Source organism: Gopherus flavomarginatus, chromosome 5, assembly GCF_025201925.1.
Source record: "Gopherus flavomarginatus isolate rGopFla2 chromosome 5, rGopFla2.mat.asm, whole genome shotgun sequence".
In the NCBI taxonomy this organism is placed as follows: Eukaryota; Metazoa; Chordata; order Testudines; family Testudinidae; genus Gopherus; species Gopherus flavomarginatus.
This window is the reverse complement of record NC_066621.1, coordinates 93,159,049-93,646,635: the sequence shown is the minus strand read 5'-3', so window position 1 is coordinate 93,646,635 and position 487,587 is coordinate 93,159,049. Positions and strand designations below refer to the sequence as shown.

The following is a 487,587-nucleotide window of genomic DNA, read 5'->3' as shown; positions in this document are numbered from 1 at the left end:
TTATCTCATTTTATCCTCTATTGAGGGCTGTGGTCAAGAACACACAAGGGCCCCGATCTGCCTCCACACCTTATTATTTAGCCCACTTTAACTGAAGGGGGTTCAGAAACATATGAAAGTTTCAGAAAATTAAATAAGCAGGATGGCAATGCTTGGGGTCATTTGCTGTCAGAGAACATGACTAACTGGGTTAAACAGAGGCTGGATAAATGGAGTTACAACTTGCTACACCACACACTGAATAAGACAAAAATGTTGAATGACTTAAATAAACTACTTTTCCAAGAGCTAACATCTGTTAGGGAAAATGGTCTTACTTTAGAAGTTCAAAGGAAACATTTAGCTCAATATTCTTCCTTAGCTTCATCTCCACAGGCAGGATGGGAGGATTTTAAGTCCCTACTCACTAGAAACAGTCAGATTTGAGGGAGTTTCCACCAGCTCCATCCATGTTGGTACTGTTCCCACACTCTTGCCTGTTTCGCCATTTTTGCTCAGCTCTGCTCTCTCTTCCGTTCTTGCTGCAGGAATGGAGGGAAGGCTGGTGTGTCTCTACCCAGTGGTGCTGCTGTACCCTCTGGCTTGAAGTAGTAATAACAAACACCAAGTACATGGTTTCCATAATCAGCATCCCAACTACAAAAATTGTCCCAGCACCCATCTTTTCAAGAAAATTGAATTGTAGATGCCAACTGAGTTAGGAAATGGCAACCACCTCTGTTCTCCTTCTGTCTGTCCAAGGCGAGTTGCTCTGACTTCACACTGACCACACAGAATTTTACAAGGAACCAAGCAGGCAGCAAATGAACAGAACCCTACTAAAAAGAGAGACTGTTACAGGACTACCCAAAAGAACCCACCACCAGATTTATAACAAAGAAAACTGTGTCCCCTCTACCTTAAAGGGTGTTTGATGGGTGTCTTTGTTGTGTAAGAAAATGCCTACTGAGCCCTACCTATTCCTCAGAGTCTGGGTCATGTCACTGCTTCAAGCAGGACATCTCCACACTAGATGATGTTTTTTCTTAGTAATATTTACTGAACAATTACAATCTGACTTCCTATAAGGGCAACCCATGGCACACTGTTAAACGTCAAAGCTCTCAGCGCTGGCCTGCACTAAGTATTTAGGAGAGGTTTTCAAAGGAGCCTACAGCAGTTATTTAATTCAGTGGGAGCTGGGCACCCATCTCTCTGGGCTCCTTTGACAATCCAGAGGGTGAAGTCTCATGTACAGATTCCTTGGGTGGAAAGGCATACAGGACCCCCTTAAAGAGTTTGCAATTTTAGCTTCATCTCTGTGATCCGCCTCCAACTGAAAGGTTTCAAGAATGTGGTTTGAGGAGCCAAACACAATTTGACCTCCTCAAATGTAACATGGACTGCAAGCAATTCAATTCAACAAGAGCTGCTGGAGGCTCAGCACTCAGTGGTTCCCTCTGCTGACAAAGCAGACAGTATCATACCTGCCGGGCAGGGGGTATCACTCAATGGTTGCCTGTTCTGTTCATTCCCTCTGAAGCACCTGGCATCGGCCACTGTCGGTAGACAGGATAGTGGGCTAAATGGACCATTGGTCTGACTCAGTATGGCCGTTCTTATGTGATGCTACCCTATGGTGCAATGCATAGGATGAACTGGTGCTCTATCGGCTCACTCTTCTCCCCACTATTTCCACTGAAGTTATGAAAGAGGACTCCTAGGAAGGCCAAATTTGGGGAGAAAGTTTGAACTGATCTTTGTTGTGATATTGTTTTTTAATAAAACCAAAGCCCAGGAAAGGTGGCAAGTTGGCACTTTCCCTACCATACTGAGTGGACCAGTTTTTAGCGTAGGCTTCTTCACTCCCTTCTCTAGATAGATAGACACAGTGAAAGTGAAGGGATAGTGAAAGGTATATGAAGAGGAGGAGATAATGTGTGATACAGATTGAAGAAGATGAGTCAGTCAGTGGAGGAGGAATGAGTAGACAGAATGTGGGAGGCAGGGAGGAAGAGGGAATAGACACAGGAGAGCCTGCACTCAGTTTTTTAACTAACTTTGGTATTTGTTCCACACCTGGAAACAATTATAAGAGGATACCTGACTGCAAGGTGATGTCAAAGTTGATCAACTGCACATTTTAACTGCTGGTTGTCTCAATCAACAAGCAATAACCTATCAATGAAGAGGCAGGTACAAACAACTGTTTGCATTTATTTTTCCGAACAATTTAAGTAAAGTCTGCAAGTTAGGTCTTCTTGCACTGGTTTCCTGCCAAGTTGCCAACGCGGCCCATGGTACATAAAGTTTGGGAACCTCCAGCTCTACTTGAATGTGAACATGGGTGGGGTAATTCACGGAGAAGCAGTAATCTTTGTTCCTCAGTTCTAACTCTAATAAAAATGGACTTTACAATGGAAAGATGGAAGCCAGTTCTCTTAGCAAGATTCCATAGGTCATACCCAGTCAGGTCCTGACATACACTACTGTTGCCCAGAGAGCTCCCTTGTGGTAGCTATTTCTCTGTTGGACTGAAATAGATTTACCTTTTCACTATCCGCCTTTTGGGGATGCCATGGACCTAGCCATTAAAAATGTGGCTGAGAAATAACGCTCTTGTCAGGACAAATTTTAATTAAAGTGCTACCTGTCTCACCAGTGGATACTTGTGCCAGCAGTGGACCTAGAAACCTTTCTACCAGCTTGGTGAAGCTGTTGCATGAGAATCAAAATTAAAGATAAAAAATTTTTCTTCATTAGAGAAACAGGAATATTCTAATAGGGAGGAGGGGAGTGAGGATTTTTTCACTAGTAGGAATAAGCAAGCATAATGGTGAAGTGCATGTGTATATAAAAAGGGATGGTCAACCAGGGGAAAGCAAAAGAAGAGACTGCTTGGAGAATGAAACTCTTGTCTCCTTGGTTGCTGATGCACTGGTTCAGTGAGGAAGGGCCAGGAAAGGAGGCTTTGTCTTTAGGAAGTTTCAAACAATACAAAAACACAACAAAATCAATAGAAAATAGTTTTAGAAGAGCCTTTAAAATGAGTTTTATTGTCAGAATTTTACAAGTTGCCTTTAGAGGCTTCATACAAGAACTCTGTTGCAAAACTCTAATAAATAGTCTGCCCCAAGTCCCAAAACTGTTTAAAAATAAAATAAAAACCAAAACAAACTTAAAAATTGAAGAGAATAAGCAAGACTTCAGGATGCTCAGGGATGTTAGCAATATTTCCCATTTACAAATAATATCAGGCATTATACAAATCTCCTTCATACAAGTCATTTTTAAAAAAATAACAGGACATTCTCAACCTTTACAAAAGCACTCCAGAAATAGTTCCAAATAGATTCATTTCCATGAAAAACATTATCAGAGAAGAATTCATGGGGATTATCACCACAAATCAAGCTTTAGGTCAAAGTGTAGCAAGTTTCTGTGCAGTAGGATTAAAGAGCATGAGAGAGCTTGGAAGATTCCCACTGATTATTTCTTTTGCAAGAGTGGGTGACTGGGGAAGATGGGGAAGCTATACCTGAAATGGACAAATAATACAACGTTACTTATGTAAGGCAATGTGTGTTTCAATGTGAAGCTGTTAGTGGATGCATACAGAAAAGGGCAAAGATGATATTTCACTGCATGTGGCTTGCATCAAAATCTGTGCAGGTTGTAGTATGAGTTATATTGTGACACCAAAAAGGTATTTCTGGAGAGGTGACATTTTATGGCAAGTTTATAGCTCCTTCAAAGAAAAACAAGTTAATCTTCCTGGTGCCAGGCAGGCGGGGAAGGAAATCTTATGCTAACCAGTTGCACTGGGAAATCCAGACATCTGAGATCCAAGAGTTAAAATACCGCTTCCCTCCTTGTCCCACTATGTAAGGAAGGGGACAAAGTCTCTAACTACAGCTTTATATTTCCCCATTTGCATTATCCAAAACAAGGTTATTAAAAGTTTACTAATGTCAAAGACCTGCTATATAGTTGAGATTAATAAACATTTCTTCTGCCTTTTTTTTATTTGAAAAGTTCTATGACCAAACTGGGTGGGGATGGGAGGACAGGAGCAATGACATGGCATATATTGTGTATAAGAAAATGCATACAGTTTGAAAAAAAATCAAACGTTTTACAGCTTCAGCCAGGGACCTACTATATATAGGTAGGTAATAGATCCTCAGGTAGGGGAGGGACAGAGACAAGGCTTAAGCAAAAGTACAGCAGTTACTCTCAGTCAGCCTGACGCAGCAAGCCATTTAGCATGCCACGTTGCACTATTCCTAAAGTACCTGGCAACCATTGCTTCCATAGGAAACAAAGGCAACTAGAAGTGCTAATGCAAGGACATGTGTGATAATCTGACTCATCCATGGCTCAAGTGTCTACTCTCTCTTCCAATGTTCTGATGCTGATTGTACTGTACCATTCACTATGGGCATATGTTCTGTATAACGTATGTGAAGATAGCACTAGTGATCAAGCATAAATCATTCAGGAGACACCTAAAACATTGTTTTACATCCCCTTGTCTGTGGCATACTTCAGAAAACAATGTAAGGAAAGCAGCAAAATAAACATTTCTTTCTAGTTTCCTAGGAGTCATAATATTTATCAAAGCAGCTAGGAAAAGCAGATTACCTGAAACACATAGAAAGGAGTTAATAGAAATAAATAGAGGCAAATAGACCGAACAATTCTGGTCCAGCCTCCCAATCATTTTGTACATAACAGGTAGAGAGATAATGTGCAAAAAATAGACATTCACATTTCAGCCATTAAACTTTTATTTTACCTTTTTTAAATTATTTCTTTGTTTTTCTACAAAAGGCAGACAATGATTGTTGATCTGCGATTGTTCTGAGTGCGTGCAGAGGCGCAAAAAGGAGCCATCAGAGTACGTAGGGCGGGGAAGTGCTCTGATTATACTTTCACATATCATGATTAAGGTGGCATTAAAGCGAAGTCTCACTAACAATTATTTATAACTGATGTTTTCCTTCCCCATTTACTGTTCTCAGTTCATATCAATCGTGTTGAAAACCCATTCAGTGAATTTCTTCAGTTTCTCAGATGCACTCTGGGACTCCTCCTGTAACCGTAAGTTGTCTTCTCGCAAATGTTGCACTTCTGCCTGAAGGCTGGCTTTGTCTTCCTTTTCCTAAGAGATGAGGAAGAATATGAGAGCTCAGTGGTGATTCCCGGTCACGTTTCCTGCCCTTGTCAATGCCATCCTAGAGAGGTATTACAGTTTTGTTTCCCCACTTTATAAGAGCTTTAAGTGCGCAGACACTCGTGATATTCTAGACCCATGGGCTGTGTGGTGACATTCTTTCCTCCCTACACTCTTTTGGCACAGATTGTTGGGATTTCTCAAGACTAAATTCTAGTATAAACACGAGCTTCCCAAGTGATCACCTGAAAATGGCCACAATCTATTCCACGCTAATGCAGCCCTCCTACGGTGTGACTGCTGAGGAGAACTAAGAAAGAGACAGCAAATACCTCCATGAATACAGTACTGCGTAAGAGACCTTTGACCTGAGCACAGTGAGATCCTTTCTGCACAGAAGCATGTATTTCAGCATTACACAGCAGATGTGCTGACTTTACCTCTAACTTCCTAACACCACTGTGTTTAAAAAATAAAATAACCTGGACTGTGATCTGAGGAAAGAAGTAAAGAGATGTAATTTTCTCAACAAAGGATGAAACTGTTATAAGTTTTGAGGTGGTGGAAAAGGTTTATAACATGACTAGTACTGCCTAGCAACAACATATTTACACCCTACAGGCTTCCTGTAGAATAAATGTTTACCCTCTTTAAATCCTCTTGGAGCATCTTCAGCAAACTTTCCAGTTGGTCCACTTTGGAAGCGAGACTAGGAGGAGACTCTTTACTGTTGGAAGTAGGAGACAAAGACAGTAGTGGCAGGATTTTCCATAATCATTCTTTGCTTCTAACTCTAGGCTGGACTTCTAGCGGACTTTCCTACGAGAAACTGCTCAAAATGCATGTGTCATACAGTACATTCTGAATATATATTTTTACTTAAAAATGTTCATCACAGGCCTTAACTACTAACAGAAACAGTATACACACGCTTAGGCAGCGCAATCACTCAACAAAATGGGTATTAGTAGTAAACCTAAAGACTCATCGCTTGCTTTCCCTCTTTCTCCATTAGTTACAGGATAATTACATACACCTTCGAATGAGACTGCCTTGGACACTGTTTTAAACATCTCAGATGAAAGAGAACCTTCAGAAACATGGTATTTTCACAAAGGCAGAAATATACTCAGCATTCTTTTGTTTCCACCCTCCTCTGTTTTTCTTTTGTAAAAATTCGTAAGAGATGTAAAAGTTTGTTACAAATCAAGCATCTCTGCATCCTGTCCTCCCTGGGTTTAATTTAAAAAGCCTACCTGTCAAATATATTTACTCACCCTGTGTAAGCCTTCATCTGTGCAGTAAGCTGGTCCTCAGTCTGATCACTATTGGAAGCAGCACTCACAGGTCTGTTGCTTTCATCACCAGCAGCAAAGAACGAGGCTCGCTGAACTGAAGAGAGAAAGAGAGAGACACAAACAAGTGTAAATGTAAAGATAATTGCTTTTACTGGAGCATCTGCATTTGAGAATCTCAAAGCAACATAAACATTAAATATCACAACACGACACCTACATGACATATGTAATCAAAGTAGCAATTTAAGATAGGTGAACGGAGGCACCGAAAAATTAAATACAATACCTGCTCAAAGTGACAAAGCAAGCTATGGGCACAGAGAAATAAAACCTGGGAATCCCATCTCACTGATCTACCACCTACACCATGTAGCCCCTTTATACTGAAATGGAACGGACATTTTGAAAGGTACAAAGCCACTTGTATAAAAGAATATAAGGCACTCCTTTCACTAAGAACTGCAGCACTCATCATGATTTGGACCTCCTGTGGCAAAAAAGTTTTAGAGCCATCTTATGGCTTCACAAAGCACTATTCGAATAGCTTAGCAAATCATCATTTTTCCTAAAAAGAAGGCGTTTTCCACATCTTTATGGTTGTGAGAGTTATACAGGGCAAGTGAAGAGACCCTGGTCATTTTTTATTTGTTATTTTTGTTTGTTAATCCTTTATAACATATTTTGTGATAAAAAAATTGAAAAGAAATCCCCCCTCCTCCACCATTTGTTTTTCCTTATAATTGTTTATTTAGGAAGTTTTAACAAATTTACAAATCATTATCATACCATTTTCTTTTAGGGAAACACCATGAAATGATACATCATCCTTCAGGCTTCCTCACAAAAATGGTCATACTCAAAAGAAATGACTAACTACTAATGGCCTCTCACTGGAAAGAGAAAAAGTCTTCTATTTGGCAAAGGTTTTATTCTGTGTTTTGAATAAGGCTAAAATTAATGTGGCTGTTTGTTTGACAGAGTTTTGCCATGTCCCCGTTTTTAAAAAATGAAAAATGCAGGAGAACTGGATAGCTTAAGAATGTAGTAACCGGGCATGAAGGTTTTCAGTTCAGCTAGGACCTAAGTGGATGGGTTGTAGAGCCCTGCCTAGTTTCTAGTCAACAGGTGTTCAAAATCAGAAAAAGCACCAATTATTTACTCTAACTGGTACTTGCAAATCCCACACTGGCATTCAGCACAAGGCCACTGCATTGAGTTGACAGAGAAACTGGATAATTGGTTTCTCCCGGTCAGGTTTGAAGCCCACTGGAGGAGTAGTGGGAGGAAGCTGACAATACACTGCCCATGCTTTACCTGTTCCATGAGTAGACAGGGGATTGTCAATCAGATACCCTTCACCAGAATTGATGCATTCAAACTTTTAATTAAAAATAAAAGAGTAAATTCAGTGCCTATGAAAGTGAGGAAAGTGAGGAACACTAAAAAGTCAGGTATATTGTGAACGAGTTTAGGAAAAGAGATTACCAATCATAGTAAATTGCACTATAATGGTGGCCTTGTTCTAATCCTTATTTGTGCATTTCATAAAACCTCTGAACAATTTCATTTCCTTCTGTAAATTAAGATAGGATTAAAACTCTGTTCTCCAGAGGTGAATGGCAAGTACAGTAATCCATGCATCACACAGTTCCCAGGTTAATGTCTCAGCATGTTCTTACATCACTGATATCAGCACTAACTAGGGAATACTGTGTGTTAGTTACTCATACTGCTGCTGTTGTAGAACTAGCAGGGGAACAGAGGAAAGTAGGTTACTTATCAGTAACTGCAGTTCTCAGAGAGCATTGCCTGCAGGTATCCACATTCTTGTGGGCCATGCAGCAGAGCATCCGAAAAAGCAGGGATCAGTGGAAGCAACTACATGAGGTAGAATAGCATTTATGTAGAGATTTGAAAAAGTGACTTTTGATTAAAGTATCCATATGATTTTTTCCATCAGATTCTAACAATTTTATAGTTTACACTTTGAGCTAAAAGTCTTTAGTGTTTCTTTAAATTCCAGTGGATCTTGGCAATTCCTCTTCATTTTACTAGTTGTGAAGAAGGTGGAAAGCACCAGAGGATAAAGTGATATCCATGTGCAAGTCCATGCATTTGGAGGTATGTTCATGGGAGAATAGCAATGGAAAGGCATGTGCCAGCAAGGCAAACTTTCCTAATTACTTTGGCAATGCACTTCAACTATAATACAGAAACTTCTTTCTAGTGCAATTTGCAGTCATTAAAGTGACTGCACTCCTTTCCACCGCTGCTTGGCTTCACTCTGCATTTTCATGCCAGATGGATGTCCATGCCTGCTGTGGTCTTTATGACTGGTCTGTATTAAAGAAAAGCATTCCGTTACACAGAAATGCAGCTAAATCATTTTGTGTTCCATCTACAGTACTGAAACCTGCAGTGTGATTCAAATGTAAAGAAATGGCATCTGAACATTATAAGCAAACACGTATTAGGCTGTTGCAATTTGGATTGCATTTTCAAAAGAACTTGGGACTTCAGAGTAGAAGAGAAGCTAAGAAATGGAAAAAATATCAGAATTAAAAAAACATCCTTAGTGAAGTGTAGAGCAGCATACAAGCTTTTCAAGTGAAGTATTTTGAATACGTACCCTCAAAGGCTTTGGCAGCATCTACCAAGTTTGACCAGTCCAGATCGGAGGCAGAATCGGGCAAGGGCATAAGACCCGGGTCTGGCATGGACTGCTTTCTCTGATCCTGGATGTCTGTGAGGGAGCTGTCTGAGGCTGAGAACTCTCCTGGAGCAATGCAGAACAAAAATGAAATAATCAAAAATTCAGCCATTTCCCTCACATAAAGTTTCTTCATTTCCAGATCATAAATAACTGAATCCCTATTCCTTGCTTTTCTGGGATGTAATTTTTCAAACCTGCACAGATGCCAATAAGATCCGCAGTGAGACTGATGAGCCACGTCACTCTGCAAGTTAGCTCTTTGGGGACTGTGCTAACCTCCTAACCTCAGATTCAGTTCTTTCCAAGATCTGCAGACCAGCACTTGGAAATCCAGGCTCTCATCTGACATTGTACACTGCAGATTCTTGTACCCCAACAGCTCATGTCCCCTCATGGGCCCGGACTCAGCAGTCTGCAGACTCTACTACAGCATCCCTGTACACATTTTCTCTCATGGAATTAAAAGAAAATGAAATATGAAATATTTGCAACCACTGATAAAATTACTTGTTTCAAAGGTGTTAACTGGATTTTCAGATAAATCAGAATATTTCTAGCTCATGTTTTCTCCTCCATATAATATGAAGAGCTGCCTTGAGGATGCAGCTGTTATTAATATGCTTAAAATTAACAACATTATGAGTGACTGGAAGGTTAACAAATACTGAGTGGTATTAAATATCCAGTTCTATTTAAACTCTCTCTTACCAAGGGCATGTAAATTAGAAAGACAATTTATGTGTCACTCAAATGTTTGGGTTCTTTTATCTTGGAGGGCTAAATTTTACAGAAAATTTTGATGACGATTGCATAAACCCCCTCCTTTAGAATAAGAGTCTTGATATTTCCAGTTCAGTGCAAAGGAGAGAATGACAGAGCAGCCAAGCTTCTTTTGGAAAATACAGAGATCTAAATGAAAGGAGACCCCGTATAGCCTGCTCTCTTTTACGCACACAGGGCATACAGGCACTCTTTCCACAAGTCAGTTACAAATGTAACTCAGTCTAAAAATATATTTTAGTACCTATGGAGAGAAGGAGTAAAGGGAGCTTCATCCCTCCCACTTCATTATGAGAATTATGTTAAACAGCAGTGTGTCAACTTTGATACTGAATGAACTGATGTCTAGGAATGAGAGGCAGCTGAAAATTATGTAGATATTTTTTCCAGCATAGTCATCTGTTGAAGAAAATGTATTCTATGAGCCTGATGACAATCAATGGACAAACACAGTATTCCCTGTGATGCAGTGGGCAGTTTCTTTTCCCAGTTATATTGCTGGGGTCAGATACGTTAAACAATACTGTGTTTTAATTCATGGCACCTTCTTTTAACAGCAACAGTTATAGTAAAACTAGTACTCCTAATGGCAGATAAACACAGATTTGGAAAGAGCATGGTGATATATTAGGAGTCAGAATATCCTGCATCTACAACCAAGTTCATTATTTGTACTCTGGTTATCTGTTTTTTGGAGCAGAAAGTTTGGGTTTTTTAGGTGAACTCCTGAGTTCCTTGGTGCACATCACTACATTAGTGTGGGCAGTGCCACAACTCAAAATTCAAGCTGGAGAAGATCAGAGAAAACATTCTAATACCGAGAATTGGGGAAGGAGGTTCAGTACTTTAGCTAGGATAAAAGAGGACTTCCCCAAAGAGTGGAGAGGATAGGCAGCTACTTCTCCCCTCCAACTGACGAGTACGCAAGCTTCCCTTGTTCCCCCTGGTACTGTGAAGGGGGACAGACAGGGCTGCTGAAGCTTTCTCCCCTCCTTTCTTTATCATACAATTCATATTTGATCAACTCACTAAATTTGTCAAAGAATATCCTGTGTAATAAAAAACTGGAGCTTTCATTCTTGGGAAACTGTAGTCCTCCTCTTATCGGTCATCTCAGCTGCTCTGATGCATACTAAACACTCCCAGGTCCCAGAGTGAAATTGAAATCCCCACCTTTTAAGAGATGGCAGGGTCCAACCTTGAAGAGTTGGCAGGTGGTTAGGTCCAGAGAAATGGCACATACTATAACCAATTATGCTAAAAGTTAAAGCAAAATGCAAATCAAAGAACTACCAACTACTGTAGTTTTGTTTTAAGTGCTTAAATATCTCTGCATTGAGTTGAATCTATTGGTATTATAACACTCATATTCTTTTACTTAAAATGTATCACAATATGGATGAACAGATATAGGTATACATCTCCAAAAGACATTATGGAGCATTTTTACACTGGGAGATCTATTGAACTATATCTCAAAGTGAAGGTTAAATATTCAGAAAACATACAGTTACTTATTTAAGTAAGTGGTGCAGTAGGAATCTGTGTAAAATCCCACCCACCCTCACTCCTGTCAGCAGCAAGGGATTCAGCACAATGTAATCCACATTATACTGCATAAAATTACTGATGCTCTTCACTGCAGTAACAAGGGCATCTGCAGTATCATCTGCACATTTTTTAAAAACTAAGTAAGGAAACTTTTTCCAGTCACCTGTTTAATGCTTGATTAAATTGCTTAAGTAAATCCAAACTCTGCAGTGTGTAGTGCAAGGATTTGAATTCAGGATCACTTGGTGCATTAAGAATTTACTAAGTGCTTTAGTACCTCCAAACATCCACCAGCATTCATCCACCTCATTAGTATTCCTTGTCAGTGGTATTTTGCGCCTACACATTAAAACAGGGGACACCAGAAGTAGGCAATAGTGACTTGTATGACACCCAGGATGGGATCTTTGGACCAGCAAGTCTTGATTCCTGCTTTTGGCAGTGGTGAAAATGTGATGGTAAAGAAAAAGGCAAACTTCCCCACTCCTTCTCCAAAACTATTTACCTGGCCTATTATGCAATGCTGTACCCATGGGGGGGAAAATCCAGCTTACATTCCGAGACATGGGAGTTGACTAACCTTACTTTAGCAAAATCAAGATGTAATTAACAAATAGCCAGGCAACTGTTTTTTTGTTGAAATAACTGTCATGGCATCTCTCCTTTACTGTAATAGGGCTGGACATATACTTACCATGTAATGACTTCATTCCTAAAGTGTACGATGGCCTTCGTAAGGGTAGTGACTTGGGGAGAGAAGGATATGTGCTGCTGAACAGGACATCATTTGGCAGGGCTTGGTCCAAGAGGGAGGCCCGTGAGGTGAAGAAGTGTTCCCTTTGACCACTATAAATACTCTCATCTGACAGAGTCCTCTGCAAGGCACGCTTTGTGGTAGGAGTGCTAGGGAACGGAGACTGAGAGGAGGGAAAGGTGTGACTATACAGTCTAAAGAGGACATCAGTACATGGTAACATTTCAAACATACGCTACATGTGTTTATTAAAGCAATTTCTATTTGTATAAAGAAGCAGGCTTTAACATACCGAGTTTTCGTCAAACTGGATGGGACAAAGTACTACATGAACAGCTCTGTCTAGATCAGGGGTCAGCAACTTCTGGCATGCAGCTTGCCAGGGTAAGCACCCTGGCAGGCCACGCCAGTTTGTTTACCTGCCGCGTTGGCAGGTTTGGCTGATTGCGGCTCCCACTGGCCGCAGTTCGCCGCTCCAGGCCAATGGAAGCAGCGGGAAGCAGCGGCCAGCACATCCCTCAGTCCGCGTCGCTTCCCGACGCTCCCACTGGCCTGGGATGGCGAACCGCAGCCAGTGGGAGCTGCAATTGGCCGAACCTGCCAATGCAGCAGGTAAACAAACTGGCCTGGCCTGGCCTGCCAGGGTGCTTACCCTGGTGAGCCATGTGCCAGAGGTTGCCGACCCCTGATCTAGATGAACATCAAGTACAGATGTCCCATTAGATCTTTGCCACCTCTAATTTCTATTTCTGTCATTCAACAGACATCTTGTAGGACATTAACCTCAAAAAACTCCTCATAGATTCTGTAAATTAGCTCCAGACCATATGTACTAAGGAAAACCTTTACAGAAGCAAGTTAAGTGATACCTAAAACAAAGAGTTCTACCTCTTGTGCTATCTTCCACACACTCTGGCTAAGATGCCAATTGGCTACAAGCCCCATGTAACAGAACAATGAGGAAAGTCTGACAAACTAAAATCCTTCACAGAGCTTTGAGAAAAAATTAACAAAACAAAAACAGCTCTACTAACTGAAATCCCTAGAGCAGACACGATAAAGTGCATTTTGGAGAGCTGCTCTCTTGCACAGAGAAATACTTATCTGTTTACACACACACACACACACACACACACACACACACACACACACACACACACACACACACACACACACACGTTATTTAACCAGATGGTAATCTATTTCTGTGATTAAAACCTACACTGAAGGGTGGAACAGAAGCGGGGAGCAGGAGAAAGGTTATTGCTTCTGTACACTGGAGAACAATCTGCCAAACTGAAATATGTTTTTATCAAAAAGATCAGAAGCCCCTGCTAAAACCTGCTGCAAGTTTTGTGTTTATGGATAAAGAACCACAAATGTAGCTAAAACATTTGTAAAACTTGCTGATAACATCTGAAAAAACAGAAGAGAGACATTTTACATGTTAATTGTGTATTCTGCCAGTTCTCCTCCATGGGATCATCCACACTAGGTCAGACACACCATTTGGCGAGCAAGATGATTATTGCAGGGTGCGGACAAAGCAGGTCTCTAAAGTTACCACAGCAGAAATGACATCGTAATGGGATTTTTGAAAACATACTAATATAAAAATTATGTGCCCATTGAGATGTGGAATTATACCTGTTTATGGGGCTCAGTTGCCACAAAAATAAGACGGGCTAATTTTATTTCTATGGTGTCGAAAGGTCTGAAATGACCATCACAAAGTGAGTTTTCCATTTAAGGCTGAGCACCAGAAAAACAACAACTCTTGGTACCAAGGGGCCAAGAATAAGGGCTTTATATATGTTAGGTAGAGAACCACTCTGTTTTCTCCTTTTGGGACCAAAAGCCCAGCTGGCAGTTTCTTGTCATGACCCAGCCAAGCCTCACAATACTTGTCCCTAGGAGAAGAGGGAAAAAAAGAAGCCGTTGCCACACCAGGCATTGCTCAATGAAGAACACCTGCAATGCTCCTTGTGTTAGACATCCCAGAGTAGAAACACTTGCAGCCTCGAATATTAGAAACTGGAAACATGATTAGTGCTGGACCTTTAAATTGTTGGGCTACTAATATTTGAATACGAGGTGGATTTAGGGAGGAGCGACAATGTGAGCAGAGAAGTGAAAAGGAGTGTGACCAGGGACTTGGAGGAAGATGCTATGGAGGTGAAGGGTGTGAAGAGAGAAGAAGCAGTAAGAGAAGGGAAGGAGAGATGGTCAGGAGAATTGAAGATGAGGAGGAGAAGGGAAGGGATAAAAAGGCAAAAATATTAGGAGACAACAAAAAACTGTCTATCCTACCAGGAAACAGGACCTCTCAATTATCAAATACAAGAAGTGCTGATACTCAAAAAAAAAAAAAAAAAAAAGATTCAGGTAGCTACGGAGGGCCACATTTCTTCACAAATTGTGCACCGGGTAGAAATTATAACTATGTTTAAATTTTAACATTTATAGTCATTATTGGTAGATAATAGCATTGATAAAATTGGGCAGGTCACTAGGCTGAGCTGACACACTGATCTAAGTCACGAAGAAAATGAAGGATATTGGAAAGATTGAACTCATTGTGCATAATCAATAAAGAAAGAGGCTCACAAAAGATACACGCTATTCACAGTCCGTCCCTGGGACAATTAACAGTTTAAATGGAATTCCTTGAAAAGACAATAGGTGTCTGTTTACAGATCAGGAGGACGGTGTTTCCCCTCATGCCTCCTTCCTCTTATAAATCACTATACTGTTAAAAAAAAAAGAATCATCTTCCCCATGGCAAACTTTTTTCTCTCTAGCCTTTAAAGGTAATATATGAAAAAATCTGTATATGGAATCTGTTACTTGTAAGTTTTAATAAGACTTTTTAGGTTTTGACAAGCAGTGAAAGACGTTGCAAGCTCTCTCTTTTGCATGGTTGCTGTGGAAACCATTTGGGCCTTGGGTGATGAGCATGAACTGTTAATCTTTGATTTAGTATACAGACACTATAGAAATCAAAACACTCTTGAAAATGATCTATTTTATCAGTATTTAAAACTATAAGTTATTACAATTTCTCATGAAACCTTAGGAAATGTTTCTGAATAGATTTAGTATGTATGTAAAATATTTGTTTTAGGTGTTCTCTTCAATTAAGCATGTTAGTTTCCTCAAAGGATGGCACAAAAAACTGCCACACCATTGCAACAGCTGGAATACCAAAACCATTCTCTAAGTACTACCCTCCAGCAGTTGATAAGCTCTGAGACAAATGGCCAGTGTTGTGTCCATGTTAATAATTCAGGGAAGATTAAAATTTTGGATTTTGTTTTGTTATGGATGAGAACAGGACAGTTTCATCTGAGAAACTTATAGGATGTTGTGAGGTGCTGAGAAGCTCCTGTAAAGAGGTGAATGCCTTCAAATCTCCTTAGAGTTGACAGTGTTCACATTTGCCATGAGGTACACAACACCGCAGTTTCAGTTAGGCTTTTATTTTGTTTTCAACAGTGATGCACAATGCTTTACGCTCTATGTGCTCAGACACTAAGGAAGTCATTGGGTCCAAATCCTCAGCTGCTGTAAACTGGCATAGATCTCTGAAGTCAATGGAACTCTGGTCCCCTGGTCTCACCCTGCCTCCTGAATTTCACTTAATAGTGAGAAAAGAGGATGATCCATGTCTGTAGCATACCTTAAAATTCTTCTGGGACTCTGGCGTTGGGCTGTCAAGATCTATCAGTTTCTTCAGCTCTTCCTCAACAGTGGACTTGGATGCTCGTTTTGGTGATGCCCGTAGATCTCTGGCTGATGCACGCAACCGTGGATGGGCCATTTCATTGCCATCACTCTGGTGACGTCTTAAAGGGAAGGGAACAGACATGTTCAGGACCCAAAGCTGCTAGGGGCTTGGTCTATGAACGTAATAAGCAGTAAAGCATCATCAAGATTTTCAGAGGGAAAAACGGGGTAGAGAGGGAGGGTGTGGGTATGGGAAGATTAAGATCAAGTTTTGTATAATACAGTAAAGTCCAATATAAATTAAACCTGTTAAAGGAATAAACCTGTTCAAAGCATCAACTTCCAATGCATGAAAAGAGTACCACAATAAATTTCCCTATTAAAGGAATGTATCTATTCAAAGAATGAGTATTCTGCACAAAGAACAATATATAAACTAAAGTCTGTTAAATACTAGCTGAATGCTTAAACATACCAAATGTCCCTATTCTTTTAACTGGCTTCCAATGTATAACTTGAATAAAATACTTTTTATTTTAGCTTCTATCTAGCATTTCCTTCGGTGGCCCATTGCACGGTTACTGGCGTCATCTGGGAATGCCATGCTTAACACCAATAATGACTTCAAAGCAGCCCTAGTTGCCCAGACATTTGAATCTCCACTGTACTGGGTCAATGGTTCTGATGTGCATTTTTCCAACAACCACCTTTCAAGGTCATCTGAGACCCCAAATCACAAAACTCTTGATGCAAATCTTAGAATGTGGGAACAAAATGAAGAATCTAAGGGAAAAAACACTCAGTGTTGAGGATGGTTTTTTCATTTGTTCAATTAATATTTTGAGTTTCATTTAAGAATTCTCTAAAGAAAAATTCTAGAATTTAATAAAGATGAAATCTACAGCATTCTATAGAATTTCTATAGAAATTACTTTAAAAACTTTTATTAAATAATGAAGAATGATAACCAAGATATGGAATTTTTAAGCCACACTATGGAATTCTAGGGTAGAGATTCTAAAGTTCTATAGAGGTCTGATCATTTCGTTAAATTCTATCGGACCTTTCCATATGGGAAACTTCTCTGGATTTCAGTGCTTCTTCATGTTTAAGTTAACAACCAAACAATAAAACCAAAAAACGCTCTTACTTTCTGGTATCCATAAACCCCACAGAGTTTATTGTCCCTCCAGGTTTTTTCCATCCAATCAGGTACTTGCTAGTAGCACCCTGGCGAGGGTAGAAAGTCCTAGGACCAGAAGAGGAGGAAGAGGAGGAGGAGAAAGAAGGTGCGAGCTGTGGGGAAGTAGCGGAATGAATCTCTTCTTTAGGTGAACTTCTGGCACTGGTGAAAACAACTGGGCTGGCAGAGTGTCGTGAGCTCATGGTACTGGGAGAGAAGCATAACAAAGACAAAGCTTAACTCAAGAGTGTGTGTGTGTGTGTGTATGCATCTTATCTAACTTTTTAAAAAACTGCATTTGATTAGCAGGTATACAAAGTATTACTATTATTATTGTGATGTAAAGCTAATAAATAATAATAATAATAATACTGTGATGTTCTCTCATGCCTTCCATCAGAGCACTTTTGAAAAACGAATGAATTAAACTTCACAAGCCACCTGTGAGGTACAAAAGTATCACCCCAAATTTACAGATGGGAAACCTAAGGCACAGAGAGGTTAAGTGACTTCAGGGTAACACAAGAAGTCTTGGCTGAGCTAGCAAGAGAACCCACGTGAGAGTCCTAGTTTATCCACAAGACCAGCCTTATCAATACCAAAAGATTTTTTTTAGTATTAAAGAAATACCAACAATATATAACTCTAGAAGATATATATTACTGGCCTTATTCATTATTGCTCATAATTCAGAGTCTGCTGCTGGCACAGCTGACAATGCCACTATGAGAAAACACTCTCTACTATGTGATAACAATGGAAGCACTTGAGAGTCCTGCAGATACAAACATTTTACTGTTACAGAAGTTTCATTTCAATATTACCAAAAAAGGCTGGGGACCGGAAAAAGAGGCTAAGTAGTTCGAGGAAACCAGAGTTTTGGTTTGCTAGGAATCAGTGTGGATGAATATACTGAATACTTCTTTGATGAAAGACTCTGGGCAACATCATCAGTACTGGAGGGCTGCACTGACTGTACACTGAGGACTTACCTTCATTGAGATCCAAGACCTGAGGATTCTACAAGAGCTGAACCATTCTTCTGTGAAGTCTGAGAGTTATGTAGGCCATGATCATTGCAGTTGCTTGGGTCCCTAGCATTTTAAAGTCTAATTTTCAATTCTAAAAGTTTAAGGGGAAAAATAGGATTGCCCCTACAGTAGGAGAAGTCCTTTTTTTCTTTTGCACCCTCTTACTAGGCGCATTTAATCAAGAGGAAGAAATCATTTGGCTAATACATATTCCCCCTAAACAGCATTCCAAGTGGACTGGACCTTGACCCCATGAAGCTGAATTAATTCTAGTTTACCCTAGTCATTTCAAGATAGTTGCATATGGGAGCAAGTAACATTGGGGAAAGAAGGAAAATGTTGGTTAAATAGGCTATTTTCTTGTTTCTGTCATTCTGTGTAAATAGCAAATCTGTGAGAGCAGTTTCATTAAAAAGAAAAATGATGAGGTAATTAATTTGCTCTCCAGCAGACCGGGCCTTAACTGAAACTGAACGGATTTTTACATCTCTAATTCCTGACATCATCTGTCTAGGCAAAGAATGAGGAGATACAGAGTGCCTAATTCCAGCTGGTTTCCATCATAGGGAGAGGGTCCTGGATAAAACTAGTTTTCATTTATATGTTGATATGAAAGTTAGATGTGGTCTAGGAAGGAATCAGAACATTAAATTTTAAGACGACTATATATTATGTTATGCTTTAAAAAGGTGGAGACATCTGTAATTACAGCAAAACTTCAGGTATAGATTCAGTCCTGGAATGTCATCAGATATTTTAAGGACTTTTACACACAGTTTTCTACATTACTTATGTGCATTATCTTCTCCATAACTGGAGCACTGGAAAGGGTGTGTGTATGTATGTGTGAGAGTGAGTAAATCTAGCATTTGAAACAGATGAGGTTTCTGGTATAAAGTGGTGTTTTCTGACTGTGAAATAAAGATTAAATGGATGGTTGAATTAACTAATAGTTGAAAGAGCCCTAAATGTTTAGCCTGATAGCAAGTTCTCCAGTGATCCTGTCATGTGAAGGTGCATTGTCTCATTTGTTACTGAAACAATTATAGAAGATATTTAAGGCATCAGTTATGGTAACCTATTGTCTACACAGTTCATAATAATACTGAATATTTGATATTATATATCACTTTTCAATTGTAAATCTCAAAGGCCTTTGCAAAAGAAGGTATTGTTCTTCCTTTTTTTTAATAGTAAATAATGAAACAGTCAGAGATAAATGATTTGCCAAGATCAAAAATTAGTGCGAAAAAATTCAGTTTTCCTGATTTCCAGTTGTGCTCCCATTCAAAACTTTCTTTTTCAATCTGTTCAGGCCATAAAACATAGCTGACAATCATAATTTCTTCCAGTTATCTGCCAGTAAAAATCAGATTGAAAAAAACTGGGAACAGTTTTCCCATAGCGGGTCAAAGTACAGTCCACCTGAAATTGTATGTCACAAATCTTGTCCACTTATGTCCTGCACAAATATCACTTCTGCTAAAGAAACAGAGCAGAAGTAAGGAAAGAAATTCAGAAGTTGCTTGCCGTTTTTTTTTTTTTTTTTTGAAAAGAGAAACTCCTACACATGCTGTGGAAACCAGTCCATCTATGAGACATCTCCATTATCAAGTTAAAATATCAAGTGCTTGGCTGAGATATGGACCTTAAAAGAAAATTGTATGGGGAGGTTTTGTTTTTAAATATTTTATAGTTCAGAAGGAGTGTTCATTTGAGAACTGGAGGTTTTTCCTTTTGCGTAGGAATATTAATATTCCCATTATTTTCCAGAATGTTTAGTGTTAATGGAGAGTTACAGAGGGAGTAGTATCAATTAGGAGGGAAAAGAGGGCTTGTAAATAAATTTCCAAATTTATTCCATGTGTTTATTTATATCTATTGTTATCAAGATGTTTCACAGAATTGGGTATAGTAAACACATGAAATAAGATCCAAGCAGCAAAGAACACATGAAATATGCAAGGAACAGTGGGTGGCAGAGGGGCAGAAAAGTTAGCTCACAACAATTTATTTTTTTATGCCCTTGGTTTATATATTACACTGCTCCCCACTTGTCCTTCTTTAGATACAAGTTTTAAATATTTTTGGAGGTGCTCAATATTACAACATGAACGTTCTTTGGTGGTACTAGTACTTTGGTGGCAGCACAATGTGCTATTGACACACAGGGATTAAAAGCCCCCAATCTACAAGTTGTTGAATAACACAGTGCAAACACTCTGAAGTCAGTGCACAAGTAAAGGCTTGGGACACAAGTCTGGGTACAGTCTACACAGGCCAGAAGGGGCTGGAAGCACTGTAGAGGCAGCACATTCAATTCCTGGGAAGAAAGTGGGGGACTCACATTGTTCGAGCTGGCAGTCTGAACTGTTTGATTGTCGCTGAAGGGAGTGGAGTACAACCCTCGGGCTTGAGAAAAGGTTTTTTTTACACTGAACTTGAGTGTGGTAACAGGAAAGAATAAAAAAAAATCTTTTCATCCAACACCCATAAAATAATCCTAGATTCAACTCAGATACATAAAAATATTGTCTAATCATGAAATACAACTTTTTAAAAATCAATTTAATACCCCCACATTGGGATGGAAATATCAGGGATTTTGTTTTTAGTTTTGATAGTGAAGACCTCAAGAGACCATTCAGCTAGGGAGCAAATGAAAGTTTGACATAATTAATATGTTCCCTTTTTTATTTTAGGAAATTCAAACTATCAGTGCATATGCCTTCTGTTAATGATGTACAGATATAATGATTCTGTGTAATTACTGCTCTACATTAATGCAGTCCTCCTGGGATGCCATGAGAAACCTGCACAATCATCAATAGAGATTTTGGGAATGGGGGTGGAGAAGGAAAACAAAGCCCAGCCAGAAATACTGCTGCAAAATTTAATCACTATAATTTACATTTTGCCACCAATTCTCAGGTACAAGTTCTTTTATGCACTGTCAAATGATCTGCAGACTAATTACTGTTCCTGTCTTCTAAAGGCACAAACACCCTAATTTGCAGTTATTTTATTTTCTGCAACTCTGTTCATTTTGTCATCAAACTAAGTTCCTCTTCCTCCAGCTTGGAATGACTGCCTTTGTAGATTATAACAAAAGTATTTTAGGTCTGCAGGCACAAGGTAAGCCTACAGGAAGTGAAGGGGAGGCTAAAAAAATAAATTAAAAAAAAGGTGTGTGTGGAACCATCAAAATGTGTACATGCCTTATTGAGTAACAGCATGTTCTTATTGTCACTCTTGACTTTCCTCTCTCCTTCCTTACCTGCTCTACCTGCTGGTAACCCTCACTTACAGTGTCTTAGCTAATCAAGAGTGCAGGCTCTTTTACTGTTTTGAGGCACTAAGTACATTTTTGAATGTTCAAAAATTATCAAATAATAATGAAGGAATACAAGGCAGCCTGTCTTTTCTCTATGGCTAATAGACAGAATACTGTGCATTAATTTTGCAAGGTACTATAATACCATATTTCCAAATTAGGGTGCCTCAATTCTGTTCTACAGATTACTATATCATTTCTCGGTGTAAAGAACTGTACTTCCATTTGTTTTCAAATAAAGCAAAACAAGACTGTAATATTTTGTATAAAACCAGAGTAGTTTATCAAGAAAATTCAATGCCATTCTGAAAAAATATTTACAGGAACAATTTAAGTGTAACTAGAGAAATGAGAATTGGGTAAAACCAAATAAACCATAGAAAAATGTCATGTTTGGAGACATATTGCTACAGTACAGTGAATTAATGAGATGGTTTGACAGGCTAACTCTACAATCAGTTGGTATCAGTGTATATACCCCTTATACTTGTTTGATATGTTTCCTTTTTTCTTTTCATTCTCTGCCACTTTTTTATTTCTACTTTTCTATTTACACTATTTGCTGCATGGAAGAGAAAATGCTAAAACCTCTACAGCCCAAACATGTTTTTATCATTAGGAATGTCTTCACAATGTAGCGTTTAGTACTTAATGTACTTAATAGCCCTTTTCCTCCTTTCCGAAAAACTTCTTCTGAACAAAAATGTTGCTGGCAACTTTCCAGCACTGTCATAAAATAAGAGTTATAAATGTCAGGTAAAAAAATCAGTGTAAAGAGATGCTTACATAAGGAGGCACTGAATGCCTACAATGCCCCTAGAACACAGAACAGGATGGAACCCCATTAACAAAATCCCGAACTGAAATTACCATGACACTGAGTGCAAGGAAATCATTCACTGCATTACAGAGTCTGTGACAAACCCAATTTGCAGTTACAGGATCAGACGCTGTTAAACTGGATGGTAAATCTCCAGCTTTGCCTCATTTCATTTCTCCTCTAACAGAACTGTTAGACTGAAGAACTGTTAGCATCATATTTTCTACCCTCCAGCCCACTAGATATCTTATCTGTCTCTTAAAAATATAAAGAAATTAATACAAACAACAATAAATGCAACTGCCTGCCTAAAACCAGAAAGAAGAAGAAAAAAAAGACAAATGCTTTCCTTTGCAGATTTGTTTTTTTTGCTTAGTACTATGTCATAAATGCATTTATCTTCTTACAATGATTAATAACATTTAAAAAATAATTATATTTAGTATTTTGGGAATTAAGCTAGAAGATCTGATTGTTTTTCACCTCTAATTTTTATGATTCAGTTGTAGAATGAGTGCCTTTCATCTAAGGAGCTCAAAGCACTTTACAAAGATGTTCATTATCTTCATTTTACAAATGGAGAAACTGAAAGAAAAAGGTAAAGTGACTGTCCTATGTCACACACACAGTCAGTAGCAGAGTGGGTACTAGATTCCAGGTCTCCTCATTTCCTTGTCCCTTACTGTATGTGTTAGATGGCACTACCTCCCAAGTATCTAAACAAAAAGATTGGGGGGCATGGAGAGAGGAAGCAAATGTACAGCTATATTTTCCTGTATGAAAATACCACTTGAAAAAAAGAAACAAAAATTCCAAAATCAAATGGGTATTGTTAAATTTATTTATCCCCTTGTTGACAATGATTTGAAAAGCAATGCTTGCACGATGTTCCCTATAATACACCTATCATACTAAAATCTTACATCATGTGTAACAGTGGTAGAGTGGAGCATGTTCCTGCTATCACAAATATTCACACACTCCTTAGACTGACTAGACCCACCAGTGGGAGATACAAATACCATATGTAGTGTCCACTGTCAAACACCTTATGCATTGGAATCTTTCAAACCTCTGGGTTAGCCAAAATAGGCACACAATTTACAGTCACTTCTCATCTTAAAGAGAGAGAAAGTGAAGGTGGAAGGGGCATCAGTCATTACTTGAAAGAAAATTACCTTGCGTGGGAAACAGCATCACTAAGACTATAAGCACTGTTCTCTCTTGTTAAAGGATTGGAGGCTGGTTGACTCTTGGTGTGAATATCCAGGCTTAGTGAAGACTCCGTCTTCCGATCTACAACATGGCTTTCTTTTTCTAAAGTCCTGTCTGCGATGGAGACTACTTCACTGGAACTATGCCACAATGGTGTCACTTTCTCCTTTGTAAGCCCCGATCGAGGAGACGTTGCTGAGGTTCCCAGAGAAGCTGTGCTGCCATGGCTGGGGCCATATGAGGTGGTATCTATGCCACTATCAGCTGAAGTCCCTTGAAGGTAGTTGTAGCTGTTCAGCTCTGACTCAGTGCGATCACCACTGTCATACCATTTCTCATCACTATGGGCACTGGAGGCATTGCTGGAGAGAGTATTGCTACTGGAGTGGCTGGAGTAGTGGCTGTCAGACTACAAAAAAATGTTCATGGCTTTAATTCAGAATGATCATGATGAAGACAAGACAAAGGAGGCACAACTGCAGTATGGGAGCTCTACTTTTACACATGTCTGGGGAGGACTCAAAGTCTAAAATTCACAGACATAACTCAGGCCACCAGTTTAATACCCATTTTAAAGGCTTAGTATGACCTTGGGTGATCATGCCTTAATTTATCAGAAAACATCTAATTTACCCCACAATATTTTTACACTGTTTACTTTAAAATTCAGTCACCTGTACGAAGCCCACTCACAAGAAAAACTGACCATTCATGTTTAAACTTGTGATATTCAATCGCACCTGCGTAACAGTAGAGGAGTGCCCAATTCTTCAAAGTGCTTATAATTAAAAACAGCACAGTTGCTCATTTTAAGTTGGTTTAGGACATGAGAACCCATCAATCCACAGCTGAAGTGTGTGTTATTTTAGTAATCTGATTACTTATCCAAAGGTTTGAGAAAGGACAGAAGGGGCATCTCTGACTACTCAGGTCCCCCTTTACTAGGAAGCTCACTGCTTCCTCAGCAGCAATCTCCTTTGCAAATAAACACTGAAATGTATTATTTGGTTTTGAAAGTATCACCTTCAAAAGGCAGAGTTAAAAGAAAAGAGGTTTCAGTGCAGTGAGCAAAAGGAGGAACAGAGGAATGACCAAACCAGAGTTCATCTAGTTCACTATCCTCTGACAGCAGCCAGCGCCAGATGCTTTAAATGAATGCTTTAAACTTCACTGTGGGCATTTGTGAAATAACTTGATTATAAAGGAAATTTCTTCCTATCCCCCATCATCAGTTAGTGGTTGACTAATGCCCTGAAGCATGAGGGGTTGTATCCCTTCTGAATTTCTTGTTTGTAATTCCTATCAAATGCAATTCTGGATGTTCTGCTCATCCATACAATCAGGTCTGAAGCTGTTATACTTTATGCAAGAGAGATACTTGGTGGTTAGATGGTCAGAAGACAGGGGAAGGGGTGAAAAGGTTGTTTAAAGCCACCTTTATTACTTCTCCTTCCTTCCTTCTCTCCTTCCCAAACTCCTCCTCTCTCCATGGAGCCCATTGTACCAAGCACAGCTCAGGCTCTAGGCCAAGGGGCTATGAACTATATATAGAATTTTGTGGAGGATGGAGAAATAAGCATGGATCCACACAGTATCAGGAATCTCACTCTCTCTCCAATCTGTTGATGTCCTACAGTAAGAATTCACACAAAATGTGAAGTAACAGTCATTAAATTGATTCTAATTCCTAAATATCTTCAGTTTCAACTATTTTAGTCTTCAGTAAGGCTGTTTCTCTTCCTACCATCCATCAATCTACAAGAATAAATAACAGCAAAGCAAACATTGAATTACAACAATGCAAGTATTAATTTATCATAGAAAAGTAGGACAAAGGGACCTCAAGTTCAGTTTAGTTCAATTTTTCCAGTTCTATATTTCTCTTTGGCCTTAGTTATTACATACAAGTCATTTCCCATCTCCTAGCTTGACATCTGTTCAGATGTGTTAATATAAAGACCAAATGTATAAAAATGCAAAAACTGGTTCATACTGCTGAGTGCAAGAAGACAGGGCATCATCACTTTTATAAAGGAGGGTTTTTACTAGCTGGTAATAAAAGAATTTTGCCAGCTATGTCCAAAACAGAGTGCTGGTCAGCAACAGCAAATCGTAAACAAATATCTGTATGGGAATGTTATTTGTGCATACGTCAACATAGTTGATCATTTCAGCATTATCAAGAAATTTAATTTAGATAACTATATCATAAGGAAATTTATATTTATATTTATATTTATATTTATTTATATATATATATATACACACACACACACACACACACACACACACACACACACACACACACACACACACACACACATATACAATAAGTGGCCTGATACTGTGGATTCACTTAAAAAGCTTCACCAGTTAGAAAGATTCTTTTGGTTCTAATGGAATTTGCAGTTGCAAAGGTTGCGACTATTAATGTAATAATGTTTCACACTCGTGAAAAGTGTAAGGGTGCCTTTGTAACAGCACTTGGCTTTCCATTGCAGGGGACTCAAATTTGATTTCTAATCTGGATCTCTCCCTTTCAGGGCTGGCAGAGGTTGGGAATGCTGCACACTTCATAAACAGATACATGTCTGACAAGCTCCAAAGGGTGTTCCTACCCAGTTCTTCAGGGTCAGAAGGATGTAGTTTTCTATCCAGCGATTGAACATATGTATAAAGGTAAGAAAAACTCCTTCAGGCAGGACTCCAGCAGCTATTATGGAAGAACCTTTCCAACTAGGGGAAAAGTTATGATCACATTTAAAGGAAATAAATGAGAGAGACTAGATAAAAAAAGGAAAATGAAAACAAAAACAAGTATAGAGGCAAGAGAAGAGCTATTTATATTTCAACGTATGTGTATGGATTGTTGCGCCAAACTTCTAAACATTGCCATATGAAGCATCTTTGGTACGTTCCCCAAATCTTGTATTTATCTGTGGCCTGGGACTAGCTAGCGGGATTTACAAAGGATACTTCCTTTGGGAACAATGTTCCCACAAATCCTCTGCTTATCACCAGGTACCAGACCAAAAACCTGCTGTTCAACTGGCAGTAAAATGTTCCTGCTAAGAAATTTGCTATTAAAGCCATGCTTAGCTTCTGGAATACTGAAAAGGCATCTGCTTTGCTGATTCTTCTATATTCTAACAGAGAACGTTTTTTTGCTGATTTTATCATTATGTTTTTGAAAGATACTTTGCCTTTGAGCGGCACCCAGGCCTTTTGGGCAGAAACAGAGTCAAACATTTGAAAATAATTTTTAATAAGTTAACTTACATGACCCTGCTTATTTGGAGACAAGTGAACAACAGGATCCTGCCTCATCAGTCTTCCACTGGGGCTGTCTCTGAAGGATGGCAGTACTTTTGATACAGCTGGGAGATGGCATGTGGGTTCTGCAATACAGCAAGCAACATTGCACTTACACAGTATATGCACTGTAGAGGCATGTGAGACAAATTAAGAAAACTTGAAATCTGATGTTACAGTTTGATTTTTCCCCACTGCTGTCATTAACCGAAACCTTTGGACATTCAGTCATAAATTTATTTCAAAATACAGAACGTATGGTATAAAAACAGCATGTGAACAACCAAGTGCCAACTCCTCACCCGTAGTAAATTAGTACAGCTCCACTGAAGTCAATGAAGCCATGAATATTTACATCAGGTGAGGATTGTGCCGAAAGTATCCAAGAGGATGGGGCCAGGATATTAAACCAGGTGCTGGCATACCATGAAAATGAATGTCTCTTTGTTCACATGGCCAGAGGACAATAAATTAGAAAGCTTGGTCCATCCCTGTTTAGCTGTGCTGTAAGCAAGGCAGAACAGACAAGTTACAGTGATCACTTAACTATACACATTTATTTCCCCTTTGAACTTCAAGCACATCTTGTATAAGTACCCCAAGTATTTCTCATCAAACCATCTATAAACAGCTATTTTTAGAAGAATCTATTGTCTAGTCCTAAACAGCAATATCATCTGTCGTACTATTTCTTTACCACTCAATGGTTTTGACTGTACTCCATGAAAATCCGGTTATTGACCTGTAGTGTAACTTGTTCTTCAAGATGTGGGTGGGACGATAAACACAAGATCTGGGAGTCTGAACAGACAGACTAAGGTCAAAAAACGAACACTGTCTTGGCCAGACAGGTGCAATGAGAATCAGTTTGGCATGGTCCACCTTCAGCTTGAGGCTATCTTCAGAGAAACCGTAACATAGCCTGAAGTTCATAAAAAAATGTAACTTCTCAAGTGTCTTTTCAGAAAACAAAGACTGTCCATCAAATGGTATTTCTTCTATGGTCTGGTTTTATGTACAGAGCAATGCCTGAGTTCTGCAGCCAAGAAGCCCTCTTCACTGAGACATGGCAGTGTGCCACACTCCTCTTAGAAGAGGAGGAAGAGTCTCTTTGAGCCTGGGAGTGGCTCTGATTAGTTTTATGAGTTCTCTTCCTTGGGGGAGCAGATGAAGGGGACTGGTCCTCTTTTCTCTGAGAAGGGTCTGAATCTGGTGGCCTATCCAAGGTCCACACCAGCTCTGAATACTGATGGCCCTGGTGATCTGCAAAGGGCCAAATCTGGATTCACGGCTTGTTCCACGAGATGCTGTTTTAAACACAAGTGCAAGGCAACTTGAGTGCTTTTCCTAAAGGAATGGCAAATGGAGCACTCTATTGTCTCTCTCTCCTAAAATACAACAACCAACATTTATGGGGATTGTTATTTGGAAATGCCACCCCACAAAAAAGATGGAGCTTAAATCCTAGTGAAGGCATAGTACCACATAACACTATAAACAGAACTAATTCCTAAACTGACTACAAGGGTATAACAATTTACAGACAATCGCACCGTTGTTAGAAACCAAGAGGTAAAATCCACACAGGAAGCTCCAACTCAAGCTGCGGGCAGTGAAAAGGAACTTGGGCGGGGGGGGGGGGGGGGGGTCAGAGTACAGTCATCCTGATATAGGTATGGAAGAGGCTGCGGGCCACAGGGTGCAAGTGCTGTCCCAACAGGGACTGCTAAGCAAAATTCTCTGACTTCGGTGCGTTGGGTGCATTCACACCTCAGTGGAATACAGTTCTGCAATGACTTGAAGAAGAAACAGCATATATTTGGCCTTGTTTACATGAGATTTTTATAGCTTCAATGATCAAACAATCAATTTGCATTTATATAGTACCATTTGAAAGGGAAAAATCACGAACACTGAAGATAAACTAAGCGAAAATTAAACTAAGCCGAGCCACTGGGGAGAGTAGGTGTGGTCAAACAAGTCTTCAACAGCAAGACAAACTAATAAGTGTGTCTATCCAACCAGTTCTTAAGGACATGGTGTTCCAGAAAGTGGGAGAATTATGAAAGGTTTAGCCTCACAATAACTGCAGTTCTTCCTCAGGTGATACTCAGAGGTCTCAAAGACACAGACTGAAGTATATCTAAGTTCTAATCATTCATTCTGATTAATAAGAGTAACATTCACAAAGAGTAAATACAGTGCTTTAGAAGCTTCTCCCATTGCACGGAGAAATATCTTGCCAAAGTCACCTTATAGTTAACACCCTTTGCTTACTGCAGAAGTTACCTACCCATCTGGTCAGCAATACTATCCTCACTCCTCTGCCAGCTTGGTGTGGATTTGCCGCTGCCACCAGTATCTGTCTGCGTGTTCTGCCTGTCAATGGAGGCAGGGGATCTACGACTCATTCCGAACCTGTTGCAGTGTCCCCAAAACAAAGGTAGACAACAGTTTTAATTATGCTTAAATCCCATGTAGAAGAATAGCACTTACAAAAAACGGTTATTACATCAAGTAACTTGACCCAGAAATCCAGAAACATAGCTTCTTGTGGGATTTATAATGCTTTTCCTTTCAGTTGTTGGGGGTCACTTACCACCTCTTATTTATAAAATACACAGTATATATATTAAACCATTAATTTACTGAGCACCTCTGTTCAAGAACCCCTGGCATCAGTTAAAAAAAACTAATTATGTAACCAAAAATTGGTCCTAACTGTGTACTAAATCACCAGTCAGCATGCTAAGTCAGATGAACTTTTTCTGCTCTTAAAATATGCTAAATTATTTTGTTGCAATTCTGGAAGTGTTAGTTGTTTTTACTAATGTAAACAGTAGGTTCACTTTTTTCAGTTGATCATCATTGAGTTTTGAGCACTGCTTACTTTGTGCCAGGCCTTGCCAAGGCTAAGCCCCAGCACCTCTAGGCTTGGCAGTTTCTAGCCCCAGCACCTCTAGGCTTGGCAGTTTCTAGCCCGGCACCTCTAGGCTTGGCAGTTTCTAGCCCCGGCACCTCTAGGCTTGGCAGTTTCTAGCCCCGGCACCTCTAGGCTTGCTGCATCAGTTATGAATGTAAAAAAACTGCTTGAGCCCTGACACCTTTTTTCATTACAAATTAAGCACTGGTTTCGAGAGAACTATTTCGAGAGAACAAACAAGAGGCACCAAGGAAAAAGTTGAATTTGTTTTTTGCAATTTCCCACCCCAGTAGGCATCAATATGAAATTTTTAATTCTTCAGCCAAAAATGAGTGCAAAATTAGGGGAGCAAAAGGTTGTTTAACAATGACTGGTTTTCAGTGTAGCTGTAGCCACGTTGGTCCCAGGATATGAGAGAGACAAGATTGGGGAGATAATAGCTTTTACTGCACCAAGTTCTGTTGGTAGAAGGTACACAGAACTGAGGGAGATCTCTGTTCAGCTTGAAAGCTTGTATCTTCCACCAACAGAAGTTGGTCCAATACCTGATTGGTTTGTCACATGACCAGTCATGAGGAAATCCAATGGGCTAATGATGCCTCCAAAGGCCGAATTAGAATTCTTTTTTATTCAAGCACCAATTTCAGATCAAAGCAGAGCTTTTTAAGTCTGATTTCATTCACTAAAGGTGTGATTTAAAGATTACAAAATTTTACTGAAAGCCAGTGGAACTGTGGCCCCAACTCACTTAGGCTCTTTTGAAAAATTAAGTATTTAAAAGGAGCTGGATCAACAGTCCTAGACCATGAAGTGCTATCTAGCCACATAAGTACAACATAGGGAGTGACTGCGTGAATTTCCCTACACTGCCATTCATAGAATATTAGGGTTGGAAGGGACCTCAGGAGGTCATCTAGTCCAACCCCCTGCTCAAAGCAGGGCCAATCCCCAGATAGATTTTTGCCCCCAATTCCCTAAATGGTCCCCTCAAGGACTGAACTGAAACCCTGGGTTTAGCAGGCCAATGCTCAAACCACTGAGCTATCCCCCCAAAAAAGTGGGCTGTGAGGTTTTACAGACTTCATAGACTATTTTATCCTTGGCTTATCTGCCGCAGTGACCAGCATGTCACTACGTGCCAACAGTAGCAGTGATTTTGGGGATGTGAGCATTTGTCCATTAATAACTAGACTGAAAGCACCAATACATTCCACATGGGCCATGGAATAGCCATTACCTGGGTAATTTAGGGTGAATGACTGATTTGGGTTAGTTTCAAACTTGTGGCTTTGAGATAATGGATCAGCTTTGGCCGAGATAGATGAATATCTGAAGCCATCGTTTTTCCTTAATAATTTCCACACACATTTTTGGGTGGGATTTTCAAAAGTGCCTAAGGATATGTCTACACTGCAATAAACGCCCAAAGCTAGCCTATGTCAACTGGCTCAGACTCATGGGGTGTAGGCTGCAAAGCTATAAAACTGGACTGTAGATGTTTGGACTCAGGCTGGAGCCTGTGCTCTGGGACCCTCCCCCATTGCAGGTTCCCAGAGTCCAGACTCCAGCCCAGGCTGGAATAGCTACACTGCAATTTTATAGCTCTGAAGTCTAAGTCTCCTGAGCCCCCTGAGAAAGGCCAGTTGCAGGTGTTTTAGTGGAGTGTTGACATACCGTGACTGACTAAAGAGCACAGGCCTGATTGAAAGTCATATCATGAGGGGATCTGTCAATCAAATTAATTAAGACATTAAATACAATGTATTCAAATTGTGGTGTGATACTTGTATATGTCTGTTCAATAAGCAAGTATCTGACAAGCGGAAATCCACAGCAAAAAGCAACTCAAAGGCATATCAAGAAGGTACAGAAACAAGAGGTCATTTATAAAGGCCAGGCATTCAGGATGTGGTACTAATCTGCACAATACCTGCAAGGAATGTAGATAGGGAGGAGAGGAGTAAAGAGATCTTAAAAATGAACAGAGACAGGTGACTATGTTTCCCACTTAAATTCAATTGTAGTCAAGGCCCTGTATACATCATAGCAACCTTGACCTAAATTCTGGGGCAAGACCCTGCGTATTCAAACATACTCCAGTGGAGCAGACTGGAGATTCTTGTAACACCTCCAGGAAAATCACACACAAAAATTGAAATTTGATTTAAATATATATGAAAATGAAAAATAGCTAGTATAGTATCTCCCCCCCCTTATTTAATATGACATTAAATTTATTCATGCTGCCCCAAAATTTTTAATTTTCAAATATGCTGCAGAGTAATGTACTGAAAATGCATAACTAACATAGAAGCAAATGATTCTGGCAGTTAATAGTGGACAGTTGGGGCTTTTGGCATCTGGAAGGGTGTGAGATGTGGAAGATAGTTAAAGTCTATGGGATGAATCTATTAAAGTTTGTGGGATGTTAAAATGATCAGCTGTGAAACAGTTAATTTGACATTGATATTTGTATTATATTTCAAAATGAATAAAGGGATACTGTTCTGAGAGGTACTGGAGCAACTCCCCTCTCCGAACTATTGTTTCAGGTTGTCTGCAGATTCAAGGAGACACAGGGTAATAATTTTACACTCAGCACATATTTGTAGGGTTCTATTTGCAGCCATGAGAACTAAAACCGTTTTTTATTTAAATGAAAGCCTAGATTCTGAAACACAAGCAAAGGATGGATTCTGGCAAATTCCTCTGCTAAACAATTGTGGAATACACAGGATCCTCCTTTATCCATCAATATCTGTAAATGTAACATGCTGTATGATTTTAATACTGCATTTTAAATATTAGATTCTGATCTTCTAGTCATAGTTGGACCATTACTTGACGGATTTCGTGAACATATCTAGAATTTAAAATAAAAAAAAACCACACAAAACAACCATTAAAACTGATAAACAGCAACAGCAGATAAGCTTTGTACACTTCACAATAATTCACATCATGGAATTTCCCCAGCTCCAACTACTAAACATAACAGTTGAAATGAAAATAAACAAATCCCATCCTGCCAAACACAGGCTTCCCAGGTGATCCCTAATACTGAAATGGAAACCTGCCAACCAGTAGCATGCCATCACATATTTAGTCAGGCATGCAACAGTACACTTGAATGCAAAATGGCATCCTCTGCAGTGTGACCTCACACACACTGTAGGTGCGAGGTCAGGCTGTGTGGAGGTCTCCATTCTGTCCTATAATTTCCTTCCCATCAACATCCCATAAAATTTAAAGGATATATACAATTCTACCTCATAATCCAAGAGATAATGGGAATTGTCTAAATTAAACACTGTGAAAGACTTTTACACAAGTATTACTGTATTAATAAATTACATTAGAGATGTATGGTTTTTATATTTTTTTTAAAAAGCTGATCACTTCCCTAAACATTAGCTGAGTGACTACTGAAACAGTGGTAACATCTGGTAGTGGGTATCTGTCCATGCTACCAAAAATAAAAAAGGAGTAATTAGAATCAGTATTTTAAAGAGAAGTTCAAGATCTAAAAACTCATTTATCATATTGTGTGGCTCAATATTTTATTCTTCACATAATGTTCCCCTAATTAACATCTTTGATATCAATTTTCATCATCAAGAGCAATGTAATATGCTTTGCTTAATTTATGGTGTATTTTTATCAAAGAGGACATCTGAGATCTATGAAAATATGGTTTGTTAATCTTGGTGAAATCTAATTATTCTCCTATTAATTAAGATGCAACAAACGTGTTTAATTATTTATTTTTATTAACTAGGCCATTTAAAACTTACTAATTAAACTAGGAAATAATTAGTGCTGGTTATAGTGGTATATTTTATGCCACTTACATTATAAAAGTTGTCACAGGCCTCAAGAAAACAGCAGAAATGCATCTTTAATTCCCAAAGGAACACAGGAAAATAGTTTATTTCATACAGCCAGAAAAGGAAAAACATTCATTCGTTGTTTTATACTCCTTTTTTACATTCTAGTAACATTCATACATATACATAAAAACCATACAATACAAACAGAAGTGTACATGAAACATATATCTATAATATATACAGCAAGCTCCATCTGGATACTGCTGAAGTGAATGAGGCTTTTGCCATTGTTTTTAATGGGGAATGATCAGGACCAATAATATAGTAGGATCACCAGTTACTGTTACAATAAATATTGTTGGATAAAGTTTCCATCCTAGCCTCTATTTTCAATTACTTGTATTCTGAAACTTTCATCTTTCAGGCTGAAATTTTTCACGCTTTGTCTTTATACCTGGAGGTGAAGTTTTGAACAGCTTTAACAAATATGGTTCAGACATTTATGAGCATGAGAACAATGGAGAGGAGACTGAGAGGGGCACGGTATTTTTCGCCATCAGAAAAAGAAAATCTTGCTAGTTTTTCTAAACAGTTTCTACAGCCACATCATCATGCTCTGAAAGGTAAATTTGCCAAACAAATTGCCTGTTTTGAGGATCAGTGCCATTTCTTATCATTGTTCATTTCATTATTTCAATGCAACATGGTATGGTTTTGTTTTCTGAACTTGTAAAATACTAAGCAAAGAAGGATCCACTATAGGTATGTGCATGAATAACTTGTACAGTGAAATGGGCTAAGAAAGGACTTTTGTGCACTTTGGGATGATTCACTTAGGACAACACTTAGGCACATGCATAAATCAATCCTTATTCAGAACAGTACTTAATCTGTCCTGAATAGGGATGCTTTTCTGAATCTGGGCCTTTGTGTTGGTGTGCGGGAGGGAACCTGCTCTGCAACAGGGGAAGGCACATAGCACCTAACATTTGCAGTGGAAGGTATCTTTCCTGCAAACTTCCTAATCTGTAATGGAGCAAGACCATCTCGAAGTACTTGACACCTTGCTAAACCTGCATGCTTCCATGCTGCACAGGACAGACGCTCCCATCTGCAGATTTCCCTAACATGCATAGGACAGGGTGTTATACTAGCTAGGTCAGGCGCCCACCGGGGACATCTATATGTGCCAGCATATTGGCCGACAGACAAGCATCTGCCGAAATGCTGCCGAAAAGCGGCGTCATCAAGAGGTATCGCCGCTGAAATGCAGCTGATTTTCGGCGGCATTGCAGCGGCGATGCCTCTTGACGTTGCCGCTTCCCGGCGGCATTTTGGCGGATGCTTGTCTGCTGGCCCTGGTCCTTGGTGGCTCGTTGTTTGGCGCCCACCACCGGGAAAAGGTTGGGGACCACTGAGCTAGGTAGTTTCAGACAATGGAATTTACATCACTATTGCGACTTTATAAGCACCAACCTGGAGAGGATTACACATTGACCGTCAAACCATCTAAGGAGACTCCAGAGAGATGCTTCAGTATGAACTATTAAGCAGTTTTTTTCTCCCTTCCTCTTCTCTGTAAGGGGTATTCTTAAGCATGTAGTTCTATCATTGCCAATTATTTTTCTTCCCCTACTTAAAAATATTTGATTCATTTTTCCTTTTCAGCGTTCTCTGAAAATGATACATATTTAATTTCTTCCTCCATGAGTTTTCCCCAAATGTGAATAGTGGATCATTCCAAGGAGCTTCATGATATCAATAAAGTTGGAGGAGACAGGCTGAAATCAGAGACACTTTTAATATGTGAAATAAATGCTATTTTGAACAGTCGCTATAAGTCACTTAATATCCTTATGTCTAAACTATCCAAGTCTTAGATGAATGTATCATTTTCTTGCTTCAAAATAGCAGTGCAGGCTGCAAAGTCAAAAGGCTAAGAACTCAGTCTGAGTATTGTGCATTACTGATATCATTTAAGAAGCAAAAGCTGTGAAGTGAAGAAGACTGCAACATGAAACCGATGCATTTAATGAAGACTCAAATACTTCAAGGTCTCTGCAGATGTTAGCCTGAGCATTGTCAGAGAGAGAAAAAGTGAGAGGACTCTTCAACCTCACTTTTTTTTCAAAAGTGAGGCAAGGAAAGAAAAACTGTTTTAGTAACTGCATGTAAAGAATAGTTTGTAAACCAGCAGAGTAAGCACAGTTCATATATTTTATAACTCTAGCCACCAAATGGAAGAGGGAAACCTCAACCAAACAGCACCTTAAAAAAACCCAAAAACCTGGTGCCTACCCTTCTGGCATAGATTTTTGTCTGTAGGTTCCCCCACCAGAGCCAGTCTCACTCGAGGACAACAGATTACTGGGGGAGCTACGACACTGCTGTGATCTTGCTAAGGCAATGGATGAAACTGTGACGTAGACATCGGAACCAGGAGACAACCTGTTTAAAGCAAACAAACAAACCCAAAGTCAATAAATCACAGTGTAAGGCATAATGGGCAATATGCACAAATTGCCACATCAGCAGTAAGCGTTGCTTCATGGAGATAGTAAAACTGAAGCCATCTGGAGGGCAATGCATATTTTCCCCTATTAATCTATTCCCTGTGGGAATAGTGGGAAAACAGACTTGGAAAAATAACTTTAGAAAAACATGCCAGTTTCCAAAGACTACCAGAAATAAACTTGTTGAATTGTTTTTGTAGTTTGCTAGTCAGGAATATTGAAACACAACATACTTTATCCATATACCATATAACTGATTTATTCTTACATTTCAGAACAAAGTCTGTGTGTGGAATTTTAACAAAATGCAGTACTTATCAATACCGACTCTTCAAGTATATAGAGCTGGTCTCTTTGCTACCATTGTTTTGTTAATTAAAATACTAGGATTGTAGACTTGGTTAACGTTATTTAAAAATCAAAAATTGGGATGTTCATCATTCCTAAATACACAGAGTTGATGGCTAGCACCTTATAACTTAGTTGGTAACTACAGACTTGTGTTACATGGAGCTACCTCCTAACAATACAGCAACAGTATATCATAAATGGCTAGAGTTCCAACATTCACATCTGGACAAAAAGTTTGAACAGGGGTATCTTTACTTTGTCCAGCAAGGATATCTGTCCTGCAATTGAGATTTTGGGTCATTTTTTGGTTCCTGTGTATTCTGTTTCCAACATATCAAGTAGAGCCTATACCGAGGTAGGCAACCTATGGCACGTGTGCCAAAGGCGGCATGCAAGCTGATTTTCAGTGGCACTCACACTGCCCGGATCCTGGCCACCGGTCCAAAGGGCTCTGCATTTTAATTTATTTTTTAAATGAAGCTTCTTAAACATTTAAAAAACCTTATTTACTTTACACACAACAATAGTTTAGTTATATATTATAGACTTATAGAAAGAGACCTTCTAAAAACGTTAAAACTTATTACTGGCATGAGAAACCTTAAATTAGAGTGAATAAATGAAGACTCAGCACACCACTTCTGAAAGGTTGCCGACCCCTGGCCTATACTGTTTTTAATAATTCCACATATTTTTGTTCTATTCATGACTGAAGTCAATGTGAATCTTTCCAGTGACTTAAAATGACTTTGGCTCAGGCCTTCAGTCAATAACAAACTATATTTTAAACAATTTGCTTAACAAATAGTAACTGGAAAAAAGTCCAACACATTGAAGCTTAAGACCTTTCAGTCATCTTACATGTGAAACAAATAAGACAGATTGACTTCCATAAAAAATATGATTTACCTGTCTCAGCACAGGACTTGGATCCACGAACTTCCAAGACATTAAGCAAGCCACTTAACTGATATGCCTCAGTTTCCCATTTATAAGGTGGGGGATAATATTTACTTAGCTTTCTCAAATGGATATTGTGGGAATTAAAAGTTTGTAACTACTTTGAAGATGAAAAGTCTTATAGTTCTGATTGCTGAGAGAAATATTTGTTGAAAAATTTTAAGAGCTAGGCATTATTATGATTGTTTTCTATTTATTTTGTATTTTCCCTCCCACCCTTTTGATTGAACAAAGCAAAAAGTAAATGGGGGGGAGGGGCAGAGAAAAATAAAGACCAATCCTCTAAATTCAGTCTGCTTAAATGAAATTCAAGAAAATTTCTACCCAACCAAAAAAGCAATGATTTAAATCCTAATCATCTGAAGCACAGCACCAAACCCAATAATGCATCTTTAGTCTACTAACTTAAATTTAACAACTCACATTTATCCGTGTAAGCAAAAACTCTGAAGTATTTGATTAAAAAGAAAACAAACAGTTCAAGAGATGGAAATTTAGGGAGAGATGAGCCAAGCAGATTAATAGCAATTTCTCATTTTTCCAGTGGCATTCTTATACAGAAAAAAGAAAGGCCAGCCAAGAAAAATACTTGCTTTTAAATAAGATTCACACACTCGCACATATACACACATGCAGACCCACTAACACTTACCTAGCAATACAGAAATCACGTTTTGTTAAACTATGACCTTCTCTCATATGATGGTTGATTAGAATTTATGGTAACAGAGCAATAATGCCTTCTATAGCTTTGCGTAAAATGTTCCCCCAATGGAATAGCTTGTATTTTCAATTTCAGGTATGATTTTCCTCATTTCCTGTGCCTTACCAAAAATGACAGTACTGTTCTGAGGTGATACAAAGACATACACAACCAGGACAGAATTATAATTCCTCACAAACTTGGAAGACTTTTAGTAAGAGCAAAACAAATGGTTATAAACTTGGTCTGAACAGCAGAACAAACAGCCCCATAGGGAGGACAGTCTGTTATTTACAGCAGCACTGGATTTCAATTAGTACTAGCTACCATCTAACTGAAGAAAATTTTGAATAGGGAAAATTTTATTTTACTATAAACACCATACATAAGCCATGATAAAACTAATTTGTAGGGTAAATTAGTTGGACAATCTAATCAATATCTTCTAGTGGCATGACACATGTTAACTTAATCTGTTATTTCCTTCTGTAACATCCTGGCACCCCAATATTCATCACTATTGTGTAATTAGGATATGTTTTGTACAAAGTATGCTTTGTGAGGTATCATTCTCAAAGTCTTAATCTGCTAGACAGTAATATCTCCTTGGATTGTATGTACTACCACTGTATGTGAAGTTATGAAGTTTGGCTATGCATGTTACTGAAATATGCTGTGAGGTTAAAAACACCCACAAGCGGCCTTTCAAGAAAAACAATAAAAAAGGCCAAACGATGTTAATGGTTTATTGAGGAAATGCACACAAGCATAAGGATTACCAGGAACTGTGTACAATAGAAACCTCTCAGAAAGAGGACTACACAATGGAAACTGTTTGACCCAGGTCAGAGCAAAAGAGCTCTCCAGCAAGTGGGAAGAAGATATACAAGGGGGACAACGACACCATGATGGTACCTCACTCTCCTTACAACACCACACTTGGAAACACCTGAGAAGCAAGGATTGAACTGTGGGAAATGATGGTCCCAAGCTAGAGGGATTCTTAGCCTGTGTATGAAACCCTGGAAAACCCAAGCTGCAGAGTCAAGGCAGCTTGTGCCTTAAGAATTTGCCAGCCTGTTTATCACTCAGGGTGAGAAATTTGCTAATTCGTATCTTATCTACCTAGTGTGTTAAACTCAGTTTGCGATTTTATTTATTTACTAAGGTAATCTGCTTTTGATCTGTTTTCTATCACATATATAACAACTTAAAATGTATCCTTTTGTAGTTAATAAATTTGCTTTTGTTTTGACTAAAACCAGTGTGTGGAAATTATAACTTGGGATAGAAAACTGTTGCATATCTCTCTCCACATTGAGGGAGGGGGGCAAATTTTATGAGCTTACACTGTACAGTTCCCTGTGCAGTGCAAGACCGTATACTTTTGGGTTTACACTCCAGAGAGGGGTGCATGTCTTAGCAACTGGGAGATGCCTTAGTGGAGCCTTCCCATGCAAAGCTGATCGCAGCATCTGTGTGAAGCTGCAGCTGGGTGTGTCCCTATCTGTGTGTAGGCTGGTGAAAGAGCAAGCTTGGAGAGCGTGGCAACTTACCACAACACCACAGTGTGAAAGGGAATCCAGACTAGTGGATCAGGAGGGCTCAATGGTACTCCAGTTCCAAGGGGCATCTCAGGGGGAACCTGTCACACCTTCTATTTGTAATTTTTTAAATTATTCATTTCAGAAGATTATTTTGAGAAGAGATCTCAAAACACTTAAGGTAACTTAATAGTCAGAATAAAATAAAGGCGGTATTGCTGAGATATGAAAGGACTCAACACACCATAATTACAGATTAAATAGTGATAACATTATTCATTTTTAAAATTGTCCAAAGAGTTATCGTTCCTGAAAAAATGAGAAAGATCCCTCAATAAAGAAATCCGTTTCAACCAATGGCCTATAATTTGAAAAAGTGCAGCCATCAAAAGAATGAATGAAGAGCTATTTCAATGGTACTTCACACCACAAGAAAATATGCATAGGGCCAGGATCCTGGAATTCACTAGTAAGCACTTATTCATGCAAATTGTCCCCTTTAAATCAATGGAACTACTCATGTAAGTAAGGGTTCCACAGACAAGCCTATGAATAAGCCAAATTTACCACTGACATAAACAGATGCAACTCCATTCAAGTCAATGGTATTGTGCTCATTTACGCTACTTAGCGAATTTAGACTTAACAGCTCTAGTCCAAGCTGGAAGAATAGGTTGAGGTTGGACAAGGAGGGAAAAGGCCCATAGTTCTCCACATTCACACTGGGGAAGGGAGGGGCAGGGAAAGCAGAGTGGATAAAAATCAATGATTTTTTTAAAAAATGATTTTTTTTTATTTAAATCAGATTTTTTTGATGAAATGCTTTTTGAGGAAAAAATCTATCTAAAGATAGTTTTAATTAGAATACATTATAGCTCAAATCTATCTCGTCAGGGAATAGGGATTATAAATTCTAATTCTATAGTATGAGACAATATATTCATGTAATGTTTAAGAAAAGTTTTGTAAACGAGTTCCAATAGTTCATGGATTGGGGACCCAATCTTATGGGGTTCCAGGGCTTCTGTCTAGATTATTTAGGTTAATCTTTCTATCTACCCAATGGGACTCAGTGCTCAGTCTAGAAGATACTTAGTTTTGCAGTTCTCAAACTGTGGGTTTATGTCTCCAGAGATAACACGCTTGTTAACAGCAAAAATGTTTTTAAATGAATGAATAAATAAATAATACACAGAGGTAATAAAAACAAACCTGATTTTAAAAAACTTGAATGTTTAACTGAATTCAAAAATTCATATGCTTGTTTTGTTAAAATATTATGTTTGCTGTTGAAGGAAAAAATCCAGAATACATAACGTTGTTGTTTTAGTTAAATAAAACAATTTAAATGTCTTCCTAATACGGCATGGCAAGAAAATCCTCCAAATATTAATGATTAACTTGTTGAACTGGAGATAGTTCATCTCCCAATGACTTCATAAATACCTGCTTCAATTACCATTGGTAAATGAAATAACCAAACAATCATTCATTTTCTGATATAGCTGTAAAACTAATCTGAAAAGTTTTCAAAATAAATCACTTGATACATGTATAGTGTGTATCTTCTAAAAATGAAACCTACATCTATCTCTGAGTTGTGAAGAATATGTATTAAGGTTATAACAACCAACAAGAATGCACTTTTATATAGAAATCCATGATTATATCAAGTCTTCCTGACTAGTGATTTAAATCAAATCCTCCCTGGGGGAAAAGGCCGGGGGGAGAGAGAGACACACACACACACAATATAAACATGTATATACAAGAAAGAGACACACACACACACAATTTGGACTGAAATTTTAGAACTAATCTATAAAGGTCACAGGCACAAACCTACCAAATAACCACCTTTTTGTATTCTTAGGCTTTTCAGTAAAAGGCAATCACTTGTCAGAAACACATAGTTAATTTTGCTTTAATAGGCTTCAGCCAGACCAGGGGTGGGAAAACTAGGGCACCACATCCCTGCAGCCCTCGGGCGGGGGGACAGAGGGCTCCGTGCTTTGCCTCCAGGCATCGCCCCCTGCAGCTCCCATTGGCCGGGAACGGGAAACTGCGGCCAATGGGAGCTTCGAGGGAGGTACCTGGAAGCACAGCAAGGGCAGCGCACGTGGAGCCGTCCGCCCCCTTGCCCCAGAGGCCGCAATGCTTCCTGGAACAGTTCAGGGCCGGGGCTGGCGTGCAGGGAGCCTGCCCTGGCCCTGGTGCACACCACTGCCACCCCAGAGCTGCTTTAGGTAAGCGGTGCCGGGCCGGAGTCCGAACTCGCCCCCCAATTCCCTGCCCTGAACCCCCCTGTGCACCGCCCAACCCTCCTGCACCCCAACTCCCAGCCTTGAGCCCCCTTGTACACCCCGCAGCCCTCCTGCACTCCAACCCCCTGCCCTGAGCCTCCAGCTGCACACTGCACCCCTATGAACCCCAACCCCTTGTACACCAACCCCCTGCCCTGAGCCCCCTCGTATACCCTGCACCCCTCCTCTGCCTTAATCCCTTGCCCTGAGCCCCCTTCCTGCACACCACACCCCCTCCCACACCATGTACTCCCTCACGCACCCCAACCCCCTGCCCTGTATACAATTTCCCCACCCAGATGTGGCCCTTGGCCTAAAAAGTTTGCCCACCCCTGAGCTAGACACCCTTGGATACACAAGGATCATAGAAATATTGCACGATATAAAGAAATCTCAGAAAAGAGTAGAGGTTCCCAAAAGGACACTACAAAATCAACCATATGGACTGACAAAGATAAATAATTATTTTATTTTAGCTTAATATCTGCTTATCTGGTTTTACAGATATTGAAGATGTCTGTCTTGATGAATTCACTGTCATGTTATATGCTATAATATCCCACTGTGTTTTCTATATACTAAAAAGGTTAATAACAGCAATCAGATACTCAACTCCATTTACTATTAATGACAAGGGGGAAAAGAACACAAACCAAAACCGGGAAATAACAGGTTAAAGAATATTTAGATAACCTAGACGTACTCAAGTTGGCAGGGCCTAATGAAATTCATTGTAGGATACTTAAGGGACGAGCTGAAGCAATCTCAGACCTGTTAGAAATTATCTTCAAGAACTCATGAGGCTGGGTGAGTCCCAAGAGAACTGAAGAAAGGCAAAACAGGGAACAAAGGTGACCCCAGGAATTGTAGACCAGTTAGCCTAACTTAAAGACCTGGAAAAATACCAGTACAAATGATTAAATAATCAATTTCTGAGAACCTAGAAGATAATAAGGTTATAAGGAATAGCTAGCATGGATGTGTCAAGAACAAATCATACCAAACCAACCTAATTTCCTTCTTTGACAGGTTTACTGGACCAGTGGATGGGGTAAGCAGTAGACACAATATAACTTGATTTTAGCAAGGCTTTAGACACAGTCTAACATGACATTCTCATAAGCTACCTAAGGAAATGTGGTCTAGATGAAATTATGAAAGGTGGGTGCACAAATGGTTGAAAGACAATACTCACATTACCAATGTCAACTGGGAGGACAATGTATCTATTGGGGTCCTGCAAGGATCAGTCCCGGGTCCAGTACTATTTAGTACTTTAATTAATGACTTGATTATAGGTACACTTGTAAAATCTGCAGATGACACCAGGCGGGGAGGAGTGGACGGCACATTGAAGGGCAGAATTAGAATTCAAAACATCCCTGATAAGCTGGAGAATTGTTCAAAATCAACAAGATAAAATTCAGTAAAGACAAGTGCAAAGTAGTACACTTGGGAAGGAAAAATTAAATGTGTAACTACAAAATGGGGAATAACTGGCTAAGTAGTAGTCCACTGAAAAGGATCTGAGGGTTATACTGGATCATAAATTGAATATAAATATGTGTATTTGCAACAACAACAAACAACAACAAAAAAAAAGTGTAGAATTAAGATACAGGAGGTAACCGTCCCATTCTAGTCAGCAATGGAGAGGTCTTTATGGTATGAGAGGATACATTACCGTCTAGTTATATCATTCGTATATATTCATATATATTACACACACAAACCATATTAAAAAAAACATTCTTAAGGTTGCAAAGTCAAGTACTCAAGAGTTAGTAATGGCCAGAATTAAGAATGCCTGTATAACCTTAATTCGGCACCCTTGTGCGTATGCATTATGATACAGTCTTTACATACTATTTTTTCCACAGGACCCTGGCCTTATTCAGTGCACAGGAGGGACTTGTTCTGGGGATGAATCAAGGTCATACAGTGAAGGAGAGTTGCTTCATTTGTTACAGAAGCTGGGAAGTGTGCAGTAAATGAAGCAGGGGACTGGAGGAAGAGGAAGCATGGTCTTACGGTTAAGGAAGTTCAAGGTTGCCCTGAAGAACTGGAGTCTTACTTTGCCTGTGCCACAGAGTTCCTATGCAATGCTAGGCAAGCCAACTAAACCAGACTTTTCACAAGTTGTCACCAATTGTGTGTTCCTCATTTTCCAGGTGCCAAGTGAGAGACACCTGGGGGTCTGATTTCCAGAAGTACTGAGCATTCAGAACTGTAGATGAAGTCAATGGGAGCTGTTTTCAACAAAGGAGCAACAGAACCAGGGGAAGCGAGTGAGGGCTAGCGCTCCTGCAATGCAAATATTGAGGGGTGAGGACCAGAGCAGCATCAGAGGAGGGGATGGAAAAGCCTAGGCTGCACACAAGATTGGACTGGCCACCACGGAGCGGTAGGACACCCTGGCCCAGCCTGGTCCCACAAGTCCCAGAAGAGACATCCTGGGGTAGGAGGAAAAAAATGAGACAGGGCACCAACACCCAAGCAAGGGGGCAGGGAGACATTGGTGCACAGGGTGGCAGATGACAAGGGGGCAAGAGGAAGAAGCACAGGGCCCCAGCCCTTGAGGTACTGCTGTAGGAGCGGCAGTAGAAACTACTATGGTGCCCCACCCCAACATGGAGCCTGCTCCCCTCTCTCCCAATCCATTCACGGGAAGCTTCTATCGCCCCCCCCCATTTGAACATATAAAGAACTTCTCTGAAAAATCTGGCCTTGTGTATCTCAAATTGAGCACTCAGAATTAAAGAATACTTCTGACTTTAATCTCTCTCTGCCTCAGTTGTTAGTCTGTAAAATAGAGATAAATATATTCCCTCAACTCACAGGGGTATTGTGAAAATAAATTCATTAATGTCTGTGAAGCGCTCAGTTACTATAGAGATGAGCGCTACAGAAAAGCCCACAAGGAAATTAATTACATTTTCAGAGCAGGATTTGAACAGTGTGCAGTAAATAAGGTCTGGGGCCACACACTGGGGGTGGGGGAGAGGAGAAAAAGTAAATACTGAATAACTGCTCATTACGTGAACACAGTCCATTCCATGAACTGAATAAGGTAGATATCCTGTGAGGAAACTGTGAATAATTATAACTGAAGATTATCATAATACATATGCACAAGGGGGCTCAATGAAGATTGCACAGGCAACTTTAATTCTGGCATCTCCTGACTTTTGAGTGCTTGACATTGTAACCTTAGTAATGTTCTTTTTAGTGTAGTTTGTGTGTGTATAATACATATATTATGTAAAATGTCAAGAAGCATAACTGACAATCTTTAGACAGTTGAGGCTGTAGTCTTGCATTGCAGGGGCTGAGCTCCAATTTTGCAGTGCCGAGTGAAGGTGTTGGGTCTGGTGCTAGTACACTGTGAACATACTATCTAGGTACTGATGCAAGGCTTTACATTTTCTAATCCAAAACCCCTGTCAGATAGGCAAATTAAGAGTTGTATTCCAGATGGTGAAATCATAGAGAGGCCTATTCTTGTCTACACTAGGAAAAATAAGAATATTAAGCATCAGCAACAGATGCTCTTGACTTGTGCTAAACACTTTTCAACAGCAAGCGTAGCCAAGGACGAACTGTATTCAAATACCATTACAACAACCTATTTAGAAAAGGTTTTAACCACAGTTTCTGGTATGGTACTTAACACAGCACCATGGCTACTTACTCAACAGGCTTGGCTACACTTTTTAACCAAACAAATTCCATTTAAGCTGAAATTTCCCACACTTTGCCTCAGCTAAAAGAAGAATATTTTTGCAAAGTCTGAGCAAACCCCACCTATGCGCTAGAGCTGGCTGAAGTATTTTTTCCCAAAACTGTTTTGATTTTTAATGAAAAGTGGCTTTTTAACTAGATGGAAATTTTTGAGAGAATATTTCTTTTTTCCATCAATATTTTTTGGGTTTTGTGCAAAATCCTGAGAAAAAATGTGAATTTTTGTTTTTGATGAAAACAAAAAAAATGTTCTTCCTTCAAATGCTGTTCTTTTCAGGAAAAAAAATGCATTTTCAATGTATTCTTTCAGCTCCATTATAAACATGCGTATTCTGAATTTCTATATAACGAAGGTGATCATATTTCCCGAAGGGAAAATGAGACATCGCATGGGGCTAGCCCAAGACCCCTTCCCCCCCAGGGCTGGCCTGCATCTCTTCCACCCGAGGAGGGCTGGTCCAGGCTACTCACCCGATCCACTTCCTTGCCTCTCTCCCTCCGTCGGGCTGGCATCACCACTCGCCCTGAGCCCTGCACATTCTTCCACACCCTACTTTGACAAAAGTGGGCTTTTGTCCCATTTGCTCTTGTCAGCTGATCCAAATGCTCACGCCTGCCAAAAAAGTCAGGATGGCCAGGACAGGGCTTAAAAAAGGGACTGTCCCAGCTAAAATGGGATGTATGGTCACCCTAAGTATAATGGTAATCTAAAATCTTCAAACTTGGGGCACGAATTTGCCAACTACTGTTCATGCAACTAATGCATTGATTCTAAAGGGATTATTCTCAAGTGTAAGAGTTTTCAGGACTGGGCCCTTTGCTTACTTTGTGGTCCTTAATGAGATTTAAAGCCAACCTTGAAGAAAATTATTCCAGGATTATTTAATTTATAGAGGTTTAAAGTCAGTGTTTGAATGTAACCACATCAGTACTGTTTCCATTTGGCTTAGAATGTTGACTGTGCTCAATAACCTTTTGTCTTAGGAGTGTCTGTATAGTTCAAGCCTTAGGTTCAGATCCAGCAAAATATTTAAGAAAATATATAACTAAGCATGTGAACAGCCCTATTGACTTCAGCTCACATGTTTTCACACACTTGCTTAAGTGCTTTGCCTAACCAGGCTTCAGTTAAGACTGATTCAATTTGGGATGAGTCAATTAAGAGCAGACTGTGATACAACTAACAGCACTCCCTCCCACCCCCAAACTCTCTCACACATGCGCACGCGTGCGTACACACACACACACACACACACACACACACACTTTTTTCCCCCATTAAAACAAACAGGAAATTAAATGTAAAAAACAAATTAATACAACATTAAGGCTGAGAAATCAAGATCTCAGAACTCAAGAGATTTCAAAATATATGGTTATGTTTATACTAAAGCCTATGTTGGCAAAACTTGTGTCACTTAGGAGGGTGAACATTCCACCTCTCTGAGCAACACAAGTTACATCAACAGAAGCGTTCATGTGCACAGCACTATGTCAGTGGGAAAAGTTCTCCCGCCAACAAAGCTTATGCCGCTCACGGAGGTGGTTATTTATGGCAACAGAAGAGCTCTCTCCTGTCAGGATATTTTCCTATACCAGGCATTTAATTGGTTCCAGTGTGGAAGTTACACAGTTACAGGGCTCCTTACCATATAATCCATAACACAGAGTAGGCTCTCCTCAGCCTATCCCCAGGACTCAGCCCTCTCTGAGTTCTAGCACTCTCCTCACTGCAAGGGGGACAGAGGGTGCAGCAGAGTGGAGACCTCAGCCCACGAGGGTCACGGTCTCACTCTATGACTTGAGCCCAAGGCCCATCACCAAAATCCCTGGTCTTTTCTCTCTGGGAACTGTTAATTTTATTCTCTTAGCCGCATTGGAAACCGGCTGCAAGTTGTGACAAATAAACAGCTCCACTAGTGCACCTCAGTCAGGTACTAGGTGCATTCCTACTCAACCCACTGTGGCTTGCAGGTGCTGTGAGGAAGGCAAAAAACTCCCTGGTCTTCTGCAAATTGGCCCCTGGGAGAAAAATTTTCTTCCTGACCCCTTAACAGGCAATTGACTAGACCCGCAGCATCTGTCAGGCTGGGTTCCCAATCCTTGTTTGGGTGGGTAGAGTGGGCTGCTGGAATGCAACCAAAAGAGGTTCCACATGGCCCCTGCCTTGGGCTAAATCTTGGGATCGGTGGAATGCAGGCTAATCAGCACCTCTCTCCTCCAGCTGGCCAATGGTGTTAGAGACTTCCAGGGATTAGCTACCTATTGTCCCTTGGCGAATGTCTCCCTCCTCTGCCACAAGGACTGTCCCCCTTTCACCACAGGCACCATCGATTTCTCCCACCCGTTGATGCAAGTCGGTGGCATTTTTGAAAACTTGTGTGATGGTCACCCATGTGTCATATAATCTTATTCACAGTAGTGAACAAGGTATATTCTGTATGCTAGCATAAATTTATGACACACTGCTTTGTTCATTTCAAACTACTTTTCTGCTGTAGTATTGCTGATAAACTAGTTTCTTACCTGAATAACTACATGAATGTGTGGTTTTTGTTTTTTTAAATAATGCTCATCTTTAAATAAGGTTAGGAAACTAAAGTGAATCCCTCTGTTAACTAGGATGATTGTATCATTGTCATGTTTTGTTTGCACCCTCCTATGCTTGACAAGAGTCTAGAGTACTTTGAAAGTGAAACTGGAGCCTTTAAAAGAGTCACTCGTTTCAATATATAAAGAAGGTAAAGTTCAAGTTTAAGCCTCCTTCTCAGAATATGTTTGGACTGTATATACTCAGCTTCTTACCTGTCCCATATCAAAGAAGTCTAATTTCCCAAAGACCTAAGAAAAACTAGGCACTCAACAGCACTGAATTTCAGTGGGAGTTTGGTGCCTACCTCTCTTATGCTCCTGTGAAAATCCCAACCTAAGTGTGTAGATGCTGATGAGCCCTTTCAAAGCAAAATGCTTAACTGTAGATACATTCCACTTAAGTAGGTATAGTCTACTAGTTTAAAAAGGAATTTCCTGTAGTACTATTGGATATGGGATGCTTATTTCCCTGGGAAAATCCAGAATATTTTTCCAGCTCACAGATCTTTTACAGCAATGCTGGTGTCTCTCTGTCTAGAATTAGCTACTGTTTTGTGTACGCCTTCATGTCAATGGAATTCTTTTCTATGAGCTTGCCAGTGAATTGTGGATGGCTTTCCCCACTTTTGTCACCATGCATTTTCAAATCAGAGCTGCCATGTTTCAATGAGAGGCTATACAGAAATTTGGAATTTGTCTCCTTACCGTACTTCCGCCACTCCCACATTAGTTTCTTTCCCGTGCTCGTCTGCTCCCTTCCTCCACCTCCACACAACACTATCAGCAGTGTGGGAAGGCTGCACACTTTCAGCCCCTCCCACCGTAGCACTCCTCCTATTCAGCCTGAAACACATAGCCAGAGCCTGGAGCCAAGTCCTAATCAGAGGCTACTTTTAATATTTGCTGCGTGTCCGGTCTGGTTTCTGTAAAAAATAATACTTCTAAATGTTTTCTTTTTAAGAAGCCAGAGTAAGTCCCTTTAATGTTGTTTCCTGTCTCTTGCATGGCCCCTCCCTTCTCCCAAGCAGTCTCTATATTGTATGCATGCTTTATATGTATACACATATACAGACACACGCACATGCACACAATCTGTAACCAATCAGTTTCTACTACAGCTATTCCCCATACACTCCCTCCAGTTCAGATGCCATTCTAGCTCCCTGTGCTGCCAGCACAACTGACTTCCAAAAAGGACAGTTAGCCCTGAAGGAAGTTTCACTTTGCAGTTTGAGTATCACTGAACGGCTGAATAAAGTGCGCCCTGACAGTATGCAGCAAGTTTAATTTTGAAATGCATTCTGGAAGCAGCATGACGCACTACAGTTAAATGTCTGGGGCAGGGGAAAGAAGAACAGTGGCCGGTACACAGTGGAGAGGCAGGAAAAAAAAGCGGCCTAAAAAAGAGGATACTCCAATGTGAAGGAGGAGGGTCAGAAGCTAGGTGGATATGTACACCCTTATTCTTAATATTGTCTCGCTCAGTTAAAACTTTCAAACCATAAAAATATCAATCTGTATTTAAAAAAAAAAAAGGTTAACTAAGACATTAAGTGTTGTATTGACATGCAGAACCGAAATAAAATTTGACTGAACATTTTGGTAATATCAGGTAAAAAAAGCCTGATCTTTATTTTATTTTTTCAACTGGGATAAAAAGGATGTAGCTAGCATGGCCATACTGAATTTACTTAAAGATGATTTTGGTCAATCAAGAGAAACTTATACTCCAGTCCTAGTCAAATCTGAGCCCTCGCAAATAAAAAATGATTTGCAACTTTTCAAGGCAACAAGTCTTAAACGAACAAACAAGAGTTGCTGAATACATACCAGTGAAAATTTGCTTTAAATCAATTTCCTTCTTAGACCACATTTACCACTTCTATGTTCTTCACTGTCCATAATTTTTCAACAAAATGAATTCATCTTCAGGAAATACTGTAATTACTTCATTGCATCTTTCTTAAATGAAAGCTTATTCAGACACTTGTTTGTTTTTTGTGGTTTTTATTTTCATCATCACCACTTAAAAGTAAACCAATCTTTTGATTGTAAAACAATGCATCCCACACATTAAGTTTTAATGAATTCGGTATTTAGCACTAGAATTCTGGAATTCATCAGTGCTTAAGTATACAACATTAATCTCCATGCAAGTACCTATATGAGAACGGTTATGGTTCAGGGGGACTGGCACTGGTTATGGTCTAAACTAACAGTTCTAATTTGTGCATGCAGTTCCCACCAGATGACTGATCAGCATCTTACATCCAGGGATCATGTATTCTGTGGCTGTGAAAGTCATCTCTTCTAAAAGAATTCTGCTCCAGAAATTCACTTTTCTTCATCAAAAAGTTGTATCACCAAGGGTTGGAAACCTGAATAAGCTTGAAAAGGTGAATCCCAAGGTGCGTGCTGAAATGATCTCATTTCAATCATGGTCCCACAAAGTCTATGATTCTACAGCTATAGAATTTGGAATTTTTCCAAGATGCTATGGGGATAGCTCAGTGGTTTGAGCACTGGCCTGCTAAACCCTGGGGTTGTGATTTCAATCCTTGAGGGGCCTATTTAGGGATCTGGGACAAAAATCTGTTAGTGATGGCACTTGGTCCTGCTGTGAAGACAGGGGACTGGACTCAATGACCTCAAGGTCCCTTCCAGTTCTATGAGATAGGTATATCTCCATATATTTATTTTTTTTAATTTAATTCAACATCTTTGTTGTGGGAGGGATAGCTCAGTGGTTTGAGCTTTGGCCTGCTAAACCCTGGGTTGTGAGTTCAAGCCTTGAGGGGGCCACTTAGGGATCTGGGGCAAAAACTGGTCCTGCTAGTGAAGGCAGGGGGTTGGACTCGATGACCTTTCAAGGTCCCTTCCAGTTCTAGGAGATTGGTATATCTCCAATTATTAATAAAAAATTAATTTATTAATATGAATTAATTAATTTGTTGTGGAACTCACCATTTTGCAACAACTTAGTGCCCAAACATTCTGTCTCCCTGTCCTGCTAGGATTTGCCTACAACTGCGCTTGCTCTCCATAAGGGACTTATCTGGACTACAGTGCATACTCCCTGCACTATTCAATGGAACAAGACTACGGGGGTTAGGGAACCAGAGCTGAAGTCTCACTGCTTCCCAGATACCAGGTAGTCAGAAGTACATCTGAAGAAGTGGGTATTCACCCACGAAAGCTCACGCTCCAAAACGTCTGTTAGTCTATAAGGTGCCACAGGATTCTTTGCTGCTTTTACAGATCCAGACTAACACGGCTACCCCTCTGATACTAAGTACAGAGTGGTGATTTGGGATGCCCAGAGAACAGATAGTTCATTGAAACTGATTACAAAGCTCTGTGCTTGCTGAGCCCAGTGGGCATGGGGGATGGAAACAAAGATTTTGAGCTGCGCCACCTGGAGGACAACACAGCTGGGGTCTAAAAGTTGTAACCGGGCTACCCTGAAGAGCATAGCAAAAACACTCAACATCAAATATCACTGTTGAAAATAATCAGTGATTAGTTTTATGCTAATAACTATTTTTAAGTATAAATTATAGTTGTATGTGTTTATGTAGTGGTACGGGATAAGAATGATGAGTATTTCATGATGATTGACTAAATTAACAGTGCCACAGAATGTAGAGGTTGTATGAAACAGAGTTCCACTGGGCTGCAAAATAAACCTTATACCTTATGAGAAATGAGTCAGTGTCTCAGCTCAGGCCCTAGTGGACAAGTGCCTGTATTAGAAAAACATGAACACAGCTGGCAAAAATTGGCACCCTTCGTGGTGCCCAGAAGCCAAGAACTGTTACTGAACTACCATCTCAGCCTTAGAGGCAGTCCCTCCAGGTCACACTTGATATATATTCATAGGACAATATGGAAAAACTATGCTTTATTTATACAGTGGCAAAATAATTTGCTTCAGTTTCCAGGACTGTTAATCCAGCACCTTTCACTGTAACTAGATTCACTAAAAGAACAATCTCTGATATGGCAAAAGTCAACTGGAAACTCACTTGAACTGATATACAAGATTCAACAGCATAAAGGCACCACTCAGTTAAATCCCATTACTTAATCACTCAAAGAAAAGGTAAGAAAAATACTTATTTTCTTTTAAGCTGTTTTTTGTTTAAGTCAAGACCCTGAAATATTTAGTGTCTTCCAGATGTTAACATAGGTCACAGTTTTATTGCTGATACTATTAAATTCAATATTGTGTCAAGTCCAATGTAAGCCAAAAATTGTACAGTGCTTCTCTGTTACATCCTTAAACTCCACACTGTTGTAATGGAGATGATGATGGTGTGAGATTACTTTATTTCAGCTGAATGGTTGTTAATACTGCTACATAAGCTTGTCCCACAAATCATCTCAGGTTCATAGCTCAAAAGGCCACCTGGATCAATTTATTACGTGCAAGTTTCACAGCTGTAGCATCCCTTAAAACACAAACCATGAACTGAAGTCGGAATACAATCCTCCTGGCTATCCCTTAGCCTTTTAGACTTTTCATTTCAAAATAGCATTTTTGTTTCAAAATGTAATCTTTTTAAAAAGGTAAATAACACCCCCCAATGAAAAAAAATTCATTTCAAGTCTAAGTGTTTTGTTTGACTCAAAACAAAACTTTTTCCATTTGAACTGAACCACATTTTTTTCAAATCAGCCCTGAACGGCGGGGGGGGGGTGGGGGGGGGAGAAGAGGAGATAAAGGAGCAAAATCGCTCAGCTCTACTCCTAATCTCCAGCTTAGACAGTCATTCTTATTCCTCCTCTCCGCAGCCATCATCTCCCTCCTCCCACACCCAATGCCATCATTAAAAACAAATGGGAGAAAAAAACCCTGAACATAAACTACAAAAAATAAAATGATGGCAATCAATTTAGAGCAAAAAGTTCTGAAAAATAACAAAACTAGGCAAATTTCTGACAGGACAAGCAGCAACAGATACTGAGCAACTAAAGAAATGTTAATGATATTCCAGCTCTACCTCCATGGAACTTTAATCTCAACCTATCCAACAAAAACACTCCAGAACCACCATTTTTCTCAATAGCCAGTCCAGAAATAAAATGTCAGTCACTGTGGAAAATTTGCAGGCTCCCTGTCACTGGCTCTTTGTTATTGTGTTTGTTTTCTTAAGTAGTAAAACAAAAACACAAAAACCTTTCAAGGGAAGTACACAGAAATGGCATCCATCACTTCTGAACACCAAACTATCTACAAAATTTGTTAGCTTATTTCACCCAAGCCCAACAAATAAAAGGGATTTATTTATAGCACTAACACCACACACTAACCAACAAAAAACATAGGGCTAGGTGCTGGCCTTGGCTGCTGCCATATAGTGATAAATCAGCCAGGGTCAAAGAAACCATAAAGCCAGTGTATTCTTGCTGCCTAAGGGTTTCTCTAGAAGTGTAGGGCTGGCACTGCAAGAAGAGGGGATGTGGCTGGTCACAGGCAGGAAGGCGAGGCCTGCCTAACACTCCATTGATCCCTGGCTGCTGTGGGCAGCTAGCACAAGTTAGAGCAGCCCTGAAACTCTTAAGTCTGGAAGCTTGGGTCTACAGCAACCTAAACAATGTTTGTTAGTGGGCAATTTGAATCTGTACATTTGCAGTCTGGAGGATGGAGGCAAGGGGAAACGAAGGGTTAACTGCCCATTTCTGGAGTATGTCCCAAAGGTGGGTGGATCTCTGTGCCACAGTCACTGTTGTTATTTGTATCTGTATTATGCAGTAGTGCCTAGGAGTCTCAGTCACGAACCAGGACTCCATTGTGCTAGATTTTTTTGTAGGCCTCCGAGCAAAGTAGAGATCTAAGGAGGGTGTTGAAGGAGAATAATGAGTTAGGCTTGGGCTACCCTTAAAATGTATACTAGCATGCTATATTGGTCAGCAGCGTGGGGAAAAAAACCCACCCCAGCCAACATACCAATGTTGACAAACCCTCAGTGCAGATACAGCTATGCTGACACAGAAGAGTGCTTCTGTTGGTGTAGCTAACATCCTTCGGGGAGGTAGTTTTCCTACACGGGAAGAAAAACTCCTTCTGATGTATATGCTGCATCAACATGAGGGGGCTATGCCAGCATAGGCTCAGTAGCGTAGACACAGACTTCGTGTTGCAGATATCTACAGGGAGCTTTTCCTAAGCACGAGAGAAAGCACAAATCAATCCTACCCCTAACTCTTCAGTAGAATTCCTTCTGGCTCTGATGATCACTTTCAGATTTTATAAGTTAAATATACTTCAATCGGGTCAGTATTTGACTGGGAAACTGAACAAAAAATCAGAGGGCTGCCGGAAGAGGTGTTGATGCGGATAGTTGACAAGTCTCTTCACTGAATCAGTACTGAACCAGAGCTGAACAGACCACTGTTCTGCGGGAGCTGCCCTCTTTTATATGCTATGTATAATCAAAGCTCCAACCACTCTTTGCGCTGTCTACACTTTAAAAACATTCTGGAATAACTGTCTGCTAGGAGTGTGATGTTTGCTGCCATAGTTATGCCAGTAAAAGCCCTAGTCCAGATGTAGTTATACCAGTATAGCTTATTTTTTCCTAAAACCAGAATAAAATACAGTAGTGTAAGCCCGTTTATACTGATATAAGTGTCCACACAAGGGAGAGTTGGCTGCTTTGCCAGCACACTTAAAGTGGTAAACCTTTGAAGTTTAGACAACCCTGTGTCACCTTTGGGTTATTTCTCCTTCTTTAACACTTCAGTTTTTGCCATATTCAAGTTTGTAATTATTCTGCCTACAGACAATCTGAATTCAATTTAAACTAGAAAAATTGTTCTTCATATTCCCTTCTAAAGACACGTGTAAGTTACTGGGGCAGAATGTAAACATTACAGAGAAAATTTTTTTTGCAGGCGACAGTGTCACTTTAAAAAAAAAAAGGATATTTTCATTACATTAAGTGACAATTCTAAAATTAATGTTTGATAGGATCCAGTTTCTCACCACAATTCATGGATAGTTACACAGTATATATTCTATGAAGAACAGACTTTATTTATCCGTCATGTCAAAACATCTGTGACGCATGATCCTTTTTTAGTTTATTACAAAAGAACACAAAATCTTTATGCATACAGACAGTATGTAAGCAGTTCTACTGTCTATTAATGACGCTACTGCTTCACCAATGGATAGCTAGTATCATGAAAGGTTTCAGAGTAGCAGCCATGTTAGTCTGTATCCGCAAAAAGAACACGAGTACTTGTGGCACCTTAGAGACTAACAAATTTATTTGAGCATAAGCTTTCGTGGGCTACAGCCCACTTCTTTGGATAATAAGACTGTCTGTATTGGGCGATCTTGATTATCACTTCAAAAGTTTTTTTTCCTTACTTAATTGGCCTCTTAGAGTTGGTAGGGCAACTCCCACCTTTTCATGCTCTCTGTATGTGTATATATATCTCCTCAATATATGTTCCATTCCATGCATCCGAAGAAGTGGGCTGTAGCCCACGAAAACTTATGCTCAAATAAATTTGTTAGTCTCTAAAGTGCCACAAGTACTCGTGTTCTTTTTGCGAATATCATGAAAGATTCTTTTCTGTAGGCTTAAATGATAACAGCTCTCTAAATCCAAGGGGTCCCCCATCAACCTCAAATATCAACAGTGACTAATAGCATTTTTCTCAGCTCGGCCTAGATTTTTACTTGCAACTAAATCTTCATTCTGACTTCAGAAGGGAAAGAAAAGATGAATTGGCTTTACATTCTAGTTAACTGTTGCTTCTCTTTGCCATCTTACACTCCAGTGAATAGAGAACTACTCCGAGGTCTTTCCTCTTTGAAAACACATATCAGTAATGTTTCTAACTAATGCAAAGTAGAGACCAACAAAGTGGACTGGAGTACAGTTGATTCAGCGTACACCAGAAAAACTGCAAGGATCATGCACAGAATGTGCAAGGAGTGTCCTTAACTAGGCATTGCCAGTGTTAAAACTTGACTACATGTTCCTTGACTGTCTTGCATCATCCATGCGTGATCTCTGCACTTTTGGAAGTATGAGAGTCAATGGTGAAAATTCAAAGCAGACAACGTATTTCGTCTCTAGCTATAAAAATCTCATCTCTGTAGGCATTAGGACCTTTACATAATTAAAAAAAAAAAAGCACTGAAGCATTTGGATTTTATTTACTAAAAGTACAAAGCATTACTCAACTTAAGAGAAAGAAATATAAGGCAATGTATGAGCCTATTAATATTTCAGTGTTCCATTAACATCACAAAAGTATTTATTTCTTTATCTTAATTGGAAACAAGTGAACATTAAACAGCTGCTGTTTTATATAAAACTGGATCCAGCCCACAAGATTAACCTCATTAGCAAGCTGAGCAGGGAGAGAGAGAGAGAAGGCAACAACAACAAAAACACCTTAGCTAACAGGTATTTAGAGTTGAACAGACATAATAATAACCTTTTTAAAAATGCTTTAGAAAGAACGTTAGATTTTAAGGAGAGGGGGACAAAAAAGTTGAAATGGTTTGGAAACCAAACTCAAACTCGTGGTTTCATGTTTACAACACAAACTCTGAATGGTATGGAAGTATAATTTCTGTTTTGCAAAGTCTCCAAACACCTTGTGCCCTCCCCTTATGATTATAATTTGAAATCCTGCAGTACAGGAGTCGGCAAACATCATTCCATGCTGCTCTGAAAACACAGGTGATGGCTCCCTTCAACATTATTATGGAGGTACGGTATATCCCGTGGATGCTACATATCTGAGTGTACAATGCTCTATTTTGATCCATATAGACAGATCGGAGGTAAGTTAACTTTATGTCAAATGTCAAACTGGCTTCTATGGCCTTCTGTATACAAGAGAATTTTCGAAAAAAATTCCCATCTGTGCTAACATTGGTAAATCAACAGGAAACTGTAGATAGGCTCAAGAAGCTTCTAGCTTTTTATGTTAATACTAATTTAACTGACAGTGCTAAAAACACTGGTGCTACCACTGAATCACTGGTAATACAAGCAAGTTCTTTCCTAAAATTCTCAAGTGCACATTTTCCTTATGAGGCAAAATACAAATCAACAATTTGAGCAAAATGTATAGTTTTAATTTTGTTTTTTAAAAGGGTGTAAATGCAATATAAAATTGCTGATTGAGAAAGAAATGAAAGTATAATCTATCAACTCATTAGGAGTCATCATCATTTGTCAACAGATGGGCCACACTTGAGCTTTCAATCTTATCGCTGTAGTTTTTCTCCCTTCGCTATGATGCCTCTTAATTTCTCTCTCCTTCAATTTTTGGCTACATGAATGAATGCTTTAATGAATTAATTCACCATACCATGTATTTCAAAAGAGTTCTGTAATTTATAGCATGTATTGTCCACTTCTTTGTATTTTCCAGATGTGGAAAGTATTATTCGGACATGGTCTACAAAACAGACTTCCCCCGCCACCCTGCCCAGCAGCCATCTCTTTGTAAGTCTAGTGATGCTAACAGATTTAATCAGATAATCAAAACAAAGACACTACATTTTTGTACTATCATCCACATTCTTAAAGGGATGGAAATATTGTGACATGATGGGGCTGTTATCAGTGTTTCATTTGTAAATGCGGAGAGGCAGTATAAATTTAAACTTTAAGTTACCTGTTCTCTGGCTCTAAAGCTAAATGACTTCCCTATCATATCAGGGAAATTTGCCTCCCTCATCTCTCTATATTGTGGTATGCATTTTATCATTACCTAAATATATAACCTCATGCTATTTCTCTGCATCAATAGCTGTATGTGACTTCCACAAAGCTACAAAATGTGGATCCAGAATTGGAACACCCAAAAGTCCAGGTGTGTTTGGGAGTCAGGATTTCAGTTCTGGTCCCACCAAAATTTAAAAACCAAAACATCAATTTCAAAATATGGCATAACAAAACAGATTCCAACAATGCAATACCATCTCATTTTGCAAATAGCAGTAATAAGTTATTTCATTCTGGTACATGTTTTTAGTTATTTGCAAGATACACAGAATAAAATGTTTGAAAATACATGTAATGTGTTTTGTTTTAGAAAAAATTCTGAAAAGTGTTGAAAATTGATTTGTGAACAGCATACATACCGCCGGCTCTCCAATGGACGTCCATCACTAGAGATGCTGCGGGGAATGTTGACTGCTCGCTCTTGGGGCAGCATTTTCCCTTCTCCTTTCCCTGAACCAATCCTAGAGGTTACTGGACTTTGTATCTGGGATGGTACCTGTGACATATGAGGCCCTTGCCCCTTGTTTGCATTTCGTTGCCATTTGTTGTTGTTTCTGAAGGGGAATTTGAATTCATATGGAACTCCTTCATTCACTTTGTATTCCATCACTGGCATGCGACAGGTTTCTGAACAACTCCTGCAAGGGAGAAAATGAATACACAGGTAAGATATTTGTTCACAGCAAAGAAAGAAAAATAAGTATTGCTTAGAATTACATTGATAAGTGCTCGCAAAGGGAACAATTAAACAGAAGGTCTTAATCTTATTTATACATGTCTTTTCTGTTGCCTTAACTTTTGTTGCAGCAGGCTTATAAACAATACTAAAACAGACAGACAGTAAGACAAACCCAGAGAAACAAGGAATGGATCAGATGAGCTAATATAATAGATCTCTCTCTACTGTCTACAATTCAATGATAAGAAGTCTGATAGATGGGTTTTTATTTGCAATGAACCCAACTCTAAAACTCTGATCCAAAAATGGAAAAATACAGATCTGACTTTTGCAGATTGAGCTGTTTTACTTTTTCATAAAGTCAACATAGTGTATAAGTGCATCTATACATTTGCTCAGATATCACCCCACAAAGAATCCAAAAGCATAGGTTGTCCGTTGCTGCACCTCACATCAACTCCAACTTGAAGGCCAGGTCAGACCGTTAGAGTTACCTTTAAATCTTGAATTCTGAGTTCAATATTTCACTCTTTCTATTAACGGTTCCCAGTGTTTTCTAGTAACTATCAATTTATCAAATAAAGAATATGTATGTACCAGTGAGTGCCTCAAAGTTCCATTCAACTGAATGTGCTTTAATCTAGTGGTTTTCAGCCTTTTTGAGCTCAGGACCCATTTGTAAACCTTGATGACCTGGCCTGACACAGTAAATAGCTTTAGTAACAAAAAACCAAAAATTTGGCTTACTAAATATTTCTTATCCACTATAAACACACTAACTATACTAAACAATACTAAATACTCCTGAGGGAATTCTGCACCAAAATATTAAAAATTCTGCAAAATTCTGCATATTTTGTCAAAATAACATAATATAATCATGCCATTTTCAATTATTTTGGTAATTTATTTCAAAATACCGTTCAGCAAGTATGTCTGTAACAATACAGGCAACAAAAACAGATGCAGAAAATGTTTTGACAAATATGTTCCTTACTAGGCATATTAACACATCTATATGGCTCCACAGCAAGCAAGAGGGACAGCGTCTCACAGGCACACATGCCCGGCCCTACCCCTCAGATCCAGATCTGAGGCAAGCAGGCTCAACACGGCAGGATCCAAGTGTGGAGGGGCTTAGTGGGGGGTGAGGGGGAATCCAGGTTTGGAGTGAGAGGGTTCTGTGTGGGGCAATCAGGGTGCAGGTGGGTTGGCTGGGAGTCCAGGGAGGTGGGTCGGATTTGGATACACGGGCTCATTTGGGGAGTCTGGGTGCAGGGTGAATGTGACTCTGTTGGGGAGGGTCCAAGTGAAGGTAGTTGGTGCTCAGATACAGGGGATGGAGCTTGGTGGGGGGGTCTGGATGCAGGGGGAGTCTGTGTATATGAGGGGATCAGGATGCACGGGGGTTGGGAAGACAGGGGGGCAGCTCCCTGTACAGTGACCCTTCTCCCCATGGCTGGGCAGTGATCAGTTTTCCTGGAGATTGGTCTGACCCTGCCCCAGGAGCGGACAGTGCAGGGGAAGAGGAAGTCTCTTTCCCACCAACCCAGTTGGAACCCAGAGCATGCTAGGAGCCATCGGTTGGGGCGTCTATAGCCCAGCCCATCCCTAGGCGCACCACGATAGTGAGTGAGAGAGAGCTCAGCCCTGCCTCCCAATGCAGTGATTTGCGACTACCCTGGCTGCTCCTAACCCCCAAACCAGATGTGCCCCTCCTCTCCACCGCTGCCTGGTAGATATGCATGAATCAATTTTTCATCGGGAAAGAGTAAAATCTACAGGGGGTATTAATTCCATGCTTGCGCAGTGGCACAGAATTCTCACTAGTCAGAAAAGCCTTCAGGTTCAGAGGTTCTGACCACTGCTTTAATACTCTCTCTTCTACCAGTAGATGCAAAATATTACTACTGTCCCAGAGCAAAATATTAATATACGAATTAAGAGAATGTCAATTAATGATCTATTTAAAACATCACCACTTATACAGCGGGTTAATTTACACTTTAAATGAGGCAGGACCTGAACAAGGAACTGAAAAGCAGCATGAACCAGGAACTCCTGCTTAACCAACAAAAGGCTTTTTGTTTGTTGCTTTCAGTGAATGATAGAAAGCAAAGAAATCCTCAAACAAGATTGAATTTTCTGGAGATATTAAAACACACCTATTAAAAGTAAACATAAAAGTGATCATCAGAAATTCTTCAAACATACGGCCTCTCACAGGATCATGCAGTCAGCTGTACCAACTGGGATATGACTTTTTTTTTTTTAAATGAAGCTTAATCAGAGTTTGATTAAACTTATATAGTTACTGGATATTGACTGTTTTAAGGTTAAAAACTCTGCAGGGAATATATTCAAAATGTTTACCCTGTGAATGAAAAAAAAAATTCCCGCATGTCTAGGACACAAAAAAATATAAATTTGAGACTCTTAATACAGCTAATTTTGAGACAATGCTTTACAAACAAACAAGAAAAGACTACCCCAAAATGAATTACACTTCATTTTCTAAAGTTTTATACCTTTGGCATACATTGCATAATCAACCCCACTTTCCCTAAAAGTTCAGTGCTTGCTAGAGACCACAAATACCAAATTTGATGCTAAAGGAATTTTTATTTTATTTTTTAGGAATTTGTGGCTTTGGGAAGATGTCAAAATTGGGCTAAAAAATGAAAGAGGGCTACAACTTCAAAGTCACTATGAAGTCCACGAAGTAACTACTGCAACTTCATAATCATTCTAAAACCAGGTTATGGAAGAAAACAAAATAATTACAGATCAAGTTTGCAGATGACACAAAGATTGGGGGACTGGTAAATAACGAAAAAGGACAAATCATTGATAATGAGTAATCTGGAACACTTGGTAAACTGGACAGAAGCTAACAATGTGTATTTTAATATGACTAAATGTAAAAACATACCTTTAGGAAGAATGAATTTAGACCATATTTTCAGAATGGGGGACTCTATTCTGGGGGGCACTGACTCAGAAAAAGACTTGGGGTTCATGGTGGATGATCATCTGAATGTGAAGTCCCAATGAGATTGGCCCAAAGGGCTAAAGAGATCCTTGGGAGTATAAACAGAAGAATCTCAAGTAGGAATAGAGAGATTGTATTACCCCTGTATTTAGCACTGGTATAACTGCTCCAGGAATAGTGTGTCCAGTTCTGGTGTCAACAGTTCAAGAAGGATGTTGACAAATTGGAGAGGATTCAGAGAAGAGCCACAAGAATGCTTAAAGAATTGGAAAACATGACAGTTAAAGACTCAAGAAGCTCAATCTATTTAGCTTAAGAAAGAGAAGGATAGGGAGTGATTTGAGGGGTAAGTTTAGAAGTATCTACATAGGGAACAGAAATTTTATAATAGAGGATTCTTCTGTCTAGCAGATAAGGCATAATAAGATCCAAAGGTAGCCAGACTAGAAATAGGGCACACTTTTTTAACTGAGTGTCATCAACCATTGGAACAACTTCCCATGTGTTGTCGTAGCTCTCCATCACTAGACATTTTTAAATCAAGATTGGCTGTTTTTCCTAAAACATATGCTCTAGTTCAAACAGAAATTAAGGGAAGGCCCATGGATGGCATTATACAAGAGGTTTGACTAGATTATCACAAAGGTCTCTTCTGGCCTTATAATCTATGAAAGCAACAGGTCTCTCCTATTGAACTTTAGATGCTTCTCTCTAATTTGGCCAGCAGAAGCCTTTGGGATAAACAGCATTATCTTATAGTAACTGGAGTTCTTAAAGATGTGTAGCCCCATCTGTATTCTACTGTGTGCGTGCACTCCATGTGCCTGAGACCAAAAGATTCTTGCCAGCAGTGTCCATTGCTCTGCACATGTGCCCATCTTCTAACGCTGTGAACTGAGGCTGTAAGGGGCAGTGCAGAGTAAGTGCTTCTACGGTTCCTTCTCCATCGCGAAGCAAGGAAAATATCTGAGGAAGAAGGGAAAGAGGGTAGTGGAACACAGGTAGGGACAACACATCTCAAAGAACTCCAGTTACTATAAGGTAAGTAACTTCTCTTTCTTCTTCCAGTGATGGTTCCTATCTGTATTCACTGTGGGTGACTGACAAGCAGGATTCACAAGAGGAGGAGGGTGCGAGAATGCTGGTGATATAGATGATCCCAGAACTGCCGCTCCATAGGACGTGTCTGCTGTGGAGGCTTGTACTATAGCATATCTCATGGAGGTATGAATGGAACTTCACGTAACCCCTTTGCATACATCATTGAGTGACACTTATTGAAGTGAGGCTATTGAAGATGCCTGTGTTCTGTTAGAGGCCTCTTATTTGTTCTTCTAGGGAAACAAATAATTTAGGTAACTTTTGATAGATTTTTTTCTTTGCAGATAAAACACTAATGTTCCAAGCATGTCCAGGGAATGGAGTCTCTTATCCTCACTGCGTGTATGAGGCATTGTACGGTCTCATTTATGTGAAAATCCAAGATTACTTTAGGAGTGAATTTTGGGTGCAACTGCAACAAGACCTTATCCTAATGGAATACTGAATACAGGGGATCAGCTATCAGGGCACCAAGTTCCATTACCTTTCTGGCAGAAGCGATGGCCACCAGAAAAGCACCCTTCATTAGCAAATGAGACAAACACATCCTGAATAGTTAAAATGGTGGCCTAGTTAATGTTGAGACTACCAAATAAAGATCCCAGATTAGAAGTGGTTTGGTTATAGGCAGAAAAGTTCTAATTAAAACTTTGAGAAGATGTATGATCACCAGGTGGGTGAAGATAGATTGGTCATCAACTGGAGGGTGGCAACCACTGATCACAGCCAAGTGAACTCTCAACAAGATAAGGGAAAGGCCTGTAGACTTGAAGGTGGGGGGACATCCAAGATAATGGGTATGCCTGCTTCTTCTTGGGACACTTGGTGACGCTGGGTCCCAACAGACAATCTAGCATTTCCTGGTTTATTCTTTTCTACTACTGTTGAGGATAGCTTGGACAGCTTCTGAATGTGTGTATGTGTTTTAGGTTCAACATCCATTCAAATACCATGCTGTCAAGTGAAGAGTCTGGATGGTGATATTGAATCCTGTCCTGGGTCCAAAGGTATGGGAACAATTAGATGCTGATGAGTAAACAAACTGACATGTGAAGAAGGCTTAGAAACCAAAACTGCACTCCCATTTGGGAGCGATAGAGGTGATTACCACTCTGTCTTGTTGGCCTTTCCACAGGACTTGATGTAAGAATGGATGTAAATGCATATCCTACCATGAGATTAGCAGAGCATCACCCCTGGGGCCCTGATCCCATCTGCAGCAGTATATTTTGCATTTCCTGTTCCCTTGAGATACTAAGAGGTCCCAAGTAAGAGCTTCCCATTGATGAATATGATGTTTGCCAATGACTCGTGTAAATTCTCCTCATGGTCAGTTAAGAAATGTCTGCTGAGGCTGTCCACTAGAGAACTGTTTTTCCAGAAGATGACCACTGATAGGGTAATATGATGTTGAGTGCAGCAATTCCACACACTGGCTATGCAGAAAGGGGTGGATCTTGTCCCTTCCTAGCTGTTGATGTAGAACATTGTAGTTATATTGTCCAGCATTACTAGAATATGATGGGATTGTGAGAGTTGTAAAACTGTTTTGTGGGCCTCTTGGACAGCTCTCAGTACTAGAAGATTTATGTACATTCTGAGGTGTCCATGTGCCTTGTGATGTATGCTCATCCAGATGGGCGCCCTAACCTAGTGGAGATGCATCTGTAGCGTTCTCTTGGGTATGAGGGAGGAAGAGGACTTGCATATACAGGTTCCTCATTCATCCACCAACTTAAAGAGAGTTTTTCACTCTAAAGGGGATCATCACTACTTCATCCATGCTGTATTTACTTGGCACATAAACTGTTCGAGGCTAAGTTTGCGCACAACGAAGACAAAGACTTTATAAAAGATGTTACATAGATGTGTGATGCCACATGACCCATATCTCCACTACGGTTCTCCTAGTAACTAATTACTTTTTACTTTGACTGCTGGTTTTTCTCTTCTCTGTGTTAGACGTGGCTCCAGTTGAATCAATGAGACCATGTAATTCCACCCTGTTCCTATTCCTCCATTCAAAGTCAGTAATCACCCATTAATTGGATCCAGTGACACTGGTTTAATTATGTTTTTTTTCAGAGACATGAATTTTAAAAGGCAGCATGGTCTCTTGGGTAGGGCACTAGGCTGAGACTCAGGTTTATACTTGACTTTGCCACTGACCTGTTCTATAATCTTGGGTAAGTCACTTCATCTCTGTGTTTCCTCTCACCTTTTATCTGTCTTGCTGTGGCAAGGAGGTGTGGCTTCCCTCAGAGAAAGACCAGGAGGGACCACAACCCATCTCTGGATGCAGGTACACTCTGAGGAGAGGAGAGGAAGTAGCCTAGGGACAGCCGACTACAGTCTGGCTGCGATGCTGCCTGCAGATAGGGCAGCATGTTGTGGCTGCAACCTCCCTGACTCCAAGTGGTGGAACACGCCACTATTGTTAGGGCCCTGGGCTAGGACCAGGTGGAGTGTGTGGGCCCGGGTCACCCTGCCACCTCACCCCTGGGATGGCAGCCTCCCCACCATAGGCCAGGAAGCCTGCGCTAGTCTACTGTCTGCCAGAGCTAGGATGCTAGATCTTTTATTGCTCTAACCTAGGCTACCTCATCTAATGAGGGCTGAGCTCTTAGACAGCTTGTTGTCTTGCCCTGGCTGAGGGCCTGCACTTATAGACTTTTGCTGTCCTGCCCTGAGCCCCTAACTGCTTGCTACCTACCCTAACTGAGGGCTGGGGCTAATAGACCCCTTGCTGCTCTGCCATCACTGCAGACCAGAGCCCCTAACTGTTGGTGTCTCGCCCTGCCTGAGGGCCAGGGTTCACATAGACTCGTTATTGCTCAGCCCAGCTCAAATGGCCTGAGCTTTAAAGACAGCTAATTCACCCCTAACTGACTGTCGTGGTACGGGTGCGACAGCGACAAGGTGTGGTCTCCCTCAGAGGTAGATCAGGAGGGACGGCCACACACTTTTACCTTTGCATATTTAAGTTAGAAACTCTTTGAGATAAAAATGACTTACTAAGGGCTTGGCTACATTGGCACTTTATACCGCAATAAAGCTTCCCAGAGTGCTCTACCTTACTCCCCATCCACACTGGCAAGGCATATAGAGCGCTCTGACTCCCTGGCTAGAGCGCTCATGGTACTTCATCTCCACGAGAGGGATAACGGCTGTTGCATATTGGCTGAGATGCCCCAGGGCCAGTGTGAACGAGGAGTTACATTACAGCGTTCTCACTGACCTCTGGAAAAGTCCCATTATCCCCTTAAGTTAAGTAGCCTCTCTTCTCTTTGTTGTGAAATTGGCTGAGGAATGCAGAAGTGCCTTTTCAGAGCTCCGTTTCAGACAGCAGCTGCTATTTGCAACTGGGCAAAGCAAACGTTTACTGAGTGAGTGAGAGGCAGGGGGGCTAGGGGGATCTGAACTTACAAGATAACATGCTGACACACTCTCAGCACTCCAAAAACCCACTCCCTCTCTCACCCCACATACAAACAACACACTCCACCCTACCACTCTCATTTGAAAAGCATGTTGCAGCCACTTGAATGCTGGGATAGCTGCCCATAATCCACCGCTCTCAATGCCGCTGCAAATGTGGCCACGCCAGTGCGCTTGCAGCTGTCAGTGTGGACAGACTGGAGCGCTTTCCTTAGTGCGCTCTACGAAGGCCGGTTTAACCCAAAGCGCTCTACAGCTGCAAGTGTAACCATGTACAGCACCTAGAAGAATGGGTCTCCTTCAATTAGGGGCTTTAGATATTACTGTACTACAAATCATAAATTATCTCCTGAATTATGCAGAAAAGGAAATTTGACTTTGGCAAACTTATTGCTAGAAATAAATGTCTTTGTGCCAAGATTTAACTTTAGTCTTTAATGGTATATTTATTATTCAATATTTAAGAAAATGTATAAATGTAACAATTGTGACAAAGTTCCTCCTCTACCTTGGTGGGTCCTGCGCTTATTGGCGGATTTGCTCGTCTCACAGATTTACCCTGTGGGTCAGGAAACAATCCAGAGACCTTCTCCTCTGGTAGAAGCCACAGTCCAGGTCAATTCCTCCTGTGTTTGATCAGGAGTTGGGAGGGTTGGTGGGAACCCGGGCCCACCCTCTACTCCGGGTTCCAGCCTAGGGCCCTGTGGACTGCAGCTGTCTAGAGTGCCTCCTATAACAGCTGCATGACAGCTACACCTCCCTGGGCTACTTCCCCATGGCCTCTTCCCAACACTTTCTTTGTCCTCACCACAGGACCTTTCTCCTGATGTCTGATAACGCTTGTACTTCTCAGTCCTCCAGCAGTATGCCTACTCACTCTCCGTTTCTTGCACACCTCTTGTTCCCAGTTCCTCACATGCACTTCCTCTCCTCTGGCTCCTTGGCTCCCTTTGGCCTGACTGGAGTGAGCCCTTTTATAGCATCAGAGGGGCCTTAATTACAGTCAGGTGCTTAACTGCTCACCTGACTCTTAGCAGGTTAATTGGAGCCAGGTGTTCTCATTAGCCTGGAGCGGCCCCTGCTCTGGTCACTCAGAGAACAGAAAACTGCGTATCCAGTGGCCAGTATATCTCCCTTCTACTACTCTGCTGTTCCCAACTGGCCTGGGTCTATCACACAATTATGATTTTTTTGGATGCAGTAGGCAGGAGTAGGAATTGGCATTCAGGAGTTTATAACTGAGTAATAAGCTATTTATGATCTTTGACCCAAAACAATAACAAAACCACTGACACTAGGGTGAGTATTTTGAAAACTACTATGACAGCTCTTCCTACTGTGATTGTGGCCAGACTGAGGGTATGTCTACACTACGGGATTATTCCGATTTTACATAAACCGGTTTTGTAAAACAGATTGTATAATGTCGAGTGCACGCAGCCACACTAAGCACATTCATTCGGTGGTGTGCGTCCATGTACCAAGGCTAGCGTCAATTTCTGGAGCATTGCACTGTGGGTAGCTATCCCATAGTTCCTGCAGTCTCCCCCGCCCACTGGAATTCTGGGTTGAGATCCCAATGCATGATGGGGCCAAAACAGTGTCACAGGTGATTCTGGGTAAATGTCATCACTCAATCCTTCCTCCGTGAAAGCAACAGCAGACAATCATTTTGCGCCCTTTTTCCCTGGACTGCCCTGGCAGACGGCATAGCATGGCAACCATGGAGCCTGTTTTGCCTTTTTTCACTGTCACCGTATGTGTACTGGATGCTGCTGACAGAGGCAGTACTGCAGTGCTACACAGCAGCATTAATTTGCCTTTGCAAGGTAGCAGAGATGGTTACCATCCCTATTGCACCATCTGCCATTGAAAATTGTCGATGAGATGACAGTTATCAATCATTTTGTACCGTCTGCTGCTGTCATGGGTGCTCCTGGCTGGCCTCACTGAGGTCGGCCGGGGGCGCATGGACAAAAATGGGAATGACTCCCCGGGTCATTCCCTTCCTTATGTTTTGTCTAAAAATAGAGTCAGTCCTGCCTAGAACATGGGGAAAGTCTACTAGAGAGCCAGAGAGCACAGCCGCTCTGGGTCAGAGCCCCAGAGATCCCGCAGAAATGATGAGCTGCATGCCATTCTAGGGGGTGCCCCTGCAACAACCCCACCCATTGCTTCCCTCCTCCCACACCCCTCCTGGGCTACTGTGGCAGTGTCCCCTCATTTGTGTGATGAAGTAATAAAGAATGCAGGAATAAGAAACACTGACTTTTTAGCGAGATAAAATTAAGGGGAGGCAGCCTCCAGCTGCTATGATAGTCCAGGCAGGACATTAAAGGGTGAGGGGGAGAGGGGTGCAGCCTCCCGCTGCTATGATAGTCAAGGGAGTACAGAATCTTTTCTTTAGACACGAAAGGGTGGGGCGGGGGGCGCTGATGGAGCTCAGGCTCCAGCTGCTATGATGAGGATGGTTACCCAGCATTTTGTACCGTCTGCCAGGAATGACAGAGAGTCATTCCCATTTTTTACCCAGGTGCCCCTGGCCGACCTCACCGAGGCCAGCCAGGAGCACTCACGGGATGATGACCGTTTTCCATCATTTGTACTGTCTGCCATCAGGAAAGGAAGGGGAGGGGATGCTGCTGTTCAGCGCCGCAGCACCGTGTCTACCAGCAGCATACAGTAGACATACGGTGACATTGAAAAATGGCAAGAAACAATTTTTTTTCCCTTTTCTTTCACGGGCGGGGAGAGGGGGTAAATTGATGAGATAAACCCTGAACCACCCCGGACAATGTTTTTGACCCTACAGGCATTGAGAGCTCAGCCAAGAATGCAAATGCTTTTCGGAGACTGTGGGGACTGTGGGATAGCAGGAGTCCTCAGTCCCCCCTCCCTCCCTCCATGAGCGTCCATTTGATTCTTTGGCTTTCTGTTACGCTTGTCACGCAGCACTGTGCTGAGTCCCTGCTGTGGCCTCTGTCTATCATAGCCTGGAGATTTTTTCAAATGCTTTATCATTTCGTCTTCTGTAACGGAGCTCTGATAGAATAGATTTGTCTCCCCATACAGCGATCAGATCCAGTATCTCCCGCACGGTCCATGCTGGAGCTCTTTTTGGATTTGGGCCACCAGCGCTGATCAGAGCTCCACGCTGGGCAAACAGGAAATGAAATTCAAAAGTTCGCGGGGCTTTTCCTATCTACCTGGCCAGTGCATCCGAGTTCAGACTGCTTTCCAGAGTGATCACAATGGTGCACTGTGGGATACCGCCCGGAGGCCAATACCGTCGATTTGCGGCCACACTAATCCTAATCTGACTTGGCAATACCGATTTCAGCGCTACTCCTCTCGTCAGGGAGGAGTACAGAAACTGGTTTAAAGAGCCCTTTATATTGATATAAAGGGTCTCATTGTGTGGACAGGTGCAGGGTTAAATCGGTTTAATGCTGCTAAATTCGGTTTTAACGCGTAGTGTAGACCAGGCCTGAAGCTAAGCCTACTTTTAGCTGCGCTTAATTTAATTCAGCCAAAATATTTGAAATAAGTGGGATCTGTGCTAGAATTTTATGTTCTAATCCTTTTGCCATGGTTGCAGCTGGACTTGTCATTTGCTGATCCTGCCAGATACTGTTGTTCTTATGGCAACTTTAAAAGATTAAAAACAAAAGTGGGCTTTTTACAATTAGGACTCCTATCTAACTTGTAGGTGGTCTCCTTTGTTATGACAGATGTTCACATCTCAAAATAATAATAATCTCACAAATCACTGTAACACAGTACCTCCTCAAAAAGAACATTTGTACATTTGATTCATGTACTTGGTTTTCTTCTAACCAAATTTAGCACAAACTTGAGCTGACAGTGGGCAAGTTCAGGCTATATAGGTTCCTTCTCTCATATTTAAATACTGTTCATGAGGAATTAATACATGGTATTTGAGAGATGGGAATCAGATGCAGTGATATGACTGAAAAGAGAAACAATAAAAATGATAAACAGATTGGGAAAATAGAGCTCTAAGAAAAGATGAAGGAAATTGGGAATGTTTAGTTTAGCAAGAAAACCACAAGACAAGAGTGTATCCATGATCAAAAGCTACATTTAAAAGCTATAAAAGCAATAAAAAAGTTGACAGTCAGCTTGGAACTCAGCAAGGGTTGAGAGTACTGTGGAATTAGCAAACTCAGCCACTGAGGAGACAGTCTCAATCTGCAGCAAATTCCCTGACCAGTACATACACAGATTGATATGCTCCAGTCACATGTAGCCTTGCTTGGTTGGAAGGCATTGGGGAAAAGGATCCATAGGAATTAAAAGTTCTCTGTGAATGGAAGGAAAATTAACTAGTATTTTGATGCATCATAAACGTACAGTTGCCAGTTCAGAGATGTTTGATCTCCACAAGGTGTTTGTGGGAGTTTGAAGGATACGTTGAGAGAATTATGATTTTTACTAAACTACTGTACACACAGTAGTTATTTTGTGGAGCTGAAGTGTAAATTTAGATAGCGTGCCCCCTTTTGCAGCTTGTTTCAGTTGACAATATGGGATGCTGTAATCTAATTCTTTTATAAATCTGTACACAGGCCGGAATTTATTCCAATGTCAAAGTACTAAGGGGGAAAAGTTTTACATTTTTAAAACAAAATAAACTTCTTGCCCAAAGGTAGCTCTAGATGGTATTAAATTCTCATTCTGTCACCTCACAATACCTGCGTGGAGTGCAGTCCTCATGGGGAGGAATGATGACAACCTTCACGGTTACTGATGTTCTCAGCAGGTCAATCATTTGCTCATGGCTTAGAGTGGCTACAGCCACTTTGCAGATCTCCACTAGCCGGCTGCCCTGTAGTAATCCTGCCTGCCAAGCATAGCCATAGGGCTCAACATCTGCCACAATGCCTTCATAGTTCACATGGAAACCAAGCTGACCCAATCCATTTCTACGTAAAGTCATCTCCGTGGTCTCACAGCCCTTTGTCACAAACTGAGAATTGAAATGAAGAGGAAAGAGTGATTAGTGTAATGAATTACATTCTGAGAGGGCTATAATTCTGGGTTTTACAGCCACAGTCCAAGATGAAGTATGGGGAGAGGGAACAGAAGTACTTTGTCTCAAGGAAAGTTCCCTCTGCTATGTACGATACCAGTTCAAACAAACCCCTTTACTCAAGATGGATATTTAAGATAGCATCTGGTTGCACAGAATTAACTATTGGTATTGTAGTTCTGCCTTAAAATTCCACTTATTTCATAGGAACATTAAAGGAATGTGGCAGGACATAACAGGTAAGTGTGGGGGACGTACACAAGCACCTGTATTTCATCTTTCATTTAAAATTTTACATTTTTACTAGGTCTGTGGATATTTCACAGAATTACCATTTCTCCATTTTTCAGTACAAGAGTTTGATGGCGTGCAACTACCCAATTTAGTGGAACTGAAACCTTACGCCACTCTCAACTGACACCAGGTTGAATACAGGTTCTAAATGCTTCAACCAATGGCATGTGTCTCTCCTTCCTTCCTGTTTATTCTACAATTGCTATTTTTGACATAGTGGAGAACACAGCTGCTAAATATACTGCTTTCCTTCATGACACAGCTGGACAAATAGTGAAGATGGACAGACATTTTCTAGACAAATAACAACAATGCAATGAATTGTTTATTTTACTTTATTACTATTATTATTTGTATTGAGATAGCATCTAGAGGCCTCAATCTAGATTGGGGCCTGATTTGCTAGGCACTGTCCAGACATATAGCAAGGCAACTCCTACTCAAACTTCATTTGAGATGAAATATAACATGAAATATGACAGAAAAAGGAGGAAACAAGAGAAATAGATAAGATCATTTGACTAGACAGGTATTTACTGTACAACCTGATGGTTCCTGAAGGTACCAATTTTTTTCTCATTTTTTTAAACAATATCAGCTACTCCTGACTAATGCAAAACAACCAACAACAGCTGGCTATTTTCTGGTACATGTCAAAGTAGAGGGGTGTGTGTGGGGAGAACAGAGAGAAAGGGGCAGAGAGAAAGAAAACGGGAATTGGCCTTGCGGAATTAACTAATTAGCAAACAACTATTGCAAGCATTGTAATTCATTTGTTACTAAAGTCCAAATTTTAATTTAGAAAAAAAAATGTCTAACCTCCAGTCTTTTTACGACCTCTTTGATATCATCGGAGCTGTTGATAAAGCTCTCCACAGAAACACATTCACCCCTGTCATAGAAGAGTTTGATGCTTGTGTCGGTTGAAGTCCACCCTATCACATCTCTGCAGGAACAATTGAACACCACACTCTTTGTATCTTGCTCAATGAGAACTACAAACTCGTTAGATACACCCAAGAGACAGTCTATTTCCATACTCTTGCAATAGTCCTTTGCATGAACACTCCACACAATGGCACCAGAACTATGGAGCTCTGCTCCTGGATAAGGTTTGGACTTTTCCTTCTTTTTTGAGGCTAGTGAAATGAAGGGGAACTTGCCAGATGGGTCAATGGGTGTATTGGTGACATTCTTTTCTGCTAGGTCTTTCAAGTACTCTTGGCGAGTCCTGGTGGCCATGGCACGGAACTTCTCGGATTTATGAGCAGCATTCTCTGCATTAATCACTTTGGCCAGTAAGAAGTCCCTGAACACATTTGATTTAGGAAAGGTAACACCTTTTGGGATTGGTGGTCCAAACGATGGTACATCTCTGGATCTTGTCACAGCAACACTAGAAGAAATACAGAAATGAAGGAGCGATGTGTCAACATTTTAATTTCTCTTTAGCAGTTTATGGGATCTAGAGAACCCATAGGCATGCCCTTCTCAGGCCACACACTCATTTTCAAACAGACATACACTGCGGCAAAAGAAAGGGCTGCTTGATTCACCAGAGACACAAAGTATCTGCACTTACCACACAGACAATTTTTTTTTTATTTTGCTAGTTTCTCAGTAACGTATAAATCTGAGTACTTTATTTGTGGGGGAAGGTTTGAGAGGTAAATAATCACTCACTCTTCTTAATGCTCTCAATTGCCTTGCTGAAAAAGAATAATCTAACTACTAAATGCTTTGTTGCATATAATGTGCAAAATGTTCACAATACCCCACATTTGAAACAAACACAAAACTCTGCATTTGCATGTTTACTTCAAGAACAATTACATGCAAAAACAATCATTATGCTAACTTGAGAATGTGGCCAATATAATATATTGTAATATATATTAATAACAACACAATTAAAATGTTAATAGCCATGTATTTTTTGGTAAGTCTCATATATTCAATTTCTTGTAAATCAATGCTGTGGGGGCATATATTAATATATAACATTCTCGGAGTGGTACATGACCTCACCTATGAGGTGAAGGGGAACAATTCTGGCTCCTGTACTTATTCTTTAATACTTATATTATGGCAATATCTATGATTGCCCATATTGATTAAGACCGATAATTAATTCACTGTAAACCATTCTTAGTTTTATTTTTAGCCAAACTAACACTCTCTTGATGTTTTCATTTAGATATACTAACTCAAATTTTCTTACTTGAGTTTGAACAAAAATGTGGGTATATAATCTATATGCACAATCACCATGATTGGATGCACTATTTTAAAAACGTTGGTCTGTTTTCTTTAAGGTCAGAACTTCTCTGTGGCAGTAGGAAAAAAGCTATCTTCTTAACCAGTTATTCATGATAGGTGAACTACTTGGACCAAATCTGACTATCCTAAACTCGTGCTCAACTTATCCCTTGAACAGAAAAGTTACTTTTGTATGGTTTATGAAGACCCTCTCTTCCCAGTTACACCCTTTTTTTTTTTTTTTTTTTTTTGTTTTTGAGGGGGAAAGGAAGCAGAGGGAGGATGGGATGCATGCTCTTCTATGATGGTAAGTTAAAGCAGATTTACAGCGCTGTTTTACATCAACAGAGAAACACAACGCAGCTACTGTGTATACCCCAACTTCACCCTCCCTGCTGTTCCCTGCATTCCCATTCCACAACCCCAAGCTTCCCCCTCACCTTTCCACCCCCATGTTAATCTGTGCACACACCCACCGGTTTCACTCTCTTGTGTTGTCGTCCCCCACCCCATCCCTCGTGTTTGGTACCTCTTGTGCAACAGGTAGTTTTTTCAGAAGAAACATTTAGGATTAATGGTTATATTTGGGATTATTCATAACTGAAAGTTTGTCCTTAACAGGACGGAATTACCTTTATACTAATTAATCTGATGGTTCATTTTGGATACTGGTTGGTTGGGTAGGCTTCCCCTTCTGAGACAGCAGCAAAGAATCCTGTGGCACCTTATAGACTAACAGACGTTTTGGAGCATGAGCTTTCGTGGGTGAACACCCACTTCCTCAGATGCATGTAATGGAAATATCCAGGGGCAGGTATATATATGTGTGCTAGCAAGCAAGCTAGAGATAACGAGGTCAGTTCAATCAGGGAGGATGAGGCCCTGTTCTAGCAGTTGAGGTGTGAAAACCAAGAGAGGAGAAACTGGTTCTGTAATTGGCAAGCCATTCACAGTCTTTGTTCAATCCTGAGCTGATGGTGTCAAATTTGCAAATTTTCCAAAACGTCTGTTAGTCTATAAGGTGCCACAGGATTCTTTGCTGCTTTTACAGATCCAGACTAACACGGCTACCCTCTGATACCTTCTGAGACAGTCTTACCTACACTTGGCATTCCCTTCAAGCCCCTAGATAGACATGACTTTGCCTTGGTGCCCTCTGTTCTCTTTTCTGGGCAGCAAGTTAAAGCTTGTTTGCTGAAGACCCTGGCTCTCAAGTCAGTCTGTCTGTGTGTCAGCATCGCTGCATGCTAACTCTGTGTCTGCATCAGCTTCCATTGTGACAACTTCCCTTTCTGCATCTTTTTAACCACTCATGATCTTTTTCATCTCAGCCTTAGGAAGAGAAAAGCATCTTAATCCAGATGGAGCCAGCAAGGTAGCTTCTTCCCAAATTGATGGCCCAGCCATTGTTGACTTAATTCCTTTGAAGAACATCTCTCAGAGGCTGATTTATCTCTGACATTGTTTTACCCTTGGTGGGTTCCTTAACAACCATCCTTTACAATGTCCTTTGATTTAACTCTATGCATTCAGTCAGTCAGCAATATAAAATTGAACAGGGAAACCAAGTCATACATAATATTCCTAGGAAACTATACTGACATTTTACCAGTTTGTCACAGTTGGTAGATTGGTTAGATAAGAACAAAAATGCTCTCTGACCTGACCTCTGATCTGAACCAGCAAAGTGTAATCAGAAAACAAATATTCAGTATGTTAAAATCTCCATTTCTGTGAAACCCAAAAACAGTGAGATTGATATAACTTTTGAAAAGCCATCTTTGATCATAAAGTTTGCTTTGTAATTTCATTGTCTAGTAACTGATATTCAAATACACAAATGATCAGATCTTCCTTGGAGGGAATAACAACATATCAGAAATCACTCAGCAGGGACACTCAAATGGTGCAGTCATTGGGCTCTCAGTCATCACCAGTGGTTCTGGAGGGTCTTTTTATTGGCAGACAGGTGGTCTATGAGTTAAATTCAATCATTGCATACAATGAAAAGCTACTAGTGACATTTTGCAGGGTTAAGTTTTCCAGCATCATGAATTGCAAGGATAAGAATTTTTACTATAAAGTTATCAATGCAGCTGTTATAGAAGGTGAATGTGATAACGAAACAAGTACTCTATTAGAGTGTTTATCCTTGAAGGGAGGGAGAAACACTGTGCAAAATGGTGCCCATGCCTGCTTCTTTTATGATGTTCAATGTAAGATCTAGCACCATCTTATGCTGTATGGCAGGGATCGGCAAACTTTGGCATGCAGTCCATCATGGTAAGCCCCTGGCTGGCCAGGACGGTTTGTTTGCCTGCAGCATCTGCAGGTTTGGCTGATCATGGCTCCCACTGGCTGCGGTTCGCTGCCCCAGGCCAATGGGGGCTGCGTAAAGCGGCGTAGCCGAGGGATGTACTGGTCCCTGTTTCCTGCAGTCCCTATTGGCCTGAGGAGGCAAACCGCAGCCAGAGGGAGCCGTGATCGGCCCAACCTGTGGATGCTGCAGGTAAACAAACCATCCCAGCCCGCCAAGAGCTTACCCTGACGGGCTGCGTGCCAAAGGTTGCTGATCCCTGTTATATGGCTTTTTGTTTCACCTAGAATTTATGAACCTATGAAATTGTTCCAAATAATACAGTGGAGAAAAAGTCAAACTTACTCTGAGAGTTTTCCTATTAAAACTTTTCAGAACTGAACTGTTTAAATATGGATCAAGTATTTGTACTGGAAAACCCATCAGTGAAGGATTTTAAGCTCATGGAAGGCACATGAAACACAAAGGTCCTGATCCTGCAAGTTACTATGCATGGGAAGACTCCTATATCTGAAAGGAAGTGGCTTGCTCACTTTTTAATCTGGAAACTACATTTCTGTACAGAAGCCAATTGTGTAATAATAATACGGTTTCAGACAGAAAATGTAACTCAGTTTCTTCTTTCTGCAGATCTGGCCACCCTTCTTCATTGGCTTCACTGAAGTGGCAGCATGAACTCAGATTCCTGAGTCTTCTCCACAAAAAGCAGCAAACCCATTATGAGCTCTCAGCAAAAATCTGTATTTTTACTAGACTACAAATATTAAGAATACCATCAAATGATACCAAAAGTTTTCTTTCTACATATAGATTAGTTACCTAATCTTAAAAAATTTAGCATAAAATCCACTTTCAATACAAAGATTTAATGAGCACAAATGCATTAAACATTGATTGATACACTGCTAATTCAATTAATCTGGAAGCCTCAGAAATTTTTCAAAAGTGTAACAGACTAATTTCAAAACTGCACCACAGTTTTTAAACCTTATGTTTAAAAAGATATAAGGATCCCAGAACTCAGGATCTAACCAGTAATGAAAGAAATCCTTATTTTACATGTTCAAATGCACCCATTTAGGCACCATTTTTAGCAGCTTGTTTCCTGAAAATGTCAATGTGCCCACCTGTACCTATTCTAGTTTGTGATGTTAATAATGTTCTCTAGCTTTCAACATCCAGAAAACTGTTTCCTTAAAGGAAGCAATAAAGTGTGTTCCATTTAAGAATGCAAAAATGTGCTAAGCCTCGGCATATGTCAATATTTCCTTTTTGCTGTTAACCTGGTAATAGCTACCTGTAACAGATGTTGTCAGTGCAGGGGTTGTGCACTCTTACAATGACAAAGACGTGCTGGAAGTGAGAACGAATGTTCTTTGGGCTGAATGGCTGTGCGCCAGTTTCCTGGAAAACAATCGTCACAATATCGTTTCCAATATGCCGTTTTCTCAGGAGCTAAAAAAAAATTAAAAAGATGACGACAATGGAAATCTCAGAGCATAGGTTAAAATGCACCAATCTTTTCATAATTTTTTCATTTCTCCTGCAATTATATTTTTAAATGTCGTTACTAATTATGGGATATTTTTGCATAACCCACACAGCTATTGCCATCATTTTATTCTACAAGTCAATGCAGACATTAATACACAGAATATCTGAGGACTTAAATGAGAAACTTGCCAACATCTGACATATTAGATAAATGCAAGCATCCTGCATTTTCTGTTTCCATAACAACAGTTTTAATTCTATTTTAAACACAATGAAAGGACTATGTATGGGGAAGATTTTAAGTGATTCTAAAATCAAATAAATTGTAATGCAAAGCATGTTATGGTTTAGTTTGTCTATTTTTTGTGTGTGTGAATTCTAACATTATGAGCTGGCAATATTTAGAAGTTGAACAACACTCAATATATAATTATTACAAATTTGAGGTAGGTTAATATTTCTTGTTTAAACTGGTTGACAGTGTACATTAATGTATTCTGCAAAAATGTTTTTCTTTTTAAACCCAATACTACGGTCTAAAAATATTTTTCTTCTGCAAAAACAACAGCAACAAAAACTTTTTATAAAACACACAAAAGAACACAAGATCCTAATTGTAATTCTGCAATAAACACTCAAATTGGGCATAATATGATGAGAACAAAAATGCTAGTGAGCAGATGAAAGTAAACAAAAGCTCATATTAACTGTGATCTTGTAATAATATCAAAGGTTTCAGGTTTTATTTGCAAAATTAATATACCAACTTCCTAGCCACTTCTGGACTGAAAAGAAGTTGTTTCACAGTGCACAGAATGCTTTAGGAAAGGAAGAGATGATTGAATGTATTCAATTGAAAATGCATAGGTAAGGGGAATTTATGTAGGAGAATGTGATTATCTGCATTTGAAATTGGCCAGGATACTTGAGTTGACATCTCTGCTCTTATAAAAGATGCCAAGGGTGCTTTCATGACTATAAGACCTTGATTTTATGTTTCAACCAAAGGACAGAACCTCAACAGTAAAACTTGTCTCCTCTTTCCCACCCCGGCAGCTACCATAACAGGCACTGATTTAATTCTGTCTTTGAGGAGAAAATGCCAACTATTGTATGGCCAAAATAGCTTTCTGAAAACACCTATATATATATATTTTTGTCCTTTACGGTCTCTATTCAGAGTATTCAACCAGCCCATCTCTGTTTAGCTTAGCAGTGATACAAGATCTTATAAGATGTGATTAGATGGTTAAGAGAGCAAAAGAAGTATTGTGTGACTGGGAACTCACACTATTTCCAATACAGATCAACACCCTTGGGTACATCTATGGACTCCATATCCAGCGGTTCTCAAGCTTTTTCTTTTTGAGCCTTTTCCTCCCCCCAACACACTATAAACATTCAATCTGTTTGCTGAGCATCCTGTGACTGACTTAGCCAGTTTTATTCCTGACATACATGTAATCCAATATCTTATATTTTTGCGATGTTTAGACACTGGAGAGTACTTTTTAACAGGCTGGATATAGTGGTTGTCAAATACCACTGCAGTTATTTACTATTTTAAGTACGAAATTATTCACAAAGCTACTCAGCTGACCGTTGACCTAAATTTTTTCCTGTTTATTCACTTTCTTTTAGATCACTCTGTATTCAGTACTTCAACAAAGTTAAGTGCTTTCTGCCACTGCTATAGGTGTAATATTCAATTATCATTTGACAATACAACTACTTTATGAGGTGGAGAACAGAGGAATTGTAAATGGTCAAAAGTCCACTCTACCTGTTGCTTGTTGTTAGGAGTGTATGGTAGCATGGTGGAAACATGGAACATGATTTCATAGTCCTTGTAAGTTGTATAGAGAGAGTGAGTTCCTGTTGAATCAGCTGCAATTAGAAATTAATAAAGTGAAAAAACAACACTATCAAGTCCTTAAAAATACTTTCAAACAGGATTGCCACATTGTTATGAAAACCTACTAGCCCAAGCACAAAACCCATTCATCATTCTTCTTCACTTTAATAACAATGACATTAACAATGAAAAACTAACCATAATTTACTCACCTGCCAAAATTGTTCACCCAGCAGGCAAGTATAATTTTGCAATGCTATTTTAATACAAGATGCTAGAAAAAACTTGCAAGTAGTAAGGAAATTATGAAATTATTAAGAATCCTGAACTTAAACTGATTGAGCACCAGCATTGTAGGAAATACCACAGGGAACTCTAAGAGTATCACATATATATTTATGAAATACATATTAATGTAATATGTAATATAGTAAAAAGCTAAGTAGATAACTTTCTAATGGTACAGAACATTATTTAGTGTTGCCAAATATGGTCATAAAAATGCCTGATAGCTTTACCTTATGGACAAACATGGGTCTTGCACAGATCACTTGGTGCTCTCTAGATGTTAAGTGGCTTCCAGTGTAATGTCCTGATCTGCATACTCCATATTACCAAAAGTATTTCAAAAAACCTTTGAAAGTTCTTTACAAGAAGCTATTAAGGCAGGTAGATAGCCATGTGGTGAGCGGGAAAATACTGTCAGAATAGAAAGTGTCTAACAGACAAAGCAAAGTAGCATGAATAAATGACCCAGTTTCAACATGGCAAAAAGGTGAACATTGGGGTGTTTCTTATACGAAGAAGTGTTGTTTAACATGTTCATTAATGATCTTGGGAAAAGACTGAGGTGGCAAAACATGCAGATAACATCTTTTAGGTTAATCAAGCCTAAACAGAGCTATACTTCAAAGGGATTTAAAGCAAGATGAATGGATAGCACGATGGCAAATGAAACTCGGTGTTGACATATTCAACAAAGCATATGAAGTAAGGAATTGAAAGAGATCATTTAAAATATCAGTGTATAATGATGCAAGCTTCTAAATTAACTGTAACCAATCAGAAAAAAAGCTCATTGAAAACCTCTGTTCAATGGAGAGTGGCCATCAAAAAAGCAAACATGTTAGCATGCTTAAGGAATAAGAGGGAAAATAACCATGAAAATATTATACTGGCATTATATTAACCAAAGGTATTCTCCCACCTGGAATACCGTGTTCAGTTCTGGCCATCTTATCTCAAAAGAGGTATAGCAAATATAGGAAGGATGCAGAGTCAGGTGACAAAAATGATTAGAAACAGAAAGACAGACCTTTGTATGGAGAGAGATTAGTACAGGTGGGACTGTGTAGTTTAGAAAAGAGAAAAATAAAATGGAATAGGATTGAAGTGTGCAAGTATTGATTGGTCAAGAACAGGTAAACTAGGCACTTCCAATTTCCCTCTCAATGAAAAAGATGATATTCCATTACAAGGCAACATATTTCAAACTGAAAAAAGGAAATATATTTTATATAACATGTAATCAATTTGTGGAACTCATTTCTATAAATTTAACAGGATTAATTTTTTTCAGAATTGCCAATGAGCCAGTAAAACCTATTATTGGCACTGCTCTAGTGACCATATTCTAAAACTCATATAGATAATTCACTTCTTTGCTCTCACTCACATTTCTTCTCTCCTGACAACCCAGAATGCTTTCACCAAAGAACAAAACCAGCCATTTGTAAGACAGTGACAGGCTGTTGACTTCAGAAGAAGAAAGTGTTATTCCAACAAAAAACTAGGACTGGGGATCAGGATGGTTTTCACAGATTGTAAAGCCAGAAGGGGCCATTGTGATCAACTAGTCTGACTTCTTCTATAACATAGGTCACAGGATTTCCCCAAATTGACTCCTGTTTGAATCAGAGTATATCTTTTGACAAACATCCAATTCTGATTTAAAAACTGCCAATGATGGAGAATTCACCACAACCCTTGATAAGGTGTTCCAGTGGTAAATTACTCTAGCTGTTAAAAATGTATCATATTTCTAGACTGAATGTATCTAGGTTCAACGTCCACTCACTGGATTTTGTTATACTTTTGGCTGCTAGACTGAAGAGCCCTCTATTATCAAATGTCTGTTCCCCATGTAGGTACTTACATACTGTGACCAAGTCACCCATTAACTTTTTCTTTGATAAGCTAAATAGAATGAGTTTATTGAGTCTTTCTTTATAAGGCTTATTTTCCATTACCTTAAGCATTCTCATGGCTCTTCTCTGAAGTATCCCCAAACTTCCCAATATCCTTCTTGAACTGGACACTGATATTTCAGAAGCAGTCATACCAGTGCCAAATACATGGGAGTATATATAACCTCCCTGCAAGATTCCCCTGTATATACATTCAAGAATCACATTAGCCTTTCTGGTCACAGCATCACATTGAGAGCTCATGCTTGGATGATTATCAACCATGACCCCCAAGTCTTTTTCAGAGTCTGCTTCCCAGGATAAAGTCCCCCATCCTGTAAGTATGGCCTGCATTCATTCTTCCTAGATGGATGATTTTACATTTGGTCTTATTAAAATGCAAATTGTTCACTTATGTCCAGCTTACCAAGTGATCCAGATTGTTATTATTTACCACTCCCCCAATCTTTGTATCATCTACAAACTTATCATTAATTGTTTTGCGTTTTCTTCCAGGTCATTGATAAAAATGTTAAATAGCACTGGGCCAAAAACCGATTCCAGAAGGATTCCACCAGAAACACACCCCCTTGACGATTCCATTTACAATTACAATTTGAGACCTGTCAGTCAGTTTTTAATCTCTATAATGTGTGGGTATAAAGATTTTGCCGGATTCTAGTTTCTTAATCAAAATGCTGTGTGGTATCAAGTCAAATGCCTTATATAAGTCAACCAAATATAAAATCTCAAAAAAATCAGGGTGGTTTAATAAGATCTGCTTTCCGTAAATCCATGTTGATTGGCCTTTAATTCTTTATTAATCAAGACCAATATAACCAGTTCCATTATTTTGGATCGTCAAGCTGACAGTCCTAAAGTTACCCAGGTCATCTTGTTACCCATTTTTAAATATTCATAAATGAATATGCATCATGCCAGACAGCAATTAAACATTTATACTTAAACACAACAGGCTATAATATTTAAAGACAATTTAACATCAACAGAAGTAATTTCAGATGTTTCCTTGTTATTTGCTTACTTTAAATTATCATCGTAATTCACTGCAACTCTAGGATACATACAATTTCCAAACCTTATTTCCTTTCCAAAGATTGCTGACTACCAGGAGTTAGGCTACTTCCCCTTCCCCAAACAGATGTTGTTCCTTTCAGCAATTGAACTGGTTGAAGTTCATTGCTAAGATGAATGGAGATCATTGCCCCAGTGTATATGAAATAGGTATTCAGCTGATAGGACACAATGTTTAAAACTGAAGGAGTTCTACATATCTGTCATGAACACTTATAATTTATTATGTTATAGAGAACACTAACAGCAATGATCACTTGTAAGAGCAAACACTGAGGAACTAATCTTAACATTTCTCAAAACAATTCTTAGCTTTAATTTTCCTTTTTGATATCAAATACAATCTAATCTTGTTGCATTTTCATACAATATCTAAAATCAGCTTTCCCTTATGCCGGGAATGCCTTATATCCTGTCTTGGATCATGCACCTGTTTTTTTGTTGCTTATGAAATGCTGCCAAAGGGATAAAGGGCTAGGGAATAAACCTACACCACAGGACTGATCTTCCTTGTGATCTAATGATCAGATAGGGCTTGTTATAAGAGCAGCTTCACAATCAACTCTAAGTTTCCTATGTGGTGACTTGATGCAGAATTTCCAGCCAGGAAACAGTTTCCTAAATATTGATTCCAAAACAACTGTTCTTAAGGGTGGTCTCTAGCTTTTGAAAAACAAACAGCTGCAAAAAGCTGAAGATAGAGGTCTACAACTGTGAAAACTGAGTAGCAGGGCTGCTGCAGTCTCATAGGCCAAAATCATCACCATCACCACAATGTCTATTTTTTGTTTGTTTGTTTTACAAGGGCCTTTCCTAACAGGACTATCACAGAAAACTGGTTCCTCAAGATGCATTGTCTACATTATTCTCCTTCTGGTATGTATGTGCCCCATGTGTCCAAGATTAAATTCTTTTGGCCAGCTGTGTCCATTGGGGCTGGCCCTGCACCATAAGTGCCCTGGTGCCCCCTGCCCGAGGACATAAAGGGCAGAGTGGGCCCAAATGTCCTTAATTTCCTTTATCAATACAAAATTCAGGTATTGCAGGACTCTGATAGGAGGAAAGGGGGTGGGTTGTGGAATACACAGGGATAACATCTCAAAAAATCACCATTACAGTAGGGTAATAATTCTTTCTTTGAGCGACTGTCCATCTGTATACCATTTCTGGTGACTCAAACACAGTGATCTGAATGACAGGAAGTGAATGCTTGGAGTCTTACTTAAATAAGGACTGCGGGACAGCTCTGTCGAAGCTGGTGTCAGATTTTGATGCCTCAACTAGGGGATTGTGCTGTGTAAGACTATGTACTGATCCCCATGTAGTCACCGTGCAGATTTCAGTAAGAAGCAATCTTTCCAGAGAAGCTGGATCTATCCTGTATGAGTAGATCTAGCCTGGCAAACTCATAGCAAGCTCTAATACAATCAGATACCCACTAAGAAAGTCTCTAGGATGACACTTTCTGACCCTTGTCTGCAAATGCTACAGAAAGTCTAGGGAATTTCTGAATGGTCTTGTTCTGTCTAGGTAAAAAGAGATCCCCTCAGGCAGATGAATCAACTGAATCAAGTGGAAGTCAAGGATTCAAGTAGAAGTCAGACTAGTTTAGGCAAAAAATTAGGGAGAGGCATAAGGGTGACTTTGTCCTTATGAAATATAGCGTATGCTGTACCACTCATAAGTGACTACACTTCTCCGATCCTTTGAGCAGGTATTATCATTACTAAAAAGGCTGTCTTCATGGATAGGTGGCAGAGTAAGCATATAGCATGGTTTCAAAAGGAGGACCCATTAACCCAGCTAGGGCTATACTGAGGTCCTGGAGAGAATGGAGTTCCTGGACTGGGGGAAACACATGGATGAGGCACTTAAAGAATTTAATTATGGGGTGGGAAATATGGTGGGACACTGGACAGAAGAATGGTGAGAAGACATTGCTGCTAAGTGCACTGTTCTAGAGTTAATGAATAGCCTTGAATTCTTCAGTGACAGTAGACAGTCCAGGACAAAAGGAATAGCAGTCTTTAAATAAGATAAATGATGATGTACTGCCCATATAATCTTTTCCACTTGTCAGCATGTGTCACTCTACAGAGTACTTCTGTTGTGCACTAATATGTTCTGCATTTCAGCAGAGCAGCTACTCTTAATGATAGTTAACTAGTCTGTCAGATGCAATGATTCCGGGAACAGGTGTAGGATCTTTCTTTCATCCTGGAAGATCATTTCAGCTAAGTCAAGTAATGTTATCGGAGGCTAACAACAGGATTATTAGGTGACAATACCAGAACCGTCTGGGCCATGCTACTGCTAACATGATCATTACTGCTGAGTTCTGTCTCAGCTTCCTTAGGATACTCCATTTTAGCAGGATCATCGGACAGGCATACGTTATCCCTGAAATCAACAAGAGGAGGAAAGCATCTGACAGAGAACTTGGATCCAAATCAGATCCACCCCTCACCAAGCAGAATATACGGTTTGTTGATTTTTTCTTCTTTTTTTGGGAGGGGGGTCAATTCTTGCCAATAGCTCTATGGTTGGATGACCGTTTCTGTGGAAGATATTCTGCAGCATCTTTAAAAGCAGCAAAGAATCCTGTGGCACCTTATAGATTAATGAGGTTTTGGAGCATGAGTTTTCGTAGGTGAATACCTACTTCGTCAGATGCATGTAGTGGAAATTTCCAGGGGCAGGTATATATATGCAAGCAAGCTAGAGATAAGGAGGTTAGTTCAATCAGGGAGGATGAGGCCCTGTTCTAGCAGCTGAGGTGTGAAAACCAAGGGAGGAGAAACTGGTTTTGTAGTTGGCAAGCCATTCACAGTCTTTGTTTAATCCTGAGCTGATGGTGTCAAATTTGCAGATGAACTGAAGCTCAGCAGTTTCTCTTTGAAGCCTGGTCCTGAAGTTTTTTTGCTGCAGAATGGCCACCTTAAGGTCTGCTATAGTGTGGCCAGGGAGGTTGAAGTGTTCTCCTACAGGTTTCTGTATATTGCCATTCCTAATATCTGATTTATGTCCATTTATCCTTTTCCGCAGAGACTGTCCAGTTTGGCCGATGTACATAGCAGAGGGGCGTTGCTGGCATATGATGGCGTATATTTCATTTGTGGACGTGCAGGTGAATGAACCGGTGATGGTGTGGCTGATCTGGTTAGGTCCTGTGATGGTGTCGCTGGTGTAGATATGTGGGCAGAGTTATTTAAGTAGTTAAGTAGTGCACTGCATGGCTGGTCACTTGTTATCTCATCACAGGTAGTTGAAAATTTAGCTGAGGTCAACTAGTAAACAGAAGACTTTCAGGAAAGGATGAAGAGGTTCATCAGCTCTTTAGCTCTTCTGAGCTAGGCTGGAGTTCAGATTGCACTCAGATATGGAGTAGAACTGGGTGAATAAGTGATTTTTTCAGTTTGTCGTCAGTTTCAAGAAGTCCTCCAAAAACATTCAGGTCAGACTGGTTCAAACCTTATACTGCATTCCTGCTTATAGCACTGCTGCTCTGTGTCCCTGCAGCCCAGAGAACAACCATCTTTGACAGTCCATCATGGTCACCTGAGAAGTGCCTGCTAAGACATTCTGGAAGCCTGGCAGATGTAGAGCCACTAGAGTGATTTGGTGTCAAACACACCAGTACCAAAGTCAAACAGCTTTTTGGCAAAGGGGAGACAATTGTGCTCCTCCTTCTGTTGACATAATATTGCTACAGCATTGTCTATCATGATCTGGACTGTCAGTCTTTCTAGCATGGAAGAAATGCTATACAGGATAGACAAGCTCTGAGCTCTAATATATTTATAGGAAGATGAATCTTTCTGAGAGTTGAGAGCCTTGAGTCTGAAGATGGTCCAGGTGAGCTCTCCATTGAAGGGGAGCATCTGTCAACAACAGTTTGGTGGAGAGAGATTTAAAAAAAAAAAAAAAAAAGGTACTTCTTTGCATACCTGAAGATGACCCAATTTAACACTAAGAACTTTCAGCAGATCTGCATCCTCATGTCTATGTGATATCTGTTGGGTAGATATACAGATTTCAATCATCCTTGCATGCAGTGTAGGTGACGTCTGACATGCTGTGTGATATATATGCAGGAAGTCTGAGGAGTGAGAGACAGACTATTACTGATATTTGAGGGTGAACCTGCAGCTGAGTAATGAGATCCACTACAAATCTGTCCTGAGGCAGACTAGTGCTTGCTGTTGTGGAATCCAGTACTCTGAACTCTATTCTCTGGGTTGTTGAGTCTGAGGCCCAAACTGTTGAAGAGCTGTAGGATTTGGTGAATAGAGTCAATCATCTGTTGTGAGATGTTTCCCAGATGAGCCAATTGTTGAGTTAAGAATATATGTGGATCCCTTGCTTCATCAGAGCTGTCACTACTGCCAAGCAGTTGGTGAAGGTTCTTGGTGCTGTTGATAAAGCAAAGGGCAGAAATCTGTCCCAATATTAGGAGCTTCCAACTTGTAATCTCATGTATTTTTGGTGTATCAGGTGAATTGTTCTGTGAAAATACAAGTCCTGTACATCAAGAGCCATTAATCTGTCCTAAGGATCTACGAACAGGATTGTAGAAGCTCGGATTACCATCCTGAATTTGAAACAACAGATGAAGGCATTGAATTGTCCCAAGCCCACGATTGGGTGTCAGTCGCCCTTCTATGAGATTAGAAAATAATGTGAGTAAAACCTATTCCCCTGAATTCTAGAGGCTCTTCTTCTATTGCTCTGAGATTTACAAGTGAGTCCACTTCTTGCTGTAACAGTCTCTCATGAGAAGGGACCCTGAAGGAGGATGGGGAAGAAGAAAGGAGGTAGGAAGGCTCTGAAAAAGTATGGAATACCACACTTCATTGATATCTACGACCCAGTGGTCTGAGGCAATGTGGTTGCAGGCCTCCTAAAAACAAAACAGGCAATTGTCAATATGAAGAGAAGGAAAAGTACCAATCCTCTACATGCTCCAAGCGACTCATAAGCAAGGCATCAAATTTGTTGTCTTGCTCTGGACAATGAGTGAGTGGGCAGATGAAGAAACAGTAATGTCTCCTTTGTTGGAACCTCTGTCTTTTTTCTTGGTGGTTCTGAGGGTCTCTACAAACTATACTGTGTGGGGGGGGGGGATGGGAGGGGCTCTGCTTGAGTAAGACAGAGGCATAGCTTGTTTTCCCCTGAGTGCCAGTGTGCAGACTCCCAAAGACATCTACCACTACTTGCATCCGACGAAGTGGGTATTCACCCACGAAAGCTCATGCTCCAAAACGTCTGTTAGTCTATAAGGTGCCACAGAATTCTTTGCTGCAAAGACACCTAAGTTACTCATGAGTGTTTTAGCTAGTGCAAGGCTTCATCTGTTCTGGTGTTAAAGAGGTCAGAGCTGTCAAATGGAGGATCCTCAATAGCTGTCTATGACTGAAGCCTTTGGCAATACCTAAAGACATATGAAGTCCTTTGCATGGTGATGGATGCGCTGTAGATCTCGATACTATGTCCAAGGCATGAAACATCACCTGGAGAGAAGTGTTGGCCAGTAGCTGACTCTTGGAGACAATAGTCCTCAGTTCCTCCTTGTTACCTTATGAGTCACATTTGAAACTGTCTTCATTTAAATAATCTTATTTAGATAACAGCGCCTGATAAATTAGTAATATGTATTTCCAAACTTGCAGAGAAATAGATTTTTCTTCTGAATAAATCTAACCTTTTTGGGTTCTTGTCTTGTGTTAGTGTTTTTGGTGGTTCTAGCTGTCAGGTTTTCTCAGGTACAGCAGTTACAATCATGGATTTGTAAGAATCTTGAGAGCAGATGTGTATAAAAAGCACTCAAAGCCAGATGAAGGTACTTGGCAGTGCCGATCTGCTTTTATGGAGGTAAGCACCACAGACACTGATGTCTACCAAAAGATGTTTCACTAGCTACTGACCTTCTTGGTACTGAAGCTATTTTTGAATAATCTAACCTAATCATGACTACTTAACCTGAGTCACCACTAATGTCTTTGGTGGTAATTATCATTTCATACTCCTGCACCTGCAAAGTGTGAGTGACCCATGCCTCTTGCATCACTGTACAGGATTTCATAGGGGAGTTAGACCTAGTCTCGGAAGTAGAAGCTGGCTCTCCTGATTGTCGCATGCCCCAAAGGGGCTAAGTAGGCCAGGACTGAGCCTGATAAGGATTCAGGCCAAATGGTAGGTACCACGGAACATGCTCTTCCCTACATCCTGAAGGTCTCTGAGTGTGATAATGGGCCCTATACTCCTATTAAAAGTAGGAGTCATCGGAACAGAACCACAGTGAGTGGTAGGGGATGTTTCTGTGTTCAGAAGCGGAGGAAAATAAGGTCTGTCTTTGAAGACAGGGTATTTGAATAGGGGAAGATAAACTATAGGCTTACACTATGGTACTGGTATTTATGAAGTGTTCAGCACCATAACAATATTATTGGTTGGCACTGTATATGGCATTCTCACCACCAAAGACATTAGTGGTGATTCAGGATAAATAGTCATGGTTAGGTTAAGTTATTCAAAAATAGCTTCAGTGCCAAGGTGGTCAGTAGCAAAAACAGCTGCATCAAGGTTGCTGGCACCAGAGCCATGGGTGTCAAGGCCATCAGTATTATGTGCATGAAAGCCGATACCAAAGAATCAGTAGAGGGCAGTGTACCGAGCTCCACTTAAGATGGTACCATTGCTTGGCAAACAGACACACACCTATTTTGGGTCATGAACTACCATTTGAAGAGACAGGTAGAGATGATTTCAGCCTCTTTCTACCAGGTCTACCAGATTTGTGCTCTCTGGAAGAGAAGTGTTTATAAAATTATAGAGTTTAAGGCCAGAATAACCATTAAATAATCTAGTCTGACCTCCTATATCATAAGCCATTAACATTTCATCCACTTTCCCCTGTATTGAGCCCAATGACTTATATTTGACTAAAACATATATTCCAGAAAGACACCAAACCTTGATCTGAAGACTTCAGGAGAAGAAGAATCCACCATTTACCTTGGTAGTTTGTTCCAATGGTTAATCAGCCTCAATTAAAAATATGGGTCTAATTTCTAATTTGAATTTGTCTGGCGTCAGCTTCTAGCCACTGGTTCTTGCTATGCCTTTCTCTGCTATATTAAAGAGCCCTTTAGTAATCGGTGTTCTCTGTCTGTGAAGGTACTTTACACTATTCAAGTCACCTCTCAATCTTCTTTCTGATTAACTAAACAGACTGAGTTTCTTCAAGGCATTTTCTCAAGCCTTTGTATAATTTTTGTGGGTCTTTTCTGCACCACAGCCAGTTTTTCAATATCCCTTTCAAAATATGGATACCAGAACTATATGCAGTATTCAGTACTGGTCTCCCCAATGTTGCATATACAGGTAAAATCATCTCCCTACTCCTTCATCCCTCTTTATACATCCAAGGATTGTCTTAGCTTTTTTTGCCACTGCACTGCACAGAAAGTTAATGTGGAGATACTTGCCCACTACTGACTCGAAATCCTTTTCAACTTATTTCTTTCCCGAATAGAACCCCCACATTTAGTAGGTACGGCCTACATTACTTGTTTCTAGATGTACAACATTTGGTTGTATTAAAATGGGCCTAGTTTACCAAGCAATTCAGATTGTTCTGTATGATTGCCTTGTGACAATTACTTACCACTCCGCCACTCTGTGTGCCATCTGCCAATGTTATCAGCAGTGATTTTATATTTATTTCTAGATCATTGAAAAAAAATGTTGAATTTTGTTGGGCATAGCACTGATCCCTGCAGAACCCCACTAGAAATACCACCATTTAATGATGATTCCTCACTGAAATCTACTTTTGATATCCATCAGTTAGCCAGGTCATAATCCAATTTACATGTGCTTTATTAATATTGTATAGTACCAATTTTTTAATCAGAATGTCACGGTGTACTAAATCAAATACCTTATAAACGTTTAAGTCTATTACATCTATGTTACCTTTAACAACTTAACTTATAATCTTATCAAAGAATAAAATCAGGTTTGTTTGACAAGACCTATTTTCCATAAAACCCTGTTGACCTGTATTAATTATATTTCTAGCCTTTAATTCTTTATCAACTAAATCCTATTCCATCTTTTCCATTATTTTGCGCAGGATTGATGTCTGGCTAACCAGCACAGTTACCTGGATCATTCCACTTGCCCTTTTTAAATGGTGGCACATTATCTCTTTTCCAGTCTTCTGAAACTTCCCCAGTATTCCATGGTTTATTAAAAATTAACATTAGTGGGCCAGAGAGCTCAGTGGTCAACTCTTTTAGGACTCTGGTGAAAGTTATTCGAGCCTGCTCATTTAAAAATATGTATCCCTAGTAGGTGGTGTTTAACACTCTTCTTAGTTACTAATGGACTGAAGTATATCATCATCCTCATGTAATACAAGCACATCATCCCGTTCTTTCCAAATACAGTACAAAAACATATATTAAACACTTTTGCTTTTTCTGCATCATTATTAACAATTTCACCATCTCCATCTAGCAATGAGTTATACTATTACCAGGAATTCTTTTGTTCTTAATGTACTTAAAAACTCTATCTTATTGTCTTAGCCAAGCTATGGAGTTTTCCTTGATGTCTTTAGCTTCCCTTATTAATTTTCTACACATCATAATTTGTAATTTATGTTGATTGCTATCTAGTTGCCTTTTTCTTTTATTATATGTTGCTTTTTTACTTCTAATTGCTTCCTTCGCATCACCATTGAAAAAGGATAGACTTTTAGCCAGAATTGTCCTCTTTCTTGATGGCAGAATTGTGGCTTTTTGGCCAACTAAAAAATTCTTCTTAAAGAACTTTCAATTTTTGTCCACATTTTCTGTTTTTTTTTTTCTCCCAATCAATTTGCTATCGATTTTCCATAGCTTTGAGAAATTAGCCCTTTTGAAGCACCAAATATATATGTTACTGATTGGGACAATCAGGTCACGCTAACTGGTCCCTAGGCAATCACTAACTTCTAGTCAAGAAATTAATTTATCTTTATCCATCACAATGAGGTCCAAAAGAGAGTTCCCTTGTAGTGGGTGCAACACCTTTTGTGTTAAAAATCACCACATATAATTTTTAGAAACTCTAATGACAATTTACTACTGGCTGAATGAGATCTCCAGCATGTCTTCCCCAGACTGAGGTTCCCCATAACACCAACATTTGTCTTTCCATACATTCAGTGGTGAGCTGGAGTCAGTTCCCACCGGTTCACAAGAACCGGTTGTTAAAATTAGACCCTGATGTGGAACCAGCTGTTAAAGGGTCGGGCAGTTGGGCAAATAACTCCGGTCCGCGGGCCACATCTGGCCCTCAGAACCGTCCTGTCCCCCACCTGAGCTCCCAGGAGTCCCAACAGGGGAGGCCGAGGCAGCCGCCAGCAGCCTGGCAGCTCAGCTCCCCAGTCCTGCTGCTCTGAGTGGCCGCTGGCAAAGTAAGGGGGGGGGAGGCTGCGAGCTCCCTGGTCACCTGGGGGGCAAGTGGGGCAATTTGCCCCAGGCCCTGCGAGGATGTCTCCCCCTGGCCCCTCCTCTGCAAAGCCGCAGCGTGCAGAGCTGCCGGCAGCTGGGCAGCTCAGCTCCCCAGTCCTGCTGCTTTGAACGGCCTCTGGCAAGGTAAGGGGAGGAGGGGGGCTGCGAGCACCAGGGCTGCCCAGAGTGGGGGGCAAGTGGGGCAATTTGCCCCAGGACCTGCAGGGGCCCCCAGCCCCACAAGGATGTGCACTGTGTAGTTCGAGGAGTGCTGTGTAGTGGGGCTGTGTGTATAGTGCGTGCGGACAGCGTTGTGTGTTGCGGGACAGCTGTGTAGCAGGAGAGTTGTGCGGCTGGGAGAGGGTCTGGACAGTGGTGGGTGTGAGGGCTGGACGTTGTGCACTGGAGAGGGATGTATAATGCTTGGGGTTGTGCAGTTCAGGTCACTTATGGTGTGTATGGGAGGAGGGCTGTGTACAGTGTGTCATGATTGTGTTGCTGGGGGTGCTGTATGCTCTGCTGCGCCTGTTCAGGGTTCTTGCAGCACAACGGATTGTTTGCTGAGTGTGGTGTAGATGGGGGCTATTGTGCAGTGTAGGGATTGTGTAGCTGTTGTGCCTTGGGTTGGCTGCCTAGGGCTCCTGGCAGCCAGCAGCTTGTTTGCTGAGCTATAACTTATAAACCTCCAAAGGGGACTCAGACTTTCCACCGCCTCTGGAATTTGCTGCAGCTCCCGGAGGAGACTATGTGATGATGGCAGGAGGGAAGAGTGGACCCAGGACAGGGTGTGCAGGGGAAGGGGGGCTCCTTTTATCCTCCAGGGGAGAGTCAGCCCCAGTTCTGCCTCTGGGTGGGTTCAGACCTCTCCTGCAGCAGCATTTGGTAAGGTGAGCGGGGGCTAGCAGGGCAGGGTCTGTGCCCCTGGGTTAGGGTGACCAGATGTCCTGATTTTATAGGGACAGTCCCAATTCTGGGGTCTTTTTCTTATATAGGCTCCTATTACACCCCACCACCTGTCCCGATTTTTCACATTTGCCATCTGATCATCCTACCCCGGGTAAGCCAAATGGAGCAACCTGTGCCCCGGTAGCACTTGTCAGTGCTGTGCCCGGCGGCCGTCTGGGGCTGGCTGGCTGGCAGCAACTAGCTGTGGAGTTTGCAGATGGCTGCAGCTGTCCAAGTATCTGCACATTCCATCTAGGTCACTTTCTGCAAACAAGCTGCCTGTTGCAGTTCTCAGAGCCCCAAACTGACCCCAAAGAATCTGCCCCAGCCATCCAAGGGCCGTGCTGGCATCCCCCATGCCTGCCATGCCCTGGGCATCCCTCCTCTATAGCTCTGTTACCCGTGGGGGCACTGGGGCCTGCAGGGGGCAGAGGAGGAGGGGGGGAGAGGGGAAGGGGAAGAAAGCTATGGAGAAAGGAACAAAAAATACATACTGTGGAACATCCCTTAAATCAGAACTTTTTACAGGGAACAGGTTGTTAAGATTTTGGCAGCTCATCACGGCATACATTAACATACATGCTTAAGGAGTACCTCATCCGGTTCTCTGGTTAGATACAGCCCTCGTCCAGACTACCCTGCCATATCGGCAGGTTAAAATCGATCGCTCGGGGATCGATATATCACGTCTAATCTAGACGTGATATATCGATCCCCGAGCGCGCTTATATCGATTCCGGAACTCCATCAACCCGAACGGAGTTCCGGAATCGACATGGAGAGCCGCGGACATCGATCCCGCGCCGTCTGGACGGGTGAGTAATTCGATCTTAGATATTCGACTTCAGCTACGTTATTCACGTAGCTGAAGTTGCGTATCTAAGATCGATTCCCCCCCCCCCCCCCCCCCCCCCAGTCTGGACGAGCCCTCAGTAGTCTGCAGCAGACCACAACCAAAACCAAAACTCCTGGGCTTTGTTAGTTCACAACTGTTCCATATGCATTCAAGATTCTGTGGCTCTGAGTTATCAGTAATTTTAAAACAGGCAATGATATCTAACTGTAGAGTGCCACCTCCCACCCCCAACTTCTTTTTCTCTATACTTCTCAGATTATAATCAGTGACTTTAACATTCCAATCATGCAAGTCATCCTGCTAAGTGTCACTAATATCAATTATAGCAATTTCTTCTCATCAGTGAGAATTTAGAATTCCTCTTCCTTGTTATCCGGGCACCTAGCACTGGACTATAAGCAACTGAAAAATCTCTCTTTACATTCTTTGTCACATCAATTCAATTGGTTTGTGATATACTGAGTGTGAAGTACATTTCCCTCCTTAGCACTGTTCCCTTGCATTACTAATTTAATGTCAGACTGGCTGCTCCAGCAAGTCTCCAGTCAAAAAGATTAGCTCCCCTACCTTTGAGATGCAGGCTGTACCTTTCATACAGCCCACTCTCCCACTAGTATAGGGCCCAATGTTTCACAAAACCAAAATCTTCAGCTTCACACCAGCTATGCAGTCAACAGTTTATCGTCTGTATTTTCTGCTCTCATTCATAAGACTGGAAGAATCACTGAGATAATCACCAGGACTTTTCTCTTCATCGGCTCCCTTCCAAGATTCCTGAAGCCTTCTATGATATTTGTAGTTCCATATGATGCTGTGCCATTGGTTCCAATGTGTACCATCTCCAGGGGAGACTTGCCAGATGATGACTTCATAAATCTGTCCAATTTGCAGGTACATCTCATATTTTCATTACAAGGAGACAGCACAGTATCCTCTTGTTTCTGTGCCTTTTGCTGAATTCTCTGTCCACTCTTCTTCATGTGAAGTCACTGAAGATGATTGCTTGCCTTCTTAGGATGGTTGGGAAAAAAATGGTTACCCATCTTTTCGTAACTGTTGTTCTTTGAGATGTGTTGCTCATGTCCATTCCTTGGTAGGTGTGCGTGTGCCCACGTGCGCAGTCATTGGAGATTTTTGCCTTAGTGGTATCCATAGGGTCAGCCATGGCACCCCCTTGAGTGCCATGCTCATGTGCTGGTATATCAGGTGCGGCCAGCCCTATGCCCTCTCAGTTCCTTCTTGCTGACAACTCCGACAGAGGGGTAGGACGATGGGTAATGAAATGGACACAAGCAACATATCTCGAAGAATAGTTATGAAATGGTAGGTAACCATTTTTTCTTCTTCGAGTGCTTGCACATTTCGATTCCATTGTAGGTGGCTCTCAAGAAGAATCCCTGGAGGTGGGCTCAGAGTTTACTCATGCAGTTTGAAGCACTGCTCTGCCAAAGCCAGCATCGTCTTGAGTTTGCTGGGTCAGCACATAATGCAATATGAACGTGTGGGCAGATGACCAGGTCGCAGCCAGACAGATTTCCTGGATCAGCACCTGCACCAGGAAGTCTACCGATGGTGCACGTGCCCTAGTTGAGAGAGCTGTTACAGTCGCTGGTGGGGGCACTTTTGCCAGGTCATAGCAGTAGCGAATGCAGACCATGATCCAAGACGAGATTCTCTGAGCAGACACTGGGCAGCCTTTCATACTGTCTGCCACTGCCACAAACAATTGTCGACTTGCAAACTGGGTTGCTTCTGTCTATGTAAAATGCCAGCACTCTCCTGACGTCCAAGGTGTGAAGTCTGCGCTCCTCATCTGACACATGAGGCTTCGGACAGAAGACTGGTAAGTATATGTCCTGGCCAGTATGAAACTGGGAAATGACCTTGGGCAGAAACACTGAGTGCAGGCGCAGCTGGACGTTGTCATTGAAGAAGACCATCTAAGGTGGATCCGAGGTGAATGCCCTGATCTCGGACACCCTGTGGGCCAAGGTTATAGCAACAAGGAAAGAAATCTTCAGGAGAGCAAGAGGAGGGAGCAGGTAGCCAAAGGCTCAAAGGGGGATCCCATGAGCCTAGACAGCATGAAGTTCAAGTCCCAGACATGCGGCTAGAGGTACTCCAGACCCTTTTAAAACCTTGCCGTCATAGGATGGGCAAAGAGAGACCTGCCCTGGAGCATGGGATGCAATGCCGAGATGGCTGCCAGGTGGACCTTGATGGAAGAGAGGGACAACCCTTGAAGCTTGAGATGCAGCAAACAGTCCATGACATCCTGCAGTGACGCCTGCAGGTGCCGCTCCGAAGTCCAGCGTGCAAACCGTTTCCACTTTGCTAGGTAGGTCACCCTAGTAGAGGGTTTTCTGCTACCCAGCAAAACCTGTTGAATACAGGCTGAGTGCGCCTTTTCTTCTGTGCTCAGCCACGCAGGAGCCAAGCCGTCAAATCCAGTGCCACCAGATTCGAATGGAACATGTTGCCATGGTTCTGCGACTGCAGTCTGGCCGAAGAGGCTGGGGAAGAAGGGCAGCTGCTGAAAGGTCCAGCAGCATGTCGAAACAGTGTTGACGGGGCCATGAGGGGACCACAAAGATAATTTTTGCTCTGTCCTGCTTGACTTTCACCAGGACCCTGTGGATTAATAGAACTGGCGGAAAAGCATACATGAGCGCCCCCAACCAAGGGATGAAGAATGCGTCCACAAAGGAACCTCTGTCCAGATGCTAGATGGAACAGAAGTTGTGGCACTTCCTGTTCTGTCTGGAACTGAACCTGAGGAATTCCTCACCTTTGGAAGATTACGTCGACCACCACCAGATGGAGAGATCATTCGTGGCGAGACGAGAAGGCCCTGCTGAGACAATCTGCCAGGATGTTCCTGGAGCCGGGTAGGTGGGCCACGACCAAATGACTGGCATGCCGCACACAGAAGTTCAAAAGACTGAGTGCCTCTTGACAAAGGGTCGACGATCTGGCACCTCCCTGCCTGGTGATGTAATACATCACTGCTGTACTGTCAGTCAGGACCTGCACCACCTTGCCTCTCAGGTGATGCAAGAATTCCTGGCAGGCCAGGTGGACCACCCTGAGCTCCCTCACATTGATATGGAAGGTTAGATCATCCCATAGCCAGCAGTCCTGTGTGCGGAGCTCACCCAGGTGGATGCCCCAGCCCAGATCCAAAGCCTTGGAGACCAGCGTTAGACACTGGAACAGAGTCATGAAGGGGACCCCTTGAAGCACCGACCTGGGGTTCAACCACCAGCGCAGGGACAGCATGATCTGGTCCAGTACTCTGACCACCCAGTCCAGAGCGTGTCTGCTGGGGGTATAGACTGAGGCCAGCCACGCTTGGAGAGGCTGTAGCCAAGCATGGGGAACCACGTGCATGCAAGCGGCCACGTGACCTATCAGGTGTAGGCAGATGTGGGCTGTAGTGAGCGAGTGGTCCCTTATCAGGCAGATTAAGCTTGAGAAGGCCTGAAAGCATGCTTTGGGAAGGAAGGCCTTGGCCTGTGTGGAGTTGAGAACTGTGCTGATGAACTCTATGTGTTGAACAAGCATGAAGGTGGACTTTTTGTGTTTATCAACAGGTCCAGGTTGCAGCATGTGGAATGTACCAAGTCGAGGCTCCACTGCACCTGTTCCAGAGACCTGACCTTGATGAGCCAGACGTCAAGGTACAGAAACAGATGGACCCGTCAACATCTGAGGTAAGCTGCCACTGGTGCCATACACTTTGTGAATATCCTCGGGGTTTAAGAGAGGCCAAATGGTAGTGCTGTGAACCAGAAACGGTGCTTTCCCACCATAAAACTGAGGAAATGCCAGTGGCCTGGGAATATAGAAATGTGGAAATAAGCATCTTTTAAGTCGAGAGCAGTATACCAATCTCCCAGATCCAGGGAGGGGATGATGGAGGCCAGGGAAACCATGTAAAACTTCAGCTCGAGAGAGATGAGGCGATGCAGGTCCAGGATAGGTATGAGGCCTCCTTTGGCCTTCAGGATTAGGAAGTACTGGGAGTAGAACTCTTTTCCTTTTATGCCCCAAGGAACCTCCTTTACTGCCCAAGGTGCAGAAGGTTCTTGTGAGATGGGTCCCTGAAGAGGGCAGGGAAGTGGAGTGGATGAGAGGGAAGAATGGAAAAGTGAGGGTGGGTGGGAGAAGGGGCGGCCAAAAATTGCAGGGTATAGCCTCGAGATATGTCCAAGCCCAGCGGTCCAATGTGACCTCCAATCAGGCCAAACGGTAGGGGAGGAGGCGGTTGAGGAAAGGTAACAGTGGATCCGAGGAATTCGCTGGGGCACTGCTCTTGAGTGCGTCATCAAGATGAGCGCTTTGCCAGGCCAGGCTGCGCAGGTGAGCAGGAGGCAGACGGGCTGCGATGACTGAATGCAGTGTCTCTGTCCCTGCTTCTAGCAGACCCCAGGCAAAATTGTCAAGACCTAGACAGCGGGGGTGGCCAAAAATGCTTACGTATGCACGCTGAGCAAGCAAAGGCTGGCTTTGGTATCCTTCAGCCATGCAGTCTCACATCGGTCTGGTCAGAAAAAAGACCGTTCCCATCAAATGGGAGGTCTTGAATGGAGGTCTGCATCTCATGTGAAAGTCCAGAGGTTTGAAGCCAGGAGCTGTATCTCATAACCATTATGGACACTACCACCCTGGCTGATGAGTCTGATGCGTTCTATGCCATTTAGAGTGCACATTGGGCCGTCTTGGTGCCCTCCTGCACCTGAGTATCAAACTCCTGAGCCAGTTGTTGAGAAGGGATGCCTTGAACTTACAGAGGGAGCCTGTAAGTTAAAGTTATATTATTTATTTAAAATAATGGAGGTATACCTATCTCCTAGAACTGGAAGGGACCCCAAAGGTTCATTGAGTACAGCCCCTGCCTTCACTAGCAGGACCAAGTACTGATTTTGCCCCAGATCCCTAAGTTACCCCCTCAAGGCTTGAACTCACAACCCTGGATTTAGCAGGCCAATGCTCAAACCACTGAGCTATCCCTCCCCCCAAGAGGGCTTGATGGTTCACCACCCGAAACTGTAAACTGCAGTGGAATAAACTTTCCTTCCGAATAAGTCCAGTCATTTGGCCTCTTTGTTTTTCGGGGTCGAACTGGAGTGCCCCTGCTTTTCTTTTTCATTGGCTGCCGAGACCACCAGCGAGCCACAGAGAGGGTTGGTACAGAGATACTCAAAACTTTTGGCCGGGACAAAGTACTTCTTTTCGGCTTCTTTGAGGTGAGAAGGATGAAGGAGGGTGTTTGCCAGATGACCATGGTAGTTTTGAGGACCCCATCATGCACTGGTGGTGCGACATGGGTTGGGTAGAGGCTGACAGGACATTGAATAAAATGTCTGCCTGTTTGGCGATCTCCTCCACCTCGAGGCCCAAGTTCTTGGCTCACTGCTAGGCAAGGCCTGGTAGTCCTTAAAATCATTGGATGGGTTGGCCATGGAGGGTCCCGCGATCGCCTCGTCTGGACACAAAGATGACAACTGTCCCACTGGAAGGGGGCCCTTGTCATCCTCTTCTGCTGGCATTCCAAAGCAGCGGCCGGTGAAGGGGGCATAGCCATGACTGGAACACCCCATGCGTTCCAACAAGGCAACTGCATGGGCCACTGCCCCAGTGCTATCCATGCCAGCTTGGTAGCCTCATTCTTGTTGCTGGGCTCTAGGCGATGGGTTGAAGCGACCCTCATTTCTGAAGGAACCCCCTTCCGGAGACCACAGAGGGACTGTAGATGTGTGAGTCTGCCTTGAGACCACCAATAATGCTTTTGTGGGTTAGAATCCACTTAATCAGATGTATGAAGTCATGAGTTTTTTCATGAAGTTGATGGATTTCCACTTCATACGGCTAAATTCAGTGCCTTGCATGGTGACAGGTTTCAGTGGTATTCCCCTCTGGTGTTATCTAGACTGGTGATCTACTAGGTCACTCCAATCCTTGACTTACCCTGCTCTGCTGTGAGAACCCACACTCCTGGGCTGTTCACGCACAGCCTCTGACATGTAAGCTGTTGCTTGGATTGTGCAACCTAATGACACTAGCCAATATCTCTGGTCCAAGACACAACCTTAGGAGCCTCCGTCTTGCAGTGCCCAGTTATGCCCTCTGGACGCTGCAAGCTTATATGAGTTTGTCAATTTAACAAATAAATTGATATGTACCAGGCTTGTTATCCCAAGGGGAGCCTCTGACACTCTTCAAACCAAATGCACTGCTTCAGGTAGAATGAACAAATTTATTAACTATAAAGATAGATTTTAAGTGATTATAGGTCAAAGCATAAGTCAGATTTGGTCAAACGAAACAAAATCAAAACACATTCTAAGCTGAGCATAACACTTTCAATGCCCTTACAAACTTAGATGCTTCTCATCACAGGCTGGCTGGTTGGTTGCTCTTCAGTCAGGCTCTCCCCTTTGGAGCAGTGCTTCAGTCGCTTGGTGCGGTGTCTGTAGATGTAGGTGGAAGAGAGAGCATGGAGAATGTCTCTCCCTTTGATCATGTTTTTCCTTCCCTCTTGGCTTTGTCATCCCCCACCCTTCAGAGTCAGGTGAGCATTACCTCATTGCAGTTCCAAACTGCCCAAAGGAATGGGGGGTGACTTCCTCGAGAGTCTAACAGATCCTTTTGTTGCTGCCTAGGCCAGCGTCTTTTGTTCCTGTGAGGCTAGGCTGCATTTGTCCCATACCTGCCCTGATGAGGTGTGAACTGCCTCTCTGCTCTGGAAGAGTTCTTACCTGGGCTTATTTTAAGCCATGAGAATACATTTTCTGCCTCATAACTGCATCCATGAAATTATAACCTATAACCTTACTGTAACGATTACTATAACATCACTACAACAACCATGTTGATTGCGTCTTGAGCCTTCAGAAGACACTCAACATGATAAACTTTGCATTTGATACCACACAGTCATTTTATAAAGATGAACATGGGGGTGTAGGGTGTTCCCCCGAGGTACAGAGTGTCACACTTAGGCCTTAAGGCACAAAGTCGAAGATGAAGAAACCCGCTATCCCTTGCCAAAGCAAGGAAAGGTGCTCCAACCGACCATCATCGGTGGTAAGAAGAAACAGAGGGCGTAGGGCTGGCAGCGGTTCATATACCAGCACACGAGTGCAGAACTCAAGGGGGCACCACAGCCAGCCCTATTGATACCACTAAGGCAAAAATCTCTGATGGCCACATATGTGGGCACACGCACAGCTACAATGGAATTGACATAAGCAAGCACTCAAAGAACCTCTCTTGGTAGCTGCTTATTTCACAACACAAGGATACACATCAGGTATGTCCCTTGTAGATTTCTGTTCCATTCCTCCAAAGACAGGTTCCTCAGTAGATGACTTGTGGAGTTTCTGATACTGATTTGATACTTCTAGCTGGATTGAATGCTTCATGGTTCTCTCTCTCCTCTTTGTCACAAATCATCAGCCCACTTCTTTGTTTTCCACTCTCTCGAATCCCTTATCACCTTGATCCTTCCCCCTGTGGCATCTGAGGCAATATTTTCTGAATCTGGTTATGCAAGAGGTCTTTGTTTTCTCAGATGTTACTCAGTCTTGAAACTTAGACTTCCAGACCACGTATCATCTCTTCCAGTGGCCAGCAGCTTGCATTTCATGCACCAGGGACTTTTTAAATCTTCCATCAGAAAGGAGAAGTTAGCATATCCAACACAGACCACAGCAGTTGTTCCCACATCATCCACATCAACTCACTCCAAAACTCCACTGTTTGCTGCTCCAGTTCGCCTGGGAACTTCTTCCTACACCTCTCAGATGACTGAGCTGATCTAACAGTCTTAGCTAACAACTTCTTAGCCAAGAGAGCCCAAGAACTTGCAGTTGAACAGGAGCACCGAGTCCAAGGCCTATCAGTGCCTTTCTTTTCCAGTTCTGAGGAAACCCGCATCAATCACTCTAAGAGAAATAGTTTGCAGCAAGCCTTTACTACCTTTTGTGGTTGTCATAAAGAGATAGTTAAGGGTTAATGTTTCTTTTACCTGTAAAGGGTTAACAAGCTCAGTGAACCTGGATGACACCTGACCAAACGACCAATCGAGGGACAAGATACTTTCAAATCTTGATGGAGGGAAGTCCTTGTTTTGTGCTGTTTGTGTTGTTCTTTGTTCGCTCTTGGGTCTAAGAGGGATCCGACGTGCAACCAGCTTTCTCCAATCTTTCTGAAACAGTCTCTCATGTTCAAAATAGTAAGTACTAGCTAGAAGGCGGATTAGTCTTTTGTTTGTTTTCTTTATTTGCAAATGTGTATTTTGCTGGAAGGATATTTTACCTCTGTTTGCTGTAACTTGTAACTTAGGCTAGGGGGGAGGGAGTCCCTTTAGTCTATGTATAGCTGAAGACCCTGTAAACATTTTCCATCTTGATTTTACAGAGATAATTCTTACTTTTTCTTTCTTTAATTAAAAGCTTTCTTTTTTAAGAATCTGATTGATTTTCTTCCTTGTTTAAGACCCAAGGGGATTGGGTCTGAACTCACCAGGGAGTGGTGGGGGGAGAGATGGGGGGGGGGGAAGGTTAATTCCTCTCTGTTTTAAGATTCAAGGAGTTTGGATCACAGTGATCTCTCAGGGAAAGTCTGGGAGGGGGAATGGAGGGGGAATGGTTTATTTCTCTTTGTTTTAAGACCCAAGGGGTTTGGGTCTTGGGTCCCCCAGGAAAGGGTTTGGGGGACAGGAAGCATATCAAAACATTATATTTTTGGCTGGTGGCAGCACTATCAGATCTAAGCTAGGAATTTAGCTTAGAAGGGTACATGCAGATCCCCACTTTCTGGACGCTAAAGTTCAAAGTAGGAATAATACCTTGACAGTGGTCTTCTAGAAAAACAACAGCAAAGCAACACACACAAACACCTCAAGTGGTTCAGTAGAATAGTTTCATCGCAGAGGGGCAAGTCTTGAGACCAGTTCTGCCATAAAGACTATGCCCTGGAATCATGAATTGCTAAATCTAAATAGAAGGTCTCTCATTCTCTCTCTGTATAGACATAGATATCTACAGATATATAGAGATATAGATAAAGATAGAGTGTGGACCAGCCAGCATTAGCAAATATGAATACTAAGTACATTAAACTAACACTTTAAGAACATAGTAATTGTTTACAATAATAGACTTTGGTTTGCACAGCGTGAAAGAGATATGGGTACTGTCAGGGATTCTGTCTCACAGCCACAGGAAATAAGAGGGACTGAGGGACAACTAGACCTACTCTGTCCTTTATGCACTCCGGTGAGGGGGAGCATGAGGGCACCTAGGGCATAGGTATGGCCTCAACAGACACTGCTGACCAAAAGAAACCAATCTTGCGCTAATGGGGCACAAGCACACCAGAAATGAAATATATAGGGATAATCACTCAAAAAAGAAAGGAAAAATGCTTTAGATACTGGAATTTGATACAGCTCTAAACCAGAAGATGGGAAGAGATATAATCTTAATAATATTAGGATACTAACAGCCAGAGAGACCATTCTTAAAAACAGAGCTTATGCAGTAGTAAGTCCATTTTTCTATATTGTTACATATGCAGTTTAAACATAGTGCTTGTTCTGCACAGAATCTACATTTACCAATTTTACATGCAAATAAAATACTGTATATAAAGAATATGATTTTTAGCATCTTTTGGGACTTTATACATACACAATTTCATATTACATGAATATATCACAATCAAATCTTAAACCTATTTTGAATTAAGGGATTTCAAAGCTCTCTCCAGGTGCAATACAGTACAGTGAAAAAAAACAACAAAAAAACATACCAGACCCAGAAACAGAAAATCACATCCAAACACTCAAGTTCTAGAGAAAATGGTAAAATTTCAGCGTAAAATTAGATTTAGATACTAAAAGCAAGGACTATCAATGCTGAAAATGAATGCAGGATACTTTAATAAGGTCCAAAGCAAAAAGAATCCAGGAATTAAAAATTGAAAAATGGTAAATATCTTAAAGTGTAGCTTGTGCAATATTTTCCTGTGTCAGATACAGTGACATACCCATTCAAGGGTACAGACAACATATGTCTCTAGTAGGTTGTTTTCTTCAACGGTTTACTAACCACTCAATTCATTTTGCAGGTTTATCGCTTGTAAATATCTACTCTCTGTATTCATGCAGAATCTAAAGAGCCTGTAGTTCTTAAATCTTTTAAATGCAATATCTCTTTGGAATTTGAGGAAAGTGAACTTTTCTCTTCTGAATAATAGAAATATTAGCACAGTTCAAAGTGGAAAAAACACCACCACCACTAGGGAAAGATCAGTTCCTCACCCACTCACTTAGAGAATCCAAATGCTGACTCCTCCCCTCCCTAGCTTTTTAACGGTTCTCCCACATGATCTCCCTCTCAGATAACAGTAGGAAAACTTGGTTATATGACACTGATTTGAGAGAGGCGAATACTGAAAATTCTAAGGAAGTTTTATATATTCAATTTTGACATTCTTTACTGGTTACAGCAAACAGACTTTTAGAGTAATTTCATATTTTTAATGATCTCTTGATCTCACTGCCTGTAGTTATAATACTGGTGATAGCAGAACCATGGCAACAGGACATTTTTTGCTGAGCTGAAGTTTATAAATGTTTTTCTATTTTCATGGCTCAAATCCTTATTTAAATTTCCTGTACTGCAAGGAGCAAGATAATGACAGACTTCAATACAAATGGGATAATCCCAATGTCCGAAGATGTGTGAGAGCTTTTAAAAAGATTTTAAAACTGAAGAAACACATACAGACACTGTACGGACTGCCTGATAAAAACAGATCTCACTAACTGTATTACGCCCCCATCATACAAGGCAGAATATTTCTTGTACAAATATTGCCATATAAGTCAAGATCACCATTTCAATATATTTTATGGTAAAAACTGATGGCATAGTTGTCATAAATAGTTTAATTTACATAGGCCAACTCAGCAGAAGTCACTAAGGATAAGAGAATAAAGTCAGTAGTAAGGCACAGGACTAAAATACCCAGGGGAGGTATATACATAGGTTGGACATAGCATAAAATTAACAGATCAATTTACTAAGGTTAAGATCATGAACTTGGGTCTGCAGAACCATTTCAGCATATTCTTTTTCCTGGCAGTGAGAGATCATTAAGATTATCATTAAAAATTAACACAAGTTAATAAGGCATGCTCGATGCAATTAATGTAATGTAGTTCATTGCATTGTTATATTAATATTGATTCCACACGCTCCTCATTTTTTACCTTGAATTTTTGGAACATGTTTGCACAGGAGTTTTGGTTCAATGTAAAAGTGACACGTTTGTTATCAAAGCGATAAAAGGCCATGTTGACAGGGTACAATTTACATGTTTGCTTTGTTTTTACTCATCCTTTGATACTGAACAGCTTTTTCTTTATAGCCAAGAATGTGATTTTTGAAGAAATCTGTTCAACAACTGACAATCCTCTCATAAGATATATGTTTTAGTTTAAAAAATAATAAGAGGGCTGCCTTACTCTTAGTGTCCAGTTGAGCACGGTACTTTTCAAAACCCTTAAGTCGAACTCGTTCTCCCAAGAGCTGAAGAAACTCTTCAAAGGCTGGCCCTGCTGACTCATTGTTGTACATTTCCTCTTCAGTGCTCTGCCCACTTTTGCAATACATGATCCCCACCTTCAGCTGATAGCTTAACTACAAACAGAAATAAAGATTCAAGATACATATATCTATCAGGTTATACAGCATTTATTCTGCCTGATTTTCTTCAGTCATTTAGTTAGTCCCCTAGTTCACAGACTCAAAAAATACTTGATGATCTGTATAACTTCCTTGCAGATAGCGCCGTTGTTTTCTACCATCTTTGCCTCAAGGATGATGAGCATTGTGACTCATAGATTATAAGGCCAGAAGAAACCACTGTGATCATCTAGTTTCACCTTCTGTATAACACAGGCCATAGAACTTCCCCAAAATAATTCCTAAATCATCTCTTTTAGAAAAACATCCAACCTCAATTTAAAAAATTGCCAGTGGAGAATCTACCCCAACCCTTGGTACATTGCTCCAATGGTTAATTTCCCTCACTATTAATAAAAATGAAGGGCTGCCAAAGCCCAGGATTGAATCAGGGACCTTCAGATGACTACGCACATTTCACCTGAAGATCTCAAATTGCTTTCCACAGGGGAGTAAACATTATCCTCCTCCTTTTGCAGATGAAGAAACTGAGACACAGGAAGGTCAAGTGACTTATTAAAGGCCACACAAAGTCTAGGCAGAGGCAGGATAGGAACCAGACTACTGATTCCCAGCCTTGTGCACTATCAATAAGATCACACTACTTTCCTATGTAGGATAGAAGCTCATAGTATTTGCTTATCACTGGTGTGAACGTCAAAATGAGTAACGTGTTTCCTTGAGCTTAGGTTAGATATCAGGAATAGTTAAGAACTGGAATAATTTGCCAAGGGAGATTGTGGCATACCCATCATTGTAGGTTTTTAAGAACACCTGTCAAAGATGGTTTAAGGAATACTTGGTCCTGCCTCCGTGTGCAGGGATGGAATAGATAACCTCGTGAGGTCCCTTTTCAGGCCTAAATTTCTATGATTATTTCCCAACATAAGTAGTTTTATATTCAACAGAAATACCATTTGGCTTTATCTGTGTAAAAGTATTCATACTGAAATACTCAAAACTCCATGTTAACTACAGTATTCAGAAGGTGTTCCCAGGGAAGCAGACAAATAATCTCCACCATATGTGGATAATTTTGTGATTAGAAGTGGAATTATTTTGTCTACATTCCCCATTGCATGAAAGGGCAATATTTTTAATATTCTCAACTACAAACTCCCAAATACATATCTGAATCAAGTCTTACAAATATAGCAGTAAGTTTTTCAGGGGCACAAGAAGCCAACATATTTCACTGTCTCTACTAACATCAAAAGACCTACTCCAATTCCTAACCTCTTCTACATCCTTGACTACTAGTGTTCTTGATTTCAAAAAGGATTTTTACAAGGAAAAAGAAGTCTTAAATTCAATCTGCAGTGCACAACATAAAATGACCAATTCTATGAGATTCATTTAAACCACCTTGTGGAAGAAGGATGTGTGCCACTTGTTTCACATCAGTAAAAACAATCCTTGGTGTTAAGATTTTGGGCTTGTCTCTTCTCTACTTAAAACAGTTATTTTGCAATGCATTTTACAATTTTTTTTTCTATGCATGAGATAAATAAATTATAATTTGGTTTATTTTACTAATACCTTACATAAAATAATATTCTATATTTGTAACAGTTTTATTACACCACATTCCTTTTTAAGTATTAGCTGCACTGCCAAAAACTGAGGTAGGTTTGTTTGTTTTTTTAAAGCTTCCCATAAAGTTGTCCATGTAGGACAAAGGATATCACGCACACCAACCACATCTGGACTATTAAAGTTCTAAATGAATCAAAAAGCTAGTCTTTAGGTTGGCAGTCTACAAAGAGGAAGATTTTAAAGGCAAAGTCCTCAGCTCCTGTTGGCAATCAATGGAAGTGAGGGGCCTGACTGTGCTTTGTACCTTCAAAAAAGCCAGCCAAAACCACTAAAGAAAAGTTATTTAACAGTAATTGTGGCTCTCTGAATGGTTTCACTTCTATATGTTCACACTTGTGTGATGAACTCCCTGGCATTGCTGAGCTTCAGGAACCCACTGGAAAGTCAATTCCCATGAGGACTAGACTAGTAGTTCCTTGCAAGGCCAAACTTCAGCGCCAGAGGGAGGAAGCCATGCAGTCCACAACTGCCTCAGCTCTTTCTGCTAAACCCAGAATCCTTAAGAGTGTAGAACTCCAAGGAAGAGGGACAGATGGGCTCCTAGGCTGAATATGCAGTGGCAACAATATTTTAAAAAACAAAACAGGTGGTTTGTCAGTGACTGTAGTTCTTTAAGAGTATTTCTTCTGCATAGTCAAACTTGTAGGATAAATGCACGTCAGACATGCAAACATATCTTCTGGTTAGTGAAATTCAGTGATGAAAGCCACCCTTAGAAAAGATTTTCTGATGGCCAGTCTAAAACAGACCAACCAATGCTCAACAAACCATCATCTGATGTAAATTACCTCATCAAACAGGCAAGTTTTTCAAGAAAATAGTAGTGAGCCAATATCTGATCTTCACCAACATTTTAAGACTTCTATTAATCAGCACTGGAGAAAGCATAGAGAGTCAGTTTTGAAAATGTCCTTTTCAAATTTTCATTCTACTTATTGTTTAAGAAGAAAAATCCTTGCAGAAGTAACATGCATTGCAGTGAGTACAAACTAGCGTATGCACATGGCAGTGAAGAATTCAGTAACTCGGGAGATTTTTCTCTTTTCAGTACAATAGCACCAAAGGAGAAGTTTTGTTTGTTTTTTTTTAAAAAGGGGGGGGGGGGCTGGAATCCTTAAAAATAAGAGTGATTAAATGGAACACCCGCCACTAAAGTCAATTTTTAAGATTTAATCTTCTTTGATAATGTACCTTCCACTTTGGGCAGAGAATTGTGAGAGAGAGAAAGTGAAAGTACATGCACAATTTTCTTTTCACTGAGCTATTCAAAGTATTAATTACGATCTACTGTGATGAAACAAATCCCCAACAGGCAAGAAAATTAATTTGAATTAAGATTTTACGTGAATAGTGTCTAGAAAAGTTAGCAGGCAAGATCAGAAACATTTAACAATTCAATGTGGTGAGTTTAATTTTAACAATTCCAAAAATACTGGAAGACTTGATGAAAAAGACAGTCATTTCAACTTCCAGAATTGTGCAAATCCCCTATTTGAACTAAAATACGGAACTGAAATGCTGCTATGTAAGATGAACAGATAATTTTGCAGTTCAATGCAGCTCACCCAATTTAATTTTACAACACCAAAGAGTTTCTCTTATTCTTTAAATTGGGACTTACCCCTTGTTCATCCAGTTTCATAAGCTGCTCTGTGACTTTAGGAGTGTTGAAAGCCAACCTGAGGCAATGGATATTCAGCTCAGGAACCACATGTTCAAGCACTTCTTTTAAGGGAAGTCCTCTGGCTGTGCAATGCTTTGCAGTTGAAGGGATAGCATCTTCCAGCACAGAGCCTCTTAAAGTCAGAAGCTAGAACACAGAAATAATAAATTATTTTGACATATCTAGGGAGGAAGTATCAATTGGTGGTAAGAGCAGAGAAATGACTCAGGACTCCTGGGCCTATTCCTGCCCTTGACACTGACTTGCCCTAGATGTCACAGCAAGTCAACCTTTCAGAATCTCAGTGTATCTATGAGTAAACCAGAACAATTCTACCTCTCCAACTCTCAATAGTATTTGAGACTTAAGTAACTCATGTTGTATAAATATATGCAGATGTGCAGAATGTTATTAATTATGATATCGAATACTAGACATGATACTACAAGTGCTTTATAATAGTCTCCAGAAGCTCACATTTTGTATGAAATTAATACTTAGGGGAGATACATAGGTAGCAGGTCAAATTTAAAATTGACCCCAGCACCACGAGAAGAAAGCAGACTTGTAAGGCTTTAGTAATTAGCAGTGAGAACGGAGATAAACCTGAAAGATGAAATATTCAATGAGACATCCCCAGTGAGAGCTGCAAGAAGTTTAAAAAACATGAGCATATCATCTGCTTATGAGTTTCAGAAAATTCTAACTATACGGCTGGCTAAAAGGGAATGATATTCATCAGATGTCCCATGTAAATGTTTGAGGGCAAACTGACCTGCATATACAGTATATATACAGTATAGAGAGAGAGAGTATATAAATAAGCTCTAACTATATGAAGGTCTTGCATTCAAAAACAGAAGAAAATTCTCTTTTAAACACAAAAATGACTGAAATTTCCAAACAAAATACCAGTTTATAAATAAAACTCAGATTATATTAAAGCAGACAGTAATTTAGAACAGACATATGTTTTTGTTATGAATGAAGCAGAGCACCAAAATATAAGCATTTTCTCCATCCTTTCCCTTAACAGCTTCACTTCAGAAGGAATCTGAGGAGGACATGTCTACACAGGAACATTAAGGCAACTCAACTAAAGTCAGGAAGCCAATATGTGTAATTTAAAGGAGAGGAGGAGGATTAATTTACAGGTATTTTAGGCCACTGTATTCCTGAAGAAAAGCAAAGGGATGGGAATAGAGCAGAGGAAGAGGGAAGAGAAGTTAACATAATTTAATTTATGCACATTGACTTTATATCTTTACTTGGTTAGCCTTACCTTTCTTGAGTGCTTATAGACAAGCCCTGAGTTTAAGCAACAAAGGCAGAGGGAATTTTCTGAGAATTAATGGCCAACCAGTAAGAGTTATGCACCTCAGATATTAACCCCAGGCCATCATTAAATACCCCGAAGCGCTATGTCCCAAAATAGTTGCTGTTATAAGCTAAATCTTTTGTATGGAAAAATAATTCAAAAATACTGCCGTTAGGGTTTAATTTTTTCATTTGTCCTCCATATTGTGTGTTGGGTGCCACTATGCATGTAGTATGCTATGAATTTGGATTTCCTTGGACCCTGCCACAGAATTAATGCTCTTTATATTGGCCAATCAAGTTGCAATAATTTAGTCAGATTTACATGTAGGTTATAAAGCAATTTATATTGTCAAATGTATTTTATTTGATTGATTTATTGGAAAACAGTTATTTCTATGTGTGAAGAAATATATTTCTCTTTTAAACTGAGAACTCTAGTGTGCCATTATTTTACAATAGTTAATTATAATAGGAGTCCATTTGTACTTTTATGTGTTTAAGAATAGTATTTCTCAATTAAATGACCTACAGTATGTGAAGTGGTTTGGTTGACCTAGTCCAATTTATATTTAACGGTGTTCAAGTCACAAAATCACCAACAGACGGCACTAATTGATACCATTCATGGAAGATTCTATGATAGATTGAAATAAGAGAATAAATTCCTCTCTCACTCCTAGAGATGATCCCTCCAGTTAGGGTTAAGATATATTGGCTAGGCAAAATGGGGCAGTGCATCCTGCACACCCATTCTGTAAATAAATACAGAACTTCAGTCTCCAGAGCTGTTAGCCCAGCACTTTTTACCAGGATTACAGTCAATTTAAAAAAAAAAAAAACACCAACCAAATCCACAACAGTTCTAAGAGGATGTTTTTTGTGTGTGCACTGCTTATATTTAGGAACATGTAATGGGATTTATATGTTCACCATAACATGAAACGCAGACTGTGATACTGTATTGTACCTGATATAGTATAAAAATGCAGAAAATAGGGATTTAGTGATTATACTTTATTAGAAAAAGATAGTAACTTAAAAAGAAACTATAAATGCAAAATTGTTTCTGTTTACTTTTTTCTGTGTGCGCTTTCTATTTGGATCTTTCTTGTGCTATTGCACATGAAAACAACACAACACAAACAATGGATTTCAAGAAGGCAGACCTTAGCAAACTCTGAGAATGTATAGGTAGGATCCCAGGGGCACCAAGTCTAAAACAAAAAAGTTCCAGAGAGTTGGCAGTTTTTTAGAGAGATATTATTAATGGAAATTGAGGAAACTATCCCAATGCATAGGAAAGATAGGAAGCATGGTAAGAGATCACCTTAGCTTAACCGAAAGATCCTCGGTGACCTAAAACTCAAAAAATAAAAACTAGATCAAATTACAAAGGATGATTATAAACAAACACTACAAGCATGTTGGGGCAATATAAGAAAGCCTAAAGCACAAAATGAGATTAAACTAGCTACAGACAAAGGATAACAAGAAAACATTTTACAAATACATTAGAAGCAAGGGGAAGACCAAGGACAGAGTAGGCCCGTTACTCAAGGAGGAGGAAAAGACAACAACAGAAAATGCAGCAAGGACTAAAGTGTTAAATTCCATTTTTGTTTCCATTTTCACCAAAAAGGTTAGCAGTGACCGGATGAACATCGAGAACATCTAAGTAAACTGGGTAGGATCTGAGGCTAAAATAGGGAAAAAACAAGCTAAAATTACTTAGGCAAGTTAGATGTCTTCAAGTCAGCAGGGTCTAACAGACATGGCTGAAGAGACATAGTATCTATCTATAAAAACGAGAATACAGACAACCATGGAAATTTTAGATCAGCCAGCTTAACTTTGGTACCTGGAAAGATAATGGAGCAAATAATCAGTCAGTCAGTTTGTAAGTACCTAGAAGAAATAAGGTGATAAAGTATAATAGAATCATAGACTTTAAGGTCGGAAGGGATCATTATGATCATCTAGTCTGACCTCCTGCACAACGCAGGCCACAGACTCTCACCCACTCGCTCTTGTAACAACCCCCTAACCTATATCTGAGCCACTGAAGTCCTCAAATCATGGTTTAAAGACTTCAAGGTGCAGAGAATCCTCCAGCAAGTGACCTGTGCCCCATGCTGCAGAGGAAGGCAAAAAACCTCCAGGGCCTCTGCCAATCTGCCCTGGAGGAAAATTCCTGCCCAATCCCAAATATGGCGATCAGCTAAACCCTAAGCATGTGGACAAGACTCATCAGCCAGACACCCAGGAAAGAATTCTCTGTAGTAATTCAAATCCCATCCCATCACAAGCCATTGGACATATATACCGCTAATAGTCAAAGAGCAATTAATTGCCAAAATTAGGCTATCCCATTATACCATCCTTTCCATAAACTTATCAAGCTTAGTCTTCAAGCCAGATATGTCTTTTGCCTTCACTACTCCCCTTGGCCAACTGTTCCAGAACTGCTCTGATGGTTAGAAACCGTCATCTAATTTCAAGTCTAAACTTCCTGATGGCCAGTTTATATCCATTTGTTCTTGTGTCCACATGGGTACTGAGCTTAAATAAATCCTCTCCCTCCCTGGTATTTATCCCTCTGATGCATTTATAGAGGGCAATTATATCTCCCCTCAGCATTCTTTTGGTAAGGCTAAAAAAGCCAAGCTCTTTGAGTCTTTCATAAGACAGGTTTTCCATTCCTCGGATCATCCTAGTAGCCCGTCTCTGTACTTGTTCCAGTTTGAACTCATCCTTCTTAAACATGGGAGACCATAACTGCACACAGTATTCCAGATGAGGTCTCACCAGTGCCTTGTATAACAGTACTAACACCTCCTTATCTCTACTGGAAATACCTCGCCTGATGCATCCCAAGACCGCATTAGCTTTTTTCATGGCCACATCACAAGTAATAGTTAACATGAATTTGTCAAGAACAAATCATGTTTTACCAACCTAACATCCTTTTTTACACAGGGTAACAAGCCTTGTAGATAGGTGGGAAGCAGCAGATGTGATATACCTTGACTTAGTAAGACTTTTGATACTCAGACTCTAGGATTGGAAGGGACCTTGAGAGGTCATCGAGTCCAGTCCCCTGCCCTCATGGCAGGACCAAATACTGTCTAGACCATCCCTGATAGACATTTATCTAACCTACTCTTAAATATCTCCAGAGATGGAGATTCCACAACCTCCCTAGGCAATTTATTCCAGTGTTTAACTACCCTGACAGTTAGGAACTTTTTCCTAATGTCCAACCTAAATCTCCCTTGCTGCAATTTAAGCCCATTGCTTCTTGTTCTATCATTAGAGGCTAAGTTGAACAAGTTTTCTCCTTCCTCCTGATGACACCCTTTTAGATACCTGAAAACTGCTATCATGTCCCCTCCTTTTTTCCAAACTAAATAAACCCAATTCTTTCAGCCTTCCTTCATAGGTCATGTTCTCAAGACCGTTAATCATTCTTGTTGCTCTTCTCTGGACCCTCTCCAATTTCTCCACATCTTTCTTGAAATGCGGTGCCCAGAACTGGACACAATACTCCAGTTGAGGCCTAACCAGCGCAGAGTAGAGCGGAAGAATGACTTCTCATGTCTTGTTTACAACACACCTGTTAATGCATCCCAGAATCACGTTTGCTTTTTTTGCAACAGTATCACACTGTTGACTCATATTTAGCTTGTGGTCCACTATGACCCCTAGATCTTTTCTGCCATACTCCTTCCTAGACAGTCTCTTCCCATTCTGTATGTGTGAAACTGATTGTTCCTTCCCAAGCGGAGCACTTTACATTTGTCTTTATTGAACTTCATCCGGTTTACCTCAGACCATTTCTCCAATTTGTCCAGATCATTTTGAATTTTGACCCTGTCCTCCAAAGCAGTTGCAATCCCTCCCAGTTTGGTATCGTCTGCAAACTTAATAAGCGTACTTTCTATGCCAACATCTAAGTCGTTGATGAAGATATTGAACAGAGCCGGTCCCAAAACAGACCCCTGCAGAACCCCACTTGTTATACCTTTCCAGCAGGATTGGGAGCCATTAATAACTACTCTCTGAGTACGGTTATCCAGCCAGTTATGCACCCACCTTATAGTAGCCCCATCTAAACTGTATTTGCCTAGTTTATCGATAAGGATATCATGCGAGACCGTATCAAATGCCTTACTAAAATCTAGGTATACCACATCCACCGCTTCTCTCTTATCCACAAGACTCGTTATCCTATCAAAGAAAGCTATCAGATTGGTTTGACATGATTTGTTCTTTACAAATCCATGCTGGCTATTCCCTATCACCTTACCACCTTCCAAGTGTTTGCAGATGATTTCTTTAATTACTTGCTCCATTATCTTCCCTGGCACAGAAGTTAAACTAACTGGTCTGTAGTTTCCTGGGTTGTTTTTATTTCCCTTTTTATAGATGGGCACTATATTTGCCCTTTTCCAGTCTTCTGGAATCTCTCCCGTCTCCCATGACTTTCCAAAGATAATCGCTAGAGGCTCAGATACCTCCTCTAATAACTCCTTGAGTATTCTAGGATGCATTTCATCAGGCCCTGGTGACTTGCAGGCAACTAACTTTCCTAAGTGATTTTTAACTTGCTCTTTTTTTATTTTATGTTCTAAACCTACCCCCTTCCCATAAGCATTCGCTATGTTAGACATTCCTTCAGACTTCTCAGTGAAGACTGAAAACAAAGAAGTCATTGAGCATCTCTGCCATTTTCAAGTTTCCTGTTACTGTTTCTCCCTCCTCACTGAGCAGTGGGCCTACCCTGTCCTTGGTCTTCCTCTTGCTTCTAATGTATTGATAAAAAGTCTTCTTGTTTCCCTTTATTCCCATAGCTAGTTTGAGCTCATTTTGTGCCTTTGCCTTTCTAATCTTGCCCCTGCATTCCTGTGTTGTTTGCCTATATTCATCCTTTGTAATCTGACCTAGTTTCCATTTCTTATATGACTCCTTTTTTTATTTTGTAGGTCATGCAAGATCCCGTGGTTAAGCCAAGGTGGTCTTTTGCCACATTTTCTATCTGTCCTAACCATTGGAATAGCTTGCTTTTGGGCCCTTAATAGTGTCCCTTTGAAAAACTGCCAACTCTCCTCAGTTGTTTTTCCCCTCAGTCTTGATTCCCATGGGATCTTACCTATCAGCTCTCTGAGCTTACCAAAATTTGCCTTCCTGAAATCCACTGTCTCTATTTTGCTGTACTCCCTTCTACCCTTCCTTAGAACTGCAAACTCTATGATTTCATGATCACTTTCACCCAAGCTTCCTTCTACTTTCAAATTCTCAACAAGTTCCTCCCTATTTGTTAAAATCAAGTCTAGAACAGCTTCCCCCCTAGTAGCTTTTTCAACCTTCTGAAATAAAAATTTGCCTGCAATGCAGTCCAGGAACTTATTGGATAGTCTGTGCCCCGCAGTATTATTTTCCCAACATATATCTGGATAGTTGAAGTCCCCCATCACCACCAAAACTTGGGCTACTGTTTCACCTGACATTGTCATAAGCAAACTGGGGAAATATAGCCTAGCCAAACCTACTATAAGTTTAGTGCACAACTAGTGAGAAAACTGTACTAAGAGAGCAGTTATCAATGGTTCACAGCCAAGCTGTAAGGGCATATGAAGTGAGGTTCCGTAGGAATCGGTCCTGGGTCTGATTCTATTTAATATCTTCAAAAATTATTTTAATAATGGCATACAGAGTACACTTATAAAATTTGTGCATGATAACATGCTGGGAGGGGTTGGAAGCACTTTGGAGGACAGAATTAGAATTTAAAATGATCTTGAAAAACTGTAGAAATGGTATGAAATAAATATGATGAAATTCAATAAGGACAAATGCAAAGTACTCCACTTAGGAAGGAATAATTTATAGTAATGGAAATGACAGAAGGATCTGAGGCTTATAGTAGATCACAAACTAAATATGAGTCATCAGTATAAAACTGTTGTAAAAAACTCATTCTAGGATGTATTTGCAGTAGTTTTGTAAGCAAGACACAAGTAGTAATTCTTTCGTTCTGCACTGATAAGGCCTCAACTAGAATACTGTGTCCAGTTCTGGGCATTGCACTTTGGGAACAATGTGGACAAACTGGAGGAAAGCAGTCCAAACTGGAGGAAAGCAACAAAAATGATTAAATGTCTAGAAAGTATGATCTATGAGGAAAGATTGAAAAAACTGGGTTTGTTTATTCTGGACAAGAGAAGACTGAGCGGGGACATGATAACAGTATACAAGTACGTAAAAGGTTGTTCTCATCCACTGAAGACAGGACAAGTAGTAATGGGTTTAAACTAGGGCTGTTGATTAATTGCAGTTAACTCATGCGATTAAGTCAAAAAATTAATTATGATTAATTGCACTGTTAAACAATGGAAAACCAATTGAAATTTATTAAATATTTTGGATGTATTTCTACATTTTCAAATATATCAACTGGATTATCTTCTGCAAATGTAAACAGATTTGTCTGTCTGAGCGATTGGCTGAACAAGAAGTAAGACTGATTGTACTTGTAGGCTCTAAAGTTGTACCTTTTTTTTGAATACTGGGGTTTTTTTGGTACATACTCCTACATTTATAAGTTAAACTTGCATGATAAAGAGATTGCGCTACAATACTTGTATTGGTTAAATTGAAATATTATTTGTTTTTTACAGTGAAAAATATTTGTAATAAAAATAAATATAAAATGAGCACTGTACACTTTGTATTGTGTCATAATCGAAATTAATATATTTGAAAATGTAGAAAACATCCAAAAATATTTAAATAAATAGTATTCTATTATTGTTTAACAGAATGATTCATTGTGATTAATTTTTTTAACCACTTGACAGCCCTAGTTTAAACGGCAATAAGTGAGAGTTAGGTAAGTCATTAGAAAAAAACTTCCTAACTGTAAGGGAAAATTAAGCACAGGAACAAATTACTTACGGAATTTGTGGAATCTCTGTCATTGGAGGTTTATAAAAACAAAGTAGACAAACACCTGTCAAGGATGGTCTAGATAATACTTAGTCCTGCCTCAGTGCAGAGAACTGGACTAGATGACCTATCACGGTCCTTTCCAGTTCTGCATTTTGATGATTCTATGATTCACTGAAGCTGAGTTGGGATGCTAAGTTGAGAATACTTGCAAGCTTACCCATTTCGATTCTCAAAAAACTACTTGTAGACTTGATGGAAGAACATGAAACAGCTATTATGTAGTAACTTATGGTTACTACAAAGCTGGACTAAATTTAAACCAGCAATAGAGTGAGAAAGACTACTATTCCGTTGCAAGATATGAGATGTCTTGCACAAACTAATAATATAGGCCATTAAGGTTTAAAAAAAACCCTAAGTGTAAGCCTCTATTCTATTAGATATAAGAGAAAAAAACCCACAACTTTTGTGAGTGGTACTCTAAGTTTAGCCTGAGCGGTCTGCAAGCTGAATGCTAATCTTTCTTTATATCACAGTTTGAGCTTTAAATAGGAAACAAAAGTCCTAGTTGTGCACTGAACTGCATTTGAACTGAATACTTTAGTTGAGATAAACTAAGCAAAGTGTCCATTTGACTGTTCTTGGAGAAGAAAGTTACATCACAGTTACCTTATGTAGAACTTTATTTGAAATTAATGGTGAGAAGGAAAGTTTCAGTAGCTTTATAAGACAAGTGTAAATATATCAAGTAAGTAAGGTTAGCAAGCTACACATAAAGCAACAGCAGGAAAATCTACAACTGCTTTTACAACCTGTGCTGTACCTTTGGGTGCACCGAACAACTGTGTGTACCCCTGTAATAAAACTCAACAACAAACAGACATAAGACAGCTTTAAAAAAGCATTCTCTCCTATTTGTCACTGACAAGATTCTCCCAGGAATGAAACAATTCCTTTGTTGCAACAAAGTGCAATTTACAAGAGATTGGTCAATTTTACTTCTGCTGCCCCAGCTGTTTGAACAAAAGGACTCACACTAACCAGTGGTTTCAGATTTCATTTTGCTGCTCCAGAAATCTATCAATAGGAGGAAAAAATGGTGAAACCAACACCTGCATAATTACAGAATGCACCTCCTCACTCCCCCAGCAGAGACAGCATCTTATCAGCAGCTGAAGGTTAGTAGATTCTGTTGCTTAAATTTAGATTGAGATTGACAAAGAGTCTGGTCATCTTCACTCCAGCTAAAGGATAAGAATTGCAGCAGTGAAGATGGCTACTCTTAAAATAAATGTGCCATAAACAGCAACAATGGTGGAGATATAATCTGAATGGGAGAGGAAAAAGGAAAGGAAGAGAATGAAATTTCCCAGTTTGGAAGGAAGGATGAATGGAATATCCATCCTTTCATTCTGCTAGAAAAAAAGCAAAGAGAAAAAGAAACACTATCTTTGCAGCAGCTGAGAATGAGGGAGGGAATGAAAAGAAAGAAGAATCTGTGGGAAAGCTTTCAAACTATCAAACATCTACCATCCAGGAAAGATGCGACCAACAATCAAGCCCAGACTCAGCATCTGAAAAGAAGGCTAATTCTGTACACTGTCCCCATCTGCTCACCCCGCCTTCTCCCCCACACTAGTTAGCTGTTAAAAATACAATAGTTTTCTGAGACCAATGCACTGCCACCTAAAGTGTTAGGGTGAAGAATGTTCCATACTTTCTTACCTCTCACTATAATGTCCAGTAAATTTTTCAACCCCTAATCAAAGTGATTTGCTCAAATATACTGCTTATTTGTGGAATGCTACAGTATAGTTCACTTGGTGATATATTTATCTTTATTCTATAAAACATAATTTATTATGGTTCTTGGCAAGGAGATTACTGTAGCATATTTATATGTGGAAGACAAAAATGTATCATGATGAGCAACACACAGGCTTCCTTCTGGTTTCCAATATCTGCAATACAACAACTACCTGGGATCTAAGATTTCACCACATACTATCTGGCTTTGCCTATTCACTACTAGTTTCTTCCCCTCTTATGCCACTCATATTTTGCTTACCTCACTGGTTCTGAAAATGATGCGGTAGTTATATAGAGGTCCATTTTCTTTTATTTCATCCGGTTTTTCTCTTCTAATGCTCACAGCTACTGGACCCAGGCTCTCATCTACCCCAAAATAGTTCCAGTGTTCTTGGGTATAAAAATAAAAATAAAAGGAAAAATTCATGTTACAGCTCTCTCAGAAACATTTTGCACTCAGATAATTTACCCAGTGTGAAATTCTGGACCTAATGAAGTTAATGAGAGGTTGCCACTGACGTCAGGGAAGCCAAAATTTCACCCTGTCATCAATTTCACTCTCAGTCATCACCAGTGAGATCTATCTATATTTATAGGGTAAAAGTCATCTTTGTGCCTGTACTCAAAACAGAACTGAAATGGGACTTAACATGTGTTTGCTGCTTGTGCTGGCCCATTGCAAAGGGGTATGTTTCACTCACACCAAATTAAAAAAAATACATTTGACCCAATGCATTAAAAGTAAAAGTATGGAAAGCAAATGAATGGATGCAAAAAATTCAGAATTACATATTTAAATCTGAAATGACAGTGTTGATTACACTATAAAAAGAAGAATAGACTATACTTAAGTCTCTCAATACAATAAACCTCTACAAGTATTTGAAGGGCATAAAAATCAAAGAGAGTGAAGTATTACTTGAGAAGTAAGTGAGAAAAAAGGCATAAAACTAATGCAGGGACAAAATTAAATAGTGGAAAATTTAGGATGAATATCAAGAAACATTTCATAACAGAGACACCACGGAGTAGTACCCCAATAGAAAATGAAGTCTTAATTGAGTTTAAACTTGGACTGGACAAAGCAGAGGAAAATATGGCAGAAGGAACAATCACTTATTTGCTGAGTGACAGGTAAAATTAATTAATTCTTACTTTACACATGTAAATTACTCAATCTGTAAGCACAAATTCAAACTTTCTATTATAGAAAAAGAAATGTAGTCCAACAAAACATAGACCTGAAAACTTAAGCACAAGCATTCAGAAGTTGGGTTGGGAGACCTCTTTTCTATTTATAATTCTTAGACTGTTTGCATGAGGATTCAAGTAGTTGAGGTGAGAGAAGAGTTGCCACTTATGTAATATGTCATCTAGTTAAATGGAAACCTATCTTGAGTGACTAGTTACATTCAAATCTAGAAGGCCTGGCAGGCTGAGTTTAGAGAAACACTCAGTAAATTATAAACACAAGTATTTCACAAGGCAACAAGTCCTATTACATCATAATATTGTAAATCCTTATGGAATACATAGAGTAACAGAAGATTACAGGCCCTACCAAAAAAGCAACACATGACCTAGCTGAACTTCAGGCTGGAACTTCATTCTTTCAATTAAAAATAAAAGATTCAATGGGAGGAGGAGGGGGAATGTCACCTACCATTTTCAGAATTCTCTGGGAATTTCCTGGTTTAAATTAGACTCATTAGAGGGTTTACATTTCCTTTCAAAGTAGTATAAAACAAAACTTTGACTGTAGTAGTATGTGTAGACTGTGCACAACTTATGGAATATTTGGAAGTTCTTATTCAAAAAGTAATCACAATTTGGGAGGCACTATTATAGACTTGGATAAACTTGTAATTCTCAACTTTTAAAAAAACATGCTTTTTCACATAACAGCAAATTTAACCTCATAGCAGATTAGCTTACATTGATCTACCGTTTATTTTTTGTAAAGCAACCAAAATGCATGTGTCTTACAAGGGTATGTCTACACAGCATCTGGGAGCAAGCCTTTCAGCCCATGTCCACAGACTTGTAGTAGAGGAGTTAATGCAAGAGTGCTAAAAATAACTGTGTGGATGTGGTGCTTTGACACTGCAGCTCAGATTGGAGTTCAGGCTCTGATCTCACTCTCCTTCCTCACCCTCAGCTTCAGAGTTTGGCAATTAAAAATATGTAGATATTTTCACATCATCTGATTTATTTAGTTTTCCCAGTAAAAAACTTTGCTCACTGCTTCCTTAACCTTTTAGATGATCAGAGATACACAAGCCAACTCTATCCTGTATATCAGCACAAGATGACTTATCCTGAGGGATCTGCCTGCACTTGCCATAATATCAGTGAAAAAGCAGCATTGCTGCATCTATTACAGCCAACTCTGAACACTTTCAGGCACCCCAACAATTGTTTATCTAGTGCTGCATGGGAAATGAGATGCTCTAATTGCAACTTTTTTTCCTCTGCTGGAGGTTGGGTGCTTTCTTTTCTTCTTCACAACAATTGTTTTGCATCATGACTAGAGAAAAGGCGCACAACTGTGCATTTTTGTTCTGCCTTAAGAATTTTTTTTAAAGTCTTAAGAGAGAATCTTCTCTTCCACTTTCTATTTGTGTGTGATCCTTTTACTTTCAGAATCCAAGCTTACATGTTATTACAAGCACACACAAAAAGGCCAGCCTCTGCCCTTAGCTACTTGGAGGGGAACTTCATTTACCTCCTCTCTCAACCCACTGCATGGGAGAGCTGGCATTCTCACCCTCTACACTTACCTTCCCAATCACTCCCCTACTTTACCACCCATCCTCTCAACTGTTTCTATCTCTGTCCTTACCGCACTCACATTTTCCTTCCATGGTGTTCTAATCTCCTGTCCTATATCTTTCACTGTATTTTTCTGCTCCCAGTCTCCCTCCTGCTCCTCAAATTCCATTGTGCTCCCCTCAGTCTCCATCCTGCATCCACATTCCCTTATATATCTGCTGACCCTTTCCCTCCTCGTATCCCTCTTTTCCACTGTATCCCACATTCCCTTGCACCCAATCTTAATCCCTCTCCTACACCCCCACACATTCTCTTTTCCCATCACAGTTTCCTGCACAGCTTCCAAACCAGACAGCTGGGCACTCTGCGAGGTATTTCATCTCTAATGTTTTGTATAGCCCGTTGAGACCATGAAGAGAAGGCACCCGGAAAGTGACACAGATACCAAATCCTAACCGTGCCACTGCTTGGGGCAGGGTGTATTGAACAGAAGCTGAAATTTATTATTGCATGCAAATGATTTGCAAATATGCAAATTAGCTCATTACATTGTGTGTGTGCGCGTGTGTGCCATGCCACATGTGGAGCTACACAACTTGCCAAAAGTGAGTTAGCGCTAATAAGTCTATATGTTTACATGGTCAGCAGGTGACATGTTCGCTTGAAAAAGAAGCATTTTCAAAACTGAAACATCTACATGTCTCTGTCTTCTAAACTTGTCTGTCTTCAAGTTCTGTATACCAAGCCTTTAAATCTTTCTGACACTTACTACAGTGATTCCAATTAACGTTCACTCACTGAGACAGAGTAAGCTACACCAAGAATTAGTTTGGAAGTTTGGACCTAATTCAAATAGATGGGAAGCAGTTTTGTAGAAGCTGTAACTGTAGATAGGGGACTACAAAATACCATGATAAACTCATGATCAACAGCTGGCGAAGACATAAGTAGGGGGACAAAGCTCATACTGTCATATCGAGAATGACGGCCACAAATAGCATAACTCTTGCAGGTGTCCTCTGAAATTACTATATATTGAACCAGACCTTACTGTGGCAAAAATAAGCCATCTCAAGACATGTATTGTACTGTTACATATCCATGCATTTTGAAGTACACAACCAAAATGCAGTGGCCCAAACACTTGATGAGCAGCAATACCATGGCATGAACATTCCAAAGTTACGAATGCTCATGCTATGATCTTGAGTCCTACAATTTTTAGGTGACTCATCTTCTGAACTTCTTCACTTACTCAAAGTGGCTACCATCTCTCATTACTTTCAGTAGGACTGAAGCCACAGGCTGGCCTGCACAGAGATGGCCACCCTTTCCTTATAGGCTTTGCTAGTGGCACCAAGGCTGCCCTGAAGATAAGGGTCAAGTGGATGACGGCTGGAGTGTCTGAGATGATGGCTGGGGACTTACTAGTGGCACTTGGGGCCAGTAATAAGCTCCAATATCTCTTGCTCCTGCCAGCTGGCCACCCACTGCTACCACTGACTGTTCTTCTAGCTGGTCCTTCCTGAACAGATCCAGCAGTGAGAGGACAAGAGGAGAGGTAGAGGGGCTTTCTGCAAAGCAAGTGTTACAGTGTACCCTTGGCAATCAACAGAAGCAAATACAGCCCCTAACCACATGTGTGAAGATCCACCTGGCCTGCAAGAACACATGACCGGTATGCATGTCATGCACTAAGTAGCTCAGTCAACTGAATCCTGGGCAAATGGTTCTAAATTAAAGTTAGTTATCAAGGAAAAGAAGAACAGAAAACCACTATAATACAGAATGTGGACACTTCCCATCTTTAGTTCACTTTGCCAACATTAAAAATAAGATTCTTTACTACAAATATTTCTGTATATGAATGTTTGACTCAAGCAATGCCACAATTTCATGGTTAAAGGATGTTATCAAGTACTTTAAGCCCAAAATGTAGATTGTTACTATATATAAATTTATATCAATAGCAGCATTCAAATATGTAAAAATAAATACATATAGGTTTATGTAAATATTAAACACTGGGAATCCAAACATTACAGCACTGTCAGGGGTTCTCAAACATTTTCATTGTGTGGGCCTCATCTTAAAAGTCATGAATCCCTCCCCGCCCATTCATAATTACACAGAGAACTTCGCTTTCTTTTTTAGCTGTCTTTTAATGTATCTTAGCAACTAGAAATGAAGTTCCAGACAGTATAACCAACAGTCAGTTTTTCTGCATATTGCCAGAAAGTGTTCTGTGGATCACAGTTTGGGAATGTATGTGCTCCTGCATGAGAACCAGAAACTAAGCAGTCCAGTCTCATTATCCATGCCAAAATGAAATCAAAAAGTAAACAAATTCAGTTGTTAAAACGCTTTCCCTTTCAATACTTCAAGCTTTTATAAATAAGACATGAATAGAGACTTTTCAGCATGTGATTTTTAATGTGTGTTTCATTAAAAGCCTAAATTTCCAACCTGAATGTAATTCTAAATCCAGAATGTTAAATAAGGGACTAATGCAGTATTGAAATTATTTTAGGTTATTTTTGCTACCATTGTTTTGATTTTATAAAAACAAACACAATACCTGGCTTTTACAGCATTAGTTATGAAATATTATTGGCTGTCTGACTAAGTTAGTACAATTATTATCCTACTGATTGTAAAAAATGATATATGCAGCTATTTTATTTAAGCCAGGGGACGGACCTACTTTTATTCCAAATGAAATCAGTTAGCGTTTTTGCCACTGACTTCAACAAAAGCAAAAGTAGGGACTTTGTTTTTGCAAAATAATGTTGTGTTTTTAATCCAATTACACATGCATTGGTGCTCTGACAGTGTATCCAATTTTTTTTATTTATATATATATTTATATGTATAAAATACACATACATATACACACACACATATCCCTCTACTCCGATATAATGCAACCCAATATAACACGGTTAAGGGGCGGGGCTGCGCACTCAAGCGGATCAAAGCAATTTCGAAATAACACGGTTTCACCTATAACATAGTAAGATATTTTGGCTCCTGAGGACAGTGTTATATCGGGGTAGATGTGTGTGTGTGTGTGTGTGTGTATATATATATATATATTCACACACACACACACACACACACACAGCCTCTGGAAAAATCCACCAGTGCCTGTGGAAAGCTAGTTGACAAAGACTGATTCTTACTGCTGTTTTTTAAGATAATTGCTGTCTAAAAGAAATTGCTGCTATTCCAAAATACTGATTTTTTTGTAGAATTATGTGAAGAATTAGTGGAAGATAACATGCACATAAATCAAGACTGTTGCCTTTTAACTTCATTTAAATGTTTTGGGGGGTTTTGCCCTGAATCAAGATGTATGTTTTTTTATTATGGGTAAACTTACTTCTAAGTTATTAAAATGTCAGCAGAATACAGCACTCCATAGTAAGATTTGCATGAATTATCACGTCAAAATAATTTCCTATTTGGAGTCACAGAAAAGTGATATATTGTAGGAAAAAAAGGTCACTTACCCTTCTGATAGAAGAATTTCCGATAATAGTATGCACCAAGGTCCACATGTTCAACAATGTATCTTTTCACTCTATCTAAATGTAACAACAGATTTTCCTTGGGTACTTCAAGTACTGCCACTCCTGCATTTGTGCAATGGGAGCTAAGAGTAGACTCAAAAGAGGCACTTTCGCATCCACTGAAGGAACCTGAATTGGATTTGGACAGGCTGATCTTCCGTTCTCCTTCCCCACCAATCTCATTACGAAAATAAGGACAACTCATCACAAGTTCATTGCTTTTATCATCCCCCTGGTCCATATTGAGATTTCCTTTTGAATTCAGGTCTTCAGTGCTGCCCATGGGAGAATTGAAACTTGCAGAATGGGACAAAGGCCCAGAAACTAATGATGCAGCAGCAGCAGCAGAAGCTCCTGTTGTAGTGTTTCTTCTTTTAATAACATTATGTCGGTTGACTGCTGCTTCATTTAAATCAAATAATATACTCTGAACATCATAATGGGCAAAGCATTTTGGACAAGTCCAAGGCCTAACACTGTCTTCTGACCTGTTATCTTCAAGGTCTGAAGACTTTGAGAGTTCTCCTTCACCTTTGGCATTACGCAACTTACGAAAAATAGAAGAATCTCCTGTCTCTGATTTTGAGCGCCTTTTCAGTGGTTTCTCCCTTTCCTTAAAGAGTCTGAGGTTCTCTCTCTGAGTGATAGGCCCATCGATCACATCCAAAGAGAATCCTGAACCCTTGCTTCCACTGGCTATCAGAAGTTCACTGAGCTTCGATGGAGCTGGGCTTCTCTGGTCAGATTTCTCATCTTTATAACCCTTTAATAAATCAAAAAAACTCTCCCCTGAAGTTCCCTGTTTATCTATTGAGGATGTGCTGCCATATTCCCTGTGCAGTGATGGCCCGGATTTAAAAGTGGGTGAAATACATTCATCAAAGCTATCCACATCAAGCTCACTTAGGGTAATGTCACTGTTACTGCGTTGTCTTATTCTGCGAAGGGCTTTCCTAGGGGAACTGGGGTAACCGTCAGGTGTAAGAAACCTAGAATCTAGATTCTCAGATTGTCTTGTTTTGTTTTTTAGAGTGTTCTGGATACTCTTTAGCATGACAGAGTCACTAGCATTCAGGTTAACAGAGCTCCCCTGACTCCCAGGACTGCTTTTAGAGGAAATACTATCAAGGCAACTTGATGTTTCAATTTCCTGACTAGATCTGGTAGTTTCTTTGACATTTTCCTTCCTTGGGGGCCAGTCAGCAATCCTGGCCCTAACTCCCATTTTGGGAACACCAGGAGTAGAGGTAAGGTGGTGGGGACCTTCACTGCGTGAAGGCCCCCCTGGAGCCATGACTGCAGATCCTAAGCTGCCATTCTGCGACCTAAAGCGCCTCATGTAAAAGTCATCTGAATGAACTTTAGAACCTCCATCTGTTCCAACTGCTACCCCAGTGGCAACAGCTCTTTCAGTCTGGGACCGCTTCAAGCTGGTCATGATTTGTAAATATGTTTAGCTTTAGTAAGTTCCAAAAAAAGATATAGTCATCTCTGCTTTTTAAATGCACAATTTCCTTTTGGAGAATAGTCTCCAAAATATACACTGGTTGCATGAGATCCCAATCGTGGTCATTTAAGGAAGTGGTTAAATGACAGGTATCCAGGAAATTCAGGTCTTCAATAAGTTTTGATACGTAATAGCTCCTTTAGCTTCTGCATTTTAACAGGTGGCCATATTCCAATAGGCCTAAATTGTTTTAGCATCACTTGGGTTACAAAACTTCAGAGTTATTATAATCCAATGATTTTATGCCTAGAACAGAGAAACAGGGAGACAAAAATATTAGTAATTTTATGTAAATGCATTATCCCACAACCAAATGTATTAAACAAATTATTACACTAAAAAGTTATATATATAAACAAACACTCCATTTTTAAACCCTCCTTCACTGTCTCAAAAATGTAGAGTGGTGGATTTTTCATGTACTGTGCCTATTGATTGGCATATAAAAAGACTATTTTTACTTTTGAATGCAGCATTTGTGTACAAAGCACACCTACTGAACAGGTCCGTGCTGTTTTACAGGTTGTCTGGCAGAGATTACAAAACAAAGCAGAGAGCAGTCTGCCCCCGGCAACAACTCTAAGCCCACGCACAGTATCCCAAGAACCCTAACTAGGTCATAAAATACTTCAGTGTGACAGGTATGCTCCATATTAAAGCACACATATACTGAACAAATCGTTGATTTATTACACATTCAGTAGACTAGTTGAGTTAGAAGAATACAATTCTTTTAAGGTTTGTAAGCAAGACTAATGTTTAGATGTCAACCACCCTTGTGCGTAATTAGAAATCAATATCCACTGTTCCCCTTTGTTACTATTTCACAGTTATTTATACTACTGCTAATAACCAACCTGCAGAAAGCTAACAAGAAAAAGATTCTGAAAGGTTTCTACCACAGACATAAGTTATTTCAGTAACACTTATCCTATGCTTTGCCCCCACAGTCCTATTCGCACAAAAACTGAGTATTTCGGAAAATATGTAGCATCCCCTCAACCCCATTTTCCCACTTGTTACATATACACAAGGTGAAGGTGTGCACGCGAACACACATACACACGCACTTTTGCAGACCCAGATATGGAAATGTTTCACTTGCTGAGAAAATGCTGTGAATATCACAGCTCCTCTATATTCCAGCTTCACAAGGCTACTGAAAGAAATGCTCTTCTACACTCCTCAGCACCAAAACTGATGACAAAGCATTATGTTACTCTTTGAGGAGCTACACAAAGTTATACAAATACGCCCCGATTGGTAGAAGACAAAGGCCTGAGAATGTCAGCATAAAATCCAGTACTGCTGTGTACATCCTTTAACAAAAAGTGGATCATTTTCAAAGACTAAACCAATTACACAAAATGTGGCCTTTAAATACTTGCCAAATATCTGTGGAAAGATGCTGCTGAACCAGCACCATGTTGACAATGCAGTATTGTCTATGAATCAAGGGTTCTGGTGCTTCTAGGAAAACTAGTACTTTCTGCAGTCAACTCTCAAAAGTAATGAGTACTTACTTCCACAGTAATTAAATATCCTGCCAGAACATTTTCTACTTCCAAAGGCAGTATGCTTTAATTTCACTTGCCATAGACAGAACTGGTTTGAAACAGCAGCAGGTATTTATATAAAGCTGAACATTTAGGAAGGAAAAATGCAGACTGAATCTAGTACACATAACAAAAACAGTGCAAGCAGTTAGTGACACTGATGTTTTTGTGCAGCCATTCAGACATGCAATTGTCTTCCTAGTAACGCTTCATCAACCATTATTTATAAAAATCATTTTATATAGCTAAATAGGATAACTCTTAAAGGATGACCAGCCACTTCGGTCACAAAACTACTGAATTTTCAATTATTTCACAAGCCAAACTTTTCATATGTGGTCACTAACTGTGTGTTGCTCATTTTGAGCCTGGGAGGGGCCAGTCAGCAGGTGCTCTTATTGAGACCGGAAGGTCTGATATGCAGAAGTGCTGAGCACTCTCAGTGGCAACTGAAGTCAACCGAAGATGTTCTATGAACATACAGGATTATAAGAACAGCCTTACTGGATCAGATCAATGGTCCAACTAGCCCAGTATCCTGTCTCTGGCAATGGCCAGTACCAGAGGCTACAGAGGGAATCAACAGAACAGGAAGATTTCAAGTGAGCCATCCCCTGTCGTCCAAGTCCAGCGTCTGGCAGTCAGAGGCTTCGGGTCACCCAGAGCATGGGGCTGCATCCCTGATCATCTTGCTAATACCCATTGATAGGCCGATGCTCCATGAATTTATCTAATTCTTTTTTGAACCCAGTTATAATTTTGGCCTTCACAACATCACATGGCAATAAGTTCCACAGGTTGACTGTGTGAAGAAGTATTTTCTTTTGTTTGTTTTAAACCTGATGCCTATTAATTTCATTGGATGAAGGGGTAAAAAAAAAAAATTCTCTATTCACTTTCTCCATGCCACTCATGATTTCATAGATTTCTATCACATCTCCCCTAGGCCATCTCTTTTCTAAGATGAACAGTCCCGGTCTTTTTAATCTCTCCTCATATGAAAGCTGTTCCATGCCCCTAATCATTTTTGTTGCCCTTCTCTGCATCTTTTCCAATTCCAATATATCTTTTTGAAATGGGGTGACTAGAATTGCTTACACTATTCAAGGTGTGGACGTTCCATGGATGTATATACTGGCATTAATATATTTTCTGTTTTACTATCTATCCCTTTCCTAGTTGTTCCAAAAATTGTTAGCTTTTTTGACTGCTGCCAAAGAACGAGCGGATGTTTTCAGAGAACTATCCACGGTGACTCCAAGATCTCTTTTCTTGAGTGGTAACTGCTAATTTAGACCCACCATTTTGTAGTATAGTTGGGATTATTTTTTCCACTGTGCATTCCTTTGCAATTATCAACATTGAATTTCATCCACGATTTTGTCACTAGTCACCCAGTTTAGTGATAGCCCTTTGTAAAACTCTTTGCAGTCAGCAATGGACTTAATTATCTTGAGTAATTTTTTATCCTTTCGCCACTTCACTGTTCACTCCCTTCTCGAGATCATTTATGAACATGTTGAACAGCACTGGTCCCTGTACAAATCCCTGGGGGACCCCACTATTTACCTCTCTCCACTGTAAAAACTGTCCGTTTAGTCCTAATGGTTTATTGAGCTGCATTAATAGGAGGATTGCCAGCAGACTGAGGGAAATGATTATTCCCATCTATTCAGCACTGGTGAGGCCACATCTGGAGTACTGTGTCAAGTTTTGGGCGCCCCACGACAGAAAGGATGTGGACAAATTGGAGAGGGTCCAGCGGAGGGCAACGAAAATGATTAGGGGACTGAAGCACATGACTTATGAGGAGAGGCTGAAGGAACTGGGATTATTTAGTCTGCAGAAGAGAAGAGCAAAGGGGGATTTGATAGCAGCCTTCAACTATCTGAAGGGGGGGGGTTCAAAGAGGATAGAGCTAGGCTGTTCTCAGTGGTAGCAGATGACAAAACAAGGAGCAATGGTCTCAAGTTGCAGTGGGCGGGGGGGTCTAGGTTGGATATTGGGAAAAACTATTTCACTAGGAGGGTGATGAAGCACTAGAATGGGTTACCTAGGGAAGTGGTGGAATCTCCATCCTTAGAGGTTTTTAAGGCCCAGCTTGACAGAGCCCTGGCTGGGATGATTTAGTTGGGGGTTGGTCCTGCTTTGAGCAGGGAGTTGGACTAGATGACTTCCTGAGGTCTCTTCCAACCCTAATCTTCTATGATTAAGAGCCTTTCATGAGGGACCTTGTCAAAGGTTTTCTGAAAATCCAAAGTCCAAGTATATCAACTGGATCACCCTTCTCCCCATGCTTGTTGACACACACAAAGAATTTTAATAGATTTGTGAGGCACGATTTCCCTTTACAAAAGCCATGTGATTCTTTCCCAACATATCAAGTTTATCAATGTGTCTGATAATTCTGTTTTGACCAATTTGCTTAGTACTGAAGGAAGGCTTACAGACTTGTAACTGCCACGATCACATCCCTTTTTAAAAATTGACGTTACATTAGCTATCCTCTGGTCATCAGGTACAGAGACTGATTTAAGCAATAGGTTACATACCACCGTTAGTAGTTCTGCAATTTCATATTTGAGTTCCTTCAGAACTCTTGGGTGAATACCATCTGGTCCTGGTGACTACTTATTGTACACATTATTAATTTGTTCCATAACCTCCTCTAATGACACCTCACCTGGGACAGTTGCACAGATGTGTCACCCAACAGAATTGCTCAGGTTGGGGGATATTCTCCACATCCTCTGCAGTGAAAACCTATGCAAAGAATTCATTTACTTTGTCTGCAATGGCCTTGTCTTCCTTGAGTGCTCCTTTAGCACCTCAATTGTCCAGTGGCTCCACTGACTGTTTGGCAGGCTTCCTGCTTCTGATGTACTTTAAAAAAATTGCTGTTAGTTTGTGTATTCTTAGCTAGTTGCTCTTCAAATTCTTAACAAAAAAAAGTGAATCATTTTCAAAGCCTCCACTTTGCAGCTGGAATTCTGCCTGCGTTATTTTTACTCTTATTTATAAAAAAAAAAAAAAAAAAAAAAAGCTGCAAAAAGGGAGTAGGTTTGTTGGGTGTATCTATGCCTTTCACACTCCCTCTCTAAATTTCCCCACAGAACACCTCTGTATATTGCTTTAGTTCATTAGCAGCTCTGGTTGCCTTTTTAAACACCTGAGTGAGGCCTGTCCCCTTGCCAAGGGATCATAAAGGGGCTGGGATCAAAGGATAGTAGGCTATATATGTATATAGATAGAAAGTAGGCTAGTTAATAACCTCTCAGCCTAACCTAGCAGGCCACTTGCTCAGCACACAGATCCCAAAGCAGACTATACTATAATCTTCAAGCAAGCAAGCACACAACACAAAGGCAGAAGAAATCACTCCCAAGGATCCAGCTGAGGAACTCCCTCACAAGAACATATAATGCTATGTACTCTGAAATGATCGTGCCCTAAATGTCTCAAATTGAACACCTAAAATGAAAGAGCAAGGAGCAATTGGACAATCTATAATTTGGAGACAATGTGGATGAGGAACAGTTATGGGACTGAAGGATCAAAAAGAGGAGTTTGAACAAATAGAATTTAATTTGCAACCAGTAACCAATAACCAGATGGCATTCATACAACAATTCTGAAGAAAAATAAGACATAAGTGGCTAACACAAAATATGTAATCCATTAATAAAATCAGCTAAGACTGGAGGGAAGTGCACATTTTACCTATATTTAAACAAAGATGATGGGGGATCATGGGAAGTATAGAGCAGTGAGCCTTACTCCCATCACAATGTAAATGATCTTAAACTATAATTAAAAATAGAATTATAAATATATAGATGAACATAATATGATAGGGAAAAACTAGCATGGCATGGAAAGTCATGTCTCTCCAGACCATTAGAATTTATTGAAGAAGCCAACAAAATAATGAATAAAAGAGGATCTGTATACAATATGCAGTTGGATTTACAAAGAGCTTTAGATAAAAGCACTCACTAAAGGATATTAAGGAAAATATGTAGTTACAGGATAAGCAGTAAAATAGCACAAATTGGAAACCAGTGAAGAGATAGAAAAAAAGTAGGAACTAATCATCAGTTTTAAACAGAACTAAGGTTAACAGTGAAGTATCCCAAGGATCCATACTAGAGATCTGGCCACGCTGCTTTCCTGTAGCTCCCAGCTAATTTTAACATTATTATTTTAGATCTACTCTCAATTCAAAATGACCAAAAATGACCAAAAAATATCCCTGCCTTCTCCCTCCCCAAAAGAGAATTAGAGTGATACTGGCTGGACAATCGGCTCATTAAGGTGTAACTTCAAAAGCTACATGGGGCAAATCTCAAAGGGGTTTGAAACAACCTTATTCTTGTAAAATCTAGTAAAAGGTGAATATGTTGAATCAATCATTCTTCAAACTGAAATGAGTCACCAGAAAAATGACCTTCCATGCAAGGAGATTAAATTCACAGGAACTGAGTGAGTTTTCCCAAGATTTATCAGGGCTACATTCATATCTCATGACAAAGGGGGCGTTTCAATGGGAGATTTCAAAAGCGTGAAGTGCACATGAATCTAATGAATGGCAGCTAGACAAACACTGATCTGACCTTACACTAGTTGCGGTAGGTGAAAATAGCTGTCAAATATATCAGCATGCAATTAGTCTAAGCAGGACGCAAACAGACAAAGAACAGTTAAGAAGTTTTTTGTAGGGCAAGGGTCCACTTGTTCCTGACCACATCACACCCAAACGTTTTCCATTTAGAGTTGCAGATCCTTCCAAGATGCCAGGAAGACACACAGCAGCTGCTTAGAGAAATCAGGCCTACAGATCTCTACAGAAGTCAACATTTCAGCATGGCTACTGGGCTGGAATGGAGTGGGGTGCCCCAGGCTTAAGATATGATCTGAGGCAAAAGTCTTGGCCCAATGCAGTTGGCTTTGGCCACCTACAACAGAGCTGAGTACCATATCTGTTTGTGCCAGTATGCAGCTATGGGTCTGATTTCTTCTGAGTTTTGCCAGGATTTTTGCTATAAGTTGGAGAAAGTGTATTTTGCTAATGTGATTTCCTTCTGTGTCATGTCCAGAAGACTGACAGCTTCTTGTTCAACTGAGTGGCAAAAAGATTCACCTCCAGTGTCTTTCATCGAGGAAGATCTGGTTTGCCAGATGCCACTAATTAGGATCCATCACAGATCAACTCAGCTTCTCTGCGTTTTCCTTCCTTGCACGCTACATAGTGACTAGAAATATTCTGCCAATCCAACACTTGTAGGTTTTCCCAATACAAGAGGACCTACTGCCTATTTTTCTTTTTAATGTAAAGAGTATAGCCCAGTCACAAGTCTGCCTCATCTCTACAATATTTTATGGGCAACTGCTGTTCTTAGAATTACTAAGTTCACTGGGTACAAACTCTTTCTGTAGAGGCTTCCCATTCCAGGTTGGATAGATATCTAGTCACTTCAGTTTGTAGAGGAGACATTTAAAAGTGTGTTTCTGTTTACAGATTGTCTAAATTGATGCAATGCAATAGCTTCTGTGATGCTTGCTTCCACTGCATCTTGAGTCCACTGAGGCAGTCTCATATGCTGAACTATATCAGGGAAACTACTAACACAGCTGAGAAACATGATATTTACATGATATTTATATCATGGTCTGAGCCACCAGCTGTGGGCTGATGATTATCTGTTCCACCAGACTGGTGATGTTTTGGAATCTGCTCAGGACTGCTGTGTGTTAAGCAGTGTTGAACTCCAACATACTCCATTTATCTGCTAGAAACATGGAACTTTGGACAGTTTATCATGAAGCCAGGTGGTAAGACAGATTGATCTTTGGACACACAATTCATTATGGCTCCTAATGTTGTAGAAATAAAACTCCATACTTCACTATCAGTCTCCATTGCTGGATGTCATTATACAATTAAATAGATGGAAAATCAATTTCTGATTTCTAGAAAGTCTTTTAAGACTAAGCAACAAGGAAGGCCCTGTCCCGGCCCCACCCCGCTCACTCCATCCCTCCATCGTTCACTCACTCTCACCAGGCTGGGGTGCGGGCTCTGGGCTGGGGCCGAGGGGTTCGGAGTGAAGGTTGCTCTGGGCTGAGCCTGGGGCATGGCATTGGGGTTCTGGAGGGGGTGCAGGGTGCAAGCTCTGGGAGGGAGTTTGGATGCAGGAAGGCGCTCAGGGCTGCGGCAGAGGATTGGGGTGTGGGAGGGGGTGAGGGGTGCAGGCTCTGGCTGGGGCAGCGCTTACCTCAGGCAGCAGTGCTTAGGCAGGCTCCTTACCTGCCCTGGGCCTGTGCCGCTCCCGGAAGTTGCCAGCATGTCCCTGTGGCTCCTGGGGGAGAGGGGCAGGGGTCACCGTGCACTGCCCCTCCCTCAGACACCGCTCTCACAGCTCCCATTGGCTGCAGTTCCCAGCCACTAGGAGCTGCGGAGTCTGGGATCAGGAGATGTGCCAGTCTCTTCCGGGAGTGGCACAGAGGCAAGGAGCCTGCCTTAGCCTTGCTGCGCTGCTGGACTTTTAGCAGCTTAAAATCTTCCAGTTTTGTTTCAGTAGCCTAGCAAGAGACATAAAGGCAGAAAGAATAAGTTCTTTAAATATATTAGGAGCAAGAGAAAGATAAAAGAAAGTCTTGATCGAGCACTTAGCAGGGAAGGAGAGCTAATAACTGATGACATCAAGAAACTGAAGTGTTTAATGCCCATTTTGCTTCAGTCTTCACGAAAAAGGTTATTGGTGACCAGAGGCTCAACATAATTAATATTAACAATGAAGGGGAAGGAGTGCAAGCCAAAATAGGTAAAGAATAGGTTAAAGAATATTTAGATAAGTTAGATGTATTCAAGTCAGCAGGGCCTAATGCAATTCATCCTAGGGTATTTAACAAACTAGCTGAAGTGATCTTGGAACTGTTAGCAATTATCTTTGAGAACTCCTGGAGGATAGGTGAGGTCACAGAAGACTGGAGAAGGAACCTATGAACAAAGGGGAAGAAAGAGGGGCCCACGGAATTATGAACCAGTCGGTTTAACTTCAATACTAGGAAATACATTAGAACAAATGATTAAACAATCAAATTTTAAGCACCTAGAGAATAACAGGATAAGCAATAACCACCAAGGACTTGTCAAGAACAAATCATGCCAATCAACCTGATCTCCACCTTTAACAGGGTAGTGGCCTAGTGGATGGGGAGAAGCAGTAGATGCGATGTATTTTGATTTTAGTAAGACTTCCGATAGTGTACCACATGATAGTTGTAGTCTAGATGAAATTACAATAAGGTGGGCGCACAAGGCCATAATCTCAGAGCAATTATCAACAGTTTGCTGTCAAATGCAGAGGACCTATCCAGTGGGGTCCCACGGCGGCCAGTTCTAGGTCCAATACTATTCAATATATTCATTAATAACTTGGATAATGGAATGGTAAATATGCTTACAAAAATATATAGATGACACCAAGCTGGGAGGGGTTACAAACACTTTGGAGGACAGGATTAGAATTCAAAACAACGCAGACAAATAGGAGAATTGGTCTGAATTCAACAAGATGAAATTCAACGACGACAAGTGTGAACTACTTCACTTAGGAAGGAAAAAAAATTAAAAGCACAACTACAAAATAGGGAATAACTTGATAGTTGGTAGTACTGATGAAAAGTATCTGGAGGTTATAATCAATCATAAATCGAATACAAGTCCATTATGTGATGCAGTTTCAAACAAGGCTAATATCATCCCAGGGTTTATTAACAGGAGTGTGGTATGTAAGACATAAGAGATAGTCGTCCTGCTCTACTCAGCATGGATGAGGCCTCTATATTGTATTTAATTCTGGACACTACACTTTGGAAAAGATGTGGACAAACAGGAAAGAGTCCAGAGAAGAGCAACAAAATGAAATCGGTTTTAAAATGAAATCAGTCTGACCAACCAGTTATTTAGTTTAATCACTGAAGTAAGCATAGCACACCCAGATTTTTTAATCCCAACTTTATTACAATATAAATAGGTTGTTCTTTTTAGATAACATGCTCAGCACATTTTTTTTGGTTTCTCTCCACACTTGGTCAAAATGTGTTTGTTGAATGCAAGTTTATATAAAACATTAGGTTACTGCAAGTCTCCTCTTCAGCTAGAAACTCATTCATTTTCATTAACTGTACATACTAGGATTTCACATTACTGTGAATAATTCCATCACTCATACATACAAGTCCCAATAATACTGAATGATACATTTTTCAAACATTTTAAAGACTGGGTTTGGGGCCACAAAGAAAATAAAAGTTCATTAATTCTTATTTAAGTTATACCTGTCCAATGTAGTATTCTTTCTCTCTTTCTGTACTCAAGTGCGTCAACATTTTATTTTAACCAATGTATTTTCTGGACAGAATGCTTCATAATATACTTTACTCAACTAGTATTTTTAAAATCTGGTAGAAAAATTGAAAACACCAGTCACTGCCGCCATATCACCTCACCTCCAATAAATATTTTTCTGTGTAGAAAACTGACAAATGGATTTCCATGACTTTTGCAAATCAATAAAGCAACAGAATTTCAAACATAAAAACAGATTGTTAACAATGCAGTGGTAATGAACGAGGACTGGAAGAACAGTTTCTTCGACAGAAGAAAGCACGACCTACAATTATGGGGATGCACACTTTGCAGCCTCTGTAGATGGGTACAATGCGCTCAGCCAGGGTCTCCTTGTATTCCTCCATTCACCCCTCAAACTCCTCCTATTTCAGGGACATCCTGCAAATCCATTCAATCATCCTTTCCCTCATGCCAGGAGCTCTTTGTGTCACCCATGTGTTTAGCCTGGCATACCACTGTCTCCTATTTACTCCACCCACCATGACAGAAGCTCTGTGTGGTCCCCCATTCCCAGGGTTCTATGAGACCCCCATTCCCCTATCTTCCCCTCTTAGTCTCTACTTCCATGCCCTCCACCCACATCTCCCTTCATTCCCTTGTGGGTTCCTGCTTTGCCATCCTTCCCTCGCCTTCTCCCCTCCCTGATCCAAGGCCACTGCCTCCTCACTCCACACTAGGTCCCTGCTTCACTTACTCACTCTGACTCCTCCACACACACACACACCCCCAAGGTCCCCATTTCCCTCTGATAAGACCTCCCTATAAGGTGCTCTTATTTCAGTTACAGTTCAGATGAGAGACAATGTTCTCATATAGCAAATTAAGCTGCCGCCTCAATGTGTAGTCAGGGGTAGCAGGCAGCAGAGAGATTGCTTTGCCTACAGTACCTGGGCAATCTAGAGGCCCTAATTTTCCTGTGAATCAGGTTTTTCTGGCGTTCTGATTTGCAGCAAACTGATGTTCCACATTTACATTACAGACCAACAGAAATGCCATCCAGTTGAGTGTTAGGCCTCTCTTGGCAAAGCCAATAAAGGATACTCCAAATATGTATTTAAAAAAATTACTTTCCCTAGCAGAGTTTCAAATTTCTAAATACCCAATGCTACATACTAAGTACATTTCAAAACAGGTTTAGCACTCAGCATATTTACTTACTTCCTTGGTGGTTTTAAAATACAATATACAGTCCTTGCACAAACAAAATTCCCATTGACTTCAGTGGGAGTTACGCACACATAATTGCTACAGAATCAAGCACTCTGTTACTACTAGTTTCTATTAAAATTTCAATATTTTTGCCAGTGAACTACTAAATTTATGGAAAAAATCTTTGTGTTTTGATCACTACTGAAAACAAAACATCCAAAACAGTAGAAAACTGACCACTAGTGGCCTTTGAAAAGCAGACTGTGCTGAAACTTTGACTTCTAATTTGTAATACACTATAAAAGCAGACAGTTCCCACAACTATGCTCTCTAGTGATTGTCAAATACAGTACTGAGCTATGCTCTAGCTACAGACTTCTAAACTATCAACAGAATTACTTCCGTTTGGATGAAGGTAGTGAAACACCTCTGATCCTGTATGCCTCAGACAAAAATCTCTTCATCTGCCTGTGAAAGAATTGCTGCAGTCTGTCTAAACCACTCCCTTTACTGATATCACACACAGTCTAGGTGAGTTACAAAGATTCTTTGTCCTTAAAAGGAGCATTTTTCATACATACATAAACAGAATGTTAAGAATGCTTCTCCACAGGGAGATTCCAGACCTAGGCAGACACAGAAATTACTTGGGAAGCCGAAAACAAACTTTCGTAAGTAATTCTGGAATTATTTTAAGAATTGTCCCTCTCTGAAACTAACTACAAAATGCCTAATTCTCCAGAAACTATGCAATGGTTATATTTTTAAAACTGTAAAAAACTGAACTTAAAAGTGAATTTAAACTGAAGAACTACACTGAATTTTAAATTATGCAATTCTAAAGGCAACTGTTTGTTATGAAAACGATTAAGCTGAGGTAATGAGCAGAGCACAAAATGTTAACACTGCTGATGTCAAAAAGGAATAAATAACTGCTCAAAAAAACCCCCCCAAAAACAAAACAAAACAAAAAAATACTTTGGTCAACAGAAGACAGCATACAAATTGTACTAGCAAAAATAAAGATCCACTAATCATCTGGTCCAGTTCTATTCAGTATTTTCATTAATGACTTCAGTAATGGAGTGGAGAGTATGCTTATAAAATTTACAGATGACATCAAGCTGAGAAAGGTTTCAAGCACTTTGAAGGACAGGATTAGAATTCAAAACAACCTAGACAAATAGAATTGGGATGAATTCAAAAATGAAATTAAATAAAGACAAATGCAAAGTACTCCACTTCAGAAGGAAAAATCAAATACACAGCTACCAAAATTGGGTATAACTGGCCAGGTGGCAATATTGCTGAAAAGTATCGGGGGGCTAGTGTCAATCACAAACTGAATGAGAGTCAACAATGTGATGCAGCTGTGAAAAAGGCTTTTACTCAGGGGTGTACTAACAGGAGTGTCATATGTAAGACATGGGAGGTAACTGTCCTTCCCTACTCTGCACTGGTGAGCCTCAGCTGAAGTAAGGGGTCCAATTTTGGGTGCCACATTTCAGAAATCATGGACAAATTGCAAAGAATCTAAAAGAGAGCAACAAAATTAATCCAAGTTTGAGAAAACCTGACATATAAGGACAGGTTAAAAAACTGGACATGTTTAGTCTTGAGAAAAGAAGACTGAAGGAGGCTTGAAAAAACTTTCTTCAAACATGTTAAGCGCTGTTACAAAGGAGATGGGGATCAATTTTTCTCGGTGTCCACTGAAGGTAGGACAGGAAGTAATGGGCTTAATATGCAGCAAGGGAGATTTAGGTTACATATTGGGTAAACTTTCAAATGATACGGGTAGTTAAGCTCTGGTACAGACTTCCAAGGGAGAATGTGGAATCACCATCACTGGTAGTTTTTAAGAACTTGTTGGACAAGCTGTTGACACGAATGGTCTAGATTTACTTGGTCCTGCCTCAGCACAGGGGACAAGACTTGACCTCATGAGGTCCCTTCCATCCCTACATTTCTATTATTCTATTCCATGAATAAGCTACACAAAACAACAAGAGTGTACTGATAATAGCCGCTTCTATAGCACGTTATGTGTTCAAGCTACACATACTGAAAATCAATCCTCACATTAGTTCTGAGAGACAGGTACACTAGATTTTTGGGTCAAGTGATCATCATAAATGGCTGCATGTGCAGCAGTAGAGAATGGAAATCGAGTAATTATAGGCAGATATAGACATGCATATAAAGATTTAGTTTTGATGATAGTACTGGACTGAAACGGGAACTAGCACTAAAAGATAAAAGGATATTTATCCAGCTGCACCTCAAAAGATTCCTGCACTACATGCCCTTTGAGAATAATTTAAAGGAAGTCAATTGAGTGTTCTTTAAAACAGAGTGCCTAAGGGAAAAAAAAATTTAAGAATGGGACTGCCATTATTTTACTTTTGAGGCCTTTAAAAAGAAGTATTAGGAGTCCTGAACAGACATTTTAATTTGAGGGGAAACAAAAAGCTATTGTCCTTATTAAAATTAAGTAATTTAAACATACTCTCTGCCTTATGCTTTACATCTGTTCTTAATTAAAAATCCAGCTGCATGAAATAATATTTCTTTTTTTAAAATTAAGTTAATTGTGTATGCAGCACGGAAAACTTTTTAAAAATACAACTGATTCAGAAGGTCACTAAGTATTCTTTAAATGATGTCTGTGGCTGCACAAAGACTCCCCAAGAACCAACAAAAATGAAGGCTCTATAATGGAAAAGCTTTTTGTTAAAGGCATGGATTTTTATTTAAATGTTATTTTTAGTTCCATTCAGACCCAAGAACAAGGGGTCATTTTGTACACCAAAAAAGGAAAACCATCTTCAGTTAAAATTTGGCACACATAATGTATATATCTAAATTCATGAGGCTTCATAAATCTAGCCCAAAAAGCGTTCAGGCTTCCAATTCTTATGTAATGTAAACAAGCATAATAGCACAGCTCCATGTGGATAACTCAGTCTGCTATTTTTGAGAAAATCTTTTGCCTTTTCATAACCATGTTTATTAAAGATTTATTTTCCAAAACAGCAACTTTACCAATTAAATAAAACCCAAACAATCCAAACTCCACATTGCAAAACAAAGTAACAACTCCTAACTAGCAGCTTCTCTCTTTAGGTATATATAGAGAGCTGCAGCGGCACAGCAGCCACAAACAGAGCTGTAAACAGGGGAGTTTCAGAGGGAGTATACAGGGGGAGGTTGTGGGGGAGACTAACAGACCGAGACAGAGGAACTGACAGGCAAGTTAAGGGAGTGGGTGGTGGTCTGCCAGTGTTCTGGTGCCTGTGAGGGGTTTGTGTTATGTTGTGTTTCTTGGACTACCAGGTTTTAGGCGGGAAGGCTATGACTGATACAGAGGCAGCAGTGAAAGACACAATGAGGATGACTGAATGTGGAAGCTGCGGCATGTACATGATCCTGGAGGTTGTACCTGAAAAGAGTTTTGTCTGCATGAAGTGCCGCCTGATAGAGCTGATGGAAGAAAAGATCAGAGGACTGGAGATGCAGGTGGAAACTCTGGTCGGGTTTAGAAGGGGGTTTGAGCAGATGATGGAGCAAAGACATGAGGAGGCTGAAGGGATAAGCTCAGACTTGCAGATGGAAGCAGGACCAAAGAATTCTGAGGAGAGACTGCTGGGTGAGGAAAGTGGACAGTGGAAGCATGTGACTAAGAGAACCAGGCAGAGGAAAAGACGGGCCAGTGAAGGAGGAATAGAACTCAGGAACAGGTTTGCAGAGTTGGAAAATGAAGGGGCACAGCAGGTGGTCGCTGAAGGAGAGAGGGCAAGGAAAAAGAGAAGAGCTGTTAGTCCTACAGGAAGAGGGGAGGAGTCAATGGAGGCAACACCAAATATGAGCCCCAGGAGGATTGCAAGGGTGAATAGGAATCGAGAGGACTTGCAGCCAGTGGGTGCAGGGGATAGACTGGAGAATCACACTGTCACGAGGAAAAGGCAAGTCTACATGATTGGAGACTCCTTACTGAGAAGGATAGACAGGCCTGTAACTAGAGCTGATCCAGAGAACAGAAAGGTGTTCTGTCTGCCGGGTGCTAAGATACGGGATGTGGACCTGAGGCTGAAAAGGATCCTAACGGGAGCGGGAAAGAATCCGTTGATTGTCCTTCATGTGGGAACGAATGATATGGCTATATTTTCACTGGAACGTATCAAGGGAGACTATGCCAGACTGGGGAAGACACTTAAGGAAATCGAGGCTCAGGTGATCTTCAGTGGGATTCTGCCGGTTCCTAGAGAAGGGCAACAAAGGTGTGACAAGATTATGGTGATCAACAGATGGCTCAGGTAGTGGTGATATAAAGGAGGGCTTTGGGATGCACAGCCACTGTGAAGCATTTATGGACAGAAGACTGTTCTCTCGGGATGGACTTCACCTGAATAAGGAGGGAAATAGGCTTCTAGGATGGAGGCTTGCCCAACTGATTAAGAGAGCTTTAAACTAGGAATTTGGGGGAGATGGTTGGGAGATGTCCAGGTGATCTCCACGCCGGAATTTAACCTTGAGAGTGAAGAAAACAAAGTAAGAGGGGATACAGCCGTGGACAGAAGAATTGACATAAGGAGGAAGGGTAGTGTAGATACCAGTCTAACAGGTGTTGGCTGGTGGTAGAATGTCTGTGCCTAACAGGGTAAAGAATGTCAGTGAAGGCAAACGGCAAAAATTAAGATGTCTGTACACTAATGCGAGGAGCCTAGGTAACAAAATGGAGGAACTAGAGCTACTGGTGCAGGAAGTGAAACCGGATGTTATAGGGATAACAGAAACATGGTGAAATAGTAGTCATGACTGGAGTACAGGTATTGAAGGCTATGTGCTGTTTAGGAAAGACAGAAATAAAGGCAAAGGTGGTGGAGGAGCATTGTATATCAAATGATGAGGTTAACTGTAAAGAAATAAGAAGTGATGGAATGGATAAGACAGAGTCTGTCTGGGCAAAAATCACACTGGGAAAGAAAGCTACTAGAGCCTCCCCTGAAATAGTGCTTGGGGTGTGCTGCAGACCGCCGGGATCTGATTTGGATATGGATAGAGACCTCTTTAATGTTTTTAATGAAGTAAACACTAATGAAAATTGTGTGATCATGGGAAACTTTAACTTCCCAGATATAGATGGGAGGACAAGTGCAAGTAAGAATAATAGGGCTCAGATTTTTCTGGATGTGATAGCTGATGAATTTCTTCACCAAGTAGTTGAAGAACCAACAAGAGGGGATGCCATTTTAGATTTGGTTTTGGTGAGCAGTGAGGACCTCATAGAAGAAATGGTTGTAGGGGACAACCTTGGTTCGAGTGATCATGAGCTAATTCAGTTCAAACTAGATGGAAGGATAAACAAAAATAGATCTGGGACTAGGGTTTTTGACTTCAAAAGGGCTAACTTTAAAGAATTAAGGAAATTAGTTAGGGAAGTGGATTGGACTGAAGAACTTGTGGATCTAAATGCAGAGAAGGCCTGGAATTACTTTAAGTTGAAGCTGCAGAAACTATCAGAAGCCTGCATCCCAAGAAAGGGGAAAAAAGCCATAGGCAGGAGTTGTAGACCAAGCTGGATGAGCAAGCATCTCAGAGAGGTGATTAAGAAAAAGCAGAAAGCCTACAAGGAGTGGAAGAAGAGTGCGATTAGCAAGGAAAGCTACTTTAGTGAGGTCAGAACATGTAGGGATAAAGTGAGAAAGGCTAAAAGCCATGTAGAGTTGGACCTTGCAAAGGGAATTAAAACCAATAGTAAAAGGTTCTATAGCCATACAAATAAGAAGAAAACAAAGAAAGAAGTGGGACTGCTAAATACTGAGAATGAAATGGAGGTTAAGGATAACCTAGGCATGGCCCAATATCTAAACACACACTTTGCCTCAGTCTTTAATAAGGCTAATGAGGAGCTTAGGGATAATGGAAGGATGACAAATAGGAATGAGGATATGGAGGTGGATATTACCACATCTGAGGTAGAAGCCAAACTTGAACAGCTTAATGGGACAAAATCAGAGGGCCCAGACAATCTTCATCCAAGAATATTAAAGGAACTGGCACATGAAATTGCAAGCCCATTAGTAAAAATTTTTAATGAATCGGTAAACTCAGGGGTTGTACCATACGACTGGAGAATTACTAACATAGTTCCTATCTTTAAGAAAGGGGAAAAAAGTGATCCGAGTAACTATAGGCCTGTTAGTTTGACATCTGTAGCATGTAAGGTCTTGGAAAAAATTTTGAAGGAGAAAGTAGTTAAGGACATTGAGGTCAATGGTAATTGGGACAAATTACAACATGGTTTTACAAAAGGCAGATCGTGCCAAACCAACCTGATCTCCTTCTTTGAGAAGATGACAGATTATTTAGACAAAGGAAATGCAGTAGATCTAATTTACCTCGATTTCAGTAAGACATTTGACACGGTTCCACATGGGGAATTATTAGTTAAATTGGAAAAGATGGGGATCAATATGAAAATTGAAAGGTAGATAAGGAACTGATTAAAGGGGAGACTCCAATGGGTCGTACTGAAGGGTGAACTGTCAGGCTGGAAGGAGGTTACTAATGCAGTTCCTCAAGGATCAGTTTTGGGACCAATCTTATTTAACCTTTTTATTATTGACCTTGGCACAAAAAGTGGGAATGTGCTAATAAAGTTTGCGGTTGACACAAAGCTGGGAGGTATTGCTAACACAGAGAAGGACCGGGATAGCCTACAGGAAGATCTGGATGACCTTGTAAACTGGAGTAATAGTAATAGGATGAAATTGAATAGTGAAAAGTGCAAGGTCATGCATTTAGGGATTAATAATAAGAATTTTAGTCATAAATCGGGGACACATCAGTTGGAAGCAACAGAGGAGGAAAAGGACCTCGGAGTATTGGTTGATCACAGGATGACTATGAGCCGCCAATGTGATATGGCCATTAAAAAAGCTAATGCAGTTTTAGGATGCATAGGCGAGTTATTTCCAGCAAAGATAAGGAGGTGTTAGTATCGTTATATAAGGCTCTAGTGAGACCTCATCTGGTATACTGTGTGCAGTTCTGGTCTCCCATGTTTAAGAAGGATGAATTCAAACTGGAACAGGTTCAGAGACGGGCTACTAGGATGATCCGAGGAATGGAAAACCTGTCTTATGAAAGGAGACTCAAAGAGCTTGGCTTGTTTAGCCTAACCAAAAGAAGGTTGAGGGGGGATATGCTTGCTCTTTATAAATATATCAGAGGGATTAATATTAGGGAGAGAGAAGAATTATTTAAGCTTAGTACCAGTGTAGACACAAGAACAAATGGGTATAAACTGGCCATCAGGAAGTTTAGACTTGAAATTAGACGAAGGTTTCTAACCATTAGAGGAGTGAAGTTCTGGAACAGCCTTCCAAGGGGAGTAGTGAGGGCAAAAGACATATCTGGCTTTAAGACTAAGTTTGATAAGTTTATGGAAGAGATGGTATGATGGGATAGCTTCATTTTGGCAACTGATCTTTGATTATCAGCAGGTAAGTATGCCCAGTGGTCTGTGATGGGATGTTAGATGAGATGGGATCTGAGTTACTGCAGAGAATTCTTTCCTGAGTGCTGGCTGGTAAGTCTTGCCCACATGCTCAGGGTTTAGCTGATCGCCATATTTGGAGTCGGGAAGGAATTTTCCTCCGGGGCAGACTGGCACGGGTCCTGGAGGTTTTTCGTCTTCCTCTGAGGCGTGGGGCATGGGTCACTTGCTGGTGGATTCTCTGCGGCTTGAGGTCTTCAAACCACAATTTGAAGACGTCAATAACTCAGACATAGGTTAGGGGTTTGTTATAGAAGTGGATGGGTAGGGTTCTGTGGCCTGCTTTGTGCAGGAGGTCAGACTAGATGATCATATCGGTCCCTTCTGACCTTAACGTCTATGAGTCTATGAGATGCTGCCAACACATTTTGAGTTAAAAGCGAAGCAAGATCTGATGGCGCAATGGGTTAAAATTTTAAAGCTCATGCAAACAGGGTTTATTCCTGGCTAATAGTTTAGCACATTCTCACATCAATAGCTGAGATTTGCTATTAATGCTTATCAGATGCTATTAAAAAATTTTGAAGTACAAAGATTCGCTTGTGTTTTGAATATTGAGAATCTGGTGACAAAGCTTAATGAATTCAATTATTAACAACATAACCATAATACAAAAGTTACAAGGAGATCTTGAAACTTTAGCCTCACACACAACAAATAGATTGATAGAATAGTTAATAGAACAGGTAAAACCACAGTCCTTGATACAGAGCATATGCATTAATACAAAATGCCTAGTGCTTCGAGGAGTTTTAAAGTGTTCTGACCATACCCTTTCTGCATCTAAGAATTTACTTTAACAAGAATCAGATTGTTTATAGTGGTACAACATGGAGACCAAATACTCCAAATGCAAACTCATCTGCAGATACTGAATTATTACTTTACAGCACCCACAAAGGTGTTAGGCCTAGGGTTACCAGATGTCCCGATTTTATACAGACAGTCCCGATTTTGGGGTCTTTTTCCTATATAGGCTCCTATTATCCCCACCCTGTCCCGATTTTTCACATTTGCTGTCTGGTCACCCTAGTTAGGCCCCATGAAAGGTCAACAAAACAATGCGGGAGAGAATAGAAAGAAAAGACAAAGGCTACAGCACTAAAATTATCTCAGCATAGATCTGTGCACTGCATGGCCACAAAATTTGCAATTAAAAAAAACCACAAATATACATATAAAATAAATATCTTATTAAATAACAATGTGGTCGACTCATTAGAAGTAGGCATTAAGGATGGATTTTAAGAGGAGAGAATAGTCAACTAGTGAATGAGTAAGAGCCCTGTTCAACAAGAAACACAAAAGATTCTCTCATTAGACAGTATCCGACGAAGTGGGTATTCGCCCACGAAAGCTCATGCTTCAATACGTCTGTTAGTCTATAAGGTGCCACAGGACTCTTTGCTGCCTCTCATTAGAAAGATTTTTTGTATGGATTCCTCCGCATCAATCATGAAACATATGTTGTTCTTTAATTTGTTTGCATGGACAAATCACATTATATATTTATAGAATATATATACACACACACAAAACAATATTTATATAATGCAACACTAATTCTGCACCCCCAATAATGCAAAAACCCAGCGTTTTGAAGCTACACCCTGCAGAGTGGGACTTTGTCTGCTGATCACCTGTTAAATGAGACCAAGATCAAAGGTGCATGATATATAAGGAAATACTGAAGAGCCCATGATTTTTCTGGCTTTGAGCTAAGGCTGTTGTGAACTTGTAACCATAAAAAAATAAACAAAAGACCACCACTGTGTGTTCTGAAGGACTGACTCCTAACAGTGTCCTTGCTGGAGATGAGGGGTGATATCTGATAAGCTTATTAGCATGTGTAGGTTCCTTTATTGTTTTCAATATGTTTTCTCTATAATGCTTCTGCCTTGAGAATAAATGTGTTTACTTTTAAAGAGCTGTGTGGAAACTCACAGCTGTTGGCAATTATGTTGTTCATAGCCTTCAAAGAGAAAGCAAAGCTCAGATGCTGGCCTGTTTATGCAGTCTGGCTTGCTGGGGGTATCACAGTGTAAGCAGGAAACTGAGCAGCCTGAAAAAAACCCAGTCAGAAGGGGGAGAGACACTAGTCTCTACCCAAGAAAGGTGGTGACTGAGGAGCTGGGAGGGACCATGAACGTGGAATACAGGTGCAGTTGCCTGTGATAGATAGCTCTACAAGCTAGTCCCTACCGTATTTCAATATGTCAGCTTGAGTTTAAGAAAGAAAAAAGGTCTAAAGTAGTTTACAAAACATCTGTAACTTTTGTCATAAGTGGTTTTCTCTATGATTACTGTCTTACCTATTAACTATAGCCAGTAAAGGAAAATATCTACATCTGTTGCTGGTTTGCATGCATGCATAACATTTTATAAAATAAAAACAGATTCTAAATTATTTAGAGATTCTAATGTTAAACCTCCACAAGCAAATCACCTAAAGTACAGTACATGTGTGGGTGTATTCCTGTTTCAGTGCATCAGCAGCTTAATCAGCCTTCCACATTAGATCTGATTACAGTTCATTATATAAAATCATGCTGGTAACAGTTCAGTAAGAATCATGCTTAACCCTTTTTGGAAAAGATAGGAATCATATTTTGAACACACTGCTTTGATTTCCCCCAGTGTCCCTAATCATTTAGGTCTAGACCCACATAGGAATTTAGGAGTATAACTGCCACTTTAAATCCAACATTTATATTCTCTAAACCCCTTCTTAGCTGCTGCCTAACCATATATGCAATAAAATAAAAATTAAATATACTATCAAAATAAAAAAGTTTGAACAGCCAACCTTGGTTTTAAGTGCCTCTGGCACCTCTGAGATGTAAATTTGATGATAAGAAATGCTTTAATAATAAAAATAATAAATAGTTTTGCTAAAACTAAAAATATTGGTAACCCTTTAAGGGTTAGTGTGGTAACCCACTAGGAATCACTATAAAAGTTGCAAGATGTATTGAAAGTTAACTACAAAAATTAGATGAAAAGATTTGCTTGGAATAGTCCAAGGAAGCTTTTCTTTGGGCAAGGATCTGTCACTTAAAGTTCCCCAGCAGCAAGTTAAAACAATCAAGTTACCACTGCTTTGGGTTCTGAAAACCCTGGCTAACAGCCCCCTCCAATGAATCCTGAAACTAGGCTATATAAAATGGAGGTCACTATGTGCTCAAGAGAGTTGACTGAACCCAACACAAGAAGGTGCAGAATCCTAAGTGTGACTGAAACCTGGACAAGTCATGTAGAAAGGACTGTCCCTTGTCCCAGGATTAAGAAGATTAGAAAATGCGGTGAGATTTAATTTCAAAGATTGTATTTCCCCTTCTATTCTTTAATATAAATAACCGTAGGTTATCTTGCTGAGTCCATACTCCAAGTAAAACTCAACTAACCATCTTTTAAATTTTAATTCTTTTATGAATTCAAGGAAATTGGCTTGAGAAATTGAAAATAATTTTTTTAAGCAATTGCCGTTAATATTCTAAACTTGTCCTTTCAGGACTAACCTAGTCAAACAGAAGTAACCACACTCTTAAAAATTCCTTAAAGAGAAGAGCACCTTTGGAAGTGTGATAAATGTGTTAGGTATCAAAGAACTGAGAATGGCTGATCTTAAGTAAATGTAATAAGAAATCTTGATAATTTACATTGTTTTTAATACAACTACTGAGCCTCAACTCTAGATTGTGATAATTGCTTGCAGGACTATAGTGGCTGTGTCTGTGTTTGACTGGTTAATTGCTCATTATATATTAATGTGCTTTGGGTGAATTAATAAATTGTTGGCTGGTTAAGAATAAGCAAGTGTTCTGGTTTGAGAGATATTGTTCAAGTTAAAAAAGTTGACCTGAAAAGAACTTAGTGTTAAACTAGTACGGCAGTGCTCCCTGGACTCAACTAAAAAGGGGTTATCCTCTTGAATTCTATTACACTTTGGCAAATCTGGGTTAGTTAGATTTCAGCTTTAAAATCTAACTTGCATCCTGGCAAATACATAAATTGACCCCCATTTCATGCTTACTGCTGCGGATCATACTCAGAGACAAGTGCCTCCTGGTAGGCATTTCCTATTGCCTAGCTTAGATGTCTGCCCACTCAGAATGCTGGCTTCTATAGACTCCATTCTTAGGCACCTAAATTTCCCCATGTATTGTATAGGTAGCCTGGGAGTTTAACAATGGTCCTTAAAAAAAAAAGAGGGGAAATTTTTTTTGAATTTTTTTTAATACATTTTAAACTACTACTACAGCTACTACTACAAAAACAAACTAAACTACCAAAAAAACTAAGGGTCACAGTTAAGGGAAGCTCAGCATGAATAGCTGCTAACACTCTGTCTCAGGCCGAAGCAGGCAAGAAGAAACCAAGGGTAGTTGACCTGTGCAGTGCTATATAACTGTGGTGCAGTGCATAAGATTAAGTAAGATGGATGAGCAGGCCAAACGGAAATTGTTATGTGAAATCTCCAATCAAAGGTTCAGGGGATGCAAGCACACCAAGAGTGGAGCACCCACAGCGACACTACTTGAAGAATATTGCTTACCTACAGGCATACTGTGAAAATTAAGTAGTTGGTGTATGCAAAGCATTAGATAAGTGTTAAAGTTCACCACAAGACCAAAAACCTCCTGCTGCAGAACTAGCAGTGCGAAGTTTATTGTACAGCTGTCTTTTTCAAAGCTATTGCAAAATATGTTGGCAACTACAGTCCTGAACAGAGATTAGTATATGATGGGACTCAATTTTTTGCACAAGCCTAAGTGTGAAGATGAGCAAAGGATCTGTGAATGTGTGTGAAAATTCTGTTTGTATGGACTTATACATTTTTTAAAAATTCTGTATTATAATAACATTGTCATTACTTCAGTAAGCCACAGCATGCCAACTTCTTGTCCTTGAGTCAGCCCAAGAGTGTGAAAATGTTTTGCATGATGGGGAACGATGCCATCAAGAATACAATCACTTCTAACTCTGAAATCTTAAAATTCCACATCCTATAAGGAAGACCTTTAAAAAACAAACAAACCAAGAACAAACCCCCCAGACCAGGACCTTAATGTTTAATCAAATTTATCCAGCAGAGCAGGAAATCCCCTTCAGGACAGATAGAATATTAAAATTCCCAAGACTATACACACATCCCAGTACAAGTAGCTGGTTTCCACTTCTGCAGCAGGACTGGTATACACTGTGTAAGTTAATTTTGCTGAGGCCAGGTCTACACTATAAACTTACACTGGTATAACTATGTCGCTCCGGGGTGTGAAAAATCTACTCCCCTAAGCAACACAGCTATACCAACCTAGCCCCTGATATAAATAGCGTTATGTTGACGGAAGGGCTTCTTATGTCGTCACAGCTCCTGCCTCTTGCAGAGTGGATTAAGTACGCCGATAAGAGCAGCTCTCCAATCGGCATAGTAGCGTCTTCATTGAAGTGCTACAGCAGCACAGCTGAACCGTTCCAGATGTGCCATTGCAGGATATTAAGTGTAGTTGTGCCCTAATGCTCCTCTAATCTTCAAATCAGCCCTGACCACAGTGTTGTGACTGCAACAGACACAAGTCCATCGGGACTGGGACAAGGGTAGCAAAAAATCCCCTCATCCTTGCATTTTTAAAAATTGAATTCAATTAAAATCTGTAGAGCATGGATGGAAAAGATCTGGAGGTCAGACTTAAGTGAGGGATGGGAGCAGAGAAAAAGTCAGATTGGAAAAGAAATGTGCTAAGATTGAGCTGGAAACAAGGCATGTGGTAGGAAATGGAGAAGCTGCAGCAGAGTCATGAGGAACCTGGAAGGCAAGAAAGACAGATGAACAGAAGGAGGTGGACTCTGCCAAGAGCTGCAGCTTACTCTAATGCGAGAGCAGCCCCAGTCGGGTACTATGGAAGCATATTGGCTCCCTCGTATATATGCAACATTCCTTTCATAATTCAAAACAGCTGAATAAAATTTTACCAGCCTTCCCATACATACAATATTTACCTTTGGACTCAGAACAAGCATGAGAAAAATGTAGCCTATAAGGTAATTTTTAAAAACCATTTTAAGACCAGGAAAAAGACTTCTAATGAAAGTGCCTTCTTAACCATAAAAACAGTATTGCAAACAGGATGCTACTCCACTATTTGATGCTTTTTTAAAAAAAAACAAAACTGCATTTTGCTGCACTGTGCCAGCCTACAGTGCTACTAATATCCACCGAGCACATTTTCTATTTACAGGCTGTCAACTAGAAGTAGCACTAATGCACGCTACACAAAGCTTTGCTTCTGCCACTGCAAGAACAGCAGTCAAAGCCTTCTGGGAAGTAGCCGTAGAAAAACAAAAGCTCCAGGGACACAGGATAAGATCTAAAATTGTAATCTGAAGGAACCTGAGTTGGAAGACAATCCTATTTGGAGACATGGAGTAGGAAGAAACCCTTGAGGGAGACAGAGAACTATGATGAGAGGTAAAACACAACTGTAGTAGATTGAAGGATGGAACATGCTAAGGACAAGTCAGAGGGAAAATATATCTGCAACTAGGAGCACAAGACCAACAGGAGATGGCAAATGGAATGTTAAGTCAGCAATTAAATGATTGGTAACAACCAAGAGATGATACCTGAATGAAGGGGAGAATAAAGTACCTGAGGTTCTCTGGGCTAATTATTCCAGATCTTGGCTCATTCCATGTATTTTAAGACAACTGAAAGAAGTTTACCTAAAATGTAGCTAATGGTGTTCAGTCACACCTGTAAGGCAGTGCACGGAAGTTGGCACGGCCATTGTTTCAATTTTGTTATGATAGACATTCATATACCACCTACCACAAACACTAGAACTTTTCAGAAAGGAAAAGAATAGAAACATCTAAACACTAGTAGCGGAACGCCTGTGCTGTCACACTGGCATAATCTATAAAATCATGTGGGGGGGGCTGGAAATTGGACAGTAATAGACCGCAAATCCCAGTGATGACTGCACCTGGTGATATGGCAGGTGTTTCCATCGCTTCACACTGATTTAACAGACATTCCAGGCTTCAGAGGGATGTTTGGGGTTATTCTGTGCGCTGGTTGTGTTTATCTGTACGTGTGTTGTGTTGGGAGACTGGTATTGATTTGTGCACATGGCAAATGAGGGTCACGTGCTACCACGAAGGGCAACATGTGTTTGGGCTTATTGTATGTGCTAGCTGCGTGGTTTTTCAACTACCACTTGGTTTCTTAATTTTGAATCAACTAGTCATTGAGCTGGCCTATTTGAATAAACTGAAATGAAGTGAATATTCTCTCTGCCCCTCCAGAAAAGGCTACTGCTGTCAAAAGCTGGTTTAGCACTTCACAAGCTCTGGTTCAAGGTGGTTAACCAGTGATTTCCACCAGTTCAGTCATTTGGCTTGCTTTAAAACTTGACACCAAACATGTACTGCTTTTTAAAAAAAATAAATTTAAGTGATTTGAATAGATTATAATTAAATTAGGCATTAATACAGGTTGTCAATTTCAAATTTAATTTAAAATAATCCAATGTTTTTTATTTTAAAAGAAATAATTGATTTTTATCCATCTTGCTCTAATCAGAGATTTCTAGTACATTCAATAACCAGCCATTCTCTTTCCCTCAGAGGAGCAAGCTGCTGACAGTTAGCGATTAAGGTTCTGTAATAATTCAGAAAGCCTTGCCGATGGAAATCAGAGGCTGGCTGCAGGAAATACCTTTTCATATAATATGTTTTCTTTAGAGTTTCCCTTTAAAGCCTGAACAGGCTTATTGTGAAATTCAAGAAAACATTTCATTTGAAAAGAAGTTGCCAACACAAGATTTTTAGCACAGCATCCAGAATTAAATCGATATATCAACGTGGTGTTCCTGATAAAAATCTCAGGGTAGGCAATATTTTTAATAAAATGAGACTGACATGATGGGTTAGTAGCAAATATTGTGGCTGATGTGTGGGAAGGATTAAAATTTGGTTCCACATATTAATCTTTTCCTGATAAGGTTCTCTAATTGAACCCTTCTGGCCAGCATAGGTCAGTGTGAGACATTATATTTCAGTACCATGTGCTGGCACATTTTTCTAGTGACCAAGAATAGTGATACAAAGAAGCATCTATTTAAAAAAAAATCAGTAAGACATCAGTTGACCTGTAACACTCCCAACATTAGTGCACCATGTATGGAAAATCCCAGTGAGTTAATTATAAAAACAAATGAGACTGCTACTGTAGGCTCTCTGTAATTGTCCAAGGATCTCTACTGAATATACTATAAGCAGACTATGGTTAGGATTATTACAATAAGAAGAATTATTTAACAAATGACAAATACCGTATGAAGGTTATACTAGGCATTTTTTAGCAGAATATAAACATCTAAATGAGTTTTTTTCTGAAGCTTTGGAAGGAAGACAATACTAAGAATGCTCTCTTGTGGGATATGACATTCTCCCTACTTAAAAGAAACTCGAATGGTGCTGATTTGAAGCTGTGCAAAGATTGAAGAGCCCACTCTCAAACAGGTACCAAGTCTTCCACTTGTGTGTTCAGAAATGAAAACGAACTTGACTATGCAGGAACTAGCAAAACTGGAATCCTATGAACTTGTACAAATATCAAAGATCTACAGGACTAGATATGATTCTATAATTACACAATGAAGTAGAAAGTTGCCTGTAACTTGTTTAAAGTAATATCTTCATTTAACTCTATGTATATGAGTAAGAACTTCCAACATCAATTTTCTTCTGCTCAATCCTGCAGTGAAGCATATTTTCTCAACTGAAGTTGTAATGCCACCAATACAGTATTCTGATCTCATTGAAGGATTAAGAGTCTGACTGTGAGAAGAAAACTAACCTATTTTATAATGAGTAAATGTAGAGAAATAAATGTACTTAAGAACGATCTATTGTAAATTTCCCCATGTGTGCTCAACCCTCAAACTCTACAAATGTGAGATGCTTGTCATTCACTGGAAGAATGTGGAATGGCACTTTTAATCAGTTTCAGTGTTATTGAGAAGTAAAAAAATCCCACTCCACGTATGGTCGGAGCGCATACCTTCCTACAATCGTTTTACCTTTTTGGCATGTTTTATTGGCTGTCTAGTCTGACCTTCCCTAACATTAAAGAAGTCAGACCACATCAAAGGAGCCAGCCCAATTAGATGATGAATCACAAAACTAGATTACTAACAATTAAAGCTGGCATTACAAAAGTCAAGAATGAATATTCAGTGCCTAAGTGTCGAGGGTAGGCAGGTCTCTTAACTGGACACTAAACTTTAGTAACGAATAAACAAGAAAAATACCAACTCCTTAGCTCTTTTTAAAAAACGGGGCGAATTCTCCGAAAGCCAAAACTTCATCTATGAAATTATGTTAAATTATACTAAATGTGTGTAGACAAGATGAGAGTCTTGCCCACAAACAGAATGGAAAGCAGATCATTTGCTTTTATTAAAATACACATACATACACATATTTATAAATGTCAGTAAATTTCCTCACCAATATTAGTAGGAATGAGACTACTCAAGAAATTAATCATGACAACAACAAATTCAATGCTGTGCGTCTTTTGGGGTTGAGGGATCTTAAAAATAAAATAGCAATGTGGACTGATACACAAGTAACAGACAACAATATTGAACTACTCCCTTGTATCTTTTGAAGTGTCTAACAATGGGAACTCCATGCTCCCTAGATAAAATGGTTGTTTTCTGTTTACCAGATACTAGTTTGACAGTAGTCATACCACCTTCTATATATGTACAGGCTGCAGGGAGGAACTAAACTAATTTATTTTGTTACGACCTTCTCTTACACTGTGTACAATGAGATTTCTGACTCCTGCACAGGGATTCTCACAGCTCCCATTGGCTGGGAACGGCAAACCATGGCCACTGAGAGCTGAGGGGCTCTGTGCCTGCAGACGCTCCAAGTAAACAAAACATCCTTACCCGCCAGTGGCTTATCCTGATGGGCCAGGAGCCAAAGTTTTCCGACTCCTGCTATATTTTAAAAGTTGGCATCACAAGAAACACTCAAAAGTTTTGCTAGAATTATTTTAATATAAGCTAAAGAAAAACCTGTTATTATTATAATAACTGAAAAAATATGTATTCACCTTCAAAATTACAGTCAATATTTAAAACCAGTAAATGGATATTTAAAACAAATACCTTAGAACAATATGAGACTTTAAAGAGTCTTATTAGATATTCAATTCAGTATTTCCATGGAGCTTAAAATCATCAAATTTTGGTGTAGACCTGTTTATAGCTGACCCCCGCTCTTTGATGCTTCACTTTTTTACCAAAAATATTTGGCTTATGAACGAGTATATACATTATTTAAGATACATCAACTGATTTGATCCATAATTAGACTTGGCAGAAATGGATGTTTATTTTATGTTTGATTGAGAATACTGATGTTTATTTTAAAAAACTTTTTTTTAGCCAATTTACATTTTCACAGTTTACATTTGCACAATATTATAAAGGGGTCAAAACGGGGACAGGGGACAGAATAATTTAATGACACTAGAGCAGGGTTCTCAAACTTCATTGCACCATGACCTCTTTCTGACAACAAAAACTACTACACAACCCCAGAAGGGGGGACCAAAGCCTGAGCCGTCCCAAGCCCCAGCAGGGGCAGGGGGGGAGGTTAAAGCCAAAGCCCAACCCTACCACTCCGAGGGGGAAGAAGGGGGGACAGGGACGGGAATGGGGACAAAGCCCAAGCCCAAGGGCTTCAGCTTCAGGCAGGGGGCCTGTAACCTGAGCACCACCACCCGGGCTGAAGCCCTTGGGCTTTGGCTTCAGCCCTGGGCAGTAGGGCTTGGACTTTGGACCGAGGCGTTGAGGCTCAGACTTCAGCTTTGGCCCCCAGCAAGTCTAACGCCAGCCAAGGAGACTCCATTAAAACAGGATCGCGAGCCACTTTGAGGTCCCAATGCACAGTTTGAGAACTGTTGCACTAGATGTTGAGATTCAAATAATTAAAGCTTTATAACTGCTAAAACCACAAACTGGCATCACCACATGTCAAAATAAACAATTTAAATATCTTTTCATCCAACTCTAAGAAGTTCTCAAGATGCATTTTTCTTACTTTGCCTATCAGTAAACTTTGATTACTGATGGAAATATTTTTCATCGGTTTGTATGTGTGCAGCAAAATCAAAGTTTTTACTGATATTTACCAGTAAAAATCTAATCCTTCCAAGCCTATGTATAATCAAGGACTCTAAAAAGGATTCCTACACTCTTTCTAAAATTAACAGTTCCTTATTTTTTTAAAACCTCCTCTTCATAAATATTTCCGCACTTTGAAACAAAATTGTTATGACTGCACAACTGTGGGACACCACAAAATGAAGAGTTCCTACAAAGTGGCTAAGAAACCCTTGATTTGGGAAAGAGACATGTAGACAAGGGTCTCATTTGCTTGTTCTGTCTATGCCCACAATTGTCTTGTGATTAGAAACCGTGGTGACCCTTGTCAGCAATCTAATTTACTGTATATTAGTAAGTAAGAATACTACTTACAGAGAGGAATATAATGAACAGGGCAAACTGGTTATGGCATTCCAAATAAAATTTCACAGGCCTTCGGTGGCAAGCCAGTCCTCGCCCACAGGCAACCTGCCAACCTGAAACATTCTCACCAGTAACTGCACACCGCACCATAGTAACTCTAGCTCAGGAACCAATCCATGCAACAAACCTCGATGCCAACTCTGCCCACATATCTACACCAGCAACACCATCACAGGACCTAACCAGATCAGCCATACCATCACCGGTTCATTCACCTGCACGTCCATCAATGTAATATACGCCATCATATGCCAGCAATGCCCCTCTGCTATGCACATCGGCCAAACTGGACAGTCGCTACGGAAAAGGATAAAAATGAACACAAATCAGATATTAGGAATGGCAATATACAAAAACCTGTAGAAGAACACTTCAACCTCCCTGGCCACACTATAGCAGACCTTAAGGTGGCCATCCTGCAGAAAAAAAACTTCAGGACCAGACTTCAAGGAGAAACTGCTGAGCTTCAGTTCATCTGCAAATTTGACACCATCAGCTCAGGATTAAACAAAGACTGTGAATGGCTTGCCAACTACAAAACCAGTTTCTCCTCCCTTGGTTTTCACACCTCAACTGCTAGAACAGGGCCTCATCCTCCCTGATTGAACTAACCTCGTTATCTCTAGCTTCCCTGCATATATATACCTGCCCCTGGAAATTTCCACTACATGCATCTGACGAAGTGGGTATTCACCCACGAAAGCTCATGCTCCAAAACGTCTGTTAGTCTATAAGGTGCCACAGGATTCTTTGCTGCTTTTACAGATCCAGACTAACACGGCTACCCCTCTGATACAAATAAAATTTGTGACTTCAAGAAAGAACCATTTGACTTAAAAAGAGTGCATTGCTGTTTTTCACAACCTATCATCGCTCCTCTCTCTCTCTCTCTCTCTCTCAGAAGCTTTAATGACAACTTGAACTTTGAGCATATTCATCTATAGACTGTTCAAAACTTTATTACATAAATCATAGGGAAGGGAGGCCTATGACTGATACCTCTTCATAAATTAAATCCTTAAAAGTACCTAACCTCAACATGTATCTAAAGACTACTTGCTTTTAAATCAAAGAAATAGGTAACTGCTTGTCTGAAATAATCTCTCTGCTTGTACATAATTCTTTCAGAAACCTATCTGAAAGCACAAGTCACTCTGTCTAGGTATATCACTATACCCTGTCTGAAAGGATTCTACTACAGCAAAAAGTATTATCATTAAATATTAAGTTCTTTTAGCAGGTGAAGAGATATTCACCACTAAACAGCTGACATGATCAGCTGTCTGTAGTTTCAGCCACAGAACATGTTTGACAACCGTGCTATGTAACATGTCATGCACTTCTTATCTGATGAGATCATGAGCCATAAAGACACTAAGAATCCTACCCATATACCAGGTTTCCCTTCACATTAGATAAGTCACTTTCTATATCTTTTCCTATGTTTTAAATCCCCTTCTCTCAGGGAGCACAATGAAGATTCCTCTTCTACCAAACCCAAAGACTCTTGGGCATAATATTCAAGAGTTTCTTTCATTTTCCTAAAAACAATATAGCTGCTAGAACACAGCCTGCTGTGGAGGCAGCTTACAATCATCAGATAAGCTAATGTGGGAACCACTCTCCACATTTGATCCTTTGCTATTTCCAATTTTGTTCCTCCAATTTTCAGCCATTGAAATCATATTGAAAACAGTCCGATGACAGAGCCCCATTTATCCTGAATGGGCACAAGATTGGTCCACATTAAAGGGCTTTTTCTGAATTATGTAAGTCAAGGCACCAAGTAAAAAGCCACAGAACAGAGGAGATTTAAATAACAAGGAACAAATTAGGAAAACAATATAGGCCAGAGGTAGATCTGGAAATCCAGAGCAAGGAAAGCAAAATAGTGCACCTGCTGGCAGAATATGTTATGTGTAAACGACTTACAACCTTTTACAGTCTAACGGAGATGCGCAGAACTAGGATTCAGGAGCCTAGTTGCTGCTTCCAATTCTGTCACACATATCCCATGTGACCCTGGATAAGTCACTTAACTCATGTTTCTCCATTTTCCCATCTGAGAAATGTTGATAATGAGACTTTTGTGAAATGCTCTGACACCAAAAGGTGAAAAGAGCTATACAAATGCCATGTATTATTTGCAGACAGGAGTAAAAGAATGGGTTAAAATACTTTAAAGTACTAAAATTGCTCATGGACCTCACGCCAATTTATGTGCTTTTGCAATCACATTTTTCTATTTAAAAAAATTCCCAAAACTTATTGCTATGTTAAAGCATCACACAAACAAAAGATGAACCTATCCAACTATACAGGGGAAAAAGTGAAAGTGGCTACACACAAAACCAAAAAATATAGGAAAAAGTATTTTAATTTCCTTCAACCACAGTAATTCTTAATATTAATTATAATATATTTTAAAAATGGTTCAAAGTGTGTTTTTTCTACTCAAGAGCATTCCCTTTAAAGCCTTGATCCTGCAATCAGATACACATGGGTGAAAAGACAGTTACTCACCTTTGTAACTGTTGTTCTTCGAGATGTGTTGCTCATATCCATTCCAAGTAGGTGTGTGCGCGCCGCGTGCACGTTCGGAGACTTTTTACCCTAGCAACGCTCGGTGGGCCGGCAGGTCGCCCCCTGAAGTGGCGCCGGTATGGCGCCTGATATATACCCCTGCCGGCCCATCCACTCCTCAGTTCCTTCTTGCTGGCTACTCTGACAGTGGGGAAGGAGGGCGGGGTTGGAATGGATATGAGCAACACATCTCGAAGAACAACAGTTACAAAGGTGAGTAACCGTCTTTTCTTCTTCGAGTGCTTGCTCATATACATTCCAATTAGGTGATTCCCAAGCCTTACCTAGGCGGTGGGGTCAGAGCGAGACGTTGCGGAACGTAAGACCGCTGAGCCGAAGGCGGCATCGTCTCTAGACTGTTGGACCAATGCGTAGTGCGATGCAAATGTATGGATGGAAGACCAGGTGGCCGCACGGCAGATGTCCTGTATGGGAACATGGGCCAAGAACGCGGCAATTGAGCCCGGGTAGAGTGGGCAGTGAGATGGCCCGCCTCAGTATGAGCCAAGTCATAGCAAGCCTGAATACACGATGTAACCCAAGATGCAATACGCTGGGAGGAGATTGCCATGCCCTTCATACGTTCCACCACCTCCACAAATAGCTGAGGTGAGCGCCGGAAGGGCTTGGTCCTCTCGATGTAGAAGGCGAGAGCCCTTCGGACATCCAGAGTATGGAGCTGTTGCTCTCGTCGCGATGAACGCAGCTTTGGACAAAAGATTGGCAGGAAGATGTCGTGGTTAACGTGAAAGGCGGAGACGACCTTAGGGAGGAATGCCGGGTGCAGTCGCAGCTGTACCTTGTCCTTATGGAACACAGTATATGGAGGATCTACAGTCAATGCACGAAGCTCCGAGGCTCGTCTAGCCGAGGTGATAGCGACTAGGAAAGCTGTTTTCCAGGACAGGTACTGCAGCAAGCATGTGGCCAATGGCTCGAAGGGGGGCCCCATGAGCCTGGTTAAGAAGAGGTTCAGGTCCCAGGTAGGGGTAGGCCGTTTGACCTGCGGGTATAGTCGCTCCAAGCCCTTGAGAAATCTTGAAACTATAGGGTGAGAAAAAACGGAACTGCCAGCTTCGCCCAGATGGAAGGTGGATATAGCCGCAAGATGTACTTGCAGAAAGGAGATTGCCAACCCCTGCTGTTTGAGAGACCACACGTAGTCCAGGATAGTGGGGACTAATGCAGAATGCGGAGAATGGCCGTGCTGGTTACACCAGTGGCAGAAGCGCTTCCATTTTGCGAGGTATGTCGCGCGCATGGAGGGCTTCCTGCTCCCCAGCAACACCTGCTGTACTGCGGCAGAACAGCGCAACTCCGACTGATTTAACCAGACAGGAGCCATGCAGTCAGATGAAGGGACTGCAGGTCCGGATGGTGCATCCTGCCAAAGTCTTGTGTGATCAGGTCCGGCCAGAGCGGCAGGGGAATTGGGTCTGCCAGGGACAGGTCGAGCAGCATGGTGTACCAGTGCTGCCTCAGCCAAGCTGGAGCGATCAGGCGAGCTCTGTCCCTTCGGAGTTTGAGCAGGACTCGGTGGACAAGAGGGAAGGGTGGAAAGGCATAACAGAGGTGGCCCGTCCACGGAATCAGGAACGCGTCCGACAGGGAGCGACCCTGTAGGGAGCAGAACATCTGGCATTTCCTGTTCATTCTGGATGCAAACAGGTCTATGTGGGGAAAGCCCCACCTCCGGAAAATCGAATGGAGAACGTCCGGACGGATGGACCATTCGTGAGATAGGAAGGATCTGCTCAGGTGATCTGCGAGGGTGTTCCGTACCCCCGGGAGAAAGGAGGCCACTAGATGTATGGAGTGGGCTATACAGAAGTCCCACAGGTGTATCGCTTCCTGACACAGAGGGGAGGATCGGGTCCCACCCTGCTTGTTGATGTAATACATGGCCGTTGTGTTGTCCGTGAACACAGCAACACAACGGCTGTGTAGATGGCGCTGAAACGCTTGGCATGCCAGCCGGACCGCTCTCAGCTCTCGCACATTGATGTGGAGCGTCAGCTCCCGTGGTGACCAAAGGCCTTGGGTGCGCAGGAGCCCTAGGTGGGCACCCCAGCCCAGCGAGGATGCGTCCATTGTTAGGAACATGGAGGGCTGGGGAGAATGAAACGGCAGGCCTGCACACACTCGGGATGACGTCTTCCACCAGTTGAGGGAGCCTAGAACATCCGGCGGAATTGTCAGGATTGTGTCTATGGCGTCCCTGCCCAGCCGATAGACCGACGCGAGCCAGGCTTGCAGAGGGCGCATGCGCAGTCTTGCATGTCTTGTGACGAAAGTGCATGCAGCCATGTGCCCCAGGAGAGCAAGGCAAGTACGAGCAGAAGTGGTTGGAAAGCTTTGCAGACTTTCGACAAGGGAGACTATGGTTTGGAACTGGTGCAGGGGTAAACTGGCCGTTGCAAGGTTGGAGTCCAGCATGGCCCCGATAAATTCTATCCTCTGCGTAGGCACCAGGGTGGACTTGTCCAAATTGATGATCAAGCCTAGATGCACAAACAGCTCCCTGATGATGGCGACATGGCTGAGCACCTGTGCCTCCGAAGTCCCTCGGATAAGCCAGTGGTCGAGGTAAGGGAAGACGTGTATTCGACAACGGTGCAGGGAAGCAGCGACTACCGCCATACACTTCGTGAAGACGTGAGGGGCCGAGGAAAGACCAAAGGGAAGGACAGTAAACTGGTAGTGACCCTGATTTACCACAAAGCGCAGATACCTCCTGTGTGGGGGATAAATTGCAATGTGGAAATATGTGTCCTTCATGTTGAGAGCGGCGTACCAACCTCCGGGATCCAGGGAAGGAATGATAGTTCCTAAGGATACCATGCGGAACTTGAACTTTTTGATGAATTTGTTCAGTCCTCGCAGGTCCAGGATGGGCTGGAGGCCCCCTTTTGACTTGGGGATTAAGAAATACCGGGAATAAAACCCCTTGCCCCTTAACTCCTCTGATACTCCTCTATAGCTCCGATCAAGGGGGGGGGGGAGAAATAAACTGAAGACGGTGTCCAAGCTCCACTGTGCGTAGGACCCAACGATCTGAGGTCAGCTGGGACCACGTCGGAAGGAACGGGGAGAGGCAGTTGTAAAAATGAAGAGGATCCAGGGAGGGAATTGGTACACTGCTCTCGGGCGCACCCTCAAAAGTTTGCTTTGGGTCCCAGCGGTAGTTTGGTGGGACCCGAATTGTTGCCCCCTTGAGGTCCAGACTGAAGTCTGCGGTTCGGGCAGCCTCGTCGCCGGGCAAGATCCTGTCTTGGCCGAGGCGGGGGGTAAGGGCGCTGAGGTTGGGAGCGGAAGGACCGTCTCTTAGTCTGGGGTGTATGCATTCCCAGCGAATGCATAACCCGGTTGTCCTTCAGACTTTGTAGCCTGGGGTCTGTCTTTTGTGAGAATAAACCTTGTCCATCAAATGGCAAGTCCTGGATGGTATATTGTAGCTCAGGCGGTAGGCCGGACGCTTGTAACCAAGATATGCGGCGCATAGCTATTCCAGAGGCGACCGTTCTGGCTGCCGAGTTGGCGGCATCTAAGGAGGCTTGCATTGAGGTTCTCGCGACCCTCTTCCCCTCCTCTAGGAGAGCTGTAAACTCCTGGCAGGAGTCCTGGGGAACCAACTCGGTAAACTTGCTGACAGCTTCCCAGGTGTTGTAGCTTTATCAGCTTAAGAGGGCCTGTTGGTTCGCCATGCAGAGCTGAAGGCCTCCCGCAGAGTAGATTTTCCGGCCCAGCAAATCCATGCACCTGGCCTCCCTAGATTTTGGCGCAGGAGCTTGCTGGCTGTGGCGCTCCCGTTCGTTGACTGACTGTACCACCAACGAGCAGGGGACGGGGTGCACGTAGAGGTACTCATACCCCTTGGACGGCACCATGTATTTTCATTCTACTCCCCTGGCTGTGGGTGGGATGGAAGCCAGGGACTGCCAGATGCTGTCTGCTCTGGCTTGGATCGATTTGATGAAGGGGAGGGCCACCCTGGTCGATGCTTCCGCTGATAATATGCTAACCACCGGGTCCTCCACCTCAGGAACTTCCTCTACGGGAAGATTTATATTCTGGGCAACACGCCGCAGAAGATCCTGATGTGCTCAGAGATCAATTGGCAGGGGCCCTGATGATGATGTGCCCGCTACCGCCTCATCCGGGGAAGAGGAGGATGATAACCCAGGGATGAGTGGGTCCTGGACTGAAGCCTCGTTCTGGGGGACCTCCGTTTCCGGAACGTCATGCTGCACAAGTGGATGTGCAGAGTCTTTCTCTGTAACAGTGGGGGGAGGTCAGCTGACTGTGGCCTCCGAGTGGCTGGAGCGTGCTGGGCCCATTGGCTCGCCCTGGGCTTGGCGACAGGCCCAAGGCATCCAAAAGGACCACTGAGGTGGTCCATGGTCAGGGTGGGCCTGCGCATCTGAACCCCCGTAGGAGGCGCTGTCCGCGTGTGAGGAGGCGGACGGGTGACGCGATGGCCACGGAGGAGCTGATGTTGATTGGGCCAGGTCTCTGCGCCCATAGGGCTCATCTCTACACGGTACCGGTGAGCAATACCGGGAACCGTGGCGGTATCTGGAGCGGGACCGGGACCTGCTACCAGCGCGGTGCCAGGAGGTCGACCGGTGCCTTATATCGTCGTGCCAGGATCGGCTGCGATAAGTACGTCGGTGCCGCGATCTGGACCGGTGCCGAGAGTACCAAGACGGCAACCGGGATCTCGAGAGGCACCGCGAGTACGACCAGTTCCGTGGAGAACAGTACCGGGACTACGAGCGGCGCCGGGATCTTGAGCGATGTCGAGGCCGAGAGTGATCTCGGGATCTGGAGCGGGACCAACGGTGTTCAGTGGTGCCCGGTGAATATGGTCGCACCATGGTGGGCTTGTCCAGCGACTGAATAACCTGCACCGGCGGTGCCAGGGGTTGGGGCAATTCGGGCTCTGTCAGAGAGATTTGGTCCAGCGCCACGGAGAAGGTCTCCGGCGTGGAGGGCGCGATGAGCTCAACCACAGCGTGTGCTGGGGAGCTGGTAGGCACCAGACTCAATGGTTCCTGTGAAGCTGGAATCGACAGTGCGGAGACAAGCGGTGCCGCGGCAGATGACGGTGCCGGGCGGTCCGTCTTGGAGATACGCTCCGACTGCGGAGTAGCTGTAGTTGCCACAGGAGCCTTGTGCTTCTTGCTCCTCGGGGAGAGGGAGCGGTGCTGGCTGGAGGGTTAGGCCGGTGAAGGGTGGGGACGAGAAGCCTTTATCGGTGCCGGGCGGCCCAGTGTGGAAGAGGCGCTTGGTCCCGGTGCCGGAGTCGGTGCCGAGGATGGAGGAGTTAAAGCTGCCTCCATCAAAAGCTGTTTTAGGTGAATGTCCCGTTCTCTCTTTGTCCGGGGCTTGAACGCCCTTGCAGATCCGGCACTTGTCCGCAAGGTGGGATTCGCCTAGGCACTTCAAACAGGAGTCGTGCGGATCTCCTGTGGGCATCGGCCGACGACAGGCCGCACAAGGCTTGAAACCCGGTGAACCGGGCATGGGCCCCGGTACTGGGGGAGGAGAAGGGGCGAGCCCCTGAGCCTCTTTAACTATATACACAATATATATAAAAACTAACTTTAAATACTAACTAGAACTACAGTAAAAGAACTATATACACAATACTATACAAGAGAGTGAATCGCTAGGGAGCTGGAGAACAGCTAAGCAGCGCTCCACTGTTCCAACGACCGACACGGGTGGTAAGAAGGAACTGAGGAGCGGATGGGCCGGCAGGGGTATATATCAGGCGCCATACCGGCGCCACTCCAGGGGGCGACCTGCTGGCCCACCGAGTGTTGCTAGGGTAAAAATCTCCAATAAACATGCACACAGCGCGCGCACACCTAACTGGAATGGATATGAGCAAGCCCTTGAAGAACCTCTACATCCACATAGAGCTGCACAGAAATCAGTGGGGATTCATGAAAGCACAGAAGTCTGCCTATATGGATCAAATGGCAGACTCGAGGCCTCCGGTTGCACATTTAAAAATTGGAGCCCAGAAATGCAAAATTAAGGTTCTAATAGTAACATGGAGTAGGCTGCATTGCAGAGTCTAAAGTATTATGCCATATATTGTATATAAAACATTAAATATATTAAGCTACATATTCACTCAGAAGCACAGGAATAGCAAATACTATCTGTTCTCAGTGTAACTACGACCCCATCAACTGAGATTTTAATACCATCTGATTGGCTGAAGGGGATGATCAGGAAGAATGGCATGTATAGTAAATAGTAATATTCTATTATACATATGGAGAATATTAAAGCAGGTAAAGTGTTCCTATCATTACTACCTCAACTGTAGCACTTTGTTCAAAGAATACAAAATATTTCAAGGTTCTGGGATAGATATCATCAGCTGAGGGAGGTTTCTGTCAATCATGTAGGATGGCAAATTTCCCTCTGAGATCCCCAAACTGGTGGATAACTACATGACGAGGAAGTGTTTATACAATGCCCTCCAATAAACCACGAAGCTTCCCAGAGAAAGAAGATAACCCACACGACATACTTCCATACTGCCTCTTACTCCTATTCTGAAGTCTCAGGGCAGGCCTTTAAACATTATAGAACTGCTTCTGAAAACACAGAAATGAAATGCTCGTCTAGGTTTAAAAATAAAATGCAAATGATTTGACATGAATATACAAACATTAATTTCTGTCAATGAGATTTTTAAACTATGTGATTATGGAAGCTGTGCATTTTTAATGTGGATGTAGGTATAAGCTAATATTATGTCCAGAAAACAAGTTGAAACAGAAAATGTGACTGGGCTGCAGAGACTGCAGCATACCATAGTTTTAAAAAAAAGGATGGATCACATTCTCATTTGAGAAAGTTCATCAATTTGAAAAAAGCAGCAGATGCCAGTTTACTGTACTCCCACTCTGGAGAAAAAAAAGTGATTTATTACAGAAGAAAAATACTTTTCCATTTAACAAGCTATGTTCACCAACAGCATTCAATAACTTATTAAATAATTTATGAATCATGCAATTCTCCAAAATAACTGCCAAACCCCCTTCTATCTTAAATAGACACATGTTCATGTAATTTTTTGAAACTTTGGGCTTTGGAATTTGAAAATGAATAACATTAATGGGAAGCAAACAGCAATATGAAATATGCAATCATAAATAAGCAAGAAAAACCATTTTAATACCTATGAAGCAACAGACACTTGAGGTGCCATGTTATCCTACTCTCAGAATATTTTCCTCCAACAATTGCTTTTTCTAAGTTTCACTCCTTTAGCAGGTGTGGGCTCAACCCACAGTTTTTTGTTTTTTTTTTTCCTTTTATAAAGCAATTATTTATTTTGGCAAAGAACAGAAACGACCACACTGGTGGCTACACAGGAAATGTTGTCTGGTTTCCTCATAGTTTTTCTAAACAAACATTTCAGTTTGAAATAACAGAAGTTCAAACCTGTGTGACTATGTATTGTAGAAGGAGGAGGAAGAAAGAAAAGAATAGAGCTATCCAATCATATCCCCACATATCCCTTCCAGTGTCCCTGGGCATATCAATAGCATGTAGGAAACAGATTCAAAGGCTTCTAACAGAGCTAAAAAAACCCAGCTTGGACAATTGGTTTTGATCCATCTTCAGAAAAACAACATTGACTAACGAGATTAAGTCTCTGCACCATAATCAGATCTAAAATCAGATAAGAGGTTGAAGGAATTCAGATCTCTAGAAATTGTCAGAGCTGTTTCACCAATATTTCTTGATAATCTGCACTAAAAATGGGTTATTAGACTTAGGGCAATGATTGGCAAAATTTTCTATGATAGTTTATTGAGCAGAGGCTCAGCAATCACTTTAAGAGCTCTTGGATAAAATGTTCAAAAGTGACTAAGACAATTAGGAGCCTATGTCCCATTGGCTTTCAGTGACAATGAGGCTCCTAAGTTCGTTTTGAAAATGGGACTTAGGAAATTATTGAAAATTTTACAACTTAGCTTTTCTTTTTTCCTTCTAAAAACTTAAGACCTGAGGAATGCAGAAAGTTAACTTTTCCACAGGTGAATTTGTATAGTTAGCTAGAATATGATAATTTGGTTTGTGGTTAAAGAATTTAATTTCAACGGCCACTTAACTGTTTATACAACAGAGTAAAGATAAGACAAATTGTATTCAGGCTGCTTTAGTAATACAAGACTGTGACTAAGTGTAAATGCAAACTAATTTAAAAGTTTATCAGCAGTCTATAAAAATAAGTGTTTCAGTTTTCTTCCTGGTTACCTTGAGAATGCTAGATTTTCCTATCTCCTCAGGATAAAGGAGCATAACTGGTCTCTAAAGCCTTAAACTAACATATATAATGACTAAGCCTTAATCCTCAATAGCAAAATGCAAAGTAATTGCTTTTCTGAGCCTTATTAACACACACAGATGTGCACACACTGTATTAATAAAATGGGAGTCTTATATAACACTGTTAAAGAGAATTTATATTTATTGACTCTGGTGAATTACATAGCTCTCAATATTCTTCACTATCCTGCTGTCTGGTAAGAAGGACAACACGAAATACAGCTATGTACGAATTTATCAAAAGCATTCTGCAATTGTCAGGATAACTAGCCTGATTGATTCAAAAAGAACAAATAGCTGTTGTGTTTTTATTTCTTTTATCTGACCCAAAAGGGAAAATACATTACAATGTGGAGAGAGCACTTAGGGAATACTAGTGGAAAAAGTTATGTAAGCACAAATTGTAAGAATGCCCTTTCTGATTACCTTGAATTAGAAGTGGGGATGTGTGCTAGAAATGGCCTGTAGAGATTTACACAGCTTTTGAATTGGTTTAGATACTTTGCAAGAAAAGCTATTTAGACCATGTAGCAAGCCAACTTATTCAGTAGAGAGGCTGATGGACCTGTGTCAGTCACTCTTCATTTACATAATTCAGTGGCAATTGTGATCTGCAGAAGGAGAGCATCAATTCTAATAAGCTCACATCCCCTCACCGCAAAAAAAACTATGGACCTTTTGAACACTCACATGTATCAGTCCACCTCTACATAAGGATGTTGTTTCAGGGAACAGGAGAAGTAGGAATCCACAAACTCACTTTTAAGGCTTCCCTGTCAAATATAATAGCCTTTTTGCTACATATAGCATTAGTGTGGGGCTGGCAAGATTTACACTTGCATGAGTGCATGCGATCAAGTTGAGGGAAGGATCTGTAATTAAAAACTGAAGCCTGCATTTTGTCCTAGGAGATTGCTCTTTGGAAAAAAAAAATTGAATTGGACCCCACAGGCAATGAGCCAAGGAAGGCTGATCAAATTCATTGTCTCAGCACTAGAGAACCGAATTTCTGTTAAATCTGTAGGATAAAATTTTCAAATGAATTTAAAATGACTTAAGGTGTCTACAGCTACCCCATATTACACTGCAGTGCAGACTACGGACATGTGAACTGAAGAGCACAAAGAGTTGTGCCGTAGCTGCCCCATGTGAACGTTGCTGACACAAAACTAGAAGGTACCAAGTTTGCGTTAACCTAGTCCTCGAACCAGACTATATTAACACAAACTGGGTACCTTCTAGTTTGCATCAGCAGTGTCCATGTGGGGCAGCTACAGCGCAACACTGATGTGCTCTTCAGTCCACACTGCCACTGAGTGCAGCGTAAACAAGCTCTAGATTTCATGGATTTAGGGCAACTGACTGGGTTGGCATGTAAGGGAGCAGAGGAAGGAGGATATGGAGTAAAGATTCAATGAACTAAGGGGACATTCAGGGAGCTGAGGAAGCTAAGCTGTCTCCTTATTCCCTACACACCTCCCTCCCTACACTACTGACCACTGTTGCCCAAAACCACCTCAGCTCCAATGCCCAACTTCCACAGCCCCTAATCTGTGCACCCTCCTCACTAATTCACCTCCCCATACTAGTTATGAAGAATTTTGTTAAAGACACAAAAATATAAACACTGAAATGTCAAATACAGAAGAGATGACAGGAAATACGGAGTACAAATTCACATGCACTCACAACACGGCAAAGACACAGAAACAGATACTTGTCAAAAACACCACTAACAAATGATGCCAAAAGAAAAGGAAGATTTTATTAAATCTCTTCATGACAGGGCTGCTTTATTCACACATCTTTAAAATGTAGAACCACTAGTAGCTAACTGATAAGAGTGAAGGGGATCCCACCCAACACCTGCTTTGGCAGTTTGGTTTAATAGCAGTCCTTTGCTAAGCTTTGACAATTACTCCCACATTCCCCCCCGAGAGACTAATGGTTTTCTAAAAATAAAATGGAGATTAGCATTTACAGTGAACTGCCTAAGTAATGTACAATTTGACAGAAGGTGAAATTAATCAACTCTGTGGTGTGCTAATGTCCAGATTTTAATTTGAAAGTCCAGATTTAAACTGAACCAATCTAGTTGAACACATTTATGTTTAAATCGATGGCACAAAATGCTATTTTTGTTTTCCATTTCAACAGCTTGGTATCTTAGAATACTGTAGTAAAACTTCTCACTTAACATGGAGCAAAATGATTCTACATGAGTATCACAGGCCTTTGTTTAGCACCTAAAAAAAGCTTACAAAAAAGTGGATTTAAGCAAAAGGCAAAAAACTTACTATCGTTTCATGGCATGTTGGCTAATACACAGAACTAAGCTTCAGCATCCATACAATGAATCACATGACCTGGGAAAAAAGCAGAATATGACTATTAAAAATATCAAGGAGAAAATATATAATACTGACAAATACATCAACTGACATCTTGTAAATAGGATTTCTGATGAAGTTAAAAGAAGAAAGAAAGAAAAAGACTCAAGCTTCTCTCCTTTTCCATTCAAGTGTAAAAATCTTTAAGCCACTGGGGGAACAAAGAGGATGATGGAAATGTTTAAAACACAACAATAAGTCACTTACTTTAAACAACAAAATGGGTGGTCTTTTTAAAAAGGAATATTTAAAAAAAATTACTATTAGAAATTGCACTAAGTATAGGCAGAAATTCATAAGTACTTCTTGATGCTAATTCCTAAGAGAAGAAGACTATATGTAGAGTTTAACTACTATTTTGGTTTAAAGACTTAACAAAAACACATCGCATCACAGAGGATTAGGGTTGGAAGAGACCTCAGGAGGTCATCTAGTCCAACCCCCTGCTCAAAGCAGGACAAACACCAACTAAATCATCTCAGCCAGGGCTTTGTCAAGCCGGGCCTTAAAAACCTCTTAAGAATGGAGATTCCACCACTTCCCTAGGCAATCCACTGCAGTGCTTCACCACCCTCCTAGTGAAATAGTTTTTCCTAATATCCAACCTAGACCTCCCTCACTGCAACTTGAGATCATTGCTCCTTGTTCTGTCATCTGCCACCACTGAGAACAGCCTAGCTCCATCCACTTTGGAACCCCCTTCAGATAGTTGAAGGCTGCTATCAAGTCCCCACTCACTCTTCTCTTTTGCAGATTAAATAAACCCAGTTCCCTCAGCCTCTCCTCATAAGTCATGTGTCCCAACCCCTGAATCATTTTTGTTGCCCTCTGCTGGACTCTCTCCAATTTGTCCACATCCTTTCTGTAGTGGGGGGGGCCCCAAAACTTGACACAATACTCCAGATGTGGCCTCACCAGTGCCAAATAGAGGGGAATAATCACTTCCCTCGATCTGCTGGCAATCCTCCTACTAATGTAGGCCAATATGTTGTTAGCCTCCTTGGCAACAAGGGCACACTGTTGACTCACATCCAGCTTCTTGTCCACTGTAATCCCCAGGTCCTTTTATGCAGAACTGCCGCTTAGTCTGTTGGTCCCCAGCCTGTAGCAGTGCATGGGATTCTTCCGTCCTAAGGGCAGGACTCTGCACTTGTCCTTGTTGAACCTCTTCAGATTTCTTTTAGCCAAATCTTCCAATTTGTCTAAGTCACTCTGGACCCTATCCCTACCTTCCAGTGTATCTACCTCTCCCCCCAGCTTAGTGTCATCCACGAACTTGCTGAGGGTGGAATCCATCCCATCATCCAGATGATTAATGAAGATGTTGAACAAAATCAGCCCCAGAACAGACCCCTGGGGCACTCCGCTTGATACCGGCTGCCAACTAGACAAAGCCGTTGATCACTACCCATTGAGCCTGATGATCTAGCCAGCTTTCTATCCACTTTATAGTCCGTTCATCCAATACATACTTTTTTAACTTGCTGGCAAGTATAGTGTGGGAGACCATATCAAAAGTTTTGCTAAAGTCAGGATATATCACGTCCACTGCTTTCCCCATATCCACAGAGCCAGTTATCTCATCATAGAAGGCAATCAGGTTGGTTAGGCATGACTTGCCCTTGGTGAATCCATGTTGACTGTTCCTGATTACCTTCCTCTCCTCCACGTACTTCAAAATGGATTCCTTGAGGACCTGCTCCATGATTTTTCCGGGGACAGAGGTGAGGCTGACTGCTCTGTAGTTTCCCGGACTCCTCTTCTTCCCTTTTTTAAAAATGGGCACTATATTTGCCTTTTTCTAATTGTCCAGGGCCTCCCCTGATCACCAAGAGTTTTCAAAAGATAATGGCCAATGGCTCTGCAATCACATCAGCCAACTCCCTCAACACCCTTGGTTGCTGTCATAAACAGATAAGTAAGAGTTAATAGAACAGAAGTACTTCATCTCTCTTTTGCCTGTAAAGGGTTAACAAGATCAGTGAGCCAGGCTGTCACCTGACCAGAGGACCAATCAGGGGACAGGATACTTTCAAATCTTGAAGGAGGGAAGTTTGTGTGTGTGCTGTTTAGAATTTGGTTATTGTTCACTCTGGGGGCTCAAAGGGACCGGCCGTGCAACCAGGTTTCTCTCCAATCTCTCCAATACAGGCTCTTATAAGTTTAAAATAGTGAGTACTAGGTAGATAAAGCGAGTTAGGCTTATGTTTGTTTTCTTTATTTGCAAATGTGTATTTGGTTTGAAGGAGTTCAAATGTGTATTTGCTGGGAAGAGTTTAAGTTTGTATTTTGCTGAAAGGATTTTAATTTGTACTTGAATACTTAGGCTGGGAGGGTATTCCCAGTGTCTATAGCTGAAAGACCATGTAACATACTCCATCTTAAATTTACAAAGATAATTTTTACTGTTTTTTCTTTCTTTAATTAAAAGCTTTTCTTGTTTAAGAACCTGATTTTTTTTTATTCTGGTGAGACCCCAGGGGACGGGGTCTGGATTCACCAGGGAATTAGTGGGGAGAAAAGAGGGAAGGGGGAGAGAGAGGCTAATTTCTCTCTGTGTTACGATTACTGTCTCTCTCAGGGAGAATCTGGGAGGAGAAGAGAGAAGGAGGGGGGAAGGTGCATTTTCCTCTCTGTTTAAGATTCAAGGAGTTTGAATCACAGTGATCTTCCAGGGTAACCCAGGGAGGGGAAGCCTGGGAGAGGCAACGGTGGGGGAAAAGGGTTTACTTTCCTTGTGGTAAGATCCAGAGGGTCTGGGTCTTGGGGTTCCCCGGGCAAGGTCTTGGGGGGACCAGAGTGTACCAGGCACTGAAATTCCTGGTTGGTGGCAGCGCTACAGGTTCTAAGCTGGTTAGAGGAATTCATGCTGGTACCCCATCTTTTGGACGCTAAAGGTTCAGAGTGGGGAATTATGCCATGACAGATGCATTAGATCCGGCTCCATGGACTTGTGCATGTCCAGCTTTTCTAAATAGTCCTTAATCTGTTCTTTCAACACTGAGGGCTGCTCACCATCTCCCCATACTATGCTGCCCAGTGCAGCTGTCTGGGAGCTGACCTTGTCTGTGAAGACCAAAGCAAAAAAAGCATTGAGTACTTCAGCTTTTTCTACATCATCTGTCACTAGATTGCCTCCCCATTCAGTAAGAGTCTCACACTTTCCCTGACTACCTTCTTGTTGCTAACATACCTGTAGAAACCCTTTTTGTTACCCTTCACATCCCTTGCTAGCTGCAACTCCAATTGCAGCTAGCCTTCCTGATTATACCCTTGCATGCTTGAGCAATATTTTTATACTCCTCCCTATTCATCTGTCCAAATTTCCACTTCTTGCAAGTTTCCTTTTTGTGTTTAAGCTCACTGAAGATTTATCTATTAAGCCAAGCTGGTTGCCTGCTATATTTTCTATTCTTTCTGCACATCAGGATGGTTTGTTCCTATGCCCTCAATAAGGCTTTTTAAAAATACAGCTAGCTCTCCTGGATTCCTTTCCCCCTCATATTTGACTCCCAGTGGATCTTGCCCATCAATTCCCTGAGGGAATCAAAGTCTGCTTTTCTGAAGTCCAGGGTCCGTATTCTGCTGCTCTCTTTTCTTCCTTTTGTCAGGATCCTGAACTCGACCATCTCATGGTCACTGCTATCCCAGTTGCCACCCACTTCTACTTTCCCTATCAATTCTTCCTTGTTTGTGAGCAGCAGATCAAGAGGAGCACGGCCCCTAGTTGGTTCCTCCAGCACTTGCACAAGGAAGTTGTCCCCAACACACTCCAAAAACTTTCTGGATTGTCTGTGCACTGCTGTATTGCTCTCCCAGCAGATGTCAGGGTGATTGAAGTCCCCCACGAGAACCAGGGCCTGTGATCTGGAAATTTCTGTTAATAGTCTGAAGAAAGCCTCATCAACCTCATCCTTGTGGTCTATATCAGACGCCCACCACGACATCACCCTTGTTGCTCTAGCCTCTAAACTTAACCCAAAGACTCTCAACAGGCTTTTCTCCAGTTTCATATTGGAGCTCTGAGCAATCATACTGCTCCCCTACATACAGTGCAACTCCTCCAACTTTTCTCCCCCGCCTGTCCTTCCTGAACAGTTTATACCTATCCATAACAGTGCTCCAGTCATGTTAGTTACCCCATCAAGTCTCTCTTATTCCAATCACATCATAGTTACTTGACTGTGCCAGGACTTCCAATTCTTCCTGCTTGTTTCCCAGGCTTCTTGTGTTCGTGTACAGGCACAGACAAGCGCTTGGAGCAGCATAAACTACTGTAAAAAAGCAGCAGCAAAGTACTTCCAAGCTCCCCGCAACTACACACCAACCACCTAAGGGTATGTCTACACTATGAAATTAGGTTGAATTTATAGAAGTCGGTTTTTTAGAAATCATTTTTATACAGTCGATTGTGTGTGTCCCCACACAAAGTACTCTAAGTGCATTAAGTCGGCAGACTGCGTCCACAGTACCGAGTCTAGCATCAACTTCCGGAGCGTTGCACTGTGGGTAGCTGTGAGTAGCTATCCCACAGTTCCCGCAGTCTCCACTGCCCATTGGGATTATGGATTGAGATCCCAATGCCTGATAGGGCAAAAAAAGTGTTGCGAGTGGTTCTGGGTACATGTTGTCAGGCCCCCTTCTCCCTCCGTCCCTCCCTCGCTTGCTCCCTCCGTGAAAGCAACGGCAGACAATCGTTTCACGCATTTTTTCCTGGGTTACCTGAGCAGACGCCATACCATGGCAAGCATGGAGCCCGCTCAGCTCATCGTCACAGTACGTCTCCTGGGTGCTGGCAAACGTGGGACTGCATTGCAACACAGCAGCAGCTCATTGCCTTTTGGCAGCAGACAGTTCATTACGATTGGTAGCCATTGTCGTCATATTCCTGGGTGCTCTTTTAGCCTACCTTGGTGAGATTGGTCAGGGGCACCTGGGCAGACATGGGAGTGACTTAGCCAGGTCATCACCATCTTATGCTGAGCACCCAGGAGAGGACGATGGCTAGCAGTCAAACTGCACCGTCTTCTGGTGAGCAGCCAGGAGATGATGACGGCTAGCACTCGTACTGCACCATCTTCTGCCGAGTACCCAGGAGATGACGATGGCTTGCAGTCGTACTGCACTGTCTGCTGCCAGCCTAAGATGTAAAAGATAGATGGATCAAAACAATAAATTGACCCAATTTGTTTTGTGAAATCAACGGCCTGCTAAACCCAGGATTTTGAGTTCAATCCTTGAGGGGGCCATTCTGTGTGACAGTTGTTTGTGTTTCTCCTTGATGCAAAGCCACTCCTTTTGTTGATTTTAATTCCCTGTAAGCCATGTCGTCAGTCGCCCCTCCCTCAGTCAGAGCAACAGCAGACAATTGTTTCACGCAAAACCAGGCGAGGAGGTGACAGCAGCGCTGACAAGAGGGACATTGTGAGAAGTCTATGACAAAGTACGGGCCGGGCAATGTGCACTTCATGCTGGTGAGCTCTGCATGAGCTCTGCAAACATGCTGGCCAAACGAAATGAAATTCAAAAGTTTGCAGGCCTTTTCCTGTCTACCTGGCCAGTGCATCTGAGTTGAGAGTGCTGTCTAGATCGGTCACAATGGAGCACTCTGGGACAGCTCCCAGAGGCCAATGCCATCGAATTGCATCCACACTATCCCAAATTCAACCCAGCAAGGCCAATTTCAGAGCTAATCCCCTCGTCGGAGGTGGAGTAAAGAATTCGATTTAAAGAGCCCTTTAAGTTGAAAAAAGGGCTTCATCGCGTGGACAGGTCCAGGCTTAAATCGAGGTAACGCTGCTAAATTTGACCTAAAGTCGTAGTGTAGACCAGGCCTCAGATAGATTCTAGGCACCTTTACAATGAGAAAATAGCAGCAGATAGTTTGGAAAGGGGACTCTGAGTGAAGAGGGGCAGAAATTAATCAGAGAGCTGATAAGGGAGAAAAATATTGTAGTGATTCAAAGGAAACCTGATTTTACTGGGAGAGTACAAAGGAAGCCTGCAAATATGGAGAACATAGAAGATCCTGATTCTAGACAGGGAGACAGGGTTAGAATGGACCGCAAGTGTCATCTAGTCTAACCTCCTGCCAAGACGCAGGATTTGTATAGAACACAAGATTTCGTAGATGATGGGAAACCTGATTGTAGATGGGCAGTGGTAGTCTGCTGCAGAAGCAAAAAGGGTTTGGAATACAATAGATGAAATCCTGGCTCCACTGCAGTTACTGGAAATTTTGTCACTCACATCAGTGGGACCTGGATTTCACCCAAAATGATGTACTTTAATAACTGTTGATGCTGCATTTCTACATGTTTATTATTATCATATTATATAAACACTGACAATCCTAGAATCAGGGAAGGTTTCCTTAGCAGGGAAAAATATTTCAGTACAAACTTACACACGAGTAGAGAAGGGTTAAAAAAAATTAAGCACTTCATAGTTGTTGTCTATACAGAAATTTATACCCCCCCATCCTGCTTTTGTTAGTATTATTCTGTTCTTCCCCCATCTCCTGTTTCTTGAAACTAACATAAATACAGAGAGATGTACTATCCCCATTCATGAAACGATTACATTATATTTTAGACAATAAAAACAAAGGAAAATGTGATATTGTAGAAAAAATTTTCTTGTATTCTATTTAATCCAGACTAAGTTCTCTTGCCTGTCACTGAATAGCTGAGGCTGAAATGAGTGAATGCTTTAAAAAACAACCACCCTGGCTTGTAAAGAAAAGGTTTTGAACTCTGGGTATGTGTAAGTTAACACATTAGAAAAATCATCTTTTTTAAAGTGATATTTTGTCTAGCACCTTTTGATTCTCTTCATACTTATCAAATATTTCTTCCAAGTGAGTCTTTGTTTTAAATCTTTACAACTGGAAGAACTGCATGTAAAAACAAACAAAAAATGATTTTGGAGACATGATGATAATTATGCCCATGAATATCCTGAAGATATGATAATTCATTAAGGATAAACCTCAAATGAAAGAGGAAGGTATCTTATGAAGAGGATATTTATTTGTGTTTCAATCCCACAGAAACCTATTAGGCATTTATTTATACCTCAGCATTTACTTTTATGTAAGCACTACCAAATAAACTGCAGTGGCGTCATGTTAATGTCTCTTGGCAAAAGGAGTCTGCTTATCTATTCAGCATGATTTAAAATATCATTGAGGAGGCTACAGTTGAAAATAGGAGCCGTGGTGATTTCAATTACTATATCAAGAACTATAAAACATGCTGGAATAACAATTCTTAAAACCAAAAAATTAAGTGGAAAAAGTTAGATTAACAGAACAAGGGTCCTTGATAAGTCCTCTGCAAAAATACATATTTTAATCCTTTTGTTATGTTTTAAATATAGAACAGTCCTGGAATGTTCTTTGATCACAAATTTTGAATCCAATGAGACAATGTCTGAATCTCATAAAGGGATGACACGTTAATTTCAGAGAAAACATGACATTATTCTTGTCTAGCTCTGATCAGTTGTTTGTTACTTGATAAAACAAAGCATTTTTTCTGAACCCTTATGACAGACATTTTACACATTTATGAGTAAAGGAAACCTGTTTTTCTGTAAGTATTGCAACTTCTACATAGTCAACATGGCATTATTAGATTTTTAGAATGTGCTGAAGGGAGTAGATACCTTTATATACAAAGCATTAATTTCAGTTCTGGAAGCTAAGAATCAAATAACCTAACCCGATGTTCATTGCATTTATTAAGTCATCAGTTTGCTGCATGAATTCTAGGCTCCCTCTGTTTCAGTATGGTGCATAAATCAAAGCACAGTGTTTGCTTTCTTTTATATAGTAATAACTTAGCATTTTGGCTTGACCTCTAAATAGATACATCCTTTCTAGAAATTTGAAATTAAGCCAATACAGAGCTCCATTCACTACAAAACCATACAAAGCAAACATGCTTATTTCCTACCATCACATTCAGCTGCTCAGCACTAACCACTATAGAACAATCCACTACAAACAAAAGTTTGGTACACATTTGTTCATTTCTTTCACACACACAAAGGGTTGCCAAACACACAGTTCAAAATACAAACAAAATTATTTGTTAACCACCCACATGTTCAACTGCTGTACAATACAATTATTCAGACAGTGCCTGTCCAAAGAGCTAAAAGGCACAAGCTAACATGCACTGAGAGGTAGAAGAACATGTTAACTTAAAAATTCCTCTCTCCCAACCTATTTTGGATAAATATTTTAGAACAATGGATCTGCAGTATAATTTTGATTGGTAAAAGAGACAGTGCAGTATAAGTAGTTGAAGGGTAAGATACTGCAATGTTATCAAATCTTAGAATTTTTGCCAAAGTCTCAAGTGTATTGAGTCTTTTAAGCTATGTTGAAAAAGATTAAAATACCAAATTTGGGGCAATTTAATGAAGAAATATTTTTGGCCTCAACACAGATTTACCAACTAACAAACAATACATCCCAAATCATTTGATGATGTAAAGACAAAAGGGAGAACCTACACTGAAGTACTTCCTTACGTTTTGCAGTTTAAAGTTTCACAGGTCTGTTAACTATTATTAGAATGATCACATTTTGGCCTAAGTTAGAACATCTATTATTTTGCATATTATGAGCTCTTAAACATAAAGAGGAAATGGAGAGAGGGAGACTATCTCCTTAGCTGCACAGAAACTAAAATACAAAATGGAAGCATTTAACAAACTACCTTGTGTTGTTATGGTAACTAAAAAATGTCTAGAAAGGGAGGAACAAATGGAGAAAACAGTAGCAAGTTCTTCTGTGAATTCAGTTAGATTTCATTATTTTTGTTTTTCTTCATTGTGGGTTCAAATGGAATGGGAGAAAATACTATATAAATATTAAAACATCACCACATCCCAAGATGGAGGTAAACATTTTGATTTTACAGATGGAAAAACAGAGGCCAAGAGATGAAGTGGCTATAAAAACTGACTGATACAACTCACAACTCTGAAAAGTTCTATTCCTCACTACCAAGAAATGGAAATGATTTTGTAGAATGAGCCTCAAAGCTTGGAGGGAAGGCAGGAATTTCTCATTCTCCAACATGAATCAATAATGGCTGCTCAGACCAATTGGAAGTTGATGGCCTTGGCATACCTGTTTAGTCTCCCCGAAAGGTTCCCAATTTCATGTGCCCTCTGCTGGATGGACTCCCAAGTGGTTCCCTAATCTCCTGCAGCTTCTCAGGGAATGTCTACACTGGTGCTGGGAGTGAGTCTTCCAGCCTGGGTAGACAGGCTCACTCCAGCCAGACTCGAGTTAGCTCACTAAACACAGCAATGTAGACATTCTGGCGTGGTCTAGGAGAGCAGATGGACTTTAAACTCTAAGCTTTTGACCAACCTCAAAAGTACACATTGCTGTTTTTACCGTGCAAGCTTGAGCCCCACTAGCGCACATCTACCTACCTGGACTGGCAGACATGCCTCCAGATGCAGTGTAGAAATTCCCGCTGCAACATGCAGCAGGAGTAACATAGGAAAAAATCTCCACGGCAAGCTAGGAAGAAGCAAGATTCTGGTGCACTTCCCAGCACACAACACAGGGTAGGGGAGAGGAGAAATGCCGTTGGCCCCTCAGAGCTTTGGAAGGGAATATCCCAGGGAAGACAGAGAAACACAAACAGCAAAAGGGGCAACAGAGACCAAGGAGGGCTAGGGGAATCAAAGAGAGGAAAGAATTTTTAGATTTCATTGACTGATGGGATGTGGGGCAGGAACAAGAACTGATGGATCTGATTTAAGCAATTAGGTGATGCATGTTTTGGCATTTGCTGATTTGTAGAACATTTTCAGGTCTCAAACCTACAGTCCTAATAGGAATGTCTTAAAAGGTCTGGTACCTTTGTTCTTATCCACATGGGTATCAAATAAAGCACTTGCCTTTGCTCTGCACAAATACATTTAATTCAGGTGACAGTTCCACTGTTCACTTATTTTTGGAGCAGAAATAATGGCCACTCTCAATGCAATTATAACAGATGAAGAACACCAACAACAACAGCAGCAAAGCAGCACCAGTTCAAAAGACTGTTTTTAATAAACCAAGACAATTTTTATAATTTAATATGGGTATTATTCCCTAAATTCAGCAGCTAGGAATTTAACAGATTCCTAATTTCTCATTTAGGTACTTCTAAAGAATGTTTCTTTAAGAAATCCTCTCATTCTAAAATGGAATATACAATAAATATATCTGCATTTCTGCTTATCTAAAAATCGGAAAGGTTTTATATTTGAATTCACAGACCCACATATAATTTGACCTGAAGAAAAATAATTCTTCCATGGATTACGGGGCCCTGTATAGGCTTTTACTCACAATGAATGTGCCTAGACATAATTTTTTTTTCTTGAAGCTGATCCTAAATGGTGATCTAATTGTATACTGTACAACGTAAAATTAACTGACTGTATAGTCTTACTGGAACTTTCATTATATTGAATCTATGGGGGATAGTGAGAAGGAGGCAGCAGAAGTTAGACTTGAGGAACAAATTGGGGCTCCCTTCCTGTGATGATGTAGAGGGTATTGAGCTATTTAAACCTAAATCATACACAAAAAAACTAAGTTAAAAGCTGCAAAGTCAAGCACTCAAAAATAGTGTGTGATTTTGTAGTTAAAGACTGACAAAGTATGTGCACTGGCAACCTCATTGTAATTCGTTAGCTCTTTTAGAAAAGCAAACTGAAAAACACACTCAGAAATTCCAATATGTGGCATCATATTAATATCCATATGGTTCATCAGCAAGATTGGAACCATAGATGAACTGCACAGACCCAGTGCATTTCAGCTAATGGAGTAACTGATAGCAATACTGGGTTGTCTTCTTCCATGTGGACCAGGACTAGAGGGGGATGACAACACATCTTGCCAGTGAGTTCAACAGCTATGTGCTGACAGAAGAGGAATGGTGAGACTCAGGAAACTTGGATTCAATTCCAGTCTGCAGACGGGAGTGTTCTCTGGTGGGCACAGTCTTGATTGCCCATTCTGGCCCCTACCCCCCAAACCGTCTCTGTCTAGTTCCTCTTCTTTCTTCCTCTTACCCCACCCCACTGCTTGTCCCAGTCCCATTTTCTTTGCCTAACCAATACCATCTTCACTCCTTACACTTCTCATCCCAGTGCCAAACTCCTCTCCCTCTAACTCCAAGTCCCAGCCTCTTCCCACTCCACTGGCTTCCAGTCCCAGCTCTGTGATTAGGATGGTGGAAGCACACACTTACACACAGGAGTAAGTTCAATCAATCTGCAAGGATGGTGGAGAAGTAGTCTGATCAGCACTAGAAACAGAGAGGCTAAAGAATGCTCAGTGAGGACAGAATCTTCTGAGAGGCTAGTTGCTAAAATAGGATTACTCTAGTGAGCATGTGGGAATGGCAATTTTTCCAAGATCCAGTGGGTCTCAAACTTTTTTCTTTTTTACTGGCAACCCTTTTCACATCGCAAGCCTCTGAGTGTGCCCCCCCAGATGAATTAAACACACTTTTTAATATATTTACCACCATTATAAATGCTGGAAGCAAGAAGGGTTTGGAGTGGAGGTTGACAGCTCACGACCCCCCCATGTAATGACCTCATGACCCCCTCAGGGGTCCCGACCCCCAGTTCGAGAACCCCTGTTCTATAAGTTGGCCAAATTTGGGGAAATTTTCACAGGGATGGCAAAAGGCACATCTCTAATATGAAGGCTACCACCACTACCAAATTTCAAGCCCCAGATCCTGCCTCGGGGCACTGGGGCTGTTAAAAGAAAATATCAGAACTTTTTTTTAAATGGGCAAAGCATCTCTTTCCCTTCCTCATACTTGGAAATGCTGACTGTTTTGGATTAACTTTTCCAAAAAAACCCTTCAGCTTGAGACAGAAACCCAGCATGTCAATTTCAGCTTAAATAGTTAAAGCCAAATGTTTTTCCAGTTTTTGAATGTAAACACTTACCTGATATTTGTAAAATTTTATTTGATGAACACTAAAATCCCAAAACAAAAAGCGATTTACTTTAGAATGCCACCACACCCAAAATTCACAGCACACAGGTAACTATCAGGGTGACCAATATTGTCTCATTGTTTCCTTATACTCCCGTCTTTCTGTATCCATCTATTTTCTCTAGTCTTATACTTAGATTGTAAGCTGTTTGGGGCAGTACAATGGGTCTTGGTTCCTGACAAGAGTTCCTAAATAGGGCTGTCAAGTGATTAAAATTGCAATTAATTGTGATTACTTTTTTTAATCATACTGTTAAACAGAGCAATTAAACTCATTTTAAATTCCTTTCACTGAGCTAGGTAGGTTCCCTTCAGCTGAGCCAGCCCTTGTTTGCAAAGGAGGGTGGATTTTACCTAGGGACTCCGCATGCAGCAAGGGAGGAGCAGCTGGTGCAGGGAGGCTGAGCTCGCCAGGTCCCCGCCCAGCAAAGCATTGGAGCACAGCATACAGGGGAGAGGTGTATGTGGAGGTAGCCCAGGAGAAAGGGGCCAGCTGGGGGCATGGCACATGTGCAGCGGGTGGTCCGCAGAGTGAGGGGTCGGCCAGTGGCACTGGAGCATAGCGTGGGGGAGGGGGTTGGTCCCCAGAGAAAGGAGACAGCCGGGAGCAATGGGGCCCAGTGCGGGGGGGATCTGTCCCCAGAGCGAGGAGCCAGTCAAGGACAATAGGGAATGGCACGGAGGGGTGTCCCTGGAGCGAGGGGCCAGCCCACGTCAATGAAGCATGGAAGAGGGGAGGGGAGAAACAGCCGGGGTCAATGGGGCATGGCGGGCTCAGGATCCCTCCCTCTCTACCAGGGCTCGGATAGGAACCACTTCTTCTCTTCTCGCCCTCCAGTGGTGGCCTGGGTTACTGCACCTGACCAGACACTGACAGGTCCCTCCATAGCTGATGCCTCCCTCCCTGCCCAGAGGTATGTGACTAATACGTTAAAAAAATTAATGCATTAATTTTGTTTTCAGTTAATCGCAGGCATTAACTGTGATTAATTGACAGAGCTACTCCTAAATGCTAAAACAACACAATAATAAATCATAACAATAACTTAAATGAAGGCCATTGGCCTTTTGTTAAAAATTGCTCTCCATCTATGAAAGAAACAGTTCCCCTAGTAATAAGCAGTATTCCCTTTCCTTATGGAAAAATTATGGCCCACAATCATATTTATGTCTAGCAATGAAGGTCATCCCCATCATTATGTTAAAAATGTATCACTATTGACTTTCTGCAGTAATCTGAGGTTCCATATCAGCAGATGTCTCAATGATGTTTGTTTTGTTCCGTTTATTTTTTAAAAAGATCAGGGGGGAGGGGAAGGAGGAGGAGAAGAGGAAAGAGAATTCATCCCAAATCTCCAAGTCAAGCAGGAACTGGAACTGGACAGGGAAAAATGGATCAGATCCTGAAGCACAGGACTATTCTTATAAACCAGTCACCTATGGCTTTCCCAGCCAGGCAAGGGCCCAGGAGTTGCCTGGGGACACATGATTGGGTCCCTGAAAATAATTTTCATTTAAGGATTTTTCCATCTACTCTGATGACAATGTTGGTTGGGTTGTTTTTTTTGTTTGTTTTTACAAAGCTGTCTATAATAAAGATCAATTTCACAAACAAGAGAATGATACACGTCTTACTGGTCAATTAGCTACTCTTTGAAATAAGCATCTCTCAGCAGTAAGAAATTAAGCCACTTAAACCACAAATTTCTGTAACAAAGCAACCAAATATCACACAATACATACATTTCCACAAAACTCTAGCATTTGGTTCAGAAACAAAACACTGCTAGACTCGGTGAATCTTGTTTGTTTTATCCCACTATGAAATGATCAAGAAATCAAGATGACAATTTTAAAAAGACCAGGAAATGAGAAATGAAGCATGCAGGTGAAATGGCTGAATAACTCCCAGAGGGCACAACGGAAGAGGGTGGAGAAAATCAACTGAGCTATAGTCCTGGTTATTCAGTGCCTATTATAAAGAAAATAGCAACAACTCTGATATTAAGGTTACCTAATACTTTTCATTATACACTTTTTCGAGAAAGAGCTCTGATGACTCAATGGTTTACAGTAGTACTTTGAAACCTGGATGCGGGATGGGCCTGAGTTCCTGTCTCCCTGACATCCTACTCAGATTTGGCCAGGCTACTAAAAATTACTATTTCCCATTTGTGATTTGCTCAGTGAACAAAATCATTAAGGTTGCTGCCAACACTCCTCAAAATTATATTAATATTGTACATTCAACATCTTGCTTCAGCATGCTACACAATGTACCTTGGCATGGGACAAACACTGACCAAAATAACCTCTGAATTATAGGAAAATGTACAGGACTGGGAACCAGCAGATTATGAGCTCTAGACTCACTACTTCTACTGACTGGTGTTAATTCTGTGCTCTTTATAACTTTAATTATTCAACAAGGCCTCAGATCCCACTGAGAGTTAATACAAACTAGGAATATAATCTAGATCTCTATATGGTGAGACACAATTCTTAGTCACTTCGCCATGCTGAACCTCAGAAAGAACCTACTAAATCTTTGTGCCAGGTATACCGCACACTGTGAACTGCATATATAACTGATAAGTCTATGCTTTACAAGCCCTTTCCTAGTAATAGGTGTGTGTGCTGCAATGTTGAAAGATCTGCGTTCAAAATTCTGATGATGCATGATTGGATGGAGGGTCATAACGGGATGTAAATATTGTTTTAAGAAGTCAACCAGTTAAATTATATCATTTAGCCAGTTGACCACTAGGGCCACTCCGGCCGGCTGGCACAGCTGGGGTTGGAGCCGCTCTCGCGGCTGGAGCTGGGTTTGCCACGGCAGGCCAGCATGGCTGGAGTCACTTTGGCCAACCCGGGGCTGGGGTTTACGGTTAGGGCGGTTAACCAGTAAGACTAATGCTTACTGGTTAATCATCTAACTGTTCACTATTTTACATCCCTAGTCATTAACTACATATAATATAATTTGTGTTTTTGCCTTTTTTTAAACTTACGTTTAAAACCTAAATTCAAAGAACATTAAAGTTGCAGAGGTAGGCTACCCATGCAACTTTAATTCAACCCCCTGTGCATATGCACTATAATAGAGTCTTTAATTACATGATAGCCTAACTTTGTAACGCCCCCAAGTCAATGAGTGCACTGAATCGACAGTGTTCAAGGAATGAATCAGGACTGTGTGGTGAAGGAGGCTGTTGTCTGCAGGACCTCTGTCTCATTTGTTTAGGAAGCTGGAAGGAGAATAGTGAATGAGGCAGGGGCTGCAGAAATACAAAGGATGGTTTTGTGGTTAAAACAGATAGCCATCTGTGCCATAAGAGTTCTTATATAATTCTGGCCAAGTCCCTTAAACCAAAATTTTCACAGGTGGTCACTAGTTGTGTATTCCTAATTTCCCAGGTGCCCAATTTGAGACACCTGAAGTCTGATTTTCATAAGTGCTGAGCATTCTTACATCTGTAAACAAAGTCAGTGAGAGCTATGGACATCTATGTGCTCAGACTTGCCAGTCTTTGATTCTCTGATATAGAATCATACAAATGTAGGGCGGAAAGAGACTTCAAGAAATCATCAAGTAAGTCCACTCCCTTGTGCTGATGCAGTACCAAGCAAACCAAGACCAAACCCTGACAAATGTTTGTCTACCTTGTTCTTAAAAACCTCCAACGATGAGGATTCCACAAACCCCTTAGTAAACTATTCCAGTACTCAAATATCTTACACTTAGAAAAATGTTCCTATTATCTAACCTTAATCTCCCATCCTGTAGATTAAGGCCTGGGCTACACTAGCGGGGTTGGGGGGGTCGAAGATATGCAACTTCAGCTACGCTATTCGCATAGCTGAAGTTGAAGTATCTTAGTTCAACTTACCTGGCCGTCCTCACGGCGGTGAGTCAACCGCCGCGGCTCCCCCGTCGACTCCACTTACTCCTCCCGCTGAAGTGGAGTACAAGCATCGATTCTGAGATTAATTTATCGTGTCTAGACGAGACACGATAAATCGATCCCTGAGACATTGAACACTACCCGCCACGTACCCTTAGATGATTACTTCTTGTCCTAAACTTGATGGACATGGAAAACAATTGATTAATGTCCTTTTTATAAGAGCCCTTAAAACATATCTGAATACTGTAATCAGGTCCCCATTCAGTCTTCTTTTCACATGATTAAAGACTGCCACTTTTAACACTTCTTAAAACTTTTATCATTTTTGTTGCTTTCCCCTGGATTTTCTCCAGTTTGTCCATTTTTTTCTTAAAGTATGATGCCCAAAACTGGACACATCAGTTTAGCTGAGGCCTCACCAGTGCAGAGTAGAGCAGAACAATTACCTCTAATGTCTGTTAATTCATCCAAGAACGACATTAGCCTTTTTCGTAATTGCGTCATATTGTTGACTCGTATTCAATTTGCGATCTACTATAACCCCTAGACATTCTTCTGGAATACTATAGCTTAGCCTGATAGTCCCCATTCATAGTTGTGTATTTGATTTTTCCTTCCTAACTGTAATACTTTAAACTTATCTTTACTTAATTTCATCATGTTTATTTCAGACCTACTCTCCAATTTATCAAGATCCATTCAAATTTCAATCCTATTCTCCAAAGTGCTTGCAACCTCTCTCAGCTTGGTATCATCTGCAGATTTTATAAGCATATTCACCACTCCATTATCCAGGTCATTAATAATAAATATAAATATTGAACAGCACCAGACTTAGGACAGACCCTTGCAGGACCTCACTAGATGTGACTTCTACTTTGAGAGCAAACCAATTATAACTACTCTGAGTGTGGTTATTCAACCAGTGGCGCACACACTTTAGAGTAATTTTATCTAGAGCACATTTTCCTAGTTTGTGAATGAGAATTTTAAGAGGGACTGTGTCAAAAGCCTTACTAAAAAAATAAAGATCTATTGTCTACTACTTCACGACATCCACTAACACACTATCACTGTCAAAAAAACGTGTAAGACTAGACAGGATTCTGGAACAGAATGAGTGTATTCAAAATCCTTATTCTGACACTTGGTATAGATGACCACATCTTTTGCTCTTTTCCCAAAACAGTGATCAAAACTGAAATAAACCACAGGCCCTGATTGATACCAATAACCCTTAAATGATCAGTAAAACATTCTTCCAATTTTTCTTGAATTCCAGCAAGTTGAACAGAAGGGGTGACTTTTTATTCCCACTGACAACAGTATGATATCCAGGACCTCTACCAGAGAAGCAAATAATTCATAGTTACCAGAAACACAGGTGGAAGCCGAAGTCCCATTGTCTGATCAGGTAGAAGAAAAAGGTCATCTTCCATGATACCCAACGATCATCTCCATCCTCAATGTGTTCCTTGTCTTCATATGTCTTTATAATGTCATTGTCTAGGCTGATAAATGGAGGAGATGCATCCCAAAGAGAGCAGAATGTTATTCTCTCTCTCAAATGCTTTAAAAAGGGTGATCTAAATGAATCTAATGATTCTCTTAGTCAAATACTACTTGAGTGTTTGGGCTGACTGCACATGGGCTATGGTGTGTAAGAGTCAACAGTAAGAGCATGGTTGGTATCACAGTAGATTCCAAGGTGAGAGAAAATTCCAGAGGGAAAGACTCAAAATTTCTTCAGATTGGCCTGGATAATCCAATATCTGAGATGTTAGGAGAGGGTGAATAAGCCCTTTCTAACTCTTGAAGGCAGACTCACTGTTGCAAGAGAGCTCAGGTAAAGGCCCAATCACATCACATCACATCACAGATGGACCTGAGATTGAATCTAAGGTCACAGATCCAAGGCTGTGGAAGACAAACCAATGTCCTATGACAAAAGGAGAAATAACTAATAATAGGACATTCCAGGCTGTACAAGTCCCTCCCTCCCAAAATGCAGGAGAAAATCTGCTAACCTGAAGAAAACAGAGCAGGAGATTTTTATCTTCTAAACTCCCCAGGAGAAATTAGATGGCACATGCATCTATCAGCATCTACAAGGCAAAGACAGGCACCAAGTAAACTGCCACATCAGAAGAGCCTGAAACAAAGAAACCACAGGTCTAACATCCATTGGATGCTTTTCAACCATAGGCAAGGAATAGCACAAATCCATGAGTCCTCTCGAGTGCCAGAAACAGAGGCACCAAATCTTTAAAAATGTGGTCTCAATTCTGAATTTGAGTTCTTTTTTAAAGGATTTAAATCTGATGACTTAATTCATGTGTCAGCACTTTAGCCTTTTTTTTAAGCACGGTGGTTTGATACAGTTCTGGATAAAGAGAACAGACTATCTATCCCTTGAGTAGAGGAAACGGAACAAGTTCCAGTCAACACGACTGTTAAGGTCACCTCCTTGAGAAGCAGCCAATGCAGTCCCACTAAAGAAACTCCTGAGTGACAAAAGCAGTATAGACAGAGCAGCCTTCAGAGGGCCCACCTCATAGATATTTCAGGCACTTGGTGTGAAAGTACATATCTTACAGGTCACATTATATGCTAAATTTTGATCTTTTAAAATCAAGATCTACCATAACTAACAGATAAAAACCATGCAAGTATGTAGATTTAACCAACATATTAGCAAAGAGAGAGAGAGAGAGAGTGTGTGTGTGTGTGTGTGTGTGTGTGTGTGTGTGTGTGTGTGTGTGTGTGTGTGTGTGCGCGCGTGCGCGCAAATAAAAGTTCCATCAACCCCAAACTAAGAAATACAGCAATGCAGAGAACTGGATTGAAGCAATAGTTTTGAAATTCACTATCTGTTGTAATAAGAAAAGAATTGCAGGTGGTAAGGGTCTTGTTTTATTATGTAAGCTTCCTTCCCTTACAGAATTGTACTCAAAGTTCAGATCTGTAAGACAGCATGAGCATGCCCCAGAGGTCACTGCTTTCTAGATGGTTTCAGAACTCTACACCAGGGCATACAGTTCCCTCAGGAGTGGAGATCCATACAGGTAATTCTCAGTGAAGAGCATTTTGCATCTTTTGAAGACCAGATCACTGTGCTGAACAAAGCTTTTAAAACTGATGGCATCTTCGGTTTCAAAAGCAAATGGGTATAACATTTAATATTCCAAGAAAAAAGGCTACCTGTATTTTTACAACAATGCTCAAGTCTGCCATGGTAAAGCATGAATAGAAACGGCTTTTATATCAACCAGCTCTGTCAAAGAATGAACCAATGTTTGTTCCAACAGATGCCTGAGTTATCAACAGAGACTGAAGTTTAACATCAGAGGAATTCATTTTGTCCCAATAAATAAAATACAACCAAAAAAGAGATGAAAATATATCACCCACACTTTAAACACAGGACAAAAAAGCAGTGCACAGTATAATTATTTTGAAAATTTTGTTAGATTCAAATTCAGAACAGCACATTTTTTAAAACATCACAACTGTTTAGAGAGTTATGGTCTGAATAAGCAGTTGGATTCACACATTAAAAAAGGAGATTTACTAGAACAATCAGGTGCTGAAAAGATCAACACTGGTGCATAATTTACTCAACACAATAGTCACCACCATCCTGTTCATTTAGGCAAAGATCTGCCAACTCAGTCAACATACAAAGAAATATTGGTCCTCTCGGAAGCCAACAACAAAAGTAATAATAAGAAAAACTCCTATTACCTTTAGCAGAAGAGGCAGAAAATAAGTTTAAAAATGCAAGTGGCAGAAAAAGTACATAAGGTTCGCAGGGTAACCAGGAAAGCAGGACAGAACTGCAACCAAAAGGTAAATTAAGCACAGAATATATTAATTCTGCTCTAGCCAGCGCAGCTAGCTTATAGCACAAAAATCAGGAAAAAACAAAACAAAACAGTAAGGTGATTTATTCAGCAGATACAGTATTAAGTTCATGACAATATAAAATATTTCACCCAGCCTGTAGCAGCCATCCAATTCCTTTCCAGGCAATAAAAAACTACTCTCTAACAAATTCCATGTGTATTGGACAACAGCAGCAGAAGAGAGCTGAAATAGAAGCTCAGTTTGGTTTAATTATGAAGTTCCACAATGACTGGTATAGCAGCAGGAGAAAGATACTAAATCTGTTCATGTAGTTACTTTAGTAGCTAAATCCAAAACCTGGAGAAGACATTTTCTCAAGAAATCTAATTCTTTGAAATTCTCAAAGCTGTCAGGAACACCCAGGCTTCTGATTTACTTTAGAGACTCAAATGGAAGAAATCTACACTTCAGCTCAAAGACTGTGAGAACAAGGGTATGATCATGTAGTGTACAAAATAGCTGGATTCTTCCACATAAGTACTTTCACATATGGAATACCATCCCATTTCTAAGATATAATTTAATTTATCTCTTCAAGAGAGAGAGAGAGAGAGAGAGAGAGAGAGTGAGAGTGTGTGTGTGTGTGAGTGAGAGAGAGAGAGATACACACACATGCGCGCGTGCTAGTGTGGGGTATAATATCTCAGTGACCCCACACTACCACCCAGACAGGGTGGAAAAAAGGTGACAAAAGATGAACAGGGGAGAGGGGAGTAGATTAGAACAAGGTATTTGTGGGACTGGATGGGAAGGGGAGGAGAAACTAACCAAGGCTGCCTAGACAAGGAGACTGGGACTGGAAGACAAGGGGATGAGAAGGAGAAGTTGGACCTGGGAGCTTATTAGGGAAATGGGTAGGGGGACAATCACCAAATTCAAATGAGGAGCTGCGATGCAGGGGAGAACTAGGACTCACTGAGCTAAGAGACTGGGACAAGGGAGACAGGAGAGGAGAGACTGGGGCAACAATCTGTGCAGGAAGGAAACAGGTTGGATGAGAAGTGACTGCTTGACTTTTACTTCTGGGGGAACTGTGCATCATTGTGCATGCGCAGAATTCATGCCCCCTGCTGATTTCTTTGCTTCCCTGCATAAAAATGACTTCTGACAGGGAAGAAAAGGGAAGATGCAAGAGCAGTCATGCACCCCTCCTCGGCAGCTCAGGCAGCTTGGTTCAGGCACCTGGAGCAGCCAGTGGAGATTTAAATCACTGCCAAGGAAGGTGTGTGTGTGTGTTGGGGGGGAACTGGGTACTCATATGTGTGAGAGAGACACACTGTGCCTCTCGCGCTCACTACTGCAGCACGCTCGGCACAAAGGGATAGGGCTTTGGCGTGTTTCTGAGGAGGTGGGCAACGGACAGGCTCTGTCCTGCAGGCAGAGCAGAATGTAGCAGTGCTTGTTTTAGTGAATTGTTCCCATTCTCTTTTATACTCCTGGGGAGAAATTCAAACAGATGTACAAGTTTTAAGGCTCCTTTAAATTGACAAAGTGGTGTAAAGGACAGTATGGCCTTATGTTTATGGTGCTTTAGTGATTAGACCTATCAAAATGTGCTGCATGAACTCTTTGTTGGAGATGGTCAGTAGCCAGCATAAATTATGAGTTTGATTCCACAGCCCTCACTTGCTCTTTAATTGCCTATGATGTAACACTGAGCATATAGCTGCATATATTTGTTGACTAATAACTAGAAATAAAGGGTCAAACCTAGCTACATTACTATTAGACAAGGTGGGTTGGGGATTTCCTCCAATGCTCACCCTCCCATTCTCCATCCATTGTATTGTAATTTAAATAAATTACCAAAATAACTGAAACCAGGGTGATTATAATTGTGTTATTTTGACAAATAAAATATGCAGAATTTTGCAAAAATTTAAAATAGTGTGTGCATATTTCCCCTAGGAGTAGACTTTGCAATCTTAATGTTTTGTTGAATTACATATTTTGTGTTTATATACATATAGACATACATACAAACTGTTTATTCACACTAGTGTTTTCCTCAAATTCTATTCATATGCACCCTATTAGTGCCATTCCTTTTTAATCTGAACTCTTCACTGAGAAATAGCACCCAACTGAGAGGAAGAAAATTTCCAACATTTATGTAATCATGCCATTTTTCCAGTGTGTGCCTAGACACTTTCAGCTGTTACCACCAAGCTTCTTTGGAGGTGCAAAACCCAGAAACATACATAGACACATCTCTACTTCTATGATTATCACTACCCCTCTGCCCCAACACACCTTTCAAGATCCACGGGTCCTGCACATGCCTATCGCAACACTTGGTGTACCTCATGCAGTGCACTCAATTCCCCAATAATATCTATGTGGGTGAAACCAGACAAGCATTACACTCTTGAATGAACTCGCATAGAAAAATGATAAAAGACCAACACCCTATCGCTTGCCGGTGAACACGTTTCACAAAGCGATCACTCTGTATCTGATCTCTCAGACCCCATCCTCAAAGGAAACATGCACAATGCCTTCAAAAGACAAGCCTGGAAGCTTAAATTCATAACTCTGCTAGACACTGAAACTCATGGTCTTAAGAAAGGCACATTCATCTATAACTTTGTATGCAACCTGTACATACATCACACAATGATTTTCAGGACCAGCATGTCACCAGTTTACACGGTATCTCAAAGTAGTTATGTAAAGTATGTATTATGACAATAGCGTGTTGGGACAATGAGTGCATCAAGCTTGACATGAGTTACACTGTGGGGAGGCCCTCTGCCAGTAGACCCAAGGATCTCCAGTGGCCATAATCACAGGATTGGAAGGGACCTTGAGAGGTTATCTAGTTCAGTCTCCTGCACACATGGCAGGACTAAGTATTATCTAGGCCATCCCTGGCAGGTGTTTGTCTAACCTGCTCTTAAAAATCGACGGCAATTTATTCCAGTGATTAATGACTCTGACACTTAGGAAGTTTTCCTAATGCCCAATCTAAACCACCCTTGCTGAAATTTAAGTCCATTGGTTCCTGTCCTATCCTCAGAAATTGAGAACAATTTTTCTCCCTCCTCCTTGTAATAACCCTTTATGTACTTGAATGTTTATAGAAGTGACATGGACACAAGAGCAAACAAATTTCAAGTGTTTAATTTTGCATCAAACAGTCTACATAGCACTACACCACTATGCTGCATCCCAACCTCTCTAAAAAGTTTCCAATATTCTTTAAGTACTATTTGTAGAACATGAAAAAGCCATGTCAAAACTTGGGACTATACCATGAAAAATTAAGTCAGGTGGCAACTCCATTAGTCCAATAATTAACTGACTGATACGTTTTTATTTTTTTAAAAAATCAGTCCATTATAAAGGTGTGTAGTTTAGATTCAAAATCTGATCTATCCTAAACCTGTAACAGTTTGGAAAGAAATATCTGGGTTCTCTACACAATCCAAGCTGCTTAGAATAAACTCATCGTGCCCATTACCACAAATACCCTTCTAAGGAATCTGGGTGTGGACCACAAGAGAAGCAGCAGCTAGAAGCAGAATACCATCAGACAGCTGAGCCTCTGGTAGATTTCCTTTCTAGTGTAACGTATAACACATACCATTCTTTACATATATTTGATGTGGGAACCAGATTTTGTGTGCTATAACTAATTGTTTGGACTACTGAAGTCTGTTCTAAATTACTGGACTGTACTTCTTTGAGGAAAATATTTAACCACTGTCACACAATTTTTTTTTTTGGCTCAATTGAGAAATTCTAGGCCCATTCCTGAAAAAACAAACAAACTACTCTCACATAAGTAACTTCACTGTAGTCAATGGGACAACGAGTAAACGTTATAAAAGAGTTCTGAACTGTGCTGATCTCTACAAGGCTGATACATGTATTTACAGAATGCACAATCCGAAAGTAGTCAAGGAAATAATTTCCATTGCAAACCAAATATATTTTTATGTAATAGTTTCCTCCAAAAAGGGAAAACATTGGCTTTATAAAGGAAGCCCCGTAAGCTGAGTCACCTCCCGCCTCTCATTTAAAAAAAAAAAAAGGGAAAAGGGACAGTAGTATGGGAGTAGAGGAGATACATTTCCACTGGTTTTTCATATTAAAAATTGAGGTCCTATGGATCCTGGAAGATTATGGTGTATGGAGAACTGATACTGACACAAGACAGTGAAAACTAAGCAACTATAAGGGGAAACTATTTTTAGGCATACAGTTGAATTTGCCTTTTTAGTTTATTTTTGTTAACATCCATTTATTTTCACCAGAACCTTAACCATTGACATCTTCCACTCCCAATTAATCTAAGAGAACTAACACTATCTATGAGTAAGACTAAGATTTTATCTTGGGTACTTTTAGTCATGGACAGGTCACCGGCAATAAACAAAACATTCACGGGCCAGTGACCTGTCCATGACTTGTGCTATAAATACCCCTGGCTAAAATCTTAGCTGCTTTGAGGGGCCCTTGGAACACTGCTACTGCTCTGGGGGCGGAGGTGCCAGCCTGAGGCACTGCTGCTGCTGCTCCTCCAGTTGGTGGGGGAAGATGCTAGCCTCCTGGGGCGCTGCCACTGCTCCAGTTGTGTGTGGGGTGCTGCTGCTCTGGCAGCCCCCAGAATCCACTGCCATTGGGGCTCCCTGGGCAGCGGCTGGTGCAGCTGTGCCCCAGTTGCTTGGGTGGCCCTGGGGTCATCTGCACCAACTGCTCCGGCTGCGGAAGTCACAGAGGTCCTGGAAAGTCATGGAATTCATGACCACTGTGACAGACTCACAGGCTTCTCTATACTGATATTTCTTAAGTGTTCTTTAAAAAGGCAGAACATAACTTAAATTGCAGGTTCTCTCTGTGTAGAATATAGCAGCCTCCCTCTCCCCCCTCCCCTCCAAAAAAAAGGGATACATGTACAGTTTTTAAGAGTCCTTTCCAGGTCAAATATCCCTGAATGGTACCAGAGGTACAGCACTAGAAATGAAGTATTTAACCACAGCACGGGAACAAACAGTGTCAGGTTCCCTTATAATACCCTATCAATGTGTCTCACTCCTCACTTGCATGGACCCATCTCCAGTAGCGATAGGACAGTCCAGTCTCAACGACCTATTCGTTGTTTTGCGCTTCTACTAAAACTGGCAACAAGGGTCTCAACTGCATGGGTAGTTTTTTGGATGCTGACTGACTGAACCACCCATTCCTTTCACATAAGCTCCTAAGCAGCTTTCAATTCCATTTACACAGTATGGAGGACTAAGAGGATAGGGAAATAAATTTTATTAATCAAACTTCTAAAAGGGTATTAACAGCAATGATGAATAATTTTAAAACCAGTTGAAAATGCTTTTAGAGTTTCCTGTTAAAACACATTTATTTTAGCCTATTAAAAATGCAAATAGCACTTGTTTATTATAAGCCATGTACTATGCCTGGAGGTGTCTACTTAAAGCAAGCTTTAGAAAGCAAATTTGATTGATAAAATGATACAACTGGTTAAGCAGAGCTAAACATAGCAGCTTGAAACATGTTTCATCCTCTGTGGAATGCACTACAATGTGATTCTTCTGTTGTCTCTGTTTAAGAAGAACTTGGATTCTGACAGGAAAATGTTTAATTAGCTTCATATATTTTTGCAAGATACTCATTTTACAAACTGAATAAAAATGCAAAATATTATAGGAAATGTTGTACAAAAATATCCTATGAAGGGGAATTCTTAACTGCACAATACTGAGGTGTCTCCAGGTTGAGGGAAAAATTGCAGATCTAGATGAGATGTCAGCAATGCTAGGTCAGCTGTAGAAATCCCTAAAAGCAGCAATATTTAATGGTGTGAAGAAATCAAAATCTGCTTCCAAATGCTTTCGTGGAAATAGCAATATTGTGCTAATTTCCATCTATTATTTTCTCTATTATGACCGTCATTTCTTTAAAACATAAACCTATGCACCATTTTTCTGTGCTGATTGGTGGTAGATAATTCCCACATTCCTCTCACTATCCACCGGCATCTTCATTTTAAAAACCACCATCCTGTTAAAGTTCAGTTTTATTTTCCTCCACAAGAGAATATCCTTAACCATTATGTAGGACCTTAGATGTACAGTAACGCTTCACTTAACATCCTCCTGGTTAATGTTGTTACGTTGCTGTTCTATTAGAGAACATGCTAATTTAAAGTTGCACAATGCTCCCTTATAACGTTGTTTGGCCACCTGCTTTGTGCAGTGCTTGCAGGATTCTCTGAAGAACAACCTGCCCTCGTGGGGGCTTGGAACCACAGTGGGCCGGCAGCCCCCCATCAGCTCCCCTCCACACACACTCCCGCAGATCAGGGCTTTCCCCCCTCCCTCCATCCCTGTATCTCCTAGCTGCTGCAACCAGCTGTATTGCACTGTTCAGGAGGCTGAGGGGGAGAAGCAAGGATGCCACGTGCTTGGGGGAGGGGGTGGAGTGGGGGCAAGGAGGAGGCAGGGAAAGGGTGGGATCTTGGGGGAAGGGATTGGCCTGGGGCAGAGCTGGGGGTTGAGCACCTCCTGGTAAAGTTGGCACCTGTGCTTGTATTGTACCCAAGTTGCAATGGGGGAAGCTGCCGCTGCTGCTGCTCAAGGCACTTCCTAGCCTTCCATGGCACCTTCAGCCTCCTTGTCTGCAGCGGGCTGTGCCTGTGTGGGGTATGTTTGTAAACACGCTCCACGTGCACGCTACTCCTCCCCCCGCACGATTCACCGTCACTTTTCGGCCCAGCCGCCGCCCTCCTCCTTTCTCAGCAATAAGGTGCTACGCCAAGCGCTTGCAGAGGCTCTGCCCAAGGCCACCAGCTGCCTGCAAAGCAGCTGTGGGAGGTGCACAGTGGTGGCGCCACCTTGCTGTCTTGCACCTGAATACACAACACTCCATTCACGCTTCCTCTTCGCAAGAGGGGGGTAAGAACACAGGGGGCAGCAGCCCACCCAAAGTAAGTTAATAGTGTTTCAGTGCCTGCTTCACTCTAGCAAAGGGGAGAAGCAGCATAGGGATGCACAGAACCTGGCCTGGTCGCATGACAGTCTGATATCCAAGGGAGCTTTGCCATTCACTTCAATGCCATCAGCATCTCTCTGCCCCTGCATGCACACAGCAGGGAGGGGAGCAGCCCTGCAGCAAATGTTATTTTCCTCCTTTTACAACAGTCACAGCTACATAGGCTGCAGTGCTGCCCCCGTGCTGAGTGCAGATTACTATAGGAGGTACAGCAGAGCTGTTTTTTCCAGGGCACTCTGGAAGATAGGCCTTTGGTCCTCCAGCACGGTTCCTGTGAAAGTAAGAAGCTGCAAGTGAAACTGATTCCATAACTAGTCCTAGCCTAAACCCACAAGGCTGTAGAGTGAACAGATAGCAAGTGTAAAAAATCAGGACAGGCGGTAGAGGGTTAATAGGAGCCTACATAAGAAAAAGCCCCAAATATCGGGACTGTCCCTATAAAATCATGACATCTGGTCACCCTACACAGCTTCCAACAGGGGAGCAGATTACCATGGAGAATGACGTGGGTTTTCCAAATTATTTCCCTTTCAATAGTTGATTGATGCTGCATGATCCCAACCACTCCACGCTGAAGGGAGTGAAGATTAGCATGTGCATGTGCCATCCGGAGTAGTATCACTCAGCACCATGAGTTAAAAACATCCAGCGAGTGGTAGTGGAGTGCCTAGCAGTAGCAGTACCACTAGCAGTACGAAAACCAGGAAAACCATTAGGTTGGGTACTAAATTAGACATTTTAAGGTATTTTAATGCAGGCAAGCGTGCGGTAGACATTGGCATCGCTCAAGGTCTTACTCAGACCAGTGAGAGAACAATTTGGAGTAATGCCGACAAGATCAGGGTTAGTGCTTTGTGTGTAACACAGCACAGTGCTACTACAATAAGACGATCAAGAAGTAGTTTGCTGGAAAACATGGAGTGTCTTCTCTCACTGTGGATAGAAGACCAAAATCAGTGGAACACACCTCTAAGTTTGCTAGTGATACAAGCCAAGGCAAAAAGTTTGTATGACAATTTGAAGAGAGACCAAAGTGAAGGATCACAGACAGATGTTCACAGCAAATCAGGAATGGTTTGATCCACCCGCATAACATCAAGATGTCCAGTGAGGTGGCTAGTGCCAATACTGCAGCAGCTTAAAAATTCCCTGACTATCTCAAGAAAATAAATTGAGGAAGACAGCTATTCCCCTGAACAAGTCTTCAATGCTGATGAAACTGGCCTCTACTGGAAGAGGATGCCTGAGTGGACTTACATTTCCCAAGAAAAGACAGCACTCGGATTTAAAGCAGCTCAAGAGCGCCTAACCTAACATTGCCTAGGTGGTAATGCTGCTGGAGACATGGGAAGATGAAACCGCTGACAGTGTACCAATCCAAAACACCACAAGTTCTCAAGGGATTTTCAAAGGAAAACCTTCCGATCATTTGCAGATCCAGTAAGAAGCCATGGATAACTGGAGCTATTTTTTCAGAACGGCTGACTCTCTATGCCATCCCTGCATGGAAGGAATACTGTGTCAAGGAAAATCTTGATTTCGAGATTTTGTTGCTTGTTGATAATGCACCAGCTCATCCAATCAACTTGGATGATCTGTGTGAAAACATCAAAGTTGTCTTTCTGCCACCTAACACCACATCACTCATCCAACCCATGGACCAAGGAGCCATCACTACATTTAAGGCATATTACTTATGCCGTATTTTCAACCCGCTCATCAGATGCATCGATGGTGAAAGTAAACCTATAACTCTGCAATTTTGGTGTGACTACATCATCTTCAAGTGTATCAATAACATCGGTGAGTCCTGGGCTGAAGTTACTCAGGCGTACGTGAATAGTGCATGGGGGAAGCTGTGGCTTGAATGTGTCAATGACTTTAAAGGCTTTAAAGATGTTGTCCCCACTATGAAGAAATTTATCCTCAGGTTGGCCAAGAAAGCAGGTTTTGATGAGGTGGAGGAAGCAGACATTGCACAACTTCTGCAATCAAACAGAGAAGAGCTAACCAATGAAGATCTGATGCAACTAGAGGCAATGAGAGCAATGGAAAAAGATGGCCAAAAAGTAAAAGAAGAACCAACCCATCAAAATTTGACTGCCAAACATCTTCTGAAGCTTTCCAAATGATTGAAGTTGGCTAGAAAAACCTTAGTGATGATGATGCAGCTCCAAAGTGATTAGTTGAGTTGGTCATGTGACTTGCTATAAAGAAATTTACTAAGAATTTTTTTTTAAACGCAAGAGTTTAAAATGGAATTCTGAAATGCCTCATGAGGTTCCATGTTTACGTTTGATTTTCAGATCATATTTACTCAATTTAAGTAAAAACTATTATTTGTTCATTTTTCCCCTAAGCGCCAGCTCTGCAAACTCAACCTGGAATGTAAAAGTCAAGCGTAGTTCTTTCTGACTCATACATCACCACCACGAATCTGTTCTGCAAACCAAATGGGCTTTTGCAGATGTAATCAAGGACGGAACATAGCCCTGCAAATGAACTAAGTTAAGTATTATGTTGGTTAACTGCACAAAAGGGGAGAATTCAATTCATTTTACGTTGACTCTACAGCAGAGGTGGGCAAACTATGGCCCGACCGTTCTGCCTGGCCCTTGAGCTCCCAGCCAGGGAGGCTAGCCCTGTCCCACCCTTGCTGTCCCCCGCACCCTCAGCTCACCGTGCAGCCAGTGCTCTGGTCAGCGGGGCTGCGAGCTCCTGCTGAGCAGCACGGTGCATGGCTGGCTCTGGCCAGGCTCTGAGCTGCATGGTAAGGGGGTGGGAAGCAGGGGAGTTGGATAAGGGGCACAGCAATATATCATTTTACATATTGACTTTCCATAATAGAAATTACTAACTAAAAAAATAAATAAATAAAATAAAAAGAAGGTATGAGGAACTCTTCTAAACCCTGTAACCTCAGTAACTGAAAATTGACACTAAAAAGGGTTCATCTTAATGAGTGATCATTCGTTGATAACTGAATTGCCTGATACTTATTTTAAAACACAGCAAGACACTATCAGGCAAAAAAAGGCGGTTACTCACCTTTGTAACTGTTGTTCTTTGAGATGTGTTGCTCATATCCATTCCAGTAGGTGTGCGCGCGCCACGTGCACGTTCGGAGACTTTTACCCTAGCAACACTCAGTGGGCCGGCAGGGCGCCCCCTGGAGTGGCGCTGTCATGGTGTCGGTTATATACCCCTGCCGGCCCACCGCTCCTCAGTTCCTTCTTGCCGGCTACTCCGACAGTGAGGAAGGAGGGTGGGTGTGGAATGGATATGAGCAACACATCTCGAAGAACAACAGTTACAAAAGGTGAGTAACCGTCTTTTCTTCTTCGAGTGCTTGCTCATATCCATTCCAGTAGGTGATTCCCAAGCCTTACCTAGGTGGTGGAGTCGGAGTGAGACACTGCGGAGTGTAAGATTGCTGAGCCAAAGGTAGCATAGTCTCTTGATTGCGCAAAGAGCGCATAGTGAGAAGTGAACGTATGCACTGACGACCAGGTAGCTGCACGGCATATCTCCTGGATGGGAATGTGTGCCAGGAAGGCGGTCGAGGAGGTTTTAGCCCAGGTAGAGTGAGCGGTGAGACGGCCAATCGGGACGTGGGCCAAGTCCTAGCACGTCCGGATACAGGACGTTACCCATGATGAGAGCCTCTGAGAAGATATAGGCATACCTTTCATATGCTCCGCCACCGCTATAAATAACTGGGGCGAGCGTCTGAAGGGTTTTGTCCTCTGGATGTAAAAGGCGAGGGCTCGGCGGACATCCAGGGTGTGAAGCTGTTGGTCCCTGCGTGATGCATGCGGCTTCAGGAAGAAGACCGGTAGAAAGATATCCTGATTAATATGGAAGGCAGAGAATACCTTGGGAAGAAAAGCCGGGTGCGGGCGTAGCTGCACCTTATCTTTGTGGAAGATCGTATATGGAGGGTCTGCCATTAAAGCACGGAGCTCCGAAACCCGTCTGGCCGATGTGATAGCTACCAGGAAGGCCGTCTTCCAGGATAGGTACAGCAACGAGCAAGTGGCTAAGGGCTCAAAGGGTGGGGCTGTGAGCCGAGTCAGAACAAGGTTGAGATCCCAGGTAGGGGAAGGAGGCTTAACTGGTGGGTAGAGGAGCTCCAAGCCCTTAAGGAATCTCGAAACTATCGAGTGAGAGAAGGTGGAATTGTTCGACTCCCTTTGATGGAAGGTGGAGATGGCGGCTAAATGCACCCTTATTGAAGAGAGTGCCAAAACTTGTTCCTTGAGGTACCACAAGTAGTCCAGGATAATAGGGATCGAAACGGCCTCTGGAACTAGGGAACGTTGTGTACACCAAAGAGAAAACCGCTTCCACTTGGCGAGGTATGTCGTCCTCGTGGAGGGTTTCCTGCTTCCCAAAAGGACCTGTTGAACCTGGGCAGAGCAGCAGAGCTTGGATTGGTTCAACCAGACAGTAGCCACGCTGTTAGGTGCAGGGACTGCAGGTCTGGATGGTGAAGCCTGCCAAACTCCTGCATTATAAGATCCGGGCAGAGTGGCAGTGGTATCGGAGTCGTTAGGGACAGGTCGAGCAGCATGGGATACCAGTGCTGCCTCGGCCATGCCGGAGCGATCAGTATCAGCCTGTCCCTGTCCCTGCAGAGCTTGAGTAGGACTCTGTGGACTAGGGGAAAGGGTGGAAAGGCATAGAGAAGACGTCCCTTCCAGGGGACCAGGAACGCGTCCGAGAGAGAACCCGGGGAGCAGCCCTGAAGGGAGCAGAACACCTGGCATTTCCTGTTCTCCCTGGAGGCAAATAGGTCTATTTGGGGAAAGCCCCACTTCCGGAATACAGAAAGAAGGATGTCCGGACGGATGGACCATTCGTGGGACAGGAAGGATCTGCTCAGACGATCTGCGAGAGAGTTCTGGACTCCCGGAAGGAAGGAGGCTACGAGGTCTATCGAGTGGGCTATCCAGAAGTCCCACAGTCGCATCGGCTCTTGGCAAAGGAGGGAAGACCGTGTGCCCCCTTGTTTGTTTATGTAATACATGGCCATTGTGTTGTCCGTGAAAATCGCAACACAATGGCCCTGTAGATGGTGTTGGAAGGTCTGGCATGCCAAGCGGACCGCTCTCAGTTCGCGAACATTGATATGCAGAGTCAGCTCTTGCAAGGACCAAAGGCCCTGGGTGTGAAGGTGCCCTAAGTGTGCACCTCAGCCCAGGGATGAAGCGTCCGTCGTTAGCGACACCAAAGGCTGTGGTGGGTGGAACGGGCGACCGGCACACACCAGGGAGAGTGTCAGCTACCAGTTGAGGGAGTTCAGGGTTTTTGTTGGGATTGTGACTATCATGTCCAGGGCATCCCTGCACGGACGATAAACTGAGGCAAGCCAAGTCTGGAGAGGGCGCATGTGTAGTCTTGCGTGCTTTGTCACGAAAGTGCACGCAGCCATGTGGCCGAGTAGGGCGAGGGTGGTACGGACAGAGGTTGTTGGGAAGGCTTGTAGCCTCTGGATAAGAGAGACTATAGCCTGGAACCTCTGTGGAGGTAGACTGGCCGTTGCAAGATTCGAGTCCAGCATGGCCCCGATGAATTCTATTCTCTGCGTAGGAAGCAGAGTGGATTTGTCTAGGTTGAGGATCAGACCTAGATGGGAGAATAGGTCCTTGATGACGTTTACGTGTGCGGTAACCTGAGCCTCGGAGGTCCTTCGAATAAGCCAGTTGTCGAGACATGGGTAAACGTGAACGACGGCGACGGAGGTAGGCGGCGACTGCTGCCATACACTTTGTGAATACTTGAGGGGCCGAGGAGAGGCCGAAGGGAAGGACCGCAAATTGGTAGTGATGACGGTTTATCACGAAGCGAAGGAACCTTCTGTGTGGGGGGTAAATCGCAATATGAAAATATGCGTCCCTCATGTCAAGAGCAGCGTACGAATCTCCGGGATCCAGTGAGAGTATAATGTTTCCCAGGGATACCATGCGGAACTTGAACTTCGTGATGAACTTGTTCAGAGCTCACAGGTCCAGGATGGGCCGGAGGCCCCCTTTCGCCTTGGGAATTAGGAAGTATCTGGAATAGAATCCTCTTCCCCTTAGGTCCTCTGGAACCTCCTCTATAGCTCCCAACGCAAGGAGCCTCGAAACTTCCTGCAGAAGGAGTTGCTCGTGAGAGGAGTCCCTGAAGAAGGACGGGGAGGGAGGGTGGGAAGAAGGGGACGAAATAAACTGAAGACGGTAGCCACACTCCACCGTGCTGAGAACCCAGCCGTCCGATGTTAGCTGGGACCATGCAGGGAAGAATGTGGCAAGGCGGTTGGCGAACTGAAAAGGATCCTGGGAGGTAATTGGTACAGTGCTCCCGGGCGCACCCTCAAAAGTTTGGCTTCGGTCCCGCCGGTGGTTTGGCGGGGCCGGAGTTATTACCCCCTTGCGGGCCAGACTGGCGTCTCAGGGGGTTACGGCCTCTCCTTCTGGAGAAGTCCTGTCTTGGCCGAGGTGGGGGGATAGGGGTGCTGAGGTTGTGGGCAGAAAGGTTGCCTCTGAGTCTGCGGCATATGCATTCCTAGCGAACGCATGATCACGCGGTTGTTCTTTAAACTTTGGAGGCGAGGATCCGTCTTTTTGGAAAAAAGGCCCTGACCGTCAAATGGTAGGTCCTGTATAGTATTGCAGCTCGGGTGGAAGACCCGACGCTTGCAACCACAATATGCGCCTCATAGCAATCCCGGAGGCGACCGTTCGAGCTGCCGAATCAGTGGCCTCTAACGAGGCCTGGAGGGAGGTCTGTGCAACTTTTTTCCCTTCCTCCAGAAAAGCCGAGAACTCCTGACAGGAATCCTGTGGGACTAGTTCTACAAACTTCCCTACCGACTCCCACGTATTATAATTGTATCTACTCAAGAGGGCTTGCTGATTCGCCACTCTGAGCTGGAGGCCCCCGGCGGAGTAGATCTTCCTTCCCAACAAGTCCATGCCTCTGGCTTCCCTTGATTTAGGTGCAGGGGCTTGTTGGCCGTGGCGCTCTCGTTCATTAACAGATTGGACTACTAACGAACAAGGGGAGGGTGTACGTATAGGTACTCGTACCCCTTGGATGGAACCATATATTTGCACTCGACCCCCTTGGCTGTAGGTGGAACGGATGCCGGGGTTTGCCAGATTGTATCTGCTCGAGCCTGTATGGTATGAATAAAGGGGAGGGCCACCCCTGTCGGAGCCTCCGCTGATAGAATGGTGACCACTGGGTCTTCCACCTCAGGAACTTCTTCCACGGGTAGATTTATATTAAGAGCGACCAGGCGGAGGAGGTCCTGGTGCGACCGAAGGTCAATTGGGGCAGTCCAGATGTGGCCGTCCCCGCTACTGCCTCGTCTGGTGACGAAGAGGAGGAGACCCCGGGGACCAATAGGTCTTGAAGCGCTCTTGGTCCTGTGGAACGTCCTGGGCTGGGTCTTGCACGTCCGAGCCCTGCGCCAGGAGATGTTCTGTACCCGCTGCAGGAGGTCTGCTCACCGTGGCCTCTGGCGCCCTATGTTCGGAGGGCCTCGAGCGTGGCAGTGGATGTGGGGCACCTTGGCTCTGACGGTAGGCCCAAGGAGTCCAAAAGGACCACTGATGAGGGTCCTGCTGATTGTCCGAGTCCCCATAGGATGCCAATCCGGCATGGGAGGAGATTGATGGCTGACGAGATGGCCATGGCGGGGCGGAGACCGTGAAGTGATGGTCCCTGCGTCCACTGGAACCATCCCTACACGGTGCTGGGGAGCGGTGCCAAGAGCCTCGACAGTGCTGAGATTGCGACCGGGACCTGCGACCAGCACGGTGCCGGGAGGTCGACCGGTGCCGGGAGCCGTCGTGCCGAGATCGGCTGCGGGAAGCCCGGTGCCGCGAGTGATGACGGGACCTGGAATGGTGCCGGTAGAATCTGGACGGCGACCGGGCCCTCGAGTGGTACCGCGAGTACGACTGGTGCCGAGACAGGGAACGGTACCGGGACTGCGAGCGGACACGGGATCGAGATCGATGGCAGGACCGTGAGCGTCTGCGGGACCTGGACCGGGACCGAGAGTGTCGAAGTCCCATGGTACCGGGCAAAGAAGGTCTTACAAGGGCCGGCTTGCCTGCGGATTGAGGGACCCACACCGGCGGTGCCGGGGGTCGAGGCAGCTCAGGCTCCGTTAAGGCGATCAGGTCCCATGCCGTGGAGAATGTCTCCGGAGTGGAGGGCACGACAAGCTCAACCATGGCCCGCGCCGGGGAGCTGGTAGGCACTGGACTCGACGGCTCGTCCGAGGCGGAGTCAACGGTGCGGCGGAAGTAGACGCCGCAGCAGACAGCAGTGCTGGGCGGTCCGGCCTGGCTAAGTGCTCTGACTGCGGTGAGGGCAAAGCAGCCGCAGGAGGCTTGCGCTTCTTGCTCAAAGGTGACAGTGAGCGGTGCCGGGTAGAAGCTGGTGCCGGAGAAGGTCGGTGACTCGGAGTCTTCGCTGAGGAGGTAGGCTCTGGTGCCGATGAAGCAGTTGATCTCGGTGCCGGTGCTGATGCCGGTGCCGAGGAGTGGGGAGTCAGCGCTGCCTCCATCAGCAACTGCTTGAGGCGAACGTCCCGCTCTTTTTTAGTTCGGGGCTTAAAAGCCTTACAGATCCGGCACTTATCTGTCAAATGGGCCTCGCCCAAGCACTTAAGACAGGCGTCGTGCAGGTCGCCAGTGGGCATCGGTCGACGACAGACCGCGCACGGTTTGAAGCCCTGTGAGCCGGGCATGGGCCCGGTACGGGGGTTGGGGAAGGGGCTAACCCCCAATCCCGTCGAATTATCTACAATACACAAACTCAACTACTAAATAACACTAACTAACTACAATTAATCGAACTATATACAATATAAGAAAAGACGAGTGAATCGCTAGAGAGGTGGAGAACAGCAAGCTGCGCTCCACAGTTCCAATGACCGATATGGGCGGTAAGAAGGAACTGAGGAGCGGCGGGCCGGTGGGGGTATACAATCGACGCCATGGCGGCGCCACTTCAGGGGGCGCCCTGCCGGCCCACCGAGTGTTGCTAGGGTAAAAGTCTCCGACGAACGTGCATGCGGCGCGCGCACACCTACTGGAATGGATATGAGCAAGCACTCGAAGAAGAACTTTAATTAGGACACATCTCCACTGAAAGAAAAATTCTTTAATCTGAGTTCTTCTCCAAATTGTTGTTGTCCCTTGTTGACCTGAGCAACTAGTACCCCTGAGGGCATTCTGTGTCAAAGAAATTATAAATCTGCACCAAAAAATTAAAAATTTTGCACAGTATTTTAAAATTCTGCAGATATTTGTCAGATAAATGTGGTGACTCAAGTGTGGCACTGGAGAGCACAGACCACTAGGTGAACAGAGGTGGGAGATCACTGTGCAGCTGTCCTCAGAACATGGACTCAGCAGTGATGCTGCACCCAACCCTGACACAGCGCAAGGACCGGGCCTGCCCCAGAAACATCCCAAGTGTGGGCAGGCAAGCTCAGCAAGGCAGGATCCAAGAATGGAGGGGCTTAGCGTGGGGGGACCCAGGTATGAGTTGAGAAGGTTCTGTATGGGGCGATCTGGATGCGGGCAGCTCAGTGGGGGATCCGGATGCAGGGGGGATTTGGATACACAGGGGCTTGTTGAGGGGTGCTGAGTGCAATGGTAATGAGACTCTGTAGGGGGTCCAGGTAAAGGTGATTGGGGCTCAGTGGGTGGGTTCTGAGTGTATGGGGGGGGGGAGAGAGGTTGGCAGGGGGTCTGGGTGCTGGGGGAGTGGGAGCTCTATGGGGGTAGGAATGGTTGCAGCTTGTTACGGTGGGGATCCGGGTGCAAGTGGCTGGTTGGGGTGGTCCAGGTGCAGGTGGAGTGGGACTTGTCAGGAGTAGTTCTGGATGCAGGGGGAATGAGGCTGGCAGGAGGGTCTGGGAATGAGGGAGTCTGGATGCGCAAGGGTTGGGTGTATGGTGGAGCAGCTCCCTGTACAGTGATCCCTCCCCCTGCAACTGAGGAGCAATGGATGCAGGAAGCACATGGGGAGGGGGAGGGAAATGCAGCTTGTAGAGCTTCCTACAGCCAGGGAAGAAATCTGGGGGTGGGTCTGACACATGAAGCCAGGGGAAGAGGAAGCCTCATCCTCCCCAACCCAGCCAGGAATAATAGCTGAGCCCGGCAGAGGGTAGGAGCCACTAGCTGGGTCTTCCCCAGTCCCGCCCCCTGCCCCACAGTGACTTACCTCTCTGCCAGCAGCTCTGGCCACTTGAAACATACTGCTGGGGAGGATTGCATAACTGCTCTTGTGGCTTCCCTTTGCTTCCCTGTCAGAAAGTAATTTTTCTTCAGGGAAGCAAAGAAATCTGCAGGGGACATAAATTCTGCGCATGTGCAGTATTCCTCTAGGAGTAAACTAGTTAAAGTTTTGGGCCCTTGGGATATTCCAGTTAGGAGGAGAAATTCGTGATAGTCTTTTTTGTTTTTGTTTTTTGGGAGGTGGGAGATACAATCTTAGTCACAAGGCATGTACAAATTCCTGCTTCTCCAAATCCAGGAGGAACCAGAAACGTAAAAATTATTTCTTAGTCTACAGCCCAAGCCTCTTAGCCAACATCAGACCCGAAAGCTTGTTCTCTAGCTTTTTCCAGGGTCATATTGTGCTCAACAGCTACTGTTTGGTTGTCTTGCATTTTGCCTCTTCCCCTCTCTCTCTTTCTTTATGTTTCTTTATGTTGTTCTTATTTTCGTACACACCCCCTCAAAAACCCTTAGCAAAGACCCTTGACCCACACAGTCCAAAACTCACAAGTGAGTTCACATAACCCATTTGTTTTAGGTAGTAGCTTATGTGACCCAAGAACCTCTTAATGTAAACTGGGAAGGGGATGCAGAGGAATTACACCCCGTTATGGGTCTGGTGTATATATTTAATCTAGCTCACCAAAGAGTGTCATGTGAGATCTTGAATAAAAGCCTGTGTCACACTGGCAATCAAAATCATTGTGAAATGTATGCAAATACTATGTAAGGAGTTATTTATAGATACTAAAATACGTTCTAAAAGTCTGCAGGTACTGGTCACTGGTAGTGTAAGACAAGAGAGGTTTATTCATCTATCTGTTCACCTGCAAATTGAAGCTGGACACTGTAGGGAATGCTCCGAGGACTCAGGGATTGGTGTGTGCCTATTGCTACCAGCACAAAAAAAGAGTGAAGCCTTGAAGATAGTGCATATGTTGCCAGAGGCTAGTGGATTTAGGGAACCGATCCACTGCAGGCACAGGCAAGACTGCTTCACACTAAGGGCAGGCAGTGGTGAGGTGCCTCACGACCTTGGATACCCCTTGGGAGCATCACAGCTTGTGATTAATTTATTCTTACATTTATGTTAATTGAACAGTGAGTTCATATCCACCAGTCTCAAAGAGGTTTTAACTCAACTCATAATATTATTATTGCAATGTGGGGTGGGGCAGGGTAGGGAGAGAAAGACAGAGATTGACTCAATAAGGAAAACATTTACCTTTTCCATACACATAAAAACTATGAGGTAACCTTGAAACATATGGTCAGTAGACATTTTTGTAGATATTAAAATTACCATACAGGATATTTAGGTAACTTCTCACATCTGGCTAGAGACTGTTCACATACAGATAGACAAGAACTAATATTCATCTGACAGGAAATGACCACCTTTCTTTAAATGCTCAGGGATTCCTACTATCTCATGCTAGCATGAAATACAGACTTAATTTACCTGAGAAAATTCTATATTCATAAGGAGGTAGGTTAAGTCAAGTTCAACAAGACAATTTGGCTCCCACCATAGAAATTGAGGCATTTTAAAAGAAGCCATTTGGTCAAGACATTTATCCTTTGTTGGTTAATCTTTTCAACCTTCCTTCCCAATTATATCACCCAACCAACTTCTCCCAAATTGGTGACAGTCATGAACTATTCTCAGCAGTTCAACAGTTTTACCTGGTATATTACTTTATATTTTTAATACACTACGTATGGAAACATCATCATGAGCTTAATATTTTCTTAGTTTCATAGGAATTATAAAGACATTTATAACAAAATTATAATATTTTAAACCTAGTTTGTGACACGTTACCAGGTCCAGCAATATTCCTCACTTAAGGTATAAGGGGAAAGGCCGCAAAATAATGATCTTTCAAAACAGAAGGAACTTTAAATGTTACCACTGCATCCTGTCCTCTCTAACTTTTGTGCCCTGTTGAATATTCACCAATATTCTAATCAATTTTAAGCTAATGAAGTGTTATTTCCTTATGCAGATAATTTCACAATCTCATATTTCAGAGTTCTAATATTCCTGTGTGATAGGGTATGTTCCTCACACAGGCCCTGAGAGGGCTAAAGTAGGCCAAGTAGGCTCTGCCAGCCAATTAGGCTGCAAAAGGGGGAGACTTAAGATGGCAGAAGCTGATCCGGAGGCTCACCTGTGAGGGAACAGGCAGGGCTTCTACAAAGCCAGGCGGCTAGCAACAGTAGCAGGGAGGAAGCCTGCAGTCCCCCTCCTTGAGGTAAGGGAGAAAGAAGGGGAGAAGAACCTGGTAGGAAGGAGTCCACTCTAGCACTCTCTGTAGGCCCTTTGTTTTTGTGCGCTACTCAGCCCTCTGGCTGAGAAGCATCTCGTTCTGGGGTAACCAAATGTTCAAGCGCAGTCCAGAGTCCCAAAAAATTCATCTTGTCCTCTGCACCATGTGCTCAACCCTTTCCTGGGGTACCACTGCTTTTCTCCAGCTCTGCCACTGAGCACTCCCTCACCCAGTCTAAGTTTTCCTGAGGCCTCTAGCCTCCAGCAGTCTCTGGAACTCAGGTCTTTAGCCTGCACCTGTGTTGTACCAATTATATTAGACCAGTAAAACCAGCAGGATCTTATTAAAGGGGATAAGACAAAGATGCCACATTTATTATGATAACAATTTATGACAAATAACTAATATCTTAATTCTTATACACACACATTATACCTATTACCTATACACACACATGCACACACACATTCACATTATACCTAATACCTATACACACACACACACACTCTCACACACACACATCCACATTCATCAGGTGTTCTGCAGCTGCTGCATAGTTACCAGTCCTGAAGATAGCTTAAGTTCATGGCTTGATTTTGCAGCTTGGGTTCGTAGCTTGTGGCAGCTAACTGGCCAGGAAAGCTGGGCACAAGGCTGAGCTGGATCTCTGTTGGGCAGGCACCAATGTTCTTCCATGTTGGCAGCAGAATGTTACCCAGAGTCTCTCATCTCACCCTTCTTTTTTATAGGCTTTTAGTTTCGATTCAAAGTCTATAGGTCTTGCTGTGTCACACTGCCTCTGGGTTTAGATTGATCACCCATCAATTGCAGGCGTGACTTTCAGCCTTGGACCTGGCTTTGATCTTCCTTCTGTTGTCCTTTTCTTTTTAGGGTGGATGCTTCTTACTTTGTTTAGGGCTGTTGTCTAGGTCTTCAGCCGTTGGTATTTGAACTTTATCTCATCAGGACAGGCTGGGGCTGGCGGTTGATTCTATCATTCATACATACCTCATTCACACATCTAAACTAAACTAATAAGATTACAGCAGGGTTTGCAAAAATGAAGGTTGGAGGAAGCTTTTACAAAATGGAGTGAGTGTTTTAAAATGGGGTTTGAATTACAATATGGAACAGAAGTTAGAGTGTAGGCAAGTGTAGTGAATGGTGAACAGAAGTTACATTAATAAAGTGAACAATTTAAAACAATTTCATTTATCAGTTCTACACCTGTGGCTTCTTCCCCTTTTTCACTCTAGTTTATTTATAAGGGCCAGCTGTAGGAGTTACCACTTGAGCCTTTTTTAGTCCTGCCCTCTCTGGCTGACAACTATCTAATTACTGCCCGGGTAAAATGAATGTGACTAACGGGGTTTTCAACCCTTTCTCTCCTGTGATGGGGGTTTCACCCATCACATGTATCTTTTGCACTTCTCCTAGGAACTGCAGGATATTCCAGGATTTCTCTTTTTGTAATACTCTGATATTTAAAAGACTATACCCTCAATAATTTTATCTTTTCTTTATAATTTTTTGGCAACTTTTTCTTTTAACTTTACAATAAACCTTTGGAACTATTACTTGGTACTACGAGAGAGACTTTCCTCCATAAACTTAAAAATGAACACAATTTTATTCATAGTTTTAAAATATCATAAAATTAACCACTAATCATTACCATTGGTTCAAAAAGTCAATTTCAGTTGTGTTTCATTAACTTCAAACCTTAAAACTATTTCATGCTATAAATTTTCCCTATTGCATTTTGTGGTTTGCTGTGTAATTTAAAATTCTTCTTCCTATGGTTTCTCAATTTCTCACAACAAAATTTCATGTTTCCTTGGAAACATGAGTATAAAACACAACAACATCATCTGACTACGGTCCTTTTAACTTAGATTGGAAAAAGGCATCTGCTCTTCTGCTGGTTGGGTTAGGGTTATTTCTCTTTACTAGCGTATCCCATGATTGTCATCTCTCTCCCCTTCTCTCTCACTTGCCTCCACATCTATCAACCCATATCATCATATCCACCTATTCATATACACCACAGAACTTAATTAATTTGCCAAGCATCTAGTAAGCAAAAACTGATGTGAAATGTAGAAGCCCCCACTGTCCAGTGGCAACATCCAGATGAGAAGCTTTGACAGACTCCAGCTGCCAGAAAAGGAGAAAGTGATGTGATTCCTAGCAGGGTGCCTGAGCCTTGGTCATGGAGTCTATTGTTTTGTATAGTGTCGAGCACAATCAGACCCTCATCTATGATTTGGCTCCTAGCCATTACTGGAATACTACTATTACTACTAACAACAACGTTTGGACCCATGGCTAATAAGCATCCAACTATTTTGAGTAGGGTGACCAGATAGCAAGTGTAAAACATTGGGATGGGGGTGTGGGGTAATAGGAGCCTATACAGGAAAAAAAGTGACCAAAATCAGGACTGTCCCTATAAAATCAGGACATCTGGTCACTCTAATTGAGGCATCTCTCAACACAACCTTCTATTCTAAGACCTTTTGGCTGCTGGATTCCACCCTTACATCCCCCTCTCACTATTCAACCCTCTCCCAATATCTTCCCCATTGAATAATTCCAGTACCTGCTTTAGCTACTGGTCATATCTATCCCATGGAGCAGCAGGAATACTAAGCTAGTTCTTCTTGGTTTTACAGCTTCTCACAATGTTTTGAAAACATCAGTGTAAACAAAAAAATCTGATCGATTTTCATTTTGCTGCAGAACTGCATCAAGTTTACACTAGGTTCACTTTTACAAACTAATCTTTGCTAGACAGTTTTTAAAATTCAAGCTAAGATTCTGAAGAAGATTCCTACAAAAATTTCTCCTGTAGCAGCAGTCAATACAGTATGGTTAATAATATGGAAAATATCATAATGCTTTTTATATAAATCAGTGGTATATCCCTCAGCTGAAATATTGCATTTATTTAGGATCGCCCCATCACAAGAGTAACTTATTTTGTGGGGATTCAGAGATCAGTCATACGAATTATTAGAGCATGGAAAAACCAATATGAAGAGAGATTAAAAGTATTGATTCTGTATCTTAAAAGAGAAGACAGGATGAAATTTGATTAAAGTATACAGAATGATGAATGGTTTGGAAAAGTTGGGGGATCAAGAACTTCTATTCACCCTCTTAACACAAGAAGGGGACACACAATGAAATGAGAAGGTGACAAATTCAAAACTGACCACAAGGAAATATTTTAATACTACACAACCTGCTACAGGATAACACTGAGTCCAGGAACTTAGTAGGATTCAGTGAACGATTAGAGAATTATATGGATAACCATAATACAGAGATATAATTGGAAATATTTATAAAAATTAAGTTAGAAAATACATAAACCCTCCTGCCAGATGCCAAACTCTACCTACCAGAAGTTGAGAAAAGATACTACTACAGAAGATTATATGAGAACTACTTGCTGTAGAGTTTTTTGCCTCTTCCTCTGAAGCATCTATGCTGGCCACGGTTGATGACAGGGCACGGAACCAGAAGTCTGATACAATATGGCAGTTCTTATGTACCTAATGGTTCCATAGGCAGCAAGGGAAATGAACTTTTCAAGCCTTGAATATAATAGGAAGGATTCACAGTCAGCCAGTTGAATGGGCTCTAAGGCCATCTGCTACATGAATCTCTTACTGAAAATAACAGTTCCAAATATAAAGTATGATCTATTTGACAGTGTCTGTTGAAGCAGAGTCAACTTTAACTTTCTTCCAATGCAACAAAATATCTGGATGAATTCCAGAAAGACACAGTTCTTCCAGTTGATAAATGAGCCCCTGATTCACATAAAATGTGTGGAGCAAAGCTACCGTAGGTGTAGAAGAATACCAGCAAGGAAATGAACTCATTCAGATCAAAAACAGAGATTTCCCCCTTTGACAAGAATTTTTGGTGAGGTCAAACCAGCAGTTTGTCTTTGTGAAAAACTGAAAAAAGGAGGAGGGGACAGGGATTAAGGGAAAGAATCAGTAAAAGTTCGAAGCTCACCTATGGATGTATTAAGGCAACACCAGCATCTGGGGCTCACCATGACCTGAGGCTTCCCATGACTCTGCCCCTTGTCAGGGACACCAATCCCTACTTGGACTGGCGGTGACAGAGCTTTCCCCTCTGCTCCCAGTAAGGCAGGGGCAACAGTAAAAGCATCCCTTCTCCTGCTATGGCAGCAGGAGACCTCTCCCCTGAGATACCACTGTACCAGCCTAGGTCCATGAGAGGGAGGTGTAGTGGAACCTGAGCCATCTGCTTCGGTGGCTGGACAGGACCAATGCATTACCTTTTTCCCTCCCCCCTCAACACCCCTACCTTCTTGGGGTAGTGTTAGCATTAACCTCAGAGTAATGGGCCTAGGAGATAACACCCCACTGGAGATGTACAGAATGGTTGATACTGTTACCAAATGGAAATTTTCTGAAATCTGTTTATGAATCCTGTGTTCCTCAGTTTCCCCTACATTTCAAATAGCTACTCAGAGGGGCAGGCTAAGGTCTGGTCTATACTAAAAAGTTAGGTCAACCCAGCTACGTTGCTCAGGGTTATGAAAAATCCATACCCACAAGTGACATAGTTAACCTGAAATAACTGCCGGGGTGTACAGCACTAGGTCAACAGAAGAATTCTTCCGTCATTTAGCTACCACCTGAAAGGGAGGTGGATTACCTACACTTAGAGGAGAAATCCCACCAATTAGCATAGGTAGCATCTACCCTGAAGCACGATAGTGGCACAGCTGCAGCTGTGATGCTATGTTATTTCAAGAGTAGACAAGCCATAAGAGACATGGGTCTGAATGTCGTATAACTGCCAGAGCCTGAATGGGTCATTAAAAGAACTGGCCAAGGCTGACCCCCTATCGATGGGAAACCCACTCATCAAACACTGACATCTAGCAAATTTCAAAAGACTGGACTAAGTCCTGGTCTCTATCCTACTACTAAAATCAAGTTCTTCAGAGGATTGAAGCACACAGATATGCACCCCTATATGTGCAGCTCTAAGAGCATTTTCTACCAATCCTATGTCTTCTTGAAATACATTCCTAAATATCTTACACAATGAAAACTGATCCAGGATGGACAGACTTTGACTTCAGATATGATCATCACATCTATCCACAATTGCTTGAGAGTTTGTGACATACAGATTGAAGACTGCAGAGAAATAAGATGTCTCCAATATTTGATTCAAGTTTCATGGCTCCATGGTTTGAAGGATGGGTCTAAGTCACTCTTCTCTTTGGGGTTAGAGAGACCAAACAATCTGGGCCAGTTAAGTAAGAAAAAGTCTGAGATCCTGGCAGAGAATATAGTAAAGATTGAGACATTTTCTAGCCAGAGCTGTGACTGAAGGTAGATCAATCCAAGGTTACCTGTCCAAATCTGTTAAACTTCTCTTCATGGGAAGGGACACACTACCTTTGTTCTATGAATGCAGGATATTAAACAGTGGGACTTTTACTCCCAAAATCTGCTAATTTTGGGTGCCCACTCTCAGATGCCTGAAGCCTAATTTCTCAGAGCATTTAATATTATTTAGCTTTTTATATTTTCAAAACACAGCTCCCATTAACTTGAGCTGCACCTGTGAGTGCTCAACACTTGTACAAATCAGATCCCAGGGTATCGATCAACTCAGGCATCCAGGAAACACACAATTAGTGACCACCTGTGAAAAGTCTGATTTTACTGACTTGCCCAGCATCACACAGCAACTCTGTGGCAGATGCAGGGATAGAATCAAGTTCTCCAGGGTAACATTCAACTGCCTTAACTATGAGGCCATCCTTTCTCTTCCTGCAATCCCTACATTATTTATAAGCCCCTTCATTTTCAGTTTAAATTGATTTTTAGCAAAATATTCCTGGGTTTTACAAAAAGTATTATTCTTTTTCTGATTTTCACCCTATTTTTGTACCATTCAAATTTAAAAAAAATAACTTCCTGTATTAGGAAAATATAAGACATTGCATGAGATATATGTATTACAACAATGCAGTAGTCTGTGTGTATATGCAAAGCTGCCTGTTGAAGTAAGACTATGTATTAATCTAGAACAGGATGGCCAAACTGTGGCTAGTGAGCAACATTTAGCTCTTTTACCATTAAAGTGCGGCTCACAGAACCCCCCACAGCCCTCCATTCTTCACCTACCAGGTGTCTCAGGGCCTCAGCCATGGGGCGCACTGCCAGGGCTCGGGGCTTCAGCAGGAGCAGGGCTGAAGCCCAATCCCTGGCAGGTGTGCCCTTGGTCTCAAAATTCTGAAGATTGTCATATGTGGCTCGGAGGGCCAGTAAGTTTGGTCACCCCTGGTCTAGAAGATACACACAATAAACAAACAGGCATGCACACAAGCTCTAATGTGCGTGCGCATCTAAACATACTGATGAATCTCATGCCCACCACGTACAGATTTCAAGCAGTTAGATAACAGTTTAAAAATTTGACACACTAAAATGGAAAAGAAAATGAAAATCTGTATCAGAGTACGTTTCAGAACACAAGGAAGTATCTGAAAGTTTTACAAAATCAAAAATAGAAGAAAAGGACAACGTTGAGTGTTTGCGCTGCAAATGGTGTGGCACAATTATTAAATGTAAATATTTACATGTGACTAGTTCTAAGTCTTCAACAGTAAACTGTTTATTCAAATGAAAAGTTTTATTTGGGGATCAGAGATATTGTTTTCTTAAACTCAGAGGTCGCATTGTGTTTTGAGTTCTATTTTAGTTCTCCAGCAAACCACATTGAGGAACAGAATTCAAAGCATTAATCTACTGAATACTTTTTTCCCCATCTTTCCGTCCGTCAAAATAAACACTGATATTTACTCAGAAAAATTATTAATAGTTTTCTGCACTGATTTTCACCTGTTTTTGTTGTGGTAATGAACACTTATAAATCCCCAGGAAAAATTAAATAAAATAAAAACTGAAAATGAAGGGCCCTACTTATTTACTACACACCTTCCAATTTCTGCAATAAATGAGGGAGGGGTCCTACAGACAACAATCTCTTTCAGTACACAACCCTGATTCATTCCTATCATGTGCACTGAGTACTGCAGAGATCCTGTGGAAAAAATATTATGTGGTCATATAATTAGAAACTACATCCTAATGCATATGCATGAAGTGGACAAAGAGGTTACTCACCCTGTGAAGTAACTAACTTGAGATATGTGCCCCTATGGGTGCTCCACTTCAGGTGAGTCTGCACCCCACACCTCTTTGATAAGAGATTTTCATAAGGATTGTCCATTTGGCCCGCACATGTGCTGCTGACATCCTCATGCCCCAAACCAAGGCTATATCAGGTTGTGAAAGCAAACCACAATCAGTTCCTTCTCCACTGCCAAGTCTCAGAAGGAAACTCTGACACAGAGGGGAGTGAGGGGGTAGTGCTGCAACTATAGGGACACATCTTAAATAACCAGTAGTCGGCAATCCCTCAGTGTTTGAGGATAATTGCCTTCCAATTGCTGGTGGATCCACAGGTGGCTAATCAGACCAATCCAGGATCCATAGATCTTATCACAGTTGGGGCAGACACTTCCCAATGGAAGGAGCGGAACTGGATTGTTAAGTCAGGCTATGGCACGTTCTTTTCTCTCTTTCCTATTGTCGGGAGTTCCTGGTACTGAAAATGATCCCGGCCTACGACAAAACACAGGAACCTTCTGTGGGACAGGTGTATCGCTATATGGAAGTCTGCTTCTTGAAGGTCAAGGGCTGAAAACTAATCTCCTGAATCTAGAGAAGAAATTACAGTTGCCAGAGTCACCAATGTCAGCTTTTGAGATTTCATGAATTTGCTTAGCAGTCTTAGATCTAAGACTGGTCTCCACCCTCCATTTTTCTTTGGCATGAGGAATTACCTAGAGTAGAAGCCTCTTCCCCTGTGCTGAGCAGGGACCAACTCTACCACTCCTAAAAAAAGGGAAGAACTTATCTCCTGTCTTGGTAGGAACTCATGAGAAGGGTCCCTGAGGAGAGACAGGGAACGGGAACGAGTAGGTGGTAGGGAGATAAAAATGGATGGTGCAGCCCAATGATGTTATTTTCAGAACCTATTTGTCCAAAGTGATATCCTCCCATGTTTGTCAGAAATGGGAGAGTCAGTCCCCAAATGGGTGAAGGTGGGTATATCGTTGCAGATGACAGGCTAAAGAGAGGGGAGGGTCCGAACCTTCAGCCATCTCATTAAAATCTTTAAAGACTAAGCCTGCTGAGAACTTGTTGGGTGGAGTAAAGGATCTTTTCCTCCATGTCTCTCTTTCTAGGAGGTTCCATCAGTCTCTGAAAAACAGAAAATTGAATCTGGTGGGATCTTTGAGCTGTTTGTGATCTACTGAATTTTCTTTTGTTCACAGCTAACAAACATAATGTGGCCCTGGAGTCTTTTAGAGTATGCAACGACTCATCAGTATTCTCTGTGAACCCCTCCAGACCAAAGGAGAGATCCTCTGCCGTATTCTGCACTTCTCTGGGGAAACCAGACAACTGTAGCCAAGATGCCCTGTGCATCACCAATGCTATGGAGATGGTATGGGCTGTGGTATCTGCAGCATCAAGAGCCACTTGAAGAGATGTCCTGGCCAGTAACCATCTTTCAGCAATGTTAGCCAGAAATTGTTCCCTTTTGGTCTGGAGGAAGGTGTTGAATAAAGAAATCAAACTTTGCATAAATTTGTAAAACGGTATTTGGCCACCAGCATCTGGTAAGTCACAACACTGAATTGTAGAGCTGCAAATGACTAAGATTTTCACCCCAGAAGGTCTAGTGCTTCTGGGCTGTGTCATATGGGGTGGACTTAGACTGCCGCTGTTTGCCTTGTTTTTTCACTGTGCAAACCACCAGAAACTTGGGTGGAGGGTGAAAAAACAAGAAACCAGAGTCCTTGGTGGGAACATAATACTTTTTATCAGCTGTCTTACATGTGGGTATTATTGTAGCCGGGGTCTGTTACATGGTTTTCACAGGCTCCAGCAGATCCTCATTCATAGGAAAGGCAACCCTAGCTAGTGTCACAGAGTGACCAACAACTTATGTTGGATTGTTTGACCTCCTCAAGAGTCTGCCACCCACCAGTTTTCATACCGCCAAAAATCAGTAGCCACAGATGGAGGAGGATGCATTACCACCTCATCCAGTGAAAACGACAAGATGGTTGTCTGAGGGCTACTTCTTTATCTGCTCTAGTCTCTTGATCCTCGAATGATTCCTCCTATTTCTAGGGAGGAGAAGATTGAGTCTCCCTATCATCCCGATAGAAGAGAGTCAGGACCCTGGAGAACTACTGACAATAAGCTGCCCAGGAATCCCAATATGGCCACTGATGACCATAAATGAGAGGCAGCGACAACCAGGGTTCTCCCATCAGGGAGTGGTGAGGTCCCCAGACATCTTCCGTGTCTCTTTGAGAAAAGGGGTTTGTATATGGCTAAGACAGAATATCAGAGAGTGATGATACTGAAGGGAGGTCTCCATCCTCCTCCTCAAATCGGGGAGAGCTGACCAAAAAGAGAGATGATGGTACCAAGGATGTATAAGGGTCTGGAGACAGAGGTTCTCAGTACCAAGTGATACTCAGTACCTGCCAGCAATGGAGACTCTGATTCAGGAGTCACAGATAAGTCCTTCGGATACCTGAAGTTTTGCAGCACCAAGTGAGGCTGTACTGACAGACCAGTACACTTGTTCCTGCAGGATGGTATCAATGGTCTTCAGTGCTTCACAGGCACTGCTGATGTAAATACAGACAATCTTACATGAACAGCTCAATAAGGGTTAAGTCCAACAGTACACATGTTCTGTATTTGCTCTATCTCCACTAAATGGTACTGGAGCCTTCTCAGAGTCATGTTTATTCTTAGACCTGCAGGATCTTCCTGCCTCGCGGGTACCAAAGGGGTCCTTCAACTCTATACTACTGAGTCTCGAGGACAAAGTCTCTGAGGCTGTTGACCTGGTCAGTGAATGAGGTCTTTTTGAGATGGGTACCTTAAGAATCAAATTAGACTTTTCTTGGGATCTTTAGAGGAAGTCTCTGAGGCTTTCCCCTTTCTAGTAGGGTATTAAACCAAGGTCGAAGGGGCACAAGAGAAACTGGGGAATGATATATAAGGGTGTTCTCCTGACCTGGATCCAAAGTAAGGTGAAGGGAGCATTCCATCATTAACAGTCGGAACTTGATTTCCCAGTTATTCCATCCCCAGGATTTGACAGCAAAATAGAAGTTATACTTCTGTGGACATCCGACTCTCTCATACTTAGAGTGTCCACTGGCTGACTGGGATAGCCTCTCTACACGTGAGGCAAAGTTTAAACCTTGGTGAACTGGGCATGCCCGACAGGGAAGATTTCCCCAGAGGAAATAAAACACTTTCAATAATCAGTAACAAACAAGCTAGCTAACTAAACTAAACTAAATAAACTGAGTAGGGCAAAATCAGCAAACAGCCAAAACACACAAAATACAGACTTGCTAAGCTCCATCTCAGGGTGATGCAGCTGAGAAGCAACTGAGAGCAGTTCATCTGCACAGCCTGATATAGCTTCAGTATGCAGCACAAGGATATTGGCAGCGCACGCGCAAGTCAAACAGATAGTGCTAATCAAAACCTTAGATCAAAAACGCATAGGGCACACACGCACGTGTAGTGGAGAACCCATAGGGACTCTACTCGAAGAACAAATTAAGATTGCAGAAGCAACCTTAACTCCGACATTTCTTAACTTCTGGTTGCTTAGCTTTGCAATTTTAATGTTCTCTTAACAATTTTATGTGTTCCCATGCTAATAGCATGAGAAACAAGTTAAAAAATTACTTATAGTTACAGTTAACCACACAAAAACAACATACTGTAGTACGTTACTTTACTTGTTGAACAGTTAGGCAATGGAATTGATGTGATAATGATTTGTGCTAGAAAAACCACTTCCCTTAAGAATTTAGAGGCACTACATTAATTTGATACTGATTCAGCAAAAAGATGTTCATTTGCTAGTTTCAAATTAAATTTAATCTTTATTTCCTATAAAACTCTCATGAGAAGAAATCAAAAGAAAACCTGATGTTTGTTGTGCATTTGTTTTTTTGTCTAAATGTAAATATAGAAATATTGGCTTGTGATCCGTTGACTCATTGTACATCACACCCATCTTGCCACATTAACAGCATGATTGCTAACACATTGTGTTACCATGTGGGTGACTAGAATGATCTTTTCTGGTATTATTCTGTTCTAGGCAGAGTCCAGAAGCATTGTGGAAAATTACAATAACCTGTATGATTATGGATGGGAAGAGGCAGGTTAGAACGTGCTGATCTAAATGCATCAATGAATCAAACAGCAATATATTTCAAATAAAAGGTATGTAATAAGAGAGAGGAATTTAAAGAGCTAGTGGCATAGGATACTAACTATTTGGGAGGCAATGCTGTGAGAAAGAATCCTCACTTTTCATGATATTTTTTCCCCCCAAGAAACATTTTCAAACTGTAGTTTTCTGGAAAGATCGTGTCAGCCATTTACACTTTTTCTCAAGTTGATTATGAACACCAGTTGGGATAGCAGATACATCCTGCACTGCACTTCTGGGGCCTTATTCACCTCAAAATCAATGGAGTCACACTGGCAAAAAGCTGAAAAGGTATAGGGGTGAATCACATCCCTGATTTTTTGGAAACAGAGACAGCCAGTCATCCCTTTATGGGTAGGCAGGCAGGCAAATAGATGAATATATGGCTTCTAGCAATAGCCACCACTATGAATATTATTCCTGAAGGAATTCTGAGCCAAAAAATTAAATATTGTGCACCAAAGAATTTAACATTCTGCGCAAAATATTTTAAAATTTGACAAAATTCTGCATATTTTCCTCAAAATAACACAATATAATCACACCATTTTCAATTATTTGCTGACAAGTATTTTGAAATAAATTACCAAAATAATTGAAAATGGTCTGATTATATTGTTAGTGTTTCTGCATTATTTTGACAATTAAAATACGCAGAACTTTGCAGAATTTTAAAATTTTTAATTTTTTGGTGCAGAATTCCCTCAGAATTCTCTGTGGTGCAATCTGGGTGTGGGCAGCTCAGTGGGGGGTCTGGATGCAGGGGGGAATGGGACTCTGAAAGGGGAAGCAAGGTGAAGGTGGTTAGGGCTGGGGGGGAGTCAGGATGCAGCTGATTAGGGCTCAGAGGAGTAGGGGTCTGGGTGGCTCCTGATGCAGGGGGTGAGGCTTGGAGTCACTGTACATGGAGCTGATCCCACTGTCCACCCAACCCCCATGCATCCGGACCACCACCTCGCAGCACCAATCCTTCCCCGCTGAGCCTCAACAACCCCCTGGACCTGGAACATTCTCCCCTCCCCCTCCCCATCACACCCAGACATACACCCATGGTGCAGAGCTTCTTGCACCCAGGGGAAGTTTCTGGGGCTTCATCTGACACAGCCCTGGCTGCTCCATGCAGGGAAGGAGGAGAAGGAGGGGAAACTCCATCTCCATCCTCTACCCCGCCGCCTCCCAGCTAGGACTAATGTCCCTGGGTGGCCAGGGCATCTCCAGACCCCCTCCTCCCAGTGATTTACCGCTCCCCCGGCTGCCTGAACAGACACATCTGAGCTGCTGGGGAGGGGTGAGTGAGTACTGGTGCAGCTTCTCTTTGCAGTTGTGCAGAATTTCCCCAGGAGTAGAATACTTTTAAACACTCTTTTGGAACAAACACTAAACTGAATGGGAAAGCGGTTTGTTCTCAGAGCTCATGACGAATTTTATGATGAAAATGTGGATATATGCATCATTTAAGTCTCTGGATACCAAGAAAATGCAGGAACTACTGTCATTTTTATAAACTAAATGGTTTCCATCTAGAAATAATTATGGAGTCATATATATATATATATAACCACTTTTCAGCCTCCAGAGGCACTTGAGCTGGATCCTTCACTCTCTGAAAGAAAAGGGGGTAGCTGGCAGGGTATTTTTCTCAAGGACCCCAGGACTCTAGAAGTTGCTTCTTGCCAATTCCAAAATAGTTCACATTTGGTGACTTTTTGGGTATGCTATCTGGTTGATATAAGTTCTTGAAGAAGGATGAGGGTATGCTTTCCTGAACAATGAAGGGGTGCGAAGATGATTTCTTGTAGGTGTCAGTTGAGTCCCTGTTGAAATTACTCTTATAATGCTGCTGGGATTTTACTATATTATTGATATTACGATTAATGACAGAGTACGAAGAGCACCGAACAGGTGTTTTTATTAATTAAATCTAAATAAAATAAATCTAAAATTACACAGACCACCCCCCCCCTTGCCACTTTTTTTTTTCCAAACAGTGAATTAAGTAAAATACATCCCAGAAAAGCTTTATAAAGATGAACCTTCAAAATGCCATGATGTCAATATCCTGAAAGGCTTGTCACAGTGCCAGCTCTTGTTAAGGAAGAGAAAAAAAGGCACACGAGGTAAAAAAAATGAAATAAAAAAAGGAAAGGAGCTGAACTCTACACAGTCCGGAGGATGAAGAAAACCCAACAATCACTGGTAATGCTGTTCCATGGGTTGTGAAAGTAAAGTAGTTTTCCCCTTACTTTAAGATCAAAAGGGAAAAGATCAAATACCTGCTATCAGAAACTTCTCAGCCATCTTGGCTCTTATTCTAGATTAGGGTGACCAGATGTCCCAATTCTATAGGGACAGTCCCGATTTTGGGGTCTTTTTCTTATATAGGCTCCTATTGACCCCCACCCCCACCCCATCCCAATTTTTCACATTTGCTGTCTGGTCACTCTATTCTAGATTCTCTGTTTCTGCAAGATCTTCAGTATGAAACTATTCAGTGTGTGTGTGTGTAAGTGGAGAGAAGGGAGGGCAGGCCAAGGAGGGCTCTCTCCCAAGTCCATGGTTGAATTTCTCTTGTAAGAATTGATAACATCTCTTACTCCTAAGACAGAATAAAGATCACAGCTCCATGCTCTGCTTTATGTTCGTAAGGTCTTCAACATTCAGGGAAAAAACCCACAGAACTCTCAGTTATATGCATTTTCAACCTGCCAGGACCTTTTAATTTACTTTCAAAATGTACTTGCTTGCATTTGTAAGGCTACACATGTCCCATTAATAATTAAAGACTTAAACATGTTTTTATATTTTTCCCCAAAGCTTCTCTGTTCACCTTCAACTCTTCCATTGCTGCTCACTGTATCCCAATCATTTAGCTTATTGATTACAGCTGAACATATCTGTTATAATCCTGATTTTCCATAATGCTATATTTTGTAACCTACACGGTTACTTGTGCTTGCATCAAGCTCTATTTGAATGGACATTCAAATAAAATTAAAAATGCACAAACTTTGTATTTTATTATTAAATAAAACTACCTTAAATATGCTGGATACATAAAAAAGTTTATCAAAACATATTTTGAATTTAAAAATCATCTGTTAAACAAAGAAGTATTATCTGTACTTGTGAACTGACCTGATTACCACTTGCCACCATGTCCTTCAAAAATTTTAGAACTAGCACATCTCATTCCCTCACATCTAGTTTTTATTCACAGATTGGAGAGGAAAAACAAGCTTTCTTGCTTTTTTGACTCCCAATTTGTGTCTTACTTTCAATAAACGAATCTAGTCATTGAACTGAGTGAGTTGAATATACTGACTAAGTAAATATCCTCTCTGCCCATGCAGAAAAGGCTACTGTTGTCAAAAGCTGGTTTAGCACTTCAACAAACTCTGGTTCCAGGTGCTCAGCAAGTGACTTCCACTACTTCAGTGCTTTGGCTTTCTTTAGAACTTGGCAGTAAAAATGTACTGCTTAATATTTTTTCTATTTAATTTAAATTATAATATACCATAAAGAGTTTAGGCCTTGACATAGGAAGTTAATTTCAAATTTAATTTAAAAGACTTGTTGTTTAAAAAAATAAAGCAGTATTTACTTTAAGTTAAAAAATACAATTTAAAAATCAAATCTATATTTTATTTTTTAAAATAATCTATTTTTATCCACCCTGAGGCCAACTGATCCCTCAAGAACCCCAGCAGAAACACTTCCTCAGTGATGACTCCCCATTTACAATTATATATAAGGCTTGTCAGTTAGCCAGTTCTTAATACATTTAATCTGTTCCTTGTTCATTTTGTATTGCTCTAGTTTTTTAATCAAAATGTTGGACAATATCAAGTCAAATGCCCTACAGAAGTCTTAGTACATTACATCAACACTACTCACTTCATCAACCAAACATGTAGTCTCATTAAAAAAAAAATAAGCAAGTTAGTTTGACTGGATCTATTTTTCATAAACCTATGTTGACTGCCATTCAATTATATTACCCTTCTTTAATTCTCTAGTAATCACGTCCCATATCAGCCATTCCAGTATTTTGCCTTGGACTGATGACAGGCTGATAGGACGATAGCTACTCATGTCATCCCTTCCACATTTTTTAAGTATTGGCACAAAATTAGCTTTCTTCCAGTCTACTGGAACATCCCCGATGTTCCAAAAATTATTGAAAATAAACATTAAGGGTCCAGCATGCTGAACAGCCAGATCTTTTAAAACTCCTGGATGCAAGTTATCCAGATCTGAAGATTTTAAAATGCCTAACTTTAGGAGGATGTTAAACAGCAGCAACTGAGTTACTACTGGAATGGAAAAAGTGTTTCATCATCAGATGACATGACTACATTATCTGACTTTTTCCCAAATACAGAACAGAATATATATTGAATACTTCTGCCTTTTCTATATTATTGACAATTCTATCACTTCCATCTAGTGATGGACCAATACCATTGCTAGCATTCTTTTTGTTCCTAATTTACTTTTAAACCCCTTCTTGTTTTCCTTAGCTCTGCAAGCTGTAGCTCTCTCTTTGTGCCCTTTCACTTTGTTTATCAATTTTCTACAATTCCTAGCTTTTGGTTTATTCAATAGGGCTGCCAGTTTGCTATGGTGGTGAAAATATCACTGACACCTTTCTATCTGTGATATTTCAAATTTGAAGGGGTACCAACCAGCTGCAGCAGCACCCTAACCCCAGAATGAGGAAGAAGCAAGGCCCTGGTGGTGGGGTGGGGACCTGAAGAGCAAGCCCACCCCACATGCACCCTGCAATGGCGGCTCCTGTCCCGCGGGGCTGGGTCCAGTTCCCTGCTCTAGAAGTTGCAACGTGGTGCACAGGGTCACAGCAACACTCACGTTTGGCCCAGGCACCTCTTCATCATAACATGCACAGGCTGCAGCCAGATCACAATGCCAGGTTCCAGGCTGGATAAGGGTTGCAGTGCCAGGGCAGAAGATGTTGAAGTGGGTGGTCAGTGATTCCTAAGCAGGGTGAGGCAGCAGCAGTGGAGGAGGATGACTCTGACTTATGATCTTAAAGATGTATAGTTGAATTTCATGTGTCACTGCTCCCGCCCCAATCAAAAAAATCACAGTGTAGCCATGGTACATTGAGTAAAAGTTTTTAAATATTTCCCAATTATCACTCTTTCTGTGTATCAATTCTTTCCCCCAACATCCATGATATGGAAATTTTGGTTCCTGACTAGCCCTAGCTATTAATTTAACAGAACAATCTTTTTCATGAAGAATCCATTTAGAAGCAGCTGCTTCAGTGCTCCATATTGTATTAGAACATAACTGCATATTTCAGCAGGAATGTATGTAACCACTCCTCCTTTGAGCGTTCCGCTGTAGGTGAATGACAAGCACTATTCATTGAGGAAGAGGATATGAAGACCTCTGCAATATCAAAGACTGGACCTGCACCAAGACTTAATGTCTTGCAAAAGTGTGATCAGATCGTCACGTTGCTGCCTTACAGATTTCAATGAGGGAAATCTCAGTGAGGCTACTGATGTCACCTGGGCTCTAGTTGCGGGGGCTCTCACTCTTGACAACTAGAAAGACAACCTTCATAGACACGTGGAGTAAGGAGCATGAGGCCAGGAGTTCAAAGAGAGCCCTCGTTTATGATGAGCGAACTAGACTGAGGTCCCGTTTCAGAGTAGATTTCATCATGAGGAAAGGCTCTGATTAGACCTTTCAGAAAACAATGTCACGGGACGGGTGAAGATGAAGATGGAGTAGTTGTCAGAGGGTAATAGGCACTGAGATCCATGAGGTGTAGCTGTAGGTAGTTAAGGGAAAGTTCTATGGTCTTTCAGGAAAGAAAATATTCCAATATGATGGGGATGTTAGAATCCTCTGGAGTTATCTGGTGACATTGTCACCAAACAGAAAGCCTTTTCCAGTTTGTTGGGTAGCACTGTCTGATAGACTCTTTCCTCTATTGTTAATGATGGCCTGAATTGCTTTCAGACATATCCTTTCTAGGTTTGATGCCCATCCAAACACCAGGCTGTCAGGTAGAAAGAAGCCAGAAGGGGATGCCTAACCTTACCCTTATCTTCGGTCAATAGGTCCAGGAAGAATTGGATATTGATGTATGGTAGTTCTGACATCTGAAGAATGTTGGGAAAGGAAGGTTACTTACCTTATAGAAACTGAAGTTGTGGGTGACGGGCAAGCAGTATCATGAGAGGCAGTATAAAAGCTCATAGGACCACTGTCCCAAAGACTGCATCCGCTGTGGAGGCTTGAAAAAAGGCACAATGTTTTATGGAGATATGAACATAACTTCATGTTGCTGCTTTGTAAATATCAAGCAGGGGTACCTCTCAAAGCTGAAGCTGCACCTCTTGGAACTTGAACTGAAACTGCTGTAGTGGAATGAGCCCTCACACTAGCGGGAGAGCATCCCTGCACAAAGTCCGAGAAAGACGACACAAGCTCCAACTCCATGGGTGGTGCTATTGTACCAGAAGTTTTGTTATGCCCCAACCAGTAGACGTGTCGATGAGCGACTGTCACTGCCTTGCACTCCCTATACCAGCAGCATGATGATCTCCCTCATCAGGACTGGATGTGACAGCATCAGAGGTTCCAGATCCAGGAGAATACTAGTGTATCTATCCCAAGGCATAAGAGATTAGGGAAGACTCCTGTCCTTCCAAAGAGATGGAGTCAGTCTCGTTAAGAGATTTTGGCACAAAAAAGTCCTTATCTAGATGGAACAGTACCATTGGTATAGGTGGTGGTTGGTTTTTCTCTCTTGTCAGTACCCCACATGGTCCAGCACAGGTATCATGCATCATGTGAGCTCCTGACACTCCTGTATGGGAGAGCAGAGTCTCACCCAACTTAGAAGTGTTAGAGAGGAGGTCCTTTTCTTCCCTCATTTTTTATGACAGTGTTTTCTACCCATTTTGTGCTCCTATTTGAAGGAGTACTTAATGCTGCCTCTATTAGCTCCACAACCAGAGATCACCATGCTTGGAGGTCTGCTCCTTGATGCCTCTGCCTGATGCACAATGGGGAGGAAATACATTTCTTGAAATCCAGGATCTTGGGCATACTAGTCACTCTGTACCAGGAGTGGAGGGAAGGATTAACAGGTAGAAGAAGTACTCCATAAATCCTAATTTTACCCTAATTAAAAACTGTAAGGACTCTAAAAGTTATGTAAAATTGTCTCAGCAATTCCCAAATATTTACTGGGCTACAGCGCATGAAGCAAGGAAGTTGCGGACATTGAAGTGATTCCATCTCAGACCATGGGCAATACAAAAGGAACTGGAGAGGCAGTCGGTCCATGCTACCCCTTATATCCCTGGTTCGGAGCACGAGGAGAAAAGTACAGGGGTGAACCAACGGACACTACTAGCAAAAACCTTCCAGTCTCAGGCACATGGAGTGCATGCACAAATCACAGTGGAACACACATAGAAACCATCACTTGAAGATTTTATTTTTACTGATTTTATTTTTAAATGGCCACTATTATGGTTTCAGAGAAGCAGCCGTGTTAGTCTGTATCCACAAAAAGAACAGGAGTACTTGTGGCACCTTAGAGACTAACAAATTTATTTAAGCATATGCTCAAATGTTAGTCTCTAAGGTGCCAAAAGTATTCCTACTATTATGGTTGAAATTAAGTCTCTAAATTTTGGACTTTGCCTGCAGCTTATGCTGAGAAGTACATGTGCTCTTGTCATAAAACAATGACTGAGATAGCCATTTTAGCTGCACACAGTTCAACTGCAAATTCTATCATCCAATCACAAAATGCTTCAGACTAAAGCAGTACTTTTTTCCCCTTGTATAAACATATAAACAACTATAGTGATATCCCTGGATAGGCATTTAATAGCATTAATTTGACAGCAAATAGACCTCTACATTGAGGCAAAAGTTACTTTACAAAGATCAAAACAGATAATTTCTCTCTCTCTCTCAAAGCAAATGCATGCGTGTGCATGCATGTGCACACTAATCTACTTGGCTCAAAATTACTTATACCTCCTTATGTCTAGAACTATAGTAAAACCTGGACGCAGAAATACAATGCAGAAGAGGTTTTCCTTTTTCATGGCAATTTACAGTGCTGCTGCCAAGAATCAAGGAAGCACTTGATGTGCAAGTGTTTTTTAACGCTGTTTTGAAGGTTTGACATAACACAATTATACCCTATTTCTCTAAAATGTTACACGAGGCTATAAACACTGAACATATATATAGACAGAAAACAGATCTAATCAACAGCTTTTGAAAAGTGTCAGTACTGAACAGTAGGCCTACCAAAAAAAAAAAAAATATATAAAAACAAAAACAAAAAACAACCCCTCTTACCATAGTAATATCAGAACAGACTTCAAGACTTAGTTGACAGTGGCTAATGTTTCAGAAGGATTTTTGTACACTTTTCCCAGTAGCATAATTGTCAGCTATTACATCCCCACTGTGGGAAGTTTGTTTCCTTAGTAATTTTAAGCATCTAGCAATTTTAAAAATTCTTAATATACCTGAGAGATAGGCAATTATAGTTTGCAGTAAATACCAAAGAAAAACGATCAGTATCTAAGATGTTCTTCAATAACTTAACGAAAAAAGTGTCTTGTAATCTAGTATATTATGTAGTTTTCACTGGTATCTAAATTTATTAATCAGAAGATAATCTTATTGAGACATATTTACTAATAGCTAATAATTCCGATTATATACATCTTGCTCACCATAGTACCAAAGCTACTAAGCTATTTTAATGATCAATGTCAGAAAATTATGTCCATCTTCACTGAGAAAATTTCTTTGGGAGTGTGATGGGATGAACACAACCTGCACTGGACCAAGAAGGGTTAACTCCTCATTGTGGCTGAGGAAACCACACCCCCACAGCCCTACGGGGCATGCTCCAGATGTGTATGTAGTATAAAAGGGAGCAGCCCAGCTCACGCTGGACTGACCGCCGGGGAGGAAGGATGCTCCTTGCCAACTCCAGCCCGCAAGCAGATGGAACCCCTGACTGTGGAAGCTGGAGCTACGGAGACTCAGACTGGCGTTCAAGTGCTTGCGGATGTCAGAGAAGGATCAGAGTCACCAGGAACTACGCATGCTGAAAAGCCAAGAGAACCTGACAACGCTTCAGCTACAGCTCCATAAGATATGGTAGGAAGTGGTGCAGAGGGGGACAAGCTATAGTACAGTGGAAAGTTGGCATGTTTCAGTTGGAGCCTCACTGACTCCATGGCGGAACACTCCGCCACTGTTAGGGACCCAGTGGAGCAGGGCTTTTCAAGAGGGCTTATAAGTGACCTTAGGCCCCAGGTCACTTCTGAAAATGAAATGTAGGTGGTTTTCAACATGCTACCCCAAATCAGTTATTATGGGAACAAAATGTTTTGGTACAGTTTGAGAATTCTTCTGCAGAGTGCACTGTATTTCTATTTGTCATTTTATTTCTATTATGGTAACACTTAGGAACCCCAAACAGGCACCAAGGTACAACTGTACTCTTCCACCATCACAGCTCCAAAGAGCTAGGCTTTAGACAATACAAAACGGGTAAACAAATAGAAAGTGGGGAGTGTTCAAGGGCAATGTTACAAAGAGAGGTGACAGCATAAATTAGTAATCACAGTGATATCAGTAGCCAGATGCATTATCTGGTGATTACCTGTAAGACAGTACCACACAGTATTAAATCCTTCTCTAACTTCTTTTATTCTTTATTCTACGGACCACTTTGCAAGCCAGTCCTCTCATGGTCCCACCTCCTCTCCTAACACCACAATCCCCAACTGTTTAGTTACCAAAAATCTTTTGCTCTGCAGATCAAGGAAGGGATTCACATATCACTGGAGTTTCACAGACCAGAGTCTGACAGATTTATTTTTAAATAAAGTTTGGTGCATAATTCATCAAAGTGACATGCTGTTGGCTGCCCTTACATTCCTCCAGCTAAGCCCAGAGATACACTGTACAATAACTTGCTTATTTCCATGTCTCCAACTACTTCAAATTTAAATGTGACAGTGCAGACTCTCCTACATTCTCGTATTATTCAAAGTCTTATATTACATAGGGCTGTTTCCCCAATTTCTTGGGCTATTCTTTGATTTCTGATCTTCCATTACTTTCTGAACTTAAGAACAGGTTTATTGCATTTTCAAAACTTAAAGTAATATTAGATGATTGGAAATAACTCCAGGCAAAGCTACAAGACATGAAAAACCAAATGCAATCTTGGAAGTAGTACAGAATTTCTACAGAAAACAGGTGCAGAAAAGGCAAGGCTTGCAATTTCCATTGGACTGAATAATATCAAACTTCTTTGCCAAATCCTATCCTAGGTTGTCTCTTCAGTTGAGAGTCATTCCTGTACTTTCAAATAAAAAACAAAAAATAATTACACATTTTAAAGCTAAGAAATTGCTGCATACTAAACACTAATAATTAAACCAAACAACATCAACTAAACTTTCACTATACTGATCATCTAATTAAGAATGACTTTTTTTTTCTTTTTGAGGGAGAAATGGTCAATGCTGTACATATTGTGTAACAACCTGCAGCTAAACTGCTACACCCAGTTTCTCCTGACATTGATGGTTTTACCTATTAACTTCTCCCTTAATTCAGTATCTGACTTTTACTTTATATCTCACTAAATCATACAGAGAAGAAAATTATAACTGTCATAAGCTGGGAGTGGTAAAAAGCAACACTATTCAAAGCTTCTTATCCTATAAAACTCACTTAACTGTCCTACACAATTTAAAAAAAAATTTTTAAGCAAATACATTTGCCAAGTCAATAGTTGGTCTCTATTCCAGATAGAGAAATAAATTAGATTAGAGGCAGAATGGAAAAATCAGTGCCTTCAGACAGACAAGGATGATAAAACAAAACTTATTCTTATTCAAAATGTCAACCAGCACGACAATTGGCCAAGTCTTTCTCGGAAAAGGATTGCTATTACAGCTGGTCAAATTATTCATTGTGAATTTAGCCCCTTTTCCTGTTTGCAAATGATTCCCAAACTAGTTCTAATTTCTGCAAAGATAGTTGCTATTCATAACTATTTTGAAGACAGTTTGGATCACATTTCAGTCTTGGGTTCCCCATAAATTGTTAAACTACTAGCTATTTGTGGTATTCACCTATGGTATGTCAAATGGTAACAGCTTCTGGTCCCTGTTAGATGGCTACATTTTAATAAAGAAGAAAAATATTTGTTCACACATGAATACACTAATTCAGTAGTTAAAAAGTGTTCTTAAAATGTACAAGTCTGTTAGTTATATACTTAGTGGTATATGTAAAGGTGCATGTGTTGTATTAATCTGTTTATTTTCAAGTTCTAGAAGGAAATCGCCGCCAGTGAGCTTCCCCACTGTCTGCAATTTGGGGGGCGTGTCATAAACAGATAGCTAAGGGTTAATGTCTCTTTCACCTAAAGCACCTGACCAAAGGACCAATCAGGAAACCGGATTTTTTCAACTCTGGGTGGAGGGAAGTTTGTGTCTGAGTCTTTGTTTTCTGTCTGCCTGCTTTCTCTGAGCTTTGGAGAAGTAGTTTCTGCTTTCTAATCTTCTGTTTCTAAGTGTAAGGACAAAGAGATCAGATAGTAAGTTATATGGTTTCTTTTCTTTGGTATTTGCATAAATATAAGTGCTGAAGTGCTTTGATTTGTATTCTTTTTAAATAAGGCTGTTTATTCAATATTCTTTTAAGCAATTGACCCTGTATTTTGTCACCTTAATACAGAGAGACCATTTGTATGTATTTTTCTTTCTTTTTATATAAAGCTTTCTTTTAAGACCTGTTGGAGTTTTTCTTTACTTCAGGGAAATTGAGTCTGTACTCACCAGGGAATTGGTGGGAGGAAAAAATCAGGGGGAGATCTGTGTGTGTTGGATTTGCTAGCCTGATTTTGCATTCCCTCTGGGTGAAGAGGAAAGTGCTTTTGTTTCCAGGACTGGGAACGGAGAGGGGGAGTCACTCTGTTTGGATTCACAGAGCTTGTGCCTGTGTATCTCTCTAGGAGCACCTGGAGGGGGGAAGGGAAAAAGGATTATTTCCCTTTGTTGTGAGACTCAAGGGATTTGGGTCTTGGGGTCCCCAGGAAAGGTTTTTCAGGGGGACCAGAGTGCCCCAAAACACACTAATTTTTTGGGTGGTGGCAGCAAGTACCAGGTCCAAGCTGGTAACTAAGCTTGGAGGTTTTCATGCTAACCCCCATATTTTGGACGCTAAGGTCCAAATCTGGGACAGAGTTATGACAAAATGGTAACAGCTTCTGGTCCCTGTTAGATGGCTACATTTTAATACAGAAGAAAAATATTTGTTCACACATGAATACACTCGTCTACATGAGAAGACAGGTATCTGCGTAAAGAACAGCCATTCCTCAGATTTGTGTAAACAAAAACCCATTCATAGAAATAGTTGGAAGCAGCCAAATACAAGGGAACATGAAAATGATCAAATCAAATAGCAATTCAGAATCTGAACAAAAGCTCATTAGCACTGTTTTGCAGCATCCAACCATATCTAATTGCTTTCTCTTTAGGTAATTGTGCAACTCAGAATTCCTGAATGACCATACTATAAAGATCATTACATATATAGAAAAGTATTTGAATTGTGTTCACGGAAACTTGGGAGACTTCTCTCACTTTCAAGTTTTGAAAACAGCTGGAGAAAAATTAAAAAACTTTGCTCTAATATTAGGCCTGATCATCTTCAATGCCTATTGACATCAATGGGCATTGCAGCTGTTAAACGCCTCTCAAAAATCAGGCAGAGAATACTGAATGTTCAGCACAAAATCAAATTTTCTAAATTAAACTTGAGTGATTTTGTACATTTTCCCTCCAGAAATTGTATTGTTTTGGTATATTTGGTTTTCCTGAAAATATGCAGTTGATCAGGTGAAACAAAAATTAAAAGTTGAAACAGCTTGTTTTAAGGTACTATAGCAAACTATACTCAGAGTCAAGAACTGCAGAAGGAGATGTTTAAAAAAAATCAGGATTTTACACAAATTTTTAGTCTTAGTAATTTTTCTCTTTTATTTACAATGAAATGCTAAATTTAAATAAGCACAGAAAAAAGTGTTGTGCTTTGACACTATTGCCACAATAATCCTTCAGGAATACTACCCAAGGATGTGTTCTTATCACATCTCTCAAATTACTCAGTCACAAGGGTAGATTTGGACGTGATCAGTACTTCGATGGGAAAGTGTGAAGGATAACTCCTTGCAGAAATGGTCATTGGGATCCTGTCGGTAGGATTCTTCCCTTTGGCCTAATTCTGAGCCAATACCCCCATATTGTACTAGGAAGTGCTATGATACTTGGGAGTTGGGTAAATCAGAGGAACTAAGGACTAGTAGTTATTAATGGCACTCTAGATCCTTAATCTATATACCACATAATCAATTACTATGCTGTTGGTCAGCTATCTCCGAAAGTTTAATATGTGAACATTAAATAAAAAAATAGAGCCAAATATTTAAAGATCATACTGAACTTTATACAATAGTAAAAGTTCCTGTGTCCTGACCAAATTCTGGTCTGGGTAATTACTTTCTCCTAACTTCAATTCCTTCTGTAGTTGCTGTTGGCTAAGGCATTTCTCTTCACTTCCAAAGTTAGGCAGCTGTGTACTGTTAAAGATCTGCCACGTTGCACAACAGAAACAGCTGCATTTTGTGGAGAGATCAAAACACTATTTTATATGTAGATTATAACATTATTCAGGAAGAAGTGTACCACTTCATTATAGGAAGAGCTGATACCACCACCTAAAGTTAAGGGTGCCTGACACTTTCCATTATAAAACTGTTGTCAGTTTGTTTATAACAGGGGTCGGCAACCTTTCAGAAGTGGTGTACTGAGTCTTCATTTATTCACTCTAATTTAAGGTTTTGTGTGCCAGTAATACATTTTAACGTTTTTAGAAGGTCTCTTTCTATAAGTCTATAATATATAACTAAACTATTGTTGTATGTAAAGTAAATAAGGTTTTTAAAATGTTTAAGAAGCTTCATTTAAAATTAAATTAAAATGCAGAGCCCCTCGGACTGGTGGCCAGGACCTGAGCAGTGTGAATGCCATTAAAAATCAGCTCCTGTGCCACCTTTGGCAAGTGTGCTATAGGTTGCCTTTCCCTGCTTTACAACTTTGGCATGTCTAGGCTGAATATTTCCACACCTGGTGTTTGCCTCAACTGGAGATTTTTTTATTACTACTATTTGAGCAAAAGTGAATCAGCTGTTTTAGAGAACAAGATTATGGAAAAATATGTTTGCCCATGTTAAAAAATTATTACAACTGTTTCACTGGGAAGCTCTAGCACCTCCAGGGACTCTAAACTTGTCAGGGGGTTGCCTTTGTGTCAGTGATACACATTTTACCTTTTCCCCCAAGAGAATCTGGCCAAGTTGTAAGTCTTTCAAAAATCTGTTGCACATGCTTAGTGAAGACTTTGTACAGTTTGGCACTGAATTCTCCATAAATTCCATCTGCACTGAGTGTGCTCCAACACAGAGCTGCAGGGGCTGAGCAGGACCTTCCCCGCAACTACTCCTCCCAGAAGCCTCTGTGAATCTGAGCATGGAACTTGAGAGCAGGCAAACAGCGTCACTTGTACTTTCAGTGCTCCCTTTGCTGGTGCCCTGCCAACCTGGAAAAGTAGGAGGAAGTTACCTGACTTCAATGCAGAGGGATGAAAATGGGAGGTTGGCAGGATTGCACGGGCAAGCAAGTGGAAAAAAGGCAGAAAAGGACAAGAAGGAAAAATGCTGGTGAGGGAATGGGAATAAGAGCAGCAGGTGTAGGGAGGCAAAGGGAGCTGGGTGAAATTACAGACATAGAGGAAGAAAAAGGCAGGAGCCATGAGGATGAGGGTGGTGGAAAACCAAAAAGGAGATGGGAACAGGAGCTGGGGTTGGAAGGACAGAAGTGGAGGGACAGGAGAGCAGGATGGAGCAGAAGGGGACAAAGGCTGGGACACAGTGACAGAAGAGTCTAGAACACACATCCAGAACCAAGAATTGAGCCCGGAAGTCCTGAGTTCTACATTCCTCTGCTGTGAGCAATTATCTATGAAACCCACTGACTGTGAGAGAGAGAGAGAGAGAGAGAGAGAGAGAGAGCGCACACTCCCTCTAGTGTCTGGTTCACACAGATAACAGCCTACTACTGTTATCACTTATGCAGATACTGCAGATAAGTCTGTGCTGAAGATCTAAAAATCCAAACTGTGATGACCCCTAGATTGGAGATCAATATGGTACCTCATTACGGAATTTCTGTTTTTTCAGGTTTATTTTTAAATAATAAATTGTCCCCGAGTGTAACTTGCAGAAGTGCTGATCAGAAGTAAAAGACCTGCTAGGACAGTAGAAAGGCCGGAAACAATTTACTCACCTCGGAATGACTAAGTTTCCATGAGGCGGCCACCTGTAACAACCTGGGTACAAAAGGACCTTAAACAGGAACCAGAACTCTGAAACTAAACCAAGAACTCTGATTGGTTTTAAGGGGTAGGAATTTAAATTAAATGACATACAAAACACAAAATTCTTGTAGAGAATTAACACCCATTGCACTAGCAAGATTTGAGAAACAATTCCACTCACATACAATTCCATGCACCACGGCTACATTGTATTCCTAAGAGCAAAATTATCTTAAAAATAAGCTAAAGGCAGATACTAAATTGCATTCCATCTTCTAATGCATTATTTAGCCCTCCTCAAAACAAAAGAACAAAAGGACAGGGACATTCAATGAAATTAAAAGGCCACAAATTTAAAACTGATAGAAGGAGATATACCACAATTAGCCAGGGGAATTGAGTGCTAGAAAATAACAGCTAACCCAAGAGTTGAACAGGATTCAAAAAAGGACCAAGCATTTCTGTGGCTAATGGGAATGTCCCAAGTCACATTATACATGTTTTAAAAATAAAAAAAAAATGGCTGGAAGGAATATGAACCTTCCTTTTGTTAAGATAGAGATCAAAGAAACTTCCCCACAGGGGATACATAATTGATCACGCCAGAGTTTACTACATAATTTTCTGCACCTTTTTTCGAAGCAGCTCGTAATTTGGCCACTGTCAAAGAGAGGACAGTGAACTAGATAAACCACTTTGCTGAGCCAGCATGACAAATTCCTGTGTTCAAGCCCTTTTTCTCAATAGCTCCCACACCCAGAAGTTGAACAAAATTCTCTTGTCAAAATTAAGTCAGTTATAATTAAAACAAAAAGTACTTGCAATACATTCTTAAAAGCACATGTTGTGCAAATCTCAATATTCTTATTGACTGGCTACCAGAAGTACACTATTGTAGCGTAAATGCAAGAGGATCAATGGGCAGACACTATAGGTGGGATAGGATTTGAAGAAATGGAATGCACAGTAAAAGCAGATTGGGCATTTTTTATCAAAATGACTTTTTGATAGAAACTGCTGTTTCTGCAAAGCTTAAATTTTCCATGAGAAAATTTTGATTTGGCCAAAAATTGCAATTCAGTCAGGACAATCAAGATGAAATAGGTTCAACCTGATGTGAAATATCTTGGTGTGTTGTACTGAACTGAAACATTTAATCTGCCTCTGCCTATGATGCCATGGCACTTCCTGTGAGCTGAAGTTTAGGTGCTTCATGACCCCATTCTTTTGTATGGGTCTGGCTCCTTGGCTGGACCACATCTCCCACTGCATACCATGTTCTCTCATGATGCATGCCCATGACTCAACAGACATGTAGTCCAGCCAGGGAGCTTGGCCTATAGGAAGGAATGAGCATGAGGCAGCCGACCCATTTCTCTCATGAGGCACACCACAGGCAGCTGAGGTTTAATGTCAAACTAACTCAAAACAAAATGTTTTGATTCAGCTCAACATATCAAAAAGGAATGTTTCAATTTAGAATGTCAAAACACTTTGTTTTGATCAAAAATGTTTAAATTGCAACATTTCTGTATTGAATTTTTTTGGCACATTTCATTCCTCAAAAAGTGCCAAATTAGGACAAAAACAAATGCTGAAATACTGCAGCTTCCCATGGGACAGAAATTCCTATCTTCACTTAGCTTTAAAGACACTGGGGTTCCAACTCAGCTGAGCTGAAGCACAATGTGGCTACCTTAATAGGTCTTTTCCAACTCTAACTTCTATGATTTAAGCTCACCACTCTGAACACAGATGTTTTAATTTAGTAGCTCAGTGTTTCCTACCTGTGTGTGATTCTTCAGGTGGGTAGAATAACTGCAGCTAAATTTAAAAGTATCATGATTTATTATTTTAATGACTACATACATTAATGATTTAACTCCACCAAAGGACAAAAGAACACCCTCCCCTCTACAGTTTAACATTTATTTTTCTAATGTCAGTAAATAACCCTACTGCTTTCTATCTTGCAAAACTTTAAGGAATCCATAGAGAGTTTTTTTTTTTTTAAATAAATGCCCTACCAAGCTAAAAATGTGGTGGATATAAAGCTTCCGATTCAGTCCCTGGGCCATTTGAAACTTTTTCATACTTGGCTTGGGGATTATTTAAGTGCAAAATATATCAAATTAAACACTATTGACCACAGTACAAATTCATTTTTTGAGTAAAAATTATTAGAGGACATACATACAACTATTGGTCTGATTTAGCAGATGGATTTAGCACATTTATAGAATTTTCCATCTGTTTAAACACATTACCAGCAGGGGGAAACATGACTTTTTGATTTTACTGTTACAGTTTATTTTACAGGACTGGACAGATTTAAAAAAAAATCTAATTTTTTGTTGGACTAGTTTTATTTTTGCTACTAAATATGTTGTTACCTATTTCTGTTACCTAATGAGCAGAACGGCTGAGCTAATCAATGATGTTACACACTTACTGTTTCAGTCATTCATGAAAGAAATATTTGACAAGCAGCTGTTAAATGTTTAGGAAAACAGACTTTACATATTTTTGGACAATAACCAATCACAATGTTTTTATCTTTAAACAAACAGGACTGTGCTATAGCTTCTTTAAATGTATTTACTCAGTATCTGCTTTAAGTGGCTAGTTATTACCAGTGGGGCTTATCAGGTCCATGGTATACAATGCATTTACAGGGTATATTCATGCAAGCATGCTGCAGGAAGTTGACATTTAAACTGTATTAAAAGTGAAAAAAATTGACAAACTACACCTCCAGGCCATTCCGATGATTTGGGTTTTATTTCAACACTAAGCAGGTACTGGTTTCTTTGTGCACATTTTTACAGTCCTCATAAAAGACAAAACTCTCATGATGGACTTAAAAGAGTTTTGCCTGAGTGAGTACTGCCAATAAAAATTTCAAATAAAAATGAAAGGAGTCCTTTTATGCTTGAAAACTATTACATAATGGCAGGAGTGTCCCATTTGAGAATGAGTTACCTGGTGACTTTTTAAGCACTAAAACGTACTGCCAGCTAGGACAGACCAGTTCATTCCAGGATCCCACACAGGCTTACAAAGCCTGCAGGAAGAGGGCTCATAGGAGGAAGAAGTGCATTACATTGCTAGCCAGTTTTAGAGTCATGTCTAGATGTTCTTCAGTATCCTCTCTTTTAGCTAGTACCGTCACCTCAAGTCATGAAGCTCTTCACATTTCCAGCAGCCGTGTGGAAAAACTCCAGTGGTGAAATGAATCAAAAAATGTTAGCAAAAAATAAAGTTTTTAAATTTATTTTAATTTTTTAAATGTTAAAGTTATCCCTTTACCATAAACTTTACTCTGATTTGTCTAATATGAAATTAAAGAAAATGCACAGAATGAAGGAATCTTACAGAAAGGCCATTTTTCAAGTCTTAAAGTCATCTGAAAAGGGCACTTCCAAATGTTAAATAGTATGTCATAGATTAGGTAAGGATAATGTGCTTAAAAGCATATTGTAAGATAGGTTGACAAATACATGAAAACAAGACTTCACATGTTATACTCATTTAGATCATCTTGGTTTTTCTAAGATGTTTTATAGCAAATCACAAGGGAAAAGCTATTTGAGGTATTTCCTTTTCTTATTACATGTATATTATATGGTTTCAAATAAATGTACAAAAAATAGTCAAGAAAAAAAAGGAAAAGTACCTTCCTTTTCAACTTCAGCTTTTAGTTTCCTGGCTCCTTTTGTGAAACTAAACAAAATGTCTTACTTTAAAATTAACCAGTACAGTTTGAGAAGAATTGCATATTTCACAGTAACCTTGATATTTGTATAATTTACATTACTTTTTCATGTCTTTTCGGCAAGTCTTTCGGCATTCCTGTCTCTGTTTAATCTTCTGGGTTTCAAGTCAAGTTTCCAATGCCAACTGTGTTTCTAAGAAGTAAATAGCTAAATTCTGACTTATGGAAGGTAGTCGGACTCCAAACAGAGGAGGGACAGTAGCCTACTCTGTATGCTGCATTTACAGCAGACAGATATTCAGGTTTAACCTTTACCTTAATACCATGCCAATCCTGCTTTATAAAAACAAAAACAAAACAAAAAAATCTTTAGAGTGGACTTAGGGTTGCCAGGTGTCTGGTTTTTGACTGGAACGCCTGGTCAAATATGGACCCTGGTGGCTCCGGTCACTACCACTGACCGAGCCATTAAAAGTCTAGTTGGCAGCATAGGGAGGCTGTCAGGTTTCCTACCTGGCTTCACGCAGCTCCCAAAAGCGGCCAGCATGTCCAGCTCCTAGATGCAGGTGTGGCCAGGGAGGCTCCGCACGCTCCCCCTTTTCTAAGCACTGGCTCTGCCACTCCCATTGCACAGGAACCATTACCAGCGGGAATTGTAAGGGTAGCTCCTGCAGGAGGGAGCAGCAAGCAGAGCCACCTGGCCGTGCCTCTGCCTAGCAACCAGGCATGCCGGCCGCTTCTGGGAGCTGCCTGAGGTAAGCACTGCCTGGAGCCCACACCCTGAACCCTCTGCCCCAGCACGGAGCCCCCTTCCACACCCATCTTCCTCCAGGAGCCTGCACTCCCTCCCACACAACCCCCCAGCCCCAGGTTGGAACCCTCTCCTGCACCTTAACACTCTGCCAGAGCCCACACCTCAATCCCCTGCCCCAGCCCAGAGCCCCCTCTCACACCCAAACTCCTTCCCAGAGCCTGCACTCCCTCCCTCACTCTGAACCCTTCATCCCTGGCCCACCCCAGATCCTGCACCCCTAGATGGAGCCCTCACCCTCCTGAATCCCAGCCCCCTCCCACACCCCAAGCCCCTCATTCCTGGCCCCAGACCAGAGCCTGCACCCCCAGACAGAGCCCCTTCCCGCACTCTGAACTCCTCATTTCTGGCTCCACTCCAGAGGCCGCATGCCCCCCGCCCCAGAGCCTTAACTCCCTCCCACACCCCAACCCCTTGCTCCAGCCTAGTGAAAATGAGCAAGTGTGAGGGACAGCAAGCAACAGAGTGAATAGGGGTGGGGACTCCGAAGAGGCATGGCAGGGGCAGGGTGTTCAGTTTTCTGCAATCAGAAAGCTGGCAACACTAGATGGTTTACAGCAGTGATAATGCTTCAATTACATACTTAGCAAAAACCCAAAACAGAAAGTACTGAAAGGTTAACAATGATTCTTTATACTTTGGGTACACAGTATTTCTAATTTCCTGGAATGGTTAGAAGTCTCACAGTTAATCTTGTTTAGATATTACAAAGATAATTTTTATTGCATCAATACTGCCTCCTGCAAGAAGTATAAATAATCATAAGAGGCCCACAAGAGACAGGTTAGCCTTCTGTGAACTGGCATGCCGAAACTGCCATAGCTCGGGAAGTCCAAAACACTATCTCAGATACGATGGCCAAAACCTGAGAGGGGCAGGTGTTTCCCCAAGCTCTTCAAAAAGACTTGTGCTGCTGAACTTTCCTATATGCCAGCATCTTCTATGTACAAACAGTTTTCTTCGGCAAAGCTCCAGAAACTTACACATCAGTGTTAACAGATCACTTCACCTTGAATTGTCCCTCAAAATGTGTGTTAACTACTTACGCTAACCAATCCATTCCACCTCGTATTTAGCTGAGACACTCTGAGGGCTTGTCCACACTTGAAAATGCTGCTGCAGATGAGCCACTGTAGCACTTCAGCATAGAAACTACCTACATCGACAGGAAGTGTTCTCCCATTGGCAAAGGAGATCCACCTCCCTGAGAGGCAGTAGCTAGGTTGCCAGCAGAATTCTTCCACCAGCCTAGCACTGTCTATACTGGGGCTAGGTCAACTTAACTATGCTGCTCAGGAATGTAAAATTTTCATACCTCTGAGTGACGTAGTTAAGCAGACCTTTTCTAGCGTAAACCAGGCCTGTGTACGTTTCCCAGACCTGAATTAGAGCTCTGTTTACACTCAAAAGCTTATCTCTCTCACCAACAGAAGTTGGTCCAATAAAAGGTTATTACCTCACCCACCTTGTCTCACCAGCACAAGTGGGTTTTAACTCACCATATCAAGCTCAGATCAATAGTAGACAAATCGTATTCCAACTAATTCCTCTCTAAAAAAAACTTGTAAATTAACATCTATTAGTAAAGTAAGTACCAAATGAAGGGAGAGACACCCTTGATTCATAACTCAGGATCACTAATATACTCTATGATATCTGGTATCTAAATTCTGAGTCCAATGTCCACTTATTCACAGGCTAAAAACATAGTCTATCTAGGGGCAAAGAATCTGGAGAATATTGAAAGCCACAGGAATATAATCATTCACACCCCAGACAAATTTAATTTATGAAACTATGGAAAAAAATGCGACATTCTCAATCATATCATAGCACTGGTTCTCAAACTCACAGTTCCAAGAATTTAAGGTGAAAATCACAAGAATTCAGCAATAAAGATCTTCACAATTATTATCTATGAACTATGCATGCAGTCTTAGATTTTTTTTAAACCTTTGAAGAAGCAATAAACCTTATTTTGAAACTCTTAATTTTTTCTTACATGTGAAACTCTCTCCCCACCAACAGCATCTTAATCTCAGGAATTTGGCAGCTGAGTTGAAGATAAAAAATTTGGAAATTAAGCTTGTTTAAATATTTTGTAAAATTAACAGAAATTTTTGAATTTATGTCTGAGAATGTTGATAAACAAATACTGTACTATTCATAAAATCAATGACATGATTCCAGATTAGCCAACAGTGCATTTAGTCTACGAAGTGAAAACAGACGTTAGGTAAACTGTTTCCAAAAGAGTAATGAAGGAAGATTATAATACAGACTTCAAAGATAAACAGTATCTTGCAGTGAGTAAAAGAAAACAAGCCACCCACATCCACCTGGATTGGACTATACCCATTACTGCAGACTTCAGATATAAGTATCACGTACTACCACAGTACTTCCTAATGTTTGTCACCGTTTAAAATCACACAGTGGAAGCTTAAAACTGAAATCTTTCCTAATAAGTTATTTTTCCTCTATTGTACTCACATATTGATTTGTTAGCATAGGACTACTTGAGTATCACTGTTGCTGACATTAATTAATTTGCTAAAAATAAATGCATGTGGTTTGAGGAAGGACAGGAACAAAAATGGTACCTCAAATAATATGCCTCACTAAAATAGGATAAAAGTATTCAAAAAACAGTTACTAATCTTTCTGTAACTGTTCTTTGAGATGTGTTGCACATGTTCATTCCACTGTAGGTGTTTGGGCATGCCAGTGCACAACTGTTGGAGAGTTTTTACCTTTAGCAGTATCCATCTGGGCAGCACAAGCACCCTCTGTTGTCTCACACACATCACACAGGCATAAAGGGCTGAGCAGCTCCAGAACCCCCTCAGTTCCTTCCGACTAGAATGAATGATAAGAGAAGGGAAGGAGGGTGGGTTGTGGAATGGACATGTGCAACACATCTCGAAGAACAACTGTTACAAAAAGGTTAGTAACCATTTTTTCTTCATCAAGTGATTGCACATGCCTGTTCCACCCAGGTGACTCATAAGCAGTCCCATCTGGAAGTAGGCGAGGAGTCTATTTGAACGAGGACTGGAAAACTGCTCATCAAAATTTAGCATTGTCTCTAGGTTGTTGAGAGATTGTGTAGTGGCAAACAAACATGTGACATGACGACCAGGTTGCTACTTTGCAAATGTCTAATATGGGCATAAGAGCCAAAAATGCTGCAGAGGCTGCTTGGGATCTAGTTGAATGACCCAATACTCTATCCCAGTGTTTCTCAAACTTCTTTTTTTTTCCCACAGACTACTTGAAAATTGCTGATGGTCTCGGCGAACCACTTAATGATCTTTCCAAATGTTGTTTGTATCGTTAGCTAACTATTGTAAAGCGCTTCATTCTCTTGTGCGGCCAGTTAGGATAGACCAGTTCATTCCTGGATCCCACACAAGCTTACAAAGCCTGCAGGCATGCACCTTAGATGGAATTATCTGCGGACCACCTGAATGGAGCTCGCGGACCACAGTTTGAGAACCTCTGCTCTATCCAGCAGCTCCACATTAACTAACTGCTAACGTAAGTGAATACAACTGGATATCCATGATGAAATCCTCTAGGTGGAAGCCAGGCTGCTCTTCAATCTGTCCAGAAATTCAACAAGCAATTGAGATGAAGACCTGAAAGGTTCAGTCCATTCCACATAAAATGTGCAATCTCTCGAAGAACAACAAAGTTATCTTCAGACATTCCTGAAGAGAAACAGTTCCCAAAGAACAAATTAATGTGAAGTCATATCCAGCAGCATAGGGTAATAAAATGATTGATATTATTGCATGAAAATATTCTGATTATCCAAACAGGGACAAAGATTTAGCTTTTAAAAAATTATATATTTTAGAAACAGACTGACAGCATATACACAGAAATATTTCATAAAAAGTTTCATGAATATCGATATATACAATTCTTAGGGCTCCACTCTCCCTTGCGTGAACTATTCCTGTGATAGAGAGAATAGCGCTCAATGACTGAAACTTCTCCTTCCATTAGCGGGTGGAGGGGAATAGTTTGCCCATTCTCTCTTTCTCACATACACACACGAAATGTCTGTATTTGTATGTGAAATCCATGTGTAAGAATTATTGCCCAGTCAAGGATGGATGCTGGTGGTGTAGGGAGCATACAACCTTCGGTGAAGTATTTAAACACTGCATAAATCTAGAAGTACCTTTCTTGAACCTGTGGATCTCAAGCCGGGAATCTTTAAGTGCTGTGTTTCCATAGGATTCCCCAAGCTCCTACTTTTCTTGGAAGCTCCCTGAGAAGAGCATAGAGGTAACACAGAGCAACTGTTACCTAGCAGCAATGCGTTCTTGGGGAACCAGGGTGCAGAACCCAGCCTGTCTGACTCACGAAACACCTCCCCCTCCCCTTTGCTTGAACCAAAACTGATCAGAAGAAACACTTACAAAAAGCAATGAAAAGGCAGTGGGAGGTGCACCTAAACCCCTAGGATAAAGGTGACAGGATTAAGGAAACTCCTCTACTCTCATTTGCATCGAAGATGGGACAAGGAGGCATCTCCATTAGCATACAGAAAGAAGAACAGAGATTCTAAGGCAAGAACCACACGGAACTCTGGGATCAGGAAAGAGGGAAGCACTACATAACGGGGGATCTCTGCTCCAGATGTTAATGAACCTACACCTGCACACACTAAGCTCAGTAGTTATTAAACCAATTCTAGTAATAAATCCTTTACTGGTATGGAAAATAGTGATGCTCCCTAACTGCATTGTGAGTTCCCTCCAAGGAACACTGCCCATAGCCAGGAATGATCAGCTCCCATTGTCTAGCCTGAACAAAACAACTTTGGTATACTCCCTTGAGCCATCAGTTTACACATAAACAAATCTAGTGTTCTCCCTTGAACCATTGTTGTTTCTCTACAAAAACCCCATTCCATGCTCAAGTAAGTGTTCTGATGCCTGGATCCAAAATCTGCACCCGTTCCACTGGGACTTCATCTTCTCCTGATTGATCATGCTGGGGGTTCTGCCTGTCTCCAGAACTCCAGACCCTCAGCTACCCCCACTACCTGGGGCCTCCAACTGATTCAAGCTTCACGGAGTGGTGAGAACCCAGCTCTCTCTCTCTCTCTAAGTATAGCCTTCTGTCCGTGACTTGTGAGATCAGTTATAGTTTTCTAAACCTGACTTTTATAATTAAATTTAAGTTAGATTTAATATTACAACTGCTATCTTTGTTTGGCTCCCCTATGGTTATTACCTGGCAATAAATAACTTTCATGATTACGCTGGTTGCTTCTCTCTCTCTCTCCCCCCCCCCCCACTTTGTGGGTGGTTTTCTGGTTTCCTCATTCACTCTGCAGTAACGCTCCTTGTACCTAAGCTAAAAGATCCCTGCCGCGTCCCAAAATCCCGGGAGGGGGGGTTGCTCATCAACTGGGTTACTACCAGAACAATTATAACGTGAAAGTGGGGATACGGATGTGCTGAACCTGGGACATATGAGGGTGGCAGCTTGGAAGTGCTGCTCGACCCAGCCTACTGAATCCGAGGGCCTATGATGGTGACAGCTTGGAAATGCTGCTCAACCCAGCCTACTGAGTCCAGGGACATACAAGAGGTCAGCTTGAGAGTGCCGATTTACCCAGCCCTCTCAAGATGTGGTGTCTGTCTGTCTGTGATTCTGGGGCTGGAAGAACCCAGCCTTGGGGAACCTAGGCCCTGCAAGACAGCTCCATCGGGAGGGAACTTGCAGCAAAGAGAAGTAGAACTCCATAAGAGGACACAAGTGATACAAACAGTACATTGTTAGAATTACAGAAAACCCACCCCTTCTGCCCCCAGAAGAGTAACCCTCACAAATGAGCATACCCAAAAGTAACGGACAAAGCTAATCACACACCTTAGTACAGCTGAGGGAGTTTCTAGAGGAGTTTCCCCACTCCTAGCTTGCTGTCTCTGGCTATAAAATATAAACTCTGGAGATCAAACATGCAGAATAGAATATGATATGCTTAAATTCTATAGCTCCTTCTTGTGTAAGACAGGGAACCTCATCATATAGATCTACTGAGACACAACAAGTTAAGTGACTTGCCCAAAGTTATAGTCAGTCAGTCTATGGCAGAGCCAGCAATGCAACTTGACTCCTGACTCCCAGTCAACATTCCTCTTTACACATCAAGTAACCCTTTAAAAATCCATCCTGTTAATCACTGAGCAAATGCAGTTTTATGCTTCATTAAAAAAACTTCTCCCAATACCGCATCCCACCTAGCATATGTTACTAAATGTCTTCAATCACAAAGTGCACAATTAGCAAAGTACTGGAGAGAGTCCAGCACTGCTACATTTCACATGGTAATCGAGGCTGTGAATGGTAAAACTACGATACTAAACTTACTTAAATATACCTGTGACAGCGATATACTACCTGAACCACCAGCATCCCTTCTTGTGTGGGAAGTGACTAATATACCTGAGGCAAAAACTCAAGCGTACTGAAGTCAATGGTAGTTTTAGCATTGCCTTCTATGGGGTTAGGATTTAACCCATAGATTTCAGGTGCAGATACAAACTTCTCCATAAGGTTGCATACACAGTGAAGGAGTTGAAGCCATGATGACCTGTGCATAACCACAGCCATAGAGATGGACCTGGATGCAGTGTCTACAGCATCTAAAGATGCTTGAAGAGCAGTTCTGGCCAATAAATGGCCCTCAGAGACAATGGACTGGAACTGATCCCTAGTTCCTGTGGCAGATGTTAAATAAAATCCATGAATCTGTTATAATTTGTAAAATTATATTTGGCCATGACCTCCTGATAGCTCATGATCGTAAATTGCAGCGTTGCTGATTAATAGGACTTTCATCCAAAGAGATCCAGTCTTTACTGGCCCTTGTCATTCAGGGTAGACTCAGAGAAGTGTTTCCTACCCTGCTCATTTACCACATCCACGACCAGGGAGTGAAGGAGGAGGGTGGGAGAACAAAGAGTCAGAATCTTTAGGGGGAACATAATACTTCTTATCCACTCGCTTACATGTGGGCAGAATAGTGGCACCCCACAGTCTTAGTTCATTCTAGGAGCGCTTCATTAATGGGAAATGCCATTGTGGAAGATGTTGCCGACTGCAGCATATCCAACCATTTATGTGTGAATCCCTGACCTCTTTGAGCAGAAGTTGAAGACTGCCAACTACCCTATTTGTGAGATCTTGAAATTGCTGAAAATCATCAGCCATGAATGATAGCAGAGGCATAATCGCCTCTCCTGGAGACCAGGATGAAACAGGTGTTTGAAGGGATGGCCTCTTTATCTGCACTGGATTCCTGCTCCTCAAACATCTTCTCCTGTGGAAGAGAGGGCTGTACAACTTTGGCCTCCCTATGACATGGTCCCAATGGTCTGGAAAATTGCTATAGATAGGGAGCCGAGGGGTCACAGTGTGGCTGTTGGGGGACCTATATGGAAGGAGGTGGCATGCAGGGTTGGTTCCATCCTGGATAACAAGCTTGATCTTCTCTGTGACTGTCAGAGAACAAATATGTTGGGGAACCCTAATCAGAATACAGGAGACTGACTGGAAGTCTCCATCTTGTCCAGTGGAGCAACATCCACAAAAAAAACATGGAGTCCTGTGGTACTGAAGGACAGTGGTCCAGAGTCAGGGAATCAGTGCCAATACAGTAGGTGAGGAAATGGTCCCTTGATACCAAAGGTACTATTGTTGGTGGGCATACCAAAGTAGACACCAATGGAGTTTAGTACTGTTCCTCGTTCGGAGCCAAAGGCCTTAATACTGACGGCTAGGATGAATGCATAAGAACTGATGGCTACGCTGAGCTGGATAGTGCCAGTCCCAAGTGCCAATGCTTGTCCCCCAGAGGGTACCAAAAACCTACCAAAGCCATGCCTCTCTTTCAAGCTCTAGGACTTTGCAACGCCACCAGTACTGGAGGAGGAGTCTTCTTTCAACTCAACTGTACCAAGTTAAGAGATCAAATCTTTGCAGACCGTAGATCTCACAAGGGACCCGGACATTTTTCAGAACTGGCTCATTAAGATGAGTGTCCATGTTCCTCTTTTTAAAAGTCTTCCTGGAAGCCTCCTAAGCCTTCTCTTTCTTAGGGGAAGCCTGCGTGGAGGTTGAAGGATTTCTGGATCTACCTGGAAACATGTCCAGAGTGAGGGTGATGGGACTCCTAAACTGACTCAGAAGCTGGCCAAAGGGAGTGTTTCCTCATTAACTGTCAGTTTACTCTCACATTACTTCCTTTCCTGGGATTTCAAGACCAGGCAGAAGTTGCACTCCCTGAAGCACAGATACACTTATCGTGGCCATTGCTCACAGATATAGCCTTCTAGTAGGAGAGACAGCATGCCCAGCCAGGAAAACAAGTCTCCTAGAGAGGGAAAAAGAGGAGGGGGGAAAAAAAACATTCCTCTCACTACTTACCCAACTAATTTTAACTATACTAACTCTCTTAACCACTGTAGAAAAATAAAAAAGCCAAGGCACGCTCAAGGTGGACACACTTAGGGCTCCATCTCAGGCCAAAGTGATTGAGAAGGAAATGAGGGCAGCCCCTGTATAGCCTCAGTTTCTGGCACAAGGAGGCAGAGGTGCATACCTGGGCCCCTAACAGACAAGGTGTAGTCTGTTTCGAAAGTTTTATTAAAGTTACCGTTAAAGTTATGATTACCCAAGTATACAGAAATTCTATAAAGACATATGCATAAGTTACAAATATAATTATACTCACATCCTTAACTAGGGTGACCAGAGAGCAAATGTGAAAAATCAGGACAGGGTTTGGTGGGGGGGAGGGGTGCTAAATAGGTGCCTATATAAGAAAAAAGCCCAAATACCAGGACTGTCTCTATAAAATAGGAACATCTGGTCACCCTATCCTTAACAATATTCTTAAGGTCTGATGGCTGCCTTGCCAATTGATCATCAGTAGAGAATCACAGAATCTTAGAATCATAGAATATCGGGGTTGGGAGGGACCTCAGGTGGTCATCTAGTCCAACCCCCTGCTCAAAGCAGGACCAATCCCCAACTAAATCATCCCAGCCAAGGCTTCATCAAGCCTGGCCTTAAAAACCTCTACGGAAGGGGATTCCACCACCTCCCTAGGTAACCCATTCCAGTGCTTCAACCACCCTCCTAGTGAAAAAGTTTTTCTTAATATCCAACCTAAACCTCACCCAGTACTACAACTTAAGACCACTACTCCTTGTTCTTTCATCTGGTACCACTGAGAACAGTCTAGATCCATCCTCTTTAGAGCCCCCTTTCAGGTAGTTGAAAGCAGCAATCAAATTCTACCTCATTCTTCTCTTCTGCAGACTAAACAATCCCAGTTCCCTTAGCCTCTCCTCATAAGTCATGTGCTCCAGCCCCCTAATAATTTCTGTTGCTCTCCACTGGACTCTTTCCAATTTTTCCACATCCTTCTTGTAGTTGGGGCCCAAAACTGGACACAGTACTCCAGATGAGGCCTCACCAATGTCGAACAGAGGGAAATGATCACGTCCCTCGATCTCCTGGCAATGCCCCTATTTATACACCCCAAAATGCCATTAGCCTTCTTGGCAGCAAGGTCATACTGTTGACTCATATCCAGCTTCTCGTCCACTGTAACCACTAGGTCCTTTTCTGCAGAATTGCTGCCTAGCCATTCGGTCCCTACTCTGTAGCAGTGCATGCGATTCTTCCATCCTAAGTGCAGGATTTTGACTTGTCCTTGTTGAACCTCATCAGATTTCTTTTGGCCCAATCTCCTAATTTGTCTAGGTTCCTCTATCCTAGCCCTACCTTCCAGCGTATCCACCACTCCTCCCAGTTTAGTGTCATCTGCAGACTTTCTGAGGATGCAGTCCATCCCATCCCGCAGATCATTAATGAAGATATTGAACAAAACCGGCCCCTGGGGGCACTCAGCTTGATACTGGCTGCCAACTAGTCATGGAGCCATTGATCACGACACGTTGAGCCCAACGATCTAGCCAGCTTTCTATCCACCTTATAGTCCATACATCCAGCCCATACTTTTTTAACTTGCCGGCAAGAATACTGTGGGAGACTGTATCAAAAGCTTTGCTAAAGTCAAGGAATAACACGTCCACTGCTTTCCCTTCATTCATAGCTCCAGTTATCTCATCATAGAAGGCAATTAGGTTAGTTACGCATGACTTGTCCGTGGTGAGTCCATGCTGACTGTTCCTGATCACTTTCCTCTCTGCTAAGTGGGATGGTTCCAGAGGGACTTTTCCATAGAGAGCTCAATTTTCCTAACCTGGACACCCTCTTTTTATAATGTGATTCTGACTATATCTTGTAAGCAAAAAACTACTCTTAATTTTTCACATCCATTGATATATCTTTTCCTGTAATCTTGTAGCACGGGGTCATTCTTTGATCACTTAATATATGTCAAGTATTTTCTAAGCCTATGGCTTCGTATGGCTAAGCTAAAATCTTACAGGCCTCAGCCTGTAGGCCTTGCATTTCAGCTCTACTCACTTAGATACCAAATACATAATTATCCCTTCTAACTACTGATCAATCTTATTCTTCTACAATCCTACAAATGAACTCTATTTAGCATACAATGATTATATATGACATAACACGTTAGTTAATCATAACATCACACAAGAAATTAATAATAAAAGTAACATAATGGCTTCAATCTGTTCTTCCAAGATCAATGCCTTTAGTGGCTTTTATTTCCAAGAGACTTTCATTTCTTTGCTGTTAACTTGAAGGGATACACTCCGCTACACAAAATCCTAGACAACCACATTGCCTGGGAAATTATCCAGATGCACATTTGTCATTAATAAGAGATTCTTCTCCTAGCTTTAAATTACTAGAGTCTATTTTTACATGTGTATAATGGGGGAGAGGGAATAAAAAAACCTCTCAAAGCTTAAAGCTCTTGTTCTTTAATAAAATCCAGCTAGCACCTCCTTTCTTAAGATCCCAAGGTTGATCTTAACACTGTTTTGTTACTGCAGACCCTGGAAAGACTTTTTAAGACACTGTTTCTGTACCAGGCTCATTGCTATTTTAAAGAGACACTTCTTTTTCTCATTTGCACCATATGCAAAAAAGAGAGGTTCAAAATAAACGCAAATATCCTTATGTAAGTAGGATGCCAGCCATAATATTGTATATGAAATGATTTTTCCCCACTTTGATTCAGTTTCTAGGAATGAAAAATAATGTACTCTCCTTACTGCCCCACTTTTTAAATTAAAAGAGGATTCATTCTGGATTGGTATGTTTTTAAATACAGCATATAAATTAGGTATTATTATTTAGTTCCACCTGCAAGAAGGGCAGGGTATAATACCATGAACACTGGGAATTTTCATACGTGTCTCTAGCTTTACAACATACTGTAAAATTTTGTCATTTATGAGTGCCAAGCAAACTTACAAAAGGTAAACATCCTCCCATTTTTTTCTCTGGATATGAATCTATATACATTTACAACGAAAGTATACAATATAGGTCCAGTTTAAATATTTACTAAGCTGCTGACAGATTTTTACCTCTGCAGTTGCTGACTGATCTGCAACACAAAAATTCCATAAAACAACTTACTTTCCCACTCTTTCTAGAATGGGTACATTTTATTTAAGGACTTAGGTGGAACACACAAATTTGGACTTGAATCATCACATGTGAATATGAATTTGCAATCTCTCCTAAATTCCTAGTGAACATCCACCCACATCATAAAACTGTAAAACAGTACATGACATTTGCTAGTTTGCTCAAGAATGGATTAGAATATCATGGATGTGACAGTGATAACTGCACTGGCACAGCAGTATTTGGAAAAGTGAGGGTTTTCACAACAATTGCCAACACTATAGTATATCACATTCTAACTAGAGTTGATCAGACTCCTGTCCATGAGTGCTACATTCATCAGATTGCCAATTTTAAACAACATAACAAAACATACAAAACATTTTTCAGAAACATCCATTTCCTGTAGAGAGATTCTTCACTGATAACAAAAAACGCTGATTGAAAGCATCAGTGAAAATGAAACATAAGAATAAAGCCTCTATAGATTTCAAAATAAAATCTGTAACATATAGTTTAATTCAACACTATGAAACTTCCCTGCTAGCATCATCAGTAATATGATCTCCATCTTTCAGAATTACTTAAAGTGCTTCAGGAGAGTCTCTTAATTTTATGCACAACAACTCTGCCTCCAGAATTAATTCCAATTGAAGAGATTAAAAGGCAGAAAGCTAGCTCTCCAACTGCTTGCCACAGCTCCCCACAAAAAATAAACAGCACTAAAAAAAAAAAACAACAACGCAACATTTCTTCAATCACACCCTTCTTACAAACTAAGAAAAAGAACTTTTAAGACTATGTCCAGCAGTGCCATCTGATAACTCCTGCCACATTAGAGAGTATTTCAGTAAAAATGTATTTATCCCATACAACTTCCTACTCAGATAATAGAGTGTAAGCTCTATTATGGGTACCTTCGAGGTTCCTATGAACTCTGAGGCAAACAATTCATCTATGGGAGAAGGTAGGTTCATTTTTAAATCAATAGCCAAAAGTTTTTAATATTCTTATATTGAAATTATAAAGCTTAATTATTTAAAACAGCTTTAAAAAAAGGCTAAATATTAAACTAGTGAGACATCTTTCCGCTCAGTAGATAGACTGGTAGTTCCAGAGCTGATCATAGATAGCAGAAGTCACCTTCATTAACTGACTTGAGGATGGGGAGGAAGAGGAAGGAGTGACAGTTTGAGAGTGCAGAGCTGATTGGGGACTGAAATAGTTTACAGCAGGGGTCTCAAAGTCCCAGCTCGTGGGCCACCTGTGGCGCAAGAACCTCCCCACTGTGGCCCACAGAGGAGACACGCATGCAGCCACACTGCCAGCTCTGTCTCCTGCAAGCGCCGCCCCCCCCCCCCCCCACAGCTCCCATTGGCTGGGGGAGAGGGCTAGAGATACCATCACTAGTTGCTGGGCAGCGTCAGCCATGGAGGCAGCGTCACTTTTTTCCACAATGAATAAAAAAAGTCAAAATACCTAACACAATTATCTGATGCACACCTTGCTGCAATCCTGAAGGTTTCAACTGCTCAGTTACTGGGGCTAAACATCAACAAACTGATAGAACTGAAGTGTTGCCAGGTGTCTGGCAAACACTAAAAACTCTCTGGCAGGCGAAGAATTGTATACAGTTGTAGAACAGTTTTATTATTTCTAAGAAATTCTAAATAAAAAATATGATTAAATGTTTTCTTTTCTGAACACCATCTTCAGTGACATTATTGGCCTGCTGGAAGGATCTGAGAACTGGCACTGGCTCTAAGGTAAATTGAGTTTGAGACCCTTGGCTTACAGTGTGAGGACAGTAGAAAGTGATTTAATTGAGAAGGTAAGAGAGGGAAAGTACAATAAAAGAAACGAAAAAAGGTGCAGCTTTGGGAGCATGGCAACACGGGTATTTTCAGCTGTGCAGGTAGGTGTGGGGGAGATTTTTTGAGGCCTGGTCATGGTAGAGGGCTACAAAATCTTGCAAAATCTTACTGTCATAACCTTAGTCCCAGATTTGGACCTTAGCGTCCAAAATATGGGGGTTAGCATGAAAACCTCCAAGCTTAGTTACCAGCTTGGACCTGGTACCTGCTGCCACCACCCAAAAATTAGAGTGTTTTGGGGCACTCTGGTCCCTCTGAAAAACCTTCCCTGGGGATCCCAAGACCCAAATCCCTTGAGTCTCACCACAAAGGGAAATAATCCTTTTTCCCTTCCCCCCTCCAGATGCTCCTGGAGAGATACACAGACATAAGCTCTGTGAAACTACACAGAGTGACTCCCCCTCTCTGTTTCCAGTCCTGGAAGCAAAAAGTACTTTCCTATTCCCCCAGAGGGAATGCAAAGTCAGGCTAGCAATCCAACACACAGATCTCCCCTTGACTTCTTCCTCCCACCAATTCCCTGGTGAGTACAGACTCAATTTCCCTGAAGTAAAGAAAAACTCCAACAGGTCTTAAAAGAAAGCTTTATATAAAAAGAAAGAAAAATAAGTACAAATGTTCTCTCTGTATTAGATGATACAACACAGGGTCAATTGCTTAAAAGAATATTGAATAAACAGCCTTATTCAAAAAGAATACAAATCAAAGCACTCCAGCACTTATATTCATGCAAATACCAAAGAAAAGAAACCATAGAACTTACTATCTGATCTCTTTGTCCTTACACTTAGAAACAGAAAATTAGAAAGTAGAACTACTTCTCCAAAGCTCAGAGAAAGCAGGCAGACGACAAAAGACAAAAGACTCAGACACTCAATTCCCTCCACCCAAAGTTGAAAAAATCCGGTTTCCTGATTGGTCCTCTGGTCAGGTGCTTCAGGTGAAAGAGACATTAACCCTTAGCTATCTGTTTATGACACTTACATACCATATTGAGCTGCAATTATGAAGCACCCATTACAGCAGACTAAACTGCTCACTGAAAATTTTCTAGCCAAGATAAGCAGCCACATTACCGATGCTACACTGTGTCTTTCTAAACAGCTTGCAAAGGTCCACATTTAAGATTTTCTTGACATTAATGAGAAGGAGCTAGGCAGTATTTGAATTCCATTTAAGTATATATAACAATTATAAAATTTCTGTTCTAGCTGAAAGGCAACACTTTCGGTTTCAATCCAAGAGAAAATGTGTCCAAGTTGTCCAAAGATTTAAATCTGGCATTTAGTACAGGTTTTAGATTCCTATACAGATGGTTGTGAAACTCACACGTCATTTTTTATATCCGAGCTATTTCACTGAAAGCTGAAGCTAAGCTGTAGGTCCATTGCTAGCCTTCACTGCTGAAGAAAGGACAACTGCTTTTGAGACAAAAGCAGTGCAGCAGCTGGGCTCCCCAGGTGCTCAGCCTGACCCCCAGCTTCATTTCCATTAACAGAAAAGTATTCAATGACCAGCTGCTTGGGCTGTGTTCTCTTCTCCCAGGCCCTCTTTCAATTTCTTACACCTTCCCAGATTTCTCCCTATTTCCTTTTTATTCCCAAGGGTCGCTTTAAGAAGCAGCAAGGTCGGCAAAGAATGAGCACCTCACCTCACCTCACCTGGTGTATAAGGAGTGATACAAAACCTTTGATCTTAAAGCAAAGCCAGCTGGGTTAAAAACAGGAAAGTGCTCAGTCCCCAGCCAACTGTGTGGTTCATCACTTTGCCTGACTATTGGTCCATCCATGGAAAAAAGCATCTAATGTAGTGCTTGTTCCTCCTCTGCAAAGGGACTATGGGCAGGTCTCAGCTATCTTCTCTCTACCACCCACTTCCCCGTGGAATTGTCTCCTCCTACTGGAAATTTCACTGTCGCAGGCACTAGAGAGCTGCATCAGTATCAGTGTGCACATGCACACATTGCTGTGTCCAGAGAACTTGAGAATGTCATGGGAGGAGGAAAGAAGGCAATGCACACAAAAGTGAGCCTAAGGAGCTTTGCCCAGCATATGTTGTGGTTGAGCTCTATGAACCTTAGGTGATGGATGTTTCTGGGCAATGACGGATAATGCTCATAAGAAGTCAGTGGAGAAACAGGAGAAAGTGATTCATAAATAAATCAGAAATGGAAGAGAAATTGGGGACAAGGCTGGGGATGAGAAGGAAGAGAAGAAAGGAAATGGGAGAAACTGACATAAATGGACAGAAGAGATGAAAAAAGCAGATTTTGAAGGGAATAAAGGGTGACTGTGTTCATCTACTTCCTAAGAATATTTTCATAAAGGGAAAAATTGAGGAAAGAGAGAAAAGGACTGAGAAGGAGAAATTAGACTAAAAACAGACACTGAAAAACAGACTGAGGGAAAAATATGATGTCCTGGAAAGGAAAAAAGAGTAAAGGAACAGGTAAGCAGTGAAGGAAATAGAAGGAAGAACAAAAGCAAAGGAGACTGAATAATTTTAATAAAGTTATCAAAACATTACAATTAAAGCCTAATACATGTTTAATTTTTATCTATAAATAATAGGTATGATTCTGCACTACCTCCTTGCATTTTGTGCAGTTATTTATACCTGTGTACAGGAGGATAAAGTGCTGCTAAATCAGAATAGCAGCAATTTGCACGCACTTTGTATACACGTAAATAATTATGCAAAGGTGCAAGGCAATGAAGAATCAATCCCAAATATACAGTATATTGAGACGTTCAAATTTGACCATAACACCCCTCAATTTACCAATACGTAACAGTTTGTGTATTTAAAGGGAGTTATGGTAACTGTTATATGCCGCTCAGAAACTGTTGCTGAGGATGCATCTGCTTGCTGGTAAACTAGTAAGTTGTCCCTGTCTTCCCTTTTCCATCCACGATTAGAATTCGCAGTTTCCTTCTTCATTCATTCCCTTCATTCTACATTTCCATACCATAGTCTCTCGCACATCCAATCACGCTCTCATATACTCCTCCCCCACATTCATTCATTTTCAGTACTGAAAAATGGTGTTTGAGTATCACTCTCTAAAACCAATGAAGGAAAAAACCCACCAGCCTGTATGACAAAGTTTGATTACAACCACCTAGACACACATGCTGAATGGGAGCTCTCTGCACCGCCTCATACATACGTGACAGATGATGTGTGCATATCCACACCACACAAACCCTTTTTACATATACGAAGCCTTATTATGTAGGCAACTTTATGCGCCCTTTGTAGAATATTTAGACAAACTTTTTAAAAAAAAAAAACTTAAGGCTCCTTATTTTAGTTTTAAAAACCTCAGAGGAAATGCATGTGAAAATGTAGCTACTACAGTTAAAGATAAATTTTCTAAAAAAATTATACAAAAATACATAAGAATATTACCATTAAAAAGTGCAAAGCCGATGCAAGAATGGAAATAATCAATTCATGACAAGTTACATGTTTAAGATATTAACTGAATGCAAGAACTATAAGTGTAAAATATTGACATTTTAGTAACTCAAAATATGAAAAGTACAGAAAATGACATTGTTAAAAGGAGGAAATTCACCTTACAAATTCTAAAAACATTAACTCAAACCCCACAAAGCATAATTTACAACACAGACATTATGATGTGTGTACATTTTTTATATTTCTATATATAATGTATAATTAGGCTTATGTTGAAATAATTTATGAGTTACCATCATGATGGTTATCACACTGAGATCTATGTATTTCATCAGTGCCTACTAGGGTTATGAGAGGTAGTCTTATAATATATATATATAAGCTGAGACTATAATTAGGCTGAAACAAGCTCATTTTCACTTGTAACCAGAGAAAAAATGTGAACTCTGATCTTCAGCAGTGAAAGTCCTAGTGCATTAACTCAAAGTTATCTGTTAGCTTTCTTGAGCATATTTAGATATATGTGAGCTTCCACTGTATAGCTAGTATCAGAGTGGTAGCCGTGTTAGTCTGGATCTGTAAAAAGTGACAAAGAGTCCTGTGGCACCTTACAGACTGACAGAAGTATTGGAGCATAAGCTTTCGTGGGTAAATAACCACTTCGTCAGACGTAGTGTGTAGCTGTGATTACATGGTCTAATGCAATTCTTGATGTATTAACAGGGAAATATAGAACAGAAACAGGAAGATTATATTATCTCTGTATTTGGCACTGGTGTGACCAGTTCTGGCTTCCACAGTTCAAGAAGGAGGTTCAAAATTAGTCAGGTTTCACAGAAGAGTCAAAAGGGATAGCTCAGTGGTTTGAGCATTGGCCTGCTAAACCCAGGTTTGCGAGTTCAATCCTTGAGGGGGTCACTTAGGGATCTGGGGCAAAATCAGTACTTGGTCCTGGTAGTGAAGGCAGGGGGCTGGATTCAATGACCAGGACCCTTCCAGTTCTATGAGATAGATAGATAGATATATATATATATATATATATTTATTAATGATTAAAAGCTTGGAAGACATGCCTTGTAGGGAAAGGCTCAATCTATTTAGCTTATCAACGAGAAGGTTAAGGGGTGATTTGATCAGTGTCTACATGGGAAACAGAAATTGGATAACAGAGGGCTCTTCAGTCTAGCAGACAAGTGTATAACAAAATCCAGTGGCTGGAAGTTGAAGCTAAACAAATTCAGACTAGAAATACTTTTGACAGTGAGGGTCATTAACCATTGAAACAACTTATCAAGGGTTATGGTGGATTCTCCAAATTTTTTAATCAACATTGGATGTTTTCCCAAGACATATAACCCTAGTTCCACCACATCTATTGGACGTGAAGCAGAAATTAATTCAGGCAAGGTTTATGGCCTGTGCTATGCAGGAAGTCAGAACTGATAAACACAGTAGCCCCTTCTGGCCTTAAAATTAACTTACCTTTTCTTACTTTACAGATCCTGGTTTCTGCTCTGTCCCTCATGAACTCAACAATAAATACTCACTAGAAACCTGCAAAATCAAAAGTAATTTATTTTAGTGTTTTTAAATTGCAATAATAGGTGCTACCATTGTTGCAGAATAACATGTATTAATTGGCTCTAAGAAAAATTGTAGCATGTTGAAACACAGCCTATTTTCAGGATTTCTGATACTGTGTCAGCCAACCTCCTCAAATTTTAAAAATATATAATTGTTAAACAACAAAAATCACATGCATACTAATCAACATGTGTTTGCAGCATACTTAAGTGTTCCAGCAATCACAGTATATACTATGAATGCATATTAAAAAACTACAACTAATCAAAATGCATGTATTTGTTTATTTTGATTTCTACATTACACTTACCCATACCTTCTTGGACTTGTGGAAAATTTTAACACAAACTAAATCTAGAACACATGTCATATAGATATTTAAAATAACTCTCTAATTCAACACCAAACATGCTGAATCAAATATACTGAGACTGCAGTAGTCTCAGATTATCAAATGCCTTAAATCATCAATTCTCAAATTATAATATATGGACTATGTCCACAGAGTGCCTGCTTATGTCAGTGGAGAGCTGGTTGGTCACACAATGCTGGCTTCCCTTGTTGTTTCTAACTGCTAAATTGCATTAGAAGAAGCTAAAAATGTATTATATGCTTTTCTAATATTAATTTTTCATTTAATCAATGGCTGTAGTTGACACAGGAATATTCTAAGATGTAGATGACGGGGCGGTGGACTATGCCACTGGAAATGATGGGAGGTATCCAAGAGACACTTTTTATTAAGATGAACCGCACAATAAAAAAAAAATGTGAGAACACACTAACTATGTAATATATTGTCTCTCTCTCTCACACATACCCACACACACACACTCCCTCCTCTTTCCAGGTCTACCCTAGGAACTTGTAGACTCTCTAACTGTAGGATCTACCTCTAACTTTCTTTGGGCCTCTCAATGGAGGCTTGATTTAAAATGGGTGTACATTCTACCATTTTAAAGAGCAGAGGACTCAAACTCCCAGCCCACAGGTGACATTGTGACCTTGATGTACTTGGCTGAAAACCTTCCAGACCAAATGTAACAAATACCGTATTGTCTTCCCAAATCTCCAGACAGCCTGAAACAATGGCTCAGAGGCATGAACTCCCCCCTACACTGTATTAATCCCACTAGAATGTTAACTCTAATGCATGAAGGTGGCACTTTAAACTAACCAACTATTTCACTGCTGTATGCAATGGTGGTGTTGCTGTGTTGGTCCCAGGATATTAGAGAGAGACAAGGTGGGTGAGTTATCTTTTTTGAGACTAATTTCTGTTGGTAAGAAAGACAAGCTTTCAAGCTCATCTCTCTCAGCAACAGAAGATGGTCCAATAAAAGATTTTACCTCACCCATCTTTGTCTATTTCATTGCTGATCATTTTAGCAGATGAGATAAAGGGATGGGAGTCGCTGAAGGAAAGAAAATTCAGAGGGAAGAAAGAAATAGATACAAAGACAGAAGAGGGAGAGACACAAAGGAGATGGAGAAAGAAATGACAAGAGTCAGAAACAACAAGAGGAGCCTATTTTCCCACAGAAAGCAACAATAAAGAAATGAACTAAAAGTCTATCTACTCTTGATCTTGAAGCAAAGCTCCCATTGAAGATTGTGGGAGATCTATTGTGAGTGAAGGGCCTATGCCTTTCACTGAAGTGAGGAAAGGTTCTGGCAGATAGGAGACAATGGGGAAAGGCTCGAGCAGCAGGGAGCTGCCAGAACCTTTCCTTGCTGACAAAACCTTGCCAGAGTCTTTCACTGCAATGAGGAGGAACCAGCAGCAGGGAAGCAGAGGGATACTACACTACTAAAGGCAGTATAGATGTCGGAGGCACTGCTTGGGTCTGTAATGAGCTGTATCAGGTATATGCCCTAAGATTCAGACTTTTAGGGTACTCTGCTCGCCTAAGCCATGCCTCACCATGTACACTGCTATTTATATCCATGCTAGCTGGGCATGCAGTGTCTGTACTCTGCACACCACCACAAGTGTAGATGTATATTAGAATACGTACATCTGAGAAACATCAGTTATACAGAAAAAAAAATCTTACTAGATGGCTTCCACAACTTCTCAAACAAATTTGTATTTATTGTATTCTTCATTTCAGTGAGGACTGGAATAATCTATTGCAGGACCCATTGTCACTGAACTCATTCAAAAAACAGTGTATGTCTCCAGGAAGCAAAACAATCCAGAAATATGCTATGTAACACAAGTATTGACTAATCAACAGTACCTAGACAAGATGCAAAATCCTCAAAAGTAGATCTTAACACTATAGAATCACTGTAATCAGGGATATGATTTTACTGTACTTTTACAGTTTGTGCAGTACCTGGCATAACAGGACTTTGATTCTTGACTGGGACACCTAGGTACCATAGCAACATGAATTATAACTACTAATACTGCTAGCTACAATAACTACAGAAACCAATATTTATGCCCTACGTTAATAATACAAATTAGTTAAAGGGACATTGACACACAAGAAGAATCTATTAGTTCTTCAATGATTGTCTACATGGACCCAACTTCTGGTGAGGAGCAAGGAGCGACTTCATAATCAGGAGGTTGGTGCTATTTAAACAAGCATTGCAGAACAGCTCTGTCAAAGCAGACATCAGAGCTTGAAACCTCAACTAATGAACACTTCTGAGTGAAAGTGTGGACTGAGCCCCCCAATGGTTACCTTGCAAATTTCTGAAATAGGGATACTTCTTAAGAGAAGTTGCAGATGCTACTTGAACTCTGGTGGAATGGGTTTTAACATTCATAGTTTGGATTAACTTAGCTGTCTCATAAAACTGCTCTAATACGGCTGGATATCCATACAATCTTATATCAGAGGGATAGCTGTGTTACATACAATCTTAGTGCATATGGCTTGACCCATAACCCTACCTGCAAACCTCCTGAAGGTTCCTGTTTTGTCCAGGTAGTATGAAAGAGCCCTGAATACATCCAGGATATGTAGTTTAGCTTCCCCTGGGTTTGAGTGGGGTTTGGGGTAAAAAAATCATGAAGTGAATCAATTGATTTAAATGAAAATCAGAGACAACTTTAGGCCAGAATTTGGAATGAGTATAAAGAGTCAGCTCGCCTTTTTTTGAATACCAAATAAAATGGGCCAGTCAGAAGGGCCTGAGTTTTCCCTACCCTCTGAGCTGATGTTATGACTACTAAAAACCCCAGATAGGTGGTAAAATGAGCAGGTTGCGAAGGACTCACAAGAGGGGCACATTACGCCAGCTTCCTTAATCCATGCACTGAACAATTCAGAACCTTTGAACAGGAGACTTTTGATGGTTGTTTGGACCTCCCTGGATATTCCAGAAGATTACTGCCATGAAGCCAAGGGCACAACAACAGAAGGGTCACTGAATGTGCCACCACCACAGCAGGGTTATCTAGATCAGGTTGCAGAGATGTTCAGGCCACTAATTGCCCCTCAAACACTTGGTATTTTAGCTCTTCTCTTTATTCTTGTGGAAGCTTCTCTGAATTGTGACATCTTGTCCCAGTTCAGATAGTCATATTTTGACAACAGAGCCTGAAAATCAGACATACACCTCTAGAGACTAGATGAGGAGTACACTTTCCTGTCAAATCAAGCTTCTTAAGGGTCCTCCTCTATTGGTGTCATCTTTTGAGAGCCTTATTCCTTTCATCTTCCATGTGGTCCAGGACTAGGTGGGTGATCAAGCACTTAATTCCATGTTGCTTTCTAGGAAGTGGGTGCCACTGATGCTGGGATATGCCACAAGAACTGGACTGTGAACTGCCTTTTGGTCAAGCCACATGACCAGATACAAAGGCATAATGGGTCTTCTGTCTCATCTTATGAGTAGGAGTCTACTTAAATCGTGGCAAAATATACATTGTTTGTTGGTTGATCATGGAATAAAGAGCAAATTTCATACAGTATATATACACAAGAATTGTACTGTACTACTGTTACGTTTGTACATTGCCCTAGATAAGGAAGTATGCACAGTACTTTTGTATACTTTTACCCTAGATATAATATAGAGTAAAAGTACACAAAAGACCAGAATTCACAATCCGCAGTGCATTTTTCACAGCCATGAATCTGGTAGGGCCCTACTTCTGAGGCAGCAGGATGGGCGACCTTTAGTTAAATACAATATGCATTTCATGAAATTAAATCCCTTAGCCCTACCACAACTGCTGTAATATTTTTTTACAACTATCTTGGCAGTTCAAAAGGATGAATCTAAGTAATTCATCTCTTTTACAGATGAATCATTGCTCAGAATTCTATGGAGAAATGAAGGTGCAGCTGTCTTCCTAAATTAGGAAATGTAGCATCACATAATTCCACATATATGCCTCCCTCCCATGGAATAGACTACTGCTCTTTCAAGCAGCTGCAGACTCTTCAGGCAACCCAGATGGCCCAACCTCCATATCAATGATTCTATTAGGCTTCAATCTGCAAACCTGAATAGAGAAAAGGTAAAAAAAAAAAAAAAAAAAAAAAAAAAAAAGGCCTTAACCCATCCTTCCCCATAAAAAAATCACTCTTATCTAAAACCAAGTTTAACCATTTACTGCCTTTTATGAAGTAATTGTCAGTGGGAAAATGAGTTAAGCCACACTAAATTGCAGTTTGAGATTTTTAAGTTTTGGTGTGTTTATATGAACAAGAGATTGTGCTGAATCTGACAAGACAGTGAGATAATTACACAGGTGATGAAGGCTTGGCACCCAAATAGCCTTAGGTGTTTAATTAAGTGCACAAGGTATTTTGAACATAAGCAAAAAGCTGCTTTTCTGAGACTTTCTAAATAAGAAAAATTACTTGTTAATGCATGTATGCTTTACTTCAAAAGATTAATACCCTAAATTACAGCTTGTCTACTCATTTTTTTAAAAGAGGCTTTCAACTAGTCTCTGCCTATAGGAACATAGTTCATGAATACCCTAGAACAATTCAAAGAAATCAAATTTGGTCATAAGTACAATTTCAATAAACAGATATGTCCACAAACTGAGATCAAAAATAAAGGAGAGAAATATGCTGTCCTCAGACTGCAAGCTGAACTCTGACTAATAAACAAGACTTGCACACACAGTGAAAGCAGTGCATGACCTTGAATAAGCAGTCCAGTGGTGTAAACATGAAAATGTGCTTTGTCACTTAGAAAACTACAGTTTAAGTCTCAGGCATTGAAATCACTTCATCCTTTCAATAAATACAAACGTTACCCGAGAGAAAGCTAAATTATACAGTTTTCAAGAAGTTGGGAAAAGCGCTGTCTTTATCTGCCACTGGTAAATACAATTATTGGCTAAGAGCACATCTTCCTCTCCACATAAAAGGGTCCAGACTCAGTGAGTATGTCAGGTCCCCCCCATACTTAGTCCAAGAGTGCTGGAACAGGCCATGCCCCCACTCACACACACTTTTAAAAGTGGGAGGGTTATGCCCTCTCACTTTTTACTGACCGTAAGGGCAAGCAATATGGGGAAGGGGATGGAGCGGAGTGAGCAAGGCACAGGGTTGGGGTGGGGCCATGGGGAAGGGGCAGAGCTGAGAAGAAAGAGCCACTGTTCTGGCGTCGGTGCCCCCCCTCATACTTTTAGGGACCCTCTGCTGCTCCTGACTTAGTCTTGTATTTTGCGTAGGACCCATGGAATGTACCAAGCACTGCTCCAAGGTATGATGGGAGGGAGATGGGATGACAGTTGCTAGTGACCTGACCACTTCTCTGTAACTTTATGTGAGCTACCCACCAGAAGGAAGTCAGAGTAGTATCTGACTGAAAGACAAGAGCCAGAAAGGAGAGTGTCCAGTAAAAAAGAGAATCCTCACGAGAAGCAACTCTCAAAAGCCTATCAGTACTCCCTAAAACCAAAAGAACAAGAAATATCTCAGCTCTTCCAATGCAAGAAAGCCACGAGAGGGCAGGTTTTTCTGGCTTCAGCTCCCATAAAGTAAATCAACTCTCCAAGGACAGGTAACCTAAAACAAAGTTTGCTACCCATTCCCCAGACAATGTTAGCAAAACCGTATTGCAATGCTGAAGAAAAGTTTTAATGGTAGCTGTTATCTATTAATAGCTTTACTTTTTTTAAAAAATGAATATTTGTAATTGATTAGGGAAGTTGACTTTAAAAAAAAGAATAGTTCCCTAAAGTTGGCAAAGCCATGCTAAACTGAGGAAAGTTTTGCATGGTGGTGTGGGTTTTTTGTGGTTGTTGTTGCTGTTGTTTTTTTAGTATAAATATTTATAAGGTGTCTATCATTGCATTAACTAGGCTCACTTTACATATCCTACATTATAATCAAAATCATTCCCTAATACAGGGACCAAATATACTACCCACCCCTTTATCACCTGGAGCACAAGTACAGTCTGATCAGTAGGTCGGAAAAAAAAAATCAGGAGTACATGGGCTAGACATTTGCAAAACACAGAGAAAAACCGTGCATTTTACAACACATTCAGATGCGGCCAGATTTAGCTTAGAAATAGGCATATTTTTCATAAGTGCCTATCAGTGAAAACGCCCTGCCTCCAGCTTCCTTCACCTTTACCCTCTTGAATGGCTCTTAAGCATTCTGGCTGCAGGCAATTGGCAATGGATCATAGATGGCCAATCCATCAGAGGTAGCTGGTCACAGATTGGTAAACCACTCAGGTTGAGATCACATCTTATATACCCTGTACAACTCTAAGTTTTGTCAGCACTCAACAAAAACAATAAATAGATTAGGGCTTTTAAAGTAACTAGCACCATAAAGTTCTTCCAAAAGGTGATTCTCAGTGTGACAGGGTAGTTGGTTTCTTAAGGTCAGTGGTGCTTAGCGGTCAGACTATCCCATTGCATAGCACGGCCCTATGAGATTTCAAAAGGTTGAACATATATACACAAAGGACCTAGGAGTTACTGACAGAGGATGTGGTCCCAAGAATAAGTGGTGCTTGGGAAGAAATCCAATCACTGTGTCTTTAACGCCCGAGGGCAAGGAATCTTGCAGAGTGGGTCAGGCAAAACTTCCCTCTCAACCAGCCAACTGGGAGTGAACAGGAAGAAGGAAACCAGCATAAATGATGCCTTCTCCCTCACAACAGAACAGACAGCAACAGCAGCAAGCTGGCTTGCTGAACTTTCAGAGCCTGAAGACTAATTGGGGGGAAAGGAGCCAGCTAAGGGAGAAGTCGCTATGGCCCTGCCTGCAGCTGGCTAATTTATAATCCAGCTCCAAGGAGGAGAGCTGGAGACTCTTATTTTAAGAGAACTGGCCAGGACTCCTACATAGGCCCAGAGAGGGTGACCCGCAGTGACTAACAAAGTGAGTTATGCTTGATTAAAAGACTAATAAATAAGAGCCCACAAAGAGGATACATGTCTCAAACCAATTTTGTATGGGTAACTGACTTAAAGAACTTGAGGGGGTTCTCAAGTGAAAACATACCTTCAGGACACAAGGAGCATATGTTCTTGCCAATCTGCCTTCCAAAGAAAACAAGTGACTGAACACTGCACTAGCTAAAACTTCCTATTGGCCTTGATTGTCAGTTGCAGATGGAGCATAATACAGTAGTCCAACCTGGAAGTAAACATGGATGATAGAGAAACTCTACATTCAAAATTAAAAGGTGCAATCTTCTGGTACACCAGAGATGAAAAAAACTTTTCTGGAAATTATTACTATAGAAGGCCAGGAGCAAAAAGTAATCAAGTAAATACCTGACAATGAAAACCACTCGAAGATAAGGCAAGTAAGACTCCTTCAACTGCGAGAGTGATTAGACTTGATTAGATTCTTAAAATAATCACCCCAGCCTCTCTTTTATCCAGGCAGATTTAGACAACTAGTTTTCTTCCAGGACACTCTCTCTACCAGACTTTAGAGGGGTAAATACATAACAGCTATACTGAGTCAGATTAATAGTTCAGCTAGCCTAGTATCCTGTTTTACAACAGTGAGTAAAGAAATGTTTCAGACTGGGTCTGAAGAAATAACATTGTAGCCCTTTGGGGAGGGACTCTCTTTCCATTCTGTGTTTATAAATGCCTAGCACAACGGGGTCCTGGTCCATGTTCATAACTGGAGATCCTGGTAATAGTAAATAATAATAATAACATGACTACAATGACTGAACATACATATTGGACAAGAAAGTTGGCAGAATGGAGGTGAGTCACCCCCTATGACCTTCTAGGATCTCTACAACAGGACCAAACGTTTGTAGGCATTTCTTCTAATCTTGCCAGTTCCTGTTGTTAAGTATTTAAAGAAGTCTGCTCTCTCATTATTGCCATAAGATGCTTGGATCCCAAGATGACGATGCCAGACAAAACCTTAGATTACATATATATATTGTTCATTGAGGCTTTTATACCATAACAAGCTCTGAAATCTCAATGGTTGACATTCAAACACGTGGAGGCTGATCTTTCACAAAACAGGGGGATTAGAGCATTAGAGGATGAGAGGTCATTGGGTAAGAACATCAGTATCTACACAACACTTCTTTAGCAAAAGGCCAGACTACATTCTTGTTGAGTGAAGTTTAAAAAAGTGTAGCTTTTGTTCATTAAAGTACCATAGTTCATTTACATGCCCCTCAAGCTTCTGTCTAAAAAGAAAGGTTTAATTCACAAGACTGTCTGAAATGAAGACCCTCAAACAGGTTGCAAATATCATTAAAGGGGTTAGGCACTAAAAGTGAGCAACTGCAATGAAAACAGTCTCCAAACAAGATGATTAAATCCATTTTTTAAAAACTTAACTGTCAATGAAGAAATGTGGATCTTCGGATTAGTGATAAATTGCTCATGGTTGAATTCAAAAGGAAAATGTACCAGTTGCAGGGTAGATGGTTTCAATTCTAGATTAGTCTAAAGAAGGGAGGGAAATGTCTAAAAATATCTTCTACTCCTTCCATCCTTCCCCTGCTGACACTTCAGTAACAATCATTTGTGATGTGAATAATTTTCACAGGAGGTGCCCAAGAGTATTTTAGACAAGGTCTTGACAAACAGACATATGCACAAAAAAAACCCTTTTCCCTTTGTTCTTAGAACTAGATTCATCACCCTTTTGACCATTATTGAGCTGTATCACAATTCTAAACAAAAGCTCTTTACATTATTTTTCTTTGTCATTAAATTATAGATTTGCTGTGCAGAGAAGATTTTTTAAATTTCCTGTGAAGCTCAATTGTGAGAGGGAAGGCCGCCTACACAGCAGAGAAAGTGAGAAACACACACTTGCAGAGCTGAAAAAAATATACTGGTGTGGGCGTACATGGGGAAGGGAGGGAGGGAAGGAAGAGATCCTAGTCCTAATGAGAAGACTTTATTTTCCTATATCATCTGTCTGGGAAAGAACTAAAATGCATTGCTTAGAGGCGAGCAAAAGGACTGCTCTCCACTCCAAACAACAAGCTATCAGATGTGAAGTGCCAGTATTATAAGCAAGGGTATGTCTACACTACGGGATTATTCCGATTTTATATAAACCGGTTTTGTAAAACAGATTGTATAACGTCGAGTGCACACGGCTACACGGTCATGGATGCTCCTGGCTGGCCTCGCTGAGGTTGGCTGGGGGCACGTGGACAAAAATGGGAATGACTCCCCGGGTCATTCCCTTCTTTATGTTTTGTCTAAAAATAGAGTGTCAGTCCTGCCTAGAATATGGGGCAAGTGTAGTAGAGAACCAGAGAGCACAGCTGCTCTGGGTCAGAGCCCCAGAGATCCCGCAGAAATGATGAGCTGCATGTCATTCTAGGGGGTGCCCCTGCAACAACCTCACCCGTTGCTTCCCTCCTCCCTCAACCCTCCTGGGCTACCGTTGCACTGTCCCCCCATTTGTGTGATGAAGTAATAAAGAAGGCAGGAATAAGAAACACCTAGTTTTTAGTGAGATAAAATGAGGGGGAGGCATTCTCCAGCTGCTATGATAGTCCAGGCAGTACATTAACCCTAATCCTCGTTGTGTGGACGGGTGCAGGGTTAAATCGGTTTAATGCTGCTAACTTCGGTTTAAACGCGTAGTGTAGACCAGGCCTAAGTGTAAGATAAAGCCATTGCAAGTTCATATACTTGATGTGAGGGGCTTTAAATCTGGGCAGGAATGCTGCCTTTCCCCCAAATTTTTCTACTCCCTGTATTGGATACACTCACTCACAGAAAGGAAGCCACCTGTGCACTAGCTTAAGGAGCCTATGATGGAGTATACAGACCCTACACTGGAAAGCAAGGGGTTAAGGAACAGCTCTGGGTCCAGGCGGCCCCAACCATCCACACCTGCAAAGCCTGCAAAAGCTGGAAGCAGGGCTTTAAAAAGGGCAGCAGAGCAGCTCAGAGGCAGGCGGTGGAAGGGAGCAGATGGCTGCTCTGAGCTCTAAGGGGAAAGTGCTACCCAGGAAATCATTACCTGAGACTTGACAACAGACCTGTGCAAACCTACAAAAGTGAGGCAGATGACTGAATGTGCAGGTCAGAGACTTGACTGAAGTGACGGTACGTCTACACTACGGGATTAGTCTGATTTTACATAAACCGGTTTTGTAAAAACACATTGTATAAAGTCAAGTGCACGCGGCCACACTAAGCACATTAATTCGGCGGTGTGCGTCCATGGTCCGAGGCTAGCATCAATTTCCGGAGCGTTGCACTGTGGGTAGCTATTCCGTAGCTATCCCATAGTTCCCGCAGTCTCCTCTGCCCCTTGGAATTCTGGGTTCAGATCCCAGTGCCTGATGGGGCAAAAATCATTGTCGCGGATGGTTCTGGGTATATGTAGTCACTCATTCCTTCCTCCGGGAAAACAACGGCAGACAATCATTTCACGCCCTTTTTCCCTGGATTGCCCTGGCAGACATCATAGCACGGCAACCATGGAGCCCGTTCAGGTTTTTTTTTTTTACTGTCACCGTATGTGTACTGGATGCTGCTGACAGAGGCGTTACTGCAGCGCTACACAACAGCATTTGTTTGCTTTTGCATGATAGCAGAGACAGTTACCAGCCGTTCTGTACCATCTACTGGGAATGACTAGGAATCATTCCTATTTTTACCCAGGCGCCCCCGGCCAGCCTCACCTAAGGCCAGCCAGGAGCACTCACGGGCTGATGGTGACGACGGATAGAAGTCATATTATACCGTTTGCCACCGGGGAGGGGAGAAGAGTGGATACTGCTCTTCAGTGCTGCAGCATCGCGTCTATCACCAGCATTCAGTAGACATAGGGTGACATTGAAAAAAGTCAAGAAATGATTTCTTTCCCTTTTCTTTCATGTGATGGGGGGAGGGAGTAAATTGACGAGCTATACCCTGAATCACGCCGGACAATGTGTTTGAACCTACAGGCACTGGGAGCTCAGTCAAGAATGCAAATACTTTTCGGAGTCTGCTGGGGACTGTGGGATAGCTGGAGTCCTCAGTACCCCCTCCCTCCCAACCTTCTTCCATGAGCGTCCATTTGATTCTTTGGCTTTCCGTTACGCTTGTCACACAGCACTGTGTAGCCTGGAGATCTTTTTCAAATGCTTTGGCATTTCATCTTCTGTAACAGAGCTCTGACAGAACAGATATGTCTCCCCATACAGCGATCAGATCCAGTATCTCCTGTACGGTCCATGCTGGAGCTCTTTTTGGATTTGGGACTGCATGGCCACTCGTGCTAATCAGAGCTCCATGCTGGGCAAACAGGAAGTGTAATTCAAAATTTCGCAGGGCTTTTCCTGTTTACCTGGCCACAGCATCCGAGTTCAGATTGCTGTCCAGAGCGGTCACAGTGGTGCACTGTGGGATACCGCCCAGAGGCCAATACTGTTGATTTGCGGCCACACTAACCCTAATCCGATATGGTAATAGCGATTTTAGCAGTACTCCTCTCATTGGGGAAGAGTACAGAAACCGATGTAGAGAGCCCTTTATATCGATATAAAGGGCCTCGTAGCGTGAACAGGTGCGCCGTTAAATCGATTTAACGCTGCTAAAATCGGTTTAAATGCGTAGTGTAGACCAGGCCTGATTTACTCCATGAAGCTAAAGGAGACTGGGGTAGTACGTTGTCATAAATAGATAAGTAAGAGTTAATAGAACAAAAGTGCTTCATATCTCTTTTGCCTAGAAAGGGTTAACAAGAACAGTGAGCCTGGCTGTCACCTGATCAGAGGACCAATCAGAGGACAGGATACTTTCAAATCTTGAGGGAGGGAAGTTTTTGTATGTGCTGTTAGTGTTTGGTTGTTGTTCACTCTGGGGGCTCAGAGGGACCAGACATGCAACTAGGTTTCTCTCCAGTCTCCCTGATACAGGTTCTTATAGATCCAGATTCTTATAGATCCAGAATAGTGAGTACGAGGTAGATAAAGTGAGTTAGGTTTATGTTTGTTTTCTTTATTTGCAAATGTGTATTTGGCTGGAAGGAGTTCAAATGTGTATTTGGCTGGAAGGAGTTCAAATGTGTATTTGGCTGGAAGGAGTTCAAATGTGTACTTGAATACTTAGGCTGGGAGGGTATTCCCAGTGTCTATAGCTGAAAGACCCTGTAACATATTCCATCTTAAATTTACAAAGATTATTTTTACCTTTGTTCTTTCTTTAATTAATAGTTTTTCTTGTTTAAGAACCTGATTGGTTTTTTTTATTCTGGTGTAAGACCCCAGGGTGTCATAACATATTTCCCAGATTTGGACCTTAGCGTCCAAAATATGGGTGTTAGCATGAAAACCTCCAAGCTTAGTTACCAGCTTGGACCTGGTAAAGCTGCCACCACCCAAAAAATTAGAGTGTTTTGGGGCACTCTGGTCCCCCCAAAAACCTTCCCTGGGGACCCCAAAGACCCAAATTCCTTGAGTCTTACAACAAAGGGGAATAAACCATTTCCCCCCCCCTTCCAGATGTTCCCTCCCTGGGTTCCTGGAGAGATACACAGAAGCAAGCTCTGTGAATCTAAACAGAGGGACTCCACCCTCCCCGTTTCCAGTCCTGGAAACTCAAGTACTTCCCTCTTCACCCAGAGGGTATGCAAAGTCAGGCTTAGTAAATCTAACACAAAGAGATTTTCCCCCTGACTTCTTCCTCCTACCAATTCCCTGGTGAGTTGCAGACTTAATTCCCTGGAATTCCCACTAAAGAAAAACTCCAACAGGTCTAAAAAAGAAAGCTTTATAAGAAGAAAGAAAAATACATAAAAATGGTCTCTCTGTATTAAGGTGACAAATACAAGGTCAATTGCTTAAAAGAAATATGAATAAACAGCCTTATCCACAAAGAATACAATTTAACACATTCCAGCAACTACACACATGTAAATACAAAAAACAAACAATATAAACCTACTGTCTTATCTCTTTGTACTTACAACTGGGAAACAGCAGATTAGAAAGGCAGGAGACAGAAAGATCACTCTCAGAGCCGAGAGGGTCAGACACAAGACAAAGAACAAAGAACTCACACATAAACTTCCCTCCACCCAGATTTGAAAAAGTCTTGTTTCCTGATTGGTCCTCTGGTCAGGTGTTTCAGGTTACTGGTGTTACCCCTTTACAGGTAAAAGAACATTAACCCTTAGCTATCTGTTTATGACACAGAGGACGGGGTCTAGATTCACCAGGGAATTGGTGGGGAGAAAGGAGGGAAGGGGGAGAGAGGCTAATTTCTCTGTGTTAGGATTACTGTCTCTCTCAGAGAGAATCTGGGAAGGGGAGAGAGAAGGAGGGGGGAAGGTAAATTTTCCTCTCTGTTTAAAGATTCAAGGAGTTTGAATCACAGTGATCTTCCAGGGTAACCCAGGGAGGGGAAGTCTGGGAGAGGCAATGGTGAGGGAAAGGGTTTACTTTCCTTGTGTTAAGATCCAGAGGGACTGGGTCTTGTGGGTCCCCGGGCCAGGTTTTGGGGGGGACCAGAGTGTACCAGGCACTGGAATTCCTGGTTGGTAGCAGCGCTACAAGTATTAAGCTGGTAAATAAGCTTAGAGGAATTCATGCTGGTACCCCATTTGTTGGACGCTATGGTTCAGAGTGGGGAATTATGCCATGACATGGTGGTACTGGTGGGATAAATAGATGAGATAGAATCCAAAAGCCAGTGAGGTTTTTATTTCTCTCCCTGCTAGCTATCTGCAGGCAGACTGAGAGGTTTGGGTTTAGGAGCAAAAGCTAGTAGGATTTTTTCTCTCTCTTTCCCTGCTAGCTGTGGGTAAAGCAGGCTAGAGGAGATTGTTTTAAAAGCAAAGGTCTACAAGTTTTTTGGTCTCTCCCTTCTGAGTACTCTGAAGGCAAAGGCATTAGAGTTTACCAAGGATCTTTGTTAAACAAAGGGACTCCAGTTGTGAGTCACCATACACCAGCAAAACACATTTGCAAATGAATGGTGTTTTTCTTTCTAACTTTGTCGGAATAGCTAGGTAGAAGGAGTTTAAAAAAAAAAGACTCTGTTGCTAAGCAACCTGAAGAAGGCAACAGAAAAGCAGCATTTCAAGCAGTAAACAGCAGAGGGCGCCCCATCACAAGGAAGCCGGAATTATGAGTTCCAAGGAACGGGCAAAACTGGACGCAGGGGAACAAATCAAAGACGCAGACCACAGGTGAGACATGGAAAAGAAACAAAAAGAACTAGAACTAAAACAAAAAGAGATAGAACTGAGAGAAAAAGAGATGGAGCTGAGAGAAAGAGAAAAAGAGGCTGCTCACAGGAGAAAGCTGGAGATAAAAGAAAGAGAGAGAAAGCATGAACTGGAATTAGCGCAGGCTAGGCAGCATGCTCCAGCCAACCCTAACAACCCTTCTCCAGTTATTGTTCCACATCCCAAGAAATTTCCCACCTACAAGGCAGGTGATGACACTGAGGCCTTCCTAGAAAATTTTGAAAGGACCTGCCATGGGTACAGCATCTCTGAAGATCAGTACATGATAGAGCTGAGGCCACTGCTCAGTGGACCCCTAGCAGAGGTGGCGGCTGAAATGCCTAAGGAGAACATGAACGATTATAAACTTTTTCAAACCAAGGCCAGAATCAGAATGGGGCTAACACCTGGGCATGCCCATCGGAGGTTCAGAGCCCTATGGTGGAAACCAGATGTGTCATTCACCCGACACGCCTACCACATTGGAAAGAATTATAATGCCTGGATATTCTGGACGAGATGCACCTCTTAATACAATTGGAGCAGTTCTTAGAGGGTGTTCCTGAAGAAATAGAAAGGTACATCCTAGATGGGAAGCCCAAAACTGTAATTGAGGCGGGGGAGATTGGAGCCAGATGGGTGGAAGTGGCAGAAAAGAAAAGAGCTACTATCAAGGGGAGCGAATATCACAGGGGTCACACCGACAATAAACCCTATAACCGAGGGCAACCCAAGACCTGCAACCCCAGGAGAGCCGCCGACGCCCTATTCTCTCACCTCACCAATCTCCAGTAACCCACCTCGGCCCACTGACAAGTCAGCTGGGCAATGCTTCAAGTGTAATGAACTGGGACATATAAAGGCCCCAAGAACCCCAACCGAGTGCAGTTCATTATATCTCCATCACTCCAAAGATCCCCAGGCCCAGATGCCTCTCAAATACCCTCGGAGCGAAGGGAGATTTTGAGAGTGGGTGGAAAGAAGGTTATCGCGTGGAGAGACACGGGGGCACAAGTGTCAGCTATCCACCAATCCTTAGTGGACCCCAAGTTCATCAAACCAGAGGCCCAAGTAACAATTTACCCCTTCATGTCAAAATCTGTAGACTTGCCTACAGCTAAACTGCCTGTCCAGTACAAAGGCTGGTCAGGAATGTGGACTTTTGCAGTCTATAACAATTATCACATCCCCATGCTATTGGGGGAAGACTTGGCCAACCAGGTAAAGTGGGTCAAGAGGGTGGGAATGGTTACACGCAGCCAAGCCAGGCAAGCTTCCAGACCCATCCCTGCTCCTGAACCGTCTACAGAGGCCCCATCTGTGTTAGCAGAGACCCAGACAGAGGTGGTGGACCCGGATCCCCTGCCTACAACTGCAATAGCCACAGTACTTCCAGTCCCAGACCCGGACCTGGAAACGCAACCAGCACCAGAACCATTGCCAGCACTGACGCCAGCGCTTGCAAACACATCTTCAACCCCAACGCCAGAGGGCGCCAGCGAGCCTGAACTGGCAGAAGCAGCAGACAACCATACCCAAGAGGTTCAGCCAGAGACTGAAATACCAGCTGGTGCACCAGTGGAGAGCAGTTCACCAGCCACGAAAACAACCCCATCACCTACATCGCTTCCCAAAGGACCAAGCCCAAGTCCACAGTCTAAGGAAGAACTGGTTTCTACAGCCTCCAGGAAACAGTTCCAGACTGAGCAGGAAGCAGATGACACCCTTCAGAAAACTTGGGCGGCGGCACGGAGCACCCCACCGCCTCTGAACTCTTCTAACTGATCCCCGTTTGTTATAGAACAAGGGCTTTTATATAAGAAGACTCTTTCTGGTGGACACTGGGAAGACTGGCATCCGCAAAAACAGTTGGTGGTTCCAACTAAGTACCGGGGGAAGCTCTTAAGCTTAGCCCATGATCATCCCAGTGGCCATGCTGGGGTGAACAGAACCAAAGACAGGTTGGGGAAGTCCTTCCACTGGGAGAGGATGGGCAAGCATGTTGCCAAGTATGTCCGGTCTTGTGAGGTGTGCCAAAAAGTGGGAAAGCCCCAAGACCAGGTCAAGGCCCCTCTCCAGCCACTCCCCATAATTGAGGTCCCATTTCAGCGAGTAGCTGTGGATATTATGGGTCCTTTCCCAAAAAATACACCCAGAGGAAAGCAGTACATACTGACTATCGTGGACTTTGCTACCCGATGGCTGGGAGCAGTTGCTCTAGGCAACACCAGGGCTAAAACTGTGTGCCAGGCCCTAATAGACATTTTTGCCAGGGTAGGTTGGCCCTCCGACATCCTTACGGATTCAGGGACTAATTTCCTGGCCGGGACCATGAAAGAACTGTGGAATACTCATGGGGTGAATCACTTAGTTGCCACCCCGTACCACCATCAAACCAATGGCCTGGTGGAAAGATTTAATGGAACTTTGGGGGCCATGATACGTAAATTCGTGAACAAACACTCCAATGACTGGGACCTAGTGTTCCAGCAGTTGCTCTTTGCTTACAGGGCTTTACCACATCCCAGTTTAGGGTTCTCACCGTTTGAGCTTGTGTATGGCCACGAGGTTAAAGGGCCATTACAGTTGGTGAAGCAGCAATGGGAGGGGTTTACACCCTCTCCAGGAACTAACATTCTGGACTTTGTTAGCCCCTACAAAACACCCTCCGACACTCTTTAGCCCTCGCTAAAGAAAACCTAAAAGATGCTCAAAAAGAGCAAAAGGCCTGGTATGATAGACATACCAGAGAGCGTTCCTTCAAAGTAGGAGACCAGGTTATGGTCTTGAAGGCGCAACAGGCCCATAAAATGGAAGCATCATGGGAAGGGCCATTCACGGTCCAAGAGTGCCTGGAAGCTGTTAACTACCTCATGGCATTTCCCAATTCCTCCCTAAAGCCCAGAGTGTACCACGTTAATTCTCTCAAGCCCTTTTATTCCAGAGATTTACAGGTTTGTCAGTTTACAGCCCAGGGAGGAGATGACGCTGAGTGGCCTGACGGTGTCTACAATGAAGGGAAAAGTGACGGTGGCATGGAAGGGGTGAACCTCTCCACAACAGAGCATCTGCAGCGGCAACAGATCAAGGAGTTGATGCACGCTCCCGTGAAAGTTTCCCAGAATCAACTAGTTAAAAATTGTCCTTGCAATGTGAAGAATCTTGTAGTTCTACATAATTAGTAGCATATGTAAGGGTGCATGTGTTTATTAATCTGTTTATTCTAGAGTTCTAGGGAGAAACCAGTGCCAGTGTGGTTCCACACTGTCAGTGATTTGGGGGGCGTGTCATAAACAGATAAGTAAGAGTTAATAGAACAGAAGTGCTTCATATCTCTTTTGCCTGGAAAGGGTTAACAAGAACAGTGAGCCTGGCTGTCACCTGATCAGAGGACCAACCAGAGGACAGGATACTTTCAAATCTTGAGGGAGGGAAGTTTTTGTGTGTGCTGTTAGTGTTTGATTGTTGTTCACTCTGGGGGCTCAGAGGGACCAGATGTGCAACCAGGTTTCTCTCCGGTCTCCCTGATACAGGTTCTTATAGATCCAGAATAGTGAGTACAAGGTAGATAAAGCGAGTTAGGCTTATGTTTGTTTTCTTTATTTGCAAATGTGTATTTGGCTGGGAGGAGTTCAAATGTGTATTTGGCTGAAAGGATTTTAATTTGTACTTGAATACTTAGGCTGGGAGGGTATTCCCAGTGTCTATAGCTGAAAGACCCTGTAACATATTCCATTTTAAATTTACAAAGATTATTTTACCTTTGTTCTTTCTTTAATTAATAGTTTTTCTTGTTTAAGAACCTGATTAGTTTTTTTTTATTCTGGTGTGAGACCCCCAGGGGACGGGGTCTGGATTCACCAGGGAATTGGTGGGGAGAAAGGAGGGAAGGGGGAGAGAGAGGCTAATTTCTCTGTGTTAGGATTACTCTCTCTCTCTCAGGGAGAATCTGGGAGGGGGAGAGAGAAGGAGGGGGGGGAAGGTAAATTTTCCTCTCTGTTTAAAGATTCAAGGAGTTTGAATCACAGTGATCTTCCAGGGTAACCCAGGGAGGGGAAGTCTGGGAGAGGCAACGGTGAGGGAAAGGGTTTACTTTCCTTGTGTTAAGATCCAGAGGGACTGGGTTTTGGGGGGGACCAGAGTGTACCAGGCACTGGAATTCCTGGCTGGTGGCAGTCCTACAAGTATTAAGCTGGTAAATAAGCTTAAAGGAATTCATGCTGGTACCCAATTTATTGGACGCTAAGGTTCAGAGTGGGGAATTATGCCATGACACGAGTGCTCCGAAGGGGCAGTGGCTTAGCATCACAAGGTATCGAGTGTAACTGTCCACCACCACTCCAAGAGGATGTTACAACAGGAGCCTCCTTCAAGGGTGAGAAGCCAGCTGGAAAAGACCCCAAAAATCTCTGTGCTAAAGGGCAGGACTGGAAATCTTTGGGGAAGGGACTCTGAAGGACAGGACTAGGCAACATTGCTGGTGATTGTGCCCCTCCTATACTACAATAAAACAGTTTCATTAAAATGTATATCCAAAAGACTTCCCTCCCTTTTAAATGTTCCTACTCAAATCACTAAAAATCTAATTTTCAGAGGTGCTGAGCACCAGTAGCACTTGCTTAATGTGAATGAAAAACAGGTCATAAACATCCCTAGTGGCTTCTCAAAGGCATACTCTTTTATAAATCTCTAGCCTCAACAGTCATAGCCCATTCTCAATCCACCCTGTAGATCAATAAATCAGGATTTATAGGACCAAACGAAGGAGCAGCAAATTTCTAAGTCAATGACCTTTCACTGAAAATTTGCTTCTGAGTTTTACACATGAAAGCAACAACCTTCTGCATTATATCTGGTAATAAACATGTGTTTTGTACCATTTAACAGAAATGAAAAGATATTTAAATATCAATTTGCATGTTCCTCCACATTTAAATCAGAAAACTGTTGGCCCAAGTTCCTCAGCTGATTTCCCCTGCCACATCATCAGATGGACGGAGGCATTTTCTAAGGTAGATAGGACACAAAGGCACACCAGCACAAATGGGGAAGTAAGTGACAAAGAGCCTGGTCTTGTTCACATTTAAGTTAATGGGAGTGAGTTTTGCCATTGACTTTGATGATAGTAAAATCATATGCCGTAACAGGGAGAACTACCCAATGCTTCTGCGATAATGTACACAAGCTTGGCTCCTCCATAAGGCTGCGATTTTTGAAGTGAGTGGGAGCTGGATATCTAACTCCCTTAGACATTTAGGCTGAGATTTTCAAAAGGGTCTAACTCCCATAGCTAGTCAAAATTTGGACTCCTGCAACTGCAGCACACTCAGCTACCGTGAAGGATAGCTTCACATATCACCCACTAGTGACCCTCCAAATGAACAGAATTACACTTGTTGACAGACTCAAGAAAAGACAGTTACTCACCTTTGTAACTGTTCTTCGAGATGTGTTGCTCATATCCATTCCAGTTAGATGTGCGCGCGCCGCGTGCACGTTCGTCGGAAGATTTTTACACAAGCAACACTCGGTGCGTCGGCTGGGCGCCCCCTGGAGTGGCGCTGCCATGGCGCCAGATATATACCCCTGCCAACCCAACTGCCCCTCAGTTCCTTCTTGCCGGCTACTCCGACAGTGGGGAAGGAGGGCGGGTTTTGGAATGGATATGAGCAACACATCTCGAAGAACAACAGTTACAAAGGTGAGTAACCGTCTTTTCTTCGAGTGCTTGCTCATATCCATTCCAGTTAGATGATTCCCAAGCCTTACCTAGGCGGTGGGGTCGGAGTGAGATGTGGCAGAATGCAAAACTGCTGAGCCAAAGGCTGCATCATCTCTTGACTGTTGAACCAGAGCACAATGCGAAGCAAAGGCATGGACCGAGGACCAGGTAGCTGCGCGACATATCTCCTGGATAGGTACACGAGCCAGGAAGGCGGCAGATGACGCCTGAGCCGTGGTAGAATGCGCGATGATGTGGCCTGGAGAAATACGAGCCAAATCAGAACAAGTGCAGATGCACGCCGTCACCCAAGATGAGATCCTCTGAGAGGAAACAGGTAGGCCTTTCATTCGGTCTGCTACCAGGACAGAGGGTTGGGGCATTTCACGAAACAGTTCTGTCCGCTCCATATAAAACGCAAGCGCTCTACGGACGTCCAGGGAGTGCAACTGTTGCTCCCGTCACGTTGAGTGTGGCTTCGGGAAGAAGACTGGGAGAAAGATGTCCTGGTGAACATGAAACGCCAAAACCACCTTAGGGAGGAAAGCTGGGTGTGGTCGCAACCGCACCTTGTCTTTGTGGAACACAGTGTATGGCGGATCCACCGCAAGAGACCTAAGCTCGGAGACTCGTCTGGCCGATGTAATGGCTACGAGGAAAGCTGTCTTCCAAGACAGGTATAGTAGCGAGCAGGTTGCTAATGGCTCGAATGGGGGAGACATAAGTCTGGTTAAAACCAGGTTGAGGTCCCAGGTCGGGGCTGGGCGGCATACTTGAGGGTATAAGCGCTCCAAGCCCTTGAGGAACCTCGAAACCATAGGGTGTGAGAACACAGAACGACTACCTTTGCCTCGGTGGAAGGTAGAGATGGCTGCCAAGTGTACCCTCAGTGATGATACTGCTAGACCCTGCTCTTTGAGAGACCAGAGGTAGTCCATAATAGAGGAGATCGAGACCTCAGTGGGAGTAAGACTAAGCGTTTTGCACCAGCAGGAGAAACGCTTCCACTTGGCCAGGTACGTTGACCGAGTGGAAGGCTTCCTGCTACCCAGGAGAACTTGTTGTACTGATTCAGAGCAACGTAACTGCGTGGCTTGCACCAGTCAGAGTGAGGTGAAGAGCCTGCAGGACCAGGTGGCGAAGCCTGTCGTGGTCCTGAGTTATGAGGTCTGGGTGGAGTGGCAGGGTAATTAGGGTGGCTATCAACAAGTTGAGCAACGTGATGTACTAGTGCTGCCTAGGCCATGCTGGAGTGATCATGATGACGCACGCTCCGTCCCTGCGGAATTTCAGCAGGACCTTGTGAACCAGCAGGAATGGTGGGAAGGCATAAAGGAGCTGGCTCTTCCACGGCAGCAGGAAAGCATCCGAGATCGATCCTGGTGAGAGACCTTGGAAGGAGCAGAACATCTGGCATTTCCTGTTCTCGCGGGAAGCGAACAGGTCTATGTGGGGAAATCCCCACTTCTGGGGAACAGAATGTATAACGTCCGGGTGGATCGACCACTTGTGAGACAGGAAAGATCTGCTGAGTCAATCCGACAGCGTGTTCCCAAAGCCTGGGAGAAAGGACACTACTAGATCTATCAAGTGGGCTATGCAAATGTCCCAAAGTTGGATGGCCTCCTGACAAAGGGGGAAGGACAGTGTCCCTCCCTGTTTGTTTATGTAGTACATGGCCGTTGTGTCGTCTGTAAACACTGAGACACAACGGCCTCGCAACTGTTGCTGGAATGCCTGGCACGGCAAGCGGACTGCTCTCAGTTCTCAGACATTTATGTGTAATGCCAGCTCCTGAGAAGACCAAAGGCCTTGAGTACGAAGGTGATCGAGGTGAGCACCCCAGCCAAGAGATGACACGTCTTGTCAGGGACATTGAGGGTTGGGGTGGATGGAAAGGCAACCCTGCACACACTAGGGAGGGAGTCAGCCACCATTCTAGGGAGCCTAGGGTGCTCGGGGGAATGGTGACTATCGTGTCTATTGGGTCCCTGCCCGGGTGGCATACCGAGTTGAGCCAAACTTGGAGAGGACGAAGGCGGAGCCTGGCGTGTTTGGTTACAAACGTGCAGGCAGCCATGTGATCCAGGAGACCGAGACAAGTGTGAGCCGAGGTCATTGGGAAATTCTGTAGACCTCGGATGATTGTTGCCATCGCCTGAAACCGCGGCTGTGGTAAGCAGGCTCTGGCTAGATTGGAGTCCAGGATAGCTCCTATGAAGTCTAACCTCTGCGTGGGAACCAGAGTGGATTTTTCTATATTGATCATCAGGCCTAGATCTGTGAATAGGTCCTTGACGATGCCCACACGCTGAGTGACTTGTGTCTCGGAGGTCCCTCGGATGAGCCAATCGTCCAGATACAGAAAAACGTGTACCTGAAGTCGGCGGAGGTAGGCGGCGACTACGGCCATACACTTTGTAAACACCCTTGAGGCTGGAGAAAGGCCAAACAGCAGGACCGTAAACTGGAAGTGCTGATGGTTGGCTACAAAGCGGAGGTATCTCCTGTGCGGAGGAAAGATGGCGATGTGAAAGTACGCGTCCTTCATATCGAGAGTGGCATACCAGTCTCCAAGGATGGGATAATGGTCCTCAGGGATACCATGCGGAACCTCAACTTTATCATAAACTGGTTGAGTCCCTGCAGGTCTAGGATAGGTCTGAGACCTCCCTTCAACTTGGGGATTAGGAAATAACAGGAGTAAAACCCCTTGCCCCTTTCGTCCATCAGTACCTCCTCTATGGCTCCTATGGCGAGGAGCGTCTGCACCTCTTTTAAGAGGAATTGCTTGTGAGAGGGGTCCCTGAAGAGGGACAACGTCGGAGGGTGGGAGGACGGAGTTGAAATAAATGGGAGGTGGTACCCATACTCTACTGTGCGTAGGACCCAGTGATCTGAAGTTAACTGGGACCACGCCGGGAGGAAGTTCGAGAGACGGCTGGAGAAGGGAGGAGAGGGATCCTGGCCTGTAACTGGTACGCCGCCCTCGGGCGCACCTTCAAAAAGTTCTTCTTTGGTCCCATTGGTGGTTTCGAGGGACCTTGATTTTGGCCCCCTTGGGGTCCTGACGGTCATCTGCGACCACCTCAGCCACACCGCCTACCAAAGTCCTGTCTTTGTCTAGGCACAGAGTATGGGCGGTGGGGCTGGGGACGGAAAGATCTGCGTTGGGTCACCGGTGTATGCATGCCGAGAGAGCATTATGACCTTGTTGCCCTTCAGGCTTTGCAGCCTGAGGTCAGTCTTTTCTGAGAAGAGGCCTTCACCATCAAATGGTAAGTCCTGAATGGTATACTGCAGCTCCAGTGGGAGGTTTGAAACCTGAAGCCATGAGATACGCCTCATGGCAACACCCAAGGCCAGAGTCCTGGCTGCTGAGTCTGCTGCATCCAACGAGGCCTGAAGGGAAGTCCTAGCTACCTTTTTCCCTTCCTCCAAGAGGGCAGCGAACTCTTGGCGGGAATCTTGAGGGAGAAGCTCCGTAAACTTACCCCCGCCACCCAGGTGTTATAATTATAGCAGCTAAGCAAGGCTTGTTGATTTGCCACCCGGAGCTGTAGGGCCCCTGCCGAGTACACCTTGCGGCCAAGTAGGTCCATTCGCCTAGCCTCCTTCCATTTCGGGGCTGGCGCCTGCTGGCCATGCCATTCCCTCTCATTAACGGACTGGACGACTAGTGAGCAGGGAAGAGGATGGATATACAAGTACTCGTACCCTTTAGAGGGCACCATATATTTACGCTCGACTCCCCTGGCCGCAGGAGGGATAGAGGCTGGGGACTGCCACATAGTATCGGCATTCGCTTGGATGATCCAAATAAACGGTAGGGCCACTCTAGTGGGGGCATCCACCGATAGAATGTCCACTACTGGGTCCTCCTCCTCCGGGACCTCCTCCACCTGGAGGTTCATATTGAGTGCTATCCTCCTTAGGAGGTCCTGATGGGCTCTCAGGTCGATTGGAGGGCCCGAGGAGGATGTTCCTGCCACCGCCTCATCTCGAGAAGGGGAAGAGGAGATGCCAGCGACGAGTGGCTCCTGGGTGGCCTGTTGCTCTTGGGCGATCTCCTGCTCCAGAGGAATCTGAGAATCCGGTGGGTGAACTGAGGCTTCCTCCACAGCCGCTCTGCTGTGCCGACAGAGGATGGACTTATCAAGGCAGGCTTGCCGATAGACTGTATTACCTGCACTGGCGGTGCCAGCTGTTGAGGCAGCGTCGACTCTGTCATGGCAATCATATCCCTCGCCACTGATAATGTCTCCGGCGTGGATGGAATAGTAAGCTCAACCACAGCGCGTGCCGTGGAGCTGTCAGGCACCAGACTCGACGGCCCTCGTGGGACCGGAATCGACGGAGCCGACATCGTCGGTGCCGCGGCAGATGTCGGTGCCGAGCGATCCGACTTAGACAAGCTCTCTGGCTGTGGTGCAGGTGACATGGAAGCAGCAGGAGTCTTAGGCTCTCTCGACCTCGGGGAGAGGGAGCGGTGCCGAGTTGACTTTGGTGCCGGCGATGGCCAGTGCCAAGAGGCCTTGGCAGTACCGGTGTGGTCCAGTGCCGAGGAGGTGCTTATGCCCGCCGATTGACTAGCGCTCGGTGCCGAAGGTGGAGGAGTGAGAGCCGCCTCCATAAGAAGCTGCTTTAGCCAAAAGTCCCGCTCCTTTTTTGTTCTCGGCTTAAAAGCCTTGCAAATGTGACACTTATCTGTCAGGTGAGATTCCCCGAGGCACTTAAGGCAGGAGTCGTGTGGATCTCCTGTCGGCATCGGCTTATGACAGGCCAAGCACGGTTTGAAACCCGGTGAACCGGGCATGGACCCCGGCACCAGGTGTGAGGAAGGGGCTAATCCCCAAACCCCTCTTAACTATACACTAACTATGAACAATAAAAAACTATAACTATATAACTTTGAACTATATACACAACAAAATAACTAGAGAACTACAAGTAGCTAGGGAGGTGGAGGTCAGTGAAACTGCACTCCACTGTTCCAACGACTGACACGGGCGGTAAGAAGGAACCGAGGGGCGATTGGGTCGGCGGGGTATATATCTGGCGCCATGGCGGCGCCACTCCAGAGGGCGCCCAGCCAACCCACCAAGTGTTGCTAGGGTAAAAATCTTCCGACGAACATGCACGCAGCGCGCGCACACCTAACTGGAATGGATATGAGCAAGCACTCGAAGAAGAAAGTATTCATCTGCCTCTGGAGATACCTACCATAACAATCACTGTTACAAGCTGAACATAAAACTGGTGAACATAAAACCAGAAGCCACAAACCTCTATAAACTGGATAGAACACTTTTCACATTGATACTGCCTTTTGGACTAATGAATTGGAGCTTTAAACATTAATTGCATCTTATATATGTGAATGGGTAAATATTATCCCTATTTTACAGATTGTAAAACAGAGGCACAGAAAAGTTAAAAATTGGATGATTAAAAATGCCTACATGATTTGGGAGCATATGTCCCATTGACCTACCCAAAGTTATACAGTGAGTCTGACAGAACAGAATAGTAGCTAGATTTGAAACAACTCCCAGTCCACTCCTAAAACCACTAGATTGACCATGCTTCTCCCTTGAAGGTCACTGTACAGCAGGTCCTTCTGGGTGAGATGGACAGCAGTATTAGACTAACAAAGGGAGATGAAGAGATGAACAGCAGTGGAACCTTTAAAAAAGGGGTAAGTCAAAAAGAGGGGGTGATGGGGGGGGGGAAATGGAGAAACAAGGGGAAGAGAGGTTGCCAGATAAAAGTGTGGAGGAGAAACATGTACAAAATCCAAAGGAGGATGGAAAACAGTGAGAAAGACAAGAGAAAAAATAAGTTAAGGAATTTTTTTTATTATTGTTACTCGTATTAGTTTTGCTGCTAAATAAAAACTTCATAAAATTTTGAAATCCATCTTCCAAAATCTGATCTTCCTGATTTAAAAAAGTGGAGGGGATAGTCTGACAAAATTGAAAATATATCCTTGTACATACTCAGAAACACAGGGGAAAATGCATAAAAATAATTCCCTCTCACTGCCACTGAACGGCACACACAATGAGTTTACATCCTAGTCTTTGGTAGTCAAGGATGACTCCAATAGCATACATTTGTGACAAGGCTCAGCTTGTCATCTAAAGAACATTTTGCTTCAATAACTATTGCTCAATCTGTTATTCTCTCATAACTTTATTTCACTGTAAAATAAGAATTAAGAAATGGAGCTTCTCAAAGTGCTAATAAAGCAGAAGGACACCAATGAGTTCCCATCTACCTTCTTCACTGGAATACAGAAAACATATCTGCGAGTATGTTTATCTTTAGACTTTTGAACAGGTATTTTTTTAAGGTAGCTTTTAGTGCTTGATGTACAGAATAATGTCAAGCACATTACATTATTGATCCAAGGGGATTCATTACCGAATAATACATTAAATGTAATTCATTTCCCAATACTTTTCCCTATCTCTTCAACAGAAATTCACCATTTTATCCTTTACCATTTTTCCTCAAGGTACTCACACAACTTCCCCTGGATGAAAAAGTACATCACACAGCTTCTTCTGAAATGTTCACTCCAAGACTCAACCTACTAGTACTAGAAACCACACAAACTGATTATTCACCACCATTACCATACATTTTCAAACGGTAACCAAATTGTGACTATATTATTTGGCTACAGTGTGCTACTATAAGGTATTCAATTGTTTTAATTTACTTTTAAAATACCTTTACAACTTACAAATGAAACACTGACAATACATATTACATATAGCAAAAAATATTGGTAATTTGAATATATTTCCTATTTATGAGGTAATAGCTTCTCCTGGTCTGAATAAACTCAAAAGCCAGAGGTCAAGGAATTTATAGAAAATAACCTACATGATTCACTTGTCTATGGTATCATTATCACTAAGTTAACAGCAAGCACTCTCAAACTGCATACTAGTAGTTTTAGTTTAGATTTTAAATTAAAAGAAAAAATGTTTAAGTGCTGACAGGTACATTTAACAAAATTTCATGTACGTTGTTAGCCCTATTTCCCTTCTTCCAGTTTTCTCCTCATTTTTCCTTCTCTGATCCCCTTTTTCCATCTCTACAGGTCAACCTCTGCCCTCCAGAAAAACTGCACTATATTATTTTCATTTATATTTTGTTTAATAACTAAAATGAGAAGGAAAGACTAGGATTCTCCCAATGTAAACAGTGGGAAACAAACATGCATGATAATCATTTTGAAGAAAAGAACTCTGCTGATGTGTAGGGGGGGGGGGGGGGAAGGTTACTCACCGTGTGCAGTAATGATGGTTCTTTGAGAATGTGTCCCCCTATGAGTGCCCCACTGTAGGCATGTCTGTGCCTCTGTACCTCTGGTCAGAGATTTTAGATAGCAGAGACCATTCAGCCCACATATGCATTCCCTCTATCTTGTGTTTTGCCTTGAGGCTATCTACCGCTGCGTGGGCAAACCACCCTCATTCCCATTATTGGAGCACCCATAGGGACACACATCTCAAAGAACTATCGTCACTTCACAAGGCGAGTAACTTTCTTCTTCGAGTAGCATCCCCACTGTTGCTCCATTGTAGGCAACTCCCTAGCAGTACTCCCTATGGAGGTTGAGGCTTTGGATTCAAGTCTATTACTGATGTCAATACTGTGGAGCCAAAGATGGCGTCATAAGCTGAGTCATGGGTCATTGCATAAGGTTCCACAAAGGTATGAGCAAATGCCCAAGTTGCTAACCTACATATTTCTATAATGGGGACAATTTTGATAAATTTCATAGAAGTGGAGATGGATCTCGTGGAATGAGTTCAGACTCCAGATGGAGGTTGCAGATTGTGGGCACAATATCAACAGTTTATGCTATCTGAAATCCGTTTAGAAAATCTAATTTGATATAGCAGATCCTTTGGATCTGTCCGCAACTGAGAGGAACAGTTTAGGAGATTTCCTAAAGTCCTCTGCTCTATCCAAATAAAAGGCGAAAGCTCTCCTGACTTCAAGCATGTGTAATATTGCTTTTCTGTTGTCACGGTGAGATTTTGGGAGGAAAGTAGGCAGATAAATGGGTTGGTTCATATGGAAGGATGAGGCTACCTTGAGGAGGAAATCTGGGTGTGGTCTCAATATGATATTATCCTTGAAGACTGTAAAAAGAGGGTGTGCCATTATTTCCTCGATCTTCCAAGCCAAGGTGATAGCCGCTAGGCATGCTGTACATGAGCATGCAGTCATGGGTTCAAAAGGTGGTTTTGGGCACTCGAGAACTAGATTAAGGTACCATGTTGGTGACAGAGATCTGATTTGTGGGAAGAGGTTATCCATACCCTAGAGGAATCTCTTCCTTGTTAGATGGATATTCAGTATCTGCTCATCCATCTTCTGATGGAAGGCTGATATGGCCACAATGTGGACTTTTACTGAGCTATGAGATAGTTCCGTCTTCTCGAGATCTTGGACGTAGTCTAGTATTAAGGGGAGAGAAGAGGATATATCAGGTAATTTGTTTTGAGTTACACTAGATTTGGACTCTTTCCCACTTTTGTGCATAAAAGTGTGACAAGTCACTGATTTTATGCTATGCATCAGCACCTCTTTCACTTACTCAAAACAGGAGGATTGGAACCCTCAAGGAGTAATACTGAGCTGGAGATCTTGTAGGCTGGGATGCTGGATCTATCTGTCCAACATTCTGAGAGAGGAATTTAGAAAGGAGCTGAAGAGTAACTGGTGGGCACATTGCTAGTTGTGTTAGGTATGGATACCACATTTGTCTCGGCCTACAAGTATAACTTTCGCTTTTTCCCCTCCTTATTTTGAGTAGGACCTTCAATAGGAGAGGAAATGGAGGAAGGGTGTACAGGTGACCTCTGTTCCACTGAAACATAAAAACATCTCCCAATGACTGTCTCCCCAGCCTGGCTCTGGAGCAGTACAGGGAGCATTTCGTGTTTCTGTACATAGCAAACTAGTCTACTGCTGGGGTTTCCCTTTCAGCAGAATATGTTGTAGAGTACTCCTAGGTCCATTTCCCATTTGTGATCCTGTGAGAACGTGCTGCTGAGGCTGTCTGCTGTTATATTCTGTACCTCCGGCACATAAGCAGCTGATATGACAATGTTGTGATGAATACACCAATTCCATAATTCTAATGCCTCTCCACATAGGGATGGTGATCTCACTCCTTCCTGGTGATTTATTAAGACATACACGCTATGTTGTCTGTCATGATTTTCATATGTTTGTCCTTGATCAATGGCAGGAAATATGCACAGGCATTCCTTGCCACCCTGAGCTCCTGTAGGTTGATATGGAGCACTGATTCTGTGGAGGACCAACAGCCCTGTACCTTGTAATTGTCCAGATGGGCTCCCCAATCCACTAATGATGTGTCTGTTTTCAGGATCAATGTTGGAGGTAGCTATGCAAATGAGATCCCTGCACAGACATTCTCTGGGTCTTTCTACCATTCAAAGGAGTCTTTGACTGAGGGGCTTGTGTAATCTGTCCCTGTTTGGTGTATACACTGATCTGAGCCATGTTTGCAAGCTGTGCATTGGAGTTTTGCCTGAGTCGTCAGGCATGTGCCTGCTGCCATGTGCCCAAGGAGATGAAGACAACTTCTGGCTCAAGTTTGGGGGCTAGCCTTAACGGTGTGTATTAAGGTGGTCAGGGTGTTGAATGTGGGCAGGGAAAGGAAGGCCCTGGCCTTCACTGCATAGAAATAAACCCCTATAAAGTCCAGGTGTGTACTGCAGTCAAAGTCAATTTTGGAGTGTTCAGTTGTAGTCCCGGCTGCTTAAATATCTCCATAGTCTTTTGTATGGTCCACAGGAGGTTGAAGTATTGAGCCTTGAGAAGGCAGTCATCTAAATATGAGTAAATCATGATTCCTAACTTACAGAGATGAGCCACTACCACAACTAGAACCTTGGAGAATACTCTGGGTGGATATGAGAGGCCGAATGGAAGCCCTCTGTATTGATAACGATCTTGGAGAAAGGTGAATCTGAGGAATCTCCTGTGGGATAGTTGAATCAATGTGAAAATAGGGATCTTGCAGGTCAAGGGCTGACAACCAGTCTCCAAGCTCTAGGAATAACTGCTGCTAGTGTGACCATTTGGTATTTTTGTGCCTTTACGTATTTGTTTAGTGCTCTCAGACCTAGAATGGGTCTCCATCCGCCTTTCTTTTTGTGAATCAGCAACTATCTGGAATAGAAACCTTTTCCCTGGATGTGATTGGGAACTGGTTCTATAGCCCTTAGGCTTAATAGATGATCTCTTTCCTGACGTAATAGTCTCTCATGAGAAAGGTCACTGAAGACATACAGAAAGAGAGGGTGGGCAGGAGGGAGAGACAGAGGTAAAATGAATAGAGTAACCCTTGAAAATGATCTCAAAGATCCTTGTTTTCCCAGCTTTGTTGGAAACAAGCAAGGTGGCAACTGAAAGGATGTGGACAGTTTGTATACTGCAGCAATTACTGGTGGGAGTGGTAGCTCGGGGCCTTGACCAAAGTATCAAAGCTGGCGTTTTGAGGTTGAGGGCTGGGTTGAAGAGGTTGGGGGAGTTGATGTTTTTTGTTTTTGCACTCATCTCTTTCATTGTGATCATAATACTGCCAGGGTGGAGGGAACTGGGCCAGTCAGGATCTGGGTGTTTGTATACTACATTTTCTTTTTTGTGCTGACGTGTAGATTCCTAGGGAGCACAATGTGGCCCTCGAGTCCTTCAATATATGAAGTGAGGCATCCATTTTGTCTTCAAAGAACTTGGAGCCCTTGAAGGGAAGGTCTTCAACTGTTTGTACTTCCTTCAGTATCCCCAAAAGATGTAACCAGGAAACTCATCTCATCACCACCGCCATCGATACAGAGCGGGCCGCTGTACCTGCGGTATCTAGTGCTGTCTGCAGTGTTATCATTGCGATCAGCTGGCCCTCATTAATTGTGGCATGAAACTGTTATTTTTGTTAATTCGGCAGGTGGTCAATAACAGCATTAAGTTTCCAACAATTGCTGTGATCATATTTTGCCATTAAGGGTGGTAATTTGCAATCCTAAACTATAAGGTTGCAGAGGAATATGCCTTTCTACCAAATAGATCTTGCCTCTTCCAGTTTTTGTCATAAGGACAGAGTTAGCATGATGCTGTCTTCCACATGTATTTACAGCATCTTCGACAACAGAGATGGGCAAAGGATGTGGAAAAAGAAGTGTAAAATATACTATGTGCACTCCAAGAATGTAATCGGCCTTTCTGCATGTAGGAGTTATGGAGACTGGTGTTTGCCAAAAAACTCTGGCAGGGTCCAAGAGCACTTGATTGGCTGGGAGTGCAATCCATGTTGAGGCCATACGTAGGATGTCTAGTCATTTGTGATCCAACTTCTACCTCTTTGACAGCAACCTTTAGTGAGATCTTGCAATAGTTTAAAATCATCCGCTATTGATGGTGGAGAGGGCATTACAGCTTCCACCAGTGAGAATGAGGCAATATTAGCTTCAGTCTAGCCTCCTGCTCTTCAAACGGTTCCTCCAGAGATTCAGGGCTCTGGAAAGAGAGGTTGAAGGAGAGGGTCATTCTGTCTCCCTGTAGGAGACACAGGAGGCCCCAGAAGGATGGTGTCTGTAGGCTGCCTGTGGTTCCTATTATGGCCACAGGGGTGGAGCAAAGGGCCTGGGTAGTGGCATCCAAAGGTGTCAATGCCAAGTAAGTAGTGAAGGGTCTGGCTACAACTCAAGAAGACCCTAGGTGTTGCTCAGCTGAGTTAGTCTCTGCTTAGTTTCAGAACACATCGTCCTCCTCACTGTTGGCCTCTTTGCTAGATAAAGGTAGAGCAGGCAGAGGGCTGGTGATGAATGCCTTGGTACCACAGGTGATTTTGGAGACCAAGAGATAGTTGGTAGTGGTGATCCTAGAGACTGAGATGTAATGGTAATCAGCTGGTCTCTGGAAAAAACTAAATTCCTGCATTACCATGGTGGTGATCAATGCTACTAGGGTTTGTTGTTGCCAGCTCATTGGTACTGAAGGAGTCAGTGGAGGCTGAGATCTCTTGTGGTGTGATGAGGTGATCAGAAGAGGGCTAAATAGAGGTGCTAGGTACTGCAGTCATATGCATCGGTGCTGCTTTTGCGGAGGTACAGTTTCTGCTTCCAGCTCTGTCAGATGGTTCCAACAGGGGGAGGGACAGCTCAGTGGTTTGAGCATTGGCCTGCTAAACCCAGGATTGCGAGTTCAATCCTTGAGGGGGCCATTTAGAGAATTGGGATAAAAATCTGTTTGGGGATTGGACTAAATGACATCCTGAGGTCCCTTCCAACCCTACGATTCTATGACATATCTAATCCTTGTGCACCTTGGGTCTTTAGGGTTGAGGACAGTACCAGTAGCTGAGGATCCCTGAGCCTTATGGGTACCATACTGCAGTGCCAAGATCACTAATCTTGTTGCGGATCTCCTCTGACTGGTTAAGTGCTCAGTCTGGGGACTTGTCACCCTTTTCTTAAGTCTTACGAGGGAAGTCAGAAGATTTCCCCTTAAGCGCTCTTTCCTTGGAAGGTGATGGTCTTGGCGGTGACCATTGCTCCAGGGAAGTCGCAGGACGGGGGTCAGAGGCCAGTCTGCAGGAACTCTCCATCATGAGGAGCATAAGTTTTAGTTCATAGCTCTTCTTCGTTCTGGCCTTCAATTTTTGGCAAAAAAAGTGCACTTTTGACTAATGTGAACCTCTCCGAGGCACTGGATACAGTGAGAGTTATCATCGCTTAGAGGCAATAAGAGGCAGGAGAGGCAATGTTTCAACCCAGGGGAGCCAGGCATAATCCCTGTAGGGGGGAGCAGGAAGTCAGTTCCCAGGAGGTGGCAGGGGAACGTGTCAAGGACAGGGAGAAAAAGAAAAAAAAATTGGGGGGTAGGGCGTGGGAGAATTAGAATGGAAGCTTTACTAGCTACTATGAGAATGGAAACTACTGGCTACTACAAAATTCAAAATGAGGAACTGTAATCAGAATTGGACTGCTAATCACTGTCTCACACCAAGGGCAGTTGAGAAGGAACTAGGGTGGTTCAACCGTGCAGCACTAAATAGCCTCAAGGCAAAGCACAAGACGGACAGCACATATGCAGACCGAACAGACACTGCTATCTAGAATATCCCATCAGAGGTGCAGGGATGCAGACACATCTACAGTGGATCACCCATAGGGACACTACTCGAAGAAGAAAGGTTTTTGTGCAGGGCAAGCAATGAGAAGGGCCCAATCCAGTACACATTTGCCCTTTCAACTATTTGACAGCCCATGCTCTTTATTTTTTGCTTTTATTTTTTTTCTGTGTCATATATATTTTTAATTGTTTGACTTCTTCTGAAAGCAGTGAGATCCTGAGGTGACATCTTCACTGCTGAGAAACAGCTTGAAAATTCTGTATAGGTTAGTCAATCAGAACTGATGGAGTAGAGTAGACATGCCACCTAGCTCTTATATAGCGCTTTTAATCAGTAGATCTCCAGGTGCTTCACAATCTTTCATGTATTCATCCTCACAACACCCCTGGGAAAATAGAGAAGTATCATCCCAGTTTTACAGATGGGCAACAGAGGCACAGGGAAGTTAAATGAATTGCCCAAGATCACACAGGGTATTTGTGGAGGAGTATGGAACTGAACCTGGATCTTCCAAATCCTAGGCTAGTGCCCTAGCCACAGGACAATCCTTCACATATAATAATTTTCATCAACAGATATCTAAGTGCTTTACAAAAGGAGGCAAGTATCATTAACTCAATTTTACAGATGGGCAAACAGAGGCACAGAGAGCTGAAGTGACTTGCCCAAAGCTGCCCAGCAGGCCAATGGAAGAACCAAAAACAGAACTCAGATCTCCCAAGTCCCATTGTGGGGACCTATGCTGTGAACCACACAGCTTCTCCTTTTATATAAGATTTCAGTAATCATAGTATTGTTATGGAAAAGTAACACTACAATGATTACACATTCCCCTGCACGCTGGCTCAAAATTACTGTTAACCAGAGTACAGAAATCACATACTGTATAGTTTGAGAAATAACAGTACAACGAATATGCAAATCAGACGCCCTGAACTGCATAACTGAACAAGCCTAGGCTGCTTTTCAGTTACTGAACAGCAACCCTGCATGCTGTATACTTAACATTTGCCAACCAAGTAAAGTTAAACTTCTCCAATGTTGAATAAAATTTGTTTGCGAGTTGTGTATCACACAAGCTCCCATTAATTCAACTTGAACTGTCTGTGCCTCCACGTTCCCATTAAGAAAATAAAAATAGAAATTATCTACCTCAGAGGTGAAAATGATTAATAGTCATAAAGGATATGAAAATTAAAAGCACTGAGAGAGGGTTGAAGGAATTTAGGGAGTTTATTTTCTATCAATGTTCTGAATGAGAAAAGGTTTGGCTTTTAGTAGCACTAACTTCTTTCTTTTGAGTTACCAAGAATTTTATCAACAGTATACACACAAAATAAAATCATTGCCAACAAAACTTCACTTAAGCTTTATGCCCAGCCACGAACAGCAGCAGAGACTTCAGAGTGGATTTTTATCTGAATAAACAAGTTTTGGAGTATGTCTTTAATCTTGCCCTCCTACTTAATTTGTCTCTCTAAACTTGCATCTTTTAATTTTTTTTTTCCTCATTAAAATATTGATTAAAACGTTAAAAGTTGGGGCTTAGCTAGATGCTGGGATAAAGAAAAGAGGTTACTCTGCAGTAATTAGAATAGTTTGAATGTATTGTTTCTAACAGATCCATGCTGAAGGAGGAGTACAGTGAATTATTTTGCAAGTCCAAGAATGATTAAAGCTGTTAATTATTAAGGGTCATGTGCAAATCAACCCATGGCTTAGATTATTCCACATCAGTTTTTAAGCTTTCTATTGCTCCAGACAGACTGGTTTCTCTCCATCTATCTTGGGGTTGCTCTGCACCATGATGAGGGCCTGGCTGGTGTAAAACCAGTCTCTGGATTAGTGAGCTACAAATGTCCCCCCACCAGTTATGCTCCATGCTTACTTGGTGCAGCTACGAATCTGGCCCAATGTTTTCATCTTATATGAAAATTGGGAGGAAATGGTCTTGACGCCTTCAATTTTGGTGGACCATCACCTGTTTTGTTATTAAGTAAGCTGGGACATGGCTTTCAAGGTCTAGTATTTCTCATGCACAAAACACTTTCTCAAAACATTTCCATTCAACAGCATCAGTCTCACTTGTCAGTGACTAAAGATCTGAAAGAATCCAAGGACAACCACTTCTCAGCTATTTGATCTGAGAAGTGTGCTTTTTACTAAACCAGCCCAGACTCCCACTTCTTCAGTGCAGCTAAACACGAAAATACAGCATGCTCTGGGAGGATCACTTTTGGTTTCCTTTCTCATTCTGATAAGCTTTTGAGGGTAAATATGATATGGATGAAAAAGGCCCAGGGAGAATGGCCTTTTTCTAGGCAGATATGGCACCTGGTGTGTCAGGCAGTGACAACACCTTGTCATATATCCTGCACCTCTTGAATGCAGAGCTTGTCTCTGGATCGACCATGAGTAAATATTAACTTAAAACAATTACTAAGGTCTACTCACACTGAGCTCAACTTTTTAAGGAATTATTCTAGGAAACAAGTCAAGTAACCAAATGTGTTCACATGTGCTGGGGGCCTAGATCTTTTATGACATACACACACCACTTAATGATGAAATGCATTACCTTAAAGGAATATTTCTTTTATTGCACAGCAGAATTACAACTAAAGTTATCTAGTAAACCGAGAGGAGTGTATGTGATACACCAAACAAAGGGGCTGAAGGGGGAGGTGGAGGAAAAATGACATGGGGAAAATAAACCCGACCATTCACCTGCAAATGAAATCAAGTAGTATAATGCCTCAGTTTCTATCTGAAAACGTAGTTAAGAGATGAGAAACAATGAAAAAAACAAAGATATTTTATAAATGTAAGACTTAGTATTATGAACAACAACAATAAAAGGGAGATTTGAAAGAAGGAAAACAGTGCTGCATCATCTCAGCTCTCTAAGCTTTTCAGTCATGTAAGTATAGGAAGAGAGTGGCTAGTAATTCAAAGCTTGTCATGGGGAAGGGAATTTTATATTAATATTTTTATGTCAACTGTGAAAAAAATCAATTTTAAAAGTTAATTATGTACTAAAGATAAAGGTCAAAGTTCACAAGATCATAAAGGTGAAAAATATGTATTTATGACAAATCTAATACCATTTAAAAATCTGTTAATCGCTCTTACGTATTATTTCATTTAATACCTGCCATAAACAGAAAAAACTACAAACACACAGGAGACCAACACCCCAAAATGCTCTTTAAGAGACCACCATGAAAGGAGCAATACAGTCATGTAAGTGAAAGAATGCTTACTTACCTCACAGTTACTAGGGTTCTTTAAGGTGTGTTATCCACGTGGATTCCACTCTTTACGTGTATACATCACATGCAGGCAAGACTGGATTTTTTGACAAGATGTATCCATTGGAGACGAACCTGCATCCCTGATATCCTTGCATCCTCCCACCCAAGGACATAAAGGGTGAAGCAGGCCACTTGTGTCCCAAATTTCTTCATCAAGAGAGAATCTGAGAGGAATAGGACTCCATAGTAGCAAAGGAGGAGGGCATGTCATAGAATCTATGTGGGCATCTTGAAGAACCACAGTTACTGTAAAGTATGTAACCATTACTACTTTGAGTGACTGTCCACATGGCTTCCACTTTTGATGACTAACAAGCAGTATTCTGTTTACTTGGAAGTTGGTACTAGGAATCCTACTAAAACAATGAGTGCAGGACAGCACTACCAAAATGAGCATATGATGTGGAAATCTTTGTTAACTAATAGTGTTTTGTAAAAGTGTGGATGAAGCTTCATATAGCTGCCCTACACATTTCTTAACAAAAAAAAAAAAAATAGTCTCTTCAAATCAGCAAGAGAGGCTGCCTGAGCTCTAATGTGGCTACATTGATCTAACCTAGCTAGCTCATAACGAGTTCTTATACAGTTGGAGACCCATTTTGATAATTATTTGAGGCCATTACCTGATTTTTATCCTAATGAGTCCATAAACAGTCTAGATGTGTTCCTTAATGCTTTTGTCCTGTTAAAGTAACATGACAATACCTTTACTACATCAAGGTATGAAGTTTAGCTTCCCCCAGGGTTGAGAGAGACTTGGACAAGAATTCTGGGAAATGACTATATCGGTCCATATGGAACTCAAACAATTTTAGATAATAACTTGGGATAAAGGCTTGAGAGTAATCCTGTCCTTATAGAACACAATATAAGGAGAACCATCATGAGAACTTGAATCTCCTCTTCCTTTCAAGCTGATGTGATAACTACCAAACAGGCAGTCTTCACTGATAGATGGTAGAGAGAACAGGCTGTTAAAGACTCAAGAGGGACCTGTCAACTCTTACTATATTGAGGTCCCAGAAAGAAGGGCATCTCAAACTAAGGGAAAACCATGAACAAGGTATTTCCTCTGTAGTGTGAAAAAATACAGTTGCCCTGGATAGGCCAGTGCTCTGCAAATACTGCTGCTAGATGGACCCTTATGGAAATAATAGAAGGCCCACATTGCTTCTGGACTAGAAAATAATCCAGTATTGCAGAAATTGATGTCGTCAGAGGAGACAGCTGGTGCTGACATGCCCAAATAAAATCTCTCTTCCATTTAAGTTTTATAGGTCAATCTCTTGAGGGTTTCCTGCTTCGGAGCAAAATGTTCTGAACTCCAGCTGAACAGCTTCTTTGGGTAGATCTCAGCCAGCTGTAGTAATGCTGGGTCCTGGCGTACAACCTGACCATTGTTCTGCAAGGCTTCATCAAGTAGAATGAATAAAATGATTGGGATGGAGGCTTTGTGAGGTTTATCAAATACAAATACCATAACTACCTGGCCCAGGGTGAGGTTGCCATTATTACTGATGCAGCATCCTGCCTCAGTTTCCTTAGGATGCTCAGCAGGAATGCATACATCAGTCCTAGTATTCAAATTATGAGACAGACATCTAACAGGAAGCCCAGGCTGGAGCTCTTTTGAGAGCAGAACACTTAGCATTTTTTATCCTGGTCTGTGGGAAAGAGGTCTAGTGATGGGTAGCCCTGCCTGAGAGCAAATTCTGAACAGCTGGGATATGTGGTATATATCTCCAGATCATGCTAAGTCCTGAGCCAAATGGCCTCTTAACTAAGCAGAGAGAACACAGCTCCTCCCTATATGTTAAAGTAATGAGTAACTGTGCTGTTGTCTGTCAATACATGCACAGTGGATCCTTGGAGTAAAGGCAGAAATGCCTTCACATGCCAGAATATCAGTTCCAGGACATTTATGTGCAGATGAGCTTCATAAGGGTATCATCACATGCCCTGAGTTTCAAAGTGATCTAGATAGGATCCCTATCTTTGAGTTCAGGCATCCATCACCAGAGTCTTTGGACGTCAAGGTACAGAGAGAGGTACTCTGTTGCACACAAGAAGAGGGTCTTCAACCAGTTTAACAAGGAGAGAACTTTTTGCAGAACCATGAACATCATGTTCATGTTCTGCCTGCCGGGAGATGCACTAATTCCAAATCACCCTTGTATGGAGCATAGGTGAGGTTTGGCAAATTCAATGAATACAAGTGCAAAGTATACTTTGGAAAGAAAAATTAAATATACCAATACCAAATGGAAAATAACTGACTAGGTAACAGAACTCAGATCCTTTTCTGCAGTAAACAATGATGTGGTTGTGAAAACGGCTAAGATTTTGGGCTGCATTAACAGGAGTATAGTATGCAAGACACAGGAGGTAACTGTTTCACTCAACTTGGCACTGGTGAGGCCTCAGCTGGACTAATGTGCTAATGTGGGTGCCATACTTTAAGGAAGAAAAGAAGAAATTGGAGACCCCAGAGTAGAGCAAAAAATATTAATGGTTTAGAAAATAAAGGACATATGAGGAAAGTAATGTTTAGCTTTCAGAAAAGAAAACTGGGGAAGGCGGGAGGAGAACTGGTAATAATCTTCAAATATGTTAAGGGTTGTTACAAAGAGGACAGGGATAACTGTTCTTCATAGCCACTGAAGGTAGAACAAGAAGTAATCACCTTAAATCTGCAGCAAGGGAGATCAGTAATTAAATATTAGAAGGTTGGATATTAAAAAAATCCTCTAACTATAAAGATAGCTAAGTATTGCAACTGGTTATCAAGGGAGGTTGTAGAATCCCCATCATTTGATGATTTTAAGGTTTAAGGTTAGACAAAGATCCGTCAGAGATGGTCTACGTATACTGAGTCCTGCCTCTCAAGGTCCCTTCCAGCCTGACATTTATATGAGTCCATGAAACTTACACAAGTGCATGAGGTCATGTGTCCCAGAAGTCTGAGGCATGTTCTTATTGATGTCTTTTGGTGAGCTAATTTAGTTGATTGACAAGGTTCATTATAGTCTGGAATCTTCCTTGTGGAAAGCAAGCTCTGACTGACCTGAAATCTACTATGAACTCGGATGAACTCTATGCTTTGAGTTGGAGTAAGTGTCAATTCTTCTCTGTTGACTTTGAAGCTCAGGGAAACAAAGAGCTTTAGGGTCATTTGCTGGGGTGATCTTCCTTGGATCAGCCAGTCACTGAGATACAGTAGACCTGGTCCCCATCTCCTTATGTGAAATACCATGACCGCCAAACACTTAGTGAATACTCTCAGTATTATGGAGAAACAAAGGGGTCGGAATCTGTACTGGCAATGAGATATTTCTACTAGGAATCTGAGATTTCCTGTGAAGCAGACGTATGGTTGTATGAAGATAGTCTGGAATCTTCTCAATAACTTCATGTAGGTCAAGAGCTGGAGACCAGTCTTGAGAATCTAATAATGTAATTATTGAGGCAAAAGTCACCATGCTGAATTTGAAACAACAGTTAAACCTATAGAGATGCTGAAGGTCCAGAATGGGACACCGTCCCTCTTTCTTCTGTGAAATGAGAAAATAGTGAGAATAAAACACCCCTACCTCTGACCTCTAAGGGTGTCTCCTCCACTGCTCTGAAATGCAAAAGAAAGTCCATCTCTTGTTTCAACAGTATCCCTGAAGACGGTCAGGAAAGATAGCTGGAGGCTTGGAACACACTGGAATTGTATGCAATACTCATTGCTGACAATCTTTCCGGACGACTGGTCCATGGTGATCTCAGCCCAAGCTCCCTGGAGAAAAAAGGCAGTTGCCAAATAGGGAAAAAATGGGTAAAAATCATCGAAAGGTTCTGCCAAACTGAACCTATGGTTCTTGAGGGGAAGACATCAGACATGTTGTAGCTAAGGAAGAGACAGTGGATGGTCTATATTGGAACCTCTACTTTTTCCTCAATGCCTTCTGTGGGCTATAGTAGCACGAAACAGATGGAAGCTGCTTCAAGGAGGCGTGGAGTCTGACTTGCTTTCTCCTTGGAGGTGTAGCACACAAGCCCAATGAGAATGCAAAGTGTTTCTACAGTTCTTTAATGAGCGAAGGGACCCATAAGTCTTTGAGCTGAAGGGTCACAGCCTTCAAATGGAGGATCCTCTATAGTTGTTTGGATTTCCGTGGGTATTCCCAATGACTGGATCCAAGAGGATCTTTGCATGTCCACCAATGTGGACATGGTGCATGCAAATCTATCAGATACATCCAAAGCAGTCTGCAGGGAGGTTCTATCAGCTGGCCCCAGCGTGATGGATTTTAATTCTTTCCTATGCAGGATCCTGCAGGAGCCTTTTCATGCCCCAATCCAGAGACACATGTTTTGCCAGAAACACCTGAGGCTCAGAACTTTAGTCAATGTTCTATGGGAAGCCAAGAAGGATTAGAGGGAGGACAGTGTCTGAGATATAGAATCATAGAAGATTAGGGTTGGAAGAGATCTCAGGAGGTCATCTAGTTCAACCCCGCTGCTCAAAGCAGGACCAACACCAACTAAATCATTCCAGCCAGGGCTTTGTCAAGCCAGACCTTAAAAACTTCAAAGGATGGAGATTCCACCACCTTCCTACGTAACCTATTCCAGTGGTTTCCTTGATGTCCTTCTCCTCCATGTTTGAGGTGGCTTTCATGGAGTTCTCCAGAAGAAATAGGCATCCCTAGCCTTCTGCGTTTGCTTAAAAAAGAAACCCAGCAGATGGCCAGTTAGGGATATGACCTTTACCTAAATAAAAATGGCACTTAGAATGCCCATTCCTTCATAGTTTAGAAGCATTGCAGGATGGGCATGTCTTAGACCCCAGAGATTTAGCTTCCATCATAACAACCTGAGTCCTATTAGTGGGTGGGGGTTCCATACCTACTATTAATAAATAAATTAGTAAAAGACAGTAAACATTTTCTCCTCTTTTTTTTAAGCCAACAGGCAAACTAAAATTAACTACCTAACAACTAATTACTAGTACTAACTACAACAAAGTTGAGGAGAAGCAAGCAAAAACCGCAAGGGTTCCATCTTGTTGCCATATGCAGTAGAAAGGAACTGAGGAACATCTGGGCTCATTCCAACCTTTATGCCTTCAAATGAGGTTGTGAGGACATATAGCGTGCAGGCATCATCACCCCAATGAACACTGATGACAAAAGAATCCAATCTCATGCACATGGGGTGAATGCACACTAAGAGGGGAATCCAAGCAATTGGTTACTCAAAGATGAAGATTTTCTGAAAATCTGTTGCACATTTTACTAGAACTATGTTAAATTCAACAAGAGTAACAACGTTGAAACACAAAGCAAATCAAGTATACACCAATATTTGAAATGAATCCAACATAGAAAACAAGGATATATGGAAAAAAGAATACCATCCTAAATTTGAAAAGTGGGTGAGAAAATTGATGTGACTGAACGTACAAATATGCTTTAACACCATCCCTCCCCTTTTTACTTCTTCCATTTCTATATCAGCCAATAAAAAAAAAGCCTAGCAGCAAAACAGCAAGACATTAAGACTTATGATTAGGGCTGTTGATGATTCACAGTTAACTCACACAATTAACTCAAAAAAATTAATTGCTTAAACAACAGAATACCATAATACATTACATTGAAATTTATTGAATATTTTGGATGTTTTTCTTCATTTTCAAATATTTTATTTCAATTTATAACAGAATACAAAATGTACAGTGCTCATTTTATATTATTTTTATTACAGATATTTTCACTGTAAAAATGATAAAGAAACAACATTTTTCAATTCACCTCATACAACAAGTATTATAATAATAATAGAAGTACTATAATCTCTATGGTGAAATTGCAACTTACACATGTAGATTTTTTTGTTATGTAACTGCACTCAAAAACAAAACAACGTAAAACTTTAGAGCCTATAAAGTCTACTCAGTCCTACTTCTTGTTCAGCCAATCACTAAGACAAACAAGTTTGTTTACATTTACAGGAGATAATGCTGCCCTCTTGTTATTTATGTCATCAGAAAATAATAAGTGATTGTAGCTGGCATTGCTAGGTATTTATGTGTTAGATATGCTAAACATTCGTATGCGCCTTCATGCTTTGGCCACCATTCCAGAGGACATGCTTCCATGCCGATGAGGCTGGTTAAAAAAAAATTATGCATTAATTCAATTTGTGACTGAATTCCTTGGGGGAAGAAGTGTTTTACCCGCATTCTGCCATATATTTCATATTATGGCAGTCTTGGATGATGACTCAGCACATGTTGTTCAATTTAAGAACACTTTCACTGCAGTTTTGACAAAATGCAAAGGTGGTACCAATGCGAGATTTCTAAAGATAACTACAGCACTTGACCCACGTTTAAGAATCTGAAGTGTCTTCCAAAATCTGAGAGGGATGAGGTGTGGACCATGCTTTCAGAAGTCTTAAAAGAGCAACACTCCGATACAGAAACTACAGAACCTGAACCACCAAAAGAGAAAATCAACCTTTTGTTGGTGGCATCTGACTCAGATGATGAAAATGAACGTGTGTTAGTCTGCATGTCTTTGGACCGTTATTGAGCAGAACCCTTCATCACCATAGAAGCATGTATTCTGGAATGGTGGACGAAGCATAAAGGGACATATGAACCTTTACCGCATCTAGTACATAAATATCTTGCGACATGGGCTACAACAGCGTCATGCAAATGCCTGTTCTCACTTTCAGGTGACATTGTAAATAAGAAACAGCCAGCATTATCGCCTCCAAATATAAACAAACTTGTTTGTTTCAGTGATTGCCTGAACAAGAAGTAGGACTGAGTGGACTTGTAGGCTCTAAAGTTTTACATTGTTTTGTTTTTGAATGTAGACTTTTTTTGTATATCATTCTACATTTGTAAGCTCAACTTTCATGATGAAGAGATTGCACTACAGTACTTGTATTAGGTGAATTGAAAAATTAGATTATTTTTTCATTTTTACAATGCAACTGTTTATAATAAAAAATAAATATAAAGTGAGCACTTGGTATTCTATGTTGTAATTGAAATCAAAATATTTAAATATTTTTGGATGTTTTCTACATTTTCAAATAAATGGTATTCTATTATTGTTTAACAGAGCAATTAATTGTGATTAATTTTTTTCATTGCCTGATAGCCCTACATGGATCTTTATAAAGAATTTGCATGTTAGCAGGGAACAGAAAGGCAATACCCAGAGTCTCTTAACCTTTTAAAATCGAAATTAAGTCTTCTCATGCTATCTGTCTAAATCAAGACTGTAAACAAACCACAACTGTATTTTCACTGATATCTGAATGTCTTAGAACAAGAACATGTTAATCTTTGTAAGGTCTCCTGTCAATGCTTGAATTAATTTCACTTTGCTAAGCTTTTTTTATTATGATTTTAAAGCTATATCCAATACTACTACTTTAGCCTCTAAACAAACAATTTTTACAAATAAGATTCAATCTCTGTGTGAAGCATTTGAATTGCTTACTAGATAATACCAAGATTACTCTGAGGTTTTGACAGCATCCACAGAAGATCTCTCAACTACCAAGACAGACATTTTATTTCAATTCACAACCAAACTTTTATACTGATCAAGGCGGTAGATGATAAAACCGATATCTGTCTCTATGTGGCCTTGTCTCTACTAGAAAGTTTTGCCAGTAAAAGTTCTGTCAGCATAAAGCTAACAAAAGTATTTTGGCAAAGGGTTCACACTTAGCTATTTTGGCCATTGAATTTTGTCTATACAGCATCAAGCTGCATTGGCAAAAAAAGCTGTAGGTGAGTATCCCAGTATCCCCAGCACCATATTCAGGAACACTACCTTGTGGGAACTGGCTTCTGTGCATTTTGGAGCAATCACTGTGTCCTATGGGATAGCAACACCCCTCTCAGGGAATTGTGGCGATACACGGTCAAACGCTCCCAATTCTCTATCCTTGCCCATAATCAACTGCTCTTGAGCACCATTTATGAACTTGCTGCTGCAAATACGGTTGCAGCACAGATGAATGACTCGCTCTTCTCTATTTTAAGGACAGGGTAACAATCCTGTTGAATCTGTGAAGGACTCAGACAGACCCAAATGAGGATGACTGGAGAGATAATATGGAGGCTATGCTGTTACAGCTAATCATGGAACAACTGCACTTTGTAGAGCTGCAATTTTGGGACCATACAGCAAGCATTAAGCACTTAGACCAGATTGCGATGCAAACCTGGAGCCACTATCAGTCATCCCAGAACTGTCAGATGAAGAAGTCCACACTCCTGGCACCACGTGCCAAGTTCAGCCCAGTCTTGCAATGCATGGATACCAAGATGAGAGCTTCCCTTACAGTGGAGATATGAATAGTGATCATCATATGGAAGTTTGCAGCCTCAGATTGCTATTGATCAGTTGCCAATCACTTTGGCATTAGGAAATAAATGGTGGGGTTATGTCATCAAAGAATGTCAGGCAATAAAGCACGTCCTGCTATACAGGCTGGTCAGACTAGGTAATGTGCAGGAAATAAGAGACGGATTCAATGACCCAGGCTTCATATTGCAGCCCACAGGATTATTTTGCTAGCTATTATATCCTACTAATTCAGCCAGCAGTATTAATTAATATGCTTCTTTTTCTGAAATTAATCCATTTTATTCTTATTTTGTATCAGTATTAATTTCTTGGAATTTAGGATGTATTAAGGCACGTGTTTCCTAATAATAAGTTTTGCTGAAATGCAAGAAGCCTACCGGCCTGAAAGATCCCGTAAGATCTGCTATATAGTAAAAAGTAGAATTACTTATAAATATATCAGTATAAAAACTGGCAACCTTTGGCACACATAAGTATGGTCCCTGAAATTTTGGGGAACCAAAGGGAGGAACTATCCACATCACATCACAGGTTTATCTGGTTTTTACAACTGGTTGGTAACTGCAGGGTGCACCACAACTCAAGGTCATCAAGAGAGCCTAGGCTGGCAGTTTTGGAATGAGAGAATTCTCATTAATATATTTAAAAAGTAAGTGTCATAATTCACTAACCTATAGAAGAAGGGTACTCATACATTGCTTAGGGTACAGAACTAAGATTTGGGTATAGTGGGTTGGGCCTGATTTCCATAAGTCAGGATCCTATAAAATACCTTGTAAGAGAGCACTCGAGAGGCTTTTTAGCTCTTAGGGTCTGTTATGTTCTATACTCTATAGATTATCTATTCATTTATTTATCTTATTCTATCTTCTATCACGCTATCAGCTCAGTTTGTGTAGTATAGCATAACTACTCAACATTCCTTTCCATTGGGAAAGCCAGAACCATCATGTAATAGGGCATGCCAGGAGTGAGGCTGGTCCTTCACTTCATATTATCGGGTCCTCAAGGAAGGGTGTGAGTATATTAGGTTAAGGTACTTATAACAGAAATGTTAGCACTAGGAGTTTTGAAGTTTTTACTGTTTTGCAGCTATAAGTTTCATTGCATTCCTTATTTTTATGTTAATGGCAATAAAGATTTTATCAGTTTGGTATTGTCCTCACCAAGCACCCCGAGAATCCTTTGCCAATATAGAACTCTTTAGTCTGAATTGGATAAGAACCTATAAATCTTCTGGTCAGATGCAATGAGTGGCGACCCATAAAACCTAATCCATCAAATTCAGATCAACAATATTGTTTTCCTTCACCTTCTGATTCCCCTTACCTTAGCTCTTTTCCCTTTGCCTATCACTAGTACTCCTCTCCAAAGTATTCAAATTCTGCCATCTCCTTCACCAAGTCAGTGTAAACGTTCCTGTTCCTGCAGGAGTGCCGTACCTGCAAGCGTGCTCCTTGCCACAAGGAAATCTAACTCCTCCTTCCTACACCAGGCAGCAGCACAAGACCAGGAGCAAGGGATATGCTTTCAGTGAACAACTGGCAGATGAAGACTACACGGAGCATTTAGAAAAGTTTTGAGACGGACTTCTGATCACGTAGACAGAAAGGCTATGCTAGAAAAAAAGGCAAATGCTGCCAATACAACTTTCTTCTGCAGACCTGGCCTAAAAGCTCTCATGATAAAACTGAAAAGCATTCAAGCAAAAAACTGGGTTTATCTGACCCTTTCAGCCACTCTTGTGTGAACATTAACGTAAATTAAGCATTGAGAGGTAAAATCCAACATACTATTAGTTTGTTTATGATACAGGTATTACTTAATAAAAACAGAATTGTTCTGCATACCTCTAGCAGAAACTCTCAGGGATATCAATAATTTAAGAAAAAGATTATATGTACCTCTTATAACAACATTAATCCAGGGAGAACAGTCTCAGAAACCTCAACTGGTCAGCAACCGGGTCAAATGTTTATTCCTAAAAGCAAAGATTTCAAAAAAAAAGCATGTAGCACAAATAGCATTAAGTGCCAAATATATCCCTGGGGTTACTACTGACTTCAGCGGAGTTATTACAAGTACTTATTTGGCCCTCAGTGTTCAAATTTCTCCTCTTAAACAGATTATCTCCTGATTTTACTCAGGGATGGTTGCAAAGGAGCTTGTATGGTGGAACAGCTGGCAATGTGGTCCAAGACAAACTAAGGGAGTAGTAATCTAAATCTTAAATTAAAATCATTTAGCTCTTCTGATTTGTCTGTATATACTTGTTATCTAATTAGAATTTCTGGTCCTTATATGGGAATTTACCACATTATGATCCTTCTGTACATCCTGTAACAATTTATTTACTCGGGATTAAAAGGTTTTACTTCAGATGATTACTGTACAAATTATAGCAACTTTTATATATATATCGCTTCTATCGCCAATCGATCTTACATCTTTGGAGAGGTCAGAGAGCTTTGAGTGGGATGAAACAGCTGTTCCTACTTTAGGATGTATGCAATGTTGTAGCCATGTCAGTCCCATGATATAAGAGAGACAAGTTGGGTGAGGTAATATCTTTTATTGGACCAACTTCTGTTGGTGAGAGTAGACGCTTTCAAGCTACACAGAGCTTTTCCTCAGGTCTGGGAAAGGTACTTAGTCACTGCTAAATATAAGATCAAACAGAATAATATTACCACCTCACCCACCTTGTCTCTCTCCTTTAGGATATAATTCAGGAATTTAGGACTATGGGGTATAATTTGTGAAGTCGAAGAAAATTCCAAGGAAAGACTATGACGGCATATCCAGTCTCCAGCAACTTGGAAAAGAGGAAGCCACTAGCCTACCTTCTCCTCATCGTCACCTTGATCTTCAATTAGAAATTGCAAGGGTCAGCCGAATATTATCTCCACAGGATTCAGTAAGTGTATTGGGTAATACCACTCTTCAGGGAATAATATCTACTTGAGGGAATCTCTGGATGGTGGAGAGCAGTCTCTAGACAGATCCCTCAGAAGTATCACACAAGGGTTAAGGTCCTGCAATGAAAGCCTAAGAAGTGCATCTGAAATAAGACCACTTATTTTATTTTCCTCTGTGGAGCTTGAGGAGCTCCAGATTTTCTGATCCCTTCAACGATTCTACTCAGCTGAGGATGAAAATCAAATAAAGCTTTAAAAAAAGGCTCATGTACAGGTACCTGCTGCTGTAAAGGGCAGGAAGAAACTTGTAAGCTTGCAGAAGGAACTAACAGAGGTGCCAAAATTCTACTTGTGAGACGAATCCACCTGACTGATACTGAAGTGGACTTTACAGGGTATTGTTCACTAGATGAAACCAAACTAAAGAAACGGTGTATATTTAATCTAAGAATTTTGGATGTTCTTCCACCAAATACAAATGCCAATTTGACAGTACTATGGGTTGACTAATAATTATTAAAATCGTTATCTTGCCCCAGCTCCTTGCATTGAAACTGTTAATTTTTTAAAAGCTATCAAAGACCCTATAGAAAGGCTGTAACAAAAATTGCTGCATATTTGATTTGGCTTTCTTTATCATCCTGTGTGAAAGCATCAGCAAAATGTCACTTCTAATTACTTCAGTTCATGCTTCTGAAGGTAAAAAATTGAATGGTCTTTTGTGAATTTATCATTTATTGCTTCTATTATATATATATTATATTCTATAATAATATATTCTATATATTTTTATATAAATTTTGAATAAAAGTGTACACCACTGTATATAGTTCAAAAGCAAGTAAGAACTCCACCTAGTAAATGAAACAGTTGTGACCCTGTGGATACACTCCACAATTAGACGTTTTTCTGAGGCTTAAAATATTACTTGGATTTTTAAAACCTAGCATGTTTTCTTCTAAATCTATAATCCTATCATCTAAAACTACTTTAAACTGGGGCTATATTATATAGGAGGAAAAAAATAAGTTTTAAAATTATATATTCCTAGTCAGATCAGGGCAGTGGTTCCTAAACTTTAACAACCTGTGAACCCCTTTCACTAAAAATGTCGTCTCATGAACCTCTCCAAAATATGAATATTTCCAGGGATTTTCTCCTTTACCTGAGTATCAATTATAAAAGCAGTGATCTTGGGAATATAAAATTTGTTTTTGACGACACACTATTTATTATTAATTATTATTATTACAATATTTTATTACATTATGAAAACAGCAACACTCTTCCAAGATCTCACTTTCGTAGCTTGTATCACTTTGAATAAGCCTGTTATAAGACAAGGCTCCTATGTTTCATCAAGGAGTATCAGATGTGAAACAGCATGAAGGTATTTAAGAAGCCAACTCAAAGAGTTCCTCATACACAAGCATTCAGGTCTTGAGCAGTCCAGGCAAACGACGCATGTTACAACAAAGTTTAAACTTGTTCTTCATAATAATTTTAAAAACAATACTAGCTGCCTATTTCATTTTAAAAACAGCAAAAAATATCCACCTCCCTTTTCATTTCTTATAAGGAGTCTTGAAGGTTAAATCTCCTCATAGATAGATATGCTTGCTTTGATCTGCTTAGCTCTTGGAAGTCCAGGGGCTCTGGGCTGCTGGCCCTGTGCTGCCCGGGGTCCCTAGGGACAGCTCTGTCTGCCATTAGGGGTTGTTTTCCCAAGACCCCCCTGTAACATTTTACGAACCCCAGTTTGGAACCACTGGATCAGGGTTATCTATACAGCCCATTTAACAAATATGGGGTTGTCCCCCACATATCCAAAGAAAGAATATTGCTCAGGCAAACATGGAGTAAGTTTCCACACATTATCTATCAGTGTGCCTCAACAATAAACAGCAAGATTCATCTGTAACAGAAAGAAGATGTAGTTTAAGGACAAGTGACTAAACTAAGGATGCTAATTTATGACAAATTTACTGGTGGTTCTGTGATGTAGACATCTGTATTAACTGGAACCTGAAATGACACCATCAATTTTTTTCAAATAGGCTGAGGGTTCTCCAGCCTCTTAGCCTACAGAAATTTCTCTGAGAGAAATCCTCTTCATGGGTCACCCCCCTTACAACTCTCAATGCCTCCTCATTACTCTGGTCTCAATCAATGCCATTCCTCAAATCACACAAAGGCACTAACTGCACTTGTAATTACTACCAACCTGGACATAATATGTATGGGAAATAGACAAAAAGCTTTTTGTCACATCAGTAGGGCCCACAGGCCTCCATTGTCATTCCGCCTCATCACTTAAAAAACCCAACAACCTTTGTTAGATTTACTTTTCAAAAGACAGACTTGACTTTCAATATTTTGAGGCATTTTATTAAGCGGAACTTTTACAATTCCCAATTTAGTGGAAAGCTCTTATGTACACTGGCTACCATGTTTTTAGTCACATCACCTGTTAGCTGTTTACAAATATAAATTTGTTAAACAGAAGATTGGGATGTTAGTGCAGTGGGATGTCCAGAAAGCAAACTAAATACATCCAAATATGCCATCTAAGATCACATGAGTTTACAGATTGGGTATTTTCCTCACTTTTGTTGCTTTTAACATTCAAGCGTACCACTGATCTTTTTATAGCTACAAATATTATTGTGGTAAACAAATCTTAATACATAACCAGTCAAATCATAAATTGATTAAGCATGCTCAATGGAGGAAAAGATATGCTATACAATTATTATGGCCAGCAGTTAATTTCAGCATCAGAAAAACAGTTGTAGATGTTCGCATCAAAAGGACAGGAAACAAAGGTTTTCAATGTCAGCTTAAAACTATACAAAAGGCAGGCACATGAATGCTGAGCATTCCAAAAGAGCAAAAAACACAGTAAGAGAAAGGATGGCTTCAAACCAGCATAATCAACATTGAACCTGGGACCTGAATTTGACATGACCTCAAACCTTTTCCTTCCCATGACGACCAGAGTCCAGAAACAGGAAGTGCAAGAGGCATTTATCAATTTCTCAGACCTTATAGTCTAAACAAGACAAATGTAAACTATAGTATTCTCAATCAGATATAGTCCCACGAAGAACTGTATACTTACCATCATGGAAGAGTATTTTTGGCTGTATAGTACAAGCATAAAACAAAAATGTGGGTATTAGGAGAATTAATGGAATACTCGTCAGAAACTGTCTGTTCACAATTAAATGTGATGAATTGATTGTGTCCAAATGTCATCCATTCAACTTATGCTTAATCATTAATTCACTGCCAAAATTGTAACTGTAGCCAGGTGTGGAAGGAAGACTATACTTTTACTACTAGAAACTACTGGTCAAAGACCTTTTATAAGCTAATTTCTGAAATCCATAAAAACTAAATTCATTAAATCTGGTGTGTATTTTACAACTATATTACTTCAAAGTTACAGGGTTGGCAGTTTATAAATAAAGGGAGTGTGTGTGTGTGTGTGTGTGTACACACACACACTCAAGAGTGCACACATGACACAAACTTGGGACTTTTTGTTTTTGCCATTTTTATTTAAGTTACATAATTTAAGGTATGAAACATTTGTTTTTCTGTTAAAAAAATATGAAGCTGGATGTTTGCTTTAAAACAAACTCCTCTCTTAATAAGATACAGTCCTTCACTCCACCTTCTCGCTAGGTTGTGTGTGCCAGACAATATTTGGAGTTCAACTGCCAAGAGGATGTTTATAAGCTTAAAGGATGTTTATTGACTGATTTTGATTAGTTAGAAGCCAAGATGCTGATGCCTTGTTAAAAACAATTTACAGAATGCCTTCTAGCAAGCAACACAATTACAATTCACAATAAATTTAAATAGTTATTTGACTCACTCAGGTCCTTATCCTGCAACCAATCTGCAGAAGCGGTCCCTTTCATCCATGTGGAGCCCCTCAAAAGTCAACAAGGCCCTGTGCAGACCCAGCTGCAGGAGCAATGCCTCATGTAGATTCAGTTGTCGATTTCTTTTATATTTAAGCATTACTTTATTAAGGAATAATGCTCAACAAAACTGATACCTTGAAGTATTTGGTTATCAATAACTTACGCAAACTAACAAAAACCTGCACAGGGACCTCAGCAATGCAAAGGCAGACTAGCTTCCCAAGTGTAAGGAGTGTGAGAGTCAGATGTGCCTGTCGATTTGTTAAGACTTTGCACTAATATGATTTGTATTTATATGGCTCTCCTTAGTATATGAGCACCTCATAATCTTTAATGTGTTTATTGTTCCATTGCCCTGTGCAGTAGGGAAGTGCTATTATCCCATTCTACACATGGGGAAATGGGGCACAGAGAAACTAAGCGATTTGCCCATAGTTACACAGGAAGTCTGTGGCAGAGCTGAGATGTAAAGCTAAGGGCTTGGCTACACTTCAGAGTTACAGCGCTGGTGGTGGCTTTACAGCGCTGTAACTTACTCCCTGTCCACACTGGCAAGGTACATACAGTGCTGTATCTCCCTGGCTACAGCGCTGGTTGTACTCCACTTCGACGAGAGGAATAAAGAGTATAGCGCTGGTGCTGCAGTGCTGGGGTGCCAGTGTAAACAGTGATTAATCTTACTACGCTGTAACTGACCTCTGGAACCTTCCCATAATACTTTTTAAGTAAGGATAACACTCTTTGTTTTGTTGTGATGCCTCTCTGTTTTGTTGTGAACTGGAGGCTCCTGGAGCTGCTTATCTAAAAAACAAACACAGCTACTGTTTGCTCAAGCAGAGACAGGCAAGGGGATCCCTTTGGAATGTTTGCTTGAGGAGAGAAGCAGCACGGCGGGGGGGAGGGGGGCGTCCCTTTCGGAGCAGCTGCTTATCTGGTCTGTGAGGAAAAAAACAAAAAGAGAGCTATTTTCATTTAGTGAATGAGAGGGTGGGGGAATGGGTCGGAACTTGCAAGGCAGGGAGCTGACACAGTGTCAGCTCCAAAAATCCACTTTCTCTGTCTCCCCCATGCTCCCTGTCACACTCCACCCCACCCCCTCTTTTGAAAAGCACGTTGCAGCCACTTGAATGCTGGGATAGCTGCCCACAATGCACCACTCCCAACAGCGCTGCAAATGCTGCAAATGTGGCCACACTGCAGCCCTGGTAACTGTCAGTGTGGCCACACTGCAGCGCTTTCCCTACACAGCTGTACGAAGACATCTTTAAATCCCAGCGCTGTACTGCTGCAAGTGGAGCCAAACCCCAAGTCTGAGGCCAAGGCTAGTGCCCTAACCACTGAGCCATTTTCCACTAAAGTACAAGTTTGATTAAAATGAACTACGTATTGCTTTTCAGTACCTGGAAATGGAAGTGTGTTATCAGCAGTGCTGTAGACAATATGAAAATGGCAAGAAATGCAGGGGATTCACCCCTTAATTTGTTTTCCCATCATTTTTGTGGTTTGAGTCAACTTTAACTGCCACTAAACATTTGTGTATGTTTACCATATGTAGGCAGTTTATCATCAAATAATGCACAATTAGTTTTTTTTTTCCTGTATCTAAGATCAGATCCTTATCAACTGCTCAATATTTATATCAGAACTGGAATGTATTCAAACACCACATACTTTATGGTCTAGTAATCCAGATAGTTATTGTCAGTGAAATTATCTCGGTTTCTTAAAGACATAATATATTTTCTTAACACGTTCGATTAATACTTTAAACCCTTACCATACATTGACTTCGGTAAAATACAGATATCATCAAATTAATTAGAATATTTAGAAAGAAGTAAGTTTTTAAATAACTTCATGTATAAAAAGCATGAAAAATAACTATATAATATATAAACTAGTGGTATTTGCAGCAGTTTTCTAAATTAGTAAAGTTATTTTTGGTTTGATTTTTTTAAGCTTTAACAGATATCTTCACTTTTAAAAGAATTCTAGGAAGCTTAGTTTGGGGAAATAAAATTATTCGTAAGATTACAAATGTAAAAGAGTGAGTCATAAGTACACACCTTGAAGACTTCAGTCTTGACCCATATAAAATTCATGTTCTTAGAACAAGGAAAATAAAAATTAAAAAAAATGCTTCTGAAGATCCTCTGTGACCCAAAAGGGGCAATCCTCTGTGACCCAAAAGGGGCAAGAATGTGCATTTTTCACTGGGTAAGGTTCTTACAGGTTGTAAAGTCTGTAATTTCCTAGCAGATAAGAGCAATTCATGTCACACAAATACTGTATTTATAAATACAGGGTTTATAAATTACTAGTGGGTTGGGGGAAATTTGGTGGTTGTGTGGGAGGGGGCAGAATATCAGTCGATCTTTATTTGCTCCAGAATGATATCATTGTAGGTTTCATCAAAGATGGATGAGATAGGGCAGCCCAACTTGCAGTGGCACAGGAAATCTAAATGCAGATATCACAACTCTGGAACAATATCCTAGGCTGGCAAGCCACTTCAAGTCAATCCTCTTTAATACATGGAAAGACATTAGCAGCTCTGAGGCAGAGATGGAGAATCATAGCTGTTTTTAAAAATTACTTGGCCCTTTTCTTTCCAAAAGGTACCTTCAAAAATATAAACCAATGTTTCAAGGTATATAAAACAAACAAACAGAAATCTGCTACAGTCACAAAGCCAGCTGCTGGTAAAGACATTCTCTATGAAGGCTCCAGGACACTGGAACTTCCTTCCTCTTGGTTCAAAATAGTCCAAATTTGATGACCTTCCAGGCATGCTGCAAAAGACACTTATTTGATCACGATTTTGGAGAGGGCTGAAGACATTCTCCCCAGAACTATGAGAGGGTGGAAAAAAGCAGCCTTATAGGTGGCAACCTAGCTGAGTTTCTCCTTTTGAATTTTTAGTTAAGGTTTTCTTTTGTTGTAATATAAATTACATGTCAGTGTGTCTAGAAGTCATCTTATTCAAATCAAAATTTAAAAAGGCAAACCAGAAGCTGTAGCAGAGGGCAAGAGAGACTCAAGATCCATACACACACAATTTCTAATAAGATGAGTCAGTTAAGATTAGGGTATATTTTAAAGAATCTTCTCACTGAGCCTCCCCAAGCGTTATAGCAGCGATGTGATCATGGAGGACAGGAATTGGTATGTTTTATGGGGGGAGGAAGAGGAAAGAGGAGAGCTAAAAAATGTTTTGGTCAGCTGCATCCAGAGGGATCCAATGTTCATATAAGAGAACAAGCTGCCATGATACAGGGCCTTTGAGGTGATGGTAGCACAGGGGCAAAAAAGGATGCTAAAGGATACTTTGGTCAGACTGCAGGAAGGGGAACCAAGATTCTTTTAACAAAAAAGACACGCTCCTAATGAGAAGGGCAGGAGAGAGAAATTTAAAAACAAAGAAAAAAGAAAGGAAAGAAGTAATGTTTGGCAAACGTAAGAAAAATAATGCGGTAGAAAATGTTATTTTCAAGCTCCTAAGAAAATAACATAGAAATAAGTTAACTAGTATTTAAAAGCATCCATTAATAAGCAGGTAAAATATTTGTAAACATTTGCTAATATAGGACCCAATCCTGTGAGATGCCGAGTACTGGGATACTGGCCCTCATCTCTCTGTCTCTCTCTCTCTCTCACACACATGCAGGATTGGGCCCATCCTGTATATCAATATTGCATATGACGAGCTTGGTTAAGCACTATCTAGGAGGTTGAAGAGGACACATATCAGAAGAGTGTAAACACGAAGCAAGTAGAGAAAGGATTTGAGTGGTAGAAAAAAGTAAAATTAGAAGTAATGGAATGAAATTAAGAGGAGGAAAATTTTGGCCAAATATCAGGAAATAAACTTTAAACCTGATCCATTAGATCAAAGGATAGTCTCCTATGAGGCGTGGTGGAAGCCCAATCATTTTGAAAATGTAAAATCAGACTGGCCAAAACATTAGCAAATTTACAACAGGGTCTAATCCTATATTGGCAAAAATATAGATAAGTAACCTACACAGATCATTTTCAGCTGTGCCTTTTCCAAATATTGTTCTTGTAATTCTCAGACATTAAAATTAAAGTGTGCCTTGAGAAAATGAATACATACCCAGCAAAATATTATCTTCTCTATCTTTTGATGCACTGCATATATTGACTACAATGTTTGAAGGGCTCTATCACATGCTCATACGCTTTAAATAATAGTTGCTGGTTTGCTATGATTGGCTATGCACGAACCAGAACTGGAAACGTCACACTTCAGATTTTGGTTTGTTCTCATTAGATACAGCACATCCCCAGTACATTCCTTTGTCATTTACCACCAGAAGAAATCACTGCTAAAATGAGTACTGAACATAAAAAAAAGGACTAACATTAGGGGGGAAAAAAGTGAAGATGGAAAAATACCAAGAAAATTGGTTTTGCAGCTAATGCACAAAACGTTTCCATGAAAATCAGCACAATATTTTCTTCAGCTAAGCCCATACAGTTGTTCTACTTTAACAGATTTCCTGCAGCATAGAGAAAAATGTGCAGCTCCACCCACTACACCTCCAGAATCAACCATCTGAAATAATTTTAAAAGGAGTGAGAAGCTTCTCTATGGTTCACAAATCCATGACAAATGACTGACTTTTTGGGAAAGGAGAAGGGAAGGGGAAAGGAGAGGGGAAGGGTAAGTTTCAAGGCTTAGATATTCTTGAGATTTTTCTTTTGGGAAGACAAGAGAGGGATACCCTGAAGTACTTGAGTTTCCATGTCATCCAATAACGTTTGCTCCTCTTACAGTTCAAATGCATACATTAATGCAGACGTTATAGTCACAGTAGGAAAATGAGCTGAAGGTGACTAACAAATTTGAGCATAAGCTTTCGTGGGCTACAGCTAGGGTGACCAGATCACCCAGGTCAAATATCAGGACGTGGGAGGTGGGGCGGGGCGGGGGCAGAGGGAAAAAAAATGGCAGCAGAACAAAAAAACAAAAAAAACCCACTCCTGATTTCTCTTCCCTCCGCAAGCACCGGAGGGAGGCCCAGGAGACTCAGGGAAGCATGGGGCCGGGGTGAGTGAGAGTCCAGCCTGGCCTCAAGCAGGCAGGACTCAGGCGCGGTACCTGGAGGGAGAGTAGGGGGCGGCCCGCTGGGGCTGTTCTCCCCACCTGGGCAGCAGGACTCAGGAGCAGCAGCTGCTGCAGCTCCCACTGCCATGGGGGGAGGAAGCGGCCACTGGCCAAGCTCGGTGGCTGCAGCTCTGGCGCTCACGGACCCCCCGAGCCCGGCGCGCACGCTGCCCCCAGCCCCTGGCCAGTTGCGTCTGGCCTGGCTGCCCAGCTGGTGCAATCCTGCGGGCGGCCCCAGAGTGAGGGCCGCCGGCCCCAGCCCCCCTCATCCCGCTTAGGTCCCGCAGGGGAATGAACGGGGCTGGGCTGCCAATGCCTCCGCCACGGGATCGCACCAGCTGGGCAGCCAGCCCAGACGCGACTGGCCAGGGGCTGGGCACAGCACGACTGGCCATGTGCTTGGCCACTTCCTCCCCCTGCAGCAGTGAAAGCAGCAGCAGCGGCTGCTCCCAAGTCCCGCTGCCCAGGTGAGGAGAACAGCCGATGCCTGGTCCCGCAGGCCATCCCCTACTCTCCCTCCAGGTACCACGCCCACGTCCTGCCTGCTCGGGATCAGGCCGGACTCACTCACCCCGGCCCCAGGCTCCCCTGCGTCTCCTGGGCATGGCGTGCTTGGCAAGAGACGGGGATTTGGGGAGGGAGCCAATGGGGGAAGGAGGGGACGGAGTCAGGGCGGGGGACGGCGCGAGCCCTTCCGGGCTCCAGATCCTTTGCTTGTTTGTCCAGTGTCCCGACCTAATATTGGTTGGGAAGCGGGACAAACAAGCAAATATCGGGACAGTCCCGATAAAATCGGGACGTCTGGTCACCCTAGCTACAGCCCACTTCTTCGGATGCACAGAATGGAACACAGAGAAAGAAGATATTTATACATACAGAGAACATGAAAAGGTGGAAGCAGCCATGGCAACTGTAAGAGGCCAATCAGCAGGAGAAAAAAAAACCTTTGAAGTGATAATCGAGATGACTCATAGAAGGTCCATGTTAAGTTCTCCTCACACCTGAGGGGAGGTCTACATTTAAAAACACTGCATCGGTGCAGCTACGCCCTCTGTAGCACTTCCAAGACTAACTGAAATCAACATTAGCAGTCTAGAGTGCTCCTCAACCAGCTCTTCATGAGAGTGGCAGAGTAGTTCAAATGTTTCTAGAAGACATTCATTTATCTGTATCATGACCACTCAAAGAATGATAGAGAGCAAACCACTCACTTACTCCAGGTTTTTATATGAAATTATTTGTGCTCTCCCCACCCTTATATTCTTAGACAAAAACAATACACACGTCTGATTAACAGGAAATCAAAGTTGTTGGCTTAGGCTACGATCCTCCAAAATCTTAGGTACATATGTAACTTGTGTCAGTAGACTATTGATGCAAGTATAATTACACAGGTGCCTAAGCTTTTACAGCACTGGGGCCTCAGACATCTGTATTTAAGTCAACATTCTCCATTAAGACATAATTAGCCCTGGAACATAGATATCAGTTTGCAAGCTCTTGCGTTTACCACAATAGCTGTGTTGTACGGGAAGATTCATTATTAGTTCAGTAATCACAAGTTACTAAACTATCCCTATAAACATCAAAATTGACCCGTAAAGTTTTTTCAAGTTGGTACTCTTACTTAGCTTATGAAGTTCAGTCTGAGGCTCCACTTCTATTTTATTTGTCAAAATCCATGTTTTCACAATTTTTTAAAATAAAAGCCACAGTTCTTACCAGCTCCCCACTTTCCTTTGTGAAAAAAAAGGGAGAGAGGGACCCAAGCTCTGCTGTATGCTGACATCACTGTTACTTGCATGCTAAAAAATACAAATACTATTTCCTCATTCTCACATACACAGTTTATTTATACATTACTACATTGATTTAGTTAAAGCTACTACATTGTTGTGAGAAAGCTGTTGCATTACTACTTCCCAGCCCAGAGTGTGAATATATATGTGAGGAGTGGGGCAGAGAGGCTCGCAGACTAGGAACAATCAGATTGCAGTCAGTAATTAACATATCCATGGGATATGTGATGCCACTATTTTAAAAGAATATAAAGTTATACAACCCTCTATTCTCAGCAGCTGGTGTATCTAAAAAGCAAACTTTAAGAAGAAAAACATTTGGGTTAATTTATTAGAAAGCCTTCAGTGTATGAGTGGTGGTAGAAAACTTCAAAAAAGTTTTGCAGATCACTATTAGCTTTCACCAGTTTTTCAGAGTATGTATTTTCAATTAAAAAAATGAATAATATGACTAAAACTATGTTCTCTATCCTGTAATGATAAAAAGACATTGGGTCATTGAGCTTAGCTATTTTTCAAGCACTACAAGAACCAAATGATAACACACAAAGCAGGAAATGTTACCAGTTATCCTCTACCTTGGATTTCTAACAGCATATCACCTATTTATGTTTAACATGAGGTTGAACAGGTTTTGGCTAATGTGGGTTTAAATTATTTCCTTCCTGAGGTATTTTTAAAGATCATATTATTTATCCTTGACATCTTACAGCTTCACCATTATATTGTACAAATTAATGGTCCAGTCCTCCAAACACTATTTATGCTCCTGTGCGCAGTCCCACTGAAGTCAATGGGACTGCTAAGAAGCTTAAGAAGTTAAGCACTTGTGTAACTATTTGCAAGATCAGGGCCTAATTTAACCTTTAGGCAACACTGCATATATAGATGGACAAAATGAGATACAAAGAAGTGAAATGACTTTCTCAAGGTTTTACAATAAGTCAGTAGCAATGCCAGGAATAGGATTCAGATGTTCCTGTTTCCAAGTCCTGAGCTCATTTCTCTAGATTGTGTTGCTCCTCAAATTTAAAAAAAAAAAAAAAAAACACGCTACAAATAATATTACAGTCATCTGCTCATCCACGTACCGTATCAGCCTTGCACAGTTCTAGTCATTCATGCGGAGCAATAATCTTGTTGATAAGTAAAATAAAATAAAATTTTATTACAATGGGATTTCAGCACCAAATTGTCCTGATCACAAGAAAGAAATTCCCCAAGGAGCTTACAATTGTCACAGGGAAGCGTAGGCAAGAAGCAGGGTGACAGGTTTGTAGAAATTTTGGTGGTGCCTAAAACCCGCCCCACCCCCCACCTGCCTAAGGCTCGGGGAGGGAGTTTGAGTGTGTGGAGGTGGTCTGGGGTGCAGGCCCTGGGCTGGGGCAGGGAATTGGGGTGCAGGGGCAGGCTCTGGGAGGGAGTCTGGCTGCAGAAGAGGTGAGAGGCTGGGCTCTGGGAGGGAGTATGGGTGTGGGAGGAGTCTGGGATGCAGGCTCTAGGACAGAATTTGGGTGCAGGATCCGGGAGGGAATGCGAAGGGCTGGGGTGTAGGATCTGGGAGGGAGTTTGGGGGCAGGAAAGTGTGTGTGGGGAGAGGGTGGGGGTGCAAGCTCTGGGACAGAGTTTGGGTACAGGCTCCAGGTGGGTGTGAGGGATGCAAGCTCTGGGAAAGAGTTTGGGGGTGGGAGGGGATGTGGAGGGAGGGAGCGCAGGGGTGAGAGCTGTGGGGTGGGGCTGGGGATGAGGGGTTTGGGAAGGAGCTCAGGGCTAGGGCAGAGGGATGGGGTTCATGATGCAGGAGGGGGCTCAGGACTGGGGCAGCGGGTTAGGGTGCAGGGGGATGAGGGCTCTGGCTGGGGCTGCAGAGTTTGGGGTGTGGGAATGACTCAGGGCTAGGGCAGAGGGTAGAGGTGCTGGAGGGGTGAGGGCTCTGGTGGTGGGTGAGTTTGGGGTGCAGGCAGGCTGTCTCGAGGCTGGGGCCAGAGAGGACGACTCCCCCCAACCCTCTCCCCAATGGCAGCAGTGAGCTCTGGGGGAGGGCCCCCCCAGCAGCACATTCACCTCACACCGTCACTTCACATGCTCCTGGGGCCCCTCTCAGGTCCATGAACCTCCCTCCCTCTCAGCCACGCGAAACAGCTGTTTTGTGGCACAAGTGCTGGGAGCTGGGGGAAAAAGCAGGCACACGGGGGGCTCAGGAGAGGAGGTGGAGCAGAGGCGAGCTGGCCAGGGAACCCACGTAGTCTGCACCTATCACTGGGGGAGCGGGGGCTGCCATCACAGGTGTGCCTCTTCCCCTGCTGCTGTCCCTCACTGTAGCCTCACAGGGGGGTGAGGAGGAGAGATGGGGCTGCCCATTGCCCAGCATGAGGCAGAAGCGGTGACTGCAGGTGGGGGGGCCCTGTGCTGGTGGAGGGTCCCGCCGGAAAAGGGAAGGGTCCGGGCAACCTACCCTGCCACTAGTGGATGGGGCCACTAGGACCCTATGGCAGCAGTTGATTCTGGGAGCCAACAGAGCTGAGTTAGTGTGGATCTGCAGGGGAGAGGCAGGGACGCTCTGGGACCTGGGGAGGTGCACGGGAGCACCAAGTACAGGCCAGGGGACATTCAGGGGAGGTGCAAGGGGGTGGCAGATAAGGTTGGGGAGAGATCCAGCCCCAAACATTTGTGGAGCCGGGCCCCAGGCCCTGAATATTGCTGGAGCCCGGGCACCACGGGCCATACAACTCGTTGCCCCTGACAAGCAGGTTTTTGTGCTTAAACTAGAAAATTCACATACCAATTTTTTGAAGTCTGCCCTAAATGTTGCGTGGAGTAGCCCCAGTACATTCAAAGCAGCCCAAATACATTTAAAGAGCTGTTCTATGGCCCACATGTGCTTCCATCCCCATTAGGAAATGCCAAAATAACTCAATTTTTTTCATCTTTAATTATACTCAAAGCTTCCAAAAGTTCTTACTAAACGTGATTCCTACTTCTCAATTTTATTAATTTCTCACTGTAAAATCATTACAGGTTACTCTGTAGTGCTCCCAAAACGTGATACATTTCCATTCATTTTACTTGAGGCCATAATTAAATCTTCACAACTATGTCCCCCATTCAGCTCAACCTTATATCCACCATCAAGATCAGAATCATGAATGGTGACTGTTAAACTAAGTCTACAATCCATTGAAAAGTATCAGCAAGGACTATATTTTGTGCAACAGCTTCTTATATTGTGTGTTCAAGACAGTTAACTGGTTAGTCTCTATTTGAATTCTCTTCCCAAGTTCGTAAATATTTTTGTAGGCACAAAATTGGAAACTGATTTCAGGTCTGCTGAAAACTTTACTCTGACAGTCAGTGGGGGTGAAAGATCACGTGACTGAAAATTGTATTACTGTTGTTTTAAACAAAACAAAATAAAAAACCCTTCTAACTTGAAAAGTCTTCCAACCCTCCACCCTCATTTGGAGATGAGGGTCCTGGAGGGAGGGGGAAACAAGGAGGAGGGTAGCTGTGATTTGGGTTTAGTTTTAGAACGTTCAGAGATAACATGCATGAACTGAAAAAAAATTCTTGTAAATCATTAAGAGAGTTTAAAATAAAATCCAGATGCTTTGCTTATGGGACTCTACTTGTATTAATAAAAAGAAAGATAAATAAAGACCCCACAATTTAGTTAAAATGGGATATATTTTCAAGACAAAGCAAAGGTATTTTCTCTCAAGTTCTTCTGTTCCAACATTCCTTTCATTCACACTAAGGCCTGGTCTACACTACGCATTTAAACCGATTTTAGCAGCGTTAAACAGATTTAGCGCCACACCCGTCCACACTACGAGGCCCTTTATATCGACATAAAGGGCTTTTTAAATTGGTTTCTGTACTCCTCCCCAACGAGAGGAGTAGCACTGAAATCGGTATTACCATATCGGATTAGGGTTAGTGTGGTCACAAATCAATGGTATTGGCCTCCGGGCGGTATCCCACAGTGCACCACTGTGACCGCTCTGGACAGCAATATGAACTCAGATGCAGTGGCCAGGTAAACAGGAAAAGCCTCACAAAATTTTGAATAACATTTCCTGTTTGCCCAGCATGGAGCTCTGATCAGCATGGGTGGCCATGCAGTCCCAAATCCAAAAAGACTTCAGCATGGACCGTACGGGAGATACTGGATCTGATCGCTGTATGGGGAGACAAATCTGTTCTATCAGAGCTCCGTTACAGAAGACGAAATGCCAAAGCGTTTGAAAAAAATCTCCAGGCTACACAGTGCTGTGTGACAAGCGTAACGGAAAGCCAAAGAATCAAATGGACGCTCATGGAGGGAGGGAGGGGGTACTGAGGACTCCAGCTATCCCACAGTCCACAGCAGACTCCGAAAAGTATTTGCATTCTTGGCTGAGCTCCCAGTGCCTGTAGGTTCAAACACATTGTCTGGCGTGGTTCAGGGTATAGCTCGTCAATTTACTCCCTCCCCACACCACGTGAAAGAAAAGGGAAAGAAATCATTTCTTGACTTTTTTCAATGTCACCCTATGTCTACTGAATACTGGTGGTAGATGCGATGCTGTAGCACTGAAGAGCAGTATCTGTTTCTCTCCCCTCCCTGGTGGCAGATGGTACAATATGACTGCTATCCGTCGTCACCATCAGCCCGTGAGTGCTCCTGGCTGGCCTGAGGTGAGGCTGGCCGGGGGCGCCTGGGTAAAAACAGGAATGATTCCTGGTCATTCCCAGTAGATGGTACAGAACGGCTGGTAACCGTCTTCATCATAGCAACTGGGGACTGAGCTCCATCAGCCCCCTCTCTTCCATGTGAAAAGAAAAGATTCTGTACTGCCTGGACTAGCATAGCAGTGGGATGCTGAGCTCCTCTCCTCCGCACTGCTTAATGTCCTGCCTGGACTGTCATAGCAGCGGGAGGCTGCCTCCCCCTCATTTTATCTCACTAACAAGTCACTGTTTCTTATTCCTGCATTCTTTATAACTTCATGACACAAATGGGGGGGACACTGCCACGGTAGCCCAGGAAGGTTGGGGGAGGAGGGAAGCAACAGGTGGGGTTGTTGCAGGGGCACCCCCCCCCCGCGAATGGCATGTAGCTCATCATTTCTGCGGGATCTGACACGGAGCAGTGGTGCTCTCTGATACACTGCTTCTCTAGTACCCTTGCCCCATATTCTAGGCAGGACTGACTATTTTTAGAAACTATAAAGGAGGGATTGACTCGGGGAGTCATTCCCAGTTTTCCCTTTGCGCCCCCGACCGACCTCAGCCAGGGGCACCCATGATAGCAACAGACAGTACAGAACGACAGATAACCGTCATCTAACTGCCAATTTATAATGGCAGCAGACGGTACAGAATGACCGATAACCGTCTCTGCTATCATGCAAAAGCAAACAAATGCTGCTGTGTAGCGCTGCAGTAACGCCTCTGTCAGCGGCATCCAGTACACATACGGTGACTGTAAAAAAAATCCTGAACGGGCTCCATGGTTGCCGTGCTATGGCGTCTGCCAGGGCAATCCAGGGGAAAAGGGTGCGAAATGATTGTCTGCAGTTGTTTTCCCGGAGCAAGGAATGACTGAAGACATTTATCCAGAACCACCTGTGACAATGATTTTTGCCCCATCAGGCACTGGGATTTCAACCCAGAATTCCAAGGGGCGGAGGAGACTGCGGGAACTATGGAATAGCTACAGAATAGCTACCCACAGTGCAACGCTCTGAAAATTGATGCTAGCCTCAGACCATGGATGCACACCGCCGAATTAATGTGCTTTGTGTGGCCGCGTGCACTCGACTTCATATAATCTGTTTTACAAAACCGGTTTATGTAAAATCAGAATAATCCCGTAGTGTAGATGTACCCTAAGAGAACGGAATTCAACCCCTCCTGAGAAAGGAATGATATGGCAGGAACAGCCAGAGGTATAGCTGCAAATGTGGGGGGAGGGAGATTTCATATCAGCATTTATTCGATTTCAGGAAAGAAAATAATGCATTCAGACTTGTTCTGACTTTTTATAAAACAAACAAACAAAGCATTCTCTCTCCAGTTTACCTGTATACTTGTTCCAAACTTATGAGCAACCAAAGTACTGAATTTTTACTTCAAGTTATACCGCCAAATACGGCCTAAATTTAACAATTTTTAAAATTAAACTTTTAGAATCAACACAAATGTGTTTCTATGAATTTTTTGTTAAAACAATATAAATGGAAACTTACTTCCCCACCACCACAATCAACATCTGCCTTCCATATTTAACACAACATTCATGAGAAAATAACTATAAACCATGATGAAATATCTAATTAATGTTAAAGTCCAAAAGAAGGAAAATTAAGATAAGCAGTAATGTAAACAACTAAAAGCAAAATTAGATTATAGTTTTCAGTGTTAATGAATTAAGGACTTATCTGTAACATATGCAAGGATTTGTTCTTTAAGTGTTTTAACCAAGATTTTCAGAAGTGAGTAGCAATTTTGGTACCTCAATTCTTAGGTTCTGACCTCTGAGCGCCCAGTTTTTGAAAATCAGATCCTTTCAACGTGTTACAAGTTGGACATCTAATAAAATGAGACACCCCCAAATCACTATAACTGTTGTATATCCAGGCCATGATTGTCAAATTAGTAGGATCCCTTTAAAGTCATACTATGAAATCTGCCTCAGTCACTTTTCAGGTAAATGAATGAGTCACCCAAATAATCATATTCCTTAGATTCTTGCACATTTCAATTCTCTTCTTGCAAGCAAGAAACAGGCAGGCAGACAGATAAACAGACAGACAGATAAATCAATATACAGTTGCTCGAACACAAAGAAATCCAATCCAAGTCATAGCTACTCAGGAAAGGAATTTAAATTATGGCTGCAATATTGATAAAAATGTTAAGGAAACACTTTCAGGATCAAGAGTTCATTTTTAAAAGAAATACATACTCAAGGTAAATAATCTGAGCACCATAACCTTCACAAAGCCCATTTTAATACATTGATCATATTTATAAGCTCAATAGCCACATCTGAGGTTTCCAGTGACCATAATGTACAAGTGTGTGAAATAAGAATTAACCAGCAAGTTTTGATTATGGTACCTCAGTATTAGATTAATCAAAAGCAACAGCAAACCACTTGACCAAATCCTAGTTACTCCAACTCTACATTCCTCACACTTATTCCAATAGTAAGGTGGAATTAAAATGTGAGTCCACTCTGTACAGTCCTTGTACAGTACACTGAAATGCTTCATTCCATTTCACAATACTCTTCTCCATGAACACAGAAACCCATATAATCTTCTAAAAAGCTCTGAAAAGAGACAGTATGGTAGATAGTATGTCCTATAAAAGAATATATTCCACCAAAGATTAAATTTCTGTTACTTAAAAAGTAAAACTGTCAAACTTGAAAAAAAATTATTTCAAGAAATAAGAAAAAAACTATTGAGATTTACATAGAAAATGCAGGCATATACAGAAAATTGATGGTGGAGTCAACTACAACAAAATATGCAATTCACGTAACAAACATTAGGAATGTGACAAAATGTTAAGAAAAGAAGTTCCACTAAAGCCAACTTCCAAAGCACACGTAAAAAGTGGTTTTAAAAATATCAAGGGAAGTTCTTCTGTTGTGCTTTAGGCCTGGTCTACACTACATGTTTAAACCGATTTTAGCAGCGTTAAACCAATTTAACGCTGTACCGGTCCACACTACGAGGCCCTTTATATCGATATAAAGGGCTCTTTACATCGGTTTCTGTACCCCTCCCCAACAAGAGCAGTAGCGCTAAAATCGGTATTACCATAGCGGATTAGGGTTAGTGTGGCCGCAAATCGACGGTACTGGCCTCCAGGAGATATCCCACAGTGCACCACTGTGACCGCTCTGGACAGCAATATGAACTCGGATGCAGTGGCCAGGTAAACAGGAAAAGCCCCGCGAAATTTTGATTTTCATTTCCTGTTTGCCCAGCATGGAGCTCTGATCAGCACGGGTGGCCATGCAGTCCCAAATCCAAAAAGACTCCAGCATGGACCGTACGGGAGATACTGGATCTGATCACTGTATGGGGAGACAAATCTGTTCTATTAAAGCTCTGTTACAGAAGACGGAATGCCAAAGCGTTTGAAAAAAAAAATCTACAGGCTACACAGTGCTGAATGACAAGCGTAACGGGAAGCCAGAGACTCAAATGGATGCTCATGGAGGGAGGGAGGGGGTACTGAGGACTCTAGCTATCCCACAGTCCACAGCAGTCTCCGAAAAGTATTTGCATTCTTGGTTGAGCTCCCAATGCCTGTAGGTTCAAAAACATTGTCCGGCGTGGTTCAGCGTATAGCTCGTCAATTTACTCCTCTCCCCCCACGTGAAAGAAAAGGGAAAGAAATCATTTCTTGACTTCTTTCAATGTCACTCTATGTCTACTGAATGCTGCTGGTAGATGCGAAGCTACAGCAGTGAAGAGAAGTATCCGCTCCTCTCCCCTCCCCGGTGGCAGACGGTGCAGTAGGACTGGTAACCGTCCTGCTTATCAATTCGTGAGTGCTCCTGGCTGGCTTCAGGTGAGGCTGGCCGGGGGCGCCTGGGTGAAAATAGGACTGACTCCCAGTCATTACCAGTAGATGGTACAGAATGGCTGGTAACCGTCTTCATCATAGCAACTGGGGGCTGTGCTTCAATCAGCCCCCTCCCTTTCATGTGAAAAGAAAAGATTCTGTACTGCCTGGACTAGCATAGCAGTGGGATGCTGGGCTCCTCTCCCCCACACTGCTTAATGTCCTGCCTGGACTGTCATAGCAGCGGGAGGCTGCCTCCCCCTCATTTTATCTCACTAACAAGTCACTGTTTCTTATTCCTGCATTCTTTATAACTTCATGACACAAATGGGGGGGACACTGCCACGGTAGCCCAGGAAGGTTGGGGGAGGAGGGAAGCAACAGGTGGGGTTGTTGCAGGGGCACCCCCCACCGCGAATGGCATGTAGCTCATCATTTCTGCGGGATCTGACACGGAGCAGCGGTGCTCTCTGATACACTGCTTCTCTAGTACACTTGCCCCATATTCTAGGCAGGATTGACTATTTTTAGAAACCAAAAAGGAGGGATTGACTCGGGGAGTCATTCCCAGTTTTCCCTTTGCGCCCCCGGCCGACCTCAGCCAGGGGCACCCATGATAGCAACAGACAGTACAGAACGACAGATAACCGTCATCTAACTGCCAATTTACAATGGCAGCAGACGGTACAGAATGACCGATAACCGTCTCTGCTATCATGCAAAAGAAAGTGAATGCTGCTGTGTAGCGCTGCAGTAACACCTCTGTCAGCGGCATCCGGTACACATACAGTGACTGTAAAAAAAAAAAAGCTGAACGGGCTCCATGGTTGCCATGCTATGGTGTCTGCCAGGGCAATCCAGGGAAAAAGGGCGCGAAATGATTGTCTGCCGTTGCTTTCCCGGAGGAAAGAATGACTGACGACATTTACCCCGAAACACCCGTGACAACAATTTTTGCCCCCATCAGCCACTGGGCTCTCAACCCAGAATTCTAAGGGGCAGGGGAGACTGCGGGAACTATGAGATAGCTATGGAATAGCTACCCACAATGCAATGCTCCGGAAATCAATGCTAACCTCGGACCATGGACGCACACCACCGAATTAATGTGCTCAGTGTGGCCGCGTGCACTTGACTTTATACAATCTGTTTTATAAAACCGGTTCATGTAAAATCGGAATAATCCCGTAGTGTAGATGTACCCTTAGTCATGTATTTTAAAGTGACCTTGTTTCTGGGGAGAGGTTTATTCTTTGAGTTCCATTCACACTCAAAAGGAACAAAGGAGTACAGTCACTGCCCAAAGGAGTTTAAAATGTAAATCAAACACAGGCAATGCAAGGCAGATACATATAGGACACCAGGTGCAGGTCTAATCTTGGAATGAGTATTGTAGTTTAACTTAATGCTTGATACTTGATTCATCACTGGCCAATTACTGAAAAGCACTATTTTAAAAAAGAGGGATGGAAAGAGAATGGGATGTTGGTTAGAGCATAAAGAGAAGAAGCATAGGGCAGCAGGCAAGAAGTTGCAAAGCTAGGAGCAGAGGAGCAAAAAAGGGGACATTAACGAAGAAGATAGAAGCAGTTTAGGCATTGATCCAGATCCAACCCACCACGTCTGCCGATAGTGGGGAGGGGTGGAGGGTGGAGTGAGGGTAGCTGTCTTCAGCAGTGTTACTGAGCGTATTCAGTCTGTGTGAGCATGCTCAGTACAATCCAAGCAGCAAATGTGGGGGAAGCGGACCAACTCTGCCCATCCACCCCCCAAAAATGTCCCCTCTGCAATCAGCCTTCAGTGAAATCCGTATTGGCAGATCCCAGCACCATGTATGGACTGCCACCGACTGCAATAGCAGTCTGTGCTGAGGTCAACCTGCATGGAGTTCTTCGCAGAATCATGAGCCTCAGACAACAAATAAAAAAAACAACACACAGGCACAGTTACTTGGGGCTTTTAAGGTGCAGAGATTAATCTTGACACCAAAAAGGACAATAAGAGATAGTCAATGAACTAGTGCAGTGATATGAAGAGCGTGTTCTGAACATGTTACCTCTAAGAGGTTGTCTATATTTAAAATGCTACAGCGGCAGGAGAATCCTCCCTTCAACCTAGTGCTGCGTACACAATGGGTTAAGTCAGTTAAACTATGTTGCTCATGGATGTGGACTTTCACATCCTTGAGTGACAGTTACAACGACTTAATTTCCTAGTGTAGACCAAGCCAAAGAACGTTGTAGCTGCCCACTTTGTATAGGTTGGAGGCCAAAAAGGAGAAGGGCTTGCAATAATAAAGGCTATTGAAAAAGCATAACTGACGCACTTAGAGGAGAGGAACAGGAACAGTCAGCATGGATTCACCAAGGGCAAGTCATGCCTGACTAACCTAATTGCCTTCTATGATGAGATATGATGGATGAGGGGAAAGCAGTGGACGTGTTTATTCCTTAACTTTAGCAAAGCTTTGATACAGTCTCCCACAGTATTCTTGCCGGCAAGTTAAAGTATGGGCTGGATGTATGGACCATAAGGTAAACAGAAAGCTGGCTACATCATTGGGCTCAACAGGTAGTGATCAATGGTTCCATGTCTAGCTGGCAGCCAGTATCAAGTGGAGTGCCCCAAGGGTGGGTCCTGGGACCAGTTTTGTTCAATATCATCATTAATGATCTGCAGGATGGGATGGATTCTACCCTCAGCAAGTTTGCAGATGACACTAAACCAGGAGGAGTGGTAGATACCCTGGAGGGTAGGGATAGGATACAAATTAGAGGATTGGGCCAAAAGAAATCTGATGAGGTTCAACAAGGACATCTGGATTATTTCCCAGGCAATGTGGTTGTCTAGGATTTTGTGTAGCGGAGTGTATCCCTTCAAGTTAACAGCAAAGAAATGAAAGTCTCTTGGAAATAAAAGCCACTAAAGGCATTGATCTTGGAAGAACAGATTGAAGCCATTATGTTACTTTTATTATTAATTTCTTGTGTGATGTTATGATTAACTAACGTGTTATGTCATATATAATCATTGTATGCTAAATAGAGTTCATTTGTAGGATTATAGAAGAATAAGATTGATCAGTAGTTAGAAGGGATAATTATGTATTTGGTATCTAAGTGAGTAGAGCTGAAATGCAAGGCCTACAGGCTGAGGCCTGTAAGATTTTAGCTTAGCCATACGAAGCCATAGGCTTAGAAAATACTTGACATATATTAAGTGATCAAAGAATGACCCCGTGCTACAAGATTACAGGAAAAGATGTATCAATGGATGTGAAAAATTAAGAGTAGTTTTTTGCTTACAAGATATAGTCAGAATCACATTATAAAAAGAGGGTGTCCAGGTTAGGAAAATTGAGCTCTCTATGGAAAAGTCCCTCTGGAACCATCCCACTTAGCAGAGAGGAAAGTGATCAGGAACAGTCAGCATGGACTCACCAAGGGTAAGTCACGCGTGACTAACCTAATTGCCTTCTATGATGAGATAACTGGAGCTATGAATGAAGGGAAAGCAGTGGACGTGTTATTCCTTGACTTTAGCAAAGCTTTTGATACAGTCTCCCACAGTATTCTTGCCGGCAAGTTAAAAAAGTATGGGCTGGATGTATGGACTATAAGGTGGATAGAAAGCTGGCTAGATCGTTGGGCTCAACGTGTCGTGATCAATGGCTCCATGACTAGTTGGCAGCCAGTATCAAGCTGAGTGCCCCCAGGGGCCGGTTTTGTTCAATATCTTCATTAATGATCTGCAGGATGGGATGGACTGCATCCTCAGCAAGTCTGCAGATGACATTAAACTGGGAGGAGTGGTAGATACGCTGGAGGGTAGGGCTAGGACAGAGGGACCTAGATAAATTAGAAGATTGGGCCAAAAGAAATCTGATGAGGTTCAACAAGGACAAGTGCAAAATCCTGCACTTAGGATGGAAGAATCCCATGCACTGCTACAGAGTAAGGACGAGTGGCTAGGCAGCAGTTCTGCAGAATAGGACCTAGTGGTTACAGTGGATGAAAAGCTGGATAAGAGTCAGTGTGCCCTTGTTGTCAAGAAAGCTAACGGCATTTTGGGCTGTATAAGTAGAGGCACTGCCAGCAGATCAAAGGAGGTGATCTTTCCCCTCCGTTCGACATTGGTGAGGCCTCATCTGGAGTACTGTGTCCAGTTTTGGGCCCCACACTACAAGAAGGATGTGAAAAAATTGCAAAGAGTCCAATGGAGGGCATTAAAAATGATTAGGGGGCTGAAGCAAATGACTTATGAGGAGAAGCTGAGGGAACTGGGATTGTTTAGTCTGGAGAAGAGAAGAATGAGGGGGGATTTGATAGCTGCTTTCAACTACCTGAAACGGGGGTTCCAAAGAGGATGGATCTAGACTGTTCTCAGTGGTACCAGATGACAGAACAAGGAGTAATGGTCTTAAGTTGCAGTGAGGAAGGTTTAGGTTGGATATTAGGAAAAAGCTTTTTCACTAGGAGGGTGGTGAAGCACTGGAATGGGTTACCTAGGGAGGTGGTGGAACCTCCTTCCTTAGAGCTTAAGGTCAGGCGTGGCAAAGCCCTGACTGGGATGATTTAGTTGGAGATTGGTCCTGCTTTGAGCAGGGGGTTGGACTAGATGATCTCCTGAGGTCCCTTCCAACTCTGATATTCTATGAATCTATGATTCTAAGGGTTTTTCCAGTAGGGAGCGAAATGATGGACTCTGGAGATGATACAGGGGAGAAGTTCCAAAGCATGGTCCACAGAAAGTTGGCTTGGGACATGGTGCTTATTCAATTTCACCTGCTCCTTCAGTCACCCAGGCTTTTCACTACAAAGAGCCTAAAATCCCGAAAAACTGCTGGAAATCACAGGGACAGTACTAGGGGTTACTATTTAACAAAAGGAAAAAAAGAATAACCGCTCTCAGATAAGAAGCCAGCAGTGAGACTCCATCTGCCAGCCACCAGTGGCTATCACACTATTTTAATTTTGTTCCTGTTTTTCTCCAACTGGCATGCTCTTCTGATTGCTGCTGCTGAAATCCCCGTTCCCTCCTCTCTCCCCCTCCAGCTTTACGAGAAGCTCATTTAAAGTTGAGTACATCAATATTTTCAGACAGTACTGCTATGAACTCATGGGAGAAAGTTATACTATGCCTTGCATATGATTTAGATATCCTTGAACAAAGTGTATAAGATAGCAACCTCATGTGGCCTGTTTGAAGTTCCTCCCCACCTTTTTTTTTTTTTTTTTTTTTTTAATATATACAACTGAACAAGTATTAACTACTGAAACACAAGTGGACAAAAAGTTCATAACACCTCAGCTGAGAAAATAATTGAAACAATCATACTAATAAGCTCTGAACTCCTGTAGGCAGTAGGATAGAATTATATTAGGTGGCTATTGTGTTTAGCTTTTTCATTTTCCATATTATTGACAGTTACAAATATATGGGACTCCAAGGTGAAGCATAACGTGCTATTTGCAGGAAATTTTTTGGATGTAGTTTGGATCAAGAGAGGATTTTTCCCCATTCATTCATTCCTTGTCACTAAACAATACTCAATTTATAGCTAATCTTATTTTAGATGCCAATTCAGAAATAAGAGGCAAGACTTGCTTTCAACTTCTGAGCAGCTTAGCAGTCTCAACCACCTTACAAGTTCCTCCCATAAAAAGTTTCAACTATTATTTAAATCTAGCTAGCCTGCAATGAAGAGACTGATTCCACCTTGATGTGCAAATGAAGCTCAAGAAACTTCCTTATTCAGTAGTTACCAATACAATGTAGTTATGTGCTTTTTCTTATCTGATGAGCGGCAACAATCTTACGAAAACAAGTTTATCCCAGCTTACTGCTTGAAAAAAAAACGTTAGGCAGTATATTACTTATTAGCCATATAAAGTGAGGCAACATATTTCCAAAAAACACCTCACAGATGGCAGATTCATACCATTTTTAAACATCTGAAAAGTAATGGAATAAGTAAAGACTATTTTCATGATCAATACCTATACGTATATAAAATATCGGCAGCAGCATAAGAAAGTTAATTTTATTGTGAAATATTGCACTTGAATTTAGGAATCTGAATATTAAAATCAGTCACTTTTTATATCCCTTGTGATAATTTAAAACCTGTATTCTAAGAACGAGACATTACTAAATATTAATATCATTGTGTGCCCAGACACCTAAATAAAGATTAGGGACCCCACTGTACTAGGTGCTGTACCAACATATAATAAGACATGCTCTCTGAAGTAATAATTATTGTCTAAACCACCTATAGCATTTTGGGAATTAGACTGATGATAAATATTGAAATGGCACTGTTAGCAAGAGAGAAAGGGTACAGAATAGTTACTAATCAATAACTACAATTTTTTTCCAAAGTTACGTGATTTCCTATTTTCATTGGTTGTGACTGTCTGATCTGCATAGCGCCTGTACAGTTATTGCTTGACCATACACTATGAAAATACCTGTACTCAACAGGGCCGCCCAGAGGATTCAGAGGGCCTGGGGTCTTCGGCGGTGGGGGCCGAATTGCCGAAGACCTGGCACTTCGGTGGTGGGTCCCAGGGCAGAAGGACCCTCCGCTGCAGGTCTTCAGGGCACTTCAGCGGTGGATCCTGGAGTGGAAGGACCCCCCCGCCATGGAATTGCCGCCGAAGACCCGAAGCAGAAGCAGCTCCGGGGGCCCAGGCCCCGCGAGAGTTTTCCGGGGCCCCCGGAGCAAGTGAAGGACTCCACTCCAAGGGCCCCGAAAAACTCTCGTCACAATGTCACCTGAAAGTGAGAACAGGCGTCACATGGCACTGTTGTAGATGGCGTTGCAAGATATTGATACGCCAGATGTGCTAAAGAGTCATATGTTCCTTCATGCTTGAACCACCATTCCAGAGGACATGCGTCCATGATGATGATGTCGGGTTCTGCTCGATAACGATCCAAAGCAGAGCAGACCAACGCATTTTAATCATCTGAGTCAGATGCCACCAGCAGAAAGTTGATTTTCTTTTTTGGTGGTTTGGGTTTTGTAGTTTCTGCATTGGAGTGTTGCTCTTTTAATACTTCTGAAAGCATGTTCCGCACCTCGTCCCTCTCAGATTTAAGATGGCACTTCAGATTCTTAAACCTGGGGTCAAGTGCTGTAGCTACTTTTAGAAAAGTCACACTGGTACCTTCTTTGCATTTTGCCGAATCTGCTGTGAAAGTGTTCTTAAAACGAAGAATATGCTGGGTCATCATCAGAGACTGCTATAACATGAAATATTTGGCAGAATGCAGGAAAAACAGAGCAGGAGACATACAATTCTCCCCCAAGGAATTCAGTCATAAATTTAATTAATGCTTTTTTTTTTTTTTTAAATGAGCATCATCAGCATGGAAGCATGTCCTCTGGTATGGTGGCCAAAGCAGGAAGGGGCATACGAATGTTTAGCATACCTGGAACATAAATACCTTGCAATGCCAGCTACAAAAGTGACATGTGAATTCTGTTCTCACTTTTAGATGACATTGTAAATAAGAAGCGGACAGCATTATCGCCTATAAATGAAAACAAACTTGTTTGTCTTAGCAATTAGCTGAACAAGAAGTAGGACTGAGTGGACTTGTAGGTTCTCAAGTTTTACATTGTTTTGGTTTTGAGTGCAGTTATGTCACAAAAAAAATCTACATTTGTAAATTACACTATCATAATAAAGACTGCATTACAGTACTTATGAGGTGAATTGAAAAATACTATTTCTTTTGTTTACAAATATTTGCACTGTAAAAATGATAATCAAAAATAATATAAAGTGAGCACCATACACTCTGTACTCTGTGTTGTAATAGGAATCAATATATTTGAAAATGGAGAAAAACATCCAAAAATATAATACATTTTAATTGGTGTTCTATTGTTTAACAGCGCGATTAATCGTGATGAGTGAACTATGATCAATCAACAGCCCTAGTTTTATCACATCAAGTCTCGTCTATTACAAACGACTACCTGGGTCTAACTCCAGGGGTCATCTGGAAGATGCAGCATCACAATGCAGTGTGCCTCTGGCGTGGAGACAGCTGGAATTAACACATGACTGCCAGTACTCCACACTCTGCATTGGGTGATGAGTCAAATTCCAGATCTAGTTCAGGGCCTGATTCCCATCCTCAAAGCCCTGAGTGAGCTGAGGCCCAGCTAATTCAAGGACCATCCATGATATATACTCCATCTCACTTGCTAACATTCAGTTGGGATATTTCAGCAAATGGAATCGCAGCTAAATCTTGAATTGGTATGCAAAAGGAAACTGTCCATAAAAATAGATATCCATGAGTATGAAGCTTCAGTAGAAGAATAGAACAGGTTAACCCCAAATCATAACACCTTTAGGAGGTACTGCGAGTTCTTCAAGTGACATCTCCAATACAGAGGTTGTGAACCACCACCTTCCATCTTTCACTGACACAACACAATCATAAAACTTCCACTCTCCTTTCTGGACATAGCTGGCTCTTTTTTTCTATTCCTGATTTGCCTGCAACCTTGCCTGATAGTATGAGTGAAAGAATCGAGTTGCTCTGTGATCAACAAGCAATGTGCCCACAGAAAGATGTTAGGTACTTAAGGTTTCAATTAATTGTGCTCTTTTTAAATTCATCCTTGTGATCACCTCATTCGTAGCCATCCAGTTAATTTTTAACATTCTTCTTTAACATCAACACTCAAACACTTTGAGTCATCTCAATGTTGTTTTTAAATGCCACGCTCTCCCATCAATACAGAAGGGATGACCATATGTAGCACTTCAGCAATTTAGTGAGTTGTAACTTTTGACAGCAATTTAGTGAGTTGTAACTTTTGACAGTGTAGAAGTCTTCGGAAGTTGCTGAACACATTTTTTGCAAGCAGTTCTTGATTTCTTTGTTGCATCTTATCTGATGTTATTTGACTTTCTAAATAGGAGAAATTATCCAAGTGCTTCACCATGGCTGAGAGGCAAATCTCTTAGAAAAAGTATTTCCTTAAAAAAAACATATAGTAATGACATCCAATACAGAAGGCCTCAATCACTAGCACACACATATATGGAATTAGCTTAAAATGAAGAAAGGAGAGGTTTACCTTGCTGAGACTCAGTTTTGATGCACCTTTGCTGTTACACATTATGTTAATAAACACCACAGAAATCTTATGCAAAAATAAAAACTCCACCAAAAAGTTACTCATCTGTAACCACACTGTAACTATGCAAATCTCTCTACTCTGACTGGCTACTATAATATCTCCGTAATTAATGAGTCTCCGTACTCAGCACTTCAATCTGCTTGCTAGTATTAAAAAAAAAACCCACAGTAGACATTCACTCCCTTCAAATAAGGTGAAAGAAACTAATATTTATACAAACAGGAAAAAATTAGGAAATTCAAAGAAAGCGGGGTTAATTTTTAACACTGAATAGAATGTTACTTAGAGATGATTATTTTTTTCTTGTATTTCAACTATGCCATACTAAGATTTCCGCCCCCACTCCCAAGATATGATAGTTTGCCTTTTAAAAATCTGCCTTCTTATGATCTCCATCTAAAAAGTGAAGAATTAATTGTAAGGAGAACATTCAACAAATTAGTAGTGCAAACTGACGAAAAATACACTTTCAACTGTAAGTTTTACACCCTACAAAAATTATGCCAGGGGCTAAATCACTTGAGAATATTGATTAGCAAAACTCCAGAGGCTCACTTAAATTTTTCATACAGCTTGTGCAACAATTTTAAAAAAGCATTAAATTTCACTGTTATAAGTATTCACTGTACTTGCCGCCATTTTTTTTTGAAACAGGAAAGCATGCTTAGATATTCAATTTAACTAGTATATCCAATGCAGAATTGTTGCTGTTCTGCAGTTTGTGGCTTATAACCATGTTTTCCCTGTAACTTGTTTTATAAGTTATTTTTCACAGTATTTTTTTTTCTGATCATGCACATTTGGCTTATCAAATGTTTTGATCAAGAAATGCAGCTTTGTGGTAGAATCTAACAAAAACCTAAATCATAGCAGCCTTTATTACAAAGAAGTAGATCAACTGATACCGCTAAACCCGAAGAGTGAAAATGTTGTCAATATTTCATGTTAAGATTGTTGTTTTAAATTCCACAGCTGTTGCCACTTATATGTCATAAAAGTTCCAGACTCAAACCAAACTTTGACAAGGGGAGTAAGGATATATTTTTTAAAAGTTTAAACTATTCCAAACAGTGTCAAGAAATCAAAGTACTACAAAACTGTACAGAACAGAATTAAAAAAACAATCCAAGTAGAAACATTTTCTTCAGATTCCTAACCTTCTACACTTCATTGGTTGCTTATGCCATTCAGATTAGGTCACCTCTGGGACAGTTATAGATTAGCATATGCTCAAAGTCTCAAAACAAATCCTCAAGGATATTGAGGGTAGCCGGGCACACACTGTTTAGAAGCCTCTCTTGCCTGAGAAATAAGGCATAAAGTAATGCACAAACAGTAGGCATTTTGACAAGAGTTATTGTATGAAAAAGTAAGTATCCAGAGTCATGAGAGAAAAAGTTTGTATTGGTTTCAACATTGCAATTTAATTTCTGTGATCAATTTCAAATGATTAAAAAAATTCTTCCGGTCCTGATAGCATTCTTTCAAGAACCTGATTTTAGAGACACTTCTGCATGATTGTAAGACAGCGGTTCTCAAACTTCGGGTTGTGACCCCTCAGGGGGTTGCGAGGTTATTACATGGGGGGGTCACGAGCTGGCAGCATCCACCTTCAAACTCTGCTTCACCTCCAGCTTTTATAATAGTGTTAAATTTAAAAAAAAAGGGGGTTTTAATTTATAAGGAGGGGGGGTCGCACTCAGAGGCTTGCTGTGTGAAATGGGTCACCAGTACAAAAGTTTGAGAACCACTGTAGAAGATTTGCTGCTGCGGTTCGAATTTTCTATTAGTTTTATTCATTCCTCACAGATAATTAGCATCTGAGAATTGCAAGGCATTTGGAGTGTGCTCATAAGGAGGCATGAGACTGGAGTGACAAACTCCCATGGTGGTTTGCAAAAAAGAGGGGGGAGAGAGGAGTTAAGAAATTAAATGGAATACTTGACTGCTACATCCAATAAAGCAGTAATGAGTATAAAAATGAGTACGAAGTATGCTGACACCCCTAAAAGCTAACTTTCTAAAAATGCATCAAAACGTTCCATATTCATTACCTCACTTTGTTTCACAGTAAATTTACTTAGTTTGCAAGTAAACTGATGGATTTTTTGTTCTTAATCCCAACATGGCACATTCAGCCCATGATTTGGGACTCAAACTGGGTTCTTTCCATTTTGTATCTCAACACCAGTGATACAGGTTTTACAAACCACGTAAGCCCCTCAATTGCAATCATTCAGCCCATTATCTTCAGTGGCTTTGAAATATTTGTAATAGAGATGCGTAATCAATTTTAATGTGGTTTTAATTGTTATTTTCATTCTCATTATACCTTGCCTATATGAGAAATATCAAACCAGTTTAACTAAAATTTATTTGCAATTCATCTAGTTAAACTGATGAAAACCCCTAAACACAGAGGACCTTTAAACCAGTTCAAGCTTCACTAACATCACTTTAACTTAAATATGATAACTGACTGTGGCAATTACATGCCTCAGAACAAGCAGGTATATGTCTTGCTGTTCTGGGAGGCTTCAACCGTTACCTTCCACCATGTAAACAAAAGGCATTCTTCAACTATTAGTGCAAGAAAAGAATCTTCTGGCTAGTGACCAACTGGGTCCTTTTTTTGAGAGTTGAACAATATTCTGTAGAGTTTTCTAAGACTTACATCTAGCAACAATGCAGGTTATACACCATCGGTAATTGACTACAGGTTTAAACTTACACATTGGCACATGGAGAGTATTTGATGAAAACAAGTTTGATGGGATGCAGGGATATGTAAATTGAGGGAGAAGGATGGGAAGCCAGGTGTATCATTTCCAGCAGATCAGCCTGTCAATTGTTATATAAATGGTCCCTTGAAGCACGTGTTAACTACTTATGCTAAACAATCTTTTCCATCTTCTATTTCAGTTGTGACACTGAGGCCCTGTTTACACTGGAAGGTTTCTGCGCAGTAAAGCATCTTTCTGCACTGTAACTCCGGAGATGTACACGCTGCCAACTAACTTAGTGCGCAGAAAATGTGCAGCTGTAGCACTTTAAAAAAAAAACACCTCAACGTGAGGCATACAGTTACCGAGGCTGTGGTGCCAATGTAGACACCCTGGTCAATTACAGCGCTGCAACTGGCCTCCAGAAGATGTCCCACAATGCCTGTTCTTACCTCTCTGGTCATCGGTTTGAACTCTATGGCCCTGCCCTCAGGTGACCAATTATCATCCCCACTCCGTAAATTTCTTTGGAATTTCTAAAGTCCCCTTCCTGTTTGCTTCGTGATGCATGTAATGGTCTCAGCGCATCTTTCCAGGTGGCCATGCCCCGCATGGAGCAATGCCAAGCTGCTGGACCGCATCAGCATTTGGGGAGAGGAACCTCTCCAGTCCCAGCTGCGCTCCAGCCATAGGAATTATACGACTTATGAACAGATTTCATGATGCATGACAGAAAGGGGCCATGACCGGGACACACTGCAATGCAGGGTCAAAGTGAAGGAGCTGAGGAACGTCTGCCAGAAGGTGCAGGAGGCAAACCGCCACTCCGGGGCTGCGCCCACGAGCTGCCAGTTTTACTAAGAGCTGGATGTAATATTCAGTGGCAACACCACCTCCACTACAAAGACCATCGTGGATACTTCGGTGGCTTGCGTGTCAGTCGAGAGTGGACCAAGCCAGGAAGAGGAAATCTTGGATGAGGATGTGGGGGGGGACCCAGACGCACAGAAGGACTTGGAGGTCAGAGCTGCTTTGTTTCCTGTCCCATGGGGACGGACCATTGCTGCCCACAAGAAAGCCGCATAGGGGCCAGGGCAGAAGCCGCAGGCTTAGAGAAGACCCTCCCTTGATTCCCTGCTCACCCTCAGCAGTGAGATTTCTTCCATAATGAACACATCCTGTGGAAAGTATGGGGACAAGAATGATTATCAGGCCCTTCCCTACAGTGCTGGCTCTCCCAAGAGCCACATGCCCAGTGTAGAGTCCGGTAACACTGATTTAACCTGTCCCTGTGGCTACTCACCATTTTGGGGGTCTTGTGGCTCATGTGTGCTTGCCTGGGGTCAGTCAGTTAGTGACAGGTGTGAGAGCACTGGCTGTGTTTTAAATCAACACCCATCCTTCTGCAGTTTCGCCCTACTGAAGTACAGTACCCGCTGCATTGTACTCCAAAGGAGAAGGTTGGATATGATCCCTGGACATACACAAATCTTTAGGTGTCCAGGGACGACTCCTCCTCCTGGGACCTTCCTTTCCCTCATCCCCCTCACTGCTGATGGGGTTTTTTTGTTTGACTCTCTCCTCCAGTTGCTGGCTTTTATTAAAAGAAAGCAAAAAGAACCCTGAAAAGCAACACACAATAATGTTAATCCCACATATTGGATCGTCTGCACCAATCACCTCTTAGCATTACAAGCACTGCACTCCCAAGCATAGCAACAAATATTAGTGGCTTTCAGCTTCAAATTGCTGCCTCAAGGCATCCCTGATCCTCATGGCCCTGCGCTGTGCCCCTCTAATAGCCCTGGTCTCTGGCTGTTCAAACTCAGCCTCTAGGCACTGAGCCTCTGCAGGCCAGCCTTGAGTGAAGCTTTCACCCTTCCATTTACAAATATTATGGCGTGTACAGCACGTGGCTATAAACATAGGAATATTGTCATCGGCCTGTCCAGCTTCCCATAGAGACAGCACCAGAGGGCTTTTAAACAGCCAAAAGAACACTCAGTAGCCATTGTTCACTTGCTCAGCCTGTTGTTGAACCACTCCTTGCTGCTGTCAAGTTTCCCTGTGTATGGCTTCATAAGCCATGGCATTAAGGGGTAGGCGGAGTCTGCCAGGATCACAATGGACATTTTTGACTTCCCCTACTGTGATCATCTGGTCCAGGAAGAAAATCCCTGCTTGCAGCTTCCTGAACAGGCCAGTTTTCTGAAAGATGCGTGCATCGTGCACCTTTCTGGACTAGCCTGCATTAATGCCCGTGAAACACCCACAGTGATCCACAAGCACCTGGAGAACCATTGAGAAATACCCCTTCCAATTAATGTACCTCGGTGGCTAAGTGGTCTGCCAGAATTGGAATATGCGTGCCATCTATTGCCTCTCCGCAATTAGGGAAGCCCATTTGTGCAAAGCCATCTACAATGTCACACATGTTGCCCAGAGTCACGGTCTTTCAAAGCAGGATGCAATTAATGGCCCTGCACACTTCCATCAGCACGATTCCAACGGTCAACTTTCCTACTCCGAACTGGTTAGCGACCGATCAGTAGCAGTCCGGAGTAGCCAGCTTCCACAGTGCAATTGCCACGCGCTTCTCCAATGGCAGCTCTCATTCTTATGTCCTTACATCGCAGGGCTGGGGCGAGCTCATCACACAGTCCCATGAATGTGGCTTTCTTCTGCCGAAAGTTCTGCAGCCACTGCTTGTCATCCCAGACATGCATCACAATGTTTGGCCACTCACTGCTTGTTTTGCGAGCCCAAAAGTGGTGTTCCACTACGGTCAACACCTCCATGAATGCCACAAGCAATCTCGTGTCATAGCTAGTACGTGTGGCAAGATCAATGTCGCACTCCTCTTGTCTTTGTAGTTTAAGAAATAACTCCACTGCCACTCGTGACATGTTGGTCAGAGCGAGCAGCTTACGGGTCAACAGTTCGAGGATCCATTCCTGCAGCCCAAAGAGGCAGGGCGCGCAATACACAAACCATTGAAAGATGGCACCAAATGCAGATGGAAGCAAAGGGATTGCTAGGATGCGAAGCAATGTATGACGGGGCATTAGGACAGGACCTAGGATGCCCCATGACCCCCTCCATCTTCCTATAACTCTTGGCATCAGAAGAGAAAGATGTTCTGTGGGATAGCTTCCCAGAATGCATTGCTCCAAATTCTGCTGCAAGTGCCGCAAATATGAACACGCTATTGCGCAGGCAGCTGACAGTGTGAACACACATCAGTTTCCCTTCAGCGCTCTCTGAGCAGCACTAACTCTGCCAGCGTAGACATGCTCTGAGTAAGTTTCCCAAACCTGTAGAGCTCTGTGAAAGCTCAAAAGCTCATTTCTCTCATCAACAGAAATTGGTCCAATAAAAGATATTACCTCACCCACCGTGGACTGACACACCTACAACACCACTGCATACACAGATATCAATATATTTAAAACAAGTATGCTTCAGATGAACTACGATAGACTCGTAATTCACAAGACTGCTGAAAGAAAATGATTCTCATTTATTTAAATTATACTTGGAACAGAATGGGAGCACACACTTTCAGGCTAAGTCATAAAAAAGCAAAATGAGGACACAAGCCCAATCTTTCCTCTGCAGGTCACCTTTAAAGACAGATAATTTCTGACTTATTTTAGCCTTCAATCGCAATATTTCTAAGGTTTCACCCCAGCTTAAAGCTACCAGTTCGGTTTGGATTTCAAAATAAAGGAAGAACTGACAGTGTCAAAATAAAAACTAATATCCTTTTTAAAATGGTAGGAGACAAAATGAGGTAAAATAAAATGCAATTACAAAACTCTGCTGAAGAGCCCTAAGCAACTTGCAAAAGAATCTGAATGGCAGAGGGAAATAATTGCTGAGTGGAAGTGGGCCAACAATTCACAATTAACAATATTTGATTAACTTAACCTTTTTCTCTGTTCACAAAGACACTAATTTTTATGAAGTCTTCACGATTTGAAAGTTTATATTCCATGCATATGAATTTGAGCCTATAAATGGTTCACACAGTTTGCTCAATGCCGAATATTTGCAATTAAATAGTTAAATTTTCATTCCATTCACTGATTGAATGACCTTACCATAAAAGGCTACTTTTGCCCACCATTTTACATTTTGTGATTAAATGAATCTCTGCCACAGAACCAAAATTATTTTTCTTTTATGTCCAAATAATGCTTTTAAAAATCAAAGAGCATAGACACAGTCAAAAGGAAACTTTAGTTAGAAGTTATTCAAATATTTGTATATAATTTTTCCTTACTATATGCCCAGCTCTCTGCCCATCCATTCTTCCTACTATAAATCTTATTTAACCTTCCAGTACCCCCTTAAGCAACCCACCAAACAGCAACACCATTCCCAGTGTCTATCCTGTGGTATATAGTTACTTTAGCTATTGTGTTAATGTCAGTTATCTTTAGCCAATGTATATAACATTCCCATTTCAGTGAATTTAAGTGTTTAAAATCAGCTATTGTTACTGCCTCTCTACTCATTAAATAAAATTCAAGAAAAGTAGGAGGTAACTAGGTTTAGCTGGAGAAAGCACATAGCAAAGCAGATAACATTCAGGCAAACATATTCACAGAATGTTTGAGCTTGAGAGAAAGTAATATAAAAGTTGTTATTGTTAATATAATAAAAATAAAAGCATCAAGGTGCAGTAGAGCAGCTAACTTAGTCAAGTAGCTAGCGATAAATCAGACCTCACAAATCTCCCGGTAACTAGCCTTTAAACTATAGCATGGTTGGAAAATACCCTGTACAGTTGCCTGAACTGGCAAATATTACTACCTTCGGTGGGTAAAGGTTGCAACAGATGATCTTGAGAAGTGCTGAATTTTGCCTGAACAATGTACATTTTTATTTAAAGAAAATAATGTAATTTATTGCTGTTTTGCCCACTGACTGCATTCAATTTTATTTCTTCACCAACATACGGTATTCTCCATTTTTTTAACTCCTTTCAAGGAGGAAGTTTAAGTATACAGTTTAAGTTGACTGTAATCCAATATATCAGTTATGAACAAATAGCCAGCATCTTACTTTAACAAAGAAGGAATTTAAAAATGGTTAAAATATTCATCTACACAGGATTTTTTTTTCCTTTCCATTTGAAAAAACAAGACATGCAATTTGTACCCTTCTTTTAAATTCATCTGTTAACTGTGAAGCTGAGAATAAAGAGAGAGTGGCGAGAGCAGCTCATAGTAGTCTGTTAGTAAAATCATCAATAGATTACAGTGAACAGCTAGAGTAAATTCAAGCTATAAAAAAGTGCTGTCATTGCTGTATTCCTGTAACCTGACTGAAAATAATTTTCAATAAAATGATTGATTAAAAAAATTTATTTTTACAGCCCAAACCATCTTTTTATATTCTTTCCTAGCAAATATATCTGTATTTTTCCTATTTTTTTCACTCTGTTCTGTTTAATATATTAACTTTTCTTCATACCATAAAACACCGCTCAAGTGTTGCCAGTGACATAAAATATAATGGGGCCTTTATAGTCTCTGGAAAGAAGTGAACTGTTTAATGTCTTTCCATCTTTCCCTCCTCTTGTGTGCCAAGTTAACTTTTGCTAAAAATCTCAAATGCTACAATGTTCTACTGAAAGTTCAACAGAATCTGCAAGAACGCACCTTTTGTGAGTGTACTTTAAAAAATATTTTGGAGAGCTTGAACTTAAGAGTTTAGTTTTCATGAACTAACTAATGGCACTGACAAAATAAATCTCTGCCAGTTTTCCCAACTCCAGACATAGTCTTGCCAATGCAGCATAATCCTGGACTGCAACGTTTCTAATAGTCCTGTGCCTGCATCTCTCCTGAACAAAGACTACAAATCCATGAGACATGTGGTGATTTTGTGATGGAGGCAAACAATCAAGAACTAGACCACAATGCATGTCCTTAGGATATAACAGGTTTAAACCAAGGTCTAAGACAATGTGTAATACTTAAACCTTCATCAACCAACCCATTAAAAAAGCATATTTAAAATTGAGAAGCACATAAAAATTAAATAGGGTTTCTCAAATGAAGGTCCACAGGACCCACTGATCAACTTCTTCCCTGCCCTCCCAGCACCTCCTGCACACAGGGGCACAGCTATTCAGCAGTGTGCAAGGGGCGCTGGAAGGGAGGGGGCAGGAGTGGGAGAACAGGGCACGCTCAGGGGAGGGGGCGGAATCATGTCTGGGGTCACCAGCTCCTCTGATCAACTCCTCCCCCTCCCTTCCAGTGCCTCCTGCACACTGCTGAACAGCTGTTCCACTGCATGCAGGAAGCACTGGGGGGAAAGGGGGGAGGAGTGAGGGTGGGGCCTTGGGAGAGAGATGTCGTGGGGGCAGGGCCTGGGGCTGAGTGGAGGGGCTTGGGTCCATGAAAATTTTTAAATCAAAGTGGGTGTCCTCGGGTTGCTAAAGTTTGAGAAACACTCACATACGGCAATGTTTCTCAAATTCCAAGACTGGCCTTCCTAAAGGGAGCAAGAAGAGGGTAGAAACAAATCTATGGAGAATGAGGGACTGTGGTTTTTTGGCAAAAATAAGTACTACTAACTATGGGTACAATTTTCAAAGGCATTTAAGTGATTTTGGACTCTAAGTTCCATTTTCAAAAACTATTCAAAGTGACATCACTTTTGAAAATGGGTTTTAAGTGTTTTTCACAATGCGTTACCCTATTGCTAAAAGGCAATAGGGTATACCATATTGGGCTCCTGATGCACACTTTTCACCACCCAAGAAATACACCCACTAGTATGGTCTCAGAGTACGTTTAAAAAAAAACAAAACATGAAAAAATGTTGGCGCATTAAACATTGATGGGGGAAATGCCTATTTATCAATATGACAAAAATTCTTTGAGAAACCAAAGGAGGGCTTATTTCCCAAAGCACAGGTTACATAAACAAATACAATGGTCATTGGTCTGTGGTACAGATAAGTGGCATCTCAGCTCTTAGTTTTACTGTGCGAAGCAACCACACTGAAGATAATGGAATACATGGGGGCAAAGGATTAGACAGGGTGACAGTTTTGACAAAAGTTAGACCAAGATTAAATTCTTCCTGTTACATTACACATCTGCTCAATGTGTAGGACCCAGTCACATGTGGTTATAAGTTGGTGCTAGGTATAAGAAGCCAGCAAGGATATAAACAGGAATCCGTTTCACAAAAATAATAATATTGGATATTTAAAACAAATATTTTATGTTGAGTATAATTCCCTCCACTTACCGTGCTAAAACTGAAAATGATCCAATAGGTCAGATAAGAATGTTTACTGTGGCCATAACTGAAATGCTCTTTTGATAGACAACACTTATCACTTATTCTGCAGTGCAACCTCTTTCCCTGCTCCAAAAAAGAAAATGTCTTTTGAGTTAGGAACACACTTTAGTATGTTTACACAACAGCTGAAAGCATGCTGCCCAGCACAGGTAGACAGACACAGTAGTTGTGCTCGAACACACACATTAAAAATAGTGTCTGTAGCAGCCAGGTTGGCGATTCAGGCTAGTCAGCCAAGTACAACCCCACCCAAACCCCTGAGTAAATACTTAGGTGGTTATCCCAAGCTGATGCCCGTGGCACCATGACCACACTTCAGTTTTTTCAAGATTACCACAAGCACAGCTAGTACATGTCTGTTTATCTGGTCTGGGAAGCACCTAGATGCATCATTACACACAATTGTGACTTAAAGTTACTACATAGTTCTAGAGGTGCACACAGCATTTTACAGGCAACTAAAATGACACATCCCTCTCCCCAGAAATGTGGAATCTAAATTAAGCTTACCACAGTAACGGGGACAAACAGGATGTGGAGAGATGGTAAAGGACAAGAAGAACTGCACCACACAGACTGGGAAATGTTTTTAATATCAGAGGTGCATATGATAAGTTCCTCTTCTTTTTTTTTTTTTTTTAACTGTATTAAAATTTAAAGATGAATTCCAGCATATCTTTGGGAGTCGGGGGTTGGTAACCAAAGGCTGAGCAAAAAGTTATCTTAGAGAAGGAATTTGAACAGACTTTGGAGATAATCTAATCTCTCTAAATACCTGAGGACTCTCAAATTAACTTGTTCCCTGCTCTTCTCAGTGAGTAGAACGGAACTATGGACAAAGTATGCTTTTAAGAGGAAAGTCTACAAATGAGTCAAATCTTACACAGTTACCCTCCCATATAAATTACTTAAATTAAGTCTTAGTTTTAGAATTAAACACATTCCAGAATTGCCATTACTCAATCTTTACAGTCTGTAGAATATATGGTAAATGCTTAACTATCAAAATACACCCCTTTGATAAAACCCATGACTCTCCTGACATGAAGCTTACAGGGCACCATGTAATCCTCTCCTTTACATCAGAACAGTACATTTCTAAATTTCAAATTAATTCCTGCATCCACAAATCTGAATATTGTCTTCTGATTAAATTAGCTGAATCTTTTTCATTAGTGAAACAAAACTAATAGTCCTAAAATACCAAAAGAAAAAAAAAACCCACAAAATTTAAGATTACCTTATCACTCCATCCTGGAAAGTGCCAAGCACTTGGGGACCGAAGTTCAGGACTCACATTTAGGACCAGGAAAGGTTGAAAATTATTCTGTTGGCCCAAATTTCAGTTACATTGCTTCAGAGAAGGGGCAGAGACCTGCGAAGACCTCACTGGAACAGGCAGGAGTGATACCCAAAGGAACTGTATCTAATCTTTTTTTCCTACAAAGACAGGAATTTTTAACCACACACGTTGTTAAATGTGGCAAGAGGAAAGTTGAAAAACAAAGGGAATTAGAGTCAGAGGTTTAGAGCAATGACTTTCAACCTTTTTACGCTCAGGACCCATTTGTAAATGTTTATGGCCTGTTGCAACCCAGTAAAAAGTCTGGGGGTAGAGGCCCTGTGGTTATTTTAGTTGGATACTGCCCAGCATTCACCCCACAGCGTCAAGCTCTTGGGCTGTGGGACTGGATGGGCTTGGCCATCAACTCTGAGTCACAGCATCGCTCAGGGTTTGCCCACTCCTCTGACTGGACCAAATTTGTGAAAGTTGAGTTGTGATCTGGCTCAGAGGATTACAGTGCCACTCACTCAAATTTGGCCAACCCAGACTCCCGTCATCATGACAGCTGGGCCAAACCTGAGTGGTGCTAGGGCACCGTAGGTTGCAGTGGCTGACCCACAGGTTGAGAAACTCTGGTTTAGAGGGCTGAAATGAAAACATTTAGGGACAGAGGGGTGATTTAGGACTAATTCACAAGCTAGAAAATGTCATTAGTATGAAAAAAAAATCATCAAAAAAAGCAGCAGCTTCACCAGACACTTATAACTCTAAAAATGATATCAACCAAACTACCAGGAATGTGTCTCTATTTGCTGAATGGGAGAACAAAAAATCTGAAAGTCAGCGGAGATAGGAGAATAGCCTAAATAGAGAGTGTCAGTACAAACTGCATCAGCTGAGGCTCTACTTTATGGTGACCTACAAATTTAAAAAAATTGAACTTGTCCCCCCTTTTTTTTTTTTGTTTCTTTATGCATTTAGGAAATAGGCATGAAAGATTTCCAAGGAATTGAAAAAAAGATTACCTTTAAAACTACGTTTTAAAAATATAGAAAAAATAAAAACACTAAATTAAATTAATTTCATAGTACTGCTAATGTGATGTTATCTAGTTCTTCCTTCATATAATCTATCACCACCTTACACATATTAGTCAAGCATTATGTAGTGTCTTTAACCTAAGTTTCCAGAAGCTCTTTGCAATCATTAAGCCTCATAACATTCTTGGGGAGGGGGGATAATATTCTGTTTTTATAAATGGGAAAACAGTGAGGGAAAGTGACTTTCCTCAAGACATACAGCATGCCTGCAGAAGAGTCACAAACAGAATCCTAGAGTTCATACTTCACTCCAATGTTTCCAGTCACAAGGCGCCATTCTTTTTGGCTCCATCTTGACTGGGCCTAAAAACTAGGTTTGCTCAACTCATTTTAAAACACTGTTTTAACCACTGTATAGCTAGCCAGTTTGGATGGGGACAAATAATATTTAAAATTGTAGGGTTTTAAATTTGATTTTAACACTATTTGTCCCAATCTTTACTGGATAGCTATGCAGAACAATATTCAAAACCACAGCCACAGCCAGTCTTTGGACTCTCTGAAAACTACGCCACATATATCCATGACATGCATGAACTAGATGTGAAAGAGTCTCAACTTCATTTTTAAATGCAAGTTTTTGGCCCTTTTCTCTTCAAAAGACAGCCTAGGAAACATAAAACAAACAGACTGACAAAATTGAAAAATAAGAAGCTGAGCTTCACTTCAGCAACATCTGACTGGGATGGAAGACCTGAAAATCTCTCTATATATAAAACACACTTTTTATTATAAAGTAAATCAATTAAATATGGGATACATATTCCAATTAATCATCCTGCTAACCTACCCAAACTCCTTTAGCCAGCTATACGCATGGTGGCATAATAGTGGGCAGAAAACATCTTCGGAGTGAAAGCATAAAAATATTTTGGTGGCCAATCCAACAACACTAAAGATACCTTTGTGTACAAAAAAAAACAAGTTTTTAGCCCCAGTGTAGGAAAGTGCCTTATAGTAGAACATAACAGACTTACCAGCAATGAAAAGGAATGGGGGTGGAAAAATAACCAAGAGCAAATCATACTGTACAAACTCTCTCTCTTACACACACACACCCCTACCCCTACCCCTTCACTGGTTTGCATCGAAACAATAAGGTAGTAATTTCCCTTGCTTTCACCAAGGAACAAATAAGTATCCTGCTACTTCTCTCAGATACATATAGCAGGCATTGCAAGCAACTGGAGACAGATGATCCTGTCTGCACAAAAAACTTTCTTTATACAGACAAAAAGCAAAAAAATTACATCTCTTATAAGAAAGTTTGCCTGAACAAACTCTCCTCTTGACAGTTCTGTGAAAGAGTTTTGTATGTTTAAAATGAGAAGCCACACATTACATTTAAAATCTCATACAGATATTTAAATTGAAACTATAACAAAATTGGGATTTCTCCTTTCTTCAAAAGCAGTACATGGTGGAAAGTTTTTCCACATAGTTATATTTAGAATTATGATCTGACACCCAATGATTAAATACAAAAAATGGCTGAAAATAGATTAACTTCAAAACTTTTAATCATCATAAAATAAAAATGTGCACCATTTCTTACATTAATTAATGCTCAAATAGCTGGGAAGTTAAGCTGTAGTGTGGAGGGGTGGTGAAATCCACAGTCGCAGCACAAGAACAGTGTGAGAGGGTGCTATACATCCACCTTCTGTTGCAGCTGCTATGGACTAGAACAGCACCTGTTGCCATTCTACACAATTTGCATGGTGTACAGGTACCATATAAACACAGTTCCACAGACTGGCCTGCCCCCACAATAATGTGACCTTATCAATCTATGAAGAACTGATGCAGAGTGATGCAAATGGTCATGTATCAGTCTTTGGTCCCGGGGTGAATTTTGCACTGTATTCATGACTTTTGTTTTGTTTAAAAAGTAGACTAAAAAATAAACCAATAGGAATTTTAATACAAAGAAGTATGTTTAACAATCTGACCAGAAACCACTAAACAAATTCCAGAGATGCACTCTTCTATACATTTTCCATCCTACTCTTTTCTGCCATTTCCAATTTCTAAATGTCCTTAACTTAAATAAGTAACTAGACAAGGGATTCTCTTGTATGCAACTATGAGACAAAGGCTGTTGACAGAGGACTTTAAAAGGTTATTTGAAATAGCCAATAGTTGAAAATATTTTTAATATGAAGTTTACAAAGGAGTTTGAATCAAATTCCAATTATTTGAAACTACTTATTTATTCCAACTTATGTTGGTATTTCCATAGAGCCAAAGTTTTTTAAAAGCTGAAGCCTGAAGTCAGGCTTCTTAATTCACCTACAAGCACCTGAATAAGATGTTTCCTTGCAGTTGTGGTTTAATTGTATTGCTACAGATAAGTAGCAGCTTTCTTCAGGACTGTACATTTCTTCATAACCAGCCATTTTGAAATGAAGGGATACAGAAAATGATACAAGTTACAACCTTCTTTTCATTCTTCTCCAACCTTCCAAATCAGTGCACTCAAAGCTTAAAGCAACTCTAGTGTAAAGCTCAGTCATCTACATAATTTAAAATTACAACAGAAACAAATGACCAAGACATGCTTCTTTTCTCCCTTTAGTTTAAAAAGGTGCAACAAGGTTTTTTTTATGTTTTCAACTTAAGTAACATTTATTCATTCCTCCTTACATGTGCTCTAATTGTTGATTTTTTTTGAGAGGGGTGGGGGACGGACGACACTTTTTTTTATTTTTGCAAAGTGTCTATAAGAAGGAACAATATGATCAATTCTCTCCCACCATCCAACATCACATCTTGCACATGCATCTTATTATCTATTATGTGTGATCAAATGCAATGGTATCTACAATGCTAAAAAAACTCTAATGCTTTGTTTCCAAGACCGTATGGCAAGCCACAAAACAGACAAATACAGGATATCCTTTCCACAACAAAACTAAGGAACAAATATATTGTTACAAAATACATCTTAAAAAAAAAACAACAGTGTTTACTGCTCAATAGACCCACAATAGGACAGCCTTTTATATAGGTTTAACAAACAAGTGAACATCAACAAAAATGAATAAAAAAAGGAATTAAATACAATATGCAGAAAAGCCCACCTGCCTGAAATTAAAAAAAAAAAAAGAATACATTAAATTTCATTACAACCCTTTTTGACCTGGCTTTCATTTGAAGACATTCACTCACTCAAGAACACACTGTTACTAGCATAAAATTCTAGTCATTATCTCTGATGCAGTGGGCCCGGTACTTTCACTAGTTAAGGGTGATAGGCAAGCTTTGCAATATATTCTCCAAGTCTGGTTGCCTCAAAATTATCAGTTTTTTCTTGTTTGTTTTTGTTCTTTAAATAAATAAAATTAACATACAAGTCCTCAGCCTGATAGAAATAATGCACAAGCACAGAAAGGGAAGTGGATTCACTAAACCGGGGGGGGGGATTATTTTAAAAGGGAGAGATCAAACAGAAAGATTATTCCAAAAAGGGTGTGATGGAATGTCTCCCTGTATTCACACCTTACACACTACTGTAATAATATTTGTATAAAGGTATGCTCTGTGGCCTATCTCAGAAAAGACATTAATTTCAGAGCTTCCTATCAAGCTCTAGCTAAACTGCTTTTTTGTTCATGGTCTCAGAACAACTTATATCACTTGGAATACCCAAGTCATGTCATAAAGAAATTTATGTTAGAAGATGTACTTTGCAGGAATACGGTCTTTCTTTCATACAAGCAATTTTGGATTCCCTGAGGCCCCTTTAGGGGGAGTCCATTATGTCCCTCCATCTTGAAGCAGGTATCTTCTCTCCATTTTTATCCTCCTCAGAACACACAAATTTTGAATGACACGTATAATGGCCATAGTTCTTATGGACAAAAACACTAGATGATATGCAGAGCCCACCGACATTGCTGTTTACTAGGCTTTTAGATTACCAGTGAAGACAAGGCTCCTGCAAAATCAAACCCACTTCTGAAATGCAAGATCATAGAGATCATAGTCCCCTGGATATCCACACTTCAAGGGAGAAACTTGCAAAGGCATAAAGAGGAATTGGACACTCAATTCCCACTGAAAGGCCTAACTTCCCTTTGTCCTTTCCGAAAATCTCGTATCTTTAAACTTGTTTTAAAAATGCTAAAATTTAAGTGTGAAAGTAGGCCATCAACCATTCTCAGATACTTTCCATAACATATATTCTTCATGTAGCTTTTACATTAGAAGACTAATTTTAACAGGTCTCATAACATGGTGTTTTTACTTCAGTTTTTATTGTTTAATTTCTGCCATATAAAATCGCATCAAAAGCTGGGCATGCATATTGCCAACCCATATACAAAATTTTGGCAAGCCATGAAGGAATCAGACCTCTTTCACACAAAGATCCTTTGTGCTATGCAGTGATTGATGTCAGTTAAATATTAACCTAGAGAGAACCCCAACCTGTCAAAGCTACGAAAGCCCCATTAGCCCAGATCTGAAAATGTATTTCATATTAAGGAGTGACCAATCAGTTTGTCTATCCCATGAATCAAAGCAAAAACAAATTTTTCATGTATTAGTATCACAAATTTCAATTTTATCTAAAGAGAATTGAGGACTGGAGGAACTGTAATTCCTAATCTGTCTCTAATATCAAAATGAAAAAGATAAAAAGTTTTGAAGGCAACAACAACTGGTTAATGCAAGTATCTACTCCCTGTAAGAATTCTCAGACTATTTCTGATTCATACTCTCTAACAGTTGTTTGGATATCATGGCCAGAAAAATTTGATGGGTCTACAGACAAGATATGAAGAACAACTTCCCAGAAGCCAGTGTTCTAGTTTTCTCTGCATTTTCCTTAAAATTCTGTAGTAAGTGATATAATCTTTTCAGTTCTGCTCACAGTTACTCCTCACTTAAAAGTCATCCCAGTTAACATTGTTACATTCCTGATTAGAGAACATGCTAGTTTAAAGTTGCACAATGCTCCCTTATGTCCTTTGGCAGCCGCCTGCTTTGTCCACTGCTTGCAGGAAGAGCAGCCCATTGCAGCTAGCTGGTGGGGGCTTGGAATCAGGGTGGACCGACAACCCCCCTATCAGCATCCTGTTCCCCTAAATTCCCTGTGCAGCTGTCACCCAACAGACTATCATTTGCCAGCAGTTCAGCTGTCCCTCCCACCACTGCCACGTGCTGCTCCTGCCCTCTGCCTTGGAGCTCCTCCCAGGAGCCTCTTGCTTGCTGGGGAGGGGAGTTAGGGGAGGGGTGAAGAAGGGGGCTAATGTCAGGGTGTCCCCTTCCCCCTGCACCCCGCTTACCCCATCTTCCATAGAGCAGGGGGGAACACGACAGGGCTCAGGACAGAGGGAGCTTCCTAGCAGCAGCTACCGTCTTAGCTTGCTGATCTACTTAAAAAGGCATTGTACTTAGAGTGGGGTCAGCATACTTAAAAGGAGCAATGCGCATCTCTCTCTCTCTCACACACACACACACACACACACACACACACACACACACACACAGAGTGTGTGTGTGTGTGTGTCTGTCTGCCATGCTGTCTCCCCTCCCTCCATTCGTGCTACCTTGTACAGTATGAGGCTACATTAACAATGAGTTAACCCTTGAGGGCTCAGCCAATTGCTAGTTCATCATTTAGCAGTAAGGCATTTCCTGGGAAATATCCCACGCTCTGACTTCACCATCTCAGCCAAGCTTCACAATCATCATCACTGTTTACCAGTATTAAATTGTTTGTTTAAACAAGTGTGTGCGTGCGTGCATATAAAAAAATAGTCTTTGATGAAAAAAAATTTCCCTGGAACCTAACCCCCCCTATTTACATTAATTCTTATGTGGAAATTGGATTCACTTAACATCGTTTTGCTTTAAGTTGCATTTTTCAGGAACATAACTACAATGTTAAGCAAGGAGTTACTGTACTATACTCTGAAAGCAGCCGGTTCATTTCAATATGACTACTTGTAGAATAATGTCCTACTAAATGTGAGCATGGGTGGCAGAATCAGGCCCTACATTATTTAAGTCCTCAAAACTTGCTTACCTTAAGTCCTTTATCTTCACACTGGCGCAAATTTGAAAAGTCATTCTTTCCTTATTATTCTAATTTCAAGATAGCTCAGTCATGGGTTCCGAGGTTCACTTTTATTTTCACATCCAGTTCTTCTCTATTGCCAAGAAATAGATACAGGGTAGCTTCTGAGCTTGGAGTTTCTACTTTCTGGATTTGAAAGTTATTTTCTACTATTTCTGGAACTCTTCTGATAATGTATGTTTAACGATATTTTAATGAAAAGATCTGAGTATTTAATATCTCCCAAAAAGTACAGTACCAAGAAATTCTCTTCAACACATAGAAGGTTGTCAGCATTTCACATCAGTGGCAGATTAGCCACTAGGCAGATAGGGCCCATGCCCAGGCTCCCCAGCCAATTGGGGGGCCCAGGAAAAATGGACACCCCCACGCCCTGATCCCGCTCTGCTCATCTGCGGGGGGGGGGGGGGGCAGCGGGCTTTGTCATTCCCATGCTGCGTTCTCCTCCTCCCTCGAACATGTTTTAGGTCACAGGGAATGGGCAGGGCAGCTTTTCCCCTCTGCTCTGGGTCCTGCCTCAGCAGCTGGACACCACCTTCTGGGTCCCAGGGCCCTCCTGTTTCCTCTACAACCAAGAGGGGGGGGGGGGTGTGAGGAGAAGAGAAGAGGATACAGGAATGAGTGGATGGAAGCAGGAGCCCAGCATGTGGCATTCCTTGGACGGCAGAAGCCCCAGCAGGGAGGCAACCACAGCAACACCACAGCAAGGACATCACTGCAGCAGAGAGTGAGAGCAGTGAACCAAGGGGATTGGCTTCAGTGTGCATGTGCATGGGTGCGCTTTACTGCCCCTCTCCGCAAATATAGCAGTCAAAACTACACCTATGGCCCCAGAACTGGAGGAGCTCTAGCTCTCTGCAGTGGACTCAGGGCTGGGGAAGCTCTGCCCACTGCAGCACAGGACCATGGAAGGGGGGGAGGGAGACAGAGCTTCTCAGGTCTTGGGACAAGGTGTGGGGTAGGGGGCAGGGAAACAAGGTTGCAGGGCTGCGGGGGGGGGGCATAATGGGCTCATCGTGTGTGGAACAGGGCAAGATGGCAGGAGGAACAGGCAGAACGAATGAGGTGGATGAGGTCATTTTTTTAAAACAACTAACAAAATCATCCAAAGCAAAGGCCTCAGTGGTGATGGAGGACTTCAAATTACCCAGACACTTGTTGGGAAAATAACATAGCAAGGCACAGATTATCCAAGAAGTTCTTGGACCGTACTGGAGAATTTTTTATTTCAGAAAGTGGAGACAGCTAACCAGGAGCGATGCTGTTCTAGATTTGATTTTGACAAATAGAGAGTGTCATAAATAGATAGTTAAGGGTTAATGTCTCTTTTACCTGTAAAGGGTTAAGAAGCTCGGTGAACCTGGCTGACACCTGACCAGAGGACCAATCGGGAGACAAGATACTTTCAAATCTTGGTGGAAGGAAGTCTTTGTTTGTGCTGTTTGTTTTGTTCTTTGTTCGCTCTTGGGGCTAAGAGGGACCAGACGTGCAACCAGATCTTTCTCCAATCTTTCTAAAACAGTCTCTCACATTCAAAATAGTAAGTACTAGTTAGAAAAGGCGGATTAGACTTATGTTGTTTTCTTAACTTGTGAACGTGTATTTTGCTAGAAGGATATTTTTGCCTCTGTTTGCTGTAACTTGTATCTTAGGCTGGGGGGAGGGATTCCCTCTATCTATATAAGCTGAAGATCCTGTAAACATTTTCCATCTTGATTTTACAGAGATAATTTTTACTTTTTTCTTTCTTTAATTAAAAGCTTTCTTTTTTAAGAACCTGATTGATTTTTTTCCTTGTTTAAGGCCCAAGGGGATCGGGTCTGAACTCACCAGGGATTGGTGGGGGGGGGGGGGTTAATTCCTCTCTGTTTTAAAATCCAAGGAGTTTGGGTCACAGTAGTCTCTCAGGGTAACCCAGGGAGGGGGAAAGGAGGGCAAATGGTTTATTTCTCCTTGTTTTAAGACCCAAGGGATTTGGGTCTTGGGTCCCCCAGGGAAGGTTTTGGGGGACAGCGAGTGTACCAGACACTGGAATTTCTGGTTGGTGGCAGCGCTATCAGATCTAAGCTAGGAATTAAGCTTAGAAGGGTACATGCAGGTCCCCACTTTCTGGACAGTAAAGTTCAAAGTGGGAAACATACCTTGACAGGGAGGAACTGGTTGAGAATTTGAAAGTGGAAGGCGGCTTGGGTGAAATGAAAGTGATGATGAAATGATAGAGTTTGTGATTCTAAGGAATGGTAGGAGGGAGAACCGCAAAATGAAGACAATGGATTTCAAGAAGGCAGAGTTTAGCAAACTCAGGGAGCTGGTAGGTAAGATCCCATGGGAAGCAAGACGACAGCTGGCAATTTTTCAAAGAGACATTATTAAGGACACAAGAGCAAACCCTCCTACCGCAAAGAAAAGATAGGAAGTATAGCAAGAGACCACCCTGGCTTGAGCAGATCTTCAAAGATCTAAAAATCAAAGGAGTCCTACAATACGTGTAAACTAGGTCAAATTACAAAGGATGAATATAAACACACACCACAAGTATGTAGGGACAAAATTAGAAAGGCCAAGGCACAAAACAAGATCAAACTAGGTAAAGACATAAAGGTAACAAGAAAACATTCTACAAATACATTAGAAGCAAGAGGAAGACCCGCAACAGGATACGCTAGTTACTCAATAGGGGGGGTGGGGGGGAACAACAACAGAAAACGTGGAAATCGCAGAAGTGCTTAATGGCTTGTTTCAGTTGTCACCAAGAAGGTTGATGGTGATCAGACATCTAATGTAGTGAATGCCAGTGAAAATGAGGTGGGATCAGAAGAGGCTAAAATATGGAAAGAACAAGTTAAAAATTACTTGGACAAATTAGATGCCTTCTATTCACCAGGGCCTAATGAAATGCATCCTAGAATACTCAAGGAGCTGACTGAGGAGATATCTGAGCCATTAGCAATTATCTTTGAGAAGTCATGGAAGACAGGAGAGATTCCAGAAGACTGGAAAAGGGCAAATACAGTGCCCATCTATAAAAAGGGAAATATGGACAACCCAGGGAATTACAGACCAGTCAGCTTAACTTCTGTACCCAGAGATATAAGAGAGCAAATAATTAAGCCATCTAATAAGGTAAGTAAAAGCATAGATTTGTCAAAAACAAATCGTGTCAAGCCAGCCTTATACCCTTCCAAAGAAAGCTGGCAAGCCTTGTGGATAGAAGGGATGTGGTAAACGTGGTATATCTTGATTTTAGTAATGCTTTTGATACTGTCCCGCATGACCTTCTCATGAACAAACTAGGGAAATGCAACCTAGATGAAGCTACTATAAGGAGGGTGCAAAACTGGTTGGAAAACCATTCCCAGAAAATAGTTATCAGTGTTTCACAGTCATGCTGGAAGGGCATAACGAGTGGGATCCCACAGAGATCAATTCTGGGTCTGGTTCTGTTCAATATCTTCATCAATGATTTAGATAATGGAATATAGAATACACTTATAAGGTTTGCAGATCACACCAAGCTGGGAGGGGTTGCAAGTGCTTTGGAGGATAGAATTAAAATTCAAAATGATCTGGACAAACTGGAGAAATGGTCTCAAGTAAACAGGAAGAAATTCACTACGGACAAATACAGAGTACTCTACTTAGGAACGAACAATCAGTTGCACACATACAAAATGGGAAATGACTGCCTAGGAAGGCGTACTGCGGAAAGGGATCTGGGAGTCATAGTGGACCACAAGGTAAATGAGTCAACAATGTAATGCTGTTGCAAAAAAAGCAAACATCATTCTGGGATGGATCAGCAGGAGTGTTGTAAGCAAGACACGAGAAGTTATTCTTCCGCTCTACTCAGTTTTGATTAGGCCTCCACTGGAGTATTGTGTCCAGTTCTGGGCACCACATTTCAGGAAAAATGTGGACAAACTGGAGAGAGTCCAGAGAAGAGCAACAAAAACGATTAAAGGTCTAGAAAACATGACCTATGAGAGAAGATGGAAAAAACTGGGTTTGTTTAGCCTGGAAAAGTGCAGACTGAGAGCGGACATGATAATGGTTTTCAAGTATGTAAAAGGTTGTTATAAAGAGGAGGAAGAAAAATTGTTTTTCTTAACCTCTGAGAATAGGACAAGAAGCAATGGGCTTAAATTTCAGCAAGGGAGGTTTAATTCAGACATTAGGAAAAACTTCCTATCAGGTGGTTAAGCACTGGAATAAATTGCCTAAGGAGGGTGTGGAATCCCCATCATTGGAGATTTTTAAGAGCAGGTTAGAGAAACACCTATCAGGAATGGTCTAGATAATTAGTCCTGCCATGAGTACAGGGGACTAGACTAGATAACTTTGAGGTCTCTTCCAGTTCTAGGATTCTAATGGGGTGGGGCTGTGGCCGGGGCCGCAGGCGGAAGGGGTGGAACGGGGCAGGCCTGCAGACAGAAGGGGCCCTCCACTTGCTGTGGTCCAGGGTCCCATAAAACCTTAATCCTTCTCTGCTTGACATGCTCAAAAATAATAATAAAGAACCTTTCTTTGCTGGAATAATTTTTGGCACATTAACCATTAAATGAAAATTATCTGGAATTCTTTAGGTTACCCAATATCCTTATTGTGACCCTATTGGTCCTGGAGTAAATGAGAAAGCAAGCATTTTTTCTGTTAAGTGAATTTTTAAAATTTCTACTGTTTTGAAATTAGACATTTTCTTTATGTACCTAAATTGAACTCATGCTAAAAGGTTCCACTATTTATTTATATTCTGACTCTCCAACCCCCCTCCCCCCCAAAACATACAACACTCATTACTAAACCAAATCATACATATTGTGGAAATACACACACACTGCCACGCATACATTCACTGTGTGTTATATAATAAAAATCAAACGTCAAAAGGCTTGTGTGGCAACGGGATTTCAGGTCTTTGAGGGTCTGGAGAGATGAACTAACACACAAATGTTGACATATGAAATATTTATATATTTTACACACACCGTTTACAAATGATCAATAGGAAATGGCAGTGGAGAAGGGCATTGACTATTGGTAGACTACTGACCAGGGAGAATAAGGAAGTGCATAAGGGAGCTTGTCAATGTGTATAGGGGATCAAGACGACAAGTTCCCTCACTGCATATACACCTCTACCCCGATATAACACTGTCCTCAGGGGCCAAAAAAAATCTTACCGTGTTATAGGTGAAACCGCATTATATTGAACTTGCTTTGAGCCACAGGAGCGCACAGCCCTGTCCTCCCCTCAGAGCGCTGCTTTACCACATTGTAACCGAATTCGTGTTATATCGGGGTAGAGGTGTGTTAGGAACTACGTAGAAGGCTTTTGTCCTGTAAACCTTAGGAAATCCACAGGAAAGCAATTCCCTCCTACAACTTTCCAAAGGTCAAGACGACAAATTCCTGGGTGTAGGTCCTTGCTTACCACACAGCCAATGAAACTCAAATTCACTTATCTGGCTGAGTTGCAAGACACTCCTTTTAATAAAGGATGCTTCTCCATCAGTTTCCCATATGAGGTGTTGAGCCATCATTCTCTTTTGAGCAGAATGGATACAATCAGTTATACACCTCAATAGTCAGAAAATACACTGTATGACAAATTAGTTTGACAAAACTTATAAACACTAATGTAAACAGAAATGGTTACAAGTACAGTATTTATAAATCAATCATTTGCATAATCATTAACTTAAATCGCCTATACCTGAGTCAATTTTAAATGTTCAAGCTTCAAAAATATCTTGCTACATGGAACCAAAGTTACTCAAATTAAAAAAAAAAAAAAAAAGGCGTGATTTTTAAATGCCTTTTAACTAACAGATTTACCTGGAAATTCTCAGAACATTCTTCTCCTGATATATAGCACATACTCCTTCCAGAGAGATAAGACAATATTCTTTGCATAAAGGGAAATTTAATTCCTATTTTAAAGTACAAATCTCAACACAACTTCAACTGTAGAGCTCCATCATAGTATTTGATAGTGTTGAAAATATTCTAAATTCACTGTAAAATAGATTTTTTAAAATTTCATTAGCACTATGTTCTAAAATTATTTTATAATCAACATTACCACAGAATTTAGTGTTGCTTTGCTACAGAAATCAGGGAACCGTGCCAAAGAACACAGGTCTGATATCCACAGAGTAAGTGCAATAGGCCTTGGTTGTAAGTGTAGTTGGTGAGAGGTCCAGGTTTAGCATCAGAATCAAAATCTGATGCCCTTTACATCAATGGAGCATTCTCAAAACATTTCAGGAAAATGGCCATGATTGATTTTCTATTTACAAATCATGCCGTATCAGCTGGACAAACAAAATTTAACATATGACTTTAAAGGCCAAAGAGGAAAAAATAAAACAACTTTTATCCTACCCAAAGTCAGCCCGCTCAACCACTCTCTGTCCCCAACCAAGCAAAAGCCCAGGGAAAGGGCTTTCCAGTGTACACCAAAACAAAAAAAAAAAAGTAGGCTCTGTCAGAACAGTAGGAGAAAAACATCCAAGGATCAAGAACCCTCCAACACCTGCCACCAGCTAGCTCCCAGATGTTTAAATCTATGGACTAGAAATAACTAACATGACTTCAACTGCTTTGATGGTACATTGGTAGAGAGAGTCAGTCTCTCACATAGCTAGAACTGAAGTCATATGGGCACAGGTATACTTTGTGTATCTGCTTTACAAACACAAAGTTACCAACCATCTTAAATTAAAGCTTCCAGACCTACCCAGGATGCTTCAGGTCATCAAACTAGTCCTTTCAAATGCATTTTAGATTCCTACTTCAACAAAAATAATACATACTAACAAAATATTTCTAGCTAGTTTTGTTTAGAGTCTCTCATAGCTACTAAACACCTGCTGAATGTTGCTTAGCTAAACAGCAAGTCCAGGTGCTATGAACAAAATTGTCTGAACAAAGCTTCAGAGTTAGATTATTTTATTCAAGTGCTTCATCTATGGTAGCATGGTGTCCTGTGATAATATTACTTAATTCCTGTTAAATCCTTGAGTCAAGAGTAGAAAAATAATGGTGTCACAGTAATTATCTAGTTCCAAGAAGCTAATTACAATGAAAGGAACACACACAAGTTAATCACCCAAGGACCACTACAAAATTATAGCATTAAAAAAAATCACTTTATTGCCATTTTTACATAGATTATCCCAAAGGCCCCCAACAAGATGAATTTAAACAGTTTACATCAATCCACCATTTTTTATTTTTCCATCTTTCCCCAAGCTGGAGCTACAGCTTTTTATATATATTGCTTAAAGTTGTATTTATAATATTATAAGTAGGTTATGAGTGAGTCAGTAACCCATCTGTCTCCTTGAAAAAGAAGAATGGAAAAAATGGTATTTTTAAATTAGGTATTAAAACAATCCAAGCTGCCAGCTATTACTTTGCCCATTGACCAACATGATGACAGAGCTGCACTTAGTATCTAATTATTACTGTGTAATTTTTACAGGTTTTGTTCTCCCAAGTTAATTAATTTAAGGTCTTCTCTGTTCTGAAAAGTAACTTCAAAAAAGACACCATAGGATTGCATATTTGTCTCTGATTTCCAGGTCTTGTTTGATTAGTCTATACATAAAACTGCAAACGTTCTGACAATTTACAAATCTGAAACAGCACAAGTAATAGACATTCTGCAAACCAAATTCTTTTCTCTATTAGAAACACAGAAAATGTCATACTAAGACAGACCAAGGGACATCTATGGCCACTACTCTGGGTCTGACAGGGCCCAATACAGATGGTTAAGAAAAGATGCAAGAAAAAACTGCTTGGCATTTAGGACATAACTTTTCTTCCTAACATCTTGCAGTGGGCCTATCCTGAAGCATGAGGGCTTTTTTCTGCTATAAAGTTTCACCCTATCAAATTTATCTGTATCGAGTATTGCCTACGAGTTTTAGGGCAGATCCTCAGCTGGTGTAGATCAGCATAGCTCCATTCATTTCAGTTCTTTTGACGTGTGAAACAGAATAGGATCTCATAGCTGCATTAGCTCTGCAGTGATAACAGGAGAAAAGACTTACTTTTGTCAATGAAGTAAGCAAATATGTACATGGGGCAGACATATTGAACAAGGCAATAAATTTTACTCCATCAATTTTCAAAACAGACCCACATTTTAAATTACATAGTTCACTAGTGTCTTGTTTAGCCTCAGAAGGGATCAAATTCAGTCAGATCACAATGGTTCTGAGAACCAATGTATTTTTCTTGAAGCTACTATTTTTGACTCCACAATCTAACTTTTAACTTTAAAAAAGTCTCTAGCCCATTTGGGTTCCAAAGATAACAAATAATTAACCTAAAATAAAAACCTGATGGTACAGAATCTGCACTGCTGCTGAAAGAAGTATGAACTCCCAGTTTAGTTCAAAGGAGTAAGTCAAGTCTAATTATGAAAAAGCATTAACTATTCTGCAGCTAAGCAAAGCATGCAAGAAAGGAGTGTGACAACATTATGGAGTGTCTTGGCATCAAGTGGGAGGCGCTGGTTTGTGAGCAGAGCTGGAGAGTACCATTACTTCATCTCCACCCACCCACTTTAAGCTCCTGATTATAATAAATATAGGCACTCAATAGACAAAAACATTCTCAAGGAGCAAGCAACACAGCACATGTCACCAGAGAAAAGGTTTCTTTTTGGATAGGGTCCGTAGCAGCAGCAAATATCCTCACTATTCCCATGATTTTATTCCCAGCAACAGGTTGGATGTGAGGATTTTCTCTCTATTACTGGATACCAGTCTGAGGCTTTGGAGGATTTATTTTGCTTATCTTCTGCTCATGTACTTTACAATTTTTTACAATAAACAAAGGACAAAACAATAAGCTTTTATTTCAGAAGTACATATTCACATTATACAGCTCCATACTGGACTTGCAATTAATTTTCAAAAGAAAAAATTAACTTACGCAAAATCTTACTATCCATGAAAATGTTAATTACATTAGTATTAACATGTGGATTTTCAGAATGCTAACCTAGAATTAACAGACAATACTTGAGACACTATCTGAAACCTCTCTTTTTTATACATTTTGTTCAAACTCAAAAGGATGTTATATTCAGCTAAAAACAAAAGACCATACAATAGAGAAGGCTTTTGGAGTGCATACTAAAGCCTTTTGAGACATACTAACAAATGCAAACAAACAATCTAGAATCATTCTGATCACCTCCCTTCTGCCCCCCCCCCCCTCCATTGCAAATGAACATGGTGGCTAATATACTTAAAGTTGAGCACATTAAATATCTCACACTAGGATTCCAACTTTCAGAATATGCATTAAACTTGGAACTTCTCTATCATCTTCTGCCCTTACAATCCAATTCTGATTCATCAGCCAGTCACTAGTGAATTGGTATGCAGAATAAAATACATTAGCTACAGAGCATGAGTATACTAAGTCAGGCTTACCCGTATTCAGATGTTTTATCCATTACTATCAATTGTACAAACAAAATAATCTTAAGTAAAGCTGAGAAAGTTTTATTTGTTCCTTCCAACAACTTCACTAAACTGGATTTATATTGTACAATAAGTGTAAGGAACTGTTTATAATACATTAACAAAAACAATTCCCTTCTAATTGCAACTGCAAATCACGGAGTGGCCAAAAACTTCTATTTATAATAGGCAGGGGACATACTATACCTGACTGCAGGTCTATCAAATATTTCCAGTTCTGCTGTGCAGCAGCTTGTGTTTGACATATCATAATCCAACAAGTTAAAACACGTTCAAAGTTACTTCATGGCATTACTACAAATATATTAGGGCCAAGAGACACACCTAGTGTATGCTATTATTCAATTTAAGCTACTCTCCTGGTCAAAGTTGAGGGAACCCCGCAGTATCACTTCTCTACAAACAAAAGTTACAGATTAGCATTCTTGATGCAACTCTCAGGAGGGAGAGCAGAGACAGCATCTTGAAAAACAGGTGAACTGCTAGTCTGTTTCAGCAGCACTACCACCCCAGGATTTACTCTCATTGTAACTATCCTACAGGACAACCATACAGTAGTTTAAATGTTTACTTTCAAGTCAAGCAGTTCTAGGACTCCCTTTGTCCATTAATTCACCTCTATAAATCACAAAGAAGTCAACATTTGTTTTCAATCTTTTTAAAAAGATATATAATATTGCTATATTATGGGTTGTTAAACAGTATGAACATTCACTCATAGTTGGCAAATCTGGTGACCTGTCATTTAAGAAAACACAATCACAAGAGTCAGAAACACATCACTAGAAACTGTAAATTAATGACCGAAGTTTGAAGGAAATATTTGGCTAAAAAGCTTTGCAATAGGCTACGTCTCTGAATTCAAGCATTGTTTTTAAACCTAGTTATAATATAGTTTGGCCCAGTCTACACAGGCTGGACCAAATTACATTACAACAAAATAGAACACAACCAAATTTAACCACTACTGCTCAACTCTGTGTCTACTGCATACACAAGGTCCCACTGAATTTCAGTGTGTCTTGTTTTTAAACTTATCTTGCTTTCCATTCATAACTACATATCTAACTAGAGCATTGCTGCAGGTGTCACTTACGTCTCTGCCTACACTGTAAAAAGTTGTGTTGGGGGAAATGGCTTACAACACAGTAGTCCACAATTAACACAGTATGCCCTTGTACCATAAATGGGAATCAAATATTTTAGCCACAATCCAAAAACCAGTCCAAATTGTAACTATGTTCCTGACTACATCAAGTACATACTCAGGAACATAATTAAAATTTGGACTGGTCCCAGCTGCACCACAAGACCAAAGTGTATTTTAAACTATATCATGTTGTAATCAAATCCTGAAATATGTTGGTTAGACGTTACCCAAGAATTCTGTAATAAATTTCAGACAAGTTCATATGCTGTAAGACTGCAAAATCCTTTTATGTAACTCATTTTATTTCTCCTTTACTGAGACAATGTAACTAACAACTAGATTTCAGAACCCACTAAAAAAAAAAGTCACTACGTGTATAAAATAATCTAGGGTATAAACAAATTTTTATTTGGGTAGAGAGGAATTACTTTAAAAAACCCTTTTAGTTTCTTAAGTGCAGAAACAAGCATTCTAATCAACCACAGTACATACTACAACTAAAGAGTTAAACAGAAAATGTAAAACTGTAGGAAAGCCCAACTGAATTCGGCAATACTCCGCTATTTGCACACATTCTGTGAAAGAATCAGTAACAATGCACATGGTCAGCTCTGGCAAACAACTAGAAAGCCAATCTAGTAGTTGCTTTATCAGAGGACACATCCTATCTCTAACCTAGGAGGAAAATAAAAAACTACCCCCTTCAGTGAGTTGGAAGGGCATTTATGGACACAATGGAAAAAGCTAATGTACAAAAAAAAGGTTATTACATTTTTTTAAAAAGAAAAAGAAAATGATAAAAGACAAACACCACATTATCTGTGAGTGATCACTTCACAAAGTGATCACACTTTATCTGACCTATTAATCCTCCTCCTCAAGCAAAATCTGAACACTTTCAAAAGACGACCCTTGGACATTAAATTCATATCTTTGCTAGACAAAAAAATCATGGACTGAACAGAGACACTGGATTTATGCCTTATTACAACAAACTAACCCACTAATAACCATTTCCTAGCGGCTTTTTTCCCCCCTTTCCTCTCTATGACAGGAAGGGTGTTAACAGGCCACTTCACCTTGAATGGTCCTTTGAAATGTGTTAACTATTTATGCTGAACAATTTGCTCAGAGTGTCACTGCTAAATACAAGATTTGAAGCTTGGTCTACGCTACAGACTTATGTTGGTATAGCTACATTGCTCAGGGGGTGTAGAAAATCCACACCCAAGTGACGCAGTTACACCAGCCTAAGCCCCGATGTAGACAGCGCTATGTCGATGGGAGGGCTTCTCCAGTCAACATAGCTACCACCTCTCTGGGAGGATAAATACCTACACTGACCGACCTTCTCCTGTTGGCACAGTCAGTCTTCACTAAGCGCTGCAGCGCTATATATGTAGAACAAACCCTGAGTTAGTCTATGTCTACACTACAACCTATGTCGGCAAAATTTATGTTGCTCTAGGGTGTGAATATTTCATTCAGAGTGATTTAAGTGACACCAACATAAGCATTTGTGTGCACAGTGCTATGTCAGTGGGAAAGTATCAGAGGGGTAGCCGTGTTAGTCTGGATCTGTAAAAGCAGCAAAGAATCCTGTTATGCCACTCATGAAAGTGGTTTTTTTACGCCAAGGGGAGAGCTCTCTCCCATCAGCATACAGTGTCTTCACCAGATGCGCTGCAACAGTGCAGCTATATCAGTATAGCTGCACCACTGCAGCACTGTTCATATAGACATGGCCTTAGACCGGAAGAAGAGCTCTGTGTAAGCTCAAAAGCTTGTCTCTCTCACCAACAGAAGTTGGTCCAATAAAAGATATTACCTCACCTACCTTGTGTCTGGGAAATTATCAGTTCACTTGCAATCACATCTTACAGATGCTTTAAAAACATATATATCCACTAGAAAGCTATTATACGCAGTCTTCCCATTCTTCATGTCAGCCTTATTTTAGGAAGCAGAGGCAAAATCCACCTGTACAAAGGAAAGTTACTTTCCCCCATTCCGTTATCCAGTACATAACACTTGTATTTACTGAAAAAACTACTAAGTCAAATCTACCTTAGCAGGCAGCACTATAATTTGCATTCAAAACTCTGCATTGCAGGAATTACATATTCTTTTGTAAAAAAGAACAGGCTTCAATGTCTGAAATCCTTGTATGGAGGCAACTTTGCTGTCCATATTCATTTGTATCATAACATGACTACTTTAAGTTCTAAAATCTATAATTAAAGAAAAAATGTTCTGCAGTTGACTCCTTGAACAACTTAGAACGACCAAAAAGAAGCCAGTCAGAAATAACTGCAATGAATCATCCACAGTTATGTCCATGGAAACACTAAATCATTAGGATCATCAAAGAATGCACTGTTTAACTATACACCGCGGAACAGATCTTCAAAACGATCAGAAGGTTCGGTTCTCAAATCCACTTCAGCTCAACTTTTCTGCAATGTAGGCTTTTTGAGATTTGTCAAACTTTCCAGGCAAAAATATATTAATACCTGACAATCAAAAAACACTTTCACACGATTCTAACGCTGACAAACCTGGACCTCTCTAGGGCTTGTTACCTACAGCAGTTCTCAGAGGAGTACCACGACTCCCAAATTAAAAGGGAATTTTCTGCTTCTATGGGGTTTTATAACTGGTACTTTATAAATCTCAAAATAAAAAGATACCAGAGGATGCATCAAGTTTCGTTTTAAAAATATATTCAGGTCATCTTTTTAGTTTATATCCCTTTGCTACACAAAGCAGCTCATCTTTGCCACATTTCTGTCTAGATTTCGCATACAACCATAGTGACATCTCATCTAATCCCATCTCATGGGTGAAAATCTGAGTGCAACTGCACATACAGCCTTCACAACTTCCTTTACTCCTTCCAGCTATGTACCAGAAAACCATACTCTATGCTTCAGTAGCAAGAATGTCTGTATATGTCATTTTTAGATCAATTTTGAATTCTTACCCTGTTCCTTATTTCTCCTAGTTACTTGTATGTTAATATGAATTCTTCATGTTTCTGTTCTTCCTGCCAGAATCAATACTAAGTCAACTTCAAAAGGAGGAGTTCCATCTCCAGATTTTAAAAACATGGATTTTATTTTGTAACACAGTTTACCAGAGACTGAAACATCCCTCCCGCCTATCAAAAATGCAATTTCCAAGCAAGGAATTTGTTTTCAGTAACTCATAATTGGACTGGATAGCCATTTCACTCTGTGTGTTGCTTAGGAAGAGCAAGCCAAATAACAATGAATTTTCATGCAATACAACCAAAATCTGGTCCTGCCATCTACTTCAATATTCCTCCCTGTCCCCCCCTCCACTCCACATACACACGCGGCTGCAGCTCAACTCCCCCATGACTGAAGTCCATAACGTCTTGTTCAGAGTTCCGGACAACCTCCATTCCCGAGGTGTCCGTAACTTTGCAGTTCTACTGTTCTGTGACTGTGTAGCGAGGAGGCCTCACTCCCCGCCGCGCCTAAGAGGGACACGACAGAACAGGCGTGGCAGTAGCCAGAGCCACCACCACCTGTCCCCGCCCCCCCCGGAAGTCAAGGGGACAGCCAGACTATTGCCGCTCAGCCCTGCCCGAGGGCCTGAGCTTATTAACTCTGGGAAGCGAGACTATTACTGTTCAGCCCTGCCTGAGGGCCTGAGCCTATTAACCCGGGGAAGCCCGACTATTGCTGTTCAGCCTTGCAGAGGAAGGCCCGAACTCCCCAGCGACTCGGCGTTGTTGCCTCAACCCGGAAGCCAAGGGACCGGGCCGACAGCATGTGGCGAGCCGGTGTGGCTCCCCTTCGCCCCTCAGGGAGGGTTGAGCCCCAGTCCCACTCTTCTACAGACTGGAAAGAGTTTCTGTTTGTATTAACATTGCTCCAAAGCCCTAGAGGATGGCAGGTGGCCTTATGTTTCCATTTTCTATCTTCAAACACTGCAACCTACAATTTCAGATCATTAAAGACAGCACAAAATTAACCATTATTTTGTGTTTTGTTTTTAATTCCCACATTTCTTCAATTTTCGGTCTGGTCACCAAGTCTGTCAGCTTCCCCAACCTTTTCTTGAAATACTAGATGAAATGAAGGTACTCAGATATTACAGTGATAGTGATGATATGTTAAGAACCTACACAGACAGTATTTGAGAACTACAACACCTGGGCCATGAAGAATCTCTAAACCACCAATAGTATTTCCTAGTTTGATTTAATGTAGTGTGATGGGTGAAAAATGTTGACCTGTGAAGCATTTTCTTAAAAAAAAAATTAAAAAAAAAAGTTTGAATAATTTCATTTTGAAGTTCACATTCAACTCAGAGGTAGTATCCTGGATTAACACTGCACTCTTACAGAACTTTCCAATCTTAAAGTGCTTTATAAATATCTAATTCATTTTAACGTATTTGCATGCATTAAATATCTAATATTTGATAAAGGAAGGCTTCATGGAAGTTTGATTGGTTTTGAAACAGTTAAAGCCTGCCTAAGTAGTTAACTGAGTTGACAGGTCTGATTTTAGGATAGTGACCTGCATGATCAACTTCAGAAATCAGAACAATGGTCCAGACCCAGGTCAGTGCAGTCCAAGCCTGTGGGAGGGATTTCTCTTAAGGAATTGATAGAAGCTCCAAAATCCCATCAAAAGCTATGTTTTGAAAAGTTGGTAAGAGAGCAACATGGAATAAAACAAGGAAATTATTTAAACCCTACACATTCCCAGTGCAAACCTAAATAGAATTGCAGTAGCAGTTATTAAGTTCACTATGGCTCAACAAAAATGAATCACCTGGCTGAAGAAAAAGCACAGGATACAGAGGCATCGCAGTTCTATTACCCCTTTGTAAGGCTCTCTAACGGCATGACAAGCAAAGAGGGAAAACATCCAACCATCCTTCTATATCATTGGTTCAAAATCTATGATTTTTTCAGTTCAAACTCAAGACTACCATATATACTTGTTCATAAGCCAAAGTTTTTTTTACTAAAAAACGGGAAGCACCAGAGAAGGGGGTCGGCTTATGAACGAGTATAGAGAGGGAGAGGTAGGACATGGCCCCTCCCCCCAAGAGAGGGAGCAAGGAGAGGCAACACAGCCAGCAGAGACAAAAGGGAAGAGATGGGGCCAGAGTTTCTCCACTTCTGGCCACACTGCTCTCCCCCCAGCCTCCGAAGCTGCTGCAGCACCGGGGTTGGCATGTTGCAGCCGCGCCACTCAGACCCGCCCACCAGAGCAGGCTGTGGCCGCACCGCCCGGGTGCCCGAGCATGCTGCGGCCACGCTGCCCAGCCCAGCCCACTGGAACACGCTGCAGCCACATCGCCCGGTCTGGCCTGACAGAGCAGGCTGTGGCCGCACTGCCCAGCCTGCCAGAGCAGATCCAGCCAAGCCAGAGACATCCTCCTCTAGCCCTCCCCAGACAAGATGGGAAGGGATGGGATGGGGAGAGAGTGTGCGGGTCCCAGCTACTCCCCTGACTCCCAGCTTCTCCCCCAAAAAATATTTCCCCACCAGTTACTGTCCCGGCCCGTCAGGGTAAGCAGCTGGCACGCTGGGACACTGTTTCCTTAGGTTTACCTCCGTGCCTGTGGACGCTCGAGATAAACAAACCATCTTGAATCACCAGCAGCTCATCCTGATGGTCCAGGGGTCAGAGTTTGCTGACCCCTGAATTATCGGGTCGGCTTATGAACAGGTTATAAAAATTTTCCATTTTATTTATCCATCTTGGGGGGGTTGGCTTATAAACAAACCGGTTTATGATCAAGTACACACGGTATTTTGTTTTATAATTGAATTTCACACTTGCTTTGACACATGAACCAGAATAATGAATGTATACAATTTTTACATGAGACTTGTACACATATTCCCCCACACAACCTGATGGGCCCTTCAACTAGATCAGAACTGAAAGGCATGATGACACCATAGTAAACAATCTCCAGCACACTTTCCATCTGAGTTTACAAAGGGTTGGAATGTGTTTCAATTTGGAATATATGATCTGTTTGTTGCAATATGTACTTCCTCTTTCTCACCTCTGAGGAAAGATTTCACAATATGTCATGATCAATATACCATAGTCAAGCTATCAGTAGTCATACCATTCTATGGTTATATCTTAATAGCAGATCTTAAGCAATGAAGCTATGCTATTACAGGCCTGACTCACCTCTTGTCATCTGTTAATTTCTCCCCTCTTCCCAGAGTCAACCAACCAAGCCAGTTAATTATTGCTTGGTCTAAGAAATAATTGCTTTCTAGCAAAGATTCACATACAGCAGAACCTCAAAGATACGAACAACAGTTACAGACTTAGGACATCAATCGGGCAGCCACAGAGATGAAAAAAACCCACCCATGCGCACACATGCACACACCAGTGAACACTGTACAGCTTTGGGCTTTAGCTCTGGGGATCACAGCTTCAGAAATGGGTGGGAGGTTGGGGCTGCAGCTGCAGGGCGGCGGAAGTCAGGGCTCCGGGCAGGCAGGGTGAGCTGGAGGCTTCTGACCATCAGGAGCACCAGGGCTCAGGGCTTTAGATCTGGGGGAGTGCTAGGGCTCAGAGCTTAGCCCCACAGCTCCAGTCCCAGCTTCAGGCCCATGGGGCTCGCCCGGGCTGAGGGCTTGAGCCCCGTGAAGGTTGCCAGAGCTCTAGCTACGAGGGAGTGTCAGTTTCAGCCCCAACGTTCCCCCCATAGCTAAAGCCCCAAGGCCTCGTGCCCTGATCCTCACCTCCATTGAAACTAGGGGTGGAGCCATGGGGCTGAAGCCCCATCCTCAGTTCCCTCCACGGGACTGAAGGCAGGAACAGGCTGCAGGGCTGAACTCCTGAGCCCCAGCACCCCCCATGAGGCGGAAACCGGGAGTGAAGCCACAGGGCTGAAGTCCCGAGCTCCAGTGCTTCCCCACGGTCTAAAGCCATGAGCCCTGGTGCTCCCAGGGGCAGGAGCCCTGAGTCGCTCTCCCCCCCGCCCCGCCCCAGGAGCCCTGGTGGCCCCTAGGGTCAGAAGCCCCACACCCCAGCAGCTGCAGCCCCAACTCCCCTGTGGCTGAAGTCCATAACGTCTCGTTTAGAGTTACAATCTCCATTCTCGAGGTGTTTGTAACTGAGATCCTACTGTACTCAAGAAAGGAACCAAGTTTTTACAAATTGTTTTAAATATTGTTAGCAAAATATACAGAAGGTGTACATAAAACGGACTAGTTCTTTTATCTACTGCATTTCCCCACTGCAATACTAATGCAATATAGAACTCTAGTGAAGGAAATCAGAGTGATGCATTGTGACGGAAGTGAGCGATTTTCTTAGTATTTTGTACAAGTGCTGTGTGTGTCTCAGATTCCCTGTGTGCTGCGTGTTTAACGAGTGGTGGGAGAGGGGGTTAGTTGTTACAGAGGACCAAGTGTGACCTCGCCTGGCAGTTAGGACCCCGATCAACTGCCTGGAGATGACCGATGACCTAACCAGCAGGCACACCCCAACTTGGCAGTCAGGCAGTTCTGGCCAGTGGAAGGACAAAGGGCTGAGGAGAGAGGACCCAACCAGCCAGATCCAGCCAATGGGGGACAACAAAGGCTGGAAGAGAGGTCCCTGGCAACCTGTTTACCTGGGACAGAAGACAAAGGACAGGAAGGAGCTGTTGGAGGAGATGATATAGGATGATCGCCCGGAAGGAGGGAGCTTCCGGACTGGGGAAAGAGAGTAGACAGTGCCCACCTGGAAGCCGGAGAAACCTACAAATACTGTGCTAAGGGATGCTAGGCCCAAGGGCTCTGAGAACATACTATGCTGTGTTCAGATGCTCAATAAACTGTTTTACGCTGGCTCAGAGTCACTGCAGTTTAGAGATTAGGGGGGCATTATTTCCTCTGGGTGTAGAGACCCCGGTGGTTCAGAGCGAGTGGACTCACTAAGGGGGCTCACGGCAAGAGACAAGTGTGCTGAAGGCTCTGTGATGTCCGGTTTCAGGACGCAGGGGGCATACAGCTTAAACCCCAAGAGAGGACCCCCCCGAGAAGGGCTGTCACGCTGAAGGGGGTTCCTCCCAGGGACCATATGGAGCTGAGAGCGCAATAGTCCTGGGAATCTGTGACACGCATTACCAAAGTAATAATAATAAAGCCTTCTAAAATTACTATACACACACACACACACACACACACACACACACACACACACACACACCCCTTTTCCTGAAGTCGAGAAGGTGGTGAGACAGACTAGATGAAAGCCTCTGGGTAAGATAACAGGAGTAAAAAAATAGAGGTGACATCATGGAACGGCTCTACTATACACCACCTGATCAGAAAGAGTAGATGGATGAGGCACTTCTGCAACAAACAGAAATGTCTGAATCACAAGACCTAGTGGTAATGAGGGAATTTAATTATCCAGATACCTGTTGGAAAAGTAATACGGCAAAACAAAATTTCCATTAAGTTCTTGGAATGCATTGGGGACAACTTTTTGTTTCAGAGAGCGGAGAAAGTAACTACAGGGACAGCCATCTTACACTTGATTCAGACCAACAGGGTGGAATTGATAGGGAATCTGAAGGTGGAAGGCAATTTGGGTGAAAGTGACCATAAAATGATAGATTTTTTTTATTCTAAGAAAAGGAAGGAGTGAGAGCAAAGAGAATAAAGACAGTGGACTTCAAAAAGGCAGACTAAAACTGGTAGGTAAGTTCCCATGGGAAGCAAATCTAAGGGATAAAAAGCAGTTCAGGAGAGCTGGCAGTTTCCCAAGGAGACAATATTAAAGGCACAACTGCAAACTATCCTGATGAGAAGGAAAGATAGGAAGAATTGGAAAAGGCCAATAGGAGCTCTTTAATGACCTGAAGTCAAAAAGGAATCCTACAGAAAGTGGAAATAGAGAAATTGCTAAGGAGGAGTATAAAAGAATAATGCAAGCATGTAGGGACAAAACCAGAAAGGCCAAGGCACAAAATGAGTTACTCCTAGCAAGGAACATAAAAGATCTTTACATAGAACATTATGTCATGTCTTTCATAGGAAAAAAAAAAAAAAAAAGAGAGAGAAAACTATTGCATCCTTTAAACTAATAACCACTCCATTCCTTTGATGATAAATACCTGACTCTCTTCCACCATTCTGATTCATTTGCAAATTATACTTAGAGGCAGAAGACGCTTTCTTACTTTCTATACACTTAGGCTGTGCCTATACCAGACTTTTTAGGGAATCTCTGGGCTGTGACAATCAGGAATAAAACCCAACAGTCTCCTGGGTCCCAGTCCAGAACAGCTTCTCTCCTTGCTATCCTCTGCCTTGTTCATGATCCATCCTGTATGACAAATAGTATGCAGTCATACGCACACAGACGCCAAGAACCACATCAAACAGTGAAAAGCAACAAAAGAGTCCTGTGGCACCTTATAGACTAAAAGATATATTGGAGCATAAGCTTTCATGGGTAAAGACCCACTTTGTCACATGCATTCATCCACGAAAGCTTATGCTCCAATACATCTGTTAGTATGTAAGCTGCCACAGGACACTGTCGCTTTTTACAGATCCAGACTAACACGGCTACCCCTGATATCACACAGTGAAGGAGCTCAGAATCTTGTAACTGCAAATGTGCATTAAAGCCATCTGAAAAGCACAGAACCTGGCCCTTGAATTATATTTCCAGCTCTGCCAAAAGTGACCTTGTTCAACCCATTATCTCCCATCTTTAAAATTAGGGAAATGATGCTCACCTGCAGGCTAAGTTAGGGGTATGAGGCCTTGCTTTGTAATAAGGTCTAAGAAGATCACGGAATTAACACTAGTCAGTGGAGGAGGAGCTGAGCCCACATACTTGCCTCTAGGCCAAGGGAGAGGGAACATGGCAGCTGCTGCTACTGCTCTATCATCTCCCTCTCCAGAACGTTAGTTCTGTGCCTGATGGCATACTCAGTACAAATGACAAAGAGAGCTCTGCAGGGCTGAAGCATGATCGGTGCAGATGGAATCAGAGATTTTCGCAGCAAGCATCTAGTGAGCTATACTGAGCATCTGCAAATAACAATGTTCAGAAGCCTACAAGTTGACCAAATTTGGGTGGACAGCAAAAGGCATGTCACTGACCGCAATGTCATCTCCCTTCCAAATTTCAAGCTCCTCCTCCAAACTCTTAATATTGTGTACTAAATCTCTTCAGAGAAACTGCTGGGGGGAAATAATTAACACTGGAAAGACTATGTACTTTTCTGCCAAGCTTCATTCTCAAACAACTGAACTGCATTAGGACAATTCAGCCCAAGGCACAGTGTAGCTAGCCACAGAAACTTTTAAGCCCAATGGTTGAAGTTTATCAAAAAAAGTCATAAGCAACTAAAAAAGGGGTTTATCACAAAGTGTTAGTTTTTTAACTACAAGCATCCCTAATAACTAACTATAATGGAGTCGCCATCCACTATATAATTCCCAGAGATTGCACACTCACTGCTCACCTGAGTTATGGAGCACTGCCCCGACTTACAAACACTAACAGACAGCAATTCAGCTGCAGACATCAGATGCAGAATGGTGATGGAGTATGCATTTGGGAGCAGACAAACAATGACAGGAGAATCTTCACTCTGACCATCTGCCTGTGGTATTCTGCACAATAATTGTGAAAACAAGGGAGAGATGTTTAGGAGTGTCAGTCATAGGCCTGCTGCAAATTATACAGCACTGGACAGACAAACAGGTCAAGTGCTGCATGAACTAGGTATGGAAAACAGATGGGCAAACAGTGCAATTTGCCTTTGGTTCTGCAGGTACTCTTAAGAGTTCCTACGGCATCTCTTAAGCCAGCAGCTTCATTTCCCTGTCATAAAGGATGTATTCCATCTTTTTTCCTCTGTCATCATCCCCAAATTTATCTTGGCACTCAAATGCAGTATAGTCTGTCATCCTCGGTCTTCTGGGTCTTGACCTCCATGTCACCTCTTGGCACAGAGATCAGTCAAACATTCTACTGCTGTTACCGTATCCTTGGTCAATCACCTGGTATCTGTGGAGCTAGCATTTGCAAACTGGGGGCGTCTAGGGCTGTGGCAGTGGTCTGATATGAAAAATAAGAAGGTTATCATGTGTATTAAGACACAGGCCACCATTAAAATTCCAGGGAATGAAATAAGAGTAACGCGGTTGGCCAGTTTTCTTTTGTTTTTATCTCCAAACCTTTGCAGAATTGAAGATGGTAAAAACGTAAACCCCCATGATCTCATTAATTTATTTTTGTTCTTTCAGGGAATAGGCCGTGTTGGAAGGTCCATGCGTGTATGGACTGGGGGTTGTATACTGTAACGCAAAAGGACTAATACTGGATAACTAAAAATAGGTTAAAAACTCTCTAGCTGCTGAGGACTCTTGCAAAAGGAAAGGAAAGCCCATTTTGAGCAACTGAAGAGAAATTTGCTCTAGAGTCACTCCCTGATAACACAGGGCACCTATGGACCTGGAGAGAGATAGTGAGTTTCCACAAGGATGTGATGAAGTTAGCACAACTTCCCACTGCCCCCGAAAATATAAATCAGCAAGCTAGAGAAGTGATTTTACCAGGAATTTTTTAGGACTACCCTCCCACAAGGGCAAGTGGGGGATGGGGGGGAGAAAATAAGAACTAAAACAATCTCTTACTTCTGTTAAGACTGCTTTCTTGAATTGGCTGGTTTGACACATAGGGCCTGGACAAAGCCAAGGTTCCACTGCTTTTGCCTGAAATTGAGTTAAAGCAAGTTGCATTCTAATAATTATGCCTGTGTTTCATGGACAATTAAATGTAACTGCTGTCAGGTACATGCCCCAGTAAGGCTGTACAGCTGAGCTAAACAAGCCAACTGCTACATTATATTGTACCTGCTGGGGTCATGGTGTTCATAATCCTGCTCTGCCCTTCTCAATATTTCTGTGGTTTAGTAACTTTAACTTATCTGCCATTTTGAGTCCAGCCACACAGCACAGTTCAGCCAACCACTGAGCACTGTATTCTGGATAATTCAGCATTAGTTTGAGTCAGGGAAGGAGCTAACATTTCTGCTCCAGCAATGGATGAGAGGGAATTTTCACCTTTACTGAGGCTGCATCCCCCATTTCACAACAGCTTCAGAGTTCATATCCGGAAAACTAGTTTAGCAGCCCCCAAATACACAAAGTTTAAAACAATAAAAAAAAACAAACACACAGTAATGGACCTTGTACAGAGGAGGTTCCCTCATCTCTGCAGCCATCCTCCAAAACTTGCTTGCCTGTTGTCTCACAGCAATCTCCTGATATTCTGATTCAGAAAAGAGGTCTTGGAACACTGGTACAGTTGCCTTGTACAGTTTCCTTTCAATCCCTTTTATATCACAACACTGTTTCTTTTGCAACTCCTGCTGAGCACTGGGCAGAGGTTTTCACTGAACTATCCAATAGGACACTAAGATCTTTTCCCTGAGTGCTAAGAGTTCAATTAGAACCCAACAATATGTATGAGTATTATTTTATATATGTCAATACTCAATTTCCTATCTTTTTCTTGCCCATTCCCCTATATTTGCTAGGACCCTCTGAAGTCCCACACAGTCCTCTCTCATCTTCACCACAGTAAGTGTGCATCACCTGCAAGTTTTCCATCTCATCTTTCATCCACTTTTCCAAACAAACTGATTAACATATATAGTAACATCTGCCCCGTGCCTATCTCGCTCAGAGCAAGTGTAAGCCACACAGTGGTTCAATTATCTGTGTGCCGTTGGGAGCAACGTGTGTGTGAACTCTGGATGTGTTGTAGGCATGCTTAGGGCCCATCCAGTGGTTAGCATGCCAAATTTTTCTCGCCTAGAGAGGGCTTCAGCTATTCCACTGATGTTCCCATTTTCAAGCAACACTATAAACCACCTATCTGTCAACATGACAATTAATCTAAATCAGAGGTCAACAACCTGTAGAATCAAGATGATTCCGAGCGGCACTCTGAATGTCTGGGTTCTGGCCACCGGCCTCGGGGCTCTGCTGCCAGCCTGGCGTCCTACCACTTGTCCCCTGCCACCTGGGGTCCCGTCCACCGGCCCCACTCAGACTGCTGCTAGCCCTGGGTCCAAGCAACCGGTCCCAGGGGCTCTGCTGCGGGCCCAGGGTATCAGCTGCCAGCCCGCCACCTGGGGTCCCGTCTGCTGGCTCCTCTCAGCCCACTGCCGGCCCAGGTCCCAGCAACCGGTTCCAGGGGCTCTGCTGCCGGCCCGGCATCCCGGCCAGCAGCCTGGGACTTTGCAGCCACCCCCAGCTGTGGCCCACTGGCCCTAGCCTGGGGAAGTGAGGGGTGCAGACAGGTGCAAGAGGGGGCACAGCTCAGCACCCACACCTTAAATATTGTTCCAGTGCCACTGTACTGGGATATTTTTAAGTCCTGGTTTGCTGCTTATATCACTATCATGTCACGTGGAACTGCGCACTGAGTCTGACGTGGTGTGTGCCGTGTGTCGCAATTTTTTCCCCCGCTGTAAGTTGAGGGTTACATTTGACAAAATGTCAGCTCCTAAGATGTCCATTCATTTCAGCTTTCTTGGATAGATGTTTGGATTTATTCAACAGAAGGACCGTGCTGTTTGTGCTTTCTGTTCTGAAAATGTTGTTTGGTCACACATCAACTGTTCAACAACATTTTCCAACAAAGCACAAGAAAACCTTTCTTGACGAAGCAGACAGGACTGAATCAATCAAAAAGGCCATAGCAGGATATGAGAAGCAAAGCAGTGTTTTTAAATGCTTAAGTGTAAGTAAAAATCAAGCCACAGAAGGAAGTTACAAGATTGCACAGTGCATTACAAAAAAAACTGAAAGTCATTTACAGATAGAGAATACATAAAAAGTTTCTCTCAGCTGTTCGGAGGTTTTGTTCAATGATTTGCCAAATAAAGATACAATCATATCCAGAATAAAAGAACTTCCTGTCTCTGCCAGAACAGTTGAGAGACGCGTAAGCGAAATGGTAGAAAAACATTTAACAAAAAGCAGACTGCATTAAAAGACACAGCAGTGTTTAGCATTACAGTTGATGAGAGCATGGATATAAACGACGTTCCACGTTTGGCAGTTGTTGTAAGATATTGTGCTTCTGATGAAATCAAGAGGAACTCTGTGGCCTAAAATCTCTGCATGGCACCACAAGGTTGGGGGTGGGGGTGGGGGGAAAGAGATATAACAAAGTTTTCTAACCATTTTGAAGAATGAGGAATTGACATCAGAAAAAGATTGTGGGAGGCAACAAATGATGCTCCTGCCATGGTCGGAAAACAGAAGGGATTTATAAAGTTACTTGTAGATCAAATTGGCCGCCCAACAGTCAAATTTGACTGCATCATCCATCAAGAAAACCTGTGTGCTAAAATTTCTAATTCAGAGCTCAATAATGTGATGAATACAGTGGTGCGAATTGTGAATTTCCTTATTGCTTGATTTGCTTTGTCTCACAGTTTCAAGCACTGCTAGAAGAGATGGACAGCGTTTACAACGACATTCCATTTCACAGCAACGTTCGGTGACTACATCGTGGCAAGGTTTTGGTGCACTTTGTAAATTGGTTTGATGCAATCAAGGTCTTTTTGTCAGAGAAAGGACAAAACTTCCTCGAACTGGATGACGACAAATGGCTGTGTAAGCTCATGTTTCAAACCGACATAACTACTCACCTAAACAAACTCAACCTCTGTCTCCAGGATGCAGAAGAAACGGTTCCGGATCTTTATGAAGCTTGGAAGGCATTTGTTGTAAAACTAACAGTTTTTTCTTGGGATATTCAAACTTCGACTTTCTGCTACTTCCAACACATAAAAGAGCTATCGACATGTTGTACTGTCAGTGCTGATGAGACTGGAATGTACATGCAAGAACTGGAATCAGAATTTTCTGACTGATTTCAAGATTTCCAGCGATTTGGCCCAATGCTTTCTTTTCTAATTAAACATGAAAAGTTCTACGAAAGCGACTTAGATTTGTCTATATTTCAGTGGATGGGTGTTGAAGATTTCAAAATGAAGCTCATTCAGTTAAAGAGTTCAGAATTACGGGCATCAAAGTTTGTGGATCTGCGAAGCACACTTGAAGCTACTGAGCGAGATCATGGGGCCTCTATTCTGACCTGCTGGACATCTCTGCCAGTGAAATTTAACTATTTGAAGAAAATTGCATTTGCAGTGCTTTCAGCATTTGGATCCAGATACCTGTGTGAACAGTATTTTCACACATGAAATCTGTCCTCTGTCCCTCTTGGAGCCAGTTAACAACTGATAACTCAGAATCCTGTGTGCAGCTTATAGTATCCAAATACATGCCAGACATCGGAAAACTCAGCAAGGAAAAGCAAGGGCAAGGATCACACTAAACTGATAAGATCTGCATTTTAATTTAAATTTTAAATGAATCTTCTTAAACATTTTAAAAACCTTATTTACTTTACATACAACAATAGTTTAGTTATATATTATAGAGAGAGACCTTCTAAAAAACATCGACTTAGATATTGGCATAGAAAGTACACTTATTAAGTTTGCAGATGATACCAAATTGAGAGGAAATGCAACTGCTTTGGAGGATAGGGTCATAATTCAAAATGATCTGGACAAATTGGAAAAATGGTCTGAGGTAAACAGGATGAAGTTTAATAAAGAGAAATGCAAAGTGCTCCACTTAGGAAGGAACAATCAATTTTACACATACAGAGTGGGAAGAGACTGTCTAGGAAGGAGTATGGCAGAAAGGGATCTAGGGGTTATAGTGGATCACAAGCTAAATATGAGTCAACAGTGTGATGCTGTTGCAAAAAAAAAAGCAAACATGATTCTGGAATGCATTAATAGGTGTGTTATGAGCAAGACACGAGAAGTCATTCTTCTGCTCTACTGCACTGGTTAGGCCTCAACTTGAGTACTGTGTCCAGTTCTGGGCACCGCATTTCAAGAAAGATGTGGAGAAATTGGAGAGGGTCCAGAAAAGAGCAACAAGAATGATTAACGGTCTTGAGAACATGACCTATGAAGGAAGGCTGAAAGAATTGGGTTTGTTTAGTTTAGAAAAGAGAAGACTGAGAGGGGACATGACAGCAGTTTTCAGGTATTTAAAAGGGTATCATAAGGAGGAAGGAGAAAATTTGTTCATCTTAGCCTCTAAGGATAGAATAAGAAGCAATGGGCTTAAACTGCAGCGAAGGGGGTTTAGGTTGGACATTAGGAAAAAGTTCCTAACTGGAATAAACACTGGAATAAATTGCCTAGAGAGATTGTAGAATCTCCATATTTAAGATATGGTTAGATAAATGTCTACCCGGGATGGTCTAGACAGTATTTGGTCCTGCCATGAGGGCAGGGGACTGGACTCAATAACTTCGAGCTCCTTTCCAGTCCTCGAATCTATGAACATTAAAATGTATTACTGGCACACGAAACCTTAAATTAGAGTGAATAAATGAAGACTTGGCACACCACTCCTGAAAGGTTGCCAACCTCAATCTAAATTTTCCATAGTACAGTCATGAAGAAAACACAACTACCTTCTTTGCAATCAAGTATGTAAAACAGTTCATAGGTAAAAAGAAGCTCAAGTTTAAAGGAAGGCAATGAAGAGGCAATAGCACAATGACATAGGTAAGAATGAGTACAGTTGTATTCCAAATTTCAATGAGGAAAAAGTTTCAGTAGCCAAAACAAAGCTTGACAATAGAGGTCGGGTTTGGAACTGCAAGTAGAAACTTTAAACTCCTCCATAAGTATTAACATAGAATTAAAAACATATTGGCTCAATTATCAGGAATCAGGGCCTGCAGGAGAGCCAATTTCAAGGCTGCCTCATGAGCACAGCTGGCTTATAATAGGTTGCCTGACTGGCTATACCACCTGATTGGTGGGAAGAGTCAGCAGACCAGCTCTTAAGCCCAGCAGTAGCAGCAGTTCAATGGCTGCCCAAAGCATTTGCCCACAGCTACATTAGCTCATTCCTTGGCTGCAGCCTTGCCTCACTCCAGGTAACCCAGCACTACTCACAAGGCCTGACTCCTGCTCTAACCACTAGGCCCAACCACCCACATCCCAGTCTCTCACAACACCAAAAGTGGTCTTACTAATGTATGGGCTAATTTATCACACAAACAGACAAATTATATCAATGTCATCCTTCAGATGCTAGCCCCTTGGCTTATTCTTCTCCACATTATTCTTCTCTTACATATATAGAACTCCTCCTTCATAAAAAATATAAGTCATAGTGTAAAAATTTGCCGATACACACATCAGACAACCCAACTGATGAAGAACTCAAACTATAAAATTATACTTGTAAATAGAAAACCTCAACAACTTAGCTCTCAAAACTGATGACAGCAAGTATATACTGTTGCCCCTTTCTGACCTTAGCAGCTAGTCAAATTTCAGGGCCTTGGGCACGTTCCAATTTGAATTAGAAGTTGATGGTGCCTGGTATTTTCTTTGATGAAATCTTAATTATTTACAAGGAATGTACAAATGCAAGAGGGACCAAGAATAAAAGGAACAGTTTTAGTGTACAGCCCCAAGCCTCTTTAGCCAACAGACCCCAAAGCTCTCTATAGCTTTTTCCAGGCTACTTTGGTTTTAGGCTACTGCTTGGCTGTCTTGCTTTTTGCCTCTGCCTCTCTTTGTTCTTGTCTTTTTCAGTTTTTGGTCTCTTCTGCCTTCCCACACACACATACTAACCAAAATCAATACTCAGCCAAAAAACTCCTAGATGCATAAACACATTCCTTTTGTCTTATGTAGGGGACTTATGCTTAGTTCTACTAACTGATGGGTGAGTTCACAACTATCAGTCTCAATGGGTTTTTAATTCAACCCATAACCAGGTTTTGCCCAACTCACAACACAGTTCAGTTTTGTTGTTTGTCTTTTAAATTCAAAATATACTTATTCACAATTACTTTGGACAGGTTCCATAAAATTGTACTTATTTGACAGTGCAACTAGATAATGCAATCACTACTAAACTGGGAGAGGCCCCTGTAGAAGACAAATAGAAAATGTCCGGAAAGGATTGTCCTTTCTTCCTGAAATATGTTTCCCTTTTACCGAATACATCATAAGTCATATGCTGTCACTGAAATGGTGAGTTCCTACAATGGAACTAGTTGATTTGTGTAAACAAAAAAACCCACCTATTTGTTGTTCCCTTTCCTCTTACACCCATCTACACTTCTGTCTTTACACTGTGCTCCTCTCAGGACAGGGAATGTCAATTCCTGAATGTCCTGAAAGCACCCGCTATATCAGGGGTGCTCCTATAAACAAGTGGTAAATAAGAATAATAGTAACCAATAATTCTAGGTTAGTTTTTAATTATTATATAGTTCTGAACATATTTAGTCCGTCAAGACCTGTGGAAATAACTTCACAGTTTTCCTCCTTTGGGATTAAAGCAAGGACACCCCATGGCATCCTCATTATAGTCCTGACAGAAAGGCAAAGAGGACATAGTACGCCATGACCCTCTGAGAGGCACCCAATCCACAGGATAGCTCAGATGGCTAATCAAACCCCCAAAGGAGAAAAACAAGAAATACAACAGAGGGAAAAGAATTCAGCCCTCAGAATGCAGCAGCAGCCTCATGTCAAGTTTGCCTCCCCAGCTTCAGATGCCACCAGCTTCCCTTGGATATTGTTGTACTAGACTCCAGTCCTTTCTGTTTCACCTGTTCTGTGCTTCCCCAGTGTGACTGAAGAGAGACAGGTGGTGTATCTCATAGGGAGAGCAGAAAATACCAGAAAGAAAAAGGTAGGGACATTTGGGGCATTGAGACAAATCCTGGTTCCACTGAAATCCAAATGACTTGTGCCCTTCAGTGAGGCCAAGATTTAAACTCAAAGACACTCCAATAAGGCTCTAGGAACCAAAGAGTTACCTATTTTGGCACTCTCCAGCTTGTTGGCTACTTGTATTGGGCTGGTGGGGTTGCCAGGGGAAGGTTTGTCCTCCATATCATCTTCCTTGCATATTGCTGTCTTCCTCACCATGCCAGTGCCTCTGTGGCCCCCATTACCCTCATCCAATTAAACAGCAAAGCTACATCAAATGAAGTTCTATGAAAGTTTTCTGCCACTTTCAAATCTATTGATAGATGACAGTAAGCTGTGCTAACAGCATTGGGCCAGTAGAATGAGGGCAGCCTAGGGTCTGTCAATCACTGCATCTGCTGTGTGACCTTTGTGGATCTATACATATGCGGCAGGGACTCCTGGCCCCAGGAGCACAGGTCGCAAAGTCCTATTATGGTTAAGATTCATGTTCTGTTTTTTCAGATTTTATTTGTTAAAAAAACAAGAAAAAACAAAAAACCACCAATCTGGGAACTGTTCAGTGTTTATTTTCCAAACATTAAAAGCAGGAAGAAATCAGGTTTTAAAATAATTTATAAAAGAAAAGGGAGGGAGTGGAGAAAATACTTTCATAATATATACTTTACTACAGTATAACAAACTTCATGTACAAAAAGGTATTTCTTCCTCTCTCTCTGAGGTAGTAATTTTTCCAGAAATCCTGGTTTCCATACACTCACATAATTTTCTTCAAAATATTCTCACTCATGTTCACTCTTGTTGACTTGGAGGTAGCCCAACTTTGAAAATAAGTGGTCTGCATCAATAGATCCAGGGGCTACACTCACACCTCACCCATGCCACTGTGCTGAAGCTGGGAAGCATATATTTAAGACTGTTCCATAAAGTCAGCATATCCACTTTCACATTGTCAGGGTCAGGTATGTTCATATATAAATCTTAAATTCCCCTTTCAGATTTGAAATTTCATTTTTAGTGGCAAATGGTTGAAACATTCTGGCATAACAGTCGTAGTCTGCTGCCAAATTCACCTTGAAGAAAGGGTGCAATACCTGGATGACATTCCAAAAACCATCTTTGGCACCAAACACTTCAGGGTTCAGATTACGAGTCCTGGTCATCTCCCATTTCCCACTCAACATTGCATTGAAGGTTTTGAATGCTTTTTTTTTTTTTTGTTCTCTTGTGTTCTGGGGTAAGAAGGATTTCCAGAAACAGCTAGGTTTTCACACCGTATGTTTCTCCTGCATCTTTTGTACTCGATTCAGCTGAGATTTTGGTTGTTAGGATCCAGTAAGTGTCTGTATTGGAAAATGTGTTGGTAGTAGTCAGAAAAAACTCCAGTGTTTTCTGTGCCACACAGTGATTCCAAGTTTTTAACAATGAACATTACCTTGATGTGCAGAATCTGGCACTCATTTTAGTTATTTGCCAGTCTCTCAAGAAGTTCTGCTTAAGAGCCAACAAACTCAGCATGATCTAGGAGATGCATTAGCACAGTCCGTGTGTTATTTACATGACAGTGAGGTACAAGCTCATCCACCAATGTGGATCAACAGGATAGGTAATTGGTAGTCGGCTCTGCACTTGTTTAGCACTGTGTAAAACAAAGCCTTTACCTTGTTCTCATGCTTGAAAACAGCCCCGAACCCAACAATGCAAGATTTCATGTCATTCATTTCTTCTGTAGCAGAAGCTACTGACAACGTTAATCAGATGATCAGGACAGGTAATATGTAGCAATTCCAGTTTCTGATTTAATTTAATCTCCCATGCAAACTTAAGTCACGTAAGAAGCAGAACGAGTGTTAGCTGTGGCCACATTTTCCCAGGTTAGTTGGTACATCTCAAACATGTCAGTTATTGCTGCATCAACAAAACGGCTGTCAGCAGAAGGGATGAATATCACATCAGCACAAAACAATGCAGATTTATTCGCTTTGAAATCAAAAAACAAAACAAAAGGCCAAGAATCAGACAGTCTAAAGCATCAGGAGACTCATCAAAAATTAGACTAGACACCACATTTCCATCAATTCATTCCATCAGTTGGATATTAAAGCATCATCATTTTCTTTCAGATACTTCAAAGTGAGGTTGTCTGCATTAGAAAGAGGTTCTGCTGCTGGACAGTATTGTTGCATAAAGTTATCAATAGGTCCCTCTGCAATTAACCGTGGTTGTCCAGCAAAGCAAAGAGCACACACAATTTCATTGACACAATTGTGCTGTGTTCTCTTTTTCATTAAAACTCTGGTGAAAGCTCCTGATACTGTTTATCCCGAAGCTCATTTTCTTCTTTAAGCTTCTTGTGTCACTTGCTTTCAACACGCTCCTTTATTCTGTCAGTGCGAGCACTGACCTCAATGCTGCAGTACTTGCAATGCGATGCATCCTCTTGATTCCCATCTTTACTTTTCTTTAGAATTTCTAAGCGCTTATTTTCTTGTTGGTATTCAGGCACAGATTTGTATTTTTGTCCCAGGTTTAACTTAACTATCTTTATCTGTGGAAGACTGATTATTTAAACGGATGCAAAGAAATAGGCGGGTAGCATCTCCTTGTGAGCCAATCTTAGAGTGATATAAATATTGCTTGATTTTCCAACTTCCACCATGTGTGTGTTCTGTGTTTTACATTGTTGAACTGCTTCAGTTGCAGAGCTGCAGGATACAACAATCACGTAAAGCATTAGAGTTTAACAAAAATAAGAACCTGAAAAAACATTGAGTGGATTGATAAATGGATGTAATTCAGTAAAAACCAAACTCCTTCAATTAAAATAACCTCGCAATTTACCAGGTAAAAACTGAAACTGTGGAACTCTAGTTATGATTCATGTGAAGGTACCAGTCTTACTCTGCGCAGCAGCAATTACTAGTTGACCCAGCAACAGTTACTGATTTGTTAAGGTGTTTCTCTGTATTGATTGTCAATTGTTAATATATATATTATATACTGTTACCAGTTCTTGGTGAGTTATCTGCTAGCTAGGTTGCCCCACTGTGATTCTGCCTGAACCAACAGAGCTCATGTTCATGATTTCATTTCTGCAATTAAGTTTATTGTTTAAATACTTAAAGACTTCAGAATTTGGATATCAGACCAGGCAGGCAATAGAAGGAATCCACAAAGGAGCACTATTGCCTGTTAAGGGAAAGGCCTAGAACGACCCAGCAGTCAGAACACAGTATTTATACAAATAACAAAACTCTTCTCCCAAATGCCTTGATAGTATGTCTATTCAAACCATCACCGCCAAGACATAGCATGAAGTACAAATAGAACCTAAGGATCCCTGTGATAGTCTTTCCAGATTGTTTTGTAACAAGAAGAATTTTGACTACGTTCAGGGATCTTTGTTCCAAATACTAGCCTCTCCGCTCAGTTAATGGACCCTAACAGCTCCATTCATAATAAATATATTCTTTTACAAGGACCATGTCTCAAACAGTTCACGAAAATACACAACCTTAAATTAGTTAAGATATATTAAAGTAGACAATTACTAACACTATCTACATGACAATAATTCACACAACAGACAAACGTCAACAACTAATAGGGTAGGAGAGGGTAGCTGGTGAAAGAGGTGTGCAAAAAAACCAAAACAAAAACAAAAAAAGGGTTGGTGGGGTAGTCTCGTGTGCTGGAACCAGTTAGTATACCTGATACACATACAGTGCTTTTGTAACCACCATAACAGTTTGATTACAAAAAAAATCAGTATGAACATATATGTGTGTGTTTTAAACAATTAAACTACCTCTCCTACTTGCAGAAGAAAATGTGTTTAACTTAACATGACTGGTCAACCATCATCTTTATCACTCTCTGCTTTGTCTCATATGCTGACAGCCTGATTCAGTGCCCACAGAAGCCAAATGGGAGTCTTTTCATCTACTTCAGCGGACATTGGATCACGTGTATAGTCCTGCAAACACTCACCTACCAAGCTTTAAGCGTGACTAGTCCCACTAATTCAATGGAACTACTCATGTTATCAAAGTCAACCAAATGATTAGGGCTTTTCACTGTAAGGCCACGTCTACACTACAAAGTTAAGTTGACTTTATGTAAGTCAACATCAAGCCTCCGCTTTAAGCAAGTCAATCTTGTGGGTCCATACTACACATATAGTGTCGGCAGAGTGCATCCTCACTAGCAGGGCTTGCATTGACGGACGGAGTATTACACTATGGGTTGCTATCCCACAGTGCATGTAGACGAGCTAAATTTTGGGTTGGACTTGCAATGCCTTATGGGACCAAAACATTTGAAAAGGTGGTTTTGGGAACATGGTGTTAGCCTCCCATGGTGCACTTACCTCCCTTCCCTGAAATAAATGGCAAACAAATCAAGCCTTTTTCATAAGCCTGGGTTACCTGTGCATTACTATAGCATGGACCTCACTCAGCTGTACACTGTTGTTGTGAGTGTTACAAACACCTTGCGCCTCACCCTACAATATTTATACACGGACTGCTGCACAGAACAATGTGACGCCACACAAGCAGCCCTGCTGGAAGACAGAGTGGAGCAATTCGCAATTGCGAGCGACAGTCACGCATCACCTTGACATAGCCAAGTGCTGCTTCTGGGCCCAGGAAACAAGCACTAACTGGTGGGACCGCATCGTTACACAGCTATGTGATGACAAGCAGTGGCTGCAGAACTTTTGAATGCATAATGTCACTTTCCAGGAACTGTGTGAAGAGCTTTCCCCAGCCCTGCACAGCAATACTAAAATGAGAGCTGCTCTGAGAGTGGAGAAGTGAGTGGCGATAGCTCTGTGGAAGCTTGCAATGACAGACTGCTACCAGTCAGTGAGAAATAAATTCAAAGTGAGTAAATCTACTGCGGGATCTGCTGTGATCCAAGTTTGCAGGACCATCAATGGACTTCTGCTAAGAAGGGTAGTGACTCCTGGCAACGTGCAGAACATAGTGGATGGTTTTGCTGTGATGGGGATCCCTAATTGCAGGAGGGGCTATAGACAGAATGCATATCCCTATCTTGGCACCAGACCACCTTTCCAAAGAGTAAATAAACCAAAAAGGGTACTTCTCAATGGTGTTGCAAGTGCTGGTGGATCACAAGGGCTATTTCCCTGACATCCATGTGGGATGGTCGGGAAAGGTGCATGACGCATGCATCTTCAGGAACTCCAGTCTGTTAAGAAAGCTGCAAGCAGGGACTTTCTTTCCAGACTGAAAAATAACCATTGTTATGCAAATAGTGATCCTGGGAGACCCAGGATCTGAAAACCACAACTGAACTCCCCTCCCCACCACCACCAATTCTGTGCATTTGTGGTTGTACAAAGCATCCCAGAAAATGTCTGATTTTTAAAATATACTTACCCACACTAGTTTCAGACCCCCAAATACAGAAGGTATTTTAAATGTTTTACGCGTAGCTTATTTTTCTTTATCCAAACTTGTTTACAACCTTTCAGAGCTCATGTAAGCTCAGCAAATATAGTTGTTCAAAAAGACTTAGTATTTATAACATTAAACATATTGGCATATATTAAACAATCTGACTGGATTTTACATGACTACATTGCTGTGTGTACATACATACATTTTATAGATTAGATAGATATCCTAAAAAAACTACATTAAAAGAACATTATTTAAGTTGCAAAAGTAAAGCATACAAAAGTTAAATGCCAGATTTCGCGCTACCCCCTTTTATGTCCATGCTGTGGTAAAAAACAGTATCTGAATTAAGATACTGAAAAGGTCTGAATTAAGGTTGCATATACATCCATAAATCTGCTATTAATTTTCAAGTGTTGGATTTTGTGACCTAAATGCTTTTTTAACCAGTTTATTTTTGCATGTAATTACTTAGGGTATGTCTACACTACCCATGTTACAGCACGGCAGTGTTGTGACATGGGAAGTGTAGTCACGATTTATCACCTGGGAGAGCTCCTCCATTACAGCACAGCCAAGGCTTCCTCAGCAGCAGAGCTTGGGCTGAAGGCAGAGTTGGGAGCTGAACTGGCGATGGGAGAGGAGCTGGGGCTAGAGACAGAGTTGATCTGGGGGAAAAGCTTCAACAAGGGCAGAGCTGGTCTGCGGACAGAGAGGTATTAAGGACAGAGCTGGGCGGGGGGCAGAGTGGAGCTGGGGTGGAACCAGAGCTAGGGGCAGTTCTGGCCTGAAAGCAGAGCTGGGGGCATGGCATTCCCTACCCACCCCCTGTGGGGGCTGGCCCAGGTCCTGCTGCATGGCCCCCCCAAGTGTTCCTCTGTACTCCCCCAGTGGGGGTATGCCCCACAGATTGGTGACCACTGGTTTAAAATATCTTGATAAGCAACATTATAATGGACTCTTGATAGCTGGGGAACAGAAACAGCAAGCTGGAGTTTTGCGAGGGAGTTCTCCAGGCGAAGTAGGAGCAACAACGTGGCCTTTGGGGTGCATTTGCTGTTTGATAGTTTGCTTGAAATGTGTCTGCTTGATGGAAGTTTATAATGTGGTCTGTTGTGGGGAGCGTCGTGTTGAGCCTAGTGCGGCCTGGTAGGCAAGACTGAGAACTTCTTAACAAGGCTTTGATCCCTAATCTCTTTAGGATCGGTTAATCAGGAGACAGGGCTACTCAGGTAAAACAGGGGTTTAAAAAGCCAGCTCCAAAGCAGCCAGAGGAGCTAGTAAACAGGAGCAGTAAACTTCCTCAGAAAACTCCTGTTTGGAGGGGGAGTGTGAGAGCCAAATACACCTAATTTTCTCTAAACTTAAGCCAATATACACTTCCCCAACCCAGTCCCCGAAAAAGCCACAGAAGTTAAATTAATTCAGGCAGATGTCTAGCAGCAGAGTGGGGGCTATCCATTTTATTGCACTAAATACAACATGTATTGTTACCTGCCTTGTGGGCAGGTGGTGTACATGTGCCTTTAATGCAAGTAGCTCATAGACCTAGGAGAAACAGGATGGGCACTTGAAACCAGAGTGATTGAACTGGAGGAACTAGGGGAGACAGAGAGATATATATGCAAGCCTTTCCAGGACACAGTAAAATGGCCCCACCCCCAGTATGATAGCCTCTGTGATATTCAGGAGAATAAATGTCTTGAGGAAGGAAAGCATCAAGCTGGAGCAGAGGGAAATGATCTCATACTGGGTATCCTACCTCCAGATCATGTTATGGTTTCCTCTCACACCGAGAATACTCTTCCTGTGGAGAGGACCCCAGCTATTAAGACAAGTAATAATAATTGAGGGATTTGATTATGAGAAAAACAAGCAGCTGGGTTTGTGATGACCAAGAAAACCACATGGTGAATTGTCTACCGGCTATGAAGGTTGTGGACTTCGAGACATCTAGACAGATGTATTAACGAAGAAAGAACAGAAGTTGATAAAACACTGGTATGAACTGAAGGGAAACAATCATATGAAAGAGTCTCATTCAATTACATCACATGAAGCAGGGATTTGGAGCAATCAAATTTTTGAATTGCTCCTCTCCAGCTCCAGGCAAAATCCTACTGATCCGTTCTCCAGCTCCAGGCTCTGCTTCGAAGCCCTGACATGAAGGAAAACTACTAAATATTGACACATTTTATAAGTGTTTGTATGCAAAACAAGAAGTCCAAGGCAGGTGAACTTGAATGCCTGGTATTAAATGAGGATATTGACATAATATGCATCACAGAAAGTGGGTGGAATTCTGATAATCCATGGGATGTGGTAAAACCAGGGTATAAAATATATAGGAATGACAGAGTTGGTCATGCTAAGTGACCATAATCTAATTAAATTTAACATCCTTGTGGGAGGGGGAAACACCAATGAAACTCACTACAGTAACATTGTAGTTAAAAGTAAAAAGTTAGAGTGGTTCAGCTATAGTCCTCTCTTGGACCTAAACAGAGTAAAAGAGGTGATTAGAGGCAAAAAGGAGTACTTTAAAAATTCAGAGTCAAATCCTATTGAGGAAATAGAAAGGATCATGAACTCTGGCAAGTCAAGTGTAAAACTATAATTATGCAAGCCAAGAAGAGCAACTAACAAAAGATAAAAACCAACCAAAAAAAAATGTTTAAGGTTTATCAAAAGCAGGAAGCCTGCCAAACAATCAGTGGAGCCACTGGACGATTGAGGTGCTAAAGGAGCGTTCAATGAAGACAAGGCCATCGCAGAAAAGTTAAATGAATTCTTTGCATCAGTCTACACCACAAAGCATGAGAGGGAGATTCCCACATCTGAGGAACTGTCCCAGATTGAAGTGCTGATAGAGGAGGTCTTGGAACCACCTGACTTCAATGAGTTCTGTATCAGATCTTGGGCAAGGGATCAAGGTGTACAGAACCACAAAAGCATACTTACTAACCTTCAAATTTCAGCCAGTGTATCTCTACTCAGGGAAAATGAAAACGGTTCTTCTATATTAACAGCACAACACTTTAAGAAAGGAAGATTACTCATGCTACAGCTTGAGGACAGAAACATGCAAAACAAAAATATCAGTTTATAGTGCTTCATTGAAGCAAAATCTCAAAATACTGCTCAGTTGGTAGCATTCAGAAAAGACTTTCAAGGAAAATTAACACCCAATCTCTGTGAACTTCTCCAATACTCCCAATAAACTTTAGAGGAATGACATGTGCAGACCTAAGACTATAATAATGTTTGAGTTAAACCAACGCTCAAGTCATCATGCAACATAGCAATTCGTTCCCAGAAATACAGCCATCTCAACATGTTTTATGAGAATGTGCTTCCAGCAAAGTAAGAAGTAGTGCTAGTGGGATTTAAAACTAAAAACAACACTATCAAGTATTTACATACAGTAAGCTACCAACTAAAATGGGGGAAATGTTGAGTTGGAACATGAGGCTCATTTCTCACTTTTAACAAGGCTCTCAGTACAGGGCTTATTTCAGTGCAGCCAGACAATACTTTAAATCTAATTTAATACAACTCTCCTTGAACACAGAAAGATTGTCAAAATGCAACTTGTAAAACAAAACTTCTCAGTCTTTATTAGATATTTACCCCAGTTATATCTTTAGTTTAATTTTTTAAAACACACGTACTTCTAGCAGCCTTTGGTTTGACAGTTTCTTATAAATGCACTTCAGGTTTACAGATTCCTCATGGTCCTATTTGTTGCATGCATCAGCTTGTTCTGTTCATTCTGCAGTTGTATATACTGTGTGTCTCACTTTATTATTACAGCTCAAAATGTATGACAATAGTTCACTATTAAACTAAGAATGGGAGCCTGAGCAGGCAAAAAAAATCCCAAAGTAGTTTATTGAGTTACTTAATATAGCATTTTGTAGCACCACCACATACTCTGTTGGAACATTATTCTACTAATCTTAGTCACTTTTCAGGCAAAAAAATGGAAGTCAGTAACACTGAGTTCTGTTCTTCTCTGCAGTTTACCTGTGCACCCTCCAGGCAAGTCACACAACATCAGTGTCTGAATATGCTTATTTTTTGAATCAAGAAAATACTATTACCATACTTCACAAGGATGTTGTGATGTTTAAACTCTTTAATGAGTGAGAGGTGCTATAAGGATGAGTGTTATACAAATGTAAACAAAAGAAAGAAACGCCATCTCAAAAGGCACTCATAAGTGAACAAGATCAGGCTGACTCAATACTGAACCAATAACCAAACATAAGGCCACCGGGCAATATGATATTCTGTAGGAGATGCCACCTTCTGGATAAAATGTAGAACTAGGGTCCTGAGCACATGAAGTCAATGAAAATCTCTTGGCACTTTTCACAAAGTACACAGAAGTTAGCTTCGGGGTCCTGACTAAATTCCAATTTGCTAGTTAGTCGGCTAATCTCATTTCTCTTTACACTTTAAACCTAGTAAAATATTCTTATCTTATCTTAAACTGTTGTAAAAAACAACTGTTGTGTTTAATTCCAGAGACAGCTATTCCCACGCACCCTTGTTTCTCTAATATCCTGGGACCAACACAGCAAACAAATATTCAATCATTAATAACCATGCATCAGACATATTTGTGAAGGGCTACACTATAGTACAGCTATGGAACTTTGCAGTCTACTTGATTTCTTTTCCAAAGCAAAGAAACCTTTAAATACAAGTTAATAACTGAATTAGAAACAATGACAACTCATATCCTCAAGTTTTGCCCATACTGCACATAAACACCTTAATGACTTTTAGGACCAACAGATATAGACTTCAGCCAAACAGCAGTGGCACTTCATGATTAGCACAGCTTTGGTTTCTGTATTTTGAAAAAGATGCACTTCACTGACACCAAACTTTGTTGCCTTATGCTCTCAGTACCAGACACTTGATTAAGGCCTGGTCTACGCTACACAGTTAGGTCAATGTAAAGTAGCTTACATCAACCTAATAATGTCAATATACACTCTACTGCCATGTCCTGCTGATGTAATTCCCTACTACACTAACAAAATAACTCCACCTCCATGAGAGGCATAGAATGTATGTCGGGATAGTTAGGGCAACACAGCATCTTTGTCAACACTGCCTTACTTTCATCAGCTGTTGGTTGTCTTGTCAATTTCATGGCTGGGTACTGGAGATATGAAATTGACAATAAAGCTTGACAGGCTGTCCCCAACTCCCCACTAGGCTTCAGCCAGGAGGCTCCCCACTCCCAGCTGGGAATGGGGAGCCAAGAGCCCAGGGGAGAACCACATGGAGCAGCTGAGAGCCATGGCTCTCACTCACCACACTGCCCCTCTTCAGTCAGTGGAAGCACTCCTAGCGAGGACACGCACCACCAACAGAAGGAGGGTTACTGTGGACATAGGTCGACATAGGGCTGTAGTGTAGACATGCTCCTAAGAGGTCAAAAGATTTTGCAAAATGTCAAGCTCTTTTTTCAACTACACCTGAGCATTAAGGTGACAGCAAAGAAGGTACCCGTTGCTATTACTTTTTTTAAATACAAATACTTGCATCGAAAATAAAGTGATGCAAATACAATACACAGTAACTTATTAATAACACAAATATGGATATCTGTTTTCTTTAAAAAAATATGCATGCATTCAAGAAGAATTTTTTATTTGGTAACATCTCTTTAAATCCCTAAAATTGAAAGGTTTTTTACCTGATTTATCAGCTACAGTTGAACAGTGTAGGTGCATAAACCAATCACAACTTAAACAGGGGCACTCTGCTTCATACTGTGCATATAATTACTTGATTTTAAAAATGTTAGCTCTCAATGGGGCTTAAGTACTTTAGCTGCAAGCATATGCATGCAACACCCACATACTGTAGAAGAGCCAAGAACTTTTGTTGCCACCTGTAAAATGTTACTGAAATACCACATACCTCATCAGAAACTCTACTCTTGCTCCATATAAAGAAGGTAAATGGAGTACAGATCACACAAAAACAAATACACCTTCTTCAAAATCCATTGGAATAACTTTATATCTAGTACCTCAAGATGAACATCTAATTCCCAGATGTGTTTAAAATAACTGTAAATGAGAAACCATTAAACAGCATTAGAGTTCTTAAACCAGTATCTACACTAGGGGTCGGCAATCTTTCAGAAGTGGTGTGCCGAGTCTTCATTTATTCATTCTAATTTAAGGTTTTGCGTGCCACTAATACATTTTAACATTTTCAGAAGGTCTTTTTCTGTAAGTCTATAATATATAACTAAACTATGATTGTATGTAAAGTAAATAAGGTTTTTAAAATGTTTAAGAAGCTTCATTTAAAATTAAATTAAAATGCAGAGCCCCCCGGACCGGTGGCCAACACCCGGGCAGTGTGAGTGCCACTGAAAATCAGCTCATGCGCCACCTTTGGCATGCGTGCCATAGCTTGCCTACCCCTGATCTACACTAACATTTTTTGCAGAAATGTACTACCATCACCAGGCTGCATCACTGGTGATAGCAATAGCTCTAGTATAAGCAGGCACGTGTTTTAGCCATTACGTCATCTAATCATACTAAGGAAAGGCCTATGTGAAACTGTGGGTGTAAAGGTTCTACTATATGCCCAAGGCCTAGCAATCTGATTGTGTTCTTTGCAGCGGGGGAGGGGGAGGAGCATTCCCCTACCTCTCTGTTTCTTCTGGTTGGTTTTCCTCATCCCTCCTCTCACTCTCCAAGGGGGAACCACCGGGCAACCAGGGGGAAAGCATCTCTTTAGCCTCATCTCTTCTTCTTTTACACCCTCTCTCTGGATGATCTGTTCAGCTCACATAGTTTCAACTAGCATATTTACACAAATGATTAAAAAAATCTCCTCTTCTACTCCTGGAATACAGCAAAACCCACATTACCCTCCAACAAGACCCAAATATCAGTTTCTCCACTCTTTTATGTTGAATGTTCTATCAACTTTAACTTAGCATGGCCAAAGCTAAACTCCTGATCTTTCCACCAAAACTCTCTTTACTCTCCACTTCATCATTATTAACAAGATAATCTTCCCAATCTCTCAGGCCTATAACTTTGTGATCACATTTGACTCTTCTATTTCAGTTGCTACATACATTCAGGCTGTGTCCAAATCTCATCTCATCTCTTCTTGTTGCAAAAGATTTCTAAGATCTCATCTTTTCTTTCTCTAGACCAGTGGTGCCCAAACTTTTACTGTCACACCCCCCACTAAGCAGTAACAGAATCTGTTTATGCCTTCCCACCCCCAAATTACTGCACAGTTGGCTCAGCAGAGGAGATTGGGCTGGGGGCTGAACTGGGGAAGGAGGAGGAACTGGGGTTAGAGGCAGAGCTGGCCTGGAGACAGAGAGGGAACGAACCAGAGCTGGGCTGGCAATGGAGCAGAGGGCACCGTGAAGCTGTGGCTGGGACCAGAATTGGGCAGAGTGCAGCTGTGGCTGGAGCCAGAGCTGGGGTGGCAGTGGGATGGAGTGGAGCTACAGCTGGGGATGGAGCAGGGGGTGGAGTGGAGCTGTGGATGCGGCTGGAGCAGAGCTACAGCCCCATGGGGGCTATTGTGGGCCCTGCTGCACCCTCCACATACTCTTAGGGGGCTATGCCCCACAGTTTGGAGATCACAGACAAAATTCTCATCACCTCTTGTTTTCATTACCACCTCCAGTTTCCTTAACACCCATATTTCCACTCTCCAATCCACTCAAAACACAGCTGCAAAAAATAATTTCCTTGACTTCTCACTCTCTCCCTGGATACCCCTCTTTCACCACATCAACTTGAAGCTTCTTCTCCTCTTCAAAGCCCTCTACAACTGTTCTTCTCCCTAATTCTCTGCTTGTTTCTTAAAGCATCATGCATGCCCCAATCTGCCCAAGAGGCTGGTCTCAACTGACCATCTGTCAGCTTCCCACATAAACATCTCTTTCCACAGTGCTCCTTACATCCTCTCCCTGAACTTGTTTGTAAGGTGACTGTCTTCTCTATCTTTAAATCTCCTAGCCTTCTGCTTTGACATCCATGAGAAAAATCAATTAATTACTAAAGGCTAGGCTAAAAAGTCATTGGGAATACTTGACACTTACAACGAATACAAATTTGCAATTTTAAAAATCATAAATACCCAAAATCTCTTCCCCTTCCAATCCTGCACAGGGTTATTTGTCTTCTTTAGTTGTACATTTATTGATGATGGGTCTGTATGTGATCAATCTTACTTGTGCACTACAGAAATTCAGTTACTATAAATAATAAAAGTCAATGAAAAGACCAAAGTCTAACTTTCATATTTTTCCCCCTCATTTTGCACAGATGGTCTGAAATAAGTATTTGTTCTTCCAGTTTTCAGAAAACTGTATACCGTATCAGGTGCTGAGCAAGCTGAGGAGCACGTCCACAATGGGTGCTCTCTTGTCCTTGACAGGAATAAACCTGTTGGCAGTTTTAAGATAAATATCTCCCTGTAAGTAATGAGATGCTGAAATTAAACACATTAAAAGAAAGGAATAAAATGGTAGTTGTCAAACTACAAAAAATTGCAAAATGTCCTTTCAGCTGCTTCTAGTGTGAAAGCATTCACTTGTAAATACTGGGGTTTGACCGAACTGGCAGTCAACATATAATGCTTTTTTTACTAGTTACATTTTACCAAACCAGTGTTCCTAACTAGGATGGACTGAATCTTGTCATAAAAGAGTTACCTGTTCATTGCTATTCACTTATTTTAATAGTCATTTTAAGTTACCACTCAGTTTAAAAATCTTGACCGCATCAACATTTATGTGAATGATTAAATCCATAATATCCATTTTATTGTCACAAACAGATAATTCCTTTAGCATTGGGGGGAGAGGGGGGAAAGGTTAGTCTCCCTTTTCATTTAGCCTAGTATACTGGTGGTTCTTTAAAATTCTCTTTTCACATCTGAAAGTAAACACTTGTACCACAGTGCTCATATTAAAGGATGTCATGACAGTGTTATTAAACGACAAACAAATCTAAGTAGGTTTAAAGATTAAGGGTTTGACTACAGGAGTGAGTTATTCTGCAATAAATTAAGATGTGAATTTAAAGCAGAATAGCAATTCTACAATATCTTCTTGTGCGGACACTCTGGCTATGGCTACGCTAGAGGAGTTTACACAGGCACAGCTGCATTGAGAGAGCTCTCCCATCGACTTAATTAATCCACCCACAACTCTCCCATCGACTTAATTACTGCCACCCATAGCGGCAGCAGCTATGTCGGCAGGAGAAGCTCTCCCACCGACATAGCACTGTCCACACTGGCGTTTAGGTCACTGTAACTTATGTCTCTCAGGGAGGTGGCTTATTCACACACTGAGCGACATAAGTTATACCAACGTAAGTGGTAGTTTAAACATACCCTCTTCTTCAGGAATTAGAGTGCCATTTTCCAAGTTAGCTTAATCTGCTTCAAAACTGAACTAAACTAAACTGGAAAAAGACACTAAATCCTGAATAAAGTGCATCCACATGGGGAGTTATTCCCTAACAACTATTGCAGTCAATTTCCCGATGTAGACAAGCCTTTAATAAAGCCAAAAAAAAAAAAAACATCCCATCTTTTCATCTTAGGAAAAAACATACAATTCCTTTCTAATTAACAGAAGCATTAGTGTTTTAATAAAGATCACCTCTACTTTTTCTGCATGATACCTGCAGTGAAGATGTAACACTGACTTTTTGACATCACAGTAACTTCCATGGAAACAAAGCTATGTCAAATATAGGCTGATGATTTCACTGCAGGAGGCAGCAGAAAGCCTAGTGGGACAGTTAGGAAGACAGCCTTATTCAGACATGACCTTTTTCAATAACTGGAGAGGGAAAATGCAAGAACAAGAACTGGCCAAGTAAATTGCTTTCTTTCTCTGCCTTCACAAGTTTGCTTTGGGCTGAAAGTTGTTCTCTAGGTTTCATTCTTTGCTCAAGTTGCTGAAAACCATGAACAGTAATATAATGGTCTACTTTAGAGATTCTTAAACTTGTTTGTACCACAACCCCATTCTAAAAACAAAAATTACTACTCGGCCCTGAGAGGGGGGGACCAAAGCCTGAGCCTACCCAAACCCGGTCGCCACAGGGAGAGGTGGAGGGGGGCAGCCGGCCGCCAAAGACCGAGCCCCAAAGACAGAGCCCCACTGCCCTGAGCAAGGAGAGAGGGAGGCACTCAAAACCCAAGGGCTTCAGTCCCAGGCAAGGGGCCTGTAACCTGAGCCCTGCTACCCAGGGCTGAAGCCCTCCAGCTCAGGGCTTCAGCTTCAGACCCAGACCCGGGCGCCAGCAAGTCTAACGCCAACCCTTGCAACTCCATTAAAATGGGGTCAGGACCCCAAAGTTTGAGAACCACTGTCCTACTTTTTAGAAAAAAAATCACCAAAATATGTACAACAAAAGGTTTATCCAACTTCAGAATTGAAACTACAATAATATTGCTAATGTAATGTAGTATGTAAAAGATACATACTAATTTATGAAGTCAAGTAGTTTTGAGGTTTGTTTTGTTTTTTAAGGGATTACAATATTAAACATATAAAACTGGTAGAATTATTCAGTCCTTCAGCATAGCCTAGAAGCTTAAAATCCAATTTATTCTTTCAAAAGTATGCATTTAATGCTAGAAGCCTGGATTGTATTCAGCAGAAACCTGGCAGGCCCACTAACATTTACTCTGCAGAGCAGTATCCACTTACATGAGACATGTACAAATTTCTCCTTTGCCACCATCCAATTAAACAGTTCCATGCAAATATAGGTTAATTAAAAGGACTAAAGAGAAGGGGAAATATCGAGTCCAAACAGTGTTGCTCCTTAACTGAGCATTTCACTCTTACCAATCTAAAGAATTCAGACTGCAAATTCAGTAAAGAAGTGTTGTCTTGAACAAGACTACAAGATATACTTACCTGTGATCAAATTAAAATAATTATTTTCCTGTGAAGTGGCAGTCTTAGTTATTATATGAATCTGTAAAAAATAAAATATCTATTTGCACTGAGACAATATCTCTCAAAAAAGTCTTTACCAGTTTGAATTTACTTTTCCACATTCTCAGGGGCATATAAATTATTATTTGTTGTCCCCTAATTTCTAATTTTTTTTTTAAACTGGTACACTAGGTTTCGCCTTTGTAATGCAACAGCAAGTGAAGTTTGCTTTATTCCGCAAGCATCAGCTCTTCAGAAGTTTGAGAGTTCACTTTATTGCACCATTCAAAGACAAACATTTAAAAACGTGATGTTTTATTATTGGCCTCTTACAGAAAAGTGTGTAGGTCCTAAGGTATCAGTGGATAAGAGAAATCAGGTTTTCTGCCACAGAGGTCTGAAACTTCACAGCCATAATTAAAGCACATGGATAGCCATTGATGACACTGCTGATATCCCAAGCCAAAAAAAAAAAAAAAACAACACACACAAAATGGACTAAACATGGAAAGAATACAAAACATTTTAGCTGAGTCACAAAAAGTTTGCTACCAAGATGCTTTGGATTTTTTTAAAAGACAGCTAAGAAATTCCTACAACTACCACTTCATAATTTAGTGCTTACTTTTTCCGTCATTTATTTGAACCAGAGATATTGGAAAAAGTTGTAAGTTGAAAAACACATTCTTTTTTAAACACTTGCTACAAAAGGTCTAAGATTTGCGCTGTATACTTCAGGTGACTATATGAAATACAAAGAGATGATTCTTTTATATTAAAGCATGGAAGTACAATCTGCAATTTGTTATTTTAAGACTTAGAAACAAAACAGGGCATAAAGTAAACAAATATATTTTAATTTCAAAAACAAAAACTTAAAAGTTTTTCAGTCTTATGTCAAAACTAGGTAGTTACTGGACAGAAGAGCGACATGTATTTTTTGTACACGTTTTCGTCAAGCAACGTGTCACCTCTTGCAACCATTAGCTGTACTTGGCTATGCAACAAAGTAGGCAACAGATGTGAAGCGAGATGTTTGCTTACTTTCCTGGCTGAAGGAAAGATACTATTAAAACTGACACTGCAATACCAACAGGCAGCGACTATGTTTCAATGGAAAATAACTCTTCTTAAACAGATATGAAAGACAACTTTTCCTTTTAGAGGCCCTCAATTTCTACTACAGTTAGCACTTCATACCAAGACCAAACAAAAGAAATCAACAAGAATAAACTGGTTTAAAGGCAAATGTGTTGTGTGACAGTAATATATACATCAGTTATCAATACTTAAAAGCCAACAGATGGGATTTTCCCCATGATCTATTTGATTTGAAAACTTTACATTTTCAAACCACTGAAATAGTCTTTAACATCTGTGAGGTGTTATCCCAATTTTACAGATGGGAAAACTAAAACAGAGCGGATAATTCTGTGCCCAAAGCCACTTAAGGAGTCTATCTTAGAGCTGGGATTACAACTTGGAATTCCTGTCTCACAGTTCTATGCAATAATCAGAAGGTCACCCCCATCTCCCAATAACACTTAGCAAATGCTGTTTTGAAAGTACACATACAAAACATCTCAACACAAAAATAATCCAGATAATTTATACACAGACAAGTTGTCTTACAGAATCTTGCATTTTCCAGGACTACGATAATAAGTCTGTCAGTAACAAAAAGCCACATACAACTCTACGGCTGATACTTATCATTCTAGCATCTGAAACAGGCATTTAAGTTTCAAAAGTACTATGAACAGAAGCAGCAAGGATGAATTTTGATCTAACCAAACAGAAATCTACAGGGTTTTTATATATTCAGATCTCTTTGTAACCGCAGTAAGAAGTATCATCCATTAGTGATTATGAAAATCACCAATTGCAGAGATTTTTAATTAATTAATTTGCTCTATTCAAACGAAGTTCTCTTTAGGAACATTCACACAAAGAAAACAAAAATCTTCAGAACAACTAAGCTAAAGTTACACTAAGCAAAACATGCTCATGGTAGATCCCAATCCAGAGTTTGAAAATCCCACTTGTCTACTTGTATTAATAAAGAGGAAGCTGAACAAAAAGGGCCAAACCCCTTAACTTCTGCAGAATTTAAGCTTCCATGTTAAAAAGAAAAAAAAGAGTATCTAGCCCTTATGTTAATGTAGATACCCTTCCAAATGTAAGCCAATACAGGATTCTCTTCCTGTGCCCACAAAGGACTCTAGTGTCTCTGCAGCTACTCATAGGTCTCCCAACTCAGTGGTTCTCAACCAGGAGTCTGGGACCGCAAGCAGGTTTCAGGGGGGCTACCAAGCAGAGCCAGCACTAGACTCCCCGAGGCCGAGGGTAGAAAGCCGAAGCCCCATTGCCTGGGACTGAAGCCAAAGTCTGAGCAATGTAGCTTTGGCAGAGCCCTGTAGCATAGGGCCACAGGCAGTTGCCCTGCTTGCTACCCCTTAATGCCAGCCTTGGCTTTTATATGCAGAAAACCAGTTACTGTGGCACAAGTGGGCCATGGGAGTTTTTATAGCATCTTGAAAAAGCACCTCAGAAAGAAAAAGGTTGAGAACCCCTGTCCCAACTGACACCAAAGTATAAGACTGCTATCTAGAACCCATGGGTAGAACTGAAACTGCTACGCATCATGTTAGTTTTACAAAGCAACTGCTTAGAAAAAGCTAGAGCCAGTCTGAGGCACTAAAATATTGCTACTCAAACTCACTGACAGTTATAGTCCCATCGCCATTTTTAGCAGCACCCCCAAGATATAATATTTAGGCATCCATCTAGCACGTGTAAGGTAAAGTGTACAAGCTCTCGCCCAAACAGTTTGGGGTTTTTTATTTAAAAAAGAAAACAAGAACTACCACAACCTTTCACATCTCATAAGATACCACTTTAAACAAATTCATCTTAACGTCCATCGTTAGAAATTTAAAATGAATTCACTGATATATTAAGATTAACCTATTTAAAATTTCCCATTTAGAGAGATCTATTTGAAGTCAAGCCACTGAGTCATATCTCCCTGGAAACATAGACCATGGAACAATCTAACATGTATTTTTTCCTGCTAACAAAAAGGATATTTAACATATGATTAGTTTTAAATGCAGAATACTCCACTGCTAAAGGAATAACAGATTGGGGTTTGTACACCTTTTAACAAACAAGCTTTAGGCAAAATCTCTCAAAACCTGGAAATGAATGTGGGCAGTTTTCTGGATGGCAGGTAACTTGAAATTAGTGGAAGTCCATTTTCATACTAGATACTATACAGAAATAACAAGGCAAGCTTTCTTCAGGAAGAGGAATTCCAGAACAGTAAAGCCTCCATCCTGCCTTCTGATAGACAGTGCAGAGCACTGGAAAAAGTTCAGGTACTGCACATGTGAACAAAAGAAGACTAATCTCAACACTGATTTCAAAGAAAATAAAGCAAAGACACAAAGATATTATGGAATTATCATACAAACGTTTAAAAAATTAATCATGTTAACATGTAGCCAAACACACACCAACATAAAATATTGTTTCCAACAAACCAACATGCAGGTTCAATCAGAATATTTTTAAAGCACTGGAAATATCAACATTAGAAAGCCAACCAATCTGTGTGATCAAAATTTTGATGAGAGCAATGGTGCAACTGTTTCCACACCACAGTGGGATACCCTGGATTTCCAACCAGTAGCACAAAGAACTGAAATAGCTAGCAGCAAACCCCTTATTGAAGGGATTAAACTATTAATATGGAGAAAACTGTGCTTTTTTCTTCTATACAATCAATACACTATAGTATAATACAGAAAGCTGATACAAAAGAGTGAAATGGGCCTCAACTCTTACACATACTACAGTAACTTGTGAGTTTTCTCAGTGGCTTGTCCTTTTTTCACTTGGCTTTCTTTCCTCTGTTTGCAAGAATCTGATCTTCCTGAACCAAATACTCTTGCTAAGGAGAACAAAAACAGAATTAAATAACTGTTTTGGTAAGATAAAATATATGTTCAGTAATAGTAGAGTCTACAATTCTGCAAATAAAAGTGTCAGATATATAGCTGAGAAATATTAGTAAGACTGAGGAGAGAAGTTACATTAGAATGCAAACAAAGTTCTTGAGATACCGTAGGCAAGAGAGTTCATAGACAAGAAAAAACCTCTCGGTCAGTCTGAAGACATGGGGAATGGAGGTAAGATTTTCAGACACATGATCAAAATAGACTTAACACAATAGCTACAAAAATGAAGAAAGTAATAAAAAAACATTTGCTAGACCAAGAGGGATAAACAGAAAAAAGAGCAGAAAAAAAGAAAATCATAAACAAAGAAGTGATGATCAGATATGTTAAGGCAGAAATAGTAAAGACCAATGAAGAATACAGCAGTGCACAAATCCCAATTAAAATTTCATTTCCATTCTCTATTTCAGTTATTTCCCTCTTAGACTTATTTATTCTGATGCTCACATCTACACCTGCTAGCAGTCACAAACTCCCACCTTTGTGCAGATTCCTACATTCAAGTCACAGCCAGTGACCCCATTTTGCTTGTCACTTTGCAATATAAGAGGTTCACTTCACCATAATTGTTAACCTTGTATTTCCATCTCAACTAGTAATACTAACAACTGAACACAAATTAACAGCAGTAGCACCTACTCAATGCATTGCTGAGCAACATACTAAGTGCATTTTCCTTAATCAACTGATCATGTGTAAGCCAGCTACACAGGCAACTTAAAAGTTTTTCTGTTCCTAATTGTCTATCGTTATGAAGATAGACATTATTTGAATAATGAATTCAAAGCATGTAATTCAGACACTTCTGCTTCCTGAACTCTATGAAGGCTCCCATTAAAAAAACTAACTAAAAAAGGAAATGCAATGTGTTTTTTTATATTACCAGCAAAAAATCTCAAATTCCCACATTGTGTTTCTGACTTAATGACTGGTATGACATCTGATGGCCTAAGGCATGAAAGCCTTTACAGTGAAATACAATTTTTAAACCATTTATTTGAGACTTCTAATGCAAACTTTTGCTTCATTATTTCCACTTTTCTGATCCTCCCCAAAAGGAGGAGGGGAAAGGAGCTCAATGGAACCTTCTAAATAGAAAAATAATGACCAATATTTCTATCAAAAAAGATGACAATTACATGTTATTCAATCAACACATATGCTGTCTACAAGCAAATGTTATGGAAAAAAATTCTATTTTCTCCTTAGAAAATTGCTCTAGGATTTACACTTAAGAAAGTTAACACTTAACACCCATGTAGCATTCAAAATGGTCAAGGGTCTGAGTCAGAGTTTCATCATGAAAGGATTGCTTTCAAGAGGAAACATCAATCTAAGTTTACCCAGATAGAGCTGGAATCTAATGAAATCTGACACCTTCCCCACCCACCCCCCCAAAAAACAAATTTACATTGTATTATCAGCTAAGGACACAGCTCACAGATACACTTAGGCCAGCATGTATTAAGGGATTTATTAAAAACAGCATTACTGAAATATTCAGTGCAGAAACTATTTTAAAGAAATCTTGTGAGCAATACTGCTCGCAGAAATGCACACACACATTTTAGAAAAAAAATCTCCATGTAAAAAGTCACACACACGCAGTAGTCAAGGTTACACAAGGAGATTTTCCTTTAAGTTGAGCAATTCCCTTTTTGTGCTGCAGCTTTATCAGAAATGAATAGGTGCACTCCTCATTAAATGAACATAATCAACCTTAAGATTGGTCAGTGTATGTGTATATTTTATGCATGAAAAGATATACAGTGAGGAATTCAATGTCACTAGTTTTGAAAATATAAAATGGAAAAGGGTGAAGAATGAGGATGAAGTCTGCCCCCTCCTCTTCTCTCTCTTTACCAGATTTTCCTCAAACACAAACACAGCACCTACTTTGTTCCATGAGATCCAGTTTAAGGTATCCCCTGTATTTCACTTCTCCAGACTTCAAGGAAAGAAATTAACCACCTCCAAACATTTCATTCCTCCACTCCCTTCCCAACAATATAAACATTTAGATTATCAGCACTGCCTTCAAATGAGCTAATCATCATCATTACTGTGGTGTCAAAACAACTACAAAGCAAAGCTGGCTTTTAACAAAAAGAAAAAAAGAGTAATGCTATTTGTGTACTTATAGCATCAAATAACTCACTTCTTATAGTGGAAACAGCCTTATAATCTGATTATTTCCCCCTCCCTTACTCCCTCAAAAGAAGGGATGTGTCTCTCTGACTTCATTTAAGAGATTTCTTTTTTTGGTATTTAACCTGTTTTATTGATTTCATTAAATAGTGTATGCAGTACTATAAGTAATGGGTACATTCCCTAACACATCATTGCCTATTGCCATTTCAGAACAACCTGTGCCTTGGTTCACTTAAAGAACTTACCCCCTTTTCCTTTCTTCCCGTCCTTGGGACCGTTCAGAGCCGTTCCCACTCAACGTTCCCCTTCCTAAAGAGGAAAAACGCACATACACAAAAGCCATCACTACTGCACCTCCTCCTTCCACCACCACCTCCTTCGGCTTTGTTCACGGGGGGAAAATACCATGGGGGTGGGGGGCGGACAAGTCCATGTCACTTTTTTGCTGAAAAAGGAGGTATCCAAGGAGCAGGAGCAGGAGCAGGAGCAGAAGGTGGGGGGTAGAAAAGCCAAGTTAATATTGCGGCTTCTCCTTCCCTTGCTGAAGTTGGGGGCAGGGTGACTGAGAGTGAGGAATCCTTATGTCCAACCCCTTCTTCCTCCTCCTCCTTATGCCTCATCGGAAATCAGCTCCAGTCAGAGCCCCTGGCCCCAGGACTTTTCCCCCAGGTTGTCTTGGGGCTGTTAAAGCCGTGCAATGAGGGCTGAGAAACAGCGACCTTATCCCCACATAGAATCAATACATCAGCGCTCCACCTCCCCCACAAAGATCTGGGGGGAGAGCAAAAGACAGAGAGATGGGGTGCAAGGGCATGCTCTTCGCGGGATCAGTGCCACGCAAGGCTCGAGGGCTCCCCGAAGACACATGGCAGTTTTGGGGGTCAGGGTCGAACTGACCCAGCGATGGGCGAAGGAGATAAAGAGATTAAATTAAGAGGCGTGGAGGGGTCTCGCCTCATGAGTGGCCAGTTCTCTCCAGGACCCTCCCCACCACTGAACTCTGGAGACTGCGGAGGAGGCAGCTTTCGATTGGGAAGGGGGCCGGCCGGTTTGGTCTGGTCTGTCTGCTCACGATCAGCTCCATTCACTCTCCCCCAGGCTCGGGAAGGGGAAAGGGGCGCCCCTCTCCAGCTCAGGACGAGCTCCACGCAGGGCCCCCCTCCCCAGGCTAGGGGCTGCGGGACGAGGAGAGTGTCCTGCCCCCGCAGGCTCCGCGCTACCTGCCGAGCTCCCGCACTGAACTCACCCAACAAAGTTGCTGCGGCTGCTGCAGAATCCTCCGCGCTGCGCTCCCTCCCCAGCTCCCGGGATGAGCTCACCCCGGCGCCTGCTCCGCCCGCTGCCAGAGGAGCTCTCGCGAGAGGGGGGGAGGGGAACAGACTTCCTGCAGTTACTATAACAACGGCCAAGCGCTGGGCCTAGCGGAGCGGTTGCAGCCTGGGCAGTGTGTGTCTGTAGCTCCGGGGCTCGCCCGACCACCCCGGGAGCACGTGGGGACCGTTTACCCCCCACTTCGGCGCGAAAAGCCCGCGCAACGGGAGCCCGAGGTGGGATGAGACCGTAGGGTCCCGGGCTTCAGCCCGCCGAGTTGGCCACGGAGCGGCCCTTAGAGTCCGGATTTCGGGGAGGAGCGCACAGGAGGCAGAGCGGGGGCGTTACACCAGGTAGTCAACAGCAGTGTGCGTTAGGGACGCGCACAGGGCCCTTCGGGGGCTGCCACGGGCTTTCACCGCGGCTGGGTCAAGCTGAATGTATGTTTTGTTTAAAAAGAAAACAAACCCCGTGGGCTCCCCATCCTTGAGTAATAGGGAAACCACCTTTGAAATGCACCTTCCTCCCCCTCCCCAGGGCAAACCCCATGCATCCCCAACCACAAGGCAACTCCACCCCACCCCACTCCCAACAGCTCACACAGAGATTAGATTGGTATGATCGCACCTCTCCTCACTCTCACATGACTCAAACCCTCTCTCACACACACGTGGTGCGCTTTGCGTGTTGGTGGGCAAACACTTGTGATATTTTCAATCTTTTGATCTGTTATTGCTTAAACTGTGGAATTGGGAACACTTTAGCTCAATGCAAACTTTTAGTGTTAGATATCCCAGTGTAATGTGATAATAATGCAAATCTTTAGACCCATGTAAAAAAAAAATCCAGCAGATTAAATTATTTTTCTGGCAAATCCATAACAAAATCGGCCAGGCCAGTCAAATACTAAACAGGTGGTAACGCTACTGGGTAAGGTTGGTGGGATGTCTGTGCCCATCCAGGGGCCTCCAGCAGTCAAGAGGACTCAAAAGATTCAAAAATCAGGCGTCAGACCCTTAAAAAAATCATGATTGACCCCAAAATCCTGAGATTAAATTGTGTTTTGTCTCACATGAACACTTGGCCCCATTGTATTGGGCACTAGATACAGTCTCTGCCCTGCAGAGTTATACTCTATCTAGCATAAAACATGGTGTTGAGTTTGTGATGTTGGAACTGTGCTCATCAAACCCATCACAGAGGTGCTTTTATGACTCCCATTACCATATTATCAGAGAGCCTCAGACACTTTAATGTATTTAACTTTGTAGTACCCCGGTAAGGTAAGAAAGTGGTATTATCCTCATTGTGTAGATGGAGAACTGAGGCAAAGAAGCTATGGACACATCTAGACTGCAAAAAAAAAAAAAAAAAAAAAAAAAAAAAAGAGGGGAGACCACAGCAGCAAGGCCCAGAGCCCAGGTCAGCCAACTTGGGCTCACGCTACAGGGCAAAAATAGCGATGTAGAGGTTCCTGCCCAGGCTGGAGCTCGGACTTTAACACCCACCCTTTGTGCAAGGTTTCAGAGCCTGAGTGGGAACATCTACACTGCTATTTTTAGCCCCATTGCATGAACCTGAGTTAGTTGATCCAGGCTCTGAGACTGCTGTGGGATTGGTTTGTTTGTTTGTTTGTTTTGCAGCATAACATGTCTTAAAGTGACTTCCCCCAGAGTACACAGTTGTCCTGGGCAGAGCAGGGAACTGAATTCCACTCTCCAAACTCACATATTGATGCTGTCACCACTGGTGCATCCTTCCTTTCTAGATAGGGGTTACCAAATGTATATTAGATAGTAACAACTTAATGCCTTACATTTTTTTGTGAGGCTGGGAGTTCATTTCCCAGACATGAGGAAGAGTTCTGCATAGCTCAGAACTTGTCTTTCTCACCAACAGAAGTTGGTGGATGAGGTAATATCTTTTACTAGACCTTGTCTTTGTGGGCAGGTGGCATGTGTGTGCATTTGATGCAAGCAGGTCATGTTCCTCAAAGACCAAGTACAGCTCTTGAGACCCAGAGTGGCTGAAGCAGAAGAGCTAAGGGAGACAGAGGTACATAGATGAGACTTTCAGGGACATAGCAGAGCGTTCCCGCTCCAGTCTGATGACCTCTGTGCTGTTCAGAAGGATGAAAGTCTATGGAAAGGAGAACATCAAGCTAGAGCAGAGGGAAACAATCTCATAGTTGAGACCCTTCTTCCAGATAATGTTATGGTATTAACTTGCACTGAGGAAACCCTTCCTGAGAAGGGAACCCCAGTTATTAGGAAGAGACAGGTAATAGTAATGGGAGATTCAGTTATTAGAAATAGTTCGGTTTGTGATGACCAGGAGATCCACATGGTGAATTGTCTGATGAGTGTGAAGGTTGCAGACCTCTTGAGACATCTGGATAGATTATGTGCAGTCCTGGAGGGAAGCTGGTTGTTGTGATACATGTAGCATCAGTGACATAGGTAAAGATAGGAGAGACATCGTGGAGGCAAAATTTAGGCTGCTAGGTGAGAAGTTAAAGTCCAGGACCTCCGTGGTAGTATTCACTGAAATGCTTCCCGTTCTGCACGCAGAGCCAGTCAGACAGGCAGACCTGCAGGGTTTCAATGCATGGATGAGATGATAGAGTAAGGGCCAGGGATTTAGGTTTATTAGGAACTGAGGAATCTTTTAGGAAAGGAAGAATGGGCTACACTTAAACGAAAATGGAACCAGTTTGCTGGCATGTAAAACTAAGAAGTTCATAGAGGAGTTTTTAAACTAAGGGTTTGGGAAAGTTGACAGGAGCAAAGAAGCACACAGTTTGGACAGATACATCCCTTATCCTACTAAAAAGGAGAGAATAGAAGTTGATAAAATACAGGTAGGAACTGAAGAGAAACAAGCAAATGAAAGAGTCCTATTCAATTACATCACATGAAGGCAGACAAATATTGACAAATTTTATAAGTGCGTATATAAAATGCAAAAAGTTTAAATACTAAGATAGGTGAGCTTTAGTGCCTGGTATTAAATGAGAACATTGATACAATAGATGTCACAGAAACTTGATGGAATGAATATAATCAATGGGACACAGTAATACCAGAGTTGGTCATGCGGGTGGAGGAGTGGCATTATATGTAAAAGAAATCATAGAATCTATTATAATAAAAAGCTTAAATGAATCAATTTGTACCATAGAATCTCTGTGGATAAAAATTCCATGCTTGAATAATAAAGAGTATAGCACTAGGAATATATTACTGATCACACAACCAGGTTGGTGACTGTGAGTGTGAAATGCCCAGCAAGATTAGATGGGCTTCAAAAACAGAAAACTCAACAATAAAGGGGAATTTCAACTATATTGATTGGGAACATGTCACCACAGGCTAGGATGCAGAGATAAAATTTCTAGACACCATTAATAACTATTTCCTGGAGCAGCTAGTCCTGGAACTCACAAGTGGAGACGCAATTCTTGATTTAGTCCTAAATGGTACACAGGATCTGGTCCACGTGGTGAATATAGCTGAACTACTCTGTAATAGCAATCATAATGTAATTAAGTTTAACATCCTTGTACGGCGGGGAATACTAAAGAAAGCCACCATAGCAGCATTCTAACTTAAAAAAGGGGAACTACACAAAAATGAGGAGGCTATTTAAGTGGAAATTAAAAGGAACAGTCACATCTAGGGTTGGAGGGCTGTGCCACTCGCCCAGTGTTCCAGGGGTGGAAGGCGGTGGGGGCCACATCGCCTGCTCAGTACTCTGGGGCCTGGGGCACTGGAGGCTGCGCCACCTGCCTGGTGCTGGGGGCTGCACCACCAGCCTGCCCAGCATGCCAGGGCTGGGGTGTCAGGGCCGACCGCTATGGTGGGGTGGGGGTGGCTCTGGGCTCCGGCAGAGGAGCGGAGCAGGGCAGGGGCTAGCCTTTCGAAGCGTGTCACCCATGTGCCTGCTCTTACCCCCTCCCCCATCATGAGCTCAATTAGTATCATGGTCCCTTAGCTCCCCAGCAGATGCAGCCTATGACTAATTGTTCTCTCTTGCCACCTTAACCCTTTCAGAGTACCAGGATGGGGGGAACACCTCATCACAGAGTGTGAACAAACATGTAGACTAAATGATCCAGTGGATATAGTGTACTTGGACTTTCAGAAAGTCTTGGACAAGGTCCCTCACCAAAGACGGTTAAGCAAAGTAAGGAGTCATGTGATAAGAGGGAAGGTCCTCTCATGGATCAGTAACTGGTTAAAAGATAGGAAACAAAGGGTAGGAATAAATGGCCGTATTTCACAGTGCAAAGAGGTGAATAGCGGGGTCCCCCAAGGATCTGCAGTGGGACCAGTGCTGTTCAACATATTCATAAATGATCTGGAAAAAGGGGTGAACAGTGAGGTGGAAAAGTTTGCAGACAATACACAACTATTCAAGATGGTTAAGTCCAAAGCAGACTGCAAAGGGTTACAAAGGGAATCTCAAAACTGGGTGACCAGGCAACAAAATGGCAGATGAAATTCAGTGTTGATAAATGCAAAGTAATGCACCTTGGAAAACAAGCCCAACTGTACATACAAAATGATGGAGTATAAATTAGTTGTTACCCTCTCAAGAAAGAGATCTTGGAGTCATAGTGGATAGTTCTCTGAAAAGATCTGCTCAATGTGCTGCAGCAAGCAAACAAGCTAACACAATGTTAGGAACCATTAGGAAAGGGATAGATAATAAGATACAACATATCATAATACCACTGTATAAATTCATGGTACGCTCACACCTTGAATACTGCTTGTAGTTCTGGTTGCCCCATCTCAAAAAAGATACATTAGAATTGGAAAAAGTATAGAAAAGGGCAACAAAAATAATTAGGACTAGGGAACATGAGAACAGATCAAAAAGATTTGGACTTTTCAACTTGGAAAAGATATAACTGAGGGGGGATATGATAGAAAATCATGAATGGTGTAGAGAAAGTGAATGAGGAAATGTTATTTATCCCTTCATATAACATGGGGTCACCCAACAAAATTAATAGGCAGTAGGTTTAAAACAAACACAAGGGAGTAATTCTTAACACAGTGCACAATCAACCTGTAGAATTTGTTGCCAGGGGATGTTGTGAAAGCCTAAAGTATAACTAGGTTCAAAAAAGAATTAGATAAGTTAATGGAGGATAGGTCCATTCATAGCTATTAGCTGAGAAGGTCAGGGATGAAACCCCATGCTCTGGATATCCCTAAACCTCTGACTGCCCAAAGCTGGGACTGGATGACAGGGGATGGATCACTCCATAAATTGCCCTGTTCCCTACACTCCCTCTGAAGCATCTGACGCCAGCATCTGCTGGAAGACAGGATACTGAGCTAGATGGACAATTGGTCTGACCCAGTATGGCCATTCATATGTTCTTACAAATATGAAATAAAACAAAAAACTCACACTTCAGTGGCAACTCATATCCCACAGGGCTGGACCCAGTTCCCTGCTCCAGATGTTGCAACTTGTGCACACAGTTGTCCAGCTACCCCTCCATCATCATGATTTGAGCCGGGGGGAGCAGCTGGGCCATTTGAATGGCACTGAATTCGAATGGTATTGCAACACCCAACCCCATACCCACATGGCTAACATTAAACAAAATTAACTTCTCCCAAAATAAAATTATACATATATATTTTAATTTAATGGGGCCCTACTGAGGTATACAGTTCCCCTTTAGCTCTAATGTTATACCCATGAGTATGAGGCCTGCTTTCTGGAAGACAAGTTTATTCAGTCAAGTTCTGACCTTTGTGGCACTTACACAAGTGGGATCTGCTACTCCTGGAAACAGGCAAAATCTCCAACACGTGATGTTGACCTTAGGTTGGGATCTGCCAGTCAAATCAAAGCAATTCCCCTCTCCAATGACTGTCAGATCACAAGTTAATAACATGGCTGCAGATGTGAAGAAATGAGCACACAACATCAGCACCTCCTCTTCCATGCTGAATTTTGCACAGCAAAGTTTTGCATTTTTTGTCATGCTCAGAGAACAAGATTTTTCTTGCTGAAGGATCTGCCCTTGTTGAATACTTCACTGATCAGCATCGGCTTGCTCTGAATACTTCTCTTCAGGGACAGACTACAAATCACTTCACTATGGCTAATGTAACTGAAGCTTTCATTGACCAATCTCTAAAGCTATGATTCTGCATCAAATATCTCTCAGTTTTTGTCTTTTCTTAGTGGCACTGGTGTGCAATATAATGGCATCTAGAGCAGGATATGTAATGCAAGTCATTTTCAGTGAGAAGTTGTTTCAATGTTCAAATATACACTCTAGCCGTGTTTGCTTTCTGGGAATGTTTGGGCAATAGAGTTAACCAAGACCTACATAAAGATCCAAGTGACTTGCAAGCTTCTGAGAAGGTTTCTGCCTAGATATCATGTTGATGGGTGCCCTACAAATGCTTGGATGAATGTCCAGTGTATTCTTTCTGTCCTGGATTTTCATCTTGGGGGTCATGACTACACTACTTCTCTCATACTACTGAGTGGGAAGGTGGCTTCAGCTAGATTATAAAATGGTCCCAGGACTGTCCCACTATAGAAAAGGATGAGAACTATTGATCTAGAGCACTGGATAGTTACATTTTATAGATCTAAATAAATCCATATTACACCCTCCATCCAAGGATCTCAAAGTACTTCACATATGTGATGAGGAAAGTTAAAAGTTTTGGCCTCAGTCCTATGAAGGGGTTAGTCCAAATGGACCTATACTCTCCAGGCAGGCAGAACCATCAAAATTCAACATTAGATGTGATTTTACCAGCAGATTGCATGCTGCTGTGCAACTGGACTTGTCACTAGAAAATCAGATCATGTCAGAACATGTCATTGCTGATAACACTACTGAAGCTATAGGTTAACCATGAATATATGCACAATGTTAAACTTGACCTATCCCTGTCTACACTGACTGCAAAGTCATGTTTAACATCATGTTAATTAACATGACTCTTCAAGGTCATGTTCTAACACAAACTCATTTACTAGTGAATACAAGCTCAGTGAGGAGGAAACTTTACATACTGGGAAAGGAAGGCTTCACTTCTAGCATGTTCCCTACCCTAATCACAACAACTTGTTTCATACTAAGGTCCACATCTTGCTACTTTTGTGAAAATAAGGATTACTCCATGAGTAGGAGCTGCATGCTCCTACCCAAAGGAAAAAGCCAAAATGGACAAAAAATTATCTCAATCATCTTTCCACGTTTAATTGAGACACATAACTATAAAGATATTCTGTCTAATGTTTGCAGGATATCTAAGTTTTTCACCCATTCATTTTCCTTGCCCTATACTTTTTGTTTTTAAAATGTTTGTCATCTTTACTAACTTTTATCATTTTTATTTTGAAGTATAAAAATAATTTTTCTGGGTCTTTCTCATGCTTTTTGTGGAGAAGAATGAGCATATGGCTAAGGGCTTGTCTACATGGGGAAATTGACCAGAATAGCTAATAGCTGTTCCAGAATGCCTCCCTGTGTGGACATGCTATTAAAGAGTAAAAGTAGTTTTATTCCAGAATAATTACCCAACTTTAGAAGCACACTAATTATTCCAGAATAAAGTGACTTTTATTCTATAATAGAATGTTCATACATGAAGCTATTGCAAAATAGCTTATTCCACAATAGCTGTTCCAGCCACTTTCCCTTGTAAAGAAGCCCTAAGAGATGGAAACTTCTGAATGTCAACCCTTCTGTTACTGACTTGCTGTGTAGCCTTTGCAAGTCAATTAATCTCCTGAATTACTTTCTTGTCTGTAAAATGAGGATAACGATACATACTTGCTCACCTCACAAGGGTGTTATGAAGATTAATTAACATTCATGCAGCACTTTGAAGGTGTAAAATGTTACATATATAGTATTATTGTTTCTGATTAGAGCTGGCCACAACTAGAGCCCCAGGGTGCCACCTGCAACTGGGGTACCACTGAGCCCTCTGACCCACCCCAGCCTGGGCTCTCTCTTACACTGTACTGCTGTGACAAGCTGACAAGCTCTCCAAGGCTTAGCCTGCACTTTCGCCAGCATACATACTGGTACATATACACCCATCTGCAGTTACATGCAGGCGCTTTGACCAGCCACTGCAGTCAATGTGGAGAGGAATATGCAACAGCCTTCTGTCCCTGAGTTATGATTCCCACACACTGGTTTAGATAAAGCAAAAATAAGTTTATTTACTATAAAAGATAGATTTTTAAGTGATTATAAGTAATAGCAAACCAACCAAAGCAGATTACCTAGCAAGTAAACAAAAACATGCAAACCAAACTAAATACACTAAATAGTTTGGATATGAATAGCCGATTCTCACCCTAAGAGATGATACAAGCAGGCTGCAGGTTCTTAAGGGGCAAGCTGCACTTGCTTATAGCTTGGAATCCTCAGGTGTTCTATTCACAGGCTAAAAATCCCTTTGGCTTGGGTCCAGCACTTCCCCCAGTTCAGTCTTTGTTCCTCAGGTGTTTCCAGTAGTCGTCTTGTGTGGGGAGTGAAGAATACCCAGTGATGTCCCTCCCTGCCTTATATAGCTTTTGCATATGGTGGGACCCCTTTGTTTCAAAGTTCATTTCCCAGACCGGTCTGTTGAAAAACACTAACATCCCAAGATGGAGTCTAGAGATATGTGGTTGCATCACGTCTTTGTAGAGTCATAGCAGCCATTACTACGAGGCTGTCTGTAGCATCCTCAGGAAGATCCTCAGGTGGGGGATAAACTTCTTCCAAGGCTTATTGTTTTCCTAATGGTCCATTCTCCACCTATTGTCTAGAACAGGGGTAGGCAAACTTTTTGGCCCGAGGGCCACATCTGAGTGGGGAAATTGAATGCAGGGCCATGAATGTAAGGCTGGGGCCGGGGGTTGGGGTGCAGGAGGAAGTGTGGGCTGCAGGAGGGGGCCCAGGGCAGGGGGTTGGGATGCAGGATGGGTGCAGGGTGCAGCAGGGGGCTCAGGGCAGAGGGCTGGGATGCAGGAAGGATGCAGCAGGGGGCTCAGGGCAGGGGGTTGGGATGCAGGAGGGGTGCAGCAGGGGGCTCAGGGCAGGGGGTTAGGTACGGGGTGCAGGAGGGGTTTGGAGTGCAGACTCTGGTCCAGAGCCACTTACCTTTAGTGGCAGCAGCATGCAGCGAGGCTAAGGCAGGCTCCCTGCCTGCTCTGGCCCCATGCTGCTCCTGGAAACAGCTGGCACCATGTCCCTGTGGCCCCTAGGGGTGGGAGGGGCAGAGGGCTCAGCACGCTGCCCTCGCCTGCGGGTACCTCCCCAAAGCAACCATTGGCTGTGGTTCCCCATTCCCGGCCAATGAGAGTTGCGGGGGGCAGTGCCTGCAGGTGAAGGCAGCACGTGGAGCTGCAGGGACATGGGTCCGGCCGCTTCCGGGAGCGGCGCGGGCCTAAGGCAGGCAGGGAGCTTGCCTTAACCCCGCAATGCAATGGGGGGGGCAATCCCACGGGCCGGATCCAAAGCCCTGACGGGCTGCATCCAGCCTGCAGACCGTAGTTTGCCCACCCCAATCTACAATGAAAATATCTTGTCTAGTGGGCGTTACCCAGGTATAACTACATGTGAAATACAGATACATAGTCAATATTCATAATTTCAGCTAAAAATGATGTATGCATATAAACAGGATAATCATATTCAGCAAATCATAACCTTTCAATGACATCTCACATGACTTACCTTGCATAAAATAAATCATAAGTATGTCATAATTATATCATAATATCACAGTGAAGAATATGGGGTGCAGTGTCACCCCAACTACCCCAAAAGATTGGAAAATTTGAATCAAGATCTGAACTTTGTGGCTCTGCTTCCAATAGAACATACAATTTTTTAACTGATGAATATCAACAATATGCTCAACACTGTATAGAACATAGCATTTCCCTTGCTCCAAGGAGAAAAAAAAACAATATAAATTGGATATAAAATGTATCAGCTGACTAGAGAATGGATTTAACACAGAGACAGCCAGGTAGAACCCTTGATTAATGACCTTCAGGACATGATACAAGGCCCATCTTTTCACTCTTGTCTTCTGAGAGGTTGTATTAAGTAGGGACAGTTTTCTTTTCATATCTTTAGAAGAGATGGTAGAGAGTTCTTGACATTGGGATAGATTCAATAATTTACACCTCTGTGCCAGCTAAACTCACTACTCCAGATGGGGATTTTATCCTGGCAGTACGTAGACAGTGTTCTCACTTGTTTCCCCACCCCACCCCCACACTCAGCTTTCCTTGGAGGGAACAGCTTTAACTCAGTGTCTACAGAAGCTCCACAGAGATGAAGTATAGAATCATTACACTTCCCAATGCACTGACCACACCATCTTTGCAGCCAGTGTTGCCTGCTTTTTGAGCTCCATGAACCCTTTGTGGCCTCCTCAGTATAAGGGAGTTTGCAGCCATTTTGCACAGCAACCTTTTCAATAGTCAACACTCATTTACCCTAGATCTGGTAAATTTTGTTGATGTAGATAATTAATGATGGGGTTAAAATGTTTAAAGTAATTACAACTAGAGATAGGATCAGCCATTACTTATAGTTTAAAAAAACAGAATGATACAGGATTCATAAAGTTTATAATTACAAGGAAATGCTTCTGACTTTGGTATATTAATAGAGTTACGGAAAAAAGCTTGTTTTAAAAAGAGATTTGAACAAACAGGAACGATGTATAGCACACTAGGGCAGATAAGTTTGTAGCACAGAAACAGCATAGAAGAAGTTATGTAGATGAGCATGAGACGAGAGGACACAAAAGGGATTGTTAGGTGGGAAGTATGAAATTAAATGGTCCCTGTCAAGGCTGACAGGCCACAAACGTGACCTACCAAGTGTATGTAGATAACAGAAGCCCACACTTTCACATTTCAGTTTCTTCTTGCCAAGCCTGTCTGTCTTGTTTTGCAGTTAGCAAGCACTTTACCATAATTTGCAAGAATCTGGATGATTCTTATGCATTTCAGCAATTGCCTACCCACTGAAATACAGCAGATATGCTCAGATACTATAGTGATGAGGGCCATTTAGTTTCTAGACAATTAGATATGCTTGGCAGAAAAAACTGTAGCGCACACAGGTGCGAAGAGAGACACGTGTCTTGAATCTGTATTTGTAGGGATACCAGTGAGCATAATTTCCATTTTAAGACAAACATTGTTTGCAGTGTTGTTGTAGCAGTGTTGGTCCCAGAATATTAGAGAGACAAGGTGAGCAAGGTAATATCTACTGATGCTAAACAATCTGTTCACGTTGTATTTAGCTGTGAAACTCTTGAGTTCCTTTCCCAGACCAGAGGAAGAGCTCTCCCTAGCTCAAAAGCTTGTTTCTTTCACCAACTGAAGCTGCTCCAATAAAAGATACTACCCTGCCCCCTTGTCATTTTAAGTCTAATACAGATCTTATTTATTAAATGAAATTCTTGGATCAGGAACACTTTCGATAATAAAAGCCCAAATGATAACTCTGATTTATGCAAAAGTAACTGCAATCAAATGTAATTTGAAGGTATTTTTAAGAAAGATGTTAGTGTTTTTATTTTAAATCAACACTTAGCAATACAGGAATTGTCATCCCAGATCAGACCAGTGGTCCACCTACTTGAGTCCAACAGCAGCCAATACCACAGGCTCCAGAAGATGATGCAAGTAAAACTGTAAAAGAATTATGGAATCTCCTATCCATAGAGGAATTTTTTTTAATTTGCAAATGAAGAGGGACAATCTCTGTCACTGAAAGTAATCAATACCATAATATTTTAAAAATAACATGTATACCACTTTTAACCCTGAAGGATTCCAAAGTATTTTTACATACTATATACCATATTCCATAAAATGTGTTAAAAGAACATTACTGAGGTTACAAAATTAAATACACAAATATTAGGAAATGCCAAAATTAATATTACCTATGCTATTTTAATTTGCACCCTTCCCAACCCACATGTGAATACATTATGATACCGTCTTTAATTCCATGGTCATTTGCTGTTTTTTCCACAGGACCATTCAGTGCATAGGATGGATGTGTTCTGGGGGTGAAGTAGGGTTGTGGAAAGAAGGAGATTGTTGTCTGTAGGACCCAGCTTCATATGATGCAGAAGTTGGAAGGTGCGTGGTGAATGAGAAAGGGTGTTGCCCGAAGAGAAAGGATGGTTTCATGGTCAAGGCAGTTGAATGTTACCCTGGAGAAATTGATTCAATCCCCACCTATACCAGAGTTCCTATGTAGTTCTAGTCAAGTAACTTACACCAAACTTTTCATAGGTGGTCGCTCTTTTTGTGTTCCTCATTTTGCAGAAATGAGGAGTACTTACAGCTGCAATTCAAGTCAATGGGAGCTATAATTTAAACATATAAAATGCTAAATGTTGCTAAGTTTGCTGAAAAATCAGGTCCTAGGAATTTTCGCACTCAAAATTAGTGGAGTTTAATCTCTCTGGGTGGGAATCCACAAAGAGATTTAGGAGTTGCAATGTGGAGTGTCACAGCATTATCTTTTAGGCACCTAGAAAATCCAGGAACAACACTTCAATCAAGACAGCCAAGTTGGTGTGTAGGCCTCCTACAAGGAAAGGGGACGGATGGGCACCTCCTCTCTCCAGAAAAGCCAGCATGCTGGGCCAGGAGCTGTCTAAGATAGGCTATCAGAGATGCCAACCAGATGGGTTTGTGCTAAGCCCCATCCCTCTGAGATTGGTGCTTAAATCCAGGCTACAGGGAGCTCCACTTAGTGATACATAAATGGACACCTGCTGGCTGGAGTGGATGGCTTAGGCACCTAAGGTATTTCTTGCAGAATGAGTTAGATGTCTGCCTTGCTCCAGGCAAAATGTGTGGCAGAGGGTTCTGACTGCTTTATAACTTTTAGTGTAGTGGTTAGAGCACTCACCTGTGACAAAGGCAACCCACATTCATATCTCTCCTCTGATGAAGGGGAGAAAGGATTTGAACAGAGGTCTCCCACCTACCAGAAGAGTACTCTAACTACTGAGCTATGGGGTATTCTGCTATACAAGTTCCCTCAATCTCTCCTGTTGAAGCTGTTCCACTGTGGATAAAGAAAGAGTAGTTGGAGCAGGTAAGTATTTATCCACAGTGGAACAGTCATTTGGCCAGAGAGAGAAAAAAAGAATTGAAATGACTCTGTATTCCAGTGGTTAGGGCTCCCATGTGGGACTTGGGAGACAATGGGTCCTAGTCCCCCTGCTCCAATCACTCTCTTATTATTTATCCATAGTGGAAAGCTTCAACAGGAGAGACTGAGGGAGTTCCACATCAGAATATCCCATGCCTCATTAGTTAGAGCACTCTCCTGGTAGGTGGGAAACCCCTATTCAAATTCTTTCTTCCTCTCTTGCAGAGATAGGGGAATTAAACTTTGATCTCCCACATCCCAGGTCAGTACTCTAAGCACTAGGCTAAAGTTAAAAGAGAGGCACCACTTCCATTTCGTGGATCCCACCCTTCTATGCCTCAGTTCCCCCATCCGCAAAATGGGGATAATAATATCATCTCAGCTGTGAAAATAAATTTATTAATAGTTGTAAAGCACCCATACTATGCTGATGAATGCTACAGAAAAGCCCAGGAGGAAAATAATAAATCTGTCTTCAGAGCAAGATTACAATAGCATTCACTAAATAAGGCATGGGGCCACACATAGCAGAACAAAGTGAAAACAAAATAGTGAATAACTGCGCATTAATTGAACACCGTTCATCTTGTTCACTGAGTAAGGCAGGGGTCTTCTGGAAAATAATAGTATGTGATCATGTAATTAAAGGCTGTATCGTAATGCATATGTACAAGGAGGGTGAATTAAGGTTGCCCAGGCCCCCCACAAATGCACAGTGCCCACAAATGCACAGTGCCCTGCACAACATCACCCTTCCCCACAGCTCCACCACAACTGCCCAGCACCCCCTACAGAACCCCCCACTCCCTAGTGCCCCAACACACACAGATCTTCCCTGCCCCCTCACAGCCCAGCACCCCTGCCCTGCAACTTCCCACAGACCCACTCCCCCAAGCCCTGCCTCCCAGCCATGCTCACTGGCCCTACTGGGAAGTGATTGTATCTGCTGGGCTGAGCTGGCAGCGCAGCCAGGGCCGGTCCCAGGGCCGGGAATCACTCTGGCCCCTCAGGAGTGGCACAATTAGTAAGGCTAGAACCTGCCCGGCTGGGCTTCCTCAAGACACACTTGGCTGGAGGGGCCCAGCCAAGCCCTCCACACTGTCTCCCTCTCCACCTGGCTGAGACTGGCCAGGCTTCTGCACCAGTCCCAGGCAGCTCAACTCCAGGGAGGCAGGTGGGGACCTTCAGATGGTGGGAAGCAGAGACTGCCTGGAGCCGGAGGTGCACTGGGTTTCCAGCCAGGGGGCTGTGAGGAGCAGGAGGTGGGGCCAGGGAGCGGAGAGGAACCCTCAGCCAGCTGGCGGGCAGGCCGAGAGGAGCAAGTGGTGGGTGAGGGGAGCCAGCGGGGTCTCAGAGCACAGTGTAAGCAGAGCAGGCCAGGGCCCCTTCTGAGCATGGACCTGGTTCCATGGAGCTGCTGGACCACTGTAAACCCGGCACTGCCCATACCACCAGCCCAGGCTATAACAAGAAGTTCTCCTACCACTGTAATGCAGTTACCTCTCAGGAAGGGAGGAGACACACAATAGCTATTTAACATCACCATCAGCATCATCAAACAGTTTGAGAGAGAAGTGAAAAGAGTGCAATCCAAATAAAGCACCGTGCCCAGAAGCAGCCAGCACCTCATCCCTGCAGCCCCTGGGGGCGGGGTGGCAGAGGGCTCCGTGCACTTCCCTCACCTGCAGGTACCTCCCCTGAAGCTCCCATTGGCCGGACATTCCCTGTTCCTGGACAATGGGAGCTGTGAGGGGCGGGGCCTGGAGGTAAGGGTAGTGCACGGAGCCCTCAGCATGGATGTGGTCCCAGCCGCTTCCAGCAGCGGTGCGGGACCCACATCGCCACGGGGGTGGCAATCCTGCGGGTTGGATCTGGCCCGCGGGCTGTAGATTGCCCACCCCTGAACTAAAGCAACAGTGATTTGGTAGTTTTTATGATTTATACAAGTCACCCATAAAAAAAATCATTTAATAATGTACACTAATTTGCAATATAAGTTCTCAGGGAAAGATACTTAAAATTATATATAAATAAAAAACCTCAGGCTTCAGAGACTTTTATTTTTTTTATAGTCCTACGATTCAAAAAGACTGTTTTCCAAACCGATATTGTACATCGTTAGTTTATATGTAGCTTTGCGGCTTTCAGGGTTCTGAACAAAATATAAAATGACACAGATATTTATCTTCAAGAAATCACTCTTATGCACAACAAAATTAAATTATAGTGAAAACTGAATGATGTTGGAAGAAATTACAAATGACTTACCACTCATTTGTTTGATGGATAGTTGACCCAGCTATCACTTTTTGCAGATCTGTCAATCAGCCCAAGTTCTAGTATTCATTTCTATTCTTGTATTAGAATCACAAATTAGTCACAGTACTACATTGATAGAATTCCTGTTGAAGAAATGTCTTTGGAGAGGTGAGGAGGTCAGTATTTCCAGGTTAGCATTAGTATAGCAATGACTTTTTGTTATGTTTTTAATTTGATATTTAAAAGGACACCATCAATTTAAAAGTCACACTTCTGTCTGAACATTTTTGTACATACAGTTGTAATTCACAACAAAGTTTACTGTAACTTAAAGACATTGGAGGAAAAACAATCTGTTTTTTAGTTTGCTTACTCCATGCTTTTAATAGAAATTAATGAATAGTCAATTTCACTCAGTCTCTTCCCTGTAGAGAAGCCTAAGTGGTTGCTCCTGCAGTTTGTGTAGAGCAGTAGTGCCCAAACTTTCCTTGTTGCATCCACCCCCTTACCAGTAATGGATCTGTCTGTACCATCCCCCACTCCATTATTGCACAGTTGGCTCAGCAGAGGTGGTTGGGCTGACGGGGGAGCTGGGGTCAGAATTGGGGATGGGGGTGGAGATGGAGCTAGAAACGGAGCTGGCTTGGGGCTAGAGCATGGGGCTGGACCTGGGCTGGAGATGGAGTGGAGCTGGGGCTGGGGCTGGGGCTGGAGCTGGGCTGGGGGCAGAGTGGAGCTGTGGCTGGGGGCAAAGCAGGGGGCGGAGTGGGGCTGGAGCTGGGCTGGGGGCAGAGTGGAGCTGTGGCTGGGGGCAAAGCAGGGGGCGGAGTGGAGCTGGGGCTGGAGCCAGGCTGGAGGCAGAATGGGGCTGGGTGGTGCTCCCCTCTGACTATCCGGGTGCTAGCCCGGGCCCCGCAACATGCCCCCCCCAAGGGGCACACACCACATTTTGGGGACCACTGGTGTAAAGAGCTTTTCACACAGAAAGAGGGGAGGGGAAGATGAAAAAATATTGTAAAAACTCCAACAATTGGCAGGAAGACTGCAAAACAAAGAAAAGACTTGAAATTATTTTCAACACTTTTTTTAAAGCTGACTGAGAATTGGTCTACACACAGCTGTAGTATGTTTGATAAAAGCACTTTTATATTGATATACACAACTGTATCCACGCTAGGGGTTGCACCAATTTATAGCATAAGTATATGGTTTAGAAAATTGTACATAGATAAACCCTAAATTTCAGGTCGACAGTGACCTTTTAACAAAAACAGCTTTTCAGGTTTGAGGTTTTTGTTAGAAATGCTTAGAGAATATCACCTTTGTCCGACTTTTCCTCATCTGTCCCTCCATGAACACAAGTCAATGCCACACCATTCTATTTTGTTGCGAGCATGTTCTTTCCATTTCTGGCCAAAGAGTTTTGTCATGGGACTGGCCCAGCGTGTTTCGGTCTGCCCAGTGATCACTTGTGGTCTCTGAGGATCCAGTCACTGATGCGTGCTGTCCACCTATTATCTTGCCTGTGGTCTACATGATCTACACGCCCATCTTCGCTTTGCGTCATACATTGCCTGTACTACTTCAGTCACCTCTGCACACTTTCTGATCTCCTCATTTGGTATATGATCACGGAGCGATATTTACACATTTGCCTTTCCATTGCTCTCTGGGTGACAGTGAATTTTTCTTCCTCCGCTTTCATTGTTGACCAGCTTTCTGCTCCATATATCATTGCTGGCAGAACAGTGGAGTTAAACAGTTTTTTCCTTTTCTTCATGGGCAGTTCATTATCCATTAGAGACATCTTTATTTTGTTGAAACTTGCCCATGCCGCCTTTCACCTCCTACTCAATTCTCCTTCGAATGAGTTGTCTCTGCCCAACTGCTGATCCAGGTAAATATATTTGTTGAATTCCTCGATTTTTCCTGTTTACAGTAATGATTCCTTCTGCACAATGCTCATTCCGCATCCACTTTGTCTTCAATATGGTCCCTTCCAACCCTGGGTTGGTTAGGGAATATGACCAGACAATAAAACATCAAAAATAACAGCAGCAGCAGCAGCAAATAATAATAATGAACAACAACAAAACAGTAAAACACCTCAGACTCCAAGTGAGTCTATGAAGTCTATGAGAGTTAGTCATATCCTGTATGGAGAAATTAAAGCCAGTACAGTTTAGTTCATGATATGAACTCCTGTGAAATGAGATAGATTAGTTCAGTTACAAACAGTATTCATCTTGATGTTCTGGTCAAATACAGGTTTGGGCACTTATTCTGTCTACCTAATTCTCCCTAGGTTTTCAGTCATATACTGGCATTTTCACTTTCTGGCCTAAACTGGTGTGTAATGTTGCTTTTCAGTGTCAGAGTCTGATCTCGTCAGTGATCTGTGCATGTAACTCCCATTGATTTCAAAAGAGTGCCCAATGATCGAATGTTAGGAAAATCAGACCCCATTACAGCGTGGTGGCTGCATTTCTGCTATGGGACAAGAGATCCTTATTGGTCTCTTGCCTCTAGGGAACCTTAGGATGAAAAAAAAAAATCAGTATAATGGGAAAATACTAATATAGAATGAATGTTTCAGATACACACTTTAAGTTAACTGTTATCTCTGAGCCTGAATCTTATATTTCAGATGAAATACAGCTATTACTATGCACATGCTGATCCGTAAATGTAATAGCTGTTGAATCTTCTGTCATGGCTTCCTTTCCTCACAGAGGGAAGCATCTATGCCTCATTTAAATATAGGCATTTTCTGAAATCATTGTTATATAATTACAAACTGAACTAGTTGCACTGTGAATCCAACAATAGTCTCCATACGGCATCAGGATGATCTACAATGTCAACACCCAGCACAGTGTATCCACAGCACCAACCAACCCTGATAATTCATTTTCTTAGAAATGTCAAAAGTATTCAGAACAAAAGGGAATGAGATGTGGTAAGGATCCATTTATATTAGAAATAAGGCAATTTTCAAAAGCAGGTCCACTAATCTTCTCCTCCTGTTCAAAACAGTCTAGCTGTTTGTGTGTACAAAACAAAAACAGTTTCAATACTATTACAGAAAGTGATTTCAATCATGCTTTCTTTAATTGTGCCTAAACAGTTTTATCCTGTCCAGGCAATGTAAATCATGTTAAAGGGAATCCACAGCCATTGTGAGCAATGAGGTAATTTCCCAATGTAGATGGGACTAGAGAGTCAGACATTTATGACCTTCCATATTCATGGATTAGACAAATATCTCTCAGGAACAGAAATATAAATAATTTTTAAACAGTTCATCTCTAAATCTAACCCTGTCACTTTCACAGATGTGGAAAACTATCATCTTGAAAAATCATCACCAGAGCTCTTATTGGCTAATCATGCCCTGAGAGCATGCCGATGTTTCCTGCAGAGTAAGTCATTGATGGGTATCATACACCACCTGTACCAGTAGAAGGGAGGCACAAGTGAAAGAATAATATAGCATCCTCCGCTGCACATACTTTACCCACAGCTATATAGAGTTGGATGAACAGGCAGAAAGGAAGTTGACCTATGAGTAGATATGAGGTTAGAAGGGGGAGCAAGCCTATGGAGCGTTTTGAAGAGTCAGAGGGCACTTTTGAATTAGATTTGGAGATAATTAAGGAGCTAGTGAAGGTGACTGGAAGAGTAGAGTGAAGTGGTTTTGCTTCCTAGAGTGAAGAAGTCTGGGTGTACCATTATCTGAACCTCAAAGGTTTTAGACTGTAAGAATTAATGCAGTGTTGTTGTAGTCATGTTGGTCCCGGGATGTTAGAGAGACCAAAAGTGGATGAAGAAATATCTTTTATTGACCAATTTCTGCTGGTGAAAGAGATTCCTCTAAAGAAGAGCTCTGTGTGAGCTAGAAAGCTTGTCTCTCTCACCAGCAGAAGTTGGTCCAAACAAAAGACATTACCTCACCCAGCTTGTCTCTTTAAGAGTTCATTGCAGCAGTTGAGACAAGGAAGTGATTAAGGTCTAAGTAAGAATTTCAGCAGAGGCAGTGTCAAAGTAAATACAGATTCTAGCCAAGTTCTAAAGGTGATGACAGGCAATCTTACAGTAACGAGAGATGTGGGAGGAAAAAAATAAGTTCAAAGTCAGTTTAGGATGAGTTCAAGATTTCTTGTCATGGCAATATTAGAGTCTGTGTTAAGAACAGTGATTGAGGAGTCACATAAGGTGAGCAGATGAATGTTTGTTTTATTATGAAATTATTTCATTGTTATTTAAGGAATAAAAATCCCTCCTGCACACCCAACCAATTTTTTTTGTTGACAAACAAGAAAACATAAGTGTTTGATCCAGCAAAATCTCCTCCTGGCCCGCTGAGTCACAGAGACTTCACAGCTCTTTTATGTTGTGAAGATATTATTCACTGAGGAAATCCACTCTGTTTTTTACAGCCCCTTCCTTCTCAACAGCAGGACCTTTAACTCCACCCATCCTGATTCCTATGTCGCAGAACCCTCACAAATAGGTCCTCACACACACACACAAAATCACTATATTGTAAATTGTGGGTTCAAAGTACGGAAATTGGTCTGTTAGTACAAACACTCAATGAATGCTGACAGGTTTTAAAAATAATCCTACAGTCAGACAAAACTTTCTCCACAAGATCAGGCCAAAACATATTCTGTCTTAACCTAACATGGCTTGATTGCTTTTCAGAAATAGCAGACTAAAGGTCTGAGATCCACAGGTAGTGAGAACCTCTTAAGGCATTCTGAGGACTATCAAACCCATTGACATTAATGGTATTTGAGGTCACTCATCACTTCTAAGAAAGTACTCAAAACCTGGGAGACTTAGGCCAGTGGCAAGCATCTGGGAAGCTGAAGAGAAAAGTTCACAGGAGAATATTGGTAAGGAAATAATTATCTCTTGGTTTTCCAAACTATTTACGAGATTCTTGTTCAACCAAAAGAAGACAAACCAACAAAGTCTCTGGACACTTTAACAATATGTTGTTAAAGTTTAACAATAAACTCCAGATGTCAGCCAGTCACAAGTTTTCTGTTGCAACTTTTTCAACAAAATATTACTGCTCTTTAAACAAACATTTTTATGAAAAAATGTACTTTCATGCAAAGCTTTCTATTGTTTCTATGAAAAAGCAAAACCTGAAAGCCACAATGTTCAATTTTCAGTATTTCTTTGTTTTTGAAATGTGAAAACTGAATTTTACTGAAAATCAAAGTTTTCAAAAAAACCCAAAATATATCTATCTTCACTTTTTTTCTTTAAAAATAAGAACATTTCCACACCAAAATTCCCATATATATTTTTTTCCATTTCTTAGAGAGAGAGTTTGTGTGTGTGTGTGTGTGTGAATGTGTCCCTCTGCCCGTGTCCAGCTCTACACCAAACCAAGGAACGTACCTGCACACAGGCCAGTTTTCACTCCAGAACTTCCTGTCCTAGTTTCTGGTTAATAAACTCTTGTGGCTTCCTCACACTTTTCTGAAATCCCTGCTGGGATTAAAACTTCAAACAAACAAACAAACAAAAAAACCTTCTCACTTTGATGATGTATCTTGAGTATACCAGTCCTGGAGGGTGCAACAGATCTTCAGGATCCCCTCCCAGAGGTACTGAATGACTTTTTGCATTTTGTCACATGACCCTAAAGTATTGTATATTTCATTCTCCATTTCTATAAGCATTTTAATTTATAACAAACTACTTCTGCTCACTCCAAACCTTAAGCTCTTTTAATTACAAAAACAGGATTGTGAATTTGATTTTAGCACAATATCTGTAATTTTAGTTGGTCTGTCCCTATCTCAAGTCATCTAATGACATGGATAGCTCTGCTAATTTACTTATGAGGCATGTGGATGACATGACTTGCTGTCTTGACATTTTCTATGCAAACCTTAAAGATTTTTGCATTTTATCACAATGATAATGCTTTTCAATTGTACCACTTTCCAGAGGAATGGATATAGCTTTCATAGAAACATCCACAGGCAAATACTTTAAAACAATATAAATGCTGCAAATTTTACTAATGATATGGTGCAGGGGAGTTCATTATGTTTCTCACTGCAAAAACAGCCTAATTGCATCATGATATCTATGAGTCATATTAATCAAAGATATCTTTTGATGCAGGAATTCATAGGCCTTACATGAAACAAACATTGCAGGAACTCATATGCCTTATCTGAAACAAACAAAGAATACTAATGGATTAGTAATTTTAAATTCTGGCCTGCCATGATCTCTAGATTTATAGGAATGTAAGCAAAATCTAAAAATGAGGTAAGCTTTAGATGTCTAGATATGTAGGTGGTGTTTCTCTGTTGGAAAACCTATACTTTACCCAAGTTCAAGTTTCTTCTAAAAAATGTTGCTTCCAGCATCCTCTGTATTGAACAGAACGGATGGAAATACAGTAACGCCTGTATCCTGATTCCTACGCTCCAGTAATTTATTTATAGCTCATCTTTAAATATCAACATGGCATTCACCACAAACTGGGCTTTCAAGATGCCATGTGTAAAGACTTCTTATCCCCTAGTCTAGTTGTTGTTGTATCTCCCTCCCTATAATTTAGGGACACATAGTAGTGACCACAGCTCAGCAGCAAGGATCTTGGACCAAAGATTATTTTAAGCAGGAGCACCAGTCCACTTTTTCAAAAACTGCATTGATTATTTCACACTCGTTTCATGTATAATTTGAGCCCTAAATGGAACAAATACCACAGTTCTTTATTTAAAGCTGCACATATTTTGCTGTTCAGTACCGACCAAATGTAGATGAAAATAGTAAATGAAAGTACGTATGCAACAATTGTAGAGACTAGGTTTGCTTCCTGGTGCAAGTGTCCTTGTGATTGCCCCCTGCCCCAGAGAAGAAGGCGGGGGGGGGGAGAAAACTTTTCCATGAAATCCATTACTGGTATGTAACTTCACTGATGACTATGGAATTACTTGAGATTTATACTAATTTAATAAAAAGAACAGGAGTACTTGTGGCACCTTAGAGACTAACAAATTTATTTCATCATAAGCTTTCGTGGGCTACAGCCCACTTCTTCGGATGCATAGAATGGAACACACAGAGAGAAGATATTTATACATACAGAGAACATGAAAAGGTGGAAGTAGCCATGCGAACTGTAAGAGGCCAATCAATTGAGATGAGCTATAATCGCAGGAGGAAAAAAACCTTTGAAGTGATAATCGAGATGACCCATAGAAGGTGTGAGGAGAACTTAACCTGAGGAAATAGTTTCAATTAGTGTAATGACCCAACCATTCCCAGTGTCTGTTTAAACCTAAGTTAATTGTATCTAATTTGCATATTAATTCGAGTTTAACAGTCTCTCTTTGGAGCCTGTTTTTGAAGTTTTTTTGTAGCAAAATTGCCACCTTCAAGTCTGTCACTGAGTGGTTAGAGAGATTGAAGTGTTCTCCCACTGGTTTTTGAATGTTATGATTCCTAATGTTTTAATAGCAATCAGAATCTGGCCGTAAGAGCAGAGAAACAGTTGGCTAGATCTAATACAGCATTTCAGAGGCAGCAATCTATTCCCTTTGCTTTTAGATAGGTCCCTGCTGCCTTTTAAAAATGTAAACATGTAATTACTGTAAGCATAAGCAATAAAATATTCTTGATATCTTTCAGATGAGATCTTTAGAACAAATGGGACTCCAGTTTTATGTGGTCATTGAACATCTCATAACACTCCTCACTAGATTAAAATGTTTGCTCTAGAGTCTTTGGCCAAAATTTCTTCTCCTCATCTTCTACAACATATGGTGTACCAGTTAGCTACACCTCCATTTTAGAGGTGGCTGCATTTTGACGGGGCTTTACTGATATAGGTGCTAGTCCTGCAAACACTTAAACACATGAATAGTTTTATGCACACAGAGTTCTAATGAACTCAGTGGGACTATCCACATGAGTAAAAGTCACCTGCCTAAGTGAAGTGCTTTGGGATATTTGTCATATCTTCAATTCTTATAGTAATTTCCTACTGACAGCGAAGCTGCCTGATGGAAGACAAATCCATTTCCTGGCAATTTCTGAAGTTTCAAGATTTGTTTTCATTTTGGATTGGAATGAAAATAAAATCTGCTCTACCTGAGTCTGAGCAGAGTATTTAATCTGAAATCACTATGAATCATGCAGAGCAGCGACTTGCTTCTTGATTTCCCATATCCCAGGTCAGTACCCTAACCACCCAGCTACAGAGTCAGTAGCTGCCTGTATCCTCTCCTGCCCCCAAATCCTTCCCAACAAAATGTTTGTGGCAATCTATTGCTTTTATTATTTGCAACCTTATATTATTTTCCTCTCCAAGTTGACAGCAAGCACATACACAGAGCAAGAAATTCTCCATTTGCTATTTACTGAGACAATCATATTTTATGGGTGAAGGCTTTTAAAGCTTTGGAAATTACATATGAAATAAATTAAATACTGCCATTAACTTTGTTTTTAATAGGCTGGTCCCATGGCCTGTTGATAGCATTTTGTGAGATATGATGAAATCCAAGTTAATTTTTTTGATTTGGAGATTGCCACCTGAAAAACATACTCTGTAATGACCTCTGGCAACTGATGAAGGATCAATGTTCATCATGCTCCCCAATATGCTGCTTTCCTGTATGGCAGGCCCAAGGGCTGGTGTTGTTACACTTACTAGACCAACCACTATTTGGTCATTTTACTATAAAACATTACATTTTGTTTAGATGTACATTATTTGTAAAACAGAACCTTCAGAGAACCAAAAGGATTTAATATTTGGATTTATGGGACCTGATTCTCATTTGCACAAAGGCCCATTTACAGCTCTTTGACTGTATAAAGGAGCCTTAAAGTGGGAGTAAATTATATGGCCAAAGGAGCGAAAAGGGAGCTAGTCAGTGTAAACCAGATTCATGCCCTTAATGTGCAAGTGGGATATATATGCTATGTCTTAAAAAAAAAAAAAAAAAAAAAAGCAGCTGAGCTAAGAGGAAAACAATGAAATTAGAAAGGAAATTTAAAAAGGACTGAACTGAAGAAATAAAACGTTAGTGGAAAGAAAACCACCAAGACTACGGGGACTGATCATCACATTTGGGCAGTGAACATTGCTCCAGCTTCTAAAAGACCTGGCCAGTCAACTTGAGTTAACAGCTTTTTAGACTGTATATCGAAATCCAGGGATATTCAAATTGACTTAGTGATTATTTATTTCACATCTTTGTTATTTGTTGTGCAATTGTTATTAGAGGATAGAATATTTTTCTTTAATATTAGGTTAAATGTCCAAAAAGTAACTATTAAGCTTTTGGGTATTTTCTTTGCATTTAATAGCATAAAAAGCCTTTTAATCTCACTGAAATTTTCTTTTATATGTGGCAGTTTCCCAACATGGTGATACTAGCCAGATAAGATTGTTATAGAATATATTTGATTGGAACAGGGATCTGTGAACCACATATTAGCAATAGTTTTTATCTAACATTGGACATCACTCAATATGTTTTGTGTAAGAAATGAAATTTCACTTCCTCTGTTATCTGGGTCTACAATAGTCGCATAAACGAAAATCCTTCATTATGTGATCATTGGGATCTTTATTATAATAATCTATTGCATCATGTATCATCATGTACACACTGAACTTTGCATCACAAACGTTTAACTACAAGTATGAAGTTATTTGGCTATAGGTTATTTGGGAGCCTAGTTATAGCACAAACTTGAACATTTCTGTAAGACTATTATGTTTAATCATGTCACTTTTCAGGTGTTACACAAAGATGCAATAGTAACTTTAGTTCACCAAGAACTCTACACCTGGTCCTGCTGTAGGCTATTTTGCAATTCACTGTCCATTGTGGTGTTATAGGAGCTGATACACAAGCAGGAGATTGGAGCTTCCTGTCAATAAACAATCATGCTCTAGTTTCAGCTTAGAGGAAGAAGGCAGAATTGAGAGCTGCCTAGAAAACTGAAGAGAACTCAATCCATTCTAAGTCATGCCTAAAATGCTTTAACACATCAGTACAATTGAGAGAATTACGGCTGTAAAATCAATTTGAAAGGACTCTTCACTCACACCTTCTTTATACCCTACAAATTTCTTAAGGCCCAATTCTGTCACCCTTACATTGAGCAGTCCTTGATGCTGCAAGTAATCCCACTGACTTCACTGAGATTATGCATTGAGTAAAGTATTGCTCAGCTTGCATAAGGGTGGCAAAAGCTGGCCCTACCCTACCAGGAGCTGCAGGAATGTCTCTCTGATTGCAAATAGAAGATGTGAATGAATGTAAACTTATTAACAGAAAAATGAAAATATTTGAGGACAATTTTAATGGGATTGGTTGGAGGGTGGAAAGGCATTTTGAACAGATCAGAAAGATAACTTTTTGTCCAAAACATATGCGGTTTGTTCAAAAAAATAAGAAATATGATTGCAAGAAAGTATAAGATTTTTAATTCTTCTATTCAGTTTAGAATTATTTTAAATTCTACTGATTACCACTTGGAAAAAAGGAAGCAAACAAATTGGAAAGAAAAAATTACCTTAATGGAATGCTTGCACCCAGGAGATACAGTAATGTTTGAGAACACCACCAAAAGAGAGGATGAATGAGTCATGTTTTATTACATACATTAAATAATTATGGCCAAATTATACACTTAGTGACCAGCCTATGGCTTGGGCAACCACTGGTGGCTTTTACATTATGGGTCTTGGGAGCCCGTGTTAAATTGTTTTGGATTATGAATTTAAAATTTGCTCCCTGAGCAGCACCTTGCAATGTTCAAAATTAACAATTGGAATCACCCCCATCACTATAAAGAGATAGCAGGTGCCAACATCCCCCCAGCTGTCTCCTACTGCTTCCCCTGAAATCCCAGGACCATTGCTCCAAGCAGCTGTGCTCCCTTTCTATTCTAGCTGCTCACCTGTTCCCTCATTGCTTCCTGCTGTCTCTCAGGGGGAGAAAGAGGAGAGTAGCAGCACCGTTGCTTTATCACTTACTTCCCCTGTGGGCTATGTAAGTCCCAGGGAGTGGAGGATATAACCTCAACTGTCTCTGCCTGAATCTAGGGGAGAACCCAACGAAGGATGGCTCCCTTCTCCAACAGAGCCACCTAGGGCAGCACAGGAAAGGGGGAAAATACAAAGGTGGTGAGAAGTTTTGGCTCCTGATTCTGTGGTCCAGGCCTGGTGCAGGTCAAAGCAGCCTGAGTGGCTGCTCTACCTTGTGCTAATCAGCTATGATCTCCAAGTGACCATAAACTAGCTGGTAGCAGCCACAGTGCCATTCCTCCTCCTTACATTAGAGGTGCAGGGAGGAAGTCATAGGCGTTAGATACATAACCACTGAAGACTCCAGCATACCAGAGAAATCCCCTGCAGGGATTTCTGCTCCCTTTGCACCAACTAACTGTTACAAAAGCACTGGAACAGGTCAAAAAATCTGATCCAAAGTATTGACTATTGCCCCTTTTTTTAACATAAGGCTTAGCCCTTGTGCTGAAATGTTTTTATGCCAGTGGTGTAAATCCAGAATAAACCCTTTCAATTTACTGTGCAATTATACCATCCGACATACCACTGATAGGGCCCAGTCCTGCATTCTTTATGCATCAAAACCCCCCACGGATGTTCATAGACTACATGAACAATTTAACATTTAGCATATATACTCGTTCATTAGCCCGTTCATTTATAAGCCAACACCCCAAGATGGTTAGATAAAAATAGCAAAAACTGTATGACTCTTTCATAAGTCGACCCTACATTTCAGGGGTTGACAAACTTTGCCTCCCAGCCATCAGAGTAAGCCACTGGCGGGTCAGGATGTTTTGTTTACTTGGAGCGTCTGTAGGCATGGAGCCCCTCAGCTCCCTGTGGCCATGGTTTCCTGTTCCCAGCCAATGGGAGCTGAGGGAAGTGGTGCACCACTTCCCGCAGCTCCCATTGGCTGAGATGCTTCCCACACAGATGACATCAGGATAGGAGGGACTGCATGCACTTTGGATGAGTGGATTAGAATTCAAAACTATCTTGACAAATTGGAGAACTGTTCTGAACTCAACAAGATGAAATTCAATAAAGACAACTGCAGAGTACTTCACTTAGGAAGGAAAAAATCAAATATACAACTATGAAATGGAGAATAACTGGCTAGGTAGTAGTACCACTGAAAAGGATCTGGAGGTTATATTCAATCACAAATTGAATATTGACAATATGATGCGGCTGTAAAAAAAGGCTAATATTCTGGAGTGTATTAACAGAAGTATCAGATGCAGGGATCCTAATTTTCCATGATAAACCTCCCAGAATTCTCCAATAAAAAAACCAACATAAAAATCTGTGTTTTTCCATTATTACAATGAAATGCTGAATTTTAGTTTTCCTAACCAAAATATATATAGGTATCAGTTGAACAAAGTGTTTTACTGATACAATAGAGCCCTGTTTATCCAATCTAATTGGGACCAGAGCCAGATTGGATAATCAAAAATTTTGATAATTTGGAGAGCTTCAGCAGAAGTCCAAGCCCTGCCACCTGGGGCCAACAGCAGGAGACCTGTCACCAGGACTCGGGCTGTCGGCCCTGGTTTGGTTAATATGGACAGCCGGATAACGGATGCTTGGATAAGCAGGGTTCTGATGTATATGTTTTTGTTTTTTCACAAAATGTAAAAATAAAAGAGTCTTTCTAAAAAAACGCAAATTCCATATTTTTCCATGGCAAATGGATTTCTAGGATCCCTGATGATATGTAAGACACAGGAAGTAACTATCCACACTACCTGGCACTGGTGAGGCCTCAGCTGGAATACTATGTCCAGCTCTGGTCACCACACTTTAGGAAAGATGTGGAACAAATTGGAGAGAGTCCAGAGCAGAGCAACAAAAATGATCAAAGGTTTAGAAAACCTGATCTCGGAGGAAAGGTTAACAAACTGGGCATGTTTAGTCTTCAAAAAGAAGACTGGGGGCGGGGGTGACCCAATAACAGTCTTAAAATATGTTAAGGGCTGTTATGAAGAGGACTTGTATCAATTATTCTCTATGTCCACTAAAGGCAGGAGAAGTAGTAATGGGCTTAATCTGCAGCAAGGGAAATTTAGGTTAGATATTTAGGAAAAACTTTCTAACTATAAGGGTAGTTAAACTCTGGAATAGGTTTCTAAGGGAAGTTGTGGAATCTCCATCATTGGAGGTTTTTAAAAATAGGTTGAACAAACACCAGCCAGGGATGATCTACGTTTACTTGGTCCTGCAACAGCACCCGGGGCTTGACTTAATGAGTTCTCAAGGTCACTTCCAGCCCTAGATTTCTCTGATTCTTTGACTAACCAGTAGCTCTGCCTCAGTTAGGCAGGCAATGCCACCACCATTCTTGATGATGACAATATTTTCCACTGCCATTTGTTGCATTGTGTGGCTTGCATCATCACTTCAGAGTTCATCAACCGTACTGTAACAAGAGGTGAGCTCAAACTGAAACCTCAAAGCCAAAACTCCACAAGTTATAGAGCAGTGGTCCCCAACGCGGTACCCGCGGGTGCCATGGCACCCGCCGGGGCATTTATGTGCGCCCACCTAGTGCCCAGCAGGGGAGAGAAGTTGCAGCCCCACACCTGATGGGGGCAGAGAACTCAGGATGCAGGCGCAATGTTCTCTGTTCCCGGCAGGCGCAGGGCCCACCTAGTGCCCAGCAGGAGAGAGAAGCCATAGCCCCGCGCCTGATGGGGACAGAGAACTCAGGCTGTGGGTGCCGGTGTTCTCTGTCTCTGGCAGGCGCGGGGTCCACCTAGTGCCCAGCAGTGGAGAGAAGTCGGGGTCCTGCGCCTGCTGGGGACAGAGTACTCCGAGGCTGCAGGCGCTGGTGTTCTCTGTCCTCACAGCTTCTCTCCAGCTTCTCTCTGTGCTTCCCAGAACTGCCGGAAAAAAAACAAGCAAACAAAAAAAAAGAGCTCCGACTCTGCCGTCCCAAGAATGGATGCAATGCCACCCATAGCATGTGCTGCCCTAGGCACGTGCTTGCTCCACTGGTGCCTGGAACCGGCCCTGTATGTGAATATTCTTCCTCTGCACTGATACTGCTGTTTTCTTGTCCTTTGCGATTTTATTTTTTTAACATTTTGCCCCAAAACGAGTGGTTCAAATAAAAGACAATGTACGTATTATTTCAATGCAGAGTGGGAAGAATCCTATTGTTTTATTGAATATAAAGGGAAATGTGTTTGTTTACTGTGCGGGGCTGCTGTTGCAGTGCCAAAAAAACAATGTTGAATGCTATTTCCAAACCAATCATGGCTCTTTTGACATTAGCCATCCACTCAAATCTGAGTTGAGAAAGAAGAAAATTAATCAACTCAAATCAAATCTATCTGCCCAGCAATCTGTTTTCATTAGACGAGTGTTAAAATCTAAAGGTGCTACTATTGCTTCCTTTAAAATTGCTCATCTGCTCGCAAAGAAGAAAAATCCCTTTCAGGATGGTGAATTGTTGATGGAAGCATTTTTGACTGGTGCTGATTGCCTGTTTCAAGGATTTCCTAACAAGGGTGAGATTTTGTCGGCAATACAAGACTTCCAGTTATCAGACAACACAGTTACGAGGGGGATACATGCAATTTCAAGCAACATGCAAACTCGGCTAAAGGATGACTTGGAAATATGTGATTTGTTTTCACTGCAATTTGATGAGTCGACAGATATATCGGATACAGTGCAGTTGGCAGTTATGGTGAGGATGGTATTTAGTGACTTCACCATAAAAGAAGAGTTACTAAAAGTATTGCCTATGAAAGGGCGAACAAAGGGCGAGGACATCTATAATTTATTCAAATCATTCGCAACATCAATCACTATGCCACTACACAAGCTGTCTGCGATCACCGCTGATGGGGCAGCGCCAATGGATTCATTGCACTCTGTAAGAAGAATAAATCCTTTCCAAACTTTGTGTCTTATCCAGGGCCACCCAGAGGGGGGTAAGTGGGGCAATTTGCCCTGGGCCCCGCAGGGGCCCCCAGGAGAGCTTTTCGGGGCCCCTGGAGCAGGGTCCTTCACTCACTCCGGGGGCCCCGGAAATCTCAGACGGGGCACAGGCCCCTGGAGCTTCTTCCACTCCAGGTCTTCGGCAGCGGGGGGTCCTTCCACCCCGGGACCCACTGCCGAAGTGCCAGGTCTTCGGTGGCTATTTGGTGGCAGGGGGTCCTTCCGCTCCTGAACCCCCTGTTGAATTGCGCCGAAGACCCACGGCAAGGGGTCCTACCGCCTCGGGACTCTCCGCCAAACTGCCAGGTCTTCGGCAGCAATTCGGTGGCGGGGGCCCCCTGCCGCCAAAGACCCCAGGCCCCCTGAATCCTCTGGGCCGCCCTGGTCTTATCATTGCATTATCCACCAAGATACTTTGTTCGCTGAAGTTCTTCCTTTTCAACACGTCATGAATGTCATTATTGAAATAATTAACTTGATTTGAGCAAAACCTTTGAAACAACATTTTTTTAAGGCCCTGTTGGAAGATGTTGATGATAAACAATCTGATCCTATCTTGCACACAGAAGTACGATGGCTGAGAAAAGGTAAAGTTCTTGCACGTTTTTTAAGCCTAATTGAAGAGATCAAAGAATTTCTGAAGTCCACAAATCAGAACTTTGAGCAACTAGAAGACTCCAGCTGGTTAATGGACTTGGCTTTTCTTGCCAACATCACTGACAAATTGAACATTTTAAATCTTGAGCTCCGAGGAAAAGACAAACATGTGGCTCAAATGATAGGTTCTGTAAAATCATTCAAAGCAAAACTGATCTTGTGGATGTCACATATGAAGACGAAGTCTCTCGTACATTTCTTAAGTATGAAGAAAATGGTATGTGACAGTGATTTTAACCCATCACCATTTGTTATCCACATTCAAACACTTCTGGAAGAATTTGAAAAGAGATTTCAACAGTTCACCATCATTGAGCCTGTAGTTGTCTTTCTTGTGAATCCTTTTACTTGCCAAATAGAGGTAACAGAAATGGCTACATCAATTGTGAGTCTCATTCAAGTAAGAACAGAAGACTTGGAACTGGAGATTTTGGACCTTCAAAATGATATTGTTCTAAAATCCTGCACAACAGATGAAAACTTTTGGAATCTGGTTGACCAAAAAAAGTTTCCTGCCTTCAAAAATGTAGCATACAAAATAAAATCTTATTTCAGTTCCACTTATCTGTGCAAAGTTCTGTTTTCAACAATGAACATCATAAAATCAAAATACAGATCTCGGCTTACAGATGCCCATCTTGACGATTGCTTATGAACGGGAATATCATCCTACTCTCTCAACTACGAAAAATTGGCTGAAGAAATGCAATGCCAAAAAACACACTGACTTCATTAGAAAAACCACATGAATTAATGATACCTATTTTCCATTAAGTGCTGATGAGCGCGTATGATTAACTTGTGTTTAACTTTTTTCATATTTGTTTGTTTATTGAAATCCAGATACAAGTAACAATACAAAGAATATTTTTAATTAACCATAACTGGCTATCTATGTTAAAGTAAGAATAATAAATATATTCAGACCAGCTGTTCAACAATGTTTTACTTTTTTAAAATAAATAAGCTGAAAACTGTTTATATTTATTTTGTAAAAACTCCTTAATTTTTCTCACAGGTAGATAAAAAAGAGAAAATTCACATGGTAAGGTGAAAGAGTAATTGCCAAATAATTTAATTAATACCTTTTACATGTAAAATCACCATTTTTATCTTCTGGATTCATATATTATGTAATATTAAATATGATGTTTTTCTTATTATTTAACGTACAAATACAAAATAAGCCTTGAAAAACTGTTGGCGCCTACCACACTCTTCTGAAAACATGAATGTGCTACTGGCCACAAAAAGGTTGGGGACCACTGCTGTAGAGTGTTCAACCTCCAAATATAGATCCAGATAAGTATGTTGGAAAAGGTCCCTATTTTTATAACAGGCTTTTGAAATTCAGATCAAATTTGGTGGCTTGAACTCATCTCTAGTTATGTGTAACATGATGGATTAACATGTAATACGCTTTCTTTCCTTTGATAACAAAAAAAGTAATTAAAGAATGTGTGATTGAATCTGGCACGAGTTTCCCATAGGAGAAACATAAACAGTATTCCATTGATGCTGTTGATTTAAATGCATCACAGTTACAAATGCAATAATACAATCATGGAACATTTTAAGAAGGGTCAGTAGCACATGCACCATGGCAATACTAAAACAAAACCCAAAGATTAAGATTTAGAAATGTAAGTAATGTGGTTAAATAAAAAAAATTCACTCTTTTTTTCATTTGATTTTGGAGAGTTCTTTTTGACATGAGAAAGGAAGTTTGCCCTTTTTTTGTAATAAGATTTGATGAGGTATAAGAAGAAGGGGGGTGAGGGGGGAAATCTCACTGTTCCGTTCCCTTCAGCAAAGCCCCAGCATTAAATGAGAAATCAGCTTGTTACTTGCTGCTCCTTCTCCTATCATCTATTTGCAGAAGTTCATTACTTAATTCCCATTCATACCATCTCTGTGGAGAATAACAGGCTGATGACATTTCAGTTAATCATAATCTTTCTCTTCTGTGACAGCCAGCCAGCAGCCTTTTTTAAAATAAACTCGCAGAATGAAATTTTTTAAAAGAAGGATTTTTCTCACTCTCACAGAGGGAAAAATTGACAAGATGAATACGTGAGAATATTATAGAAATGAAAAAAATTCACAAAGGCTTATTACTGCATCTCTCTCCCTCTCAACATCTTCTATGCTATGCTCTTTTGCCAGTCATATTTTTACTGACATACCTTTACACTCACCTCTTATAATATGATACCTCTTATCTACAGCATACTTAGTAGCAAAAAAGATGCCTTAAGTCTCCAAGCATTGACTTTAAATATCAGCTGGTTATGGATACACTAGTAAAATGATAAATTGGGGGAAAATTGAATTTGATCCAGTACATTAACAGTTTATAACCCGAGAAACTTGTGCTAAGATTTCAAGCCATTACTGGTATCCATCTTATATGAGAGTCAGTATAATAGATCTACAGTATTCTGTGTTGCTATTCAGTTTTCTAACTTAACAGCCTATGATAACTGGCAGCAAAGAAAACCCTTGCAATAGACTGCTTCTGCTTGAGAACTTATGATGTAATTATTGCATGCTGCTAATACACTGTTATCTAAACATTAAAGATACTCTAAAATATTTTATGGTAGACTATGATTAAGACATACTACAAAAACCTTATGCAGAAGAACATCCTATTGACATGCTTCTGCTTTAAATATTGTGAAACATTACAGCGGAATGAATTTTCGCAGTGGTTAGATCCAATACAGTTACATCATAGCAACAGTGTTTGCACAAATTTAAGGCTTTGGCTGGTTCTTTAGTCAGCTTCTTCTTCAGATTCTTCTTCTTCAGCAGTTTCCAGCCAGGTTAGCCACTGGTTTACCTGGAATAAAGCTTTGCCCTTCCCTGGAAACTCTTGAGAAATATCCTCTTTCCATGCCAAAAAGGCTTCCTCTTCAATAATTTCCATGTCATAGAAATGAACAAAAAAGTGCAGTAACATGCCTTTTGGAAAGTTGTTGTTGTAGCAGTGCACCTGAAGTGCATACAGAGCACTCCCTTGTAGATCAACATAGTCATAAAGAAACTTCTGCATTACTGGCTTGAAGGAAAGAAGCAGTTGTTTTTCCTGCTCTAACTGCTCTTTAGAAGGAGCAGATGAAGAATCTGGTTCATCATTAGGCAGGCTCACTTCCCTTGAAATATACTGCAAGAAACTTGTCATCAAAATATTCACAAATCCCTTATCTACATGAAGTTTGGGTGAAGTTTCCCCCTCTCCTTGCTTTGCCTTCAGCAGTTAGCTAAGTTACAAGACCGTGAATGGCTAACTGAACTCTTCCAACAAAGCAAAGTCAACATGCAGAAGATGTTGCCAGAAATAGATCAGAATAAGGATCGTATGCTGGAGATCTTGGAAGGGAAAGGACTGAGTTTCTTGTTCCCACTTCTGAAACTGGAGAAGGAACTGTTGAAGCAAATAAAGTTGGATCCATCTCCTCAAGCCATTTATAAATGGATTAAAGACAACATTTCACCGAAACTTCATGTAGATAAGGGATTTGTGAATATTTTGATGACGTTATTTTTTCCAGTGTGCATTGCTTTACATTTATCCACATTAAATTTCATTTGCCATTTTGTTGCCCAATCACTTGGTTTGTGAGATCTTTTTGAAGTTCTTCACAGTCTGCTTTGGTCTTAACTATCTTGAGCAGTTTAGTATCGTCTGCAAACGTTGCCACCTCACTGTTTACCCCTTTCTCCAGATCATTTATGAATAAGTTGAATAGGATTGGTACTAGGACTGACCCTTGGGGAACACCACTAGTTACCTCTCTCCAGTCTGAAAATTTACCATTTATTCCTACCTTTTGTTCCCTTTCTTTTAACCAGTTCTCAGTCCATGAAAGGATCTTCCCTCTTATCCCATGACAACTTAATTTACAAAAGAACCTTTGGTGAGGGACCTTGTCAAAGGCTTTCTGGAAATCTACGTACACTATGTCCACTGGATCCCCCTTGTCCACATGTTTGTTGACTCCTTCAAAGAACTCTAATAGATTAGTAAGACATGATTTCCCTTTACAGAAACCATATTGACTTTTGCCCAACAATTTATGTTCTTCTATGTGTCTGACAATTTTATTCTTTACGATTGTTTCAACTAATTTGCCTGGTACTGACATTGGACTTACCGGTCCATAACTGCTGGGATCACCTCTAGAGCCCATTTTAAATATTGGAGTTACATTAGCCATCTTCCAGTCATTGGGTACATAAGCCAATTTAAAGGACAGGTTACAAACCATAGTTAATAGTTCCGCAATTTCAGATTTGAGTTCTTTCAGAACTCTTGGGTGAATGCCATCTGGTCCCGGTGACTTGTTACTGTTAAGTTTATCAATTAATTCCAAAGCTCCTCCTCTAGTGACACTTCAATCTGTGACAATTCCTCAGATTTGTCACTTACAAAGGATGGCTCAGGTTTGGGAATCTCCCTAACATCCTCAGCCGTGAAGACTGAAGCAAAGAATTCATATAGTTTCTCCGCAATGACTTTATCATCTTTAAGTGCTCCTTTTGTATCTTGATCATTCAGGGGCCCCACTGGTTGTGTTCTGCGTTTTCATATTTTATTTATTTAAAAAATTCTGGGAATTTTCAGTGTTCATTTTTCAAACATTAAAAGTTGGATGAAATCAAGTTAAAATAATTTTTTAAAAAATCAGGAAAAATTGGGAAAAAACAAAAAAACTTTTATAATATACACATACAGTATAATTGAAACTTCTTTATGTAAAAAGATATTATTTGTTTCTCTCAGAGGTAGTAGTTTTTCCAGAAATCCTGTTTGAAGAAGAATATGTGAGCATATGCAAAATATCCTCACTCATGTTGAGCCCCTTGCTATCTTGGAGGTAGTCCAACTTTGAAAATAAGCACTCTGCATCAATAGATCCAGGGAGTACACTTAAAGTTTGCCTGTGCCATTTTGATGAAGTTGGAAAGTGTGTCTTGACTGTTCCAAAAAGCCAGCACATCCAGTTTCACATTGTCAGGGTTATAAATGTTCATGTAAATAGTAAATTCCCCTTTCAGATTTGAAATTTCACCGTTAGCGGCAAATGGTTGAAACCCTCTGGCATAATGGTTGCAGTTTGCTGCAAAATTCACCTTGAGGAATCAGTGCAACCTCTGGATGACATTCCAAAAAGAATCTTTAGCACCAAACACTTCAGAGTTCAGATTATGAGCCATGGTCGTCTTCCATTTCTCACTGAGTGTTGGGGTGGAGGTTTTGAATGCTTTTTTGGTTCTCTTGTGTTCCAGAGTTATAAGGATTTCCAGAAACTGCTGGGTTTTCTTGCCATATGTTTCTCCAACAGCTTTTGTGCTCAGTTCAGCGGAGATTTTGGTTGTCAGGATCCGGTAACATCTGTATTGGCAGTAGTCAGAGAAAACTCCACGGTTTGTGTATGTGTCACAAGTTTTCAACGATGAACATTACCTTGGTGCACAGAATCTGGCATTCATTTTGGTTATCTGTCAGTCTCTTCAGAGTTTCTGCTTTAGAACCAACAAATTAAGGATGATCTAGGAGACACATTAGCACAGTCCACAACTTAGGCCTGGTCTACACTACATGTTTAAACCGATTTTAGCAGCGTTAAACCGATTTAACGGCACACCCGTCCACACTACGAGGCCCCTTATATCGATATAAAGGGCTCCTTAAATTGGTTTCTGTACTCCTCCCCAACGAGAGGAGTAGCACTGAAATCAGTATTACCATATCGGATTAGGGTTAGTGTGGCCGCAAATCGACGGTATTGGCCTCCGGGTGGTATCCCACAGTGCACCACTGTGACCGCTCTAGACAGCAATATGAACTCGGATGCAGTGGCCAGGTAAACAGGAAAAGCCCCGCGAACTTTTGAATTACATTTCCTGTTTGCCCAGCGTGGAGCTCTGATCAGCACGGGTGGCCATGCAGTCCCAAATCCAAAAAGAGCTCCAGCATGGACTGTACGGGAGATACTGGATCTGATCGCTGTATGGGGAGACAAATCTGTTCTATCAGAGCTCCGTTACAGAAGACAAAATGCCAAAGCGTTTGAAAAAAATCTCCAGGCTACACAGTGCTGTGTGACAAGCGTAATGGAAAGCCAAAGTATCAAATGGACGCTCATGGAGGGAAGGAGGGAGGGAGGGCGGGGGTACTGAGGACTCCAGCTATCCCACAGTCCACAGCAGTCTCCAAAAAGTATTTGCATTCTTGGCTGAGCTCCCAGTGCCTGTAGGTTCAAACACATTGTCTGACGTGGTTCAGGGTTTAGCTTGTCAATTTACTCCCTCCCCCCACCACGTGAAAGAAAAGGGAAAGAAATCATTTCTTGACTTTTTTCAATGTCACCCTATGTCTACTGAATGCTGGTGGTAGACGCGATGCTGCAGCACTGAAGAGCAGTATCCGCTCTTCTCCCCTCCCCGGTGGCAGACGGTACAATATGACTACTATCTGTCATCACCATCAGCCCGTGAGTGCTCCTGGCTGGCCTCAGATGAGGCTGGCCGGAGGTGTCTGGGTAAAAATAGGAATGATTCCTGGTCATTCCAAGTAGATGGTACAGAACGGTTGGTAAGCGTCCTCATCATAGCAACTGGGGGCTGAGCTCCATCAGCCCCCTCTCTTTCATGTGTAAAGAAAAGATTCTGTACTGCCTGGACTAGCATAGCAGCGGGATGTTGGGCTTCTCTCCCCGCAAAGCTTAATGTCCTGCCTGGACTGTCATAGCAGCAGGAGGCTGCCTCCCCCTCATTTAATCTCACTAACAAGTCACTGTTTCTTATTCCTGCATTCTTCATAACTTCATGACACAAATGGGAGGGGACACTGCCACGGTAGCCCAGGAAGGTTGGGGGAGGAGGGAAGCAACAGGTGGGGTTGTTGCAAGGGCACCCCCCCCATGAATGGCATGCAGCTTATCATTTATGCGGGATCTGACACGGAACAGCTGTGCTCTCTGATACACTGGTTCTCTAGTACACTTGCCCCATATTCTAGGCAGGACTGACTCTATTTTTAGAAACCATAAAGGAGGGATTGACTCGGGAAGTCATTCCCATTTTTGCCTTTGCGCCCCCGGCTGACCTCAGGCAGGGGCACCCATGATAGCAGCAGATAGTACAGAACGACAGATAACCGTCATTTTATTGCTAATTTACAATGGCAGCAGATGGTACAGAATGACTGATAACTGTCTCTGCTATCATGCAAAAGCAAACAAATGCTGCTGTGTAGCTCTGCAGTAACGCCTCTGTCAGTGGCATCCAGTACACATATGGTGACAGTAAAAAAAAAAAAAAAAACCTGAACGGGCTCTATGGTTGCCGTGCTATGGCGTCTGCCAGGGCAATCCAGGGAAAAAGGGCGCAAAATGATTGTCTGCCATTGTTTTCCTGGAGGAAGGAATGAGTGATGACATTTACCCAGAACCACCCGTGACAATGATTTTTGCCCCATCAGGCACTGGGATCTCAACCCAGAATTCCAAGGGGCGGGAGAGACTGCGGGAACTATGGGATAGCCATGGAATAGCTACCCACAGTGCAACACTCCGGAAATCAACGCTAGCCTCGGACCATGGACGCACACCGCCGAATTAATGTGCTTAGTGTGGCCGTGTGCACTCGACTTTATACAATCTGTTTTACAAAACCGGTTTATGTAAAATCGGACTAATCCCGTAGTGCAGACGTACCCTTATTTACATGACAGGCAGCGAAGTACAAGCTCATCCACCAGTGTGGATCAACAGGGGTAGATAATTGTCAGTCAGCTCTGCACTGATCTCACGCTATGTAAAACAAAGCTTCAGCTTGTTCGCATGCTTGAAAATGGCCCAAATCCAATGATGCAAGATTTCACATCTTTCATTTCTTCTATATCAGTAGCTACTGATAACACATTAATCAGATGAGCAGGACAGGTAACATGTAGAAGCTCCAGTTTCTGGTTGAATTTAATCTCCTGTGCAAACTTAACCATGTAGGAAGCATAATCTGTGTTAGCTGTGACCACATTTTCCCAGTTTAATTGGTACATCACAAACATTTCAGTTATTGCTGGGTCGACAAAACAGCTGTGAGCAGAGGTAATGAACGTCACGTCAGCAAAAAACGATGTGAGCTTATTCGCTTTGAAATAAAAAATACAAACACTAAAGTCTAAGAATCAGAGTGTTGAAAACATCAGGAGACTCGTAAAAAAATCAGATTAAACACCATACTAAAGTATCGTCATTTTGTTTCAGATACTTACTAGTGAGATTGTCTGCATTAGGAAGGGTTTTTGCTGTTGGACAGTAGTGTTGCACAAAGTGACCAATAGGCCACTCTGCAATTAACAGCAGTTGTCCAGTGAAACAAAGAACATGGACAAATTCATTCACACAATTTTTGTGTGTCCTCTCTTTCATTAAAGCCTTGGTGAAGGCTCCTGATATTGACTCTTTGTTCCAAAGCTCACTTTCTTCTTTAAGCTTCTTGTGTCGCTTGCTTTCAACACGCTCCTTTATTCCGTCAGCACAAGCACTGACCTCAATGCTGCAGTATTTGCAGTGCAATGCATCCTCTTGATTCCCATCTTTACTTTTCTTTAAAATTTCTAAGCGCTTATTTTCTTGTTGGTACTCAGGCATAGATTTGCATTTTTGTCCCATGTTTAGCTTGTTACCTTATCTATCTTTATCTGTGGAAGATCGTTTAAATGCAGTGCTGCACTGACTGGATGAAAAGAAATAGGAGCGCAGCATCTTGTGAGCTAATCATAGCGCGATATTAACATTGTTTTATTTTCCAATCTACACTGTATGTGTTCTGTTTTTTACACTATTGAACTGCTTCAATCTCAGAGCTGCAGGACACAACAATCACATAAAGCATTAGTATTTAACAAAAATAAGTAGCCCAAAACATAGAGTAGGTTGCTAAATGGGTGTAACTCAGTAAAAAACAAATTCCTTTAATCAAAAAATCTTGTAATTTATCAGTGAAGATCAGTAAAAATAAAAAATATGGAACACTAGCCACAGGCCCGTAGTTTAACTGAGGTAGTGAGAGTCTTATGATACTGGAGAGAAAACCACATAGCAAAAATTGTTGGAATAACAGGCCATCAACCAAATTAAAGATTGGAAAGCCTCAGGAGATTGGAGTGAAGATCAAGCATGGGAGCCCAAGGTAACATTTAGGGCTACAGAGGCAAGCCTACAGGACAGCAGTATAAAAACTAATAAAAGGTTGCACTGTCCAAAACATGCTTTATGTGAAAGTTCTGATGCTATCAAAGCCATTACCATTTGTCCAAGACCACAAAACCAAAAATAATCAAACACTTAGCAACATCCCACCTTGTACATGGTTACAGGGGACACAGATTAATGAAGGTAAATGTGTAGAACAGTGTAGCAAGGAGACGTGGCCTCCCTCAGAGTGACAGAGAGGGACCACAACATGCCCCCTGGTGGGCTGAACCAGGAGAACCACCTCTGCCCCACTGGAAGCGAAAGGGCAGGACAGGAAGGGGAACTACAAAACGCAGGCCCTGCAGCTCAGTTGTGGTGGAGCCACAGGAGATGGACACATCCCACTTGCTGCTGGAGCCTGCAGAGGAGCTGCTGGGGCTGCCTCCTGAGGACTGGCCTATCATAACCTTAGTCCCAGATTTGGACCTTAGCGTCCAAAATATGGGGGTTAGCATGAAAACCTCCAAGCTTAGTTACCAGCTTGGACCTGGTACTTGCTGCCACCACCCAAAAAATTAGAGTGTTTTGGGGCACTCTGGTCCCTCTGAAAAAACCTTCCCTGGGGACCCCAAGACCCAAATCCCTTGAGTCTCACAACAAAGGGAAATAATCCTTTTTCCCTTCCCCCCTCCAGGTGCTCCTGGAGAGATACACAGACACAAGCTCTGTGAAACTACACAGAGTGACTCCCCCTCTCTGTTTCCAGTCCTGGAAACAAAAAAAGTACTTTCCTATTCCCCCAGAGGGAATGCAAAATCAGGCTAGCAAATCCAACACACAGATCTCCCCGCTTCTTCCTCCCACCAATTCCCTGGTGAGTACAGACTTAATTTCCCTGAAGTAAAGAAAGAACTCCAACAGGTCTTAAAAGAAAGCTTTATATAAAAAGAAAGAAAAATACATACAAATGTTCTCTCTGTATTAAGATGATACAATACAGGGTCAATTGCTTAAAAGAATATTGAATAAACAGCCTTATTCCAAAAGAATACAAATCAAAGCACTCCAGCACTTATATTCATGCAAATACCAAAGAAAAGAAACCATATAACTTACTATCTGATCTCTTTGTCCTTACACTTAGAAACAGAAGACTAGAAAGTAGAAACTACTTCTCCAAAGCTCAGAGAAAGCAGGCAGACAGAAAACAAAGACTCAGACACTCAATTCCCTCCACCCAAAGTTGAAAAAAATCCGGTTTCCTGATTGGTCCTCTGGTCAGGTGCTTCAGGTGAAAGAGACATTAACCCTTAGCTATCTGTTTATGACATGGCCAGAACTCCCAGGACCATTGGCCAACCAACATGCTGAGGAGTTGGTGGGACTGCTGCCTGAGAACAAGTCTGATCTCCCCGGGCTGCCGACTGACCTAGACGCTGGGAGCTGCTGGGGCTGCCGCCTGCAAACTGGCCAGAGCTTCCCCGAGATGACAGAATGCAGGTGAACCTAAGGGGGAGATTAGGAAGCAGCCCAGGGAAACCAGGCAACAGTCTGGTTGGGAGGTGGCCTGATACAAAGTCAGTGTGTTGTGGGCGGATCCCCGCTGACCCAGTGCCTGACCACTCCGCCACTGTTAGGGCCCTAAGCTGGGAGGCAGTGGAGTTGACTGGGCCCACATCCCTCGTGCCACCCCACCCCTGGCAGTACTCCCCCTCCTTAGGCCAGGAGGCCCTGCACTCCTCAGGCAACCTATTAGAGCCTCATAGACTGTTATTGGTGCTCACCCTTACCTGAGCCTAGACTTTAGTGGTGCTCGCCTGTACCTGAGCCTCTAGGCTTTATGGTGCTCACCCCTACTGGGACACAGACTGCCTAGCTGCTCTACCCTGACTGCAGGTCAGAACCCACGCATTGCCTTGCTCTGACTGGGCCTGGGGCTCCTAGACTGCTTAGCTGCTCTGCCCTGAGCGCAAGCCAGAGCTTACCCATTGCTAGGGCCGTCCTTAGGCATATGCAGTATACGCAGCTGCGTAGGGCACCTGAAAATTTGGGGCACCACTGAGGCCTTGGCTACACTACAGAGTTGCAGCGCTGGTGAGGGGGTTACAGCGCTGCAACTTAGGATGTGGCCACACTTGCAAAGCACAGCCAGCGCTGCAACTCCCTGGTTGCAGTGCTGGCTGTACACCCGGTCGAGCCTCGGGTGTAGGGGATCCAGCACTGGTGATCCAGCGCTGGTCAGCAAGTGTGGACACCCACCAGCGCTTTTATTGACCTCCGTGGCATAAGGAGGTATCCCAGCATACCTTAGAAGCCTCTCTGGTAATCATGCACACTCCACTGCCCTGGGCTCAGCTGACCCCTCCTTTAAATGCCCCGGGAATTTTAAAAATCCCCTTCCTGTTTGCTCAGCCAGGTGTGGAGTGCAATCAATCATTCAATCAATCAGCGACCATGCCTCCACGCCCCAAACGAGCCCCAGCATGGAACAATTCAGAGCTGCAGGACCTCATCAGTGTTTGAGATGAGGAGGCTGTGCAAGCACAGCTGCGCTCCAGAAGGAGAAATTATGATACCTATGGGCAGATATCGCAGTCCTTGCAGAGAAGGGGCCATGAACGGGACGCGTTGCAGTGCAGGGTCAAAATAAAAGAGCTGAGGAGTGCTTACTGCAAAGCCCGTGAGGGAAATCGCCGCTCAGGAGCTGCCCCCACGACCTGCCGTTTTTACAAGGAGCTGGATGCCATACTTGGGTGTGACCCCACTGCCAATCCGAGGACCACGATGGAGAGTTCACAGCAGGGAGAAGTGGGGGAGGGTGTAGAGGAAGCCGACAGTGAGGCTACTGGCGTGGAGGGAGACACCCCGGAGTCCCAGGAGGCATGCAGCCAGGAGCTCTTCTCCAGCCAGGAGGAGGCTAGCCAGTCGCAGCAGCAGGAAGTTGCTGGTGAGGAAGAACCTGAGGAGCGTGCTCGGGGTAAGCAGATTTTTATGTTTTGGGAGAGGAGGGTTTGGGTTATGCCTGCCTGCATGCATGCCTAAACGTGGAATAGCCCATTGATTTGCTCTATCACGTCTCTGTAATCTGCCTCGGTAATCTCTTGAAAAGTTGCAGCCAGAGCGTTTGCAATTTGCTTTCTCAAGTTGATCGGGAGAGCCACCGTGGTCCTTGTCCCGGTCAGGCTAACTCGTCCAATCCACTGTGCAGCGAGGGGTGGGGGGACCATGGCTGCACACAGGCAAGCTGCATAGGGGCCAGGGTGGAATCCACATTGCTGTAGAAGACCCTCCCTCTCTTCCCAGGTAACACGCAGCAGTGATATATCTGGCAGTAGGAAACCCTGTTGAGAATTTAGGGATACTTGAGTGCAGGGCGCCAGGTTCGCGGTCCCACCCCCCAGCCCCGCGGTGCACTCGGGTGTTCCCCCCCCCAGCACGTAGCTATCCCCGCGGTGCGCTCCGGTCTCCCCCCGCCCTTCCCAGCACGTAGCTATCCCCGCGGTGCGCTCCGGCCTCCCCCCCCCCTTCCCAGCAGGCATCCAGCCCCGCGGTGCGCTCCGGTGTTCCAAGCACGTTGGCAGCCCCGCGGTGCGCTCTGGTGTTCCCCCCACCCCTCCCAGCAGGCATCCAGCACCGCGGTGCACTCCGGTGTTCCCCCACCCTTCCCAGCAGGCAGCCAGCACAGCTGTGCTTTTCCCCCCCCCTCACCAGCAGGACGGCATTAATGCGGACCCCCCACCACCACCAGCAGCTCGCCACCTTCCTGTTCACTACTGTCGCCTGTGCAGGACACCAGCTACATCCTGTACCCAGTGCAGATAAACCCCAGTGACCCATCGGTCAATTCCCCCTCCCAAGGGGAACTCGGGGGAAAAACACTCACCCCATTGCTCGCCATGACTTAGCTTCCCTGGCCTCTCTGTGTTATGTGAGGTATGTGCGAAGGATGCTACCAAAAGTCTAAAAACTCCTTCACTGTGTGATAATAAACAATGTAGCCTCTGTGTATTACATGGTTCTATCTTTCTTTTTTCTAGTGACCTTGACTAATGCAGCCGGATCACCGGCCTCACGTCGATTGCAGAACTTGAGGAGAAATCCCAGAAAATCAAAAGAAGAATTGATCAAATCAGTTATGAATCACTACAACAGAGAAAGTAGGAAGACACAGGAATGGAGAGAGAAAATGTATGAATGGAGAGAGAAAATGCATGACTGGAGGCAAACAGAAAGCAGGAGAAAGGAATTGGCTAGCAAAAAAACCTCAAAGCAGATGATAAGCCTCCTGGATCGCCAAACTGAGTCTTTCGAGTCTCTCGTAGCCATGCAGGCAGATATGTACCATGGTAACCCACAGCCCTCCCAAAGCTCTCCTTCTTGTTCCCCAGTATTTGCACAAAACACCTTTCTCCAGCAGCCAGTTTCTTATTACCCCCATCTGCCCCCAACACCTGTACGATCACCTACCAGCCCTGATAACTATAATTCTTACCCGGTGCACTCCACCCCCATTACCCTGCAGCATAGTAATCCTGAAGTGCAGCAGACATTGAACAGTAATCCAAATAGGACATATTCAAACCTCTGAATGTACAGTCCACCACCCTAACCCCCCTTGCCTTTTATGTACTGTATGTTGAATAAAGGATTTTATGTCTTTTTCAATACATTTTATTATTGCAGGAAGTGGTAAATATTGTACCCCAAGGTAGAACAAAGAACAGCAAAGGCACCAAACATTACTGTTGGCTCTCAGCATCAAATTGCTCCCTTAAAGCATCCCTAATCCTTGAAGCCCTTTCCTGGGCCTCCCTAGTAGCCCTGCTCTCTGGCTGTGCAAATTCATCCTCTAGGCGTCAAACCTCGGAGGTCCATTCCTCACTGAATCTTTCACCCTTCCCTTCACAAATATTATGGAGGGTGCAGCACGTGGATATAACAGCGGAGATGCTGCTTTCCCCCAAATCTAACTTCCCATAAAGACAACACCAGCGGGCTTTCAAACGGCCAAAAGCACACTCCACAGTCATTCTGCACCGGCTCAGCCTGTAGTTGAACCGGTCCTTGCTCCTGTCTAGCTTCCCTGTATACAGTTTCATGAGCCATGGCATTAAGGGGTAAGCGGGGTCTCCAAGGATCACAGTGGGCATTTCGACGTCCCCTACTGTGATCTTGCGGTCTGGGAAAAAAGTCCCGGCCCTCAGCCTCCTGAACAGGGAACTGTTCCGAAAGATGTGTGCATCGTGCACCTTTCCAGGCCATCCTGAGTAAATGTCAGTGAAACGCCCACGGTGATCCACAAGCGCTTGCAGAACCACACAGAAATACCCCTTGCGGTTAACGTACTCTGATGCCAGGTGCTGTGGTGACAGAATAGGAATATGCATCCCATCTATTGCCCCTCCACAGTTAGGGAAACCCATTTCTGCAAAGCCATCCACAATGTCCTGCACGTTCCCAAGAGTCACAGTTCTTCTTAGCAGGGTGCAATTAATGGCTGTGCAAACTTGCATCAGCACCATTCCAACGGTGGACTTTCCCACTCCAAACTGGTTCACCACCGATCGGAAGCTGTCTGGAGTTGCCAGCTTCCAGATTGCAATAGCCACCTGCTTCTCCACTGGCAGGGCAGCTCTCAATCTCGTGTCCCTGCGCCGCAGGGTAGGGGCGAGCTCAGCACACAGTGACATGAAAGTGGCTTTTCTCATCCGAAAGTTCTGCAGCCACTGCTCGTCATCCCAGGATTGCAGGACGATGTGATCCCACCACTGAGTGCTGGTTTCCCGAGCCCAAAGGCGCCATTCCACGGTGCTGAGCACGTCTGTTACTGCCACAAGCAATTGAGTGTCTTCAGCATCAGGCGTTTCAATATCATCGTCTGACTCCTCACTGTCACTTTGCAGCTGAAGGAATAGCTCCACTGCCATGCGTGATGTGCTGGCAACATTCATCAGCAAGGTCCTCAGCAGCTCAGGCTCCATTTATAACAAAAATCTCAGAAATAGCGCTGCAGAATCACAATGCCGCCAAAGTGCTCGGAATGTGCAGCAAAGCACCACGGGGCGTTGGAACAGGAAGCGGAAAGACCCCCACACTTCCTTCCCCTTCCCACAAGCCACAGCGCCAAAATGGGACGAGGTGCTCTGTGGGATAGCTGCCCACAATGCACCACTCCCAACAGCGCTGCAAGTGCTGTAAATGTGGCCACACTGCAGCGCTGGTAGCTGTCAGTGTGGCCACACTGCAGCACTGGCCCTACACAGCTGTATGAACACAGCTGTAACTACCAGCGCTGCAAAACTGTAAGCGTAGCCATACCCTGAGTCTTAGCCCACGTCCACACTACAGGGTAAAATCGATGTTAATAAAATCGATTTTATAAAGCAGGCTTTATAAAATCGATTTTGCGCGTCCACACTAGGGCTACTTACATCGATGTTGAGCGTCCATGTTCCCTGGCGTCCATCTTTTCCCTGAGCGTTGCACTCTGGGTACCTATCCCACAGTTCCTGCACGGGTCCCTGCCCTTTGGAATTATGGGTTACTAGCCCAGTGCATGATGGGATCAAAGTCCCCGTCCTGGGTGGTTCTGGGTACAGCCCCCCCCCCTTCCTGTAAACGGCACACAGTCAGTTCGCGCTGTTTTTACTGGCTGCAGTGAGGGAAACGCCATTTTGCAGCAAGCATGGATCCAGGTCTGCTCTTGTCCTTGATCGCGAATGCTGTAAATAATTCACGCATTCTCGTTCTATCACTGCTGACCCATGATGCAGAAATGCAAGAGAGAATGCTTGAATGCGGGGACGACAGCGATGACGAACTGGAGAACGAGTTTTCTGACTCCCCGGGCCCCTGCACGTTGGAGCTCCTGACGGTTACGGGTGAGGTTCTACCCGTTCCGCGCCGCTTTTGGGCACGGGAAACAAGCACTGACTGGTGGGACCGCATAGTCCTGCAGGTGTGGGACGATTCGCAGTGGCTGCGGAACTTTCGCATGCGTAAGAGCACTTTCTTTGAACTTTGTGACTCGCTTTCTCCTGTCCTGAAGCGGCATAATACCAGGATGAGAGCAGCCCTCACAGTGGAAAAGCGAGTGGCAATAGCCATATGGAAGCTTGCAACGCCAGACAGCTACCGGTCAGTCGGTAATCAATTTGGAGTGGGCAAATCTACTGTGGGGGCTGCTGTGCTGGAAGTATCCAAAGCAATCATTAAGCTGCTGCTTCGAAAGGTTGTGACTCTGGGAAACGTGCAGGCCATTGTGGATGGCTTTGCTGCAATGGGATTCCCTAACTGTGGGGGGGCCATAGATGGAACCCACATCCCTATTTTGGCACCGGAACACCAGGGTGCCCAGTACATTAACCGCAAGGGGTACTTTTCGATGGTTCTGCAAGCCCTGGTGGATCACAAGGGACGTTTCACCAACATCCACGTGGGATGGCCAGGAAGGGTTCACGACGCACGTGTCTTCAGGAGCACTACACTGTTTAAACGGCTGCAGCAAGGGACCTACTTCCCTGATCAGAGAATAACAGTTGGAGATGTCCAAATGCCTATTGTTATCCTTGGGGACCCAGCCTACCCCTTGATGCCCTGGCTAATGAAGCCATACACAGGCAGCCTTGACAGTGCTCAGGAGTTGTTTAATTACAGGCTGAGCAAGTGCAGAATGGTGGTAGAATGTGCATTTGGCAGGCTTAAGGCGAGATGGCGAACGCTTCTTACTCGCTCAGATCTTAGCCAAACCAATATCCCCTTTGTCATTGCTGCTTGCTGTGTGCTCCACAATCTCTGTGAGAGCAAAGGGGAGGCCTTTATAGCGGGGTGGGAGACTGAGGTAAACCACCTGGCCGCTGATTATGCGCAGCCGGACACCAGGGCAATTAGAAGATCTCACCAGGATGCTGTGCGCATCAGAGAAGCACTGAAAAGTAGCTTCCTCATGGGCCAGGGTACAGTTTGAATGCTGATTTTCCTTTCAATTGATTGCTGCCCTCCCCGTCTATGCGGTGTTGCTGCTGCAAGATACTTTGCCTGCAGCATTCCTCAATTGCTTGCTTAGGTTACTTGCAAGAGCTGTCCATTGGAAAACATATACTTCTGTATTTCCCATTTATTACCTACCTCCACCATTAGCTGCTTCCGTCTGCTGCTAGGCACAGTACCTGCAACCTTCCTTAACTGCTTTTTTATTGAAAATAAAGTTACTACTATTTGTTACAAGAATTGTGTTCTTTATTTAAAATCAGACCCTTTCATCAATCAAGCATAATGTTTGTTGTTACAATACTGTGCATGAAATTTCATAACTCATTGTTCTATGGGGGACGGAGCGAGGGAGGTTTGGAGGAAGGGGGAGGGAGGTTTGAAAGAAGAAAGTGCATCAGAGAAGACAGAACAAGAATTCTCATGGACCAGGTTACGGTATGGCTGCTTTCTTTGTTTTCCCTGTATTGCCCATATCCCCAATTGTCAAATCCTGATGCTGATAACTAGCTTCCGTGCAGCTTTCCAAAGCTGCTTGCTTTAGTTCATTACCAATCTACAGTCACACTGACTTAATAGCATGACCTGAGAGTAAAAAATAGGCAAAGGTGCCATGGTAGAAGTTTGGATCATTAGAGGAGGGAAAAAACAGGACACAAAGGGCTTTTCAATCTAATGAAAGCCTTCTGGTTGGAGTGTCCGCAGCGGTGGAGGGGGCTGGTGCAGAGAGCCTTCCCCCACGCGTTCTTACACGCCTGGTTCTGGAAGGTGTGGGACAGGGTGAGTACTGAGGGAGGTTATACACGGGCTGTAGGGGCATTCTGAAACCACGGAGCTCTTGCAGCATATCGCGGAGGATGTCAGTCTGATCACGAAGAAGATCCAGAGTTGCTGCTCGCCAGCGCTGATCTTCCTGCCACCTGACATCATTTTTGGCGTCCCTCCTGTCTTCGCGTTGGTCCCTCCTGTCTTCGCGTTGGTCCCTCCTGTCTTCGCGTTCACTGGCAGCCTCCCTGTACTTTGCGACCAATTGCTTCCATTCTCCCTGCTGAGCTCTCTCTGTACGGGTTACTGCCATAATTTCGGTGAACATGTCCTCACGCGTCCTCCTTTTCCTCAGTCTTCTTATGATACCCCCCCCACGTAGATGAGAAGCGAGAGGGAGGCTGGAGAAATGTGCAGCTGTGTGTGGGGGGGTGGGGTTTGGAAAGAGTGATAAAAGAATCATAAGAGACACATTTCACACAACCATGCATACAGTCTCTCCCCTCACTGACCTGTGCCTGTTACCGAACCTTGAACATTTTACTTTACCAAAAGGTCACCTTAGGATTCCTTTAATACTTATTGCTTGTGGCTGAGGACAGAGAGTTCTGCTCAGACGCAGGTCAGGGGAGCACACAGACCATGTCCGGAGAAAATGGTAAGTTAATAATGGCTAGTAATCCCTGTAGTAGATTGTACTGGTAATCAAGCTACTCTCCTTCCCTGGTTTGCTCTCGCGTTCCCCGAACCACCCAGCAAACCGCAGGCAAGGAGCCCTGCTTGTTCGGGGAACGCGAGAGCAAAGCAGGGAAGAAGAGTAGCTTCCCGCGGTTTGCTCTCGCGTTCCCCGAACCACCCAGCAAACCGCAGGCAAGGAGCCCTGCTTGTTTCGGGGAACGCGAGAGCAAAGCAGGGAAGTAGAGTAGCTTCCCGCGGTTTGCTCTCGCGTTCCCCGAACCACCCAGCAAACCGCAGGCAAGGAGCCCTGCTTGTTCGGGGAACGCGAGAGCAAAGCAGGGAAGAAGAGTAGCTTCCCGCGGTTTGCTCTCGCGTTCCCCGAACCACCCAGCAAACCGCAGGCAAGGAGCCCTGCTTGTTCGGGGAACGCGAGAGCAAAGCAGGGAAGAAGAGTAGCTTCCCGCGGTTTGCTCTCGCGTTCCCCGAACCACCCAGCAAACCGCAGGCAAGGAGCCCTGCTTGTTCGGGGAACGCGAGAGCAAAGCAGGGAAGAACAGTAGCTTCCCGCGGTTTGCTCTCGCGGTCCCCGAACAAGCAGGATGAATCCGCCCTGTAACAATGGAGACTTTTCTAAAAACCACCTCATGGGTCACTGTTTTAGGAAAGGTTTTTAATCTACTTGGTCAGTGACTCTAAGTACAGGTAGTGATTTGAAGCACCCAGTAAAAAAGGCTTACATTAAACTGAAGCTTTTAGTAAAAAAAATTACACTCACCAGAGGATGGTCCCTCAGCTTCATTTTCTGGAGTACTGCCTTGAGATGGCTGGCAGGGAACCTCAGTAAGGGTGAGGAAAAGATCCTGGCTGTTTGGGGGGATAAAATGCTCTGTGCTCGCTGCTGGAGCCTCCTCCTCTTGTTCCTCATCATACTGATCATCGCCATCAAATAAATCTTCCGTAGTTGCAGGAATCACAACGCCCACCTCTGAATCAACAGACAAGGGGGGGTTCGTCGTTGCGCTGTTCCCCAATATTGCGTTAAGCTCGTCGTAGAACCGGCATGTTTTGGGGGCAGAGCCTGACCTGCCCTTTGCTGCTTTGGTCTTCTGATACGCCTGTCTGAGCTCTTTCACTTTCACTCGGCACTGTAACGAGTCCCTGGTATGTCCCCTCTCCCGCATGGCATTAGAAATTTTTTCAAAGGTTTTCTCATTTCGTCTGCTCGAGCGCAGTTCTGAAAGCACTGACTCTTCTCCCCATACAGCTATCAGATCGAGTAACTCCTGTGTGCTCCATGCTGGAGCTCTTTTCCTATTTTCAGGAGACTGCATTCTTCTCTCTGCTGCTGAGAGCTCCACGCTGTGCAAGCAGGAAATGGAATTTCAAACTTCCCGGGGCTTTTCCTGTTTACCTGGCCAGCAGAAGAGTACCTTTACCTGTGTAGAGCGGCCACTAGAGCACTGTGGGATATGTCCCGGAGGCCATTAACTTCGATGGCCGTCCACACTATCATAAAATCGATTTTAAAAAATCGATTTTGGGGTTACTCCTCTCGTTTTGATGGAGTTCCAAAATCGATTTTAGGGACCCTTAAAATCGATTTTATGCACTCTGTAGTGTGGACGGTTACAGCTTTAAATCGATTTAGAGCTCTTAAAATCGATTTAAAGCTCTAGTCTGGACCTGGCCTTAGTATCTACACTCCCAGCAATTCCTATCCCTGTTCTGACCCTTCCTGCAGGCTCCCACAGCTGGCTGCTGCAGCCTGGTGACTCTCACTCCAGAGGGGATCTAATAACTTAAAAGTGAAAAAGCCTTCTAGCCTGCCAGACCTATTAGCACAACATTCAAACTGGTAAAGAGCCATTCAAGTGATAATGAAGCCATTTAACAGGCATTTGCCGACTCTCAGGCCATGGCTACACTGGCACTTTACAGGGCTGCAACTTTCGCGTTCAGGGGTGTGAAAAAACACCCCCCTGAGCACTGCAAGATACAGCGCTGCAAAGCCTCAGTGTAATCAGCAATGCAAGCTACACCCGTAAGGGATGTGGTTTACGTGAAGCGCTGGGAGAGCTGTCTCCCAGCGCTGGCGCTCCGACTACACTCACACTTCAAAGCACTGCCGCGGCAGTGCTCCCGCAGCGCTGCCGCGGCAGTGCTTTGAAATTTCAAGTGTAGCCATACCCTCAGGTATATACTATCAGTTTCTGAATTTACTGACAAAGAGTTGGGCATGACTGTAATATTTACTGAGGACATGTCAGTCTACAGGACCTTAGTTTAAAATTTGCTTTAAAAATATTTAATTAGTGAGTTGGTGAAGATTATAAAATCACATCTCTAAAAAATCCTTGTATAGATTTTTAGATGCACAATCATCTTTAGCCTAAAATGCTTAGATCTTCAGACATTTAGTTTTTTAAATACGGTAAATCCTTCAAAAGACCACTCTTATCTAAAATACACATTTTAATTTTAATTACTATAGTAAAAACAAAATAAATGCTTCCAAAGTCTTCCTGTCCTTTTATCCATCCCTTTCTCCCTTCACCTCCCTCCCCCCTTGAAGACAGCCCTTAAAGGAAAAACACCCCTTTCCTTACAGATTCCTGAACAGAGTTTCCCTTTCTTTACTTCTGACTATCTGATTAACTAGTTTTAAGAGAACCCTCCAGCAAAATCAGTACCTAGTAATATATACAATCCTTTCTTATGCCTAAAATCTTTGGAAACATATCTTTTAAAGTTGGTGAAATTTCATAAACATGTCTATTGTTATGGAGATCACACAAAGCAAATGAGTGTTCCCTTTTTCTAAAAGCAATAAATGTTGTTATGAACACACTAAACCTCTGTGACTGATTAATTTAAAATAATATCTTTGTTTCAGTGAGTTAAATATGTGGTAATCTGGAATAATGACTTTATGAAAGTTTAAGAGTACATTTAAATATAAAATCATCTTAGAAATACTAATTAAGAAAATGTAAGACACAGAAGAGCTGCATCATATATTCCATAATATTTAATGTTGTATTCAGCAAGACAGCTGACTCGCCCTTACTATGAAGTTTTTGCAAATAAATCTCTGACAAACTTCAGGACATATCAAAAAACCCATGACTGACATCTTTTATTCCTAAATTTAGTGATTTTAATTAGGTACCTACTGCATGTCCAGTTGTCACCATCTGGCATGCAGTGGAAAACCTGCTCCATTTTCTTTAGAAAGAAATTGCAGAAGAGTGTTTTTTTCAAATTTCACTTGCTTTATTTGGGTTCAGGGATTTGGCTGGAAGGGGGTGAGCAGGGTGAGGGATAGAAGAGAAGAGGGAGATAGTGCGGAGAGGGCAGGGCCTGGGGCAGAACAGGAGTGGAGAATGGATGAGGCCACAGCAGAAGAGGTGGGCTGGGGAGCTAGCCTCCCCAAGTGGTAGCTTCACCCACTGCCCATGACAGCAGGTAAGAGTGGGTTGGCTCCCACACACCCAGCGCATGCTGCAGTGTTCTTAGGCAGGGGCCATATTCACAAAGCTGAATGTGCCAGCGCCACACATTCTGCATGAGGGAGAGGGTACGAAGGTGTCTGCGGGGAACTGTGACTCTCCGCCACTGTGAGGTGGGCTGAGCGTCATGTATCCTTTGCTGACTCGTCCCTCGCTTCCCCCACCCCCCAGGGCTGCAAGCCCAGGCTACGGTCGGGCATAGGGGCACCAGTTTAATAATACTGCGTAGGGCCCCATAAATCCTAAGGATGGCACTGCCCATTGCTTTGCTGCCCCGCCTTGACTGGGCCTGGGGCTCATAGACTGACGTACTGTTCTGCCTGACCAGAGGACTGGAGCACTAGAGGAAGCTAATTCCTATAAAAGCCCCTTTCAAGCCAGTGCTTCTTGCCTCTGCAGAGTTGGCAGCCTATGTAAACCAGTTCTGAACATACTATAGCATCTGCAGGAGAATCAACTGATTAACATCAGCGTTCTTGCCAAATAGAAGGAGCTCTTTGTCAGCAATTTATTTGTACAAGATAGAGCTTTAAAAAGGCCCTGCATGTGTTCTATAGACCTTACAGCAAGTCATGTCAGAGGTATAGTCCAAGACCAGAAGATAACATCTGTGCCTGGGCTCTGGTCTGGGGAAGGAGATAACAAGTAACTGTGTTAAGGCTCCTGTCCTGAGGGCTGGGAAATTTACTGTGATTGCAAGCAACAGAATGCAAATTACAGAACCTCAAGTTCAATGAAGAACAATTTGCCACAGATCTCTGGTTCACCGAGGAGTGAGAAGGACATTTATTCCTCATGGTTCATGAACTTGAGCCTGAGGTAGAAGTTCTGTGCACAGAGACCGAAAGGCCTGTGCATGCAGGGACTTGAAGTCCAGGCAGCAAAGATAAGACTGTATATTGCTTGTGCCTGGTGAGGCTGGGTGTGTGATTCTGACCCCCTCCCCCTGTATGAGACTCAGGACTGTGCTAGGGTTTGTTCTGGAGGCTGTGCTAGGGTATCTGGGATTGAGGGAGACACTCTGTGGCCTAGCAGAATGTACGTGAAATGGTGTATGGGGTGTTTATGATATGTTAAAAAATTAGGGGGAATGTTTTGGCTGGTCTGGGGAATTTTGGGGGTCCTGGAATGTTAAAGAATGTCATTGTAAAAAGAACAAAGAATACAAGAGTTTTCTCTCCCTGAAAGGAAGGGAGGTGTGCCACAAGGACCCTGGTCCCTGGGAGAAAAGCTGGGCCCAGCTCCCTTGTGTCAGAGCAGATGAGCCCATTCAAGCCACCTAAAGGGGGCTGGGCAACATCTGAACCTATAAAGGGCAGGAAATGAGAGATGGAGGAGAGGGGTATCTGAGACAGGTGGTGTCTGTGGAAGGGGTGCCACAACAGAGTGGAGCAAATGCCATTGGCGGGTCCCTGGAGCAAGGGGCCAGGTGCGCAGGGAAGCAGGCCTGAGGTGCTGTTCCAGTAAGGGAGCAATGCTGATTAAAACTGGGAAGCTGCCAGGAGCAGGAGTGTCAGAAACCTTTGGGAGGGGTGGCCCTGAAGCCTGAGACAAAGGAGTGAGTTAAGACTGTTTTCTGCTTGTTCTAAGCAAATAAATGGTCTTAAAGGAGACTGGATGTGGCAGTGTGTGCTTGGAAGCCAGGGAGAAGTCCAACCCGGTGATAGACACCAATAAAAATAAATAGTGTCAAGTTTTGTCTGTTAGAAGGAGAGTTTATTTCTTGGCTGATGCCTCTTCATGACTGAAACATCCTGTAAAATTACAGGTTTCAGAGTAGCAGCCATGTTAGTCTGTATTGGCAAAAAGAACAGGAGTACTTGTGGCACCACGAAAGCTTATGCTCAGATAAATTTGTTAGTCTCTAAGGTGCCACTAGTACTCCTTTTTGTAAAATTACAGTCATTTTTAAATCCCTGTCTGTATAAGTAATTATTAAATGGTTCATATGTACTTAGACCAAGTGAGTAGCAGAGGTGCTTATGTCACCGCAAATAACATTCATAATTTCACTTAGCACAGATCCCGTAATGTTTGCAAAAATGATATTCTAAAATAATTGCCTCCCTTGCAACACTCAGTATGTTTTAGCTTGTAAGCATAACTAATTCATCTCCTTATGCATGAAGTAACATTACTGTACAGAGAATTCATCATCTTTAAATTACTTTTTACAGAACAAATTTATTTGAAATGATCACAAGTAACTTTATAAATTGTCAGCCTGTCTTCTTTTAATTTGGTGTCGGGAGGCAGGGGGTCATGGATTAGCTTCTACTGGTCTGATTTGACAAATCCAGATGTTTTCTAGAAAAACTATTTTAAAGGCTCAATCCTTTCAAACACTACCGGTTGTAGTGCTTAGTACCAGGAGTAGTCCCCATTGAAGTCAAAGGGGAAAACTAACTGTAACATGCAGGATGACTGGTAATGTGTTTGGAAGAGGAGAGCCTTAATTGGATCTTGTGATCATTAAGAAAGTTCAAGGCAAATGTTTATCTTATAATAAAATACAATAGTTGCAGATAAATAGCTGCTGAAGCCATTCTTGCTCTTTCATCTATAATTAGACCTGATTCAGGCCACCATAACTCATCTGGAGAAGTAATGATTCTCACAAGTAGTTTTGGTGAGTTTGATGTGAATATTCACCCTGAGTAAGTTTACCAGATCAAGATCTAGTTCTTTAGAAGACACACAGAACAGACTGCAGCATAATTTTAACCATGTAAAAATGACACCCTGCCTTAACATTTGCATTTTTAAGTCATCATTTCATTAAAGCTCTCACTAAAATGAAATTATAGGGTTATAAGGCCATAGAACCATGGTAAAAATCACACTTTGCTATGAGTAGGGCTCTGTGTCTGTCACAGAGACTGTGGAAGTTACGGATTCCATGACTTTCTGTGACCTCTGTAACTTCTGCAGTGGCCAGTGTGTCTGACCCCAGGGCCACCCAAGCAGCGGCCGGTGCAGTTGGCCCCGGGGACCGCCTAAGCAGTGGTCCTGGGGGCGGCAGGAGCAGTGGTGGGTGGGCAGCGGGAGCAGCTGCTGCTCGGCAGCCAGTGCTGCTGGACCCTGGGCCCCCTCCAAGTAGCAGCCTCCCAGCTGCCCCCCTGGAGCAACACCCGTGCCCCCCACCCAGAGCAGTGCCCCCCAGCTAGGATTTAGTCAGGGATATATAGTACAATTCATGGACAGGTCATGAGCCGTGAATTTTTGTTTATTGCCCATGATCTGTCCATGACTTTTACTAAAAATACCCATGACTAAATTGTAGCCTTAGCTATGAGTAAAGAAGCACAAAGGAATGGGTGGGTAGAAAGAGATGGAGGAGGCTTGTAAATTCCAAATACTTTACAACAGTTGTAGAAATACTGTATTGTTCATGAAATACTTTAGAAGGATTTAGAGGATTTGTTGATGCTTTAACACTTTTTAAAAATAAAAAATTATTGAAAATGCAATAAAATTTGGCTCTTCTTACAAACAAGAACACTTTACACCTTGAAAAAAGAAAAATGAAGTGAAAACACGAACCATAACTTCAAAACAATTGGTCTTCTACGTCACTATGTGTCAGTTTTGTGGAGATTGTTCTTTCAGTTGTCACTTTATTTCATTCATTTTAACCTCAGCTTTATTTATGTTTTCCCTTTTTTCTGTTAGAAATGGGTGTGAATCAATACCCTAGTTCCAACTCCCTGGCTCCATCCCCTGAATGTGAACTCTGAGGAACTGAATTTTGCAGCTCAGACTCATTTATGCTTCATAGAAATGTTTTCCTTTTAATTCCCTTCCATTTTTTAAATTAATCCTCAGTTTTTCTTTTTTAATTCTCAGTTGTTTGATTTTCATCACTAATATTTTATCCTCATCAGTGCTCTCAGCTTCTATTTTCTTTCTGCTATGCAGATGCTCCTTTTCTCTTTTCTTTTTCCTTATTTCAGACAGAGACAGGAAGAGTGTATTTGTTGTATTTTTAACACATTTACCCTTCATCCCCCTTTTAAACCATGTTTTGTTACGCAGAAATTGTCTGCTATGAAGCTACAGGGCTAAACTCTGGGTCTAGTTTCCAGATATGTGCTAGGAGTAGTGGAGAAAGTGGACCTGCTATGGTTGAGCAAAGGTCCAGGAACCAGTCTATATGTACTAAGCAGATGCAAGCAGAAGGACTCAGGGACCCAGGGGACAGTGTACATTGTAGTGTTCTTTATGTTTGGCTACCTCCAGTATCTCCTACTAGATACCAGCAGGCATACAGGGTGGACAAGAGCCTGAACAACCCCTCTTGAGGCTGGGAAGCATCTGCATGCACATTAGCCAGAACCCCCAATTTAGCAATCATTGAAACATTAGTTACCATTCTGCCTGGCTTTAGTGTGGTTGTGCTGTGTGGGGTTAAAAGTTTCAGGCACCATCTTCTCAACCGGCACACGCACATACAACAAGGCAGGATGTAGCCCACAAAATGGACCAACTCCGTTTTAACTTTATAACAGACTTCCAATGGATGCCTGAGAAGCCATATATTTGCCTGGTGGGCTTGTCTGTATGGGTATGTCTACACAGTAGCTGGAAGTGTGCTTCCCAGCATGGGTAGACAGACACACTAGTCCTGCTTGAGCTAGCACCCTGAAAATATCAGTGTGGCTGTAGCAGTTTGGGCCAGCTAAGCTAGTACAAACCTGCCTGAACCTCGCAGTACATACTATTCCGAGCTGCTGCCTGTAGTGCTGCAGCCACACTGGTACACCAGCTTCAGCAGAGCTAGTGCGTCTATCTACTGGGTCTGGGCAGGCATACTCTAAAATCTGTCTCCAGCAATGGAGGGTTAATCTGCTTCCTCCCAGAGGCAGGGAGTGTCTGCAGTCCTGCCCTAGCCAATCCCCTATTCTTACAAAACATGCCATATGATATTTTAATATCCACCCAGAACCTCATTTTTTAAGAGCTCATCCAAAAGACACCCTTCCCCCACCACTTACTCAGAGTAAACTCAGTTTTCTTTGCCTACCAAGAACAAAGGACACAGGTAGTTGACCCTGCCAAGATTAGAACCAGTATTCCCAGGGTTTCACAATCAATTCACAGACCCTTAAACTACCCTTTCAGCTAATCCCTGCAGAGTAAAGACACATCATCATGCATCTGAAGCATCACAGTCACCATTATTTCACTTTCATTATCTTAATTTTCATTTAAATACAGCGAACAGCTGATTGGCATGGCTGTGCCTTTTGCATTCAGGAACAGTGTGCTTCAAAGTATATGTGCCTTCTTTTTGGTTTAGGAGATTATGGGGATGTAGCAGGCAGGATGCTATGGATCTCTCTCTTGCATTCACACTCCCCTTCTCTCTCCCTCTGTCCCTCCAAATCACCAGTTACACACCCAAATAATTCCAAATTAAAAAACAATAAGAAATGATTGAGTTAAAAAGAACCAGTGATACAGAACTGTTTCTCTCTTACTGGTAATTCAAAAGAAACCCTGTAGAAAGGTGACCATAACAGATGTGAAAGAAATTGCCAGGCACATTATAGTTTGGGATTGTATGTACATTGCTGCATGCATACTATAATGTCAATGAAAAACATTTCCATGCAGATGATGAAACTACATTTCTTTGTGATTTAAAGCTCCGATTTGACAAATCATGGCAGTTGAGGTTGTGCTAAAAGGATTGCTGGAAACAGAAGTAGACATGTCACTGCAATAATGCAATTGTAACAGAGCTGCTGTTTGTACACAGCGTACAGTTCAATAGAAGAACAATCATCAAAGCATTTACTAAATCTATATCTAGACATATAAATATACTGCATGCATACATTTATTTCTATTTGAACGATGTGCCTACAGGTATTCCCAAGCTCTAGGCACATGAATGATTAATAATCTTTAACACAAACACACACAATAATTCACACAATCCAATGCCAACAGTGAGACACTCTCTAGTGTAATGTTTTCCATACACAAAGAGCAAACCATGCATTTTCAATCTGGAGGAGTTATTTTTAATCCTCTCACAATCCTGCCATCCAATGGACAGGCAGAGAGCTTTTTTTTATGTTTAAAGATCCAGTGTGCAGAAAACAGAATCGTAAGTACATACACCACACTCAGACAATGAAAACTTAGATTGTCCCTATTCAGTGCACTGACTCCCTCAAAGAAATTATGGGTGGATATATAGGCTTTCCAGTGAGTGCTGAAGGCCAGTGGAGATTTCACAGAACTACCTCTGCTATGGCCCATTGTTAGTAGTTATTTGCTTCCAGGCTAAAACTAGCAGGCACTCTAATGGTGTACATCTTTTGTATCTTATAGATACAAAGGAATTCCTGGATACATGTGACCCTAGGACCAATACCTTTTGTTTGTATACATTTTAGTTATGATTTTCAATGTTTGCAGTATTTTAAACAACATTAATAAGGAGCAGAAATTCCTTACAACATTGTTTAAGGGTGACCATAAAAGAAGTATGCAGACCAGCTACAATTGAGAGACATTCCATTCTTTGTTTGGGTGTGGGAGGGGGTGGGTAATAGTAAGTGCAATGAGAAAAACTTAATTTCAGCAGTTTGCTCTTTGTGGTAAATTGGTTTAAAGCCCAGGCTTTTATTTCACAGTCACAAAAGCAAGGTCCTGATTCTCATTCCTGTATCCCTGCACCAGCCTCCTTTCAGCTCCTCATATTTTTGGGGCAGCTAGAGGCTTGCCTCCCTGGCACCTGGTGCAAATTAGAGCAGCACAGTGTGCTGTGGCCATGTCCCTTCTTACCTTTTCTGCTCCTGACAAACCAGGGACTAGTGGATTCATTGTGGTGGTTCAATGCAGGCTGCAGAATGCCCCCTTAGGCTGGGGTTGTTTCCCAGTGGGAGATTTGCCAGCATACAGGGCCCAAGGAATGCAGAATCAGGGGTTAAAAGAGGATCTTTTTAAAGTTAACTGTGTAGCATAGCATTCTTGCTGTGAGATGGAGTTAAGCCAAAAGGCTTGGATCAAAATCTGTATCCCAACTTTTCATTGCTTAGAGACGTTCAGATCTGGGGTTTTGGTTCAGCCCATTATAAACAGAAGGTAGAATCTCCACTTAATATTAAGAAAATCCTTTAAAAATATGAAGAAATCCCTAAGCATACTAATCAGTGGCAGCACAAAGTTCTAGAAAAAATAGCAAGGGCTATAAAAGCTCTCTCAGAAATTCTCTGCATTATGAAAGAGACCCACAAATTCTTCATTCTTGAAAGACAGCACATGTTGAAATTCCTTGGCTGATCAGTCAAAATGAGCAGCGTAGTTCTTCTCCTCCCAGGAGAGGAAGTACAACGTGTCTTTTTTCCTCATCCTGAGGATATCTTCATTTTGCTGAACTCTTAGTAGACCATTATATACTGTTATAGTAGGAAGTTGTTAATGATCTCTTCTAGGCTTCAAAGGACAAAGTCTCAAAAGAGCTTTATGGCTAAATAGTTTGCAATTCTACAGCACTTCCATCCAAGAACCTCAAAAGCTGCTCAAATTCCTGTGGAATAAACTGTCTCTCATGTGAAGGAGATATTTGTGTCCAGAAGTTGGCAAGAAAGGAGTTAACCCTCCCCCTGTGGCTAGAAAATGAACCAGTTGTCTGTGCTGAGTATGGGGATTTAGAGAGTAGTAGGCCAGGGTGAACTGTAGGAAATGAATCATCCCTGACACTTATTTATAGGAGGGATGTGCTGTGGGGAATTGGGGTCTAGGTTTAGCAGGTTAGAGGGGGCCATATCCTGTATTACTTGTTATTCCAGTGAAAAGTGGGTGTAAAATGCTACAAATGGGATTGGTAACAATTTACAGCAACTCTGCCCTAGTGTAAATGACTGCATAAGGTGTGGGACAATGGAGCTCAGAAGAAAACCAGGCTCCCCCACCAACTTCTCTATGGAATTTGGCTGAAATGAACTACATCTTTTTCCTTTCTTTTGGCCATGGCTGTGGGATAGATGGCCTACTGCACTAGGTTTGGCTCTTAAAGAGACAGAAAGACTTGACATTTTGTTTCATAATAAAATGCAAGGCAAAGGTAGTTAAACTCCACCAAGCAGGGCAAAATCCTTTTGTGCACCAACCAGCCTATCACAGTATCATCTCATGTTACAGATTGAGAGTTTAATTCACTCACCCTCGGTCACATAGCAAGTCCATACAGAGGCAGGAAAAGAATGATTCCCTTGTGTTTTAAACACTACACCATGCTGAAGGAACAACTTCAAACTTGATGTGATTGATTTATTTTAACAAAAAAGGCCAAGGAGAGAAGAAAAGCCCCTCATGTATTATGAAGCTTCCCCCCAACCCACGCATTTGCCATCTAGTTTTCACTTAGGGCTCACCAATCTTGGTATGGAACCAAGATTTTGGACTCAATGGTTAAAGGATGCAAGAAAGGCTACAAAGCTTCCTGACACACTGCATTTCTCCTCACTCCTTTTACATCTCCTGCCCCAGGCATTGCTGCTGCCTGACAGAATATTGTGCTCTGTCCCCAGCAAAAGTGTGTGTTGGCAAAATATTTCAAGACAATAAATGAATCCAACAGGAGCCCTACTTTCCATTCAAATTAGCCTGTGAGAGTCATTAGGATAATAATAAAAAGCATCAGTCAAACACGCCTAACTGTTTTTGGCTCAGGAAAAGGCAACAAAATCAAAGATGGGACTCAAATTCCACATGTGCAGGTGGGATGTGCTATTGTACCCCTAAACTACAAATCGCACCAACTAATGCACCTTAATTAGAGAGGCTTAAAGCTCCACAGATCAAATTGACTCCTCATAAAGCCCTTTATTGGCAAGTGGTTTCTGGGAGCAATAGGATCATATGTCAAACAGACGTGTTCAACTTGCAAGATTCAGATCCAAGACTGTTCAGACTTAGGGTTTTAGTTCAAATCTGTCTCTAGGCTTAACTGTCTCAAGCAGGAAACCCCATTGATTTTTTAGGTCACAGAAAAGTTCAAAGTAGCAGAACTGTAATAAATCAGAGTTTTCCTCATTAATGATGAGCCTCTTTAAGTCATGTTGCCAATAAGAAAGATAGACATGACCTCTGGAAGCACCTGCTGTGCTGTTGCCAACAGTCCTCAAACTGTTACAGATAGGCATTACACAGAGAATAGCAAGAACCTCTCAGCAAAATGGGGAAAACAACACTATGCTGGGTAGTTGATGAAATGCTGCTGGGGGGAAAGGGGAAGATATGAGGCTTGACCAAATCCAGGCACTGCAGTTGAAAGGAAATGAATTAGCCTAGACAGTTGAGAGAGAATACTCAAAGGTCATTGAGGTAGCTAAGCAACAGGGAGGAAAAATCCTCCATCATGGTATTTCCAATTGGAAATAACACAGGAAACCACATTTCTATTTAGCAGCAGTATGTCTAGTGGTTAGATTACATGACTGGGAGTTCTATTCCTGATCCTGTTGCAAAGTTGCTGCATGATCTTGGGTAAATAAAGTAATTCTTCTGTGTCTTTCAGTTACCCTGTCTTGTAAATGCATATAATAGTACGTCCTTACTATGTCATGAGAGCATTGGGAGGCTTAATTCAGCAGTGTCTGTAAAGCATTTTGAGACCCTCAGATAAAAGGTGCTACAGAAGTTCAGAGTAGAATAATTATTTTCTGTTTATTTCTAACAGGTAGACACACAAAGGGAACCATTTCAACATGTGTTAGTGCAGGTGGGAATGACTCACTTGGCTGGCTTAGAAGCTAGCTGCTGCTGCAGTGCTAAATAAATAAATCTTGATAAATAAACAATGAATCTTCCTACCTGCTACTAATGAAACCCAATATATTTCATATTTAATATACAAGTGTGCATACATTCAAATGTATGTATATATACCTATGTAATGGTCATCCTTAAAATGTCAGTTGCCTTGTATAACTCCTCAGATAATTAAGGGGAACAGTCTGTCCTGGAATCACAAAAGTGTGCTAGAGGATATAGAATTTCTTGTGAGGGATCCTGCATACTGGAACAATAGCTCTGCCATCCTTTTAGAGGACTGCCTGCTCCTTGGCCAGATGCCAATGCAAACAAGTGCAGAAAGGGATCACGTGTTTTTACCACCATGGTTTACCACTGTCAGAGGAAGCCCGGGTGACCTGGAGTCAATAAAAGCCTGAGCCCGTTCTTCAAGCTTTTAAGGTTGTTCACTATATTAGGGGTATTTGTGCATGTTATATAATACATTTTACTGATGTAGACAAAACCATAGTGTTAAAGCACAAGACTAAGAATCCAGAGAGCAAAGTTATATTCCTGATTCTGTCATAGACTCTCTGGGCCTGTGTCATGGTATAATTCCCCACTCTGAACCTGAGCATCCAAAAGATGGGGTACCAGCATGAATTCTTCTAAGCTTAATTACCAACTTAGAACCTGTGGCGCTGCCACCAACCAGGAATTCCAGTGCCTAGTACACTCTGGTCCCTCCCAAGACCTTGCCCTGGGAACCCCAAGACCCAGATCCTCTGGATCTTACCACAAGGAAAGTAAACCCTTTCCCCCACCGTTGCCTCTCCCAGGCTTCCCCTCCCTGGGTTACCCTGGAAGATCACTGTGATTCAAACTCCTTGAATCTTAAACAGAGAGCAAAATGCACCTTCCCCTCCTCCTTCTCTCTCCCCCTCCCAGACTCTCCTAGAGAGAGAAAGTAATCCTAACACAGAGAGAAACTAGCCTCTCTCTCCCCCTTCCCTCCTTTCTCCCCACCAATTCCCTGGTGAATCCAGAACCCATCCCCTGGGGTCTCACACCAGAATAAAAAAATAATCAGGGTCTTAAACAAGAAACTTTTAATTAAAGAGAGAAAAACAGTAAAAATTATCTTTGTAAATTTAAAATGGAATAGGTACAGGGTCTTTCAGCTATAGACACTGGGAATACCCTCCCAGCCTAAGTATACAAGTACAAATTAAAATCTTTTCAGAAAAATACAAATTTGAACTCCTTCCAGCCAAATACACATTTGAAGTCCTCCCAGCCAAATACACATTTGCAAATAAAGAAAACAAACATAACCTAACTCGCCTTATTTACCTAGTACTCACTATTCTGAACTTATAAGAGCCTGTATTGGAGAGATTGGAAAGAAACTTGGTTGCACGTCTGGTTCCTCTGAGCCCCCAGAGTGAACAACAACCAAAATCTAACAGCACACACAAAAACTTCCCTCCCTCAAGATTTGAAAGTATCCTGTCCCCCAATTGGTCCTCTGGTCAGGTGACAGCCCGGTTCACTGAACTTAACCCTTTACAGGCAAAAGAGACATGAAGTACTTCTGTTCTATTAACCCTTGACTATCTGTTTATGACAGCCTGGTTCTCCACTGCCTGGCACCCTATGTAGTCATACATACCCGAGCAAAGTGGATGTAAAATGTTACAATTCAAATTTATAGCTTTTACACTTTGCACAAGTGTCAAATACTACACAAGATACAAGGCAGTGGAGAATCTGTCTGTGCGTGAGAACTAGGGCAGATGAGACTCTATGCCTCAGTTCCCCCTTTTTTAAAAATGAGGATAATACAAGGATGTTGTGAGGCAAATTTTGAAAATCTTGGATGGAAGTTACTAGAACAGCATCATAATAGTAAGAGTTTGCTTGTTTGGTACATCTGCTTGCAGATTTCTTCTTTGGGTATGTCTACACAGCAAAGAAAAACTCATAGTTGGCCTGTGCCAGCCAACTCAGGCTTGCGGGACTCAAGCTGTAGGGCTGTTTCATTGCTGTGTAGACTTCTGGGCTGGAGTCTGGGCTCTAAGACCCTGCAGGGTGGAAGGGTCCCAGAGTTCAGGGTCCAGCCCAAGCCCCGAAGTCTACAGAGCGATGAAATAGCCCCTTAGCCTGAGACCCCATCAGCTGGCATAGGCCAGCCGCAGACTTTTCTTTGCTGTATAGATGTACCCTTATTGGGCTTAATAGTTTTCAGCACATATAGTATTTTATGTCACAAATCATCATGTATTATAGTTAAAAATAGGTGACACTTTGATAGAAAGAGTCACTGATTACCCTGAGAGAACAGGTAATATTACTACAGAGCTAAATGAACAATCAAAAAAATATTACTGCCAGCTCAAAGTTTTTCTTTACTCCTAACATATATATCAACTCTTGCCCACTCTCTCTCTCTGGCCATGGCTACACTGGCGCTTTACAGCGCTGCAACTTTCGTGCTCAGGGGTGTGAAAAAAACACACCCCTGAGCACTGCAAGATACAGCGCTGTAAAGCCTCAGTGTAAACAGTGCCACAGTGCTGGGAACATGGCTCCCAGCGCTGCAAGCTACACCTGTAGAGGATGTGTAGTACGTGCAGCCCTGGGAGAGTCTCTCCCAGCGCTGGCACTGCGACCACACTCGAAACTTCAAAGTGCTGCCGTGTAGCCATACCCTTTGTCTCTCTCTCTTACACAATTCTCGCTCTTACACACACACATAGGAAGACTAAAGTAACAGCTAAGAATCAGTTTGTGAGAGCTCTCCTGATTATAATCAAAATGGGAGGTGTAGAACAGAAAATTTCACTCAGTGATAGTCTGGTTTAAACATCAAGCCCTGACATGTCCTTCAGTTAATTGACTGAATTAGCAAAGATATTTGAAAGTTTTCCAGATATTAAAGGAAGCTAAGTTATTGTGAAGTCCTGCTCAGAAGTCCTTATTGTAACTCTAACAAATTTCACTAATCCTCCTTTAGAAAATGTCAGTGTGTCACAATAGTTGAGTAGATGCAGCAAAAACCACTAAATCCTTTTTCAAACCGTGCGTGAATCTACTACCAGAGATCCCCAAAGCACTATACTAGACAGACTTGCCTTCCTTTTTCCAGACTAGGAAAGGTCAATACTGTTAATAATATGTCTCCAATTATTTTATCAGTTTCACATGCATCCAATGCCAAGCTTCCCAGCAAAAAGTGTATGGATTTCAGCTTCCCCTGCTAAGATTTCAGAGAGGGTCTCAAGTTACCTAAACTGAATCCAAATTTTGCATCTTTTTTAGCTATTTATATAGCTCCAGACACCACAGTACTTTAAAGCCAAATTTTTAAAAGGTATTTAGGTGCCTAAAGAGGCAGATGGACATCTAGTGGGATTTTCAAAAGCACCTTGATGTCTCACTCCCACTGAAGTCAATGTTTGCATATTTAGGCACCTAAATACCTTTAAAAATCTGGCCTTAAGTGCTCAAATTGAGATTCCAACATGCACACTCATGTACTCAAATCCATAGTTTTGATTCAAGCCCAACTCTAAAGTAAGAGAGACACCATTTGCAAAATTCAGAAGCAGTTTTAGATTCTGAATACTCCCTAAATTAAAGGGGGATCTGATACAAAGTTTGTATTACTAACTTTTCTGCCACACACATGCATCCCAAAGTATTTTCTATTTAAAGTAAGTCAACACCACAGTGGCAACTTGAAGGATCCTGATCCTCACAACCGTTATTTCAGTCTGGGGCAGTGTAATTAACTGGTAGTACACCTATGTGTGACTTACTGTAATAAAACTGGTGTCCTTGAACAGGCTTACTCTGACCTTTCAGGAGATGGGCTACGCTTTAAAAACAGAGGAGTTTTGATTTTCTTTTATTGTTTTTGTCCAGTGGTGTTCTCTCCAATAATCTGGGCTAAAGAGAGCTAAAGAGGGCTAAAGAGAGAGACACTTTATAAATAAAAGTATCCCCAGTTGGAAAGAACAGATTTGTACTGAGAAAATGCAGTGTGGAAAAAGATTGCTAAGCTTCTGCTGTACAATGTAATGAGAAACACCTGCAATGTATCTCCCCTAGGAGAGCAATTAAGTGAGAGAGGTTCTAATAAGCACCAATATATCAGACTCATAGCAAAATTAAGGTACTTTTTCTTCTACAGAGGATTTGGAAGCAATTTTAAGGAAGCATATTTTGCCTCTGTGATCAGCATTATTATCCAGTGAAAAGAGGACATGAATGACAGCTAGAGCTCCTGGGTTGTATTCCCATCTCTATTTATTATTTGTGTTATGGTAGCAAAGAAGAGCACCTCAATAATGAAACAGGACCCCTCTTCTACAAACAGAACAAAAAGACAGTCCCTGACCCAAAAAGCATAATGCCAAGGACTTACTATAGGACCTTGGGTGAATCACATACGGCTTGATTCTCAAAGATGGCAATATGCTAAATTCCGCACACGTAAATACCCCATGTGCATAGTCAGATGTTTAGCTGCATATCTAGCTGGCCACAGGAGGAGACATATATTGGTTTTGTGCTCACAAGTATGGTATTTGCTTGTGCACAAGCCTTATTTGTAATCATACTAACCCATCTTTGTAAATCAGGCTCTGTGACTCAATTTTCCTGGTGAATATACCTACCTCACAGGTGATAGTGTTATTATTTAGATGGCAGTGGTGCCCAGTATGCTGGGTACTTTCCAAACACAGGGGACCATGGTCCTTGCTCTTGAGAAGTTAATAGGCAAAGACATACAGACAAGAGAAGAGAAGAGAAAAGAGATGAAAAATACAAGAAGAATGATCAAGGTGATAATAGACATATTTCTCTAGTTTCATGTTGGCTGCTCTCTTTTTTGTTATATTTTTAACTTTAATGTGCTACATTAGCTCATAGTTTTATTATTTATCTGGCATAGTTTTGGTAATCTATGCCAGAAGTGCCTAGAATTTGTTAATATTATATAATGAATAAGAGAGGAGATGGCAGGAAGAGAAAGGGATTGTCTCACAGTAAAGGCAATTGAATGTTGCCTTGCAGGATTCTGTCTCTGCCTCAGAGTTCCTATGTGATGGTGGGCAAGTCATTTACCCAAACTTTTCACAGGTGATCATTTATTCTGTGTTCCTCATATTCTGAGTGTCTGACCTGAGAACCTGGGGGTTTGATTTGCAGAAGTGCTGAGTACTCACAGCATCAAATGAAGTCAATGGTAGCTCTGCTTTGTACATATTAAGTGCTATATAATTATAAGTACTCTGAAAAATCAGGTCCTAGGGATCTCAGATTAAGCACCCATAATTAGTGGATACTTTTAACACAAATATTTCTTTGCCTTAGCTCCCCATCTGTAAAATGGGAATAACACCTCCTCCACACTTTATAGGAGTGGTTGAAAATTAATTAGTACCTGAGTGCTTCAGAAATATAATGATGAGTATCACACAGAAGGCCCTGAGGAAATTAATAATTCTGTTGTCAGAGAGGTTTTAGTAGTGTGCAGTAAGACAGACACAGGATTGCACACTGAATGAGGAGAAAACAAATAGCTGCTCATTAAGTGAGCACCATCCATTCTCTGTACTGAACTAAGCAGGGGTCCAGAGGAAAAACATCATACATGAGCATGTAATTAAAGACTATATAATAATGCATATGCAAAAGAAGGTTAAATTAAGGTTGTACAGAGATTTCCTAAAATTTGAGTGCTTGACTTTGCAATCTTAATAATGTTCTATTAATGTAGTTTTGGGTGTAATTTCCTAGGTTTTTTAAAAAGCAAAATAAAAAAACAAATTCCAACAGGTGGCATCATATTAACACCAACACTGGTCATCAGCAGAGCTAGACTATTTAGATCCACCTCAGAGACCCCTCCCACTTGAGATAACAGAGTAGCTAATAGCAGTAGCAGAGCATTATCCTTTACTCACCAAGGACTGGTGAGACTCTGGGATCTTGGGTTCCATTCCAAACTCTGGAAGGAAGTATCCCCACAGACTTGTCTGCCCGTTCCCCTCCCCCAAGCTTGACCTCTCCAACCGACCCTTTCCCAGTCCTATCTCTTCACAACCCCGGCTCCTCATCCCAGTCCCAATTCCCATGCCTTACACTTATCTTCTCGTTTCCTTGCCTAGCACATCCTAGTCTCATTCCTCTACCCCTACCCTGACTTCAAGTTCCAATCTCCTTGCCTAGCCAGTCCCAGTTCTCTCTCACCTGGCTCCCTTCGCCAATCTATATTTCTCCACGTCAGGTCTCCATCTGAACACCCCCACCTATGTTCCTCATCTCCTTTGGTTTTCAGCCCCAGGCTCTCTCCCTGGACTCTGTTCCATTTCATCATCCCTCCCCCAGCTCCTTGTCCCAGTCTCTTTGCTGAACCAGACCCAGTTTTCTTCCTGTACCTCAGCTCCTCATCAGATTTGTCTCCCCTCCCCCCACAACTCCTTTGCCCTATCCCACCAGCTCCTAGTCCCAATCCCCTCTGACATTTTGTGTTTCAGCACAGACCAGTAAGAGGTTGAGTCACCGCCTGTCCTGTAACCCTGGTGCCTTAATGCTCTGCTGCTGTGGCTCACAGCCTGGACACCAGACAGCCAGCTGACAAGCATAGTTCCCTGAGCATCTGTGTGCTGGGCAGCCCTTGTTCAGTGCTCTGACCCCAACAGCCTACCTACAACACAACAGCCCCACCCTGTTCTCCACAGCTTCGGTCGCTACTTGCTACATATCAGGAAGTCCCTTGCCATCTAGCATTGGGATGCTCTTACGGCCACACGTCTCCCCCTTAACAAACTGCAGAAGGGTTAGCCACTGGCTGACTGGCAGACCATCTTTGCTGGACAGGGCATCTGTCACCATATTTTCTTTCCCCTTTATATGGAAAAAACCTGTTTTGTCTCTTGTCTGTTCACAGTCTCTAAAACATAAAATCGGAGTGTATCCATAATTTCACCTACAGTGTTGCTACAATCATTTCACAGTGATATTAATGACCAGTGTGTTATTAGATTTCAAACAATATATTACATGTCACTTTTTAAATATATATCATTACTCCAGTGTATGAGGTGTAGTGATTATGTCAGGCCTGACAAGAGTTGCTGACACAGAATGGTGAACCACCAATGGGCCTCTGGCTACTCATCTGACTGTCTTCCCGGAACCCAATGGCTGCCAGTCCCCACCCGTTTCCCTCCCTGGTTCCCATTTCTAGTCCTCCCTGTATCCCAGCCTCCTTGCTCAGCCAGTCTCAGTCTTCTCCCCACCCCACTCCCAGCCCCAGTGTCCTTGTCCCAATCTATTTCCCCCACCTCCTCAGTTCCAGCTCTTATTCCTTCTGCATTCAAATAAGGCAACTTCCTTCTCCATATAGCCTGAGCCTAACAAGATTATTGAGAACACGAGAAAGAGAGTTTCCCATGCTCTCAGTTCCAGTGGCCATCCCCAGTCCACATCAGTCCAGAGGTGCAGCTATACAAAGTATTAGAACATGCCCACTACAGATGGAATCTTTGGGAAATTTAGCTGCAAAGCTCTAACAAGTCTCAGCTGTAAACTGACTCTTCAGTTCACATAAATACCTACAATAACCCATATTGTCTGCGGGTCCCAATGAAATAAACCTGCTACTGGCTCTGATATAGCCTGTAAAGACAAGAACATAAAATGTTGATAAACCCCAGAACAAAACAAGTCGAAGTAACTAATTTTTTGATTTCCTATTTCCCTGTTGAATAGGTCATTTGTGAGCTATAACCATCAGCCTGATCCAGGCAAAAAGAAAACACACTGGAACTTGCCCAGCATTTTCACATGGGAAGTGCAATTAAGGAACCTGTTTACTAATAATTTGCTTTATGAATAATAAAAACACTCATATAACATTTACATCCATAGATTCCAAAGCACTTTACAAAGTTGAATAAGTATTATCGTCCCCAGCATAGGAAAGTGAAGCAACTTGCTCAAAGTGACACAGCAAGTCAACGGCAGAGGCAGTATTAAAGTCTTAGTTTTATACTCTATCCACTAGATGCTGCTGCTCTGCAATGACTACATGGGTATAACTGTAATTATATTTGATTATATACAAAATTCATTGTAACAGAATATGCTGGCCCTTTAACTGCAGGCTCCAGGCCCAGCTCTCCTGCTATCACATTATTCTCAGGACTTAGGTATTCTAGCATTTGAAGTTCCCAGATGGACTAATAGGAACTGTAGGAGGAAAGCCGTGTATGCTGGGAAAAGCCTTTGTCTGGATGGTGAGAGCAGCTGTAGTCATCTCTTGACAGAGTTCTCTAGTAACTGAGCCTGCAGAAAGGGAGCTGGGGAAGAAGTTGGGAGAGGCTATGCTGAAGAAGCTTGTAGAAGACCCAGGGAGAAGTCCTTTTAAAAAAAAGGGAGGGAGGGAGGGACGGAAGCAGCCCTAGGATGTAGTCTGGGGTGGGAAAACGAGTGAGATGGGCCTGTACATTTGCTTCTCGGGGGGTAGGGGTGCCCCTTAAAGCAGTCAGTTCCAAACTGCCTCCTCTTGCCTAGGGTAGGGGGAAGCCCCCTCTAAGAGCCTATGAGGAGACAGGAATTCAACCGGAAATCACTCCAACAGTGTGATCATGAACAACTGGTTTCATGAACAAACAAATTGTCCAAGTGCCCCCTCCCCCCAGATTCAGGCCTCCACTCACATAGCAGGGACCCCCTTCCCTTAGGGCTTTCTCCAATTCTTACATGCAAGGCCGGGCCATGTGCTCAGGCCACTTCCTGCATCTGCTACCCAGCCTGGAGCTCAGACTCAGCCTGCTGTGTCCCTGCCACAGCTCACACAGCTGTTTTCCCAAAAGCAGGAGAGGAGCTGGCAGCAGGAAGTAGAGGAGGAATTTTCTTCCAGAGCTCTACCAGGGTGGAGAGGCCAGGTTCTGTTTGCTCATCTGCATGCCAGTCAGGGCTCTGGTGCAAGTAAATGTTTATACCAGCTGCTGCTGAGCTGTGTTGTGCTGGCTCCTAGGGCCGAAGGCCTTGGCAGAGAGAGTGCATGAGTTCTTCTTGGCTTTAGTAGTGTCATGCTGTGCTGATACATCTTGTTGTAATTAAGGGAGAAGGACTAGTTGTGGATCTCTGCAAACAAGGGGTGAAGGTTGAACAAACACTGGGGAGGGGGCTGAGGGTCAGGGAGTGAAACTAAGCAACAATTTTGTTTGGACTTTGGTGTTGCTGACTATTGTGATACTTGGTGTGGGTTTTTTGAAGGCCCTAGCTCCTGGAGTCAGGTGACTGAGAATTTTTTGTTTTAATGAAAGCTAGGTTTCTAGTCCCTAATGTTGTGAGGAAAAGCTTGAAAAATATGAACCCTAAAGACTGAAAACCCACAAGGCAAATAAAAAGAATCCCAAGTTGTTGGGTTTTTTTATTTTATGACTTTAGGGGGTCCTTGACTCATTATTTTTGGACTTTTGAGTTTGGCAATACTGGGGCATATGTTAATTGGAATTTACAATGGAAGGAGAGGACTGTTTGGCTGGAAGGCTAAACTAACTGACTGGTGAGTTGGAAATGGATTCCACAGCCATACCTAATGCTGGAAAGGTAAGCCTTTGTTACGGTAATATTGTTCTATGGTCATTCAAGATCGTCAACTGTTATTTCTTTGATAAAGAATTTCTCTTTAAAAGCTGGGAAACATAGAAGAATTGATTTTAAATATAGAATACTGAGACATGAGTTTAAAATGGGTTAAAATTGGTTTTATTTTCTCACTTATTACTAGAGCCAGGCTAACTTCCATTCGCTGAATCCAGCTGCATTAGATGCCCGTTTCTGGATTAGATGCTCTAGCACTGTGCTTTTTTGTGTATTTGCCTTCCCAAACTTGTGTTGTGTTCTTCCAGGCTGCTGACGCCGGTTCCCATGTCACTATACTTGATACATGTATTATTCAGGATTCATAAGGGAATATCACAGTCTTTCACTGTTTACTTGCATATTAATAGGTTTTGGCATTTGTGGGTATTTTCCTTATAAAGTGTATCTACAAGTATTCAGAAACTTGGGAGAGAGACATAGGAATGTCTTTAATCAAGTATCATGTAAGATGCAGAAGAGCTGGCAAACAGTGCCAATAGAATACTTTGTATTCAGTAATATGGTGCAGTCCTTGTATACAAAAATTAGTTGGCCAGTGCTGATCCTCTTCTGCCAGTTCAAATACAGATCATTCACCACAAGGTAGCCTTCTTCAGTAGCACCTGGAGGCAAGCAAACCAGGAGCTGTTTTGCTTCAGAATAGAGAAACAAATGTCCGATGTGTGAAAATCTATTTTTAATCAGTTGTTTAATAAAATCCATTACATGTGGATGTAAAATATGAGATGCTATAAAATATATGCAACACAAAGATGTGAAAAATATCTTTTTCCATATGAGGCATAACATTTATATTTCAAAGGTAAAGACAAAGTGGTTTCAAAATGTTAGCGCACAGCCACTATGAATGACCTTATCTTTACGTTGGGGATCACCTTCATAAATCTGTGGCATAGAGATCACCACTGAGGGCCCAGTTCAATAGAAATTTCATCTGTCTTTTGCACAGCAGAAGTCCATGCAAGCACAGAAAAATTTCATTTCTGCAGTGAAGAAGATGGGGACACATTATATTGAATCTGGCCTGTAGGGAAGACTTGTAACTTGATTGCTAAGCAAATTATCTGTTTAAACTAATGCTTGTGCACACATGTGAGAGAGAGAGAGAGAGAGATCTTAAAATGGAAGGTGAAAAGAGCTCAAATTACCCTAGTGCCTAGGTGAGATGAAACCCTTTGATCTTCATGTACGCAGGAACATAGAAACAATTTGTAATCAACCTAGAGTTTGCAGAGTTCTTGTTGCATCCTTGGTTGTGATGGGTTTTTTTTTCCATTTTCTTCGAGAGAGAGATAAGGGAGTTCTTGCAGCTGGTGACCCGAAGGAATTGTTGGAGGCACACGCTACTGAAAAATATGTTTAATAAATTATTGGTTTCAGATTATTATTGTCAGATTTAAGATGGAAGAGATCAGTGGGAGAGTGTTTTACATGTAATTTACAAAGCAGCAGATACCTAATGGCAACTTTCAACTTGTGGGCCCAGAGTCGATATTAATCAGGACAGTAGTCCAATGGGATGGAGAGCATTTCTGGAAATCCTGCCTGAAGGAAGTAGCAATTCTGAGAAGGTGTTCAGTAAAAGGCCTTGAGTAGGACAGGAGCTGCAACTGGGAGAAAGCAGGGACAGAAAGAGACCCCAGCTAGAGACAGTCACAGGACTATTGGATAAGGCAAGTGGGAGGATGGAACCAGCTGAGGAGTTAAGGAGGCAGATGCCTCTCGAATATCCCTTTCTTCTGATGTGTTCTCTGCAGGGGTTCATTGCACCAGGGAACCGCTAATAGTTGGCCAACCATATAGATCTGAGTCTGTGAGATAAATGTACATCTCTGTAATTGTCTCTTCTCCCTGCCCCCTCTCCTTCAGTGCAGTGTGGGGAAGTGAGGAGAATTTACAAAATTCTCTCTCCCTGTGTGGCAGCCCATCCCAACAGAACCATCTCTGTTCACCACAACTGTAAAAGATACATTACTGAGTACTGCTTGTTAAGTGTTATTCTCCATCTCTTATATCTCTCTCTACATAACTTCATATATGAAGATAGCATCTTACATTATCAAGCAGCCACAGCAAACTAGACATTCCTTTGTAGTCTGAGCAGCAGTGACATGAGGGGCTCAACACTTTTCAAGCCCAAGCAAGATCAGGGGGAAGTAGGGAGGGTGATTTGCATTAGGAGAAGAGCAAAGAAAACACACATTTACACTTCATCTTATTCAAACCCAAACAATACAGGCCCAGTCCTGCACCCACTGAAATCAAAGAGAGTTTTGTCACTGACTTCAATGGGTGCAGGACTGGACCAGCAGTATTTTGCACCTCTACTTTGGGCATTTCTTGTACCAGCTGACCACATTCAGATTACATTAGGTCTCCCCTCATGCCTGTGTGGAACATACCAGCTCCTCCTTCTATGAGGTATACTGAAACCTAATGCAGGGAGCTTTCTACTACTTCCTGCTGGGTTTACAAATTCTGGAGTCAATGAGTATGTCTACACTGCAATTATACACTGTGACAAATGTAAGGGGACTGTTGTCCCCTTACTAATGTTCAGTGGGGGTGTTTTGGTTGCTAGCTCCCAGCACTAAAAGGAGAAGGATCGATGGCAAATCAGGACCCTGAGACTGACAGTTCCCAGGAATAATGGTGAGAAGCCAATGCTCCAGGTCAGCCTGATTGACAGGGTGGGCAGGCTAATCAAGGAGATGGAAGGCCAGGGTGGGTCCCGTCCTCCGTGTGAGCTAGAATTGCCTGGGTCAGACGGAGTGGGGCCGAGCTAAGGAGAGAGCAGGGGTCTAAGCTAAGCTGCTAGGAGCAGAGCTGCAGCCCAAAAAGCCAGAGCACAGCCCAGAGAGAGCAGACCTGCCCTGGGAGGGGAGCTGCTGCAACCAGAGCCAGAGGGGCCAGACGAGCAGCCCAGGAAGCAGGTGAGAGCTGAGAGAGAATCACAGAAGCAGCCTGCAGAGCAGACCTGCCCTGGGAGCAGAGCTGTAGCAACTGGAGCCAGGGAGGCCAGAGAAGCAGCTGCCCAGGGAGCTGAAGGCAGAGCAGCAGCAGCAGCCGTGCTGAGGCAGTGTGGAGCTGGGGCTGGAGCAGTCCGGAGCTGGGTGCAGTGAGCAGCTCGGGAGAGCGAGGGGGACCCTGGGCAGTGGGCCCAGCACAGGGAGATGCCTCAGCCAAGAGGCTCTGCAGGCCAGACTTGGAGGGGGATCATAACCCTGACAGAGCGGGGGCGACACTGGGAAGAAGGGTCCTGCCACCCAGAGCCTGAGAGTGTGTGGCCACCGCCAGAGCAAGTGTCCAACCCACAGTGTCCCTGCGGCACAGCCAGGGCCTGAGAAGGAGGCCTGGGACCTACAAGGAACAGACTGTGAACTGCCCTGACATTCCAGAAAGACTGTTTGTAATGTTCTCTGCCACAGAGCAGGGTGATGTGTTTTCTTTTAACCTTTTCCATTTTTCCTTATTTTTTAAAATTAATTGTTAATTAAATAACTTGTATTTGCTTTAAATTGTATGATGTGATCAGTGGGTCAGGGAGGTGCGCAGTGCAAAGATAGTACACCGGAGTGGAGACACCCTATCCCCTGTCCTAGATGACCATAGCAGGGGTGAGTGTTGAGCCCCCCAGGAATCCTGGGCCCAGCCTTGTTGGGGTTATGAGGATTCTGCCAGACAGGAGAGTGGAAGGGGAGTCCTCAAGGGCAGGGAGGCCTCTGGGTAAAGGAAGTGGGAGTGAGTACTCAGATCCTTTCACCAGCCCACTTCACCAGGGTAGTGCAGAAGCCAGGAAAGTTCCCCACAATAGCGGGACCATTCCCCCGCTTACACAAAGTTCGTCCTCTACCTTGGTGGGTCCTGCAGTTATTGGCAGATTTGCTCACCTCAGTGATCTTCCCCACAGTCTGGGTCAACTTTTCCTGTGTCTGATCAGGAGTTGGGAGGTTTGGGGGGAACCCAGGCCCACCCTCTACTCTGGGTTCCAGCCCAGGGCCCTGTGGATTTGCAGCTGTCTATAGTGCCTCCTGTAACAGCTGCATGACAGCTACAACTCCCTGAGCTATTTCCCCCTGGCCTCCTTCAAACACCTTCTTTATCCTCACCCCCAGACCCGGATCCCCCCTCCCTGACTGGAGTGAGCGCCTTTTTAAACCCAGGTGCCCTGATTAGCCTGCCTTGATTGGCTGCAGGTGTTCTAATCAGCCTGTCTGCCTTTATTGGTTCTAGCAGGTTCCTGATTACTCTAGTGCAGCCCCTGCTCTGGTCACTCAGGGGACAGAAACCTGCTTCTCCTGTGGCTAGTAGATCTCCTTTCTATTCCTTTGCTGTAGAGGAAGGAGGGAGAGGACTGCTGCTGCTGTTCCTGCTGAGCACTGGGCCCTCCCTGCTGCTGCTCTTCCTGCCGCTCCCTTGGCTGGGCCAGACACCACCACTTCCATCCCCGCCTCCCCCCTTCTCTGCTACCCTCTAGTTGGCTGGCTGCTGATCCCCTCACCCCCCCCCCATTGCTGCTGTTACTCCACCTACAGCCCTGGGGGGGAGGAGAAGGCTACTGAAGGACTGCTTTCCAGAGAAGGAGGGGAGTGAGGGACTCCAGCTCTTGTTGCTGAGGACACCACCATCTGAGCGGGGTCCCTCCTGCCTGGACACCAGACCACCACCACCTGGAGCTGCTGGGGCTACTGTGGCTGTTGCTGGGGAGCTGTTGGAGCCCTGAGGAGAAGGAGGAGGAGGAGAAGAGGACCACTCGCTGCTGGAAGACTGCGTGAGGACCGTTGTGAAGGGGGCTTTACTGGACTGAGTCTTTTTCGAACTGTGCTGTTTGGACTGTGTCTGTTGGGACACCGGGGGTGTGGCGTGGAGCCTGCCCCCGATCCATCCGTGTCCCCCTTCGCCCCCACCACCATTGTTGCCCCCTCCACCACTCCTGCTGGCCGCTTTCCTTCTACTTTGACCTCCTGCCTTTGGGACTGAGCGGCTCGCCTGGCTCACCACGCCCACTTCCACCATTTGAGCCTGCAGCAACAGCAGCCAAGCATTGACTTTTTTCATAAGTGCCCGTGGGCGCACCCCCCTTCACCCCCTGGGCTGACCCCCTTTCCTATGCCATATTTGTCTGCCCCACCTGTTTCCTTCTGCGGCCCTGCTTGTCCTGCCCCAGCCCTGCAGCTAGCCCCGTGGTCCCTCCGCCCCATTCCTAGCTCGCCCTTTTCCTCCCCACCACCCTTTGATCCCCCAGCCCTGATTGGTCCCTCCCCTTGTGCGCCTACACTCCCTCCCATGCGCTTGTGCCCTTCCCCTGTTTGAGTTTGCCCTTGTTCACTGCAGCCCCTTATGCCATTATCCCTCCTGATCCCCTAGTGCAGCTAGAGGAGCCAGAATTCCCCTCCGAGTTGGTGACCTGACACCCTCCCGCCCCTAAGTCCTTAGTTGCTCCCCACGCCCCTTTAGCCTTCCCTTTCTGGCACCCTCCTCCCCTGCCTGCAGCCTAGCGGGGAGGGATGGTCGCCTCCTCTCCTTCCCCTCCCCTCGCTGTTTGTCCCCCTCCCCGCTCTCGTTATGGCGGGGGAGACCCCTCACTATGCTCCCACCGCCCCGCCTCCACCTGCCCCCGTGTCCATTTCCCAGGCCTCTACCTTGACCGCCACTGCCGATCCACTGACCACTGGCCCTGCTGGGTCACCGGCGGCGGCGAGTACCGGGGAGACCTCCGCTGCTGCCGTGTCCCTCGCTCCTTTTGATTCGGGGGGAGCCCCCCCAGCCAGTGGGAAAGGTCGGGGTGGGAAGAAGGGTAAGGGCCCCGCTAAAAAGGCCAGGCCCTCCACGGGAGAGACTGCGCCCGCTGCCGCAGCCCCGCTACCGGCCGCAGCATCCCTCCCTGCTGCTCCCTCCACCAGCTCTGCGGCTGTCCCTTCCCCGGCCCCCAAGGCATACGGCCAGGTGGCGGCGCCCCCCCCCCCGTCTGCTGCTGCTCCTCCGACCACTGCTTCCACTACCAACTATACCGGCCGGGGCCCCTTCCCCACCTTGACCAGGAAGCACGGTGTCTGTTGCCTCCTGGTGCCCGCCTCGCCCCACGTGGAGACCTACATGCGGGCATTGGTGAGGGTGGT

General features: G+C 41.9%; 3 protein-coding genes across 12 annotated transcripts; 1 reads left to right on the top strand and 2 right to left on the bottom strand.

Moving 5' to 3' along the window:
• Positions 1–3,005: 3,005 nt before the first annotated feature.
• Positions 3,006–408,752, bottom strand: SIPA1L1 (signal induced proliferation associated 1 like 1). Of its 10 annotated transcripts, none has more exons than XM_050953405.1 (25): positions 408,669–408,752; positions 407,668–407,731; positions 401,229–401,289; positions 259,973–260,044; positions 170,648–170,716; positions 125,543–127,355; positions 119,518–119,648; positions 109,140–109,328; positions 105,703–105,877; positions 79,507–79,610; positions 77,527–77,684; positions 72,473–73,049; positions 71,022–71,296; positions 58,456–58,734; positions 35,924–36,073; positions 29,166–29,290; positions 26,840–26,958; positions 23,524–23,969; positions 17,128–17,367; positions 15,931–16,096; positions 12,192–12,414; positions 9,083–9,229; positions 6,433–6,547; positions 5,801–5,882; positions 3,006–5,143 (listed from the first exon to the last, which is right to left on the bottom strand). In XM_050953405.1, exons 6-25 carry the CDS (start codon positions 127,038–127,040, stop codon positions 5,000–5,002), a joined length of 5,343 nt encoding a protein of 1,780 aa, XP_050809362.1. In that variant the 5' UTR covers positions 127,041–127,355; positions 170,648–170,716; positions 259,973–260,044; positions 401,229–401,289; positions 407,668–407,731; positions 408,669–408,752; the 3' UTR covers positions 3,006–4,999. The 10 variants fall into 10 exon arrangements, with proteins under 10 accessions (XP_050809362.1, XP_050809365.1, XP_050809363.1 ...); XM_050953408.1 differs by lacking the exon at positions 401,229–401,289 and adding an exon at positions 188,720–188,797; XM_050953406.1 differs by lacking the exon at positions 401,229–401,289 and adding an exon at positions 166,540–166,606.
• Positions 408,753–442,322: 33,570 nt separating this feature from the next.
• Positions 442,323–444,095, bottom strand: LOC127052396 (eukaryotic translation initiation factor 4 gamma 2-like). Its single transcript, XM_050955994.1, has 2 exons — positions 444,033–444,095; positions 442,323–443,125 (listed from the first exon to the last, which is right to left on the bottom strand). The coding sequence occupies exons 1-2, from the start codon at positions 444,093–444,095 to the stop codon at positions 442,652–442,654; spliced, it is 537 nt and encodes a 178-aa protein (XP_050811951.1). The 3' UTR covers positions 442,323–442,651.
• Positions 444,096–451,183: 7,088 nt separating this feature from the next.
• Positions 451,184–453,749, top strand: LOC127051356 (uncharacterized). The gene is made up of 2 exons (XM_050953618.1): positions 451,184–452,061; positions 453,122–453,749. The coding sequence occupies exons 1-2, from the start codon at positions 451,869–451,871 to the stop codon at positions 453,670–453,672; spliced, it is 744 nt and encodes a 247-aa protein (XP_050809575.1). The 5' UTR covers positions 451,184–451,868; the 3' UTR covers positions 453,673–453,749.
• Positions 453,750–487,587: the final 33,838 nt, after the last annotated feature.

What these genes read in the sequence shown, in the direction of transcription:
- LOC127052396 (XM_050955994.1), bottom strand. Translation starts at nt 444,095, where the DNA reads ATGGCTAATGTAACTCCAATATTTAAAATGGGCTCTAGAGGTGATCCC. An exon ending in ATCCCAGCAGTTATGGACCG is followed by an intron (nt 443,126 to 444,032) that starts GTAAGTCCAATG and finishes TAACTGCTGAAG; the next exon opens with GCAAAGCAAGGAGAGGGGGA.
- SIPA1L1 (XM_050953405.1), bottom strand. Translation starts at nt 127,040, where the DNA reads ATGACCAGCTTGAAGCGGTCCCAGACTGAAAGAGCTGTTGCCACTGGG. An exon ending in GAAATTCTTCTATCAGAAGG is followed by an intron (nt 119,649 to 125,542) that starts GTAAGTGACCTT and finishes TTTATACCCAAG; the next exon opens with AACACTGGAACTATTTTGGG. An exon ending in TAGTATTGCTGACCAGATGG is followed by an intron (nt 26,959 to 29,165) that starts GTAGGTAACTTC and finishes GCTGTATTGCAG; the next exon opens with AACCCACATGCCATCTCCCA.
- LOC127051356 (XM_050953618.1), top strand. Translation starts at nt 451,869, where the DNA reads ATGGAGAGTTCACAGCAGGGAGAAGTGGGGGAGGGTGTAGAGGAAGCC. An exon ending in ACCTGAGGAGCGTGCTCGGG is followed by an intron (nt 452,062 to 453,121) that starts GTAAGCAGATTT and finishes TCTTTTTTCTAG; the next exon opens with TGACCTTGACTAATGCAGCC.